The sequence below is a fragment of the Podarcis vaucheri genome (genome assembly GCF_965113315.1).
Source record: "Podarcis vaucheri genome assembly, chromosome: 14".
Classification (NCBI taxonomy): Eukaryota; Metazoa; Chordata; class Lepidosauria; order Squamata; family Lacertidae; genus Podarcis; species Podarcis vaucheri.
This window is the reverse complement of record NC_138752.1, coordinates 35489997-35979237: the sequence shown is the minus strand read 5'-3', so window position 1 is coordinate 35979237 and position 489241 is coordinate 35489997. Positions and strand designations below refer to the sequence as shown.

At 44.8% G+C, this 489241-nt stretch overlaps 17 protein-coding genes across 41 annotated transcripts in view; 7 read left to right on the top strand and 10 right to left on the bottom strand.

Moving 5' to 3' along the window:
- Positions 1-31038: 31038 nt before the first annotated feature.
- SMIM22 (small integral membrane protein 22) lies at positions 31039-34925 on the top strand. Of its 2 annotated transcripts, XM_082199255.1 has the most exons (5): positions 31039-31189; positions 31324-31404; positions 33172-33348; positions 34095-34171; positions 34669-34925. In XM_082199255.1, the coding sequence occupies exons 3-5, from the start codon at positions 33213-33215 to the stop codon at positions 34714-34716; spliced, it is 261 nt and encodes an 86-aa protein (XP_082055381.1). In that variant the 5' UTR covers positions 31039-31189; positions 31324-31404; positions 33172-33212; the 3' UTR covers positions 34717-34925. The 2 variants fall into 2 exon arrangements, with proteins under 2 accessions (XP_082055381.1, XP_082055382.1); XM_082199256.1 differs by lacking the exon at positions 31324-31404 and having other exon boundaries at positions 31041-31189.
- Positions 34926-36457: 1532 nt separating this feature from the next.
- ROGDI (rogdi atypical leucine zipper) lies at positions 36458-60367 on the bottom strand. 2 transcript variants are annotated; one of them, XM_082199227.1, is made up of 11 exons: positions 60129-60346; positions 54888-54959; positions 53720-53802; positions 51393-51447; positions 43146-43226; positions 42922-43017; positions 41223-41321; positions 39434-39547; positions 38719-38768; positions 37982-38108; positions 36458-37300 (listed from the first exon to the last, which is right to left on the bottom strand). In XM_082199227.1, exons 1-11 carry the CDS (start codon positions 60171-60173, stop codon positions 37259-37261), a joined length of 864 nt encoding a protein of 287 aa, XP_082055353.1. In that variant the 5' UTR covers positions 60174-60346; the 3' UTR covers positions 36458-37258. The 2 variants fall into 2 exon arrangements, with proteins under 2 accessions (XP_082055353.1, XP_082055352.1); XM_082199226.1 differs by lacking the exon at positions 36458-37300 and having other exon boundaries at positions 37307-38108; positions 60129-60367.
- A 2770-nt stretch (positions 60368-63137) lies between these two features.
- On the bottom strand, positions 63138-107485 carry GLYR1 (glyoxylate reductase 1 homolog). Of its 13 annotated transcripts, XR_014213591.1 has the most exons (17): positions 107295-107485; positions 96522-96558; positions 94841-94920; positions 86417-86555; positions 85686-85904; positions 81443-81529; positions 77795-77851; positions 76981-77031; positions 76803-76876; positions 74623-74722; positions 73060-73170; positions 70645-70746; positions 69775-69937; positions 68414-68593; positions 67764-67888; positions 65753-66768; positions 63138-65721 (listed from the first exon to the last, which is right to left on the bottom strand). XR_014213591.1 is itself a non-coding variant. In XM_082199151.1 (16 exons), the coding sequence occupies exons 1-16, from the start codon at positions 107348-107350 to the stop codon at positions 66694-66696; spliced, it is 1656 nt and encodes a 551-aa protein (XP_082055277.1). In that variant the 5' UTR covers positions 107351-107485; the 3' UTR covers positions 63138-66693. The 13 variants fall into 13 exon arrangements, 12 of the variants coding, with proteins under 12 accessions (XP_082055277.1, XP_082055282.1, XP_082055284.1 ...); XM_082199151.1 differs by having other exon boundaries at positions 63138-66768; XM_082199156.1 differs by having other exon boundaries at positions 63138-66768; positions 70645-70743.
- A 329-nt stretch (positions 107486-107814) lies between these two features.
- Positions 107815-137335, top strand: UBN1 (ubinuclein 1). 4 transcript variants are annotated; one of them, XM_082199063.1, is made up of 18 exons: positions 107815-108080; positions 111401-112219; positions 113485-113571; positions 114418-114513; positions 115565-115699; positions 116898-117001; positions 117799-118237; positions 120230-120300; positions 121044-121173; positions 122326-122444; positions 122592-122720; positions 123486-123629; positions 125941-125991; positions 126699-126741; positions 127576-128823; positions 129504-129759; positions 130803-130892; positions 134628-137335. In XM_082199063.1, exons 2-18 carry the CDS (start codon positions 111971-111973, stop codon positions 134678-134680), a joined length of 3444 nt encoding a protein of 1147 aa, XP_082055189.1. In that variant the 5' UTR covers positions 107815-108080; positions 111401-111970; the 3' UTR covers positions 134681-137335. The 4 variants fall into 4 exon arrangements, with proteins under 4 accessions (XP_082055189.1, XP_082055192.1, XP_082055190.1 ...); XM_082199064.1 differs by lacking the exon at positions 107815-108080 and adding an exon at positions 108219-108488; XM_082199065.1 differs by lacking the exon at positions 107815-108080 and adding an exon at positions 109896-110000.
- A 1088-nt stretch (positions 137336-138423) lies between these two features.
- Positions 138424-188260, bottom strand: PPL (periplakin). 2 transcript variants are annotated; one of them, XM_082199034.1, is made up of 22 exons: positions 187928-188260; positions 164577-164676; positions 162437-162591; positions 161272-161392; positions 158490-158615; positions 157329-157370; positions 156300-156461; positions 154871-154978; positions 154626-154721; positions 151326-151448; positions 151023-151169; positions 150113-150264; positions 149666-149763; positions 148744-148901; positions 147661-147839; positions 146939-147077; positions 145732-145925; positions 144880-145030; positions 144260-144343; positions 143984-144100; positions 143048-143140; positions 138424-142426 (listed from the first exon to the last, which is right to left on the bottom strand). In XM_082199034.1, exons 1-22 carry the CDS (start codon positions 187987-187989, stop codon positions 139763-139765), a joined length of 5271 nt encoding a protein of 1756 aa, XP_082055160.1. In that variant the 5' UTR covers positions 187990-188260; the 3' UTR covers positions 138424-139762. The 2 variants fall into 2 exon arrangements, with proteins under 2 accessions (XP_082055160.1, XP_082055161.1); XM_082199035.1 differs by having other exon boundaries at positions 138424-142423.
- A 25596-nt stretch (positions 188261-213856) lies between these two features.
- Positions 213857-274463, top strand: LOC309518710 (syntaxin-binding protein 4-like). 2 transcript variants are annotated; one of them, XM_082199087.1, is made up of 22 exons: positions 213857-214318; positions 237255-237328; positions 247569-247664; positions 248140-248209; positions 248387-248461; positions 254745-254830; positions 255620-255746; positions 257245-257386; positions 258068-258174; positions 258670-258823; positions 260536-260608; positions 262368-262465; positions 262707-262803; positions 264171-264298; positions 264767-264859; positions 265160-265225; positions 266715-266903; positions 267184-267300; positions 267781-267830; positions 268274-268413; positions 270999-271056; positions 274346-274463. In XM_082199087.1, the coding sequence occupies exons 1-22, from the start codon at positions 214254-214256 to the stop codon at positions 274452-274454; spliced, it is 2214 nt and encodes a 737-aa protein (XP_082055213.1). In that variant the 5' UTR covers positions 213857-214253; the 3' UTR covers positions 274455-274463. The 2 variants fall into 2 exon arrangements, with proteins under 2 accessions (XP_082055213.1, XP_082055214.1); XM_082199088.1 differs by lacking the exon at positions 213857-214318 and adding an exon at positions 236438-236552.
- Positions 274464-279274: 4811 nt separating this feature from the next.
- SEC14L5 (SEC14 like lipid binding 5) lies at positions 279275-319480 on the top strand. 2 transcript variants are annotated; one of them, XM_082199089.1, is made up of 17 exons: positions 279275-279468; positions 289168-289302; positions 290309-290384; positions 302182-302331; positions 302428-302559; positions 305884-306012; positions 306827-307043; positions 308094-308206; positions 309127-309316; positions 309799-309887; positions 310385-310455; positions 311102-311273; positions 312329-312463; positions 314112-314249; positions 314871-315116; positions 317251-317429; positions 318030-319480. In XM_082199089.1, the coding sequence occupies exons 3-17, from the start codon at positions 290322-290324 to the stop codon at positions 318133-318135; spliced, it is 2130 nt and encodes a 709-aa protein (XP_082055215.1). In that variant the 5' UTR covers positions 279275-279468; positions 289168-289302; positions 290309-290321; the 3' UTR covers positions 318136-319480. The 2 variants fall into 2 exon arrangements, with proteins under 2 accessions (XP_082055215.1, XP_082055216.1); XM_082199090.1 differs by lacking the exon at positions 289168-289302.
- An 8460-nt stretch (positions 319481-327940) lies between these two features.
- Positions 327941-337523, bottom strand: LOC309518755 (adenine nucleotide translocase lysine N-methyltransferase-like). Of its 3 annotated transcripts, XM_082199241.1 has the most exons (7): positions 337453-337523; positions 336389-336706; positions 336006-336160; positions 334288-334392; positions 333185-333325; positions 331481-331531; positions 327941-329043 (listed from the first exon to the last, which is right to left on the bottom strand). In XM_082199241.1, exons 3-7 carry the CDS (start codon positions 336156-336158, stop codon positions 328810-328812), a joined length of 684 nt encoding a protein of 227 aa, XP_082055367.1. In that variant the 5' UTR covers positions 336159-336160; positions 336389-336706; positions 337453-337523; the 3' UTR covers positions 327941-328809. The 3 variants fall into 3 exon arrangements, with proteins under 3 accessions (XP_082055367.1, XP_082055369.1, XP_082055368.1); XM_082199243.1 differs by lacking the exon at positions 333185-333325; XM_082199242.1 differs by lacking the exon at positions 337453-337523 and having other exon boundaries at positions 336389-337428.
- A 94-nt stretch (positions 337524-337617) lies between these two features.
- On the top strand, positions 337618-382504 carry WDR90 (WD repeat domain 90). The gene is made up of 43 exons (XM_082199033.1): positions 337618-337718; positions 339022-339113; positions 339908-340084; positions 340972-341110; positions 341681-341851; positions 342604-342727; positions 344188-344255; positions 344921-345030; positions 345211-345441; positions 346519-346581; positions 348433-348501; positions 348617-348727; positions 350612-350757; positions 352211-352268; positions 353435-353553; positions 353973-354134; positions 354616-354746; positions 355645-355761; positions 356707-356942; positions 358529-358668; positions 359610-359740; positions 360586-360716; positions 361587-361748; positions 363431-363559; positions 365005-365138; positions 365260-365297; positions 366455-366586; positions 367647-367829; positions 368104-368204; positions 368552-368654; positions 369335-369456; positions 369851-370010; positions 370586-370776; positions 371727-371895; positions 372487-372598; positions 373963-374134; positions 374488-374610; positions 374788-374968; positions 375640-375770; positions 376786-376929; positions 377434-377553; positions 379003-379087; positions 380522-382504. The coding sequence occupies exons 1-43, from the start codon at positions 337619-337621 to the stop codon at positions 380707-380709; spliced, it is 5706 nt and encodes a 1901-aa protein (XP_082055159.1). The 5' UTR covers position 337618; the 3' UTR covers positions 380710-382504.
- A 146-nt stretch (positions 382505-382650) lies between these two features.
- NAGPA (N-acetylglucosamine-1-phosphodiester alpha-N-acetylglucosaminidase) lies at positions 382651-397590 on the bottom strand. Its single transcript, XM_082199101.1, has 11 exons — positions 397423-397590; positions 395024-395509; positions 394216-394355; positions 393179-393287; positions 391504-391632; positions 391014-391222; positions 389768-389815; positions 387828-387956; positions 386946-387077; positions 385392-385443; positions 382651-384577 (listed from the first exon to the last, which is right to left on the bottom strand). Exons 1-11 carry the CDS (start codon positions 397545-397547, stop codon positions 384358-384360), a joined length of 1779 nt encoding a protein of 592 aa, XP_082055227.1. The 5' UTR covers positions 397548-397590; the 3' UTR covers positions 382651-384357.
- A 3160-nt stretch (positions 397591-400750) lies between these two features.
- Positions 400751-407513, bottom strand: LOC309519222 (olfactory receptor 5V1-like; the record flags this gene model as incomplete). Its single annotated transcript, XM_082199994.1, has 4 exons — positions 407326-407513; positions 405685-405809; positions 405327-405411; positions 400751-401688 (listed from the first exon to the last, which is right to left on the bottom strand). The coding sequence occupies exons 2-4, from the start codon at positions 405730-405732 to the stop codon at positions 400751-400753; spliced, it is 1071 nt and encodes a 356-aa protein (XP_082056120.1). The 5' UTR covers positions 405733-405809; positions 407326-407513.
- Positions 407514-410235: 2722 nt separating this feature from the next.
- Positions 410236-420872, bottom strand: LOC309518742 (UPF0764 protein C16orf89 homolog). The gene is made up of 8 exons (XM_082199211.1): positions 418557-420872; positions 417072-417221; positions 415877-416024; positions 415173-415287; positions 413514-413649; positions 411989-412093; positions 411192-411266; positions 410236-410613 (listed from the first exon to the last, which is right to left on the bottom strand). Exons 1-8 carry the CDS (start codon positions 418726-418728, stop codon positions 410543-410545), a joined length of 972 nt encoding a protein of 323 aa, XP_082055337.1. The 5' UTR covers positions 418729-420872; the 3' UTR covers positions 410236-410542.
- Positions 420873-423202: 2330 nt separating this feature from the next.
- On the top strand, positions 423203-435924 carry ALG1 (ALG1 chitobiosyldiphosphodolichol beta-mannosyltransferase). Its single transcript, XM_082199183.1, has 13 exons — positions 423203-423418; positions 424115-424192; positions 424434-424537; positions 425311-425459; positions 426912-427001; positions 427846-427962; positions 428947-429071; positions 431125-431163; positions 432176-432235; positions 432778-432888; positions 433791-433905; positions 434802-434877; positions 435656-435924. Exons 1-13 carry the CDS (start codon positions 423211-423213, stop codon positions 435785-435787), a joined length of 1404 nt encoding a protein of 467 aa, XP_082055309.1. The 5' UTR covers positions 423203-423210; the 3' UTR covers positions 435788-435924.
- Positions 435925-436108: 184 nt separating this feature from the next.
- On the bottom strand, positions 436109-437840 carry LOC309518743 (olfactory receptor 10A7-like). The gene has a single exon (XM_082199212.1). It carries the CDS (start codon positions 437047-437049, stop codon positions 436117-436119), a length of 933 nt encoding a protein of 310 aa, XP_082055338.1. The 5' UTR covers positions 437050-437840; the 3' UTR covers positions 436109-436116.
- Positions 437841-450617: 12777 nt separating this feature from the next.
- On the top strand, positions 450618-451647 carry LOC309518649 (olfactory receptor 13C2-like). Its single transcript, XM_082198978.1, has one exon. The coding sequence runs from the start codon at positions 450690-450692 to the stop codon at positions 451623-451625; it is 936 nt and encodes a 311-aa protein (XP_082055104.1). The 5' UTR covers positions 450618-450689; the 3' UTR covers positions 451626-451647.
- A 923-nt stretch (positions 451648-452570) lies between these two features.
- EEF2KMT (eukaryotic elongation factor 2 lysine methyltransferase) lies at positions 452571-463466 on the bottom strand. 2 transcript variants are annotated; one of them, XM_082199426.1, is made up of 8 exons: positions 463078-463464; positions 459056-459118; positions 458042-458122; positions 457374-457475; positions 456387-456520; positions 454737-455047; positions 453459-453608; positions 452571-453230 (listed from the first exon to the last, which is right to left on the bottom strand). In XM_082199426.1, exons 1-8 carry the CDS (start codon positions 463204-463206, stop codon positions 453130-453132), a joined length of 1071 nt encoding a protein of 356 aa, XP_082055552.1. In that variant the 5' UTR covers positions 463207-463464; the 3' UTR covers positions 452571-453129. The 2 variants fall into 2 exon arrangements, with proteins under 2 accessions (XP_082055552.1, XP_082055553.1); XM_082199427.1 differs by lacking the exon at positions 458042-458122 and having other exon boundaries at positions 463078-463466.
- An 845-nt stretch (positions 463467-464311) lies between these two features.
- The window catches only part of LOC309518874 (ectonucleotide pyrophosphatase/phosphodiesterase family member 7-like), a 62371-nt gene continuing 37441 nt past the window's right edge, over positions 464312-489241 (bottom strand). The window contains exons 3-7 of one of the 2 annotated variants that reach the window (XM_082199425.1): positions 488002-488185; positions 482955-483100; positions 474586-475212; positions 469506-469837; positions 464312-465341 (exon numbers count right to left, since the gene is read on the bottom strand). In XM_082199425.1, the coding sequence (XP_082055551.1) occupies positions 465281-465341; positions 469506-469837; positions 474586-475212; positions 482955-483100; positions 488002-488095 (1260 nt within the window). In that variant the 5' untranslated portion in view covers positions 488096-488185 and the 3' untranslated portion in view covers positions 464312-465280. Of the gene's footprint in view, positions 465342-469505; positions 469838-474585; positions 475213-482954; positions 483101-488001; positions 488265-489241 lie in introns of those variants that run through there. The other variant, XM_082199424.1, reaches the window with a different exon arrangement.

Sequence of the window (489241 nt, the reverse complement as noted above, 5' to 3'; positions counted from 1 at the left end):
AATCACAGCCTTGTGACAGTGCAAAATCTCTTTCCTTCACATCTTAATATCACAGGGCATAGCAAAGAGTGGTGTAATTACCAGTAACGCTCGCTTATAATTTCTGGGAGCCTAGAGCAGACCAGGTCATTCCCCCTCCCCCCCCTGATTAGCTAGCATCACGGCTTTTTAATGTGACTTGGCTCCTACTCCTGGCTGATAGTCTATAGCGCACCGCTTGGCTTCATATAAATCAAAAACACAGAGAGTGGGTGGGGGAGAAGCTTGTTATTCAGCACGACTGAAGGGTGCGTGCCACAAGTTATGCAGAACACACTACAGTTTCACTTGAGTACAACCAATTTGCCTCAATACACCCAGTGAGTCACAACGGGCAGAAATGCCGGGCGCTCAGTCCATCCTTGATAGGAGCCTTCGTCAAGCTCAACTTCAGCTGGAAGGAACGAGGGAGACACAGCACAATCGAAATCTGCCTCTGTGCTTAAGGATTAAAGGGTGTCTTATCATTTCAATGGTTGGCTGGAAGCCAGGAAGGCACCCTATGGATGAATCCTACTCCAGAAGATAAACAGCAGCAACACAGAAAGAGGAACTACGTTCAGAAAACTGCTTCATAAATCACTATGGAAATCTAGCTTTACTGAGAGGGGTGGGGAACAAATTCAATTCGGCTTGCACTCAAAGGTGAACCAACCTAATTTGCACTTTCTGAAACAAGACGCAAACCGAAACAACAGCTGTCCTTCAAGATTTGGCTGTCCCAAATTTGGCAATGCATTTCTCTAGCCAATGCGTATACAAATGCATGTACAAGAGTGAAGCGTGCACAGAAATGGATGTATTGGTGAAAATAACATACCGTATTTTTCGCTCTATAAGACGCACCAGACGACAAGACGCACCTAGTTTTTGAAGGAGGAAAACAAGAAAAAAAATATTCTGAATCTCAGAAACCAGAACAGCAAGAGGGATCATTGTGCAGTGAAAGCAGTGATCCCTCTTGCTGTTCTGGCTTCTGGGATAGCTGCGCAGCCTGCATTCGCTCCATAAGAAGCAAACACATTTCCCCTTACTTTTTGGAAGGGAAAAAGTGAGTCTTATAGAGCAAAAAATACGGTACATAAACCACCTCAGATTAGGGGAAATTTGTGTATTAGGAGAAATTCGAACTAAACTGCTGATGGCCTTTTCATGAGGACTTTTTTTTTAAAAAAAGCAATAATTCATGTTAGGCAGGTTCGTCTTTAAAAGTGAACAGGATTAATTTTTTCCTCCAAACCTAGTTTGTATTTAAGAATGTAAGAAGGGCCTACTCACATCCGACTCAAGGTTCGCCTGGTCCAGCATCCTTTTCTCACAGTGGCCAACCAGATGCCTCTGGAAAGCCTGCGGTTGTGACCTGAGCACAACTCCACACTCCCCTCCTGCTGTTTCCAGCAATGGGGCATTCAGAGACCTCCTGCCTCCAACAGTGGTGGTAGAACGCAGCCTTATTCTCTGTGACTCTATCTACTTCTTGTGTGAGCAAATGCCATAGTTTAACTATGCACTGTGTGAAAAGGGACTGTCTTTTGCCTGCCTCGGATATTCCAACATTCAGCTTCATCCCCAAGTTCTAGGGTAGGGGTCTGCAACCCGCGGCTCCGGAGCCGCATGTGGCTCTTTTACACCTTTGCCGCGTCTCCAGGGCGGATACTAGCGAGGGGAGGAGGCGCATTGTGCGCCCCGACACCCCCACTGTGGCGGGCGCTGTACTGGCTGTGACGTCGCATGGGGGCAGTGAGTGCGTTAGTCACACACTGGCCCGACGTCACCTTCCCGCCCGCTGTCAGATCGGACATTAGGGTAAGAAACAATATATGCAGTGTTATATTTGTTCTAAATGTCGCAATGGTTTTGCGGCTCCCAGGTTTTTTTTCTTTGGAAACGTGTCCAAGTGGCTCTTTTTGTCTTAAAGGTTGCAGACCCCTGTTCTAGGGGTTTAAAGGGAGAAAAGTTTCTTTCTCCATACACCACTATCATGCCTCCCTCCCTTCCCCTTGTTTCTAAACTAAAATGCCCCAACTGCTGCAACTTTTCCTCATATAGGTCTTGTTGCAGAACTGATGAAGAATATAAACAATATTAAAATAGAAAAGTATAAAGAATTAAGTAGATTTTTTAAAATTAAAATGGTATAGAACTCCGGCACAAATGGCGTATATAGGGAAAGGGTTTAGTCCCAAATGCTGGCATTGTGGTCAGGAAAAAGGACTATATTCACACATGTGGTGGGAATGTAATTTGGTTAAGGAATATTGGCAAAAGATTATAAAGGTAATTTCTGGATTATTTCAAATAAACATAGAAGTTAATAGGGATTTGTTATTTTCGGGAATACTTGGAAATAACGAAGTAAAAAGTAATAAGCAAGAGTTGTACAAGATTATGATTTTAGCTGGAATGGCAGTTATTGCTTTGGGATGGAAAGAAAAGGCCAAATGGAATATGGAAAAATGGAATGATTATGTTTTTGAATACGTACAATCAGAAATATTCGCACAGATAGTGGCAGAGGATAGATGGGAAAATAAATGCCAAAGAATCACAAATAAATGGGCATTTTACAGGAACTAGATAGAAAGAGGGGAAGCCAACCCTAACATACAAGCTCGAATGAACAGACTGTGTACACGGATAAAGATATGAAGAAGGAAGGCCTGACTCGGGGGGAGGGCTGGAGTGGGGAGGTAGGGTGAAGAAAAAAAGAAATATATATATAGGTCTTGTTGCATGACCTTGGTCATTTTGGTTGCACTTTTCTGAACCTTTTCTAGTTCTAGAGGTGGCTCTGCTAAGTTGAGGTGGGCCCTTCTGGGGTCTCATTGTCACTCACACACACACACACACCTCTCCCAAAATGTCACCTACGCCAGTCATGAGCCTGTTTCCTTATCAAGTTTGCAGCCTCAGCGAGAGCAGCCTCATGCAAACAGCCTCACCAACTTCATCCTGAAATTTTAATTAACTGCTAGACCATAATCAAATTACAATGCAGCTTGTCAGCTTGGCTAATTCAAAGCCATTTGTGGGGAAGCTAATCTATTTAATTGGTAACAAAAAAGACGTTTTTCATGGCCAACAGCCATAGACCATGGGGTGACTAAACATCTTTTGGCCTGAGGGCAATAGTGCCCCATTACAGCCCTTTTGGGGGCCACATCCCAGCCTGTGTCCAAAAAAAGACTGACAATGAGCATGGACACCACACACTTCATCAGCTGTTGTTTTTGCTGCTTTCCACCCTCCCTGTCCCAATGGTCACCAGTCACCACTGGGTAGGTGCATTGATCTGCACCCCCTTGACTTCCATCCTTATTGCGGTGCTGGGCAGAGAGGGACCACTCTTCCCAGCTCAGTGCTGCAACAGGGAAGAAAACCTCTCTGCTCAGCCCAGCACTGTGAAGCCTTGACTTGGGGAGTGGGAAATTAAAATGGCCAGGGGAGGCAGGACATAGCCCCTGCCACAGTCTGCCAGTGGGGCAATGGGGGCAGTCGTGTACCCCGACCCCGACAACAATGCACCTAGAAGGATGATATGTTGTGAGGGTGCAGTACTGAGAAGTACTGTGGGGGAGGAAATGGTCCATTATCAGACAAGAAGCACCATGACTGCATATCCTACTTGCACACACCGCAATGGAGCCTGGAATGTGGCCGGGCCTGGTTTCTCCCTGAAATTAGCAATGCTCTGAATTGGGAATCCATTTCTTAGGGTAGAAATGAACCCAGAGGAAGATTGTGGGCTTGGAGAGCTTTTCGTTCTGTTTTTTGCTCTGCCCTTCAGATGCAAAACCTGGCAGCTTGCAGTCGTCAAATCCTTGCCAAGCTCTCCGGTCTCGTGGGTGTCGCTAAAAGGGTTTTTTGCGATGTCCTCCATTGCAAGTACCCTTCCCTCCTCATCTCTGCCTGCTCCTAATTAATGGTACTCGAACGTCTTGTGTTCATCATTCGAAGGTCAGTCGTTGCTGGCACCGAAGACGGCTGCTCGTTATTGTCCCTTTTATTTCTTAACAACCTCCCAACATTGATTAAATCTGGTGCTAAAGTTGCCCAACATCTCCTTCCGTGGCCTCACATTCTCTTAAATGAGCTGGCTTTGCGAATGAAAGTTCAGCTTCCTCAAGTCCCTGCTGCTTACAGAGGGCTCTTCCAGAGGTGTTTGGTTCAGCTGGCACTCTGCATATGCCCTAGAACTATGTGGCTTCTTTAGCTTCACTCTGCAGGGTGACTGCACAATGGATATTCAGTCTTTGCCAGCAGAAGAGGGGAAGCAACCCTTGGCACAGACTGCCTGCCCTCATTAGAAAGGGATTGCTAGTCCTTACGAGACCGAGAGGTGCAGGAGCTTTAAATATGGGCTAATTCCTAAATATGTGCTTGATCATTTGCCATCTCCTAACACAGCACATGCCTCTATTCAGTCATTAATTAGCTCTGACGAGGCGGAAATTTCCTTCTGGGCAGCACTACAACCACACTGGTAACCTCAGCAACGGTCATTTTTAACATTGTAAATCCATAATGTAGTAGAAATAGCCAAAGTGTTAGCGCAGTTCAGGCCTGTCATAAAATATACAGTGGTACCTTGGTTCTCCAGTGCCTTGGTTCTCAAACGCCTTGGTTCCCAAACTCTGAAAACCTGGAAGTAAGTGTTTCTAGTTTTCAAATGTTTTTCGGAAGCTGAATGTCCGATGCGGCTGTCAGGTATTGTTTCCAGGATGCCTGCACCAATCAGAAGCCGCACCTTGGTTTTCGAACATTTCGGAAGTCAAATGGACTTCCAGAGTGGATTAGGTGGATTAACCAAGGTGCCACTGTATTTGGCGCTTTTGGTTTTGCTATTTATTTTGCGTTTTTGAGGCTTTTTCGGTTAATTTGTTTTTGTGACTGTGTGGAACCCAGTTCAGCTGATTGATTGATTGTGTGACTGCAGAAATGGATAAAAGTCCCCCCTCCAAACAATGACTATCATCAGAGCAAGTAAGAAAAAGTAATAATTTTAATTTTCATAAACTACAACACTGTTTTATTTATTTTATAGTACAGTACATTGATCATTGCTTTCATTTTATGGATCAATGTTCTCATTAGAGAGTAAAATTCATGTTAAATTGCTGTTTTAGGGGTTGTTTTTAAAAGTCTGGAATGGATTAATTCGTTTTGCATTCATTTCTATGGGAAACTGCACCTTGGTTTTGGAACGCTTTGGTTTTGGAACGGACTTCCGGAACAGATTAAGTTTGAGAACCAAGGTGCCACTGTACAGTGGTACCTCGCAAGATGAATGCCTCGCAAGACAAAAAAACTTGCTAGACGAAAGGGTTTTTGGTTTTTTGAGTTGCTTCGCAAGACGATTTTCCCTATGGGCTTGCTTCGCAAGACGGAAATGTCTTGCAAGTTTGTTTCCTTTTTCTTAACACCGTTAATACAGTTGCGACTTGACTTCGAGGAGCAACTCATAGAACGCGGAGTGGTAGCCTTTTTTGAGGTTTTTAAAGACTTTGGTGATTTTTGAAGCTTTTCCAAAACTTTCCCGACACCATGCTTTGCAAGACGAAAAAAAACACAAGATGACAAAACTCGCGGAACGAATTAATTTTGTCTTGCGAGGCACCACTGTAGTTCATTTAAGCCGGTAATGTAGCATCTGACACACTTTTTTGATGGCAGATTTGCATGTGAATCAGGACTGTCGTATGATTCAGCCTCCTGCATTTTTCATTACAAGCCTTTGTAAAATCAAGCGTGACCCTTATCTTTTGTGATCCCAAACATTATCAGTGTGGGGTGTATAATGCCGTATCATCCACAGATGTTTATTTGCCTCAGCCACTAGCCTCTGTAATTTGAATATAAACTACAGAAATGTATCAACAACTAAGGAGGTAAAATTAACAAACTAAATTACCACACGGCAGCCATTGCAAGGCAGATAGAATTACCAAACTTAGTTGGAATTTTTAAATTACGCAAATTAAAATGTGCAGCCCATTTTAGCTGCTCTTATTTTAATGGTGGCTGCGAAGAATTTTACATTTTTGTCTTGATCTGTAAGGAGAAAAGTCACACAATTTCCTGCCCTTCCTCACAAGGTGAGCCTGTCTCTATCATCACTTGCTTTCAAAGGAATTTGAAAACATTCCAGTCCTCCCAGGCATGTTTGGTGACTGAAAAATGCTGTTCCTGGCAACCCTGAGATCGTTGGATGAAGGAGTGTTTGTAACTTTTGGAATGCTTTTCACCGTAAATGATTTTAGAATGTTTTAACTGTTTTGGAAAGTTTTTGCTTTCTTTCTTTGTCTTTGAATTGTATAGCTGTTTGCCATCCTGGTCTCCTTGGGGAGGAAGGGTGGGGTATAAATTCAATTAATCAGCAACAGCTGGCTGAAACACCCTGGATGAAACAGTAAATAACTCTTTATGTGAATCTCTGTACAGTCGTACCTTGGTTTTCGAACAGTTTAGTTCTCGGACATCTTAGCTCTCGGACGCCACAAATCCGGAAGTGAGCGTTTGTGAGTTTGTGAACTATTTTTGGAAGCCAAACGTCCAACACGGCTTCCGCAGCTTCCGATTGGCTGCAGGAGCTTCCTGCAACCAATCAGAAGCTACACTTTGTTTTTTGAATGTTTTGGAAGTCGAACGGACTTCCAGAATGGATTCCATTCAACTTCCAAGGTACGACTCTACAAAGAACAAAAGAACAGTACGTGAACCACGTTTTCAGCACTGCCATCTCCACATGGAAGAATCTAATATTGTACTGGGATTCTCTTATTGCAACCCTCAAGTGCTGATGAAGGAAGCACATCCTGGATATCTCCTTTGCCCTCTGACAGTAGCCTTGTCCGGGCATCCCAGATCACCTTGGTCTTTGGCCATTTCAAAATTGCTGCTATTCTGCAAGTGGGATTCAATTCCATACCACAGCAAATTCAGGTTGCACAGTTAATAATTGACTGGGTGGTATTGCATAACGACAACAATAACTATTATTGTTATTTGTTAAATTTGTATGCCACCCTACCTCCGAAGATCTCGGGGCAGTTCACAGCATAAAAATAGAAGATAAAAACACAAAACACATAATGAAATCAAGAATGAAAATAATACAAAGCAATAACACCCCCTTTCCCTCTCTCCCTCCCACAAACGCATTTAAAAGAATATAGGATGTTAATCAGCCAAAGGCTTAGTTGAAGAGGAACATTTTCGCCTGGCACCTAAAGGTGTATAATGAAGGTACCAAGTGAGCCTCCTTGGGGAGAGCATTCCACAAATGGGGGGCCACTGCAGAGAAGGCCCATTTTCATGTTGCCAGACCTCTTGTGGATGAGGCACATGAAGAAGGGCCTCAGATGATGTTCGAAGGGTCCAGGTAGGTTGATATGGGGAAGAGATGGTCCTTGAGGTATCACAGTCCTGAACTATTTAAGGCACTTTGAATTGGGACCAGAAACTTAACTGGCAGCCAGTGCAACTGGACCAGTGTCAGTGTAATAAGCTCAAATCATCTTGCCTGGTGAGCATCATAGCTGCTGAATTCTGCACCAGCTTCCCCCAAAGGTCAAACCTGCCTCCCCAAAAAGTTGGACCTTTTGCAGTAAGGAAAGTGATAGGAAAATCCACTGGTAAGTGTGGGATAATGGCTGCTTTGATGCCGTTGCCGAACCTTCCTGCAAACAAATCAGGATGAATCCTCATAAAACAGCACCCACAGTTCATCGCTATGGCCATTTTGCTAATGGATATCCATTTCCCCCATGCGAATTGTGGTTCCATCTAGCCACATTATATCAGTTTGCTTCCAATTATGCTAATAATGTGCATCTCTCCTCACAGCAGTCTGTATGAAAGCACAAAAGTAATTAATTTGAAATTGAAGGGGAAAATAAACAATATGCAGAAAGTTCAGTCACTCTCTCGAGAGTCTGATGTTTTCTAAATTCAAACGTACAAGAACTGAGAAGATGGGAAGAGTTTCAAGAGTCCCACAGGCGAGGTTTGGCACCCTTGAGACTCTAGGCAAAAGTTGAAATGCCCCTACTGGCAGTTCATTGAAGAAACTTCATTGGTGCATGCTGACTCAATGCTTATTTAGATCCTTGGGGAGAGGATTATGCACTTAGGGCCAAGGGTAGGTATATATCTTCCATTACTCTTTGAAAGCATCCTCTATTTGAAGGACAGTCTGGTTCAAGTTTGGGTGAAAGTTATCTCTCTCCACTATGGGAGAGAGAGGGCCCAATTCGAAGTGCTGGTTTTGATCTTCTCCTGAGCTGTGGCCAGCAGGTACCTTGAAAAACACACCTCCTTTTCTTTGGCTCAAACCATCTTGCCCATTTCCCCCATTCCCAGCAGCAGGGCCGGCACCAGCACCTGAAATGCCAGAGTCCTAGTACCCTTTGCTTGCCTTGGGCCCTTCCTTTTAACAAAAAAAAAATCCTGGTTTAGCGGCTCTGAGCAGTGCTGGGTCTAGCCACCATTTCAATTTCTCACAGTTTCCCAGAACAACACTACATTGAGGTCGGCGTGGATATTCTTGGGGTGAAGGAGGACGCTAAGGGTGGAAGTTTTCTCTCTCTTAATCCTTCCCACACACTAACGAAAAAGTGAGCATGTTGAGGTTCTGAGGTAAAAGAATGCAAATCAAAGGCTCTGGCAACGCCTGTGAAAACAGTAATCACCCAGCATATCTTGTCTTGAGAGGCAGTCAAGTGTGTCTGACATATCTTCCCACTTCTCCTCAGGGGACTTCATTAGCATTTTCTGAAGGTTTATCATGCCGATCGTTCGGAAACCACTGACAGCTCCCTGGTTTATGTTGCTCTGGGAAAGGGGGGGCGAAGCTCTGTGGGAAAGGATTTGTGGGGGTGTCATCCCCACCTTGGGGATGGGAGTTTCCAAATGTGGAGAGTGGCCTTGGGTTCCCCCCTTTAAATCCTAACTGCCCTCAAGACAGCTGTCTGAGAGAAGAACGGGAGGCGAGGAGGAGCTGTTCAGGGAAAGGGAAAGGCAAAGGACGGGATGGTTAAGTCCAATCAAAGGTGACTATGAAGTTGCGGTGCTCATCTCATTTTCAGGCCAAGGGAGCCGGCGTTTGTCCACAGACAGCTTTCTGGGTCATCTGGCCAGCAGGACTAAACCGCTTCTGGGGCAATGGGACACCGTGATGGAAACCAGAACGCATGGAAACCGCCATTTACCTTCCCACCGCAACGGTACCTATTTATCTGCTTGCACTGGTATGCTTTCAAACTGCTAGGTTGGCAGGAGCAGGGACCGAGCAATGGGAGCTCACCCCGTCACTGGATTCGAACTGCCAATCTTCTGATCAGCAAGCCCAAGAGGCTCTGGTTTTAGACCACAGTGCCACCCGCATCCCTAAGCAAACTATAAGGACAATGCAGCCAGAACCGCCATGGACATTGGCTGCAACTTGAAGCGAATGCACTAGGAAGGAGGCAAGGGCGTGTTGGAGGGGTACAGAGCGTTGGTCCTCTGAGGTTCTCTGCAAGGGAGGGGAGCCTGGAAGGGGGGGGTCATCCTATGCAACAGATTGGCAGTAATTTACTCAGGACTGCTGTAAAAGGTGCCTATTTCACACATGCTTAGGCTTTAATAGTCACTGACTGTAATGCTTGCCTCTCACTGCTATCCAACTCCTTCCTACCTTGCCATGTCCTCCTTTAATATACTAAGAGTTCACTTTGAAGAGTCAAGAAAAGCCCAAGCGGTGACGACCGCTGTTCATTTTTAAAAGGCCAACGAAGACTCTTTGTTTTCTTGCCAGAGACATAACACAACTACCCCTCGGGGGGGGGGCGACCCAATAGTATCTGAGCACACCTGGATTTCCCCCTCCTCGCAAGCAAATAAGCACTCAACTGTTATACATAACTGAAATGTCTTTCGATAACCTGCCCTGCAGCTAGCCATTTGATGCATTTAAATTGACAAATTATCATCCTTGCAGACAATGTTTGGTCTCCTATTGACTGGACTGGATGAATTTGTTTCTTGCATATTGCTTGAGCGGCAGAGATGGCACTTCATAAATTCAGGGTGGCTGGGTGGGGGGCAGAGCCGAGGGGTGCCATAGCTCATCTAAATTCAAACTGTGTTACTCTAATTTATTCCTCCATTATTGGCCATTGTGAAAATATTAGGTTGCTTCCACAGCTAAAGCCCTTCTGAGGCATTGTTTTCCAGCAAGTGTCTGGAAGTGGGATTCAAAGGGAGATTGAGTGGTTGTTCAAGACTGGCTAATTCCAGGTTGGAGGGGGCCTTCGGACAATGTGTGCTCTGGCAGGCCCCCTCACCCATTTGAATATGAATTCTCTTCTGATTGACTTTGCTGCTAAGCCTTATTGAATTATAAGCATAGGGTAATTATTATGCTGTGTTTATTTCAGCTGCAAATTTCATAAAGGTCGCCATAGTTGTGACGTAGGTATGCCTGTTCAGAACCAGAGTACAATGCTGCAATTAATCTGAGCTTAGAAACTAGAGGCAAAATTTCATTAGAGACTTCTATCAAATTATAGCGCAGGGCAGGTAATCTTATACCACCATGATATATATAGAATAATCATAGCTGTCAACTTACAGATTTGAAAATAAGGGACCAGCAGCCTCGAAAATAAGGGGTCAGCAGCCAAAATAAGGGATTTTCCGGGCACAGGTATGTTCAACTTCTGAGCCCCTCTGAGCCAAAGGCAGAAAGCCCAGCCAGCAGCCAAATGAAGCCTCATCAATAAGGGACAGCAGCGGGACATGGCGCTGGGATAAGGGACTGTCCCGCCAAATAAGGGACACTTGACAGCTATGAGAATAATCGAATTAGAATTGTAGTGTTGGAATTTAAAAAATAGCATAACAACCCTCTTGACCTTCTGTCCCATATGGGGATTGAACATGCAACCTTGTCTTTTATCAGCACCACACTGTTTCGCCTGCTTGGTTTCATTTCTGTTATGAAGCTCTTACAAAGACCTGCGAGGGGGCCAACAAGCTGTTAGATTTGCTTTGATTTTACAACTATCCATCAAGAGGATGTCCATTTGTCTCCACTGCAGACATGCTTAGGAGGACACTTCATAGCTTTGTCAAAGATGATAAAATCGTATTATCAGCGGGGGAAGGGGGGGAATTGGAGGGCAAAAACAATAAGCTTCACCACTTCCGAGAATACAAGCTGTAAAATTAATAAGGGAACCAGTCTGCTAGAGGTTATATAACTTTGTGGAGCCCTTTCAATAGTAGGTAATGATGATGGATCTCCATAATTTCAAATAGTTTGGCTTAAGTCAAGGATTGGGACCTGTGGCTGTGCGGATGTGGCTGGACTCTAGCTTCCTTCTTTCCCGACCATCCCTAGCTTTGCTTATTGGGGCTGAAGAGCGTAGGGGGTCCTGCAACATCTAGAAGAGCACAGTTAGGGATGAGGAACAAATCCGATTCTGTTCACAGTGAAAAGGGCATTTTGCAATTTCCGAAACAAGAAGCAAACCAAAACATAACCATCTCTTGAAATTCACACTTCTCCCAATTTTGCAGTGCAGTTCTCCAGGCAAGCAATGTGTACAAAAATGAATATGCTTGGGCAAAGTGTGCATTGAACATGCATACGTTAGTGAAAATAATGCATGCAATAATGCAGGTCATTAGAATAAGCTGCTATGCACACAAAAAAGCATATTATGCAATGCTGCATACGAAAAATAAAATTCACACTAAAGTGGTGATGAATTTTCTTGAGGACTTTTGGGGGAGGGGGGGTTGAATTGAAAATCAATGTAGAAATGTAGAGAGCTGAAGATTGAGAAATGGAAAGAAACCCCAGTTGACAGATTTGCCCATCCCTAGCCAGGAAAGAGTTCCACAGCATTAAATACAGGTACTGAATGCACGACTCCTGGTTGACCATGAGCAGTGAATTCCCTCAAAGACTTTGGTGACTGGAAGGGATATGAGGACTTAGGTGGTCCTTAAGGTATCCTGGACCCAAGTTGTCAAGGGCATTGCAAATTAATTTAAGCACCTTGGCCTGTAGCGTATGGGCAGCCAGGGAAAGATTTGAAGCACTGGACCTGTGTGTTGGTGGTACTCTGTCCCCACCAACAGTTGAGCTGCAACCTCCAAGGATTGTGCTGGTGGCTTCCTTCTCACGCCAAGAAGCAATGTGGTGGAGATTCTGGACATACATGTCAGCTGTCTCAGAGGATAGCAGGAGAAAGGGGAAATGTCAAGGTGCCATACGAGGGCGGCCACACAATCAAAGGCAAGGTTTCAAATGTCATTGCGCTTGACCTTTCACGGCCACCAGCAATTCCTGTCTCTGCAGCTTTGATGCAGCCCATGAAAGTGGTTCTGCTCACAGACAGAACAGCCTTTTACAGAGCAGAAGTGGAAGCGCTGCAGATCTTCAAGACCTGAACACCAAATGGTGGCATCTAGCTCTGCAAGCCATTCCCAAAGGAGGTGTCGTGAGTGGTGGATTTGGGTTTGAACACCCACAAACTTCCTTGTCTGCAGGGAGGTCAAAGAATTCTGATGGCATCTGGAGCAGAAATGGCCATGTTTGCTGATTTGTCCTACATCTGGAACAGAAATCCATCCAATTTCCAATCTTAGTTTAGTTCTCCACATTTCCATTTATGAGTGCTTTTGAAAATTCATCAGCATTTCATTATGGATGTCTCCCAAGAAATGCATTTTTTGCATGCAAGTTTGCCTAAGATATACATTTTTGCAAAGCAATCTTCCCTGATATAATGCATTTTTGTATGCTGTTTTCATGACATTTATGCACTCTTTATCCTAGTACAGTGGTACCTCGGGTTACATATGCTTCAGGTTACATACGCTTCAGGTTACAGACTCTGCTAACCCAGAAATTTTACCTTGTGTTAAGAACTTTGCTTCAGGATGAGAACAGAAATTGTGCTCTGGCTAAAGTGGTGCTTCAGGTTAAGAACAGTTTCAGGTTAAGAACAGACTTCCAGAACGAATTAAATACTTAACCTGAGGTACCACTGTATTTGCATTTTTAGGCACACTACCTAGCTAGAGAACGGCACTGCAAAATTCAGAGATGCATGCATTTCAAAATATAGACTATGCTTTGGTTCACGCATTGTTTTGCAAAGTGCAAATGTGATTTGAATTCTCCTCCATCTCCAGTAGCTAGTAGCCAGCAGCCTTCAGCAGTCATCGGTGCTCTTTTAAGCAAGGGCCTCTTCAGCCACCAGTGGTCACTTGAGAAACCTATTTAGCTTCCAGCTTTACAAGTAAGTAGGGAAAAGGTTGTCTCCTTGCTTGACTGCTTTAATAAAAAAGCACATTAGCAGATGAGAATTGCCCTCATATGAACTCAGAGAATTCTAGCAATCACTAGTTGGTGGTGACCATTGGGTCTGGTAGGGCAGAAGGTAGGGAGAGGAACAGTAGGTGGCGCCATAGCAGGTAGAGCCACTCCTGATTAGTAAGAAGTAAGAAGGTAGGCCAGTGGGAGCAGACTCAAGTGCACAGCCCCATTCATCCTAATAGACCAGCTGCCAATGGGGGAAATAGCACCAAGCACTTAGACACTGTCCTTTGTTTTCCTATTGTGGGCCAAGTTCTATTTGATTCCATGTTCTCTCAAGCGAACATTTTCAATAGACGTCGTTGTTCCCAGCAGAATGTTGGTGCCGGTAGCGATTGGCCACAAATCTGGATAAAAAGGAAAGAAGATAGATTGATGCTGCTTTTATCGACTCCTGCACAGAATGGTGCACCTCATATTTATTTTATGGCAGGCTGCGCTCACAGCATCTTGGCCCAGGGAGGCGGAGGGACAGAGAGGGGGACCCTGAATACAATTACCTTAGAGGATGCATTTGGAGCGCTGGTTGCCTTTTAAATCACTGTGTACCCAACCAGATAGATCTTTCCTAGAGCTCATTGTGCTCTTCCTGGATCCCAGACATGGGCCATTCTCTTGGGAGACGGTGCGTCCTCTAGCTCTTTTTCAAGAGTTCATAAATAAAACTTCTATGAGTCTGCAGTCACTGAGAAGTTTCTCTCATTCACTTTCTCCTTGCAGCCTTGTTTATTAGTTCTTGTCTTGCACTTTTATGAGCTTTGCAGGAATGAATTCCCAACATTGTACCGGTGTAGATTTAAAGGCAGTTTAACTGATGGATGCCTTGTTAAGGACCATGGACATACTGTGACCATGGACTACCAATGTGTTCGATTCCTCTGCTCTGGTGAATGCTTAACGCAGCCATCAGGCAGCACCTCCTCCCGCTCTTCCTTGCAGGGATCCTATGAGTTCTTCTTAATTTCTCAATGAGAAGCACCATAGCAAAAATTGATTTGATGTGTGTGTGTTTCAACAATTCTCCATCAAGTTATAAGAAAAGAAACTGCATCCAAAAACTTCTCAAAGGGTGGGCATATTGTCCAAATTCATGGCCTAGATTGCATGACCAGGCAGCAACAGCCCCAGCCCCCAGGGGTCATAAGGAATAAAGACTCTGACAACGTTCTATGGAATTAAAATTAAGCCACAACTTTATTAAACATCTGAATGTAGGAAGACCTTAGCTTAGGCCTTGGGTGTTTATCTCTCCCAGCCCCCCAGCTGAGGGGAACTGGGGCTCTTCAGGGTAAATGGGATATCGGGGTGCTCTGCGAGAAGTAAGTGTAGCAGGCAGCCCAGCCCATATCCCTGCATGCAGGGTAGTTCACTGATGACCTTTCAGTGTATGGCCAGTGACACCTATATATATAACCCCTTTAAGAAGGGGACCCTGGAATCGCTGTCGCAGGGGGTGAGTCACCACTTCACGCCCCCCCCCCATAGGGAAGAAAAGACTAAAGGATTCCACCCAAGGCCATAACAGCCAAAGTTGTGATGAATTGCTACGGGGAAGACAAAACCTGCCAATGCAGGAAAATTTCTTCCCAGTCCTTCAACATCAACCAGTCAAAGACCGTAGCAGCGCCCGCTAAACAGGAAGAAAAAGTCAACCTGCAAACAAGAAACATTAAACAAAGGGAGGGTAGGGAGAGTGAATCTCCAGAGCCGACTGTCAGCTCCACCCCCTATTTATAAATGGGGCTGGCCCCACCTCCCAGCAAGAAACTTGATTACTGAGGCTGGGTGTGAACCTCCAAAAATTAACACTGAGAGCCCCTGTTTACCAGTAAGCTCCCTGGGCACTGTAGCACCACGCGCGATCCCGCAAAGGGCACCCACAATGTAAAGTGTAAGTGCTCATTGCTGAAGGAGTAGCTACTGTTCACATAAGGGGTAACCAACCTTTTGTGGGTCTGCGGAAACACAATTCAGAGTGTGACACATGCACGGGGGGGCAGCATTCATGAGTGATGTCACGCAGTGGGAGGAGGCCCAATGGGGCCTGTCATGGTGGCAGAATATTGAGGAGGCCCAGCCCCCTCCTTGAAATTCTTTTGAGGGGTTTGCCCCCTGCTCCCCCAGATGGCACCCCTACAGAGTGACATCGACACACACACATCCTCTGGCTGCCTCTGACTCCCAGATCACCCCCCCCCCAAAGACAGAAAGATACAAACTGTGCATGCAGGCCCACTTTGCTTTTCTGTGGGGTCTGCGTAAAAGTAGGATCCAGGAGAATTAAAGCAAATCCTCTTGGATGTACAAGAATTATCACAGAGTGCTAACCAGTGCTCACCCTCAAATTAACTTTTGTTTACTTATTTATTATGTTGATATCCCACATGAGAGCCAGTGTGGTGTAGTGGTTAAGAGCGGTAGACTCGTAATCTGGTGAACCGGGTTTGCGTCTCCGCTCCTCCACATGCAGCTGCTGGGTGACCTTGGGCTAGTCACACTTCTCTGAAGTCTCTCAGCCCCACTCACCTCACAGAGTGTTTGTTGTGGGGGAGGAAGGGAAAGGAGAATGTTAGCCTCTTTGAGACTCCTTTGGGTAGTGATAAAGCAGGATATCAAATCCACACTCCTCCTCCTCCTCCTCCCCACTTTATCCTCACAACACCCCTGTGAGGTATGTTGAGAGACGGTGACTGGCCCAAGGTTGCCCAGTGGGCTTCATAGCTGAGTGGCCCCTGGAACCTCAGGCTCCCAGCTCTTAGTTCAACACTCTAACCACTACAGGACACTGCCGGCTCCTGCGCTCTTTCCCTTTTTAGGGCTCTTTACCAATCAGAGGGTGCCTTCAAATAGAGGACTGCCATCTGTAAAGGAGGCTGCATGGGCTCCTTACCAGAAAACGGGAAGGTCACATACAGTTCAGAGTGGTCCGATCATCGGCCTTCAAGACCTGTTGTGCACCAATCTTGAAGAAGCCATAGACGCAAAGGTCAATGACTCATGCTGTCATTTGTGCCACCCCCACCTCAAACGCTGGGTCTCACGAACTGCAGACTTGTGGCAGACAAGGAGATTCAAAAGGAATTGCTATGGCATGCCCATTGTGATCCATGCCTGCTGGCTGGGTCTGAGCCACCTTTTAAATTTAGGAACATAGAATCGTAGAATTGTAGAGTTGGAAGAGACTCTGAGGATCATCTGGTCCAACCTCCTGCAGTGCAGAAGTCTGAACTAAAGCATCCATGACAGAAGACCATCCAACCTCTGATTAAAAACCTCCAAGGAAGGAGGTTCCTGGGAGCAGGGGTCTCTCCCAGATGTACCTGGAGATGCTGTGAGGGGCTGAACCTAGGGCCTTCTATATGCCGAGCATATGCCTGAACACTGCATTGAAGGACTAGACAATATCCAAGTTGCCTAATCCTTTGAAAGAGGATTAGACAACTCCATGGAGGACAAGGCTATCATTAGCTGCCATCTATGATCACTATGTTCTACCTCCATCGTTGGAGGCAGTATGCTAGGAATCGGTTGCTGGGACTCACCAGAGCGGAGAGTGCTGGTGAACTGAGGTCCTGCTGGTGGACTTCTTGCAGGCATCTGGTTCGCCAGATGTGAGAACAGGATGCTGGACTAGACGGGCCACTGACCCAATCCAGCAGACTCTCTGTGCTGGGCCCAGGGGTAACCCGAGAACCGCGGTCCAGATCTGGTCCAGAATCTGTAAGTTCCACTAGGAGTCAGTCCAACAGGGTCAAGGCGGGACACGAGGCAGGAAACCAGGCAAGGACAGGTACAGGATCTGGCATAAAGCAATGTTGCTCCCGCAACCTGGGGCGGGGTCTGACAGCCTTTTATCTTTGTTGGGGTAACGGCCGGTCCTGATCCCCCGGTGACTCACCTCCCTGTTTTGCCTGAAGGTGAGCACTCCTCCTGCAAGTACTCCTTCTCTCAGACCTTTGTCTCTGCAACTTGGGAGATGTCGGTGGGTTACTAGACCCAGGGGCCGCCTCAGCCTCCCCTGACCAAATTGGTAGTGGAGCAGCTGTAAGTGATGGCCCAGCTGAAGGCAACGAGGTAATCACTGCATCTGGAGCCAGGGCAGGCTCAAGCCCCTGACTCGGCCCAGCTGGTGTTTGTTGCAGGGGAACCTGTGCAGACTGGGACTCTTCAGGATCAGGCCCCAGACTTGGTTCAGATGATGCTTGAGGCAAAGGATCCAGTGCAGGCTGAGACTCCCCTGGGCCCGAGCCCAAGTCCCAGGCCATCATACTCGTCCTATATTCTTACGTCATAGGGCAACTGGATAGCTCAGTCAGTAGAACATGAGACTCTTAATCTCAGGCTTATGGGTTCAAGCCCCACATTACGCAAACAGATTGCAGGGGGTTGGACTAGATGACTCTTGTGGTCCCTTCCAACTCTACAATTCTATGATTCTGCCTTCTACAGAGTCAGATTAACTGTGCACCTAGCTCAGTATACATTGTCAGTGGTTTTCCAGGAACTATCCTCAGCCCTAGCTGGACATACAGGGGATTGAACCTGGGACTTTCTGCATGCAAAACTGATGCTCTACTACTGCTCTACAGCCGTTCCTGACTCCTCTCACCTACACCAGAGAAGCAGCTGGGAAAGGATGTTCCCTGTAAGACAGAAGACTCCACTTTTGATGAAGAAATCATGATTTCATGACAATTGCTTTGTCTTGGAGAAGGAAGGAAGGAAGGAAGGAAGGAAGGAAGGAAGGAAGGAAGGAAGGGGGCAGGGAGAGAGAGAGAAAGCCTCCATTACATGCAAAGTATTTTGTGGCAGGAGGATCATCTAAAACTTTCAGATGTTTATAGCACTAAATGGAGATGAAAACCTTGTCAGAAGATTATCTGTAATTTCTCATCAGGCTATTGAAGAAAGACAACAGGGCAGCATTATAGAGCCCAGACAAAATGTGACTGCAGCAACAGTTCACCTAATTATAGCCACCGAGGAGCTCAATAAGGAAAAGAGCTTTTTCTCTTTGACCTTTCTGATCACCAGGGCTTTACATAAAAGAGTGCATTAGCTTCTGTCTTTGTGAACAGCAGGAGCCAATCTCATGTTGACTTTAGCGGTGAAGCACAACACATCTGTACAGCTTATGAAACAACTTCAGTGAAGCTTAGGCAGGAATGGACAAATCTCACGTTTTGCTTCCTCTCAGTTCCCCATTTTTCCAATCTTAATTTCAGGTCTCCACATTTTCGGATTATTAAAAAGTCCTTGTGAAAATTCACCAGCATTTTAGTGTGCATTTTTGCTAATATATTATTATTATTACCATTATTCATTTCATTTCTACACCAGGGTCAACCACAGAATGCACAACTGTACGCAATTTTGCCAATTTTTGCAAAGCAATTTCTCCCCCAATATAATGCATTTTCTATGTTGTGTTCACTGGTATATGCATTTATACACACACTTGACTCCAGCATGTACATTTTTGTGCGTACTATTTAGCTGGAGAACTGCATTACAAAATTCAGAGCATGAGAATTTTGAAGGAGAGTTATGTTTTGGCTCCCATTGTTGTGGCACCAGAACCAATGACAGGCATAGCCAACTCTTTCTGGGGTTGTTGTTCTCCTCCGCCACCTCCTCTTCCCTGCTGGGTTCTGTAATGGCAACACTGAGACTAAGGAGGAGGCTGAAGCTGACAGGCGGTGCTGCCACCTTCTGGGCTGGAGGTAAATAAGAAGGGGTGGTGGTGGCTGAGGGCAGAATGAGGTTGGTGGGCAATTCATCATTCACTGTAATGGACCTGAAATCCAAAGTTTTGAAGGAATGGGTTTCCCAAACCCAAAACTGACTGTACAGCCATTTTAAAACTGCACCAAAATCCCCATTTCTCCTTAGCTAAAATGCATAAACTTTAGCCGTTGAGCAAATGCAAAACAAGAACACAGCTCTCTCCCTTATCAGTTTGACGGCAAGACTGGCCTTGACTTTACCAGTAGAACAGATACAGACATATCTTATGTTCTGACCACAAATGACGGGGAGACCCAAGTCTGGGACTAACGCCAGAGCATGTTCTTGGAAGTAGTGACCTTTTGCTCCAAGATAGGAGTAGGAACAGGAATATCCTTTTATGGTCAGAAGTGCAGGAAGGAAATCCCTTTTATGGTTGAGAGTACCAGAGCAGGAACATATGTGATGTCAACCTGCATACATAGGCTGACGTGGTTGGAAGGAGGGAGAGGGTGCCTGGAGGATATAAATACTGCATGAAACTTGTCATTTCTTTGGACTTGCTGTGGACTAATCACGCAAGTGCCTTCTGCTATCCGGAGAGCAGAATAAACTCTTTCTTTGAACCAACTTGGTGTCATTTTGACTTCCTTCCTCCTGTCCCGGAGCAACGCAGACCCAATCAGTGAACTCCAATAAGGCTACAGTTTTTTTTCTTTTTCATTTTTTTAAAATTAGGGAAATGTTAAATGCATATTTTTCAAGGGTTGTGTGCAGATTTTTGCATTAGTAGAACTTTTATAAGTCACTTGTATTAAGATGAATAAGGTTTGAAAATTGGATTGTTAAGACTATAAGGCTTTATGGACGTGCATGAATATGTCAATACAATGAAACCAAGAGGGGGAGTGGAGGGAAGTCAATTGAGTTAAGGTTTACAATTTGAATTTCTATATTTGGCTTGTTTTGCTTTGTTATTGTACTATTATTGTTTTGGTTTTTGGTTTTTTTGTCATTTTTGGAAAATGTATAAATTGTTATCAAATAATAATAATAATTGTAATAATAATCGTAATAATAATAATAATAATAATAATAATAATAATAATATCACATCCAAAGTAGTGTAAACATCTAACCTGTAAAAAAAGGACACATCTGAACCCACAAATTCATTTGAAGGTTCACATTCCAAGCCACGTGGATTCCTGTCTCTTTCTCCAGTTTCTGGCAGGCCCCCAGGGGGAGGCTTTGGCAGGCAGTTCCTTCGCCCTCTCACCCTGGCCAAGGAAGTGCCACACTTCAGGGAAGCTTGCTGTTGACTTTTGCAATTAGGTGGAAAGCGAATGGGCAGGAGCTGGTTGGAGGCGGCTGGCTCATTAGAAAGGGCTTTGCTTCCCCCACCTATCCTGCATTACAGCAGCACTAATGAGCCCCTCCACTTTCCCCATTCCGCTGAGCTATGACACCCACACTATTTTCACATGGCATCATTTGTGGAATTGGAGCTGCACCAAGCCCAAATGTTTCTCCAATTCGGCAGCATCCAAGGACCTTGCAGATACCAGCCCCCAAACATTTTATTGGTGCTGTCTCTGGGCTTGTTAATATATTCATTTCTTTATTTCCCCCCTGAAAAATAACAATTCAGTATTTATTAAATTTCTATCTCCCTCCCTCTCCCAGGAGCTCAGTTCTTTCTTTCTCTTTCTTTCTTTCTTTCTCTTAATAATTACATTTCTATCTCAAACCAATGCAATACTTTTTTTTTGCATTCAGAACATTGGGAAACACTTGAAAACAGTCACATATTATCACCACTAATAATTTCAGGGTTGACAGGCTCTTTTAGTCTTCAAATGGCTGGATGAACAGGGATGTTTTAAAATTCCTCCTGAATGTTTCCCTCACAACAGCCCAGTAGGTTCGGCAAAGAGATTGTGGCTAGCTCAAAGGCACCCAGTGGGCTTTGTGGCTCCAAGTCTGTTTTTTAAATGTCTGCGTTGAGACTGGTAGGACTGGTCTGGGAGGCCAACAATAGGTGGCGCCAGACCCAGCGGTAGGCTGAGCCAACTCATTCTAGTTTTGTCCCTATCCTCCTCCTTCCTCCTGAATTCTATAAGAACAACACCGAGACTAAGGATGAGGATGAAGCAGTGCCACCCCCCCCCCGGGCACACTGCAAGCAAAATGGCAGGCAGGTGGGAGGCTGATCTGGGGCAGAGTGCGGTTGGTCAGGCAGTGCCCCATTCATCACAATCAGACAAGCTTCTACCACTTAAGAGTTTTGTATCTTTGAAACTGGGCTTGGACCAGTTTCCTCTGTAAAGTAGGAGACACAGCCACCTTTCATGAGAATAAATACTTAAACTACACTCCCTCTTTGGTTATTTAACTTAAACAGTGGTACCTCGGGTTAAGTACTTAATTCGTTCCGGTGGTCCGTTCTTAATCTGAGGTACCACTTTAGCTAATGGGGCCTTCCCCCGCCGCCAGAGCACAATTTCTGTTCACATCCTGAAGCAAAGTTCTTAACCTGAGGTACTATTTCTGGGTTAGTGGAGTCTGTAACCTGAAGCATCTGTAACCTGAAGTGTATGTAACCCGAGGTACCACTGTAATGCAAGAGACAGGGTCCTGAAGAACAATACTAGTCACTCCTGTGTAGCGAGTGACTGTGTAGCAGTTTCCCCTGGCAAATAGGGGCATTGGCGCATGGTGTGGAGAGAGGGGTGTGGCCTGGAGAGAGAGGGCATGGCTTATAGGGTGGAGGTGTTGCTTAGCAACCCGGCAGAATGGCATGATCTTCCTGAGGTAGCATGCACTTTGATTGACTGTGTAATTCCTAGGGAGTTTTTCCTCTCCCTAAAGTTTAGTTGTTATGTAACAAGGCTGGAATTAAGAAAGACAAAACCTCTCTGCTCTTTTGTCCTCAAATTATACAGTTTTTGTTCGGTTTGCACAGTTAAGTGTTATCAGGATTTCTTTTCTCTCTGGACTCCGTCAGTGTTATTTAAGTGACTTTGCTAATTCATGGCAGCTGTAACTCCCATGTTGGGCTGCTGCTTTGGCAAAGTGCGCTGTGATCTGGCTGCAACATTCCTCATCACAATCACTTCACAGAAGGTCTCTGAAGCTCTTCCAAGCGCCTTGCCAACATCTGGAGCGCTAATCGGGTCGTGTGTTCCTTCCTGCAGTGCTGAGTTCCATAACGCCTTGACCTCCAGTTGCCTGACTGCATTTGCTGTCACTGTTGTGGTTTTCTGGTGCATCACCTTGAGGTGTTGTGCTCTTTAATGAGCGTTTTTACCAAGCTGGGCCCAAACTGGGGGTTTGTTTGGCAGCACTCTCCAGATACAGCTACTGAGGAGATTCGGAACTGTGCTGCTGACCAGCACTAGGTTAGGAAGCCCACAGAGGTCACTTCTTGAAGAGTTTTGAAAATCAGCATTATAGGTCACCAAAGAAGCAAAGTGCATTGAGAGTCAGGGGAGAGTCTTGTCCCCAAAAAGAAAATAATGGTATATTGCACATAAATGCTCTGACTGTAAACCTGTTTTTCCTTAAATAATTCCTGCTTATTTTGATGGGGTTAACTTTCAAGGAAGCTTGCTTACATGGAATCAGATGATTGGTCCATCTAGCTCAGTATTGTCCCCACAGACTGGCTGTGGCTCTCTAGGATTCTGGGCAAGAGATTTTCCAAGCCCTACCTGGAAATGCAAGGAATTAAACCCAGAACCTGCTCTACTACTGAGCTATATAAGAAAATGCTTTATATGCATACTGTATAACCGACCTGTTTTAAGCAGGCCATCTCAGATTTATAGAAGCTTCTGATCCTAGTTCCAGATGTCCCATTTTGGCTCCTGTGCTCTGGCCGTGCCAGAGTGTGGGAGCAAAAGACAGATCCATTCTTCTTCCTCCTTCTAGAAGCAGCACCGGCTAGATTACCACATTACTGCCTGCACGGACTGGCAGCAGCTCTCCAGGGTCTCTCTCATCCCCAACTGGCAATGCCAGGGCTTGAACCTGGCACCTCCTGCGTGCAAGGCAGACATTCTACGACTGAACCACAGTCCTCCTGATTCGGCATGTCAAAATTGCCTTCTTTTCAAGTAGTCCCAGCTGTCCAGCAAGGGGGAAGGCAAGCGGTACCTGAGTGTGAGCTACTTGTTTGAAGCGGGGAGTGTTTACCACCCTCAGTCTCTCCCCTCTGGCGTCACCTATGACCCTAATACTTGAGCGTAATTGCTCTGCCCAGGGATACGTGTCTGTAACTTGCACCAGAGGGGGAACATGGTGTTCTTTCAACATGATTGGCACCGGAGGCCAGAGAGGGAAAGCAACAAGGTACTGGTGAGAGAATTTGCCCGCCGCCCTGAAGACACGCTTTCCATATTGAATGTCCTGCGAGGCTTTTGGAAGCTCTCTTCCAGAGTCTTCAGATCTCGACCTGCCTCAAAGGGCAGAGCAAAAGGGCCCCTGACCCTGACCCTGCTGCTCTTGATACGGCTGAGAGCAAACTGGCTGAGAGCAATTCAGAAGTATTTATTTTTATCCTTGATGCTCTCTTAGTGATGCTTGCCTGGAGCTTCTCAAGGATTGGAAAAAGAGCTCTCTTGAGCAGCTGGGACCCCAAAAGTGTCCGAAATATACTTAGAGTTGAGTGTGGATTTCATGCTCTTTATTCAGCTCATAGTGGCGAGGAGGAATCAAGTTCCCCCAGAATGTCTGCCTTATATACATTATTTACACAATGGGCCCCACGTGATTGGTTAATTTCGGGATTCACCTGTATGCCAATCACGTTTCGGATTCACTTCCACCTGGAGCTGGATTGGGTGGCTCCTGTGGACCAATCAGACTGCTGCATTCTGAATCCTATTGTTCTAGAACCAATCAGACTGCTGTATTCTGAATCCTATTGTTCTAGGACCAATCAGACTGCTGCATTCTGGATCCTATTGTTCTAGGACCAATCAGACGGCTGCATTCTGGATCCTATTCAACTCAGTACATAACAGTGTCCCTGCCCCACCAATTGCTTGAGGAGTGAGAGGCTGGCCTCTGCCTGTTTCTGCATGCTAGGTTTCGGCTCCACCTTCACTAAACATTTAAAACAGCACCACACCGCTTTAAACAGGCATGGCTTCCCTGTAACGAATCCTGGGAAACTTAGTTTGTTAAGGGCACTGAGAGTTGTCAGAGACCCTGCTTCCCCTCACAGAGCTATGCTTCTCTGGGAAGAAGAGGGGTCAGTTGTTAAACCGCTCAACTGATGGGTCATAGGAGCCTGCCTTCCTCAAGTGGTGGGCTTCTGTTCAATAGAAACTGCTTCTCGCTCCCGGAGCTGCTCTTTGGCGCTGTCCTACAAGGCTTCAACACAGGAGGGGGAAAGGAGCCCTGTAGGGAGGCTTGAAACAGGAACAGACTTTGGTCTTTCAAAATGCAGCAGCGCCCTGTGCGACGCCAAAATTCGGCACTCCTCACCTCTTGCCTTCCGTTTTTCTCAATTCACTATGCCATAGTTGTGACGCCCTGCGGTGCCCCCTCGGCTTGGCATCCAGTGCGGCAGAACTAGTAGCGCTGCTCTAAATCCACCTCTGCTTGCAAAGCCCTTTGCAGCCCTCCCTGTGTTCTCCTTTGCACCTCCAACAGGGTTGTGGGTTCGAGCGCCATGTTGGGCAAATGATACCTGCATTTCAGGGGGTTGGCCTAGATGACCCTTGTGGTCCCTCACAACTCTACGATTGTAAGATTCTGTGAAAGGAGAAATGCATGGGAGCCCTTTCCGATGCTCCTCCTTTCAACCTCAGATGTTGGGGATTTGGTTTGCATGCAAGAGTACTCTATATATGAAGGGGTGGCTGAATGATCTTAGTCTCTGTGTGCACTGGGGATTAAGAATGATGGAGAATTGTGTCCAAGGAAATGATGGTTGCTGAAACATAAGTCGTTTAAATGGTGAACGCTGAGTGCATGTCTGAACTCCTGAACTCAGAATTAAAGTATATTTGTAAGATCTATCTGCAAGTACATACAATATATAATGAGTATATATAATATTCATAAATATGAAGGCGAAAGTGAGTAAAGAGAGCATGAAAATGTTGGAGAGAAAGAAAATGTACCTCAAGTTACCTGTGTGGGCTCTGATATTTAGGTGTGTGGGTTCACTTTCTGTTGTAAATGAGTGAAAAAAATATCTAAAATAGGAAACAGTAGAATCTAGACAGCCAGGACTCAATTATACAGCTGCAAACAAAGCGTTTGCAATGTGTTGTAACATGCAATATATAAATGTGACACTAGATGGTGAGAGTGAGCTACGCAAAATTCAATGTGTTTTTCAAAACCTTTTTTTAAAAAAAGCATTTTCACAGCGTTGTTGTTTTTTTTGTATGTGTGTAGATTCCACACTAGCCTTGTGTTAAAATATTTTGAAAAGAGCAGAAGGCAAGGTGGATGTAGGAAATAGGGTAAAGGGACTTTTGGCCTGATCTGTGATGGACATCCAGTTCCCCACACTAAAACTCTAAAACATGTCTCTTTCAGCAAGCCTGGGCTCACCTCTGCCTAAACCACACCATCACATTTGAACCATGTAGCCTTCATGCCTATTGAGCAAGCAATGCAAACCTGTCACCTTTTGAGGTGTCCATCAATCTCCCTAACCATCATTTCAATCACCGCCAGTCCTTGTAAATAAATGCAGCCTCCTCTGTGCCCTGCCAAGATCCATCAGTGCAAAGTGTTCCACGGAGAAGCGCTGAATTAGAAATATCATCCTTCCATCACCTGGCACTAACAATAGAGGCAAGAAGGTACTGTATATAAAGTTCCTGTTCCCCGCTTTCCGAAAAGTAAATGTACTTAATTTGCTAGCAAGATGCAGCCTTGGTGAAAGCCTTTGGATGTGAGCTGTGCAGAGTGACTTTTAAAAAAGCAAAACCCTGGAAACAAAGCAATTTTCTGAATTTCAGCCAAAGAGAAATGGCATTGTGTTTCCTTCCCACGTGGTGCAGCAGTACAACTGAGGAATGCTTGGATGGCTTTAAAAGCAGATGAGATTCATGGAAGATACGGCTATTACTGCCCTCTCCCCCGGTGTTGTCCTTTAGCAAGTGAGTGGGGCTCAGCTCATAGGGGAGAAGGCATGTCTCCCTTGCTCTCAGTTGCCTGTGCAGCAACTTCCCCTGAGGACATCTGAAATAAGGGCTTCCTTTCCAGCCCTACCTGGAGATGCCCGTGACTGAACCCGGGACATGGAAAGCAGATGTTCTGTTACTGAGCTACGGCCCTTCCTGGAAGCTGCCTTTGACCAAGCCGGAACATCGGTCAATCTAGCTCAGCATTTCACACTGTTGCTGGAGAACACCGTGGGGTTGGAGGAGTGCTCTTGTATTCAGATTTCTGCTTCCGGGTTTCCCCACAGGAATCTGGTTGGCCACTGTGAGAACAGGATCCTGGACTGCATGGGCCATTGGCCTGATCCAGCCGGGCTCATCTTAGGTTCTTATTGCTTGCACTGGCTGGCAGCAGTGCCACGGGGGGCCTTTCCCAGCCCTACTTGTAGATGCTGGGGACTGAAGCTGAGACCAGGTGCTGTACCACTGTAATACATCCTCACCCTTTCCCCTGTCTCCAGGCTCATATCACTTGTGCCCTCTTTAAGCTGTGTGAAATGGGAGAGGAGGAGTTCTCAACATGGAATGAAACAGCTCTCTCCAGTTCCTGCTCTCACACCCAGGATGCTTTTTGTTATGTACTGAAGTTCTCACCCTGAGCCAGCAGGGGGATACTGTAGATAGTTTTCACTCAGGACCACATATGCAAATAAGGGGTTGAAAGTGACGTTCAGTGATTGGATAGTTATAGTTCCAGAAAATTGTTACAGTTACGTTGTACTGGAGCTCTATATAAGCAGGCTGGCTGAACCCTTCAGTTTAGTTCTGTTCTGGCCTGTGAATAAACAAGGGCTGTTTGAAGAATCGCTGTGTCGTCTGATATGTTCACCCACAACTTAACACTTTCCTCGCTTCTCTCCATCAACTGGGACCAGCCAGGTGTGAAAAAGTAGACACTGAGAAGCCCGCAAGCGGCCTGTCACATTGCCTTGTCTGCTGTCGCATCCAATAAGCCCAGAACTGGTGATTGTGTGCTATGTCCAAAACAGTTGTTTACAATAGGTTTTCTTGCTCTATAAACACCAGGCAAAAAAAATCCTCTCAATATTTTAAAAAAGCTTCCTACTCCATCTAAAACAAGGTCTCCACATCATACCAAGTCAAGCTCAAAGTGTATTAGTATATAAAGCCCTTAACAGCTTGGGACCAGTAACCTGTGAGATTGCTTTAGCCTGTATGCGTCCACTTGACGGCTTCAGTCTGCAGAAAACTAGCGCTGTTACAAGTGCCGAACAATACTTGTTCCATGTTTGTATGAAATTGATATTTTAGTGTGGCAGCTGTCACACTTTGACTCTCTTTGCCTATTGACATCAGGCAGAGGCCTTCTCTGTAGTCTTTTTATCACCTGCTTAAAACATTTTTGTTAGGCAAGCGTATCCAGTCATGTAGAATGTGGACATGTGCTTTAATCTGGTTTTTAACTTAGAGTTGATTTTAATTACTTTTTGAACATTTTAAATGGTTGTTTTTAACTTTTTAAAAACTGGTGATTTCATTGTTTTATTATTTTGTAAACCACATTGAGGTGTGTGGGTTTTTGTTTTTTTACACCAGGATTCTGCACTAGCCCCAGACCTGTTCACTGTCTCTGCTGCTGCACAGCGTTCTGAACAGGTGTGGCCAAGTCCCCTCCAGCCCACCTTAGGCTAGCTTTCCACTTCTCACACTGAGATGTACCTTTCCTCAACTGCCCAGCATTTATTTCTGTGTTAAGATGGAAGCTCATCCCTTTGGGGACAGGAGAACATCTCTCCAAAAAATAAGGATGTGCAAGATCGAAACACCGTGGCTTGAATCTCCACATATATATAATTTTACACCTTCTGATGGAAAGAAAACAACATGGAGCATATCAGCTGAAGAGTTAGAAATGATTGTTAAGAGGAGGAAAAGGAAAATATTTCATAGCTATCTGTGCAAACTCAACACCTCTGTAACACCTGCCAAGACCAGAGAGGGTTTGTATAGGTTGTTAATACGTGTATAGCACTGCTGACATGAATGAACTAAGGTCTCAAAGTCCTAAAGGGAAAAGAAAGAATTCTGACCAACATGGAGTAAGGGCAGAAAGAGGCAAATGCTTTTTCTCTTTCTCATTATATAATACTGTCAGAACTGCCCTAGGTCCCAGCTCACAAAGGACCAACGCCACTTCGTTGTTATATACAAAAGTCTTTATTGAAGTTCAGTTTGTCTTTCACATCAGTAGCGTGCAGCTCTACGTCTGAAACTCTAGACCGCTCCACCTCTTCCTTTGCTCTTTCCTCCGCTGGGTCCGCCTGTCAGCTGGGGTTTCTCCCTTCCTAGACTCTTCTGACGCTGGATCCCCTGAGTCTTCCCCCTGCCTCCGGCGGGCTTTAGGACCTGGTTCCCGATCCGGGCTTTCTGCTTTCCCGCGCGCCTGTACATTTGAACTTGGCGCGCGCGCCCAGCCGGTAACCTTCCTTCTGACCGTTTCACTGTTCCTGTCACTGCTTCCCCCTTCGGGGGGGGGGGGCTAGCTGGACCTGACACCTGGGCCTCTTCCCCCCCACTCTGCTCTGGTGGGGAAGCTGGTCCTGATCTCCAGCTGCTGCTTTGGGAGTCCCCGCTGGCCCCCTGTTTCTGGTGTGTCCCCCCTGGGACCCCCCTCGCCCTGACCATCGGCACCTCCTTCTGGGAATCTTCTGATTCTCTGGAGAAGCTCATGGAATCTCTCGGGTCACTGTCATACTCCCCTATGCTGCCCTCAGATCCCTCCCCTTCGCTCTCCATCTCCTCTCTCCCCTGTGCCTCTGTCCCTGAGCCCCTGACAAATACCATTTTTACTTCACGTTTTTCTGGCTCTGGTTTTAGTTAAGCCCCATCTGCATCATGCAAAGAATCTTGGGGACTGCGGTTTCTTAATGATGCTGAGAGTTGTTGGAAGGCCCCTATTCCTCTCACAGAACTACAATTCCCAGAGATCCTTGGGAGGAGGGATTGACTGTTAAACCACTGTGTGAATTATAGCTCTGTGAGGGTAACAGAGGGGTCTCCTAAAAACTAGCAGCATCCTGAACAAGCCACAGTTCACAAGATTATCAGTGGGATGCAATGACTTTTTAAAAGGTATATAATGCTGCTGGTAAATGATATATAATGAAATGAAAATGATGTCTAAAATAACGTTTGTAAAAAAAAAACACCCCAGAAGCCTTTCTTCTGAGAATTATAGGGATAGAACTGCCTAAATTGTATAGAAATTTATTCATGTACGCGACTACAGCGGCAATAATGTTACTTGTCCAAAAATAGAAAGGAGAAGAAGTCCCAGGAAACGAAGAATGGATACAAAAACTTATGGAATATGCAGAAATGGTGAGACTTACCAAAAGAATAATAAATCAAGATAACAAACTTTTTATAAAAGAATGGAAATTTACAGATAAATTGTAAACAGATAAAAACACTGGCAGGATTATTTTAACAATCTGCAGCTATATAAAAGTATATTTATAAAGATAAATAAATAAGTTAAGTTAATTTGGATATGCAGAAGATATTAAAAATAAATTTAAGGAAGTGCAGAAAGAGGGGGAAGGAAGTTAAGTTCTAAAATGCCAGAATGAATGTAAAATCAGTGAAATGTATATATATGAAAAGTATAAATAATTTTTAAAAATAATAATAATGCAGCATTAAATGTATAGTGCAGATGAGGACTAACTCATACTCAGAGTAGATCCACTGAAATTAATCAGCACATGTTTTGTTTTAGGCCCTATCCATGCTATACATTTAAAACAATATCCTATTTTAAATAGGCATGGCTTCCCCCAAATGCCCCTTGGAACTGTAATTTGTTCAGGGTCCTGAGAGTTGTTAGGAGACCCCAATTCCCCACAGGGCTACAGCTCTCAGAGTTCCCAGGGAAGACGAGGAATTGGCTTTTAAACCACTCAGGTTGTCAATGTTTGGGCGGCATCCTGAAGTAGGCTATTGCCTGCAAGGTAAATAAAACAACTTCGCCATCTGCTGGACACTCAGGAATTGCATGCATGCATTTTTATCTCCAGAAAACCAGAAAAGTTTTCTTCTTCCTCATTCATAAGAACGTAAGAAGAGCCTGCTAGTCCAGCAGCCTATTCTCACAGTAGGCAACCAGATGCCTGTGAGAAAACTGCAAGCAGGATTCGAATACAAGATCACTCTCCTCTCCTGTGGTCTTCAGAAACTGGTATTCAGAAGCATTACTGCATCTGAACCATGGAGGCAGACAGTAGTCATCATGGCTTGTAGCCACTGTCGCCACAGGGCTCTTGAGAATATCAGTCAGTGTTTGAAATTTGCACTTCTCCAGAATTTGCAATGCAATTCCCCAACCATGCAACATCTGCAAAAGATGCATATATTAGGGCAAAGTGTGAAAAAACTCATGTATTTAGTGAAAGTAAGAAATACATTATACGATTGGAAATTTTGCTCTGTAAAAATGTGCAGATTAGGCAAGACTGTGTGCAAAAAATATGAATATGAAAAGAAATTCACAATAAAATACTGATGAATTTTCATCTGGACTTTTTTTAAAAAAGCAAACTGATGTGGAAATGTGGAGAATTGAACCTAAGTTTGGAAAAGTTGAAAAACAGAGAGAAACCGGTACTGGCCTATGTGAATTATGTTGGTTTGCCTTTAAATGCAAACTGATTCTAATTTCTCCTTCATCCCCTACCTAGGCTAGGAGAAGAAGATGTGTTTGCTATTTGTTTGAGCTCAGGTGGCTGCAGTTTAACTACCGGACTGGGCACTTGCTGAAACAGGAACCAGGAAGTGAAAGTGGGTGGCACACCTACTGAAAACCAGGGAACAGCAAAACCTCACGAAGGAATACCTGCAGGTAACAATATATAGTTTTGTCACTTGCCATTTAAGCAGTTGATTTTCTAGGTTTCGTGTTGGTCACTTTGAGGAAGCCACTTCCTAATTTTGTTTTACTTCTCTAAGCCAAGTTAATCTCCTTCCTCTCCTCAGTTTTGTGGGTGGTTCTTGAGACCTGGCAGATCTTAGGAAGGAAAGTAGAACAAGGAAGCATCTGAGAGGGCTGAACAGAAGGTAAGGGGCACAACACTGTGCCAGGTGCCAGAGGCTTGGTGATCTGGAGTTGCTTATTTTTTGCTGCACCCTGAAAACTGCAAAAATGAGTGTATGAGAACCATTCTTTTGGCCTGACTGGCAAACCAGCAATTGGCCAGGTAACCAGTATTGGAGTCTGAAATGCTAGCACAATCCAGGCAGGGGCAGCTCCAGGTTTGAGAAATGGGATGTGGGTGGCGCTGTGGTCTAAACCACTGAGCCTCTTGGGCTTGCTGATCGGAAGGTCGGTGGTTCGAATCCCCGCAACAGGGTGAGCTCCCATTGCTGTGTCCCAGCTCCTGCCAACCTAGCAGTTTGAAAGCACGCCAGTGCAAGTAGATAAATAGGTACAGCTGTGGCAGGAAGGTAAACGACGTTTCCATGCGCTCTGGTTTCCGTCACGGTGTCCCGTTGCTCCAAAAGCAGTTTAGTCATGCTGGTCACATGACCCAGAAAGCTGTCTGTGGACAAACACTGGCTCCCTTGTCCTGAAAGCGAGATGAGTGCTACCCCTCCCCCATAGTCACCTTTGACTGGACTTAACCATCCAGGGGTCCTTTACCTTTACCTTACCAGGTTTGAGTGCAAAGTATCCTCCAGTTGGACTCCTCCTGTGTCTGTGGAGCTGATGGGAGATGCTGTTCAAAATATCTGGAGGGCAGCAGTTTAGGGAAGGCTTCTCTCTCCCTCTCCCTCTCCCTCTCCCTCTCCCTCTCCCTCTCCCTCTCCCTCTCCTCCTTGTTCTGATTTATATACCACTTGATTATTTAAAAAAAGTGGGGTGTGAGACAAACAAGTAAAAAAGGGAATGTGGTGATACAGAATTTGAATATGTTGAAGCATTTCACACGTCAGCCTTTTCTCATTTTTATTTTTTGTGGGATAAGGGAAGTTCATGGGGGATTTTTTTTTTTTGAGTGGGAGGGGTCCTAAATTGTCATCATTTAGGAGCAAGTCCTTCTGTGGGTTGGCCACGGACCTGTGGAATGCTTAAAGGAGGCTTTAAAATATATATTTTTTTCATTGCAAAACAAACTGAACAATTTTTTCAGTTTCGCTTACCCTTTTGGATCATGCCAAATTTTGCAAGGGGAAATGTGTCTAAAATGCCTGTTTTGGTGGTAATTCATGCAATTAGAATGTGAGGTTTTGTGCATTTTTCATTTTAAAAAGAGGAAATGGGACAGAGTGGACTAAAGACTATAAACACATTCGAAACTGACACGGGTTGGGAATAATCCATCCCAAGTGCAAAAAGGACACAGGGTTCCAATATGTTAGACTGCTAGAAACATAGGAAGCTGACTGATACTGAATTTGACCATTGGTCCATCTATCTCAGTATTGCTTGCACTGGCTGGCAGCAGCTCTCTAGGCTTTCAGGCAGAGGACATTTCCAGTGAAATGTTGAGATGCTGGGGACTGAACTTGGGTTGTTCTGTATGCAAATTGCAAAGCATGTGCTCTACCACCTTTCCCCTAAAGTAAGTTTCCAGACCTCATTATACTGGTTAAGGTGCCATTTGAAATAGAAGCGTAGGAAGTTACTGTGTCAGACCATAGGTCCATCTAGCTTAGCATTGTGGACACTGACTGGCAGTTGATCTCCAGGGTTTCTGGCAGGGAGTTTCTCCAAGCCCCACCAGGAGATGCTAGGATTGAACCTGGGACCTGTCTGCATGTAAAAACGGACGCTGTACCACTGAGCTACATGCCTTCCCTTGTCTTCTTTTTCTCTATCTGCAGATAAAACGGAACATCAGAAAGGAGGCTACAGACGACCAAGAATGGCTCCCTCAGGGAAAGATTTTGGCCAGGAGCTAAGTGATCAGATCCACGATGTACTGACCCGACTGGAAAGCAAGCAGATGTTCCAGACTGCCTGGGACATTGCGGCATTTGTCATTTTCTTTTCTTTCATTGGTAAGTTGGAGGGTGTGGCAGGGAAATGAGAAAAAAAACGGTTGCCTTTCACAGCTGATATTGTTTTTTCTCTAGACCCCGAGCCATGTCCCTTGACGATTTGGGTGGATCACGATGGCTCAAGCTGCTTTGGTTGTTGATGCAGAAAATCCGATGGCCCCATCCCATAGTGGTGCAAAAAATATAGATTATATATTGGAAGAAACTGAATTTTAAATAACAAAAGCAGCCTTGCTGAAGCTAAGCAGGTCAGGGTTTAAGCAGTGCCTGGAGCTGGGAGCCTACTCAATGTCTCTTTAAGCTCCATGAAAGGTGGGATATACATTACTAAAGTTGCCTCCGCTGAACCATTTAACAGTACCGTAAAATGTGTGTCCTAGGACTGGCTACAGCTCTTCTTTGTGGGCTGGCCCCCCTTTTCTAGACAAGGAACTCAGAAACTGATGCATCCAAGCTTTTCTATCACCTTTACTGAGACAGACCAGCTCCCTTTTGACTCTTCCTCAAATTATCTAGTGGCAGCCGTTCTATCAGGCTGCTCTCATCTCAGTTGGTCATTATAACTTTTAAGAACTGGTGCCCGAGCTTTTCCCCTCGCTCCTCCCCTCTTTTTCCTCAAGTGCCATGTATTTTAGATTGCGAGCCAGACAACGGGGGCAGATGATCTTTGTGAGCTACACCAGCAGCCTATTTTGGCTGAAGAGCATGGAAGAAAACGCTTTTAAACAATTCTTTCTGTCTTCCAGGTGTGGTTCTCTTCATGGCCCTCATTGTTCTTATCCGCTGCTTTTGCTGTTGCTGTGATTGCGATTCATATGAGAAGGTGAATGTTTTCTGGTATTATATGCCCACATCTAGAGCAGGGATCCTCAATTTTGGGGGGGGGGACCTGGGAGCACATTTGGAAATCTAATTAATTATCATGGACACCACAATAAACCAATTTCAAAGAGGAAACCCTGGTGATGCTCATAACTCCCCCCCCCCAAAAAAAAACCCCTACACCCCTTGAAACAAATGAAGAGGTGAAAGAGGCAATATTTCCCCAAAAAAACAGGTATCTCCCCCCCAAACTCATTTTTTTTAAAAAATCTCGTTTTTAAAAAATGAGCAGGGGAGCATATGAGGTCATCATGATCTTGGGATGTGAGAAAAGGGTAATACGGCATTAACAGATCCCTTGGGCTAGAAGCAGATCCGGGCTCAAATACACAGCACAGCACTGTAGGCTGCATTCGCACAAACAGGGGCAATGTGCATTCCACACCCTTGCCATGGTTTACTGCTTGAGATTCTAAAACCTTGCTTTCCTGTACACAGGTCCCCAGAAAAAAGGCTGGCATTGTTAACCCGGGCATGGAGCTGTAGTTTTGCCATGACTGATCACCTAAGCAACCAGGAAAAGGACCAAATGTTTGTGCTTTTACTGGATTTTCTCATCTGCACGGAATTAACTGTAAACTGGACCTTACCTGGGCAGGCATGTATCATTAGGGAGGCACTGAAGGCCAGATGCACCAATTGTGACAATATTTAGCCCACATCTGATTGCATATTAAACTGAATAGTCAAACCCATTCCCTACGGTTCGGTATCTTCTGCTTTTTGATCACTGGAGAGAAGATCACAAGGCAGCAAACTCCTGTCCCAGTTGGTTTTTTAAGCCATCTAGTTTGTGTTTCATTAAAGGAGGGGCAGATCAAGATCGGCTACTTGGGGTTTCTGGCTGACTCACATAAAGCCATAGTAGAAAAGGGATAACTCTCAACAACCCTCACAGGGAATGGGTCAATGCTCTTTTCTTGTGTAGATCAAGATGCTGCATACTAATGGCAGATCTGCTGTTTCCTCTCCACCCCCTGCCCCCCCCCCCTTATACTATTTCTCACCCACGAATACTTTGGCCAACTGAGAAACCTACACTTCATGTGTCTAGAGAAATGTGCTCTAGTCCACAAAAGATTACACCACAATTACATCAGTTAGCTGTCAACGCGCTGTGATGAAATTTCCTTATTTTGCTGTAAAATGGAGCCTGAATCAGTGTGAAGTCTTTATCCTCCTGGTTTCTTACAGTCAACTGCTAATTGCAGTAATAAAGTCACATGGCTATGATGGGGCAAGCAGCAAGAGAAGCGTTACTGTTCAAGGTTCAGTAGGTTCCAAGGAATGTGCTTTTTGGATGTTGCGGTGAACACATGAATGCCTCCTAATTAGTGTAGTATAGAAGTTGCATTCTGGGTCATCTTGATTTTGAACTGGGCTCTGTAGAGACTTGCCCTACAAACCATCAGCAGAGGGAGCCCCCTCGATTATTTCACTGTCCTGAGAGATTTCAGGGCAGCCCTTAAGCAAGGGTGGTCCAATGTGTAGCCAAAAGGCTGCATGCAGCCCTCGTTGCCTTTTTGGGTGGTCCTCAACAATATTTGAGCCCCCCCAAAAAAACCCTGCCTTCCCAAAGCAGGGTAAGGGAAGCACAGGGCTTTGTGAAGGAGATGTGGGGGCTCTGGCAGTATGCTAGAGTCCTCCTTTCCAAAGCTTAGTTACTGCTTTCCCAGACACAATGACTCTAGGACTCTTGCCAGAGCCTTGTGTCTCCTTCCCAAAGCCCAGCACCTCACTTAGCCAGCTCTGGGAAGGCAGAGCGAGGGTGGTGTGTGTGTGTGTGTGTTCAACTTTTGCCCTTGCTTCCCTCTTCCCCATGTAATGAGGCAGAGTGCAGCCCATGGGTTCTGTGTCAAAGTACTCTTGCAGCCCACTTGGGCCACCCTGCCCTAAGCCATGTCATTCCCCGCTACAAAAGTGCAACTGACAACTTCATTGTATAGTTTTTGTCATATGCTGAAGATACACCTCTTTGCCCCGGCCTTTGAGATTTTTAGGATCCTTGCTATTCATCTGATTGAAATATTAAAATTAGTTTAAAACAATTAGCATTCTACATGGTTGAAACCTGTTCTGGTGAAGGGCTGTTAAACAATTAATAATTAACAACAGGCAGAGTCGAGGCATCCTGTATCAACTTAATACATTTTGACTAACTCCAACTAACTACACATCATTGGGGTCTCCTTCGAAACATAGGTTTGCAACTTCAGCCACACAGCACAACGGTCAGGGATTTTTATTTAACGACAACAGCAGACCAGTTCAAGGAATGATTCATTCAAGTTTAGCAGCAACCGACCACTCTGCCACCAAGACAAACATGTATGTTTTGCATTGCTTAGTGGTAGACGGGCATAGCGATGGCTCAATGGAAGACATGATGGAGGTGGTGCCTCTGGCTATCCACCAAAAGAACATTGTTCCCGACGCCGCTGGGGTTAAATTGTTGAGATGAATCTTCCACATTGGCGCAAGAGATTTGGTGGTGGTGATGGAAGGGACAGCAAACCAAAAATATGATGAGGAAGGAATGGCTCTTTGTGGCCCACCACACACACCAAATTGGTCCCTCTTGTCATCCCTCCGTAACAGTCCAGCCCTGGCTTCATTTTCCCTGTTCACAATCACACCTTTTCCTCTAATGAAGGGAAAAGGGGAGCCTGTGGCCCTCCAAGTCTTGCTAGACTTCAGCTCCCACCAGTCCCAGCTAGCATGGCCAGTGGATCAGGGACAATGGGAGTTGCAGTCCTGTGACATTTGGAGAGCCCATTCCCTGCACTAGAGGGTTGGGATTTGACTAGTGTTCACCAGCTTGGAAAGGAATAGGTGTACTTCTAAAGTGCTAATAAATAATGATATTCAACACATGAGGATGCCAACACTGGGCATGGTGCCTACCCAGCTGCCACCATGAACAGTGGGATCCAGTAAATCTTCACACATACACAGCTTATACAATGATTTCCTCCCAGGAAGAGAGAGAGTGGCTGAAATTGCAAATGGACCACTATTTGAGGCAGGATCAGTAGAGCTTGTAGTTCCAGTAGCCAGAAAACACAGAGATCTGGAAAATAAGAGGGGGAGAGGTTGTCAGAAGCCGCATCATGCTCATGCTCAAGACATCTGTTTGGCAACCCCCAACCTAAGGTTTCCCACCCCTGCTGTAAAAAGCTAATTGGTGTGGAATCCAAGAATGAGCAGGGAATGGGGATCCTTAATTCAAATCTCACTTTTATCACAAACTTAGTGGTTGTCTAAGCCTCCACATCCCATCCTCACAAATCTGAAATATGGGGATAATATCAACCTACCTTGACAGGGCTGTTGGTTCATTTTTCCATTGCATTTTACTTGAAATAGGCTTAGCTGTAGCAGTCTAAATGCTCTAAATGTGCTATATTATTGCTAAGGGTTACTATCTATACATCAGCAGGACATATGCTTTTAAGTTTCACACAATCCAATGCTATTTGCCTTGCCCCCAGTGTGTCTCCTTATTCCACATCAGATACAGAACTAACACTTCACTAAGTATACCAGAAGTAGTCAACGTGGTGCCCTCCACATGCCCACTCAGCCCCAGCTATCATAATTAACGGCCAGGGCTGATGGCAGTCCAGCAGCTTCTGTAGGGCATCACACTGGCTGCCACCGCAAAATACTTTCAACATCCAGCAGCCTCCCCTGGACCCCAAAAGCAAGGAATGCCCTTTGCCAACCACGTCATCTCTTTCCACCACCCGACCTTGTCCTTCAGCTGCTGGCACAGCTGCAGGGAGACCGTGAAAAAAACGAGGGCGTCATTCAGCCAGGGCACGACACACTCCACTTTGTGGACATGGTTCACTTCATATCTTTGGTTGTTGAACTCACTGCAGAGAGAGAGAGAGAGAGAGAGAGAATGAGAGAGAAAGAGAGAGATAGGCTGGGGCCAGGGAGGTTACACAGACAAGATTCCACCCTGTTCCCTCAGGCCTTCTTCACCATAAAGGTAAAGGTACCCCTGCCCGTACGGGCCAGACGTGTCCAACTCTAGGGTTGTGCGCCCATCTCACTTAAGAGGCTGGGGGCCAGCGCTGTCCAGAGACACTTCCGGGTCACGTGGCCAGCGTGACGAAGCTGCTCTGGTGAGCCGGCACCAGCGCAGCACACGGAAACGCCGTTTACCTTCCCGCTAGAAAGCGGTACCTATTTATCTACTTGCACTTTAGGGGTGCTTTCAAACTGCTAGGTGGGCAGGAGCTGGGACCGCAGACGGGAGCTCACCCCGCCACGGGGATTCGAACCGCCGACCATGCGATCGGCAAGCCCTAGGCGCTGAGGGTTTACCCACAGCGCCACCCGCGTCTTCACCATAGTGTGATGGTATTTATTCATTTATTTTATTAAATGTGTATACCACCCTATACCTGCAGGTCTCAACATAAAATCACAATATAAAATCACAAAATACACAACTAAAACAAAAACAACCCAACTTACAACATGGCCCCTGGGTTGTGTAGTATGGACCCTCCAGCCGGTCTGAAATTCTGGGGGAGGAAATAAAAAATTACCACCAAGCTTTCTTTATTATAGAGGCGATGTGAATAGTGTACTTACAATCTCAATATTTTTTCTGCTTCCTTAGAATCTGTTGTCATTTCCTGACTCTTAAATTAGAGAGATATGGTGTAACTAAGTTCTACCCAAGAGTAGATCCACTGAAAGTAATGGGCATGACTAATTCAGGTCCATTCATTTCAACAGCTCTACTCTGAGTAGAACTTGCTCAGATACAACCCACAAACATTTACCCAGCTAGTCACAGCTTGTGCAATAGTCTTTCACAACACCCCCTTGAAGAAGTGATAGTAAATACAAAGGAGAAAGATGTTAAGCAGCTGCTTCTGGGCCTCATCTACAGTTTTACCAAAACTATCACCAGTGAAGATCCACCAACACATTTAAAATCAAGGCCCTTGGTCAGACCTACAAATGGCTTATGACCCTCAGCTGTATTAACCATAATATTTTGCCTTTGTTAAGATTTGGAACCGATGCTCTAACGCTGACCTTCTCTCCAAGTGGTAAGGGATGTCTCCTGTGTAGGATTACAGTAGAGTAGACCCCTGCCCTGGGAGCGAGCTGGGAGTTACGGTCTATTTATTTATATTTTAGGAGATTTATAAACAGCCCTTCAGCATTTTCCCGGTACCTTTGTAGAACTGGGTTGCAGAGCATGCAGCTGATAGACAGTCAAGCAGAGCTTATTCAGGTTGATGTAGAAATTGACGAGGATGTCTGGAGGCAGAGCAGGAGTGAACATTTTCTGCCGGGAAAGCAAAACCAGTGTATCATTAAGGTGCTTCATTTCTTGCCCATTGAAAATACCAGGTTTTAATACATGCAGGACTGTGAACAAGTATCCCTCGAGGACAGTAGTCTTCATTTTTTTCCTGACCTTTAAATCAAACATGCATTTGGGGACCCATTCCTTGACTTTTTACGATGTATTTCTATGGTGGTGGCGCAGCTGTTATGATCCACCTTAGATCAGATCGTGATTTGTTTGTGGGTTCCAGCTCACCAATTAAGACCAATGCTAGGACAAAGATTCTCAGAGTGTAAAGCAGGTCTCCCTAGAGGGGTCTGAAGTACTGAAGTACTTCTCTGTCAGGAGAAGAAAACATTCCCCTTTAGGCCCTGTCACTCAATCACAGGGTTAGGAGAGAAACAGAACACCCAGCAGCAGAGCATATACCCGTGCTGCCCAGGGTGGGCACGCTCCCAAGGGGGGCGGGGCACAGAGGGTGCCCTCCCAGGCACAGGATAGCCGCTCGGGTGCACGGAGCAGCATGCGCGCCTTGCAGCCAGGGACAGAGCAAACTGCCAACAGCGGACATTCAGCGTGCCACCCACCCACGACTCCCAAACCTCCCCCAGCTGTCAAAATGAAGGGGGAGGGAATGCTGCCGGCAACACGGCACACCTCCCCCCCTTTACCCGACGGCTCGGGGTAGGCACCAAATGTCACCCCCCTCAGCGAAGACACCCAGGGTGTTCCGCCCCCACCGCACCCCCTTTCCTCCACCCCTGGGAAGACCAACCCACCGTTTTACAACCGTTGCATCACTGCTGCAGAGATAGTGATGGATCTTTTTTCTATTCTGAAAGTCCCAGTCTCTCAACTGGGCAAATTCAAATTGGCAGACTGGGCCAAGCCCATTGGCCCATCTGCATCAACATCTTTGGTGTCAACACTGACAGGCTGGCACTCCCTGACCTAAAGATTTCAGGAGTTAAACAAAGAGCAATGCATCAGGGGCCACCTGTTAATATTAATGAGAGGCAGAGACATCCAGTTAACCAAAACTGCTGCACTCACAAGGGCAAAGAGTCCCTCTGCTCCTATTTGTAACAATTCTTTTCTGATCACCTGCAGTCACAGGAAACCTTGTGAGCAAAACTTGCCTGCTGCAGCATGCCAGAAGCCCCCGTCTAGCAGCAGCCTCCAGCTCCTTGGGGGGTGGGAAAGCTCAGAAGGGCCCACTGCAACCTGTCTCCCCCATTGCCAACGCTGAACCATTTACCACATCCTGTAAAGTATTACTGGGGAATGGATTTGGTTTCCCTGAGCTTGCATGTTGCAAGTAACATTCTAGTCCTCATGGATGTGCAATTAAAAAAAAAAAAACGTCCAGGAAATACATTCTCAAAGCTCAGGAGACAAAGGCAACTTTGTAGGTAGGACTTTCAGAGTTTAGAAGGATGGAAGCCAAGGTGGGAGGATGGCTACTACTACTACTACTTCTTGACTTTTGTAGCCTTGCTGTTGCCAATAACTTAAAACCTAAGCCATTCACACAGTACAGCAGGTTTAATGCAAGTATACACAAAGCTGGACTTTTCTTAGAGCACAACTAAGATTACTCTTAACAGAGATTTGAGTGGGCTGGAGCAGGTGTGTGCTTATCTCTTCCTGAGAGACTGACAAAGGCAGTTACCGTAACACCACTAGAGGCGATTTCTGGCAGAGTCAAAGTAGCTGGAGTGGTGAGCCGATTGCGAGCTCTTGTCAACTGCAGCATCACTGCATCCATCAACTGGTGTGGAGAGAGGAGGAGGAAGGCAGAGAGAAAAACCCACAATTTTATTTAGAGATGTGGCTGAAAAGTCTTACTCATATGGCTTTCAGTGTATCAAGAACCAAGTGTAACCCTGGCCTCTCAGGTACCCTGGAGCTTTCTTCATATGCACAAATCATAACTGATGCATAGGGTCAATCAGAAACATTTCGTTTGAGTGTTAGCAAGAAACTGCCCCCAAAACTGCCTTCCTGGATTAGGTCAAAGGTCCCTCTAATGTCCCTGACACCAACTGCCCCATGAGCAGGACCCCAGGAGAAGGTGGGAAGGAGGCAAAGACCACACCAAGGCCTGCTCTAGCTGGACTATCACCCTTCTTTCCCCTGATGATTCTACCACCAATTGCCCTGTGGGAAGGATCCTGATGACTTTATGTGTGGATATCGTTCACTGAGGTTTTGGAAAATGTGGGCTTCTAAACAGCCTTAGAATAATTTGCATTCTGAAATGTGGGATTGAAAAATGGTATCAATAAATAAATTAAAGTCCAGTATTCTATTAACAGCTATGGACAGCCAGGATTCTTATAAGCCAGATATCCTACCTCTAAGCATGGAGGCTCTATTTCCAATCTAATCTATCTAAGTCATGGAATCATAGAATCATAGAATCATAGAGTTGGAATAGACCACAAGGGCCATCGAGTCCAACCCCCTGCCAAGCAGGAAACACCATCAGAGCACTCCTGACATATGGTTGTCAAGCCTCTGCTTAAAGACTTCCAAAGAAGGAGACTCCACCACACTCCTTGGCAGCAAATTCCACTGTCGAACAGCTCTTACTGTCAGGAAGTTCTTCCTAATGTTTAGGTGGAATCTTCTTTCTTGTAGTTTGGATCCATTGCTCCGTGTCCGCTTCTCTGGAGCAGCAGAAAACAACCTTTCTCCCTCCTCTATGTGACATCCTTTTATATATTTGAACATGGCTATCATATCACCCCTTAACCTCCTCTTCTCCAGGCTAAACATGCCCAGCTCCCTTAGCCGTTCCTCATAAGGCATCGTTTCCAGGCCTTTGACCATTTTGGTTGCCCTCCTCTGGACAATGGTCATCGTTACACCTTCTATATTAATTTCCCATTACACACATCTGAAATCTCTTGTGACCTACGTGGAAAAGAAGAACAGCCCTTCTGTGTAAGGGTAAGTTATGCCTCTGAATACTGGATGGCTGTTGCCTTCACGCCCTGCTTGTGGGCATCTCTGAGTCATTTAATTGGAGACGAGATGGGCATTTGGCCTGATCCAGCAGGGCCTTTTAAAGTTCTGCTGGTTGCATACTAAGCCAGAGCAGTGGTGCCGTCCAGCCCAGTGCTGTCTGTTCTGGGAGCAGCTGTCCAAAGTCCCAGGTAGATTTCCTTCCCTGTTCTAAGACCATTTGCCCTTTAACAAGAGATGCAAAGGACAGAATCTGGGACCAGACAAATGCTAAACCTGTGTCCTGTCAGGGCCATCAAGCCACAGCTCTGTCCCACAATTGTTCCAGTTGCAGGTGAAGTGTTTGCTCATCTGGAAAAGTGACTGTTCCCAAGGAGAACGGAAGCAAGCACAATTCTCACCTTGAGGACCTCACATCCTGTCTTGAACTGGTAATTGGCACCTCTGTTGGTAAGCAGGTAGATCGCTTGGTTGACATGATTCCTTGCATCCTGGATCTGAAAAAAAGCACAAAGGGCAGCCCATCAGCATGCTGGGCCAAAGCAGGCAAAAAGGGTTTTGAACTTAGAAGCATACAAAATCTGCACAAATAAGATGCAAGAAGATGGGTTTGCAGTCATCATACCTGCTGGAGTTTCCATTGTTTATCATCCCGGAATGCAAAGTGTAGGAGTTGGTTATTCCTGGGCATTTTTAAGTTAATATCCTAGAAACAGAGAGGGGTGATGAAGGGTGCATACACACAGCATACATTCATAGCAGTTCCCTGCTAATGAAAGTCTAGCAGAGACTACTCTGACCCTCCCACCCTATTTCTGATCATTGAGGTCAGGATGCTGAGTCCTGGAAGTATCAGGTGCTACATTTGTATAGGAGGAACAACAAGCTGGAGAAAGCACCTTTTCTGAGAGGCAAAAAAGATTATTCTGTTTGATGCCTATGTGGTATTAGGGTTTAGGATGGACAATCAGATAGCCCATTAATGGCCATTTTCAGCCCCACACTGAATGCATCTGCTAACCAGTAGTTGGTTAACTAGCTTGGGAAAGTCAACAGTGGCTGTCATTACATCAGGTTGCAGAGCAAGGAAGAAGGGTTGTTTTGTTACCTCTAATGAGGAACCTGCTGCATAAACTGTCACCTAGTGGCAGCTGTTCCATCAGGCCACCTGAATTGTTTCTATTCCAGCTAGCCCTTTGGAAGAATTGTAACTGTAAGAGCTGGGGATTGAGCTTCCTTTTCCCCTCCCTGTTCTGTTCCTCTTGTGTGTCATGTCTTTTATTGATCTTTCTATGCTGCTCAAGGCCTTTTTGGCCAAAGAGAGGGGTCAAATTATTTGAATTACTTTTTTTTTTTTTTTAAACATTTTTATTGGTTTTACAAGAGTTTTTATGACAAACAAACATAAAAAAGAAACAGACAAACAAACAAATATAATTTCAAAATGTCCTTTCATAAACTTCTTTCCTCGGACTTCCCCATACCTCCCCTTTCTGCATCCTCATGTTCAAGATTTATAGCAACTTATAAATATTTTCTCCAATCCTAATTCATCATAGTCCTTTCTTAATCTAATCTTATATTACTGCAACCCTTTCTCTCTGTGAAATCTCGACATTCTAAACTTCATCAAGTTTATAATAGTTCTTAAGATAAATCTTAAATTTCTTCCAGTCTTCTTCCGCAGTCTCCTTTCCCTGGTCACGAATTCTGCTTGTCATTTCCGCCAGTGTCATATAGTCAATCACTTTCATCTGCCATTCTTCCAAGGTGGGTAGTTCTTGTGTCTTCCAATACTTTGCGATCAGTATTCTTGCTGCTGTTGTTGCATACATAAAAAAAGTTCTATCCTTTTTTGGCACCAATTGGCCGACAATGCCCAAGAGAAAGGCCTCTGGTTTCTTAAGGAAGGTATATTTAAATACCTTTTTCATTTCATTATATATCATCTCCCAGAAAGCCTTAATCTTCGGGCATGTCCACCAAAGATGGTAAAAAGTACCTTCAGTTTCCTTACATTTCCAACATTTGTTATCAGGCAAATGGTAAATTTTTGCTAGCTTGACTGGGGTCATGTACCACCTATAAACCATTTTCATCACATTTTCCTTTAAGGCACTACATGCCGTAAATTTAATACCGGTGTTCCACAACCCTTCCCAGTCAGCAGCCATAATATTATGACCAATGTCCTGTGCCCACTTAATCATAACTGATTTAACTGTTTCATCCTGTGTATTCCATTTCAACAGCAAGTTATACATTCTTGACAGATTCTTAATATTGGGTTCTAACAATTCTGTCTCAAGTTTTGATTTTTCCACCTGGAAGCCAATTTTCCTGTCCTGTTTGAAAACCTCCATTATTTGACAATAGTGGAGCCAATCTTGTACCTTGGGTTTTAATTTTTCATGACTCTTTAATTTCAATTTCTCTCCATCCTGTTCTAAGATCTCACAATACTTTGGCCATCCGACCTCCATATTAACTCTCTTGTGGGCCTTAGCTTCTAAGGGTGACAACCATCTAGGGGTTTTGTTTTCCAACAGATCTTTATATCTCATCCAAACGTTGAACAAAGCTTTCCTTACAATATGATTTTTAAAGGCACTGTGCACTTTGATTTTGTCATACCATAGATAAGCATGCCAGCCAAATGCGTTATTGAAACCTTCTAAGTCCAAGATATCTGTATTCTCGAGGAGCATCCACTCTTTCAGCCAGCAGAATGCTGCTGCTTCATAATACAATTTTAAGTCCGGCAGGGCAAATCCCCCTCTTTCTTTTGCATCTGTTAAGATTTTATATTTTATTCTGGGCTTTTTGCCCTGCCAGACAAATTTCGCAATGTCTTTCTGCCACCTCTTGAAACAGTCCATCTTGTCAATAATCTGCAAAGTTTGAAATAAAAATAGCATCCTAGGCAATACATTCATCTTAATCACTGCAATTCGGCCTAACATTGACAATCTCAAATTTGACCATATTTCTAGATCTTTTTTAATTTCTGACCAACATTTTTCATAATTATCCTTATACAGGTTCAGGTTTTTAGATGTTAAATTAACCCCTAGATATTTCACCTTCTTAACCACCGTCAGACCTGTCTCCTCTTGAAACTTGTTCTTTTCCATATCTGTTAGATTTTTCCCTAAGACTTTAGTTTTTTGTTTATTCAATTTAAATCCAGCTACCTGTCCAAATTGTTGGATTATTTCCAACACTCTTTTTGTACTAGTGTTTGGCTCCTGCAAAGTCAAAACAAGGTCATCTGCAAACGCTCTTAACTTATAGTGTTTAGTTCCGACCTTTACACCTTTAACCTGCTGGTCATTTCTAATCATATTCAGCAACACCTCCAGGACCGAAATAAAAAGCAGTGGGGAAATTGGGCACCCCTGTCGTGTTCCTTTTTCTATCTTAAGTTCCTCAGTTATTATATTATTTACAATCAACTTAGCTTTTTGTTCGGAATATATTGCACCCATACCATTCTCAAATCCTTGTCCTACCCCCATCCCATGAAGATTCTTTTTCATAAAACTCCACGAAATATTGTCAAAGGCTTTCTCCGCATCCACAAATATCAAAACTGCTTTAGTATTTATATTCACCTCTAACTTTTCCAAAATATCTATTATATTCCTAACATTGTCTGAGAGGTGTCTTTTTGGGAGAAAGCCTGCTTGGTCTCTGTGAATCTTCTCCATCAATACTCTTTTAAATCTTTTTGCTAAAATGTCTGCAAATATTTTGTAATCCACATTCAATAACGAAATTGGGCGGTAGTTCTTCAGTTGAGTCTTTTCAGTCTCTGTCTTTGGTATGAGTGAAATATATGCTTCTTTCCACGATTCGGGTGCCTTTTTTCCCTCTAAGATCTCGTTACAAACTTCCTTTAACGGTTGTATCAGCCATTCCTTTAAAGATTTGTAGTATCTGGAAGTCAGTCCGTCTGGCCCTGGAGATTTGCCCAATTGCATGTCCTGAATGGCACCCTCTATCTCTTGTTCTGTTATTCTCTGGTTTAAATCCACCTTGCTATGATGAGGGATCTTTTGTAATCCATATTTATTAAGGAATTTATCTATGTCTTCTTCATTTTGTAATCCTTGGGAATAAAGTTTTTTAAAATAACTCAAAAAAACAATTTCTTATCTCGTTGGGTTTAGATATATTTTTTCCATCCATTTCTAGACTTGTGACTGTGTTTAATTTCTGTCTTTTCTTAAGTTGCCATGCCAGAAGTTTACCACATTTGTCTGCCGACTCAAATGTCTTTTGTTTCATTTGCTTTATTTTCCATTCAATCTCTTGGTTCATCAATTCCATATATTGTGTTTGATACAACTTGATCTCCCTCAAAATCTCCTGGGACTTTGGTTTTGATCTTATTTTTTTCTCTCCTTCTTTTATCTTTTCCAAATTTTTTTCCTTTTTCTCATTCTGTTTTCTCTTCTTTATTGAATTTTGTTGAATCAGAAATCCTCGCATCACCGCTTTACTTGCGTCCCAGATCACTCTTTTTTCCACATCGCCCTTTAGATTAATTTCAAAATAGTCCTTTAAAGTTTTTTGGGCCTTCATGTGGATTTCTCTATCTCGAAATAGGGTGTCATTCATTCTCCATCTAAACTGACCAGTTGTTGTAAATTTCATTTCCATCTTCACGGCGTTATGGTCGGAACAGGTTTTTGGGCAGATTTCTACCTTCTTAATCTTCGGAGCCATTCCACTAGTAACCCATATTTGGTCGATTCTGGTCCAGGTCATCTTTGCATGGGAGAAAAAGGTTCCCTCTCTTTCAAGAGGGTTCCTTGTTCTCCAAATGTCTATTAAGTCCATATTTTCAGTCATTTCAAAGAAAGTCTTCGGGAGTCTCCCTTCTTTAGTAAGTGTCAGTCTTTGTGTCTTGTCCATGTTTGTAGAAACTACACCATTCATATCTCCCATGATTATCATATTGTATTCCAAATAGTCCGTCAAAGTTTCATGGAGTTTTTTGAAGAATTCTGCTTTACCTTCATTTGGTGCATAGATCCCAATTATCAAAAATTTTTCTCCTTGTACCTGGATCTCCACCGCTAAATATCTTCCTTGTTCATCTTTGAACATCATTTTTGGAGCCCATTTCTCTTTTACATAAATCACAACTCCTCTTTTTTTCACTTTGTCCGATGAAATGAACTCTTGTCCCAATTTTTTATTCATAAGCAGTCTTCTATGTGCTCTAGTTATATGAGTTTCCTGTAAGCAAATCAAGTCCAGTTGTTCTCTGTACAAAATATGAAATACTTGACGTCTCTTCAAAGGACTGTTCATCCCATTACAATTCCAACTAAGGAATTGCAGGGCCATCTTGTTATTTATCTGGTATTCCTCCAACAGCTCCCAATTGTTGTTCCTCCTCTGTTGGTGGTGGAAGATTCTGTCCAAACGAAAGGTTCAGGATGTCTATTACACTCTTTTGCTCAGCAATTGGGTCTACAGTTCCTTTCTGTAAATCTTCTTGATTTCTTTGCAGGAACCTGTCTTTGTCCTGTATCGTCTTTATTTTCACCTTCTTCCCCCTATAGTCAAAAGACAGTCCCTGTGGAAATTCCCACCTGAAGAGAATGGTGTTCTTCTTCAACAGGTAAACCAAATCCTTATAAGAAGCTCTCAAATCCAAAATATGTTTAGGAATGTCTTTAAAGATCTGTATCGGTGAGTTCCCAATTTGTAAGGCCTTTTCAAAGTGCAGTCTTAGAATTTTGTCTCTTTCCTCCTTCGATCTCAAGGTAATCAGACAGTCTCTCGGCACCTTTCTGTTCTGTCTTCTGCCCAGTCTAAATGCTGTTGTGATTTTAAATTCGTCTTCCTTTAGATCTTCCCAAGAATCAGCAAACTCTTTCGTTAAAAAGTCCGTAAGATTGTCTCCTTCGTCCTCTGGAATTGATCGTAGTTTCAAGTTCCTTTCTTTTCTTTGTAGTTCCCACAATGCCAGAGTTGCGTCATGGTCATAGACCCTCCTGGCAATCGGTTCTAATTTTTCCTGGGTCTCTCCAGCAATAGTTCTAGCTTCCTCCGCAATTTGACGTGTGGCAGAATTTTCTTGCGTGAGCCTGTTTATAGATTCTGTATTCAGGTCAAGTCTTGTTGTTAAATCTGTCAATTTCTGTGAGTTCTCTGTCAGTTTCTTGGTATTTTCTGCCGTCTGCTTTGTTAGATTCTCCAGAGACTGGTTTATCTTAAAAAGAGCTTGCGACACTGCATCCATGGAGACTGCTGTACCTTTTTCTTGTCCTGTTGTCACTGTAGAGGTTATGCCTGAGATCGAGCCTCTTTTCTTGTGTTGCTGTAGCTGTTGTTGATATTGCCTTGTCTTGGCTCTCGTGCTTATCTCGTCGGCTGGGCCACTCATATCCCAAGGTCGTTTCCCACGAGAGCCTTCTCCTAAAGGAAAATTCCACTGTCCCAAAGCGTAGCAACTTTTAATTTACCCTCTAGAGGGAGCAAATCAGAATGTCCACACACAAAGGCAAAGAGTATTTAAAAGGCAAATTTATCGGGAGGCTTCTATATATATATTGCGACACTTTCCCAATAGATAGAGTCCCAGCCTTCCCTGATATATTGTGTCCACAGAGTCCCAAAACTTTGTAACAAATAGGCAATAAGACTTCCACTTTGTTACTTTCACAGGAATCTAAAGTCAGTTCAGTGTTCCTTTGTTTTAATAGCAGTTTGTGCCAGGTTGAAGGCTGCAGAAAGTTCCCTTTCCTTTAAGTTGGTCATGCAGCTTATAAATTCACTTATTCCTCCCCTCTGCCCTGCAAGCTGGAGGGGATAATCAAAGTCCAAATGTCGGATTCAAGCAGTTAAAAATAATATCCCATATGGATGCAGCTCGGTAACTTTCGTTGCTTTAATTGTCATGCAGTCGGGGGAAGGCAGACTTCCTTAATTTTCACCTTTCCCGTTTTCAGCCTAATTTCAAGTAATTTTGACACGAATAGAGGTTCAATCTTACTCACGGGTCTTTTCTGTCCAGATTATTCAGGAAGGGAATCGGCGCTCTCCACTAATGGCGACGCGGCTTCACCCTGCGGGCTGGGTTGCGATTCTCAGCACCGCGCTCCCCGTTGTCGTTCCGGAGCCTTTAAAAAGGCTCTTTCTGCGGTAAAGGGGGGCGCTTCGGGTGCCCACCGAATCTCCTTGTTCACAGGCTCCGTTCCTGTGATTTTAGGGGTCCCCCGCTTGCCGTAGCGGGTCAGACCCGAACTCGCAGAGCCGTCCTCTCTCCGGAGCTCGGAGAGGGAGCAGCCATTAGCGCTGGCGCCGAACCGGAAGTCCCAAATTATTTGAATTACTTGATGCCAAGTAAATCACCAGCTCTGTGCAATACCTGGCTCACCTTAACCACTGCAGCAAAAACAAGCAAAATCCTCAAATAATCAGTGACCCAGGAAATTGGCTTTCAAGGGGCCTCAGTAACATACTGAAAGGCTGTGCCTGGTTGAACAGTTAACAAACAACAGGGAGTAGAGAAAGATGCAACCCCCTTCTGGGTCAATCACTGAGAAGCCACAGTTTAGCAGGTAAGGAACTTGAGAAGCTGCAAGCTCTCAAATAAAAATACAATTTCAGGAATTACTGAAGTGGCGCCTCCAGGTGCACCTGTGTTTGCAGGGGCTTTGCCTGGCCTCAACAGGGCTCCCTCCCTACAGTTAAGCTTCAAAGCAGCACTCTGTTGTAGCCGGTGGAACAGGTTGCAATATGTGCTTGATTGTGGTGGTGTGTGTATGTGTGGCGCCCGCAACAGTTTCTCCAGTTTGCAAATGTGCTCCAAAAGGTTGGTGAGCAGTGTTTCCCAAGCTTGGGTCTCCAGCTGTTTTTGGACTACAACTCCCATCCTCAGCTAGCAGGACCAGTGGCCAGGGATGATGGGAATTGTAGTCCCAAAACAGCTGGAGACCCAAGAATGAGAAACACTGATTTGGAGCATGCAGTAGTCCTACAGTTCATGGGGGACACACACACACACACAAAGTCAAATTCCTCTCTTGGATTTATTGTTACCAGCCCCTTTGGGATTAGAGGCCATGTTTATCTGCAATGCAGCAATAGTGAAGTGAGGCTGAAAGAAGTTTGCTTAACCATCTGGGGAATCTACAACCAGGCCTCAATAACAATCCTAAGAGATCTGCATGGTATGTTGCCTGGCACTGATGGTGTGTTGGCTGCACTGCTGACATGGAAACCAAAAGCAGCAGGTAACCGTTGTGCATGAGCAGCCTGAGCAGCAATACCAGGGCAGGGGTTTCATGGTCCCTGCGGCCTTTGAAAGACAATTCAGCAAAGTAAATGGCAAAGGCTCATGTGAGCAAGTGATACCAGTCACTTGGTTATTTATCTGATTATGGCAGAGGTGCATCTGTGCCATACAGTCACAGCATTCTTACACCACTTCAAACAGTTGCAGCTTCCCCCAAATAATTATGGGAGTTGTAGTTTGTTAAGGGCACTGAGAGCTGTTAGGAGACGCCACTATCCCCTTCTTAAGAGCTACAATTTCCAGAGTGGTTTAACAAACAACCTCTCTATTCAGGGTACTGTAGCTCTGGGAGGGGACTAGGAGTATTCTAACGAATCTCAGCACCCTTAACAAACTACAGTTCCCAGGATTTTCGAGGAGAAGCCACAACTGTTTAAACTGCTGTAATAGTACTTAAATGCATAGTGGCCCAAGTGAAAAATAAGCTGGAATTCCCCCAAGAGGAGATCTGCTGACATGCCAAGAGTGTTGGAAGGAGATGAGGTTTTCCTGCCTGGCACTATCAGGGAGGTACCCATTCCCTACCACGTGAAACTTGCATGAGCAAATACTCACAGCCTGGCACAAGGCATCTCCCTGAAGTGTCAGGACTCCCTTCACCTGGTCGGTGCTGAAATAAAAGGCAGTGTTGTTAACATGGATAATAAAATGCATCTAATTCTCACGGGTGTTTGGGGATGTATATACGCAAGCAAACACAAATGGTTCAAAGAGCAGGCCAGTGCTGTTCAGGGATTATATATTTACAGTTCTAACTTCCTCAGCGGAACCATCAGGAATAGACAGCATAAAGAAAGACTTGTGCTATTTCCTGGTTTTCTCTCAGTTGCCGACATACTGCAAACAGCCTCCTTGTATAATTGGGGAAAGTATGATTGAGCAAAACAAACTCTGTTTGTTATTTAGACATGATCATCTTTGTTTCTGCAACAGGAATGTGACCATAAAATTGGGATTGGTTAAGGATCTGATGACAGGATGCACACTGCTCTCAATAAAGTACCATGTATGGTGGGTCCTCTGTAGCAGTGCATCATCTTCAAATGGAAGCTGGGAAAAGGATTGGATGGATTGGATGAATTTGGTGGAGGAAGGGGTTCAGCTCCCTACCCCAAAAAAGAGGAGATTCATTGTTTATTAGGATGGGTAGGCAATAAACTTTTACAATGTAATGGCAGGGAAATGTCTCTGTTCTATTTTTAAAAACTTTTATCATGCCAACATACCAAACAGTGGTAGAGACACAGATAACAGACCAGCTCTGCTTTGGCTTAACCCCAATTGACCTGGATGCAGCATCGTTCTGGGGCATTTTGAGGGATGGAAAATATGGCAGCCACCAATAGTGATAACCATGTTTCCTTCCTCTAAAGTGTCCTAAAATGACACTGCATTCAAGTCATTCTGCAGCTACAAAAAAGATGTTCAGGCTGCTGAGAGCAGAACTGTTCTGTTACATGCAGCAGTGCTAACAAAAAAATGGTTAAAGAAGCTGCCCATCCACCCTCACATTGCTTAAGTAAGAGGCCTCCATGATGGCAGCAAATTTTTACTATGTATTACCCCTCACAATCAGAGAAATGGCCAGTTTGCGGTCTTGCGAAATCTGGGAGGGGAGCATTTTGGCACAGTCCTACCTCAAAACTCAATGCTGTTATATCCATAGGCAGAGAAAGAGCAGACAATAGCTAGAGGAAATGGGAGTTCTCTTCATCCCACCCCCTCCCAGCCCGTTTTTGAACATGTGCCTTAGCAGTGGGTTCAGAAGTGTCCATCCACTCACTTGGACATTCAACCCTTTATGGAAACAAGTCTGAAGACCAGAGCCAGGGAAGGGACACACATCTTTCTGACTGCTTTGCACCTTTCTAGTGGTCTCCTTTGAAGAATTTAAAACACATCTTCTCCTATACAGCCCTGGGGCTTTAAAAAACAAACAAAGCAAAAAACTGCCTTTGTTACTTATACGTCTTAAGGTGTTGCAATTCAGAATGAGTTTACAATCTAAATAGAGTGGGGAAAATGACCAAAAGCAGGAGGGACAGACAGATGGATCAGTAATGAAGGCAAGCACTGCAATATGAAATTAAAGTTTGGCTACCATTGGGAATGAGGACGAAGGGAGTTAATAAACCTAAGGGTAAGCAGAAAAAGTGATTTTAAATCAGGTGTTCAGAGGGAGACTTGACCCAGCATACACAAGAGGAGGGGTATCTCGGGCCAGGATACAGGATGCAGCTCTCCATGCCCCTCTGTCTAGCACTCTTGGGATTCTCCCCAGGCCACACCCCTCATTGTTCTGTACTCTCCTTGAGGGATTTTGTTTGGCCGGAATGTGATAATGACTCTTGCTTGCCTGGGTGGAGAGATGTGTATATGGAAACTTCTGCATGGCTAGAATCTAGCCTACTGTACTGTACAAATCTGTGGCTCCACCTACTTTTGCATCTGGCACCGCCCACCATGGTCACAGGGCCCTTGGACTGAAAAAGGTTCTAAGCTCCTAACATACACACTCAGAGAATACATTCCACACAAGGGGAGAAGGCAGCAAAGGAGAATGGATGGAGCTATTGAAGGGCAAGGATGAGAGGGATCATATCAGCTCCAACGTATGCTTCTAATTTAAACTTAATTACACTGACAGAAGCTGAATAGTTTTCTAATCTTGACTCACAGAGGCTTCCTGAGATGTTGCCTGAGAAACAACTTTTGTCTGAGCAGCATGGTGTGGTGGGAAGTGGCGATGTAAGCTCCCAGGCTTGGCTTCCCCCACACTGGCTGGCCTTAGCCAAGTCCACTTTGCTTCCCCTCCCCTCGATAGCTGCTACAAGGAGACAACAGTTGCAAATCATGTTGCCCATGAAGATCTCCATACGTACTTTGAACTACCCAGAATAAAGTTCTCCTGCTTGATGGGTCCCTCTGAACCGCTCACAGGCAAAGTAAAGCGATGTGAAGCCTCCTGAGCAAGAAAGAAGCAGAGAAGAATGAGTGCCGCAGACACCAGCTGCCTCCCAAAGTTTCTTCTTCTTCTTCTTCTTTTTCTTCTTGGGTTAGAAACTCAGAAAACTGGCAAGACCACTCTGCTTCACACAAACATAAAAACCAATGGTATAACCTACCTCCTGCCTCCACACTTCTCTATTGTTTTTTAATACTTTGAACAGTTGCACCAGAGTTTCCTGTTTCTGGGAAATTTATTTCATCTCATGAACTTTAAGTACTTCACGGCTATCTATCTACACACACACACTTCTTGGCTCAGTTAAAAAACCCCACGAGTAATCTTCATTCATCCACCTGAACAGACACAGCATAGCCGCCAAAAGTGGAAGTCTTTCAATCTCTCTCTGAAGTTGTAATTCTGATATCTGGACTGGGGGTGGGGTGAGAAGAGGACAAATCTGCAGTACATAATTTGGGTCCTTTTTTCATTTCTGCTACAAAGCTGGCATGGCATTTGGTTCTTTGCTGGTGAAATTAGTGCATGGCCATACTTGTGTACAGTGGTACCTCGGGTTAAGAACTTAATTCGTTCTGGAGGTCCGTTCTTAACCTGAAACTGTTCTTAACCTGAGGTACCAATTTAGATAATGGGGCCTCCCACTGCTGCTGCTGCGCCGCCGCCGTGCGATTTCTGTTCCCATCCTGAAGCAAAGTTCTTAACCCGAGGTACTATTTCTGGGTTAGCGGAGTCTGTAACCTGAAGCGTCTGTAACCCGAGGTACCACTGTATTCTGGTATCATCATAAGTAGACACCAGCATTTGGCAACCTAGTACCCTCCAAATGTTTTGGACTACAACTCCCATCAGGTTCAGCCAGCACAATGCTGGCTGCGGCAGACAGGAGTTGTGCTCCAAAGCTTATGGAGAGCACTAATTTTTGCCAAAGCCTAATATACCCGAAGCAAACAAAACCCAGAACCCATAGCAAGTTTGAAATTGTTTTGTAGTGGAACAAGAGGCCTGAGTGGTTGCTAGTATGCCCAGAAACTGCTTCAGACAAAGAAACACAGTTGGAAGAAATATCATTTTTTGGTAAATACCTTCAGAATATCTTGCAGCTGCCGTAGGACAGCATGAACCTCCTCTCGTAAAAGCCACTTGAACTCCTCTTCCTGCAGGGAAAGAAAATACATATTAAAACCCCCTGCATTAATACTCCACATTTCTATAATATGATTCACTGAGAACTTCTGAAAGATATTTAGCACTCCAGTGCTACTCTCCTCTTTGTTCCTCTACTCATAAAATCATAGACTTGTAGAGTTGGAAGGGACCTTAGGAATCATCTAGTCCAACCCCTGCAATGCAGGAATATGCAGTTATCGCACAGACGGATCAAACCTGCAACTTTGGCGTTATCTGCACCACCCTCTAACCAACTGAGCTATCCACTCACATCATCACACATAAATGAGTAAGTTCTGCTGAAACTATCCAAAGACATTTAGAATGCTTGTGATCATGCACTTTAAAAACTGAAGATCTTACCCAGGCAGCAAGCTATGCAAGTTAACCAGAACATTTTTATTTAACATTCTTGCAAGTTTCACATGATTTTATTTTGCCTAGAAACTACAGGGTTTTCATTCATATTCAAATCAACACAGAAGTAAAGAGTACACAGGCAATGGCAAAATTGCTTCCTCCTCTCCATTTCCCAAGCACAGAGGGGGATTTCACAAGCTCTTATTGAGTCAGCAAGGCATGGGGTGTTTCCTTAGTTTAGATGGATCAGGTTCTGCTCTGAGAGGGCAGTGCCTCTGCTGTCCTGCTCTCTCTGCTGAGAAAAAGCCACTCTTTGTTAGCCCTACTCAAATTAGAACTGATGGAAAAGACTAAAACATGTCCATTAATCTCAATGGCTCTACCCTTTTTGTTGTTGTTGTTTTTACAGTTTGGTGACCAAAGTGCCACAATTCATAGCTTAGATTTTCTACTGCACAAATTGGGCCATACCGATAGAAATATTTGGAAATCCAACATTTACTTAAATCAGTGGTGTCCAAACTTTTTTCAGAGGGCCAAATTTGATGAAGTGAAGGGCTGTGAGGGCCGACCAAAGGGCTAACCGAAGTTGTTAACCTTTTTTTAGGATTGAAGTTGTTGAGCTTTTTTAAGGATTGAAGCTGTTGAGGGTTTTTTAGAATTTTACCCCAGGATATAAACTGCCACAGGGGCCGGATTAAAGCGAGTGGCGGGCCGCATTAGGCCCCCCAAAACAGACTTTGGACATGCGTGATCTAAATAAATCACCCCTGAGCCTTATAGTTGCAGAGAGATGTACATATGGAGCTTCCAGCAAGGCTCAACTTTGAACTGGGCATGCCTCCTAGTCCCTTCCCCATGACTCAAGGTCTTACCACCACTCCTCAATTTATTGACCTGGTTCCGACTCTGACAAAATAAACTGTGGAAACCTCCCCCTCCCCCAACATCTTTCCCTATCATGCAATGACATCTCAATGTCTGTTCCCAAATAATCCTGGAAAGGTTTGGTTCAAAGAGGAAACCAACTATTCACAACACTGACAACAATCCACTTGTTTACACAGGAGTGAATCCAAAAGCACCACATGGCTTCAGATAAACAGAAGCATTGCTGGATCCAGAAGGGGCGGTGGAGCCAGAGTAAAACTATATCCCTAAGGGCACCTTGAACATTCTTCTCCAGCTGTTATGAACACAAACGAATTCTTTCAGAGTCTCTTGAACCTTGACAGCACCTACACAGCTTTAATAATTAACTTGCATCTATTTCTAAGAGGCTGTCTTCATTTACTTTTAAGGAGAAAGGCACAGGGTAGGAGCCAAATCTTACCTCCCACCACCCAACCATGTTCTTTGGGGAACCTCTTAGGTCCAAACTCTTAGGTTACTCTTCATTTACGCATTTCTACTTGAATACAGATGTCTCCAGATCTTCTGCATTTAACAGCTGATCAGCACCATTGTGTGAAACCCCTAAAAGTGCCCATCTGATACTGAGTTTGCTACGAGTACATTTCCCATGCTGGGCAGGCACACAGGTTACTTGATGTAGAGTTCCCCACCCGTACAGCAGTCTGTCATGTTGTACAGGTTAAAACTGTACTTCCAAGTGTGGAAGTGCACCATGAATCACTCCCACTGGGTAGGGTGAATCTGTTTAGGATCAAGGAGTTCACAAATAAACAAAAAATGCTGCATGTAAACTGAATAACCCTTTGCCAGTAAGACAACTTACTCCAGGATGAAGCATTCCTTATGGTGTTGGACACATTGTGTTATTCAAATGAACACAGTGATATGAACTGAGAACATGCAGCATAGAACTGTTGCTTGAACGAATGTTTAAACAATGCCCCAAGCAATCTGATTAAGGGCCAGAATAGCCTTACTGGCATCAGCAACACATGGGACCTAAACAAATAAATAAATGCTTTGTTTCAGGTCTCAAGTGATAAATGCTGCCAGATTAGATTTATGTATATTTAAGACTCTGGAGAAACTTATAAAGCAGGGATGGGGAACACCAGGCCTGTGGGGCCAATCTTTATTTGGCCCTCAGGAGGCCTTCCACCCCACATGCTCCTTGAGTGCTTTTGCCTAACTGAAATGTGTCCCTAAACTGTGATAACGCTTCTTTGCTTGCCTGGATGAAGGGTGGAGGTGTGTGTGTGGAAAAGTTTGCATGGTGGAATGCAAGGTATGGCACAAAGGCATGATTCACACTTTCAAGGCCCACTTTTGCATCTAGCCCTATCCGCTGGAAAGGAATGCAACCCTCAGACTGAAAAAGGTTCCCTACTCCTGCAGTAAAGTCTTCTATTGATGATAAAGCAAAAGTAAGTATTCTGGCACCTTAATAGATTAACAAATTACTATGGAATAGACTCTAGGCCTGTACAGTTGAAATCAACAATACTGTTGGTGGATCCTAGCATATAGAACCATATGTGCTAAGTTTTCAAGTACTTTAGCCAACCGGCGCAGACATGTGTTTGGTGTCGAAAAAGCGACAGCAATGGTAACTAATGCAGCAGATGAAAACACTGAAGAGTTTGCAGATTCCTGAGAAACCTGAGGCATGTCTCCGACCCTCACAGCTCCAGTTAGGATCAAATCTATCAATCTTAATTTTCATCCGAAACTGCAAAGCAACACACTGGCTATTCAGTGATACTCCACCCCAACAATATACCTTCTTTTACAATAATATCCAAATAGCAAAGTGACAGACCTTGCTTCTAATTCAGACCTTTCAGCAACAGCTGTGAATGGCATTTAAGAATTCATGAAGGGAATGCAGAAAACCACTGCACCATCCATGTGCCTTACAGAACCAACCAATGATGTTTCATTGTGCTAGAACTGAACTGTCAACAATCTGTGGATGCAGGCTTAAAGTGCAGAACTATGAACACAAACAGAGATTGACAAAATTAGGGAGGGCCATTCCACCAACTCTCCTGGTCAATTCTTGTTAAGTAGATTCTCCACATCCAGAGGCAGTACATCTTTGGACACAATTACAGGAGATCCCAATCATCATGAAACCTTGCTTCTAGGCAGTGGCCTCTGGCTGGCAGTGATGGGAGAGAAAATGCTGGACAAAAGGGGTTATTTGCTCAATTCAATAAGGAGATGTTGATGTTATTGCTACTTGCTTGGGGAATGCAAGGCAGAGTCTGGGCATATACATGCAGCAGAAGGAAGTGGTAAAGAATCCACAGATGGCAGGATGGACTGTACCTTTTTGGACTGTATGTGTACAGGGAGTCGTTTTATTTAATGATCCCATTTCTTTAAAAAATCATTGTAACTAGAACACTAGCACAGCAAGGATCAGGCTGGGCAAGAAGACTTGGCTCTGATGAAGAAGCATTTTAAGACATCAAAGAAGCTTTCAAAAAAGCAAAGACTTCCACATCTTGCAGTGTAAAATGCTACAGTCATACTATCACCAACTCAAAGGATAAGAGCATCTCTGCTGGTTTGGACAGAAGTCCACCTAGTCTAGCATCATTTCCAACAGCAGAGGCTTGACAACCATATGTCAGGAGTGCTCTGATGGTGTTTCCTGCTTGGCAGGGGGTTGGACTCAGATGGCCCTTGTGGTCTCTTCCAACTCTATGATTCTATGATTCTATGAACATGTGTCAAACAGAGGTCTCTTGCAGCCCTTCCTGGATAGATTAGGAATCTAAATTGGGACCTTTTGCATGCAAAGCATATGCTGTGCTACTGAGCTACAACCCCTCCCTGCTCCATGCTTTTGCTCTGCCTAACCTACTTCAGAAGTCCAAAGAAGCCTGTGGCACACTAAAGCCTAAAAAATCATTATGACATCAGCTTGTGTGGACTACAGTCCACCCCTCCTGTGTAACAGGCACACTTGCACACACACACACACACACACACACACACACACACAATGTTTGGAGGAATCAGAGGGCAAGAAAATGTGGAAAAGGCAAGTGCTAGAGACTCAACATCCTCTGGAAATCACAACCTCACAAGTATGCTGTAAGATAAAGTGGGGTCCCTTGCGGGAAGGAACCTTGCCCACCACCCTGAACTCCTTGAAGGAATGGTTAAGCGGGGTGCAAATCTTATCTAACATGAGTGGTTTTCAAATCGTGTCCTGGAGTTCCTTGGAAGTATATCGGGTGATTCTATTCCTCAAAGAGGAGCTCAGCAACAGTGAACAGATTGCCCCTGAAGACAGAATACATCAATTCACAAACTCTTGGGCTGGACTCCTTTAAATGCAGTTTAAATGTGCAGCTGAAACTCTCAGCCCAGTTTTTTCCGGCAATTCATAGAAAGCAGGGGAAAGAACATCAACAGAGCCTGGCTGCTGGATCAGGCCAATGGCCCATCTGGTCCACCATCCTGCTACCCCAGTGACCAACCAGATGCATCTATAGGGAAGCCCACAAGGAGGACCTGAGTGACAGCACTCTCTCTGTGCTGGCAACATATTTCAGGATGGTGATGATGACGACGATGATAAATATCATTATGAAATAAGGTAATTATAATTTCAGGGGAGGAGGCGGCGCCAGCTCTGCGATGCTGTGGAGTGACGTCACGCACCGCCGATGCCGGCGCGGGTGACGTCACACACGGCCCCGCTCCACACCGAAGGGGTTGAGCCGAACAGAGCCGCTGTCGGTCCCTCAGGGCTGAACAGAGGCGCCTCGGCTTCTCTCGGCCAAGTGGGAAGGAGACGCCGCCGCCTCCGAACCCAGCAGCAGCCGCAACAGCAACGCGGCCGGCCGCCCCAGCCGCTCTCTCACCAGTACAGCCCTCTCGGCCGCGCTCGCCAGCGCCGCCATCCTCATAGCCGCGCCGCCTCTCGTCCGCCGTTCGCCAGACCCAGATCGATAACCGCCTCACGGAGATGCTCCGCGGACCCGACCGCTTGACTTGAGGCGATGCGTGAAGCGCGGGCTCTTCCCTCCCCTTCGCTCCTTATTGGGCAGGAGCTTCAAGAGAAGGCGTTCTTATTGGCCAGTTCTGAAAGGCCTTGCCTAGACGCCTCCGCGAGGCTCCGCCCACTCCTCGGCTTTTAAATAACCCTAGAGATGGGAGGAGTTTAGAACCACTTCCGGTCTGAAAGATTTTTCTCTCTCGGTGCCTTTATATTTATCAACGCCAAATTGGTTTTACCATAGAGGTTGGTGCCAAGGGCTAGAGCGGCATCAACTTGCTTTTTTTTTTTGAGTGTGCATATATCTATTTATTAATTGCATATTTTAGACACAAGTGGGCATACCCTGGTGTAGAATGCGGCGCAAACTCTTACCGCAGCATACACGCACTCCTCCTTAGACTACCTCTTACAGTTCATGCTTTCTCCTTTTTACCCGAGAATCATATTACATAAAACTGCTTTCCTATGTACATCCCCGGTGACAACTCTGACCTGCAATTTGCATTCCTTCCGAGTAATACCCCTTCCCACCCTCTCACGATATATAAGGGTCTGGTGACTTCTGTTTCAGTGTATCTGAAGAAGTGTGCATGCACACGAAAGCTCACACCAATGAAACTTAGTTGGTCTCTAAGGTGCTACTGGAAGGATTTTTTTTTTTTTTTTGTTTCGACTGGGGTCCTTCAGTTTTCACCGGAATTTCAGGGTGATAGTGGTATAAAGACTATATAGTGTGTTTTATCTCTACGTTTTAAAAACTGAAGCCTAGCAACCTGGAAGTCAGGCGACACATGTATTTCTGCTTTCCTACCTTTTCCAGCTTCTGAGGGTTGTGGCGTCATAGAGCCTAGTGACGTAATAAAGCAGGCTAGTCCGCCCAAGCGTTTTTTGGGGGCGTAGAAGGAGCATTGTGAAAACAACCAAGGGCAGATAATGTGAAATCCACCAATTTTAATGTATATACTATATTAAACTGTATCTAAGGGATATAAAGATAAGAGTACTGTACAATTCTCTTTTGTTTCCAAAGTGGAGAGTTATGTGCTGGTCAAAACGACATTACTGTACTCACAACCAAGGAGACAGAAAAAACCCTGATGACTGAGCATGCTCAGTAGCCATGGAGTAGTAATTGACTGTGCTCGAAAACAGCCACAGAAAGGGGAGGGGCATGGAATGGAAAATCCTGAAAAAGACATAGCTGGATAGAACTCGAGCAGGCACATTCCATCCTGCAACACACCAAATATAATTCAGATTAATATTGTAAACTAGCACTTCTTTGATTGGCATTATGTTCCCAGTGAAATGTTACCATAAATTCTTCAGCTTAAGCTTTCCTTCTGTTTATATCCCACCTTTCTTTCCCAAGGTTGGGAGATAGTGACTGGCCCAATGTCACCCAAATTAGTTTTATGGTTGAGAAGGTACCTGCATCAAAGCTCTCCATATAACCACAACAGCAAGCAACTTTCATTCCCAATGCTATTTGAAATAGAAAGCTATGTTTACTGACATGATTTATCATACTGTGAAGTTATTTTTCTATAGTGTATAGCAGAAATTCGCTTCCAAAGACTTCCCCTCTGAAGCAGTTTAGTTTTTCAGGGAAATGGATACTCTCATTCTTGTAGTATTAAACAAGTTGATGTTTAATACTAAAGATAAACAAGTTGTATGCCTAAACAGAACCCCCATATTTAAATATTTACACAAAACAAAACTTTGTGCTAAAGCTGGCCTCTTCCAGTTCAAAACATATCCAACCTGTTTGGGTAGCAATGTCTTAAAGGAGGGAAACAGGAAATTCTTGCTTCCTACTTTGCTGCAGCACACAAAAATCATTGTGTAGCCAAACAGACATATGCATTAACAATCCCAAAAGCCAAAGGTAGGCAATTCTTCTCATTAGGATCAACTAGCCAAGTCATTTTATTATGGTCAATAACCAGTATTAAGACAAAGATACCAATTACAAAATTATAAAACTCCAGACAAAATAAGATGTAAAATCACATATAAACAAGCAGTTCTAGGTGGTCGTTTATATCAGAAAGGAATCCTTCTGATCTAGGGATATCCATCGTAGAACCCACTAAAACACCAGAATTTCATGTCCTCCTGAACTCTTTTGGCTTAAGAACCCCCCAAGGTAGAAAGCAGCCTGCAGCTAGAAACAGAAGGGGAAGGGCCATAGCTCAGAGTATAGTATCAACTTTGCATGCAGCAGGTCTCAGGTTCAATCTCCAGGTAGGGCTGGGAGGGAATCTCATTTGAAACGCCAGAGAGCCACCACTAGTCAGTGCAGACAGTATTGTGGCAAGATGCTCTGGTGATCTCACTCCATATAAGGCAGCTTCCTTTGAAAAAGAGCACCTGCCGTGTCTAGAGCAAAGCTGTTGTCTGTCACTCTTGAATGACACTGCTAGATTGCTCTTTTAAGTCCTTCAAGCCTAGTTCTGTATACTCTGACTGGCAGAGGCTCTCCAGAGTGTCTCTCCCCAGCACTACCTGGAGATTTCAGGGATTGAACCTGGGACTTTCGGCATGCAAAGCAGATACTCTTAACATTATTCAGAAAACACAGCAGTTCTAGAGCTGACAGAGGAAAAAAAGAGTAGGAAAATGGAAACAACTTTAACTGGGTTGTCTTGCAACAGACAGGAAGAAAAACTGCCTGTCATTATGGGATCTGAGTGTATAAAAGTGTGATGTGTATCTTCAGTTTTAATACAGGAAAAACATAACATTGTGCTCTATGAATCAAAAGTAAGGGGAATGTTAGGCTTAACATATTTCTTTTGATTTAATGGCTGGTGAAGGAGAGAAAAGAGAATATTGGTGGGGAGAGGTTAGAAACAGACAAGTAACATTGTGTTACCAAGAAAGGTTTTATTTCTTTTTGCCAGTAGCTTTGTTAATTGCACAAGAAAAAAAAATCATTTCTTCTGTTTTTGCCATTTAATCATCACCACACATCCTATTCTGAATGACAAACGTTAATTAAAAACAAGGCAAAAAATTAAAAAAAAATTCACAACCTTAATTAACTATAGATCGGTCATTGAAGGAGAGGGAATTAAAAGAAATCTGCTTTTTCTTACAAGCTTTCCACAAGTGTCACATTTTTTTTCTCTTTAAAAAGGAAGGATCCAAAATAAAAAGCAATTGCTAAAACAGAAATCCCCATTAAAAAGTAACTTTACAGTATTGTCAACAATATTAAGACAACAATGACCAAGCCAGTTCAATCACACAGTCTTGTAATCCAAGCTTCCCCTCCTGCAACATCAACAGCTGGAATCTGAAGGGACCCACAAAAAAAGGATTTTGGAGAAATTGGCTCCTGAAGGTGAGAAACTGAATAGAATGTATAGCGAGTCTTGCGGCCCCTTAAAAAAACCACCACAAATATATTGTGGCATAAAACCTGTGGGCCATAGCACACTTCTGACCCATGAAAGTTTATGCCACAATAAAAGCTTTAAGGCACCACAACTCGCTCCCATTTTGCTGCAAGAAATGAAGGCGGCTATTCTTCTGAAGTGGCATTTGAGACTGCAGAGTGCTCGGCCCACCCTTGGCTTCTATCTGAGAGTGTTCTCGGCTGTTCTTGGTTTATCAGTAACTGTAGAGTCCTGCAGGAAGAACCACACCCGCTAGCAGATCTTTATTCTCCTTGCCAAAGAAGCCACAAGATAGGCCTTCAATACAAGGGGTTACAGTTCTCTGTTACTCCTACACCCAGCCTAGTTTGGATTTTTCGCTCCAAGGCAAAATAAAGTGTACTGAAGTCTGCTGTTTCTGTTTACACCTTTTAAAGTTTTCTGAAGACAGCCTTTATCACAAGATTAAGATATCCCCCACACACACCCTGGACCTCTTTGGGATAGTATCTTAAGATCCTTGCAACTACTTCTATCATTTATAAATCACGCCATGTGAAGACTGCAAAGTATGTCCTCCAAAATTAAACTGCTCTTTCTGCAAGATCCTAAGCTGTCTGAGCAGGATCCAACAGGGAATCCATAAACTCACAACTGTTGTGTGCTCATTTCCACCGCTCATCAAGATAAAATTTCAGCACAGGGCACAGTAGCAGTCTCTGATGGCTATCTATGGCCAGAGATCACACAAGCAGGAATGGAAGACCCTAGGGAGAGAAGGCTTCCTCAACCTGGTACTCTCCAGAAGATTTTGACTAATTCCCATCATGATGGCTGGAGCTGATGGGAGCTGTAGTGCAAAACACCAGGAAGGCATCAGTTTGAGGAAGGCTGCACCAGAGGAACACTTAACTGGTTCTGTTTCCTTTCCCAGGCCGACTGCTAAAATACCACAGAAGTAACAAGCAACTAGAGGAGTGTGGCTTTCATTTTTGTACTGGATCTACAAACATGAAGGTCCTGATCAAGGTAACGTCCTGGTCCATGTGGTATATTCACTACAAAATGTAAGTACGGATTACTGTGCAGACTGGGTCTGTGCATATTAGGGCTCTACAGCTGCAGGACACCCATGGAAAATGTGAAATCTGATGTGTGAACAGCAAGGGGTGTCCATCCTGCTGCTTTCCAAGTGTGAACACGGGATTCTCTTCCAAGACTAACACTGAGTTGATGTACTTAAGACATGGGGGCATTTTCTCTGCTATTTGTACGGCACCCACTTTGTATATCCTTGTATTCCATTTTGAAAGTTCAGGAGCTGCCAGAGAGAACTAAGGACTGTTCATTTGACACCAGCCATTTTTCACATGGAAGCATGTGGTCAAGTTCTGTTGGGCTCAAAAGCTCACCCTCCCTCAACGGCAGCTCTGGTTGATTCAAATAGATTTATTTGAATTCTCTGGGACCCTACTTGACTTCCAGTGAGACCCAGCATGGTAAATGGCCTCAACAACTGGAGCCATTTCCCACTTCCCTTTACTAGGTTATTTCCAAAGCATGGGTACTTGGCCAATCTGCTGGAGCACTCACAACTTCACCAACAGATGACAGCATATCAATTCAAAGTTTGTTGTCACTGCCATTCATGAAAGCAGAGTTTATTAGGCTGTATTAAAGTTCTTGCCAACAAATAGGCATATTTCCTCCACTTTTACAGAAAGGGAAACATGGAAGTCAAGATTCTGCGTTTAGATTTTGGGTCTTCCTGAAGCCACTTTCTCTTACCTTGCCCTATGGCTCTCTGGCAATATGAGAAGAATCCTAATAATCTTTGCCAACACTAACAGCCACAGAAGATCGGGTGCGTGCACACTGTGCATGCTCTCAGGACATAAAACCAAAGGAAGACCCCAAAGTTTCTACTTTCGCTCTTTAAAACACATCCCAGTTCATTTTCTGAATTATAAAAAGCAATAGGGTTTTACAGCAATATTCAAGACTGGATTAACCTTTTGGGAACTGGAGTCTTTTAAAAATCAACAATGGGGAATCTGTGCCCTCCAGATGCTGGGGGACAAAAATCCCTTTGTTCCAAGACTGCCTTGGATTTGGAGTTCAACAATGCTTGGAAAGCCAAAGGCTGTTCTAAATGCATTTGGCATATCCAAGTGCCACAGGCATATGCTAGATCCTGTGTACATTAAAAACTAAGCTGTCTGAATGGGAAGGGCCATGGATGGAGCCTGTTTTGGTTCTCGTAACTAATTCCACTGAGATACTGAGGTGGGGAATATCCGAAACTACAATGCTAATTTTAGCCCTGTCGCCTTCTTGATTGTGACTGCTTTCCTCCTAGGAAAAAAAAGAGGAGCCAGGTTCTCAGGGTCTAGACCAGGTGTGGGAAATCTCTGGCCCTCCAGATGTTGCTGAACGACAACTCCCATCACGACTGGGCCACTGATCTTGCTTGTGGAAGCTGTAGTGCATCAGCATCTAGAGGGCCTGAGATTGAGCCACCCAGGTTTCACAGGCAGGTGAGACAGCCTTCTTTCAATTGTCCCTAGTGCATAAGAGAGGACAATGAACACATTACCCACAGCAAATAAGTGAAACAGCAGTTAAAAACAAACAAACAACCTCTTGAGGACACTGGTACAAAAGTGAACACCAGAAGAAGCCAAGCAGCAGACTTCCTGGCAAGAGTCACCTCAGGGTTTGAGATGACCTGCAGCCAATTCCATTCTGTGACTCCGAGAATGTGGTATAATTTGTTGTCAAGAAGGCAATGATCCAAGCCCTTTCCCTCCTACTCTTGCTGCTGCTGGCACAGGAAGGCTTGCTGTAGAATCTGCCCTTGTGGCAGATCCCAGGAGAGTTTTTGTATTTTAAAAAAGGAAAAACAATTGAGGAGAGGTGGGGGGAAGAAAAAGAGAGAGAGAGACAGAGAGACAGAGATGGACTGGTCCAGAGTTAAAACCCAGTATTCATCATCATCATCATCATAATTAATAATCATGGTATTAACAAGAATGGGGTAGCCTAGTGGATATAGGCCCTGTACACAGCAGACATGTCATTGTCAGATTGGTCCAATGCTTTTGCTCGTTTGTAGACCTGAAGAAAGAGAAAGGCAATAAGAGAGCAGTCCTTTCAGAAAGCAAGTATTCTCACAATACTATTGGTTTCCCACTAGAATACAGAACTGCCTCAGCAATATCTATAAACACTTCCCTTCAAGGAATGCTATGTGAGGTGGGGAATTGGGGTCACAGCCAGCACCTATGTGTAGCTCACTATGAGGAAAAGCCTGCTGGTCATAATTAGCCCCAACAAAGCTTCCCCCCACAGGAAAGACGATACTGTGTCATGTAAAATAGCCAAAATATTCCATTAAAATATAAACTTTCAACAGCCATAAGCAGTATTAAATCACCAAACTCTAAACCAGGATGGGCAACCTGTGGCCTTCCAGATGTTGTTAGACTTCAGGCCTGCCAAGCATGGCCAGGGATGATGGGAGTTGAACAACAAATGTTCTACAGGTTTAATTTTAACCATGAGAAGCCAAGGCAAACAAAAATGTTTTACAATGCTTTGAAAAAATGGCTGAACCCCAGAGGACTTGGCAAATCAAGGGAAGAGTGTCATAATCAAGGGGCACCATCAAGATCACCTCCGTATAAGTGCCTGCTGGCTTTTAAAAAAAGGTGTGTGTATGGAATTATCAAGAAGATCAGGGTTTAAGAAGTCTGCTTGACATGGCAAGTGTGCAGATGTGAAGGCCCATTAAAAATAGGTGGGAAAAATGGTCGTTTCCCATCCACCTCTTTTCCCCAGCCATCACTTATAAGTGTGATGCATCCCTCTGGCAAGGATGGTGGGTGGTCCAGCCTATTTCCAAATTTTGAAGCTAAGGAGGGTGGGAGTCCTTTGCCAGTGAGCCATACCTCCAAAGTTGGAAGACTGGGGGCTGCGTGGCCAAGGCACCCAAAGAGGCTTGACCATGCAGGGCCAAAGTGGCAACTCCCCTGACCTTTACAAAAGGGGTATCAGGAGCTCTCCTAAAGATGGAACTGGAGAAAGAGAGGAGGCCTGGGCAGCACACATACCTCATTGGCTGCAGCTGCCATGGGAGTTGGGTGGTTAACAGAATCGCCTAGTGCAATGGCTAATCTGAGATCCTTCTGGATGTATTTCAGGTAGAAATCTGGTTTAAAATTTCCTTGCAGGATGTCTGGAAAAAAGAAAAGAAACAAAACCCCAGGTACATTTCACATTCCACTTTCCCAGCTGCTGACTTGCTTTGTCTCTTCCCTTGCAGATTTCACTAGTGCCAGAATCAAACTGATCCTGCTTAAAGACGTCAAGTAGAGTGAGATTGCTACTCTAAAAGTGACCTTCAAGGCAGATATCTTTCCTAACCCTCCTTTTGGTGACAAAACCTAGGATACTGCTAAACTGTGACCCTCCCCCAAACATGGACTTCCTGTATCACCCCATATTTTTAAAAGCCTGGCTGTGAAGACAGATGAAGTAGCAACAAGCATGCAATGTTCAGTAGATAAAATCTTTGGCTTGGATGTGGGAGTGTGAATTTGCAGCAAATCCATCCTACACTACACTAATGGAACAGTGAATCCAGAAGCAATGCTTATCTCCTCTCCCCCACTCTTTGAACCCCACTATGCAAGTGTTTGGTGACACTTAAAAAGAGATACTAGCTTTCTGGTTAAGAAGGAAAGATGGGAGAGAACTTTACTTTGGCACTTCTGGTCCAAGAAGATGCTGGCGAGCTGTCCCTGGTTGAGGATATCCAGAAGAGTCTGCTGCGACTGACCAGTCACTTGAGCCAGAGTTAGTCCTTCTGCTATTGTGGCCATGAAGCTTCCTTGGACCATATTCACAATGAGCATCATCTTGGCAGCGTTGCCCACTTCCCCTGTGAGAGAGGCACACACTGTTGGACAGCTCTATATAAGGAAAAAAACAAGAACCTGCACCAAGCCCACTGACATCTAAGCCGTTCTGAAAGACACCCAGTGAAAGCAACTATATCTTCTGTTTGGGGTGGGCGGGCTGAATCCCTAATATGAATGCGTGCATGACAGCAACCTGGAAGCGGCCAGAAAAGGGGGCATAACAGGGGTGGGAGCATAGTGGGCTTATGTGTGCGCCGCAGTTGTGCACATGACTCCTTACACCAGTGTTTCCCAAACGTTTTTGGGCAACGGCACACCTGTTTACCGGAAAAAAATCTCGCGGCACACCACCATTAAAGCCCCGCGCCGTGGCGTCAGCGCGCAGCGTCACGCCGGGAGGGACGCACAAAAGTGAACGTTTTTTCCCTTCCTCTTGCCGGGGTGGGAGGAGGCAGCAGAGCGAGGGACTGAGGGACGGCGGCAGCTGAGGCGGTGGCGGCTGTTGTGGTGGTGGCGGCGATAGCGGGCGGAGGAGGAGCCGTCGCCGGGAGTTGCTGCTGCTGCTGTTGCTGCTGCTGCCCGGACATGCCGGCCTCCTCCTCCTCCACTGTCTCGCGCTCCTCCCTTTTGCGCGCGCTGCCCCACCGCTCGGCACCACCACCGCGGAACCGCCCCCAGCTCGACGCGGATCCTCGCCGCCGCCGCCTCTCGCCGCCCGACTCGCCCGCCTCCCTCCCACGGCACACCAGCCGGTGTCTCACGGCACACTAGTGTGCCGCGGAACACCGGTTGGGAAACACTGCCTTACACAACCCTTCTGCAAATCAGGGGTTGCCTGTATCACTGCTTCAGAGAGACTCTGGATTCCAAAACAATTTTTTGACCACACAGTTTTATGTTCTCTTGCCTAAACTTGCTGAGGGGAGACTCACCTTCCTATTCCACCTCTCAGAATGGAGATACTGATAGCAAGGGTGGGCAACATGGTGCCCTACAGATCAACTCCTGATTACTGGCCATCAGCTGGCCTGGAGCTGCTGGGAATTTTAGTTGAACAACAGTGTGGAGGACCACAGATTGCCCATCCTTACTATACAAATCGAGGCACCCTAAAGCCAACTTAATTCAGTGGGCTTAAACTCTATTCTGCCTATGATCAGCCTACTATGATTCTCTTCAGCTCTGGGATGGAAGGTATTACCTAGAAAAAAAGAGGTTTTCCCCATTGCTTGGAAACAACTACTGCAGTCTTCATATAAGCCCCTGTCACCGGCAGCTAATATCACCAGCATGCCATCGTTAGAGAGTTGCTGGTTCCCTGAAACTGGTGCCTCCAGGAAGCGACCACCCCTGGATACGATCACCTGGAAGAAATGAGAAGACATGTCCCAATTACATACACATGGGGCACACACATACTGCACCAACCAAGAGGTCAAAGAGGAAAGCTACACCCTGAAAACCATCAGGAATTACAGGAAACCCCAAACACCTATTAATGACAGGAGCACCCATGAACTCCCTCTAGCTATTGGGATAATCTGCTGTGGTGACACTGAAGTTGAAAACACCACATATATTGGCTAATGTTGAGTATGTCAGCAAGAGACTATTGACAGCGCAGCTACTTTTGAGGGAACTGAAAGGTCACATCAATTTAGGGGCAGCCAACTTGGTGCCGTCCAGTTGTTCGTGGACTCCAACAGTATCTGGAGGGCACCACACTGGCTACCATTTCTTTAGATCGAAGAAAAAGTTCAGAGATCCTAAGGACAGTAGGCATGTGCATGTGTGTGCAAAAGGGCATACAGTTTGCAAGAAGGAAATGGAGACATGGAACTTTAGAGAACGTGGTACAGGGAGATGAGGCAGACTTTCACAAATCATTTGAATCAAAAATCCGAATCTCTGGTTACAGGTCTCAATTTTTAGTAAGCTTGCAAATTGCCTGGCTCTTTTAAGGCAGAATTTGCATGTAGCAGAAAAAGAGTGAATGAACACCATCCTGAAGGAGAGCTAACCCTATTACATGATTTAAAATAACACCAGGCACTCAGTTTGCAATGCTTACCTGAGCCAGTTCTGTAACAGTGTCTGCATCCACGGTGGACATGTCCACGTAGCACTTTCCTGGACGTATACCCTGGAGCACTCCACTAGGACCAAGCACCAGCTGTGGGAATAGAAGAGCGCCAGAGCAATAGGGTGTCTGCAAAGGAAATCCACCTGTGCCAATGCTAAAGGGCCTCCTGCTAACAATCTCTGCACAAGGGCTTGCTGAAAGTGCCTACATGACTTGAGTGGCCTCAACATTATTTACCTTGTAGGATGCTGCTGCTCACTTTAGACAGAGGATAGTTTTAAGGAAGCTCTAACAAAGGATCAGGAAGATGATGGCATTACTGCCTTAGGCTACATTTTCTCTCTATCTTGGATAAGGGATGTCTGGTTGAAGCTCCATTAGGATGTGTTACTATCTGCAGTTCCAGGCAGAGGGGAGGAACTGGACCACACAGAAATAAGACTAGTTTCTCACAGCCGAGCATGCGCACAAATCTGCAGTGCTATACTGTAGCACCTGCATAAAACAGAAACTCAAAAGGAATCCAAAATTCATGCAGCCCAACTTCTTACTCAAGGATGAAACCTCCCATTCTATTAACTTCACAGCCTTGCAGTTACATATATATAAAACAGCAAGGGTAAGACTTGGTTTATTGTGTTGACATTGTAGGGCTCTGGATGGGTGCTGGTTATGACAGCAGGCCATTTTAAATGATATAGGGAGGGAAAATCCTTTTTAAAAAAGGTAGCAGATGAAGAGTTGCCTAACTCCTGGGCTAGATGGACTTGGTCTGACCTGGCACAATGGTAGCTTCTTAGGTCCTATTAGGAGGAGCAGATCATACATTTTGTGTTACTCTGCTTCATATACACTCAGCCACACAATTATTTTTGTGTATTTTACTTGTATTGTGCATTGGTTGAGTTGTATGGATAACATGAGCTTAGGTAGGACCCTGGAGCAAAATCACTTAATAAATAGAAAAATATACTTAACTGTGCCAGGGGATTCTCTGCTGCTTTTCTGAGATTTTGCTAAGCACAGATAACAGTTTTTCAAGCCTACTCTTACAGCCACATAAGAGCTACAAAACTTGCAGCACAAGCATTTATTCCACCCTCTATTAGTAGCCTCAGGTTTTAGGATTGTGCTACTGGGAAAGCACACACCAATTAAACTCCATATGACCTCAGCCTTTGAGACCGAGGTTCAAGCTCCACCTCTTGGTGGTCTCATCCAAGTCACTCTCAGCCTCTGTTCCTCAGCTGTAAAATGGGAACAATAGCAACCTCTCACAGGGTTGGCTACAGTTATGGAAAAGTCACAATAAAGTTATCTAAAACATTTTAAACTGTGAAGTGATACAATTTGCTTCTGTGGCTGACTGTGGTTGTCCTATCCCACAGCGCGCACAGTCCTTTATTTGTTTTATATATTGCCTTTAGACTACAGCCTTCAAACAGGATCATGAAAATTATAAACATACACTACATCAGCAACCACACAAAATGAAGAAAACAAAAAGCAAAAGTAACCAGCTCTGCCCAAATCTACTGTGAACTATTCCAGTCATTTGACAGCAAAGCTTTTAGAAGAAGATTAAGCATTTGGGCAGAAAATGTCAACACACAGCTGAAAAGACAGGCTGACCTTGTTCTAAATACTAGAGCCATGTTTTGATACTCTGATCAGTTTCCACCTATGATTTAAAACTGCGAGGCACACCTCACTCTTAATTCTCACAATTTCTGTTCCTAGAACAGCAGCCAGGCTTCCTCCTTGAAACTACCACTACCTCCTATTTCCCCCTTCCCAGTAAAGGCAAGACAACAGTGATGCTTCTGGGCTTTTCCTGCATCCTTCAGCAATTGCATAAGGGAATCCTAGCACACACTTATTCCAACTGAATATTCTGATACTATTCAAATATTCAAATTCTAGCATGTCCACACACACACACACACACACATATATATATATATATATATATATATATATATATATATATGTGTGTGTGTGTGTGTGTTAAGTAAACAGTGAGGAGGGTTAATCAATGTTGCACGGGCCCTCACTGCTATAAGGAGAACAGAATGGAGGATGCCTCCAGTTTACTAATTTTTTCAAGGCACACTTCAGCCTCTCTTGCAGTACACTAGCATGCCCTGATGCACAGTTTGGGAATTACTGTACCAGACAAACTTTTGGGCATCCATTATAGGAAGCTTACAATGAGGAATATGATTTCTGCACTTTCTTGGCTTACAATTAAAGAGCTGCAGAGATTCATGTCTAGAATCAGTGGAGGGATTAATTCATCAGGACTCAGTATATTTTGGAAGAGTTTTTGGTCATGGAAAGTCAGCGCTGTGTACAGCACTGAGAGAAAGGTGAGAGCGTGCAAGAAAAAGAGATAATCCTTACATCCTTGGCTGCCTTTGGATCAGATACGCAGGCGAAAGTGATGTCACAGGTGGAGACCACTTCAGCGGGGGTTCTTCCCAACCTTGCCCCCTCCTGGATGAACAAATCACACTGCAAAAGTCACAGACCCAAATGTAAGAAATGGAAACCACTGAATAATAAAGGTCAAAGCTGGCTTCGCTCTACCAGGGACCCTGATGTGCCCATGGTGAACTGAAGAGGATTGCATTCTGGACCACATTCACATGAACAAAATGAAACAGGGCTAGGCTATTTAGAAGAACCTTGTTTTCTGGGGTGTGGAGATCACGTTCAGTGATGTCAGGTTCTCTTCTCTGCTTTCTAGAGTGGTTAGCTATTCCCTTACTTTAGGCAGTGCATTTCAAGGAGTACTCCAAAGACCCCAGGAGTTCCATAGCAACTTATCAGGCCCTCAGCTCAAGAGGCCAATGATAGCAGGCTACCTTCTAACAGCCAAACAGGTAGCAACAGCTAGAGCCCAGTTCCAAAACACAGCCCATGTGGGCTGGTGGGGAATAGAAAACCTCACCTGTCCTGAATGACAGAAGACAACCTGCTACTTTCTACTGGTGGCAGTAGGTGGGGATGGGTCCTGGCACTAGCTTTCATCATCTCTGTGTGGGCACTGAACATTTGGGCCATTCCCCTGCTGTCACAGGCTGCTAGATGGTAGCTCTGAAACCAAGTCTCTTGATTGCTTTCACCCCAGAATAAGGGGGGGGGGGGACCATTGTGTGTTTGATCACTGCTTTTAAGAATTAGACATGCACACTATCTTTCACTCCATTGTGCTCAAGCAATCTATAGACTAGCCATTCCAGCTGGCTGTAGCAGAGGGGCTTCAGGGTCCACTCCATTGACTCTGCTGAGACAGGCTGCCACTGGCCTCCTCTCATTCAAATCTTCCCATTCAAAAGCTATTTATGTGTTCACTACGAACTGATGCCTGAGTCGGCTTCTCTTCCCTCTTGTGTTGTATCTGTTAGGTTGCAAGCCTGAAGGGACTGGCTTGTATGCTACTGATCTCATATACAAGCTATTCCAGGAGCCTTTTCGGCTGAAGGGCAGGGTAAACCAATGCTTCAAATAAATAAATCCATCTCCAAAAACTTGATACAAGAATGATGTGGGCACAGCTGTTCCAGAGATCAGAAGGCAGAGCTTCTGCTACTAGCCACAAAAATAGCACAAAATGAGAGGAAAGAACATGAAGCAGAGGGAAGGAAAATGTTACCATGGCTACTACGTTCTGGTGTGATAATTTAAGCTGACTTTGTCACAGCAGTGGTGGAGCTCAGAAATGCATGTCTCAGACGTGACTGACAGAAAGGCATACTTTTTGTCTAAATGGCTTCTCCTCATTACTATACTTCCAAGCTCAGTGAAACCCCACTGTTCATATTTGGGAGGATGGCTTAAGGTCAGCCAAGCTGAAAGTTGCCAAAGCTTCATATTGAAGTTTCTCTGCAGATGCATAAGCTTAGACTAGGTGACTAAGATCATGTATGATATCGCCTCATACTTCCCAAAGAATGAACTCACCTTTTCAGCAGTCCGGTTCCAGACCGTGACAGTGTGACCCATTTTTAGTAAGTTGGACACGATGCCACTCCCCATCAGGCCAAGGCCAAGGAACCCTATCCTGGGAAGGAGAGAAGGAAGTTTGTAGCGTTGGAAATTTGCATAAGGGCTTAATGTGAGGTTGGAGATCTAGAAGCAGAGGCTCTTCGAGGCCTTGTGGGGTTCAAGCTTCATGGAAACAGACATACAGAGGCAGGCAGCAAAGTGCGTAATTCATAGTAACAGAGGATTTATTGAGTGAGCACCAATGTTCTCAGGAGCAGGAACACCAAAAGGATCACATTTATATCCCTAGCAAAAAGCCAATGGCTGACAGACATCAAAAATCTGCTCTATACAGCATGCCTAAACAAGCAGTCCAGACTTAAAGAGACATTACTTTCTGCTCAGGCAGATAAGAGAACCTCATCCTAGGAGGACCAAGAACTGGGTGCACAAAGTCATACTCATTGATAGCACAAAACGGACTAGGACGGTGCAGTGAAAAATGTCTTGGGTCTGCGTGTGCAAGGTCTAAATTTGAGTACAGTTCAGCAATGACTGGGCAACTCCCTCTCTTAGCAAGTTTGCCTCAGAAGGCTCAACACAGCATTTGGTATCCTGGTGACAACTCACAGATCAAAAGTCACTTATGTTTTTGTAAATCTTTCTGCCATGCCACTTAAATAGGATTAAGTGCTTGTTTAAGCTACAGTTCACATGTTAGCAGTCACTCTGGTTTCATGCTTAGGAAAAGCCACTGCTAACATGCAACATTCCTTATCCAAATTAGTAAGGAGGGGAGGGGGGTATTGGAAGAATTTTGGTTGAGAGGGCCCTGCATGCACTTTAAGTAAACTATAAAGATGCAGTGGCAAGAACAAGGGATACCAGAATGGAACAAAGACAAATTACCCTTGGAAACTTACAAAGAGTACAAGTGACTGCTTCCCTCCTCAATTAACAAAGGCGTTTCAAAACTGATCTTAATAAAGCTAACACATTTTAGCTTCCTGTATGTCTGCTGTTCAGTTCACAGCTGGCAGCACTTGCAATGCTTAACTAAACCACCATGAGATACTTGCGGCAAGCCACTGCTAAGACATTTTCACACTAACAGAGCCCAACCCAGAGGGACGCATTGTCTGCTTCCGAATTGCTAAGGGGAAAGGGTTTACCTGAATACTTTCATTGTTATATATTAAGTTTCCCTTCAGCAAGCCTGAAAAACGGACATTCCGAGACAGCTCCAGCGACAAACAGGCCACAGCCTGTTCTGCATCGGAGCAGGAGGGAAATTGCTTCCGAGAGCGAGGCAGGAAGTGCAACCGTAGCTCCTGTCACTCTAGAAAGGAGAGGGGGGGGGGAGCACAGGAAGTGCCAGAGGACACAAGTGTCACAGTGCTGTTCTTGGAAGGTACAATGCTTCCGCCTCTACCCATGTGTCTGGTGGTTTGGGGTTGGTGGTTAAACAGATTAGGCCACCTGACATGCCTTGCAGGACAATGCTTTCACCCACATATAGACTAGGCAACTCCCAGCACATTCATGCAACGACCCTAGAGTTGTGATAAAAGCAACTTTCATTTTTCAAAATGCATTCATCGGACCAGCAGGCAGGCTCATTACGATATCCAGGAAGTCTTGGTAATTTTATTTATCATAGTTTGATCATGCTCTTCTTCAAGAAACTCATTGCTTTTGACTTTCGTGCATCTCTTGGAGCCTTTTTTTTATCCTGGAAGGCCTTTGCAGCTATTTAAATTTCTAATGTTTAGACTAGCCAGTTACTTTAGTGATTCTCTGAATTGTTTTTAATGGTGTTTAATGTTTTGTTGTACATCACCCTTATATTTTATAATATGGCGATACAGATTAAAAACACAAACTCACTCAGCCATTCCTCTTTTAACAAGCCTTCTAAAATCTTTATCCCAACTAGTATCTGCTTTGAATCTGAATTAGTTTTCCATATGTGATCTTATTTTCAACTGCTGTAACACATATAACTATGGTTTTTAAAAATGTTTTATATATGCAATTGTTATAACTGTTTACATATATGTATCATATGTGTTATATTGCAAATTGCTCCTTAAGCCAACAGGCAGACACGGCAGCCTTCAGAATCAGAGGGAAATGAAAGAAAAGGAGGTTCTTACTTCTTGTCTGTGGGAGTGATGCTGCCATTGATAGCCGTGCTGTCGGCTGCCTGGATTGACGTGGACCCTGTTTCCTAAGGGGTAGAAAAAACACAGCCATAAAAGATAATTTTACTTTACAGAAACAGGCAGTCTCAAAACTTTAATGCAGGCAAGTAAAAAAGGAAGTCTGCTATACCTCTTCACACACCTTCAGCTTCTTTGTGATGGCTTGGTAGCAAACAGCCGGCTGCATAGAGAGGAAAAGGAAAATAACAAATTTTGGGGAAAACTCTTTTGCTGTCTTGCAGGGCAAGTAGGCCTATATACTCAGCATGAATAGACAATTAATTATGATCAAGCCAGAGACACCCCACCCTACTTTCTGTATGAGAAAGAGAGTTCTTATGCTCAACACCTTCCCTCCAGGGCAATCCCAGATAACACTGTGAACTCATAGGTGAAGAACCAAGCTTAGAGAGATCTGGCAAAAAAAAAAATCCCAAGTAAATAATTATTGCAGGAGAACAGCTGCAGGTCAGTGGGTAGAGCACTTGCTTTGCATACAGAAGGACCCAGTTTCAATCACCAGCATTGGAGAGCAGCTGCCAGTCAGTGGAGAGTCTAGGCTTAGGGTGATACTGAGCTAGATGGATCAATGATCTGGCTCAGTATAAGGCAACATCCTATTTCCTACTCCCCAACCATGCTCCCTTAGGATGGAGGAATCTTTATGAAATGCATGTGGGGTGAAATAAATGACTGTTATCTCCCTATAGCTGCCTTATGCGCAACTTCTGGTGACCTGCTCCAGGAACTTTTAAAATCATACCTGTCCCATATGTACAAGTGAAAAACTGCTGTTCCTCAAGGAAATCTGAGGATGTCACAGCTCAGCTTTAAAGGCATTTTCACATATGAATGCCAAAGCAAAACTAATGAAACCTGGCACAGAGACTTCAACTCCTGAAGTGCAACAAGCAATGAACTCATCAGCCAAACCTATTGCTCACCTTCTCTGTCTGGCTAAGCAGGAAGTGATGGAAATGAGGGTCGCCATCTTTCACAGGCTGCAATTGCAAAGAGGCAAACTTAGAAACCAAGGCAACCAAACTTCAAGTCTGAAAAGCCTCCACACACATTTTAATGGGTCGTCACTTTCTCAATTCTGAGGAGACTCCTTGATGTCTGCCACAGACTAGCAAGAGTCTTGTTTTTATCTCTGTACCTAATACAGGATGTGTGTCAAGAAGTTATCATTATGCTCGGTAATAGAGGTGGGAATTAAGAGAGTCCAGGAGAGGCAGGCTGGGGAGTTCAGCTCAGAAAGAACTGGCAGAAGGAAAGTAATTTCCAGGACATAATACACACAATAGCCTCTTCAGTGAAAGCCACCCATGGCAACATTATGGGAGGCTGCTTGAAAATGACTCCTTGGGATATATTTAAGCTTGTGATATATCCCATAAAAGCACTTTCCTTTTAAAAACAGGACTCATCTGAATGTATTGGTTTCTAAGTTGCAATCCTAAGCACACTATTAAGCAGCAAGCAATTTACTTTTGAGTAAACATGCTTAAAATTCTGCTACAGGTCTGTGCTCTCAAATCTTTTTTTTTTTTTTAATAAGTCACTTAGGAAGCCTTTTTTTTTTTGTCTGAAGAGCGGTTTATTACTCCTTTAAATAAATCAGTTAAGTACTACCCATTCTAAGAGCATGTTCATGTTAGATGGAAATCATCAATTTAAGTGACATGTTTCTGATAAATATTAAACGGTGAGGGACACAGTTTGCCAATTCAAAAAACCAAACCTAAGGTGATATCTCAGAAACTACTTTGACTACTTTTTTTTATCTTTTTTTATCTTTTTATCTTTTATCTTCTGCCTCTTGGCACCAGCCACTATCAACTCTTCAACTAATAATTGGTGTTGACTGGTTATTCTAATCATCCTTACCCCTCCTTATATTGTCTACCAATGGTCACACAACAAAGAAAAAGACAAGATTCAATTGGTATTGCATTAACAGTGTAATAGGTTTTGATGTTCATCATCACTGCCTCTTTCCATATGAACCAGCCCAGATACAGAGATCATCCTCTGAGGCCCTTCTTTGTGTGCTTCCTCCACGAAAGGACCAGAGGGTGGAAACACAAAAAATGGGCCTTTCCTGTGGTGGCTCCCATTTTTTGGAATGCCTTCATTACCTATCTGCAGACGCCAGGCAAAAATGTTTTTCTATAACCACGTCTTTGGCTGCTTAACATTCTATGGCTGTTTAAATGTGTTTGCAGGCGGGAGATTACTGGTTTGTTTTTGTTTTATTATATATTTTGGGTTCACATTTTGTGTTTTTATGTTGTGAACCACCCTGTGATCTTCGGATGAAGGCCGGTATACAAATCTTACTAATAATAAATAAACAAGCAAACAAATAATTGTGATAAATATACAAAATTTGGTTTGGAAGGAAATTTGTATTTAAAAACCCTGCAAGCCAAATGCAAAGATGTATTTAATTTTTTGTGTAGTTTGGCCCTCAGAACTGAGCAATGAAGGGTAGGAGGGGAGGGGAAATTGCAGGGAGAATCATGTGACAAGACTTCTATCAGCCAACAATTCCATGAGTTCTATCCCCTCTCTGCTATTGGACCTAGTACAGGAGTAGCCCATGTGGTGCCCGCCCCTCAAGGCATTGCTAGACTATAACACCCTTCATCCCTCACCAGTGGTTATGCTGGCTGGGGCTGATGGGAGTTCAGCAACAGTGGAGGGCACCACATTGACTAACCCTGCCCTACCAACTTTGCCAACTGCTGCATTCTTTATAGGAAGTCCTGCTGCCTCCTCACTGCTGCCAGAGGGCTGTAAAGTGGTAGCCCTGGAGCCCCAGACAATCACCTGTGCTGCTAAGCTTCTACCCTTACCTCCTAGCTTATGAGTATTGCATTTCAAAGATCAAAGAGGCAACAATGAACATACTGAGCTATGCAAAAAGCAAATTCTGAACATGATGTGTGTTTGCCTTTGGATTCTTTCCTCCTTTCTTTCTAGAACAGACCTGCATGACTTCTGTGTTGCAGGGATTTTGCCTGGTAGTGTGTTCTTTACTATAACTACATAACATTGGAGTCTAAGGGGTGGGAGAGAATAGGAAATTTGAAGTTGAGCATGCTAGTGTTTCTGGCAAGGAGAAGAGTGGTATCTTGCTCTGCATTGCTTCACTTTGTGGGTCTCAACCCCATTTCCCAAGTTATTTTCTCTAGCCCCCAAAATGATGAAAGAAAGGAGCATTTCTGTTCATGTTCACAAGTTATATTTTTGCATTTGAGCCACTATGTTCATAACGTAACAGCTTTTTTATATATTTCCAAAGTCAGTTTCTCAGAACACTTTACAAGTAAACAGGGAATAAGCCTTACTGAAATAGATGGGCCTTACTTTTGAGTAAACATATATAAGAACATGCTTATAGCTTGCTTCTCAGGCCTGGCATGCCTAGTGCAATAGTAATCAGAGACCTTTAAATACTAGTAAATGCACTGTTCATGGTATGTGATTTAAACCATTTTAAAGAGCTGCCCTAAGAAATGACTTATATAAAAATATATTTATTATTTATATAAATTTAATTTTAAAATGTTTTAAGAAGCTAGGGCATAGCTATTAGACTAATTAAATTAGGCTATTAGATGAAGACTACTACTGTCATCTTAAGACTGAAAGACTGCAGAATGGGTTTTGCCAGGAATGAGGAATGGCCAGATCCCAAGCTCCTCACACACACACACACAACCCGACCATTTTGATAGGTAAACAGGGCTACACAACTGTCAATCACCTGGCATCACCATGGCACCAGGTGACCCAACTTAAAGCACCAATGCATGGAAAAGTAACGCCTCTTCTACAGTGGGCTGGTTTGTATGCAACCGTAAACTATGGTTTGGTACTATGTACAAGTGCTGGAATGAGCAAGAGCAAATCATCTTCTCCCATGCAACCAGAAGGCCTTCTATAGATTTGAAATCTAACTTGTCATCACAATATAACTGAGGTTTAAAACAAGCTTTGATTAAATTGAGCAAGCCAGCTTCATAATCCATGGTTAGTAGTTGGTTTGCTCAGAAGCTGACCAAAACATCTTTAAACCACAACGCCTGGTTTGCACATAATAAGCCAGGTTTCAATGGAAGCAAATCTAAACACTGCAGAAATCCTTCTCTTGGCTGATGGTGAGTCCAAGGCTTTATTCAGGTTTGTTTCAGTTCATGCTAAACCATGGTTTAGTGTTATGTTAGAACGAGCCTAGTGGCTCCTCCTCTTGTTTCCCTTCGCCCATATGAAACAGACAGTAACCAGGGCAATGCAGAGATGGGTACAGGAATAGGGACAGTAAGAGAGAGGAGATGAAGTAATACAAGAGGTGAGTATTTGAAACTGGAAAATGGGCATGATGCAAGTCATGCACAGAGAGGACTGGAAATGGAAGAGCAAGGGCGGGTCTCTTGCACAAAATATGGGGAACCAAGCCTTCCATTAAGAAACTCTGATGTATGCAAAGTAGAGGATTATTGTGCTCCACCCCACTGTGCTTCGTACAACAGCAGAAATGCTAGAATTTTTTCCACTGAGGAAAAGACAAAGAATTAAATCACCTCGCTTACACTCGGTGGCCATTTAAAGCCAGCCATGGTGCCAGTCATCATTCTCTTCACTGTGCTCGATTCAGGGATTGTCAGATCCTGTGAAGCAAGGAGGAGATTGAATAAGAACAAAGTTTACGGACAGAATCCCAAAACTCTGTGCGCAGGATATTTGAATAGCAGCTAAATGAATATGTAACAAATATAATGAAGCATATTTTCCTCTTCCACATCCCCCAATCACTCTTTGGAAAATGTTGCTCTTACAAAGGAATATAACTTCCAAAATCAAGTAGTGGAACATGCTTGCAAAATGGCATATGAAAAACTCTCAGTGGAAGAAAGGGGTTTGCACTAGGAGCAAATGGCTGGGCTGGTTAGGAGAGTGTCATCTCTCATGTGCAAAAAAGGAAAGGAATGAATGGTGAGGAAGGGTCCATCTGTATTCTATACACAGAGGACAGAGAAGTGTTGACTACAATAAAAAATGTTCTCTTTCCCAAGGTCTGAGCTTATAGTATTTGGTGAAAGTTGGGCAAGTAATAATTTATTGGGGCCAGCTTTTAATGGGTAGTGTTAAATGAGACCAGAGATAATTTGAATTCTGGTAACGTACAGTATTTTTAAAAAATGGGTTAATTTATTGATTTGATTTAATTTCTGTTATATCTAGGAACTTGGGGTGGGTGGCATGGACAATAAATCCAATAAAAGCAAATTAACCAAAATAAGCAAGGACTTTTAGCAGCTTCAAGGTGACTCAAAGCAATCAAGCAATAATCCATGCAGCAAGATCCTATTGTAAACTTGGAAGCAAGTCCCCACCCCACCCCCAGGTTCACTAAGACTTACACCCTATTAGGTGTGCTTAACATCATGAACGTAACATAATCAATGCACATGACAATGATTCAATACATGCTATCCAGTAAATTTCACAAGCCAGAATGACATTTATTTCCAAGAAGGACTCCCTCATCTTATTTTATTTCCCTCTGCCATTATTGTCATGGAGAGATGTACTGAGAACACAGTGCATCTCAGCTTGCTCTTCTACCATTATTAACCTCTTGTTATATATATAAAAACATCAATTTGCATCCCTTTCCTTGACTCAAACAGAACCCACCCTTCACCTCTAACCTAGTTTCTTCTTAACAGTTCCCAATTTCTGGAATGAAGAATTGTGCCAAAAGCACATTACACTCTAACCTATATCTACTGCTGAGGGAGAAGGAAAGCGATGAACAAAAGACAAAATCTTTACTGGTTTTGGAATCTTGGCCAATTTTCACTGCATGTCTTCTAAGCACCACCACTTTTTGCTTTCTATTTTAATAAATGATCTGGCTAAGATGTTTAGGTTTTTCAGCGGACCAAAACATTATGATTCATATTATCAACCTTGGCTATTCCAAGCCACGATTCTTTTTATATGGTAGTTCTTACAACTCTACCATCAATCTTCAGCTGGGCCAAGTCCACACATTGGCAACCCTTATTAAGTATTAAATCCCTTTGGTGTAAGAGTTTCAAGAGTAACAAAATAGCCACCCAGTCACATAATAGGCTCCTTATCTTTTGCCAAACAAATGCTGCATTTTGATAGTTACAATCCTATACATAGTTACCTAAAATGAAGTGAACTTGATGGAAATTACTTTTGAGCGAAAATGTGTAGAGCTGATGGTAAAGACGCCCTTGCTTGTCTTCTCAAGCCTGTGCCATCTGGTTCTATTGGTTCTGCAGTAAATTCCTTCAGTTTGTGTGTATATAAGTATTTTGTATATTACATATACGTGGGGGGCTGGACTGTAGAGGCTGATTTGGCTAGGGCGGTGGAGAGATTGCCCTGAATGATAGCAGAACCTTCCCATTCCTTCCAAACCTATGATCAGGAACAATCATTTTCATCTCCTACCCCTGGAATCACCATGAATTTGCGTACCGTGTAAAATGCATGTATATGGTACTGGATCTCTTGAATATAAACAAAGAGCGAACAAGAGTCATCCAGTACTGCTCTGCAACCTCTAAACATTGTGTGTGGATGTGATGTGATGACTGGTGTCACAGAATTGTAGAGTTGGAAGGGACCCTAAGGGCCATCTAGTTCAACCACCTGCACTGTAGGAAGTTTCTCCCCAGTGTAGGGGTTGAAGCCACAACCCTGAGATTAAGAGTCATACGTTCTACCCACTGAGCTATCACCTTGAAAGACATCTGCAGGGGTTGAAAGGTGGGTATAAATTATTTTACAACAATCACCTGAAGGTGTAGAGTTGCCATAGCCTCATCATAATCTAGGAAGCATTTTATAGCATCACCGTCTTTGGAATCTGGTGACAACAATAACTCTACTATCCTCCTACATTAAACCTCCCATCTCCACCACATTTTAAGTAAAAGGCTAAACCAACCAACCAACCAACCAACCAGTGTCCATTTAGTGCGCAGATTAATAGACTTCTCAGTGAGATGTTTTCTAGCCATCTTCTACAGCAGCTTGCAATCCCTTTTGATTTTAGGCAGAGTGAGATTCCACAACAGTAACAAACCAGGACCATTTCAGTTGCCAAGAGGACTTGGACTGTCACAGCCAGTGCTATCTATACAAAGCCTGGTCCAACAGCCATTCTTAAAAAAGCAGGGCTCTCCTCCACTGGAACGGGGCTCCCACACTCTTTTGATGATTATATTTTGAAAAATTACTGAATATTCTTCAATGGGCAAGAGAGTATGCAGCAGTGGTCGCTGAATGAGCAGTGTCATCAAGAAGTCTGTTGCTTTCAGTAGCCTCTTTTCTTTCCAAACTTCTTGATGATGCTGCTCCATCAGCCAGAAAATCCATCCATAACTGCCAACATTTCTGCAATCAACCATGTAAAAAGGGACACCCCCCTCACCTGGTATTCAGCCAGTGACTTAGTATGCTTCTGAAATTAAAAGGGCTAAATTTACTACAGTCATACCTCAGGTTGCGAATGCTGTGGGTTGCGCGTTTTCGAGTTACGGACGTGCCAAACTTGGAAGTACCGCAACGGTTACTTCCGGATTTCGGTGCTCGCGCACGCGCAGAAACACCAAAACCGCACTTTGTGCATACGCAGAAGCGCCGAATCGCGTCATGCGCATGTGCAGAGGCGGTGCTGTGGGTTGCAAATGTGCCTCCCACACAGATCACGTTCGCAACTCGAGATTCCACTGTACTGATACACTCTCCAAAAGAACAAGTTAGCAAATATGCACACCCTCAAGCCAACTGTTTTGGAAATGTATAACCTAAAATAAAATCTCAGGGAAAATCCTACTTGCAAGCAGCTTCATCACATCTAAACGCAGGGATCTGGTCAGTCACCAATAAAGTATCAATAATGGTTTTCCCAGACTGCAGGAATCTAAACCTCAAACTAGTAAAGATGAGAGTCACAACTGTGACCTAATAAAAGATGGCAGCGAGAAAGAGGGAAGCACTTTGTACCATTCAACTGAAAATGAGTGGAATGCAATTCTAGTAAATCTTAGCTGATTAGTAATCCTGTCTTATGCTTCTTAGTGGCATTCAGATTCAGCCTCGTGGAGCATTAGCATTATAGTAATCCATTCAACTGGTAAGAATTGAAGTAGGTAACATCAACCGCCAGGAGATTCCAACTTTCTTGAATAGATAGAGGTGGCCACGTTCCGCTAGTGAACATCTGTCAAGTGTCCAAGGATGGGACAGACCACAACGGGGGGTGAGCAATCAAAGGCTGGCAAAGAATTAGGAATGCATAGAAACGGACGTCTTCTGACTACGTAATCCACTTCTAGAAGCTTTCTTCGTGCTCATCTATCAAGGCAACTGGCCCTTTTCCAGCCTGACCGCACCGGAGAAAGGATGAGATGGAAAGGGCTGTCATCTGACCAAACGCACAAATGAGATGGAGATGTTAACATATACCACTATTGACGGTGAAATTGTGCTCCGTTTCCTTGGTTAGCGTGCAACAAGATGGAAAAATGGTGTTATCTCGTTGGATTTCCCAGAGAGAGGAGCCACTCCATGAAACTTCTAAAGCTGAGCACTTTGGAAGAGCCAACTAATATAAATGATTATGGCTGAGGAACAAAGGAATTGCCTGGTGGACCCTTGAACAGTTAACACATGCAACTTTTCAAATGGCCACAACAATGAAGTCATCTGGTTGGCTGTTAAGGTTACATTCCATCTGGACAAGCTCACAGAGCATGGGAGGAGATGCAAAACACAAACCTTCTCATCTTTAGGGGGGCGCCCTCGCTTCCGGGGGCTTTGCTCATACGTTCTCTTCAGAGGGGATTTTGAGCCTCGCTCTGAAGAAATGGAAGACACCCTCTTCTTCGGCTTCCCTTCAGACAAATTGGCTTTGTGTTTCTCTTCTCCCACTGACTGCTTGCCCCTCTCTTCACTCGAATTCCGCCGATTCTTCTCTTCGGTGGAGTTATGAGAAGCCTGAGAGATTACAGAACAGAGAGGATGAGGAAAAGAAGGGGCACAAGCTGGCATGGATTTTGTTGTCCCCAAACTCACAAAATCCAAACATGAGTTTTGCCAGATATCCGAAGAATGCCAAGGACCCTGAACTCAGGGTTTTAGCAGGTTCAAGCTACTATTTAGAACAGACAAGGAGAGGCAAAGCACAGCTTTGTGTTCTAGGCAGACACCTACTTTATGAGGAAAAAAAAGTTCTAACTCCAGAGTGCATAGCAAACACATTCCAACGCTGTAAGGAGATCCAGCCGATCCTTTTGCCACTGTTCACTTTAAGGATGTCAGAGAGGGGACAGAATTGTGAAACTTAACTGCTTTACAACTTTAAATGTGATCCTAATCACTGTTCCATAGTATAATTCTTGAGACATAGTCTGTCACACCTACCTGGCAATGAAGTAAAAATGGAAGCATTTCATTCATTATTCCAGGGAACAGTGTCAGGAGGCAAAACTAAATGAAAGGACACTCACCTGGTCCTTGCCTTTGCCTTTTTTGAGGAATTCTTCCACAGCATCCACAGCTTGCTGGAACCTCTTGCCTTTGTTAATTTTGATCATTTCCTCTTTGTGGGCATGATAAGGCTTCAGCTGCTCCACTTTAATCCAAGCACTAATAAAAGAGAAATGAAAATGGTATTTTCCAGTCATATCGCTCCCAGAGGTAATTGGCAGCCCTTCCAAGCAAGATGTGTGGACAAAACCTGAATACTTTGTCCCGCCACCCCCACCGTATTCCAAGAGCCTTCCTTGGAACATATGTACTTTCACAAGTGGCATACTACCTAGCGCCAAAGGCAAATCCTCTTCTTAGCTAACTTTATACTACTTCAGTTATCTGTAAGCGTTCCCTCCCATACCTCCTCAATTAGAGGTGAACCCAAGGTGCTGAAAAAGCAGTTTACTTGTTAACAAACCACATCTCAAACATGTTTGTGCCTGATGTTTTTCAAGCAGAAGTTCTTCCTCAGATGCCACTGCTGGTTTTCAATGTGAGAGTGTCTTCTGTGTTCAAGGAAATCACTAGTGAAATCAGAAGTCACTTCTGACTAAGAGCTATTTTGCGTATAATGAATTGGATAAATTAAGCTATTAAGGTTTTGCTTTGGTTTTCTTGATTCAATCTGGTGATACCCCTCACACTGCCAGACTTTCAACTCCCAAACAACTGAGCGTGATGGTGGTTTTTTTTGGTTTTTGTTCTTCAGTTTGTCGTCCAACTAGGATACCTGTGCAAAACACTGATTCCTTAGCAGCACCTAGCTGAATTAGGAAAAACACCTGTCTTTAACTGAACTCAACTATTACAGAATGAAGGGGAACTTATTCACCTCTTCTGTTTTCTTTTATATGCATTTCCATAGCAATTCTGATATTTCAAGTCCTAGACTTTGTTCCTAATGACATGTTTTAAATGAAACTTCTCCTTCTCAGTAGGTATGTTGCTATATGTAATCTATTAACTTTACAACTTCTGTCACAGAAACAAAGAACCAGAATCCATGCATATCATTTTATAAGATAAATCAATATTCTATCTACAGAATTCCAGTGGAGTTGCAAAAACCATTGTTTAAAGGAGTTGTTGCCTCAATAAAATGCTTAAACACCAACTCAAGAAAATCACATTCCACCTGACTTTTAAGCACCACACCAAGGAATAGTATGCAGTTTTAGTAGACAAAACAACGTGGGAAGAAATTTTTCCATTAGAAAAAGGGTATCCAAAAGCAATAGTAGAGTAATTTGTTTATTAGAACCAAAAGTCTAAGTAAAAAAAGGGTTTTTTAAATTATTATTTATGAAGTTTATTAGTCATTTTTTTGCCACAGCAACTCAAAGCGAGTTAGAATATTTTAAGCAAAAAACCAAACACATAGATACATTAAAACCAGCATTGGAAAATAACCATCTACATTAAAACATCTCACCAACACAAAAAGGCCACTGATAGTTAAAATCCAAATGATTAAAAAGGTATGTTTTTGCATAGCACTTAAGGATATGCAACAATGGTGCCAGGCAAACCTGCCCTGAGCAAGCATTCCACTAACAGGGAGCTAGACCAATGAAAAGACCCTTTCTCATGTTGCCATCTTCCACAACGCCTGTGGAGGGGCCCAAAAAGAAGGGCCTCAGATGCTGATTGCAGGGTTTGGGTCAGTTCGGGGGGGGGGGCACCTAAGACTTTATAGGTCAAAACCAGCACTTTGAATTGCGCCTGGAAACTAACTCATAATCAGCGCTGTCAGGCCAGAATTGTTGTTATATGCTCAGCCTTTCTTGCCCCGGTGAGCAACCTGTGCAATCTGTCCCTCATTCAATCTTCAACTACTATCACAAACAGGGCTCTCCATTATGCCAAGTAACTATTACATCTGTCTTCCTCACAATCTATACTCACCCAGTCTGATAAAAGTTATGAATTCAAAAAAGCTTTAATTCACTTCTTCTATGACTTGAATTGGTCCTAGCAGAATTATGCTACTATTGATTTCAGTCTTTAGTGTTTTAAAGCAGTTTATCCTGACTTAACATATCCACACACACAAATATTTAAGCTTGCAGACAAAACATATTAGTAATATACAGTGCAATGCTAGCCAGACCTACTCAGAAATAAGTCCTAATGAATTAAATTGAGCTTATTTCTAGGTAAGCAGTTAGGCACAAAGCAGCCTTAGGAGGCTGGGCACTGAGAATGTGTACGGATTAACTCCTTTCCTTGTTTTGGCATCACAGTTGTGCTCTTTTGTTCCAAAATTGGGGAAGATATTATGAACTAGGCCATGTATATGACCATTCTGGCACTATTCCTTCTACAAACAGCAGCCATAAGTCACCAGAATGAGAGCTTTTGCCTTTTATTTTTATTTTAAAACCAAAAATGCCCATTCACTTATTAAAGTTGGTTATACAGTGGTACCTCGCAAGACGAACGCCTCGCAAGACGGAAAACCCGCTAGACGAAAGGGTTTTCCGTTTTGGAGGCGCTTCGCAAGACGAATTTCCCTATGGGCTTGCTTCGCAAGACGACAGCCCATAGGGAAATATCCGGGACAGCGGGGACGCGCAGCGCGTCTTCCCCACTGTCCTCGGACCTCCTCCGAAGCCAGGCAGCGGGGCGGGAACACCTGCCCCCGCCGCCCGGCTTCGGAACGCTGCTCCGAAGCCGGGCGGCGGGGCGGGAACACCTTCTGAAGGCGGGCGGGGGGGCGAAAGTCTTTGTCCCCCCTGCCTGCCTTCCCAGGGGCTTTTAAATCGCCCCGGACAGCGGAGAAGTCCTCTGCTGTCCCGGGGCGATTTTAAAATGCCGCCCGCCAGCATTTTAAGATCGCCCGGACAGCGGAGAAGTCCTCCGCTGTCCCGGGGTTTTTTAAAATGCTGGGGGTGGGAAGAAAAGCCCTTGTCCCCCCCCCCAGCCTTCAGAAGAGGTCTGAAGGCGGTTTCCCTAGGAACGCATTAATTGATTTTCAATGCATTCCTATGGGAAACCGTGCATCGCAAGACGAAAAAACCGCAAGACAAAGAGACTTGCGGAACGAATTAATTTCGTCTTGTGAGGCACCACTGTACTCATGTTCAGCGTTGGGTATTCCCAGTGCTTACACCATGAGCTTATGCCAGGAAGCAGCCTGGGAGCGTGGGGCAGCGCCGCGCCACCTGCCCGCTGCTCCCAGGCCCCCTAAGGAAGTGGGAGGGGGGAGAGACTGCCAGCAAAGTGGTGCAGCTCCCACCCACTCCAGGAAGCAGCCCGGGAGCGCAGGGCAGTGGTGTGAAGCCCACCTACTCACCGTTCCCAAGCCTCCCCTGGCACCGGCTTGGGGAGGCAGTGCCAGGAGGCGGGCAGCACCCGCAAATATGCCTTGAATTTTAAAGGGCCGGCTTATTTGCGGATGCATCTTATATTCAGGCCAATACGGTAATTAAAATTAAAATTATGTGATGAGGTAACTAGGGCTTGGCGATGTTAGGTTTTCAACATTGCAGCGTATCACTACAGTTTGACGATATACTACAATGATGAAAAAAGCTGCATTGGCCCCAGCCAGTGAGATGCTGGGTAAAACTGCCACAGTTCTCTTTGTGAGAGCTGAAGCGCTTTCACCCCAGCGCCTTGCAGGCTGTGGCCAATGCAGCTGGCCCCAGTCTGCTGCTCAGCCAGAGGGAAAGGCTCCTGCCCTCAGCTGAGGCCCCTTGGCCAGGCTCCACTGGGGGCAGCAAAGCTCCTGCCCCCAGAAGAGCCAGCCCCGAGTCCCCTGCTGCTGGTGCTGGAGCAGCAAGGACCTTGGGGCTCCCTGGCCAAGTTCCCTCTGCCTTTGCTGGCGTGGGGGGAGGGTGAGCTACCTTGCCCGCTTGACCCCCACTTCCCGAAGACAGACAAAGTGACAGAAGCCAAGTGCATGGAACCTGTCAGGCTTCGTGCGTTTGAATGCCGTCGCCAGTGCCGGTGTGCTATCTCTTTCCTCCAGTGATGGTTCATTCACCCCAGGAGGAATGACACAGCCCACCCTCCCGAGTGAAGCCACCCTATCCATGCCTTGCAAAGAGGGGCTGCTGGAGAGCGCTGGGCCCGCCAACAGCAACTAAGAGACTCTACACTGCCTTCCACCGGGTTGGGCAGGCTTCAAGGAGTGTGGTGGAGTCTCCTTCTTTGGAGGTCTTTAAGCAGAGGCTTGACAACCATATGTCAGGAGTGCTCTGATGGTGTTTCCTGCTTGGCAGGGGGTTGGACTCGATGGCCCTTGTGGTCTCTTCCAACTCTATGATTCTATTCTATTCTATCTCTCTGGGAGGAAAGGCGCAACACACCTTCCCAGAAAAGGCAACCAGGCGAGGCTCTCAGTTGGGAAGAGCAGGCTTTGCACTCCCCAGCTGAGCAGCCCTGATCCCGCTTTTACTGGTGTGCAAGCAGGGTTGGGGCTCTCTCAGCTGGCAAGGGGGGAGTACTTTAATGGAGCCCCCATCTTGCCGCTGCTTTGTGTGAGCCGGTGGCTCCATAAAACTGGTTGGCTGAGGCGAGGGCAGCAGCTCGTTCCCCAGCCAAACAGTTTAAAGAAGCAGAGGAAGGAACATGCTGTATCAGCACCTCACTGATTCAGCTTGATTCTCCCTCTGCCGGGGCAGAGTGCTATATGGCTGGTGAAATTGCTGTCGCTTGAGTCCCTCTGCTGCCAGCTCCCAGTTAGCTTGTTTCTCCCTCAGCGCGCTGGGGGCAGTGGGATTCAAGAGTGGTGACATTTTCATCAGTGATAAGACCACTGTGTGAAACTGTCATTGCAGTCTGCCCCCACGTACTGGTCCTGGGCAATATATTGCCCAGGCCTAGAGGTAACTCAAGTGTGCATCAAGGAAAGCTGTATGACTAGCACCTGTCTGCTTATTCTGAAAAAGGGAACTATGGGGAAGAATACGAAGGCAAGCATAGCACTAAAGCCCTATATCTAACTCTGAATGTCTTATTCAGCAAACCCTCAAAGAGTTAAGATTTCTCAAGATTCACAGACACATACGTCCAAGAATATTTCTACTAGAAACTTGCCTTTAAAAATAAATAAAAATAAACAAATAGTTGAATTGTGAGGCAACAGTTTCTAATCAAATTGCACACATAAACAGAGTTTCAGCAGCAATATATGAATTTACCTCCCTCACCCTGACATCGTATATGACATCACATTCAGGGCAGGAGGCTGTGGCTTGGCTAAAATGGTCTCTCAAGCCAAAAGGAGAGGCTTCGTGGACATAACTGGGCCCACAAGCCAGAGCTACTACTTGGTGAAAAAGAATGTTTCAGTTAAATATTTATGCATTAATAAACAATTAAAAAAGCTCAACTGTGACTATTCAGTTTCTTCCCAGAAGCCTACAATCAACTGTTTTAGGGAGATATACACTATAAAAACATGAATACTTCCTGTTTCTGGCAGGAGAGGGAGGTTGTTTCAACCAAATACAGCACAAAAAAGTCACTTGGGAAGTCTTCCATTGTGAAGCCTTGTGAAATGCACATAGCACACACAGGCATACCAGCACAATATGCCAGAAACTCTCCTAGATGCACAAATTTTCTGCATCTGGCAAGACCTACAGTTTTAAGTCATATTCCCAAATGGCTCTATAATATGATGCTCCTAATCATAGAGCTGGTGTGGCGTAGTAACTAAGAGGCTAAACTACGTCAGGGTGACCCTGGTTCAAACTTTACCTCTACCATGAATTCAGCCTAACGATCTCAGTCTCCCCCCACTATTCGCACTTTGGGGATAATACTGATCTACCTTACAGGGTGTCTGTTAAAGACCACAATAAGATAACGCATGTAAAGTACTTTGAGTGGTGAAAAATATCATATAGTTTTTGTTTAGGGAAGTTTTTAATGTCTGATGTTTTATCGTGTTTTTAATATTCTGTTGGGAGCCACCCAGAGTGGCTGGGGAGGCCTGGCCACATGGGCAGGGTATAATTAACAATTTATTATTATTATTATGAGTTGTTATTGTTGCAAATATTATACAAATGGGCTGTAAATTAGTTTGTCAGAAGGTACATTGGGTTTTTTCCTTGACTACTTCAGGTTTATGTTGTTTTTCCTCAAAAGTATGGGTGGAGAGCACTTGCCTGAATGCTGCTTCATTACTGGAGGTACTGCTTTGTTTCCATTACAGAAACTGGAGGAGATAACCAGGATTAACAGAGCATTATCACACTTTGTCAGATGGAAACTAAATTCCCACTTAAAAGTGAATGACTGTGACTCAAAGGCTCACCCGAGGATTAGACACAGGTCACAAAGGGCCACTGAATGATTTTTTTTATTTTATAGAAATAGAAATTCTTATTTTTTATTTAATAATTTTATATACTGCCCTTCAGCCAAAGATGACAGGACAGTTTAAAGTTTAAATGTACTTTGCATCAACTCTCCTGTTTCTATAGACGCAGTAAGGGCTAGAAACTTACTTTGCTTGCCTCAGGAAACTATTTTTTTGCAATACAATCTTCTATGCCCCCCTCAAATTGCAGCACACAGAGCCCTGCTTATATCTTGCCTTTCCCTTATACATAAGATGTAGTCCGTACTTGAATGAAATATCCACTGCTCAGCAGACAGAAATCATTCAACAGGACATGATTAAGACATTCCTCAGGCCTTGCTCTTTAGCCAACCTCCTTCACCAAATTATGTTATAAACTACATGCCATACTGCTATTTGGTTTGGTCTACATGCCATACTGCTATTTAGTTTGGTTTGGTACATCAACGTTTTCATTTTCAATCTGTTCATTAATCTATGCTGGAACTAAACAGCATTCCAGACCATTTCACCCACTTTTCAAGTGCAAATAAAAGCATACTGCAGTTTCTCCCTTCTTTTTTGTTCCCATCTCATGATGTTGTATTACTTCCTACCTGCTCTTCACTATAAGCTCCCATAGCAGGTTACAACAATATAAAAATGTAAGGTTAAAACCAGTTTAAAGAATTTACAAAAAAATGGAACTACCTAAGGGTGAGGAATAGCAACAGCCTTGAAGCACTGACAGGTATGCCCAAATTATTAGAGGACATATACCTGGCTAGAAAATAAGCACTCTCTCGTGTGGCACTGTCAGTCCAAATATTTAAGCTTCAGAAAAAACAAGTATAAAGGAGGAGTTTATGCTGTTGTCTAAAGTATAATGTGTTGATTGCTGACACAATGGTCCAGTTTTTAAATGAAATTATCATATGTGGGTGCTTACAGCATCAGTTCATTGGTCCATATATCTCAGTAAAAATACTTTGTATAAGTGCAACCTGCAACAAAATGTAGCAACACGGAGTACTTTTTGTTCACTCCCCATTACACTTCTCCTTCCACATGGTTATCAGGTTTTTATTTTTCCTCCTTCAACATTTTGTATCACTGAAGTCTTACGGGGATGTTTGGGGATTTCCCAAACCTCTTTGTTGTTGTTTTCCACTGAAGATTACTGAGCACCCGCAAACCTCTATTGTATCTTGAATCTGCTAATACCTCTCTCTTGTACGTGGTTGATGCAGTTTGGGCTCCAGCTCCTCAAGCACGGGAAGACTTGAAGCAGAAACAGAGGGATGGATGATTATGATACAATATAGAAGCTTCTCCTGGGGTTGTTCACGCAGTTCCCAATGGGCTGTGCAGACCAAACTGTTTGCAAAATCCACCATGAAGCAAATGCCTGACCCCTTCCCTTGGTTCTCTGTACATGCAACAGAGATCCCTCTTTACTTCCTACTCCACATGTTTATGGAACCCAGAAGTCTGAATTTTGCAAATGAAGAAGACGGTCAAAAATGCCTGCCTTTGATGGGGGCCGGGAGAGAATGAACTAGATTGCTTTTCAGTTTTTTTACACCAACCAGTTTCTTCCTATTTCACTGGACATCACTGATATCAACTGCAACAATATTCAATATGTAAGTCTGACTTTCAAATTAACAAACCATACAAACCATACATTAAACCTGCAGCCCCCCAGGTATTACTTGACTAGAATGCCCATCATCCCTGACCACTGGCCATTATAGCTGGGCTGATGGGAGCTGAAGTCCAACATCTGGAGGGCCACAGGTTCCCCAGCCTTGATATAAATCTCAATGCCAACTACATGCTGTCAAATTCTTCCTAATGCAGGGAATGTGGATGTGTGTTAGACTGTCTAAAAAAAGCTATGGACATTTCCGATGCCTAGGTAAGCTGGTACATCGGCTTCTTCAGCCTTGACCAGCACATAGGCTCTAGAGGTTTCTGTTGCTAGCTGATAAATTAAGACTAATTTTACTGGTCATGAAATTGCACTGTGCCAGCTTTTCTACAAAGGCTCTAAAGTTTAAAAATAGATCCCCCTGGCAGAAAAGAAGTGGGTACATACTGATCTTCAGTCCCAAAAAACTTCACAAAGAAGCACTTCTTCCCACGAGGCTTCTTCAGGTCCTTAGGCGGGTTAACAATCTGAGAGAGAAACACAGGAAGCCACAATTAGAGGTAATAAAAACGGAACTTTTCAAACATTCTCCACACACACAACCCGCTCCAAAATCTTTGCATGTATTGGTAAAGACTTGTGAAACAAGATTATTGGGGGGGGGGGGGATACCTTGTAACTAAAGGTATATTCACGCCAGAAAAAGAAGGCCCATATTCCTGAGTGCAGTGCTACTCTTAAAACTTTGGGCTAAGCTTATTACAAAAATGCAAGTAACATGTTTTTACAGGTATATGTAAAAATATCTCATTCTGAGATTTTTCTGGAAATCAATTATGTCAAACTACTTGTGTAACACGTTTTAGGACTCTGGGTCACTAGGATGTACCCTAACAACTTGCACCACTCATGTCAATCAACGAGCAAATGAGGCTATCTGTGTATTATGCTGTTCACAGCATGATGCCTCGCAATCACGCCAGTTATGTTGATATAGACTAAGTTTAGATGGTAATTCTGCAACAGGCTTTGCATAGTTAAGTACACCATACACAACACAGCATCAGGACAGACTGTAATTATCCCTAGAGTAACAAACTGATTGCAAGGTAAATGCTACAAAAGCATCAGCTTTTCAGGAGATAAATCCAGACATTTGTCACACTCGTCAATCATTTATCCGAGTGAATGGAAGCAATCAAACACTGTACTAATCGGTGATGTATCAAATAATGAAATAAAGTAATTGCAGTAACTGTGCCTTTGATTCTAGCACACAGATACTGAACTGATATTGAAACGCCCACACTGAGCTCCTCCTACTAAAATTTTGCTAAGATGTTCCATTCTTTTATACACAGCAGAACTGTGAGAGGCCAGAGAATGAAAAACAGGCTGACAGCATTTCTGTAAGAGAATCGAACCCAAGCAATGAATTATGGTACATGAGCATGCTTTTCCTGCAGATCTAGAGTAACAGCACAAGAGAACAAGACTGAGTAGCTTTGAAGGTACGAATGACATGGGCACACCATGCCACTGAGGCAACTCCTTTTCACCGGCCCGGCTGAACCAATTAATCTCTACAGGGCCCCCAAGAGCCTGCCCCCAGCAACTGCAGGCCAGGCCAACTATGTGCGATTCCACCAGCATGGCATCTCTTAGCATAACATCATGGAACTTCTGGTGGATATTTAGGCCTAAATCTGGAGCTTTTGCAAAACAAAAATACATTTACAAATAAATCTTTAGCCTTCAAAATTTTCCTTGGGCTATTATTCATTGTCATTTGGGTGAAAGTCCCACTGAACACAAATGGAACTTATTTCATTCATAAGATCTGATTGCACATTTTATTTGAGGGTGGTGTCAGGGCATATTTATGAAGAAAGGGAAAGCACTTTTTCAGAAAGACAGAAAAAGGGTTAAGTAGCTACATCCAGGGTACAATTGATTTCAAAACCCACCTAAACTGGTCTACATTCACTTTGGTTTATGTAACATGCTGTGGGTCAATTGAAATATTGCAGGAAATGTAGATCTACACATTGAATTTGACATTAATAAAAATATGTTACTCCAATAAAGAGAACACCAAAAAGTAAGTGAAGTGCACTCTAGAACTCACCTTTCCTGGCCAAGGAGGATATCGGCCCAGCTTCCCCCTATAGGAAAACCAGAAGTCAGCCAATGGTTATGAAAAACAGCAACAACTCTTCAACATTCTTCACCTACACAGTACTACTAGAAAAGAAAACTGAGAGCAATTTAGGGGGGGAATTATGAATCCAGGGCAATATTCTTCCATGGATGCTAAAGAATGTCCCCTTCCCTGGAACTGAGGCAAAATCTCGCTAGTATCTTCTTTTGTGCATGTTCCCAAACATAGCAAGTTGACTTACAAACATATCCAGACACATTTGCTGGACTGCCTGCAAAATCAGTCTTTTTTTAATCATCAAATTTCCCAGCTTCTTCACCTGAAGGGAATTCTTTTTTGCCACAGGCATTCAGGTCAATGGCTATTTACAATCCTTGTGACAAGCCTCCCAAGGGCAGATGTCAGTAGGACAAATAAAGCAACCAGAAACATGCTTGGTTTTCCTAAATTTCAACTACCCCCTTTTCATTTATCCTGCATAAATTGTCTGCATGCATGCTTAGCTTGCAATGAGTACAGATTGCCTCAGGACCACACCAGGTTGAACCTCATAATTGTATTATCCATCGAATCCCAGATAAAAGCCAGCAATTCCTTAAATGCACCACTTTTCAAATTAAAATAGTATCTCTTGGGTCCCACAATATCTGAAGAGCCCAGATCCAAGGTCTGTTCACATCTGACTGTTTCCTCACAAAGAGACCTGCCATACATGGAATACCATTGACACCTATCTACATGATTATATATGAAAACTGAGCTCCCTGGAACACATGGTCTCATCTAGACACGTATTCATGACAAAAGACAGGCATGTGAGTTTCAACTTTACAGCTTATAAATTCTCCACACACACCATGTTGTACTCCTTAGAGATACAGGTGTTCATGTTATGCCCCATCAATATTCTTTCATCACTAAAACCATTAAATCACTTCCCCACAGAAAATGGAGGGAAACAGATTACATATGCTCACAGTATCACTAGACCCTTAGCTTAGGTAGGGTGAATGGTTTTATACATCTTCCATTGTCACAGAACAGAAATGGTTTAAAGTAAAGGTTCTACAAACAATAAAATATGAGCTAACATATAAGAAGCCAATGTTGTGCCTTCTGGATGTTATTGGACAATGGACGCTAATTCCCAACATTTCTGATCTTTGGCTGTGGTGGTTGGGGCTGATGGAATTGGGAGTTCAATGACATCTTAAGTGCAACACACTGGTGACTCCTGCCTGGAGGTCAACTGGGAAAAGTACTTAGAAAACAGGCTTTTAAAGGGTAGCGTTCAACTAAATTTTACTCAGAGTAGACTCACTGAAACTAATAGGCCCAACTTAATGACATTAATTAATTTAAAAGGATCTACTCTGACTAAAACTTTGTTGACTACAACCCCAAACCTCTGCATTTTATTTCAGGCAATACAGTGGTACCTCAGGTTACAGACACTTCAGGTTACAGACTACGCTAACCCCAAAATAGTACCTCGGGTTAAGCACTTTGCTTCAGAATGAGAACAGAAATCGCGCAGCAGTGGGAGGCCCCATTAGCTAAAGTGGTGCTTCAGGTTAAGAACAGTTTCAGGTTAAGAATGGACCTCCAGAATGAATTAAGTTCTTAACCCGAGGTACCACTGTATACCTGTCTGATTCCCCACCCTACCCCCCTTGGGGGAAAAGGTTATCTGCAACATTTCCTGACTTTTTTTACTAGGACACATTTAAGAGAATAGCCCTAAAATTCTAAGTTTGTTTCAGGCTGGTCAAAGAATGTGCATTTTCATTAGCTTCATGTATTGATATTCTCTTTAATGCTGCTAAATATGGAAACCTAATATTTTCTCATGAAAGAATGTGCTGCAGTCACATTTAAGTAACTTATTCTGAATTGTTCATGCAACTACTTTACATGGTAGGGAAATGGAGTGCACACAGCAGTAAGGTACCTCAAATGCTGGAACTTGTCAGAAATAAAGGGGCACAGGATATGTTTTGCCCTAGCTATTATATGCCAAATAGTTCACTGTCTGATTGTTATACCATTTCTAATAATAGTCCAAGTGGAAAAAATGTTGGTGTATAATGTACAGTTGATTGAAAGACCAAGTCTCAGAGGTCCAGGTGCTATGTTTTTACTTGAGTACAATCTGAAAAACAGGTTATACACACTTTACAATGTCTATTCAGCTTCTTTTCCACGGTGCTTCCACAAATCATGTTAATATCTTGTGGATTTTTAGTGGTTCCAAACCTTCTAGGGCCCAAATTGGGCAAAGAATATGAAGGGTTTTGCCTCAAACTCTTACACAAACCAAATTTTGGGAAGAATTTTTAACCCAAGGAATGGAGGGTTGTCTAGAAAAATAATAAAGCAGAGATTAAGTAATCCCCTGAGGTAACCACAAAACACTGCAATAATGGTCCTTATTTTGTAGTCTACTAGATAATATACATAAATGCTGTTTCCAATAAATGTTATTCACAATATTGAGGCTATTCCTTATATTTATGTTGCCTTTCTTTGCTGTCTACAAAATCCATGTAAAACAACTTATCATAAAGCTGGTTTTAAATTCATATAGCTTAACACACAAGATGCATAGTCCTTGACTTACGGCCTGTTTATCTCAGTTTAGATTAAACCAGCACAGGCAAGCCATACTGCTAAGCTCAATCAAAATAGTCTGTTTCCATGACTCCACAGGCTTGTTTACAAAAAAAGAAAGAAAAAGCAATAGTGTAACTTGGGCTTAGACTGCAAGAGATAATAGACTGCACAGATCATTATATGCTAAAAGATATAGGCTTGGGACTAGAATGTGCCTTGTGTTTGCAGAAGAGGATGAGTGCCTATGGAGGCTCCCCCCAAAGGGGGGGGAGCAGAAATATATTAGCTGATTCCTCTCCTCCCCCTCCTGCAGTTCCTCTGATACAGTTGCCAACGTTCCTTTTGGAGCAGCTTTTCAGGGGACCCAGGGTAGGGAAGAAGTAAATGGCAGAAATCGCTTTCCTCCCTCCCTTCCTACAGCAGGAGCATCCAGTGTCTTGACTTGACTCACAGGAACTCTGGATCCTGTCCATACTGTAAAAAAACAACAACTAAATAATAAAATAAATAATTTAGGTTTCTTACAATATGAAACACCTGGGGATCCACTGCCAACCCAAAGCTTAAGCTCTCTCTCACACAATCATATTTCTAAGCTACAGTTTGCAGAGCTTTGGTGACAGTTTGCACACTTGGCCATCATAAGACAAGTTACAAACACCATGGTAGGTCAAGGTGGAAACAGCTAGTCCACATAGGAGAAAGACTAATAGGCATGGTTGGGTGGGGGGAAAGGATTTCCAGTAATTAGGTGGCAGAATCAAATTAAGCAGCAAGTCCTAAAGAATGGAGAAATGCCGTAATTCTTAGCCTAGACCAGTGTTTCTCAAACTTGGGTCTTAACTGTTGTTGGGACTTGAAGTCTCATCATCCCTGACCACTAGTCCTGCCAGCTAGGGAGTTGTAGTCCAACAACAGCTGGCAACCCAAGTTTGAGAAACACTGGCCTAGATGATCAGGCCCCTCATATTTCTCAAATTCTACCAGCAGTTATTGGTCAAGCTGTGCACTTTAAGGCTGCTTGGAACCTGAAGTTAACAACTGAGATAGGCTAAATGCACTGTATTAGACAAACATCATACTTTATTACTATTTGAGAAGCAGTGATGCGGGTTTTCCAGATAATTTTTAGTTAGAAAAATATTGATGCTTTAAACAGAGCATAATTTGATTTTGAATATTTGACTTCAACTAAATATAAACACACTTGCAGCCCCAAGTTTATATGGATTTTAGGTTTGGCCTTGATTTTAACTGCACAGCCAATCTGATGAATTCATGCTTGGTTTGTGTTTGTATTTTACCTATTTACAAAACAAAATGTACTCTCTTCCTTTTTCTAACATCACATGAAAAGCATTTAATTACAACTTTGAAACTGTCATGCAGAAAACAGTTTGTCTAATGTTACACTGGCATGAACTAATGAATTTTACAAAGCAATGAATTTTTAGAAATGAAAATATTTCAGCCCTACATCACTGATGAGAAGTGAAACTGACACAGATACTTACACCTCTTAGACAATTCAATATTATACAATATGTAGATGGAAGCCTTGTAATCAAAATCTTGCTATGGTTTCATTCATTATTAAAAACTGGTCCAACCCTGAGGACACCCATGAATACATGATTAAATAGGTAACAATAAAACATGCAACAAAATAGCCAACTGGCAGTCAGCAACATTCTAGCTTAATTAAAATTAAAAAAAACTCAAGGAAAAAGGCAGATTCGGGGTTAGATATGAAAGGTGTATACAGTGGTACCTCAGGTTACATGCGCTTCAGGTTACACACTCTAACCCAGAAATAGTGCTTCAGGTTAAGAACTTTGCTTCAGGATAAGAACAGAAATCAGGCTCCGGTGGCGCGGCAGCAGGCCCCATTAGCTAAAGTGGTGCTTTAGGTTAAGAACAGTTTCAGGTTAAGAACGGACCTCCAGAACAAATTAAGTACTTAACCTGAGGTACCAGTGTATAGGTGTATAAAAATATGGAGTCATCTGTTACTTGCAGATGACCAATGACCTTTTTTTCCATGACACCCAACAAAAAAAGCAGCTCTGGAGTGAAAATGTGTCAGTTTCTCACTGCTTTTCAGTACCTTCAAACTGTAATACAAAGAGTTCTGATGTTTCCAAGTGTATGAAAACACCAACCCAAACTGAGCAGCTGGTCCCTTCCCTCAAATCCTCTGTATAAGTGCTGGGAGATTTGAGGGAAGGGCAGGTTTGTATTTCCTGCTTGGCACAAAACAAGCCCCCCTGCCACTATAATGCAGGGGAAGAGGACTAAGGGATTACTTTCCCTTTTATACAAAACTTATTGAGAAGCAATTTTGCCCCAACAAAATATAAAAAGCTGGTGGGAATTAAATTGGGATATAAACATTGAAGAAGATAAATAGAATTTTTTTTTATGGACCAAAGCACCATATAAATATGTCAGCAAATCCTAGGGAATATTCACTAAAAACTGCATGGGTGTTATTTAACACTGAGGTGCCTATCTTATACACAGCCCAATAGCTCTCTGTTCTGTTGCAGAGGATGCCAAATTATAGGTACATACCAACATATGTGGTGGGAATGTCTACAAAAAGTAGAATTTTGGAAGAAAGTTTTAAAAAGGTTATCTCAGATTACAGCTCAGATAATTCCAGTAACACCAGCATTAGCCTTACTTAATTTATATATTCCAGATATGGACAAATTAGGAAGGAATTAATAACACATTTATTAACAGAAACTAGAACGGTAATGGGGACGCGGGTGGCGCTGTGGGCTAAAGCCTCAGCGCCTAGGGCTTGCCGATCAAAAGGTCGGCGGTTCGAATCCCCGCGGCGGGGTGCGCTCCCGCTGCTCGGTCCCAGCGCCTGCCAACCTAGCAGTTCGAAAGCACCCCCGGGGGCAAGTAGATAAATAGGTACCGCTTACCAGCGGGAAGGTAAACGGCGTTCCGTGTGCGGCTCTGGCTCGCCAGAGCAGCGTTGTCACGCTGGCCACGTGACCCGGAAGTGTCTCCGGACAGCGCTGGCCCCCGGCCAATAAATGTGAGATGGGCGCACAAACCCCAGAGTCTGTCAAGACTGGCCGTTTGGGCAGGGGTACCTTTACCTTTACCTTTAGAACGGTAATAGCCAGAACTTGGAAAACCTTGAATTTAATGAATATTGATCACTGGTATAGTATAGTCTGGGAAACAATGGAAAAGTTGTTGCAAAAATTGAAGGTGGCAAGGGGACAGAGAAACAAGAATTTTTACAAGGTATGGTGTGATTTTATTAAACATACAGTGGTACCTCGGGTTACATACGTTTCAGGTTACAGACTCTGCTAACCCAGAAATAGTACCTCAGATTAAGAACTTTGCTTCAGGATGAGAACAGAAATTGTGCTCCGACAGTGCGAGGCCCCATCAGCTAAAGTGGTGCTTCAGGTTAAGAACGGACCTCCGGAACGAATTAAGTACTTAACCCGAGGTAAAGGTAAAGGGACCCCTGACCATTAGGTCCAGTCGTGGCCGACTCTGGGGTTGCGGCGCTCATCTCGCTTTATTGGCCAAGGGAGCAGGCGTACAGCTTCCAGGTCATGTGGCCAGCATGATTAAGCCACTTCTGGCAAACCAGAGCAGCGCACGGAAACGCCGTTTACCTTCCTGCTGGAGCGATACATATTGATCTACTTGCACTTTGACATGCTTTTGAATTGCTAGGTTGGCAGGAGCAGGGATCGAGCAACGGGAGCTCACCCCGTCGTGGGGATTCGAACCGCCAACCTTCTGATCAGCAAGTCCTAGGCTCTGTGGTTTAACCCACAGTGCCACCCGCGTCCCTTTAACCCGAGGTACCACTGTAGAAATAAAATAACACATACATTGAAATTTGGCATAGATAAGAAGGCACAATTCATTAGCTTTCCCATATTACTCTGTGTTCTCTAAGCTGATTTATTGAAGAATTCATTTTACTGGTTTATTAAAATCACCCGATTATTATGTATGGTAAAATAATGTTTAGTATTTTACTTCCCTAATGATCCATTTTTTGTTAGTCACGTCATGTTTTATTATTTATGTGTGTACAAAAAAATGCAGAGATATCATGTGCTGAGATTTGAGTTTGTGGGTGTGCTTCAATTAGATTCACAGTCGCCAACAGCAATCTGGCAAGTGAATTTGTGGAACCCTGACTTCATGCCATTGAAAATTCATCTTCTCCTGCTAGTGTAGGTAGAAGAAGTTATATCAGAAAGCACAAAGGGAAATGAAAGCAATTACCTTTCTCCTGGTGTGGAAGACAGACCACAAATACCCCTTTCCCTTAAGACAGGCTTTTCCAATATGTTGACCTCCAGAAGCTGTTGGAGGGCTATCATCTCTATCATCTGGCTATCATTTCTGCCGATGCTTACTTCACTGATACTTCTAACACCACTCCTTTTACTGGCTTTGCTGTCCATAAACCAAGAGTGGAGGAACAGTGTGGCCCTCTAGGGGTTACTTGACTACAACTTCCATAATCTATGGCTACCAGCCATGCTGGCTCATAGGAGTTAGAGAAGAACAAAGTTGTTCTACAAAGTGAGCACTACACTTTGTAGATCCAAAAGTTCAAGCAAGCACCAGTTTTTGAAAGTTTGTCATGGGTCACATGTAGGGAACATACCTTTTCCCCTACTTTAGTGATATTAACAGCCATTACACAAGTCCCCATGTTAATCTTGGACCTATTTACAGGGCTAGGAAACAACATTCCTGCCAAAGCAATTAAGGAAGGGCCAAAAGCTGCCGTACTAGATACAAACCTGGATGCAAAAGACCAAGAAACAACACTGGCATATAGAACAAGCAACAACCAAGTTGATCGTTGTTGTTGTTATTATTATGAGATTAAGTTAGGCTGGTATTCACTCACTCACTCACTCACTCACTCTGCTGCCATCCCTCTTTATAGCACATCTCTCAATATTTGGTGATCATCTAACATACTATATTAGCACATGACTAAATAATCATCAAAGTCTATCCACAAAGCTAAATGCGAATTCCAACCTGAACTCAAATTTAACGACTTCACAAGTTGAGTACAACTTCCAACACAGACTGGAAATGCATCATCTGAATAAATCACATTCTAGCTACTCTGTTATCAAGTCTAATGAGAAATCTGAGATGGTTATTGCCAGGATTGTATAATTACTTTTCTTTGGTATATAAATTAATACAAACTTGCAAGTTGAGTATATAGCTATTTGTTTCAAAGTTAAATCAAATCTGTTTAAAACCACCATTTAGAAGAATTAACAGAAACACTAAATGAAAAAATGCTTAATAGAAGCCATTATTAGATTAAAAAAAAATAGGAATATGATTTCTTCGCATGGCAGAGGTATCTGCCAATAAGCCACACTTATATGTAAAGATGAATAAATGCCAGTTTTTCCAGATTATCAATAGCTGCTCCAAAAATTTTGCCATTCACCATGTTCTCTTGGGAGCAAAATCTGTGTACTGTAGTTCTAGTGGTATATGACCCATCTTGAAGACACAAAAATAAATTGCTCAGTGGCTCTTGAAATAAGTCATATTGCTCAGACACCACTGCTCAATGAAGACAGGGCTTTAACTACCAGAAGCAGACTCACTACTTGCTTGGCATTCAATGGCCTTGAGCTACTACCCTGGAAAAAACCCAGGCTTCACAGGCCCAGATAAAAATTTCATAGAATTACGTCTTGCTTCCAGTTCTGTATTTGTGCACCAACTCCAGCACAGTCACATATAATTACTGGCTCCTTCTCTTACAAAAGGTGGCCATTACACCGGCAATTCCAGATGATTACCCCATTTGGTACCTCAACCCTAACACAACCAAGCAATGACACCAACCCTGCATTTAAGCACCAGCCTAGAAACCATAAAGGGACTAATGCATAAAACTGAGTACATAAAATTCTATGCTAGTGAATGAATGGGCTGGCAGAGAATCAGATGAGGAAAGTGCCTACCTCCAGCACAGAAACACAACAGTTTGCTGCAAGAGTGCGACCCTCCATCTCTTTTTCGCCAATCCCCAGAAGGCTAGCAAACATTTTTGCAGCCTAACAATGTTATTTCCAGAGTATCCTCACTGCATTATGTGGGATTTTCAACAATCACTTTGTGCTTGTTAATTAAGAACATAATTTGAAGTTCTGGTTTTTGTAAAAAATATTTTTGGGCATATAATGAAGAGACAGTCAAGATGTATCAAATAATTTTATGGAACAGCTCCCTTGTGGCTCTTAGTGCATAATATGATTGTGGGAAGTCACAAAGGAGCAGGGAGAAAAGGGTTTGTATTACTCATTGAACAAATTCCAATGTAGCTCAACTTACTTGCCCACTTCTAAACTATGCGTTAACAAAAGCCATATATTCTGTTGTTATAACATTCTAGAAAGGATCCAAATTTAGAAAGCATTTTTTGCAGAGTAACTACTACACTTCATTATAATTTAAACCTGGTTAGCTGTTGTACTGGGGGCAGGTTCCTCGGTTTTTCAAGTAACTCAATTGGACTAACTAGTCTAAAAAAGGAAAGTATCCTTTTGGTAGAGAAGCCATTACACTTTTCATGCTTCCCATTCGTAAAGTGGCTCCGTTGGTGATCTATCCCACAAGACGAAATGAGAATAAAAATGAGAACAAAAGCTTCTGAGGACACTACCCAGTGCACACTTACGTGGAAGTATGCTCCCCTAAACTTAGTGGAACTTACTTCAGAGTAAATATCAATAGGATTACAATATAAAACCTGAGTTTAAATCCCAGCTCAGCTATGGACTAACTCGGTGGCTTTGGCCAAGTCACTACCTCTCCACTTCAGATCCTGCAAAGAAGAACAGCAGCAACCTGAATCACAGGGTTGCTGTAAAAGTAAAATAAAACAGTAAGACAGTTGTACATTAAGCGTGTTATTTAAAATAACTATCATTATCCATAACTTTGTGTGTGACAACTCTGCTTTAAGTACTCATTGCAATTTACAATGATTTCAAGAAGTCAGATTTCAACAGTAAACAATAGCTTCCAGAACAACTCTCACTGAATTTAGTCGGTCCAATTAAAAGGATCACTCATTGAGCCACCTAGAGCTCCATTTATTTAGCAGTAACCTTGATTTGAATTTTCAAAGTACTTTTAATTAATTCATTATCGTACAATTCTAATTACAATCTTTGCTCCATTCCGGAATATGTCAGTGCCATTTTCTCCACGATGCTGTCTAAAAACTAAAACTAAAGGAAAAAAGTAACTTGCTTAAGGCTTCAATAAGTTTGATCCTAAGACTTCCTGGCTCACACTGAGAGCTGGCAGGAATTTATCCTTGGCTCCATTTCTATTACCAAAAGACCAACCCAATTTATACGGAATATCCCTTCCTCACAAGTTTGCCAGCTTACTGATAATATTAGCACGCACTCCCCCCCTCTCCACAACCAAGTTTGCCTCTTTACCTCAGTTTCTTCCAGTACTAGAAATGCAAAAAACCAGAGGAGGCCCAAGCCTCTTAACTATTGAAGTTGCGTGTTTAGGAAACTGTAGTGGCCCCCAATATGGCTACATTTAATGGAAGCCATGGGGTGGTGTTTCAGATTTAACTCCTCCCCATCTCCCGACCACCCGGATAATGTTACTCGTTTTCTCCGCTCACACCACAGCTTACCTTTCTCTGTCTCTTAAAAGTGAACTCCTCTCACGCGCAACATGCCCCAGGCCGCGCCGCCCTTCGAGTCGAGTCGCCCGCCGCCACCTCCAGCAGCCTCCCTACGACTTCCTCCACCCCTTTAAAGGTGGCAAATTTCCCCTCCAGGAAGGTGGTCGGGAGGCAAGTCTAGCCCCACATCCCGCCCCAAGTCCTCGCGGGGCTGACTTGCCCGCGCCTCCTCCCACAAGGCGAGTCCGTGTTTGTGCCTGAAGAAGGGGGGGCTGTCTCTCCCTCGCAAGGCTCTGCCCACAAACGGCGGCGATGGCCGCCTGCGGGCTTACGAGGCCCAGGCCAGAAGATTCAGCTTTTCCCGTTTCACCCCTTTCTAGAGGGGAGGCGCCCCCCAACCGCCCCAGTGCCACCCCGCAACTCACCACACCAGGTCTCCGAGCCGCAGGTTCACAGGAACAGCCGCCGCAGCCGCAGCCATTTTCCTGACCCGGCCGGCACCGTCGCTGTTGCTGCTGCTGCCGCCGCTACCACCTCCTCCTCCTCTACAGCCGACGCCGCCACACCCCTCCTCAGACTCCCCCTCCTTCCGCCCCTCAGCAGCCAGAATTGGCAGCGACGATGATCCCTGCTGCTATTCCTCTTCCTTCTCTCTCTCGCTCTCTCTCTCCCCCCTCCCACTCTGCCGCAGAGCCTACCGGGACACTGGCTGGCGCGCGCGCAGCACGCACTCCGTCGCCGCCCCCTCCCTCCTTTCCTCAACAGCAGCAGCAATACAAAGACCGACAGGAGGGGAAGAGGAGAGATGGATGGAAAGCGATGCCCTGTAAGATCAGCGCGCTCTCTGATAGGCCGGCCCTTTGCATGTGATGCGGGAGAGCTCCGCGCGTGACCTCTCCCTCGCCCCCTCTTCTCCTGCTCTGCTTGTCAAAAAGCGAAGAGCGCGAGCGCGTTCCGTTGGGGTCACGTGACGCGGGCCTCGGGGGTTTCCCTCCAACCCTGGCTTGTTGTTTTTCGTTCTCTCCGCCCTCTCCCCTTGCACGTGACTTGAGAGCGAGGAATTGGATCCGGCGGCGGCGGCAGTTGCAGCAGCGGCGGCGCTTGCGAGAAGGGTTAGCTGCTGAGGCCGCGGCAACGGTTTGAGGTAGCCGGAGGGAAGGCGGAGAGGTGCCGCGAGGCGAGCTTGGAGTCGAAGAAATGGAGGCGCGCCGGTAAGCGTTGCTTTCGGGTAGAGGGCGGAAGAAGGGACAAACCTCCCCAGGCGCTCCAAAGCGCCTCCCTCGTTACCAGGGGCAACGGGGCCTTCCTTTCGCCACCTCGCCGGCTGGGAATAACCGACACCTTTTCTTTGAACCCCCCGCCCCTCCCCGCCCGATTAACCCGGACTTGGAGATGAGCTTCGGCCTTCTCCTCTCTTTCCCCCTAATACATAATGCAGGGGAAATGTGCGCGTGGGTGGGCAGCGCTTGCAGAGTGTTGGAAATTGCCATTTGTGCTTCTGCATTTATTTTGGGTGCATGGATCGGTGCGGGGGAGGGGAGTTGGATACCGCGAAGCCTGAACGAGGAGGAGGGGGAATCTTTTCATAGCCTCTTGCACGCCACACCGGAAAACCCTTAGTGAGTTACATCAGTAGCTACTACCTGGGATGTCTGTAAACAAAACCTCCCATGTGCTGTAGCAGTCTACGTCAGCGCTAGATGCTATGGGTAAATAAAGGTGCAGGCGTGGGGGGGGGGAGGACCATAGTTCTGCTTTTGTGGGCTTCCTGGAGAAGCTTTCTTGACTGCTTTTGGAAATTGGGAGCGTTGGATCAGACCAGCAGTGGAGGGAACTTGTACGCCTCCAGATGTTCTTGGGCTCTGCACTCCCATCACCCCTCAGGATTATTGGCCATGTTGCTGTGGCTGGTGGGAGTTGGGCCTCAGATTTTCCCACTTTGGGGGTTAAGTAGCTATGTCAAGATAGATCTTGTACCCTTGCTGGTGTCTTTTGGACAACAGCACAATGGGGCTTCCCTATATTGAGACAGTGTACCTCTGAATACTAGGGGCAAGTCCAGAGGAAACAGCCAGGCATCTATCTGACCCATCAGTGTGTGAGAGAGAATGTTGAAGCAGGTGGACTTTGTTCAGATCCTGCAAGGCAATTAACCTATTTCTGTGTTTCAAATACTTTGCACTTGCATTAATTACATTTCCTTAGTGTCCAGAACATGCCACACATGTTATTTCAATCATCCTTTTAGTCATAAAACATGAGCTAGTGGTTTTATCTCTGCATTCCAAATTATGAGGTGGTTGTGGTGAGGTTTGAAGGGTGGCTTGTTCAAAGGCCACCTTCTAACTTTATATGATTTAAACTTTGGACTTCCCAGCTTTGCTAAGCAGCACATCATGCCAACTTTTCTACCTTATTTTTGAGCTTAGCTTTCCTACAGTGAACCTCACTTAGATAAAGGAGGCGGGTGGGGAGTGACTAAATGCCAGAAAACAATAAAGAAAAATTGGCCTGTTGTTGCCATGGGGACCAGAAGCATGCATTCCATTAACACTCTGGAAACTGAAATAAGTTCTATAAATAAAGGAATGCTATATGTGAATGCCTGGGCTACTTGGATTTCGCAGGCCTAATCCTGTTATTGTGCCATTGCACTGACAGGAAAGTGGATTGGTTTTGTTCTGACACTCAACCTGCTGTCAAGACAGAGCAGAACAGAGTGTAGTTGTTAGCATCCATCTGTCTTGAGAGACAAGGGAATGTGTCTCCAGGGGTGAAGCCAAACCACTGGAGAGTCACAGCACTTGCTGTGGCTGCAGAGACTTGTAACTCGTAGCTGTTGCCTCCTGCATTGTTTTTGCTGCGTTAGCAGCACTGAAGTAATCTCTCCGGGGTGCCAACCTGGGCAGTGTGTATGGAGGTTTTGGGTTACCCAGACAACAAGAACCCACTCTTGGCTTTGCTGATGTGGTCCAAAGGGAAACATAGCAATACATTTGGCATCAGCTTGAGCTGCAGGAGTTGCTGGAAAGAGGCATACAAGACAACTGTCTTAGGGACTCCACTCCGGATTTGTGTAGGGTTTATTCCTTAGCCTTTTCTTCTCCCAAGGATTTCCCACAAGGCAGCGGGTACAGATTTTTCCTTGGGGTTTACTCACAAAGCAACGGGTGGGGGAGTCATTTGAAAAAGAGAGTTTTGTAGCAGGTGCCCCCAAGGACATGACTCACACAAATGTATTCTCCAAAGCATGTTGTTTGTGTGCATCTCACTTTCTGTGTCATGGGGAAACAAAGTACTATGTTACTGCTGTACATTGAACAGTCAGTCGTTCAGCAGCAACATCTCCAGTTGTAGATATTTTATTTGGGAACAGTTCCTCATCCAAGCTGCCGCAATTGGCTTTTTCTCTCATCACTATTTAGAGGACTTTCTGTCTGTCAGTTTTCACTCTAGAGAGTGGATCATCTAATACAGGGGTGTCAAACTCAAATTTATCAGGGGCCGCATCAGCAGTTTGGTCACCCTCAAAGGGCCGGTTGTATCTGTAGGACTTTACATGAATGCATGTAAAGTGGAGGTTTCCTGTGTAGAACGGCCGGCACTGCTAGAGGGCAGACGTTCTCTGGCTTTTAGGCTGCCGCGCATGTGCTGAAGAGGCGGCTTTCTTGTTTCAAAAAAAAAAAAAGCGAGAATAAAAGGTGAAAGCTGGCGGCCGGCGGTGGCTACACGGGCCACATGACGAGGTCTGGCGGGCCGGATTCGGCCCGCGGGCCTTGTGTTTGACACCCGTGATCTAATACTTTGTGTAATAATTTTGTTGATTATCTTCTATTGGCATGAAGCATTTGCATCCACAATCTGTCAGAGCCCAAACCATGTCTATTGGTTACTGCCAATCCTAAAAAAGTAAGAATTGCTTTGTTGGCTTAAGAACAAATGTTTATGCTTAGCACTCTGTTCCCAAATGTGCCCCGATGAGTGCTCAGAGAGGGTGTAATAGTGACTAAGCTTTTATTGGTTGGTCTCTGCCAACTGGTAAGGACAAGCATGCTTTTTCTGAACCTGGAGCTTCCATTTCTGCCTGTTATGGCTAATATTTTTGGGTATGCATGTTCTCTATGAATTTAATGCTTTTCTGAAATCATTTGTTTAGTAGCAATTACTACATTTCATGGCATCCAACTGTGTAATTGAGTATTGTGTGGAAAAATTATTTGCTTGGACGTTCAGAGATCTCATCCAGTTACAGCAGGAGTGGGGAACATTTGGACCTCCAGATGTTGCTGAACTACAGCTCCTATCAGCCCTGGCCATTGGCCATACATGCTAGGGCTGATGGCACTTGTAGTTCAGCAGCATCTGGAGGGCTAGAGTATCCCTACCTGAGTTACAGGGTACAGTCGTTATTCAGTACAGCACCAGACCTGCCAGACAGGCCTCATTTGAAACATAGTCCATGGAGGAACAGAAATTGTGTGTTCACCTGTTCTGTTTTTTGTGGCTGGAACTTTCTGATTTTGTCTTTTAGGTAGAAATATGAAGATACGTCTTTGGAAAGAAGTTTCAGAGTACTATCTACATGCCACGGATCTGGATTCGTTTGGGTCTGAATGCTAGCAGATCGGCATTTGTATTCAGCAGAAGGCCGGAGCATATGTGTTCAGTGTTTTTTGCATTATGTCAGTTCCCAGTGTGGGAAATTCTCTGATGTGGAGTAACACAGCCCAGACTGACCTTTCCGGCCAATGTCACAATGAAACTGATTCCATAAAAGTTGCTCTGTTCAGAAAGTTCTTTCTTTCTTTCCTTCATGTTTGGCTTGAAGCAGAGTTGTGCTGCATAAACTTCAAGGGCCACATGCTAACCTGCAGTGGTGTGGCTATGGGATGGTGATTCTTCTCCTCTTATGAAAGCAGAGATTGTTGTGTTGTTTTTCTTAAAACGCAGGAATCTAGGAAATCTATTAATTTCTGCATTTGGCATCCATCTGTGTGTGCGTGTTTTCTAGTGGTGATGCCCTCATGTATATACTAGTCAAGACTTTGGCCTAGACTGTTGGGAACCATGCCATGATAGCAACTACAACGTATGTCTAGCCATGACGGAACCCCACAGGGTCCAGCTCACCTCTCTGTCTGGTCCACTGAGCACCACTTTACTGAAAAAGCCTCGCCGGGAGGACATCACAGGAACAGAGCACCCTCCGGAATCTGAACCTGCGGCTGCAGCAGTTCGCATTGCCCTCACCCTTTTTGAGCCAGATCACAAGCGCTGTCCCGAGTTCTTTTATCCAGAGCTGCTGAAGAATACACGAGGGAAAGGGAAAAGCAGTTCCACAGGAGAAAAAGTATGTGGACATCTTATTGTTTCTGTTGCACATTCTTTAGTTGTGCATTTCAAAAACCCCACAACAAAGCTTTGAGATCTCTTAAGGATGGTGGACACCTGGCTTGACAGCAGTACATGTAAAAAAGATCTAGGGGTCTTAGTAGACCTCAAGTCTTAACATGGGTAAAGAGTGATGCAGCAGCAAAAAAAATTAATACAGTTCTAGGGTGCATCAACAGAAGTATAGTGTCCAGATGAAGGGAAGTAATAGTGCCACTGTATTCTGCCTTGATCAGACCCCACCTGGAGGACTGTGCCCATCCATCCACCATTTTATTTGCATTCCAAATTTCCATAGCCATAACCATGCTCAAGGTGGCTTACAACATGGGGGGGGGATCAAAATTGCAAATGTAACAAAACTAGGTATGAAGAAGCAAACCGTCAAAAAGTACACAACCAAACTGAACAATTTCCACATAAATCATAAAATCTAAAAGAAAGATTAATATCAATAATGGCAACCCTCCTCCACTACAAACAATACCCCAGCCCAGTTCTGAGCACCACAGTTTAAGAAATATATTTACAAGCTGGAATGTGCATGGAGGAGGGCAACCAAGGTGATCAGGGGTCTGGAAACAAAGCCTTCTGAGGAACAGTTGAGGGAGTTAGGTATGTTTAGCCTGGAGAAGAGAAGACTGAGGGGTTATGGCGACCATTTTCAAATGTCCTTCCTTGGAGGTTTTTTAAACAGGTTTGATGGGCATATCTTACTGGGAAGATATCAGAAAACCTAAAAGATATAGATGAAATTAATTATTAAGCAAATCAAATAATCAAATGAGATGGGAATATAATCAAATAAGATGGGAAGGAGAGCTGATGCTAATATTTGATCTGGGACTAAAACTTGAATCTCTATGGTCTTCACATATGTTCTTGCTGCTAAACAACACTGAAAAGTTGGTTTACAATGATTACTTTTAGGGCACATACTTGACAAATTTCTTTCCCGTGTGGCTGCTGGTTGTTTTTACTTTTTATTTTTAGTCTTTTAGACTGGAAGCCCAAGGGCAAGCTCTCCTGGTTTTGTCAATGCGATCTCCTACAAGCATGAACCAAGTCCCCACCTTTCCAACACACCGTGTCTACAAGCATGAATCTCCACCAAATATTCCAGACTCTCTCTTGGCCCTTCAGATAAAAGAGGCATCTCTGTGAAACAGTGTGACAACTGACTCAATTCTGATGTTGTTCACCTCCCTTTTTGCTTCCCTACAGAAAAAAGACCTTGCCGATCCCTTCAATGATGAGGAAAAGGAGAGGCATAAAGCAGAGGTGCTTGCCAGGAAGCTTGAAGAGAAATATGTACGTTTCTTCATTGTGGCCATGTACCAGAATAAAGTCTTGGTTTTTGCTTTCTTCATAGAAATGTTGTCTTTAACACCAGGGTGATTCTTGTGTTTATATTCATGTTAGGAGTGTGTATACAACTAAGAACTGCTATGGTAATTACTATGGGCTGGTGCCTGATAAAGTGATGTGTGCAGCACCAGTATTCAGGGAATATGAATATTTACATCTCTCTCTTCCTTCAAAAAGCTCATGGCTGTGTGCATGGTTCTCCCCTATCCATTTTATCTTCACAACAATCCTACTGGGTAGGCTGAGATAAGGGATAATGACTAGTCGAAAGTTACCTAGCGATCTTTAGGCTAGTTTGTTTGGGCTGTGGGATATGGGAATTCAGGTCCAGGCTTCCACATCTGCCCCTGCCACCAGCAGGAGGTTCTGCAGGTGACAGATTTAAGCAATGGAAGTGTATTTGATCCATTGGACCAAAGAGCTTCTATGAATGGTTGCAATTGGGGGGACGGACCAATGGCTAAAATGTTTCTATTTGGAATAAAGTTAAATTGATATTTTAATCTACTCCTTGACAATACCTGATGGATGCTTATTTTTATATGTTTTATTACAAATATTGTGTACGTGTGTTTTAAATTCTATTTTTCCTCTCTGATTATTTGTATGGGGTTATTGGGTTGTTATTGTTATTATTTTGATTATGTAGTTTGTGTTTTTATGTTGTGATTTTATCCTGTGAACCGTCCTGAGACCTGTCGGTATAGGGTAGTGTATAAATTTAATTAATAATAATAGCTTGCCTTCTTTGGGGCCATTATGGGTAACCATCAGCCTTTCTTGTTTCAGGGTGGAAAGAAGCGCAGGAAAGATCGTGTCCAGGACCTGATAGATATGGGATATGGATACGACGAATCCGATTCTTTCATTGATAATTCTGAAGCAGTGAGTAGCAGTGGAGGGCTCTGGTTCCCAACAATAAAGCAGGTGATGAAGCTGTCTGCCCTAGCAGCAGTGGGTGCTCCAGGTAGGGTGAACATCCAGGCCACATCTGCACAGAGACCTGGTTTGGAGGCTGTGTTTCCGGGTTCCAGAGCTATGTTGTTTTTCCTGCCTGCAGGTAGGGCTGGTAGTGTCCTCTTGTCTGACAGTAAGAGCTGTTTGACAGTGGAACGGTCTTCCTGGAATGGGGGTGTGGACTCTCCTTCCTTGGAGGTTTTTAAGCAGCCATCTGTCAGGGTTGCCTTAGCTGAGATTCCTGCATTGCAGGGGGTTGAACTAGATGACCTTTGGGGTACCTTCCAACCGATTCTGTGAAAGCCTGGAGAAGCGCTACCAGTCAGTGTAGATGATACTGACCTCGATGGGCCAGTGAAATGACTTGGTGTAAGGCAGCATCTTACCTTCCTTTGATTTCTGGGTCATCTTCAGATTCATTCTCCTGCATGTGCCATTTACTCTGTAGACTCTTTGGGTCTTAAATATTGCAATTGCTGGGGAAAAATTATTTAAAAATTCACATTATTAAACAGCTGCCATTTGGAACCCCTCCCCAACCTACTGCAAATTGCCCAATGATCGGTAGATATTCCTGCCCCTGCTCTAGAGGACCCTAGGACCTGGGTGCATGCTTAGAGCTTTCCCCCCTTTCTTTTCTTCCTAGAAGACTGGATTTTAGCATTCATAGCCTGAAGGGAGGGGGAGGGTTTGGGAGTGGGAGCTGTTGCACCCAAAACAAAACATGGAAAATCGGGGCACAAAGCTAGGCATTATAGTTAGGGCAGTTAATAAAGATGAGGGAAGAGAAGTAAAGCTGTTGCCAAAATGTATTTCTGTACAAAATGATGCAGCTGTAAGAATCTGGTGTTTTTGCATGTCCAAAGTGACTTCAAGGCCAATTCACTGGAAAAGTGAGCATGGTTTCATTGGGGTTCTTTCACACGTACACCCATCGGTTCTACAAGAATGCTGACTGATCTCTCCTCTTTGCCCCCAGTACGATGAGCTCGTTCCAGCATCTCTAACAACCAAGTATGGAGGCTTTTACATCAACTCTGGAACTCTACAGTTCCGGCAGGCTTCGGAGTCGGAGGATGACTTTATCAAAGAGAAAAAGAAGAAATCACCTAAGGTCTGGGAATAAGATGCTCTGGGTGCTTTCTTTTTTAAATAGAGCCTTCAATAAAGTGTGGTTTTGTTGGCTTACAAAATGTGACTGCAGACGAAGGGGTCAGTGGGTGGATATAATATTTTGTTACCTGAAAGAAGCTCAAAGGCTGAAATTATGCGTGGACTTACTTACCCCAAGCAAAGCAGAAAATATAAAAATAGTTGTTCAGCATAGAGGACATAAAGACCTTCAGTGCACTCTTGACAAATCAAGAAGTAGATGGTTTATAATTTACCCTGCTTGCAGTTCATATTGTAAGCAACACAGAGTGATCCCTTTAATGGAAGGTTATAGTGACTGAGGTCACCTCATAGCTAGTAGGCTTTCCCTCCCTTTAAAAAGAAATGAAAGTGCTATACCTGTGGTTTATAGTTCATGGGTAGGAGGAAATCAATGGACTTACATTAGTCACGTCCATTAATTTGTTCAGAGTGTTTCTCCGGGTCCCATCTGCAATGTACATTTAAAGCAATTTACCACTTTAAATAGTCATAGCTTCCCCCAAAGTATCATGGGAATTGTTGTTTGTTAAGGGTGCTGAGAGAGCTACAGTTCCCAGAGTGGTTTAACAATCAATCCCTCTTTTCAGAGAACTTCAGGAATTAAAGCTCTGGAATGGGAATAGTGTTCTCCAAATCGCTTTCATCACCCTTAACAGTTCATAGGATGTCTTGTGAGAAGCCATGGCTGTTTAAAGTCGTAGTGCTTTAAATGTATAGTGCAGATGGGGCCCTTAGTTGGATCCAACTCACTAATTTCATTCTGTGGGTGACTTCATTGAATCTGGTAGCTGAAAGGGATGAGGAATCTTCTCTTGGTCTTTGCATGACTCCAAGCTGTTGTTCTAGTATTGGGGCTGCCTGAGAAAGTGTTTTGCAGCCCTCTTTGGGCTTGGAGACGATCCTTAACAACCTTATATCTTCTTTGCCCTTAGAGATGCTTCATCTTTTCCTTTTACCATAATGGAGAGTTAATCACTTGTTAGCAAGCGTGTTCATGAATGACTACATGCCTGAGCAGCACCTTTCTCTCTTTCCATAAAGGTGCTGCTCAGGCATGTAAATCCATCCATGAACACTCTTGCTAACAAGTGATTAAATCACTTAGTGTCTTCTTAGGTGCTACGTAATGACAATTGTTAAAATTATTTAATTCCCAGAAACGAAAATTAAAAGAAGGAGGTGAGAAGATAAAGAAAAAGAAGAAAGATGATTCTTATGAGAAAGAAAAGAAATCTAAAAAATCTAAGTTTCCCAAAACTGGGTAAGTCAGCTATTTGTATCAAAGTGCTTTTTTTAATAGACGGGTATCATCTTTCTCCTAGATGGAACTTCTTTTGTGGATTTTAAAAAGGAAACGCTAGAAAAACAATTCTAAGCCTTGGAGTGTGATATCTAAATTAGGCTCAAATCCCTCTTTTTGCCACCAGTTTTCCAGATTTGTGTTAATCAAATCTCTGTCATAAACAAACCAGGAAGGTTGTGAGGGTGAGCAAGATAAGGATTATGAATTATTTTGCATGATGCAGAAATAAATGCTATAGATAATTTTAAAAATGAGTTGGCAAGAATTTATTTTGATACAGAGCTTGTTCAGATGACCCAGCAGCGAAAAGGAGTCAAGTGACTGGTCATAATTTCCTTTGTGATAGAGCAGTAAAATGAATAATGATTCTAGAATAAATGACTCTTAAGTTACTGACTTCCACAAATACGTGTACATTCACGCAAGTAACTTTATTTCACCTGTCCTCTAAAATAGCACAATAAAATCTTCCTCTTGCCAATTTGCAGTTAGGACAGAATGTGTCACCTTATATAAGCTGCACTGCCTCAAGCATTGCTGAAGGTTGGAGAGTTTATATGATTTACTCACAGGCTGAAAGTCTCTGTGCATTTCCCTGCAAGTTCCATGGAACATAGTGTGGCATCCGAAATAACACGTTTAGGATTCTACTATAACAATCAAATTAAAGTTCAGTGCTAGGGCACTGTTAGGTTGTCGGTGCTCAACTGGCTGGACACCTTACTTCCCTCATATGTACCATGTTTCCTTTATAGTTTCACAGCCCTGAATGCAAGCAAGGAAAAGAAGAAGAAGAAATACTCTGGAGCCCCAAGTTACAAGGAAATGCTGAAGAAGTTTCAAAAGGAAAAGGAAGCTCAGAAGAAGCGGGACGACGAGCCAAAGCTTATTGTCCCTTCTCTGGCTGAAACTCCAACACCGCGGGAAGTGGAAAGCCTGCCCGATCCGCTCCTCTCTTTCTTTGGCCACAGCAGTGACAATGAGCTCCTTCAAGCTGCCTCAGCCATGGACTCCTTGACAGATCTTGATCTAGAACAGCTGTTCAATGAATCTCCAGAAGAAAGCCCTTTCCATGACATGGAAGATGGGAGTGACCCTCTTGGGATGGGTCTAGAGCAGGACATCAAGCAGCCCCTCTCCCTCCCTGAAGGACTTCCAGGATCACTGGAGAAGCGCATTGAGGAACTGACACAGGTAACAGCAGATCATACCAGATGTGGCAATTGATGTCTCTTACAGGATAGACAATACAGTGGTGCCTCACAAGACGAAAATAGTCCGTTCCTCGAGTCTCTTCGTCTAGTGGTTTTTTCGCCTTGCGAAGCAGCCCTATTAGCGGATTAGCGCTATTAGCGGTTTAGTGGATTAGCGGCTATTAAAGGCTTAGCGGCTTAGCGGCTAAAAGGCTATTAGCGGCTTAGAAAAAGGGGGGGAAGTGGAAAAAAATCGGAACACTTGCAAGACGTTTTCGTCTTGCGAAGCAAGCCCATAGGGAAATTCGTCTTGCAAAGCAGCTCAAAAACGGAAAACTCTTTCGTCTAGCGGGTTTTCCGTCTTGCGAGGCATTCATCTTGCGGGGCACCACTGTAGGTACAGTTCTTCAGGCTAGGAAGCAGCCTCAGGCAGAGTCAAGAACGCTGGTCCATCTAGCCCAGTCTTGTCTTCACTTCCCGGCCGTGGCTTTGCAGAGTTTTAGGCAGGGGTTTTTCTTTCTTTTACTTGGGGGTGCCAGGGATGGAAACTGACCTTTTGCATGCAAAGTGTGTGATCTCCCCTATGGTTGCTGCTTGCTTCCATGTTTTGAAGAGGTTCTTTATGGAAAGTCAGTTTGAAATATGGTGCACACAGGACAGCAGTCGAGGACAGAAGGCCGTCAGATTCTTGCTGTGGTCTGATGTGAGGTGGCATTATTCAGAGACGTTGGGTTGTTAATGAGTGGCAACAGCCAAGCTGGCAGTCCTAGAGCCCAACTGAGCTAGGTGCTTAGGCAGTTGTGAGGTGTGTGTTCACATAGTGCCATTCTGAGTTACTTATTGCATAGGTTTGTGGAGTAAGTGGTTGTACTGCTACACCTGTGGACTCTGGAGTACAGTTTGAGGTTTAGGTGGAGAGAATCTTTGTATTATAGTTTCAATCTATAGCAGAGCTACCTCTGTTCTAGATTAACTATGCATGCCTGAAAAGGTTAATGCACCTGATTCCAGTAATGAGATATGGAATGATTTCCATAACTTTTTTTTCCTTAGAAAAAATCATTAAAATGCGTATTTTTATATTTGCATTAAAAATACCTTAAGACCCAACTGTACCCAAAAACATAATAATGAATGCATACATTGCCAATCTAATTGTGCAGTTTCAAAGTTATAATTAACTTTTTTCATATTGACTAAGAAGCATATAGCAAAAAAATTCTCTCTCATGCACGTACCCATTATATTGATTTGTGACTGGGAGTTGTTTGGGATGTGCATAAAATTAGAACCAAACGTATGTATATTCCAAGCAATTTAGCACATGGGAAAATTTTCTAGAAATATTGCATCCTTTCACATTTTTCCTCCAAGAATGCAAAGGGCTTTTTGAGAAAAGGCACTTTTTGAAATTATATTCCTCGTTGAACCACAACCTGTTGCCTGAAAGGATGTTTGAGTCTGGAGTATCACATTACAATAAAATCTAGATAATCAATTAAATGCAGATGTTAAAACACAAATGGCAAAAAGGCAACCCAAGCAGAAAGATTCCATGCTGCTTCTGAAGATGTCCAGACTTTGGGGGACCTTCCAGAGCAGATTGGGGCTCAGGGGGTAGAGGTTAGAAGAAGGAGAAGCTCCATTGCATTTGCTGGCATGATGTTGAATCTCTCCCTCGGATTTTGGCCGTTTTGTGGAAATGAATCTTGGCTTCCAGAACTGCAGGGGGGAAGTTCCAATGGAGGAATCAATTCTGACTCATTTCAATGTTAATATCGCTGCAGCTTTCTACAGCTTTGGGCATTAACCTAGTTAGGAGGAATGGAAGCACCTTTCCTATGAGGAAATGCTATGGGGCTTTGACTTCTGTAGAATATACTGACTTCTCCTCCCCCTTTCCCCCCTTCCCCTTACACCCCCCCCCCAGTTGGCCCTTTCCCTGCATCTCTGGTTATTAACTATTCTGTGTTGGTCTTTTTGTGAACTCCAGGCTGCCAGGGTGGCTGAAGGAGAAGGCAAACACAAGTTCTTCAACCAAGAAATGAATAGCATATTGTTGGAGTAAGTCACTTTCCCAAATGTACCATCCGAACCCTGTGAGGTCAGAGAATGAAAGTGAGAGAATGGTGTTTGCATAAGGCAGATGTAGGCAGAAGGTACTAGTAGTTCTCTGGGTGATTTCCAGTAGATTAGGAAGGGTTACTGTCTTCCAGCCATCAGCAATAGCAGCAACAATATGACTTCTTTGCTGCTGAAATCTGGCTGCCGAAATGAAAAACCCTTGGGGCATAACCAGGAATGGTCATGGCAAGGGCCAGAGGGGTTTTGCCTCATCTAGGGCACATCCAATGGGGACCAGTTTGTGCCAATTCAAGGTGCTGGGTCTTAAGCTTCCAAAGCTCTGCTTGACCTTAAATACTTGAGAGAACTATATCTACCATAGGTTTTGTTCCACATGTTCAGTCCTAATAGTGCAAGAGACTACTATATAAAAATGAATGGCAACAGCCAAGGAAATCTGCCCATAGTCCATGGAAACTCTTGTTCAGATTAGCTTTTGACTTCTACATAATACGTCCTTTAGACTTTGCCATTACTGTTTGCCACTGATTTCCCCCGCTTGTTGTTATTGTTTCATTTATTTTAAACCTTTAACTTTCTTTATTTAGATTTTAAATTGAAGCCTTTTAAAAGGGCCTTTGCAGTATTTTACTTTACCATGTTTTGCTTGGGCTCCCTTACTCTGCTGTCAAAGGGAGGCATTTGGATCAGAGCTAAATAGTTTTGCCTTTTTCTGCTCTCAGTATAGAGCTGCAAACTCGGGAGTTGAACAGCCAGATCCGCTCAGGGGTGTATGCTCACCTGGCCTCCTTCCTGCCTTGCAACAAAGACACCCTGCTCAAACGTGCCCGCCGGCTTTACGCCTATGAACAGGTGAGTGGTCACGTAAATGCAGTGCTACTAGTCAGTGTAAGGTACCGGTAATTCCCTCCTGAGGCCCACATGCCAGTGGCGGATGGGTTCAGAGGCAAAAGTGGGTGGACCAATAAATGTTTTAACTTTGTACACTAAGGCAGTTTTGTCTCACACATCAGTTGTCAACCCAAACAAGCAAGAAGCATAATCAGAGTTCAAGGACATCCCCATCAGGTGAAAACAAGGAGGGTGTGTGGCCCAGGGAGAGTCCCCTGGTGTAAGTGATAGTGGTGTCAACCATAGAAAGAAATGTCCCATGTCATAAACTGGATTTGTGAACATCTCTTTTTGGGCTCAGTGGCTGCTCATGGAGAAGGGAATGTGTGTTTCTGAATTTCAATGCTATCGCCATTTCTAATAAGGGATGAAAGGTTCCCACATGAGGGCTGGCCTAGATTTTCCTTTCTTTAACCTTGCAAAAAACAAATTCTTGGTGATGAAAAGGGAATTTTATTTATTAAAAGCTTTTTTATACCCCTTTTTCAAATAGCCCAAAGTACCGGTAATTCCTAACACATGAAAGAATAGAGCCATACAAAACACGCTATAAATTTCGCAAAATCAAAGAGCTACAGGTTAAAACAGGAGATGACCCAGGCCAGCCAAATGCCCATCAGCAGAGAAGGGTCTTGGCACTCCACTGGAAATGTGATGAGGTAGCTTTCCAATCTTCTTTAGAACGTAGGTTCTATAATTTTGAAGCCATGTCTGAAAATATTTGACTCCTAGCTCTTGCTGTCTGAACAAGCTCTAAATATTATTATTATTCATTTCATTTCTATACCGCTTTATATTTTTAAGGAAAAAAATCTCCAAGCGGTTTACATTAAAATGTCAAATAAAAGAATCCAGAAGAAAACAGTATAGAAGAAAGTCAAATATAAAGTATAACATTCAAAGCAACATAATTAACAAGAAGTTAAATATGAAAGTTGGATGGTAAGCAAACTACATCTGAAGTCTAGACCTCGTTTAGTGACTAGGCTTAAATGAGTAAGTAAGGGGTGTGCAAAAGGAGTGCTTTCCTCTCACAAGCAATCTCACTGCCTGTATGGGCACAACTTAGCATGAATCCTGGGTCAGAGTCCTTAACTTTTTGTTTTTCTTCAGGGAGGGCGGATGAAGGACCCTCTTCAAAAACTCAAGGAAGCTATTGGCAGGGCAATGCCAGAGCAGATGGCCAAATACCAGGAAGAGTGCCAAGCACACACCCAGGCCAAGTTTGCGAAGTGCGTTTTCAACTTGTTTTTGGTTTTTGTCTCTGCATTCCACTCTGTATACACCCAAAGCTTATACTAGTGGGGAGGGGGAATATTTTAGAAGTGGATCCAATTACCATTCTGCATTTCAATGTCCCTCTTCTCTTCTCCTTTCAGGATGTTAGAAGAGGAAAAGGACAAGGACCAGAGAGAACGGGTTTGTTCAGATGACGAGGAAGATGATGATAAAGGAGGAAAGCGGATCATGGGACCTCGGAAGAAGTTTCAGTGGATTGATGAAATCAGGTTGGCAAAGTCAGAGGGGACAAGACTGGGTTTTACAACCTTGTTCCCTGGCTTCAGGGAAAATACACCTGTATCTGCTTTTCTGGGCATTACAGCTTTATTTGTTGCCGAGTTGCTTCAAATGCAGTTTTCACCCGGGTCTTGGTGTGTTTTGAATTTAAGACCTAGGGTGGGGTGTCTGGTATGAAGATGTAACCTGGCTTCAGCATTTTGGCCTTGGCGTTCATCTTGAATTTGAAGCCCAAGATTGCTGCTAGATTTAGGAAAGATCTGTTGTCTGGTTCATAGTGGTACAGTGGTGCCTCGCATGACGAAAAGAATCTGTTCTGTGATTCTCTTCGTCTAGCGGTTTTTTTGTCTTGCGAAGCAAGCCCATTGACGGATTAGCGGATTAGCGCTATTAGTGGCTTTTAGCGGCTTATCGGTTTATTGGATCAGCTGATAAGCGGCTTAGCGGCTTAGAAAAAGGGGGGAGGGAGGGGGAAAACCTGCAGGAACTCGCAAGACATTTTCGTCTTGCGAAGCAAGCCCATAGGAGATTCGTTTTGCGAAGCACCTCCAAAACGGAAAACTCTTTCGTCTAGCGAGTTTTCCGTCTTGCGAGGCATTCGTCTTGCGGGGCACCACTGTATATACATTATTGTCCAAATACAAGGGCTGAACTTATTAAGGCTGTGTTTAAAATAACCTTCCCAAACTGAAGAGGTTGGGGGACAGGGGGCAAACAGTATGGTCTGGGTAACCTAGTTAAGCTTCCTCCTCTAGGGATTTGCTCTGTCAGGCGGTGAAAATCAAGCTGGACGGATATGACCGTGAAAAGAACAAGGCTCAGTCAATGGAGGATTATGTGAAGACTTTCCTGGATGCAGAAATCAAGCCACTTTGGCCAAAGGGCTGGATGCAGTCCAGGTGAGAGGGAACAAGGCTGACTATAATCACTATGTGCTATAATTTAGACATAGCAGAGGCATCCCCAACATCCGAAAGGTACTCTAGGCCCCATCTCTGACCCTATTGGCAATGCTGGCTCTGTCCCACAACATCCTGAGGGACACAGGTTCCTCAGCCCTGCTTTCAATGTAGAGAGGGCAAGCCCACAATAATGGTCACTTTGAATGTCAGGAAATGGCAGTTCAGCCATTTTATTGATACCTATAGTTAGGGCTGTGCAATAAATTTCCATACCCTTGAATACCGGTATTGAAATAGCGTTGTGATAAGTGTTTCAACAAGGCAATATACCTGTGAAAAAAGGTTGAAACTTGTCAGCTTTGGAGGAGGTAGCCTACCCGAACAGATACTTTACAGATACTTTGCAGGTTTTGTTTGCTCTCTCCCTCTTCCCTCCCATAAGCCTTCACACAAACTAGGAAACTCTTTCAGCTTCACTGGTATGTTTCTTGCTACTTTCATCAGTGAGAAGGTAGTCACATCTCTCCTTGCTTTGTTGTCCCTCCCCTCTGAGAAATAAAGATAGAAGCCCTTAGCTGCAGCCAGTTTAAATCCCTAGCAAGCAAACAAACCAACTCTTTCAGCAGAACTTCCTGCTCTCAAAACTCTGAGCTCAGCTATTTATGCAGAGCCAGCTAACAATCCAGGAGCAATTCCCCTGGCTAGGCTATCAAAGATCCAGGGGAAAAGTAAACATGGAATGTAAACAAAGAACTGGAAAGCACTTCTTCCTTTCTTCCCTCCCACCCACCCACCCACCCTCACTGGTGGATAAAAGGGGAAGAAGTGTGTTTATTTCCCGCCTAAATAGCTTTCCTCCACATTAAAAAGGGTTTGTTTATTTATTTAAATGAGACTAAGTCTTCACTTGCTTGCTTGCTTGCCCTCCCTCCCTCCCTCCCTTTGATACAAAGGGAGAGATTGATGGGATGAGGGCTTTTGCGGGGGGGGGGGGAGGCTTCTCTTGTCGGGGAAATGGAGAGGAGAAGATGTAACTGGTTGCCTTCTGCTGAAATGGGAGGTTGGCTATTGTGTGAGAATGGTGCGGAGGGTGTTTGTCGGTAAGCAGTGCAAACAAATGTGTGTCTACTCACAAGCAAGCCCTACTAAATTCAATGGGGCTTACTCCCAGGAAAGTAATAGTAGTAATAATAATAATAATTTGTTATTTATAATATTATTATTTATACCCCACCCATCTGGCTGGGCTTTCCCAGCCACTCTGGGCGGCTTCCCAAAAAATATTAAAATACTGTAATACATCAAACATTAAAAGCTTCCCTAAACAGGGCTGCCTTCAGATGTCTTCTGAAAGTCTAAAAGTAGAAGTTTAGCTGAACTCATTGGGGCTTATGCATGCATAGATTCCGCTTAGACCTCTGAGTGGGGAAGCAGATGCAACTTTACTAGTAAATCACTTGAACTATTTTTAGTTTAGTTGAAAATATAGTATATGGAAGTCATTTTTAATAAATGTACTACTTCCTTACATTGTAAAGCCCTCAGCCGCCATGGGGAGGCGCAGCAAGGCCCCCCACCACTGTGGGGAGGTACGGCAAAGCTCTCTGCCGTCCCAGGGAAGTGCAGCACACCATCCTCTGTGATGGGGCCCTCCACCGCTGTGAGGACTCCTGGTCAGGCCCTCTGCCTGCAAATAGGTGTAGTGAGGACCTCCATCGTGGGGATTCCCAGTGAAGCCCTTGTCTTCCGTGGGGAGGTACAGCGGGGCCCTTCTCCCCCGCAGGGCAGCCCTCAGCTGCCATGGGTATATATCATAATATATTGAGATATGATTTCTATTTGGTGATCTATTGTGATATTGAAAATCAGATATCACCCAGCCCTACCTGTAGTGTGAGTGTCAGTGGCATGACTGCGAGTAGAGTAGTGGGCCAGGCAGCTGCATAGGATGAAAGGAGACCTGCAAAAGAGGTTGCTCCAGATGTTTAACAGTCTAAAGGCGTCTTCAGAAGGACAATATGCAGCATTGCAGCATGTTTACTGATGGCTCACTTGCTGCTCAAGTTGGTCATCGTCATCTTTGATTTACATACATGGTTTCTAACCCACAGCAAGAGCTGTCTGCATGTTTTTGTGTAACTTTTCTTTGCAACAGTGGGGTCTAGAAAATTCCTTTTAAAAACAGAAAGATTCTGTTCTCGGGATTCTGCTAGAGGCACTAGGATCTTAAGCTTGAAAGGCTCATTTCTGCTGCTTGGAGATCTGATTCCCAACAGGTCTGGCTCAGCTTCCTCTCTCCTTTTTTCAGGACCCTCTTTAAAGAAAGCAGGCGAGTGCATGGTCACCTTACATCAATTCCGTGAGTATCTGTCTGTGCTTGCAGTACAGGAAATCTGTCCTGTGCTCGTGCTGTTTAGTCCTTGGTCACGTTTTGTCACTCAGATGGCAACTGTGCACGTGGATATCCTCCAGCATGGAGAAACATGAACTTCTGCAGGGCCTTCTGCCTTATTGCATGTTTTTTATTTGTGGATCAGACATGAGAAATGGCGAAATAGCACTGCCATCACATCTTCGGTGGAATAGCAATGCTGGCAAAATCAGATAAAGTTTGAAGGAACAAACTGGGATCAGTATGTGCTATACTGTACAGCAGCAGGCATCCTTGGTGAATGTACATGTGAAGCTGCCTTGTGCGGAGTCAGGTCACTGACCCACATGGCCTAGTACTGTTTGCTCTGACTGGCAGCAGCTTTCCCACTGATTCCCTGCCCCCCGCCCCAGCTATGTGAGATGCCAGCAACTTAAAGGTGAGACCTGGCACATACCAACCAGGTCCTCTGCCACAGAACCACAGCTCATCTTTATATGTGTCTGCACCCCAAACACACACAACACTCCCCAAGGTTGTTCACCATTTGAGCATATGTCTCAGTTGTAACTGGCCCCCATGGATTGTCGTAGGCACTAGAAGGCTTAAGGTTCTCTAGCTGGCCTCCCCGGCAGCTTACATCATGCTGACTAGGAAGTAAGATAATCTCTTCTCTTACTTGTGTTTCCCTACAGAACAAAGAAGAAAGTCATGGCGCCTCCAAAGGTGAAAGGAAAGGTGAGCAGTTATACCTGGGCTCCTATTAGCACTCATCCCTGATTGCGTCTTCTTGGGACATATGAGAATATGGGGAAGATACAGTTGCTTCTTGTGTACATTGAAACGGCTCTCCAGGACCCACTCCTATGATTTGTGCCCTGAGTTTACATGGTGCTTTTCTAGATTTGATTGTCAAAGCAATATAAGGCCAGCTAGTTCCCTGCGATGATGGCCTTGGAGATGAACATTAGACTTTTAAATGTGTGTTTGACAGGGGTAGGGGCAGACATCTAAGAAAAGTGAGGCCAAGGTCCAAGTGAACAAGATGAGTGTAAGCCAATGTAGTTAAAGGATGCTTAGGTACTGGCTTTGAGGGATTTGAGCCAAAAACTTCATGGAAAAGAGGTGTAGCAAATTGGTATCCTTTCTGGATTACTTGCCTTCAAGTAGGCTTTGTCCTGATAGAAGAACTGAAGTGGTCTCTACAGCATTCAGCACTACAGCTGCAGGAAGTATCATGTTCTAGGAAAATGCATGTCTAGCTGCATCCAAAGGTCTCTCCAGATGTTCATATTCCTGCATTGCTTTTAATTTTGCTGTTGAAATTGCACAACTCCGGAATGTATGGTATAAAGAACTCTGCCGCTTTTAACATAAAAGCAACCCCATTTTAATCTTCTCTTCCTGGTAGCAATTGTGCCTTTGCACAGCATGTACACAGCTCCTGTAATCCATTTTATCTAGAGCCTTTGGGCAAGTGATACTCCTTCAATTTAAAATGACTAAGAAAAAAATAGCTGGGCAAATAGCATTAAGTCTACAACCTGTCTAATCTCCCTTTCGGTCTTCCAGGAGTCGTCCTGTAAGCCAGATAAGAAGTCGCCCCTTCCTGTGCCCTTGATCCACTCAAGCAGCGGAGTTACGCTTTCTCCAGAGTCGCAGGGAGTTGCAGTTGGCCTCAGCCCTCAGACCAGGGAACTCTTGGCCATGAGTTCAACCCCAGCTCCCAGCAGCACAGCTGCTCCTCCCACTTTCAGCATGGACGACTCTCTGGATGAGGACTTGATCCACAATGCTGCCTCGTCTTTGGAAGCTGTCTCCAAGGAACTGGCTGTTCTTAACAGCCGGACGGGGGGAAGCCCTGACTTCACCCTCCCCGCCACCCCAAAGGTGCCTTTGGAGAAACCCCCCATTCAGACCACATTGGAAGAGAAGAGGAACTTCTCCAAGCCAAGCCCCTCACCTGCCCCATCTCCAGCCGGCAGCTCTCTGCAGTCACCGCTCAACTTTCTGGCCGAACAGGCCTTGGCACTGGGCCAGTCTCCTCCAGACAAAAAGACAGAGAACTCCAGCTACAGAGAACTCTCCTGCCAGGCTCCCCCTGCCAAGATTCCGGATGCCCACCAGTCTAAGCCGAAGCATCACAGCCTGCCACGCACCGTTCATGGGCCCCAGACCTCAACCCCAGTCCAAACGCCCCAGGTGAAGGTGTTCTCCCTGGGCTCCCAGCAGCAGAAAAACTTTTCCGCATCCCCTCCCTTTGTCAAGCTGCAAGGTCCCAAGATCATCTCCCCTTTGCCCCAGCGGCCTCCTCTCCATCAGCAGGTCAAGACCCCCACCAAATCACCCGGTTTCCATTCTTCCTCCTCCTCCTCCTCCTCCTCTTCGACCATCTCCCCAGGGTCTGGCAGCACCCACAAGACCCCCAATTCCTCTTCTCTGACTCTGAGCTACACAGGGAAGCACCCCAGCACCCCTGGCTCCTTGGGACAGTCGTTTAAGTCGCCTTTTGTGGCCTTGTCACGTCACATGGCAGCTTCTTCCAGCAGCTCCACGTCCAGCATATCCACAAACCAAATCTCCTCCTCCTCCTCCACCACGGGGAACCTGCTCCCAGGTCCTTCTCCTGGGCAGGCTCCCAGTCGCTTGTCGCCAAGTTCCATGGTGAAGAAGGCCCTGGTCTCCCAGAAGCTGACCTTGGTTGCTCCACCGGGGGGTCCGAATGTCAGTTCAAGCGGAGGGACTCAAGGAGTGGCCAAGTTGCTGACCTCTTCTTTGAAGCCCGCTGTAGTTAGCACTGCAACCTCAACGCCTGTGCCGGTAAGTGGTCCCTCCCAGAGGCCTGATGTCAGCTGTTCCTTTTTCTTTTGCCCTGTGAACTTCCCTGTCTACCTTGATTTGGCTGCTGCTGCTGCTGCTACTCTTTAACTCACTGTTACCAACTCATGCCAGTGAGAGCCAGTGTGGTGCACTGGCACAATGTGGTGCAACCTGGGAGTTAAGGATTCAAATCCCCACTTGGCTACCAAGATCACTGGGTGACTTTGGGCCAGTTGCTTACCTCTCAGCCTGACCTACCTCATTGGTTGGTGGCTAGGATAAAAAAAAGGCAGAAGAATCATGTGTGCTGTCTTCAGCTCCTTAGAAGGAAAGGTGAGATGTAAATAGAGCCAATAAATAAATAAAATGTCCTCTTTCATTCAGGAGACGTGTTGCAAGGCTGTCCACCCCCTCAAAATCTGGAAAGTGATTGCTAGAGCTGTGTGCCTGGCACACTTCTGAGGGACCTGCACCAGGTGGCATTGGGTGGGAGAAAACAGCTTCTCTTAGCTATTGGCAGTAATTTCTGGAGGCAAGGGAACTTTCTTTCCTGGAAAGGTTGAAACCCATCAATTGAATTCTGAGGTTGTGCACAAGCCTCTGTGTCACATGCTTCCATGACTGATGATTGTGGACCATTTCTCTGTTCTTCTGATGGTTGCTTTCTCTCTCCTTCCCAGAAAGGAGCCAGCGGAGCTGTCCTACTTACCAGTTCATCTTCCTTGAACGTCCTGTCTCCCGCTTACAAGCCCGGCAACCCGAAGCTGCCAGCACCAGCCCTGAGTTCCACCCCGCTAGGAATTATCTCACCAATCCATTCCTTCCCTCTTCATGTGATTTCCTTCAGCTCTGAATCGTCCCCCAAGTCAGGGGTGTCGAAGGACGCCATTGTCACAGGACCGGCCCCGGGGACTTTCCATCATGGCCTTGGCCACAGTAAGTGTTTGCGAGGGAAATAGGGGTCCACACTCCAGGGAAACAGCCATTGTGAGCCCTGGGGGGCTTAATTTGGCCCTCAGGCCAGAGTTTCCACACCCATGCGTTTAATGGTCTGGGCCTACCAGGGTATGGGAAGGCCCACTTGCTTCCACGTGAAGCTGCCTGATCCTTGAGATCTTCCTCAATGGCTCAGGTCAGGGTGCCTCTTAGGATGGGGTAGCCTACCAGGAAGAGGTAGCCTTTCCTTTGGTGGTGGAACTGCCTCCTGTTCCTCATCGGCTATTGCCTGTGCCTGCATTTAGGTGTCAGGTAAAACAGCCTTGTCTGTTCAGTCACTCAGTAACTTTGAAGGTACTGCATCAACATAATCTGCTGTTTTTTTTATTTGCTAGATGTCTATGCCTTTGTTGTATTATAGTGCAGTTTTGGAGCTTGTGTTGTGAGCCGACTTGGAAGCTACAGTTGTGCTGTGGGGTGTAAATAATTTTAAAGAAAGATGGGAAATGGGAAAGCAGCAGGAATGGCTTGCCCTGGGCAACAGTAGAGGTCCGACTGCCCCTGTGACCTATTCCACGATGGCTTGGTATGTGTGAATGGAGCCCTTGCCGTCACAAATCTATATTTTATATCCCTCACATTGTCCTGGATCAGTTGCTTTTCAGCAGAGTCAGTTCATGCATTGGGCTGCCAGTAATGCACAGGGATTATAACCCACTCTTGGTTTGCAGGGGCTCCGCTGAACGTCAAGCTCCACAACCAGCACTGGTTGGACAAGCCAGGCTTCTTTCCTCTTTTCCCCAACAAGTCTCAGCTTGAACTGAATTGTGCTTTGTAGCCCATCAGTTGAACTAGTTCCACTTGATTGTTGGCTGCAGATGTTGGGGAGGGAGGGGCCGCTCTTCTTCATTAGAATCCACCAGCAGACATCTTCTTCTCTGCTTGTTTCTGTCTTCAACATACATTTGTTTCTCCTTTATTCCATCCTCCTCCTCCTTTCTCTCTCCTTTCTTTCTCTTTCTCTCCTCTTCCCCATTTTCTAGGTCTTTTGGCTGGCTTGCCCTCCAGCCTGCGCCAGGCAGCGCCCCTCCCACTCTCAGTGCTGCCTGCCCATTTAGCACACAGCCTGCCAGGTAACTCCTCTGCTGCTGCTGCTGCTGCTGCTGCTGTTGTTTGTCTTCTGCACTCGTGACTCACCCCGCAGGTGCCCTCCTGCTTTGCAGCAAGAGAGCCGCCACCCTTGCCATTGACTCCAGGTTCACAACTCACGTGGTTTAGGAAACCTCTGTAAAGCCCAGGATGCTCTAATGCCATCCAGTTCTTTTATTTTGTAAGGAACAGATTTTATTCCAGTTTCAAACAATGTTATTTCAGGAGAAAGATACGAAAATATCAATTTCTTTTATTGAAGCTGTGCTGGAACACAGGAAGCTTAAATAACCCTTCCCCTTAAATATTAGGAAGCTGTCTTAAACAGAATCAGATCACTGGTCTGTCTAGCTCAGTATTGTCTGCACCGACCGGCCATGGCTCTCCCAGGTTTCAGGCAGGGTTCTCCCCCCACCCCTGCCTGAAGATGCCAGGATTGAACCCGAGGTCTTCTGCCTGCAAGGTAGATGCTCTGCCACCAAACTACGTACAGCTGCTTTCTCAGAAAAGCCCCAGGTTACAATTTTACTCCCCCCCCCAGGCCTTTCTTTCTGTGAAACACACATGTGGATTAACTGTTGCCCACATGGCACAAATGCAGGGCTGGGCTGGCTTTTAACATGGGTGGCTACAAGATATTTTCAGTGGCCCATGGAGAACCTGCAATATTTGACACTTTTCAAGGTGGGGGGCTTAGTTTCTGCAGGTCTTGCAATCTTGCCTCAATGAGAGTTTTAAATGTTTTTCAAAGGATTTCCTTTAAGCGTTCCTCAAATATCCACCTGGTTTTTGAGCTGCAAACGTCTGTGCTCACTGGGCTTCTTGAGCCCTCGTCAATCTTCATGTCTTTATTTCCGGTAACACTGACACTCTAACTGCCCAAGGGGAGCTGGTCTTGACTGATCAGTCCCAAGAGGTGTTGAAAGCCTTGCAGCATTAAGTGGGACGAAGCATCACAGCTGCACTTTAACCCAGCGGTAAATTGAGTGGTGAGCACTAAATGAGCTAGCGGGGAGCAGAAACAGAGAGGGAAGAAAGAGAGGGAGTTCTTCATGACGGGGAAAGGGAGTAATTAATGTGGAGGTCAATAAAGTAACTTAGGGAGTGGGAGCATAAATTGCTTCATTTGGGAATGATTTCTAAGGAAATGAATGGAGAGGAAGCAAGAAGGTTGGTGTAGGAAGTTCTTCAAGTAGGCTTTAATGTTTTTATTTGGAAGACAAGGAATTACATTTGTGGGTAGGGAGAGGAAGAAGGAAGCATTAATTCCAGTAAAAATAGTTCCTTACATGCTGGTTGTGGCCCCCACCTTACGTATCACTGATATATTTCTTTTCTTTTTTTAAAGAAAGAAAAAGAAATAAGGTTTCTATTTTTCTGCCATGCCCATTTTGGCATGTATGCCTTGGTGGATTGGCTGTGGCTCAGTGCAGCCCTCTGCTCGGAAAAGGTTCAGCAACCTGTTTTCTAAAGCCTTGAAACAAGACATGGATGTTCCTGGCTTGCACTAGGTGTTCAGAGGAACTATATGGCAGTTGGCAGCCTCTTGTTAAACTTTCAACATAGAAGTCACTTGGGGATGTGTTTTTTTCCCATTTAGGAGGTCGTTTCTGTAGGTTGCCCAATCTCTCTGAAAGTGCAGAACATGGTGCCATGGCAACTTGGTTGCTTCCCCTGCCCCCCTCCCTGCTAATTAATTTATTGCTTGTTTTTATTGCAAAGTTGTTGCTAATAACTTGTGGTGGTGATGCTGCTGCTGCTGCTACTTCTGTTTGTTGCAGGGGGGGGTTGTGCTGCTGTGTTGTGTATTTTAAATTGTGATGTTTTAATTCCTTTGGATCTTGTGGAGAACATAGGAAGCTGCCTTCGTTCAGTCAGACCATTGGTCTACACTGGCGGGCAGAGGCTCTTCAAAGTTTCAGGAGAGGTTGAAATAAAAAAATTCCTTCCAGTAGCACCTTAAAGACCAACTAAGTTAGTTCTTGGTATGAGCTTTCGTGTGCATGCACACTTCTTCAGATACACTGTGTATCTGAAGAAGTGTGCATGCACACGAAAGCTCATACCAAGAACTAACTTAGTTGGTCTTTAAGGTGCTACTGGAAGGAATTTTTTTATTTTGACTATGGCAGGCCAACACGGCTACCTATCTGTATCAGGAGAGGTTGGTGATTGAGGCTGGAACTTTCTGGATGCAAAGCAGATGTCGTGCTAATGAGCTCCAACCCTTCATTCACTGCCTTGGGTATCTAACATACTCAGAGTGTAAAAATAGCATTTACATTGCTTAGGAACACTTCACTGCACAGTAACAATACTTCAGATAACAGCACAGAGTGCAGTTATTATTAGCTTTTCTTCAAAAGCTCAAAACACTCGGGGTGGCTGAATTTCAGCGAATCCTTAGCCAGGCCTTCAGGAACTTCCTCAAGTAGCGGGGTTGCTACTTTGTTGTTTTTAACTCGGAGTAAAAATATTCCTCTCTTGGGAGACCCACATTCAGGAACCCTTTCCCAAAGGAAATCCACCTCATTGCTTTCCAGTGGCCAGGGGAATAGCACGTATTGGTGCAGGAGTTTTTGAGGTCTCCTGGATGCGATTGGATGGGTAGATAGCTGAAGCTTTGTAAGCTGACCTTGATGAAGCATGCTTTGGAATATGTTCCAGAGCCGGGGTAGGGGAACTGTGGCCCCCTAGATGTTCCAGGACCCTAACTCCCACCATCCCTGACTATGAGCCTTGCTGGCTGGGGTTGATGGAAATTTGAGTCCAGCAACCTCCATTCCTCCTCTAGAGGATGGGTTTTGCTGTCTTGCTTGAGGTCTACAGGCTGAACTTTGCAAGTGTGCATCACACAGAGTGCTGTGCCAAATAGCAACCTGCAAAGGAGCTGCCACAGGGAGAACTCTCTCTTTTTGCCTCCGCTGCTGTGCTTTTGTCTTAGTCTACACCTGTAGTGCAACATGGTCATAGAATGGACTGTTAGTGCTTGGCACATTTAAATTTTATTTTTTTACAGCATTTATTGAAGAGGGGTTGTAGCCTCCCTGTTGTGTGAAAGGGTTTGCTTTTACTTAGCACAGTATGCCATCCCTTCACCTGTATAAGGAGCACAGTGCATTGTACCATCCTGGAACTCTACAGATTTTGTCACCACATTTTGCTGCATGTTTAAGACAAATCACCCATAACTCATCAGTACTTGATTACACCAGTGATGCACTATTGTGAACCAGGCTTACTCACCAACCATACGTGATATCAAGAAGAGTCTTGGGTGTGTTTTTACCTGCCCACAAGACCCAGGATGAGAGAGAACTTAGCTAGGGGAACCTAAACCTTTGTTGTGCACATTCATTAGAGCATGGGAACATGGGTACCATGTTTTCCTTCTTCCCTACTATCCGTCTTCCTCTTCTTTGGTCCCTGCCAAATGCTTGAGAAAGCCTTACTGTCCCATGATGCAGTACAAAGGACAGCAAGGCCCAAGCTGTAATCATTTGAGGATCCAATTCTGTTTACGGAACTTCAGTTTTTCAGTCACAGGTTTTTTTCAGACTGCAGTGATCATCCCTTCCTGTCTGTCAATGTCTCTATTAATTAAACTCTTTAGTAGCTTATGGCTAGTAACACTTGCTAATCGTTTGGTAAACTAAATGTTTGGAGCTTCCACTGCTGGGGCGGGGACAGTAATAGTTCTTCTTTTGCATCTCTTTCAGATACAGCTCAGCTGCATGGTAAAGGGTCCAATGTACAGCCACGGAAATTGTGACAGTTCGAAAGTTGAGGACATGACAAGCCCTGATAGGGACTTGCAGAATGAAGCCACGGACGCAAGGTGCCCTTTCTCCCCACCCCCCGTTCCTTTTTGAATGGAGTTGATCTGGAGGTTCCTTCTCTGTTTGGACCAGTCCCTTTCCACAGGGATCTGTGCCTCGCACTAAGAAAGGAAGCACTTAACTGGTGCCATTCTGGCAGCTGCCCTGGCTTCACATACTTCAGGCACCAGAGTGGGAGGGAGAGATGCAGGCAGGGCTCTAGAAGCTGAGCACGACAACCCAAGCCCTTCTTGTCACATACCTCTGAATCCAGTTTCTCACTCCTTGATTTTCCAGTGGACTATGTGAAGGTGCTTGGACATACCTGCTTTGGGTTTACTTGGCTGGCTTAAGCTAATCAAAGAGTGATAGTCACAAGTGGTTCCTCCCCCCCCCCTTTTTGGTACCTGTAATAAAGCTATGCTGACGTCAGCCAAGAAGATCCACCTTCCTCTGTGGCATCTTTTGTAAAGTCAATCAGCTCATTGGTCTTCTCAGAAGAACAGAGACTTGTGAGGCCTTGAGATGCATTCATGAACACTAGCATTCTGATCTTTTTGTGTTGCTTCTCTGCCTTTTATTTTCTGGTATGGTCAATCCTGCCCTTTTCCCTGCCCTGTCATTACCACTGAATGCATAGGATTGGACAAGTCCCCTTTCTTTCCCAGCATGTCATTGTGTATAGCAAAGCTGTAATTCCAGTGCCTTTTATGGTGGAGCAAGAGTGCAAAACATTTCAAGCTCTTTTTGTGTGGGCTCTCTCTTTTGTTGTTGTTTTTCCCCCCTCAAAAATTCTTAGCTGTATTTAAGACGTGTTGGGCTTTATTTGATAAGAGCTTTCTTTTCTGGAGTTATACACTACTTTCTGGACTGGACCTTGTGGAGTTGCCTAGTGCCAAGCAGAGTACAAAATAGATATTGATCACTAGGTGTGGAGTATGTGGACCTGAGTTTCCCCAAAAGCAGGGATGGGGAACCTGTGGTCTACCTGAAGATGATGGACTGCAAACCCCATTGTTCATGACCGTTGGCTATCCTGGTTGGGGATGGTGGGAGTGAGAGGGCCACAGATACTCCATCCCTGCCCTAAAGCTGTTTCCCCGGACTCAGATTTCAGCAGGTGTTCTGTAAGCAAGGTGAGATCTAGAGCTCTACTTTTGCTCTACTGGAGGATAGAGTTCTGCATACCGGTGCACAGAGACATGGGTGTGTGAAGCTGGCCCTCTGTAGGACTACTGGGTTGCGGACCATTATCTATTTGGAGATGCTGTGCTAGCACCAGCATGATAATGGAACCATTGTATTCTGGTGACAGGGCAGTTCCCTCTGAGAACCTTTCCTGTGCAATCACTGGAAATTGGGCTTGACCCTCTTCATTTAAGAGCTTGCTCAGGCTTTTCTAAGAAGCTTGGTGGCTAAGCTCTTATGTGGAGGTCTGGGGAGTAGTGTAGGCTCATCAGGGCCAGCGCCAACCCAACCAGGGCTCTTTGCTGGAAAGTGAAAGTGGTTGTGCATCAGAGCTGTCATAAATACCTTGCTTTGAGGAGGTGACTGACAGCTCAGTTGGTCAGTGGGTAATTTGTGTAAGAGAACCAGGAAGGGGTGGGGGCTGAAGGACTAACTAAACCTTCCCCCTCTTCACTTGACCTTTTTGTCCCAGCATGCTGCTTGCCCTGGGGAAAAAAGAAGTTATGAGAAACATTGCCACAAAGAGGGGCACATATGGCAATCCCTGTGAAAAGAGGCTTGCTGGAGCAAGCGACCTCTTCTGTTCCTGGAAGGCCATAGACCAGGTTGGGGCCAGTGGCTGTCAAACAAAAACTGTTCATAATAAACCACATGGCTCCTCAAGGTACTCCCTTCCCTTCAGAGCCCTACATTGGATGGTTCTTCCTTGGTATCAGAAAGCTCTTGATCCTCTAAGTGGTGTGAGCCCCATTGTTTTAAAAAAAGAGAAAGAAAATAAATCACAATGAGTTCTGCTTGGATTATGACCAAATTTGGAGCCAACGTCATTCCTTCAACATGCCTGTTTTGAAGTCCAAGTAAATATGGACATAAACCCTAATTAATTTGTACATCTCCCCAACAAAATGAATTGGATAATGTCAAGCTTATTTATGAAAATATATCCATTATTTCCATGAGAAAATAAGAATAATAAAAACTCTAGGTTGTAGTAACAGAGCCAAAGACCAAATGTTAAGGTTGCCAGTTTTGAAGCACAGACATTTGTAATAGATGGGCGTGTTTTTTGTTTTTGCTTTTTCTGGTCAGGCCTCAATCCTGCTGGGTGCTAATTACCTCTTGTGAGAACTGTTTTATCATTTCGACAGGATTGAGGCCTTCTTGAGCTACTTGCAATTCACCTCTTGTTGCTCTCCCTTGAAAGCTTCTGTTGTCAAAAGCTACCTGTGCATTTGCAGTGGCTGGAGCAGAAACTTCTTGTTTTAGAAAGAAATCTCATGAAGCCTCTTGCCTCAGGGAAATGTTATTTCTTCCCCCTCCTCCTTCCCCGCCTTTTCTTTTGCATTGAACAGTGAGAGAACTTAATCAAACAGAGCCATGGCAGGGCAGGGTCTATCAGCGTTTGGTTGGGACAAGAACAAGAGCACTGGGGTCTCTCTCTCTCTCTCTCTCTCTCTCTCTGCCTTGGCTTTGACCCTTTTGGGAGATTTTTGTTTATGGTGGGCATGTGCACCACCAGATGGCACTTAAAAACTTAGAAAAGCAGCGTCTTTGAGTGTGGGAAGAGCTGCAATTTATTTTTGTGTGTGTTGTGGGTGGGTGGGGGCAGGGGCCTTTCTAGGTAATGAGGAAGATGGAGGAGACGTTTAAAATGGCTAATCTTGTATACAGCAGCTGAATAAAATTGTTTTCCAGTTTCCAAATTGCTGTTTTCGTTCTCTTTATTTTCAAAGAAGGGGCAAAGAGGTGACCATAACTCAGTGGCAGAGCAGCCACTTTGCCTGCAGAAAGTCTGTGGGTCCATTCTTGGCATCTCCAAGCAGGGTGGGGAAAAGACTCTTGTCTGGAACCCTGAAAATCTGCTGCTAGTAAGTACCAATAATCCTGAGACAGATAGGTCCAGTAGTCTGTCTCAGCATAAGACAGCTTCTCATGTTCCCATACCTGAGACTCTGCCAGTTAGAGTAGATGAGCAAATAGTTTGACCTGTTATAAGGCTGTTTCCTTTGAGCTATGTTGGGAATGCAGCATGGCTGTTTTGTTTTTTAAGCTTTCTGGAGGCTTAAGAAAATTCTGTCTCCCATCCCCAAACCATACTGCCAGCCATCTTGGTATTTATGTGTGGGGCTGCTTGTTTTGAATTATTTTAAATTCTGCAGCCTGTGTGCATTGTGCACAATTTATTTTGTTTCTGTTGTCTGGTAGAGGGACTGTGAGCTAGTCAGGCCCTTGGATCCTGGCAGTTCTACTGAGCCTGGAGATTGCACTAGGCCCATGACCTCAGAAGAAACTAGCAGGTGAGATGACAGTCTCCATCCTTTTTCTGCACCTGCTTGGATTTGTGAAACACAGCCTGTCTATACAAACTGTGAAAATGCCAACGTTCTCCACTTTATATGTCCTTTTACAAACAGTGGTGTACATACCAGATGCAGTGAGACGCCCTGCATATCGTATCTTTTATGTGAACAAATGAAATGGCAAATATTAAATGGGAGGAAATCATCAGTTTAGATTGCTGCAGAGTATTTTTTCATTTATTTGGGTGCATAAATAAAATTTCCCATTCCCTTCTACAATGCATACTTTGAGAATTCATACAGTCAAATAACAACTAAGCAAACACCAGCACAAATATCATAAGTACCCACTGTTCCATTCTAACAGTGACAATGGAATGAGAGGCACTTTTGGGGATTGTTAACTGCAGCATCCTCTATTTAACCTCCTTTCCTTTTTAAGGACTGGAGCTTCCCTACACAAGTATGACCCGAAAGATAAGCAGGTCGCTCTAAACATACACACACATATCGTTTACTGTCTCAGTTACACAATGATACTCACTATCTTAGACTACGTACTAGAGTCTGACAGTTTATTATGTAGAAAGGAGTTGCACTGTGCCTAAGTGTCATCTTATGCTGAAGTTTCTACAAATGTATTCAATGATCACAGCATAGCATTGAACAGCGTCTGCCTTTAGACTGATATTCTTCGCAGTAGCTGGTTACTGGGTCTCCACTGGTGAGTTTATTCTTCCTTTGGCTTTATTAGTATTGTCTTTAAATAACATCCAGGAGTAAAAACCAATTCCTGTGGTAACAATATATGCATATAGTACTTTAGAGTGCTCAGAGTTTCACATACACTCAGCTGTCCTTACAACAGCCCTGTAAGATAATGCTAGTGTTTCTCCACACATTGCAGAGATGAGGGTTAGTCAATGTGATGCCTTCCTGAAGTTGTTGAACTACAGCTCCCATTGTTGCTGGCCACTGGCCATGCTGGCGGGGAGTTGAGAGTTCAACAACATCTGAAGTGCACTAGATTTGCTACTCCTAGGTGAAGGGGCTTAGGGGGGAAATGGCTTACCAAATGAGTTCAAGATTAAGTTGAGATTCAGATGAGATTTCACAAGTGTTCAGCTATCACTCTTAACTACTTCACTAAGGGAATGTGTTGGTAGAGACCACATGAGCTTGGAAAGCCAAGCTGGAGAGCTCTCATTCAAAAATAGCACTGGGTAATCATTTGATTTCTACCCACTCCCTGCCACCCCAGTGCACAGAGGGGTTTGCCACTGACTGGCGGGGTCAAAAGTAACATGCAGCTTTGGCAAATTGGAGTATTGGCCTGGGGTGGCAAGTCATAAATATTTTTGATAAAAGCAAGTAAGTGCAGCTTAAAAGCACCCTAACGTTGGAGAACAGGCACTAGGTTTGGGGAATATACACCTATTGGAAGCAACAGGTAGTAGAAGTCCAAGTTTGTAACATTCGGTACAGCTCTAGACCAGCTGCTTAAGAATAGTTCTTTTTTTAAAAAAAGCAACATCTCTCTTGAAGCAGCTATTTCTGTCCAGACACCAAGACAGCCAGCTCCTGGATGGACAACTCCTTGTTGAGGTAACTGTCGTACTGAGCCATGGTTAACCTTCCGCTCTTCAAGGCATCTTCAATTGAGAACTTCTTCCCTGACTTCCTGTCAAGGATTACTGAAGATTCGCCACTTGGCCCTTTCATTGTGATCTCTTCCCAGTCGCATTCTTGGCTCTTCAGTTTGACGTACAAGCTCCACTCAATAAGCCCGAACCTGTGGGCTTCTTCTGGTGACATCTCTTTCCCAGTGTCTGGATCAATGACCACAATGGAACGTCTCAAGTGATTTTCTCTCTGCTCCCTCTTGATAGCTACTGTCTGAAGACGGTTTTGAAGCTGTTCAATCTCGTTGTCTTTGTCTTGAGATAACCTCTTCAGATCATCCAGCTCTCTCTCCAAAGCCTGGAACCGGGAGTCTAGGTTCACACCGCTGTCCACCTGTGACATGTTTCTTAAATCCCGGGTTTCTGTTACTGTGAGTTCAATCTCCGATTGCAACCTCCGCATCTCCAACAGAAGGTTTTGCTTTTCCAGATGCAGCTTGTGGTTTTCCTCCCTCAAAAAGTCCAGCTCCTTGGAAGATTTGGAGTTGTTGAATTCCACTTCTGACAACTTGGCCTCTAGCCTGTTGATGTCCGTGTCTAGTTCCATCTTCCGCCGGCTTTCCTCCTCCAGGTTGTTCTTCAGCTTCTGAATCTCGTATTCAGTGTCTCCTTTCTCCACTTGGATGCTCTCAGAGAAGACTACTTTCTCCTTGACTTCCATCTTTTCCAGTGCCTGCAGTTTCTTCTGCAGGGCTTCCAACTCGGCCTGCAGGACTTGCCTCCTATGTTTTTCTTCCTCCAGCTCCAGCTTAAGCAGAGCATGCTCTTTCTCCTGCTGCGGATCTTGTTGGAGGATCACCTTCTGTTTCACGGTTACTCTCTCTGTTGTCTCCTTCACCTGCTCCTCCAGCTCGCTCAGCCTGATCTTCAGCCTCTGCACCTCCAGCTCTGCCTCCCGCCGTGCCTGCCTCTCTTTCTCCAGCTCATCCAGCTGGCGCTCCAGCTCCGACCTCCTCCGCTGCAGCTTGCGCATTTCGTTTCGGAGTGAGTCAATCTGCTGCAGCTCATTCTCTATGCTCTGTGAGAAGGAGCTGACCTCTGCTTTCAAAGCAGGGTCCTGCTCTAGTTTTACCACTTCCTGCTGCACCACCTTCTCCCTCACCTGAGAGAGCTCCTCCTCCTTCTGTCTGATCTTCTCATCCTGCAACTTCCTCTCCCTTTCCAGGTCCAGGTGCTTCTTCTGCTCTTCAGCCAGCTGAGCTCTCAGGGACTCCACTTCTTCTCTCGTTTGGGGGTCTTCCCGGTACTGCAGCACCTCCTGCACCACTTCCTTTGTCTGGACTTGAGGCTTGGCATCTTTCAGGGTCTGAATTTCTTGCTTCAGCTGATAGATCTCAAGATCCGCCCTCTCAATTGCTCTGGTCCGGTCCACAATCTCGTCCCTGAGAGACTGAAGCTCCATCTCAGTCTCTGGGTCAGCCTTGTATTTTATAACCTCCTTGATAACCTCTTGCACTTCCACCAGGGGCCCTCTTTTCTTCAGGGCAGCCAGTTCATTCTGGCAAGTTTTCAGCTGCTCTTCCCCACCCCGGCATCTCCTTTCCTGCTCCACCAGTTCTAGGCGAAGGTTAGCCACTTCGCTTTCAGCCTTGGGGTCTGGACGGACAATCTCCCGGACTTTCTCCTGGACAATCACTTTGGCATTCTCCTCTTCCAGAGCCTGGATTTGCCTGAGTAGCTCTGCTTTCTCCCTCTCATTGGAGCGGCCTTTGGCCTTCTCGTCTTCATACTGCCGTCGCAGCTCGCTCACTTCCCTTTCTGTTGCTAGGTCCTTCTCCACTTTCAGCACCTCCTTGACAGTGATCTTGCCCTCGGCCATTGCCCGCTCTTTCTCCAGCCGCTTCAGTTTGTCTTGCAAGAAGCGAAGCTCTTCCTCTTGCTGCTTCCGCAGTGTACTCTCCCTGTGTTTGTTCTCCTGCAGCTGCTGATACTCTGTCTCCAGCTGGGGGTCGTTCTGCAGCTTCACTACTTCTTTTTCCATCACTTTCTCCTGCTCCTTGTTCTTCTCATTGGAAAGAGCATCCACCTGGTGGCGCAGGAGAGCCATCTCATTCTGACGGTTCCCTTCCTGCCTCTTGAGATCCTCCAGCTCTTCTTTCAACTTCAGGATTTCCTCTGCCTGTGCCTTATCCGGCTCAATACGGAGGACTTCCTTGACCACATACTCCTGCCCACCTTCCCTCCTCTCATGCTCCAGGGTTCGCAGCTTGAGTTTCAGGACCTCCAGTTCGTCGTGCAAGTTTTGGTTCTTGCGTTGTTCTTCTGCCAGGTTCTGCTGCATCTTGTGAAAACTCTCATCGAGTGCTGGGTCAGGCACTTTCTTCAACACTTCCTTCTTGACCACGGTCTCCTGTGGCTTCTGGTTCTGCAGGAGGAGGATGTTTTCCTGGATGACCTTGATCTCTGCCTCCAGCTGCTGTCGGCGCTGGCTCTCATCGTCCAGCTCCTTCCTTAACTTCCAGACTTCCTCAAGCGGCCTCTCAAACGTGTTGGTCTGAGCAGACTCCTGCATCACCTGGACCTCTGGCTGCTGCCCAAAAAGAAAAAAATGATGAGTTGCTATAGCTGGAGCATCATTTGTCATTCCCTCCACCCTCTAATCAAAGACAAATGTTGCCAGATAGAAACTCTTTTCAAAGCTGCTAGCATCCTATGCATGTTACTTCTGAGTCTGGCTGTCTTTGAAGGAGCTGCTTCCCAAGTACAGGGCTGGGGAACCTCTAGCCCTTGAGATGTTGCTGGAGTCCCAACTCCCACCCTCCCATGCCATATTAGCTGGGGCTGATGGGTACGGAGAGCCAGTCTTAAGCTACAATCGTAATTAGAAATCCCACTATATTCAGTAAGTGTGTGTAGGAATGCAGCCTTAGTCTGCCACCCCCTCTTTTTCAAAAGCCTCGCTGGCATGTTCTGTTAAGTGATGATGGAACCCTTCCCTGCCATCTGCACGGGCATATTCTCATTAAAAATTGGCATGCAGAGTTGGGATGTTTTCTCACAAAACAGCTCTGTAACTTGCAGCCAGCTAGGATTCTCTGCCTGTATTAAGTCTGCACCCCAGCCTATGTGCATCTTCTTCCTCTTTCCAGAGTTCTGCCTATGTAGCTAGAACAGTGAGAAGCAAATTAAAGCCTAAGCTTCTCACACTCACTTGTCTCAAGAGATTCTGGGCAAACTCCAGGTTCTGCAGCCTCTGCTTATTGACAGCATTCACCTCTGTGAACTTTGCAGCCAGGAGAGCTTCCTAAGAATGGAAAGAAGAAATGAGGTTAACAAAAGGTATTAAGAACATAAGAAGAGCCATGCTGAATCAGGCCAATGGGCCATCTACTCTTATATTCCTGTTCTTAGAATAGCTAAACCAGATGCCTATGGGAAGCCCATAAGCAGGACCTGAGCTCTGCAGGAACCAATTTTCAGGCTAGATAAAAGAAGCTGACAACCTCCTTCCATGCTTCTGGGGAGTTGGCAACTGTGGTCATTGATGGGGTTTTGGACAAGGGAGGAAGCATTCAGAGGGGTATTTCTGCAGTCAAGCAAGTTTTGGTTGATGCACCGCCCAACAAGGCCTCTGGGCACCCAGGAGAGATCAGTGTCTTCCACCCAGTGCCTCTCAGCCTTGATCATTCCCCATCAAATGTCTGAGATGGAGGCCTAGTCATACAGTGGAGTCAGGACACCCTTCCTTTGTCGGAAGCGACACTGGTTGTGGTTTGGCAGAGCTGAGGCAAGAACGCAAACTGTTGAGACAAATCCAAGAATGGACCCAAGATGGTGTCAAGCCACAGAGCCAACTGCTGTTTCCTTCAGGGTGAATATAGAACGTACATAAATCTTCCTTGTACGGAGCCACAGGTACATCTTGCGAAGTATTGCCTACGCTGACTCACAGTGGCGCCCCAGGGTTTCAGGCAGGGTTCTCTCCTAGCCCTATCTGGCAATATCAGGGATTGAACCTGGGGGCTTCTGCATGCAAAGCAGACACTTGGCCACTGAGCTATGGACCTTCAACATGAAAAATATTGAAATACTGCCTAGAGGAGCCACTTAGACCGTGGCAGAGGGCTTGTCAAATACCAGCAAGTACCTCTTCTTTCACTTTAGCGGCTGGAGACTGGATTCTAGGTCTCTTACTCATGAAGCCATTGCGACCATTTTCCAGGTCAAGGATGGATCTCAGCTTCTCTGCTTCAAGTTCGTAGTCCTGCAGAGGGGAGGGTGATGAAAATCTACTTACAGAGAACCAGTCACAGTTCCATAGTACATCTCCTCTGAGATGGGGTTGTTTTCTTTCTGTAAGCAACCCTTTTAGCCACACAGGTGGCTGCTTCTCTGAGCCACACCCATGTCCCACCATCCTCACCTTCACTGCTTGCTGATACTGTTGAGCCTCGGCGGAAACTTTCTGAACATCTTGCTCTTTGCTGGCAATTTCCCCCAGCAGGGCCTGCAGAAACAGATCAAGTAGAAAACGTGAAACAGCAAGAAGCCAATGAATATACCATCTTTTAGATCAGGATAGCTAATGTGGTCCTACTAGATGTTTCTGGGTTACATCTCCCATTATCTCTGGTCTCATCAGGTCTTCCCAGAGCAGTCGGGTTGCCATAAGGCAGATGGGCCGCTGGGCAGCAAGTTTGGGGGTGGGCAGAAGAAGACAACACAGATGAGAGTCTCCACAAGTTTAATTGAGGCTGTTAAACTCTGTGTAAACCCTGATTACCCGTGCAGCTGCAAGCGGCAGGGTGTGGGAAGGAGATGATGCAGACCATGTTCTCTACCTGCATCATTTAAAACCCTAATTAAACATTAGGGCTGTGCAAGACCTCTGATTTCATTTGGGGTCCAGTCCAGATCAGAGCCAGATTAGGATCACAGTCCTACTGCATAATCAGCTTATCACAGGGTGCAGGGGAATCGGACAAGAAAGCTGGATGAACTCTGAAGCTCCTTCCAACTCTTACGATACTGTTCTATGATTACCTGTTGGTTCTTCAGCTTGGTTTCCACTTGAGTGACATTGTCGGTTTCTTGAGGCTCATAGTTGGGCACATTACAAAGGAACTGGTTCAGGTTGTTGTAGCCACTGCGATAGTTGGAGTAGGACAATTTTGCTTTCTGCAACATCTGAGATCTGTGAAGGGAAGCAGAACAATACTTGCTTGGGATGGACATTAGCAGAAATGTCACAGTGCCGTTAACTGTAACACCCTCCTAGTAGACCAATGGTTCCCAATTGGTGGTCTGTGGATCACAGAGGGTCCACAGTATATACACCAGTCAACTGTCCAGGACATTGCATGGGGGGTGTATGCGCTCGTGTGAGACTGTGGCAACCAAAAACACACAGGTCATGTGACTTGTGCAGGACTGCGGCCTGGAAGACATGCATCCCAGTTTTGCACAGGAACATGTTGAAGGGTTCACATAACAAAAACTACCAGAGAGATATAGCAACATTTTCAAAAGTAGTCAGTGTCTTGGCTTTTGAAAAACGGGGGGTCTGCAGTACTTAGCTAATTGGGAACCACTGCCCTAGTCTAAACTAGACTAAATATATGACGAATTTGGATGAACTCTCCCGTTTTATAGCAAAAAAGTCTACATTTATCTGCTTCCTTTAATGCAGCTCTCAGTTGCAGCTCCCATTTGTATGTATTAACCACCATCCGTTTTGAGAGCCTCCAGGGATGGGGAGTACGCAAACAGCTAAAACATCCTCTGCAAGATAACCTGGTGACACAGGATTGGGGAAAGAGGGGTTTGGACATTCCTTCTCCTGCTTCTATTGCCAGGGCTTCATTCACCCCCTCTTTCTTCCGCTCACAGCCTGACCTGTGATCTATTTGCTTGTTGAGGTTGCCGAACCGCTGGTTGAGCTTATGGAGTTCAGCTTCCTGGCGCTCGATGTCCGGACAGTGCTCTTGGAACTGGCTGGCCAGGGCATTGGAGCACTTCTTGGCTTTCTGAAGATCCTGCTCTGCCACGCTCAGCAAAGGCTGGTGGGCCTGCAATTCAGAACCCAGTGCCTGGAAAAAAGTTGGGGGAGGGGAGGGGAATGGATAATCAAGTATTTTAAATGATGTTAACATTTTTACCCTACCTTTCTAGGACAGCCTCACAAAGATTTAAATCTGTCACAGTACAAATGAAAACACAAGCCTCAACAATAAAACAAAAGACAAAAAGCAAGAAAGCAGCATCATACAAATTTGCCAGGAGCCAGCAAATGACATGATGTCATCCCAAGTTCTATGTAAAAAACACCCACCAGGTTTAAAGCAGGGTGGGGTCTTAGGAGCCCATTTAAAAGCAGGCAAAGAGGTTTTAATTGTATGGATTTTATGTCCTGTCTTTGAGGGGACAGGACTAAGTAACCCTGGCAGCAGCCATATTTTCCCTATTTAAGTCCCCTTTGGAGTGATGGAATTTCATCAAGCCCTGTTGGGGTTTGGGGGTGGGCTCTCTCTATGTTTACTTGAAGGTACAGGATAGCAAGGAATCCCATGGGCTAGCCACTCAGCCTGTGTGTGGCTGGATAGTGCTATTTTAGAGTGTTTAAAGCAAATGTGTGGCACCTATAGCCCTCCAGATGTTGCTGAACTACAATTCCCATCATCCCTCACTATTGGTCTAGCTTGCTGTAGTTCAACAACATCTGGAGGGCCGTAAGTCCCCCAGCCCTAGTTTAAAGAAAAAAAGAAAGGGGAACAGAGGCAGTGTGCAACCCTGCAGGTCCTACTTTTGACTGTGTTTTAAACCCGCTGGATTGTGGATTCTGAAGCGAACCAGTGATCCAGTTCAGGTCATGATTCCACCCAGATTGGATCAGGTGAATCCACTTTGGAATCTGAGCCAGGTGGATTCCTCCTCCATCTCTTATCACAGCTGAAGCAGACCCCCTCTCCCTTGTCCCTTCAGCCAGAGATGGGACAATAGGATGACCTCAGAAACTGTACTGACTGGTGATTGTCCAGATACATTTGGGCCGTTTAGCAGCACTGCTGTTATTTTGAAAGCCCCACTGAAAGCGAGGACTCACCAGCAGCTCTTCTCTCTTGCGCTCCAGGGCACCTGTGTCCTCTGGAATAGTGTCCTCAATGGCCAACTTGTTCTCGTAGCCAGAAATCAGGTCCCTCCCTTGCTGCAGACTCTTCTCAAGGCGATTGGCAACATCCACTCTGTACAAGACAGACAAAAGCAGCTCTTCAAATAAACACAGCTTTACAGACATGGATACCCCTTCAGGCAGAAGAAGCAGACGGGGTTCTGTGCACATGGATGGATGCTATGATTTCGCAGGAGCACAGAATATATGCAGTGTGTGGTATTAGGCAAAGGAGTCGGCGTCTGGAAAACCTCGTCTTTTGTCTAGTGTTCATGGTTGCAATGCATTGTAAGCTATTTCGGATATTCCCTCAGCAGCCAGAGAGATGGCTGAAAAAGATTTTTAATGGGTTGGGTGGGCTCCTTCCAGGCCCTGAATACTGGCCGTCCCCCATGACCAGCAAAGCCAGAATAAATTATGCAAAATAAGAAATATGCTAATTTCCTGTTCATGATTTATACAGGTTGCACGCAGAGCAGGTGTTCTACTACTGAGCTGCAGCTCATCCTCCAAAAGCAGGTGCACCATATGGAGGTGCTTACCAAGAGTTCAAACAGGTGAGCCAAGCTACCAAAAGGACACAAAGATCAAGAGCAGGTGGTGAAATTTCATGTTCCCTTTCCAAAGCGACTCAGAGAAGCTGTACAGACACCTACTTCTCCTGAGCGGCGCCAAGCAGCTGGATGACATGGTTGTATTTGTTGTTTGTCTCTTCTGCCTTGTTCTTTAGCAGGGAGGCACTTCCTGTGTCTGGCACGGACTCTATGAAGGTTTCACACTCCTGGATCCTGCGTGCTTTCTCAGGTTCAATACGCCGGACCTCATTGGTGATGTTCTGCAAAGGGGAGAGAGGTGGGCAGCAGATGAGAAGCAAGCATGGCACTGCCCCTCTGCTGTCTGTGCCGGGAACAGCTGAGTTCTTGAGCCAGAATCCTCCTGGGCTGCAAAGTAGGGGGAGATGGGTCCATAACTCTGGACACAACTCATAGCATCCTGCCCGGCTCATTATTAGGGATGGGAGGAACTCAGTTTGAGCACTCAATTTCTCTCTTTTTAAATCTTAAATACAGTTCCCCACATTTTGGCAGTAATTTGAGATTAAAAAAGAAATTCTCATGAAAACTCTTCAGCATTTTGGTGCAGTGGTGAGGATTTCCTACAAGATCTTTCACAAGCCAAAGGCCAAGCAGCCCTTTCCCAACAGCCTTTGATCCTTTCTTCCACTAGCCTGCTTTCAGCCATGTATGGTTGAAATTGTGCAAGTCAGATGCATGTAAGATGCAGGTTCACTGTTTTCTCCACCTGTGGGTTTCATCACTATTGAGAATAAAGATTTTATAAAGTCTTAGATCCAGCATCCTGTTCCCACTGTGAACAACCAGCTGTCCTTGGGAAGCCAACAAGCAGGACCTGGGTTCAATAGCACCCTCCCCCCTTGCGATTCACTGGTATTCATAGTCATCCGCCCTCCAACAGTGGAAGGAGAACATAGCTTTGTCTTCCCCCATAAATTTGTCTAACCCTCTTTAAAAGCTGCCCATGTTAGTGGCAATCACTACATCTTGTGGGAATGAAGGCTGCACCTCTTCCTCCCATGCCACGTTCCTATCTTAAGGGCAGGTTTCTATATGCATTCAACAATTATATCCCCCTTACCTGTGATTTACAATGGCATGAACAACCAATTGCCATTCCATCAACTCACTGCAGAATAGCATTGGGGGAGAGAGAGACTTTACCTTAAGATCCTTGGATCGCTCCGCGCTGTCCTGCACTGCCCGGCTTTGCTCTAGCGGCGGCCGCAGGTTTGCAGTGATGGCTTTCTCTTGCTTATCCAGCTCACTGTTCACTTTCTCCAGCCCCGCCAGCAGCTGTCGCCCCTGGACTGATGCTGCATCTGAGGCGAAAAACAACAACAACAACAGCAGGTGGAGCAGAAGGTTTTATGTTTGGATCCCTGGTCAGCAAGTACATTTGCTGGGAGAAGTGGAGAAATAGTGGCTAAGGCCCTTAGACTATCCCAACAAGGGGCATTCTCACAAACTGTGCTGCTAAGGAGGCTAATATTGTGATGTCACTTTTCTAACATATTTCAAAGCGGCACGGTACAATCCCATCTTACCCACATTTAACTTGTGCGATTTCAGCCTCATGTGGCTGAATGCCAGCTGGTTGAAATTGTGCCAATTAAAGGCACACAATGTGCACTTTTAAACTCTCCGCCTTGCTTATTGGGCAAGGCCTGCTCACCAAGCCAGCTACGGAAAAGTAAGGGTGCTCACGTGGGGGTGGTTTGAGCATAAGTGCTTTTGTGTATACGCAGAACCCTTGGAACTGAACCCCTGCATAAGATGCAGTCATATTGAATTCACATTTCCCCCGAATCACACCAAAATGTATCTTCTGCATGGAAAGCACAGATTCTGCTACTGAACTATGACCCTCCACACAACCATATTAATAAAGAGATCTCTGCACATACATTTGCATAATATACAGTAAATAGATCACAGAATTCTAATTCAGGTTTCCAGAATTGCAGCATTTTTTGGTGCATAGCTGCTGAATTTGAACTCATTCACTGCTTGTGATGAACTAATGGCCCTTTTATTTTAAATGTGGAACTCAAGCATTCCCCCAGGCATGGTGTGGGACACCTACCTCCAATGCTGTCTGCCTTCAGCCCATCATATCGCTGCTGCAGAAGGCCCTTGGTGCCAGCTATCTTCTGTTTCACGCTCTGATACTGACCGGTGATGCTGTGGGACAAGAAGAGATTGAGCCAGTTGCGCAAATAGTGGGGAATGTGAAGCACTTTCATGCTTAAAATGAATGTGGAAATAGACAAAAGGAAGGCCTCTGTCTGAACCATCAAAGGACTGCTTGGCACTGGCATTGTTACTGCTACTATTAATACAATTTATGACAATTAAAAACATAAAGCATGGCATAAAACATGGAGGAAAGAGAGAATGCATTACAACAAAAACCCAGCAATAAGCTGCAAAACAAACAGAAGCAAAACAGACCAACGATAGACAGCAACTCCATCCTAATCTGTCAAATGGCTGGTTCGTGTCAACACAATCTGGATCAGGGAGCACTTACTTGTCAGCGTGAGCCAGCGATTCAGGATCTGTCGGGGGGATCATGAAGCAGACGCCAGGGGCGCTGATTGCATTTCCTGCGCTGTCGGTAACTTCCCAGATGTCACCACTGTTCTTGTGCAGGGTGTATCTGGCTCCACGAGAGATCTGGCACTGGGGTAGAAAGAGTTCAGGATAAGCACTCGTATCATTTCTCCCACCCCCCAGTAGTCCCAAGAGCGCATGCTTTGCCCTGGTACCACTGGTTAAAAGGGGGTCTTTTAGCCAGTGGCTGGAAAGACCTTTCCCTGAGACCAGACAAACACTGACAGTCAGAAGAAACAAAGCTTGGCTCTACAGATGAAAGGGCTGGTTCAAAGGTTGGGAACCTTCAGCCTATAGACCAAATATAGCCCACCAGACCTCCTAATTTGGCCAGGTCCACCTGCTCCACACCTGACTTATAACTTCAGGTAGATGTTGATGTGGCTTCAAATAAACAACCAGGAACTTAAAGTGAGCTTCTGGCTGTTCCTTTGCTGGAGCAAGGATCGTTTCCCCCATGAATGACAGTGGGAAGGAAAGTCCACTTAACTCCAATAGTATTGAACAATTTCCATTGAAAATGCTGCTAAAATGGAGCTCCGCCTCCCCCCCTTGTTTTAGCAGCAGTCTCAATACCATACTGGAAGATTTTCTCCAATAGACACACATTTTTGGTTAGAGAACTGCATTGCAAAATTCAGAGAAGTATGAATTTCAAAGGATACTGACATTTCAGTTGGGTAATTGTTTCAGAAAATGCAAGCCAGGTATGGTCTCATTCAAATGTGTACCCAAGTATATCCCCTACCCTACCTGAATTTACCAGGCAGATCTTTTGCCCGTTGCGCCATCCTGTGATGAGCAGAAGGGGCAACATGGCTTCTTACCCGCTCACTTTCATAGTCACAAAGCGCTTCCACTGGGATGGGCTTAAGCGGGGTCTCCCGGCGGAACTTCAGAGGGAGCACCTGCTGGCTGCGCTTCTGCAGGGACTTCACCACATCATCATACTTGTCCAAGGCCTTCTCCTGGTCCTGGTGAAGACAAGGCAAAATCCTGATGCACCAGGGAAGAGACGATCAAGGCAGACAATGGGATATGGATAAAGCTGTGCTGGCCAAAAGCAGAGGGGCAGGGCCATAGCTCAGTGTGACGTGCAGCTGCAGTCAACTCTCACACTCAATACTTGCCTCCAGCTCCCTCAGCAAAGATTCAATCTGGTATCGATCCTTGAAATCCGGGCTGTATTTCTGGTCCAGGTCTGTGTCCACTTTCCTGAGAAGGTCCTGGGCATCCTTAGCATCTTTTTGGAACTGTTTGGGGTGGGAAGCAACTCAAAAAAGTCAAGGGATCCTCTTTGAGACAGAAAAACAATGTACTGCACCCTCACAACATGACTGTCACAAAGGGGTGTGGACACTTTCCCCTCCCCCTCTCCCTGCAAGGCAATAATTCACTTGTTGGTAGAGTGGAGGAGAAGGAGGAGAAGCTACAGTCCCTGGCATGGGGGGTTCTAGAGAAATGAAATACTATTCTCTCTTCCACATCAGGGATGGGAGCCTGTGGTCCTCCAGATATTGCTGGATTACACCTCATGTCTTCCCTGACCATCCGCCATGTTAGCTGGGGCTTATGGGAGTTGGTTCCAGCCCTATCTTAAACAAAATAGATTCAGGGATGACTGAATCTATCAATTTTGGTCCTCTATCTCTTTTTTCCAACCTTAAATTTAGTTCTCTGGATTTCTGCAGCTATTTGTGATTTTTTTAAAACAACAACAACGTGAGCATTTTAGTGTGAATTTTTCCTAATCAACACATTTCCGTATACAATTTTGACAAATGTACATATTTTTGCAAGGCAATTTCTCCAATATAATGCATTTTTGCTTTTGTTCTTTCTCTAACAGGTGCAGTTTTAAGCACACTTTTCTGTAATCTATGCATTTTTGAACACACTGGTTGGTAGGAACCACACTGCAAAATTCAGAGAACTGCGACATTGAAGGAAATCCAGTTTGTGTATTCAGGAACTGTGAATTAAAATGCAAACCTAAATTTTCCCCCATCCCTTCTTCTGCCACCCTTCCCCACCCTCCCCATATTCATTTTATGAAGGGTTATGTTTCAATTGTTTATGATTGTCTGATGTTTATTTTGTGATTGGAAACTGCCCTGGGATCTGAATGTATATGTTGAATGTCAGCCTACAAACAACAAATAAAATGAGTTTGGGACAGGGAGGTTCAGGCTGGATTAGCAATGGCATCACCACTGTTTGTGCTTTGTTTCTTTTAGGGTTTGGGGATTTATGTATTTTAAAAAAACAGGAAGTGGGTGACAACCTGCAAAAGAGGACAAGCTTTTCTCCCACCTCTGTGAAAAGCACCAATCTATCCCAGTGTATCCCAATCACCCCTTCAGTGTAACTATTAAAGAGACTGTTGTCCCTTTCATCTGGTCACATAGGAACATAAGAGAAAGGAAGCTGTCTTGTACAACATCGAACCTTTGTCCATCTAGCTCAGTATTGTCTACATTGACCTGTCCAGGATTTCGGGCAGCGTTCTATCCCAGCCCTACCTGCAGAAGGTGCTCTGCCACTATGCTATAGTGCTCTGCCACTATGCTATAGTCTTTCGCACCCTAAAGACAAAAGCGGGAGCCTGCATAGGAGTGTTTTAAAGGACCCCCCCCCCACAGTTGTGTGTGGGCCTCTTGCCTAAAATTCAAGTAGTCAAAAACTACTACTCCTACTACAGTCAACCAGAGAAAAATGAAGGGCAGCAAAATATTACCTGCTAACTAGGGAAATCTCCAAGCAAAGAGACAAGCCTGCTTTTGCCCCGAGGACAATCGGAGCACAGAATCTGGGAGCCTCTGCCTTTCTGAGCCACCTGCAGAAGGCAGATGCCTGCTTGATCAGTAACACCTGACAGCAAAGAAGTTCAGGAAAGAGTGACGAAGGGGGGTAAAACAGGTCGGGCAAGATTGTTTTCTCACTAGCTCCTTCGGCTGTTTCCCATACAAGCAAGCATTGCAGCACACAACGTGGGTACCTCCTTGCTTAACACGAAGCTGTGCTAGACAAACTGTCTGGCAGGACAGCTTGCTATTTGATTATCAGGAAAGCCACCTCCCTGCTGTCCTCCCCTGCAAATGACAACATCTGACTCACTTGCTCAGAACAAATCCCTGGGCTCAGAAGTGTGTGCCCTTTGCACCAGGCCCTGGGTGGTGGATCTCAGGGTTTGTGGGGTGGGGAAAACAAAGCATATCCTTCAAGGCTGAAATCTTCCCACAGCTGCTCTATGGGACAACCAGGCCTCTGGGCCTCCAACACTGCCACTAATTGTTCCATTTACAGCCACCTATCTCATCGCTCCCTTAGTGCTGCCATGCTGGTGGAAGCAGAGACACAATGGAGCATGTTTGGGGAAATCTCAAGGATTGTAGAAATACCCCCCCCTTAAAAAAACCTTAAATAAGGGTTGCAAGAAGTTTTGTGAGGAGTATTAATAGAAATATTGTAAAAATGGACAAGGGGGAGGATGGTCTGTTAAGAGATGCAAAGGCAATATAAAGTTAAGAAATGCATAAGAAGTGGTTAAAACGGTGGATCATCAGAGGTGCTGAGGGAAGTCTAAAAAGATTGTATAAGTGATAAGTTTTGTGGTACATTTTATAATTTATATGTTAAAATTAATAAAAAATATTATAAAAAAAACTTAAGTAAGGTGGGGGAAATCCCTCCCTCCTCTAAAAACACCCCCCCCCAAAAAAAAAAAAACACCCGAGGACTGAGCATGCCCAGTGATCACCAGGGGTCATGGAATGTTGAATATCAGCTGGAAAAGAAAAACAGAAAACTGAGCAAGGGGACAGTTCACAGAAGTGTCGCCCAACCTTTTTGGAGCAGCAGTGGTCACATCTAGAAATATGAGCAAATTTCAGGAGACTACCACAATCAGCCTTCTCCCCCCCCCCATTGGAGGTTTTTTCCTTCCTGATCTAAATCATTTAAGTCAACCACACTCAAGCCAGCCACTGCCAAAAGGTAAAATAAAAGACAACTGGGCCCCTCAAAATGAAGTCTTCACAGGTACCAGGTAAAGCACAAGGGGGCACAAAAGTAGGGATACTAGGGATTCTCTTTGGAGTAGATCCACTGTGTTGGATTCAATGCAAGTTCCACTCCGCAATCCCACTGAAATTAATAGGCATGACTGACTCAGGTCCTTCCATGGGTCTACTCCAAGTAAGACTTAGCTGAGTATAGCCCACTGAAATTAATGGACCTAAATTAGTCTTAGATTCTAGCAAGTCTTCTCTGAGTATGACCAACTCCAATTGGGGTTTACAGTATCCTGAAGGAAGTTGGTTGGTTGGTTGGTTGAGATCCTGAATGGGAGCCATCTTGCTAGAGGGCAAAGATGCACTGCTGCATTTTCTGACAGTCCCTCCTTCTAAGTGTCCCCAATGGAAAGGTACCTGGTGATAGTCCTCCATGAACTTGAGGTGACTCTCCTCACAGATAAGCAAGTTGAGGTACTCCTTCCAGTCAGCGTGGACTGCCTCGATGTGAGCCTGCAAGCAAGAGGATAGCGGGTAATGCTTAGTAGGTCACAGAAGGGCGGTGGCGGGGAGACATCTCTCAGGGACCAAGAGAGACTCTGATAGGGGACCAGCTGGGGGTGGAGAAAGGATCTCATGCGCATGACAGCAGCCAAACTCACCTCAATGGGGATCTTCCCAGGGTGACTTTGGGCCAGTAGCTTATTGCCGTCCTCGTGCAGCTTGTTGATCGCTCCCTCTTTTTCTTCCAAATTCCGGTTGATGAAATTCTAAAGGGAGAAGGAAGGAAGCAGAGACGTTACCATCTTATGTCTCGGCGGTCCACAACCCAGTCGGGCAGAGTGGTCTAGGGGGATCCAGCACCCATTACTATTTCCGCAGCAGGGCCCCTGTCTCTACCATGCTTAGAGGCACTCAGTCAGCATGAAAGGGGAGCTTTTTAGCCTCTATATGCTCCCAACACTAAGCATTGAGGAACACTGAAAACACAAGGGGCTTCAGTTTCAACTAAGTTCTCTTCTGTACAATGGAACTTCAAGGAAAAGACGGATATTGGAGCAGTCCAAAGCATTTCCCCATGTACAGGCACAGGAAATTATTAGATTCAGGTGAAAGGCAACACATGGAGATCTGCATTGATGGTTGCAGTGCATCCTTGGTTATTATTATTGCGTAGTCTTTGAAGGTTGTGGCTGTGACTATCATGAAGAGACTGACACTTCTGAATTTCCTTCTAACACTATTGCTGTGACTCTCAGCAGGTCAAGGAAACATTGGTTTCAACCCCATTCCACACAGGGCCTTTAGTTGGATCGAGGTCGTTGGAGTTTACAAAGCTTCTCTCCACAGGTTACCTCTTCTGTCTCCTTGCCAGGTTTATTTTCCTTAATTGAATTTATAAATAAATATGGGTGAGAGCCGGTGTTCATCGTATTGAGAGGAGACCCATTCAAATTTATGGATCTGCTCTGAGGACGACTTAGTTGGCTGTCACCCAATGTAAGTAACACTTAAAAGAGTTTTGTATCTAACAGTCATACCCAGAGTAGACCCACTGAAGGAAGTGGGTCTAGTCTGAAAATCAGGTAGTTGGATACAAACCAGAGTAGCAAAGGCAGGTCCCAATCCTGAGCAGTTTACAGTCTAAAATTATGCAATACAATTAGCCACAACAATATCACCACCAACACCATTTATCTAACACCTGTGTACACACTACCTTTAAAGCATATGTGAAACGCATTCTTTCCCAAAGGATTCTGAGCACTGAGTTTACCCTTCACATATTTACAATTCTCAGCAACCCTTAACAAACTAGGGGGCCCAGACTTTTGTGAGGGGGAAAATGGGCTTTGGATGTGCTTTTAAAGTATAGTGTGTACAAAGGGTTTGTGATGTCTTAAGATGTACAGATCAGATTAGTTCATACTGGAATTCACGATGATTACCACCTCCTTTAATATATTTCTGCCCTTCAGCTTTGATTCAGGCTGAATAATTCAGATCCAAATGCCAGAATGCGTTTTCCACACAGATCTCAAAGTCAAACTGCCTCCTGAGGGGGGGATAAGCTCTGGGGAGAAAATGTACCTCATACTGGCGCCGGCGGCTTGGGTAGTCGAGGTTACGGTCGCTCCAGTCAAACTGCATCCTGTCTTTGGCCTGCTGATCTAGCCAGTAGAGCTTGTTGGTGCAGCGCTGCATGTAATCCTGGAGCGAGTTCAAATCCTGCTGCCTCTGTTGGGATCCTGACTGCAAGCAGAGAGGGAGTTTTGTTAACCATCAAGGCTTGGAGATTGGGAATCACAGAAAGCAAGTTGAGAGAGGGCTAAGTCTACTGTGAAATACATAACTTGTGCACTCCTGTCTCCTGGTGTCAAGATTCTAGACCACATTGAGTTGGGAATGGGAGGGGCAGGGAAGGAATAGCAGTGAAAGTATCTTGTGCACTTTGCCAAGCTCTGATCAAAGTAAGGAACAACAGAGAGCACTCCCAGGATATGACTCAAAGGGCCCTTAAATGCTTATTGACGCTGATCAAGGCTTCATGTGCTGAGATACGGTTTAGGGGGGTGTTGTTGGACGGGTTGTTATTGATATTATTTTGTGCATCTTTAATTTTATATCTTATGATTTGTGTGGACATTTTCAATTTGGTTGCATACTTTTCGATGTTTTATTGTTTATGAGTACTTTTGTTATGTTTATAATTATGTAATTTTTTTCATGTTGTAAGTCGCCTTGAGTACGTTTTGAGCTATGGAAAGGTGGCACGTATGCAGGAATCCTCCTCAGAGCTGTCTTAATTCAGATGGGGCATAGCATGCCAACCAAGGTCTCAGCCACACCATACATGTAACACACACGTAAATCATATGGCTTCCTCCAAAGAGTCCTGGGAACTGTAGTTCACAGCCCTCACAGAGCTACAGTTCCCAGCACTCTTAACAAACCAAAGTTCTCATGACTCTCTGAGGGAAGCTGTGTACATTAAATATGCTCTGTATATGGTATGAACAGGACCCAAGAGTCTCCTCACATCACCTCTGACCCGCTTGGATGTACCAAAGTTAGTCCCTGATCTTTCGAGAACGGAAAATAAAAAGAACAAGGTCTTACCAGCAGTTTCTGATATTTCACCTGGAGCCCACTCATATATTCCTGGAAACAAACAAAGAGAAGATGAACAAAAGATAGGACAAGGCCCCCAACAGAGGGTGTTACCACACTTCCCAAAGCAAACACACTTGCTACCTGCATGCAGCTTTTAATCAAATGACCAATCGATAACTGGGAAAGAGGCGATTTGCATCCCCCAAGAGGGTACTGGGTTCTGTCTAATTCCTTTCTTTTTCTTTTTGCTCTTCTTGCCAAAATCAGTGAGTCTTTGGGAAGGGCAGGGGGGGAAATGATGGAGGGGAGCAGATTAAGCCTTTGTGCTGGGGGTTAGCTACCCTGATTTGTGTATTAGATCTTTCCTCCAGTGATCCTATACCAAGGAAATCCTCTTCTCTCTCGTCTGGTTCTCTAACCACTACAACACATGGTCTTGCTGTGTTTGCTGTGGGAGACAGTTATAACACACGGCAAAAGTGTTTTGTTGAGTATTTATTTATTGGATTTGTATCCACCCTTCCTCCCGAAAGATCCCAGAGCAGCCAGCACATAAGCTTTATCTTAAGCATTCTAAAATAGTTAGAACATTATAAAAATAGATTAAGTAAACAGTAAATACAAATGTTTTTAAATACCTCCTGAAAATTAATAATAGTGAGACAGACACATCTCACTAGGGAAGGCATTCCACAAATGGGGAACCACCACTGGAAAGGCCCAACCGGGCAGCCCCTCATGGTGGCAGCCCCAACAAATAACCTCTCTCATTCAAATAGTAAAGCTTACAGAGTCTCTCATTTAAAGACTATGTAGGCTGTGGAGGAGAAAGGAGAGGAGGTAGAGTTAGGTAGGACAAAGTAACATCTGCAACACTTACTCAAACCCGCTACTCAAGGTGGTGTTGGCCCTTGAACTGTGTTTGAATCACTTTTTGAGAGATCCCTGAAGCTCCTGAACCTTTAGCTGGGGTACATCAGGCAGAAATCCAACAGGTTCAGCTTTCCTCATCATCGGAGCCCCTGTGACGGGGAAAAGCTACACCAGTTGGATTTCTCCTGTCACTGGTACAAGGCACAGGAACTGTGGAAAACCAATTCTATCCCTTCCCCTCCTCCTCCCCACCTGCCGAAGAACTGCAAAGCAGGCATTAGAAGCACATGATACCTTGTCACCTTCCTTGCTGATGTGCGGTCCTATAGCCATCACTTCATTATGGAAGATGTTGTGCTCCTCCACCTGACCGTTGACTGATGGCAAGTCAGTGCCGAAGCCCTTGCTGTTCAATATTTCCTAGTGGTAAAAGAAAAGGGGGAGGTTCCAGTCTTTCCTCCAAACTCCTGGCAAACAAAGCAGGCCAAGAACATAGCAGCACAGGAGGCTGCCTTATACAGAGTCAACCCATCAGCCTGTTTAGCTTACTATTGTCCACAGCCAATGTTCTTCAGCCTTGGACTCCCTAGATGTTGTTGCACTACACCTTCCATCATCTCTGACCATTGGCTAAGCTGGCTGGGGCTGATGGAAGTTGTAGTCCAACAATGCCTGGGAACCGAAGGCTGAAGACTCATCTACACCAGCATGCTGCAGACAGTTCTGTGCCAAAAATTCCTCCTGCATTTTGTAAAATATTCCTCATCAGAAATTGCACTTGGAAATTATCAAAGAGGACAGGGAAATCCTTATGGGTGGGATGTAGGGATTTTGTGGCATTTGCCTTATTTTTGAGATGGCAGGTGGATGCTGTTGAGAGTCCTTTCTGTTGTTCTACAAGCCATGTCTCTAGCAGTCTGCATTCTGCAGCCTTCCTGGGTGCCCACATTTCAATAAAGGTCATTTAATTAAACGATGTTCAATTAAAGGGAAGACAGGTAACTCTTCCCATAGGTTGTTTTTTCTTATTCTTCTTTTTCAAAACAGCAAGCACGGGCAGCCAGAGAGTTTGAAGTGCACTAGAGAAATGTTTATAGGGAAGGAAACAGAGACACCACCCTTGGCTACCTTGCAAATGAAAAGGCAAGAGTCTTGGGAACGAGGCAACAAATCACCAACCCCTTTTGGCGGGGCCAAAAATGTCTGTGAAACCAGAGGACAGATTTCAATGCAGCGCTACCTTCAGATATCCCAGTGATGGCTGGGGCTGATGGGAGCTGCCGTACAAAACATCTGGAGGGCACCAGCTTGGGGACAACTGGTCTACCCTGATTTGGCATGCACTGCAAAATTCAGCGAAGTGCAACTTCCAAAAAATGGCTGCATTTTAGCTTGCATCTTGTTTTGGAAAGAAGGTTCACCTTTTAATGCAAACTGAACTGAATGTGTCTCCCATCCCTAGATGCAAATATCTAGATTGCTGTCGCTGCTGTCTTTCCCTTCCTCCAAAACAAAACTGCCCTGTTTTAAGCCCACTTGTTGCAATTTTGCACAGGATGGCGCTGAGCCAAGATGCAGAAGGCTTCCTCCTGTGATGCTGGATAGCCGTGCCCTGCCCCTGGCAGAGGGAGGGAAGCTCCCGCCAGGCAGCCCAGAGACAGAACTGCAAAGCTAGCAGAACCTGGGCTGCTGCACAAAGCCTCTCATTAAGCCAAAAGCTAGGGGGCATCTCCAGCCAGCAGCCAGGGAGGATTTGGGGGGGATTTGCAACTGGAAGCTGACAAAGCAACTGGAAGAGGAGCAAAAATCAACAGCGGGGAAGAGATCTGGCAGCCTAAAGCTTTTATCTCTCTACCCCATTTTGTGAGCTGATTAACAGTGCCCAGGCACCTGACGAGTGGGGCAGGGGTAGGACTTTCATTCAAGACAACGGACACTGTGTGAGCTTTTCAGTACATTCACGGCTGGACTAGGGGTTGATGGAGACAGGTCCATCCAGATGAATGGGGGGCTGCCCCACCAACCTCAGTCTGCCCTCAGCCAGCCCCCACCTGTTTACCTACCTCCTTAATTACCAGTCCATGTGACAACATATCCTCCTCCTTAGTTTTAGTGTTAACCCTTGCAGAACTCAGCAGGGAGGAGGATGGGGCATTTGCTCTGTCTGTCATTGGCTCTAGCTCCGCCTGTTATTTCTTCTGGCTCCACCTACTCTTGGGCCACCTGCCAGCCCACAGGTGGAAGGTACCATTTCTGAATGCCCACCCCATACAAATAAGGGAGCTTCATCCCAGTGATGGAAGTACTGTAGCTATTTTTAACTTTAATATATGGAATTGTTTTAAATTGGTTTATATATACAGAGCTGTTCTTAATAGGGGTTTCCCCCCACTTTTATTGTTATCTGATTGTAACTGTTTTATTTGTTTTATAATTGCGTATTTTACTGTTGTAGCCCATTCTGGGACATTGTGGTTGAGATAGGAAATCTAAATAATACATAAGGAAACTAGGCAAAGCTTATAGTTCATGGATTAAGTTAATGTGAACTTTTTAAAATGTGCAATTAGCAGTTAAAGGGAAGTCTGAGACGTATTGGGGTTGCAGAGGGTGGGGAGGGAGAAAATGGAAGGTCTGCAAACAACTGGGGTGAGGGGGTGGTCTTTTGGAAGGTATGCTGGAGGATGAGCTAAATTCTCCCTCTCCCCACCACTGGTCCAAAATGCTGCTCTGGCTTCAACTTACACCCCCCCCCAACTTACCTACCAAAACAAACAAATATCCCCCATGCAAGTTACCTGGATTCAGGCAATTAACGTCATGTTTAGTTAAGGCCCAGAATGCATTTAAAAAGGCTCTTTGGCAAACAGAAATCTAGCACAACAGGGAGAAAAGTTCAAGCCCAGCACTCTCTCTCTCTACTGCACTACATTTCTAGTTCCAGGCAGATGTGCAGGAGAACTCCATTTAGTGCTGTGCTGGATGCCCCCAAAGCCCATATTTTGGAAGAAATGGCTCCAGTCTAAAGAAAAAAGAGATCAGATGTTCACTAACTGGATGCAAAGCACCTACTCACCTGCTTCTCTTCAATCACCGTGGTCCAGTTGACTTGAGGTTCAATTTCCTGTGGGGTGAAGTTGTAGATCTGATCATGTTTCACACGCAAGTTGCCCACTCTCTCCTTTAGTTGCCGGATGCTGAAGGAAGGAGAGAGAATACAAGCAATTACTGGTTTCTCTGAACAACGTATAGATGAATGATTCCCCCTCCCCTAACTGCAATACTACTTTCCTCAAAGTGAAACATTTTGGACCCCCTCCCCCAAAAAACCCCACCTACCCCACATTGCAGACAGGGTAAGATATGCAAAAATGTCATATCAATTAATTCTGTTTTCCAAGTGTGGAATTTAAGGATCTACACTAATTACTCAGTAACACACACTCTCAGCCTAACCTAACCTGAACCTGACTTTTAAAATATATATATATATCAAAATATATTTTTTAATGTGCATTTTGAGAGAAAATTTGTATAGAAATGCATTTTTGGGGGTGGGGAGAATGTGCTTTAAATCAAAATATGTATTTTGGCACTCAAACCTGGACTTATGGTTGAGGGCCTGCTAAAGTGGCATCGACTGATAACAGACAGATTTGCTCACCCCTAGATGAAAGTTTCAAATCAAGCACCATCCCATATTGCAGTGGGGGGGGGGAGGACCTCTGGCCCATGGGCCTAATTGAGTACATTAGGCCTCTAAATGTGGCCTGCAAGGCCATTGGGGCAAACTAAACCCACCTGTCTGTCAACTGATGTCATATGATGTTAGGTGTGGAGATCTGTTATCTCCAACCTAAGTGTTAGCTAAACTTATATTTCATCTTAGTGCTGTGGTGCTTAGTGTTGTGGTGCTCTTTACAAGGCGGCAGGCAGTAGCTTATCTCTGATCTGAGCACTGTAGGAGTACAACTTTACTATCAAGCTAAGCCTCTGCTGCTGCCTTTTGCAGTCATAGAGCAGGCAGAAGCTTACTTCTGATCTTAGCACTGTAGTCCCACCATGATAAGAACAGAGATAAGCCTCTGCCTGCTCCCTTGGCTTGAACTTTTTATTACCTGCCAGTGGGTGGCCCCACCCATTTGTCAAAATAGCGCACAAAAGCAGGGCCCAACTCTGGATCTAGCACTCTGCCCAGATCCGCTTCCCCACCCCTGCCCTACTGGCTTCCCCAGACTCACTCTTCTGTGATCATATCCCCCTGTGGGTGTTTCATGTGGCGAGCGATGGCAGCATCCCCATCCAGGACATAGAGGAGCTTATCGGATTCTATTAGCTTATCTGCCGTGAGGTCTTGGTACTCAGCAGGTTGGCCGGCCTTAAGCTTGTGCAGGTCCTGAGAGAGCGTTTGGAAAGGAAGAGCAGGCTTATATAACCAGCAGAATCAACATAGCGCAAAAAGAAGTATCTCGGGTCCTCTTCCTAATCCCCCAAACCTACAGGGAAGAAGAACTGATCCAGGGATCACTCTAAACAGATCCACCCCACTTCTGTTCTTCACTCACAGCTTTGAGCTGGTTTTCATTGTTAAATAGAAGCAGAATCAATAGAGCTGTGAGGTTAGAACATTGAGAGAATGGGACTCCGAATGAAACAGTAGAGTTGGCACCTCCTTCCTTCTAGGTACAGAGGCTGACCAGACTTGGCCATTGAATCTTTCTTCAAGAGTGATGACAGGCAGGACCTGAACCAATGGCTTCAAGTCACAAGAAAGTAAATTCCCACGAAGCATCAGGAAGAACTTTCTGGCGGTAAGCGCTGTTCAACAGCGGAAGGGACTCGCTTGGAAGGTGGTGGACTCTTTTTCTTTGCAGGTTTTGAAGCAGAGGTTGGATGGCCATCTTTTGGGGTGCTTTAGTTGAGATTCCTACATTGCAGAGGGTTGGACTAGATGGCCCTTGGGGTCCCTTCTAACTCTACAATTCTATGACAGCATCCTTCACCATACATCAGGCCAGGAGACTACTATAGCAGAGCTCCGGCAGAGGGGAATGGTTAGGGACTCAAAAGGAGGAGCCGGGTGAGGTGGGGAGCTGCCACCACACAACACAGATCAGCCGCCAGAGGCTGCTGGCTCACTCTGCCCAATGGCTGGTGCCCATTGGGACTGGTAGGATGGAAAGCAGGAAGCCCAAATAGTCTGTGGAGCCAGAGCCAATGGCAGGCAGAGCTAGCTCATTCTAGTTTTGTCCCCCAACCTCTTCCTCCCTGCTTAGTTCTACAAGGGAACACTGAGACTGAAGAGGAGGAGGGAGCTGATAGCCAATGCCAAGTCCCAATTCCAAATTGTTTGGAAGTAAGAAGGCAGGCATATGGGGCTGGCTGAAGGCAGACAAAGGTCGATGGGGCAGCGCTAAGGGACAAATGCCTCCACTGCCTAATGGTAGGTCAAGCCCTGCAAAACAATAACTGTTGCTAGGTTAGGAAGTAGGAACTAAGCCTATTTTACAATCTGAATTGTATAATTTGAGATGGACCTATGTCACCTTAGGCTGCATTTACATTTAAACTGGTCTGAATTGATGTTTCACCCAAAAGGAAGCCTAGAAAACGTAGTTTTGTACAGGTTTTGAGAACGCTGTGTTAGAGAATTCCCAGTATCCTTAACAAACTACAGATTCTCTGGAGGACACCATTTGTTTAAAGGCAAAGGTAAAGCTAAAGGGACCCCTGACCATTAGGTCCAGTCGTGGCTGACTCTGGGGTTGCAGCGCTCATCTCGCTTTATTGGCCAAGGGAGCCGGCGTACAGCTTCCGGGTCATGTGGCCAGCATGACTAAGCCGCTTCTGGCAAACGAGAGCAGCGCACGGGAACGCCGTTTACCTTCCCACCGGAGTGGTACCTATTTATCTACTTGCACTTTGACATACTTTCGAACTGCTAGGTTGGCAGAACCATTTGCTTTAGATGTGTTTTAAATATATGGTGTGGATGTCACATTATTCGGTTCCCTCAAATGTTCAGAAGCCACATTTTGTTTAATGTTACTTTTTTTCAACCTCTGGTTCTGTGTTTTATACTGATCTTATTTTATTGCTAGTTTTTAATTGTATTTTTATCTAAGTTTTTTTTTGTTTTTGATTCATAGAATCATAAGAGTTGGAAGGGATCCTGGGGGTCATCTAGTACAGGAATTTCAACACACGGCCCCATCCTATTTGAAACCACACCAGACCCTGCTTAGCTTTGCAAATGTACTAACAATTTTATTGCTGCACCATTATTGATATGATTCATTTCTATGTAAAAACCATGTTGAGGTTATTTTTTTAAAGAAATGAAAAGTGGTATATAAGAATGCGGAAATAAAATAAACTCACATTTTGCATCTTAGAGTCTGCTTCCACAATGTTCTTTTCCACCTGGTCAGCATTTTTCTGCAACTTCTCAATCAGCTCAGACAACTCCTTGCTGGATATGCTGCGAAGAGAGAAAGAGATTTCAAGAAGGATGAAAAAAGCAGATCACAACCAGCCAGGAGCTCACTCAGGGATATAAGATACAAGGAGCAAGAGTTTCCCTGTGCATATGCAAAGTGCTTTTAATTCACCACCAAGTAACTGCAGCCAGTTGGCCACAATTTTTGGAATAAGAGGAGGAGGGGATTCCAGGAAGCACTCAGCCCCTAACACCTTACAAAATAAACACTACAAAAACAGCAGTTGACTACCCTAGTCAGTAAAATCAAAAGAACAGTAGATTACTTCAGTGTAGTGTTTGAAGGATTTTTTTCTGGTGAAGATAAATGTTTATAAAGTACTTTCCTTTCATGGCAAGTCTAATTTTTAATTTGCAAAATGCTTTCACAACCTTTATATTCACCCAAATGAGCACCCTGTGAGGTTGGTTGCAGATAGCACCATTTTAATGCTGGGGGGGGGGGGGAATCAAGGCTAGTAGATAGTGACTTGCCCAAAGCTAAAGATCAAAGCCAATTTCTTTTTACTGGTCCTGCTTCTGTGCTTTTAAACAGCAACTAGACAGGCATAAATTGTGTGAAACTTATCCCTAGTAGGGAATTAAGAAGTGGGTAAAGTTTAATTCATCCATGACATGCTGCTGTAGGAGCCACAGGAGCTGCCCATGAACAAAAGTTGGCAACTGGCCATTGATGAGTCTTTGGACAAGAGAGGAAGCATTCAGCAATTCAGAAGGGTGTCTGCAGTCTAGCAGGTTGTGGTTGATGCTCCACCCATGATGGCCTCTGGGCACCCAGGAGAGATTAGTGTCTTCTACCCAATGCTACTCAGCCTTGGTCATTCCCCATCAAGTTTCCTACATTGAAGCCTAGTCATGCAATCTTTGCTTGAGGGCAGTGGAGTTGGAACATCCTTTTTCTGGAAGTGACACTGGCTCCGGTTTGGAAGAGTTGGGGCAAAATAGCAAACTGTTGAGGCAAATCCAAGATGGTGTCAAGCCACAAAGCCAACTGCTGTTGCCTTCAGGAAGCAGCCTTTATAGGGGTGCCAACTAGAATAAAATATTTGGGTGCATGCACACCATTTGAATGGCAATGCCCATCAACTTTGGAGAGGACCTGAACCATTCAAATATTTCATTGGGGGACGAAGGGACCTCGGCCTCTAGGAGTTGGTTCCTATGGAGTTATACCACTGGCCCATCTAGCTCTGTACTGCCTAAACTGACTGCCAGAGGCTCTCACAGGCTATATACGTCCTAATTTATGAGTGTACGCCTCCTTCCGGCAACTCCTGCTGCCAAGCTGGGGCCAAATGTATTGCTCTCTATTTTCCTTTGGACCACATCAGCAAGGCTGAGAGGAGGGTCTTGTTATATGGGCAGTGCAGGATTTCCATACACACTGCCCAGGCTTGAGCTTCAGAGAGGTCACTTTGGTGCTGCAAACACAGCAAAAGCAACATGGGAGGCAGCAGTTACGAGTTACAAGTCTCTGCAGCCACAGCAGGCGCTGTGATTCTCCAGCGGTTTATCATTATTTATTATTGTTAATTCTTTTTTATTGTGATGATTATACGTAGAGCTGATTTGGCCAAACTTCAGGCTTGCAGAAACTACCTTTTTGGTTTTTTTTACTGGAACCTTGAAGTCCATCAAGTAGAGGAAAGCTCAAAACAGTGGTTCGTGTGAAGGCGGAACCAGGTCCAAAATGGGGCAGAGCCAATGACCTTTTGAACCCCATGAACCATACTCTGAGATGGTCAATAAATCAGCATGGGAGTTACTACAGATCAGAGATCCTAACAGGGTTAGACAGAGGCTAAGCCTGCCTGCTGTCCTATCATCTATAATTTGCCTCCTTCAGGAAGCAGAAGCTCTCCCCTCTCTCAGTTGTCTCAGATTTCAGTCCATTGAGACTTCCCCCATAGAACTCACTGGGATTCTTCTGAAAACTAAGTCACCCTTGTTTGCAAAGTACAGTGGTACCTCGGGTTAAGTACTTAATTCGTTCCGGAGGTCTGCGCTTAACCTGAAACTGTTCTTAACCTGAAGCACCACTTTAGCTAATGGGGCCTCCTGCTCCTGCCGTGCCGCCAGAGCATGATTTCTGTTCTTATCCTGAAGCAAAGTTCTTAACCTGAAGCACTATTTCTGGGTTAGCGGAGTCTGTAACCTGAAGCATATGTAACCTGAAGCGTATGTAACCCGAGGTACCACGGTACTATTTCTTATAGTTCTGAAACTTGAGGCGCATTCCTACCCAGCCACCCCCAAATCCAAATTAGAAGCAGTCTCCCTGCTTATACTGCAAAGGGTTAAAATATGCAAAAGCAGGAATAGCCCTCTGCATGACTCCCTGATAAGAGCATACAGGGACATAACAGGCAACTACCTCTGCAGACGGTGAATGAGTGATTTGGACTCATGGAAATCTTTGGTTGTTTCATTTATTTCTCATAACATAATAGCTGTTCCCTCGTGGCAGATAGTTTGGGAATGACTGTGCTGGAGTGATGAAAGCCTGGCACTTGACAGAACCTTTTGGTGTCGCCTCCCTCCTGCTTATACAGTACTGTTCCTACTAAGCAATTGCCTCTTGACTTGCCAAACTTGTTCTCTCTCCTAGCCAAGCATCCTCTCGGACGGAGGGTGACTCACGGCTCCTCTGACTGACAGTTTTGGACAGGAAACGAGACAGCAGCACAGCGTCCGGACAGGAACAACCAGAGATCCTGAACAAGGGGCAAGGTCTAATGAGAGGCTTGTGCACTGGAAGAACTATGCCAGCAGCATTCCTAGGCTTGTGAAAACTGAAGCAGACAACCACAACCAACCAACCAACCAACCAACCAACCAACCCCCCCCCCCTTTTCCTAAATGATGCCTTAAGAAACAGAATGCAGCTTTGGTTGCAAATGATAGGAATGGGTAAATTGGTCAATTCCGATTTCTCTCATTTTCTCCCAACCTTCTTCCGTTCAGTTCCCCATGTTTCCACTACAGTTTGCAAAATTAGAGTGAAAAAGACCCCACGAAAATTGTCCTCTAATTGTCAAGGTATGGTCAAAATCAGCACCACCACCATTTCCCAAATATTCTCCCCCTGTGAAAGTGGGGACCGGGGGGTGGCTGTTTTGGTCTCCCCACCTCCCTGTCTGAGGGCCCTCCCCCCTGCCACCTGATTCTGCATGGATGGTGATGTTTCAGATATACAGTCGTATCTTGGACCCCAAACATATTGGCTCCCGAACAAATCGTCTCCCGAATGAACAAAACCTGGAAGTGAATGTTCCGGTTTTCAAATGCTTTTCGGAAGCTGAACATTTGGCATGGCTTCTGCGGCTGCAGAACACTCCTGCAGCCAATCGGAAGTTGCGCCTTGGTTTTCGAATGGTTCCGGGAGTCAAACGGACTCCCAGAACACATTCTGTTTGAGAACCAAGGTACGACTGTATAAGGTTTTGCACTCAAAAGATGGGTTTGCTATAAGTAATTGGCTACTGCAGAAAAATATGTGCTAGGACCAACTGATCTTGCGCTCACAACAGAGCCATCACAACCATCACTTGTGGTGAAACGCATGAGCTGACCTAAGAACTGTAAAGATCCCAGTTCAGTTTTCACCTTGGCCACAAACTCACAAGGTAGCTCTAAGCAAGCCATTGTCTCTCAGACCCACATCTGAGAAATGTGGCTAATAATAAAGTCATCAAGATTATGAATGTTTGAATTGCTTTGAAACCCACCCACCCCCAATATATAGACAGATAGGATAAGGGCCTTTCCAGATTAGTTTGTTTGGCAATTTTTATTTTGTTTTTGCAGGTGTATTCTGCAATATGTTATTGATGCAATAATAGTGCATTAGCAGTGAATTTATTCTGAACCGTCCATTCATCATTCTGTTTGATTCGTTGTTCTGTGATGCTTCTCCAGCATTACTGGAAGGAAACACTTGCACTATAGTGCAAGAAAATAAACAAGAACATTTTCAGTGCAAGAAGCTACAGGATTTCAACAGGGAGTTACTGGGACAGGCACTGACTGAAAACAAAGAGTATGACTGCCCTAAAACTTTTGCAGGGGTAAACAGTATTTGAAAGCAGGAGCACAAATAACTACCCCAATAGCATCATGAGTGCAAATCATTGTGAATACATGGTAAAAAGGACTTCTAGAGGTGCCCTGAGTATTATCATTAGCATCAGAAACTCCTCCAGTACAATAAGGTGCAACAGACTCAGGAAAAATACTCCTACATTGGGTCACAAGAAGTCAATTCACACAAACTTGCAAGTGGGGGCAAATGCACTTTTTCTGGTTGGTTTTGGCCTATCGCAGGCTTCACACTCATTCCGGTTGTATTAAACTTCAAGCTTGGTGTCTGTCACTGTAGCTCTGCTTGATCAACAAAGGCATGCCATTCCTGCCAGGCTTCATATACTAGCAGCAAATGAACAGTATTGTGGAAGGGACAATAACCATTCAGTTTGCCTTTCAGACCCTGCCAGGCAGGCAAAATGATACCACTGGACTCTGGTCAGCAGAAGGCTGGAGAAACAAAACCCTCCCTAGCAGCTCCGCTGAGAAGCTGCACGTGCCAAACTGATTTACACAAGTGGGACTTGCAGCTAAATGTTGCAGTGTGACATGCTCCTGTCCAGGGCTCCAGCCAGCCATGGATGTTTTTTCAGAGTACTCCATTCCATTCCCCCTCCGGTTTCCCATCACATCCCCATCCATCGCACCAAAGCAAGTTTGGCACCAATTCTCTCATGTGATTTATTCCATGCATGAATGCTGATGTGCTGTGGAAAAAAGGTGCCTTAAAATCAACTCTGCACCACAACCAATGTAGCTTTTATTTTATTTTTATTCTTACATTTGCTAGGGAGATACTTTTTTCTTTCCCTTTTTAAGCTGGCATGCTCTTTCTGTTTCTCTCAGAGAGTTTCTCATTTTTCCAATCTTAAATTCAGTTCTCTACATTTCTGTAGCAATTTGCAAAAAACAAATGTATGATTCTATGAATTCTATGCATTCAAGGGAACATTTATCCTAATAAAAACATTTTTGCAAGCAGTTTTCCCCAATATAATGCATTTTTCCATGTTCCTTTCATGAATGCAAACACTTTTATGGACATTCCTCCCTAATACATGCATTTTGGATACGTTCTTGCTTGGAGGACTGCATTACAAAATTCAGAGGTGAATGAATTTCAAAATAGCACTGTGTTTTGCATTATGGTTCAAGAAGTGCAAATTAGTTAGTTTCTAATTTAAATGGAAGCAAAGCTGAATTTCCACCATTACCACACCATATTCTGCAAGAACTCTGGAGATTGCAGTTTTTGTTGCGGGTGTGAGAGCCTTAGACTCTTCACATAATTATTGTTCCTGCAATTACTTGGCTATGATGAAAGTTAAACCGGTTTGATAATAGTAGTTCAGAGTTGCAGTGGGGAAACACCCAGGACCTCATCTACTATGGAATGAGATTTTAGATGTGAAATATGAGGGGTTTTTAAAAAAATAAAAAATAAAAATCTTACCCTGTTGCAAATAGGACATTATTGTTCCTGGTTATTCTTATTTCCTGAACCTAACTTGTTATCACACCCATTAAAAATATGCAGCCAGTATTACTGGAATGGTCTTCAAAACAGAGATCTGCATTCATGCTAATAACCAGAAAATGACTAAAGGTAAAGGTAAAGGTACCCTTGCCCGTACGGGCCAGTCTTGACAGACTCTAGGGTTGTGCGCTCATCTCACTCTAGAGGCCGGGAGCCAGCGCTGTTTGCAGACACTTCCGGGTCACGTGGCCTGCGTGACAAGCTGCATCTGGTGAGCCAGCGCAGCACACGGAACGCCGTTTACTTTCCCGCTAAAAAGCGGTACCTATTTATCTACTTGCACTTAGGGGTGCTTTCGAACTGCTAGGTGGGCAGGAGCTGGGACCAAACGACGGGAGCTCACCCCGCCGTGGGGATTCGAACCGCCGACCATACAATCGGCAAGTCCTAGGCACTGAGGCTTTTACCCACAGCGCCACCCACGTCCCAGCCTAGAAAATGACTACCACAATCTTATTGTTCACCCCAGTTCTAAACTCATTTACTTGACATTTAAGCCTATGGTATTACAGTGGTGCCTCGCAAGACAAAATTAATCCGTTCCGCGAGTCTCTTCGTCTTGCGGTTTTTTCGTCTTGCGAAGCACGGCTATTAACGGCTTAGCGGCTATTAACGGCTTAGCGGCTTTAAGAAAAAGGAAACAAACTCGCAAGAACTCGCAAGACGTTTCGTCTTGCGAAGCAAGCCCATAGGGAAATTCGTCTTGCGGAACGACTCAAAAAACAGAAAACTCTTTCGTCTTGCGCGTTTTTCGTCTTGCGAGGCATTTGTCTTGCGAGGCACCAATGTAGTCGATTTTATTTCTAAGGATCTTGAAGACCTCTCCTACATTTGGAGGCTTTTAATTAAGGGGGGAAAGTGAGTAAGAGGAGACATGATAGAGGTGTATTGTGTGGAAGATCCAGGATAAAATGAAGTAATCCACACAGCATATTGTTAAATCAGATTTAGTGATAGCCACCCCCTTGGATATCCCAATGACCGTGTTCTTCTTCCACTGTTGCAGGCAGTATGCCTCTGAATTACCAGTTGCTGAGAATCTCAAATAGGGACTGTGCTCTTCTGATCGAATCCTGCTCACGGACTTCCCATAGGGACGCCTGCTTGGCCACTGTGAGAACAAAACGCTAGACTAGATGAGCCTTTGGCAGGGCTTTCCTTCAGTGACTTCAGGGTTTCAACACAAGTTGGCAAAGACTACAGAGGAAGCTTTATCAACCTGCCTAAGGAGTCAGGGGAGTGCCTGATTTCAAGACTGCTATAAAAATACAATAAAGGAACTTGGTGGGTCTGTGGTTGCAGGAGCAGGGACCAGGTGTAAAACTCCTAAGACAGTCATCCTCAGATTCAGAGCTGCTGCTCAGTTCAAACATTATGCCAAACATTGGTTAAGGAAGATTGAACTAAGAAACTATGGCCCTCAATACTGGAAAACCATAACTGGAAACTATGATTTCAAGAGGGTGGGAAGGTGAAGGACTCCAGCTCTCATCATACCCAACCAGCATGGGATGCTGGGAGTTGTAATCTAGCAACATTAGGGAGGAGGTACAGGTTCCTCATCCCTGCTGGAGTGAAAGGTGACCAACTGTTATGGCTGGATCTCGGGGAAATCCATTGCAGGACTAGACTAGGAGGACCTTTGGTCTGATCCAGCAGGGTTTTGCATTCCCTATGATCAGCACATGAGGCCTTATTAGAGGGGGCTCCCAGATTGGCTGCCCTGATCTGTGACAGGGCCTTTTCAGCGGTGGTTCCCTGGTTGAGGAACACCCTCCTTAGTGCGGTGTGCCTGTCTCTACCTTTATTAACTTTCAAGAGGAATTTGAAAACATTCCAGTTGACCCGGGCATTTGGTGGCTGAAGAATACTGTTCCTGGCAACCTCAAGATCACTGGATGGAAGTGTGTTTTTAATTGCAATTGCTTTTAGTAAAGGTAAAGGGACCCCTGACCATTAGGTCCAGTTGTGCCCAACTCTGGGGTTGCGGCGCTCATCTCGCTTTATTGGCCAAGAGAGCCGGCGTACAGCTTCCAGGTCATGTGGCCAGCATGACTAAGCCGCTTCTGGCAAACCAGAGCAGTGCACGGAAACGCCGTTTACCTTCCTGTTGGAGCGGTGCCTATTTATCTACTTGCACTTTGACGTGCTTTCGAACTGCTAGGTTGGCAGGAGCTGGGACCCCGCAACGGGAGCTCACCCCATCACGGGGATTCGAACCGCCGACCTTCTGATTGGCAAGTCCTAGGCTCTGTGGTTTAACCCACAGCACCACCCGCATCCCGCAATTGCTTTTAGAATGTTTTTAACTGTAAAACAGTCCTAGTCTGGCACTATAACCACTACACTGTCTTGAGCTTTTGGGAGGAAAGGCAGGATATATATGTAAAGGGTGAGCACTCTCTCTCTCTCTCTCTCTCTCTCTCTCTCTCTCTCTCCACCTGGTCAGAGGCACTGGTGAATGCAAGCCCACATTAAACTCTGAGTAAAGACATCGACATGAACTACTAATGGAAGGCAGATGTAGTGTGGAGCCATTCAAGAGAACAGATGGTACTAGTATCCATTTGGCTGAGATTGGTTTTCTTTTTCACTAAACACTGCGGCTTAGCCATTCTTGGAGGGGGTCAAAGGACCTGTTTATTTACTGGAAGGACACCCTGGGCCTCCCTCTGTTGTGCCAGGGCATGGGTGGAGCAGTAGGAGGTTCTTTTGCCAAAGAATCCTGGAGGCTCTTCAAGACAAATTACTCACCCTTCTGCACTAGAAACTGCTTACCATCACTATTATTATTACAGTGGTACCTCGGGTTATAGACACTTCAGGTTACAGACGCTTCAGGTTACAGACTCCGCTAACCCAGAAACAGTACCTCGGGTTAAGAACTTTGCTTCAGGATGAGAACAGAAATCACACCGCGGCAGCAGCGGGAGGCCCCATTAGCTAAAGTGGTACCTCAGGTTAAGAACAGCTTCATGTTAAGAACGGACCTCCAGAACGAATTAAGTTCTTAACCTGAGGTACCACTGTATTCATTATTTATTGAATTTTTATACCACCCTATACCCGGAGGTCTCATGTACAAGCACTTTGCAAAAGACTTTGCTATCTTTGCTCTTTTGTTTTGTGTATACCACACTGAAGTTTAGTGAAGATTTGACAACCCTAAAAAGTATCTGTTTTACAAACATGGAAGATTAAGGCTGTGGGTTAGCGACTCTAGCAAGATATGCATATATGAAAAAAAATGAGAGCATGTGATGTTAAAAGCACACATTCTCATTGCAGTAGACACCCCCTTTTTCTTTAATTGGTGCCATATATATATATGCTCTCTTTTATTGCACCCTTAAAAACTGTGACTTCAGGACCACATGGGTTTTCCCTCCTCACAATTGCTGCCACTTGTTGCACGTAAACAGACTATTTGCATTTCCCACCATGGCTGGCCAGGTTCCCCTCAGGTGCACCCAGGGGCAGGCAAATCTGTCAATGTTGGTTTCTCTCTGTTTTTTGTTCTTCCAGTCTTGAGCTCGGTTCAGATGAATTTTCATGGGGAATTTAAAAAAATGCAAACATGCTGAACTTAAGATTGGAAAAACAAGAAAATGAGAGAAACCCCAAATGACAGATTTGCTCAATTATACTTGCACAACTCTATGGACAATTTCATCTGCAGTCCTCAGTTGACACAAAGTAGTGTAGCTGAACAAAAGAAACTGTTGGACAATTTCCGCCCATTGTGGATTTCACTCATCAAGAAAGCTCCGGAGAATCCCTTCACTTGTTTGCTCTGTGTGAGATCTTGGCCTTCTGAACTTAGCATGACCATATACCATATTTTTTGCTCTATAAGACTCACTTTTTCTCTCCTAAAAAGTAAGGGGAAATGTGTGTGCGTCTTATGGAGTGAATGCAGGCTGCGCAGCTATCCCAGAAGCCAGAACAGCAAGAGGGATCGCTGCTTTCATTGCGCAGCGATCCCTCTTGCTGTTCTGGCTTCTGGGATTCAGAATATATTTTTTTCTTGTTTTCCTCCTCCAAAAACTAGGTGCGTCTTATGGTCTGGTGCGTCTTATAGAGCGAAAAATACAGGTATCTTCTCCCACTCCCTCCTCTCTCTCTCTCTCTCTCTCTCTCTCTCTCTCTCTCTCTCTCTCACACACACACACACACACACACACAATGTGCAGAACAATGAATGAAATTCAGGGGAAACCCCACTTATGTGGGGTTTCTGTTCCCGGTTGCTGTACTGGAACCCACCCCACCCCATTCTGCCCCTGCCCCACCCCCTTTTGGTGCCGAAAACATTGTGCACATCAGAGGGAGTGTGCATGCTGATCATGCGCAGGTGGGGAGATGCCTGTACAATAGCATTGATCACACTTCCATTCTATTTTCAAGCTTCATAGCCAAGAATTTTTGTCTTATTCTGTTCACACCAGTTTGCCTGCAATCTTGTGTGAGTAAGCCCCACTGAATTCAGTGGGGCTTACTTCTGACCCCAAGCAGACACACATAGGATTTGCAATGTCAATCAACCTACCTAGTCCAGGTAGATAAGCATTCACAAAGACTGTCTGGTTAATAATTGACTGCTTCCCGATATCTCCATCCCATTTAAGAACAAAAATATGACAACGGAAAGGCTTTGTGGGGAAAAGCCCAGCTTATCAGCATCTTCAGATGTCAGCGAGCACATGTCAAGATTAGCTCCAAAGAAACAGGAGAAAATGGATTTCCCATTGAGTGCTTGAGTCACTAACAGGGAACAGCTGTAGAGACAGTTCCCAGAATTTTCTACCGTGAAAGTTTTAAAGAAACCCCCATTTCAGTACTGCACCTCTTGGTGACAGCCTGCCTGCTCCTTGATGAAAGAAGAAAGTGGGTGAGAAAAATGCAAAAGTCCTTGCAGGTATGTCTTAGCACCTAGGATCAGGTAGGAATGGCATCAGAAGAACAAAGTGGAATTGAGGGGGTGTCAACTCAAGGCACATTCCAAACATAGCAAACCTTCAGGCTGCAGGCATTTGCCTGCCAAAACACACACACGCAACCAAAACAGGAAACCTGAACACCTGAACATCAAATTGCAAGTGCTAAGCAAAAGGATTCTTAGCAACTGGGAAGCCAAAAGCAAACCAGCTTCTGTTTCTCTCCGTTCCTCGTTTTTCCAATATTAAGTTCAGTTCTCCCCATTTCCACACTGGCGCAGACTGCTTGAACTTGTCTGAACAAGGCATAAGCTTACTACAGGTGGTCTGGGTAGGAGGATGTGTGGAACCCAGAGAGAGTTTGCCAACCCTGGTTCCCCCGCCCTAGTCCTTTCCCTTCAGGGCCAGATCAACAGATGGGTCCCTTTTCTCTGATCTCATTCTTCACCTCCATGCCTCACCCACACAGAGAAACAGATATATTGAGGCAGAAAATCCCAACTGGCCCCACAGTTCTCAGTTAGGACCTTTAAAGGTCTAAACGGCCTTGGTCCTGTATACCTGAAGGAGCGTCTCCACCCCCATCGTTCAGCCCGGACACTGAGATCCAGCACCAAGGGCCTTCTGGCGGTTCCCTCACTGCGAGACGTGAGGTTACAGGGAACCAGACAGAGGGCCTTCTCGGTAGTGGCGCCCGCCCTGTGGAACGCCCTCCCTTCTGATGTGAAGGAAATAAGCATGTATCTTATCTTTAAAAGACATCTGAAGGCTGTATTGCTGTATTGTTTTTAACACTTGATTGGGAGCCGCCCAGAGTGGCTGAGGAAACTCAGCCAGATGGGTGGGGTATAAATAATTTTATATTTATATTATTTATATTTATTTATATTTATCTGCATTGATATTTCACGCTGCTCATAGTTAATCTATGGGACTCACTTCCACAAGAGGCAGTGATGGGCACTAACTTGGATGGCTTTAAAAGAGAAGTGGACAAGTTCATGGAGGAGAGGGCTATCAGTGGCTACTAGTCATGATGATCACACAACCAGGTTAAAAAGCAGAAATACTTCTGAATACCAGTTGCTGGAAACCACAGGAGAGGAGAGGGCTTTTGTGCTCAAATCCTGCTTGCGGGTTTCGCAAAGGAATCTGGCTGGCCCCTGTGAGAACAGTGGACCAGATGAGCCATTGGCCTGATCCAGCAGGCTCTTCTTATGTTCTTTGAGTCTACTCTTCACCATGCAGTCCCAGGATGGGTTACATCCAGCTGGGGATGTCAGAGAATTCCGACAAAAATGGAAAAGGAAGCAGAAATGGCTATGTTTCTTTTGTTCACTGTGGTCAGGAACAGAAACTAGTCAAGCGAAAGCAATTGGTATCTGTTCACATTGTATTTGCTTGTTTAAGTCTGCAAATGACAAGTAATTAATGACTTTTTTTTTTACATTGGTTTGACATTTCCATTACGTTGAAAGAATGTAAGTTACGTAACTTACATTAAATAGCAGGCAGTGAGACAAATAACATACTATTTGGCAGAAACCGAAGTGCAGCAGAACAGAACCAGCACTGATTCTGCTGAGAACTAGTCAGAATGGCAATTGCTGCCTTCTCACATGCCTACATCTAGCTCAGTACAAGTAGTTTAACTCATTATATGCATTACTAGAACTTACATTAATCTGAACCAACAATAGCCCCTCTGCAAGGGGAAGGTATTCTGAAATACCGTATTTTTCGCCCTATAGGACGCACTTTTTCCCCTCCAAAAATGAAGGGGAAATGTGGGTGCGTCCTATGGGGCGAATGCAGGCTTTCACTGAAGTCGGTGCGCACCAACCCCTCTCGCTCTCCAGGCTTCAGGAGAACCCCAGCACCAGCCCCACAAGGTCGGGGGACAGAGGGAGGCGGAACACCGCCATCCCGCTGTCTCCCGAAGTGGTTTGGAGGCTGACGGCGGGGAGAAGAGCGCTTCTCCCCGCTGCCTGCCCCACCACTCCGGGGACAGCAGGGAGACGCAGCGCGCCTCCAGGCTGTCCCCGGACCTGATCTCAAGGCGGGCGGTGGGGAGAAGAGCGCTTCTCCCCGCTGCCTGCCCCACAAGCTCCAGGGACAGCTGGGAGATGCAGCGCATCTCCCCGTTGTCCCCGGACCTGATCTGAAGGTGGGAGACGGGGAGAAGAGCGCTTCTCCCCGCTGCCTGCCCCACAAGCGCCTGGGGGGGGGAAATAATTTTTTTTCTTTATTTCCCCCCCAAAAAAACTTGATGCGTCCTATGGGCTGGTGCGTCCTATGGGGCAAAAAATATGGTAATAACTTGTTCACCCCACACTTTTCAGTGCATTTCCCCTTCACATTCCTAACTGTAGGAAGCCTTTATTTTTTAAGTGGGTTTGCTGTTCTAGGACAACAGAATGTTTTAACCTACTGTAATTATACAAACCTAAAGTTATGGGAGATGCTTGAATTTCTTCATGCAAAATAATGTAAGTCTGGAGGCCCCTTGAATTTGTTGCCTTCTCTTCCTTTCAATGCTTTTCTGAGAGAGGGGATGCAGAGGCAGGGTCTTGGCCTGTACACCTTTAAGATCAGACACTGATCCCCAGCTACAGGTGTTCAGTTCTCCCAAGACTTCCACTGAAATTCCTTCCTGTCATCACCACCAACCACATCACCATCATGCTTGTTTTGAATTTGTCACTCAAAACTGCAGTGGGAATAACAACTCACATTTCACCTGTGCACTGAGTATTAATTACTAGGGTTGTTTTCAAAGCACTAAATGAACTGATGAACATTTCACCCTCTACCTCGAGCAAGGAAATACAATCAAGAGTCAATCAAGAGAGTCAGTGTGGGGCAAGGTGTCAGAGTGCTGCACTGAGACCTGGGAGACTGAAGTTCAAATCCCCACCTGGCCATGAAGGTCACTGCCTCTCAGCCTGGTCTACCTTACAAAGGCTGTTGTAAGGGATTAAATGAGGTGGAGGGAGAATCATGTACACCACCTTAAGCTCTGTGGAGGAAAGGAGGGATACAAATGCAATAAATAAATAACAAACAATAAGGTTGGCTGTTCCACAAAGCCATGTGAACAGGACTCTGTGGCCAACAGGGAATTTGTGCGATCAGCTAAATAGCCACTTTCATTCTACAGCATAATTTTCTCTAGAAGCTGAGTCTTCATTAAAAGAAATGAAGCGTCTTGCCTCTTGTGGTTGAGAAGATCATCTTCAAGGTGACCAAATCTCAGAAAGGAGAAGCTAGGGTAACAGATTTACTGTGGTTTGTGCCACGAGAAATTTGTCAGTGACACGAGATTCATTGAGTATGTTACATAAGCAGAGAAGCCAATATCTACCATAATCAGCCGAAAGGTTTGGAATAATTTTTAAGCTGCATTTGAGGAGCTTAAAGCAACATTATAACCTACCTCACAAAGCTCTTGTGAGGATGGAGGAGAGAAAGTGATTTGCTCAAGGCTGGCCAGTGAGCCATGCAGCTAAGCAGAAATATGAACTTGGGTTTCTTTGCCACATCCAAGGCCTGGATGCCACCACAACAGCTGGAAGCAACTGAGCACTGCTGTCATTAACTCTCTGAAGCCTAAATATGACACGTGAGCCCTCTAAACAAAATTTCCCATGCCTTCTTATAGGTCAGTGTTGGGTTTCCCAGATGTTGTTGGACTTCTATTCCCACCATCCCTGCTCATTGGCTAAGCTGGCTGGGGATGATGGGAGTTGTAGTCCAACAATATATGGGGGAACAAGATCAAAGATCAATGTCATAGGAGAAACATGCATAGTACACATCCACCTTTGAGTAAATCCTACACAAATCGGGAGTGGAGCCCCTAAGACGGTTGGGTGGTGACTTAGATTTCTCCTTCTAGCAACTCCTGTAGCCAAGCTGGTGCCAAATAGATTGCTCTGCTTTCCTTTGGACCACATCAGTGAGGCGAAGAAGGGGGTCTTGTTGTCTGGGCAGCTGAGGCCCTCCATACACTAGGGCTGGGCGATATACCAACAAAGCCTCACAGGCTGCCGCTGCTTCTGCCACCCCCCGGCCACTGCCACGAGGAGGCTTCACAGGCTGCTGATTATTGTGTCCCTGCTGCCACGCTGCCGCTGCTTCTGCCCCCTCCTCCCCCCCTTGTTGATTCTGCCACCACCAGGCTGCTGACAATCCCAGATTATTTGCACTCACTCTGACTCATCACCGTACTTTGGATTGTCCTGAATACCACCATTTGGTAGCCAAGCCCAAAACCAAAAGTCTCATTTGAATGCATTTGGGCTTCCTGCTGCTGAAAGTGACCATGAAGTGATTGATAATATCATCATTTATCAGTTTTAGACCCTTAGGTAGTAGCAGTTGCCAGGACATTGTCTTGTTCGCCTCTGCGTAGTTTGTTCATTATTTCAGGTATCGTGATATATCGATATATTTGCAATGTTTAGCTGCTGATATATCGCAATATCGAAAACTAGTTATCGCCCAGCCCTACACACTGCCCAGGTTTGCACCCCAAGGAGGTCACTTTGCTGCTGCTAACGCAGCAGTTTGACTTCACCTCCAGAGGCACACTCCATTGACACTTGAGACAGATGGATGCCAACATCGACAACTAGTCAAATTGAACCTTACTGGAGACCCTAAAAAGAGCCTTCCTGCCTTCTCTCCACTATTTCCTAGAAACAGCAACATAGGAAGCTGCTGTATACTAAGTCACACCATCGGTCCATCTAACACACCAGGATCTCAGGCAGGATCTCTCCTGGAGATGTCAGGGTTTGAACCTAGGACCTTCTTCTTTCAAAGCAGATGTTCTACCACTGACTTACAACCCTTGCTTTATGACTACAGACATTTCTAAGCCCTTACTGGCTCAAAGCAGAGCCCTCTGATTGGCTGAAGGGCTGTGTATAAAATGTCCTACTGCTTTAGGTCTGGCACATTTCTGTGGACTTGCTACTGGCAAAGACCCAGAATTATGTCCTTCCGCCAAGGCAAGAAATGGATGCCTCACCGGTCTCCATGACCTTGCCTAGCTGCCAGTCAGTGCCCTTGCTCAGTTGCTAGTCTGGCCTACACCCTTGTGAGTTATCAAAAACTGGTTGGTTTTCCGATAGCAGCATGCGTGCTTATTGTTTAAGTTGGGAGCAAAGAAGAGGGCAATAGCAAGAGGTATTGGTACTTCACAGTATGGCCCCATGTGTCCTTTGAAGCAGGTGTGGGGAACCTCAGGCCCGATGGGGCTGATTGTGCCCCCCCCGACCTCTCTGTCTGGCCCTTGGAACTCTTCCCAATCCACACCCTCTCTCTCAAGCCACACATTCTCACCAGTCCTGCTTCTCAAGCACATTTCCTGGGGTGAATGTGTCCTTGAACTGCGATAACACCTCTTGCTTGCCTGGATAGAGGATGAAGAGCTGTGTCCTGTATATATGTGTTTGTCTAGAAACCTCTGACTTTGACTGCCTGAAATGTAGCCTCCTCTACAGGGGTAAACATCACATCTCACTGCTCTGCCCACTTTTGGCCTTTGGCCACACCTATAGTCCAAACGGGACTCCACACAATCCTGAAGGCCAACTGCTTTCCTCCCTTTGCATCATGCACTTATGATTTAGCTCTTTGAAGCTTTGAAGCTCTGGTTTTTATTCTGCTCTTCAGCCGAAAGTAGCTCCCAGGGCAGCTTGCAGAGATCAATATGAAGATGCCTCCGGCCCTCAGGCTTACAAAAGGGATACAAAAGGGAAAGGGACTGGGGAGGGAGGAGGAATAAAGCAAACACCTGAGACTGGTTCTTAGTTACAAAGGACGGACGGGAATTTAAAGCTGTGCAAGGGGAAGGATGACCCCATAGTGACTCTCAGCAGTGCTGGTGGAGTGACTGCTTCCCTTCTCTGTTTCTACTGCAGACTGATGGAATGGCTGCTGCCAGGTGACAGATGAGGAAAGGAAGAGCCGATGGAGCTGGCCTTTCTGGAAAGCTGAATATAGTCTCCTATTGGGTTGAGTGGGGTAGCATTGCCAGTGACCATTCCTAGGGGCTCAAGTGTCATGCTAAGCCAGTAGAGCCCACAATGCCAAAAGCAGTGTGGACATTTTCAACCCACTGGAGCAGTCAGTCCTGGGAGAAGCTGCCATTAATGGAGGCATGGTGCGTAGATCATTTTCTCAGTGTTTCATGCCCCAAAGCTCAACCGCCAGTGACAGTCCAGGAATTCAGAGCCTGGCATGCTGCTCAACAGTCCTGGGCAGGTTTCCCTTCATTTTTTCTCTATGAGAAGCCACGGTTGAAATAATCGACTCTCCTTGCATTCAGAAATACAGTGTGTTTAGCCCAATTAAATTATAGCTTTCTTTGCAGTGCGATTATTTGCAACCTACGTTTGGAAAAAAATATAGGGTGTGTTAAAATGAGCTTCCTGTCAGCAAAACCCTTATCAGGGACACAGGAGCTGGATAAACAATGGGCAATTACTCCCCCAAATATCCTTCAGCTGAAATCTTTCAGCAACTTAAAAAATGCAAGCTGCCAGAGGCAAAAACAGCAACTGCCTACCTACCAGCATTTCTGTGATGGGGCTATGCAAGGGCTCTTCTGGCATCGCTGCATCACATGCCATGGCTAAGAAGGAAAGCAATCCCTGATGTCTGAAGTCAGCAAGTGATGGGAAAGACTTCTGCTGCAGATGTTGGACAGCAACAGTTTGTTGGAACAGTACATTTTGTCTTGCTTTTCTTTCCAACGCAGAATGTAAGGGTCCTGGGCAATAATAACCAAGCAATAATAACCAGATCTAGACCACTTCTTTTTAGCAAAGTGGTTGTCTTGTGTGCCTTCTGATCATTCCCTTGGTCTAGATGGGCCAATGGTCTGATCTGGTATAAGCAGCTTATGATATGGGTAGGGACTGGTAGGGGCATAAGAAGTGCCCTGCTGGATCAGGTCAAGGCCCATCTAGTCCAGCATCCAGTTCTCTCAGCGGCCTATGAGATGCCTTTGGGAAACCGAAAAGCAGGACTTAAGCACAACAGCACTCTCCCTACCTGTGACCTCCAGCAACCAGTATTGAGAGGCATACAGACTCAGAGAGGAAGCAGAACATAGTCATTGCAACTTGAAGTCACTTGAAGTCAATGCAACTGCCAAATTCTCTTTTAAAACCATAGTTTAACTCTATGATGCTTTGAAGAAGTATGTTCTTGCAGGTTTCCAGTGGTCAATTTGAAAGGTGGCCCTGCCCCATCCTGGCATGTAGCCTCCAGAAGTTTGCCCTGAGGGAATGCAGCCTTCAGGCTAAAAAAAAGGATTCCGCACCCCTGGGCTAAGACAAGCAGGTTGTTTTAGCTTCAGATCTTCACCTGTCCAATGGGAATGGAAATAACAACAACAAAACAGAACAACAGCAATGCAATAATGATTCCACTGAGTTCAGGGTGCCTGGACATATTGGTTAGATTTTATTTACTACTGCAACAACCCTGTGAGGTAGACTGAGAAATAATGCCTGGCCTATGCTCTCCCAGTGAGCCCTTCTGCCAAGTGGAGATTTTTAATTCTGCTCTCGCTGGCCAAAATGTTAAATGTTCTCTGACCACTGCATCACAGCCGTTGGACAGTGAAGACATTTTAAAGGGCAGTGGGGCCCAGTTTGAAAACCTCCTTGTAGCACTGAAACTAAATACACATTCTTTCTCCAAGATAACCTCAAAAAACAAGCAAACACGGTGATGCTGATTTTGTCATTTTGCAAGAGAAGCTGGCTATGGACATGATCTTGCAAAGTTGTTTTACAAAAAAAGACAGCTTGATGAATTGTGCACATCATGCCACCATGATGGGTTCCCCCATCCCACAAAAAAACAAGACACTTGTTTGTGTCCAATCACAGAGTAGTATTTGCTGCATAGCAAATGTAAAACGCATTGGCAATTGCCATTACATCTCTCAAAGTGCCGCTGCACCCTCTCAGTAGCACCTCCAATACATAGCTTTGTAGATTATCCACCATGCTAAGCACTTCACAGAATGACACTCCAGCTCAGTTTAGACCCCACTTTTATTTATCTGGGAGTTTCACCACCTTGCTCCCAGCAATTCAGAGCAGCTGCCACATTGCGTGATGGGATGCCCCCCTGCATCGATTGTCGCTTTCAGATTCTTAGCAAGATCATCCAGTCCCTAGATCTAATTTGTAAATGCTGATTGCATGGCGGAACTTGGATCTGTTCCAGTTTCCCCTTCTTGCTACAATGAGTCATTGAGCAAAATGAATGGCAATTTGCCTGTCTCTGCTCGGAGTTTTGAGTATCTTTTCCATCCCCAGCAGTATTTTGGATGGGCAATGCTGTGCTCCTTTCCAATTCTGACATATTTATGCATGCAAAAACAGTGGAGCAAATCCTTCATGGACTGGATAACAATAGAGTTTTCCTTTAAAAAATATTGTGCTTTTAACAGTAGCCAAAAACAGAGGTAAAGGTGTTTCGGAAAAACTATACCAATTATATTTCTGAGTGTCTGGCTGGTACAAACTGCACAGGAGAAGGGTCAGAAAAAAGCTGGCAAAATTCAGCCTTTGGTAAGGCCTCCCCCCAATATTAAATGTTTTCTAAATATTAATTAGCTAATTAGTTCAATGTATTTATATCCTGCATGCAGGCAACGTTTTACCTAATCGTTCACTAAGAAGTAACACATTTCAGTAAGTTTAAATATGTTGGGCTATCTGTATTTATGTTCTGGCAGTTCTACAATAATTCCCCCTCTCCACAAAATCACTGGCTATAGGCCAGGGATGGGCAAATCTGTCAATTTCAGTTTCTTATTTTCTCACTCTTCAGTTCTTCACACTTTGACAACCATTTGCGATTTAAAAAAACACAACAACCCTCAAGGAGGTTTGTCACCATTTAAGTGTCAATTTCTCCTAATATGCAGTTTTATATGCAATTTTGCATAATTTTTGCAAAGCAGCCTTCTCTAATAGAATGCATTTCTGCTCATACATGCATCTTTATGCAGTTTACTCTGGTATAAGGACACATTACTTGGAGAACTGCACTGCAAAATCCAGAGATTTGCAGATTTTGGGAAATGTAAATTAGTTAGCTTCACCTTTATTTGCAAACTGATTTCCCCCCCTTCATACCTCTCCCCTGCCCAAATGCCCTCTGCACACCCCTTTCTTTTAAGCTTATCTCAGCTGTGTGTGTGTGTGTGTGTGTGTGTGTGTGTGTGTGTGTGTTTCTCAACATTTAAAACAGCTACCCACATAGCCACCCTACAGCAGGGCTTGACATGGTTTGGAGATTGAGGAAAGTCACTCCAATGACCCACCCTGGTTAAATCTCCTCCAGATTGTTCAGGGTTTGGTTGGTTGGTTTTTGAAATGGTGTGACTGGCACAATTAACGAAAGAGAACAAATAGCAAACAAAGCACATCAGAAAGGATCATAACTCCAAGTCGCCACCCTCCTTCTGACAGCTTCTCCAAAACAAGCCCTCCGGAACAAGAACGCAACGCCCACACAAAATATGCATCGTGCCTCATCATAACAGGATTCCCCAGACGACATTTGTTGGGGGTGGGAGAGAGAGATCCTTGAAGTTCCAAGAAATGTCACAAGCTCGTGTCCAAAGTTTAATACAAAAAGTTTCCACATGGCTGTTTCAAGGAATGAGGCCAAACGGACTTGCAGCTTCTCTAGGGGCTTGTTAGGACCAGGGAAGAACACTTCCCCCCCCTGCTTATATGGAAATTTGAAACTTGCCTCCAGAGTGGAAGATTAGAAAGGAGGGTTGTGTAAACAGGGCTGAAGTGCTAAGTTGTTGGGCCTCCGCTTTGCAGGGAAGTTTTTACCCACTGACCTGAAACACATTTCCCCACAATCACAGACTGGGGAAGGGAGAATGGTAACAAACATGGTTGGTTTGCACATTGTGTCTGATTAGGGGCTGCTGCTGCAAGCTATGCAAGTCATGGTAGAAAGCTTCACCTGATGGATTTCTGCCTGCTACTTGGCAGCTAATTTTGCACATCGGTCCTAATTGGCCAGACTGATCTATCTGGAAGAAGAGCTGGGTAGAAATAAAATTATAACGGTGGCTTCGTAGTGTTTAGGAAAGGCATTTTGTACATGCTCAGAGGCATACCCTATCACTACTTCTAGTGGCATCTCAAGACCAGGGAGGCTGTGCTCAATGGCAGAGCAGATGCTTTATATGCAGAAGAAGTTCCCTGGTTAATTCCTTGGTATTTCCAGCGAAAAGGTTCAGGTAGTTGATGACAGGGAAGACCTATGCTTGTGTGATTAGAAGTCAATCTATATATATTGTATAAGGCAGCTTTATATGTCCACGTTGAGCCCTAATTCTACTGCACTATACAGAGACCCTCATAAAGCACAAGGAAGCACTTTCGCAATCCCTCCTTTGGAAATCTGTTTACAAACCTCCCCAGCATGAAAACTGGTTTTGAATTGCTGTGTTTTATGCACATTTCAGCTTTTTCCTGGGATCTCTCCTGCTGTGATTTTATTCCACTGTGAATCAGATTTTGTAAAATGCCCAAAGTGCTGAGTTGGATGGGCTGTGTGCAAATGTAATAAACAGAATAAAATACTCAATGCAATAAATATAGAGAAACATTGCCAGAGTTACGGTGGTCATGTACATAAGATATTGGGGCTCCTGCACCTTAAATTAAAACATATATATATGTGCATGAGGCTTTATGACGCTACAGAGAAGCAACAGAGGACTGGGGGAGAATGGAGGCAGGGATAGAGTATGCAGTTATTTCAGTTGCAAGCCAATCTCAATAAGATCTTCTATAAAGCTATTAAAGATGCAAGAGCACCTGTCTGTTTTTCACCTGGGCTATCCCAATCAGAGTTGGCAATACTGGGCTTGATTTTGTGGTCATTTCCCTCCCTTGATATATAAAATGGTTTGCCCTGATGCAAGGCAGCTTCGTATGTTCTATTCCTGCTTATTAAATCAATGCAAGTTGCTGCTGTTTTAATTAGGACACATCGGAACATGTTATTTGGCTCTGGAAAAGTAACACATCAGGTGCATGCCAGCATAAGATGAGAAGAGGAGCAGAGGGAGGAGAAAACAAGAAAGGGTGATGAAGCCGCACCCTGAGAGATTAAGTTCAGGAATGTGGCAACAATCTCAAACAAACTATTCCAAAGAGGAAAATTAAAGCTGCAGCCTGTGTGTGCATATTTCCCTGCATGGTAAACCCCATTGCAACCAGTGGGATTGACTCCTGGGTAAATGGACACAGGATCGGGCTGCTCAAACTGTGTATCTTGTTTCGGTATGAGAAATAATGTGTGAGAAAGTACTATTGAGGATACACAGAGTACCTGTCACACGCACGTTAGTAACCATAACTCTTCATATTTAGGAGTAGAATGTCAAGAAGTTGGCTCAGCTGGTTGGAGTAGGGTGCTGATAACACCAAGGTTGCAGGTTCAGTTCCCATAAGGGACAGCTATATATTCCTGCATTGAAGGGGGGTTGGACTGGATGGTTCTCAGGGTCCCTTCCAACTCAAGTTTCTGGACCTTTCTTTCACTTGCCCTCTTCAACAACCACCAAACACACCGAAATTAACCTGGAAAAGCTTTCTCTGTCATCTGATCTCTGTGCCAGGTAAAGGCAGCTTTCCAAATATCTGCCTTTTCAAGCTGCTGCTGCCGCAAGACACAGGAACACAGACAGCAAACAAAACAAAACAAAAGCAAACCTGCTTTCAGTACAAGGGCTCAGTGACACGAGTAATACAACACAGAAATGCTATAGAACATGTGCAAAGTCCCTGCTGCACACCACTCGTTAACATAGCTGTCAACGTTTTCCCTTTTTTAAGGAAAATTCCCTTATTCCAAATAGGATTCCTCGCAAGAAAAGGGAAAAGTTGACAGCTATGCTCGTTAATCCACCTACCCAGGTACCGGATTTGGGGTGGTGGTAGTGAAGGTAAACTGGGCACAGGGTGCATCTTAGTGGCAGGCTGGATTCTGCACATGTTTCATTTTAAAACAGAAATGAAGTGGATATATGCCAAGAAAGCTGTTAGCAAAATGATGCTCCTGTCACACTGGATCACAGTATAGAGGTATGTACTGTAGAAAGTCCAGATAGGAACATAGGAATCTGCCTTATACTTAATCAGACCACTGGTCCATCTATAGCTCAATATTCTCTACACTGACCACCAGCAGCAGCTCTGCAGAATTTCTGTTGGGGAGCCTTTCCAAGCCCTTTCTGGAGACCTTCAACATGCAAAGCAGATGCTGTACCACTAAGATATGGCCCTTCTGTCTCTCCTCTTGGTCCATCAAGCTCAATATTGTCTACACTTCCTGGAAGTGGCTCTCCAAGTTTTCAGGCAGCGAGACTTTCCCAGCCCTACCTGGAGATGCCAGGAATTGAACCTGGGACATTCTGAATGCAAAGCAGATTCTTTGCCACTGAGCTACATACAGCCCTGGAGAATCTAGGCGACAGCTCCAGGGCTGCCCTGGAGATCTGAAACTGTACAGGCACGGCTCACACCTGCTTGTTCCTCCCCACAAACTGCCTCGTCAGGAGCAGGATCCGTATGTCAAACGACATGTGTAAACAGAGTGCAACGCTCACCTTTTCTTCTGCACTGTCGGGCTGTACTTCCCTTTGTTTCTCTTCTTGAACAGGGAGTGCATAATGTTAACCCCAGGGTTCAGCAAGTGCCGACGGAATCTCGTTCCAGTGGAAGTCCAAAGAAAATAAAATTAAAACGAACGAACCGGCAAGGCTCTGTCACACAGCTCTTGTTGTTCCCCCTGGTGAAAGGCTGCTGGTGTCTGTTTTTGATGCTAGATCCTGCAGTTTTAAGAAAAGTTGCTGAACGGAGAGAGGGAGAGAGAAAGAGCAACTCTGCGGCTACCTCAAGTCCTGCTTCTCTGGCACTTCTGCCAAAGGAACTGCAACTCTCCCAGGCCAAGCGAACTGGGAGTTACCTCCTCCCCCTGGAGGTGGTGCTTACCTACCACACACATGTCATGGGCCCAGGCGGAGCCAGTCTAGGCCATTATTTCCTCGTCAGCCTCTGCTGGGAGCAGTTGTTGCTATGACTGCCTATGACTAGCACATCTTTCTGTCACTGGCAGTGTACGAGGGTTGCAAGATACTTCCCATTCAGCCCTTTCTCCTTTGACTTTAACAGCAGCTCAGCAGGTATAAGTTCACCAGGTGAAGCTTTTTCACCTAACAGGAAAATAAGCGGCTGGGGGAAAACCTCACCAGTTAAATTCATGCACCCAAGGCTGCTGTTAAAGGCCGAGGATCAGGAGGAGAGGGGAGTAGTGTTTTGTTTTGTTTTTATGGCTGGCGATGTTGAAACTGCCTTAAGGACAGTTTGATCAGTAGGCATTAGCTGGTGATAATGTTTAGTTCCTTCATGCCTTGAAAAGCTTCTCCTGTTGATTTCAGTGAATCAAATGGCCTTTCAGGCCACAAAGAGCAGATCAGGCTGGTTCCCCCCCCCCCCCAATCAGATGGCAGCCCTATCTGTATCATGGAGGGAATTCCAGCAACTGTAGCTCTTCTAAGTTTTGCATGACAAGCTTCACTGGCAAACATTCCCTGGCTAGGCAACTGTAAAAGATAAAGGAGCCATATCTGCTTTTGAATCTACAGTGGTGCCTCGTAAGACAAAATTAATTCGTTCCGCGAATTTTTTCATCTAGCGAATTTTTCGTCTGGCAAAGCACGGTTTCCCATAGGAATGCATTGAAAATCAATTAATGCGTTCCTATGGCCAAAAAAAGTCCAAAAAAGGCCAAATTTGGTACAACAAGAGTTTATTAAGTGCTCTTTAAAGTCACACATACTGTAAAGAGCATTTCAAAATTCAAACCCAGAATTTTTTTAAAAAAACAGCAGAGTGGCCCAATGGTCACAGAAAATCATAAAAATGCAGAAACACACACACACAAGCTTCCAGATTCTTGCAAACCCCTTCCCAACACCAAGTCCTTGAATTCCAAACACCCCAACCCAAAATCCAACCCCCCCCAAAAAAGTTTTAAAAGCTTAACTTACCAAATGGCTGCAAAAGAAGTTTTGGAAAAGCTTCAAAAATACCAAAGTCTTTAAAAACCTCAAAAAAGGCTACTATGTACACTGCGTTCTATGAGTTGCTCCTCGAAGTCAAGTTGCAACTGTATTAACGGTGTTAAGAAAAAGGAAACAAACTTGCAAGATGTTTTCGTCTTGCGAAGCAAGCCCATAGGGAAATTCGTCTTGCGAAGCAGCTCAAAAACGGAAAACCCTTTCGTCTAGCGAGTTTTCCGTCTTGCGAGGCATTCATCTTGCGGGGCACCACTGTAGTTACTTTAGATTGGGCTTAATTTTAGCCCCAGAGCTCCCCCCCCTTTTTATGCCTGTACTCAGCCATGCATTAAATGGATGCCTCTTATCACATTAATCTGAGTTGGCAAAATACCCTACCATTCTGTCAAGTGTAGAGTACAAGGCATTACTTGATTTTATCTTCACAACAGCCCTGTTAGGTTGGCTGGGTCGAGAGGTAGCGGCTTGCCCAAGCCCATCCAGTGAGATCTGCGGCTGAGCTGGGAACTTTGTCCCAGTCCAAGCTCAAAACTCAAGCCACTGCACACAAGAGCAACTAGAGTGCCTCTGGCCACATGCAGAGCACACATTTCTCCCCATTTAGTAAAGATAGCCATATGTGGACGTGAGAAGGAATAAGGGTGGCCAGGTGATCAGTGAAGGCAGGCTGTAGTATCAGCACCTCACAATTTGGGCTTTGCCTGGGGCAGGCTGGAATGCCCGTGAAGGCTGGGCCAAGCGATGGGAACAGCCCTTGTTTTTGAGAGCCTTTTCCTGTCCCTGTAGAGGTTAATCCAGCCCTTTCCTGTTGGGGTGGATACAGAAGTACACAGGTTGCACCAGACCTCAGGAGGAAGTTACAGGAGAAGGCCCATTTGGTTGCTAGGCAACATCCCTGTTAGGCCTAGGTAGTATTTCTGCTCCCTCTCTCTACTCATCAGTGACAGGGCAGGTGTGACTTTGAAAGCATACCTTTGAATAAACTGGTTTGGTGAGCATGTTCTTTCTCATCAAGGCGTAACTCCAACCTCGATAGAGCAATAATTAACAGCCCACCCACCACCTCATCTTTGGTCTTGTCACTTATGAAGAAGGGATATGACCAACGTTCCCCAGTTTGGGACCTCAAGGATCAGAGGCCTCGGCTGTCTGAGGTCACACCATGTAAATGTAGCCGAGGAGGAAAAAACCCACTTCCAAACCCTTGATTCTGAGCCTGTCCGGGTCCAAATACCTCCTTTTAAAAGGGCACCTGCTGTTCAGGAAACAAATATTTGATTGACTCATTGCATTTATTTACTGCCTTTCCTCCCAGGAACTCAAAGCAGAATGCATAGTTCTCTTCCCCACCCTCACTTTTTCCTCATAACAACCCTGTGAGGTGGGTTAGGCAGAGAGAGAGTGAGGAAAGCCCTTAACATCCAGAAAGGTACATGGCTGGGCGAGGATTTGAACCTGAGTCTTCCAGCTTCTAGGGCAGACCCACACTATACCTTTGAAGCAATCCAAGGCACATTTAAAGTACATTACATCCCCCAGAAAATTCTGGGAACTGTTGATTGTGAATGTTACTGTGAATTGTCGATCTCTGAGAAAGAAACTACAATGTTCATGCTTCCTGGGGGGGGGGGGAACTATGTGCTTTAAATGTGTGTTGAATGTACTTTATGGTGTGGATCTTTATGGTGTGGCCCCCTAGTCTGACACTCTAACCACTACACCAACTTGCCTAAAGAGGATTCCAGCCATGCCATATGCTCCAACTGTCCCTGTTAACCACAAACACTCTCTGTTTTCTGGCTCCTGTCCATCATGGTAAAATACTGTCCACATTTTGTCTCTGTTTTTTGTCTTGGAGATAGACATGTCTACAAATGTGTTAATGTGCACTTACATCCCTTGCAGCAGCAGTGGTGAAACTTGTAGGGTCTACTTTGTTTTGTATTAGAAAGTGAGATCCACCAGCTAGAGCTTGGTGCAAAAGTTATAAAGCACTGGGGGGGAAATCTGAGTCCAAGAAATGATTGTTACGAGTACCAGAACTGAACAAGAGCTCACAATCTTGCCACACAAAAATCCACACCTGGTTGCCGATTCCCCACCCACCCCAGCTGCAAGCTGTCTCCTTTTCAGCAGTATAATTTTTGGTGTGGGTGATTTTGTGGTTACCGCTTCGAAACAATTAGGATACAGAAATCCTTGCTAATAAAATAACCAAAGACCCACCGGTAGATCCAGCTTCTGCCTATCACTGCTTTAAAGTTCTCTACCTAAGCAATACACAGACTTAGTAAAGGTAAAGGGACCTCTGACCATTAGGTCCAGTCGCGGCCGACTCTGGGGTTGCGGCGCTCATCTCGCTTTATTGGCCGAGGGAGCCAGCGTTTGTCCGCAGACAGCTTCCGGGTCATGTGGCCAGCATGACTAAGTGAACCAGAGCAGCACATGGAAACACCGTTTACTTTCCCGCCGGAGCGGTACCTATTTATCTACTTGCATTTTGACGTGCTTTCAAACTGCTAGGTTGGCAGAAGCAGGGACCGAGCAACGGGAGCTCACCCCGTCGCGGGGATTTGAACCGCTGACCTTCTGATCGGCAAGTCCTAGGCTCTGTGGTTTAACCCAGTACAAAGACTTACACATTGTCAAAAAAATAAACTGTGCATGGGCTACTTCAAGCCCTCTGCTCTCCCATCATAGGATTTGTTATCTTTAAACATGGCTTAGACCAGACAGCTTTTCAAACAGAGGATATCTTCAAACAGATGACTGTCTTCTGATATCTGTTCAAATTGTTCTCTTTAAAGCATTGATGTAGCGGTTCAGGGTTGCAGAGGGTCAACAACTCATTACAGTTTCTGCAATGGGGTCCATGTTTCCAGTGCCTCAGAGATGCCCACTTGGCTTGAAGGGAGAGCTTTTTAGGCACTGAGAAGTCTCCTCACCCTTTGTGCTTTAGCCTATCAGAGTGAAAGGAGGTGAGTCAACCACTGAGAATTGGCTTCAGTTTCAGGAGAAGGTTGTTCAGTTTCATGATAATAGTGAGCAAATTCTGTTATATGCAATGGAACTTCAATGGAAACAAAACTAACGTCACTCCAGAAGAAGATACTGGAGAACGCCAATTGGATATTGGAGAATTTGCTCGTGTATGTGCACTGTAAACAGTAGATGTAGCTGAAGGGCAACATGGAAATCTGCATCGATCATTGCAATGCCTCTGTAATTATAATTATTGTATAATTATAAGATTACTGTATAATCCTAGAAGGTTGTATAATTTTATAAAGGGGTGTGGCTATAAGGAGCCATGGCTATGACTATCATGAAGGAACTCTGTACTTCTGAATTGGCCACTACACGAGTGCTTTAAAATAGAACACATAACCACCTTGCCCAAGTCCCTCAAAAATAAATATCTGAAGGACAACCAGATATGGCAGCATTGGAGATCTATGACTGGCTCTCCTGGTGGCATTTTTGAAAAAAATAATTAGGAGTTCCAATGCTGAACCTCAGCACAGAACTGCTACCCTCCAAGTGAGCTAATAGTACCCTGAAGAGGGCTACATAGATCAGGAAAACAGGGGAGCAGGAAAGTAGCCTCACCGTTGTTCTTCAAAATTAAGCAAAATGGAGATCACTTGCATGGTGTGAAGGAAGTGGGCAGGGAGGGTCTTCCTCTCTCATCATACTAGAACTCAGGAACATTCCATGAAATGGAATGTAGGAAGATTCAAGATAGACAAAAGAAGTTAAACTATGGAATTTGCTCCCACAAGACCTATTGATGGCTAGTGATAGCCACCAACTTAGATAGCTTTGAAAGAGGACCAGGGCTGTGCACATATTACAAAATGCAGCTAGGTTCTTCTATTTCTCAATTCAGACTGAAGGTGGTTTGGCAGGGGTGCATCAAAACCCGGTATTACATAAGAAACAAGAGGATAGATAAAGGATGGATATGGACTATGGCTAATGCCATGTGCACACCACTTCCCAAACCAGTGTTGGGAGCGCAATGGATGCAGAGGAAAAAGAAGCATGTACACGGTCTTAGACAAATTCATGAAGGGTAAGTCTGTAATGTCTGCACCTGTACCCACCCTAAGATTTCTCTATCTGCTCACCTGGATATCATTCATCATCACCATTTTAGACCCTCAACTTAGTCTTACAGAGGACCCCCGTTAAGCAGCCATAGGTATTACTTCCATTGTGAAGTACCCATTCAATATTTCTCTTCTCCCCATTATAATTCCATTCGCTAACTCCCAGCATTCTGCTTCTAAATCCCAGCATTTGGGATCTTATAGTTTAGTGAAAGGGCAAGTAGGAGGATAGAAGTTTTAAAAAATTGTGAGTTGCATGGAGAAAGTGCAAAGTTTTCCTTTCCCTCTCACACAAGACTGGAAATTACGGACATCCATCAAGGGTAAATGTTGGAAATTTCAGGACAGATAAAGTACTTCTTCGTGCAGTGCACAGATAAACTATGGAACTCACTCCCACAGGAGGAAACATGCCTCTGAATACCAGTTGCTAGGAATCACAAGTGTGTAGAGCACTGTTGCACTGAGGTCTCATCTAGCTGGCTTCTTTGAGGCCAGGATGTTGGACTAGATAGGCCTCTGGCCTGATCTAGCAAGGCTATTCTTGTGTTCTCTTGAGGTTGATGGAGTATGAATGCCCTGCCAAAGGATATAATGTTGAGAAAACCTACAGCCACCTCTCTCTTTTTAAAATATTCGTGCCCAGGCTCAGTCTGTTGATTTTAACTTCTCTCTGGAGCTTTTAGGAGAGACCTGTGAATTCTCCCCGGCTTGTGTTGAGTGCTGGCTGCTGATCCTGCACTCTAATTATGTCATCTTGTTTATCGCTCCTATCAATTCATCATTTTAAAAACCACCTTGGCCCAACGCCCGAAGCTGGTCTTTCATCCAGCTCTGTGCTGAAATTCAGTGTGCAATTTCACGACAACAGGGTTAATCAAAATAAGAGCTGATGTGCAAATATGCTCCTTCCCAGCCACTCCGCTCCTATTTATATTTTAAAGAAAGGGCCTGTACCACGGCTGCCCTTCCATGCATCCTGCTATTTATGTGCATTTGCGATAATGAATATAGTCAACAAACAATACAGTGGTACCTCTGGTTAAGTACTTAATTCATTCCAGAGGTCCGTTCTTAACCTGAAACTGTTCTTGACCTGAAGCACCACTTTAGTTAATGGGGCCTCCTGCTGCTGCCGTGCCGTCGGAGCCCGATTTCTGTTTTTATCCTGAAGCAAAGTTCTTAACCTGAAGCACTATTTCTGGGTTAGCGGAGTGTGTAACCTGAAGCGTATGTAACCTGAAGCATATGTAACCCGAAGTACCACTGTAGTTCCCAGCATTATTTGGGAGAGGTTGTGAGTGTTTGAAGCATCACACAGTGCTTCCATGTGACCAATGGCGATATTTTATAATGAAAATACAGGATACATATACATTTTGGATAATGTCATGTGATTTTTAAAAAGGCAGCATGGGAAATTCAGTGTGTGCTTAGTAACTGGGAAGGTGAATACGGTCTAGGACTCCATAGTTGTCAGGGAGTCTTGTTTGAAGCCAACAATGGCATCAGTTCTAGAGTGTGTGGGGAGACACACACACAAACAAAAGGCCTGTGGGGTTGGGAAGAAGGGGAGGAGATGGGAACAAGATGGAACAAGCCTCAACAGAATTCTAACAAAGCAGGAAGGCAGTAGGCAGTGCCAAGATTTCCAAGGCCCGCCAGTTAATCTTCCGAGTTGTCCTGACTTGCCAGATTTCACACCTGCATTTCACTACACTGATTTTTCGGTCATGCTCAGAGATCCAGTAAATAATGAAAGTGGCTTATTCTCATTTGCAATCTTGGTGCATCAAGCCCCATTCTGTCTTCTCCTGAGTACAGATGGAGGGAGAAATTCAATTCAGTTCGCGTTTAAAGGCGAATCTATCAAATCCACACTTTTTGAAGCGATATGACAAGTGAAACCCAGCCACCCTCTGAAATTGGCAAGTATACGAATTTTGCGCTGTAGTTCTCCAAACAAACAGCTATTTGCAAAAATTGCATATATTAGGAGGACAGTGTGCATAAATATACAAAAAATGCATTGTATTAGGAGAAGCTGCATGCAGAAATGTTTACATTAGTTAAATGCACACAGAAATTTGTTTATTAAGAGAAAGTCATGTTAAAATGCTGGTGAATTTTCAGAAGGATTCAGAATGAAATGGGAACTGCTGCAGAAATGGGGAGAACTGAATTTAAGATTGAAAAAAATAGAAACTGAAAGAAAACAACATTGAAAACTCATTATATTAGGAGAATTTTCTTGCCAAAAAAAATGTGTGCATTGGAGTTTTGTTTTTTGTTTTTACAATTAAGCAGTGTCTAAGTCTTGCCAAACAAACAAATAAATAAATAAATATTTGGAAAGCATTTGTTGTGGTTACATTAAAAACAAAACCCAACACCCCCCCACCCTCTTGATGTGTTCAGTGGCTTTTCCAAACCTGACTAGTAAGTTGGTGGCTTAACAACATAAAAGCCTTTACTGGCTGGACCAGTGTGAAGTTGGCAGCCATGCTGACAGTCTCCTCCTGTGGCATCTCTGTGAGCAGATTCTTTGCAGGTGACTCCAGGAGTGCGGCACTTGTTGATCTAAAAGTGGTTTTCTACCATAACTTGTGGGAGCTGCAGGAGGCTGGGAGGGGCCAGGCAGAGAGAAAGCATCTTATGCAATTAATTTTCTTGGCACCCTCTGCCTCTCTCTCTCTCTCTCTCTCTCTCTCTCTCTCTCTCTCTCTCTCTCTTTTGAAATGCATCTCACACCCTTCTCCTGCCCAGCCCTGAATTCTGTTCTCTCTACTATCTGTAAATATTGTCTGAAATAGCTGCTTCCCAGGAGGGGAGGGGAGGTGGGGGTGGGGAGAAAGAGGCTTTTTGTGTTGAAAGTGTTCTCAAGAGAGGCACTGGTCTGAGAGGCTGTGTCTTTGTTGGCTGGGGGCATAGCTCAGTGGTAGAGCACCTGCTTTGCATGCAGAAGGTCCCAGGTTCAAGCCCTGCAGGTAGGGGCTTTAGGAGCTACCACTAGGTAGCGTAGACCAGTGTTTCCCAACCGGTGTTCCGCGGCACACTAGTGTGCCGTGGAACGTTGCCTTGTGTTCCATGGGAGGGAGGCGGGCGAGTCGGGCGGCGAGAGGCGGGGCAGCGGCGGCGAGCACACGCGGGGCGGCGAGCGAGCTCCCTCCCACATCCCATCGCCGCTCGCTACTGGGCCTGCGCATGCGCGAAGTTTTCGCGCATAGCCACTTCCGGGCCTGCCCCAGGAGGTGGGGTTGCGGGCATCACGCCCTTCCCCACGTGAGCGGGGGCTGGTCTCAGCCCCCGCGAGAGCAGGGGAATCCCATCCGGCCACGCCTCCTGGCCAGCCAATCGGCTGGCTGGAGGGGGCGTGGCTTGCCCTATTTAGGGCCGGAGCGGAGGGGGCTCGCCCTCTCTTCTCCGGCTAGCCCCATCGCCGCTCGCTACATCCCATCGCCGCTCGCTACTGGGCCTGCGCATGCGCGAAGTTTGCAGTCCTTGCAGTCCTCGGTAACCACAGCTTGCAGTCCTCGGTAACCACAGCGACCCGAGGGAGGGGAGGGAACAGGGAAGTCGAGGGTGGCGGCGAGCCGCGATGACGTCAGTGGGCCGCGCCGCCTCGCCCTGGCACGGTGTGAGAGCCCCGGCTAGTGGCGCGAGCTTCGGAATAAGTGGGATCCGCGTGCGCGAGACCGAGATCGTGGGTAAGGAGCTCAGCCCTGGGCAGGAGGAAGCGGGGCCGCGCATGCGGGCCACATCCCCACAGAGAGCGAGGCTCCCCCGGCCCACCACTCCGGGCAGGTCCACTCGCATGAGGGGGCGGCGATGGCGATGGCCGGCAGCTTGCCTGCAATGCCATCCCTCGAGCAGGCGAGGAGCCCGGAGGCTACCAGATGCGAGTCCTCTTTCCCACCCTGCTCGGGAGTCCAGAGCACTTGGTCGCATTCAGGATCTAGAGTGGGGAAGCGGGGCTTGTGTCTGGGCTGGACACATTGGGCTGCCTGTGCCGCTCGACCTGCGGGGAGAAATCAGGGTGGGAGTCACGACCGTGAGGCAGGGCTGCCAAGTGTGGCAGAAGAGGACACGGCCGTCGCACCTGTCCTTAGGTAGGAGCTTCTTCCGTGTCGACCTGCTGCCCTAAAGTCTTGGCTTTTTTCTTGGCTTTTTGGCGGTTGGCACAGAAGGAAGGCAAGGGGGAGGGGGAAAAATTGAAACTTACACTTTCGTGCGTCCCTCCCAGCGTGACGCTGCGCGATGACGTCACGGGGCTGTAATGGTGGTGTGCCTCGAGATTTTTTTCATGAAACAAGTGTGCCTTTGCCCAAAAAAGGTTGGGAAACACTGGCGTAGACAATATTGAGCTATATGGACCAATAGTCTGACTCAGTATAAGGCAGCTTGCTATGTTGCACTGCATTATGGCTTTGTAGTCTTTAATGCTTCCTGGTCCAGGAAAATGGGAAGGCACACCACTTGGTGGGCAGCAGCAACGCCTATGCAGCTTCCTATGATCTTAGGTTCCCTTCTCCTTTGCACCTACTCAATAGCAGCTTCTGCTTGCCACTGCTTCCCCTGAAGCACATGGATAATGCCCTCTGGCAAAAGCAGAGCTGCAGATCCGCTCTACCCACCACCGCCTGGCTGTACATTCAAACTGTAAACCCAGAAACATGACATGGTTTGCTCATACATAGCATCGTCTCTCTCTCTCTCTCTCTCTCTCTCTCTCTCTCTCTCTCTCTCTCTCTCCCCCTCCCTCCCTCCCTCCCTCCCTCCTCCACCCCTTTTCTCAGGCCTCTCCCTCTCTGCTCTAATCTTGAGAGGTGAACGGAAAATTCTTTCAATGCATTGACATTTGCAGCCAAAAAGAATTCAGGCCTCTCCAAAGACTGGCTTCACCAACCGGGTGCTGCCCAGATGTTTTGCATTACAGCTCGCAGCCTGCATGACCAGACCCAGAGCACCTTAGCTTCAGCAAGGTGGTAGCCTTGCTTATGTTCAGACCATGGAATGATTTCATAGACTTTTAGGACTGTAATATGAGCCCGCTGGATCAGGCCAGTAGCCCATCTAGTCCAGCATCCTCTTCTCACAGTGATTGACTAGATACCCCAATGGGAAGCCTAAAATCTGGACATGAGCACAACAGTATTCCATCCACCTGCAATTCCCAAAAAACTGATATAATTTGTGGACTAGAGTCTGATTCAAAAAATGGACAATGTATCTATCTTAGACAAACAAACGTATATCTGGACACGGAAGGAAAATTTATTAGACAGAAATCTTCATATAAAGATTTTAAAACTTGCTCATTATTATTATTACCCACCCTTCACCAAAAGGTCCCGGGGCACATTACAGCAATATAAAAAGATATATGTTGATTGTTCTGTTCATTGTAGTTTAATGCCTATTATTGCTTTGTTATTTCAAATTGTTGAAAGCCTCCCTGAGTGGTATATAGGCAGATGAAAGGGTGGTATAAAATATTTTGTATGTAAATCAAAGAAATAAAATGTTAATAAGTGAAGCCATTTAGCCATGAAGTGCATCTGTGAAAATTCAGTTAAAGCAGGGGTAGGATACCCTGTTTTGCATGGGGGCAGGGGTGCTAACTTGAATAAAATATGGGTGGGGGCTAGGTAAATCCTCCCTTGTATAATCAATCACTTGACGTGGCACCCATTCACCATTTGAATAGCAATGCCCATCAACTTTTTTTTTGGGGGGGTGGATTTGGCCTTCTCAAAAAAAATATTGCGGTGGGGGGGTTGAAGGGACCTCAGCCCCCAGGAGCTGGCTGCATGCATGAGAGCCACATTCCATTCTCAGCAACCTTCTGGGGCTCACATGCCAGTGATAGTGGTGGGAGAGCAAAAGTGCGTAGGGCAAATAATATACATGCCACCTTTGCACAGTAGGCTAGTAGGATCTGATTTCTTTCCGCAGGGCCTGTAAGCCAGAGTTGTTTCACCTGACCTTTGGCTTGGAATCAACTTGATCCCCTCCCCCTCTTTCCTTTTCCTTCTGTGATGGAACCCCTATTTGGGGACTTCCCTGGCTTTTTCTGGCCCACGTAGGACCAGTCTGGATAGTTGGTGAAGATTTGACGTTTTCATCCCCTAAAAGTTTTTGATTTGAGTTTCTACTGAAATGAGGCTGCATTTTAATGTTGTACTTAATCTTGTTTTTAAGTTGCATTTTAATCCATTGTTTTTACCTGGTGTTAGCCGCCCTGAGCCCGGTCTTGCCTGGGGAGGGTAGGGTATAAATAAAATTTATTGTTGTTGTTGTTTGTTTATTTCTGCACATGGTCATGCGCATCTCTTTACCCCCAATCCAATGAAACAAGAGTCATGAGCCAAGGACACATTTCAGCCAGGTCAGAAAATTCAAGCCGGTGCAAAGGAGGCTCGGTTGGGATGTAGCTGGGAAGTTTTGAAGCCAGAGGACCAGACAGAGAGGATGAGAGGGCTGCATCCAGTCCCCAGGCCAGAGAATCCCCACCCCTGAATTAAAGCTGAACTGTTTGCTCAAATCAGCACAAAGACCATTCACAATTCTAGTAATCAGTGATAAAACACAATTATCCTAACTTTGCTATGTTAATTGTCACCTCTAGTGTTTTATGTTGTTCTTCTTTTTCTATGCATGCAAGAAAACTAGTCCAAATTTAAATGACGGGTGTATTTCATGCTCCCTGGAATGCTTAAAAGACACAAACATGTCAAGCTTCCACATCCCAGTGTGGGAGGTCTGTTCTAAGACTCTTGTCACCCAGCAGCCTTCCACATCCCTCTGGGCTATTTGGATCCATGAATTGACGCGGATCTTCTCAAGCATCAAACGGCTTGCGTATAGCCCTGGAGGCAATATTACACAGCCTCCCTCTCCTCCCTCTCTCGAACAACTAGACACCCAGGGACTGCACTGTAGGGTTATGGCAAGGAGAGAGAGCAAAGCGGATGTAATTAAAGAAAATCAAACACCCTCCAATTTTGGTGTCCCAGCAATAAGTGGCAGCAATTACACTAATCAAGTCCTTTAGGTTCATGGGATGCTCGAAGGGAAGGATCGTGTTGCCTTGAAAATAGGGTGGCCAACTGATGGGGGTGGGAATCAGGCTGGCTCACTCCTGTGCAGTTTTAATCTGCAGTTTTATCTGCAGAGATTGACAAGTGGAGCTTTCAGGCAGGGAGATGGATGCGATCGCCTGCTAACATCTGCAGGTGAAGCTGCTGCTAAAGGTGGAGGAGCACGGGCTAGTAAAACTGTTGGCAACCCCACTCAGATATAAAAGTCATAGATTGCTTTTATTGAACTGGCTCCCAAGTAAGTATTATTTCCTACCTCTGGCTCTCTATCCTCCAGCTCTACCACCCTCAGCCACCCAAGTCCCCTAGTCCCTTAAAGGGCTCCATCCTCTGTTAGTCTGTATGCCTGGAATGTCCTTCCAGAATGCCCACATGATGGGGCCACCTCTCTTTCTTCTTTCAGAACTCCCCCTCCCAAAGCTCAAAATACACCTTGCCTTACGGAGGTTCTAGTCTTCATTGCCAGCAGAGCGAAAGACTACACTTGCCCACATTTATCCCTGGTTTATCCCAGCTTATCCCTATTGGAAGTACAACACCAGGGATCATTCCGCTACTAACCAATGTGTTAACTCTGTTTACAGTTAGCCAACCAAGAAGTGGTTCCCAACAGCCAGCCACATTGGCCCCACTGAGGTAATTCAAGTTCTGAGTGGCTGGTTAGTTCTGAGTGAGTTTTCCTCTGTATCTCTTCCTGCTATGGACTAGCCCTGAACCTTGTAAGAAAGACAACTCCTCTCTGTATATTTCTCCTCTTATTATGTGCTGTTTTTGCTCAGCTCACCTAGTAAAGTATTGCCAGTTTCTTTTCTCTCAGGACTCCCTCAGCATGATTTAAGTGCCTCTGCCAACACTTCCTTCCTTCTCTTTGTTGTTTCCCTTGCTATGGAAATGTAGGGTCATCAGGGCAGAGACCTGTCCTGTTTTGTTTCAGTGTAAGTGACTTTATAAAGTACGCCAAAGGTGATATGTTAAAGAAGTTCGTGATAAATGACACAAATATCCTGAGGATCATGGCCCCCTCTGAGCAACTATGACATCAGCTGGGGTGTGAAATTTGGAGAAGTCCTCCTCAGCTGCAAACTGCCTGCTGTGAGAGGAGCCAGAAACAGGCTCTTTGCCAACATCACTGCGGAGATGGGCACATCACTGGATGAGCTGGAATTAGTTCGTATGTCACTTGGATATGCAGTTTGCAGGAGGGCAAACCCCTTGCATTTTTCAAGGAACGTTTGTGAGCAAGACTTGTGCACTTATCCCAGGTGTAAGGACATTTTTCAACTCAAGAGCCGCATTCCCTTCGGAGCAACCTTCCAGGGGCCACGTGCCAGGGATGGGCCGGGCCAGAGAGGAAAGTGGGTGGAGGAATAAATGCAGATGTTCCCTTTGTACCACTGGCTGCCACCAGACTGCCGCCAGAAGACATGCGTTCATGGAAAACATGGTACCAGTGCGCCTGGCCTCTTGACATCACAGGTGAACAGGCATCGCTTGTCACGCAACGTAAGCCCTGACGTGCGACAGGAAGCCATAAATAAGCCGTGTGTCACTTACAGGTATTTTCTCCCAACGAGTCAAACTGCTATATATCAGCTGGCTGTTGACAATTTGGGTGTTTCCCCCCTACTTCTTAATACCTTTCCGCCTACATGGAGGAGCCTGCTGAACAACTTGCCCTGTCCTGGGATCTAATTGAATGGTTGCCACCAGGAGAAGGAGGAGGGCCGGCACTTAACATATCACCAAAAAAGGGAACCAAAGGAGATGGGTATTTGCATCACATTTGCATATGCCAACTTACGTGTCCTGAATCTGCATGTTTAGGGTTGTTGCCGGTGCTAGTTCTAACCAGAGTAAACCTACTGAAGTTAAAGGGCAAGACTTACTTTGACACATTAATTTCGATGAGTCTACTCTGAGCAGGACTTAGAGAGAACCCTGAGTGTCAAAAGAGGAGGGCCTCCACCCAAACTTTCTAGCAGACAAGAGCGCTGTGCTTTATCAGACACATATTCAGCTGCTTCTGCATTCCCCCAGCTTTGCCAACTGGATCGCTGCCCATCCCATTGCTGTTAAAGAAACAACTAGCAATGAGTAGGGGGAAATTGTTCATTTGCAGGATGACCCTTTGTTAGGTTAGCACCTTATTAATCCAATGCTGAGCTTCTTGCCAAAATAGAAACCTCCTCGGCGGTCAAAAGTACAAGAGGAATCTGTCCTGCCCCGCCAAGCCCTGCCCCCCCCAACCCCACTTTTGGTTAGCCCAGGGTGTTCCTTCTTCACGTGACACACAGGTATGCGTGGCATTCTCATTTCACCCATCCCTCAAGAGGGGTGTGAATCACCTTTCTGGCACTTGGGCTATGTGGGCAGAACTGGTGCCTCATTGTCCAAAGCAGAAGAAATTTAAAGACCTGGTGCAACGCTCTGATTTTAAATGCCTGCACAAATGGGCTGCTGAGACTCCGGCACATGTTGGCTCCTCTTCTCGTCTTTGTTTGCTTGTTTCATTTTTGTCCCCACCCTTTATTGAAGGAACTCCCACAGGCAGACTGGATGGGCCTTTGGCCTAATCCGGCAGCCAGGCTCATGCATACTCTCCAATGAAAATAGGGATGTCCTATTCAATTATTATTATTATTATTATTTATTAACTTCTAGCTTGCCATCTGACTGGGTTGCTCCAGTCACTCTGGGTGGCTTCCAACATATATAAAAACATAATAGAACATTAAACATTAAAAAATGTCCCTATGCAAGGCTGCCTTCAGATGTCTTCTAAAGGCTGAATAGTTACTCATCTCCTTGGTTCAGGGGGCACATAACTCCCTACCTTCCAACATTTCTCCTTAGGGATATCCTAAGGAAAAGTGTGGCATTCCAGGATAAGATCAGAAATTAGGACGGATTCTATAAATCTGGGACTGTCCCTAGAAAATAGGGGCACTTGGAGGGTCTGCTTATGGTTCCTTCCAATGCCACAGTTCTATGATTCTATGCATTGTTCATCCCCAGAGAGACCTGGAACAGAGCTGGCTCTGCCATTAGGCAGACTGAGGCAGCTGCCTCAGGCAGCAGAAGCCCCTAAGGCAGCACAGAAGCAGCGCCAGTGTTAGCGCCAATTTTGACTGAAATCGCATCCAAAATTGCATGAGATCTTGCAAGAGCGTGCAAGATCTCATGCACTATTGGCAAGAGCTACTCAAATCAGGGGCGACCTTGCCCAAAATTGGGAATGATGGCAGCACTGCTTTTCCACCAGCAGCTGAGGAGGTGGGTGGAGAAGCAGCAGTAATGGTGGCAGCAATGGAAGCAGCAGAGCAGGACAAGATGGCACTTCCCATTGTGCCTCTAGCAGCATAATACAATATGTTGCCCCTAGCCTGGAGGTCTGCATTTGGCCTCTGGACATGAGGCTTCTCTCCCCCTGCTCTAACCACTTCCCCACAGTGGGACTGAGCTTTAGACTGATCCTTTCTCCATTGGCATTGCTATGCTATAGGAGAGGGAGTTGCCACTGTCTTTCCCTGGGCTTCTGGTCGGTGTACAGGTGCAAGCCCTCCTGACAGGGCAGGTCTGTGGGCCTGCCGTTTCTGTGTTCGCACACCTGAAACCACCACAGAGCACAGGTTCCCTTTGTGCGTTGACTTTCCCAGCCTTCACTCTTGGCAGAGCCTCTCCCTTGATGAACCAGCTCTGGGGTTTCAGGAACAGGTTGGGCCTGCCCTGCCAAGTTGCCTTCACCCCTCCCTCATTCCATCTCTAAAGAAAGTAGAGGGTTACACCCTCCCGTGTGTTGCATCTCTCTCTCTCTCTCTCTCTCTCTCTCTCTCTCTCTCTGTCAATGGATTGGAATCTGCAGCCCATCCCTGAGAGCAGAGCTTGAATCTGTGGGTGACAGCATCAGGCCCCAAGGAGTCTCTTGAAGCCCCCCCCCCTCTTGAAGCCTGTAGAGGCAGCACCCACCTCTGCTGCCCTGTCAGATGCATTCAGATGTCCTGGTTATGAAGAAAGAAGACTCATGAAGCTGAGTGCTCCTTCCAAATGCCCTTCCGAGTATGGTGGATCAGGCCCAGGAGCAGGGAACTTCAGGTCAGGAGGTCAGCTCTGGCTCTCTAAGCCTCTCCTCGGCCCACACCCTTCCCTGGTCTTAATTCACACCCGCCTTGAGAGCTTTTGTCTGGCTGGAATGTGTCCTCTGCCTGGATGGAGGATGGAGGATGGAGAGGTGGGTTGGGAGATCCCTCTGACTTTTCCCTGGCTAGAATGTAGCCTGCTGCACCTACGTAAGGTCTCGTGTCTGCACTATGCATTTAACACAGTGTCACACCCCTTAAACCAGGGGTCCTCAGACTTTTTCAGCAGGGGGCCGGTCCACTGTCCCTCAGACCTTGTGGGGGGGGCCGCACTATATTTTTTTGGGGGGAAATGAACGAGGGATGCTGAGCGACACGTGAAAGGGCTCGGAAGAGGGGTACTTTAAATGGCAGCTGCTCGAGAGGGGTGCTCAGCCAATTGCGGCTCCTGTGTCTTGTGAGCAGCAGCGGCTGGCAGCGGCAGAGGGACAATGAGAGGCATGCGAAAGGGCTCCGGAGAGGGGCTGGCACCAACAAAGCCCAGCCCCTTCCTCCTCTAGGCTGGGTGGGGATAAACCAGGAGGGGGGGAGGTGCCGCCGCCACTGTGTGAGGGAGCAGGAGGGAGAGGGAAAGAACGTGCGCACTGGTGATCCACACACTGGCAATCCACGCAGCGATTCCTGGAACATCCGTGGGCCGGATTTAGAAAGCAATTGGGCATGATCTGGCCCACGGGCCTGAGTTTGCCAACCCATGCTTTAAACAGTTATGGCTCCCACCCTAAAGAATCATGGGAACTGCAGTTTGTTACAGAGCTGCAATTCCCATCATGGTTGAACCATCAATCCCTCTTCCCAGGGATCTCTGGGAAGTATAGCTCAGAGATTAACAGGTGTTGCCTTCGGCCAGCAATGGAGAGCTTGTGATATACTCACTGTTAGCTCTGTGAGGGACATAATAACAGCTCTCAGCTCCCTTGGGAAACCACAGTTCCCAGGCATTTTGAGGCCCCTGGATTGTTGCTCATGAGGGAATGGCTCGCCATACCTGATCTGGCCTAGAATGCTATGTGTGGGTCTCTGATTGATGAATTGCTACTGGTTTGAATGAACGATTTCTTCTGCAAAGAGGTGTGCTTGGCTGTGACCTGGAGATGGGATCTTTCCCTGAATGGGATCTTTCCCTGTGGGTGAGATGGGATCTTTCCCTGTGGGTGAGGGGGCTTGAAGTTTCCCATCCACAGACTGAAACAGACAGAGCAGACCCCAGGGAACAGGAAAGGAATGTAAGCCAAAACACCGCTATCCTTTGACATCCAGCAACCCTATCAGAAAACAGAGTGAAAAGGTGCAAAAGGCAACAGATACTTGAGTCATATCACTTCCTGGAAACCACAGGAGTGGGGAGTGTTCCTGTGCTCAGATCCTGCTGGCCATTTTCCCACAAGCACCTAGTTGGCCACTGTGAGAACAGGACGCTGGAGTAGATGGGCCATTGGCCTGATCCAGCAGGCGCTTCTTATGTTTATAGTGGAAAAGACAGCGTGCTCACCCATTGGCATTGCGGCTTGCTTTTGATATATCTTATTTTTATTGCATCACATTCTCTTTGCCTCTCAATATTTGCCTATCAAATATCAAATGTTATCACAGCTAGAAACTGCCTTGACACTATGAGGTCTGACAAGGAATGTGCATTTTTGTAATAATAATAATAATAATAATAATAATAATAATAATAATGAAAAGTAAATATAGCCCCTTCAACCCTGCTTAGGGCTGGCCCAAAGTGCCCTTGAATTTTATTTGTATTTTAATGTAGCATCACTTTTGGAGTGTTGTGGGTACAGTGGTACCTCGGGTTACAGACACTTAAGGTTACAGACTCCGCTAACCCAGAAATAGTACCTCAGGTTAAGAAATTTGCTTCAGGATGAGAACAGAAATCAAGCAGCGGCGACAGTGGGAGGCCCCATTAGCTAAAGTGGTACCTCAGGTTAAGAACAGTTTCAGGTTAAGAACAGACCTCCAGAACGAATTAAGTTCTTAACCCGAGGTAGGTAAAGTAAAGGTAAAGGGGTAAAGGGACCCCTGAGCATTAGATCCAGTTGTGACCGACTCTGGGGTTGCGGCGCTCATCTCGCTTTATTGGCTGAGAGAGCCGGCGTACAGCTTACCACTGAAATTAAAATGGCAGCTAGATTCAGCCAAGCAGTGTTGATTACAACAATGGCTGCCTAACAGAAACCTACAGGGCCTCCCTGACGATGGAGGGGACCTTCCAGGGTTCACTTTGGACATAAGAAGAGCCTGCTAAATCAGTTCTGTTCTCACACCGGCCACCAGATGTTTGCAGGAAACCTTCAAGCAGGCCCTGGGCACGAGAGCACTGCCCCACCCTCCGTGGTTTATAGCAACTGGTATTCAGAAGCACTATTGCCTCCAGAAATGAAGGCAGAGCATAGCCATAGTGGCTAGCAGCCACTGACAGCCTTCTCCTCCATGAATTTGTCCAATCTTCTTTTAAAGCCTTCCAAGTTGGTGGCTCTCACTGCCTCCTGCTGGGGCGAATTCCATAGTTTAGCTATGTTCTGCATGGGCGTCTCTCAAACCTGCAGCTTCCCCTGCCCATCCGTCTTGGGGTTTGCCTTTCCTTTCTTTTTACGGGACCAAATGCCCACTTCACCTTCTCACCTGTGGATTTGCTTGCCTTACACTACTGTATTTCTCAAATGAAATGCTTGGCTGAGAAACAACAAAGGCTAAAGGAGGCGAGCCTTTTGCTGTGACAGGAGCTGCTGCAACGCCCAATATCTCAGCAGATTTGTTGGGGGAGGGCCGGCTGAGCTCCTCGAACCCAGAGTCACCTGGGGGCCGGGCTGGATCCCGAACAGTTTCGACAAAGCCTCCCCCAATTTCTGAGCCTCTCCTCCGCTGAAGGTGGAGCCGGTTTTTGCCAATCGCCTCCTTGTGTGCCTACTCGCCCCGTGGCTCTCTTGCAAACAGGAGAAGGAATTGGTTTTGCAAAGAAAATAAATAACACTTGTGGCATTGTACTTGTGACACCAGTGGCCCATCCCTGAGAGGAACTATATTAGGAATAGCTGGGCCCCAAGAATGGACAGAGAAGAGCACAGGGATGTTTAAAAATAGAGTGGGTTGGGCTCCCCAAGTTGTCTGGCAAGGGGGTGAGGCTGCCTCAGCTTTGATTGCTATACCGGGGCTGATCGCCTTTGTGAGGTTTTCAACATGACAGAGATCAGAGAGCGCCCCCTGGAGGCAGTATGTTTGCATGCATCAACAAATCTCCAGGAAAGCACGTTCCAAGTGAGGGAAAGGTTATAACCACAGATGTGAGGAAGGAGTGTAACTCAGTGGCAGAGCACTGGTTTTGCATGCAGAAACTCCCAGCATCTCCAGGTAGGGCTGGGAGAGATCCATGGCCTGAAACCCTGGAGAGCTTCTGCCAGTCCGTGTAGACAATACTGAGCTAGATGGACCAATGATCTGATTGATTAAAAGGCAGTTTTGTATGTTTCCCCACAACGGAGAACCTGGGCCCTAAGCGTTGAGCAAGTATGATAGATTCTCTGATCGCCGTACATGGTCCATGTTGCCAAGCCATGCTAAGCTGATGTGCTCTATGTTGCCCACAAGAGGGAGCCCCTGGGCTACATTCAGTTGGTGTCTAGGGGCTTTTAAATGAAGGTGGCCTTGCCAGCTAAGTAGGACTCAGATGTTCAGTTTGGTTGGAGTGCTGCTGCTGCTGTCATGAGTGAGACGTTGGGTTTTCAGTTTTGGGTGAAAAGAGCACGCTAAAATGCTGGTGATTTGTGTGTGTGTGTTTTTTAAAGAGCATATTGTTGCACAAATGTGAAGAACTGAATTGAAGACTGGAAAAATGAGAAGATGAAAGAAAATGATATTGACAGATTTGTCTGTCCCCAATCTTGGCTTAACCAGCTGAGAACTCAACAAACATTTTGCCCAAGCACACATTACCTTTGCTGCAAACTACCATTGTTCCCTATTTTGTCCACAGAGCCTAGGGCTTGCCAATCAGAAGGTCGGTGGTTTGAATCCCTGTGACGGGGTGAGCTCCCGTTGCTCGGTCCCTGCTCCTGCCAACCTAGCAGTTCGAAAGCACGTCAAAGTGCAAGTAGATAAATAGGTACCGCTCCAGCAGGAAGGTAAACGGCGTTTCCGTGCGCTGCTCTGGTTCACCAGAAGTGGCTTAGTCATGCTGGCCATATGACCCGGAAGCTGTACGCCGGCTCCCTCAGCCAATAAAGTGAGATGAGAGCCACAACCCCAGAGTCGGCAACGACTGGACCTAATGGTCAGGGATCCCTTTACCTTTACAGTCAGACTATGGTTTAAGATCCTGGCTTGCTCTGAGCTTGGTAACCTGGAACATAAAGTGGCATGTGCTGATTTTACAAATGAGGGAGTGAGGTGGACAGTCCTCTTGATGCTAATAATAACAATAGCAATTACTACTACTACTACTACTATTTGTTATTATATTTGCATGCCTCTGCCTGCCACTCCATGCCTCGGTGATGCCACAGGACTCGTGATGTGGGGAGAGTGTTGTTACGTTCAAGTCCTGTTGGCAGACTTCCCATTGGGGCATCTGGGTGGTCACTGTGAGAAGAGGATAATAGACTAGAGGGACTGATCTAGCAGAACCCTTTTTAGGTTCCTAGACTCTTATGCTGAAGGTGAATGCAGAAGATAATGTACACGTCATCTCCCTAACCAAGTCTAATATAGGAAGCCGTATTATGCCAAGTCAGACCCTTGGCTCATTCTGCTTAGCGTTATCAACAGCATTATCAACCAGTACGTTTCAGAGCACAATTCAAAGTGTTGGTGCTGACCTTTAAAGCCCTAAACGGCCTTGGTCCTGTATACCTGATGGTGCGTCACCACCCCCATTGTTCAGCCCGGACACTGAGATCCAGTTTTGGCAGTTCCCTCACTGTGAGAAGTGAGGTTACAGGGAACCAAGCAGAGGGCCTTCTCGGTAGTGGCACCTGTCCTGTGGAACGCCCTCCCACCAGATGTCAAGGCAATAAGCAACTATCCTACTTTTAAAAGACATCTAATGCTGTATTGTGTTTTTAATATTCGATTGGGAGCCGCCCAGAGTAGCTGGGGAAACCCAGCCAGATGGGCGGAGTATAAATAATAAATTATAATTATTACTTACTGGCAGCTCTTCTGCAGGATTTCAGAGAGGGCATTCCCAGCCCTACCTGGAGATGTGAAGGATTGAACCTGGGGCCTTCTGCATGCAAAGCAGATGCTCCAGCCCTGAGCCCTTCCCCTACACAGATCTCTCCTTGGTTCACTGAGCAGGTAAAGTGGAATGGGGAACCTTTTCCAGCTGGAGGGCCGCATTCCATTCTGGGCAGTCTTTGGGGGGGCCACGTGAGAAGAAAAAGTGAGTGGAGCAACAAATGTGAATTTTACTTCAGGCCACTTTCTACACACGCTGGCACACCCCTCTCCCTCCTCCATCCAGGCAAGCAAGAGGCATCTTCAGGGTTCAAGGACACATTCCAGCTGTCAGGATTGAGCCAGCAGTATATCATACCGTTCAAATTGCAGGTAACTCCCTATTAGCAAGAACACAATCTGCACTGACTTAGTGTCAGGCCTCATGAGTACAGCAGGGCATTCCCAGTAGGTCTTGCCCCATGGGTCAGTTGCTGAGATTGCAAGTCCCCACCTTCCCACAAGTCCACTCCTCTCCAGGGCTTTTTCCAAGCAATCTGAGACTGGCTCCCTGCATGGATCCATCTTCTCCTATGCTCTTTTCATGCCTCTTCTTGTTCTGGGAGACAGGGAGGAAGAGGGGAGCTTGTCGCTTGCAGGAGGGGGAGACACCCATGACTCTTCACCGGCCTGACTCGTGTCTGCCACTTGGCCTATTTCCTTCCATTCTCCTGCTTCAGCTTCTGCCTCTGGTTTTGCACTTCTCTCTGCTACAGACTCTCCCAGATCGCTAAGTCCTATCACCACTTCAGCTTCTGACACCTCCTCTTCTCAGCCTTCTCCCTCTGACCACTCACTGTTGTCCGACCACCAGTCCCCAGGCTCTGAGCCTCCTTCCCTTTGGGGGTTCCCCAGCTGGTTCCTCGCACCATTCCTCTGCGTCCAAGCAGTCCATGAAACCAGCCAACCAGGAATGCTCAAGTCAGGTGAGGGGTGCGGCCTGGAGGGTATGTGTGGTCTAAGGAGGGGTGAATCCCAAGGGAGTGTGGCATTCAGCGCCCAAGCCTGGAATTCCCCACCCACGGTGTAAAGGGGGCCGCTCGCCTGTAACACAGTCCTCAGTGGGCTCAGCACTGTTTAATCACAGCAGTGCCTATTAAGAGGCCTGGAGCTTCAGCGTGGCTTTGTGCCACTAATGCCTTTGCTTGCCATCGACTCCATCAGGAGCCCCTTGCCAAGGTGTGACACATCTCCACCAGCGATTAACCTCTTAGCTTCACTAACACCCGTGATCCAATAGACCTATGCACCCTGGCAGGTGCCTTGGTTCTTCACAGCTCCATGCCCACCCACCTGCAGCTTCTGCTCATCTCTCTAACTATGGCAGGGGAAAGTTCTTGCCAAATCTGAAAGCTCTTTCGTTGTGGTGGATCTCAGCTGGCATTTGCACAAAGGAAGACATTTGAAAGAAGACGCATACCGAAGGATGGACCAATCTTGTCAGTTTCAATGCTCTCTCTGTTCCTCTTCCTTCCAGTCTTCTGTACATCTTCTCCCCATCCGTTGCTGATTTTTATACATTTCCTTTTTTTAAAAAAAACAAAAAAACACCACTGCTATAGTCTCAGGCTTGCAGGAGGTGGCAGCCTTAGGCGTGCGCAAACACCCCTTATGTTTGGCATTCTGTGTCCTTTGCTGTATGCTACACAATACTAGGGATCATGATTCAAAAAGTGCCTTCAGCTAAAGACAGTCAGAAGGTCATATTCTTCTCCAGTTTGCAGTAATAAGCTGTAGGGTCACCAACCATTTTCTCCAAGATAAAGTCCTATGCCTTTTATAATTGTTTTACAAGCAGAAATTCAGTAGGTAAAGTCCCCCCAGCATATACCTCTAGGGGAATGCTTCATGGGTTGAATTATTGAATCACTCTGTGCAGACTTAGGTCTTAAAATACGGAGGTCTAAGCATGCAGCCAACATTTTTCCCGATCGCTCACTAAGAAGTAACACAATTCAGTAAGTTTAAACATATTGGGCTACCTCATCTCCTCATTTTTGGAAAGCAATTTCCCCTGATATATTTTGCACACTATGTTCACAAACATCTGGGTTCTTATGCACACTTCCCCTGATAAAGACATTTTTAATTAGTTGATTGCAAAAACGTGCACATTTGGCAATATACCATACAAAAATATGTATGTTAGCAGGAAGGTTCCCTAAAATGTAGACAAATTTTCATGAGGACCTTTTTTTTTGGAAATAAACATTCCATGCTGATGTGGAAATGTATTGAACTGAACCATAGACTATGAAAAATGAGAACCTGGGAGAAACTGAGGCAGATACACCACCTTTCATAGGACAGTCATCTTGGCCTGTTGCTTGTCTGTGTGATTCTATTAATCATTCTATGAACTATCCCTTTCTGAGGCATCATAGTTCAGATGATATGGAAGCTCTGCTATTTGTGGCTTTGCTAACTCGTATCCCTCAAAGCAAATACAGAAAATGTGATGAGCAGGCATGCAATCCTAAGCGCCCAGGGAGTAAGGATGGGCAAATATATCCGTTTCCAATCCTTTCCCCCATCTTAAGTTCAGATCTCAACCTTTCCACATCAGTCTGTGATTTTTTTAAAAAATAAAAAATAGAAGGCCTCATGGAAATTTGTCAGCATTTTCTTGAATTTATCCTAATATGCACCTTTAGTTTATACATGGTTTTACATGATTTTTGCAAAACAACTTTCCCTAATAGGATGCACTTCTGTCCATCATTTTTGCAGTGTTTTTACGCACAGCTTAGTATATGCATTTTTGCACACGTTGCCTGGCTGGAGGGCTGCTCTGCAAAATTCTGAGAAGTGCAAATTTTGAAGGATGCCTGTGTTTTGCTTCATGTAGTGTTTCGGAAAGTGTGAATTAGGTTTGCCTTTAAACATGAACTGAATTGAATTCCCCCCGCATCCCTGACAGGAAGCTCTGATGGACCGCAGTGCTGTACTGCCAGGCCACTACATGCCTGAGAGCATGTCTGTTTGCAGCTCTTCCCACATGGCAAATACTGTTGGAACGCAAATATGTATCCGTTGCAAACATGATTGCCGTGGAAAGTGTGAAGGCAGCTCTCTAATCTATCTCTGGGCAGCCTTTGAGGGGGAGGGCTTGAGCTATCCATTAATCTGTTTTCCTTAGCTGTTGAAATTGGATTTTTAAAGTTTCCAAGAGGGACATTTCTATTCTCTTTAATCTCTTCTCTCCCAGCCTGAATTTTGTTGTTGGGGACAGAGCGGGTCAGCAAATTTATGCATGTGTATATACTGAGATTTTTAAAATAAATAAATTAACAACACATGTGATCTAAAAGAGTTTTCTATATTTTAAACATCCTAGAACAAACCTCTCTCTCTCTCTGCCTCTCTTTTTTCTTTTAGCTGGCTGGCGGGATATTTGGACTGTTTACATACTAAATGAAACCATAAAATCTTCTTTTCCTTGATCTGCTCTTGGGCAAAGGGTATTTTATCAACTGAGTGGGAGGGAAGGGCTGCCGACTTGATTGGCAGCACCTGTAAGTTTGAAACGTGGGGAGCAATGAAAAGGCTCCGTGCCAATCTGCTGTTTATTGCGTCCCCAGTGTGATTCCCAAGGATACCTTGCGGAGGGCTCCTGGTGCGCCTTGCTTGTCTCCCCAACGCATGAAACAGACTCATGACCCACTAACAGCAGCATCCACGATGCTCCTGAGAGCTTTCTGTCATGCAGGAGCGAAAAGGAGACACGGGAGGGGGGTCCCTCTGATCCTAGCTGTCCCTTCCGGGAGGTTTTTACAGCCACCCTCTTGTTGTTATGTCTGGAGCCAGAGCTAAAACCTTTGGAAGCCCTTGGGAATGATTCTGCCCTTGACGGACCTGCCACTTAGGATTAACAAAGAGTCACAACATCTGTTCCTCGCACGCTGTGCCCGAAAGGCTGCCAGAATGAAATGCTCAGGCCAAGACCGTGGCGCCAGCCCACCTTTGTTAGCCGACGCAGGAGGGAGTTGAGGGCATTGCCCTTTTGCAAATTATTCCTCAAATCAATTCGCACTGAGAGCCAAGAGGCCTCCAACTCTGGGGAGCCCGTCGCATGTCGCATTTTTTCCTTGGAATTAGAGTCATCGGATCCCACCCCTCAAACGCTCCCGTGATTCTGTAGGTGTTTGGATTGTCGGGGAAAGCGCTTGCCGTCGGGTCGCTGACATATGGCTTTGCAACTGAGCGACCAGATTTGTTGCACGGTCTTATTCCATCGCTGGGGACAATAGGAGGGAGCCAGTTATTCCGGGGCCACGAGAGAATGTCCTATCTTAAGCCGACTGGCAGGGAACTTGAACGCTTTGACGGACTCTCTCTGATTTATTGGTAAGAGGGGCTGCTTGTAGTCTGGGGAGTGGGGAGAAGGCTTAAGTGTCTTCCTGCACAACTGGTTGTCTTTTGCACATCAGTGGAGACGTTTCGGGATTTTTAGGAAGCATGAACAGAACGCTGCCAAGGCAGGGTGGGGGTGTGTGTTTTTGTGTGGTGTTGTGTACTTTGGAATGTTCGCCCAAGAGATTCGTGAGGCCGGACCAAGCTGCAGATCAGAATGTCTTTTCATAAAGCTTCTTAAAACATTGTAAGGAGAGTAAATGCCAAGATGCTGGTACACAGCCAAAAGACTGAATCAGAGGATATCCTGTTTTGGAAAAGGCGAGGATGTTCCTGGGCAGGTTTCCTTGGCATAAATACTTGCAGGGAGATATAGTGAAGTTCCAAGCCTGTTAATGGACAAATTGGGAACCAGCTATCCTTTGAAAGACACTCTTCTGCGAATTTTGCGGTGTAATTCTCCAGCTTAAAAATGGGCACAAACATGCATGCACTGGGGGGGGGGGGTTATTTATAAAAATGCTCATATTAGTAAAAAATGACCCAGATTAAAACCATTATATCATGGGGAAATTATTGCGAAAATTTGTGTAGGAAGCAATGTTGCATGTAATAAGTGTGTAGTTTAGAAGAAGCATTTACCGTAAATGCTGACAAATTAAATGCTGATGCAGAAATATGGTGAACAAGACTAGGGAAATGAGAAGTAGGGGGAGAAACAATTTTCACCCATCTTTACCTCTTCCAGTGTTGCATTGGTACCTTAGTCAACAGATCCTTACACCATTCAAAGTGTGTGGCACGTGATGGGCTTGCACAAGAATTCTGTGCACACGATGGCCCCAGATAGGACTTCTGGTGGGTTGCCAGGTGGGGGAGAAGCAGCATAGGGAACTCAGTACATTTAAAGGGGTGCCTGGGTGACCAAAACAACAACAAAAAGCTTGAGGAGCATTCCTCTCTAGGGACTCGCATCTAAAGATCTGTGGGAGAACTCAGTAATGTCTGGATTACAGTGCAGACATCTATTTTAGATTGAACATTGGTTTGGGACAATGTTTTGAACCTTGTTGGTATTGCTAGGGAGACAAAATCCTTAAGTTCCCCTTGGCAATGCAGTTGTGGTACTGGCAGCCTACAGGTCAAGCCTAAATCTGAATGGAGCGTGTCCACCACCCACAGGCCAACATCTTTAGGCAAGGCGTGACTGTGTACCTATAGCACAGGCACCTAACTTGTATCCTTCCATGCATATGTATCTGTGTGTATCCTCTTTTGTGCACACAGAGTTTCAGCAAGCGAGCCACATGTGGGAGGGGGAAACGTTTTGTGCACACAATGGCCCCAGTTTGCATTCATGATTTTTTTTCCCTGGGGGGGGGGTCTCCTCTGTTATATTGCAAGATACTTTTGTCAGAGAAGGAAAGTCCTGATGTACGCACATAACCCGCTTTTGCATGTAGACATGACTGAAGGCTATCCTGGCTGACGGCTATTTTGTCTGTAGATTTGGGTATGTCCCTGGATGGATCGGGTCTGCTTGGGAATATTATTCATGCCTACCTGAATGCCTTTCAGTGATGTGCATGCAGTTGTAAAAACCCTGGGTCAGTCTACTAGACGTGTTCGGTATGTGTGCCTTGAGTCTGTGTTTGCATAGATGCATATGCCGTGGTTTGTGCAAGCTGAATGGAGAATGTGCACAAACACTGGCCATTGTACAAGTTACTGCAAATATATTGAACTGTACACAAACATGTAATATTAACACGGGATATTTTGCAGTCTCCAAGTGTAACTGGAGACTCTGCAGAAACAGACGCCAGTCAGGTAGTATGGACATCACTAGGTCCCAATGTACATAGTCTGAGCCTGACCAATAACTATTAATGGATTTTGTCTAAAGCAAGGGTGAAGAACTTAAGGTTTGGGATCCAAATGTCACCCCCTAGACCTCTTGATCTGGCCCTCAAGACTCTCCCTGGGGCACACCCCCTCCCAGACCCCATACACCTCTGAAGGCAACCTCCCTCATTAGTCCTCCCCACTCTTTGATCGGCGTGCATGAATGGAGACATGTGTGGCATGTTAAACCCTGCACCCCTCCTCCATGTGTTAAGATATTTGCCTAGTACACCTGGTAGAGACTGATATGCATAGGGTTGCCATACGTCTGGAATTTCCTGGACATAGCCTGAATATGGCAGTCAGAAGCAGTGTCTGGGAGGGAAATCCAAACATATGGCAACCCATGTCGAAAGTCTAGATTTTGCTGAATTTCCTTTAGCTCAAAAACTTCTCTCTTTTTTTTGAGATTTTGCAAAAGCAGTTTTGTGTCTGGGTTTTCACCTTTTGTAATATGGCACCCCTAGATATGCAGGTACAATGGATTCTGTTTGCACAGTGTGGAAGGAGAAGGTTGGTGGTAGCCAACTGTAGTAGGTTGTAAAAGAGAGCTGCTGTGCTGTAGTGGTTAGAGCAGGGGTCAGCAAACATTTTCAGCAGGGGCCAGTCCACTGTCCCTCAGACCTTGTGGGGGGCCGGACTATATTTTTTTGGGGGGGATGAATGAATTCCTATGCCCACAAATAACCCAGAGATGCATTTTAAATAAAAGCACACATTCTACTCATTTATAAACATGCTGATTCCCTGACCGTTCGCAGGCCAGATTTAGAAGGCGATTGGGCTGGATCTGGCCCCTGGGCCTTAGTTTGCTTACCCAAGGGTTAGAGTGTTGGACTGGGACCTGGGACACCAGGGTTCAAATCTGCCCTCAGCCATGAAGTTCATTAGGTGACCTCAGGCCAGTCACTGTCTTTCAGCTTAGCCTACTTCACAGGGTTGTCATGAGGATAAAAAGGGGGACATGGACTGATGAGCCAGTATGGTGAGCAGCAGGCTGTGAAAAGATCCAGTAGCAAAGGAATGACACCAGCCTACAGCAGAAATGGGAGGGAAACATCCAAAAGTATGGTTACCAGGTGTCCCTGTTTCCCGGGGACAGTCCCCGAATTTACAAATATGTCCCCGGACAAAATCCGTCCCCGGAATGTCCCTGGATTTCATTTAATGTCCCCGGGTTTATATTTTAAGTGTTGTAGATTTATTGGTAGGGAATGAATGTTGTGTGATTGGTTCAAAGGCACAAGACACATCATATGGGGACTTCCAGTGAGGCAAAATGGCGGGTGCCAGGGCAGCGAGCTCCTGAAGCCAGCCAGAGCCAACTGCACTACCAGGCTGGCTCTGGGCTGCTGAGACTGCCACTGCTGAGGGGGAACTGGGGATGACCCAACTGGGGGAACCGCTGACCCTCCCCATGACCCAAATCAAGCCGGGTGCGAGAGCACCAGGCCATCTTGCTGACTGCCCAGTGGAGCTCCAGGGCCAGTAAAAACCCCAGAGCCGACTCAGAGAAGGAGGAAAGGAGAAGGAGAAGGAGGAAAGAAGGAGGAGAAGGAAGAGAGAGAAAGAGAAAGGAGAAAAAAGAGGGGAGCCCCAACCTTGCCTCTCTGCTCTGTCCACTGCTGCTGAGGAAGAGAGGTAGGAGAGCACCAGGAGGCAAGGACATGTGGCCGAGCCCAGGCCTGACCCGAGCCTTCTCCATAGCAGATAGCACTCCAAGAAATCAGCCAAGAGAAAAGCTGCACAACAGAGGAGACCCAGAAGAGAAGATATTACTTCTTAATTTTTTTTTAAAAAATGGTTTTTTAAAAATAACTTTTTTCTTTTATTTTTATTTTTAAAGTGTCCCCGGATTCTTTGGGGGGGGGGGAAATCTGGTAGCCTTAGCCAAAAGCGCTGCAAAAGAATGTTATCTGGTGCATTTGAAACTTGCTGTTCTTTTCAATGGTATTATGTTTTTGCAGGAAAGGGATTCTTTTTACCTTTTGATTAGACCAGGGGTGGGGAGCCTCAGGCCTGGGAGCCAAGAGCAGCCCTCCAAGCCTCTCTATCTAGCCTTCAAAACTCTCCTTACACCACAGCCTTCCCAACCACACCCCTTCTCCCCAAGCCACGCCTCTCAAAAATCCTGGTTTAAGCACCCACTTGAGTGTTTTTGCCTGGATGGACTGTGCCCTTGAACTCTGATAATGCCTCTTGATTGTCTGGATGGAGGACAGAGAGACTGCACTTGTTTGGTGTAGCTCAGCTGTTGTGTACACATGTACACCCATTGAACATTGCATGTGAATAACTGTATGAGTGTACAGCTCAGCTATCTGTGTCCATAGGTACAAAAATTGTACACTTGTTGAACGCAATGTGCGAATGCCCCATGAGAATAACAATACAAGTGTACAGCTCAACTTTTAGTGTATATAGACACACCGATTGTACACTCATTGAATGTAACACGTGAACACCGCTAGAATGTGCACAGGCTCAATGCATTGGATGGGCAGCAGGTTCACAGCCGCTGTCCCCAATCTCATCTCCCTTGCTTTGAGTGACTCTAGAATGCACAGGGCCTTTAGCTTGTCTGTGTACAGGCACTGCACCCAAACTTAATTTGGTACCCTGCAAAATGCAATAACCCCAACTGCCGCTGTAGAGTCGCATTATGTGCTGGAACTACAAGTGAGATCACCAGATGCAATATCTGTTCTCGCTCTGAGCAATGAGCCCACACAGTCTAAATATGTGGAAATAGTTCCTGCCTCCTTAACTTCCTCTCTGTCCCAGCTCAGAAATTTGTATCAAAAGGAATATATTATTATACTATCTGATGACTGGGAAGGAGGACTCTACCAAACAGTCTGTTTATTGAGTGTCCATCCTCATTTGTTTGCACAAGATTGCATGGTGGTCACACAAAGTTGCTGTCCATTGGGTGCTTGTTGCGATTGGTTCGTGTGGAGGTTATTAGTGAGCTGCTCAGCATCGACATTATCCCACCCTTTTCCAGGGCATTTGCCCATCGCTATCCTTAAGGCAAAAAAAACCTTGAATTTTGCACAGTCTAAATATGCTGGTATAAAACGGAATCATACCTGGAAAAGTCAGGAGGCAGCTGGAGTCTGAGTTTGGGCAGAGAACGACCAATGGGTCTGAAGTGCCTTTTTAAAGGTACATTACTAGCCAGTTATGCTATGCCAACCACATCGTTGGTTAGGGAAATTACAACTATAATGGGGCCAGAAGAGTAGAAAGTAGCTACTAGTAGCATGGTAGGGTACTGATGCTTGCCTGAGCCTCCTATCCCTGGGATCTCTGCAGCTTATCAGGAGAGAGATTGGGAGGGATGGCACAGCAGCAAGACACCAGCAGAGCCAATATAGTGCTCCCACCAGGGTGTCTACACCATACTGAACTCACTAACACCTTGACCCTCTTCTGCCCAGTTAGCTGCTGTGATATTGCTGATGGGAGTTCAGGTAAGTACCCCCTGCCCAACTGACTACCATATTTTTTGCTCCATAAGACACACTTTTCCCCTCTTAAAATCCATGGGGAAATGTCTGTGTGTCTTATGGAGCGAATGTGTGGTCCCTGGGGCGGGGCGGGGGGGGACCCGGGCTTCCCTCACCAGCCCTGACCTGCTGTTTGGGTTGAGCAGCTCTGGGGTAGCCCGCGAAGCCTCCGCAGGGCAGCGGGGAGCTTCATCCCGCTGCCCTGGGGAGGCTTCACGCGGCTATCCCTGGCTTTTGTGGGAGGTGGGGGAAGGGACAGAGTGAGGCTCTCTCACTTCCCCCACCTCCTGCAAAAGCCCCCAAGAGCCGCATTTTTTTTTCTTGAATTCCCCCCCCCCCAAAAAAAAGTAGGTGCGCCTTATGGTCAGGTGTGCATATGGTACTTTGGGTAGCTGCTAGAGATGCTTCTGAAAAGGGAGAGCTTTCCTTAGAGTTGGTCTCTTAGGCTGCAAAGGTGGGGATGTGCTATCTTCACACTCACAGGGGTGGGGCAGGAGAAATGCAGATGACTTTCACAGTCAAAAGATCATTGCACAGTTGAAGATCTTTCCCCCTCTTAAGCTCCTCCTTAGTCGCTTGCCTGAAACAATTTTTGCCACAATTTTCCAGTTACAGCTGCATTCCTCCTGTATTTCAGATGACCTGCAGACAGGGAACATACTTTGGGGGGAGAAGTTGGCTTCGGATTGTGTTGCAATGCAGACCTGTTTAATTCGCAATCCATGAATCTATTTGTGAACTGAAGCACATCTATCCTTTGAAGTTCGCCCTTCTCTAAATTTTGCAGTGAAATTCTCTGATCCCCAAATTCTTATATTAGGGGAAAGTGTGTACAAGAATGCATGTATTGGTGAACATAACAGGCAAAAAAATGCATCTTCTTGCACAAAAATGCATACAAAACTGTGAATATTAGGAGAAAATCAGATTAAAATGTTGGTGGACTTTAAAATATATATATATATATTATAAAAATGAGAAACTAAGAGAAACAAACTGACAGATTCTTGGAAAATGAGAAAGCGAAGTAGGCAGATTCTTAGAAAATGAGAAACCAACATTGACTGGTTCCTCCATCCCTATTAGAGACAGTAGCATAGTCACCAGCTTCTTCTTTTTAAACTTCCTCTCCATCTTTCCTTTTAAACAGTTTAGGCTGCCACTTTCCCAGGGCATCATTGACCTGTTCTGAAAAATGTGTGTATTATTTACTAACTCCTTGAAGGAGAAAAACAATCTGCTGGTAAACAGCTTCCTTCAGCTGCTCCTCCAGCTGCTGCCCTGTGGGTGCAGCAGTGGCTGTTAATGGTGCTGGTGGCAACCAGCAGTGGTGGCTGCCACAGTCGGCAATGGGGGCAGCTGGCCATGGCAATACTAGCAGCCGCCATGGCCTGCCGCCTGAGGCAACTACCCATCCATGCATCATGAACAAACCAACCCTGCCAGATGCATTGTGGGACAGATGCCACAGGTACTGGCCCCAGCCTTGGCTGATTCCATATTTCCCTGGTCCCTGTTGTGGACCCCTACCTGCCCTACTGGACCTCCAGGCCCCTTAGGCACAGTGTGTGGGGCAGATGCCCCACTGTCTCAACTACTTCCTCCATCACCATGGCCACCACCTTTCCCTTTCTCTTCTAACCTCTTCCAGCTGGTGCAGAGTGCCCGAATCACTGCTGCTGGCACAAGGAGCATCAGGGAAAGGGCTGCAAATCAGCAGCAGCACACCTGCTTTGCCTGCAGAAGGTCCCTGGTTCAATCCCTGGTACTTCCAGGTACAGCTCTGAAACCCTGGAGAGTCACTGTGTAGACAATACAGGACTAGATGAACCAGTGGTCTGACTCAGTATAAGCCTCTTCTAGGAGAAGAGCTGCAGCTCAGCGTTAGTGCATCTGCCTTGCATGCAGAAGGCACCGGGTTCAATCCCCAGCATCCCCAGCTAGGGCTGGGAGGGTTACCTGCCAGAAATCCTGGAGAGCCCCTGCCTGATGGCACTGAACTAAATGCGCCAATGGTCTGACTTGGTGTAAGGTAGCTTGGTATGTTGCACTTCGTCATGGCTTTGTGGTCTTTAAGGCCTTCTGGCAAGGAGAAGGTACACACTTGCACTGCATTGAGACTATGTAGTCTTTAATGCCACTAGGCATCAGCATTGGCTGGTTCTGGGAGGTGCTGGGAAGGAGATCTTAGCAGACTTAGCAGCTTGCCTGCTTCTGGGGAGGAAAGCAGGGGGCAGCCACGGTTGACAGTGAGCCTTCTGTCAGAGTGTGGACCCCAGCAGATGCCAGGCCCATTCCAACCCTGGCCAGAGAAAGAGAATAAGAAATGGCAGCCCTCCCGGCAGAGGCTGCTCTGTTTGTTCTCCAATATGGGGATGATTAGTTCTGGTGACGCATCAGCGGCAAGTTGCCCGCCCTGAGCAAAAGCCGGAGCTCTATGGCCAGAGCGGCCCCCTGCGTGTGAAAAGGGCCAGCTGTGCGGCCTGATGTTCAGCTGTCCTTACACTTTTATTAGGATTTTGTCCAGCAAGCCAGCTTTGGAGGGCAGCAAACAGATGGCCAGGGAGATAATGTGTCCCCATCACTTTGATAAATATGGCCCAACTCAGTGACTGATTAAAAGATTAATTTGTTAGAGAGTTTGGGGATGTGAGGGGGAGGAGGAGAAGGAGATGGAGAAACAGAAGGAGAAGGAGAAGGAGAAAGAGAAGAAGGAAAAAGATCTTGGCCTAGTACTTTTCCAGCCTCCACATGTGGCAGAATTTGATACGGAAAGGTAGGAGATAACGCCCCATTATGCTCTCTCTCTCTCCCCCCAGAAGGGAGCGTGCCTAGCCAAAGTCTCCTGCTGCTCCTCCTCCTCCTCCTCCTCATTTCAAATAAACAAGGAAATTCAAGGATGCAATATGATGCCATTATATATGGTGCATTTTTACAATAGGGCAAAAAATGTTGTACGGATGAACATTATCATGGATTCCGATGATGATGATGATGTAAATGCATGGGATTGCAGCCAATGTTAATTTTACTCGGAGTAGGTTCATTGAAATGAATGAACGTGACTTAGGTCTATTAATCTCAATGGGGTTTTTTGTGTAGCAAACAGGGATGGGGGAGAAATTCGGCCCAGTTCACATTTAAAGGCCAATCTACGCAATTCTTGCCTTTTGAAACTATAAGTGAACTGAAACATGGCCATCTTGCAAAAATTCTCATTTTTCTGAATTTTGCAACGCAGTTTTCCAGCCAAGTTGTGCACCTTCACTAGGGTATTAGAATCTAAAAGAATATAAAAATGCATTATATTAGGGGAAATTGCTTTGCAAAAAAAATGTGTACATTAGGAAAAACTGCATACAAAGATGAGTAGATAAATTCGCAGTAAATGCAAATAAATTTCCTGAGGGGACACACACACACACACACACACACACAGCCAACTGAAAAATGAGAAACAAAGATACACCAAAATTGACATATTCACCCATCCCTAATAGCAAGTGACTAAACCACTCTATTGTTGTTGTGGTGGTGGTGGTGGTGATGTTATGACTTCCTTAATCTTAGTTGCACAAGGAGTACTTTTCTTACTCTGTGGTGAGAAAGAAATACACTCTGTACATGCTCAGCATCTTCTGCTCCTATCACATCACTTCTCATTTCCTGCAAGGGCTCTGAAAACAAGGTCCAGGGTCTTAAAAGGTAAAGGGACCCCTGACCATTAGGTCCAGTTGCAGATGACTCTGGGGTTGCGGCACTCTTCTCGCTTTATTGGCTGAGGGAGCCAGCGTTTGTCTGTAGACAGCTTCTGGGTCATGTGCTTTCAAACTGCTAGGTTGGCAGGAGCAGGGACCAAGTAATGGGAGCTCACCCCGTCTCAGGGATTCGAACCGCCAACCTTCTGATCGGCAAGCCCTAGGCTCTGTGGTTTAACCCACAGCACCACCAGTGTCCAGGGTCTTAGGCCTAGTTAAAATTAAGCCCTGTTTAAAATGGATCTAAAATGGACAGCAAGTAAGACTGAAGCGTGCCAGGAACGAAAGCCATTCTCACAGAAAAGTTTTTTTCCCCATTCTCATATGGGAATTTCACTTTGCACATGTTTATAGATACCTTTGTCTTGTTTATTATGTCAGATGTTCCTAATTGAGCCGAGGGGGCATGATTATTCCATGTCTTCTAATGCTAACATTTGGAGAGGGGCGGAATGAAGGTGCACTTCTTTAAGCCAAGTCTGTGCTAAAGTGGCTGGTTTTTCTGCCTTGTCCTTTCGGAAAGACAAATATATCATATGCTCCAACATTCCAGGACATTTTAGCGATTTTCGACTGCCATATTCCGACTATGTCCAGGAAATTCAGCACGTATGGCAACCCATTTATTTATTTATTTATTTATTTATTTATTTACCGTATTTTTTCACCCTATAGGATGCACTTTTCCCCTCCAAAAATGAAGGGGAAATGTGTGTGCATCCTATGGGGCAAATGCAGGCTTTCGCTGAAGGCTGGAGAGTGAGAGGGGTCTGTGCGCACCGACCCCTCTCGCTCTCCAGGCTTCAGGAAGCTCTGTGCAACCCTTGGGAGACCAGCGCGACTTCACGCCGGGCTCCCAAGAGCTGCCTGCATTCCGAAGCCTGGGGCACGCTGAAGAGCGCGCCCGGGCTTCATGCAGCTCTCCGCAAGCCTGGGGAGACTGGCGCGGCTCCCTAGGCTTGCGGATAGCAGGCTGTTCTGGGGGGTGGGGGTGGGGGAAGCTCGGGCTTCCCCCGCGCCAGCCCCGTGCCTGGGGGGAAATAATTTTTTTCCTTTATTCCCCCCCCCCAAAAAAACTAGGTGCGTCCTATGGGGCGGTGCGCCCTATGGGGCGAAAAATACGGTATTTCCCGCCCATCTGACTGGGTTGCCACAGCCACTCTAGGCGGCTTCCAACATATAAAAATAAAAATAAAACTTGAAACATTAAAAAAACTTATTTGCTTTCGTAGATTTTCACGGGTACAGGAATGCAGGTTTTGGTGTCTTCGGGTGTCTTCCCGTGTAAGAGTCGGGGTGTCTGGGCGACGTTTCGACGAGGTCTCACTCGTCATCTTCAGGCTGGTGCTTTCGGCTTCTTGTTACTGGAACAGAGCAGAATCTGGTGTTTGAGTTCCTATAAATACTGTTGAGGGGTGTGGTGTATAGCCTCCAACGTTCTGGGCAGAGAGGAAGTTCCTAGATTAGTGTGCCTTTTCTTCTTTTGTTCCTTAATTACTTGAGGGATATCTTGAGTGATTTCATGAGTGATATTCTGAATATCACTGGGTGGGTCATTAAGTGTAGATTAGTTGCTAAAGCTTTCGTGTCTTGACCTCTTGAGCTTGTGAAGAGTTTTTCTGAGAAGATGGCTGTGCTGCATTTAGTTGTGCTCTGGCTTGGCTTCGTGTATAGGGGCGAGCTGTGATTTTGTGCCTTGTGCCAGCCAGATCTGTGTAGGGATTGCAGGGGGGTGCAGCATCCGGAGGTGCCACTATAGTTTGGCTACTGGATGGAGTCTGTAATATGTCTGTGGAGAGGGTCTGGGTTTGGGTCTGCAATCCCTACACAGATCTGGCTGGCACAAGGCACAAAATCACAGCTCGCCCCTATACACGAAGCCAAGCCAGAGCACAACTAAATGCAGCACAGCCATCTTCTCAGAAAAACTCTTCACAAGCTCAAGAGGTCAAGACACGAAAGCTTTAGCAACTAATCTACACTTAATGACCCACCCAGTGATATTCAGAATATCACTCATGAAATCACTCAAGATATCCCTCAAGTAATTAAGGAACAAAAGAAGAAAAGGCACACTAATCTAGGAACTTCCTCTCTGCCCAGAACGTTGGAGGCTATACACCACACCCCTCAACAGTATTTATAGGAACTCAAACACCAGATTCTGCTCTGTTCCAGTAACAAGAAGCCGAAAGCACCAGCCTGAAGATGACGAGTGAGACCTCGTCGAAACGTCGCCCAGACACCCCGACTCTTACACGGGAAGACACCCGAAGACACCAAAACCTGCATTAAAAAAACTTCCCTATACAAAGCTACCCTCCAGGTGTCTTCTAAAGGCTGTATAATTGCTTATCTCCTTGGTTCAGGGGCCGCATAACTCCATGCCCTTCGATGAAATTAGTGACATCCTACCATACCTGCCAACATTTCTCCAATGAAAATAGGGACGTCCTAAGGAAAAGAGGGACATTCTAGGATCAAATCAGAAACCAGGACAGCTTCTCTAAATCTGGAACTGTCCCTGGAGAATAGGGACACTTGGAGGGGCAGATGTATCTCTCTCCCTTTGCATTACCAGCGAATCTGCAGTTGAACTACCTCAAATTTGGGGGAGAAGGGACAGCTAAGAACACAGTCAGTGAATTAGTCATTTTTCAAATGTATTTCTTATTGTTACTTATTAAAAATATAAACAGGCTGCTACTCACTCAGGTTCAATGGTGTGTTTTTAGGAAATGTAGCGTAACAGTGAAATCTTCATATTTTTGTTCATATCAGGGAGAAATTGCATGGAAACCTATTCTTTCTTTTTAAGAGTGTGTTAAAACTGTCCATTTTTATTTTTGACCCCTGATCCAAAACATGCTTCCACTCCCAATATGGATCACAGGGCCGTGTGCCAATTTTCTTCTGAAAATAACCTCTTCTGACAGCTATTTCCCCCCGAAGGTGATGCCTGTTGCAAGCTGAATCTTCAGAAGCAAATAGTGAGGGGTGGACATGATCTTGTGTGGGAGGGGAAATGTGGGGCTTTAACCCAGATTAAATTACTCTCCATGCTACCCAAGTGCTAGCCTTGGTGATGCTGCCATTCTGTTTAAAAATTCTGTTTGTCAAAATTGATGGGTTCAAAAGTGATCAGATGTCTACTGGGTCTGGCGCTTTCTCTAGCAAACGATATTCTTGTAATTCAAATCAAGATCAATTAGGAGTCGATTTGTGCACAAATGCATTGAGCATGGCTAACTCAAGGGCTGACTTCCTCTCTTTTTCCCAAGTGACTGGTTTGGTGTCACCAAGTAGGAATTCCCCTGTGCTCAGTGGGTTGCCTCAAACTCAGAGCAGACCACTGGAATTAACAGGCCTGTTGTTGTTGTTTAGTTGTTTAGTCGTTTAGTCGTGTCCGACTCTTCATGACCCCATGGACCAGAGCACACCAGGCACTCCTGTCTTCCACTGCCTCCCGCAGTTTGGTCAAACTCATGCTGGTAGCTTCGAGAACACTGTCCAACCACCTCGTCCTCTGTCCTGATCCTCCTTCTCCTTGTGCCCTCCATCTTTCCCAACATCAAGGTCTTTTCCAGGGAGTCTTCTCTTCTCATGAGGTGGCCAAAATATTGTCAATGCCTCTACTTTCAGCAGGACTAGCAATGAATACATGGGGCATATATTGAGCCCATGATAGTCTCCTAAGGCCACCATTCCCAAAGAAACGCTTTCTAGGGAATAAATCCCATGAAAACAGAGGGATTTAATTCCAATCACACACACATGCCCTTCCTCCCAGGGCTATCTGCTCAAATACAGCGGCAACACGTAACTAATGAATGTAATAAATGTAATATGATTGGTAGCAAAATGTCATCAAACATTAACAATTTCCAAATAATATATACGTCAGTCTATAACCAAAGAGTAGTCAACGTAATGAGTTACTGGCGATGAAGACCACGATGTAGGCAGGATACCTTTCAATGTCCAAGAAGTATTGTAGTGGGTGCTCCAACGTAACGAATTCAATAGCAATCAGCAAACAAGCAGAACAGTATAACTGGATTGGATCAACTGTTTCGAAGATGAATCTTCGTCAGCAAGTAATTCCATACAGTTTATAAGTTCTTAAGGTAAAGGTAAAGGGACCCCTGACCATTAGGTCCAGTCATGGCCGACTCTGGGGTTGCGGCGCTCATCTCGCTTTATTGGCTAAGGGAGCCGGCGTACAGCTTCCGGGTCATGTTGCCAGCATGACTAAGCCACTTCTGGTGAACCAGAGCAGCGCACAGAAACGCCATTTACCTTCTCGCCGGAGCGGTACCTATTTATCTACTTGCACTTTGACGTGCATTCGAACTGCTAGGTTGGCAGGAGCAGGGACTGAGCAACGGGAGCTCACCTTGTCATGAGGATTCGAACTGCTGACCTTCTGATTGGCAGGTCCTAGGCTCTGTGGTTTAACCCACAGCGCCACCCGCGTCCACAAACCAAACATTGGTTTTATCAGCATCAGTTAGCTACACTGATTAATGAGCTCTGATCCACAAGTATTATATTTACCTGCATGGCTATTCTAAAAAATTACTTGCTGACAAAGATTCATCTTTGAAACAGTTGATCCAGCTGTATTTGAGCAGATATCTCTGTATTGCAACACAGGGGTTTGTTTTTCCTCCTCCCAGGGTGGCAAACGACAAAATCACAAAACAATGGATGCATTAAAAACTTTTTTTTAAGCTACCTAAACTAAAGAACCCATGGATGGGAGGAGGGAGGTCTGAGATTCGGAAGAACCCGGTGTAATTTTTATTATTTGTGATTATGGGTGTGAACGAATTTGTAAAATCAAATAAAAATATTTTAATGTTTTTTTTAAAAAACCATTTAGAGACATTAAACATGTAGAAACATCAAAGCTCAGGTATATGTCCTCATAGCTAATAATTTCAAGGTTGCCAAGAACAGTAGCTTTCATCTATGAAAGACCTGGCTGAAAATGAATGTTCACCAGAGAGGTGCTCCACAAATGTGGAAGCAATACCAAGAAGGCCCTGCCATCGGGTCAGTATCGACTGAGAGCCAGTGTGGTGTAGTGGTTAAGAGCGGTAGACTAGTAATCTGGTGAACTGGGTTCGTGTCTCCGCTCCTCCACATGCAGCTGTTGGATGGCCTTGGGCTAGTCAAACTTCTTTGAAGTCTCTCAGCCCCACTCACCTCACAGAGTGTTTGTTTTGGGGGAGAAAGGGAAAGGAGAATGTTAGCCGCTTTGAGACTCCTTAGGGTAGTGATAAAATCGGATATCAAATCCAAACTCCTCCTCTTCTTCTTCTTCCTCCTCTTCTTCTTCAGCAACAGCAGGGCTGGGTGCTCTCCTATGTAAAGAACACCCAGTATTTAGAAAACGAGCACTGCAGGGAGTGAAATAGGGCTGGAACCTTTCTACCTGATGTGGCCAGTGTTGTTGTTGTTTAAACTTTGCAGGGAGGTTGTTTATCCAAGGGGGCACTTTCAAAAATGACACCCCTCCATTTGCAGCTTCACGTGGGTGCTGTCCACCCCACCCCCCACATCAGGATGCAACCATCTCGTTCTGCCGCAGCAGACCAAGCCAGACCACAAGTTAGGCATAGAGGGCTTTGAAGTGGTAAAGGTAAAGGTACCCCTGCCCGAGCGGGCCAGTCTTGACAGACTCTGGGGTTTGTGCGCCCATCTCACATCTATAGGCTGGGGGCCAGCGCTGTCCGGAGACACTTCCGGGTCACGTGGCCAGCGCAGCACACGGAACGCCGTTTACCTTCCCGCTGGTAAGCGGTACCTATTTATCTACTTGCACCCGGGGGTGCTTTCGAACTGCTAGGCGCACCCCGCCGCGGGGATTCGAACCACCGACCTTTCGATCGGCAAGCCCTAGGCGCTGAGGCTTTTACCCACAGCGCCACCCGCGTCCCTTTGAAGTGGTACATAGATGTAATCAGTCATGCCTTCCACCCCCACCCAAAAAAGGAATGCCTGGTGTATCTTTTTCGCCTCAGAGTTTCCATGAAATCAGCTTTTCAAAATTGTCACAAAACGGCACGGCTCAGTCTGCCAGTTTCTAGTGGGATGAGGATAAAGCAAATGAGATTTTAAGCGCCTGTCAAAATTGGAAGCTCCTCTCTCAGGAGGAAGGGAGGGAGGGAGTTTGCAAGAGCTGCTGGTGGGGAAGCACTGGGCATGGCTGAGATTGCTTCTTGACGCAGTCCAGCTCCACAGCCAAGCAAACACAGGGCCCTGCGGACTGGGATTTTATTTTATTTTTTATCCCCATGCCAAGGGCACAAATATGCTTGCAGAAGACATAAATGGGATCAAGTTCGCCATGACCACATTCCAAGGGTGCTTCCCCCCTGGAAGGTTTGGCTGGTGCCTTCATTACACACCTTTAGGAGCCACACAAAAATGTTCCTCTTCTTCGGCTGATTGACATTTGATGACCTTTTAAATGTGTTGCGGGAGGAGGGATTATTGGTTTGTTCTTATTTTTATTATATATTCTGTGGTCTTTATGTTGTAATTTTCATGTTGCAAACTACCCTGAGATCTACAGGTATAGGGTGGTACAGTGGTACCTCGGGTTACATACGCTTCAGGTTACAGACGCTTCAGGTTACAGACTCCGCTAACCCAGAAATAGTACCTCGGGTTAAGAACTTTGCTTTAGGATGGGAACAGAAATCGTGCTCTGGTGGTGCGATGGCAGCAGGAGGCCCCATTAGCTAAAGTGGTGCTTCAGGTTAAGAACAGTTTCAGGTTAAGAACGGACCTCCGGAATGAATTAAGTACTTAACCTGAGGTACCACTGTATACAAATTTCAACAACAACAACTTCCATTACCTTATGTCGTAATATCCAGTGGTGATTTTTCCATTCCTTTGTTGAAGCAGTGACATTTATTATTATTATTATTAAACAAAAAAACAATAATTTAATTTCTCTACTGCTTACCACACAGGGTAAACCAGTTTAGGGAGCAGTGGGCAGGCGAGCTTAGGAAGTACAAAACAGGTTAGCTTAAGGAATGCAGGGCAGATGGGGAAGTACAGGGTGAGTTGCTTTAGAGAGTGCAGGGCAAGCCAACGTAGCTCAGGGTTAGTTTAGGGAGGGCAGTGTGGGCCACAGAGCACATAAAACTCCGCCCTCTAACCTCACTGCAGCTTGAGGCATATGCCTTACCCTGTATAAAGGTAGGGATGGCCCTACACACTCTTGGCAAGCTTCCCTCCACCATCCTGCAGTCCCGAGTCATGAGCCCATATGACCTTGAAGGCAAGTCCTCATTTGTCATACCCAGACACATGCAAATCCCACCCCCACCTCATTCCCCACAAGGACATCAATTTTGCAATGGCTTCTCCACTTCCTTCCCACCCACTATAGTCCTTCAGCCAGTTTCCTGAGCCCCGCACGATCTGGCGAGGTCAGCTCTGGGATAGACAGTCTAGAGACAGGCGTATCAGACCACCTGCTTCTGTTAATAAGTTTATAACCGGTAAAATCCTACAGACTGGGGAGTATGGTGGGGGGTGGGGTGGAGAGTTGTGGAGGGATTTAGAAATGTCAGAAGACGGATAATCACGTTAACCCTTAATATGTTTGGCTTACTAGTGGAGTGCAAGGAAAATGGTTTCAGCGAGGACTCCAACTCTCCCCCTCCCTTAATATTATAGAATCAGATGTGGAGTTATTATAGACTCATTCTCCTGAATGGAAAGGATTTATGAAGGGCAGGCTTGCATCATGTTCAGTGATTCAATTCTCACATAATACCAAACCATGATTTGGCACTTATGATGGTTGAGAACCCAAACCTTTGCCTGTTGAAAATACTTCAGTCCTTCTGGTGACTTTCCAGAGTCTCTTCAGGTGGGATAAAGCAATGGCTGCTCCTTTCAGAATTGTTCCCCTACTGAAAAGAAAAGAAAAAAGTCATGCAGAGCTCCTACATGAGAGCAAGTATTCATCTGTTGAGTTGGGTGTTTTTTTAAAGGAACTGTAAATAAGGGCTTTTGTCAATGTCCATCTTAAAATGTGGTGTCCATAACTGGGCATGGTACTCCAGATGCAATCTGGCTAGTGCAAAACAGAGTGGGGCTATTACAGGATGGATTTGCATTCAGTTTAGCTGGATCCCTACTCACATCTGGTGATTTGTGCTGAAGTAGATGTCAGAATGTACAGTTGGGTCCCATTTAGATACACAGTTTTACTTTAGAGCTGCTGTAACCTGTTTAACCATTCACCATATTTTGTAGAAGGGAAAAGAAATCCTCACTTTTCCAGCCTGTCCTTTTTTTGTTTTGTTTTGTTTTGTTTTCAGTGATGTCAGACAGTAAGTAAAGGTAAAGGGTAAAGGGACCCCTGGCCATTAGGTCCAGTCGTGGCCGACTCTGGGATTGCTCTGGCGAACCAGAGCAGCACATGGAAACGCTGTTTACCTTCCCACCGGAGCGGTACCTATTTATCTACTTGCACTTTGAGGTGCTTTTGAACTGTTAGGTTGGCAGGAGCAGGGACCGAACAATGGGAGCTCACCCTGTCGTGGGGATTCGAACCACCGACCTTCTGATCGGCAAGTCCTAGGCTCTGTGGTTTAACCCACAGCACCACCCATGTCCCATTGTCAGCCAGTAGTCAAATGTAATTAGCTCCACAGCACATTTTATCACACCCCATTTTCTTCAGGTTACCTGATTGTCTGGAATCACCAGTGTGACTCCTCTAGGAAGCATTACCCTAATCCACAATTGCATTCATTTGCTCCTGGTGATGTCACCACAGTCAAACCTGATTGGTTCCATGATGACATCATCAAATCCATTGAATGGTTTCTTGATGGAACCATTTTCTTTGGAACCATTTTCCTGGTTCTTTCTCTTTGTGGGTTGCCTCTGATATTGCTGAGATAAAGTTCCTACTCTGAAATTCCTGCTGTACTTTGTGAAAGATTGGAGGGCCACATTCTTAAGAGGGGTAACATTGAAGGACTTCAAAGACATTGGTGGGTGGAGGAGATGCCCTTTGACTGTATATCCAGAGGAACTGAATACAAAAAATGTGCATGATAGGGGAAAAATGCAGTAAAATTTTGATGCTTTTTTGCAATATAAAAAGAAAGAAAGAAAGAAAGAAAGAAAGAAAGAAACTGAACTTAAGAAGGGGGGAAAAATGAGACACTGATATTGACAGTTTCATCCATCTCATCCTTTGGTTGAGCCCTGCACGGGCAACTGATCTTCAGAGGGCTCAGCCTATTGCAACAGCTACTTGCTCAAGGGATTCTTTGCTCCTTTTGCCCACAAAGCTGCTTCCTGCTATCTACTGCTATCTGCACTAAGCACACCTCTGTGGTGCATGGCCTTTCTCCCCCGTTGCTATGGCTACAGCCATTTTGCATCATCCAGCTCTCTAATCACCCTATTCCAGCACATAGTGGGCCCTTGATCAGATTAGGTGGCCGACTCAGCAGAGGGGGAAACAGGATGAGATGACGTAGCTCTTTGGCAGCTGAGGATTTAACTCTCTGTGGGAGACGGAGACAGAGGAATGGCAGCAGTAGGGGGAAATGGAGGCCTTCCATGGATGGTGCCCAGAAGGTTACCTAGAAGGGAAGGATGAGGGGGGAGACAACATTTATTCAGTTTACATTTAACAGCTAGTCTGCATCATTCACATTTCCCCAGAGAGTGTGCAAACCAAAAAAAGTTATCTTTTGAAACTGGAACTTCTCTGAATTTTTCAATGCAGCCAAGTAATGTGCAGAAAAACACATTTGCATCTATTAAGTGAACATAATTTGCACAAATGCATTATGTTAGAGGAAATTGCTTTACAAAAATGTGTTGATTAGGTAAAACTGAATACAAAAAAATTGACTATTCGGATAATTTTACACTAAAATGCTGATTAATTTACATGAGGTGTCTCCCCCCCCCCCCACAAATTGATACAGAAATGTGGAGAACTGAATTCAAGACTGGGAAAGGGGTGTGTGAAACACTAAGAGAGACAGAACAGATTCCTTGATCCTACCAGAAGGGAACGTGACTTCTAAAGAGTTGTTTTCGTCAAGACTGCTGCAGCATAGGAAAGAGTTAAATTCCTGTTGTCTACCTGCTGCTTCCCTGATTATGATGATGCTATATATACAGTATAGATAGATATAGGCTTCTAAGTGGTTTATAAGATTAATTGTAAAATCTATGCATAATTAAAACACACAATAAACCATTCAATCAAAGCATTAAAACAGTCATAATTTTAAAAACACAAGAAATTATGCCAGTTTAAAAGCATAGCAGTTAAAACAGTGAAAAATAATTAGAACAATAAGACCAGAAGGTCATGTTTGGGGGAATGTTTGCCTAAAACAGGTGTGTCTCCCAGAGCCGGTGGAATGCCAATGCAGATGGGATTTCTCATATTTCAGGAGGGAGGGCATTCCACAACACTGATGACACCAGGTAAAAAGCCTGCCTCCACGTTACCACAAGCTTATAATGATCAGTCTCCCTCTCTCTGAAAAAACTACTGCACAGAAGGTGCATTGAGCACCACTTCTAGGGCTCTGAACCAGCGGCTGTTGGAGCTCATTTGCAAACAGACATTTATTTGCTATCTCACAGCTTTTGTTTTATGCAGCCAAAAGTCACTGTCTCATCCCAAATCCTCTAATGCACCAGTGACCTTGTAGACCTCAATATTCAGAATAATGATCAGAGAAAAATAAATAGGCCACCATCCTGCCCCTTATATAGCTGCATTAGGGCATGGCTCAGTTTTTTTACGTTGTCAGCAGATCCCTTGAAACGCAAGACCAAATTAGGCCCGGCTGGGAATTGTGAAAAACAAACAAATCTGAAATGCAGCCAGGAGAGGAAGTCCATTTGATAGGAGCAGCGATAGGTGGTATTTGGGGGAGGAAGGTGCGTTATGTAATCCTTTTCATGTGGGCCATTTTCCAGTCAAAATTGCCTTTCCCCTAGCCATTTTCCTATCCCAATGTGGGAAAAATGCACAGGAACAATGAGAGATTTTGATCAGAAAAACACAATGTTGATAATGGGCCACTCATCATCCACGCCACCTCTAGTTCACCCTCAGCTTAAAAAAATACTTTTTTTGTCACTTGTGGACTAGTTTCTCAGTTGGAACATTGCAGGTTTGAGCAGAGGTGACTAAACATTTCAACCTGATGCCTGCATTCACTTTTTGCCAACTCCCTGGACGCTGAATGCCAGTGGTGGTTGTGCCCAACCCACACTCTCACATGCTCACACACAGGATTCTGTTATTTACATAGCCAGATAGTCCCCCTCCCCACTTCCTGCAGATCAGCTGAGGAGGATGGATGGGGGAAATGGATTCTTGCATCTCTCTGCTCATCAAAGGGAGAGTGGTCATTTGCATCTCCATGCAAACCCTAAACTGTGGTTCATCTTAGCTATGGTTTGTTGGAAAAGCCAGCTTCCTAAACCATGGCTTGTTAAAGTGTTTTACTGACGCTCAGGTGATACAGAAAAGCACTTCCAAATCACAGCATGGCAAATGTTTGTGTAAGGCACATTGTATGGAAATGGTGGTGTTGAAGCCTAATCAGTATGCACAACAGCTGGGTTGCTTTTGAATGTTCAGTCTTGGATTACACCCACTCCATTCAATCTGTGAGACTACCTTAACAGGCATGGCTTCCTGCACAGACTCCAGAGAGCTGTGGTTTGTTAAGAGTCCTGACAGCCGTTAGGAGACTCCTAGTCCCCCTCACAGATCTACAGTTCCCAGTGTTCTCTGGGAAGAAGCAGGGTTGACTGTTAGACCACTCCTCGAATTGTAGTTCTGTGGAGGGGGGGATAGGAGTCCATACCGTCCAACCTTTGGAGACCCCCAAACCAGCATGTGTGTCTTCTGGTTATATGATGTCATTTCTAGGCAGCAACAAATCCGTCCAGAGGGTGCCCTTGTTGTGGCAGGGGACTTTAATCAGGCCTGCCTGAAGACAGTCTTTCCTTTAGGGCTCCCTCCATTTGTTTGTGTGTCTCCAAACCTTGGGTTCCACCCCTTGGTCTGCTGATACCTCCCTGCGGTGTGTGTGAATTCTGGGTAACCTTCCAGGGGCCACCTGCCAGGGGTGGGAGGGGCCAGAAATAAAAGTGGGCAGAGCAATAAATACAAATTTTACCTTTGCACAGTAGGCTAGGTACTCAACACACACACAAACAAACACACACCTCTGTCCTCCATCCAGGCGAGAGAGAAGCCTCACCAGAGTTCAAGGACAAATCCCTGCCAGGCAAAAGAATTCAGGGGTCAAAGGAAGGCAAGTGAGAATCATGGCTTAGGGAGAGGGTGTGTGGCCCAGATAGAGTTCTGGGGCCAGATAGAGATGTTTTGAGGGCCACATTTGGCTCCCAAATTTGAGGTTCCCCATAACAGTTATATAGGGCAGCAAAAGGAACGGGGTGACATTAAAGAGAAATCCGGCAACAAGTTATTACAATGAGGGGCTTTCCATGGATCTCAACATACCCCGGGCATCATCAAGGTTACCTGACTTCATCTGAGGGGCGTCCTTCCCTTGCTGCCTGTTCCAAACCAGGGCACCTGGCAAACAATAAAAACACATCAGAATAATTACTCTGCTGCTCTAATTATGCGTGAGCAACGATGATTTAAGAGCAAGGGGAGGGAACGTCCAGAGGATTTATTTCAGTCTAATTGAATTGTTTTGCCCCCTCTCTTCTGCCGAATCCCTCTGCGATAGGCCGAGGCTGCATCCGTAAAAGCCTTGCGTAAGCTTTAATCTTAAGAGAGCGATGGTTTCCCAGTGATCTGTGTTAATGTTTGGGGTGGACCTGACGTGCCATGGGGATGGTCACATGAGCCACTCCCCATCTCCGCCACTTTTTGCCGGATCTCGGCCAAAGCAGAACGCTTACGGGCCAGGCAGCGGACTGGACATCTCCGGCACGCAAGATGCCAGCCATTTCGGTCCTCTACAAGGGAGCTGTCATTATTAGCAGGTAATGGCTCAGAAACAGGGCTTGAAGGGGGGTCAGGCAGGCGCCGGCACATCATTGGGTCATGTAGAGAACTTGAGGGTCACACGTAAGAACGCAGGCTCCCTCAAAGGGCAAGGGCTGTGGCTCCATGTCTGAGCCTCTGCTTTGCATGCAGATGGTCCCAGGTTCAATCGGGCTGCCTCAGTGGGACAGATGGGAAGCAGGGCTTCCTCCATCAGCTTTGCCGAAAGCCTGGCTCCACCAGGCACTTCCTACCCCTGAACTGTGCCAGCTGGTCATTATAAGAACACATGTTTAAGAATTGGTTCTTTTTTCTCTCCTCTTCTCTCCCTGTCCTTTGCCCCTTGTGTGCTGTGGTTGGTGGGTTATTGTTGCTTTTTTAGCTTGTAGCCCTACAGGCAGAGGCTGCCTTGTTTTAATTGATTGTATATAAGCCGCTGCGGGAACTTTCCTAACTCAAGAGCAGGGTACAAATGCTCTAAATAAACACATAACGTCAAATTTATTCTCTGTCTCTAGGACTCTGTTTAGTGCTAGGGCTGATGGGAGTTGTAGTCCAAAACATTTGGGGGGCATGAGGGTAATCTAGGCTGTCCTAGAAGGACCATAGGCCTGATGCAGTATCACAGTTCTTCTCTTTAGAATCAGGGTGCCCCTGCTGTCCACAAACAGTTTCCTTTTCATCCTGGTTTCTGCTTTCAGGACACTAATGGGACCATACGGAATGGATCGGACTGTCCATTGCATTGACTTCTATGACTGCGCCAATGGGCTGGGTGAGTGTGTCTTTTTCGGGTGTCTGTAGTATTGTGGAGGGATGGGAAAAGGGGACTGAGAAGTCTGGAGCTTTGAAGGGTGCTTTCCCTGTTTTACTTTGCTTTCCAGAAGTCCCCAATGCCAAGATTCACTCTATCTGCTGCAGGCAGTCTATTGCTACTTGTCCGTCTGTGGGGAAACATTAGGGAGGCTACCTTAAATTAACATTTTGTTAAAGTCGACGCCTATGATTGTTTGACACCCTTTTTGTACAGCAGGACTGAGACAGTTCAGGCCTGGAGGCTGGATGTGGTCCTCACAACTCTGCCTTAATCACAGCCACTCCCCAAACCACACTCTGTCACTGGCCCTGCTCCCTGCCCTCTTTCAACGCATTTGGAGTGATGCCTTTTGCTTGCCTGGATGGAAGATAGAAACTTGTGGGTGTGCAGAAATCTCTGGGTTGTATGTGGCTGGCATGTAGCGTACTGAAGTTGCACTCATCACCCTGGCCACGTTTGCCTCTGGCCCTGCCCACCAGGGGCATGTGGTACCTAAGGGGATGTGACCCTTTGGCTGGAAACTGCCCCCCCATCCCTGTTAAATAGCATTGTAAAACACCAGACATCCTTGCTTGTTGCATTATGACTTTCCATTACAGCCTTTCTCAACCTGTCGGTCCCCAGATGTTGTTGAACTACAACTCCCATCACCCCTAGCTAGCAAGGCCAGAGCAGAGGGATGATGGGAGTTGTAGTCCAACAACATCTGGGGACCCACAGGTTGAGAACCGCTGATCTATGACCAGTGGCAGAAGAAGGGGGGTGCGGTGGGTGCAGGCCAGCCTGGGTGTCAACACTGAGGGGGTGACAAAAATATGAGTTTTTTGTTTATGGGCTCACAAAATTTTTTTAGTTCAGTCAAGAAATGTAATGAAACACGGCTGGTACTGGGTGCCACACCGCGGCACTTACCGCGGGGCCAGCAGCGTGCCTGAGCCACACATCTCTACTGGGAGTGACGTGGTGGCTTGCAGACTCCATGCTGAAACGGCAGCGTGGGGCTTGTGTCTGCCCACCGCCTGTCCCTCAGCCGCCCTGCAGCTGAGGGGGAGGCAGAGGAGAGGCTCCACACAGTGCACCCCACCCCCATGGCCGGCTCACCCCACCCCTGGCTGCAGGACACACATGCCACACCAGGCACCCAAGTGGCTAGCTACGCTGCTGTCCATTACCCAAACATGGTGGAGGAATTGACAGGGTTTGGGGGGGCAGACCTGTGGTGTAAACATGTATGGAGATTGGCTATATCTCAGAAAGTAACTCATAATGTAATGGGACTGCAAGGAAAGAGGTGTATGTGTATTTGGTGGCAGTTTATTTTATAAACTACTGAAAAGCATTTATGTGTTATCAGCCACATCGCTGCAAATGTGGATGTTATGACTATGCATACTTGTGAATACTTTAGTTGGAGAAGGTGATCTCACTAGGGATGGGTGTTTTCATACAATGGTTCTGAACAATGTAGGATAATTTTTTATAAAAACTACAGGGTATCATAAGGACATGAATACTTTTCCAGTCACTGGCAAGCTTGGGAGGAGGGCAGGCTTTGTTTGCACTATTGCTTATGTTTACGCCTAATTTGTCTAGCTATACATTTGTGGAAGCCAATAAAAATTACTTTAAAACGAAACATCATAGAAATTCTTCCAGAGGAAGGACCAAAACTCCATGGCAGAGCATCTACTTTACCTGCAAAAGCTCTCCGGTTCAATCCTTCGCATCTCCAGGTAGGGTCAGGAATGTTCCTTGCCTGAGACATTGGGGAGAAACTGCCAGTAGACCATACTGAGCTAGATGGACCAATGACCTGACTCAGTGTGAAGCAGCTTCCGATGTTGCACTGCATTATGGCTTTGTAGTCTTTCATGCCTTCTGGTCCAGGACAAAAGGAAGGCACACCACTTGCGGGTCAGCAGCATCTCCTGTCCTCAGCGCTGGTTCGTTCTTGGAGATGCTAGACAGGTGAAGGAGATGTCAGAAGAATCAGCATCTCCAGGTAGGGCTGGAAATGATCCCTGCCTGACACGCCTGAGAAGCACTGCCAGTCAGTTAAAACAAATACTGAACTAAATAGGACAGTGGTCTGGCTCAGTATATATTAAGACAGTTCCTTATATTTCTGTGCGCCTACTATGTTTTGAGTAGTGTCAATGATGACATGCCAAAGTCTGGAAGTAGTGCACCCTGATTACTGGGCATGGTGCTGTCATTCACACAACCACTCACTCTTGGCATGGCACTTTTAAAACACACACCGAGTTAAAAACATGGTTGCTGTGTCCACAGACTTTCTAGGATAGACCAGGATATTATATCTACTTTCTGTTGTGCAGGGTGCAGCTGGTAATCTGCAATTAACTCCCTGAACCTAAATTCCACTAGTGCCTTAGAGATCTGCACTGATCATTTAATTGGAAATTAGTTACCATAGAGAGGTGCCAGTTAAACAATGTTTTTTTCTGAAAAGCTGAGATCCAATTATCCTAACCTTCATCTTCTTAGATCTAAGCTTAACTTCATTTCACCTATAGCCAAATCCTCACCCCAGGCGAAGGAAAAGATGCTACAGAGACTGGAAAGCAAAACAAAGAGATTAAGCCAAATGTAATTAAATATAGTTGTCTTAGTCACAGATCTGGGTTGCTGTTCCAGAGTGCAAGAGGACAATTCTAGTGCATGAAATAAACAGGCCAAAATATTGTGTTGTGTGTGTGTGTTGCAATTGCATGCAAGCAATGGAGGTAAATGGCAAAACCTGGAATTGAGCGCAGCATTTTGGAAATCTCAGTTCTATTTTTATTTTTTAAGTTTCTAGTCTTTATAAGTGTGCAAGCAACATCTGCTGAAATATTAAGTGGGAAGGGATAGGTGACTAAGGACCACTTGGTACACTATGATAGTTGTGGAAAATGCCAGGGTTGCACTAGCCTAGTCCTATAGAAAATATGCACCTTGCAAGCATCATGCACTTCTCACAGCTGTGTGTTTCCATCTTTAAAATACAGGTGTGCGCACACATCTGGGAACTCCACCAGGCTTGCCCCAATATATAAAAAGAAGGTGGTATCCCACAAACTCATTCCATCCGTGCAAGGATTTATGCTTGCACCATGGAACTTCCCCTCCTCCTCCTTCCCCACTGAGTCCCCTAAATCTGTTCTGGGAATTCCCCAACCCTCCAGAGCAGACCAGGGAAGAGGATGGGAGAAGTTCCATTGTACAAGGGTAAAGCATTGTGCTGGCATAATGTGCACTGCCTTGGATACAACCCTGACTGTTGTTGCTCTATACCCATTGGTTTGCAAACGTCATTCAGGTGCTCTGCAGGCACTCCGCTCACCTCCCAGCAGTTCAGTATGCTGCTGCCATTGTAGTGGCTGGGCTGCAGTGTGCACAAGACAGGTGCCCCCCTGGGGAATGCTGCTTCTGCCACCGGTAGCCAAATATGTAGCCAGCCTGAGTTTCCCACTGTCCTCACCAACGCATCATCTGGAGAGGCAAACCTCAAAAAGGTTGGTAGTGAGCGGAGCTGTTAATGTCAAGCTCTCCCTTCGTGGGAAACCTCCTTGCTTTCCTGGCCTGAAATCACTGAAGTCTCCCCTTTCCCCACAGCTGGGAGAGTGCCCAGTTTAGAAGAGGAGAAGGTGGAGTTGCCATCACAGGCTTTTCCCATGCAGTGGTGAGGCCAAGCAGCTCATAGGCCAGCTGCTGCTGCTGCTGCAATGCCTTGAAGGGCAAGGGACATGGCTTGTACCCTCCTGGGCTACATTGCTATGGTGATCTCCCAGCAGATGACCAGGATGGAAGAGGAGTACCAGCAGCATCCTGGCAAATTGCAGGATGCGGGTGAGGAGCTGCAGTAGGATGTAGACCAGCTTGCCCTGCCACAGTTGCTCAGTTGGGTGGAAGATGCTGGGTGTGGCCAGCCAGCCAGGGAAGGAGAGCAGGAGGAACCAGCATTCCAGCTGCCCTTCACTAAGTCCCATCAAATGGCTCTGGCTCCTCACCCTCTTCATATACTCACTTTGGGATCCTTGAGGATATCCCACAGGCTTCCTTCCTCTCCTGTGAAAATGGGTGTTTGTGCAGAACAGAGGGGAAGGATGCATGGATATGGGAGCAAAGGTGAAAACGGGCGTGGAGCTTCAGAACGGAAGGGAGAAGTGGCTCCAGAAAGTGAAACTTAGTGCTTACATTGGGTGGGAGGGGGGAGTTCTGGGGCACTGATTCCTAAAGTGGGGTGTGCCCCCCACTGTGGGGGCACTGGAATTACCTAGGGGGGCATTAAGAGGCAACCAGGTAGCAAGAGGCACTGGAAGTGTAAATGACTAACCAACTTTGAGCAGCTGGCATCACTGAATCAAGTGCATCAATTTGGTTGACTTAATTAGATTAGATAGTTTTAATTGGAATTTGAATAAATGTGCAATTGATTGGGTTTTTTTTGCATTATTATTATTATTTCTTAATGGGTTGTGCAAACTGCTATTCTGAGTAATATTTTTCTAAGGAACCAAGGGGGAAGTGGTCGAAGAAAGTTTGGGAGCCACCACTCTAGGGGGTGAATATGGGGAAAATAGCAGGGATGCGGGTTGCGCTGTGGGTTAAACCACAGAGCTTAGGACTTGCCGATCAGTAGGTTGGCGGTTCGAATCCCCGGGACGGGGTGAGCTCCCGTTGCTCTGTCCCAGCTCCTGCCAACCTAGCAGTTCGAAAGCACGTCCAAGTGCAAGTAGATAAATAGGTACCGCTCCGGCGGGAAGGTAAATGGCGTTTCCGTGCACTGCTCTGGTTCGCCAGAAGCAGCTTAGTCATGCTGGCCACATGACCGGGAAGCTGTACGCCGGCTCCCTCAGCCAATAAAGTGAGATGAGCGCTGCAACCCCAGAGTCGGCCACGACTGGACCTAATGGTCAGGGGTCCCTTTACCTTTAGCAGGGTGTTGGCAAGTGGGGTGAGCAAGGGCTCTGTTGTGTGTGTTTGTGTTCCCATCATTTCAGTTCAAAATTGGGCTATTGCAGAGTAAAGGAAGATAGCAGACAAAGCAGACCCTTCCATAATGTGTAAATGCGAAGGGTTGTAGTTCAGTGGTATATCATCTGATTTGCGTTCCCCAGTTCAATCCACAACAACTCCAGGTTGGACCAGGAGAGAGCCATACCTGAAATTCGGGAGAGCAGCTGCCAGTCAGCATAGGAGGGTCTTGTTGGTTCACCCTGTGGGAACGCCCTCCCGTCAGATATCAAACAGATAAATAACTATATGACTTTACAAAGACATCTGAAGGCAGCTCTGTACAGGGAAGCTTTTAATGGCTGATATTTTATTGTGTTTTTAATATTTTGTTGGGAGCCACCCAGAGGGGCTGGGGCAGCCCAGTCAGATGGGTAGCATATAAATAATAAAATTGTTATTGTTATTGGGCATGACCAAGCTAGATGAACAGGAGTCTTGACTCCAAGTGAGTTCTTTCCTAGGTGGCTCACCCTGAAACTTTCTGTACCCCAACAAGAGCAATTCAGTAAGCATGTTCCTATATTTATTAGGCGTGATCAGATCAGTTGCTTTGATCTTGGCTTCGCAGAATACCTCCAAGCAAAGCATGTTTGTCAATGGGGTTGATTCCTTGGTTCAGTTGCCTCTCGTGCTGTGTGTGTTGTGTGTGGTTGCAATAGACAGATGCTCAGTGTCTGTGGGCTTCCTCCCGTCTGTTAACACATCTATTTGTGTCTTGGATTGAGAGCAAGGAAGTCTGATCTCGCTGGCTCTCACTGACTGGCTGATTTGTTAATTAAAACCAGCATTCATAATCCCACAGCCTTCAGCCCAGGCTCCAAGAAATTAGAATTTAATGAGCCTTTGATAAATTGCATTTTTGCCCTTTTCCTGCCAGGCATTTCTGTGTCAAATCTCATGTTTTTAGTTTATCCATTCACCAACAGAGATCTTAGGGCAGCTTACACATCCAAACAATCAGAACCACAAATTCCACATTAAATAGTAAAATATAAAACAAATTTTTTAAAAAAACCCAGTAGAGAGTTCATTTCATTGAAACAGTCCAATTGCTTAAAAAAAATCACCAGAAATTCTAAATGACCAAAAGCCAAGTTGTGTCAGTTGTACCCAAAGGCTAAGGATGTACCATATGCTTAAAGCATATTTTTATTGCTGCAGGGGGGGGGATGTGCTTGTTACCCAGAGTGATTCAACAATCAATCCCTCTTCAGAAGGAACTCTGGGAATTGTAGTTCTGTGAGGAGAAGAGGGGTCTGCTAACAGTTCTCAGTATCCTTAACACAGTTCCCATAATACTTTGAGGGAAGCCATGGCTGTTTAAAGTGGGATCGTGGTGCTTTAAATGTATGGTATGAATGAGGTCTCAGCTTCTCATTTTTCTCATCTTATGTTCTGTTCTCCACATTTCCACATCAGTTTGTGAATCTTTTTTTAAAAATTCCTCATCAAAATTCAACATTTCAGTGTAAATTTCTCCTAATACACATTGTGGTATGCAATTTTGCCTAATATACTGCATTTGTGCAAAGAAGCTTTCTCTGATATACTGCATTTCTGCATGTTATTTTCATGACTATGTGCATTTTTATGTACACACGCATTTTGGTATGCAGTATTTGAGCACAGTTGTGCTGCAAAATTTAGAGAAATTTGAATTTGAAAAGATGCACATTGTTTTTGAAAGTTTTGAAAGCCATTTTAAAATGTGAACCAAACCAAATTTCTCCTCCATCCGTAATTCCAGTCATGACAGAGGATTCTGGGTATGGATTTTGGGTTTGGGTTATGATGAGGCAAGCAAAGTTCTATCTCCCAGTAGCACCCTGGAGAGCTCCACATGGAGCTGAGACTGGAAATTTCACATGCATGTTTCATCCCGATTTTATGCGTGATTCTGAACTAGAGTTCTGTTTCGGATTTAGCACCAGCCCTTATATATTACCGCCAGAGGGCACTGTGGGTGTGCAACAACAGACACTTGAGAAATTATTTGCGGGAAGGGACCCTCTTCCTATTATTTGTGCTCAATCAGTCGCCCTTGGCTACGTGTGTGTATAAGGATGAGATGTGACTATCTGTCATGCATTCTAATAGGATTGCATGAGAAAGAGGTGAGAGCCAGCCAAGAAAACTGAAACTGGAAGAATTTGCCTTACTCTTACATTATGCATGAATTTACATTTTTCAAAATCCTATTTGGCTCTGGGTTTCCTGAACTTTTGTGAGCTGGGGACATATTTGGAACTGTGCTGTAGGCCCCACAATATACCCATTTCACAGAAGGAACAATGGCAATGCTGAGAATGCCTTTCCCTTAAACAAACACACAAAAACACCTACACATACCCCAAAACCAATAAAATGCAGGCTAAAGCAGAAACAGGCAACTCTTCCCAAGCAACCCCCTAAAACAAAAACAAAAAACACACCTCAGTTGTTGTTGTTGTTTTTAACTAAAAATTGGGAGGGGCAGGAAGCCTTAAAGGGCACCAAGGAAGATGCCTGCCCACTTACCATGTTGGAGACCCCATATCTAATTGGGTTCTAACACGGGTACAATTAATCTGAATTCAAGTGACTGATGCATTACTGAGCCCCTTGAGGAAGGATATTTAATATTGGGTGAACATGCGCAAAGATTAAGAAATACTGAAGCTCTCTATTGACAGATATTAAAAGAGTTAATGGGCATGACTTACCCAAAGTCCATGAGGACACGAGAAGAGCCTGCTGAATCAGGCCAGTGTCCCATTCCTGCTTGCTCTTTCATTGCATCTATATCACATTCTTTTCTCTCAGGAACTCAAAGTGGCCTATAAGGCTCTCCCCCCACCCCACCCGTCGCCGCCCATTTCATCCCCACAACAATCCTGTAAGGTTGGCTTCGTGGATGAGTGGGGGATTTCAATGCTCATCTCCTATATCCTAACCACTCTAACCATTACAGAACACTACCTCTTGCTACTTGTTCTTGGTTTGCATCCAGTGTAGTCCAACTCAGGGTAAACCACGGAAATCAATGGACATGACTAGCTTACACCTATTCATTTAAATGAGACTACTCTGAGTGAAATTTAGATGGCTGCAGCCCCCTGCTTTTATAAAGCTATTTTACCATTTTTATTATGCTATTTGATACTGTTTTGTGTTATTTTTATATACCGTGGAGGGATAAAAACCATTTATATGGTTTAGCTTTTAAATAAATAAACAGCAATCAAAACTGACCTATTTTCCTTCCTCTCCCTCCCCAATGAACTTTTCACCCCAGCTGTTTTTGGCTTGGAATCCTCCTCAGCAGTGCACTAGAAATACAGCGTACAGGAATTCTGTGTCATTTTAATGTCAGGGATGTTGTGGCACTAGGCATTCTGGGCAGGTATCCAGCACATGCCCCAAGCAAGGCATAAGAGACAGAAGACTTTGAGCAAAGCGAGGACATGTAAAAGGGTACAGTTTGATTTGCAGAACTGTGTCTGCCTTGAAATCTTCCTATCCCTTGGGCTTGAAGCAGTGTGCATGCACACAAGAGCTTATACCCAGAACATACTTAGTTGGTCTCTAAGGTGCTACTGGACATTTTTATTACTTTATTCCGGTTCATTAGGATTAGGAAGACTACAATCCTATACACAGTTTTCTGGGAGTATCAGTTGTGTTACTTCCAACCCAATAGGTTCATCTTGCAAAACACATTGTTCTATAACGAAGCTTCCCTGATGAAGGAGTTCCATATCCTCAAGGCCACTACTGAGGTTGCTCACTTCACTCTCGTTCTCTATACCTCGAGTGGAATATATGTATTTCAGTGGTAAGGACTGATATATAAGGACCTAAGAAGAAGAAGCTGGATTAGGCCAGTGCCCCCTCAGGTCCAGCATCCTGTTCCCAGTGGTGTAGCGTGGGTTGTCAGCACCCGGGGCAAGGCAAGTAATTTGCGCCCCCTAACCCTAACCCCCAGATGTTGCGCCCGGTGTGGCCAGCCCCCCTGCACCCCCCACGCTACGCCACTGCCTGTTCTGACAGGACCTGAGCACAACAGTCATTCTTACCACTTGCAACTCCAGGCATATGAAATTCAGAAGCATTACTGCATCTAACAGTGGAGGAAGAACATCATCATGATAGCTAGTATCCATTGTCATAGCCTTACCCTCCAAGAGTATTTGTATTTGTCTCATCCCCTTTAAAGCCATCCATGTCAGTGACCCTTGCTCCTTCTGGGGGGAAAGAGCTCCATTGTCCAGCTGTGCTCTGTGTGAAGAAGTCCTCCCTTCCCCCACCCCCTGTCCTGAATCTCCCATCATTCAGTTTTTGTTTTTTAAAAAAATATTTTTATTGATCAATTTTCACATAACAAATTATCAAACCATATAATCACATGCATTATTTTTCCCTCCCCCCTCCACCCACCAAGGACTTTCCTCAGCTCCTCTCCCTGATTTCTCTTCGCATATTTTCTCTGCATATTATAAAATTGTTATCAACCATTAAATTTATTCAAAACCTGCCAAGGAGTCCAGTTCATTTTGTTGCCTTTTTAAATAGTTTGTAAAAAGTTCCCATTCCTCCTTGAAGTCGCAGTTGTCCTTGTCTCGCAATTTGTAAGTCAATTTGGCCAGTTCTGCTTAGTTCATCAATTTCTCTTGCTACTGTTCTTTTGTCGGGGTTTCCTCATTCTTCCATCCTTGTGCTATCAAGACTCTTGCCGCTGTTGTAGCATACATGAATAAATTATTTGTTTTCCTTGGCAGGTCTTGTCCTACAATCCCTAACAAAAATGCTTCTGGTTGGTTCTTTTTACAAATGTCATTTTAAACATTTTTTTCAATTCATTGTATATCATTTCCAAAAAAAAAATTAACGTTCAGCTTAATTGGATGCCTCTGAATTCTAATATTATCTATCCACTTTCTACCTGAAGTCCTTGAGAGCTGCTGCCAGTCAGTGTTGACAATACTGAGGTAGATGGTCCAGTAGCCCAACTTGGTATGAGGCAACTTTCTTTGTTGACATATCAATGTTTCGTTAGCCCTTCCAGGCCCCTCACCAGGCCAACAATTCCCAGCATTCCCATGGCTTTTAAACTAGTGTGCAGGGTGGGTGTGCCTTCAGAGGATGGGGTCACAGTTGCTTCTTAGTAAGGAAATGTTATGTTATATTTTCCTGATAGGCATTAAAGTGATTGGAGGCATTAAAGAATTTACTGGAGAGGAATATGGGGTTTACGTTAAGAGAATCCTACCAGGAGGTGTTGCTCATGCTGATGGTAAGTGCCATCTATTGCTTCTGTTTCTGACCTAAAGGCCTTGTGATGCTGACCCTGTGAAGAGATTCCCATTTGTTGAAAACATTGGTAACATTAAGATAAATTCAACAGTGTAAATAAGTTTTGATGGATGTAACCATGGAATGCTGAATGGTTTAGTTTATGTAAAACATGTTATGCAAAATGAACCGCGGAAAGAGAAGAAGGGGTGTAAATTGATATTTTAAGGTTATTTAAATGAATACTCTAAATTGCAAAACAGAAAAGTTAATAAATGAGAGAGAGGGAGAGATTCCCATCTGACAGAGAGCCACTGCCAGTCAGTGCAGACAGTATGGAGCTAGATGGACCAAATGATCCAGCTCAGGATAAGGCAGCTGCTGGTGTTCCTATTGTCCCCCCATGCAATTATGGATAGGGAGTATGTTCTTTTTCCATATGTGTGACACTTCTCTTGCCTGTTTGCTTGATTTAGGCCGCCTGCAACCAGGGGACCAGATCTTAGAAGTTAACGGAGACAGTTTGCTTGGCGTTACAAGCGAAAGGTATAGCATTCTGGATGAGGGCTCTGAATTTGTTTCAGGATGCTGGACTTGATGGGCCTCTGGCCTGATCCACCAGGCTCTTCTTATGTTCTTAACATCTGGAGACCCAAGTCTGAAGATGCTCTTGGTGAGCGCCAGTCACCTGCCGCATATCACTCTCTTTCCTCTTCCTTGCAGAGCGGTGGATATCCTCAGGACGGCTTCTGCCACCAGCCACATGCGCCTTCTTATTGCCCGAGATGATGATGCCCGGTAAGGACTGACTTTTTCTCACACCTGGGGCAGGTAGAAATGCATGATGAACAGCAGAGACAGACTAGAGCAGGCAGGTCCAACAGGTAGATTGTGACCTACCGGTAGATCACTGGGCGTTTGTGGTAGATCACTGGCTCCCCGCAAATAAGCTAAACAAGCTTGGCTCCCCTGAAAAAAGCTCAACCATTTTGCACTGCACCCCCCACAAAAAAATGTGGCTTTCCCCCTCCCTAAAAACAACTCAACAACTTTCCTCAACAACTTTGACCTGAACCCCCCAAAAGGGGGTAGATCACTGCCAGTCTTTAACTCCGTGAGTAGATCGCAGTCTCTTGGGAGTTGGCCACCCCTGGACTAGAGCATGGGTAGGCAAACTGAGGCCTGGGGGCCAGATCCAGCCCAATCACATTTTAAATCCAGCCCGCAGACGGTCTGGGAATCAGTGTGTTTCTACATGAGTAGAATGTGTCCTTTTATTTAAAATGCATCTCTGGGTTATTTGTGGGGCATAGGATACACAGTCATACCTCAGGTTACAGACGCTTCAGGTTGTGCGTTTTTGGGTTGCGCACCGCGCTGAATCCAGAAGCACTGGAACGGGTTACTTCCGGGTTTCAGCGCTTGTGCATGTGCAGAAACACTATATCGCATGCGCATAAGTGCCAAATCACAACCTATGCGTGTGCAGACATGGCGCTGCGGGTTGCGAATGCTGCGGGTTGCAAACGTGCCCGAGCGTCCACTGTATATAATCTGGCCCCCCACAAGGTCGGAGGGACAGTGGATTGGCCCCCTGCTGAAAATGTTTGCTTACCCCTGGACTAGAGTCTGGTGATGCAGTTCCTCTGAAACTCCACCAGAGTGCTGGAGCCTCTCGCTGATGGACTACAGAGTCAGCTAGCCACAGAAGGGGGAGAAACAGCACTTTGGGTGAGGGGAGAATAAAAGGAGCAGTTTCTAGGTGGGAGAGAGTTAGACAGGGCTGGATTTAAAATGAGAGATAGGGTTTGATTTTGAGAAGGGGCAATGGTTCAGGTTAAGAGATAGGGTTTGATTGGAGTTGGGAGTTTGGAGTGAGATGAGGAAAACTGATTCTGAGTGACGTTAAACATACACACTGAGGAGACTATCCATAGCGAGACGACAGAGCCTCGCAGCTTGGATAGGGTGACCAGGTCAAGGGTCTGGGAAAGGTATACAGATAGGAGTGTCCTGCGAAGGCTGAGTTTGAGCCAGGAGAGGTAGATCTTGTGGGAATTCAAGCTACCTGGGTCTCTGTATAGGCAGGAGGGGAGAGTTCTTCCAGGTACTGAAGACTGCCAACCCAGTAACAAGGGGTGAGGTGATCCCTTGGGTCTGTTATACCATTTAGAAGACCTCAGGTGTGGGATTGTTAAAAGAGTGGGTGCCTGAGTTGAAGTGCCCCTCACTCATGAACCAAAATATTAAGCTGTGAAGGAAACTGTAGGGTGTTGAAAGTATTTAACTGTAATATTTAAGTGACAGAAACTGAGTTGAACATTTTACCATCTATTCTAGAAACCTGAACGTCTACCACCTGAAGTGTAACAACTGGTTTTTAGTAACTGGAGTTTAAGAAGAGCTGTGCCTATAGTGTTGTGTTTAAGCCTGAGGCGTCTTAGAGTTAGTTAAAGTAAACAAGTTAACTTCTACCTGAAAGAACGCAGTTCCTGACCCACTTTGTTTCATAAATCTCTTTTGTTTAATTAAACTTTCCTTGTTTGTTCAATCAACTCCTGCCTGAGACTCGCACAAGTCCCCCCACTAGATAATCTGTGGTATATGGTAGAAATCTGTATAACTGGTGTATCGTGAGATGGGCGCAGTATATTTAATTGAGATGGGCGCAGATCCGCTGCATTATTAATGGATGGTATTAAGTGGTGGGTCCACTACAGAATGCTAGTGCAATTATGTGTATATTTACTCTGAAGTAAGCCTATTCGTGGGGCTTACTCCCATGTAAGGGTGCTCTGGATTCCAGCTTCACTGTGCAGGGTTGGCATTTTGCTGCCAGGACAAAGGACAATGTTCCTCCTCCACACATTCCATATATAGAAGCCAACTGGGCTGGCATTGACTCTTCCTTCAAAACTGGCAATGGACTATCATCCTCTACTGCACCTGAGGCAATGCTGGCTGGTGCCCATTGGGACTGGGATGGTGGAAGGCAAGGAACCCAACAGTAAGTGGAGCCAGAGTCAATGACAGGCAGAGCTAATTTCCTCCCACCTCCTGCTTCCTCATCTCTTCTGCTGAGTTCCACACTGATGTTAGCAGAAAGAAGGCAGTGCCACCTCATGGACAGGTTGCAATAAGAAGGCAGGCAGATGGGGGCTGGCTAAGGTTGGCAGGGCAGTGTTCCAATTGCCTGAATGGATCAACCTTCACTGACCTGAGGGTAGCAGGCTAGCTGAGTGCAGGGCAGGCCATATTATTGTGCCCTGCCCAGCATATTCCACCTGAGGCAGCTACCACACTCTGCCTAATGGTGAAGCCAGGCTTATAAAGTTTGTGCATTTCAGCTCAGAGTTTACTGCTTTTACATAAGCAGACCCTCCAAGTGTCCCTCTTCTTCCAGGGACAGTCCCAGATTTACAGAAGCTGTCCCGGTTTCTGATTTGATCCTGGAATGTCCTGTTTTTCCTTAGGACGTCCCTATTTTCATCTGAGAAATGTTGGAGGGCATGGAGTTATCTGACCCCCAAGCCATCTGAAGGCAGCCTTGTATAGGGAAAGTTTTTCTTTTTTTTAAGGAGCGTCTCCACCCCCATCGTTCTGCCCGGACACTGAGGTCCAGTGCCAAGGGCCTTCTGGCGGTTCCCTCACTGCGAGAAGCCAAGTTACAGGGAACCAGGCAGAGGGCCTTCTCAGTTGTGGCACCCACCCTGTGGAACGCCCTCCCACCAGACGTCAAAGAGAAAAACATCTACCAGACTTTTAGAAGCCCTGTTTAGGGGAGCTTTTAATGTTTAATAGGTTGTTGTATTTTAATATTCTGTTGGAAGCCGCCCAGAGTGGCTGGGGAAACCCAGCCAGATGGGCAGGGTATAAATAATAAATTATTATTATTATTATTATTATTATTATTATTATTATTATTATTATTATGTTTTTATATATGTTGGAAGCTGCCCAGAGTGGCTGGGGCAACCCAGTCAGATGGGTGTGGTATAAATTGTAAAATTATTATTATGGAATAATATGCCCCTATTTTCACTGGAGAAATGTTAGAGGGCTTGTAAATGTTCTCAGAGGAGGAGCTGGCTCTCATCTTATCTATTGGCTGTACAGGACCTCCCCCAATCATGGCATATAGAGAGCCTCCTACTTCAGAAGCGGTGTCCCCCTGAATTGGGGACCCTGCCTGAGGATAAATAAGAGGAGAAGGCTCTTACCTTGTCAGCTTCTGAGAGGCACTTGGCTGCTGTAAGGAAACAGGATGGTCTTCTAGATAGACTCAGGGCGATTTACATATACGATAATTAAAAGTTAAAAACAGCAAATATATTTAAAACCCAAGCAAATGGACACTTGTGGTAAAGACCCATTTATCCAGCTGGGAAAGCCAGTCGAAGCAAAAATGTCTTCAGCGGTTTCTAGAGAGTGCAGATCATGGGCTCCTGTCATACGTCAACATGAAGGGTATTCCACGGAACAGGGGCAGCCCCACTGAAAGCCCCACTCTAAGTTACTGTGTGAGGGGCTTCTGAGATCTTTGGAACTTTCAGGAGAAACTCTCTTGCAGACCACAGCAGTCCACTGGGTGTATAAGGGATAAGGTGGTCTCTCAAATGACCTGGTCCTGAACTGTCTTCCTCTTCTTCTTTGGCAGTCACTTGTAACCAAGTAAGATTGTCTTCCATAAACACAGTTTTAACATAAAAAAATTCCTTCCAGTAGCACCTTAAAGACCAACTAAGTTATTTAAGGTGCTACTGGAAGGAATTTTTTTATTTTGACTATGGCAGACCAACACGGCTATCTATCTGTAAACAGTTTTAACAGTGAGTGTGGAGGCCAATTCTGAATCCACACAGCCTTCCACAGTGGGGACATAGGTTTCTGGGCGGGAGTTGATCATGGTAAGGGTTTGCCAAGTGTGCCTTCCTCTTAGCACGTTTCTCCCTTTCGTCCTGGTTTCAAGCATCTTCAAAGCCCATGACCCCTTTGGTAATGGCTGTTCTTCAATTGGAGCACTCACAGGCCAGTGTTTTCCAGTTGTCGGTGTTTATGCTACATTTTTTTAGATTTGCCTTGAGAGAGCCTTTAAACCTCTTTTGTTGACCACCAGCATTATACTTTCCATTTTTAAGTTTGGAATAGAGTAGTTGTTTTGGAAGACAATAACTGTATACTAGCTAACACATAATACCCTGCAGTCTTCCTATCTTGGATTTTATTTCAAAGCAGTTGGCCTTGGAGGGCATGTGCCATTTGAGATTAGATTTCCCTACCCAAACAATCCTTTCATTAATAATGGAGATTCCTGTCTTCATCACTAGCAAGATCCTGGGAAGGAGAATCGAGACCACAGTGTGTGTATTATCTAAGCCTTTATGGGGCAGAATAAATTGGCAAAAGAGAGTGGTCCTCCTTTCCACCAACTGGGAAACAGCTGGCCAAGTGACCTGGATGGATCTGATTGGCTGTTGATTATTATTAATTGTTTGCTTGCTTTTTATGAAGCATCTCAAACCAATATGGCACAATGGTTTGAGCATTTTAGCAGTCTCCTTTTCTTCAGAATCTCATTTTCGGATTGAAGGGGACTCCGAAAGCCCATTCAGTCTAACTCCCAAACTCATTACAGCAGGCTTGTGAGTCCTCTGATGAAATCTTCTGTACTCTTGCGATAACTGAGATTTCCTTGTTCCACTCTGCCCAGTCGTATCTTAAACTGCAGCATATGTCTGCTAATATAAAGAGGCTTTCCTGCTCCTCAATGGCTAGGAAATTAAATCATATACAACATATTGAGCCCAAGGAAAGGTGGTCAAACTTTGAACAACATTTACAGCCATCCTTTGCTATCAGTTATGCACTAAATCTGCAAAAGATCATCCAGAGGGTGAGATGGCCTGTAAGCTTTTGGGAGGGGCAAAGATTTGTAGAGATTTCACTTACATAATCATCTCACAAAATGTTTAATACACCAATACATATCTCCAAGATTAAGAAGAAGGGGAGAGGAAGCGAGAGCGAGAGGGTGGTTTTATGCCAGCCTTTTTAGCATTATTATTTTATTTTATTTATCCCTTATTATCTTTCAGCCATGCTCTTGAGCTTGAAGGAGTAATCATCCTTGTCTCCACCTTAGGGTCAGAGGTGCGTTTCTGACTCAGATCACGTGAGGTGCCCAGATTGCCCCCTCCCTGTCCCACCCGCTCTGTTCTTTTGAGGTCAGCTGTTTGAGCATCAATGAATGACTCAGCCTGTCAGCGGTCAGCCTGGCCAATATTTGCCCAGCCCTTACATCCTATAGGTCTCCACGGCATGATCAAACATCCATATTATAAATGTGATTTCTCATTGCATAAAGACTTATTTGTCCCTGGTCTTGATAGTGTTTAGGGATGGGGAAGAAATCTGATTCAGGTCACATTTTTGAAGGTTGAACCAACTTAATTTCCACTTTCCTAAACAATGCACAAAACAAAAAAGAGCTTTTTGTTGAAATCCATGCTGCTCTGAATTTGGCATCACAGTTTTGCCGTCGAGTAATGTATAGGTAAATGCATATACCAGGGTAGAGTGCCCCCCACCCGCCATCCGAAACCTGGCAAATGCAAACCTTTCTGAAAATAACAGAAAAATACGTTGAGTTGGCAGAAGCTTGCTTTGCAAAAATGTGTGCGTGTGGCAAACTTGTAGAGGAAAATGTGCATAGTACAATCAATTTGCACTGAAATGAGAATTAATTTCATGACACGAGGACTTAAAATTAAATAAATTTGCAAACTGATGTGGAAATGTGGAGAACTGAATTTAGGGTGCAAAATACTGAAGTTATTAATTTAACATTATTGCCTTTACAATATGTCTGCCAGATATAATATTCTATGTGGTGAAGGGGGGGTTGGGGGGGAAGTGCCACAGAAAACCAAACTTTAGAAAGAAAGAATAATTATGAAAAGTTCACCTTTGTTTCAGATAGATGTAGTTTTGAAACATCATGACAATCCATGTGTGATACACACTCACACACTATACTTGGGGGTAGACAGTTGTACTAATTAGCATTCTTTTTGTTGTCCAGGAGAGAATTTGCAGAACTGCTGGAAAAATTCGGATCTCATAGCAACACAGGTTCGGCACGCAGCTCACCAGTTCTCCATGGTGGGGGTCAGTATTTATTATCTTGAGTGAACTGAACTAGCAGTGGAACTAGGAAAAAAAGAGGACAAAAAACCAAAACAGTACATACTTAGGGATGTAAGATATTGTCATTTTCCTTTCCGCCCTCCCTTAGTCATTGTTTCTCTTCCACTGCAGGTCAGCTTCTGCCTGAAACTATTTTAACCATCTCACTAACCACTATGAGCTCAGAACCTCTACAAGTTCTGACTGTGTCTGAATTGCTGCTGGACTGAGCGGTAATCCCCCCCCTTTCAAATGAAGTTTTATTAAATACCAATAAAAATAATTTTTAAAAAATGAAGTTTTATTAAATTTTGCACACTGTCCAACTTATCACAGCCCTTGTTGCTGCAGTCAAATGGCTCAACAGCTCTTTATGCTTCAAGCAATTCAGACACAGAGTCAGAAATTGTAGAGGCAACAGCTTAGGAGCTGGCTCAAACTCAGGGCTCTAAAATGATGGCTGGAGATCAGGAGACAGCAGCACCTGGGGCTGTCAGACAGAAGCATCCAGGAGGAACTCCTGGACCACCAGAGCCTATAGGGCTAGAGTCCCCACCCTCATGGGCACCCGAGGAACCAGATGCCTCCCACTGCATGCCACTGCTCCCGTGGTGCAGGGAGCACACTTGGAGGGAGGCTGTGGGATGGGGGAGGAAGCAGGAGTGCCCAGCGTCAGGCCCTTCCTCCATTCTCAGTATGACTTGAAGCTTGCTGATGTCCAGGGAAGTCTCTCATTCACCTCCAAACAGTGTCCTTGGCTTTGTTCTTCAGGCAGGTATTTGGAGAGTACGTCCTCGGGGTCTTCATCTCGTTCCCAGAGCCCTTTGTTGCTGAGCCCGGCAAATTCCCACGGACCACTGATTGGGAATGCAGGACACTCGCCACACCCACCTTCGCAGTACGTACTTCATTGCTCTCGAGAGGTGTCAATGGTTGGTTGCAATCCCGTTGGATCACCTGTATGTGCTTGTGTGCCCCATCACGTGTGGAGCATCCTAGAGGATGAGAGTGCGCATGCACACACACCCTCCTTGTGCAAGCTGTGCAGCCGTTTGTGTGGCAGACGCACCTAACGTAAGAATGGATGTGCCACATTCATTCAGGAGAATAACCAGCATGTTAGGAGAAAGGACTTTCACCTCACCTTTTCCCTGAGGGGTTAACTTTCCACATGCACAGAGTTCTGTCTTTGTTTCACATTGCAGAGCTTTGAAACACATTGACTTGCTCTGCAGTGTGGCAAGGCAAAGCCTAGCCAAGGTATAAGACCAGGTGAAGTTCTGGCAGGAGACAAGGCAAGGTGGGATGAAGTTTCAGCAGAACACAAGCTGGATACCGGGGGGGAGCAGGGTTCAGGCTGGATACCCAGCTCAGGTAGTGCTCTGGGGAACACAGAGCTCTGAAGTTCCTCCAGTAAGGAACCAGCTGCAAGTGAGCCTTATTATAGGAGGAGCACTAGAAGTGGTCTCGTTGTTGGTGCCACACACCCATTTCCAGTAATCTCCTACTGTGATGGAGTGGGTGAGCCTCAGGTCTTCCCGGGTCTTCTACAGTCCTCCAAGTCGGACAATGGCAGTGTCACCTTCTTGGGCCAAGAATGGGCACTGACCCTGCAGGTTCATCTGATAGCTGTGCTTCTAGGGTAGCCCCACGCTGCCTTCCCCCTTCAGGTTCACAGTCCTCACCTCTATTTGTCTCCTGGTCCCTGACAATTGTACTCTTTCCACTAGCCACCTTAAATGGAAAACAGTCCAGGAAAGGCTATCTTGCCTCTTATTTTCCTGAAGTTTGGATGGGCCTATTATAGAGCGATAGCGAGGGTAGTTTGAGACAGGGATATGTGGAAGATCCTACCTTGTGGACAAAGCAGAGATTATCTTTGATGGAGATTTTGGGTTCTTTCTGCACCATGAGACTATGAGATTCCAAAGGCCATTAGGTCAATTTGCAGACTGAATGTGATTTGCCTCCTGCTGATGGCTATGATGGCTAGCCATAGAACCTCCAAGTTCAATGGTAGTCTACTGCTGAATACCAGATGCTGTGGATAAACACTGTGGATGGGCTATTGCCATCATATTCTGCTTGTGTGCCTCTAAGAGGTATAAATTGGAAGGGTAATAGCAACATGACAGAACATCAGTTTTGCTTGTAGAAGGACCTGGGTTCCATGGCGTCTCCATGTGGGGTTGGGCAATATAATGTCTGAGACCTGGGAGAGCCACTGTCAGTCAGTGTAGACACTACTGAGCTTAGATGGACCGGTGGTATGACTCTTTGTAAGGCCTCTCCCTATGTTTCTCATGGCTGGTTGCTGTTGGATACAAATTCCTTGCCTGATTCAGCTGGGTTCTTCTTAACATCTTCCACTAACCTGCTACCCTCTTCCCTTGCAGTTGCGCCATCGAATCTGGGATCCAGAGCATCTCTATAGCAAAATCCTCTGGGCTGGGTGTGACCATCGGAGGAGGGGCCAACCGGCCGGATGGACCCATGGTTTACATTCAAGAGGTGCAACCAGAAGGCGACTGTTACAGGGTGAGCCAAACATTTGAACAGCCTAGGCTGGCACTCTCCATCGAGCCCTTGGGACTCTTCTGAGTCCACAGCCCCTCAGCAAGGAGTGTGTGTGTGTGTGTGTGTGTGTGTGTGTAGAAACTAGCCAACCACACAAAGGATAACTCACATCCATTGCTCCACCCACTTTTTCCTCTGACCCCACTCACCACTGAGTGAGTATTAAGCAGATTGAATAGCAATAACTAATTACTATCCTCAGGGACTGGATCAAGTACCCTCCCAGAAGATAGTTCTGGTCCCTCACCAGTTTTGGGGATGGTGGGAAAAGACACAATGCACAGAGCAGTTTCAACCTCTTCACCCTGGTAGAGATACAAATCTCCACCTCCCAGATCATCAGATTGATCATGTGATGAGTGAAGTAGGCAACAATAGCCTCTCTCCTCAGCTGAGCCATCTCTACATGTGTGTTATGTGTGTGCTGCATGTGCAAATGTGTGGATCGGTGTGGCCACATCCACCACCACCATGCAGCCACCAGATAGTTGGTCAAGGGTGAGTGTGACCCTCAGGCCAATAAAGGTTAACTACTCCTAGCAGAGGACAACTGAGGAAATAATGTGGTCCTGATTCACCTCACTCCTCCATGTTCCATGAAGCTTGATCTCACAGAGATATCCTTCTCTGGCGTTCTTACAGGATGGCCGTCTCCGGGTAGGCGACCAGCTCATCGCTGTCAATAAAGACTCTCTGGTGGGGGCCACATATGAAGAGGCCAAAAGGATTCTTGCAAAAACAAAATTCAGGTAAAGGAGACTTTCTGAAAGCCCTTTGGATGCTAATGATGTGGTGTTGGAAGAACTGCAGTGGGCCATCTTGAACAGAATTGAGATAGCCAAAGCTGCCTTAATTCCCACTTCCAGATCAAAATGTCAATCTCAGTACCCCTTTTAAAAAGTGCACTGCATTTAAAAATGTGTCTACAATGAGGTTGGCTCCAGGCAACTGAAGCATGTTCCCCTTGCAAGCTTATGCTCATTTTTGACAATATTCCAAGGAACAGAAATTCCACAGCCCTTCAGGCTGCAATGTCCACACACATGTTCACAAAGCCACATGGGGCAGCACCATAGGGAAGAGGAGTTTTTGATTTTTTTTGTCTATGTTTGGCTACAACTGGCCACCATTTTGAATCAAGATGGCAGACGGAACCTTTCAAAACTGTACTGATATTTTGGCACCTCAGAATTCCCGGGTATGAGGCTGTTTAGTTCTAAACTGGTTTCTCATTTGATTTTAAGACATGAGGGAAACACTGAAGTGGCCTTTATTTCCGGAAGAGGACGGTTCCATCCCGGACTCTCAGCTCACAACAGCACCCATTCCTTGCCGACGAAAGCTGTGGGGAACGGCCTGGGCACTTGCAGGTTGAAAGTCCACGTGAGGTCCCCTGAGGTAAGGTGGCGAGACTCAATGAACTCACGAAGATCTCACCCAAATGTTCTCCATTTCCAACAGGATTTGATCTTGGCCATAATCCTCATGGATTAGTTGTTTGGGGAAAGAGGTGGCATATAGCAGCTTGGGTCCACCTGCCCTCTCCTTGTTCAGGGTGAGGGTGCTGTCTAGAGCTTTCCATATGATGTCTCTTCTATTTAAAAATAGCCAGCTTGTTGTTTTTGCAGTGGGATCTTTCTGAGCTGCCTGGAGCACACTCCTGTTGACAGAATGGTCCAAGACAGGGCAGGGAATTTCTGGTAGTATTGCTAGCAAGCTTTCCTCTTCCCACCCCCGCCCCTTGGATAGCAGGGATTTTACTATGAAAAGCACCAAGTCTACACCACAAAATATTCCCTCCATCCCCATAAATTTAGGAACTGTGATTCCAAGTGAGGAAAAGAGAAGAGTTTTGAAACAAAATTCTCCAATAGTCCTTTGAGGCTGCAGTTCCCAGGATGCTATGGACAAATGTTATGACAAACTGGTCTGTGGTTGTAGTCGGAAGTGGCTCACCAGGTGAAGCAGAGCTGTTTTGCTGGCTCTCTGGAAAGTGGGCTGCTGTTGCTTACCAGGAAGAGCAAGGAAGTGGCAAAGGTGACATGGTACCAGCACAGTGATGCAGCCAATCCAGTGCTCCTACCTGTGAGCTTGCAGCATGTGACCTCACCCCTCCTCCGCCTTTCTCCTAGTAAGCAGCAGTGATACCCCTGATGGCATGCTATCATAGCCCCACCTCATCTGGTGAGCCACTTCTAGTGCCATGTATTCAGGGTCCACATCCAAAGTCAACATGACTTTTTCTTCTGCTTGCCCTTATGATCACAAACACATTTGCTCTTCTGCTTGTTTCTCTTAGGTCATTCCACTAAAATATTGCAAGAGCAAACACTCACATGATGTTTGAGAGTGGCAAAGGCTGCTTGAAAGATCCTTCTCTGCTCTGCAAACAGACTCAACTTGTTTTTAGTCTTTTAGCAAGCTCTGGTGTGTGTGTGTGGGGAAATACCCCACATCTTCAGTGTGGTTTACCATTGCGACAGTGCCTATTGGCTAATGTCCATGCCATCACCAATACACTTCCTTCCTTCCCAACCCACAGCACACATTTGGTGAGGGGAAAGAGATATATTATGCAAGCAAACTTGGACAGCCCACCTGAAGAATGACAGGGTGGGCAAAACCTTAGGCCCAAACCTTGGTCAGTGGGCACATTTGCAGACTGAAGGTACTGTTGTGGGCACCATTCAGAGAGAGAATGCTTCTTTCCGCTAGCATTTCAGGGGGGTCAGGTGGCTCTGTGTACCTCAGGGTGTGTACTTTTGTGCTCTTGGGCACTGTGTTTGCCATCTCCACTGTAGGTAGATTCACTTGCCTGTTCAGTTTGCTGGACTGTATAGAATGTATCCAACTCAGAGTTGAGCCAGGGAAATTAAAGAATCTGTTAGTCGTGTTCAGTAATTTTAATGAATCTACTCTGAGTAGGACTAGCATTGAATACAACCCTGTTTCCACACCAACACTTGTGAAGCTGAAGACCCTTTGTGGCTGCTCAAATGGCTTCACTTTATTGTGGCTCCAAGGGAAACTTTTGTGTCTCTTTTTTGCCTTTCAGGCTCTCAGCTTTTTCCCAGTCCAACATGTCTTCTGTTGCATTTCTTCTTTTCCAGAGCAGACACGACAGTCCCTTCCCTGTGCCTTCTCCATCTCCAGACATCTGTCCGCCTGAGCTCACCGTTTCCGGTAGGGGGACTTCCTCAATGGCATGTTCCACCGGTGGAATAAATCAGCCCATCACTCCTTCCAGTGTGCTAAAATAATCCACTGAAGTCCTTCCTGGACTGTACCAACGCAGATCTCAGGGGGACAGGCTACACATTGTAGATTGTTTTCCTGTACTGTTCTTATCTACACATGGAAATCTAGCTTGTAAGGAGAAGACTAGGCAACAGGCCAAACTAGATGTGATCAGGGAAACAAAGAATTTCTTTCTAAGTTGCTGGTGGATTTTCAGGAGGACTTGTTTATTTTTTTAAAAAAATGGCAAACTGCTGTGAAAATGTGGAGAACTGAAGTTTGGGGGTGGGGGACCGAGAAACTAAGATAAACTAAACTTGACTGATATGTCCATCCCTACCTCCTGAAGGTGGCCCTTCCCAGGTTCCATCTGAATAGTGTTAAGTGGCTGGATCTGGCTGCCCATTTTGTTTCCCAACCTGACCCTTTCTTCACGTGAGCGCAGTCCACAACAGAGAAAGGCACCGCTGGTTCATAGAAAGGTTGAGTTATATTGGTTCAGTTATATTCGGAGTGATCTCTGCCACAGTCAGGGCAGGACTCCACCTCGATCTAGCCACAGACAGAAGGGGGCTATCAGAGAGAGAGAGAGAGAGAGAGAGAGAGAGAGAGAGGAGATGGGTGCCGGCTGGCCTTTAGGTGCACCTGGGAAATCTGTGTTCTGATCTAATGAGCAAAACCCCCGGTTAATCCCGATTAGCAAGGAGGCAGAGGGGGAGTTGCTCTGTCCTTGAACCCGCCTGGGCTGAATGGTGGGTGACAAATCCTGCAAACCCTGTCAGTTCCCTCAGGCCACATACAAAGCCCTTCTGTGCTTGGCAGGGACTGGCGGAGCTCAGGATTTAGCTGGATTATGCTTGTGAGGGTGGCTCCTATACCGCTTCTTCCAACCTTCCTGTGAAACACCCTCCTCCTCACCTGAGAGGTGCAGCGGGGTGACCATCAGGAGCAGCCTTCAGGGTGACCTTCCACCAGGCAGCTCTCCACAATGGGAGACAATCAGCCACACACAACTGCCCAACAGCAGGGCCAGCTGGTGTTCGTAGCCCGCTGGCAGGGCCGATTGCTCTGCTTAACCTCTAGATTGTAAGCAGAAACTCTTCCGTTAACTTTGTAGTGCTGTCGGGTTTAGGTTTGACTTGGAGTGCAAAGAAGAACTGCAGTAACAATACAACCATTACCAATGCCACTTCCATCCCAGCCCATTTCTTCCTGGATCCTGTCCTTCACCCTTCTCTCAGTGTGGTGTGGTGTAGTGTAGCATGGCGTGGCGTGGCGTGGCATGGTGTAGTGGTTAAGAGCAGTGGACTCATAATCTGGTGAACCAGGTTCGCTTCCCCGCTCCTCCACCTGCAGCTGCTGGGTGACCTTGGGCTAGTCACACTTCTTTGAAGTCTCTCAGCCCCACTCACCTCACCGAGTGTTTGTTGTGGGGGAGGAAGGGAAAGGAGATTGTTAGCCGCTTTGAGACTCCTTAGGGTAGTGATAAAGTGGGATATCACATCCAAACTCTTCTTCTTCTTTGCCTGCCTCCCCGCTCCCCCCACATGTGAAAGCAAGTGAGGCTTTAATTATGCCCCACAGGAATTGGTGGGGGGGCAGGGAGAGAAAGCAGAGTGCAGTCTTTTATTTTTTAGCACCCAATGCAAGGAGCAGGCATCCTTGCGTTGCTAGTGTAGATGAACGGTGACTTCTTGTCTTACAGCTCCTGTTTCCTCTTCAAACCAGCGAGCGGCTCCAGCCACCAAGCCAAAAGTGGCCCTGGATCCTCACATTCGCCTCAAGGACGGCAAACTGGAACTGGTGAGTCTGACAAGAAAGTCCCACTCAAAACAGAGGCCACATTCATACGACACCCTATGACGCCGCTTTGGACCGTCAAGGCTCCCCCATCAAATTACGGGAGCTGTGGTTTGCTAAGGGTGCTGGCTGTTCTTAGGGGATCCCCTCCCAGAGCTACAGTTCCCAGAGTTGTTTAATAATCAATCCCTCTCCCCATGGAATTCTGCATTGCAAAATTCGCTGCTTCTTTCCCCGAAATCAGATGCTGCAATATTTAAGTCTCGATGTGAATGAGGAGAAGAAGAGACAGTTGCGGCAAAGTTTGACAACTGACTCTCAGGGGACAGTAGCCTATGGAGGTGAGTTTCAGCAGCATGAACTTGATACAGCATTTATTTTATTTTTCTTCCACTCCCATGAAGAAATTGGGGGGTGGATACTGAAAGCACCTAGATGGAATTAGCTGGAGCAGTAGAAAGCATTGCTGGCCCAAACTGTAGCCAGAAAAAGTAGGCAAGGGAAATACTATCTGAGAAAAGCTTTGCTCAGCAGCTAGCGAAAAGTAGAGAGGTGCTGCCCTCTGTAGTTCAGTTTTGTAAATGGCTCTTTCCAGGTTCATGCAATTCTGGAAGTTTCCCTCGTTAATATAGCACCTCCTGGATCAGGGAGTCACTCCCTCCCCCAAGGAAACACATTATTAAAAAAGGACAAAATCGTAGCAGGGGGCATGTATGGCTTAAAACCACTATTTCTGGTGATTATAAAATCTCAACAATTTTGGGGCTTCCTAAAAAAAGCTCAATAACTTTGTGGGTGTAAGGAATTTTACTTTTTGAAATATGGCAACCCTGATTGAGTGGGCATGCTCAGCCAGCGAGGAAAGCCTGGGAAGCCCTGAGGGAACTCCCCTGTAGGGCAAGTGGGAAGAGCGAATGAGTGGGCAGGCAGGTGGCCCAGGCAGGCCTTTCTGCACTCCCGCGGTTGTCATTGCAGCCACTGGCAGGGGGAAGAGGAATGAAAGGGGGGAAAGTCACCAAACCAACACCGTCCAACAAAACAAGGTGATGGTGTATGAGATGTGAGTGAGCATGTGCAATAACCAGGATCTGAGACTGAAATATACTTGGAGTCGAGTGTGAATTTCATGCTCTTTATTCAGCTCATAGTAGCAAAGAATGAAACTTTTCCCCAAAACATCTAGCTATATATACATTATTTACACAATGGGCCCCGCGTGATTGGCTAATTCCGGGCTCCTCCTGTAGGCCAATCAGGTTGCGGATTCACCTCCTCCAGAAGCCTGATTGGCTGCTCCTGCAGGCCAATCAGGTCGCTGATTCACTTCCACCTGCAGCTGGATTGGGTGGCTCCTGCAGACCAATCAGACTGCTGCATTCTGGATCCTATTGTTGTAGGATTCAGCTCCTGTCCCATGGTTTGGAGACATGGCTCCTATGGTTTGGGACATTGCTCCACCCTCAGATGCCACTGTTTGGGACAGCCTCAGGGAAGGTGATGAAGGAAAGGAACTGGCAGCTCCTGGTTGGCCTGTATGCCTGCTACAGAACTCATCCCTTAGAGTCTAAACTGCAGCTTTTGAAAACCATGGTTTAGATTTGTTTCTGAAATAACCTACTGTGGGTACCAGAGTTACTGCTGCACCAAGGGATCTCATCGGTCTCTCGCCGCTGTGCACATCTTCTAACCCTTTCCTTTTCCATTGCAGACTTCCTCCAAGCCCTGAGGGATCTGCTGCCAGAGGAGCTTGAGGAGGCCGGCCTCAATTCCAACTCAGTGCTCTTTACTCAGCATGAAGTGGCCACCCTACTGGACACGTCAGCTTTCCATTCTCTGGTCAGCCTTGGGCTAGTTCAAAGTTTCTTCTTCCTTTGCTCCCAGCTGGGGAACTGTGCCCATCTTCTGAAGTGTGTGTGTGTGCTTACTTAATGATAGCCAGTAGTGCAGTGGCAAATTAAGACATGCATAGTCCTTTCGTCATAGTCCACACCCCCTCATAGCCATACACCCTTCGAACATTATACGATAACCTTATAATTATGCAGTAATAATAATTGGGGATGCATTGCAATGATCGGCGCAAACAAAAATTTTATGGCACAAGTTTACGCAAACCACAGTCCACTTCATCGGTTGCATGAAGTGTTATTCCGAGTTACATGATTATGTACACGATTTGGGGGATGAGATCAGAAGGAAATGAAACACCCATAATGAATGTGTTAGTCTTTAAGGTGCCACAAGACTCTTTGCGACTTTCATTGCAACAAGACTAACACAGCTGCTGGAAATCTTTACTTACAGACTTTCGACTCCGTCAGTTGCAATGAGAGTGAAGAGTTGGAGCAGCTACAGCTGGAAATGACAGACCTGCGGCAAGAAGTCCGGAGGTTAAAGGTGAGAGGCTCACCCAGGTGGGTTTGATTCCAAGCATGTTGATGCCATGCTCACAAATGCTGAAAGACGCCACAAGCTGCCATATACTAAGAAAGGCCGTCTAACTCAGTATTGTCTGGCAGTTTCATACGGGGGACTATTCTTATTCTTTCCTGGAAATGCAGTTGAACCTGAGGATTTCTGCATGCATTTTTTAAGTGGATGGTGAAGTTGCAGATCTGTCCAGGGCAGTGTTTTTCTTTGTGGTTGGACAGTATTGGCTGGCTGGGTGAGTTTGTGACATTGCGATTTGTCTCCTAGTCTCTCCTGAAGGAGGTAGAAAGCAACAAGAAGTCCATGGAAGATGAGCTTCAGAGACTGAACCAGGTCAGTGAAAAGCTGGGTGATTGATTACACTCTTGATTTTTTCATTGGCATTTTTTGTGCAGGTAATTTACAAGAATGCAGGAAGCTGCCTTATACTGAATCAGACCATGGGTCCTACTATCTCATTATTGTCTGCATTGACTGGCAGCGACCCTCTTGGGTACGAAACTGGGAACTTTCCCAGCTGTTGCTGGAGATGGATGCTATACTACTTAGCTGTGGTCCTTCTTCAGATGAGTAGAATTACAGTCACAGGTCACAATGCAGAAATCAAGATGAAAGATGCATCTAAAACAATACAGTGGTACCTCGGGTTAAGTACTTAATTCATTCCAGAGGTCCGTTCTGAACCTGAAACTGTTCTTAACCTGAAGCTCCACTTTAGCAAATGGGGCCTCCTGCTGCCGCCACGCCGTCGGAGCCTGATTTCTGTTCTTATCCTGAAGCAAAGTTCTTAACCTGAAGCATTATTTCTGGGTTAGCGGAGTGTGTAACCTGAAGCGTATGTAACCTAAAGCGTATGTAACCCAAGGTACCACTGTAACTTCAAAATACTTTATTAATTCTTCTTTAGCATATATGAAAAGCAGATCAGTTGTTTCTGCACAGATTTATAAGTACAATGTGACAAATAATGATGTAGCAATTACGTATTGCTACTCGCCACCCTAGTGGTGAGAGATTCCTGGAATTCCAGGGCTTACTCAGGGTTTGGTTTCCTGGAATGAGGGACAGCAGAGACTGTGGTGTCCTTAGGCTATATGGCTTTACTTACACATATATACAACCTGAGCATAAGATTTGGGGGAGGGGGTGCTCATAGCATTAACACCTGAACAGATCTTGCTTCTCCATTAGTCAAAGTATATCTTTGTGTCCAGCTTCCAACCTGCTTTTTGCACAGCTCTCTCTCTCACACACACTGTGTATTGTTCTTCTAGGTAGCAGCTAGGTGAGTGCAGTGGAGAAAAGGCCTATGCATTAGCCTGGAGTGAACAATCTCTTAGATGTAGCTCTTGCAACTTAGCTAATCTTTTTGGGATGCTGATGAGGACACTTAAGTGGCCCGCTAAGGTCATTGTCTTACAAAGAAACTTGTCTGACTAGTATTCCTAATAGAATCCTACCTTGAGATTCAAACTCTGGCTAGGTATGGGACCCCAAGAATTGGAAGGGAATTAGGGCATCATTCAGATTGATAGCCCCCCTCCCCACCCGACAAAAGAATAATTCTGCCACATTGACAATGTCTGTTTTCCCTTGTCTCTTTTTATACCAGTTTTGTAAAACTTGAAATTTAGGCTTTGTGGGATTCTTAAAATTTATTCAGAAGTCCTAGGTTGTAGCTTACTTAGTTTGGGTATAAATCTGGCCCTCGTGATGCGGAGTTTTATTGATGGACATGTAAAGGATATGGTTTCAGGAAAAGGGAAGGGACTTATTGTTGCACTTTGGGAGTAACATCCCGCTTCTGTTCCCCCATTCCCAGAAGGCACTGGGCTTCCTCTCAGAGAACCGAACCCTGCATAACAAGCTGCAGGTAGCAGAGGTGTCCCAGCGGCAAGCCCACAGCGCGGAGCAAGATTATGAAGAAGTGATCCATTTGCTGGAGGCTGAGATCACAGAGCTGAAGACTCAGCTGCTGGGGAAGAAGACGAAACAGGTTTCGGAAGCAGAGGTCAGTCTGCAGTGAGAGGAGGTAATAGAAAATGTAATTTTCTGGAGTGTGGGGGCAGATGGAGTTGGTCAAGTGAGCCTATATGGGGCAAGACAATCTTGGCAGTCATGACGTTCTTACTGGGAAAGATGAGGAGAGGGATGGCAGCCCATCCTGCTGGCTGTCAAGTGAAGTCCTTGCCTCAACTCCCATGCTTTCTCCCATGGGAAAGCCTATTTTCCCAAGACAGCTCCTTCTGTCCCAATCCTTCTAACCTCTTCTGCTTCTCTCTCCAAAACAGAGTGATGTCCTAGAGCTGAAAAGGCGCTTGTCCCTGGTTGACGGGCAGTTGAGAAAGTCTGAGGTCACGCGGAAACGCCTGGAGATCCACAATAGGAAGCTGCTCTTATTTGTGCAGGTGATGTGGCAGTGCCGCCCACTCTCGGCCAACCCACCCCCTAAACAGTGCCCCAGCAGCCTCGGCTTTTGTAGCTGGAGTCAGTCAGGGCCCTGCCCTCTCAGGCCAAGTGGGAAATGCCTACAAGGCAGGAAGCAGGTCTTCCAGGATTGACCGCAAAATGGTCTCTGGCCCCTTCAGCAGCCTCAGCTTTCATAGCTGGAGCTTTCCTGGTACTGACATCAAGCTGACTGGTCAGTAGTTGCCTGGGTCTTCTCCCCCCACCCTTTTTGAAGATGGGGACAACATTAAATGGCTTTGACTGACTTGTATAGATTGTTTATTTTGCTGTGGATTGACTACTTGGGATCAGAAGTCAGGGCACTGACTTGACAATGAGCTCAGCAAAATAAATAAAAAACTGCACCGTGATTGGTGTGAGATTTGTTCCTGTAATTCTGAAAGCCATTCCCCCCCCACTCCATTTCTATTTTCACACAGAATGCCCATAAGCTTCTGAGCACATCTAGCACATTACCGGAGGAGAAGAGGTAAGAATGGCGTGTGGGAATTGTTCTTCCTCAGTTGCTTGTGTCAGGTGTCTTTGAATTGTGAGCATGCCTCCTGTTTGCCTGGATGGAGGGGTAGGGATGTTTGTGCATGCATAAAAACCTCTGGCTTTTGTGTGACTGGGATGTAGCTGACTGTACAAAGCTAAGAATCACATTCATTGATCTGGCCACTTTTTGTGCTTCTTCTGCCCACCACCAACATGTGCCCCCCCATGAAGTTGCCCACAAGGGCATGCAGCCCTTGGACTGCAAAAGGCCCTCCCACCCCCCTTAGTGTGGTGGCCTGCTTAAGGCAACCTAGTGAGTTTGTGTCTCAGATGAGAGTGGAACCAGGTCAGGGTGGTGGTGGCACTTCCCTTGCTTGTTTAGCATGTCCATCTTTTTTTAAAAAAGGAAAACAAGATCTTTTTTTCTCTTGTAAGAGCTGACAGTCAAGCAGATGAGGATAAAACAGGAAGAACAACAGAAGCTCCTCTTCCACCTCCAGATCTTGCAGGCTTGTTGATAGCAGAGGCAAAAGAACTCTTGGAGCCCATCTCATCATCTAATGCCACAAAGGAAGGTGAGTTCCTTGCAGCTTGGAGCTGGTTTATCTCATTGACGAAGAATTGGTACTGACTGCCAACATGCTGCTGGCACTGGTGGCCCATTGGAACTGGTACTGCAGAAGCTAAGAGCCAATGGCACGTGCAGCCGACTAACTCCAGGTTGCTCCACATCCTCCTCGGTCCTGAGTTCTACAAGACACCAGCCTATAAACCGGTAGTAAGTGAGAATGGGGGTAGGTGAGGGTTGGCTGAGGGCAAATGGAGGCTGGTGGAGTAGTGTCATCTTAGCCCTGATGGACCAGTCTCCATTGGCTACTGGGTCAAATTTAAGGTGTTCCTGCCTGTTCTCTGAGATATTCCAGAGTAGCATTGCAAACTGTCCCATATAACATCAATTTGGCAGGTGCAATGAAAGCAGCCCTGTTATTGTGGAATTTGGTGGCTTTGTACATTAAGCAGGTGTCCTCTGGGTTTGGGTTCAGGCACTAGCTTAAAGCATTTTATTTACACAAACGTAGCCTGCCATGTGACCCAGTTTTTGGTTCTGTCAATCTTTTACTTTTTATGTTTTTAACCTTTGATTTTATGAACCCTGCTTTGGTTAGATCATTTCTTTGATATGGTGGCATAGAAATTTATGTATAAATTTAGAAGTCTCTCCCTAGAGCAGGGGTGGGGAATCCCAGGCATGGGTGTCAAATATGACTCTCTGAGCCTCTCTATATGGCCCTCAGAACTGCTTCCTACACCCAATGTTTTTGCGTGGCTGGTGCTGTGTTCCTTGAACTCTGATCATGCCTCCTGCTTCTCTGGATGGAGAACAGAGAAACTTGTCTACTCTAAAAGGGTAAAATTTACATTTGTTGCTCCACCCACTTTTGCCTCTGGCCCACCCAGCACTGGCATATGTCACCCCACCAGAAACTTTTCCAGAAGGGAATGTGGCCCATGGACTGAAAAAGGTTGCCCATACAAACCCAAGAGGGGAAGCAGCTGAGATGCTTGATGCATGGGCAGCCCATGTAATAGACATGGGGCTGTTAAACATGAGACACAAATCTCTATAGGCAATTTTGCACAGGGGTCTTTTCCAAGATCACTTCCAGGCAACTTGTTTATTAACCATTCATCATAATTATTTTTTGAGGAGGGAGGTTTCAATGACATCAGCTGTTTATTGAACATTCATTCTTAATTGTTTGGGGGGAGGTTATATGATGTTGCCTCCACCAATTGTTCTCTCACACTTTTCTAATGCATTTCCCATACCTTATGAATAAGGGGTGGGGGGGATTTAGAGGGAAGGAAGAGGGTTTGTTGTAAAAGAATGCCAAACCAATTTGAATTGCACAACTTGAATTTGCTAGTATGTGATTGAATCACCCACTGGAAACTAGTAACAGTCTGGAAGCATCCCAAGATTAAGTTGTAGCTGATTAAGACCAGAAGATCCCTCCCAGCCTTTAATCAAGGGTGCCCTGTCCAAGGTGCTGAAGCTATACTCATAGCCGCTGAAAGCCCTGCCCTTTCACCAGTTGCTGCATACGTCTTTTGAAGTGGTTCTCCATACCTAGGACTTGAAAGCTGCTTTAGAGAAAAAGAAGGAACCAAACCAAGTTGTATAAAACTTCACAGCACATGTTATGCCCTGTTCTACAAAAGACGAATCATACGAATTGACTCAATTTGTAGGCAATGCACTCAAAAGTCCACTTTTAGAAAACTTAGTTACATCACTGGGGTTCATGTATTTGGGGTGAGTTGAGATTTAATTGATAAGACAATGAATTTGAGGGCTTAATGCTGTTCTGAAAGTATTCAGCTTCCTACTCAAAAGTCAGCCTCCCTTTGAACCCTCTTTGTGGAAGTTCCTTCCCTGTAATGCAGTTCAATGCCACTTGGGGGAGTGTTTGTGTATGAACACTGAAGTCACACTGGAATATGTGTTTGCACGGTTCTTTCCTTCAGTTAAAATCCTCCCACTCAGCTGACACAGGATAAGAAAGTAGCTGCTCCGTTGCTCCATGTGTATACACACACACACACAGAGAGAGAGAGAGAGAGAGGGGAAGCCTGCGTCTCAGATGTATGAGTGTTGATGGCTTTAGCTAGTGGTGCAGCAAAGGTACTCTACACATGCTCAGGGGCATCCATTCTTTGTTGCCACACATATTCCAGGAGTCAGCTCAGGTACTGAGCCCTAGTTCTACCTAAGGTTTGAGAATAGGTGGTTACAGAACAATACTCACACACCTGCTTCATGGACATGAACACAACAGTACAGTGGAACATATATTCCCAGCTTTGACACCCTGGTGGAGCTTGAGAATGGGCTTAGAGCCAAGTGGGAGAGTGGGCCAGTGGGTTGGTAAGAGAGTGGGGTTGAGTTCTTCTGTGGCTTATATTAAAATCTGAGCAGGAGAAGAACTTTGGGGGTGTGGCTATGTGTGCACCATGTTGCTGGTCACCTGACTAGATCCTAATTTATGATGTTCAGCTGTTGATTTAAGAACTGATAACATTTAATACCACATTAGACCTGTTGTATATTGATGTGACTGTGCTTTCTGAACTTTTACTCTTTCACTTGGGTTGTCAGCTTTTCTGTATGACTGGGATGACTGTACAGCTGGTGACAGCACCCCTGACTACAAAGAGTGAGTATCTTGGTGCCTTTTCTTCAACAGGAAGCTTGTGAGCCATCTCTAGTTTATGCAGCTTCTTTAAATCACCTATCAGAGTCTCTGCCTCTCTTATTCTCCTGTCTCTCCAAAGCATATGTATCTGTTGCATGAATGGTGTCATAAAGAAATATAGCAGCCAGGACTGACTTCTGAAATTTCACCAGGAACTCTAAAGCCAGATGGACTAGAAACTTACTCCCCCTTCCCCATTTTAAATCCTGTGCTTGCATAGTCTAGTTATGGAAATGAAGAAGAAATACTACCATTTGCATTGGACAATCTGTGTATATGGAATTTTACAGCATAATACTTACAAATTTTGCTGTTCATTTATAACTGTTTTCTGCTGTTGAAGGTCTGCTGTTTAGCTGGATTTGTTGATGGTCTTTGTAATTGTATTATTGAAATGTGTTCTTTTTGGTTTCTATGCTATGCCTTCGGCTTAGTGGCTCCTTTGTAGTGAGTGACTAATGCCCAAATAAAATAAAATAAAATAAAATAATAAATAAATAAATAAATAAAGTAAGTAAGTAATGGTGAGAGGGCAGAAAGGGAAGAGAGGCAAAGGTAACATGAAGTAAATGTGAGCTCAATGCAGTTACATATATTTAGATTCTTGCCATTGGAAATGAAGACCAGGGATTGGGTAATGGCATAACAAACCTGAGATTTCAAAGCACCAGGTAATGATCCTACAACCAATGGTGCTACATGGCAAGATTTCAGGCAGATGATGGGGGTCCCACTCAGCAGAATGACCAGAGAGGCTCCCAAATGCAACAATGCCAGCTCACCACATTTTGAAGTAAGTATTGCTACCAAGAGACAACATAGCAATCTGCCTTGTGCTGAGACAGAACATTGGTCCATCGATCTCAGTTACCCCTATTCTTACTGGCAGCAGCTCTCTAGGGTTTCAGATAGGAATCTGTCCCAGCCCTTTCTGCCAGAAATTGAACCCAGGACCTTCCACATGCAAAGCAGGTGCTCTATCGCCCAGCTAAACACCATCCCCTAATCTTAGTTCTAAGATGAAAGTCTGTTTCCCCATCCTGCACCCCCTGCCAGTTATCTGAATTATTAAAGGCTCTTCAAAAATGTAGTTGAAAATGCATCCAGTTTATTAAAGATCAAACAGTCCTCTTCTTCTCATATCCGGATGATCTGCCAGACCACCCACAGCTTCCTAAAACAGCACACCCATGTCATTTGTTCTGTCCCCTGAGACTTAGATCAGCTGCTTGCAGTTTGGACCTCTGAGATGTTTGTTGATATGAACAAAAATTTGATGTGTGGGTATGTGTCACAGACTATTAAAAACTGTGCACACTTCCAGATCCATGTTTGGAGTGGGGACTTGGCCAAATGCCCTATGCAGACTCTCCTATTCTTCCCAGGCCCCATTGACATACTTGCCCAGAGCGCAGAAGGACAGACAAGTGGAAGACCCTGCTCCATCTTCCCTCATGCTTGCCACTGCTTGCTCTTTTGCAGATGGGAGGAGATTAGGAAGTGTCAGCAAGGAGGAGGGCTAGGAACATAGGCAGCTGCCTTACACTAGGTCAGATGGTCAGGGCCAATAATGCTTCTGAATGCCAGTTGGTGGAAGCCACAGGAGAGGAGAGTGCTCTTGTATTTGGGTCCTGCTTGAGGTTTCCTACTGTGTAAACAAGATGCTGGACTATTGAATCACTTTGACTTCAACGAGTTGAGTGTGTTTTGCACAGACACAAATGCATATCTTCAACCACAAGAGCTGCCACAAATTAAAGCCCAATGGTTGCCATTAATCTGATTTGAATTAATTTTATAATGAAATGATTTTGGAATGTTGTATCATTTTACTGTTGTTAGCTGCTCTGAGCCCGGCTTCGACTGGGGAGGGTGGGATATAAATAAAAAATTATTATTATTATTATTATTATTATTATTATTATTGGTGGGCCTCTGGCCTGATCTAGCAGGACTCTTCTTATGTTCTTATGTTTATTGGTCCATGTAGCTCAGTATTGCCTACACTGACTGGCAGGGATTTCTCCAAACTCTACTTGGAGATGCCAGGGATTGAACCTGGAATCTTCTGTATGCAAAGCAGGTGATCTACCACTCATCTATAGCCCTTTCCCATAATAATAATAATAATAATAATAATAATAATAATAATAATAATAATTTATTATTTATACCCCACCCATTTGGCTGAGTTTCCCCAGCCACTCTGGGCGGCAACCAATCAAGTGTTAAAAACAATACAGCATTAAATATTTAAAACTTCCCTAAACAGGGCTGCCTTCGGATGTCTCTTAAAGATAAAATAGCTGCTTATTTCCTTCACATCTGAAGGGAGGGCGTTCCACAGGGCGGGCGCTGCTACTGAGAAGGCCCTCTGTCAGGTTCCCCTGTAACCTCACTTCTCGCAATGAGGGAACTGCCAGAAGGCCCTCGACGCTGGACCTCAGTGGGTGAACGATGGGGGTGGATATGCTCCTTCAGGTATACAGGACCAAGGCCATTTAGGGCTTTAAAGGTCAACGCCAACACTTTGAATTGTGCTCTGATACATTGGATGGGGACTGGAAAGCTGTGGGCCTTGGCAGGTGCCTGTCCTAGTATGATCTGATTTCAGGATGCAAGGCAGGAGTTGCTGCACCATAGATAGTTGCAAGTAAGCAACTTCCTCCAACAAAGGTTGAGAGGAGAAAAACCTCTCGCTACCTGGTTTCTTCCCTGAGTGACTGGATGTGCCCAGATCACCTTTTCTTGCTGGGTTCCTACATGAGGTTCAGTGCATTGGGAAATCCTCCTGCCCCAAAATCCCGTGTTAATTAGTTGGTGAAGCTGACATAAACTGTTCCTAGATCACTTGTGGTATGATTTGGTGTGCATGCTTTAAGATCTAATGTTCTCAATCTGTTTTACACTGTTTTGAATTCTTTTAAATAATTTTTATTGACTTGATTAATATTATTGTGCTTTTAATTATGTCATTGCCTTTGAGACTATAAAGTGGGGTGTGAAGTCCCCATAACTAAATAAATGAAACAAATAGTGCATCTGTAGAATCAGCAAAGATGCACGGAGGGTAAACATCTCAACATCTCTTCCCATGAGGCCCATTCTCACATCAGGACTTCCTGGCTGTAATCTTAGAAGCTGAGCCAGGATCCCTTCCCACTTCCTTTGTTCTTCCCTTGTGTTCTTTCCACTTCCATCTCCTGCCCCCAAACCCTGCCCCGGAGTGACGCCTGTTTTACTTTTCCAGCCATCTCCACCAGAAGACAACGTGGCCTCCTCCTCCTCCGAGTGAAAGCACCAATGGCGATCCACAGCCTCCAAGCACCTCCAAGGGTCCCTCTGACAAGCCTGCATAAGTCTCCAGCCTCGATCTGCTCCTTCTATTCCTCATTTTGTATATTCTGAGCCTGGACACTGCTTGGGAGGCAGAAAAGGAGCAGCGTGCAGCTGATGAGAAGAACCCCACGAATGTTTCTCTTCTTAAAACGACCGACTCTCCTAACCCAAACGTCCAAGGCTTTAAGTAACAATTCAGTCCTCTTGGTGGCTACCTCTGGATTGTTGCACATGAGGCTATTCCCCCTGGATTTGAAGCTTCAGAACAAGAAAGAATACCTGGGGGAAAGTGTTGCCATCGGATGTCTGAATTTCCCAGGCAGAGGGCTGAAGAACCAGTAGCCTATAGCAATAAGAGCAGCAGCCTGCTGCTGAGGGGCTACCCAGAGGCCGTTTGCATTTCTTATGAAAAACTAAAGTACATTTTTCAGGCTATAGGGTGTTGTAGTCATTTGTATTAGGTCTGCATAGCTGTCTTTGGATGAATCTCTTGTCGATTGTAAAGACGTATCTGAACGGTGTCCCTTGATTAAGGAGAAGACAACCAGATGGTTGTATGGTAGATGTCCCTGAAAGAAGATGTACAAAATACTGAAAGCAACACGGAGCATCAGATACTGTATTAAGACCGAGGAAGACTTCCCAGCTGGCCCATCTCAACGGCAATTCATTGTAAAAAGAATAAAAATTGCAGGGGCAGGCTTGGGAGAGGTGGGGAGAGATAAAAAATTAGGCAGTGGTTTTTATGTGATTAGCAAATAATATGGTAGAGCTATAATGTGAGAACACAGTTTTGGCAAATAAAATGACGATACAGCTTTTGAGATTGCTGAATTTGCAAATGGGTGTGCTGTTAGTTGGCTGAGAGTCTCAAGAAAAATGCAAGAAAGCCTGGGGCAGGATTTTCAAATGGCCTAGTTTGTAAGACCTTGATATTATATTTGTATTTTAATAGCTTATTTGTAAGATTCCTTCCCAACCCTTCACCACACAATCCCTGAGCAGCTTACAACATTACAGTATATAGTTAGAGAAACAGATAAACTCATTGCAATTTTTTTAAAATGTGTGAAAAAATCAAAATGAAACAGAATAGGATGAATTTAGCAAAAGGTGTGGGTCCCGTTTCTTAAATATAAGTGGTTGTGAATATTCAAAATTGCAGACTTCAAGCTCTTTTTTTTTTAATGATATTTATTAAAATTTCAGAAACAAAAAATTACATAGTTAAAAATAAAAAAGACAAGGGAAAATATAGAAAAAAACATACAAAATACAAAATAAAGAAAAAAAGTTAGAAAAAACACTTAAAAACAGATTAATCCTTCCGTATCTTACATATCATTTCCTTGCTTCCCTGACCTCCTCTCACCTCCCTTTTTTGTATTCCAGTTCAGTTGGTTAATTCAGCAATTCCTTTCCCTCTTTGTTTTTATCTTAGTCCTTTAACTTAATATTTTATAGCTTTAGATTGTCACCTATTAACCGGCCATTTTTTCATACACCTTTATGACATTGCTGCTAGAACCACTTAATTTCATTCTAACATCATTCTAACATTCATTAATTTTACAATATTTCTGTAAATAGTCTTTAAATTTCTTCCGATCTTCTTCCACTGACTCTTCTCCCTGATCTCGGATTCTGCCAGTCATTTCCGCCAGTTCCATATAGTCCATCACCTTCATCTGCCATTCTTCCAGGGTAGGTAGATCTTGTGTCTTCCAATACTTTGCAATGAGAATTCTTGCTGCTGTTGTGGCATACATAAAGAAAATTCTATCCTTCTTTGGCACCAATTGGCCGACAATGCCCAGGAGAAAGGATTCTGGTTTCTTCAGGAAGGTATATTTAAATACCTTTTTCATTTCATTATAGATCATCTCCCAGAAAGCCTTAATCCTTGGGCACGTCCACCAAAGGTGAAAGAATGTACCTTCAGTTTCTTTGCATTTCCAACATTTATTATCAGGCAAATGATAATTTTTTGCAAGCTTGACTGGGGTCATGTACCACCTGTATATCATTTTCATAATATTCTCTCTTAAGGCATCGCATGCCATAAAATTCATACCTGTGGTCCATAACTGTTCCCAGTCAGCCATCATTATGTTATGTCCAACATCTTGTGCCCATTTAATCATAGCAGATTTCACCGTTTCATCCTGTGTATTCCATTTCAACAGCAAGTTATACATCTTTGACAAAATCTTAGTTTTGGGTTCTAACAGTTCTGTTTTTAATTTTGATTTTTCCACCTGGAAGCCAATTTTCTTGTCCAAATTGTATGCCTCCATTATCTGATAATAATGAAGCCAGTCTCGCACTTTGTTTTTTAATTTCTCAAAACTCTGCAATTTCAGTCTATCTCCTTCTTGTTCCAAAATTTCCCAATATTTCAGCCATTTGACCTCCATATTGAGCTTTTTCTGAGCCTTCGCTTCCATCGGTGACAGCCACCTTGGAGTTTTGTTTTCCAATAGGTCCTTGCAGACTTCAAACTCTGGTGGTTTCTGCATTTGAATATATCAAATCTTTTCTGGTGTACCTTTGCCACTAAAACATACGCCAACAGTTTTCGGCTCGATCAATGGGGGTGCAATGCTGTTTCATGTGTCCCTAGGCCACACAGCCTCTTGAGCCACACTCCCCATCAGCCCTCCTTCATATCCTCCTCCCTTTGGGTGCTCTTTCTCTTTCCTGAGGGAGGAGCATTCACTGATCTAAGCCCCCGTATCACATCTGCAAACATAAGACCAACCTGTTGAGTCAGGTCAATGACTCATCTAGTCCAGCATCCTGTTATCACAGTGGCTGACTAGACACCTGTGGGAAGCCTGCAAGCTTGACATACATTCAAGGGCAATCTGCCCACCTGTGATTCCCAGTGACTGGTATTCAGAGGCATGATTCCTCTCACAGTGGAGGTAGAACTAGACTGGGATTAAGGTTGTATATATAAAAGAGTCTCAATTACCTGTAGTGTTTACACACCAGCTTGTCCTTCTCCTTCCTAGGCTGGAGACAGTCAACAGTATTTAAGAAGGACAGAAGCATAATTTTCCATTGTGTACACACTCATTTCATTTGTTCCATTGTTGCCCCTTGCAGAAGAAGTTCTGCAGGGTTTGTCTGTTTTTAACCGGGGTTTCAAAAACCTGCAACATTTATTTGCAGACAAACAATAATGAGACAAAAGAAATACAGTTGTATACAATGAGAAGCCGTGCATTCAATTGAACTTCCTTCCCAGTACATAAAAACAAGTATTGTGGCACATGAATGGCCTGGTTCACACACAATGCCAAACCATGGTTTATTAAACTGCAGGTGAGTTATTTCGTCTTTGTTTTTGAAAGCCACCATCATTTGTTTCATCATCCAAACCTTACCCCACAGGGGAATTGTGTTTTGTTTATAGCCAACAAACCACTATCTGAAATCATGGTTTGCTGTTGGTTTACAAACCATAGCTTTTTATTTATTTCTTGGCATTATGTGTGAACCCAATCCCCTAACCATGGTTCGTTTGGCCACCGTACCCCAGATGCTCACCAACTACAAAAGCATGAGTTAAGAACTGCTTGAAAGTAGAAGAAAAGCCATAGTTTGTCTGTGGGTCCACTTGAGGTTAGTGTTGCGGATGAACCAGGCCAAAGACTGACACATTTATTACAGCATAAGCTTTGGTGGAAATGGACTGTAGCCCATGAAAACCTATGTCATAATATACTTATTTTTAATGTGCCACAAGATATGCTGTTCTTAAGGAGTTGTCTTTGTTGCAACAAAGCTTTACATGGCTACCCCTCTGGAAATTCCTAAACAGTATGGTTCACATTTTCAGAAAGGACATCTTCCGAGAAGCAGGAATGCAGATGATTGTCCAGAAAACCACCATCCCACAGCAACTGATAGCTTTTTCATAATTCAGCAAAGACGTTTAAACACCAGCTCTAGGATTTCAGACAGGAAGTCTCTCTTAACCCTTACTGTAGATGTGTAGAACTGAACCCAGGGTCTTCAGCCTGAAAAAAGGAGTTGCTTTACTAGATAGCCAGCTGGGTGTGGTGGTTTGGGTGTCGGAGGAGGACCTGACAGACCTGGGTTCAAATCCCCACTTGGCCATGAACCTCACTGGGTGATGTTGAGCCGATCGCACCCTTTCAGCCTCACCTACCACACAGTATTGGTATGGGGATTAAATGTGCATAGAAGCCTTTGGACCCACAATAAAATATTTGAGGGGGTTACCCCCCCCCCAAGTTCATAGACACTGCCATTCAAATGTTGTGCGTGTGCCGTTTCGTGTAATCGATTGTGTGGGGCATGACTCACCTGCCTCCCCGCCCCCACCTCCTTTTATATTTTATTCAAGTTGGCATATGAGCCATGTATGCCCACGTTGAGGTTCTTGGGAGAAAAATCTGGGTCACAAACGCAATAAAATAAATAAGTACATCCTACTACTGAGCTGTGCCCCTTCCCAAGCAAGCTCGCTCTGGATTGCGAACCTTCCGATCGTTATATTCATTCCTTATCACACGCAGCGCTACGGCTGCTCGATCTAATTCTAACCTACCACCTTCCCCTGGACAGAGAAGGGGCGTGCTTTCTCGGAAGATTGGCAGCCGGTGGGCGGAGTCCGCCAAGCCGCCTTCGCTGCTTGTTCTTCTCCTCTCGTAGGTGGGCGTGGCCCGGCCGCGCGCAGTGGGCGTGGCGCTTAGCCGCGGCGGCGAAGGGGAGTCAGTTGTTCAAGAAATCGCAGGGGCGCGGGAGCCCGCAGCGCGTGCGAGCTTGGCGGGCTCTTGATTGGCTGAGGCGCGCCGGCCGGCCTTTTCGCCGCCTTACCCCCTCCCCCCCCGATCCTCTCCCCGCTTTTCCTTCATTTGAGGGGAACCGTCGCGCTGAGGTAAACTGCACCTTCCCACCCTTCTGGTCAGGACCAGGAGGATGGCGGCGGCGCCGGCAGAAGCGCTGGGTCTGGGTCTGCTTGCGGGCTTTTCTTTCGGCTTCTCCTTGGTGTGAATGATGGTGAGTATCCTCTGAGAGGGGGGTGGGAACCGGGAGGCCGGATATCTTTCCTTTTCCTCCCATGGCTCTGGTTGAGGGTGCTGCTACCCCCCTTTTTTAAAAAACAACCAAGCCTTGTGTGCTGCCGACCCCTCCCATTTTGACAGGCCTAGGATGCTCCCCACCACCACCTTGACAAGCTGAGGGCGCTGCCCCCCCCATTTTGACTTGGCCACCTCTCCCCCCCCCCTTAGCGACACCTTCTTCCCCCTCGCTTTTAGGGCGGAAGAGGAGGGTTTAAATAGTCGAAATATGCAAGAAATAATCCCGAATAGAAATACAATTCCAACTACAGAAGATGGGCATTTTCTCTTATCTCAACTCACCCCCCATTATCCCTTCACCCCAGCCACCAATGGGGCTCAATACATTTTGTCTGCATACAATGAGAGCACTTTTAAAGGCCGTTTTTACACACACACACACACACACACACACACAGTGACAAGAGCTATAGTTTGCTGGGAATTGTAGCTCTGTAATGGGGTAAACCCCCCCCCCGGATTCCTTAGAAGCAGGGGTGTGTGTATGCAACCTCAGAAGGCTTCAGAAGGAAGAACCATTGGGAGCTTCACTCCACCTTAGCAGTTTCTAGGTTGTAAAACTGCAGGTTGCCCCTGTAGCAAATCTTCTATGAGGCTACTAATAAATGCAATAAATAATCTCCTCCCTTTCCCCATCACAGAAACATAGGAAAGTGCAGTGCTTTTTTTCTAAAAAAAAATGTTTAGGGGTACTCTCATTTTGACCCAAGAAAATCACCATTTTATAGTTCAAATTGGGAAAAATAAATACAGTAAATGGACAAATGGACAAAGGTTCACAAAATGTTTAGAGGTATGTGTACCCCTGCGTACTCCCAGAAAAAAGCACTGGGAAGGTGCCTTATACTCTGTTAGACCATTGGGCCAAGTAGCTCAAGTACTATCTACAGTGACTGGCAGCAGTTCTCTGGGGATTTCAGGCAGGGGACATTCCTAGCTCTACCTACAGATACTAGCTGTTGAACCAGGGGCTTTCTGCATGCAAAGCAATTGCTTTGCCACTCAGCTATGGGTGCCCCTGATGAACACAGGAATCCACCTGATATTGACTCAGACTCATTGGTCCATCTAGCTCTATATTGTCTACATGGACTGGCAGCAGCTCCCCAAGGTTTCAGGCAGGGCTTTCTTCCAGCCATTCCTGGAGATGTTGGGGATTGAACCCCAGGATCTTCTGCATGCAAAGAAGGTGTTCTGCTACTCAGCTGCAATAAGCCCTTCCCCATCTCCCTATGAAAAGAGGTTTTGTGTGTGTTTTGAAGCACCATTCAAAGCTGGCCACCTGTCAGATTCTTAGTGGAACAAGGAATTTGACAGTTGGCTGGCTTTGAATGATGCCTCTTGCACAAATACATGTGCTCTCACCCACCCACAAACCGTCACTCTTCTCTTTCTACTTATCCTATGCGATGGGTCTCAGTGGTAGCGCGCCTGCTTTGCCTGTAGAAGGTTCCAGGTTGAATCCCCAGCAGCTCCAGTTAAATTGTTCAGTGGCAGTTTTGTGGTAATGTTATTAATATTATTAATAGTTAAAAGAATTTGACAGGTGGCCGGTTTAGAATGGTGTGTTTGTGTCTCTCTCTCACACACACACAGGCTCTTCTCAGGGCTAAAAATACTTGTCAATAGCTTGGTGCCCCTAACAATAGCAAATAATCAAGCCTCATCCTTGATGCTGCTCCTTGCAGTACGCACTAAATATATGTTATATAGGCAATTTCTGTTCAATCTCAGTTCTTTCTCGGGGGGGGGGGGGAGGTATGCAGTGTATATTATTTTCTGCTTGGTAACTACTGAGTTCCTTGAACTTTAGGAACACCAAATGGAGTTGGAAAGAGCTTCCAGACTTGATACTGTCAAGTTTGAACTCTTGCATCTCTTTTTATAGAAATTAAGCACTTAGCCCTTCTTCCTCTTAATACATGGTCTTCCCAAGCAACCTAACTTCACAGGGTTGCTAGAAAGATGAACTGAACATTTAATAAACACACTTTGAATCCCTAGGTTCCCTTCTCAGTCCCCCTAATTCTTAAACTGGTTGTCTCTTAGCGATGCAGAGTAAAACTATTCTAATAAATAAACATATCCCAAGATTCAGGTATAAAATTGGAAGTTGTTGATTAGAAAGAAACTTAAAACATTCTTGTTCTTTCTAGTATATATAGTATACTGGTTCAGGACAGTTAGTTTTGTTGATAGTGAAGCTTTCTGGATTTGATCAAAGGTCCATCTTGTCCTCCATTCTGTTTCCAACAGTGATCACTTGGAAAGTTCTAGAAAGCTTTCAGAGCACAATGGCGGTGGCAAAAATCTACACTGTTGGGAGCATGCACAACTGTTTCATGAAGCATGTCTAAGAGTCTAGTATGGTTATGAAGTTTTGCTCAATAGTCAAATGCACACTTAGTCCTTATGCTATCTGTTTATTACATAATGAGGGCATGTATGGGATGTTGGGAAGGGGCAGCACCTCTGGTGGGGCACAAGTTGTGCTCCTACTGGAGTAGTTTGTCCACCTTTGAGCCCTACCCTGCAACAGCAGCCATATCTTGGGAATAGCTTCAACTGACCATCTATACCAGGTGAGGGTAGCTGATGGGTCTCAACCCCTTGGTGAGTTAGGGAGTTCTGCATGCGAAAACTGGCTCTGGCAGATTGAGCGGATGAGGCTAATTGTGGGTCCAACAATCAAGAAGACAGTTTCTGCACATGCTGTAGAGGGAAATGAGGAGCAGATGGGGCTTGTCAACCTGGTTAGCCCATCTAGGAGAACCTGCACTGCCTTGTGGGATATATTTGGGACAAGAAAAGGCAAAGGGGTAAACCATACACAAATCTGGGGTTGAGTCCCTAGGGTGGTTGGGTGATACCTTGTACATCTCCTTCTGGCAACTCCTGCAGCCAAGCTGGTGCCAAATGTGCTGCTCTATTTACATTTTGACCACATCATCAAGGCTGAGTGTGGGGTCCTATTGTTTGGGCAGCTCAAGACCTCCATACACACTGCCCAAGCTTGCACTCCAGGGAGGTCATTTCAATGCTGCTAACACAGCGATTTGACTCCTACCACCACCTGGAGGTGCACTCTATTGTCTCTCGAGACAGACGCCAACAATATAATAGGGACATACATTAATGAGCATTTTACTAGATACAGAAGAGATTCATCATTTTATACACAATGCTGTTGAATTTACAGGTACTTAAGCCAAAGTAGTGCAACCTTTTGTTTGTATGATAGTTTGCTTTAACAGCTTTTTCCTGTTAACTGGCATAACATTTTTTAAGGTGCAGCAGCTTGCAGCTCCACCTCTAATCTTAGGTATACTTATAATAACTGTTTGAATAAAAACAATATGAAAGGCACTATTTTGAATACTAAAAATATATGTAAGCCTTGCTATGTATTTGAGTTAGCAAATAAAGTTTAAGCTTAATGAGCAAGTATTACATACGTATATACATCCATTTTCATTTCTTCCAGATCATATATATTTTTCTGTGTAACACAGAAAGCTCCAAAAAATAGTTCTTTGAATTATAAATGTGCATATACATATGATGGATTCTTTTATGTACCACATCACTGTTGACTGTGCTTATTTAATCAGAATTGTTATCTCTCTGCGGTAGGCTGCTGATGCCTAACTGAAAAGCAGACTCAACACTCTCATTCACATGTACCTCTTCCATTGTTGTATGTGTTGTAGTGACAGTAATTTCTTAAAATCTGTGCCTTGTTCAAACACTGCTCCTCAAGTACAGCCTAAATCAGGGGTCAGCAGACTTTTTCAGCAGAGGGCCGGTCCACTGTCCCTCAGACCTTGTGGGGGACCGGACTATATTTTTTTAAATAAAAAATGAACGAATTCCTATACCCCACAAATAACCCAGAGTTGCATTTTAAATAAAAGCACATATTCTTCTCATGTAAAAACACCAGGCAGGCCCCACAAATAACCCAGAGATGCATTTTAAATAAAATGACACATTCTACTCATGTAAAAACACGCTGATTCCAGGACCGTCCTCATGCCGAATTGAGAAGACGATTGGGCTGGATCTGGTCCCTGGGCCTACCCATGGCCTAAATCAACATATGAAGCTGCTTTATACCAAGTCACTCCATTGGTCCATCTAGCTTTATATTGCATTCAGTGTCTGCCAACAGCTTTCTAGAGTATCCAACAGAGGTTTGCCCCCACCATGTACTGCTGAGACTACAGAAGCTGCCATACAGTCATAGCCAGTTGTGTAATTTACTTCTTCTTCCTGAATCAGTAGGATATTTTACAGGATAAGTTAAACCTGGAAAGTACATTGAGTTTGTTTTTGACATTATTGCTACGTACCAAGGGAAAAATTACTGTGCAGTTAAATGATGGGTCTGGCATATCAGGTTAAAGATACAGCTAATCCAGGTTAAGGATTCAGCTCTCAAACTTGCTTGCTTTAAATAGCTGCTGCTGCTGCTACAGAGTAAACATACACACTGAAGCAGTCTTCCCATCGAGAACATTAACTCTTCTCTTTCAAGGAAGACAAACCTTTATACTGGAGTAGAAAACCATTTTTCTATTGGGGGAATATTGCTCCACAGAATGATGTCAACTGGGGGCCCTATTGTCAGCTATTGGCTGTCCATCCATGTTTTCAAAGGCATTCCTCCTTGGGCAGGAGGCTGCCCAGTATTGGACAGCCTCCTGCCTTAGTAGAGCTTTGAAAGTGGATTGGGCTGGCTGACAACAGTGTGACCTGGGTATCCAGTGAGCTAGATGAAATTAAGCAACTGGGTTGTAGGGTTTCCACCCCTACATTATGCAGCATACAGAGAGATAATTTAGAATAGCTTTGCTGCTGCTGCTGCTGCTGGTGGTGGTGGTGATAACAACAGTAATACATTAATTTAGGGAGACCCCTACTGCATTTGCCTTATGACTATCTATCTCCGCTTGCTGCTGTTGCAACTCACTTTCTGTCTTTAGGTTTCCAGGCTTGTCTCCTCAGGTCAGTAGGTAGAGAGAGAGTCTGCTTACTGGCCTGAGAAGAGAGGTAGTTGCTATAGCATTGCACTATGGGAGTGCAGTGAAGCAATAAGTTAGCTATTCTTGTGGGTTCCTGCCTGTTGTCTTGGCTTGCCAAAAGGAGCTGTGATAGGCTGGATCACCCCTAGCCTGGGTGTGCTCTGTCTTTGCTATCTGGGAGAGGGGTAGAAAGGAGATGAAGCATATTTCTGTGTCATTTTGGAAGTGGGGCTCTGGTTGGTATTCTGGATGTAATATATGTTTGCTTCAGGCAGCACAGCTGGTACTCCAGATTAGTTGACCTATTTCTTCATATCATACATTTGATTTTATTTCATCTAGCCTTTAAGGGATGTCTGAGGAACCTGGGACCTGGGTGCCTCCCTGCCTGGCCCTTGGAACTTTGCCTAGACCAAGCCCCCATTCTAGGCCACACCCCTTCTGCCCAGGACACAGCTCCCACTGACCCTGCTCAATGTCCTCTGACTGTGTTTCCCTGGCTCTAAAGTGTTCTGAAACTGTAATTATGTATTTTGCTTGCTTGGATGGGGAACAAAAATATATATGTGTGTTGGAGTGTGCATAGAAAACCCAGAGTTTGTGGTGGTTGAAATATACCCTTTTGTACAAGGTTAGAGTCCCATCCATTGCTCTGCCCACTTTTGCTTCTGGTCCTGCCCACCACTGGCATGTGGCCTGGAAAGCTGCCCTTGAGGGAATGCGACCCTCCATCTGAAAAAGGTACGCATGACTCTGCTGGTGCTGTTTTCTAGTCATAGGACTTCAGTAATTAATGAGAAAATTGATGATAAAACATAAACTTTTTTCAAACATAACAACTGGATTAGTTCAGAAGTGGATACATAGTTCTGCTGTCTTGGCTGCATTGATTAAGAACTCCTGCTGGGTAGGATCAGTGTCATTTGTGTTGAGTAGGCTCAACAACTTTCATGCTGATATAAATGCCAAGGCCTTGTTTCCATGTGAGCTCCCAGTGGTGAGGCCAAATGGGTATATTCAGTAGTGGGATTTCCACTTGCTGCTGCCATGTAGGCAAGACTTCTCAAATAATAATAAAAAGCTTATATAACTATAGGGGCTAGGACTTGAAAAAAGGAGAGTGTGGGTGGGAAAGAATTGCTGTGCTTTTAGATGTGTAAAGTTGGGAGAAGACTTAGTCATGAGCCTTAGGGAAGCAGAACTGGAAGTAAAACTTTAAAGATGGTGACAAGTGACTGACAATCTTAAGTGACTTCTTGTCACAAAGTAAATGGCTTATGTGGCAATTACCTGTTCCTCCTTTTTAGTGTCCTTAGGTCACCAACCAATCTCTAGGTATTTTTAAAAGCAATCTTTAATGTTTCTGCCTTGTAGACTCAAAATCACAGGGTAACATAATGCCTCTTGTGTATTCAGACATAATTGGTAAGCACAGTCTCTTTTGAACAAGGCTCCAATAGGGAGTTACATACATTCTACTTTGAGGGAATACTTTGAGGGAATACAGAGGATTCTGGGAGTTTGCTGTCAAGCCATGTGAATTATGTCACTTCAGAATCAAGTGGGGGCTCATAAGATTGAATGCTTCTTCAGGCAAAAAAAACAACAACACCCCATTCTCTGCATATAGGAAGCTAGCATCTTAGGGAGAATGCTTGGTTAGAACCCTTCTCCCAGTCCCTACCACCTAGCTTTAGTGTGCAGGCATTTTTATGAGTAGGAGTACTCTGTAATGGTGAGCCTTCAATCTGCAGTGTGGAATATATATCACAGCTGCAGCTATACTTTCTTATCTGCAGTTTCTGTGAACTGTAGTTTTCATAGCATGGCCTAGGCCCTAGAATCTACCTGCACATTGCATGGGAAGATTGGCAGTAAGCAGGGAAGTGCTTCTCAGTGACAAGCCCCTCCTCAGCTTACGGGGAACCCCATAATTGGAAAATGGTCAATTTAAAGTCTGATGCAACTGACTGAGAAGATGGCAGGCCAGTAGTTCCATGTCTACTTAAGGAAAAGATGATGACATAGCTGTAAAGTTAAACTTAAGAAGGATGGGCATTTTTGTTCCTTATTATTGTATTATTAGTTTTTCATTAAATTAATAAAAATATCTTCTCACACAGACTTCCACACATACAGTTGTTCAAGGAATTGCTTTTCCAATACAGCCCTGTTAGCTAAGGGCTGCAAACTCAATTTGCTGTTTTAAGAAGCACATTAGAGACACAAGACACAGATGGTGATGCAGAGTCTCTGGATTTTTGGATGGGTACTTAAACTTTTAGGGGTTTGGACACATGAAATATGCTTTTGTCTATGAAAGGTTCTTGCCTTTGGAAGGCTATTCCACAGAAATCAGTTTGAGGCCTAATCACCATCTGTGGTTAAGCCATTTATATGAAGGGGTTCTCTTCTTCTGTTGTGATTTGAACCAAACCATTGTAAAACTTCTTGCAACATATTGCAAGGGACTGTGAGATTCTGGGTAGGAAACTGAAAGAACCTGGAGCACAGGTGGTCATTTTATCACTCCTTCCTATTGAAAGTCATGGTCCAGGAAAAGAAGAAGATACTAGAAGTAAACAACTGGCTGTGCAGATAATGTCATTGGAAACAGAGGTTGGATAGCCATTTTACAGATTATTTAGTAGCAATTTTTGCATTTTGCATTTTGCATTGTAAGTGAGTGCCCGGTGCTGCCCATATTTTGTAGAAACCAGAAAAAAATGTGATATTTAAATGGATAGTGTAGTTTGAGACTTTGAACCACTAACACCAAAAATCAGGTGATTCAAAATGGCACCATGCATTCAAACCATGATGAAGAGTTTCACCATCAGCTCTGGAGACTTCATGCTGCATTTGGCAACAATATCTTGAGCGACAGCTGAACCTAAGCCAAAAAAATGGGCAAAGTACGGTAATTTCAGTCATGTTTCGGTCTACCATATTGATGCCCAAAATGATGCCCAGCATCCAAACCTTGATGAAGACTGCTGCCCCCAGCTTGTGAACCCTTGTACTAAGTTGGGCAACAATATTTCATGAGGTGGCCAATTTTTTTTCAAACCATGGGCAAAGCCATGCCAAAGTCACCTTTTGGTCCACCAGCTTGATTGAAAATGACATCCAAACATCAACATAGACCCCCACCTGTGGATCCCTCATGCCAAGTTTGGCAATGATATCTCAAGGTGTGACTGAGCCTATGTCAAAAAAACAGGCAATGTATTGTCAAACTGACATTTGGTGCCCAGTGTCCAAACAGCAATGATGTTTTCTGCCCCTCTTTGGAACCTCTCATGCTGAGTTTGGTAATGGTATCTTGAGAGGTGGCCAAACATATGCCAAAAAATAGGTCATGCCGAAGTCATGCTTCAGTTCACTATATTGATTCAAAAAGGTGACAATCATCAAGACAGTGATGAACACCTACCCCCCTTTGGAAATTCTTAGGCTGAGTTTGGGAATGGTATCTTAAGAAGCGTCCAGATGTATAGAGAGCAAACAAATGGACATGTAAACAGCCAAATGATGTTCCAAAATATATAGCAGATTTTAATTCTAAAAAAATTCATGTGCCTTGAATCTTGTAGTCCTCATTAGCAGATGGCATCAGTAGTTCCTGGCTTTTGAAGCTCTTTGTTACAGAGGTAGTTAGGGGTGCTGGGGGAACAATAACATAAAAAGCCATCTCTTTTGTTCTTGTTGTTGCCTGACCAGGTCTGCAGTTGCCACAGGGAAATAGGATCCCCTTCCCTAGAACAGTGTTACCAAGCACAAGGCCTGAGTAATACATTTCATTCTTATCCAATGAAGGCAGGAACCTCTTCTTACCTGGGCAGATGGTAAATTGGGGGTTTTGTCCCTAGAAAACTGAAGGGAAATATGATCATGCTGTTGTGAACAAAAACAAGGGGATAATTTACTCAGCAAGCTTGCCTCCATTGGTAGGTACTGTATGTGTGTATGAGAGAGAGAGAGAGAGAGAGAGAGAGAGAGAGAAAGGAAAGCAAGGAATCTGTGATAATCTGCATGGTATAATGCAAGCAAAATATTAAAAGATTAGAGTAGTTATCTTATGAAATACACTTGTATGAATTTACTTGTTGCATTATCCCAAAGTGCAGTAAAGTGCAAATGCTGGCTTATGCCTATACTTTCCCATCATTTTACTGCTTGATAGCCCAGGGCAGGTCAAGGCTTCCTTAGAATGCTGAACCTCCTGCAGAATGTAACATGAATTTCTTAGATGGTAGGTTAGCAAGTGCAAGGCAGACTACAGTTAAATTTATTTTGCAGATAATATTCCTTCACTTTGTTAGCACCTACTCATATGTCCCCTGTACACTCCAAGTACTGGACTTACATCCTTACCCTTGACCGAAGAACGGTACACTCCTTCTATCTGGGATGGTCGTCCTCTTCCACCGAGCGTGCAGCTTCGGGAGGGACGCACATGGAGCGGTGAGGGAGGTACCCTGCACTTTTTGTAGCTTGGGTGTCTGTTATATGATATCAGCAAAGCTTTCTGCAGCTTGACTGTCCTGTTAGCGCTCACCAACACTGGCTTTATGTGCTCTGTCTTTTAGATATTCCAATCGGTGTAGTACCAGTGATAACTCTTATCCAGGACTTCACAATTCGCAGATGGTTGCTTAGTGGACTTGAAGTGTTGAGACCTTCTGAAAATTAATGGACTGATTAAAGCAATTTGCAAACTCCAGGTATCGTTAAGGCCATGAATGGCCATGTTCTCTTTTTCTCTCCTTTATCAGAGAACTTAATTGTACAAGTAGTTCTTAAGAACATTAAATGGCTTTTAGATGGAGAGCTTCCTGAAGGTAGAGAACCTATGTGTTTTTAACTCTTTCATTTCCCACAGTTGACTCAAGCTCTCTTTGATTAGCTCTTTGTTCCCAGTGTTGATTTCACTGCTTGTATGGTGGCTTGCCTTTTCAGTCCTGGAATATTTGTGAGAAAAGTTAAACCTAGAGGCCTTCTGGACTTCTAGCATTCCTGGGCATTTAGTATTAATAGTGGAGGCAGCATATCCTACAGTGTTTGCAGAATGGAACTCAATAAGCTTTTTGTTAGAGTGCATTCATTATTTCTCAGGGTTCTTGTAACTGGCATGCGTGTGCGGGCTAAAAGCTGTTGATGGGGGCAGATGGAGGAATTCCAGTGGTTTGGGTAACTGAACTGCAGAGATGGGTATTGTCAATCCCACAGGGCTTTTTTGTTCATTTCAAGGTAACCAGCTGGTTTTGAGTCACTTGTCAGAATGGTGTACTTTCCCCAACTGTGTATGGAACATTTTGTAAAAGTATGCTAGCTTGCATCTGGATTTTCTCCCCCCCCCCTTTCTATTAAAAATCAAATGACTTTAGCACAGCTGGGCACAAAATTGAATGTGGTTGGTTTAAACAGCCTTTAAAATCAAAAGCATTAGTCTCAGGGTGGTGATATGATGACATCAAACATAAGATAAAAGGAAAGGGTTATAATATTTGGGGACTCACATACAAACGGCTTCTTTTTCTTGGGTACCCATATTCGAAATCTGGCCCATCTTAGTTGAACCTCTGCTTCTGTTCTGTCTCCTGGCTTTGATCACCAAGGGACAAATAGCAGTTCTACTGCAGAGTCTAAAGTGCGTATGTTTAGGCTTGCTGTGTGATGTTCAGAGTAGATTTCTTTTTTAAAACAGGTTTCTGTTATCTTTCATTACAGGTGTGAAGTAAAAATGGTGCAAAAATATCAGTCTCCTGTTAGGGTCTACAAATACCCATTTGAGCTGGTCATGGCGGTAAGTGGTATTTCTCATTACTTCTCTGGTGTCTTTCATAGCTTTAGAGGCTCAAAAAAATATTCAGAAGCCTCTGATTTGTGTGGTATTCAGAGTTAGGATGTGTTGATTTGCAGCATATGAAAGGTTATATCTGTTCTTTTGGTTAAATTTTCTGTAGGATCAATCTGTAATTGGGTATCTTGTCATAAGGTACCATAATTTCACAACTTCACAAAAAATATTTCTAACTTCTTTGTCATCCAGTGCTGAATTTATTTGTAGTAATTATCAGAAAGGAATGTAAAAAATTAGATTTGGCAAGTTTAGCAGTCATAAGATTAAAAGGCAGGTACTGTTATGGATTAGTAACTGGTTAGAGAACAGGAAGCAGAGAGTAGGAATAAATGGAATGTTCTCACTATGAATATAGGTAAGAAGTGGTTCTCTCAAGGATTTGTATTGGGGCCACTTCTTTTTAACGTTTTCATTAATAATTTGGAGTTAGGAGTGAGCAGTGAGGTAGTCAAGTTTACTAATGCTGTAAACTTGTGGTAAAAGTTACAGTGTAAAAACAAAAAAGGGATTGCTAGGAGCTCCGAAATGATCTCTCCAAACTAGGTGAATGGGTAGTAAAATGGCAAATGTGGTTCAGTGCAAGGTGTAAAATGATGTACATTGGGGAAAAAATTGTAACTTCACATTTACATGAAATGGGGTGTGAACTGATGATGACTGAGCAGGAAATAATTATTGGATAATGGTGAATAGTTTGATGAAAATGTTAATCCAGTGTGTGGTAGCTGTGCAAAAGGCACATCACATTTTAGGGGCCATTAGGAAAGGGGCTGGAAATATTTTATTATTTATGGTGCAATTGCCCTTGGAATACAGTTCACAGTTCTGGTTGCTGCCCCTCAAAAGATATTGTAGAGCTGGTAAAAGTGTAAAAAGAGCAACCAAAATGATGAAGAGGCTGGAGCAACTCCCAAATGAGCAATAGTTACAGGTTACAAGTCTTAGGTTTTTTTTAAAAAAGGTGAATAAGGGCTGGGAAGGAACATAAGTGTATAACATTATATATGATGTGGAGAATATGGATAGAGGTAAGTTTTTTCTTCATAATACTAGAACCCAGGGTTAGTCAATGAAACTGAATTTTGGAATTTACAAGAACTATAAAATAAAGTACTTTTCCATACAGTGCCTTGTTAAACAATTAAATTTGTTCTGACACGATGTAGTGAGGCCCCCAACTAACAGATTTAAAAGGGGATTAGACAGATTCATGTCGCTATATATCATTATCAATCATGAGGGCTGTATTCTACCTCCCCTGTTAGAGACAATACATCTCTGGATACCAGTTGCAGGAGATTACAAATAGGAAAGTGCTATTGCTGTCATATCCTTCTTGTGAGCTGTCTATAGCCATCTTCTTGGCTACTGTGAGAACAGAATGCTGGACTAGAAGGATGTTTTTCTGATTCAACAGGACTCTTCTTATGTCTTTATGGTACAAATTGGCTTCCACCTTTTGCCTTATTTAGGGGTCCTTTGAAATCTGTGACCTTTAAGATCTTGCTGCCTCCTCCGTATCTGGTGTAGAAATACACTGTGCCAATGTTGGTGGCGATTTTGAATGCCTCTGAGAGCAGCTCTCATTTTTTAATTAAAATAACCAAGTGACTTCAGGAAACTTAGCAGTTCCTCTCCCCACTTCATTTGCACTCAGGTCTGGCATCCCTGGCCTCTCTAAATATTTGCTTTTTGAAAATCCCAGTGTATTGTGCATCTTGCTTCAGATCTTGTTGAAAAACAAAGTTGGAAGGAGAGTCTTAACAACTGTGGCTAAGTCTATTCTGCTAACGTCATCTATCTTTACCAGATCTATTTGACTCGCACCAGGGGGAAGAGACATATGTTCCTGTATCCCTTGTGAGTTATGGCTAATGGCTTTGGGCATTTAGTACTTTTGTCTACAGAATTAGTCCATTTAAAGTTCTCTGCAAGTTTCAGTTCAGAGAGAGAGCGAGGCAGGCAAGCATATGAACTATTTTCTATTAACATGTGGAGTTGTGGATGACAAAAGCAGTTGTCATTGCACTGAAAGTTTCCAAGTACATTTGGTATCTCAAGTGACAGTTCCCTGACTTCCTTCTGTAGAGTGTTTTGCAGTATTCAACACAAAGGCACTGGTAAACAGAACAAGCACCTATGTGTACTTCAGCTCCATTAGACACAGATGGTTGATGTCAGGTGGTTGTCAGTAAATTGGCTGTTAATACAGGAGGGTTGCAGCTAGACAAATCTGTTGTAAGTTTGGTAGCATATATCTTCTAAAGACCAAATATTGATGCATTTCTTTTTGTTGCATTTTTTATTTCAGAATTTTTCTCTACTTGACAAAATGTCTTAGGCAGTCTTATGTACTGTTGTAACCCCTTGGCTTTATAGAAAGTGAAACTAACACGCTAAATGAATTTTGCTCTGGTAAAAACAAAACTGAATCCTGAATGTTTTGAATCCTCAGCTATATCTTAAATCACATGTGTGTACTCAAGAGCTTCTAGAAAAACATGGTGCAGTCTGTCCACGATGCCTAGGTTGCAAAAAGATTGCTACTTACAAGAAAGTGTAACTGCCAAAATGAAATTTGATTACATTATACAGTTAAGCATAAATATGTTGCTTAAATGATTTAACTTAAGGCAACACCTAGCACTAGCTTTTGTTTTTAGTGCTAGGATTTAGCCCAGGAACATTTTTGTAATAGCAATAATGTGATTCTGAGCCTAACAATATCAAAGGGCCAATATCAAAGAGCATAAGAATATCAAAGGAACAATATCAAAGGGCTTGGCTTCTAGGCAAGTGGAGCCCTGGATCTCTATGTTGTTTTGGTTTGGAATTCACCAGTTCTTCGCCAGAATAAACAGATGGATCGTTAAAGCCTGTTCTTATGAAGAATACAATAAATGCACTTGAGGAATGTGCAGACGGGTAGACAGAAACTTTGAGTGGAGATTTTGCTTTAGGAAGTGACTGTAGAAAATGTTAACTTGTGAGGATGACTACAAAAAAGTTGGGGTGCTGCCGAAGAGCAGGATCATCTTTTGTATCTTTGGGAATATTTTGCCAAAGTGTTGGTTGATCATATTATCTCTACCTTCTGGAAGCTTTTACTTTAAACAATTTTAATGAGGTATTCCTCATTAAATAAATAAAAAAGATCCTTATAAAGAATGAACTCTTTGAGTGCTGGACCTCTGGGTTCAGTCAACACACTCTTGTAGACTGCTGTTCTGAGGTTCACCTTAGTGTTTCTGTTAGTATTAACAGTCTTCGCCGCAGTTTTCACCATCTGTGTGCCAAGTGTTGCAACTTCTCAATCTGATGATTCAAAATCTGCTAATGTGTGAAATGCATCTCTTGGAGAAAGATTTGAAGGAACAGTATGATAATCTTGTGGGTATTGTATAGATGCTTTTGCTCAGAGATGAGACGAGACTTTGATTTATAGGAAGCGTGTTTCTTTTAATGAATATTTTCCTCCAGAGGACTGGAATAGGGCATTCAGGATAGTACTGTACTTAATTGGGTTCATTATTTTAGTTGTCTTTCATTGTAAAAATGAACTCAAACGTGACTTACACATGTTAAACGAATGTAATGAAATTAAATTAAAACCAGTAGCACTACTTTATAATTAAATTATACAACCCCAAAATCAAGCAACAATATCATGTTTTTCGTTGTACTGGTACAATGTTCCATATGTGGTGGCTATGTAATAAAATCAAGCCTTTTGGGGATGATGGCTATTTAGAACTTTAAAAAATGTTAGGGGCCTCATTCACACAAAAAAAACCCAGAGGCGTTCTTACTGGGAATTATAGGACCCAATATTCCTCAGAATGTGAAAGATATCTTTCTATATGCCACCATTGTCACGAGAATTTTAATTGCGAGTAATTGGAAAAGTGACAAAACCCCTTCGAGGTCAGAATGATTACAGAAACTAGTTGACTATGCAGAGTTAGTCAAATTAACTGAAAGAATGAAGGATATGTCAAAACAAGTATTTATTGTAAAATGAGAACCTCTTAAAACATATCTTAAGAACATATCTTAAGTCTGAATTCGGTTGCTGCTTTTGAATAACCTCTGTAGTTGTACTAAGTAAGAAATAAGGATACAGGATAAATAATGTTTTATTGTAAAATGAATAGATAGATTTTTGCAAAAAGTTAGTAAACTAGAAATGAAGTATGGAGAAGACGGGAAGTCAATGTATTTTAAGAAGATTTATTGTCAATTAAACAAATTTATTCTTTTTGGTTAACGGTGTAATTTGTAACAAATGACATAAATATTTTCTTTTTATGTATCTTGTTGGTGCGTAAGCATAATAAATCATATAAAAAACAAAACAATATCATGTTTTTCAACAGTACACACTCCGTAAGTAACAGAGATGCTGTAGTCACTGCTACACTACATGTGGTTTGATAGTCTTTCTGAAGACACTGTGCTTAAAGGGGTGATATGCAGACCCACTGTGATTATTTGCAAATACTTTGTGCTTTCCATGGGGTTGAGTTTAATGAATTTACTGGATTAGTTTCCCCATACTTATCTCAACATCAGGTACTGACATTGTACTGATCCATCCTATGAGAAGTTGTCACTGTATCTAGGTCAAACATAATCTAGTTCCTTGAAACAGCCACTTCCTAAAATATAGACCCGGGAGGCCCTAATATTTTAATTTTTATTTAAAGTTTCTCAAATCAGAATCTTAACTCGGATATGCATAATGTGACAGACTTTTACTCCCTCGAGCTTTGCATTCATTAGAGGATTCTCCCTGCAGCAAAGAGTAGTTCCTTAGCGACTGAATTTCCTTTGAAGCAGTTAGGAGACTTGAGCTGATGATTTCAGAGGTTTGTGGAGAGCAGCTAAAGTGGTTTGACAGAGCTCTGTCTGTATCCGAATGTCAAAATGGCAGACTTGTCCCCAGTGGCCTACCATATCCTTGGATGGCTCTGCACATGAGATGCACCATAGGCCCTCCAGCCACATAGGAAATACATCTGCAATGGAACATGACTTTGTGTAGTTTGTGAATGTCCTGTTGCTTAGGGATGTATTTTGTAATTGTAGATTCAGACACAATATGGGGCTAGCTTACAGTATTCATTGACCCCTTCGTATGTGGCCTGGCAGCTGTACTGTCGTGGAATGTGTGCGGTGGTGTTGTGGCAGATACATAGATAGGCTATGTATCCATTTCCAGACTCTCATACATTGTGTCTGACTCATCATTGGTTTGTAACTGCTTGCCAGTTTATGATTTTTCTTACAGGACTAACTTTAAAATGCATTTCCCTGAAGAAAAAATAACTAGGAAGTAGCCATAAGACTGACCAAAAAGAAGACTAGGAAAAGTGTTTCTGAGCAAGCACTGAGGTCCAGCGCCAAGGGCCTTCTAGCAGTTCCCTCACTGTGAGAAGCGATATTACAGGGCACCAGGCAGAGGGCCTTCTCGGTAGTGGCGCCCGCCCTGTGGAATGCCCTCCCACCAGATGTCAAAGAAATAAACAACTATCTGACTTTTAGAAGACATCTGAAGGCAGCCCTGTTTAGGGAAGCTTTTAATATTTGATTAATTATTGTATTTTAATATTTTGCTGGAAGCCGCCCAGAGTGGCTGGGGAAGAAACAGAGCCAGATGGGCAGGGTATAAATGTATTATTATTATTTATTATTATTATTATTATTATTATTAACTCTTTTTTGCGTTGAACATTTGCAATTTCTCTTTTGCTACTCTGTGTGCGAAAACATATGTTTGAATTTTTACTTCTAATGTCCACGTTTCTTCTTCTTCATAGAATAGTAAGGAAAACCAGCAGCCACTCTGATCCTATCTTTACTTTAATCTGGGCTGTTAATCATTACTATTTGTTATATAGTTGAAATGAGTAAATAGACTTGGCGATAACTTTTCCACAAGTAGAATGCATAGGAAACTACTTCATCCTGCCCATAAAATAGAGATGTTGTGACAGTGCACTCTGTCACAGTGGGTATTGCGGAACAGGTGCCAGGCTTTGTCCAGTTTCTTTGCTGCTCCTCTCATTATCCTGCAGTCGGGCGGGGGGGGGGGGAGACTTCACATTTGTGATTGGCATCAGGACTGTTGATCAGACAGCTTCATTTATAGTCAGGTTGATCCTCATATACAGATATGGGAAGTTCCTACTTATGCTGAGAGCAAAATGCTGATATATGGGACTCTGGATAGGCACATGCCCATTCCATCTGCATGCCCTAGCTGGCATAATTTGCAGAACACACAATTCTTTTCTACCATCTGCTAAAATTAAAACCAAGCATTTTGTACTGACTTACGGCTATAGCTGAGGTCTGTTTGCTTAGAAACTTTTCCTTGAATAACTTGAAGGAACAGTCCCCATAGCAGCATTCCTATTGTGTAGCTCTTCCGTTGTACAGTATTCATTTGAGCATTGTGCTTCATCCTGAAATACGCATTTAGTCACAACTTTTTCCTCCTTGTTAGGCCTACAGCTAAATCTCCATGTGTTGTGATAATATGGTATTGCACAAAGCAGGTTCAGGCTAGGTCACAGCTTCAACAAGGCAGCTATAAGGAACCTGATAGCGACTATACATGTATACTTGTGTCTGTGTTGAATTTGTGTACTAACAGTGTTGCCCAGTTAAACATTTGCAGCCAGGTGTTTTATAGTGCTGAGATTCTGGGAGGAAGATGTTTTGTGTCATGGCTAGATCTGCTACATAGCGAATCAAAAAGTGCCAAGGGTCCGAAGCCCTCACCCATGCATTCCAGATACTTTACAAAAGTGCACCATTGATACAGTTGCAGCCATGACAATTTTATGCCTTTTGTCTTTGCCACCAGCTCCTATTTTGCGATTGCTTTAGCTCTTACAAACTTATCTCTAATTCTATAGAAACCATTTGTTTCAAAATCTAGGCGTTGCTTATATTTATCTGCATGTTTTAATGAGGAGTGATCTAACAGAGGCATCCACGCTGAAAGCCTAGGAGCCAAAACTGAGTTCCAATTCCACCACACCATCAATGTTACTTTTAAGAATGGCTTTCCCACCTTTTCTTGTTCTGTGAGACAACCACAGGAAGGGCAGAGCATGTACCAATAGTCTTGTGTGGGTGCTTTCTGTTTGTATCCATGAAATATCCACTTTGCCTTTAATGAGCGTGCCAATGATTTAATTTAGAAAGCTGCATAGTATTGTTCGAGATTGGGTATTCCTAGCCCTCCTTTGTTCCTGTGCCTAAAAAAATATTTATTGACTGAGTCTGGTTCTTTTTCCTAAAAACGAATAAAATAAAAGGAATAAAAGAAATTAATTTAATTTGCCATTTTTAAGCATAACAGGAGAAATGTATATTGGAAAAACCTGAAATAGGAAAGAGAATTTTCATAGAATTGGTATTTATATAGCCATGATATGACCTAGCCAGCTAAGGCTTGAATGCCTTCATTTTAACAGTTCTTTATTTACACTATTTTTGTAAGTTGGTTTGGATCACATTTTTGAAGAAAGTGACTTTATCAACAACAGCAACAACTACAACATCAACAATGTAGAACACTGAATCTTTGAAGTAGTCTCCTATTTCAGACATACAAAACTCAGTCCTTGGACCCCATGTGATTAAATAACCTAGCCATGGCCTTTTGAATAGATGCAAATCAGGTAACTATAAAACTCTGACCGAGGGCTTGGTTTTGATTACATATTCCAGTTAATGAAATTTCACTGCAGTCCCTGGCAAGTGGAAACTGTCTTGTCAATCACAGAGTGACACATACATTGCTGTTCTCAGCCAGCTGTCCTCATTGGCTGAACTTGTTCTTTTCCTTGGCTTGCCAACAAGCTTTGCCTAGTTCGTTGCCCTTGATACTGCCTCTGTGCTTTGTTCCCTCCTTGTCCTACCTGGCATGCAAAAATAGACCATGATAAGATGAAACAATAGCTTGTGTAGTAGTCCTCTGATGGTAGAATTGGTGCTTATATCCCTCCACCTGCTGCCTTCTAGATGTTTAGGATTGCAATTCCTGTTGGCCCCAGTTAGTATGGTCAAAAGGTCAGGGAAGATGGAACTTGAAGTCCAAAGCACCTGGAGGGCACCAGGTTGGGGAAGACTAGGCCTAGACACTTAAATGCTGGCTAAAAGAAAGTGGTGCATTGGCTGCAGGTTTGGAATGCTCCGGTTCAAATCCCTGCTTGGCTGCAAATTTCATTAGATGACTTTGGGCAAATGGCCACCTTTCACAGGATGGCTGTAAGGCTTAACTGCCACTCTTAAGCTCCTTGACATAGTGGCAGGATGCAAGAGCTAATAAGAAGCTAATGTCCTCCTTTGTTCATTTGTGTTTCAGTTTTTACCAAACAAAATAATTGCTTTTTTGTCATTGCAGTCACTTTTCTGATCAAAAAATACACTTCTGAATTTTTGTTAGGATCCATAGAAGTCTCACATGTAGGGCTGCTTACTTTGTGAAAATTATGCAGATGCACATTGACTCCGTTAGCCTTTACTGACATCTAAAATCAGCCAAAAGATGTTGGCTTTTTGCAGTATGGTAGCGCTGCAGAGAGCTTGCTGGGGAGATCATGCATTAAAAAGAAAGGACTCAAAAAGTACTTAAAGGTTTTAATAAGAAAAACAAAAACTCCATTTACACTAAATACATCAACAAACCAGACCCAACCACCAACCCATCCCCCAGGGTAATGGGAGAGCTAGGTGCTGCTCCTTATATACTCTACCCAAATGCTGACACGCCTTAATCAAATACAACTCAGCAGCACCTGCTATGTTTCACAGCTGTAAAGCTGGGTCTCGTTATCTTGCTCTGGCCCTTGCTCCGGCCCCTTAAAGACATACACATGGAGTGGAACAATGATGAACCTTTACATTTAAAGAAACCATTCAACAGAATACAGTTGGTTCTCTTTGCTCCGCTCCACAATTTCAGCACGACTCCAAATCTTGTTTTAAAATCACATATATTGAGAGAATTGCTGGGTTAATGTATATCTTTTTAGAATCTTTTCTAGGAATACATCTTATTTTAAAGAAAGGGTTTGCATTTATTCATAATGCCATTTCCTTCTCAAGCTCCAGCTGAAACAACTTTCCTCTATCTTTTGAAGATTTTCATCCCTAAATGTATTATTATTATTATTATTATCATCATTTCCCCTAGCAAATCCTGAGTAATAAACCTATATAGACCTTACCTACAGTATTATCCACTTATTTGATCCATGCAGGAATTTTGCACCACACAAAGTTGAGAGGTCATGGTAACTTGTGCATCATCAAATGTAATTTAATCCTTAGCAAAGTTGTCATGTTAAAGGTGAACCATGTTAAAAATAACATCAGCTGTTCACTGCTTGCCTGAGTTGTGATCACCGACTGTGCTGCAAAATATCTTGATTGTTAAATGTCTTGGATATAGAAGTCCAAAGACGTGTTCTAAAATCTAGCATAATTGAGTTTTTCAGTATAAGCCATTCCACGCTTGCCAGAGCCCCCGATTGGCCTGAAACAGACTATTGTGTATTTCTTAAAATGTTCCATTGTTCTTTGTTTTTGGGATTCTGCCCAAAATAGTAGCTCTGCATAGCATTATCTCTGGAGACCTTCACTATAGATCCTTTACTACTGTGACATATCTATTGGTCAGCTTCTGCCACATAGCAACTGATTTTCATATGAGCCAGTCTTAACAACAACTGCTCAAAAAACAATAACAGTAGTTGTGTGGTTCCCATAGTCTGTATTGATTTCCAAGAGCCAGTTGGGGGCAGGGCATCTTACATAACACAAGGGCTTTGTGTTTTAGCTAGAAAATGACGGTGATGATTTATTAAATTTGTATACCAACCTTCCTTCGTAGATCTCAGGGAAGTACACAGCATAAAAATACAAAATACATAATAATAATAAGAACAAAACGATACCCCCCAAAGGATGGGATAGGAACTTGGGGGCAACAGGGGAGTCAAACAATGGGGAATAATCCCTTGCTACTTGAATCTCAAAGTCGATCTAAAAAATGAGGAGGAAAGAAATGCATATTTTTTTTTTACTAAATACATCCTTTATATAAATAAAAAGTAATTAAACAGTCTTCAAAAGTTCTTGTTATGAGTTTGTTTTTCTGCCAGATAGAGGGGCAGATGGAGATAATGGCCCTGCCATTAAAAAGGTAAAAGGTAAAGGGACCCCTGACCATTAAGTCCAGTCGCAGACGACTCTGGGATTGCGGCGCTCATCTCGCTTTACTGGCTGAGGGTGCCGGCGTTTGTCCGCAGACAGCTTCCAGGTCATGTGGCCAGCATGACTAAGCTGCTTCTGGCAAACCAGAGCAGCGCATGGAAAGGCCATTTACCTTCCTGCCGGAGCAGTACCTATTTATCTACTTGCACTTTGATGTGCTTTCGAACTGCTAGCTTGGCAGGAGCAGGGACTGAGTGACGGGAGCTCACTCCGTCACAGGGATTCGAACCGCCGACCTTCTAATTGGCAAGCCCTAGGCTCTGTGGTTTGCAAAAGCCATCCACAAGACAAAAGACCTTATGGGAGGTTGCCAGGGCAGCATGGGTGTCATGTTACAGGAAAACAAGTTGTCCTCTTACACAGAGGTTTTTGGCAAGGTGTTCTGGAAATTAGGGAGAAATCCATGCGCACTGGCTAGGAGAGGCTGCACTGAGAAACCAGGGGCCATAACAGGCTGCTGCTTTGGACCCAAGCTTGCAGAAGCTATAAAAGGAGCAACAAAGGACACTTTTGGGGTGTAATGTTTTGCTCTCTCTCTCTCTCCATTGAAGGCTTCAGCTGTAGATATGTATGAATAAACCATATTTCTAAGACACTACAGACTTCTCTGTGCCTTGATTTTCCAATGGAAACACAACCCTGAGCGAGTGCCTGGAACCCCCTGAAATCTTAACTACTACTCAGCAGAGATTGGGCATGGCATGTAACATTATTTTATCTTTTTACTATTTTTAATAGCTATCCAGGGTTTTTCTGTCCTGACTTTTCATATTGTGTTTGGGCAGTGGGTACAGCTCAATGGTAGGTCACATCCTCTGCATTCAGAGGGTCTTGGCTTCAATCTTTGGTACCACCAGGAAAAGAAAGAAGGGCCAGGTAGCAAGTAGTGGGAAACTTCCTCTGTCTGCGGCCCTGGAGAGCTGCTGCCAGTCAAAGTAGATGAAGAATGTGGTACCTGTGGCCATTAAGATATTGTTGGACTCCAGTTTCTATCACCCCTGACCACTGGGCATGCTGAACCCTAGTGTCCCAGGTCCTAGTCTAACACCCTGTTACACCACTCTGAAGTCTAACACCCATGATATAACACTTCCACTGACCTCTACCATGGTTTCACCTCAGCCCAAATCACATCATAATCATTTTATTCAATATTATTTTAATATTTAATAATCACACACAGCTGCACAGGCATTCAGTGAGCAAAGGCACAGCAGATTCCATGTGTGTGTTACTGTTCAGGTTCACAAGCATTCATCCACCTTTTTTTAAAAAAACAACACTTTCTAACACCATCCATTTTCATTCATTACAGTGATGTGTGCTGCAGTGTCCTGTGATAAAGAACAAGAAGATTCCAAGAACAGAAGAATGGCCTTTACAGCATTAACATATTCTCTCTCTCTCTCTCTCTCTCTCTCTCTCTCTGTGTGTGTGTGTGTTTCAGGCTTATGAAAAGCGCTTCCCCACTTGCCCAGAGATCCCTGTTTTCCTGGGCAGTGAGATCCTTAGTGAATCCAAGAGTGATGATGGAGCCATCCACATAATTGAACGCAGCTGTAAATTGAATGTAGATGCACCTCGGTTACTGAAGAAGGTGAGAGCTAAGATTCCTCATAGAAATGTACTCTTAAGGCTGCCTGGGCTGTGCTCATTGTAGTCCTTACATACAAATTTTATTTCTCTTTTTCAGATTGCTGGAGTAGAGTATGTCTTTTTCATACAAAAAAACACAGTCAACTGGAAGGAGCGAACTCTTGTGATTGAAGCTCATAATGAGACTTTTGCCAACCGTGTCATTGTCCTGGAGACATGTAACTATTCAGTAAGCATTCTGTCTATCAGATTTCCCTTCTCTTCAAAGTGCATTGAGTGGGTTTGAATCTTGGTGGCTCTAGTAGTGCTTTCTGTCTTATTGTTACTAGGAATAACATTCTCAGGCTTGTACAGTAGGCTGTAACAATGCAGATTTTACTAGTTTGGATTTGCATCTCTGTATGTTTGTTTGAGGGACGCGGGTGGCACTGTGGGTAAAACCTCAGCGCCTAGGACTTGCCGATCGCATGGTCGGCGGTTCGAATCCCCGCGGCGGGGTGCGCTCCCGCCATTCGGTCCCAGCGCCTGCCAACCTAGCAGTTAGAAAGCACCCCAGGGTGCAAGTAGATAAATAGGGACCGCTTACCAGTGGGAAGATAAACGGCGTTCCGTGTGCTGTGCTGGCTCGCCAGATGCAGCTTGTCACGCTGGCCACGTGACCCAGAAGTGTCTGCGGACAGCGCTGGCTCCCGGCCTATACAGTGAGATGAGCGCACAACCCTAGAGTCTGGCAAGACTGGCCCGTGCAGGCAGGGGTACCTTTACCTTTACTTTTATGTTTGTTTGAAGGGTTGTAACCCTTATACTTATACTGGCAAAGAAGATAAGTTATCTCTGCTTGCTGCTTTTGGAGGTGTCCTAAACTGAAAAAAGGGAAAGTGCTCTGGGGATAGTAGTTGGCTGCTGAATGGTGAGGCATACATTTCAGATGGGATTGTGTTGTTATTTTTTCTTTTTTTCTTGGTTCTCTTTAGCTAAGATCCAAATATCAGTACTGTACAGATGCTGAAAAATCATCTAGTTCCAGAGCTACTGTATTTCATCATGTAATGGTTGCATTTTTGGTTACGATTTTTCCTTTCCAAAAAGGAGCTTGTGACTATTATGCGGGGAAATACGAAAGTGCAACCATTATGTGAGGGTGGAAAAGTAGGGACTACAGCAGGTGGATTCAAGGAGCTGGGCCAGCGGCACGGGAAGAGTGAGCGTGAACCAGAGACAAAGTAACTGTTGTTATGGGGAGAGAAAACAGAAAGACACTAGTGTACCTTTCTGTAAAAATGAAGCCTCCCTTGTGCGTATGTTCTCTTGTCCAGACTACTGACATGCAGTGGTGTCGCTCATTTATCAGAATCTCTATGGTGAACGAAACTGCTCTATATTTTGCATTGCAAGAGCGGAATAGCCATTCAAATTTGGACAGGAAGTTCTGGTAAGGAATGCCATGGGAACAGCAAACGAGTGGTGCCAGCAGCCAGGCCTGCCGCCTCCCGCCACGTCTCCCCTCAGTGCACATGGCCTGGCCATCCCCTACATTGGTTCCCATTGAAACAACAATAAAAAAGCAGCAGGCGGATGGGGAGAAACATTCTCTCCCACTACGCTCCCACTAGGAGCTCATGGCCGAGATGGCGAGGTACAAGGGGAGCAGGGGTGGCAGTAGCTGGAGGAGGAAATGAAGGGGCCTGAAGCCTAGTGGAGCCACATAAGTTACCCTGTGACTATTATGTGGGGAATACTCTGGGACCATTTCGGGGGTCCAGAAAAGGGGAGATGCAACTATTATGCGGTGGCGACCAGTATGCATGAAATACGGTGTTGTGTTGATAAGCAGAGGGCTACTAGGACAGTTATAAGGCTGTCTGTGTTTGTGGTTTTCACTTGAGTTGAACATACATTTGTGTTCTGCCAATGCTTAACTGACCAGCCTGACACACATGTTACCAAGCTGCAATATCTAACATTAGATTAGCAAAATGCCTGCTGTTATCTTGGTCCCAGGGATTGTAAGGTAGGGGGAGCTGAATTTGGTACAGGGCTGTTCTGGTCTATACTATCGATTGTCTTAATACTGTATAGCTGTGCACTTCAAAACTCTCATAATTAGAGCAGCAGAAACCAGAAGGAACAACTGTACCCTAAGTGAACGTACGGTAGTTCCTAGATTCCCTGCCTCATGTTCTTTCTTCCTTATGTCTCCCACTTATTTTTTTGTTAGTGATATTTGCTGCAACCCCACCACTATGTAGCCAGGTAGCTGTTATAACAATAGTGTGTCATCTGCCATGTAAGCCTATATTTGGTGCAGCAGAGGTTTATGGCTTGGTTCTACCAGTGACATTTAAGAGCAGCTTAGTCTATCTCGGAAAGCAATTAAATACCCTTTTGTGTTTGATAAACAAAAGCTCAGATTGTGTTACCTTACTTATCTGCTTTGTTGGCATGTATTCAAGACAACAGCTTCTTGAAAGCTGAGAGACTTGGAACTTCTGCTGCTTTGGGTGACCTTTTGTGACTAAAACCTACAGGTCTCTTAAATTTCAGTCTATTTCTCTACAGCTAAGAACAAATGTGTTGTGTGCAGCTGCTTAAAAATACAGTGGCACTTCTATTCTGCTGTCTCTTTGGCTTTATCTCAGGTGCTGCCTGAGGATGGAATGAGACATGAAGGAAGCAGACCTTTGTTTTCAAATATAGGTCACTACCCAAATTCTGAAAAGCTAGGCAGGTGATTTCAAGTGGGAAAATGGTGGGTGGTGTGGTGCTGAATCCTTCCAACTGTCACTTCCCCCTCCACACTATTTTTCTACTAGCTGGCATATTTCAGATCTTCAAGCTTGAAGAAAAATGGTATGAAGGAACCATCAGAAGGGTTCAGCAACCCCTCCTGCCCACAGCTTTTTACTTGGAGATTGTGTTCTCTCCCCTACTTTACAGCTGTTCAGCACATGGGTTTCCCACCATCACATCTAGTTCTTGACCTGACTTGAGTTCTGAAAGAGGGTGACTTCATGGAATATCACTATAATTTGCATACCAATTGTTGTTTCTGATGGGTGGGAGAGGGAAAGAGGAATACTTTTATGGAGCCTGAGCTTTATGAGTTCATTCTCAGCTTGGCTTTAATTCTATATTTTCCTCAGTCAATTTATTTTGCTGAGAATTTTCCACCCATTCTGACTGGGTGGATTGCCTATCTACTGCTACAGTGACTGGAACAGAAACTACAAACTCCCTGAAGTGTCAGGAAAACTTTGTGACTTGAGGCAAAGCAGTTCAAATGCCACGCTAACCCTGTTTCCAACAGGTAGGAACACTAGGCAATAGATGTCCATATAAACCAGTTTTAAAGGTGAGTCATCATTTCAGCTGCCAACTGCACACTTTATTCCTTTTTGACAATTACACCAAAAGAAATGTTCAGTCTTCTTAGAAGGAGAACAGACAAAAAGGAAGTACATTTGAGAACTGGTTTCACTGCCTTTATCATGAACAGCCTTTCTAGAGTATGCTGCACTTATTCTAACTGTGACATATCTGTGTCTGAGGTTAGGTTCACCCTGAGAATGAAGACTGGACATGCTTTGAACAATCTGCATCTCTTGACATCAAGTCATTCTTTGGCTTCGAAAACACAGTGGAGAAAATTGCAATGAAACAGTACACAGCCAACATCAAGCGGGTGAGCTGTGATTGGTTGAATAAATAGAATAAATGAATTACTTTAGACAAAACTTGCTGTAAGATACTGCCCAAGCATAACTCCAAGCACTTTATTGTCTTGACCTGCTCTGCCTGCAAGCCAGCAGAACTAGAGAATGTTGTCGGCTGGGCCATCAAAAAGAAAGCAGGTTTAAATCAGCCCACAAGTCAGGAGAGCAGATTGGATTGGACTCAAGCAGTTGGACCTTGCACAGCCCCAAGGTCACCACGTGTTTTGATAAGTTGTGGTGCCCAAATGAGACCTTACGTCCTTCCTAGGCTCTGCCTTTTCTGGGATGGATCTATCAGGTTTAAGACACTAGCTCTTTGTGTTCTCCTAAATGGGAATGCAAATATTTTTAAAAGAATTAACCATCTTTCTATTCCTGGTTTACTTTGTTTATTCCAGGGTATCCTTTCTCATATTGTAACATATTAAATATAGAGAATATGAGATAATGTTTATACATCCAAATGTGTTTGTGTGTTTGCTGTATAGATGTCTCCAAATGATAGAACACTTGGACTTGCCAGATTAATTTTGTTAAAGGGAATATAGGCAATGCTGCAAGTGTGTGGATTGTGGGTGTGTTGGCGTTGGCCTGAGAGGGTACGGCTGGGATAATGTTCACAGATAAAACTGGATTTGAACCTAGATTCACACCTAGAACTCCATCCACTAACTAGGCAAACATTGCATACATTTTCTTTTGCATGTAAATATCCTTCATTGACAAATCTGTATAGGCCATATGGACTGAGAATATAACTCTAATAAATCATTTAATTTTCAGGGCAAAGAAGTGATAGAGCATTATCTAAAGGAACTGATTTCCCAGGGGATCACTTTTATCCCCCGATGGACTCCTCCAGCAGTCAGAGGGAAAACAGCTAAGAGGCCTTCATCAGGATGTGAGTGTGGCACTGTACCAGCAGCAGCCCCCCCACACGGAAGTGACAAAGAACAGCGAGGCAGCACCTGCTCCTCTGTGGAGGCATCAACGCCCGATGGTATGTGCTTGTAAGCCAGTTAGCAGTTCCTTGCTATCTCACTAGGATGCTTTCAGCATTTTTCAGCTTGAAACCTGCCACAGCTTACCCTCCTTTCTTTTTTCATGCCTGACCAATAGTTTGCAATCCTGTCTCTAGATATCTTAATAATTAAAAAAAATCCTTCCAGTAGCACCTTAGAGACCAACTAAGTTTGTTATTGGTATGAGCTTTCGTGTGCATGCAAACTTCTTCAGGTATGCACACGAAAGCTCATACCAGTAACATACTTAGTTGGTCTCTAAGGTGCTACGGGAAGGATTTTTTAAATTTTGTTTTGACTACGGCAGACCAACACAGCTACCTACCTGTAACTAGATATCTTTATGTTCTGGATAATTTGGGAGAGCCTAATTTTGACTATGGCATTCCTGCAGTCTGGCAGCTGCTTATCCTAAGGCATTTCATCAGGTCTACTCTGGACTACTGAGTTCAGGAACAAAAACATTATATGGAGCCGATCCAGAAAATCCTTTCCCTCCTTCACTCCCTCTTGTTCCCATTTGCTCCCATCACAGCTCCAATCCCAGGATATTCTCCTCCTGTTACAGAGTCCCCTTTGCTAGTGGTTGGCTGTGCATGCCTGTTGGTGCATATCTGCCTTACTACTCCAAATGTTTCTACTTGTCTCTTGTTCCAGTACCTTGCACTATTATATCCAGAGAGTGCCCACATAGCAAAGGGTTTGTGTTTTGTCCTGCTGTAGTCCCTTTTGTGAGCACTGATGGAATATCATTTCCCCCCTTGTAAAAATAATGCCTATAGCTGCTTTGTAATAAAGGTACATGCTAAGGGGTGATATTCCACTCCAGTTCATCTAGGTATTTTGCATTTATTGTTATTTTGATTTCTTTAAAATTTTATTTTATTGCAACTATATTCCACCATTTTTTGTATAAGACAGAAGCTGTTTTGCTGTGTTGCTGTTGGAAGCAATAATAATTGGAAGAAATATGTTACTGGTCTTATTGACTTGCTTCCTTATGGGACTGTTTTCTTCCTGCTCCTCAGCTGACAAACTAGATGCTGATTACATAGAAAGGTACCTAGGACAATTGACTCCCATGCAGGAAAGCTGCCTGATCAGACTCCGTCAGTGGTTGCAAGAAACACACAAAGGCAAGGTAAGCTGTTTGTTTGGTGAAAGTAAATATTAAGCCGACTTAGCAATCAGGTGGTCTTAATTACTTTATTATAGAACTAGTATCCTTGTACCTACTGCATATTTTTATATTTAAGGGACCCTGCCTTTCCTCTATTTTACACATTGCTGAAATTGTTCAAGGTTTTTGTTTAGACCATTTCTATATCACTTAATATATATAAATATCTCTGAGCAGTGAACACTGAAAACAATGATAAATGTTACAGAAACACACAATTAAACCATTATGGGCAGACACCAAGGTTGATGGAGCCCAATCAGGCTGCCCACAGCTGTGTCTCATTCAGCTACTCTCCACACACCCAGCACCCCACTACAGCAGCTTAAGTTGGGTAAGTTTCCCCGGGGGTCTAAATTGTGGCAAATATAAAACCCCTCTACTCACAGTTCTTTCTAGGGTCTCCACACATCTCTCCTACAGCAGCTCTTTTGCAAGTTGTCCACCTGTGTTGGTGCAGCCTGATTTAAAATGCAGCAATCGCTAGACAGAACAGAAGAAACAGATAACTTGGGCCTAAACTTAGTTGTACAGTGGAACCTCGGGTTACATACCATCTTTCTTACGAACGCTTTGGGTTATGAGCTCCGCTAACCCGGAAGTAGGTGTTCTGGGTAGCGAACTTTGCTCCAGGATGCGAGCGGAAGTCACATGCCAGCGGTGCGGCGTCTCAGGTTAAGAACGGTTTTCGGTTAAGAATGGACCTCCGGAATGAATTAAGTTCATAAACGGAGGTACCACTATATTCTAGATTGTTAATGAGCATGGTAGTTTGTGTTTTCAAAATTTGACATATGAGCTGTTCTTATTCTGCAGGAATTCTGTAAAGGGTCATGCCTTTGACAATAGGATGAGCCTTGCCTTCTTCTTTTTTTGCTCAGATACCCAAAGATGAACATATCCTCCGTTTTTTGAGGGCTCGTGACTTCAACATTGACAAGGCTCGAGAGATGCTGTGCCAGTCACTGACCTGGCGCAAGCAGTACCAAGTAGACTACATCCTGCAAACATGGAGACCACCTTCTCTTCTGGAAGAATACTATACTGGTGGTTGGCATTACCATGACAAAGGTAGGAAGCTCACTTTAAGCCAGCGTACTGTGCCCTGGGGTGTACTATGTTATGTGGGTTGACTGAGGCCACGTGTCACTTAAGGACACCTCTGAGTACTTCAGTGCTTAATTTCTGAAAGTGTGCAAGGAAGAAACCAAGAAGTCTTATTGTAACACAGGAATGGTCAGATATAATCAGTAAAGTTTAGTAGAATCCATCCCCTGTTCTTCCGTGTTGCATCTCTAAACTTCTTACCTATTGCTGTTATATGTTTACCTCCCTGCGTGCATTTTCAGAGTTGATAAATTTCACATTTCACAAGTTGGCAAATGTAGCGAAGCAGCCTGAGATGTCCTCTGTGTTCCAAAAAGAAATTGGATGGGAACATACTTGGGCAATCATTCCTTTAATTTTTTAATATTCCCAGTTAAGTACAGTAGGACACAAACAGTGCAAAAACATATTCATTCAGCTGCTTTGTTTATTTTTTGTCTTTAAAGATGGAAGGCCACTTTACATACTTCGCCTTGGTCAGATGGACACCAAAGGTCTTGTGAAAGCACTGGGAGAGGAGTCACTCCTTCGTCATGTAAGGAGATGCTTCCTTTGTATTATCTATGCATGGTTTCTCTAGAAAAGCTTCAGGTTTCAGTAGGTCCAGTACTCAAGAAGGTCGTTTCTGCATGAGGGAAGTGAGGGGCAGATGGGGCTTATCAATCTGGGAACGTAGCCCAGGTTTGGAGAAGGAAAAGCCTGCTCTGTTTTCTTTTGGACCACATCAGCGGAATGCCTTGTTGTCTGGGCACTCCAGGATTTTCATACAAAGTGCCCAGGCTTGTGCCCTGGGAAGGTCCCTTTGGTTTGACATCACCCCCAGGGGCACTCCATTGTCTCTGAAGACAGAGTGATGCCAACAATACGCAATGGGGAGATTTTATCATTTATAACCTGAAATATTACAACAGGGTCTTAATTGGTCTTGCTGTGTTCTAAGTAAAATTTTGTCATAACTTCCAAGCCTAAAATTTAGAGACGGTATGAGAATGTTCCTTAGTAACTGAAGTCATTCCTTTGCTCTCCTTTCAGGTACTGTCAATTAACGAGGAAGGACAAAGGAGGTGTGAGGAAAACACCAATCTATTTGGCCGCCCAATCACGTTAGTATCCACCCAGTTATGCAATTACCCCTTTCTTCTTTTGCTTCATGTAAACCTTGGCAATAAGAGAACATTTTTTAAAAGCATGTTGATGCCTTGTCCTCAGAGCAGAATTCTTTTCACAGCTAGTGCTAGGGATGCATTTTAATCTGGAACCTGTCACTTCTATGGTGCTGTGGTCTAAGCCACTGAGCCTCTTGGGCTTGCCAATCGGAAGATTGGCAGTTCGAATCCCCGCAATGGGGTGAGCTCCCGTTGCTCTGCCCCAGCTCCTGCCAACCTAGCAGTTCAAAAGCATGCCAATGCAAGTAGATAAATAGGTACCGCTGCGGCGGGAAGGTAAACGGCATTTCTGTGCACTCTGGTTTCCGTCACGGTGTCCCATTGTGCTAGAAGTGGTTCAGTCCTGCTGGCCACATGACCCGGACAAACACTGGCTCAGCTGTCCAGGGGTCCTTTACCATGTACGGTAGCTTTTTTCACACTTTACAAATTTGTGGGAGTGCCATTTACAGATGCACTGTTCTGTGCAGCACTTGTGAAAACACCGTTAAGCCTCATACAGGAAGACTGTATTCGTTGCTTCTGGTTTTGAATGCCAAATGCGTAGCTTGAGAAACAGCTTTGTGGATTTCACCTCTTTCAGATCTTGGACCTGTCTCGTTGACCTTGAAGGGCTTAACATGCGCCACCTCTGGCGCCCTGGAGTAAAAGCGCTCCTTAGGATTATTGAAGTGGTTGAAGAAAACTACCCAGAGACCTTGGGAAGGCTTCTGATTGTGCGAGCACCCAGAGTGTTCCCTGTTCTATGGACTCTGGTGAGTGATGGTGCTGGGGAGATGCTGCCTACTCTTGGCTCTGGCCGTAATGAGAAGATATTACTAGTCTGTTGGGTCCCACCAAGGAATGAAAATGGCAAACCTATGAGTTCTGTTTTGACAGACAAGGATATGTCTTTTCTGGGTTCAGGTTCCTGTCCAGGTAGTAGCAACTTATTTAATGCAGAATTTATATTTTGGTGCCAGAATGAAGATAACTGTAAACTGTAAAACACCTTTACATTGAGAGTTACTGTATTACTGTATTACAGGTAATAATGCCATATCTTGTTTGGGATAGTCCTTGGGTTCAAAAATGCAAGGTCTGCCCTGATTAACTTTGGCCCTGTTGATTTGTTTATGTAACTTTCTAGTCTTCCTCTAAAATACCCAGTGCTTTTTTCTGGGGGTATTCAAGGGTACACAGTGCCGACATCTTTTTTTCTAGAAGTAAAGAACTGGTTAAAAATGTGGCACTTATTGTAACAACTTCATGATGAGTACCAGCACCTTTATTTCCTAGAAGAGAAACGCTGAATATACCTCCTGGTGATGCACAAAAAAAACTGCCAGCACATTTGCAAAACTAATCAGGGACCAGCATGGTTTCAAATTGGATGAGGGTCTGTGTGTTGAGATTCCTGCATTGCACCCCCAGGATCCTTTCCAACTGTACAGTTCTCTGATTCTGTGGAGCACATCTTCCTCCAGTATCTTTACTTTTCCCTTTTATTCAATTATAGGAGAAACTTTGACTGGTTACATGGTTTAACCCCAACATTAAAGCCTGCCTCTTCACTCATCTCATTTTATGGTTTCTAAGTTCAACAGAGAGTGCTTTTTTAACATCACTAGGTCTAGATATCAAGCATTTACAGAGAGTTCAAGTCCACCCTACCACAAGAAAATATTCCTCCAGTTATAGACTTGCTAAAGACCAAGAGTGACTTGTTTGGACTGGCTTGCGGTTGAGTTTTTAAAATGCTTTTTGCTGGGACTTGACCATTCTTTTTTTAATGTGCCCTGAGAAGAATAGCTTTTACATTCTATTTCAGGTGAGTCCCTTTATCAATGAGAACACTAGGCAGAAGTTCCTCATTTACAGTGGCAACAATTATCAGGGACCTGGAGGGCTTGTGGATTATCTTGACAAAGATGTGATTCCAGACTTCCTTGGAGGAGAATGTGTGGTAAGTTTGGAGAATGTGTGTACTACAAAATTCTTTGGTGAGACTTTATCTTGCTTATCTTACATTACATCCTTATAAAATGTTTAGTTCTATTAGTGTGCTGTGTGCAATTGAGATACAAGCTCCTGTTGGTGCTGAGCTCTGTATGAACATCAGGGCATAACCTTTACTCTTAGTTTTGGAGAGAAGGCTAAAGAAGCTTTAATAACTGTATACAAATATGGCATGGCAGTCTGCACTTGTGCTATTATTAATACTTGCTGTACAGTATTACTTGGGTTGTTACACAGTGCAGGAGGACAGTATGTGGGCCTTTGGATAAAGTCAAAATATTTCTGTTGGAAAGATTACTTATTTTAACAAAAATATTTTCAGTAGCCTGCAGAGACATTACTGTCTCTGTGTCCTTCGTTTGCCAAAAGATTCATTCAGTTGTCAATGTTGTAATTTGTAATCTCTATGCTGCCTCAGGGGACACCCTGTTTAGAGCAGAATTAGTGATTTATTTCTAGAATTCAAGATGCTTTGGTGATTTATTTTTTCCCCTTCAGGCTGTTGGCAAAAAGAACTGCTTGGTTTGACTTATGAATCATTTATCATAGTTCAGATAACACTTCTACTTTTTATGGCAATTGGCAAAACTATTGTAAAAATTCAGACCGGATGGTTTATCATAGTACAGATTCAACTAGAAATGAGTGAGTGACCTCTTCAACAGAAGTATTATTAAATGTTGTTGCATTGTTTTGTTAATTGCTTGGAGATTATTTATTTATTTGATTTGATTTCTTGCCCGCCTTTCTCCCTAAGGCCACAGGGCAGGTTGTAGCAATTTAAAATTCAAACTTAAAGACAATTTAAAAATATGCTATTTTTAAATGCTATACTATTTTAGGTACATATTTTTAATAAATAAGCAGAAAATTCAATGAGCAGCACATTTATTCACAGTGCATTCTAGCTCATCTAGCAGCATACAGACACACTGTACCAAATCAAAGATCCAAGCTCCCTGTTATTCTTCAGAATCTGCCTTTTTGCTCTTTAACCGTAATCCCCAAAATGAGCCTTGCAAATTAATATTTGCATACATTCATGCAAACTGCAAAACTGCATTGCCTCATTTTCTCCTATGTTCCATCTTGAAGGAGCAGCGGACAGACTGCAGTGTCTGTCTTAAATATGTAGAATATGCTTCCATGATTTTTTGCTGTCTGGCTTCTAGGCTGGACTAGGCTTCCTACTATTTACAGTAGACCCTCTTACCTTCTTAATTTGGCAAAGCCTTTTTATCAGCCAGCCTTCTACTTCATTGACAGCAAGATTGAGGACATGCGAGTCCGAATAATGGACATTCTCTAGAGTATGTATATGTATATGTGGATGAATGAGTGAGATAGAAATAATGAAAGTGCTTTCAGAATTCACCTGGTTGCTATATCTATTCTTGTTTGCATCTAGTTAAAAGGTGCTTTAGTGGGCAGGGTGAGGAATGAGATTGTTTCTGTTCTCTCACTTTACTTGCTAAATAGTAGGAAGGTGAGGCTGTGCTGTATGAAATGGCAGGGGATATTCTGTTAGTTGGCATTGTTTTAAAGTGTTGATCTGCATTTTGAAATTCACTCTCCATCTCTCCCCCATCCCACAGTGTAATGTGCCTGAAGGTGGCCTTGTTCCCAAATCACTCTATCAAACAGATGAAGAGCCTGAAATCTCTGATCATATCCGCCTCTGGACAGAAACCATCTATCACTCTGCAAATATATTCAAAGGTGCTCCTCATGAGGTAGGATGAGGAAGTTAGTCTGGTCAATAGAAGGGTTAAAAGTAATAGACCAAAAAGTATGTGTATGTGGTGAATGCTCTGTGCTCTTCTAGATTTGGCAGTTAGGTTTAGGTGGAATTTTGGAGATGCTGTAAAGGAAAGGAACATTGCCTGGGGTCTAGAAGCATTTCTTCAAATTCCTGATGTATATGCTCCAAATACCTCATTCTTCAAAGAATTAAAACTCTACTCTTCCTACTCATAGTTATTCTGAGTCTCTGTAAGAAGTGCTCAGTCTGGTATTGGTAGGAGTGCTGGTGGATGGTTGTGTCTTAAGATTTCCCTGCTTTGGCATAAGCCCTACTACCCAACTAATATACATTCTGAACTGGGGCACCCCATGTCCACAAATACAGAGCTAGTGTGTGAGGCTTGGCATCTTGTGCTTAGGTTCTGCACAGTCAGGAGAAAATTGGAATAATTTAAAAAATATATTTATTGAGTTTGCTAGTTCCTCCCAAAAAGGAGAATCATTTCTGTGTTGCTTAGAGCCAGATGTTGCTGCACTAGTTAATTGATTTTTGGGACAATGCCAGCACTGAATTGAACAGGATGGATGCTGTCGTTTGTTATCTAATCCAGATAGTTGTGGAAATCTTGGAAGGTGAATCGGTGATCACCTGGGACTTCGACATTCTGAAAGGAGATGTCGTGTTCAGCCTCTTCCATTCCAAGAGAGCACCTGAGATTTGCCGCAAGGAGCCTACAGTGCCAAATGCTTTGACTGCGGGGGATAATATACAGCTAATAGGCAAGAGCTGGGTCCTGGGGGTGGACTATAGCCGTGTGGAGTCCCAGTTGGTGTGTCGTGAAGGCGAGAGCATCCAGGTCAGTTGCGGTTCCGTGCCTAAGATCTCATGCTTAGCCTTTGTGATTTGATTGTCATAAATATTTGGGAACTTCGTTTTTCATTTTTAAAATTACATTAATGTAGGTACCCATCATTAAATATCCCCAGGGTGGCTTACAAACTCAAAACAGTTTTTGAAATAAGGCCATTTCATTGTTCTGTGAAATTCCAACATGGGTGAGGAGCTTCTTGATATCAACTGCTAATGAGCATATTTGATCCACCAACTGTCCTGTGAAAAAAGCTTCCTGTGGCACTTAGTTCTGGGATGTTACATATTTTATAATATATTAAATGTCCAGTGAAGTACCCCCTCTCACTGCATTTTATTTTTGTTGCTGCTGTTTACCTTTTATAGATGGAAAACTGAACCAGAGATAGTAGTGAATTGCCTCTAACACGTTAATGGCTGGACATGAATCCAGGCTTCTCATATTAAAACCCAGTATACTTTATCCAGTAGAATGCCCTAGTTATTACTGTTGACTAAACACAGGAGGAAAACCTATTGCATAGAATTAAGTTCTATGTCTCAGAGGAATGGGTTTCAAAATTTCTTCCTTTTAAGATCTTCCCATATCAATATCTGCCAAGGAATCCCTGCAAATCTGCAATGGAACCCTGGCATCTTGTAGGGGTTCTGGAACTTGTTTATGTCACATGCTCAATTCATGGGACGGCCCTGGTCAAGCTTCACCATTGCCCTGTATGAACTGAAGGTGCATTCCAGTACATTTGTTGTTGTTGTTTAGTCGTTTAGTCGTGTCCGACTCTTCGTGACCCCATGGACCAGAGCACGCCAGGCACTTCTGTCCTCCACTGCCTCCCGCAGTTTGATCAAACTCATGCTAGTGGCTTCAAGAACACCATCCAACCATCTCATTCTCTGTCGTCCCCTTCTCCTTGTGCCCTCCATCTTTCCCAACATCAGGGTCTTTTCCAGGGAGTCCTCTCTTCTCATGAGGTGGCCAAAGTATTGGAGCCTCAGCTTCACGATCTGTCCTTCCAGTGAGCACTCAGGGCTGATTTCCTTCAGAATGGAGAGGTTTGATCTTCTTGCAGTCCATGGGACTCTCAAGAGTCTCCTCCAGCACCATAATTCAAAAGCATCAATTCTTCGGCGATCAGCCTTCTTTATGGTCCAGCTCTCACTTCCATACATCACTACTGGGAAAACCATGGCTTTTACTATACGGACCTTTGTTGGCAAGGTGATGTCTCTGCTTTTTAAGATGTTGTCTAGGCTTGCCATCGCCTTTCTCCCAAGGAGCAGGCGTCTTTTAATTTCGTGACTGCTGTCACCATCTGCACTGATCATGGAGCCCAAGAAAGTAAAATCTCTCACTGCCTCCATTTCTTCCCCATCTATTTGCCAGGAGGTGATGGGCCCAGTGGCCATGATCTTCGTTTTTTTGATGTTGAGCTTCAGACCATATTTTGCGCTCTCCTCTTTCACCCTCATTAAAAGGTTCTTTAATTCCTCTTCACTTTCTGCCATCAAGGTTGTGTCATCTGCATATCTGAGGTTGTTGATATTTCTTCCGGCAATCTTAATTCCGGCTTGGGATTCATCCAGCCCAGCCTTTCGCATGATGAATTCTGCATATAAGTTAAATAAGCAGGGAGACAATATACAGCCTTGCCGTACTCCTTTCCCAATTTGGAACCAATCAGTTGTTCCATATCCAGTTCTAACTGTAGCTTCTTGTCCCAGGATTTCGCAGGAGACAGATGAGGTGATCAGGCACTCCCATTTCTTTCCCAATATTATTCTTTGACTGCACACTGCAGGGAAAGATTGGTATTGGCCCAGCAAGCTTCTCTACCATTACTAAGATTGTCATTGAGGAGCCCCTGATAAACTTGCAAGGAACCTCAGATTAGGTGCATTTGGATCACACTTTGCAAATCCCTGTTTCAGCTAAAAAGACCTAGTTAGTTGGAAAGTGTTAACGACTCTACCTGTTGACTTCCCCTGGCCTGCATGCATCAGTTTTACTTCAGTTTTTGGCCTTTGTTTCAAGATGCCAAGATGGCTCTGAAACAAAGCCAATCAAACATAAATCCTTTATGTTTACCTGATTGGTTTTCTCACTGTCTATCACTTTTCAGGGTTCTCATGTGACTCGTTGGCCTGGCTTTTATATCCTCCAGTGGAAAATGCATAGCCCAACTCCCTGTGCTGGGACCAGCCTCTCTCGGGTTGATGATGTCTTGGCTACACTCCAGGTCTCCAACCACAAGTGCAAGATCATGTATTACTATGAGGTGCTTGCATCCAAGGAATTCAGGTAGGGGGGATGCAGGAGGAGCCATTACATGACTTGTTATATGTGGGGATGATGGGCATCAGTCAGTGCTTGGTATGGTTCTTGAAAGCTATCAGCAGGAGTTCTAATAACTGCCTTGCTGCTTTCTTTGATCTACTTCTTTGTCCTTTACTCCAATATAATGTTTTGCTCAATTAATAAGATAATAAGCTTGCAACACACCTGTAGTTCACAAGTGCCAATAATGTGAAGGCATTCCCAAAGTTTTTAACCCTGCTTTGGTGCATCACCATGTGAACTCAGTTCTCCAGGACAACAGAGCTCTGCCATCAGTCTCTTTCCACTGTTGGTATGTGTCTTCCAGGTGATCCAGTTAAGCATATCTGGATAGCTGTAAGCATGGAAAATGGTGATGGTATTAATCTTGCTACCAGTTTCTGCTTTCGTAGGATTTATCAGGATTGCCACTTAAAATGTTTTCTTTCAAGGTGGAATTAGATTTTTGGCAGCAAATGAGAGATTACCAATCCTGTTGGGGTTTTCATGGAAGAAGTGAAGGTGAATTGGTTGTTGACCCTTCCCCAACCCACTAACTTTCATCTTTCTTTCTTTCTATTCCAGGGGGTCCATGACAAGTCTGGAATCCTGCAACAGTGGATTTTCACAGCTCAGTGGAGCAACAACATCTTCCAACCAATCGCAGAGCAGCTCTCTGATTTCTAGATAACATCATCTAGGAACTTGCTGAACACTGATCAATGAACTGCTCCGCTGAGATGCTTTCCTCAGGTCTCCTCCATAGAACGAGCCAAAGAGTCCTGTGGCGGAATGCTAGTGCCTAGGGATGGCCTTCTAGGGGAACACAAGTAACAGCAGTTTGGACACAAAGATGTTTCTAGGGAGCCGCTTGAAACCCTTGCTTTTTCGGGAATAGACTTGCAGCTTCTAAACCTTGAAGACTGATTTTCCTGGACCGTGTATTAACAAATCTGTGCATTAGACTGCATATCACTTTTGCATGAATTTTACGTGATTCCTATGGTTTAAAGGGCTCTTTCCAGTCAACTTAACTCTACGTAAATGTAGAGCTATCTGGTGTTGCCTTACCTATTAGGACCTGTAGAGCTGTCTCTTATGTGTAGCAAAAACTAGTTTAGTTTCACCGGGGCATCAGCCAGTGCCATTTGTGTTTTAACAAGATGCATAAGGTGCCTCGGTAGCAGGGATTACATGCAAACTGCTAATATGTACATAAATAGATGGGGGTGGGTGGGAGGAAACAAGGTTTCCAGGTTACTTCAAGTACGAAACATATCTGAGGTTAGATACCTAGCTTTAGCTAGCTTAACATGCTTTGGCATCCCTGAGAGACCCCAAAAATGTACATAAGTTTCTCCTGCAGTGCACAGAAACGCCTTCTTTCTTAAAGGAGTAAGCACTGATACTCCCCCCCACCCCCATTTTTTCTCAGGTCTATGAGCAATAAATGAGTAGATCTCTGCCCCATCCCTCTCTCAGGGTAGGAAGTGAATTCCATTACAAAGGGCTAAGCAAAGCAATATTTAATTTCCACAGGCACAAAACAACTCCACAGTGTTGAAGAAGCTCTTATTTTTGAAAGCAGGCACAAATTAAAGTTGGGGTGGGCACTTTAAGAGTGTGTGTGCGCGCGCGCGTGTGTGTGTGTGCATGAATATATGAAAATTCCTCTTTATTCAAACAAGATTAAGACTTAAATTAATAACTTATTTGTATCATTTTATAGGTACAATTCAAGTATGTATTATGAAATATGCCCCTCCCTTTTGGTGTGTTGATCTTTTGGGGCCAGAAGGAGGAATTCTGATCATATTCAGCTTTGTAAGGCTGTTTCACTGAAACATGGTTTCATAACTGGATATTTTTGGAGCACAGGACTGCATTATGCAGAATTACCTGCACAGGTCTCCATTTAATCTTTTGAGTTTGATAAGGTTGTGGCCTACATTGTAACTGGAAAACTGCTCTGGTAATATGGCCCTGAATAATTAAGGACCTTGATTTTGTAAAATTTATATGCCCTGGAACGATAACACCTGGGACTGCACAAACTTCACTGTGGGGTGGGCATGGTTTATTGATAATAAGATTGTTGTGAAGTTACATACAAAGGGAAGAAAAGGAGAGGTGAATGTTGAGATACTTCTGAGTATGCATGAAACACGAGTTCTCCTTGGCAAGGTTTATTTTTACTTCCTGTAATTAGGGGATAAGTAAGAAGACAAATCAGCTGAGATTCCAGCTGCCTTCGCTTGCCTGTGTGTTTGTTCAAAGGTGCACTGCAGTGCTGGGGAGAGAAAAGGGAAGCAAGCAGGACGAGTCACTACAGCAAAGTGCGTCAGTGTTGCTGTTCTCTGTGCAGAGGGACTGCAGGGAATTAGCTGCCCAAGCTTGCCTTAGAAGCCTAATTCCAAGCAATCCTTTTGAGGAAATAGCTGTAATGTGTAAGTAACACTTTCGGTTGCTTTATCGTAGTGCAAGGCTGAATGTTGCATGCAGTCTCCTGAGAGGAGGTTTAATGAAAAGCAGCTTGGGGCAGGGAACAGGTAGATAGGGGGCAATTTTGAGCTGAAAAACCAGACAGTGGAGAGGAAGAGTTACCGGTAACTGCATGCATAAACATTAGTGTTCTTCTGGTTCCTGTCATAGCCTTCTGAGGCTGCTTTTTCTTAATATTTTGGGTGTAAATATCCTTAAAGCATATTCCTTAAAGCAAATTCCAACTTTGCTGAAATAATACCCAGTCTAAGATGGTTCCAGTTCTCTTTTTAAAGGAAAATTATGGCTGCTTTCTCTCTCTTGGACTGTATTGGGAATGGCATGTCTCAAAAATGTTGCATGGGTTGTGGAGGAAGAAAGACCAGGGTACTTTAGGTTTCCCATGAAAATGAAGAGGGTCTCCAGCTCCGCTTTTAAGTATCCTTACAGTGAAGCAAGTTGTGATTTCCCTCAGCTAAGGTCTCAGCAGACTTCTTAATCTGTAGGTTACTGTCAGATTGTGCTTCATTTTAAAGACCTATTTCGTGTCATAAATGATGACGGCAGCTTTATAAATGCATATATTCTCTAAAGCTTCATTTTTGTTTTCCTTCTCAGATGTTGAGGAGTCTCGAGTCTAGACTCAGGAGGATGTTTCTCCTGCAACCTAGTAGGGTTAGGGCCTTCTTAATAAGCACCTCTGTTCTGCAAGAGTGAATCTAATATGAATGACAGGGACAGGAAGGATGGTAGAGGGCTATGCAGACATGCTGTTGATTATGAATGAAGCTTGTGTGCAGAGACTTAATAAGGAGATGAAGATTGGAGATGCCTTGTCATGACCAATATAACTGAACTGATCCTTCCCATATTGATGGGGAAAACAATTTTCTCGACCATTTGTCAGTGGAGGAAGAAGAGTCCTCTGTCCCTTTCCATTCTCCTCCAACCCAGTTTTAACTGTGACAACCTGAATTTCCTATTAATTGTCAAACAGCCTAGTTCTTGATTGAGTCAACCTCTGAAGAGGGTGACAGCTTTGGTATGTGAACCAGCCTGCTCTATCTTACTGACTTCCTATGGCAGCCAGACCTTTGCTTCTACCTATAATTTTTCCGCCTTGCCAATAGTCTTCCATCTCATTGTAGATCCCAGTACATATTGACCTGTAACAGCTGGAAAAAACAGAGGTATATATATATATGTGTTGTTTGCCCAAATGGGCCCTAGGGCATAGTTTGACACAAAGGATGTAGTAGCCTTGCAGAAGTCAGTGTCTGGATGGGAGACTGCCTGAAAACTCCATGCAAACTGCCTTGAGTTCCATCATGGAAGAAAGATGGGATATAAATGTAAGTAAAAATGTATGATCCCATGTACAATAAGTATTTTAAGACTATAACCTTTAATTATTATTAGCATGGAAAGAACATCCATTATTAGTTGTCTAAGGCACACTCCAAATTGCTGGTGCACAAGTGTGGGAAGCTTTGCCAGTCCTCATTATTCCATGTGCCCAGTCTTGTTAGTGCCTTGAGTACCACAATGGCTATGTTCTACTTCTACTGTTGCAGGTAGCATACCCCTGAATGCCAGTTGCTGGGAACCACAGGAGAGGGGAAAGTGCTGTTGTGGTCAGATCCTGCTTGCGGACTTCCAGTTAGGGCATCTGGTTGGCCACTGGGAGAACAGTATGCTGGACTAGATTTACCACTGGCCCCATCCAGCAAGTTCTTTTGTTCTTATAGTGTCTCACATTGATTATGTCTGATGGAAACTTGGGCCTAATATGGGGACTTAGAGGTTCCTTAAATGTATTTTGAAACGAGCTTGGTTCTTCTAGAGACTGTACCTGCACAATGAAAAGTTATTTTGGGCTCTCTGCCCCCCCTTACTTAAATGCTTAAATCAGTCTGAGTTGGCTAAATAATCATTCAAAGTTTCGTCAACAAGTCTTTTCTAAATTAAAAAAATTCCTTCCAGTAGCACCTTAAAGACCAACTAAGTTAGTTCTTGGTATGAGCTTTCGTGTGTATCTGAAGAAGTGTGCATGCACACGAAAGCTCATACCAAGAACTAACTTAGTTGGTCTTTAAGGTGCTACTGGAAGGAATTTTTTTAATTTTGACTATGGCAGACCAACACGGCTACCTATCTACAACAAGTCTTTTCTAATTATAGAAAGCAGGACTTGCTCTTTAGGAAGGTTGGTTTTCATTCAGCTGCTTTTTACTATAATTTAGAATCTACCCCAAGCTACTATCAGTTTATTCCCCTTATAGCAACATGAAAAAGGTGATATGTTCTTGCTGTGTTCAGTGATTCCTGCTCCCACTATAGTCAGGTGAACAGCACTTGGATCCTGGGCCAGGGTGCACTCAAGTACAATATTGCTGCTGCTATATATTTAGAATTTAATAATGTTCACAAGTGTGTTATAGAACATAGGAGGTGGGGTGCGGGGAGCAACTACACAAAAGCCACACAGGTCAGATATAGATTTCTCTAAAAAGATATCCATCCTTGACATCATCATTTTATTTGTATGCCACCTTTCCATAGTTAAAAGCTCAAGATGGCTTACAACATGACAAGATTTCCATAATTACCAACATAACAAAAGTCATAAGCAATAAATAAAACACATCAAAAAGTACACAACCAAATGGAAAACAATTTCCACATAAATCATAAAATCTAAAACTAAGAATACAGCATTAATTTCAATAACAATTTAAAATGACATAGATAAAATATAAAAGCAATTAAAAAAACAACAACAAAATGGAGCACTCTCTGCCCAGCAGCAGCAGTCCTATATGGAGCCTGTCAGGCCTCGGCCCAAGCCAGGTGGAGAGAAGCAGGGCAGGGCCCTTCAGGCTCCCAGCCGGTCAGTTCTCAAAGGAGGCTTCATTGCAGAGTATGAAATTTCTGATTCAGAACCTTATCAAGAAAGTTGAAGACCAAGAACAAAGATGCAGCCACCTCCTTTTTCTGTAGCTCTTCATTTTTGGGGGCATTCTGTTTTTCAAGTTCCTCAACTTTCTTTTTAAGTACAGTGGTACCTCTGGATGCGAATGGGATCTGTTCCGGAGCCCCGTTCACATCCTGAGCAGAACGCAACCCGCGTCTGCGGGTCACGATTCGCTGCTTTTGCGCATGTGCTTGACGTCATTTTGAGTGTCTGTGCATGTGTGTGCAGCAAAACCCAGAAGTAACGTGTTACGTTACTTCTGGGTCGCCGCGGAGCGCAACCCGAAAACACTCAACCTGAGGCAACTTTAACCCGAGGTATGATTGTACCAATATTTTTCCATGACTTGCAGCTCTCTTTTGCTTGGATATTCCTTCTTGGATTTCATCTCCTGATAATTGCTTTTTGAGTTCCTCTAATTGTGTTGTTGAGGATTTATTTTGGCTTTGTTTTGCAGCTTTAATTTGGAAATCTTGGTTTCAGGTGCTTCTTTTTCTTTCTTTAATTCTTTTGCTTTAAGGCATAACTCATTATCCTTTTCCCTGACAAGTTCTTTGAGTCCTGCTGCCAGCTGTTCATTTTGTACCAGCTTTTCTGTCAAATCGGTCACTGACATGCTTGCTGCTTGAAATGGGCCAAGAGCTCCAGATTTAGTAGCTGAAACATCACCGCTGCCCCATTTCAGCATAGTTTTAAAATAGATGAGGGAAGGAAGAGAGTCGAGCAGGGAGCGACGCACTCACAGCCCCCTCAGCGAGACCTGAACGGCAGGGGTCTAAGGGGCGCAGACCGGACCATATAGGCCATGTCACCGGCTGCTCCTCCTCCTCCTTGGCCTGCTCCAGCCGGGAGAGTCATCCTGACAGGCTGCTGGCTGGACAGGGTAGTTTTCGCCCCTGTGTGTACCGTGACACTTCCCTTGTAATAGGTATTATTTCTGCCAACTCAGAGCATGGTACTGAAGAGGTTTACCAGGTCAGTTGACTTATAAGCAGTGTGTCAGTCTGCCAGAGACTGTTTAGCTGGACTAAGCCATTGCATTTGCAAGTGATCTGAGGAAATCTCCTTGCTGGGTCTGGGTGAATTTGCCTTGCAACCATACTCTTCTGTTATTGGGATTAATAGAATGTTAAGGAGCTATTCTAACCACATGAGAGAAGCGCATTTCTGAGCTGGGGGTGGAGCTTAAGATGCTATCATGAACAGGTGTAAGAAATAACAAGATGAAAGATGAAAAAATCTTTTTTAATAATTCCAGTGGCACCTTTAAGATCAACTAAATATAAGCTTTCAAGGTATGAGCTTTCGTGTGTAATACACACTTCATCAGGTACTCTGGTGTATAGATATACACCAGAACTTATATTTAGTTGATCTTAAAGGTGCCAATGGAATTATTAAAAAATATTTTTTCATCTTTCATCTTGTTATTTATTTTGACTATGACAGATCAACACGGCTAGCCACATGAACAGGTGTGTTTGTGAACAGAAGGCAAGGTAGGATAAACCTTTAAAAAGCAGCTGTTCTTACTCTCAGTACTAGAATTTGAGTTCATCCCTCAAAGTTGATTTGTGGGAGGTTCAGGGCAGATAAGCAGAAGTACTTCTCCATACAATTAACTCATAGAATACAGTGCCATATTAATGTGCTGATGGTCACTGCTTAGATGTCTTTAAAAGGAGCTTAGATGCATTCATGGAAAGTACATCAATGACTTCAGCAGCTGTTAGTGCTATAAGAAGAAAGGTAGGTAAATTGAAATAACGATAACCTACACATTCAGAGGTGGTGTGCTATTATTGCCTTCAAAGCCTTGCAGGTCTGTGAGGTATTTGGTTGGCCACTGTAGGAAGCAGGAAGAGATGGACCTTTGGTCTGACCCAGAAGGGCTCTGATGTTTTTCTTATTAACCTTAGAACAGGGCTATGTACTTATCAAAAACCTGAACTCCGCCAGAGGAAACTTACGTTATGCATCCTGGGTAAATTTACAGAAACCTAAATTAACTTTTTTTTGCCCTTCCGTGTTGGCAAAAGGCTGGAAACTAATGGGAGGAGATATGAAAGGGGAAAAGGTATGAGGGGCTAGGGATCATAGAAAGGGATTGTGTAGAAAACCGTTTTTGACCAGAAGTTCTGATCAGATTCCCCTTCCATACCTTCCCTTTTAAAAGATGCGCTTCCTTTTTTACTATTTGCAGATATGAGGACTAGGACCTTTAGGTTTTTGTAAAATGCCAGCTAAGATTGAGACTCTAGATGCCATGGTGGGCAGCACATTCAAGTTCACATGGAACAAAGCCTTCATTTTAAGATCACCAGCTACTGTTGAATCTGGTTATTAAATGTTTGGCTTCTTCCATTGTTTTGAGGCATGAGTGTTGTACTTTGTCAAGGTAATGGGACGGAGGGAAGTGTGTTGGTATAAAAGGAGTGCTCTTGTTTCAACTTGGTTCCTTTTTGCATTTTGCAACTCAAAAGCATCAAAATGGCACAAGGATTGCATCATTTGACTCCTGATTTCCTGCAGAATTGGCAGTTTGGGTTTGTACAGGTGTGTGAGAGACTAGACCATCCTGAAGCCCTGATTAGTAGCTAGTTCTTGAGCCATTTTGAGGAAAGGATGGAGGGTCCCACCCCAGTCCCAAATGGTATTGCCAGCAAAGGAACACTTCATAGACCTCACCCCAATTCCCATGTACATATGTACCCTTTGCTTCCTCCAAGGGCCTGATGGTAACTCTTGCCGAGGGAGAGGGTTTAGTCTCTGGGCCACCAGGTGCTGATCCCTATTTTAATATGTGAAGATACTCAAGGCTCATCTGCACTTCTGCTTGTCCTATGCCTAAAAAGCACAGGTCCAAGCAGTTCCCCCCTGCTCCTTTCCCAGGGAAAACCAGCTCTTTAGTGCTAAATCGGAGCAAACATCAACCTGGAGAAAACCCAGATTGAGCGCTAAAGAGCAGTTTACCCCGGAGGAAAGTATTAGGACAAGAGGAAGTGTAGATATGCCCTCAGTACGTTGAACTGAAGTGCCATACACCTAGCTGCTGTCTTTGATGCTGTTTAACTAGAGTCCTCCTCTTTCCACTTTATAATAATAATAATAATTTATTATTTATTGTGCTAGTTATTTAAACCACTATACTGTGACCTTTTCAATGCAAAAATAATTAATATTAATAATGTAGATAGTAAACCATTTTGCACAGCCTATGGCAAAGGCTATATTAAGGGCAGTTTACAGAGATTTTGCAAATAGTACCTTATTAGATTTACAGGAGCTGCTAAAATTCCCCCTCCTGCAAAGGATGGCTATCAGTATCAACAGGGGCTGAACTGGTTCCAGTGTGATGACTAATCATTTTTTGCGGCACTTAAAAAGCCTGTGTTGCTGAAATAGACATTCTGAATGCACGGACGGCAAAGCTAATGTAGTGGTCACTGTTATTTTATAGTGAAGATTCATTCCTATCTGCGAGAAAAAAAGAGATTTTCAGATCACTGTATGCATGTTGGTGATCAGCAAATGTGATACGAAAGCTATGTTGTGGCAGTGTCTCTGTCAGAAGCTGGGTATTACTAATACATTTCTGTCCTCTGTTTTGCTGTAACTGAAAACAAGAAAAATAAAGTAAATGGAGACGAGTTGGTTTTGGCTTAAAGCGTCGGGGAAAGTGTGACATCTCCATATGCAGTTTTGTGGTCAAGAGATCAGGACTGCCTCATGGGTTTGTGCATTCACTCTTCTCTCCCTCACACACTCCTGCCCCACCCCAGTTTCAAAGTCAGGTGCAAAATAATGGGGCCAATTACCTATTTTACCCAGGAAGCCATACAGCATAAATACCAGGGACTGCCAGCCTGGCCCTGTGTGTGACAGTGTCCCACCAGTACCTCCTATGGTATCTGGAAAAGATCTTGGTAAATATTCCTGCCCTGTTCTATGTTCTTGTCTCTTTATTCTGCTCTTTTAAATGTGGCAGACCTTTTGTGTTATGCCACAAACCTGGTGCCTATGGAACTTACTGGTAGCCCCTGATACATAGAGTTATATATTGCAGTCTGAGTTACTCTACGGTAAGGATTCTAAAATGCAAGCTTAAAAGTTGCCAGTACAGCTGTGCAAAGACCGGCAACCAATTAATACACAGGTTTGTCCTGCCAATTCTACTTACTGGTGTTGAACTCTAGGGAGGGAGAAACCCTTTCCAATCTACTGGAAATAACCACCAGGAGATTCCAATCTATCTTCTGCCCGTCTGTCCTGCAGTGTTGCAGTCTGCACTGAGGTCAACACTCCTTATGGCTCTTTAACAAAGCTGAGTTCGATATTGGGGATTTGAGGCTGGTTTGTAAAATCTGTTTAAAGGTAACCATGGTTAATATTTCCCTCTGCAGATGGCATGCTAAATCATGAAAACTGAAAAGCGGGGAACGCACAAGCTTGCAGCCTGATGTTCATCTTTTAATCATGGTTCAAGAAATCAGAAAACATTACATACATCTCTCTGCACTGCACCAACAAAATAAATCTAGCATCTATTGACAGCAGCCTCAGCCTTCTAGACTGTTCCTCAGCCGTTCAGTTGGGCTTATATTTAGTTTTTAACTTTAACCCATGGACCCCCTATGCACCGACTGACCCTACAACACACAATTTGGGTCAAAGATTCATTTCTCCTAAAATACAGGTTTATGGACACCCTGACTTCTCAGCCTCCCTCCTCTTGGCAAAAACCTGGCATGACGACTTATTACAAACTTCATGGAAAAATGATTTTTAAATATGAAGACTTAACTGACACCAAATCAATAATCTTGGGGAATCTTGTACCCAAAGTACTGTAGTGTTAAATAACTCATTCCATCAGTGCAAAGACTTGTGCACCCTCGCACTCTGTGTGCTCCCTAAATCTATGATGGGTTTTCCCCCAACCTTCTGGAACAAAGTTGGGGAGGATATGAGGCACACAGGGGGAGCAGAGGAAGGATGTTCCATTGCACAGGCAGAAATTGCACTGACTGGACACGTGTAGAAACTTGGGTGGGTTCACATTTCAGTGGGAATCAGCCTAACTCATACTTCCCAGAATGATTAAGCAAACTAAAAATCAGCTTATCTTTGAAATTTGCAACGCAGTTCTCATACCAAAAGATCATGCATGTTAGAAGAAATTGTGTAAAAATATGTATATGCCAGTGAAAGTGGCATTTAAACATGCATTATATAAGCGCGAAGTTGTTTGAAAAATGGGCATATTAAAATGTGCACTGAAACTGGATGTTTACAACAAATTAAGTAAGACATCAAACATTAAAAAACCCTAACAGGGCTGTCTTCAGATGTCTTCTAAAAGTCAGATAGTTGTTTATTTCCTTGACATCTAATGGGAGGGCATTCCACAGAGCGGGCACCACTACTGAGAAGGTCATCTGCCTGGTTTTAAGGGGAACAAATTGCAAACCAATGTGCTAAACTGAACTTAAGACTGGGGAAAAAGGATAAACTGAAATAAAAAATGTGGGTAGATTCGTCCACTGGTATCTCTAAATACCCATCAGCCCCTTAAGGTGATAAAGCCATTATTTGGGTGGGGTGGGGGAGACAGAAAAAAAGAATTACTGCTAGTGTCGTGGTGTTGCATTTGGCATAAGTGTGTGGTTATTTATGGAAATTTATTTTACTGGCCCTCTCATCTGAACTGCGGGACCATGTTAACCTATCATAATCATCATCATTAAAATTTGTATACCACCCTTAATCTAAAGATCCCAGGGTGGTTCACAACAGAAAAAATATAAAACGAGAATACAAAATATATAATAAAGCAAACACAAACCAATAACTTTCCCCTCCTCCTAGTTAAGACAACTACTAGCAAAAGGAAAAGCACTGTTGTCGATTTCATGCATCCTTTCCATTTTCCCTGCACAGCTGAGTTTTGTGGAGCAGGTTTAGCCTTTGGCTGGGCATCTGCCTGCCTGCTTGCCGTACTGCCGTGATGTTATAGGCCCAGGCTGTTTCTAAGCTGTCTCCAGCAATGCTGGTAGGAGTCCAGTTGAGGAAAGGGAAGCGGGCGGCCACCACGCAGGCCCCATCGGGGAGTTCTGAAAGCAGTTTTCTCTCCAGGAGCGGGACCTGCCGAGAGAGGCCAGCTTTACAATGATGTTGGCAGCAGCAAGATTTGACAATGAATCTCAGTGGACAAAGAAAGCCTTGGGGAGGACAAAAGTGCTGCTCTATCAGCAGAAGTTGGTCTATTAGGGCAAAGTCCCACCAACCTCCATCTGCCCTCAGCCCCCATCTTCATGCCTCCTTGCTTAACTATCAGTCCAGGAATTGAACTGCCTGTCCCTTTTTTGCCCCTCAGTCTCAGGGTTGCCTTTGTAGAATGCAGCAGGGAAGAGGATGGGGACGAAACAAGAATTAGGGCAGGTCCACACCATACATTGAAGGCACATTCAATGCATATGTAAGAACAATCAACACACATCCTCCAAAGAATTCTGGGAACTAGTTTAAGGGTACTGGGAATTGCAGCTCTGTGTAGGTGAAACCATAGTTCCTAGGATTCCTTGTGGGGGGAGTCACATGCTTTAAATGTGTATTGAAAATGCTGTAAAATTATGGTGTGGATTTGCCCTGAATTGGCCCTGCCTGTCCTTAGCTCTGGCACCACTTACTGCTGGTCTTTCTGCTTTCTGCCCTACCATTTCCAAAGGGGACCAGCCACCACTGGGCTGTATAGAACTTCAGACTGAAGCATAATCATTTGTTGCATGAACTAAAAGAAAACCTACAGGAAAATTGTTCTATTTCTATGAATTTTGGCCGTAACTGCTCCTTTGATTCCCAGATTCATGTGGTGTATGCGATGAGTTTATGTGAACGTTCCTCTACCATTGCCTAACGTAGAAGATTCATCGAAGCAAGGCAGTCAGCATCTATTAGGGACATGGGAGGAGACACAGGGCCATAATGTTTTGGTTTTAATATAAAATGAGCGAATAGATCAGCCTCTTCTTGAGCTAAAACAACACCATCTGATAACTGCCTAACTGGAGCTTGAACTATCTGAGTGTTTTTACAAGGTGTCTGAAGCAAATTGATGCTGTCTCTTCCTGTGCAGCAGTGGGAACAGCGAAAAAGACCTGTTTTCAGTCTACATACCCTATGATAGTCTGCAGAGGCAGGGTTACGTATAAAACACCCCCCGACGACGCATACAGGGCCAGATGGTCCTTCAGAAAGAATTCAGTTTGGTAATTCTGGACTTAAATCAATTAAAGGAAACCCTTCAAGGTGACTCCTGGAAGCTGCAAAGAGAAGACTGGGCCAATTTCCCTCTTAACTGACCAGCATCTAGCATAAGGTGACTTGGGAATAGTGAATTTCAAACTGCAGCCTCTGCAGAAATGAAGCAACATTATTTGCTTTCGGCTGACTTTGCAGTTGGGGTGGGGGAAGCTGGCAAGCTCAGCATCTGGCTGTGGTGACTACACAGCAGCAGTGTAAATAGAGCACACAGTTGTGATGTCTCAGCAAGACTGCTGGGCGCTTCTAGGGCAATCGTCATTCTTTAGCAACGGGTGGACTCAGTTGTTGCCACCTGGTCCCACAAAAGAAAGCCAGCAGACAGTGTTAAAATGAAAGACACTGCCAAAACAACTAAATCAGTATGTGGTGAAGATTGTTAAATCCCCTTTGGCTGTCAGTACAGGAGTATGATTTTTTTTTATAAAAAAAACAAGCTCACCTTAGCAAGCAGGTGCAGAAAACTAATTCTAGTTATCCTGTTGAGTTATATAGGGACTAAGGAGGAGGAAGCTGACTCCCCAGGCTGGTTGCAAGTGAAGTAGGCAGATGCAGGCACACACAGTCTGGTAGGCTGTGCCCCTTTTGCTCAAATGGAGCGGCCTCCACTGTTAGTATAAGGTTTTCATTTCTATGTCTCGACTGATTTCTAGGACAGAGGCTGGACTGTACGAAGTAGATGGGGACAATTCCTTCTGCTGGGGAAAATGAGAGCAAGTGTTTTGCAGAAGATGTTTTCCACTTGTTGGCTGTGACAAGGAATTTATCCATCTAAAATGCTTCTATGCTGCCTTTCAGATGCAGCCCTCTCAGGGCAGCTTACAGAAGATAATTAATAAATGCAAGAAAGCAAACACCTAATTATAGAAAGGATAAACAGCAGGCGTTTATAGAAAGGATTATAGAAAGGATAAACACACTTTTTAATAGAATACAATTTGTTTTTAAACAGACCTTTACAACTTAAGAAAGATTGGGTCATATGCAGTTCTTTTGGCGAGAGTGCCAAGGATATGGGACCACAACGAATAAGGCCCTGTCTCCAGTACTCACCAGCCTAATGGATACTGAGGTGAGCCTAAGAAACAGGGTTTCAGACCGAATTTTAAGACCGGGGCAGGTTCATAAGACTGAATGCATAATACTCCTGCCAGTTAATTGAAGGCATTAGTCCATTAGATATCGTGAAGACTGGGCATTGCACTGACCATCCTTGGTTTTGCTAAGGTAATAGAGACAAGCTTATCTGAAAACTACTCACCAAGCTGGGAGCCAGGAACACAGTGACATTGTTGCAGTCAGAGAGATCTGCCTTAAAACAACAACAGCACCAGCAGCAGACAATTAGTCAAGAGAGATGGTTCAATGGTTGTTTTCTATTCTGGACTGGACTGATTTCCCACTGTGCTTTGGGAGGCAAAGCACAGTCCCATGGTCTCAGATATTGCAGCACATAGTTCAGCTATGGAACTCGCTCTCTTAAAAGAACCTGGGGCCAAACAGTGATGCTGAACCTTGGGAGATATTCTTGTAAAGAAGCTGGTAAAATGCGGTCTTGACTATGCTACCACTCAGTGGATTTGTAACTGGCTGACTGACCGAACCCAAAGGGTGCTCATCAATGGTTCCTCTTCATCCTGGAGAAGAGTGACTAGTGGGGTGCCATAGGGTTCTGTCTTGGGCCCGGTCTTATTCAACATCTTTATCAACGACTTGGATGATGGACTCAAGGGCATCCTGATCAAATATGCAGATGACACCAAACTGGGAGGGGTGGCTAACACCCCAGAGGACAGGATCACACTTCAAAATGACCTTGACAGATTAGAGAACTGGGCAAAAACAAACAAGATAAATTTTAACAGGGAGAAATGTAAAGTATTGCACTTGGGCAAAAAAAAAATGAGAGGCACAAATACAAGATGGGTGACACCTGGCTTGAGAGCAGTACATGTGAAAAGGATCTAGGAGTCTTGGTTGACCACAAACTTGACATGAGCCAACAGTGTGACGCGGCAGCTAAAAAAGCCAATGGAATTCTGGGCTGCATCAATAGGAGTATAGCATCTAGATCAAGGGAAGTAATAGTGCCACTGTATTCTGCTCTGGTCAGACCTCACCTGGAGTACTGTGTCCAGTTCTGGGCACCACAATTCAAGGACACTGACAAACTGGAACGTGTCCAGAGGAGGGCAACTAAAATGGTCAAAGGCCTGGAAACGATGCCTTATGAGGAACGGCTAAGGGAGCTGGGCATGTTTAGCCTGGAGAAGAGGAGGTTAAGGGGTGATATGATAGCCATGTTCAAATATATAAAAGGATGTCACATAGAGGAGGGAGAAAGGTTGTTTTCTGCTGCTCCAGAGAAGCGGACATGGAGCAATGGATCCAAACTACAAGAAAGAAGATTCTACCTAAACATTAGGAAGAACTTCCTGACAGTAAGAGCTGTTCGACAGTGGAATTTGCTGCCAAGGAGTGTGGTGGAGTCTCCTGCTTTGGAGGTCTTTAAGCAGAGGCTTGACAACCATATGTCAGGAGTGCTCTGATGGTGTTTCCTGCTTGGCAGGGGGTTGGACTCGATGGCCCTTCCAACTCTATGATTCTATGAGATTTGGGACAAACACAAGGAAACATTGCTTCACAACACATAGCTAAACTATATAGCAGGAGCAAACAGTGTGGGTTCGTTGGTGTTGAACTACAACTCCCATCACCAGGTGTTGTTAGACTACAACTCCCATCAACCCCGGGCTTCTGGCCATGCTGCTGGTGCTCATAGCTGCTGGGGGCCCAACAATATCTGGAAGTTGCAAAACTTAGGGGAAGCCTTGCTGCTAACGTTTGCTTCTCCTGAGCTTCAGTTAAGATGCACCTGAGATGGCTACCGCAGACAGCTCCTTCTTCCACTTTCTGTTTGCTCCTTACAGGCCTAGCTTCTTGCCTCCATGTGAGAAGAACTTACCTTCCAAAGGTCTTCTCGCTGGAAGAAAACCTTTCCATAGCACCCAGCCCTCCAGGCACGGAAGTTGGACAGTTGTAAAAGCCATGGATTGAGCTCATAGCCAACTGTCGGCCTGAAGCCTTGTTTGTAAGCCTCCAGCACCTGGAAGTGCAGCTAGAATCAGGCACATTGTCTGTTGCCTAATGCTGTGCTAGTTTCATGGCGCAGGTCACATCTGCACACATTTAAACCCTCTTTTATTGTTTTAATAGTTATGGAGAATCCTGGGAAATATAGTTTGCTGAGAACTGCAACTGCCAGGACCATATAACACCGGTCCTGAAAGACCTACAATGGCTCCCTGTACATTTCTGAGCACAATTCAAAGTGCTGGTGCTGACCTTTAAAGCCCTAAACAGCCTCCGTCCAGGATACCTGAAGGAGCGTCTCCACTCCCATCGTTCAGCCCGAACACTGAGATCCAGCACCGAGGGCGTTCTGGTGGTTACCTCACTGCAATAAATGAAGTTACAGGAAACGAGGCAGAGGGCCTTCTTGGTAGTGGCGCCTGCCCTGTGGAACGCCCTCCCATCAGATGTCAAAGAGATAAGTAACTATACAACCTTTAGAAGACATCTGAAGGCTGAAGGCAGCCCTGTATGGGGAAGCTTTTTAATGTTTTATTATGATTTATTTATTTATTATGTATATGTTGGAAGCTGCCCAGAGTGGCTGGGGCAACCCAGTCAGATGGGCAGGGTACAAATTAATAATAAGTGAAATTAGCAGAATTTAATTCCCAGGATTCTTTGGGAGAAAGCTAAGACCGTGAAAGCGGTATAAGAGTGCTTTAAATGTACGGTGCGGATTAGCCCCTGAAACAATGCACAGCCGCAAAGGGTAGGATTTCTGGTGTTAAATTTGAGGAAGCGCGTATATAGCTCAGTGTTAGAACAGAAAACATCCCTGTAATTAAACAGCTCCCACCCAATCAACAAAAGGTCATTTATTCCTCGTTTATCTCAATCACAACCGGGCAGTGAGTGTTGCAGGCAGATGCTGATCCTTGCCGTGCACCAACGGCCTTGGCAACCCCACCCTCGGGTGCATTTTGATGTGCTTACAATTCTGCCATCACCCGATCCTAAATCCACCAGCTTCCCAGAGCGCCCCTGCAGCAGCGACATCATATTCCTCACTTGCTTGACACTGGAGGGTACATATGGCACCTGGATTAAATAGGAAAGAAGCTGGTGAGTTTTGCAAAAGGCATGGATATTAGGAACATGGGAAGCTGCCTTATACCACATGAAACCACCTAGCTCAGTGACAGACCCTCCAAGTTTCCCTATTTTCCAGGGAGGTCCCTGATTTGGAGAAACCATCTCGGTTTCTGGTTTGATCCCAGAATGTCCCGCTTTTCATCAGAGAAATGTTGGAGGGTATGGTGTTCTCTGACCCCCGAGCCATCTGAAGGCAATCCTGCATAGGAAAGTTTTTTTTAATGTTTTATTATGTTTTTATATATGTTGGAAGCTGCCCAGAGTAGCTGGGACAACCCAGTCAGATGTGTGGGGTATAAATAGCAAAATTATCATTATGGAATGTGACATCCCTATTTTCATCGGAGAAATGTTGGAGGGTATGCAGTATTTCAAGCAAGGGACATTTCCACTCCTACCTGGAGATGCCAAAGGTTCAGCCTGGGACCCTGTGCAGGAAAAGCATGTGTTCTACTGCTGAGAGTTGGTCCTCCCCTAAGATGCATCATTCATTCATTGAATGAATTTGTCTGCCATCCCTTTGGTAAGGGTTACCAGGGCCAGTCTCAAAAAAAATATGTAAAAGGGGAGTTAATAAAACCACAGAACGAGATTGGGTGGGGTGCTCCTTGTAGATTAATTTATTTCTATCTAGTCCCTAGGCCATGGAGGATGATCAATACAGAGGTATCATGCACAGCCCAGCCAGCCTCAGTCTGCCCTTGGCCAGGTAAAGGTAAAGGGACCCCTGACCATTAGGTCCAGTCGTGACTGACTCTGGGGTTGCGGCGCTCATCTCACTTTACTGGCCGAGGGAGCCAGCATACAGGTCATGTGGCCAGCATAACTAAGCTGCTTCTGGCGAACCAGAGCAGCACACGGAAACGCCGTTTACCTTCCCACCGGAGCGGTACCTATTTATCTACTTGCACTTTAAAGGTAAAGGTAAAGGTACCCCTGCCCGAACGGGCCAGTCTTGACAGACTCTGGGGTTTGTGCGCCCATCTCACATCTATAGGCCGGGGGCCAGCGCTGTCCGGAGACACTTCCGGGTCACGTGGCCAGCGTGACAATCTGCATCTGGCGAGCCAGCGCAGCACACGGAACGCCGTTTACCTTCCCGCTGGTAAGCGGTCCCTATTTATCTACTTGCACCCGAGGGTGTTTTCGAACTGCTAGGTTGGCAGGCGCTGGGACCGAACAACGGGAGCGCACCCCGCCGCGGGGATTCGAACCGCCGACCTTTCGATCGGCAAGCCCTAGGCGCTGAGGCTTTAACCCACAGCGCCACCCGCGTCCCACTTGCACTTTGATGTGCTTTCAAACTGCTAGGTTGGCAGGAGCAGGGACCAAGCAACGGGAGCTCACCCCCTCACAGGAATTCAAACCGCAACCTTCGTCCCCAGCCCTTGGCCAAACCCCACCTAATTATTTCCTTTCTCACAATCATCCAGTACCCTTTGGATGTGTGCTCTGCTGCCCCCTTGTGATAAGTCACTTATTGCCCATAGCCTCCACAGCTTCTCCTGTTCCCTTTGCTCTGCTCTCTAACAATTTTAAATGGTGGTAACCCCGGATACCTGTAAATACACTTTGCGCAAGCCTAGGGCAAGAGATCCAGCCCAGGCAAAATAAAAGACCAAGCTGGTGCTTGCTGCCACCTGGAAAGGGCTCCAGGAACTCCCCTTTTTATGCAGCTCTGCTGCCAGCCTTTCTATGTTGTCATGATCCATGCCTGCAAAAACAAAGGAATGTGCAAATCAGTTCCTAGTTAAATGCTGCATCTCTGCCACTGCAGTATTGGCTGCAAAATAATAATAATAAAAAATAGGACAGATCTCTGGTCATAGGGCAGCTTGGGAAAATGGGAAAGTCAGACTTTTAAAAAGAAACAAACCATTTTTAAAAAATAGTGCAAAGAAGTGTCTCCTGTTTAATAAGGAATCTGCAACAAGAAACTTACCGAATCTTCTTCCAGTCCTTTAACATTTGCAGCCAAAATGGCCAGACTGAAATTACTTTGTAACCTTGGTGGACTTTACCCTTTGTGCAAAAACACAGTTTGTGTAGCAATCCGAACAGAGCAGAAAACACATCCCTTATTCCATGCATAACAATTCCGTTGCCTGTGAAGGAAAGAAAGGACTGCTGGTCTGTTGGAGCTGGTCTTCTTTGCATGCAGAAGGTCCTGGGTTCCATCTCTTGCATCTTCCAGTAGGGCTGAGAAAGCCCCTTCTGAAACTCTCAAGAGCAGCTATCAGCCAGTGTAGGCAGTACTGAGCTAGGTGGGAACAAACTGGTGTTAGGATAGCTTCTTATTTTCCTAAAAGACCTGTCACAAAGCCTGACCTAAAGAAAGTCATATGGATTTGACCAGTGCTTTTTTTCTTTAAAAATGTTTAGGGGTACTCTCATTTTCCTACTCATATTGAAATACTGCCCCTCAATGAGGCCAAAAATTCACAAAATCTTTAGAGGTATGCGTCCCCCTAGAAAAAAGCACTGGATTTGCCTCCCCACAGTGAGCTGATAGTTCTCATTTATGGTTTTGACATGGGTGTGTGCAGTGCTATTTTTCTAGAAAAATAGGCGCCAGTATTCACCCTGAAGTTGCTACAGTAACGAAATAAAACACCCCATTATCTAAACTATTTAAAACATTTAGTTAGGGATTGCTCTTGGTGGTTTATATTTTCATCGTAAGCAGCTTGAGTTTGATTTTAGCACCAGAAAGCGTGATATAAAGTGCCCTAAATAAACACACACACACACACACACACAGCTTTTCTCCCCAAGCGAAATCAACCCAACACAAGCGGCTACATTCTCTTTGCCATATAATTAAATTATTTTGCTCCTTTTGCCTGGAGTTGACATAACAAAGGAGTTCTACATGTTGCGTCTCCTAATGCTTTTCTGAGGGTTTTAATGCATTACGGGCAAGCGGTTTATAGATTCTTCTGCGTAAATAGAACGGATGGGAACAGGCCCACCATAGAGATACAATGGTGCAGAGAGGCCACGCACCTTATTGAGAGCGCGCGAGGTGCTTTCTTGAACGCCCAGACGGAAATCGGAAGCGAGAGCGTCGCTTATCACTCTCTCCATGAACTCTGTGATGGGGCGGCCGCTCTAGCCCTAGCGGAATAGTAGGCTTTTTCTCCATCCTCCGCAGTCCGCCCGAGGCGACTCTATGGTTTGGGAGGCTGGGCGCGCTCCTCTCGGGCAGCGGCGGGAAGGGAGAGCGGGCTTGAAGCGGAGCCGCAGAGAGAGCGGGGCAGCCATGGCCAGAGGTGCCCGCCGAGGGGATCGGGAGGGCAGGGGAGCCAGGGCGGGTATTGGGCTCTGGGGAAATGAGGGGCACTAGGACCCCTGCACGGCCAGGCGGGACTGGTTTGGAGGCTCCTCGGAGTCTGAGCATCCACGGGGCGGGAGAGGGAAGAGTCCCCCACAGCCCCACCAATTCCGAGACAAAGAAAACCCGTGGAGCTGCTGCTGTTGCTGTTTCCTGACAGGGCTCCTGCGCTTTCAAAGCAGCAGCAGCATGACAGGACAGGCAGAAATTCGCCAGGTGTAGCCTTTTCGCTCCTCTCTGTGATGAGGGGAGACGCATCTCCTCGCCTGTAGGCAGATTTCTGCCTGTAGGCAGCCGTGACTGGACGCACTTCTTATGTTTTTAGTCCTTATGAGATGATTTTGGCTTTCTGGAGGACTAGATGAGTTGCTGTGTGTGTGTGTGTGTGTTTTGGATTTATATCCTGTCTTTCCTCAGGAGGAGCCCAGGGTAGATATATATACAGTATATATATGAAATAGCCTGTGCTTTGGATCTTTTTTGAGATACATTATTTTTGAGATACATTATTGTTTTTCCTAGTTGGGTTGAGCTCCTGTACATTTAACAGTGCCTGACAGGCACTGCTAACTATTCTTCATTCATACCTGGGGGGAAAACTCTTCTATTTCTGTCTACCATGCAGCTCAATGCACAGGAACATTGCTAGGAAAAATAGTTTGCATCTATGATTGTTATAGGCATTTTGCAGCTACATGACAGGTAGAAATTCAACAAGTGAAGTTTTTTTGTATGAAGGGGGGTCTTCACCTGTTAGATATCTGTCTGATATGTAGTAGTTAAATGCTCAGTAGGACTTACAGTGCCTTAACATAAAAAGTAAAATACAATCTGGGAAAACAGAATATACTAAAAGTGTTAACCCCAAATATCACATAGAACAAAACAAGAATCAACCCCCACCCCCTTACTAAAAGTAGGGTCATTATTTAGGCATTGGACCTTCTCACATATACTTTGGCTAAGTTTTTATTTCTTTTTCTTCATTTTTTGATGTTGGAAAGTAAGATAGCATTTCTACTGATTATCTTTAACAGTGGGAAAATTGAGAGAATGAGATCATTTTAGCAAAAATGCAACCCCCCCCCCACTGGGACTCATAGCTGTCCTTCTGTTTAGGAGGCTAATTCTAATTTTAGAAGATAGCATAGGAACAATCCTGCTTTGTGTAAAGAGAGAGAAGTAATTTCAATAGCAGGAATCACATTGTTTGTGGGTTAACTGATCTGTTTTCTCTACAGTGTGGCAGCATCCCTATCTAAACATCTTCAAGCACTTTAAAGTTGAGGAATGGAAAAGGTCCACGAAGGAGGGCGATGTGACAACCTTTATGGTAGTGTCAGAAGTTCCTGATCCTTTCTTGGGTAGTTAAACGTAGCCTTGGTATTAACACTCAGCTGGTCGCCTGTGGTGAGTGGAAATAGCCTGCAGACGACCAAGTGTGGCACTGCCACCACTGCTGCATGTGAGCTCTCCCTTCCATGAATAGGGGGGAGATGGAAAGAGCGACAAATTTATCCTGCCTTTCCCTAATGGAACTCAAAAGTAGCATGCATAAGGGCACCTTTGCCTCCAGATATCTGGACAACAAAGTAGTAGTCCAAAACCCCTGTAATCATAGAATCATTGAATTGTAGAGTTGGAAGGGACCCCAAAGGTAATCTAGTCCAACTCCCTGCTGTGCAGGAATCCTGCCCACAGCCATCCCTGCGTGGGTTTGAAACACCAACCTTCCGGTCAACAGCTAGGCGCACTGACCCACTACACCAGGTTGAAGAAGGCTGGGCCAGCCACAGACCTGTTTGCCTTTAGGAAGGTTTCTGCATCATATGCCTTCCCACCAAAGCCATGTACATTTTCATATGTGTCAGGACTTCCATCTGCTGGAGGTCTCAAACCTGGAGCTTTCTGGGAATTGAACTGGATCCTTGTTCCCCTCCACTTGGGGATCACATCAGGGAGAGTGAAATGGAACACTAAGTCCTTTGCTGATATTTCCTTAATGCTGTGTTAATTGCCATTATGCTACATACATCCTTGGTTTCCTCCAGCCTTGTACTCCAGCTTCTGTGTGACTTGATTTCTTTTACCTGAGCTGTTCCATCTATTTTATCCTCCTGTGTCCAGGACAAGACTCTGAAAGGGACGGTGTATCGCATCAGTGGTGCTGTGCCTGCTAGTAACTACCTCCAGCTCCCCAAGACCAGTACACAGTCATTGGGTCTCACCGGTCGCTACCTCTACATCCTCTTCAAGCCGGCACCAACCAAATATTTCGTAGTGCACTTGGACGTTGCCACAGAGGTGGGTGAGAGTTTCTCTCCTATTTATTAATGACCAGTTGTGTAATGAAATGAGCAAGAGGGCAATGTTAGGTGGTCTGAGGAAATGCAGATCTCTTACAGTACCTTTTGTGGTACCATCGAGTGGGCCTATCCTCTTTGGAGGCCTTGATCCATTCACCTTTGCAGACTTGGCTTTGTGAGCATTGTAGCTTTCACTTTTATGAAATGCAAAGTTCTAGTCCTTACGCTTGCCGAAGATAGGCCTGAAGTAATCTCAGAGGGCCTCTGGAATAAGATTACTGTGGGACACGAATGGAGAGTCATTGCCCGGCAGAGCTTCCCCACTTCCTGGCTCACTTATAGAGCAGTTGCTGTGCATACAGAAAAGTTCGAGTGAAACCCTTCACACTGCTAGTTTAATCTTAACTTTTTTTTTTACTCCACTCTTCAGCCAAAAAGCCTCCCAGAGCAGTTTACATATAATCCGGGGTAATAAAAGACCTTCCTCACCAACAGACAGTCGGAAAGGCATAACAAAAAAAGAAAAAGGAAATGAGGCGGGAAGGTGGGGGAGCCATAAAAACTCAGACACTAGTTCTTAATGTTGGATTGTTGTTGTTGCTATAATACTAAGCTGGAATGAACACAGTTCAGAGAAAGTGGAGCCAACCAGTTGGGAGTTAGAACACCTTGCTGATCATCCAGAGATCACTCAGTAGATCCTGAACTAACCTTCTGCCCATCACTGGTCCACACAGGTCACAGTATGTAGCTTTGCTTAAAATGTAGGTTTTCTTTCATCAGCCATGGTTATTGATATTTATTGTTTCTTAAGAACTGGGTGTTTGCTGCCTTCCTATTGAAATAGCCAACCCATGTGAATAGTCTGCATTTCTTTATTTCCAGGACAGCCAGGTGGTCCGCATTTCCTTTTCCAATCTCTTTAAGGAGTTCAAGTCAACTGCCACATGGCTGCAGTTCCCGTTTATTTGTGGGGCAGCCAGAGGGTCAGTCTATGAAAGCACATCCAAGGCTTCCAAGCAAGGTAAAACACAAAGAAGACCAACCAAATTGCTGTTTGCTCAGCAAGCTTAGGTAGCTCTGAATACCTTCTGATTTGGTCCTCAGGATGCTGGTGGCTGAAATTAAAAGTTCCTTGAGAATCTAGGTTTTTGGTTAGACTCTGAATTGATCTGGTAGGGAGAATAGAACGTGGTTATGGATGAAGAAGCAAAGCTTTGCCACCCCCAAAATAATACTGCTTTGGGCGTCTATATAATAGCACCTTTGACTGTTCCCAGCGCTTTCTATATATCATCACAGCAATCCTTCTAAGGGTCCTTTAAAGTAGACCATGATGATTATGCTTATACCTTATATGGGAAGCAGGCACTGAAAGATTATTGGGTCCCCAGGAAGTTTGGGACCTAGGAGAGATTTGAACTGGGTACTTACCTGGATCCCAGCTCACAATCATAGCCACTTCCTCACAAAGCATTTGAAAATTAGAAGTGGGCTAATGCGTGAAGCCCATTCTGCCTGTAAGGTTTGAGATTTAGTGTGTTGAATGTCTATATAAATCCAGGTGTTTCCTTGGTGTGTTTCTGACTTTTAGACCTGGTGGGCCTGGCTCCCAGCAGTGTGCGGTGGACCTGCCTGATTCTCGACCTCCGCTACATCCTCTTTCTGTACTTGAACAGAAGCTATAGCCATCTCAAGAGTGTCAAGCTCTGCTCCAACCTGCTGGTGAAAAACCTGTTCACTAGTGACTTGCTCTTTGATCCAGGTGAGAATTAAAAGGAACTTGCGTAAAGGATCACTGACTTAATAGTTGCATGAATAGTTGCTAAGATCTCATGGTTAAAGTCGTTTTATATCTAGGGCATTTATTTAGTTAGATCATTTATATGCCACTTTACTTTGTGTGTGTGTGGGGGGAATACACAGCTCACAACATTTCTTCAAACATCACAAACATAGTGTAACAATATATCAAAAAAAGAACATCAAGAAAGAAAATCAAATGGAAAAACAAAAAAATCCACATTTCAAGCAGTCTCATTAACAGCAAAATGGAACAGCCTTTTCAACATCAGAAAATCAAAGATCATTATGTAACTGGGCACAAGTTTGTCCCCCTCGTATTCACCCCAAAATCCAAAATGAAGAATTACCACCTACAGCTATAGACCAGTGAGGATGGAGCATCCTCAGTGGGTATGGAATACTAACTGAAATGTGGAAGAAAATTGAGAAAGCAGGGAATGCAGTCCAGTTGCTTGGAACCCTGAACACTCCAGATTGCAACATGTTCATGCCGAGCCCCACTTGTTAATTGGAAGTCATGAATTCCAGCTGTTGAGACTTATAGCACAAACAGACCCCAGTCTGCCAATCAGTCATAGGATACTCACTAGTTTGCATACCATAGGATTGGGCTGGTGTAATACTGTTCTCTAGAGGGCGATACTGGAGTTCTGCAAGCTGTTTTTCTAACAAATGATGCTTCTGCCTCCTTCATCCTTTCTGTGCTTTTAGGTGTGACCTCCTCTGAGGCTCATCAGTCCAAATTAGCAACGCAGGGCATCTCCCCCATGCCACGAGAAATGACATTTCCTGTGCCGAAAGGTGAAAATTGGCATGACCTCTACGATTATGTTAGGTACGGTTTGCTGAATTGTATTTCTGTGGTTCTTCGTGGGATGCCAGCTTTCTTCCGTTGCTTCTCTTTGTAACTGGCATACCTCTCCTTTAGAGGTTAAAGAAATGGTGTGTGTGCATGTGTGTGTTGTGAGTGAGCAGTTCTATAGTTCATGTATGCTTCTGACTATTGTGTTTCCATAACTTGCTAAGATTTGGCATATTTTATCAATTTATAAGAATTCTTCCTTCCCTTCACCACAAGGTCCCAGGGTAGGTTACAACAACATAATAAACAGTTATAAAAACCAAACAGCCAACAATTTTAGAGAGTAAAACTGCTCCAACCAGAAGAGAACAGTATGAGTTCAGCAAACGAGGTGAGACCCTGCAAAACAAAATATTTTTAACTCTTAAAGACCAGTGTAAAGAGGTGTGTCTTCATATGGTAAAAGCTGTACAGTGAAGATGTTAGATGCACCTCTGTTGTTCTCGATCTATATCTCACCTTTCCTCTAAGGATCCAGTTACAGGTAGGTAGCCGTGTTGGTCTGCCATAGTCAAAATAAAAAAATTCCTTCCAGTAGCACCTTAAAGACCAACTAAGTTAGTTCTTGGTATGAGCTTTCGTGTGCATGCACACTTCTTCAGATACTGAAGAATCTGAAGTATCTGAAGTATCTGAAGAAGTGTGCATGCACACGAAAGCTCATACCAAGAACTAACTTAGTTGGTCTTTAAGGTGCTACTGGAAGGAATTTTTTTATCTTTCCTCTAAGGAGTTCAAGGTGGTGCATGTGGTTCTCTGCTCCCCATTTTATCCTCACAACAGCCCTGTGAGGTAGGTTAGGTTGAGGGAAGGAGAGTAACTGGCCAGCGGTTGCACAGTGAGATGCATGAGCTTGGATTTGAACCCTGGTCTCCCAACTCCACTGCACTAGAATACTCAAACATTAGCCAACTCCAAGGAGATTTCAACTGAACCAAATAAGCTTTTTACCATCCCTGCTCTCGAGAAGCTTCTGGAGTCTGGCACATAGCTCAGTAGGAAGAGAGGTGCCCCTGCAGAACTTAGTGTTGGCAGTGATACTGCACTGGGCAAGATCCCGATAAACACCTCTGTGGTGCTGGGACCAAGGAACATCATTGGGCTGTATTCCTGTTACTGCAGTTGGGGTTTTGAAGTAGATATTTTCCGCATATCTGTGTAAATACAGAAAGCTCCCCGAAGAAAGCCGTTTGGCTGCTAACCATTCATTAAGAGTATCTTGATATGTGGTCATTCTCTTTGGTTTGTCCACATTGTTTACTGCAACATGCAGAATTTGCTGCATCTGGCCACATTCCAGTGGTCATAGTCAGTGTAACTGTGTTTTTTGTCTGGTAGTCCAGCATCCTCCTTTGAGCCAGTGAAACAAAACCATTTCTTCCTTACATTCCACACTTTTTACCAGTCACCATTTCTCTGATCTTCTTGCTCAGGTTTCCTTCTGATGGGTCCAAGATGCCATTTGACTCTATTCAAAAAGGCACTTTGAATCCTGCTGCAGGTAGGCAAAAAAGAAAAAAAAGGGAGGCTATAGGGGAATGGAAGCTCTTCATCCCAGGACAAAATTCATCCAACACAGACCATCTTATGCCAGATGAGAGTGGATGTGAGCAAAACATCTACTACAGGAGTAGTCAATTCTTAACTCCCATCAACTCCAGCAAGCATGGACAGTGGTCAGGAATGATGGGAGTTGTAGTACAGCAACATCTGGAGAGAACCACATTGGCTAACCCTGTACTAAAAGATGCTACTAGCCATGATCACTATGTTCTACCCTCCACTGTTGGAGGCAGCGTACCAGCTTCTGGGAATCCTAAGTTGGGGAGAACATTGTTGCATTCAGGCCTGCTTCCAGAAGTTGTCTGCTTTCCCTTCCTGAATTCAATAAGAAATAAGTTAGCAATAGAATACAGTCCTTTTAGCATCAATGTGTGGCTTGTTCTGGTCCTGGAATCGATTCCCATTTCAGACAATTTCCCCTAGAGGTCTTCAAGAACCTGATGGTGCAATCTTTTACATATCTATTCTGACGCAAGTCCCAGGTGAGGTTGTGTAGCCTAGATATGATTATCTGACAGCACAAGCCCATTGAATGCAGTGCGACTTATTTCTGAGCAAACCTGCAGTGAATTGTTGTCACATGTCTTCTGCTTGTCCTTTCAGTTGCTCGTGTAGAAGACAATCCAGTTGGCCAGCTTCCAAAGGAAGTATTTCTAAGCAAGCCTGTTCAGGACAGAGTGTCTCTCATTCAACAAATTACCAGTCCGAAGCGAGTGAGTATGCCTTGATAGCTATTTCTCTTGCTCAGAGCCATGTATATTTTGGAATTGGATTGCATCTGCCTTTCCAGGAAGCAGTGCTCTATAGCAGTTGCATCTGGCAAAGGGTCTTGATTTAGAAATTGGAGATTTGTGACTGTGATCCTTGCTTTTCAACGCTTATCATTTTCTCAGACTCCTCGCCGGTCTCCCTTCCTTACAAAGAGCATCCCCAAGATTCACCGGGCAACCTCTGCCCCTCTACAGACAGTAGACGCTGTGGACCAGACCTGCTGGAGGGAAGAACCACAGGCCAGAGGGGATTCCTCTCTCCCAGCACATTCAGAGGGCGATGGCAGCATTCATGTTTATGCCCACAAAAATGGGGATGTTACTGTTCATGCTGTCAGTGTTGATTCTGATGAGGTAAGCGTGCACCATAGCCATGACTGTCGAGTGCACATTCTAGAATAATAAATCCATAGCTTGTCTTCACCTTTGATTGGAAAAGATGGTCAGATGAGGAAGGCTTATCTGCTAGTCCTCAAGAAAGAGACAGCAAAAGAGCCACCATTGCTGCTTCCCAGAGAACCTCTTACCTGTTAAGGGGAAGATATATAATACCCTTCCTTCCAAAGGACTCCAGGGCAGCAAGATGACTCTTATCTCTGTAAGGAGAAGTGTTCAATGGCTACTTCCTCTTGCTTGATTGTGAGAGTATTACCGTATTTTTCGCTGCATAAGATGCACTTTTCCCCTCTTAAAATCTAAGGAGAAATGTCTGTGCATCTTATGGAGCAAATGCGTGGTCCCTGGGGCTGGGGGACGGGACCCGGGCTTCCCCCGCCAGCCCCGACAAGCTCTGGGAACAGCGGGAAGGCTGTGGGCAGCCTTCCCGCTGCTCCCCGACCTGCTCTTTGGGGCTGTCGGTGGGGGAAAGCCAGGCTTCCCCTGCCAGCCCCACAAGCTCCTGAGCGGCTCTGGGGTAGCCCGTGAAGCCTCCGCAGAGCAGCGGGGAGCCTTCATCCTGCTGCCCTGGGGAGGCTTCGTGCAGCTATCCCTGGCTTTTGTGGGAGGTGGGGGAAGGGACAGAGCGAGGCTCTCTCACTGCCCCCACCTCGCGCAAAAGCCCCCAAGAGCCGCATTATTTTTTTCTTGAATCCCCCCCCCCAAAAAAAAATAGGTGCACCTTATGGTCAGGTGTGCCTTATGGAGTAAAAAATACGGTATGTGCAGTGAAACTGTATGTTATGGAGAGCCATCTGCGATATAGCCACTAGACTGAACTTTACCTTTATAAGGTTGCACAAAGAGTGCATAACACTCTATGACATGGGTGGGATACCCACCGCCCTCCAGAGGTTGGACTACAGCCCCCTTCATCCTGACCACTGGTCATGCTGGCCAGTCCAACTACATCTGGTGGGCTAATAAATAACAACACACCCCTAAATGGTTCTTGGCTCCCATGCCAACATTTTAATTTATTTTGTCTCTTTCCAGGATGTGTGTGCACAAGCGATGGGACCAAAGGTGATCTCCACCAAGGACTCAGTTCGTTGCATGGTGAGAGATCCTGCCTTTTAGTGCTATTTAAAGTGCCACTCTTTAACTTCCCATCTCCCCTTGCTACCTGGAAGAGATGCCTTGATTTCACAGACATAGCTACATCAGGCCTCTTCAGTCACTGATAGCTGCAGACGGTCAGTATTTTGCAGGAGAGTTTCAGGCACAAACTGAAACTCTAGATTTGCATATTTATAGTGGATTAAATCACTCTTCTTACCCTGGTGCAGAGGTTTTCAAACTTTTTGAGTCCATTGTTTTCTTAACCAGCTAAATCCATTCTTTCTGCGGCAACCCTGTGGGGCTCAAGAGTCCAGTTATGTCACCCCTTGCCTGCAGAGCTGACAGCTTCTCACACTTTTTCAGACACCCTCCCTTGTGGAGTGTTCCCTCAGCCTCCTCTCCCCTCTCCTTGGGAGTCGTCCAGGCAGCTGCTGCTGCTGCTGTCCCTGGTCTCTGGTGAGCTTCCTCCCCACTAAAGAGAGGTGCCTCCCAGAGGCACCATTCACCTGCGGAACATATAGCCAGGGCTGTTGCAAAAAAAAAAACAGTTGTGCAAGCCTTTGGGAAGCAGAGATGTGAGAAGGCATCAAAGGATGGGAAGAAAACAGGGACAGAGACCAGTGTTGCCCACAGCACCCCTGACCATCATTCAAGTCACCCCAGGGTGCCACAGCACACTGGTTGAAAACCACTGCCCTGGTGTAACAGATCCACTCTAAAAAGGAACAAGACTACTAGTGGTTTGAAAAGCAGTGAGGAAATGAATTGAAAAGTTTGATATGAACAATCAAACTTTGATATGATTAACGGTATGATTAACGGTTTGATATGATTAACGGTAAGATGTGCAAATACCCTGTAAACAAATCAGGATAAATGCTCATTGTCATGTAACACACACCCCGCTTAAACAAATCATGGCGTAAGGCTCAATAAAGACTGGCCATGGCGTTACCGCTTCAAAAGCTTTTTGTGCAAGCAAATCAGGATCAATTCTGAATCCACAGGTTGGCTGGAGAAGCTGTGGATCTCTTGAGTCTTGGCCTCTTTCCTATGATCATTGCTGCCCACATCAGTCCCTGCGCTAGCAGTGGCTGCCAACCCTCCAATTCTGGCCACAAGCCATATGTGCATGGAGCAGCTACTGGAAACAGGGAGCTGCCTTATCCCAAGTCAGACCATTGGTCCATCTGTATGAGCATTATCTACACTGACTGGCAGCAGCTTGCCAGGCCTTTCGGCCAGCAATCTTAAGAACGTAAGAAGAGCTTGCTGGATCAGGCCAGTGCCCCATCTAGTCCAACATCCTGTTCTCACAGGGGCTAACCAGAGCACTCTGCCCACCGGCAGTTCCCAGCACCTGATATTCAGAGGCATAATGCCTTTGACCTTGGAGGTAGAACATAGCCATTATGGATGGTCGCCATGGATAGCCTTGTCCTCCATGAATTTGTCCATTCCGCTTTCTAAAGCCATCCAAGCTGGTGGCCATCACTGCTTCCTGCAGGAGTGAGTTCCATAGTTTAACTATGCACTGTGTGAGGTCGCCATTTATTTTATCTGTCCTTAATCTTCCAACAAGACCTTTCCCTACCCCGGGATTGAATCTGGGACCTTTGCTTGAAAAGCAAGCGCTTTGCCACAGAACAACAGTCCTTATGTCAAGGAGAGGCCTCTCCCATCCCATAATTTGGTTGGGTAACACGCCCTTACAGGAAACTTCTACACATGTCAAGATTCCTTTCCTGAATGGAAAAGGTGGAGACTCACTTCAGTGTATTATTATACATAGTCCTGGCCTTAGCAGAGTATCTTAAATCTGATGATGGGTTGATTTTTCTCCTCCAGAAGCTCTTGCCAGATCCAATCCTGAAGCTGAAGAGGGTTATTGGGTTTGGAGGCTTCAGTACCAAATGGGTCAGTATGCTTGAATTTATTCATCATGCGTATTTGGCACTTAATGCTTCAAGCAAGAAGTGTAGTCCGTTCCCTGCAGAAGTCTCTCATTTGACCTTTTGTCTTTGTCACCCAGGCTCTGTGGGCTGCAAATGGATCTGTGGTGGTCTACCCCTGCCATGCTCTGATTATAGCAATTGCATTAGACACTGGCAAACAGCGGTTCTTTGCTGGGCACACTGATAAGGTAACATTTGTTTCTTTTGTCTTGTTTTTCCACATGTCAATAAAAATACAGGAGAGACTTAAAAATACACCAGTCCGTCTCAACCTGGGGATCTTTAGATGTTATGTACTGCAACTCTGCTCAGCCCCAGCAAGTATTGCCAGTGGCCAGGAATGGGCACCAGGTTGCAGAAGCCTGGTATGCACCAGGAGCCTTCATAACGTCAGATGAATGCATTCTGAGATTTGGGTAGAATTAGAAGCAGTATTTCGGTATCTCATAAACTTCACCCAGCTGTTGTGAAAGCGGGGTTGTGGAACCTGTGGTCATCCAGATTGAGGTACAACTCCCAGCAGCCCTGACCATTGGCTCTGCTGGCTAGGGCTGATGGGAGTCAGCATCCAGCAACATCTGGAGAGCCACAGGTTACCCACAGGTTAAAGAATTTCATATCTACAGCCTGACTTCCTGCTTTAATTCGCGAAAGTTAATTTTTTTGATTTTGATCATTGTGCGCATGCAGTTTTTGCAGCTGTTAATAAACAGCAAGGGGCAGGCATTCTTTTGCTGTGTTATTTGTCCAATATCCTTGTACACCTTGTACACTTCTGCATATTGCTTCCAAAATGCCTTTGTCATTGTTGCTGCATTGGTGCATGTCTCTCTGTGTGTATTGTGTGAAATCTACAGGTATAATACTATGAATATACTAATAGTAATAAACTATTGTTTATGAAGATGCACTCATTAATAAACTGTAGTTTGTTAAGCCAAGGATGACCATTGGGTTCAGCGCAAGGTTCTGGGCAAGTCAGAATGGGCAACAGGCATAACTGAGGCTAGAAGGGGATAGTGGCAGCACTTAAGGGGCATTCAGACCCATAGGACCAAATGCCCCCATTCAATTTTATAGCCCCTAAAAACAGGCGTTAACTCTGGGCAAAAGGGTCATATCTATTTTTTACTAAAAAGAGGATATCAATTAGCTTGATGATGAGAGTAGTGACTAATTAATGAATGAGTTGCTTCTTGCAAACAAGAAGTCTTGAAGTAAAACATAGTGAACCAGTTTAAAATATGACACGTTGAAAATGTTTCATGTACAATAAACAAATTATAAAAGGAAAAGCATCCATCCTCCATGCAACTGCAATACCACTACAAACACGCTAGCACACGCACAAAACCATGACCCCCAAAAGCACCTTGTCCCTTGAAGCCTTGGAGAATTTGAACATGTTTGCCTGCTGTCGAAAACATGCCATTGTTGGCACCGGGTGATGTTCCCTGGGGAGAGAGCCCTGAGAGACTAAGCTGGGGACCAGAAAGTCTGCATTTGAAATCTTGCCTTTGTACCGATAGCTCAGCTGGTAGATCACGAGACCCCTTAATCTTAGGGTTGTGGGTTCAAGCCCCACCTTGGGTGAAAGATTCCTACTTTGCAGGGGGTTGGACTAGATGACCCTTGTGGCCCCTTCTAACTGCAATTCTATGATTCTATCATGGGCATTAGGCAAGCCATATTCATCCTTAGCACCACCACTAACTATCACCATCTGCAACGTGGGGAATAATAATTCCAGCCTACCTTACAGGGCTCTTGTAAGTGAAGGTGAAGCTCTTCCAGTTCTATGTGAATGCTAAGTAGCAGGTGGTGGTTGAGGCTACAGCAGCAACAGCCATTCTCTGGAGACCTTCATGCTTCTGTTACCAGTTTAATAAAACCCCCATAATAAGGATTTGATTACCTTTCAGCTCTTTGATCAGCTCCTTGGTGTAGTTTGAAAGAGGAGCAGCAACAGGCAGTTCCTTCCTATGTAAAAGGCACATAATTCTCCTGAAAGGAATCCAATTCTGCTTAATGCCACAGGGTACCTTTTCCCACAATGTCTCAATTTTCTGCAGGTGGCGGCATTGGCGTTCAACGGCAACAGCACTTTGCTGGCCTCTGCACAGATAGGGCAACTGAGCGTGATACGTCTTTGGGATTTTCCATCGGGGAGGTGCCTCTGCATGTTTAAAACGGGGATGCAATCAATCTCTTGCCTCAGGTAAGTGCAGGAGGGAGCAGGGTAGGCTGGGGCACAAGGAGGCATCCAAGGAGTGTGGCAATCACATAGGGTCCCCGGACGTTTCATCGTCTATTGATCCCTGTGCCACTACTTTATTTCTCACTGCCACCACCCAGGCCCTACCTGGTACAATACTGAGTCCAGTCAGGGTTAAATTGGAACATAAACTTCTGTTTATTTATTGCAGTTTAACAGGTGTGTGGTTTCATAAACGGTATCGGTCTATTACAATCATGGGGTGCCTATCCAGACCTATAACTTCCGCTACCTGCTCTTACTCATTAAACCACCTCTCAGATATTTACTTGTCTTCCTAGTCCCTAACTATTCCTGACTCAACTTATTTTGCTACACTAACTCAACCTCCCCACAGACTCTATCCCAATTCACTCCCACTCCAACCAACCACCCAACTCCCAACGAACTCCCCTTTCGCCCCTCCCAGAGCTGGTTTTATAGTCCCTCTGACTCCACCCCCCTGGGTTCTGATTGGGTAACTTGTTTAACTATTTCACCTCCAGCACTCTCATATGTTAACTTTACAAGGAGGATCTGGAACTCTTGACTCCCAAAGGCTTTAATTTTAAGATTAGTATGGTACGTAAGGCAAGTTACAGGTTGCAAGAACCAGCGGTTACATGGGAGGTCAAAGGCATGGTTGGGCACGCTCTAAAATATTGAACCGACAAGTGACAAGCCCCTTGCACCTTCCATTTGAGGGACAGGAGGGCACAACATTTAGCAAGCCAAGCAGCCAGAGCCCTGAGGCTAGGCAGGCAAAAGGGCACTCCTTCTGTAGTGGGTTGGCTAGGTGAGGTTTGTGCACACTGGCATCTCCATGCCCTAGTTGCCAGCTTGGCATCAAATGTATTCCCAGCTGTTTCCTGGGAAGGCACTGGAGACATCTCAGCTGGTAAAGCTGAGGAGTGTGTGTCTGGAACAAAGATAACAGAAGGCACCTCTGAGAGTTTTCCTGAGCCTCCTTTGGAGGGCAGATCTCAACAGATGTCTCTTGGTCAAAATCTGCTATGCCCACCCTGCCAAGGGTCTAGATCTAACTCCCCAAACTCCTTCTTAAGGTCTCTCTCTCTCTCTCTCTCTCTCACACACACACACACACACACCCTGTCCATGACACCTTCACAGGACTCATGGCAGCAAGGTAGAAAATGAAAGACTGCCAGTTTTGATGCTGTCAAAACTGGGGTTTTAGTGAACAGCGGAATCTGGCTTATAGTAAGTACTCAGGCTGCTTCTCCACTTATGCTAGTGCTGTCCACTCTGATGGGCATAAGGTTGCCAAGGAGTTCAGGCAAAGGTTTTCCACAACACTTGCTATTACCTGATGCCTTTAACTGGAGATTGAACCTGAGATTTTCCGTGTGCAAAACTGTTCTCTGCTGCTGAGCTCTGGCCCCTCATTCTTTTGCAGCTTCTCCTACAGTGGGGGTATCCTGTGTGGCACTGGGAAGGACCGACATGGGAAAACAGTGAGTGAATCAGCATTTCTTTCTTTGCAGTGGGTGTGGTGTGGTCTGTGCTGTCTAACATTCTCGAGTGAGCTCTGTCACAGTTTGTGGCAAGAAGGGGGTGCAAGGTTTTCCAGATCAGTTATTCACCTGGTTGTTAATGTACTGAGATCCAAATGAAACTTTACTAGAGCTGCTATTGCTCTTTTTTAAAAAAAAATCTCGGTACCTTAGAAGAGTGCTGCATTGATTATATGACAAGGAAGTGCTGCTTTGGTGTGAGTTGCAGGTGGATGTCAGGCTGAGTTGCACTCTGGATTCTGTCACGGTGTTCCATTGCACCAGAATCAGTTTAGTCCTGCTGACCACATGACCTGGAAAGCTGTCTGTGGACAAATGCCAGCTCCCTCGGCCTGAAGTGAGATGAACGCCGCAACCCCATAGTCGCCTTTGGCTGGACTTAACCGTCCAGGGGTCCTTTACCTTACCTTTACCTTTATACTACTGATACGTGCCCCTTCTGCAAGGGCTATGTCTTTGACCTGTTTTCTGAGATTGTTGCTGGAGTTGTGTTCAGGCTCAAGCCACAGGCCTTCCAAGAGTGTGGCTAGTGGTCTGCTCCTTGAGCTGCTGTGTTTTTAATGCCACTGAATGTCTAATAATAATAATAATAGTAATAATAATAATAATAATAATAATAATAATAATAATAATAATAATAATACATTTTTATTTATATTTATACCCCACCTTCCCAACCAATAACACCAATAAAATTACAATAAAACATAATTGGGGGGGGGGAGACAAACAAAACCAAAAAAAACAAAAACCAGTTTATTTAAAATATGGGTTGAAATACAATTTAAAATGCAGCCTCATTTCGATAGTAGCCCATAAATCAAAACCATAAGGGGAGGGAAACATAAGGGTCAGACTGAGACCGAACCAAAGGCCAGGTGGAACAGCTCTGTCTTGCAGGTCCTGCGGAAAGATGTCAAGACCTTAGTTTAACGCTTGCTGGAGAATTGCCTTTGGGGTCTGTACAGAAGCTCTTGGCAATGTGTTTGTTTGGTTTGTGCTGACTTTGACTATGTCCACATGGTGAGCTTTTAGGGATGAGGAGGGATATGAGCCTGGCTCTCCTGTGTCCCACCCATCTGCCTCTCTCTCTCCTCCCTTTGCAGATGGTGGTGGTGTGGAATACTGTTCAGGTGAACCATGGGGGAGAGGTGGTGATGCTTGCCAAAGCGCACACAGATGTGGACATCCAGGCCTTAAAGATTGCCTTTTTTGATGACACCAGGTAAAGAGTGGAGCTTGTTGTTGCCGTTTTATTGCATCCTGTGTATCCTGCCCTTCCTCCCAAAGATAAGCTGCGTCCCTTCCTCTGCCATTCGTCATTCTGGATTCCGTCCTTCTGGCATCCATAACCAAAAATATTGGGATTTCAGCTCCGGTCCTCCGAGCTGATAAGGCTCTATCACCCTCTTTGGGTGGAGCTTATTGTTGCCGTTTTATTGCATGTGTATCCTGCCCTTCCTCCCAAATGAGCCCAGGGCAGCAAAGCAGAGGCTGAAAAAGGAAAAGCAGCATCACGCAGGAGGAAAGAAAGAGGCACCCCTTTGCTTGTGGGAACCTCAACTGTGCCAATGCACGATGCAAGACTTGTACCTTAAAAACAAGTCCTGTCTAGTTTCATACTCCCAGCATTTCTCATAACAGAATGGTGTCATGTGGCCGGGACAACGTGAGGCTGTGGCGGGTCCGGAGTGGAGTGCTGCGCTCCTGCCCGGTAAATTTGGGCGAGTACCGTTCCATGGAGTTCACGGACTTGGACTTTGAAGCAGGCCATTCCACCCAGCGAGAGCCACAAGACCGGACACTGTAAGAAGCTGCTCTACTTTATTGCTCCTTGGTGAATGCTTTTGAAAAAAGCGGATAACTGCAAGACAGGCTTCTGGGTTTCTATACTGTTTTCCATACCTGGTAACAAGATCATACCTTCATGCTTCCAGGACCCTCAGCTAATTAGAGTTGGGCAAGTCAGGGATGATCTCGTTCCCTAGAGCCCTGGGTAGATCCACTTCTTCCCACCAACAAAGCCTATTAATAGTTCAAATCAAGCATTCCAGAAAACATAGACTAAGCTACATGACGTCTCTCTCAGAAATACAGTATATGTGAAATAAGCAGGCGCTCCCTTAACTCTCTTCCGGTTTAATTAAATTGCCAGCCGTAGATTTAATCAGCTACAACTTTTGTTGCTTGACCTACTGATTTAAAGCTGGCACCCCTAAAAGTCTTATAATTGCTTTTGGTCCTAGAATGATGTTGCTGCTGAGTGACCTTGCTGCTTTCCTCTCAGGTTCGTTTGCAGCCGGAGTGGACACGTTTTGGAAATCAACTATAAGAATGTCGCTGTCAGAAATGCCCGGCGCCTCTTGCCATCGGAAGGGCAGCACTCTCATCAGCGGGAGAAGCAAACTTTTAACTCAGGTGGGCTGCATAGGATTCTCTGTGTGGTGTAGTGGTTAAGAGCGGTAGTCTCGTAATCTTGTGAACCGGGTTCGCGTCTCCGCTCCTCCACATGCAGCTGCTGGGTGACCTTGGGCCAGTCACACTTCTCTGAAGTCTCTCAGCCCCACTCACCCCACAGAGTGTTTGTTGTGGGGGAGGAAGGGAAAGGAGAATGTTAGCCACTTTGAGACTCCTTAGGGTAGTGATAAAGCGGGATATCAAATCCAAATCCAAACTCTCTGTAGCTGCCTACAGAACTTTCCTCTTGGGAACTTGCCAAACTGGCCTTTCCCTGGTCCCCTCCAGATGTTTTGGAATAAAACTCCCATCAGTCCCAGTCAGCTTGGCCAAATGGTCAAGGATGATGGGATTTGTAGTCCAAAACATCTGGAGGGGTCCAGGTTAGAAAATACAAGCCTGGAGACAATCCGTTTGTAACACAGGTATTGGGCAGGAGCGAGCAGTCTTCTTTCAAGGAATAATTTCTGTTTCGGTGTTGCTTAATTTTCCTAGCACTCAAATGGCAACATGTTGGTGGCAGAAATCAGCTTGGCTCTGATGCCTTTAAGAGTGTCGTGGTGGGATATGGCTCTGACCCATGCAATATTCTCCTGCCCAGCTCTATAGAAATGAATGGCTGATGGAGGGATAGATATCATTAGGTTCCTCTACACAAGCTACTACTTCTGGCTAGCTGTGGAAGGTTGCACTAAAGGCTTCTAGCACGGAAAGGATTTCAGAATTATCCCACAATGCCTGACATGGATATCTGGGCCAGCTCCAAATCTTCTTGCTCAGATTACAACTGACTATACAGTGTGGGGCCTTCACTGCCAGCTCTTGTGCTTCAGAGTGTACTGGATCTTTGTTCTTTCAGGTCCTGGGATAGCACTGAACAGCATATGTCTCTCATCAACTTTCTGTGCCACAGCCTCTGAAGATGGCTACCTGCGCCTGTGGCCACTGGACTTCTCTGAAGTCTTCTTGGAGGCAGGTGCGTAGAGCTTCGGGATCGTGCTGTCAATATCTGCATAGGTGTATAACTGAGACATCTAAAGACGAGATCTATGTAGTAAACTAAGGGTCAACATCCTCAGGCCCACGTGGTCCTCTCAGCCTCTCCCATTGGGCCCCAGGAGCTCTTCCCAAGCCACACCCCTCATTGGCCAATCCTTGCAGCCTCTTTGAGTTTTTGCCTGGCTGGAATATGTCCTAGAATTCTGATGTTGCCTGTTGCTAGCCTGGATGGAGGAGATAGCAGAACACATGCAGAAACTGCCTTACTGTGCAGAGGTAAAATTCACATCCATTGTTCTGTCCTCTTTTGTCTCTGGCCCTGCCCACCAGTGATATGTAGCCTCTGGGAGGTTGTCCAGAACGAAATGTGGCCCTTGGACTGATAAATGGTCCCCTGTTTTAGAAAACAGAGCTCTGTGGCAATTCCACCACCAATCCCTGTGACATGTTCACCCTGCAGGCATGGCTCCAGTAACCTATTCACCCTGGACATCTTTCATTGTCTCGTTAACAGGCTACATGTAAATTTAGAAAAACTGTGTAAGATCCGTGCCCATTTGCTTCCCTAATCATATGAAGAGTTCTCATGGCCTACCTAGAAGCCTGTTTAGTCCAACATCCTGTTTTCCACAGTGGCCAACCAGATGGCCTCTGGGTAGCCCGCAAGCAGGATGGTCCATAGCCATCTCCTGCTATTGTTTCATAGCTACAGGTATTTAGAGGCATGCTGCCTCTGAGCTTCCAGGTATTGTTGTTGTTGTTGTTGTTTTAAAAAACGCATTCTGCCAAACCTGTGGCTGGTGTCGCTTTGGTTTCACAAGCATAAACACTCTTGCCTGAAAGTGAGAAATAAGTTTTTGCATAAATGAGTCGCAAGCATGTCACCTGCAGACTCTTCATTGGGCGGCTTGTCTTCCTGCAGAGCATCACAGCCCGGTGAGTTCGGTCCGCATCAGCCCAGATAACCTGAAGGTTCTGTGCACAACTGCCTCTGGGAATGTGGGTTGCCTGGACATCCAGTCTAAGGACTATTGCACCGTTATGCGCTCCCATCTGGATTCTGTTTTGGCATTCTCTGTGGAGAGATCCCAGAAGCAGCTGGTGACTGTCTCTCAGGATAACACCATTCGCGTCTGGAACCTTGAGTCTATGCAGCAGGTAATGTCAAGAATGCCTTTTTCATAAAGTCTACCAGGGACTCAGAGGATCATATCGAACGTTAATTCTATTTGGAGTCAGCTTGTTGAAATCAATGGACGTGACTATCTTAGGTCTAGTTGATAGCACTAATGTCAGTCCTCCCCCCACCATAGTTCAGTCCTTCCTTAATAGCTGATACTTCTATTGGATTGGATTGGTGAGTTACCGTATTTTTCGCTCCATTGGATGCACCGGACCATAGGACGCACCGGACCATAGGAGGGGGAGAACAGGGAAATTTTTTTTTCTTGTTCTCCCCCTCTAAAACAAGGTGCGTTCACCAGAGCTTGTGGGGCTGGCGGTGGGGGGAAGCGCTGCTTTCCCCCACCTCCAGCCTCAAAGATCCCTGAAGCCTTTGGAGCGCAGCACCCCACTGCCCTGCAGAGGTTTGGGCGCAGCCGTCCCCAAGCTAGAGCAGCGAGACGGAGCCCTCCGTCTCACTGTTCTGGCTTGGGAACAGCCTTGCTAGCTTCTGCAGGACAGCAAGGTGAAGGCACCTCGCTGCCCTGGAGAGGTTTGCGCGCAGCCGTCCCCAAGCTAGAGCAGCGAGATGGAGCCCTCCGTCTCACTGTTCTGGCTTGGGAACAGCCTTGCTAGCTTCTGCAGGACAGCGAGGTGAAGGCACCCTGCTGCCCTGGAGAGGTTTGCGCGCAGCCGTCCCCAAGCTAGAGCAGCGAGAGGGAGCGCTCCGCAGTGCTCCGTCTTCCTGTTCTGGCTTTGGGCTTAGCGGCGCAGCCTGCATTCGCTCTATAGGACGCACACACATTTCCCCTTAATTTTTGGAGGGGAAAATGTGCGTCCTATAGAACGAAAAATACGGTATCTCCCGTTGGTTGTTTCGTTGGGTTCAGGCCTATCTGCTCGTGTGACATTGAGCTGAGATTTGAGGTTAAGGCAACATCTGATCTATAAATGTAAGGCACTGTGATATCGCATTATTATTATTATTATTGATATCCTGGCTTTCCCCCTGATAGGACTCAAGGCTACTTACAACTAAAATTTAAACAGCTAAAAAAATGCTCATTAAAAAAACAATGAACCATTAGTAGAATTCAAATATATACAGATAGAAGATCACATACAAATCCTTACAATAAAAACAGCACAGCAACGGCTCCTTCCTAAAAATAGTAAAATAAAAATAGTAAATTCCCAGAAGCCTATTGAAACAAGAAAGTATTACAGTCATGGCTTCACTCAAAGAATCCTGGGAGCTGTAGTTTTGTTAAGGCTCCTCTGAGTTCTTAGGAGACCCCTATTCCCATCACAGAGCTACAGCTCTCAGGTTTCCCTGGGTAGACGGATTGGTTAATATACCACTCTGGGTATTGTGGCTCTGTGAGGAGAGTAGGGGGTCTCCTAACAACTCTCAACACCCTTTGCAAACTACACTTCCCAGGATTCTTTAGGGGAAGCCGTGGCTGTTTAAAGTGGTATCATAGTGCTTTAAATGTGTAGTGAGAATGAGGCCTAAGACTTTGGCAGCTTGTTATTGCCAGCCCGTCTTGTGTCTGATCAGCATGATCCTCTGCCCCCTATAGCTCTATGAATTCACTGCCTCTGACGAAACACCGTGTGCCGTCTCTTTCCACCCCTCGCAATTTATCTTTGCTTGCGGTTTTGATACTGGTGTCGTGAGGACCATCAGTCTGGCTGCCTCAAAACTCCTTGAGGAACACAAGTATGTTTTCAATATATACTTTCAAAGTTGCATCCTGACCGTTCTTCCATGTGTCAATCCAAAATGATGAAAGTTGAGGGCAGTGGGTTGCATCTACTCAAAGAAGAGCCGTTGAAATTAACAAACCTGTTACTAATCTCCATTCATTTCAGTGGGTTTACTCTGAGTAGCATTGGATACAACTCCGTTGGATGTTCTTTCAAGAGGAACAGAAATGTGGGAGCTCAACATTATCTTGTGTAGATATTAGCTTCTTGCAGACTTTGGAGTTCTCTGTTCCAGTTCTGATGTTGTGAGAAGCTGGAAAAGAGGCTAAAAGTGCAGGGTGGGGGTGAGGTCTAGGAGAGCAGGCAGGCTTCTTGTTGACATGGACCTGGTTCTGACCAGTGAAATGGTAAAAGCTCTGTATGGGCTGTACCACTTAGAGTGTAGGGGGGAGAAATCAAATGGTGGGACACACCTCCATTATAAAAAATATATATTCCTCCATATAGAAAACCTGCCTGTTGGAGAGAAGGCTAGGCTGGAATCCTTCTTGTTTTCTATACAAAAGGTTTTGGTTTTTAATGGAGGAACATTCTGTAAGAAGAGTCCTTCTGGATCAGACAAATGGTTTATTAAGTCCAGCACTGTTTTCTCACAATGGCCAACTAAATGCCTACAGTTCAACAGTGTTCTCCCTACTTGAGATTCCAAGCAAATGGCATACTGCTGCTATCAATGCAGGTAGAACCTAGCCACTGTGGCTAATAGCGACTGATAGTCTTGCCCTCCATATGTTTCTTTAACTCCATCATGTGAGCTCATTGCTGCCATCTGAAGTGTTATGGCCCTGACATGTGTGCCGCCTCATTAAGGATCAATGTATGAACTAGTTTGATTGCCATCTTAATTTTCGGTTCCCCGTTCTGCTTTCTTTCATTCTTTTTGGTACTTTGCAGGCAGCACCGTGGGTCAATCACAGGCCTGACCTTCTCCCCAGACGGCAATTTCATGTACAGTTCCTGCAGCCATGGGACCCTGGCTCTTTATAACTCTGCCATCCAGAAAAGCCACGTTATCAGAGTACTAGGTAAGGTTTTTGTTTGTTTGTTAATATATTTACTTAGAGCATTTGTACTCTGCCCTTCAGCTTCAGTAGGTCCCAGAGCAGCTTGTATACCATCAATTAAAACAGGACAGTTCCTGTCTGCACTCTTTCAACATGGCACAAAAGAAAAAGGGAATAGGGAGGGAAGAGGAAGCAAGCAAACTCAGGCAACAATTCTTAAATAGTTGTTCTTAAGACCAATTAATTGTACTAGTGCCCATTAAAGCACCCTGCTCTTTGCTTCCTTTCTCTTGCATTCCTGTCCCCACAACGGCTATTAACTAAGTGGTGCTCCACCACCAGCAAGAGCCTTTGCTTGCGTTTCTTTTGCCAAAGTTCATTTTCCATTTTTATTTCCTCATTTGGGAAAGGCTTCCATGAAAAGGGCTGCCCCCCCCCCCACTTTTGGGTCTGGTTCTGCCACCACTGGTGTGCTGCTGCCAACAAATTACCCCCAAGGGAATGTGGCCATTGACAGGAAAGGGGATCTTCAGTCTGGCCCTCATGGTTTGTGAAGTCGTGCTGCATTATGATTTTGGTGTGACTTGATGGTTCTTTCCTTCTGCTTTCTTGGTATGGTGGTTAGAGTGCTCAACTAGGACCCAAGAGACCAGGGTTCAAATACCCTCCCTGCCATGAGTCACTGGGTAACTTTGGGCCCATCACTGAGTCCCACCCTAACAGGGTTGTTATGGGAATAAAATGAAGGCGGGGTGTGTGAAGCCTTGCACGCCACCTTGAGCTCCTTGCATGGAAAGGTGGGGTAGAAATACACTGATTTAATAAAACAAATAACCTCTCATACTAAATATCTACCTTTTATTCAGCAAATGTCACCTCACAAGATGCTGACCTCGGTCCTGATGCTCTCTCTGTCAGCGGCGATGGACATCTCTTGGCCTTTGTGGGACCTTCCAAATACATCGTGACTCTCATGGATGCTTATTCCTTAGACGAGGTAACTTGACACCTTCCAACCACTCGCTGTTCCTCAGGAAAGAAGCTTCCAGAAACATGTAACCCTCACAGTTACAGAGTGGGAAAGTTGGCAGGGTTTTTTGTCTAAACCCAGGGAGCACCTGAAATGCTGGCCTATTCTCAGTCAGGGTGGCCCTTAGCTACATCTGCTGGGCTGCAGTAATAGCAGGGTAATATGCACATCCCCTTCAGTTTGTTTTATAAACGTGGGGGCTATTCCTGTCCACCGTTGTCACTACATAGTGCTGCCGTTCTCTCCTGACAAACATTTGTTTGATCCTGATTGGCCAGGATCCCTTCTTGCACAGGTGGATTTAGGACAGCGTGACTGGTTTCCCCGTACAGGTCGAAGGGGTCAAGGGAGCACCTTCCCATCTCTTTCCCAAAGCCTAGAAAGCACTTGCTTCAGGAAGGAGGTGTAATGGCTATGACAGGGTCCTAGAGTCCTCCTTCATCGTTTTCAAAGCTTGGTTAGTGCTTGCCCAGCTTTGGGAAGGAGACAGGAAGGCTCTAAGACCCTGCCAGAGAGCTCTCGCACCTTCTTTCCAAAAGCCCAGCACCCTGCTTAACTTGACTTTGGTAAAGTGACATGAGGGTTGTATTACTAAGGTTGGCCCCTGCTCCTTTATTGATAAATAGTGCATCTCATGCCTTATGATGTTGTACAGTCCACTTCACTTAATTGTGCTGTATGTATAGACCAGGCCTGAGTGTTCTCTTTATAAATATTCCTCGTCTTCTGTTTTGGTGCAGAAACATTTGCTTCAAGAAATGGGACATCATCATCATCATTATTATTATTATTATTATTATTATTATTATTATTATTATTATTTGTTCTGCCTGGCAGCTGCTGAGAGTAGATATGAGCATTTTGGATTTGGACAGCACTGTTCTGGACATGGCTGAGAGACTCTGCTTTGCCCCTTTCCCTCTGGACCACCTGTGGGTGGCAACATGCTCGCAAAAGGTTCTGGTGATTGATGCCAAGTCTGGACGCTTGATCAGAGTGGTAAGCGACTCCTGTGGTCACTTCTTTGTGTTCTGAGGTTGGGCTCACACACAGTTTTCAGGGTGTTTCTTCCTTGTGCATTTGCCTCTGCAGTGAAAATCCGAGGGATTGTGTCATTCTGAAATTACTAAATTATTGCCAGATGCCAATTTATTTGTATCTCTTGAAGTTTCTCAGTTGATCAAGCTAGTGCTCCCTATTCCCTTAGTTTATTATGGAGACATTCTTTATTCAAAGAAACAAAAGATACTCTCCTGGCTGACATTTCTAAGGAGCTGGTACCCGAAAATGAAACATGCTGTAGACATAGTGATGGCAAAGAAATGAGCAAAGGCCACTCAGCTTAATCATCCTGATCAGACACCACTCCTCTGAAGAAGAGGGAAATGAATCTCTGTCCTCGTTTGGTTCCCAGCAGCTTAATGTAGCCCAGAAATAGGCCCCGTGCTCAGTGGGCAGCTGAGCAATCAAAACCAGCTCCAGAGCAGGACTCTTCTTCTCAGATCTTGAGAAATGGAATGAGGCCACATAAATCATGATTCCAATACCGGACTCTTTAATGATGCTGATTTCGTACCATTCCTCTTCAATGTAATCTTATCCTTGGGTCTCCAACTAGTCTCAAAGGATCTGTCTACTGCAGCCTCTTGAAAGACCCTCCGTGTTTCATGAACCAAAATCTTCTCAGTGCGCAGTTCCTTTCCCTTTTATCTTTCAAAGTCAGAATGCGCTAGACATAGCCAAATAATCTAATGGCTTTGCACAAAGATTTTATTCTTTTGATCAGCAAGCCATAGTAAAGGTAAAGGGACCCCTGGCCATTAGGTCCAGTCGCGGACGACTCTGGGGTTGCGGCGCTCATCTCGCTTCACTGGCTGAGGGAGCCGGCGTACAGCTTCCGGGTCATGTGGCCAGCATGACTAAGCTGCTTCTGGCAAACTAGAGCAGCACACGGAAACGCTGTTTACCTTCCCGCCGGAGTGGTACCTATTTATCTACTTGCACTTTGACATGCTTTTGAACTGCTAGGTTGGCAGGAGCAGGGACCGAGCAACAGGAGCTCACCCCGTCACGGGGATTCGAACAGCCGACCTTCTGATTGGCAAGTCTTAGGCTCTGTGGTTTAACCCACAGCGCCACCCGTGTTAGCCACCCGCGTCCCTTAGTCGCAGCAGTGGATGCCTTTGTAGCAGCCCTCCTGAGTGGGTCTGTCATCCTGACTGATAGAGATGCGCTTCTCAAAGATGTGTCAGAGCACTGCTCAGACTTTGACCTAAAACCTACTCAGGAGCCTGCAGTCACTCTTCCTTAGGGCAGCCTTCTCTGCTAGGTTTGGTTGGATGGCTTGGTAGAGCAACCACATAATGGCTCAGTCCAAAAACACACACACAAGATTTCTGAAATGGTAGCGTCCATTGCCAATGCTACCCGGGACCCCACCCAGTTTTCCATGGGGACCGTAATAGTGGGGGCAGTAGCTAGGAGATTAAAGCATTGATATGTTGACACTAGATATGGTTCTCTTTTAAACAAATCTCTTCGCGGGGTTGATAACTCCGCTTATTTGATTACTTCCTATTTCTTTAACAAACATTCTTTTCTTTGTGTCTGTTCTCAGTGTATTTGTCTTTTTGGTGGAAACAGACGGGTTCAATATTGGGGGTGGTTTGTCTTGATTGCAGGTCCCACAAGTGCACAAGCAGTCTTGTTCTTCGTTGGCCTTCAGCTCCGATGCCCGGTTTCTTTTGACAGCTGGCGATAGAGTCCTCAAGGTGTGGGATTATGGCATGAGATTTGATGTCAACTCTCAGGTACTATACTCAACAACGGGGCAGTCTTTTCCCCTTCAGTTGTCAGTGTTCAGGGTAGATTGTACAGTGAACAGCATAGTAAAGCATTCAAGTGATGAAATGGAGTCAGAACAGGGCCACAGAGAAACAAACGGGGGAGAACCATCATTGTGCTTGGGGGAATATCTTTCGGCGAACAACTACAACACCCAAGAGGTGCGAAACTCCCTGAAACTGATTAAGGAGAGGTGAAAATGTGTAGCAGACATTGGGTGTTGAACCTCACTTGGAAAAGGAAAAAAGGGGAAATTGTGAGGAGAGAATAGAATGGTTGACTGGAATCCTGAAGCAAGGATATAAGAATATATTGCAATGGTCAATTGTTGAGAAAACCCCCCACTTCATTCTGCATGTTATGTTTCTGAATACAGTGGATACATTGATTACTGAATAAGAAATTAATCTGAGGGAATAAATTAAGATAGGATGACTTTCTCTAGAGATGATTTGGGGAGTAAATTAGTGGGGGAAACTGGAGGGGAGTTGAATTGATTTGGAGCAGACTGATGAAAAACGTAGTATAAATCAGTTGAAAAGGAAGTGATTTGGAATGATCTGAGATGGGGTGCAAATTTATAATTAAAAAACATACCAGGTGTGATTTGGATAGAAAAATTAGTTGGCTTAGAATCATAGAATCATAGAATCATAGAGTTGGAAGAGACCACAAGGGCCATCGAGTCCAACCCCCTGCCAAGCAGGAAACACCATCAGAGCACTCCTGACATATGGTTGTCAAGCCTCTGCTTAAAGACCTCCAAAGAAGGAGACTCCACCACACTCCTTGGCAGCAAATTCCACTGTCGAACAGCTCTTACTGTCAGGAAGTTCTTCCTAATGTTTAGGTGGAATCTTCTTTCTTGTAGTTTGAATTGCTTGTAGGCTTGTCTTCTGTGATGATTAAAATTTGCATCTATATTTTTAGTGGCTTGCAGTGCCGTTGCTCTGTAGCACAGTCACATGCATGTTTACTTAGGAGTAAGTCCCACTATGTTCAGTGCGACATATTACCTATTGTGCATGCTTAGGATTTGAGCCCTCAGCATATAAGTTCTCATTTATTCATTTCACTTATTGTTTGGAAATAATTACATCTAATCAAGATTGCTAACAACAACAAAAGGATAGAGCTGCCAGAAATATATGCACTAATATATTTACTGAAGCTGCCATTGTAAACACCCCTGAAAATGAAATATTGAAATCCTAAGTAACCCAGAGGAGTTTCATGTTTGACTGGAGATTTCAACTCTGCTCTCCCCTGATCCTAGTCCAACACTCTAACCACTAGTCTGCATGGTATAACTATAATAATTTGGATCCCCCTGTCTTTACATGCTCTGCAATGCAGTTCCAAGAGGCTGTGGCTGACAAAGGACAATCTGCTTTTGCTTTTCTTTCTCCAGGTGTTTATTGGCCATTCTGAGCCAATACAGCAGGTGAGGTTCACCCCTGACCAAAGGCAAGTCATCAGTGTTGGAGATGCCATCTTCCTCTGGGATTTCCTAGGTGTGTTTGCAGAGGAGTCCTTCAAGGATGAGTAAGAGCCCAATGTTTCCTCACTAAAGCAATTGTCTTTGGAAATATGATAGGTGCCTGCATATTTACATCTGCATTTTCATTTCCCCGTCTTTTAAACTCTGGACTTGTTACCATTCCAGAATCGATTCCTCCGAGTCCTCAGATTCTAACAGAGTTGGTAAGTCTGCATTTGTTGCTGAGTTATGCTACTTGCAAAATCCCACAGCTGTCTTACAATGAAATAGCTATCATTACTTCGCTGGGTGATTGAGCGAGTGGTTGCTGAACAACTCCAGGCATGCCTGGAAGAAGCGGACCATTTGGATCCCTTCCAGACCGGGATTTAAGGCCTCATCATGGGACTGAAACTGCCTTGGTTGCACTGGTCGATGATCTCCAGCAGGCTAGGAACAAAGGTGAGAGCTGTTTCCTAGTTCTGCTGGATCTCTCAGCGGCTTTTGATACCATCGACCATAACATCCTTCTGGACCGTCTAGAGGGGCTGGGAGCTGGGGGCACTGTTATACAGTGGCTCTGTTCCTTCTTTGTGGGCCGCGTCCAGAAAGTGGTGGGGGGGGGATGAGTGTTCAGACCCCTAGGCCCTCATTTGTGGGGTGCCTCAGGGTTCTGTCCTCTCCCCCATGCTTTTCAACATCTACATGCAGCCGCTGGGAGAGATCATCAGGGGTTTGGATTGGGTGTTCATCAGTATAGTAGTCTCTAAAGAGCTCTGCCATTGCATCTATTACTGTCTGTGTATGTCTTTGACACAGATTTGTAGACAGACATTTTCCTGGTTGTCTTTGGCAAGTAGAGAGATTTTCCAGGTGAGCAGAGCATAGAGGGATGGTTAAGGCTATTTCCTTTTATGGACCAAATGGCTGATATATGGGGCAGAGGGACCAGTAAAAATTGTTCGGGCTAATAACTATGACCTTTAAAATTCAGGAAGTTTCCTGCTTTGACGGGGGGGGGGTTAAAAAATTAAAAATTGGGACATAACCATTTTCAGATTAACCCTAACAGACATTAGAGCTGCTGACAACTACAACCATCAAAAGAGGTGACAAAGGTGTTACTTCTGTTCATTATATTTGTATCTTATCCTTTCTCCGGTCAGTTCAAGGTTTTGTCTTCCCCCACTCCTTTATATCCTCTCAGCCCTGGGAGTTAGGCTAGGCTGACAAGAGAATGACTGGTCCAAGGTCACGCAGTAAACTTCATGACTGTGGAATGTTTTACCTGCATCTCCCTGGTGCCAGTTGAGCACTTTAACCATTAAACCACCCTGCCTCTCATTCTCTCCCCCCCCCCCTTTCTGTTCTTTATCCACAGAAGCCAATCTGGAAAGGTCACATGATTTGACGCCCGGGGCTAATGATATCCCCCGCCAGGTGGTTCCTCGGCCTACCATTGTGTCCCCACCTTGTCTGGAGCTCAGCTCCATCCATCCACTGGGGCATTGCGGTGAGCAGAGAGCACTTCAAATGAAGCAAATCTTTGTCAGCCCCTTAAAATCCTTCAGGCGCCCTGAACCCCATCCCCATTGTTGTCTGTCACTTGCTATTTTCATTCCCTTCCATGCTTAATCAAAGTGGGTTGTATCCAGGTAACTTTTACTATTACAGTGGTACCTCGGGTTACATATGCTTCAGGTTCCATATGCTTCAGGTTACAGACTCCGCTAACCCAGAAATAGTACCTCAGGTTAAGAACTTTGCTTCAGGATGAGAACAGAAATTTTGCTCCTGTGGCGCGGCGGCAGCAGGAGGCCCCATTAACTAAAGTGGTGCTTCAGGTTAAGAACAGTTTCAGGTTAAGAACGGACCTCCAGAATGAATTAAGTACTTAACCTGAGGTACCACTGTATTAATAAATCAAAGTTAGTAATGTCATTAATTTCAAGTAGCCTACTCCGAGTAGACCTAGGTGAACATTCCATTTGTTTGGGGTAAGGATTTTCAATTGCATCCCATAAAACAAACACTGAAAAGTTATCCAAATACAGGACGCTGCCTTATGCTGAGTCAGACCATCTAGTTCAGTATTGTAGGCACTGACTGACAGCGATTCTCCAGGGTTTCTGGGCGGGGGGCATCGCCAGCCCTACCTGGAGCTGCTGGGAACTGAACCTACGACCTTCTGGGTTCAAAGCAGATTCTTGACCACTGAGATATGACCCTCCCCCTTACCGCTTGCTGTGAACAGCACTCTAACCAAACTGGATGAAAAAACATCAATCTACTTCCTTCTCTGTTCAGGCAGAAGGCTGGAAGTAGCCATTGCTTTCTGGCACTTTCATCCTTAGCACACTTGGTGTAAGTTAAAATTCATGGGACCTGCCCTGCAGAACTGGCCTGGTCTCTGTTCCAGGCATGGTTCTCAGGGGGCTTTGTATTTTGGAGTACCTAAATGAAAGAACTGAAGCTAAAGTGTTTCAGTTCCATTGCTATACTCCAGAAGCTGATGTACAACAAGGGGCTGTTGCTCTTCTTTCAGTCACTCTCCCCTGTTTCCTCTCTTTCAGATACTTCTGAATCTGAAGAAGAGAAGGAAGCATATCAGAAAGGCAGCCACAGAGAGGCTGTTAATGAGGATAAAGTCCGGTTAGTTCTTGCGTTGAAGGGCACTGTTCCTAGTGAAGACTCTCTGGCTGTGAAACCTGAAGTCATTCAGCCTTGTCCAAGACCCTATAGCCATGCAGGGAATGGTAAGTCAACATGTACAGGGGCTTTGCAAATTTTTCTTCTTCTTAAGATAGCAGATCCTTGCTTTTTATCCATATGTATGTTACTACATCCAGTTTGATTGTATGCTTCATCCGTTTCCCAAGTTTGCAAAGTATTGAAACCAATTTTCACAGCTCGCAAATAATAATTTATTGGGGAACATGCTAAAATTCTATATAACAGTGGCTCTTAAATAATGCTGTCATAAACTCTGTGCTAAATGATACTTTCCAATCGCTCTCTCTTGCGTGCTAGAAAGCAGAAAGGAAAGCAAAGGATCCAAACCGCAAAACAACACCTGCCCAGACTGTTACAGGCACTTTACCCCTCGTTTCAAAACATCGGCACCCCAGAAGGTAAGAAATGGCCTGTTGTAAACATAAAAATCTTGTTGAATCATACCAAAAGCCTATCTAGGGTCAGCATCCTGTTCTCACAGTGGTCAGCAATATGCCCATGGGAAGTCTACAAGCAAGACCCCAGTTCAACAGGATTCCCCCCATTTGAAAATCCCAGCAGATGGTGTTCAGAGCGATACTAGTCTGGTCTCAAGACTTGATGAAATGGCTTCTGAGCAAAATAAGAGTCTCAGTGCTTCTGAGAGCCCCTTTTGCACATGGTCAAGTTTTCTCTAGGCAGTGTGAGAGACATGTCTGGAATCTCTTCTCAAGTTATGCTGAAGCTGTGCGTCTTTGTCTTCTAGGTATTCTCCTCTGCTCTAACTAGTAACGAGGGCCTGAAACTAAAAGCAGTCATTGGCTACAATGGGAATGGCCGGGGAAATATGGTCTGGAATCCAGATACAGGTATAGTCTGCTTTTGCGAATTGAGATTCCAAAATCTGTAAATCTTCTGTACCCAAACCTTCAGCTGGACGACCAAACCAGCTGGCATCTTTGTCAGAAATGCATTTTAAGAAAATCAGTTCTATTGAAATGATGTAGTATGTTCAGGGCTGGAATGCAAAACATCTGAAATCAGTTGGTCTTAGAGTCTAGTTGCTCATCCCATCAGCCATGCTCTGTTGTGAAAGCTGTCTCTTGACATCCCAGGAGAGAGGAAGAGGTTTGCCCTTGTTGATAGAGAAGGAGAGGTCTCTCAGCAGCAGGCGTCTTCCTTCTTTTACCTCCCTTGGCTTATCTCCTCTAGCTCAGTTGGTAGAGCACGAGACTCTTAATCTCAGGGTCGTGGGCCTGAGCCCCATGTTGGGCAAAAGATTCCTGCATCGCAGGAGTTTAGACTAGACATCCCTCGTGGTCCCTTCCAACTCTATAATTCTATTACTCTCTGGAAGCATGGGAGACGCAATAATTGGCTGATGAGATACTGGAAGGTAAAAGCCTGCTCAGAGGGTGCTTGCTTTTTCACATGGTGGATCCAGGCAGGCTTCTACTTCCAACTTGACTGCATTTGGTGGTTTGTGGCTTTGCCCATCCTTTGCATGCAGAATTCCAAGCACTGAATGCAATCTCTTCTCTCTCCTTAGGTTTCTTCGCCTACAGCTGTGGCTGTCTGCTCATTGTCGAAGACCTGCACTCTGGATTCCAGAAGCATTGGCTTGGTCACCCTGAAGAGATTTCAACATTAGCTGTTAGCCACGATGCTCAGGTACAAACATTCCTGTTTCCATTAAGAACATCTGGGTAGCCTGGCTAGCACAAGCCACCTGCTTTCCTTCTAATGCAGTGGGTACTTCTGGCGACAGGCACAGCGCTTCTGAACAGCCAGTGGGCAATGAATGCTGTGCTCCCTTTTCTCCTCACTGACGGGAGGAGGAAGAATGTGCTTGCCAAGCATTTCGCTGAGCCTTAGGCTGTGTTTAGCTTTTGGTCTGCCGTTTGGGTATTTGTTCATGCCCCTGACACAAAGCAGGCTGCCACTTTGCTCTGCTGCTGCTTTAGTGATTTGTATTGTTGGCTGCCCAGATTGCACTCTAGGTCAGTAGAAGGGCAGGATAAGAAAAGTGCTAACTAATAAAACGAACGAACGAATATCCCCGCAGGCCCTTGCTTCTGCCTCTGGTCAGGGTCGTGGAGAGTCTCGCTGCCAAATTCGCATCTGGAATGTCCAGGATGGATCCTGCCAAAAGGTTCTGTTCCATCATGAGACCCAAGTCCAAGCCATGGCGTACTCTCGGGATGACTGCCTCCTTGCTACTCTAGGTGGGCATAAGCAGAGAAGAGCACACAGGGCATTGGGAGAGCTTTTCATGTTGAAAGACCTGGAATTTTTCTCCCAGAGAAAAAGGAAAATCTCCTACATGAGACTGAAATAAAATTGGCCCGTTAATCATGTTTATAAAAATACTGGATTTGCACACTGCAGATGACTTAATCTGCACCAAGCTGCTGCCACAATTACTGCGGCACCTTAAAGAAAGGCCAGAAATGGAAAGGGGCCACAGCACAGCTGCATGCAGAAGGTCCCAGGTTCCTTGCCTTGCATGCAGAAGGTCCCAGGTTCAATCCTTGGACTCTCCAGGTATAGAATTGTAGGTTTAGAAGGGATCCCAAGGGGCATCTAGTCCAACTCTGGAACCCAGGAATCACAACTAAACATTCCCTGAGCTGCTTGACAGTGGAATGGGCTACCTTGGAAGTAGGTGGACACACCTTCATTGGAGTTTTTTTAAAGTGAGGCTGGAATGGTTTGAACAGCATCTTGGCTTTTATTGTTCAGGGGTTTGTTCATTTTGATGTGTTTTTGCACACTGAAATGCGTACTCTATGGTTCCCAGGGGACTACATTGACAGAGTCATTGCCTTATGGAACGTCCACACTTACGAGCTGATGTCATCCACTCGCGTCTCGGAGCCAGTCCACGAAATCGCTTTTAGTCCGCTTTCTGCGGGACACCTTGCCTGCGTGGGGAAGGGAGTGGTGACCTTCTGGCTAATGGAGCAACAGGGAGCTGACATTAGCCTCAAGGTACTTCACCAGCGTCACACTCTGGTGTTTCACAGCAGGGGTGGGTGTCAGGGACTGGGCAGAGGAGGAATGGTGGAGACTGGTCCCCCCCCCCATCCTGACCCTTCCAGGGAGGAGGAAGAGGAAGACAGTATAGATTTACAACAGGAGTTTGAGGGAGGTCGCAGCTCAGAGGCAGATGAGGGGAGAAGTTGGGAAATCCTGGGAGAACCAGAGCAAAACCTGGCTGACACGTTGCCATTAGAAAGCATTCCAGACCCTCCATCTCCCAGAACCCGGCAAGCCTTAAAAGTAGGAGAGCAAAGAGCTCAAGGAGGATGACAAATGAGGAAGTGGGAGAGATGGGGGGGGTGGAGATTCACTCAGTACAGCACCATTATCCAAGAGGCTTTGTTCTATAGCCTCTCTCTGTAAAGATTGAAATAAAAAAGAGCTGGAATAAACTTTTCCTTGTCTTTATACTTTCCTGGGCAACCAGCTGGGAACCGCTGACAGCATCCTGACAGTGGGGCACCTCAGGCAAGGACACCAAATGTGGCCTTCCTAATCTGGCCCTCAGGACTCTCCCTTGACCACACAAACCCTCCAAAGCCCACATCCTTCACTGACTGGAATGTGTCCTTGAACTTTGATAATGCCTCTTGCTTACCTAGATGGAGGATAGAAAGGGTGTGTGTGTGTGAATGAATGTGTGCAGGAAGTAGTCTACTGCAAGGTTTGGGATAGCTGCTCCACCCACTTTTGCCTCAGGCCCTTCATGACATGTGGTCCCCAGATGTTTACCCACAAGAGAATCTGGCCCTTGGGCAGCAACAGGTGCCCTACCCATGTTTTTGAGACCCAGAAAAGGAGTAGAGTCAAAAGGTTAGGAGTTCAGCCTCAAGGCTGACAGTGGGGGACATAAACAGCTCCAAAGGCACCAGCTGACACTACTTTTCTTCTGACTTCAGGTTCACAGAGTCCCTGTCCCTGATGCAATTGGTCCAGTGGAGCTGACCTCATTGTGCTACAGTGCCGGCTGCCTTCTGTACACTGGGACCAGCACGGGACAGATCTGTGCGTGGGACATGCAGACGAATCGTTGTTTCATGACATGGGAAGCTGTTGAGGGGGAGATTGGTGAGTCTTTGGGCAGCTGTCTTCACACAACCAAGCTTTCAGGGGAAGCAGGGGAGGGGCATGGCTCATTGGCAGAGCATCTTCTTCTTCGCATGCAGGTCTCGGGTCAATCCCTGGCATCTTCAGACAGCTGGGAATGTGTCCTATCTGAAACCCTGGCCATCAGTGTGGACTGTACTAAGCTACTTGGAGAAATGTTCTGGCTTTTTCTTAGCACCTTGGTCCAGCCCAGTTTTAATTCTCAGATGCTAGAATTGATTGTGGCTGGATTTAAGACTTTTTTATGTTGTCTGTGTCATTTTTTCCATAAAGCACCCCTTAACCCTCACTGCTGTAGCTCCCGCAGCCGCCCTGGCAAGCTGCTGCTGATTTTTCAAAGTTGTTTGTGTCATTGGCTGTGGGAGCTGCAGTAGCGAAGGCTGGAAGAAAAGAGTCCTGTGGTTTGTACCCTCAATGCTCCACTTTGGAAAGTCAAAGATCTTTGGAAGGGATGTCTCTATGGCGCTGACATCACCAGAGAGCTCTGCAGCTGTTCAACATTCAAAGGCGGAAACCCAGCCATTAACCAGAATAAACGCTTGACTTGTCTAGGGGTTCTGCAGTGTCACAGAGACAGGCTAGTCAGCGGCAGCAACACCAAAAGAATTCAGCTGTGGTCAGTGGCAGCGGTTCAGGAGCTGAGAGTAAAAGGTTCCAGTGCCAGGTAATGCATCATCTGACTCAGGTTTGCTTAGCCCTAGAGAGAGGTGATAATTCAGATGTCCACTTAGGAAGCCTGTACTAGGTGGGTGGGTGGAATCATAGAATCATAGAATCATAGAGTTGGAAGAGACCACAAGGGCCATCGAGTCCAACCCCCTGCCAAGCAGGAAACACCATCAGAGCACTCCTGACATATGGTTGTCAAGCCTCTGCTTAAAGACCTCCAAAGAAGGAGACTCCACCACACTCCTTGGCAGCAAATTCCACTGTCGAACAGCTCTTACTGTCAGGAAGTTCTTCCTAATGTTTAGGTGGAATCTTCTTTCTTGTAGTTTGAATCCATTGCTCCGTGTCCGCTTCTCCGGAGCAGCAGAAAACAACCTTTCTCCCTCCTCTATGTGACATCCTTATATATATTTGAACATGGCTATCATGTTCAAAACAGTCATCCATATTTTAAAAATCAGTTCCATGATCACAGGCAGGTGGGGAGCCTTTCGGCCTCGAGGTGCTGCTGAACTACAACTCCCATCATCCTTGTCCACTGACCATGGTTGTTGGAGCTAATGGGGTTTTTTAGTTCATCAGAATCTGGAGAGCCAACAGTTCCCAGATTACAGGCCAGCATCAAGAAAAGATAAGCTTGATTAATGAGCCATTTTTTTGATTTTGGAGAGCGGCAGCTCCTTTATATTTTTACCAGCAAGTGCTTTCACACTTTTTCTAGGCAGTTATCTTTGACAAGCTCTTTAAAGAAGAATATTTTGTGTTTGAAATGACTTTTCCCAAGGCAAAAGAAACTTTTTTGCTTAACTGAGGTGGCTTAATGAGTCTTTCCAGATTTGTGTGCAAATGAATATTAGGGATCATGTTAATAATTTGCATGACAAAGTTCTAGTGGACAGTCATGTTGTGTGGAATGAAGAGCTGAATACAGACGGCTCTTACATGGGCCTCATTGTAAACAGAGCATCTAGGGTTGCCTCGCCTAACCTGGTGCCCTCCAAATGCTCTGGACTGCAGTTCCCATAAGCCCCAGCCCCTCTTTCTGGCCCTTGGAACACTCCGCCACTGTCTTTTTACCCAGAGGGTTTGTACCTGCCTGGAATGCGTCCTGAAATCTGAGAATGCCTCTTCCTTGTATGGATGGGAGAACACAGAGGAGAGTTGGAGTGTGTGTAGTAACTAGCCTGCTGTACAAGGGTAAAATTCACATCATGCCTCTGGCTTTGCCTACCACTGGCTTGTGGCCCTTGGGAGGATGCCTAGAAGGGAATGTGGCCCTCAGACTGAAGAAGGCTCCCCACCCCTTCTCTGAAGCCCAGGTAGAGTGTGATCTATTGTTCTGCTTTTCCCTCCCTGTAGATCTAGCTCAGTCCTTTTGGAACAGGAAATGACCCTGGATGGAACCATTGTAAGTGCCGCCTTCGACGACTGTATGGATATGGGCATTGTTGGCACGACGGCAGGGACGTTGTGGTATGTCAGCTGGGCAGACAACACCAGTATCCGGCTGATTAGTGGGCACAAGAACCAGGTAAGAGGTTTTGTAAGCAGTTCCTTGATGGTAAAGAGACTACTCTTCTTGGAAGTTTATCAAAGCTTCGTAATCTGGTGAACCGGGTTCGCGTCTCCGCTCCTCCACATGCAGCTGGGTGACCTTGGGCCAGTCGCACTTCTCTGAAGTCTCTCAGCCCCACTCACCTGACAGAGGGTTTGTTGTGGGGGAGAAAGGGAAAGGAGAATGTTAGCTGCTTTGAGACTCCCTTCAGGCAGTGATAAAGCAGGATATCAAATCCAAACTCTTCTTCTTCTCTTCTTCTTCTTCTTCTTCTTCTTCTTCTTCTTCTTCTTCTTCTTCTTCTTCTATCCTCTCTGTTGCCACTGCAGGTTAGCGAGGTGGCCTTCAGCCCTGGAGAGTCTCACTGTGCTACCTGTGGGGAGGATGGCAGCGTGAGAGTTTGGTCCCTTGCCAGCCTGGAGCTGGTGGTGCAGTTTCAAGTGCTCAATCAGGTAACTGCTGAGATGAAATGCAGTCTCTCAACACCCAGTTACTCTTTCCCTAGAATTCACTAGAGATGAGTGACTCTTTTGATGGCATAACCTCTTAGCCCAGAAGTTTCATATTTGTGGTGTTGTGCCTGAAAGAACCAATGGGTATTCCCAATATGTTCCTTACTCCCCCTCTAGAGTTCCCTCTGCCTGGCGTGGAGCCCAGTGGCCACCACTGTCAGTGGGGAAGAAAGCCAGCATATTGTGGCAGGGTACAGCGACGGCACCATCCGGGTGTTCAGCGTTTCCCGGACAGAGATGGAACTCAAGATGCACCCCCACCCGGTGGCTGTAACCGCACTTGGATACTCCGCAGATGGTAGGACCTTGTTAGATGCCAACATCAAATCTTGCCCCAAAAAGCACTGCATTATTATCAATTTGCAATGGGGTGGAAGGTTCACAGGCTTTGAAGGACTTGCTCACAAATTTATTGACAGCTTCACACATTATAGTTAAGCAGTGGAAGGGGCAAGCAGAATATAAAATGGAAGAATGGTATAAAGAGGTGTGGGTTATAGCTATTGATAAATTTACATGTGTCATTAAGGTAAGATGGAGAATATGCAGGAGAAATGATTTTGAGGTAATATGGAGAGTGTTTGTAGAATATGTACTGTTAAAATGGAATGGCGTTCAACCATTGCAAGAGGTGCTGAAATTTTGGGAGGTTGGATAGTTACAAAGGAATGGTATCAGTGGTGGGGTGCACATTTTTATTCTTATTTATTTATGATTATTACTTTGTCAAAATAATAATAAGCACTGCTCAGGTGCCACTAAAAATTAATAATAACAATCAGCAGCTCATTTAACATACGTAAGCTTTTAAGTAAACACACAGTGGGTGAATTCAAGTATCCATTAAGCAGCTCCCTTCTGAGGGCTCCTAGGGTTGGAGGGTGGGGCAAGGCAGATGAAATCATCCAACCCCTGATGGCAACCCCAGAATCTCTTTCCCCTCTTCTTTGTGCTCCGTTCACTCTCTAGGGGAAATCATCTTGTCTGGAGGCAAGGATGGGATGATGGCTGTCAGTAGTCCACGCACAGGGATGACCATTCGTGTCCTGACTGACCACCGATCATCACCTATCAATGTTATCCACTGCACAAGAAAGCAGGTGAGACGGAAATCTGTATGACGTCCGAACAACCTTTCCTCACTGGCGGATCAATGGATGTTCAGCACTTGATTTTTAATTGAATCTGTGCTGTAAGCCACTTTGACCCAGTTTGCACATAACACAAAGCCAAACCACGACTTAGCGTGAATGAGCAAATGTGTGGTTTCACTGAACAAAGGTTCCAGGCGCTGCACTCCTTTCTCCGTCCTGCTGTTGCCGCCATGGTTTGTCTTCCCATTACATCCAGACTCGGGCTGTTGGTTTGTCTTACTCCAGGCCAGGCAATAATTCAACCACTAAGACTCATGTGTAAGACTCAACAATTCAGTTCAAATCGGGGGGGGGGGGGGTTGCAGTATGAAATGTAAAAACATTTGATGACAAATTCCTAAACCAGTTGGCACAGCACAGCAGGCTAGCAAAGAGGTATTTATTCAGCTGTCACTGAACAATAAACAGTGACCGTGCTGTCAGAAGGGAGAGCATTCCATAAACAGGGTGCCACTGCTGAGAAGATCCTACTGTGCATCACTGTGCAGTTTACTACATCCAGCAACAAGGCAACAAAAGGGCCTCCCTTGCAGCTCTTGAATCATGGGCCAGTTGGTATCAGGAAAGACATTCCTTCCAAGTATTTGTTCTCCAAGTAATTTAGGCCTTTATGCTTATGATTTGGAAAACCTTCAGTAGAGAAAGGCAGTTTAAAAATAGAGTATACCATTTTAACCAATCTCTTACTATTTTCTAATTGTATTATTTCATGTGTAACCAGTTCTGTGCCCCTAATGATTTTTCTTGTTCCCTACTTACGTTTATTGCACATTATGTATTCAGCAGCAGTAGGGTGGCTAGTCCTCAAGACACAAACACACTCTGGATTTATACTGAGCCCTTGTTACTCCCTTTTTTTACATATCCGTACAATGGTATGTCATCATGCCCTGCACCACCAGTTTCAGAGGACAGGTGTGTAAAACAAGAGCTGTTGTCATTCTGGTATCCTGTCCTCTAGCACATAGAACTTGGCGTTGAAGGTGATGATCTCTGGTTGGCTGCAAGTGACGACCGACGTGTCAGTGTCTGGGTCTCTGACTGGATGAAGGACAAATGTGAGCTCATTGACTGGCTAAGCTTCCCAGCTCCTACAGGTCCCGAGGTGAGGATATCTTGCTGTAGCCTCCAGTCCTCTGCTGAGCAATAAGCTTTTCAGCATGTGGTGTGTTTTGTAGTGTTGCTTGTTAAAATTTCCTGAGGCTGGAAAATTTTACAAGGGAGAAGCAAGAGCAGATTGAGTGCCTTCTTGGCATTTGCCAAATGAATATATAGGACGAGGCTAGCTGTGTAGCTCAGGAGATCTACAAAACCGTGGTCACAAAGAATCTGTAGAATTCTGGCTTTAAATAAAGGACTAGTTTCTATTTCCTCATTTTTTTGTCGAAAAGAGCTATTCAAATGGCAGTCTTAGTTTGCACTAAATGCTTAGAAGGGTTTCTGGATGCAGCTTCCAGATTTCAAAGAGGGGAAAGTTCTCCACTCCACACCCCAGAAGAAATAATTGTTCAGATTCCATTAACTTTGTGCTAGCCCTGAACTGGAGGTTGGTTAGCTCCAAATGATGCACACCTGCCTTGTCACTCATGCTTTTGCCTTTCCCCTCCAGGTACCCAACCCTCTGCCTCCCAGCCTAGCAGCATTTTGCCCTTGGGACAGGAGCATGATTGCTTATACAGGCTTTGGATTGCAGAAGGAGATCCTCTTCTACAGCCTGCAACAGAAACAGGTGCCTCATATCTTGGCTTGTCTGAGATCTTGTGTGTTCTACCAGCAGGACTGCTAGAGTTGCATCTGACCAATGAGCCTAATGTTATTGGCTCAGCCGTGGACTTGGTGGTGGGTCACCTTCTGCTGGCATGCTTCCCTTAATCTTTGTTATGGGTCTATTTTAGCTCTGTTAGCTGTTCCACTAGACAAGCAGAAACCTGACATCATATGAGAGTTGTTGCTCAGTGTTAGAGCATCTGTTTTGCATGCAGAGGATTCCAGATTCAGTCCCCAGCATCTCCAGGTAGGGCTGAGAGAGAACCTCAGTCTGAGATCCTGGAGAGCTGCTGCCAGTCAGTGTAGACAGTGCTGAGCTAGAAAGACCAGCAAACAACAAAAAGTAGTTTAATATGTTCCTGGGCTATACAGTTTCAGGCTGTGGCAGCAGGGGATGTTTGTTATATATGCAAAACTCACATACACAAGAAATTTCTGGCTATTTGCCTGAGTCTCTAGGTGTTTGTGGTTTGGTGAATATAGGAAGCTGCCGTATACTGAGTCAGATGATTGATCCATTACTGTCTACACTGACTGGCAGTGACTTTCCAAGGTTTCAAGCATGAGTCTTTCCCAGAGATACCAAGGATTGAATTCCAAACCTTCCACGTGTAAAACAGATGATCTGCCACTGAGCCATGACCCTTCTCCTTTGTGGGAGAAGCATGGAGACTTGTAGCCCCCTGCCTTTAGTCTCAAAAATGCCACATGCCCTAGCACCAGAAATGTTACAGGGAGCTTCTCCTTGTTCTGTTTAGCTCATAGAGTTTGACTGAAAAGCAAAGCAGCACCAAGCAAGTCGAGATGTAGCAGGTCACTGCAGTTCAACAGATTTGGACGCTGTATAACTTCCAGCCTCTCCCCCCACCCCCAGACTTGAGCAGGATTGCATGCCCCAACTGCAGCTGAAATGGAGAGGGACAGAGAAACCCATGGATTGCTCCATTTTCTCAATAGACCACTCAACTTATATTTGGGGGGTTGACTCTCTCCCCACCCTTTTTCCTTCCTTTTGCATTTTCTCAAATGCCTAAGATTTTCCTGCAGAAGTGATGGCTGCTTCCGTTTTGCAGAGTCAAATTGCCCAGCCTAATGGGTTCCACCCTTTGTGCCCTCTGCAAGATGCTGCAATTGTTAGTTGGACATTCTTGCACATTAATCCGATTGCATCTTAGAGCAGATTGCAACATTTATTGCAAGCCCACACATACAGAGGGTGCATTCCTTTGATCATTTGGACATTTTTCTGTTCAAAAATGCCTGCAAGGAGAAGTTTCTCCTCCTGTGCCTTCCTGGTGTGTATTGGAATGAAAAATAAGCAGCCTTTTCCACACTGCAAAAATAACACTTCCTCTTCATTTTGCAATAGATTCTAACACCTTGGGACTTTTTTCCTCTCGCTTGTGTGCAGGTCATAGAGAAGATTTCCTTGCCGTACTTTGCCACGTCGCTAAGCTTGTCTCCTGCTGCCTGTATTATAGCCGTTGGCTTCAGTGGTGGGTATTCAGAAGACCCCAATGGGCAGGTGGGGGTAGTGTCCAAAGACCCCTCGGAAGGCAGTTCTGTATATGGAAAGAGCCAAGTAACCTTGCATAGGAACATAGGAGACAGCCTCACATGGAGTCAGGTCATTTGTCCATCTTGCTCAGTATTATTACACTTACTGGCAGCAGCTCTTCAGCATTTCAGATAGAGGTTTTCCCCCTGCCCTACCTGGAGAAGCTGCCAGGGACTGAGCCTGGGACCTCTATATGCTCTACTTAAATATCTATGGCACTTCAGGCTGCCTCAGAAGGTGATGGGGCTCTCCTGTGATGAAAGTAGTTAAGTTGAAGCTGGGCTGGATGGCTGTCAAGGGTGGTGTAGTTGCCGCCTGCATTGGAAATACAGCACTGAACATAGGAGGCTTCCTTATGCTGAGTCAGACCGTTGGTTCATCTAGCTCAGTATTGTCTACACTGACTGGTAGCAGCACTCTTAAGTTTTCAGACTGGGAGTTTCCCCCTGTCCTACCTAGAGATACCTGGGACTTCCTGCATGCAAGGGAGATGCTCTAGCACGGAGCATTCCCCTTTTGTGTTTCCAGAAGTGTTATCACCTATCAGACAGGTGGGGCACTTGTGAGAACGTAAGAAGAGTCCTGCTGGATCAGGCCAATGACCCATCTAGTCCTGCATCCTGTTCTCACAGGAGCCTGCCAGGTGCCCATGGGCAGTCCACAAACAGGACCTGAGTGTAGCAGCACTCTCCCCACTTATGAGTCCTGGGTACTCAGAGTGGAGGTAGAACATGGTCATCATGGCTGGTAGCCACTGATAGCCTTACACTCCATGAATTTGTCTAATCCGTTTTTAAAGCCATCCAGTTGTGCATAGGGATGGACTTGCAGGAGACTTCATTGGTGCTGAGTGTTATTCTCATGCTTTTGAGCATACGTTCGTAGTCGCTAAGCCTAGAAACTTGAGATCATTCTCACCGTCAGGGAGCAGAAAGTAGGGCAGTCGACTTTGCCTAAAAGCCCACAGGGAGCCCACCGAGAAGGTCCAAGGAAGCTAACAAAACTTTCCAACTTGGGCACTGCATTGCCTTTGCTTTTTTACTTTTAAAACCAGTTCTGTTATTGCCCTCAGGTGACAAAGCAATGACCAATTTCATATGGCTGGTAAAAAAACCTTCAGAGCAATGTAGCCTCGCTTGCATGAGTCATCTGGTCAGAAGATTCCTGGGTGCTCTTTATTAATGTCTCTGCCCCCCCCCCCAGGGCAGGGCACCCTGATGATTTATTGTCTGGGGAACTCGAAAATCAACCCTGGCTGAGATTCTTGGGCAGATGATTTTTATACATGTACACATCCTTCAAATGCAGAATAGCACTGTCCTTGATTTATAAAAGGATGTTTTTTTAGTCTGTGGTTTTGTCTGCCCTACAGAGCGCATGTTGAGGCTGATCGAGCACCCAAAGAAGGCTGAGAGAGACTACCTGGGCCACGATGATGCTGTGTGCCTCTGCCGGTTTACCCCGTCTGGGAAACGCCTCTTCACAGCTTCCTATAATGAGATCCTGGTGTGGGAGGTCCACAGTAGAGGAATACAAAAAGCAGTTTCCATCACCAGTTGAGTCGGATGCAAACATGGTTGCTACCTCAGGGTTGCCCTGAAAACTCCCCATCCCGATGCTGTGCATCAGCTCCAGCCTCCTGTTTCTGAGTTCAGCAATCGAAAATGCCCAGGAGCTGCACAGCTGTCCCCATTGGACCATTTCTATTGGACCCAGGCAGGACCATTCCATGATCTCCATTTGACATTCCAGGAAGTGAAAATGGTCAGTGGCAATTAGCCAGAACCTGCAGGGATTGGGAGCCAAAACGCCAACACCACCCACCTCTTCCACATGTGCTTCTCCTCCATTTAGGCACACAAGCCCCTTACTTGTCAATCACCCCCCACTTCTTCATATTGGGATGGAGGAAAGGAAGGAGTCCTCCTTTCCTACATTTTCCTACGTTCTGGCTGTCTTATCTCCTTTTTCACCATGGTAGGACAGCTAGCTTGATCAGAGTTCCTGAAATTTGGGGCAGGCAAGCTGTAGGTTGATGCCTGGATTTTATGGGGGGTGTCTGTTGCCCTCTTTCCTGTTGGATGCAGTGGGCATCAATGCAGGGATCTGATAACAGCCACTTCTCAAGCAAGCAGGGCATATCCTCATTCACATTTTCTGAATGGGAAGGTTCTAGGACTGGGTGGCCTAAGCTGCTCAGGATCAGACTCCAACACACCAGCATTTTCACACTTTCTTGATCCCCTTGAGGTTGAAGGATGGGCAGTGGTCATTCAGAAATAGCCCAGCCCCTCATGAAGATACTCTTCCAGAATGTCACTTTTGAAATGCTGACGAAGAGATGATCTCGTTCTATTTTTTTACTATATATTAGTTGAGCTCATTATACCCAACTATAACTTGTTATGTATTACAGTACCATTGCGTCCTGCACAGGGGTAAAGGTACGGGGCTGGCGCATATACGCAAAAACACATATACTCAAACCACTCCCCCACAAGAACTTCCCAGAACCCAGTAAGCAAGTATGAGAGCTTAAAAGCTCTTTCTGGGCCAGGAAAACCTTATGCAAAAGGAGCTTTTAAGCTCTCCCTTCATGGGTGCAAGCAATTTGATTTCAACTGGCTGGTTTTCAACTGCGTAAGGTTCAAATCACGCAAGTTAAATGTGTATAAAATGCAATTTTGCTGTACATATGGATTAGGATGAGTTTCTTGATTCTTAGCATTAAGAATGTGTACACATTGAGCATTACTCCCTCTCCCCCCAAAAAGAGAGACCGAAATGGGTTCATTATTCCTCGCTCATCTGTCCCAATACTAAAATTTGATTTTATGGTTCTCTTTACTTAGTTTTCTGTTGACTGTATGAGAACCAGAAGGGATTACACACACACACTCCAGCAGTTTGCTGTATTCTCTCAGCAAATACAGTGGCAAAACATATAAAATCACACACAAAAATCAGCCATGACCATGATAAGGATAAACACTGAGTGTAAACTTTGTGAGCACAAATTTGCCTTTTTCAGAAAGATATTTTTAAGGAGTATTATCAGGGATGTTCTAGAGTGGTTTTTTTAATTCAGATTTTGCAAATGTTTGTGTTTTTTTAGAATCCACAGATGATTGGGCAATAGTTTGCTTCTGAGGTGCAAAGCTGATAGAAATGGAATTGCTCATAAACCAGGCAGTGAAACAATTAATGTTTCCACTACTGTATCTCAAATGTGGCCTTAACACATAACTACATTGCTAGAGTTTTTGTTTGTAATTTATAGTAAGATGGAAGTTTTTAGTAAAATGTGTTTTTTAATTTTTGATCTAAAATAAAGTAGTATTTTTGTGCATTTGAACCTTTGTAGAGTTCCAATTTTGTATGTAGGCTTTAAGGTATCTGGGGACCATGTAAAAATGGATGAGACTCTTGACACTATGCATCTGGAAACAATGCCAAGTCTTGGCACCCTCTTTCAGGTAGTCAAAGGACAACATTCATAACTCAAGAGGAAAAAATGTCACTTTATTGTGTAAAAAGTATATAGTCCTGATTGTATAAAAAGTATATCCCTGCACCAAACATGGATGGTTGCTGCAATTGTTCTTCAACTTTTGAAGCTAACAAAACACACAATTTAAAATATGGCACAACATTTCACATGGGCTGCCAAAGACCCCTGGCATTATGAAGGAAGAGGCAAAGTGCAACAGAAAGAAAAAGTGGTTTGTGTATTCAGGCCGAGACAGGCTTAATTTCTGCTTTAAAATAAATTATCGGAAGGCAACCCCACCCGCAGCTACATCTTACAAAATATATTACTAAAAAACTTGTCATAAGATCGTACGCTATAGGCCTAACTTAGGCCATCATACTTAAGGCGTTAAGAGTCAAGCACTCTGATAACCAGAGTTGGAAGTAAAATTCCTCACAGTGAAGCCCTTTTCATTATCAATTCTTTTAGCACTTTCTCAACATGTGATGCTGAACCAGGCTCTGGTACGTCTCCCCCCAGCATGGCACAGACTGGAGCAATACAAGAACAAGTAATGAGCGCTGTGAACCAGCACACTGCTCATTTGCATCAAGCCAGTTAATTTGTAACTAGGGTTTAACATTATTTTTGAAGCAGCCCATTAGTCTTCCCAGCGAAAGCTGCAACCACCACTTACAAGAAATTAGTAAGGATGTACCCAGAATCTTCTCCTGCCCCTTGACACCCCTGGATCCGGCCCAAGCCTGGATCCCAAACCAATTGGGAGTGGGGCAGAGGCATACAGGCTTGGGCCGGATCTGGGCTGTCAAGGGGGCATGGGAAAGAGAGGAAGGCAGCAGCCTCTGCAAAACAGCACAGGGCTGTTTGCAAGAAGGCTTTTAAACAGCCCCACTCTGCACTTTGGCTATATCCACCTGTTATCAGCAAGGAAAAACTGGTAGTTATACATGAGCCATTTTGGCTCATGACACATCGCAGGTGGGGAACCTCCAGCCCTTTTGCTGCTGTTGGGCTACATCTTGCCTCATCTGTGACCATCAGCCATGATGGCTGACAGTGATGGAAGTTGGAGTCCATACTGTAATGTGGTGGTAGTTTTTATGCACAGGGGATTCTATTTGGAGTCCTTTACTGGAGCAGCAGAGAGGTCAAGGCCAGCCCCAGCAACTTCTAGATTTCTTTCCCCAACCTAAAACATCTGGAAGGGCAGTGGCTCATTTTGGAAAGGATGGGTCCGAGGTGGAGAACCTCAGGCCTGGAAGCCAAATCTATCCCTCTCTTATCTGTCCCTCAGGACCCTCCTCACAGTGCAACCCCCTCCCAAAGCCCCACACTTCCCCAGATGTTTCTTTTGCCAGCTGAAATGTGTCCTTTAACTCTGATACTCCCTCTTGCTTAGCGCGATGGAGGATACAGAGGTGTGTTTGTGGAAACGAGCCTACAGTACACAAAAAGGTAAAACTTGGGTTAACTGCTCTGCCCTCTTTCGCCTTAGGCCCTGTTCACTGCTGGGGGTTTCCAGATGGGAATATGGGGCCTTGGACTGGGAAAAGGTCCGTTGCCCCTAGGCGAGGCCAATGAGAGGAGCAGTAGTCAAGTTCTACGTGGAAGTCACTAGTTCCTTCTGGAAGGTTCCGCTACAGTGTATCATCACACAAGAGTGATGGATGGGGCCTCCTGCTGGTTCTCACATCAAAGGATCACAGGCGTCTGTGTTAGGTCTCTGTGTCTTCTGTGTAGTCTTCATTCTCTCCTCCTGCAAGTGGAAAACTGCTTGATTTCCCTAATAGTTCATAGTGGGAACTGTTGGGACGCCTGGAGAGGTAATTGTTATAGTTCTGCCGGCCTGTGGAGCTGCTGTAGCAAAAGTGCTTTATGTTGAAACCGGTGCTAACCAGAAGCAGCACAGATAAGACTCCTATAAACCATTCCTTACTGTAAAAACAAAAACAAAATAAAAATACTATTAATAATGTTAACCGATGAAAATAATAATCAGCATGTTTACAGTGCCTTAACACACCAGCTTGCGAACTGACAATAGAAGTCAAGAGATTCCCATTTCTTATATTCACTTTGATAAAATAGACTTGTCCCAGCAGACGAGGCTAGAACTAATAGCCTTCGGCTGCAGGAGGAGAGACTGCGCTTGAACATTAGAAGCAGCTTCCTGATGACAAGGCCAGATGGACGATGGGACCGATTCCCTAGAGAGGTGGTGAGCATCTCCCATGATGCAGATTCTTCAAAGTGGAGGTGCACACTGCATAGTTAAAACTATGGAATTTGCTCCCAGGGGAGGCAACGATGGCCAACAACTTGGATAGCTTTCAAAGAGAATTGGACAAATTCATGGAGGAAAAGGCTAACAAAGGCTACCAGCTGCCAAAGCTATGCTCCACCTCCAGAGTAATGTTTCTGAATACCACTTTCTGGGATTTGCAGGTGCAGAGTGCTCAGCTCCTGCTTGCAGCTTTCCTGTAGGCATCAGGCTGGCGACCATGAGACCAGGGTTGCTGGTTTAGATGGGCCACTGGCCTGATCCAGCAGACCCCTTCTTGTGTCCTGATAAGGATGGACAGCTGTCTATTGGGGGTGATCTATACTGCCTGCACTGGGCAAGGGGCTGGACTACGCAGAGGTGGAGGGGGCCTTGTAGACTAAGACTCTGCGACTAGCTCTATTACAGGAAGCTAGAATATATTACAACATACAACCACACTACAAAAACACAAAGCACACAACTTACATTGTAAACCAAAGGAGCACACCTTTCTCATCGGCCTTCAGCAAGCACTGCCCTGTGAGAGAGAGGGAGAGAGAGAGGCATTTAGATGCTTAATTGCCAAGCACAAGGGACAAGGCAAATCTCCAATGCAGCAAATAGACTGGAATGGATCCCTGAAGGCTTAATTGTCGCGTCAGATCAAGAGCCTAGATTTCTCTTGCTGTCCTGAAAGGGATGGGCAGGACAGTTTGTTCAAGACAAACGCAGATGACAACTGTGTAAGGGGGTGGGGTGGCGACAAAAAAGAGACGACGCCCCTAGTGCCCTAACTTGTTTCAAGGAATTCCTTCTCAAAGAATCCATACATTCCATCAGACTCGATCCATTTGTAATCTGCTCAACTTCAGCAAGCATTCAAAGATCAAGACATAGTAACTTTGGTTCCAATGCAACTGGAGCTTAAGCACCCTTGAAATTGATGAGATTTCCAATAGGACTCAAGCAGGTCTTAACTTCACCTGGCTCAAAGCCTCAGTTTACAGTGTTTACACTCCTTGGGAAAGAGGCACCCCTGAAACGCACCAGGAATAAAGTCCACTTCCCACCCCACTTTTCTATACAGTGCCATCGTCCCATTTCCCCTTTCTTACAGCTTTTTGATCCGTCGTCTTCCCTTGTACGTTGCACCACTAGAAAGCTACCCCAAAATCCACAGGTACTCTGGAATGTAGACCAAGAAGAGGGTAGCTGGGATATATGAAGCCATCAAATCTCTTGGGCCTATTCAACATGGTACCGCTATTCTGACTGGCAGCAGCCCTCCGGGGTGTGAGGGAGAGAAAGAGCTGTCCCAGGTATAACACCACAGGGAAGAACCACATGGCTGAGGCAGAGCAACAGCCTCGCATGCAAAAGCTTCCAGGTTCAATCTCCAGGTAGGGCTAAGACAGGCAAAGGCAACCTCGGACCTCCAGATGTTTTGGGACTACAACTCCCATGATCCCTAGCTAACAGGACCAGTGGTCAGGGATGATGGGAATTGTAGTCTCAAAACATCTGGAGGGCCAAGGTTGCCTATGCCTGGGCTAAGATGTAGGAAAAGCACTGAGGCCTAATTTGATCAATAGAATACCTGGCCTCTAATGAGCAGGGCTTTTATGCTGTACTTTAGAATTGGCCCCTTTCTTCAGGTTGTCTGTTTAGAAAAGGCTACCTGTCACTTGCCTCAATATGTTTTGTTTCTCTCAGTCAGCATGTTACACTTTTCTACTATTAAAGGTTTGCTTCATATATATGTATGAGTGAGGAGATATTTCCCTGGCAGGAGGGCTGATTTTTAGTCAGCCCCCTCCACAACATGAGAGAGATCCCTGCCCAAAGCCCTGGAGAGCAGCTGGCAGTCAGGGAAGACAATACTGAGATTGGTGGGCCAATGAGCCAGAGTCAAAATAAGGCCTCTTCCTATCTTTCCAGGACCCTTTTAAACAGGAAGCAAAAAGGCCAAGGGCCAAACCTTCCGAAAGAAAAGCTCAGGCTGTGTCTCCTCCTGAGTCACGAGGCCCCTGACCCACTTACTTCTGTCTACGTCGTCAGGCAGGGGGCATTCAGCAGAAACGTTGCAACTGCCCGTCTTCCGATCACAAGGATGCTGGTTTGGGCAGGGACAGGCATCCTGGCAGTTTGGCCCGTACCGTCCGCTGGGGCAGGCTGAGAAAACAATCACAGGGAAGACAAGTTGGGGTTACACAACAGCAAGCAGGCCAGGGTAACACATGGCAGAATGAGGCCTGGCTCTCTGTCTTACAGCAGGGTTTTCAGGCACGGATGAGCAGCCAAGGCTTACAAAGCCCTTCTGCCTTTGCCCAGAACAAGCTGTTCTTACAGAGGCTAACCAGATACCTGTGGGGAAACCAGAAAGCAGGACATGTGTGCAAGAGCACTCTCTTCTCCTGTGGTTTCTGGCACCTGGTATTCAGAAGCATGAATACCCCGACTGTGGAAGCAGAACCGAGCCATTGTGGCTAATAACCATGAATTTGTCCAATCCATTCATGTTGGTGGTCATCACTGCCTCCTGTGGTGGTGAGTTCCACAGTCTAACTGTGCACTGTGTGTAGAATCTGTGATGCAAACAAAGAAGATGTGGAAAGGTTGGACATTCTTCATCCACTAGCTGGCCCCACTTAGCCTCTCCTGTCAGCTAACTCACCCATTTCTTCACTGTCTTTTTCTTCGCCCATTTACACACTGTCTTCTGGCTGTCCAATTTATTTGGAGCCCAAAGCATGCCTCCCCACAGCACGTTAAGGAATTATAAAGGCTGGGAGGGGAGCAGTGACAGACACAAGTACCAGGTGCAGACAGTGCTATTTTAACCAGCAAGCTTTAACTCGGCAAGAAGGGAGTAGAGCAAATACGTTATCACCACAGCCAAGTTAAAATAAACAAATCTCTCACCTTCTTCGCAATGCGTGCCTTGGTAGCCAGCTGAGCAATTGCAAGTTCCGTGGACAGGGTCACAGGCACCACCATTGAGGCAGAGGCACTTCTGAAGGCAGCCATCACCATAGGAACCAGGAGCACAGGCTATGGCAGAAGAGACAGAAGGAGGGAGGAGACCACATGCAAAACACCATCAGGACTTTGGGTGGCGAGGAATATATATTTACTGTTTATTTGCTTCGCAAAAATTATATACAGCGCTTCATCCTACAAAAAGAAAACAACCTGAAATCCTTTACAAAAAAGAATAAAGCAATAAAATTACCAGTTAAAAACCAATTAAAAACCTTCAGAAATAAGCTAAAAGCCTAATGAATACACATGCCAGCATTCCACAGGTGTGGGTAGGCTTGTCTAAACAAAAATGTCTTTAGTAGGCGCCAGAAAGGTGCCTTCGCTGTAAGTACTCTGCCTGATGTCAATAGTGCGAGCCAAAGCGAAGGTTCTGCCGTGCTAAAACACTGATTTCTTACAAATGCTGTACAAATACTATGTGGCACTTTTAACAGGGCCAGTTCAGAGCAGTCAAGTGGGCTTATATAGGGCAAAGCAGTCTCGCAGGTAAACTGCTCCCAAGCTGTTAAGCGCTTTATATACTAACAGTAAGAAACTAATTGAACTTGGCCTGGTAGGAAGCCAGTGCAGATCTTTGAGCAGAGGTGCTATATGCTGGTGGGGTGTCAGTCCCAGGGGCAGCTGTGCAGCAGCATTCTCTGCATTGCCTGCAGCTTCCAGGTCAAGAGCAAGAGAAGCCCCAATATAACTGAATTATACCCAAGCAGACTATTTGTTCAATTGGCTCAGTACTGTCTGCACTGATTGGCGGCAGCTTCCATGCTTTCAGAATGGCCGACTTGCCCAGCCTTCCCCACAGACGCCAGGATTTTTTATTTATAGATGTATTTATATACCAACAATTGATACAATGCAAGGATTGAACCTGGGACCCTTCTGCATTCCAAGCACATGTTCTACCAGTGAGCACATGTTCTACCCCTCCCTTGTAAAGCAGGGATAGCCAACGTGGCAGCCTCCAAATGTTGCTAGACTACAGCTCCCATCATGCCTTGCCACAAGCCGCACTTGCTGGGGCTGATGGGATCTGGAGTCCAGCAACAAGAACAGCCAGAGAACACCTGCTGGCTTTCCCTGCTATGAAGGGTCACACACACAGTTATTCCAACCTTGCATTTAAGCACTAGCCTGGTGACACAGATGGTAAGGACCTTGCATGGACACGAGTAAGCTGGATAAGGGGGCAGCTGTGGATCTCTCCATCCCCTACATCTGTCCCAGGACAGAAAATGCAGCCCATGTTGTTTCTGCAGTTTGCATAAGCTCGTCCTTCTTTTGGAATAAATCACAATAATAATATAAAAAACTCAGCATTGGGTGGCCACAATGCAGGCCACCAAAAGTGCCTCCCCCCCCCCCAATACATGTAGCAATGTCAAAACAGAAAAGTCAATCACAATGTAAGTTGCCCTGGAAATATATATTTACCGTAGTTAATTTCTATCCTGACCAAAGAATGCTTGGAGCAAGGAACACAAAGTAAAGCAATAAAAGAAGAACAAGGCAATAAAATCAATAAAACTGGAGAAAAACAGCTACTGCCAGTTCAATCAACTGCAGCGTATTTTCAAGGACTGTAACAATTCAGCTTATTATTTGGCCAAAGGGTGAAAAGTTTGTTTTGTTTTGTTTGAGTTTATACTCTGCCCCACGATGGCTGGGGCCGATGGAACTTGCGGTCCAAGACCACTGGAGGGCATTAGGTTGGCAAACGCTGCCCTAACTTTTGCAATTGGTTTCCCAAGTTACAAACTGATGCAATAAATAAATATTCACACAACTCTACAAAGGAAGGATTGTTAGGGAGGAAATCCAGCTACCTTCACTGCAGTTGGGGCTCTTCCAGCCAGCATCACAAAGACATCCCTCTGCAATAAAGGGGGAAAGAAGAGATGGATGTGATTTTGGAGCAGTGAGTTCATGGGCACAGAGAGGTAAGTTGTGGCACAACCGGGAATAGAGTCACCAGTGCCGGCAAAGGAGGGAATTCAGGACAGAACGTGGGATTTTCAGATAAGACACAGCCAAGGGGAAACGGAGGACATTTGGGGAATATTGTTATTAAGTTAGTCACCTTATTTTTCAGTGACAACTCAAAGCAACTGAAAATATTTGAAGAAAGTAACAAACACGTAAATACATTAAAACAGCATTAACAAGTCTAAAAGACAGTTCTATTTAAAAACAAGCAGACTAAACCAACACAAAAAGGAAACAGAGAGTTAAAAGCCAAAGGCCAGTTTAGGGGGCGATGGGGAGCCTGGGGAGCAAACACAGCTCTGTCCTCCAAGATTCAGGAGGAGTAGGTGGGAAACTGCCACCACTGCTCCTATGCTGGATACCAAGAAGTTGCCTCACTCTGCCCAATGGTAGAGCCAGCATCCTAACAAATCAGAACAGGTTAGTCCGAGGCTGCCTTTAACCAAAAGAAAAAGAGGAGTAAAAAAACATCCCCTGCTATATATCCAAGGGTTTTTAAAAACCCCAATTTGCTCAGAAGCAGTCTCAGCAGGAGTCCCACTTGTTAATAGCAATGTGCTTTCTAGAACCCCAATTCTATAGGCAGCCTCTAAATCAAGGGTGCTGTAGGGACGTGGGTGGAGCTGTGGGTTAAACCACAGAGCCTAGGACTTGCCGATCAGAAGGTCAGCGGTTCGAATCCCCACGATGGGGTGAGCTCCGGTTGCTCGGTCCCTGCTCCTGCCAATCAAGCAGTTCGAAAGCATGTCAAAGTGCAAGTAGAACAATAGGTACCGCTCCAGCGGGAAGGTAAACGGCGTTTCCGTGCGCTGCTCCGGTTTGCCAGAAGCAGCTTAGTCATGCTGGCCACATGACCCGGAAGCTGTACGCCGGCTCCTTCGGCCAATAAAGCGAGATGAGCGCCACAACCCCAGAGTCGGCCACAACTGGACCTAATGGTCAGGGGTCTCTTTACCTTTACCTTTACTTGCTACTAGTGATGTGCTTCTGAGAGCCCCATCTCTATAGGCAGCCCTGACTTGGAGGCCGGGCACCTATTCTACCTGACCCACATGCTCACACCTCTCCCAGCCTACGTGGCCTTGCCTTCTGTACAGATTCCATGCAGGGTGCAGTTGGAAGGGCCGCAGTCCAAGACATCGCATGCTGGTCCTCTCCAGAGAGTTCCATCACACTGACATTCCCCAAGGATGCAGTGCCCATGCCCACTGCAGTCCGGAGGCTGGCAGGCAGGTTCGTGGACACACAGGATAGTCGAAACCTGCCGAGGGCAGCGCCACATGGGGTAAGGTTCGCTGGGGAGAAAGAAATACTGATTGCACCAAAAGAAAAACAACAGCAGCCAAGCCAAGCCCTAGTACACATCCTGGCCCTTCTTTAAAGCTGGGAGAAACAGCGAGGTTTCTCAGCTGTAGTAATTTCATTTGACACTGATGCAGACCCACAGAAAACTGTCTCACCCCCCAAACATAGCCTGGCCACTTCAGGACCAGAAGTGTGACAGCAGGGGGCTCTTTCTGCGTTGTCCACGAGTACAGGGTCGAGCTCCCCTTTAGCAAACAGTGACAGCACCTACCAGTGATCTGAAGGGTAACTAGCAAGCGTTCCATTCAAGACCAGGGTTGCAGACCCTCCGCCGTCCAAGTTGATGGCATTGACGACGCCTTGCTGCTTCAGGAAATCAGCCATATCCCAAAGGCTGAGGCTGTGCAAACAATTAAGGGGATAGCTGTGAGAAGATGCCTTGCATAGGCGGAAGAAGAGTAAGGGCTGGCCCTATCCTTAGGCAGAGGAAGGAGGCAAATGCTGGAGAGCAGGGAGCGGAAGTTAAGTGTTAGGGCTGGATGAGCCATGTGGCATGCTCTGTTCCCGGCCACGCTAGCCTGTGGTCCTTGTGTGTAGTGGAATGTTCTGGCACATTAACAGTGTCAATGCAAGATTAAACTGTTTGTATGCTAGGCTTCTGTACAAGACTTCACCATCTGCCTCAGGCAGTGAGAAGTCTTAGGGCAGCCCTGAAAAGAGAACCAGCGATTACTGTAGCACAGACAAGATAACAGCTTGAGGGTTGGGTTGGTGGGGACGACCATATATTTTCATGTGAGAGAGAATTCACATACCACAGTAACCAACCTTCCAAACCTGGCTCTGCTTTCTTTAAGATGAGGGTCAATTCAGGTCATTAAAAAAAGAAGGCTCTTTCATATAGGCCTGGTTAACTAAACCATGGTTTAATTTAATCATCTGAACCTGCCCCAGTGCCTTAGCCTGTAAGCCATGATTTACTGCACTTAACATAAACTAAGGTTTGCAAACCAACCTCTTAGCGTTATGGGCAAACCGGGATACATTACAGAATAATACTTGTCTGGTGCTAGGCAGGCCTGGTTCGTACATGACACTAAGTCCTCCAGGATTGTTTAAGCCTTAGGTTATTGTATTTTAGTGTTTTGTTGGAAGCCGCCCAGAGTGGCTGGGGAAACCCAGCCAGATGGGCAGGGTATAAATAAATTATTATTATTATTATTATTATTATTATTATTATTATTATTATTATTATTAGTTTGCTAAACAAACCAGAACCAAGTGTCCCTACACCATGGTTTATTGAACCACGGCTTAGTGTTATGCCCAAATCTCATCACTCTTTGTTGAGTCATAGGATGGAAATTCCTCAGACACCTACATGTTAAATGCTAGCACCTACAGTTGGATTCCTTATTTAACTTTTCTCCTGAATTGTTAAGTAAAGGTAAAGGTACCCCTGCCCGTGCGGGCCAGTCTTGCCAGACTCTAGGGTTGTGCGCTCATCTCACTCTATAGGCTGGGAGCCAGCGCTGTCTGCAGACACTTCCGGGTCACGTGGCCAGCGTGACAAGCTGCATCTGGCGAGCCAGCGCAGCACACGGAACGCCGTTTATCTTCCCGCTGGTAAGCGGTCCCTATTTATCTACTTGCACCTGGGGGTGCTTTCGAACTGCTAGGTTGGCAGGCGCTGGGACCGAACGACGGGAGCGCACCCCGCCGCGGGGATTCGAACTGCCAACCATGCGATCGGCAAGTCCTAGGCGCTGAGGTTTTACCCACAGCGCCACCCGCGTCCCTATCCTGAATTGTTACTTAAATAAAAAAAGCAAAACTGACCCACAACACATCTAGGAGATAAAGAGGCCCTCCAAGGAGAGCTCAATCTGAGGCATGGATCACCTACCCCACTAGGAGGAATGACTTCAAAAACTAATCAGACTTACCCCCTTGTATGTGTCTGCCCATCAAAGTGCGCCAACACCAGCTGTCCTTGCCTGTCATGCCCCACGGCTGTCCTCGCAGACACAGTATTGATGAACTTGTCAAACGTACCTACCACAAAGGGGTGGGGAGAAAGAGAGACAGAGTACAAATAGCTGAGAAACATAATCACTCTGCTACAAGGATGTTTTTTTTTAAAAAAAACAAATCACAGGGCAAAACCTCTCCTTGCAGCAGAATGGTGTAAGCATGTTTTGTTTTCTTAAATACTGTCTGCTTTAAGCTGGGTACCATCACAGCTCTGGTCTTTTGTTTTGCCATATATAAACATATGTATTTAATTTTCATGAGCATACAGACAAGAAACATAAATGTAATGAATCATTTGAAGAGAGAATACAAGAATTCAGTTTCACTGAAGCGTGGGCATGGTGATTATAATGAAAGAACATTAAAAAAACCAGATATCTGGTTCTGGGAAGGAAATAAAAATTAATACGATTAGCTGCAGTCCATTAACCACAAGTCACTGGTGTGTTTGAGGAGCTGCAAAATGGTTTTCTTTGTTGCATACAAATTCAATTAAACAGCACCACAAATCACCACTTGTCTTTTTGATTACCTTTTCCTAATGCTTACATCTTATATCTTAATTTTTCCATTAGGGCCGTGGACAGCCTTGGCCTTGAGCCTGCTGAGCCTGGGGTGGTCTAGAGCTTGCTAGGTCATGCCAGGACCTTCATGGAACATGTTCTTCCCCTGCCCAAGCCTTACTCACCAGAGGAACCAAGTGAATCCCATAGCTCTTCACCCACCCAACAGCACAGAAAGCATGGGGGGGGGCACAGAAAGGCAGTGGACTGAAGGAAAAGATGCAAGACACATCAGTTCCTCTCCAGTCTTGGGTGGCTACCAAGCCTTGTGGGTGCTTCCCATTATGAACAGATCAATACACGCCCCCTGTTATCGCTCCTCCTCCCCTTCTGACCATCCAGTGCATCAGGCAGACAAAAGGAACAGGCCCCCTCCCCACATTTACCTGTTTCCTGCGTCTCGTCACATTCCACCGCCCGACTCTGATTCACATAGACCTCCCCATCTCGCAAGAGCCAACCCACCCCACTCACAAGCTGCACAAAGGGATTGTCTTTAGCCAACACGTCCTCCTCAGAGAGGTAGCTGGAAAAGACAACAGAGGAGCCATGTTATAAGGAGGGAGCGGCATTTGAAAATATTTAAAGGACACTTCCTCTCTGAGAATTGTAGCTCTGTGATGGGAATAGGGATCTGCTTTCAGCATCTTTCACAAACCACACTTCCCAGGATCTTCTGGCAAAAGCCTTGACTGTGGTACAATACTGCTTTAATGGCCAGTGGATCAGGCTATCTCAGGAGGTGGTAGAGCTCTCCTATGAGGCAGAAGCTGAATGGCTCTCCATCAGGGATGCTGCAGTACACTCTGCACTGCAAACCCAGCCCTGAAGAGTGGGTTGAGCTAAGTGTGATCACCAATGTCCCTTCCAAGTTCACAGTTTACCATGATCTGAGGGATAGCTCAGGTGGAAGAGCATGAGACTTGTAATCTCAGGGTTGTGGGTTGAGACCCACACTGGGTGAAAGTTTCCTGCATTGCAGGGGGTTGAACTGCATGACCCTCGTAGTCCCTTCCAAACTCCAAGTCTGTGATCATGGTATCTCCCCTGCTTTCTAGGATTTCAGAAATCGTAGAAAGTCACTGCCAGTCAGTGTTGACCATGCTAAGCCAGATGGCCCAATGGCCTGACAGGTACTATGTGATTTCCAGCTCCCAACACCTGGTTTAAAAGGAAGAGTTGCTGATTCCTTACCCAAAGACTAGAGTGCCATCCTTCCGGATGCCAAAATGAGCATTCTGAATCCCTCCGGAGGACTGGATGAGATGCCCATCGCTCACAACATTCCCAAGGCACTCTCCGGTTTTTGTGTTGAAATACCCTCCGTTCTGGGCCACAAGGCACTTGCCATGCCTGGCAGTCTCTTCCACTGTTGCTCGGCTGCGTTTACGGCAGCCCCCTGGCCCACCAGGCTCCAGCACAGAGAACGTCCTCAGGGGGTCCCTCACTGTAGTGAGATGGCCATAGACATGTCGACTATTCTGACCCTTTGGAGGGATGTCAGAGATGAAGATGCTTGTGACGGTCAGTGGAAAGACAGTGCTGTTATTGCTAAGCCAGGATTCATGTGTTGTGTTGCCGTGTCGGAGAGCTTGACAGTCCCGAACGTACCGATGGTGATGCCGCGGACCGTGTCGAGGTGGAAGATATGGTGGTAATAGGTCATCGTTCAATGAATTCCTGAAATTTTGCAAGTTTCCAATGTGAATCATACAGGTTCAGACTCACTAGCTTGCCCTGTCAAATTGTTTGCACCACCTTGCTTCCTTACAACATATGTTGGATACAAGGTTGACCCCAAAATGTTATTTGGAGCAAATTTCTAATAAATCTGCACAAAGCTGGGCCAAGAAATGCAAAACCCATATAATTAAATATGGACTGATAGCTGGTGTCCTCAGTGTTACTACCCCTTTAGCTGAAAAGCATTGAATTACAAATAAAGTTGCAGAGTGGGACCTCCTGCTAGCTAGATATCACCTCCAAACTGTGCAAGCCTCATAATGTTATTATTCTGTGAAATCTTAAATTCTAGATTACTTTTTTGAATTATCATAGGATGCACTGAGGAAGGCATTTAGAACTTGGAGTATATTTGGGTGGAAGAAATGCCATCTGTTATAAGACTGGTATCCATTAGGAAACACCACCTCTCCACCTGCATGGAGTGAATATCTTTCTGAGACAACACCTCTATTTCACCACAAGCAGCTCTAATGAGCCATTAAAAGCCGTTCCATTAATGCTCAGGTAATAAACACATTAAGGGACGCGGTTGGCGCTGTGGGTTAAACCACAGAGCCTAGGACTTGCTGATCAGAAAGTTGGCGGTTCGAATCCCCGCGACGGGGTGAGCTCCCGTTGCTTGGTCCCTGCTCCTGCCAATCTAGCAGTTCGAAAGCACATTAAAGTGCAAGTAGATAAATAGATACCGCTCCAGCGGGAAGGTAAACGGCATTTCCCTGTGCTGCTCTGGTTCGCCGGAAGCGGCTTGGTCATGCTGGCCACATGACCCGGAAGCTGTACGCCAGCTCTCTCGGCGAGTAAAGCGAGATGAGCGCTGCAACCCCAGAGTCGGTCACGAGTGGACCTAATGGTCAGGGGTCCCTTTACCTTTAATAAACACACTAAGTTTGCTCTTTTCCCATGCCTGTCATTTTACATCGAGCTAAATAGGCCAGGGGAGGGGCTGACCAAAGAAGAAACTCTGACTCAAGGGACTGCAAACAACTGCCACTAAGCAGGTCAGAAATCAAAAGGGTGGCAGGCAAGATCAGGCTTGTGCTTGGATGAGGAAGCACACTTTGAGGGCTGAACATCTGTAAGTAGGCAGTTCTGCGCTAAACTAGATCCTAAGGAAACCCACATTGTGTAAGAAGATGGAGGAACACTCAGTGGATTTAAGAAAACTACTGCCCCCACTCACGTGTCTTTTAATGCAGCCTGAGAGCCAGAAATTAAGGTGCCCAGAGTTTTCTCCACCACTGGAAAAACTTCACTCAATCTCTGTGTTAAAGCAACTGGAACAGAGGAAATGAAAAGCAACCGTCCTAGTAGGTCTCACTCCCCCATTTCTGCCTGACAAAACTACCACCAAGTTCTAGAACAGAACTAATTTAGTTACAAAGAAGAATGTTTGAGAAAACTGGAGAGCTTCCTGCACACAGCCGCCAGATCCACAAATGTGATAAGATGGGGAAGTACTGATGTGGCAGGATAAGACGAATGAAAGCATTTTGTTAAGGCTCTCCCAAATTAAAAAAGTTCTCTGCAAGGACTTGTATGCGTATGCATATAGAATCTCTACCCTGAAACAAACAAACAAAAAAGCACTCGGGGAATACGGTGCTATTCCAAAATCCTCTCCTTGTTCTACTACCTTGCAAGCAGTGTTACTTGTTCAACGGGACATCAGCCCGGGTATTATCAGTTTGATCTCCTCGGCCCTCGTATCACCTGAGTTTCCTTCACGTACAAGCACAGCTAAAGATTAGCTAAATGCGGCGGGGGGGGGGGAGAGCCGGAAACTCTCGCCCCCGCGCCCACAGGATGCTTAGAGGTGGAAAGGCTTCTCCTCTGGTTTGAGCACTTACCAAGCTACGGCGTGACCCTGAACTCCCAGAAGGCAGCGGAGCAGCACCATAGAAAAAACGACCAAAGCAGTCGGTCGCTGCCCCTCGCCTACTCTATACACTAGGCGCTCTATGGAGGCCGCCATATTGAGCCTGCTGCACGGTCACACGACAAGCCATCACATGAAACTATTTCAAAAGCTGCAAAGCCAGGAGCGGAAAAAGGAAGCGTGGTTTCACTGCTCCTTCTGGTGGCCAACTAGCGGAATCACAGGATTTGCTCGCCTGAGATTAGGAGGAGCAAGTGTCTTCTTGTTTTCGTTGTTGTTGTTTATTGTTGTGTCCTTAAGGCGGCCACTTATGCTGGAACAGGATTTGTATTTGCATAAAATTTGCATGTGCTAATTTGATGCAAATACTATGCTAATTTGATGCAAATTTAGAAATAACTACTGTAATTTAAACAGACATACCAAATCTCATCGTGATGGGAAAGACTGACCCCGGGGGACCAGTGTGCCTTCTCTGTCTAGGTCAGGGGTCTGCAACCTTTAAGACAAAAAGAGCCACTTGGACCTGTTTCCGAAGGAAAAAAACCTGGGAGCCGCAAAACCACTGCGACATTTAAAACAAATATAACACTGCATATATTGTTTCTTACCTTAATGTCCGATCTGACAGCGGGCAGGAAGGTGACGTCGGGACGGTGCGTGACTAATGCACGCACCGCCCCCATACGACGTCACAGCCAGTACAGCGCCCGCCACAGTGGGGAGTGTCGGGGCGCACAATGCGCCTCCTCCCCTCGCTAGTATCCGCCCCGGAGCCGCGGCAAAGGTGTAAAAGAGCCACATGCGGCTCCAGAGCCGCGGGTTGCAGACCCCTGGTCTAGGTGCTATCTCGTGGTGGGCAACTGCAACCCCCCTCCCTTTTATGACTTTAACTTATCTTTTAAGTGGGTGTTGGACCTGACCGCCTTTCAGACAGGAGAGCTGTCCTCTAACAGCACTTCAAACTGAGGGCCATCTTCTGTAAACTAAGACACACTGTCACCCACCTTACAGTATAAAATTTGACACCAGGCAAACCGCAAGGGAAGGGGAAGGTGCTGGGTTGAGGAGGGAAGGAATATTTATTTATTAATACATTTATATCCCACTTTTTCTCCAAGGAACTCAGTGATTTGAACCCTGCTCTCCCAGCAACTAGTTCAGCACTCTAACCACTACACCACATTTTGATTATCCCAGCTACATGGTGCTTAGGGTTCGGTGCAGGCTCCATTGCAATAGTGCAGCTAAGGCAGCAATCCTGACTAAGGTCACATCCACATCAGACACATCTTCCCCTAAAGACTTGGGAACTGTAGTTTACCCTTCACAAAGCTACACTTCCCGGAACCTTTAACAAACTACATTTCTTAGGATTCTTTGGGATTGATTGCTAAAAAGCGGGTTTTTGCATGGGAAGTTCCAGACCCAAAAAGACGATGCTCTGACACGGAGCTTTAAAGGATGGACCGTGTATGGAAAGGTAAGTGTGGATAAGCTGCTAGTTTCACTAAATTCAGTAGAGCTATACTCCCAGGTAAGTGGGGCTAGGATTGCACCCTTAGGCCATCGTGTCATTTCCACTCTACCTTATTCCAGTCCTCTAATGGTATTTCGTTGGGATAGACGAGCAGTTTCCATCTGCTGCTTTGCACAGGTTGCTTCTCTGTATGATGATTTTGCATTTGACCCTGGGACTTGCTTACCTACTAGTTTCCTCAGCTGTGTTTACATGAAGCAGGTGGGGATATGAATCTGTGAGCAAGGGACAGCACATCACAAATCACTGGCCTAGCTCCTTTGTCTGCCCATTGAACCCACCCAACCACACCCAGCACCTGTTGCCTGAGGACAACACCCCACTGTCTAATGTTAGGGTGGGCCCTGAAATCTGTCAGCACCCCCACTAGCAGAGCAAAGGTGGAAAAAGTGGATAGAGAGTCCCCCCCTTTAATTGTCATAACACTAGAAACTGGGGCCATCCAATGAAGCTGAATGTTGGAAGATTGTCAGGATAGACAAAATGCTTCTTCATGCAGTGCATAGTTAAGGCACCAAGCAAAAAGTTTGCTCTATAACCAGACCTTTGGCCTTCAACTATTTGTGGCCTTTTAGAAATGAGTGGGATGTTTTAAATGCACCCCCCTCCAACCACCCTTGATTTTAATATATCTATGTGGGTTTCTTGGTTTGTTGGCTGTAAGTCACTTTGAGGAGCCTTGGGCAAGATAAAGCAATGAACAAATTTAATTAATAATAATAATAATAATAATAATTAAACTGTGGACTCGCTCCCACAGGAGGCAGTGATGGTGAGCAACTTGGATGACATTAAAAGAGGATTGGACAAATTCATGGAGGACAAGACTATCAATGAGCATTAGCCAATATGGCTATGCTCTGCCTCCTAGTCAGAAGAAATAGACCCAGTTGCTGGAAACCACAGGAGGGGAGAGTGTTGTTGTGCTCCTACCCCACTTGTGGGCTTCCTGTGGGTATCCGGTTGGCCACTGTGTGTACAGGATGCTGGACTAGATCTAGCACTCTCATCTTATGTTCTTAAGTCAGTGCACCTAAGAGGGTTATAGACAAACTGGGACCACCACATCACTAAATCAATCTCTTGGATTAGCTAGGGTTTTGTTTTGTTTTGTTTTCTGAATGGGGTGGAAATTTGCTTTATAAATGGACATCCTCAATTTAATGAATGAGAGCTTGGTTCAGGAAGAATTTGAAGCGGGGCATATCAACAACCGCTGCCACCAACTGTCCTATCCAGTGTAGAGTTCTTCTTGCTCAAAGTGGATTTTTCAGGACACTTTGGCTTAAGTGATCGGCGGGGGGCACCGCTTGTCATTATGATAGCGAGCAGAACATGGTGCTCAAAGTGGGAGGGAAGAAATTTAAAGTGTTCTTAAAAAAAAACCTACTCTTAACAGCACAAGCATACATGTTTACTCAGAAATAAATCCCTCCAAGTTCAATGAGACTTATTCTCAGTGTACAGGACTGCAATCGTAGTTACTTATTTGTCTTTTAAAGTGTCCTGCTATATCCACAATAATATTAGCTAAATGGGGAAGTATCTTCTCACAGGAAACCCCAGTGTTTCTACATGTGTTATTGATTCTAGGTAGGCCTCATGGTTGGAAGGAGAAAAGCCAAGGGAGCAGGGGCTCATCCAGAGAGACACCAGGCAGCTTCCTCTGAGGATGGGTCTTTCCACTTTCTGAATCAGGAACCTCAGGAACCTATGAAAATAGTAGATCTAGTAAGCCTGGTATCTGCCTACCTTTGATTTAGAAGACGTTCCACTTTGTGCTTGCCAGTCTTTTCACTGCCAGCTTCACTTCCTGGTTCCGTAGGCTGTATATAATGGGGTTTAGCATTGGGGTTACGATGCAATACAGGGCTGAGACCAGTGTGTCCACATCTAAGGAATAGCCTGCGCTGGGCCGGTTGTAATTAAAGAGAGCAGTCCCAAAGAACATAATGACCACTGCAAGATGAGACGTGCATGTAGAGAAAGCCTTCCTCCTCCCCTCTGTGGAATGGATCTGGAGGATGGCTAAAGCGATGAAGATGTAGGAGATGATGATGAAGAAGCAAGGGCTAACCCCAATGAACATGCTGGCTGTGTGGAGCACAATATTATTCAGGGCTGTGTCCGTGCAGGACAACTCCAAAAGCGGGGGGACGTCACACATAAAATGGCGGATCTCCCTCGGCCCACAGAATGACAGGGTGGATGTCAAGAGAGTGTGTACAAGGGAGTTCAGGAAGCCCCCTGTCCACGACCCAGCCACCATTTGAAAGCAGACTTTCCTATTCATGATGACCGTGTACAGCAGCGGGTGACAAATGGCTACATATCGGTCATAAGCCATGGCCGCTAGGAGGATGCACTCTGACCCAACACAAGAAATGAGGGAGAAGATTTGGACCATGCATCCAGCGTAGGAGATGGTCTTGGACTCTCGGAGGAAGTTTGCCAGCATTTGGGGGACAGTGGCGGTCATGTAGCAAAGATCAATGAAGGACAGGTGGCCGAGGAGGAAGTACATGGGTGTGTGGAGACGGCTGTTGGCCATGACAACCAGAATGATGAGGAGATTCCCCGTCAAGGTCACCGTGTAAACGATGGAGAAGGCCAAGAAGAAAAATATTTGCAATTCGGGATGGTTTGAGAATCCCAGGAGGACGAAGTCATGGATGGAGGTTTGGTTTCGGAGGTTTCCTACACATTGGGAAGAAGAAAGAGTATGAATGAAGCTTTGGAAGTCATGTAATGTGGTAATGGTCACTAACCTAAGCCTTATTTAGGTGTTCTCATCCCCATAAGTTAAAATCTTGAGGGGGGGCAGAAATGGGGGTGAGCATTATAACTCTGTGCACACACGGCCCCTCCTGAAGTCCTTTTTATTTTGCTTGCAATTATTTGTGCTCATGATGCTGTCAGGACTATTATACAAGATCCCACGTTCAATGTTGTTTGAGCCTACAAAAGTTTTGGGGCGGACATGCTCTTTTGTTTTCAGTTTGTGCCTGTTCTGCAACTTCCTGCCGAAGTCCTGTAACTCTTTATACCGCAAACATTCTGGCTTATTTTTGTTCGGCTTTTGGCGTACTGTAGTGCAAGGGAGCCCCTCTGGGCAGTAATAATGCAGTAATATTGGGAAGCATCACAAAACAACGAAGAAAATGGAATGATGTGTGGACAGTCCAGTATAAATCCATGCACAATGATTACATTAAGGGAATTTGAGTTCATTTGAGGCTTTGGTTAGATCCAGAATGTGCAGAATGTCCATTGTCATTTGCATACATGCTTGACTTTCAGTTTTCTCTCCTTCCTTTGAAGTCTCTTTCGGAGACTGATATTGGAGGTGTATTGGATAATGTGCAGTGGGAAAAGCTATGGCTTACTATTCCCACATTTAGATCCGTTTCCAAAAACTTCAATGGAAACCCCTGAAAAATAATCCATCAGTTGTTCTTGACTCCAGTCTGCCTGGCACATATGTTGGATAATTTATGCCCCCCTGTATGACCCCCCCCATGCATGCCAATATTATCATCACCCTCCAAGATATGAAGAAAGAATTACTTCATTTTTACCTGTTCATTATATATTTTTCACAAAAGTTATTTAAAAAAAGCAACACTTATTAACAGAGTAAAAAGAGCAACGTGTGTGGAAGGGCAGTAGTTTTGAAGAAATCCAGCAAAAAAAGACTTACAGAAACAGACTTCTATTTAGCCTTCTGTGGTCACAACACACATTCCAGTAAACTATGAAATCCATCCATTTATCTGCAACGTTCATCTGTTCATTGCTTCTGGTAGGTCATTTGTCTCCTTTTCATGAACCATGTATATATGATATGCAATGAGAAGTTGTATGGGGACATAAGCAAATAAAAAGTTTTCTTGGGAAATGGCGCAAACCTGATTTTCTGGTTTTTCAGATCACAGGCAGGCTGAACTAGTAAGAGCTACTCAGCAGTCAACTTTTGTTAACACCACCAACTTTATCTAGGGAAATTCTAGAAAGCATTGTGGGAAAGGAGGAAAAGAATGAAGATTGAGGATTTCTAATAGCAGAATGCTCAGGTTTAAATACTTCTAAGCCATTGTTGCTCTTATGCTATATAAAATTTATTTAGGATATTTATACACCATTTAATTATTCACATTTCTAAGCAGTGGACTTCAAGAAAACGAGACAAGAAAACAATGAAAATTTATCATAAAACCCTAATGATACCTTAAAATGCCGTATGGAGCAAGAAAGTGGGCTGGGGGTTCATCAGAAAAGATTGCAAAGCAGCTTGCAAGGGAAACAGAACAACAAAATTAAGTGATAGAATCTATAAAGCAATAACTGCATTGAAATCCATAAAACAGGGTTCCACTCCCTCCATGCCACATGGATGATACACACATTCACACACCAAACAAACTACACCTACATTTACACACACAAACACACCGCCCCTCACTCTCAACAATTCCTGGTCCCAACAGCCCCCTAGACACAGATTCACAAGGAGCATAAGAAATGGTGGCAGCCTAAGACCAGGAGACTAAAGACCAAATCTAACTTGCAAATCTCTCTCTCTCTCTCTCTCTCTCTCTCTCTCTCTCTGTCTGTCTTGAGGATGCCTACCCCGCCTTTCAGTTGAAATGAGCTCAAGGTGGCTTATGGAAAGTATGTGGCAAAAAGGACAGAGGCATACAAGTAAAAATCTATCAACCGAAAATCTAGCAATGTTACTTCAACGGTTCTGGATCCACATGAAGAATGTTGAGGAAAGAGCTGCAGCAAATGGAACCCTTCATTTTAGATGCCGTTTCTGCCTTCAGTAGGTCTCTGAGCGGTGTTTTGCTGATTCGTGATGTCATGCATTTAAGGGCTCTCCCACATTTTTAAGGGCTCTCCCACATTTCCACTTGTCTCGTGCCTAGAAAGCATGAGTCCAAGTTGTTGACCCGTGCTTTCTTGACATGGCTCTGAGCAGTTTTGCCCTTGCCCTGCTGTTTTCCCACTGAAAACCAACTCTTTAGCACTACAGTGGTACCTCGGGTTACAGACGCTTCAGGTTACAGACTCTGCTAATCACAGAGTAGTGTGGGCCAGAACATGGAAAGAATATACAGTGGTACCTCGGGTTACATACGCTTCAGGTTACATACGCTTCTGGTTACAGACTCCGCTAACACAGAAATAGTACCCCGGATTAAGAACTTTGCTTCAGGATGAGAACAGAGATCGCATGCCGGTGGCGCGGTGGCAGTGGGAGGCCCCATTAGCTAAAGTGGTGCTTCAGGTTAAGAACAGTTTCAGGTTAAGAATGGACCTCCGGAACGAATTAAGTACTTAACCCGAGGTACCACTGTAAATCAGAACAAACAGCAATTGGGGAAACTGGGGGAATGTGGTGGAGCAAGGGGAGGTTTGGATGAGCCCTAAATCAGAACCTTTTGCCTACCAGGGGCTGCTGGACTACAACTCCCCTCATCCCTGACGACTGACCATGCTGTCTGGGGTGATGGGAGTTGGAGTCCAGCCACAGCAGGAAGGCCACAAGTCCCCTTCCTTTTCTTCCCCATCCTCCTCCTTCTCCTTCTTCTCTACGGGAGCTATTAAGGACATGTCCTGCAGCCTCTTTTATACTGAGACATTGTTCCTGGTGCAGATGGGCAAATCTGTCAATTTCAGTTTCACCAGTTTCTAATTTCTAATTTCCCCACTCTTAAGACCTGCTCTCCACATTTCAACAGTGCAGAACTGGCCCAGGTGCATTTGTAAGATGTCAATCTTTTGGTGTGGCAGCACTCATACTTTGGAACTTTGTTGACATCCGGCAGGTGCCTTCACTGTACTCTTTTCAGCACCTGCTATAAACATTTTTCTTTAGGCCAGCCTATTCATTCATGTAGAATGTTGACATGGGCTCATGGGCTTTAGCTTATCATTGATTTTAACTTTTTTAAATGTTTTAAACAGCTGTTTTTTCTGTTCTCTCTCTCTCTCTTTATTGATGATTTCCTTGTTTTATTCTTTTCATAAACTGCTTTAAGTTTTTTTAAAACTAAGCTGTATATAAATTTCTTTTCCTTTCCAATAAATGTCTTTTCTTTTCCAATATTCACATTTTCGTGTGAAATTTTGCCTCATATGTAGACATCTCTGCAAAGCAAATTTTCCCCAAATGCATTTGGGTGTTTTATTTTTACTAATGCATGCATTTTAATGCACATTTTAGCCTAGTCTATGCATTTTTGTACATATTACGAACTACATGCAAACTGAACCTAATTTCTCCCTTTGTTCCTCATTACAGCTTCCACTTATACCATCTAAACACCTACCATTGAAGCCAGGAGCCATGATGGCTGCTGCAGAAGGCTGCCTCACTGGAACGGAATTGTGAAGCAAAGGGATTCCCTCAAAGACCTGTGGGCAGGAAAGAAGAAAATAGAGGTGCTGCAGACCATTTGAGAATCTGTTGCATGTATCTGTTGAAAAAAATCAGTGTATTTATAATGCGGCACAGCTAATCGGTGATGATGTTCCCTCACTATTGAGGACCAGCCCTTGTCTTTTCCTCCAGAATCTTTCCACATTTGTTTTAATGCCGAATCTTCCTTTCCGAACCATCAGAGCTGGGTTAGCTAGAAAAACATCTACCCTGATTTTAACAAAGGGTGGGGAAGAAGAGGTGCTTACCTTGCTGGGAGCCAAGGTCTGCAGAAATGTGCTTACTTGGGTTGGCATTTTAAAATGCTTCTGTGCCTCTGAGGATATGTATTCACCGAAGGCTCTCAGATCCAGCAATCCACACCGTGGGGGTTCTGTTGTCACGGATAATGAAAAGGGAATAATTAACATAAGAAAATACGAAGAGCCTGCTGGATCAGGACAGTGGCCCATCTAGGACAGCATCCTGTCCTCACAGTGGCCAACCAGGTGAGATAAATCTAGCTTAATATCGTCTACATCAGGGGTTGTCAACCTGGTCCATTCCACCCACTAGTGGGTGTTTCAGGATTCTAGGTGGGTGGTAGGGGGTTCTACGGCACAAACTGAAACCTCCTTACATCGAACACTGGTGGGCAGTGAGGAAATCTTACCATCAAGAAAGATGCATTAGTGGGCGGTAGGTATAAAAAGGTTGACTACCCCTGGTCTGGGACGCAGGTGGCGCTGTGGGTTAAACCACAGAGCCTAGGACTTGCCAATCAGAAGGTCAGTGGTTCGAATCCCCGTGACGGGGTGAGCTCCCATTGCTCAGTCCCTGCTCCTGCCAACCTAGCAATTTGAAAGCACCCCAGCGCAAGTAGATAAATAGGTACCGCTCCAGCGGGGAGGTAAACAGCGTTTCCGTGAGCTGCTCTGGTTCGCCAGAAGCGGCTTAGTCATGCTGGCCACATGACCCGGAAGCTGTATGCCGGCTCCCTTGGCCAGTAAAGCGAGATGAGCGCCACAACCCCAGAGTCGGTCACAACTGGACCTAATGGTCAGGGGTCCCTTTACCTTTACCTTACCCCTGGTCTACATTGACAATGGCTGTCCAAGCTTTAAGGCAAGGGCCTCTCCAAGCTGCATTTGGAGATGCTGAGACTTGATCTCAGGACCTTCTGCATGCAGAGACATGCTCTGCCACCGAGCCAGGCTCCTTCCTCAAGCATTTCTAGGGGTCTACCCTAAACAACCCTGTTTGTGATGTACCCTCCAACATTTATCTGATGAAACGGGGATATCCTAAGGAAAAGCAGGACATTCTGGGATCAAATCAGAAACCGGGACGGCTTCTGCAAATCCTGGACTGTCCCTGGAAAATTGGATAGTCTGTGACTGACGCTAGGGTGGTCACAGAAGTGTCACTAGGGAACCAAACAGTGCATATTTTCACAATCTAAACGGAGACACAATGCATCTCACCCTAGTGGGGAAGATGGTGAGCAGGTGACTTGTGTTGTTGGGGTCCGCTAATCGGGCCCAAGCTGTCACTGAAAAGCCAATAAGTGCTATAGACAGAGGAGATTCCCATAATCACTCGTTTATTCAGCTGAGTAAAACAGAGCAGGCGAGCCACACTCACCAGTGTGATGGTGAAGCCTCTCCAAATAGCCTTTGTTCATACTTTTTATAGGCACCCCCTTCCCTCCCCCCCCTATCAAAGTTCCTTGCGCTGATCAAAACACCCTGCCCTCAAGGTCTTGAAGGGGAGAGTTGCCTGGCAGAGGGAGGTTTTCCTGAAAATCGCCTAGCAACGTTATCTGGTCTTCACATATTTGTGGCTCACCCTCCTAAATTCTAAAGCAGGCAGTTTTTTTACAGAAGCAAAATGGCGTCGGTTAGGCTAACCAAAAAAACAGGACAAGGCCTCTGTGGCTTTTCCTGAGACCCCACAGTGTTCCTCCTCACTCTGCTCTGCTGGTCCTCACTGGGTGTGGGCAACTTTGAGGCCCCTTTTTCCTCTCCTTCCTTGGGATTATTTGTCTTTAAACTGCTCTTGGGCCAGGCAGCCCTTCAAAGAGAGAACCCATCAGATGGAGAGAGTTGTCCTCTGTAAGACACACTGCCACACTGCCAGGTTCATGTGGACGTAGGCCAGGGCTGGCCCACCCATGAGGCGAGGTGAAGCTGTGGGGACCAGTTGGGAGAGGTGTTCTGTGCTGCTCAGTTTGTATATATGCCTGAATAAAACTGCATATCCTAAAGACACCGCTGTCTCCACTGAGCCTCATTCCAAGGGAACCGAACCCTAGGCAAGTGTTGGTATCCAGTGAATACAATTGGCACTGTTGCTTTCAGTCCACAGAAAATATATTCTTGATTATGTTGTCCCCTATTTGCAGTGTGTTTCCTCTGCATGGAAATGAATGGGGTGAAATAACATAACGATGATGCCATTTGTGGAATTATGTACCGTATTTTTTGCACCATAACACTCACTTTTTTCCTCCTAGAAAGTAAGGGGAAATGTCTGTGCGTGTTATGGAGGAAATGCCTACGGGTGGCATGCCTACGGATTTTCCTCCTCTAAAAACTACGTGCGTGTTATGGTCGGGTGCGTGTTATAGAGCGAAAAATACGGTAAATTACATTAAGTGTGTGATTTTGCCACAGTGGACAGTGATTGTGGGGGGTTTTTTTGGAAGATAATCTGCAGCAGAATGGAAACAGTGCTCGCTTTCAAATCTCCACTCAGCCATTAAACTCACTGGGTGATATTGGGGTCAGTCGCTCGCTCTCAGCCTAACCTACCTCACAGGTTCGGGTAGGTAGCCGTATTGGTCTGACGCAGTCAAAATAAATAATAAATAATAAAAAATTGTCCAGCTTATATCCAGAACAAACTTAGTTGGTCTCTAAGGTGCTACTGGACAATTTAATATTTTTAAAAAAATTTATTTCTACCTCACAGGGTTGATGTTAGGATAAAATGGGGGGTGGGAGAAGGACTATGTACGCCACCTTGAGCTCCTTGGTGGGATATACCAATGTTATAAATAAATGCATGTGAAATATTGGGTGGAGCGGAAAACAATGGCTTCTTACATCCCTAGCAGCAGCCATTGTATTAAGAAATACCTTGACTAAAATTTGGATAATGGACAGATGTAAATGCCTCAGGGGTCAGATCCAGCTGCTGGGCCTCTGTCCAGATAATGCACACTAGGAGAACAGCAGGCTCATAAGAGATGCAAACGACTTAACTTCCTACAGTGTTTATTTTTTAACCTGTTCCCGGAGGAACTGTCCCTCAGCTACTGCTATGTAAAGCATAATGTGGGGTATCATTAAAAGTTAGCTGTAGTTTTTTTTCTAGTAAAGGACCTGTTAAACTTTCAGATGTGGTGCCTGGGGCCTTATTATTGTCTCCCAGCTTTCTTTAAAATGCTTCAGGGGGGAATTCCTTATTAAGATACATTTGAGACTGATTTTCTAGTCTCCGGTGCATTCCAAACTCAAAACCATCCCTCTGGCTTTTGGTTAGCTCAAAACCAAAATAACTATATACATGGGAGACTTTGCTTTGTTTTTGTTTTAGTGTCAAGAAAAGCAACATTATGTCTTCTAAACATACATTTTCCCTCTGTGTTCTGAATAGCTGGCAGGGGGGGGGAATCACACATGCACACTTGAGCGGGGCTTGTTTCATATTGTCACAAAGGTTGCACCACCCCTAACATCTACTGAGTGGTAGCAAGATTCCAGGGGGTTCTTCATGCTTCCATTAGGAATCAAAGCACAGCAGAGACTGTCGTGTCTTTAAGAAATATGGTTTATTAACACACTTTTACAACTTGAGTGTAGATGCAATGCAGACTTAAACAATGCCTGTTGGGGTCTTGAACCAAAAATCGTAATCAACCATGGCAGAAACCTGAGCATCCAGGTGGAGAGACGACAAGTCAGATCTTAGGGTACTTGAAAATGCAGTTTATTGCAAAAATAGATAGAGTAAGTACATGGGTGGCACATTCAGATGGAAATGGCAATTATTTGGTTAAAACCATAGAGAAGGCAGAAGATATGGAAGACTGGGAGAAGCAGGATAGCACATGGTGCCGAAGAAGGGAACAATGCAAATGGAGCCAGACAGACAAGTGAGGAGCCTAATTAGATTGGATAAAAGAGATTAAAAGGTAAGTGATGCCTAGGCTAGGTGTGGATGAAGCTGTCCATCTGAGGCCACATCTGCACCAGACATTTAGAACACAAACCTCTGTGCAGAAGCTGGAAGCATGTGGCTAGAATGCAGCCTACTGTACAAAAGTTAAGAGTCACATCTGTTGTGGAACTCACTTTTTGCCTCTGGCCCCACCCACACTACTGGTATGTGGTCCTTGGGTTGAAGAAATTGACTTAAGTTGTGCACAACAGAACCTGTACACCACTCATTCCCTTAAAACTGCAGCAGCTTGTGTTTTCAGTGTCCCTAAATGCTTAGCTTTGGAGCATGCCGTGGCTAAACAGCTCCCCTTTCGTGCTCATTGGGCGATTTCTAGGACAATGGAGACAGAGACCCTGCTGCAGAAATTGTCTTTGGCGATCACTCATACCGGAGTAAGATTATCTTCCATAAACACGGTTTTAACAATGAGTCTGTATGTGACTGTGGAGGCCAATTCTGGATCCACACATCCTTCCACAGTGGGGACATTGGTTTCCGGGCGGGAGTTGATCACGGTGTGGATTTGCCAAGCGTGCCTTCCTCTTAGCACGTTTCTCCCTTGCTTCCTGAGTTTGAGTGTTCTTACAAAAGTGTAAGAGGTCTTCAACCCCAAAGATCCTGGGCCAGCACATCACTGCCCCTGCCCCATGCTAGGGAGACAGTTCAAGAAGACAGTGAGTCTCCTCCCCGTCCTAACGAGGTACCAGTACAGCACCCCACAATATGAATATGATTTTTCCAGTGCTCTAGTTGACCGGGATGTTGAGAGCACAGTCATGTTGACTAGCACCTAAAATGTACCTAGAGAGAAGAGCAATTGGTTTTTGAACAGGTCCTGCATTGCATAATAAAGCCAGAAAGTTAAGCTCAGTTGCATAAGAAGAAAGAAGGACGAAAGCATCAGAACCCGTAGTGGAGAAATCCTCCAATTGCTCCTACAGCCACGGCGGTATTGTGAGAAGCGCATTCACCTGCAAGGAAATGAGACTTTTGGTTATCAATGGGAAGAGAGGGTCGTAATTTAAACTGGGGGTGAGGAATTTTTGGCCCTCCTGTTGTTGCTTAACTACAGCTCCCATCAGCACCGGGAAGCATGGCCAATGGACAAAGGATGCTTGGAGTTCTAGTTTAGCAAATTCTGGGAAGGTTCCCACAAACTATATAGTCTCAACAATGGGCTCTGTGCTTTATAGGTTTCTTACAAACATGGAACGAGTGTTATGTGGCACTTGTAATGGTGCTAGTTTTGCAGCTCAAAGCTGTCAAACGGGCGCATACAGGGTAAGGCAATCTCACAGATAAACTGTTCCAAAGTTATTAAGGTCTTCATATACTAATCATAACAGCTTGAACTTTGCCTGGTAGCAAATTGGTAACCAATGCAGGTCTCTGAACAAAGTATTAGACGTACTAAGAGTAGCATATCCATTGAAATCAATGGATCCGATGGGTCTACTCATGGGTGACTTGGCACATTATTTTTAAAATGTGTGATAGGTTGGGAAACAATTTTTATCTATGCACCCACACCAGTTGCCATTATCTTTACCTTCAAGAATCTTCTCCGTTCTCTTAACTCTTCGTGCTTCCTTATGATGGTCTTCAGAAACTGGGCTGGAGGAGTCTAACAGGTCACCGAGAAAGAAAGAGTCATTTGCTTGAAGGCAGAGGATGTTCTTTAGAATGTGGGTCCTCATTCAGTCACAAACTTACAAGGAAAACTGTGCATGTTACTCAGTGGGATTTCCCACTGAGATTGATGGAACTTACAGAGTAATCATAGACACATCTACTCCGAAGTAAGTCTCGTTCTCTTCCATAGGGTTTACTCCAAGGTAAGAGGGTATAGGATTGTAGCCTTGTTCTTTACCAACAGTGCAATCCAAGCCCAAGATCTGCCAAGATGAGAGTTTGGATCTGGCAGTTCTTGGACTTTCCCAGCTTGGGTACCTTACGCCGGTTGAGCCAGAGATACACCAGGGTAAGTCCCTCAGCCAGTGCGACTTAAACCAGAGTAAGTTAAAAAATGGGAGGTTTTCAGAGGGCGTGAACAAAGCTAGACTCACCCAGTGGCAGAGCTGCATGCTCCGGGAGCGGAGAGCAGGCGGGGGCGTGGCTCACCATCCACAGGGGTGTGGCGCCTGGTTCGGTTGGAGGGTGCATGGTGAGCAGGCGGGGGAGCGGCCACGATGGTACCCCCTTCCCCGAAATTTGCCTAATCCTATTGAATTTGTAGCAACTCTACTCAAGTTGCAGCATTCATTTTCTCCATAGATTTTTTAAAAAACACAAATTATGTAATTTGTACTCTAGCACTGGATGAATCAAACAGCAGTGCTCACTCACCGAACATCCAGAAACATCCTCTTTCCTTTTTTTGCCAGTTGAGAATGATGTCCAGCCACCGTGGTTTATAGAAATCAGAGAATCCAGCCAGGCCACAAAACAAAACTGAGAGACAGAATGCAAACATGTTAAATGGCAACTATTGTCTTCCATCCATCCTTCCTTCTTTCCATCCATCATAGAACCCAGCAGTCAGTCTCTCACCCAAACACCAAGCAGACTTGGACCAGCTTAACTTCAGCAAAGATGGTAGCCTCACATGTCTTCATGGGGCCCTGCCCTTCTTATTGTGCATTTGTGATGCTTTGTGCTCATGGTGCTATTTGGATGGCCCAACACAATCCTGCCTCCAACCTTATTCATGCCCGCAAAAGTTTTGGGGTGGACATACTGCTTCATTTCCGTTCAGTGCTTATCCTGCATTTTTGTTGTTGAAATCCTTTAACTTGTCATACCACAAATGTTCTGAGGGTTTTTTGGTCCCATTTTTATGCAGTGGTACCTGTTAGGATTGTCCTACTTTCGTGTAGGATCCCGGCAGAGACACATGCCCGACTGGCATGTCCTCTCCCTCCTGGTCAATCGTTCACAAGCTTCAAAAGCTTTCTTCAGCCTGAACATCACAGCGACTGATGCCAAAAGGCATTAGCATGCTTAGAGATCCTGCAGAGTATTGCAGTTCACGTAACAGAACTCAGTAGCACAGCATTTTGGCTAATCTACTTTATTTACATATAATACACTTGGAGCATTCTGACTTAGCTCCTTCCTCTTTCCCATCAGACAAGAAAGAAAGAAAGAAAGAAAGAAAGGACAAAGGACAATAGTCCTACATTCTGGAACACAGTGGTACAAAACATCCTGTCTCCGTCACTTCCCACACTGTGGAATGAAAACATATACCGTCATGTGACAGACAACAATCTCATGACTGCAAACATGGAGCAAGCATCCTAACAGTACCTTGGTTCTCAAACGCCTTGGTGCTCAAAGAACTTAGAACCCAAACACTGCAAACCTGGAAGTAATTGTTACAGGTTGCGAACTTTTTTCGGAAGCCGAATGTGCTCCGTTTTGAGTGTTATGCTTCCGTTTTGAGAGCTATACTTCAGTTTTGAGTGTTACGCTGAAGTCTGTCTGTTTTTTGCTATTTATTTTGCGTTTTTGCAGCTCTTTTTGTTTTGTTTTTGTGACTGTGTGGAACCCAGTTCAGCTACTGATTGATTGTGTGACTGCAGTACATTGTTTAGTGCTTTCATTTTGTGGATCAGTGATCTCATTAGATAGTAAAATTCATGTTAAATTGTTTTTTTTAGGGGTTGTTTTTAAAAGTTTGGAACGGGTTAATCCATTTTGCACTACTTTGTATGGGGAAGCATGCCTTGGTTTTGGAATGCTTTGGTTTTGGAACGGACTTCCAGAACAGATTAAGTTTGAGAACCAAGGTTCCACTGTAAAGTGGTTCCCTGAGTGAAGAACCCTGCCTTGAACAGTGACACTACAACATAGCAGTAAGGCCACTTACTGTTTTCCGTAAAAAGGTCTCCCACGGTCCCTAGGAGTGCTTGCTTTTCAGCTTCGACATTGATTTGCATCATTAAGTGACAGAACACACTCTTGTAATATTGCGCATTGTGGAAGAGGGGATCCGAGCATCCTTTCTAGATGTAAACAAGAATCAGGGGAAGAAATACTGTTTTTCATATACCATCTTGTAGCACAGTTTTGCTTGTCGAGAAAGGGATGGTGAAGAATGAAAATATTCAGCTAATCAGAGAAAATGGCAGTGCTCTCCCTCCCAAATCACCATTAAATTACCTAGAGAGAACCAGTGTGAATATTCACAAATATTCAAAACTCTGAAGATTTCCAGTTTCGCCAGAACACATTTGAGTGGGAAAATCTAGAATGAGACTTTTGAAACTTAAAATATTCAAAATGAGTGTGCTTTCAACCCAATGGCATTTTGTGATTGTTTTTGTAGGCAAAAAAACCCTATTCCCCTCACAGAGCTACAATACCCAGAATGGTTTAACAATCAGTCATTTCCCCTAGCAATTCCCAGGGAATTGTTACTCTGGAACGGGAATAGGGGGGTCTCTTAAGAAGTCTCAGGACCTGGAACAAAGTATGGTTCCCAGGATTCCTTGTGGGAAGCCATGACTCTTTAAAGTGGTATAATACTTCTTTAGATTTTCTATTGATAACTGAAGCACTGGAAGGGCAATTTTCACCAAGATAGTGGCTGCATTGAGGTCCTGCAAGAAACCACCCCCACTCCTAGCAAGGATTCTTTTTTTAAAAAAACAAAACAAAACCCTAAAACCCAATACCCAATACCCCATAACCCAACTGCAATTTACACAATTATGTAACGTGCAGTTAGCTCTAAATATAAGTGCTTTCCACCTAACAGCTGCTCTCAAGTACTAATACCATTACATGTCAACCATTAAATACTACCCAGTACTAAACCAATGCATGTCAACTATCAAATGCTGTCAAGTATTAACACTGAATGTTAAAACCACATCAAATACAGACAGTACAACTTATTCTATGAATATTTGACTAATCTGTTCATGCACACACATTTACCGTATTCTTCGCTCTATAAGACGCACCAGACCACAAGTTTTTGGAGGAGGAAAACAAGAAAAAAAATTCTGAATCTCAGAAGCCAGAATAGCAAGAGGGATCGCTGCACAGTGAAAGCAGCAATCCCTCTTGCTGTTCTGGCTTCTGGGATAGCTGCGTAGCCTGCATTCGCTCCATAAGACGCACACACATTTCCCCTTACTTTTTAGGAGGGAAAAAGTGAGTCTTATAGAGCAAAAAATACGGTATGTACAATGTGCCTTAGAAGTCATTTGCAAACATTAACCTGTTTTAACTGTTTTTAATTCTGAATTAAATTGTCACCGGTCCTGGGTCCTGCAAGTGAAAGGTAGGTAATAACTTACTCTACCACCACCACGACTAGAGTGGTACTAAGCTAGTAGTAGTAGTAGTAGTAGTAGTAGTAGTAGTAGTAGTATTCATGGTACTTTTCATCCAAGGTTCTTGATTCTGGATGAAAGGTGATATTCTGAACATAATGCTAGGCTCATTCCTATTCCCTACCCCTGCCCGCCCCCCATTAATGTTTCTGCCCTATTAGCAAAGCACATGGCCAACTCCTTACCATCTCTGCAAACAGGAAGTAGAAAAGCTGATGGGACAGACCGTATCCCGAGCAGTGTGTTTTTATCATGATGCTTCTGCAGTTATCTGGAACAAGGCAAGGTGTGCCACCAGCCCTTTTGTAGAAAAGCATGGCATTAGGTAATTTCAAGAGCCAGACAGGTGAGAGATTTGTGTAACAGGCAACCCATGCTTCGGGGGTACCTGGACTGCACGAAACACACCAGTATTGTGGCGTTAAACCAAGATACTGTTGCATGCACCCCAGTCTCTAGGTGGCGAGAGACTCCTCTACTCTCCAGCCATTACCTAGCATTTGGTTTTCTTAAAATGAATGTCAACAGACACAGTGGCGTCTTTAGGATTTATGGTTTCGTTTACATATATAAATCTAGAGCAGGGTTCAGCAACCTGCGGCCCATGACCCACAAGTGGCCTACAGGGGGTCATTTAAACAGCCCACGGGCCATCCCCGAACCAAGCCGACCACTTGGCAAGTCCCCCCATGCTGTGCTAAACCAGCGCAGTGCGGAGCGGGGACTCACTTCTGCGGCGCCGGAAATCACATTTGCACAGACACGATTTGGCCCATGGAATGATCTCCATGGGAGTGAACCGGCCCAGGTGAGGTAAACCTTGCTGACCCCTGATCTAGAGTCACAATATTAACACTAGGTATGACAGAGAGGTAAGCAAAATTCCTACCCTGATCCTAGCAGGATGGATATGCAGGAATCGCTTGTATCCAAGTCCAGACATGAGCCGTTGGTTGGGGAGAAAGAAACAGGAGGGTCATTCTGAGCCCACTGATGGGGAATCTTCCAAAACCCTGGGCTTAAAGCTTGATGAAATGCTGCAAAGGGGGAGTGGGTGGCAAGGGGCAGAGATAATAGTTTGTTATTATTTTGCAATGACTTAGTTTGTAGGTAATAATACTGAGCTAGAGAGACCATTGTTATGACTTGGAATAGGGGAGCTTCCTATGTCCCAATAGGACAGGGGTAGGAATGGATGACAACAGTGAATCTGTGAACCCTTACATGGCTAAGAGGCAGGTACATCCTGGAGGGCCTCATTGCCCTGACTACATTCAAACATATTTCATACACATGTCAGTTTTGTGTGGATACCTATTTGAACTTAGGGAGGGCTGGCATTATATGTTTCATTTAAGATTCATACACTGACGATCACTGTAACTGCAATGTGAACTGATGGTAGCCTATTGTTTTATCATATTTTATTTTCTCTCTTTTTCTTCTTCTTTTTTCTCTTTTCCTCTTATTTAATTTGCAAATAAAAACCAATCATAATAATAAGACAGGGGAATCGTTTTCTGCCCACGGGCCACATTCCCTTTTTGGCAACCTCCTGGGGGCCATATGCCAGCGATGGGTGGGACCAGAAGTGAAAGTGGGTGGAGCAATGCCATTGTTTTTTACTGTTTTACCATTTTTTACCATTGTTCAGTAGGCTAATTTCTGCACACACTTGCACACCCCTTTCTGTATTCCACAGGGGTGGCCCAACCCCTTTTGCCGCCTGAGGTCTACCTCACGGGCAGACTGGCCCTGATACTCCAACCAGTCCAACGTGAGGGATGATCAGAGTTCAGGGACACATTCCAGCCAGGCAGAAACATTTCGGGGTGGGTGGAGCAGGGCCATTGAGGGTTGTGGCCTGGGGAGAGTTCCAGGGGCCAGAAAGAGAGGCCTGGAGGGCGACATTTTCCCCCTGGGGTTGAGCCTTGCCACCCCTGTGATAAGTCACCTTGAAACATGGGGATAGCAGATATTTGGGGAACGTCTTTGCCCTAAAGACAGATTCCTGCCTGCCTACTGTCCTCTCTAGCTGCAGCCCATCCCCACCCTCATTCCACTTTGGTGAGGTTTGATGCTACCTCTGTAAGAATCCGGCTCGTTCTTCTCTAGAGCACGCTTTGCTTTTTCGATCAAAGCTGACACCTTCGCATCCAAGCGTCGCACTCGCACTTGCTCCGACTCTAATCCAGACACCGAGGCCCATTTCTCCAATGTTCCATTCAGATACGCTGGATATTTAGAGAAGGGAAAGAATATTTTTGAATCCTGCCTCTAAAGGATGGAGAGTTGGGGTGGGTCAATCCACACCCCCCCCCCGTTATATCCAGCTAAGTTCTATTCAGCGTAGACCTATTGACATTGGTGAACCTAAGTGAGTCATGCCTGTTAACTTCAATGGGTCTACTCTGGGTAGGACTAGCATTGGACACAGCCCACAGTTCAGTTCTTCACATTTCTGCACTAGTGTTCTCTCTCTCTCCCTCCCCACCACCCTAAATAAATTTACACTTATTTCTTTACTTTCTGGCCCCTCCATTCAGTGTTAGAACAAAGACAAATTTGCCTTTGTCTAGAAGAACCTGAAGGAAAAGCTGCTTGGTTTTTAATGCTCAGTGGGATGGGAAGGACTCCTCACCCAAGGAAGACGTTTGGAAAATGACTGTACGAAATAAAGTCACACCCAGACTTGACGAGTGAAGCTGGCAATTTTTAAGGTGAGAGAAAAGAAAGAAAGGAAGGAAGGTGGCGTAACAGGAAGAATTAGTCTAAAACACACTTAGCTAGGGAGGGAGCCCCATTGAACATAATGGGACTTAGGGCTCAGCCACACTTACCTTTTGCCTTACTCTTCGCAGACAAAGGCCCACATTTTGTAGGCCCCAGGGACGCGGACTTATAAAAAATATTGGGGGGGCCCGGGAAAGCTCGTGAAATGTAAATAAGCTCATGAATATGCAAATAAGCTCATGAATATGCAAATAAGCTCATGAATATGCAAATAAAGTGGCGCCGCCCCCTCGTGAGCGAATAGGGGAGAGCATGCTGCTGCCTATTTATCAGCTCCGGAACAGCTGATATGCGGGAAACCTGGGGCTAGAGGCAGGAGCCCCCGCCCCCGGGGATTCCCTAATCTCGCGGGGGACGGCCGGGGCTCTCCGGCTAGGGCGCGCGGCTGGCTGGCTGGCGAGGGAGCAGGTGGGGAGGAGGCGGGGGACGGCGGCGGCGCCCGAGATTATTGGGGGGGCTGAGCCCCCCCAAAATTTTTTTTGAGGGGGCTCAAGCCCCCTCAAGCCCCATGGAGTCGGCGCCTATGGTAGGCCCTGAGCTTTCCCTACAAAAACCTGCTCGGTCAGAGCAAATGTCATTTTAGGTTTTCTAGGGATTGCTTCAGTTCAGCTTCAAAGAGAGAGTTTTCATGGGGAAAGCTCCGGAGCTAAAAAACCAAAAGCACATGGACCATGCCTCGAAAGAGGGGAGGAAAGGTGAGTGTGGATAAGCCATTATTCCTGAGTAAACATGCCTAAGGGTTGTGCTATATGTCTCCAAAGTAGCTGGAACTGTACCTTGCAACAGACGATATCCAAACACTCCATCTATGTTGAGTTCATTATATTGCTCTTCCAGGAACAAAGTTGCTTTCTCCAGTGCGGAGATGATCGAATTCCTCTTGTCCTCACATCTGGATAAATTCAGGTTAAGGAGGAAAATCAACAGCTGGAAACGGAGGAACAGCATGCTTTAGTAGAAGGCTCTGCCACTGAGGAGTGCCAGTTGCTTCTGAGCTGTGCCTGAGAAGTGTCCTGCTCCACTCTTTCAAAGCAAAATATTATCTTTGCAAATACTTGTCAAAGGGAGGGACAAAGCACCACACTATGACTCCGTGGACACCTTTGGGAAACATTTGCATGGTATGTGAATGCCCAGGTGCTGTTCTTCTGATGAATCATTTGCACACATCCTTTCTCCTGGATGTGCAGGGTAGCTCAGGTGGTACAGCATGAGAATCTCAGGTTTGTGGGTTCAAGCCCCACGTTGGGCAAAAAAATCCTGTATTTCAGGGAGTTGGGCTAGATGACCCTCATTGTTCCCTCCAACTCTATGATGCTATGAATTTCATCTTCCTCTTGATCCTTTAGTTAGTCCATGTATTCTGGTTCTTCTCAGTGGCTGTTTCTTCTAGAATTTCAGCATGAGAGATACCTGAATCCAATCCTCTTCAGGGGACAAATCAAATCTACTCCAATCCCCCTGAGTTAACCATTCTGAGCTTTCAGCTTGAACAACTTCAGTTGACAAGTTTACCTCCTCTTCTTTAAGAACTTCTCTTTTTAAATTAGTGTTTCAGGCTTCTTCCATAAATGTTGCACGGTTCAGTCTAAGGTGTTTGTGTATAGAGTGGATGTTTTTATTGCTCTCCTTCTCTTTTATTTTTTTTAAATTATATTTTTATTAAAGTTTTCTTGGTTTACAAAGGTATGCGCAATGTCTCTTTTTTTCAAGTTACATTTTCCATAGGTCAGTTTCATTTGTTGAGACATTAGGGTTACATTAGGAAGAAAAGGGGGGAAGAGGTGGAGGGGGAAAGGCGAGTGGGGGTGGGGTCAGGAGGCGATGTTTCTATTTTGCTTATTGTATGTGTGGGGTTTTGTGTTAGCATCGTTTGTGCAGATTCTCTTTGCTATTTGCTTGTGTTGCTTGTGATTGGCTGTGGTGAACTTTGTTTTCGTGTGTGAGTGGGGTGGGTGTGTTTTTGAATCAGGTTAGCCATATTGATTCGTATACTGTTGGTGGATTCTTGTCGTTGTCTTTTTGGGCTGTGTATGTGATAAAGGGGATCCTTTTCTAACAGATAAATGGGTGAACGTCTTGTCTGCCTATTCCTTTGTGGTGATTCATGCTGTGTGAGATGGGAGATCCCCAGGGACTTAAAGCTCCAGGTCCCAGTTTTACAATTTAATGAGCAGAGTTGAATCTTGGCATTACTCCTTTGGTTGTTTTCTCTCTGTCTAGTTTTCCTGCAGAGTTTAAAGACTTATCCACATTAACCTTCCCTCTGCTCTTTCCAGACACAGTCCATACTTTAAACCTCTGAGTGCCCTTTTTTCTTCTTTTGCCCTGGATCTTTCCCCACAAAAACTCACTCTTTAAAGCTGATTCGGAGGAAATGGCAATCTGCAGAAAACCCGAATCAATGTTTGCTCTGATTGATTGTTAAAAGAGCACCTTTTCATGGGGAAAGATCTGGGGGGGAAAGAAAAAGAAAAGGAAGAAAGAAAAGCACTTGGACATGGAGCTTTAAAGTGTGGAGATGTGCCTGGAAAGAGTGGATCAAAATATAAGTGTGGATAAGCCCTAACTGGAAACACATGCTGCAAACCAGAAATTTGTATACGATCTTGGATACCTGTAGATCTCAGGGCAGTTCACAACGTAAAATCACAATGTAAAAAACACAAAACACGTAATAAAAATATGAACCAAAACAAACACACATTTAAAAGGGTATTGGATATCAATCAGCCAAAGACCAAGGGAAGGTGTTCTAAAAACACTCTATGGCATGGTTGTAAACTTTTACAAAGTTGTAAGTCTTATCCTGTTGCCTTGTAGAAGTCATGCCAAAAAAACCCCTCTCCCCTCTGCCAACTTCCTCCCTAAAGAATCAAGCAATTCTTTAAAAAGATTTTCTGTAAGTACAATGAAGAGCTTGTCTCCCAACTATCTCTGTTGCCATCTCGATCATTGGCAATTTGAGTGTTTTCAGAAGGTGTGATTTCCCCTGCCATCACCATGCTCTGCTAGTTCTTGGCATAAAATTAAAGGGGATATGCCCTTTAAATGTTGTATTAACATTTCGAGGTTAAATTGGTGCATTGTTGTCGTCCCCTCCTTATTCAGGGCAGTTCACAACGTAAAATCACAATGTAAAAAACACAAAACACGTAATAAAAATATGAACCAAAACAAACACACATTTAAAAGGGTATTGGATATCAATCAGCCAAAGACCAAGGGAAGGTGTTCTAAAAACACTCTATGGCATGGTTGTAAACTTTTACAAAGTTGTAAGTCCTATCCTGTTGCCTTGTAGAAGTCATGCCAAAAAAACCCCTCTCCCCTCTGCCAACTTCCTCCCTAAAGAATCAAGCAATTCTTTAAAAAGATTTTCTGTAAGTACAATGAAGAGCTTGTCTCCCAACTATCTCTGTTGCCATCTCGATCATTGGCAATTTGAGTGTTTTCAGCAGGTGTGATTTCCCCTGCCATCACCATGCTCTGCTAGTTCTTGGCATAAAATTAAAGGGGATATGCCCTTTAAATGTTGTATTAACATTTCGAGGTTAAATTGGTGCATTGTTGTCGTCCCCTCCTTATTCATGCCTTGACAAAACACCCTTTTGCAAGCAATTGTGACTGTGCAAGCATTTATCCAGCTGAGCTGGGAATAGAACCATCAGGTGGCAAAGCCCTGGATGAGTCCGGCTGGTGACCCTTGATTCCAATTCCAACTTTGGCGGGGTGATTGTTTTTATTTTCATTTTATAATACACAAAAAGCAATAACAACAAAGCAAGTGAGTTAAAGAAAAGAAAGCAAGGCAGTGAGGAGGAGAGAGTGCTAGTATTCAAAAAAAAGCATTATAATTCCTAACAATTGTCCTTTACAAATACATTACTATTCAATAATGTTTGTGCACAGCAGCCCATGAGAGGTGGGTGGTTGCGAGTCATGCTCCTTTTATCTTAATGTATTCAGTAAATGGATGCAAAACATTTGAAAAGTTGTTGTTCCTTTTCGGATAGTGTAGGATTTGGGCATCTTTTGTTAACTTTTCCATTAGAGCAATGGTCCACCAGCTCTGGAGGTAAAATCAGCATCCTTGTGTGCAGCCTGTAGGGCTTGGGAATGCTATCTGCAGCATCCTTGGGTAGGCCAGCTTCTGGACCATCCACCTGTCTCCAGCCTTCTCTCCTGTGCCCTCTAGGAAGAAGGGGAGATCATTGTGGAGAGCTTGCTGAACATCTCCTGGGGGCTGCTTAGGTCCATCTGCTTGCTAGTGCATCTGCCCACTGCCTTCCTCCTCCTTCTCCTGGCATTCCAGCTGCAACCTGGGAACACACTCAGAGTATAACCTACCTCGCAGGGTTGTTGTGAGCATTGCTTTTTTCTGGGGGGGGGGGGAGACCGGACGCAGGGATATGCATACCCCTAAATATTATGTTAATCTAAGTTTGGCCTCATTGAGGAACAGTATTTCATATGGGTAGGAAAATGAGAGTAAAAAGGTAAAGGTAAAGGACCCCTGACAGTTAAGTCCAGTCGCGAACTACTCTGTGGTTGCGGCGCTCATCTCACTTTACTGGCCGAGGGAGCCGGCGTTTGTCCGCAGTTTTTCCGGGTCATGTGGCCTGCATGACTAAGCCGCTTCTGGAGAACCAGAGCAGTGCACGGAAACGCCGTTTACCTTCCCGTCGGAGTGGTATCTATTTATATACTTGCACTTGCTGTGCTTTCGAATTGCTAGGTTGGCAGGAGCAGGGACCGAGCAACGGGAGCTCACCCCATCACGGGGATTCGGACCGCTGACCTTCCGATCGGCAAGCCCAAGATGCTCAGTGGTTTAGACCACAGCGCCACCTGTGTCCCTAAACATGAGAGTACGTACCCCTAAACATTTTTTTTAAAGGAAAAAAAGCACTGGTTATGAGGATAAAAATGGGGAGAAGCTACCTTGCGCTCCTTGTAGGAAAGGTTAGAAGTCTAATAAGTTCGTAAGCAATTATTGGTAGCAGCGGGCTTCCGTGGTGGTTTGGGGCAAGGACTAGCTCACTGGGCTCCACCACTCGCATCACCCACACTTTCCGTGAGAGAGGGTCAACCGAGTCGCAAGCTGCAAATAGACTGAACTTTGTGCTTCCTTTGTCATAACCTGCATGCATTACATATTACGTAGTTCCCTTGGCATATTTTAATTTCCTTGCATGGGTTGGCTAAATGACCCATGCGATCCCTTCGAATTCTACAATGCTATGATTCATCCGCACAGGGAAGCAGAGAAGAATCCCGCCCGTCCAGCCTCGATTTGGATCCAAGATGGCTACCGTTCTGAAAGCGGCCTATCTCGGCAATGATCCCCCACCTACATAATACAGGCACTACTTCCTTGGTCAGACTCAGCGGAAGGCGCTCTAGCCCTCCCACTCGATCTCCCACAAGATGGCGGCCCTCCTTTGGCTGACGCTTTGCGGCTCGGCGACGTTAACGCTGCTTCTGCTTCTCCTGTTACTACGGCAACGGCCTGCTGGTTCCGAGGACCGCGTGGCGGTGGTGGTGCTGGGCGACCTGGGCCGCAGCCCCCGCATGCAGTATCACGCCCTGTCGCTGGCCCGCCGCGGCCGCCGCGTCGACTTTATCGGGTACCCGGGTGAGTCCGAGGTGCTGGGGCTTTTTCCAGCCTGGAAGCCACGCCTCCTACTGCCTTGCTGCAACCCCTCGTTCCAAAAGATGTCCGAGGGCTTTTGCGCTTTCCTTTGGTTCGATGAAATGCACTCCACATATGCTCAGAGGCACTCTTGCACTACATTGTTATTTTTAACAGAATACCGCTAAGGTATGCAGCCGGGGATCTTGCTTCCTTGCAAACCCTCATTGCAGAGATGTGAGGGAGTTTGAGCGTTGTGAAAGGTACTCTGCATATGCTCAGATGCACTCTTGCACAGCAGTGTTGTTGTTGTTATTAACAGAATGCTATTAATGTAGCTAGCCATGCATATTATTATTATTATTATTATTATGCTAACCCATGTTCCAGGTATGTGAGAGAGTTTAAGTGCTTGGGGAAGAAGGGGCACTCTTCATATGCTCAGATGCAACCATTTAGAGCTGGTCATCTGAAGGCCTACAGGTTCCCCAATCCTTCAGCAGTGGGTGTCCTTTTAAACTGCCATAGGTATACACTGAGTTACCCTAATATGTGTATTGGTTTTTGCCCCAAGAACACCCACATTGCTGGCTTATATACTGAATTCATATTTGCTGTTCCCACTTAATTTGCTTTCACATTCTGTTCTGTTTATGTATGTGCTGGATGGATTTTCTTAATTGTTTACTTTTCTCTCAGGCACAAAGCCACATAGCGAGATTATACGTAATGGAAACATACAGATTGTTCATATCTCTGAGCTCAAAATTTGGCAAGGTATGGTGAACATTGCAGTATTTGGAGGGGTTTTTTGTTTTTTTTTAAAGGATGCACCAGTTTTTAAATCAAGGCTCCTTTGACAGAAAAAAACTGCTTTTTTTGCTATTTTATATTTTAAACATATTGTGTAACGTGTTTAATGTTTGTTATTGGTATTTATAATGAACTTACTGTAAACAGCTTTATGTGTTTTATTATGTGTGTTGCAACTCTGATGACTGTTTATTTCCTCTTGTAGTTGGGCCAAAGATGTTCCAGTATATCGCAAAAGTCATTTTACAGAGCATCCAACTATTGTATACAATGCTGAGGATAGCTAAACCAAACTATGTACTTCTCCAGGTACATATGCGCCATGAGAACTATATACAGTATTTGTGTCTCCTAGGTCTGTTTAAAACATACCACTTTTAAAGCAGTGGCAGTTGGGAAATGTTTTATTTAAAGTGTGTTTTATTTGAATGCTATATTTGGAATATCGATACACGTATGCTTTGTCTGCAGTAGTCCAAGGTTTGTTTTTAGAGCAGATTCTTATGTTTTTGCCTTAACTTTTTAATTTGGGTAGCTGCCTGTTATTATATAATCACAAGCAAACATCATTAGGTAATGGTGAATACTGTAAGAACAGGTTGCTGGACTAGATGGGTCTTTTGGTCTTAGCCTGCCAGCAGAAGGATAACAGTGAAGCAGCCAGCCTAACCTTTCTTGGGAGGGAATTCCACAATATGCTTTTGATGTTTATGGGACTGAGAGAAGATGCTCACCTGAGACTCTTAGCAACCATCCTAAAGAATCTTGGGAACTGTAATTTGTTAAAGGGGCTGGTAATTCAATCTCTGTGGGTGTTAAACTACAGTTCTCAAGATTCTTAGGGGGAAGCCATGTGCTTAAAATGTGTGGTGTTGATATGACCTATGGCACTGAGATAAAGGCTTTGGGGAGAATGAGACTTAATGAGGAAATATTTAAAGGGTAGGGGAAGAGAGATGTGGCATGCTGGCTATGAGTTAAAGGCCCAGTCAGAAGAAGAAAGCAAGAGCTCTTATTCTCTGGTATTGCACTGTCTCTTGCTCTCTGAAACAGGCTCTCTTTCTCTTCATTTTTATGGCCAGAATCCTCCAGGTCTGCCCAGCATAGCTGTTACCTGGGTGGCTTGTCTTCTAAGAAGCAGTAAGCTCATCATCGATTGGCACAACTACGGTTATACCATAATGAGCCTCACACATGGAACAAGGCACCCTATTGTCCAGATTGCTAAGTGGTTTGTACAACAGCTGTTTATAGTTTATTAGACACCATTGGCCAAGTCATCAGTGAACCATGGGGATTATTCATTTTTTTATATGTGTGCGTGCGTGTGCACACGCGCGTGTATTTATGTAGGTTTATCTGTATAACCACCCTGGGAGGCAGTTTAGGCTGAGATTTGGTGATTGGCACAAGGTGACTTCATGACAGTGGGCATTTGAACCATGGCAGAGTGAGATCTTCCTCGTCCGATAGTAGCCACTGCACCACACTCCCTCGTAATGCTCCTTTGTGAGTATTTCAGAAGCGCTAGAAACTTGATGAAATATTTGTACAACCATTAGCAACTGGCCTCATACAGTGCATTGCTGAATGTGACTACAGTACGATCACATCTTACATGCGGTTAACTGGCAGCCATATACGTGGTTGAAGGCAGACTGGTTGAAAATGCACGAGTTAAATCCAAGCAAGGCAGAGAGCTTAAAAGCTCTTTTTGTGCCAGATCCACTTGGGTTACCTGGCATGAAAAGAGCTTTGTAAGCTCTCCACCTTGCTTGCTGGGCAAGGCTAGCTCAGCATGCGAACTCTGGGAGTATTGGAGATTCGCTCTCTCCCATGCTAGCCACAGGGGTGGCTCCAAGAGTTTGGATATACACTGTTTTTGTGTATACGTAGAACCCTTTGAACCAAACCCCTGCTTAAGATGCAGTTGTCCTGTACTGTATTTAGGTAAACTTCTGAAAGGTTTGCTATATTTGAACATGTTATCATATTGATTTTGATTTTATTAGTCACATACTAGAATAGTCGCTGGCTTACATAGCATGTAGATAAAATTGTTGGTGTGTATCTCTTGTGATAACAAATGTGGGCCACGCTCCAGGTAAAGCTTGTCAAGCCTATGGCTGCCATCTTATATGCAGTGGGCTGCATCTGGACTAAGTTAATTGAACATGGGTTCCATTGAAATCAATGTGAAAACTTCAGGCCACAGCAAGACTTAAATCTCAATTATTTCAGTGGGAATTTCATGCAGTTAATATAGTCTGGATCCAGCTCTCTCAGTGGAGTTTACTTCTGAGTAGTTAGTTATGCATAGGGTAATGGCATAAAAGTTGCTGAAAATGGTTATCCCTGTTTTGAGATGTAGTTGGGCCATGACGTTATGTGTTGGACAACTTTTTAGGTTTGAAGTTATTCTCAGGATTTATTTTTTTAGTGTGTGAGACCACTGAATTCCCAGGTTATGAGGAATTGTGTATAGGAAATATATGAACATATATTGCATTTTTGTGGTTTAAATGGATTTGAGAAATGAAGGAAAGCATATGATTTTGCTTTATTTTTTATTTTTTAAAAAAGGCATTGCAACCGGGGAAGAAACTTATATTCCCATGAAAGCATCTGAGATGGGTTAGTGGAACCAGTATTTAGTAACTGATGGACATTCAATTTATTTCAGGTATGAAGAATTCTTTGGGCGTCTGTCTGACTATAACATTTGTGTGACTAACTCAATGAAAGAGGATCTTCTGGTGAACTGTAACATCAGGTAAATGAGTGGCTCACAATCGGCTCTACCAAATGAGTTGTGTGTGTTGCAAGGACCTTTACTAGACCATATAGAAATATCCAGCAGAGCCAGTGGAATATTAACAATTTTGTTAATATTAACAATTAACTAAAACGTAACTTATATATAATATTGTTAATATATTATTAATATTGGTATTTTTTGTCTTTGCAAATTGCTTTGAACCTTATTGTTTTGGAAAACAGCATATGAAAGTATGCATATCATAAGAACAAATGGGAGAGCAGGGTCACTTCCTCCAGCACTTGGAATGATAGGTTTACTGAGGGGCCTACAGAGGTTTAGCCCAAAGTGCTTCGCCTCAACCCCTGGGATCTTGCACCACAAAATCACAGTGTGCAGATTGGTCCTAGCTGCATTAGCCTACTCAGATGTGATGCCCACTGTGTGAATATCAAGCATGGATGAAACCTCAAGTGCTCTCACCACATGTACCCTTTCTCTTCTCTAACATAACATCTGCCCATAGTTTTCCTGCCTTAATTTTGTGTAAAAATATTTCCAGGGCACTTCTATAGTACCTTTTTACATTCACTGATTTTATATATATATATATATTAATATTTTATTAAGATAATTTCAGTTGGAAGAAATAAAGTGAAGAGAAAAACAAAGAAAGAAAGCAAAACATAAAGAATACAATAAGAAAAAAAGATAAAATATGATAAATATAGCATAGTTACATTTCCATACATTATTATATAGATATATAAGTAATATTATTGTCATTTTGGCTAAGATCAAGTATAGTATCTGATTTTTATCTTTATTGTTTTGACTCCTGGGCCCCTTTGCGTTGCAGAGCGACAACCCTCTATGACAAGCCAGCTTCTTTCTTCAAGGAAACGCCATTGATCGATCAGCATAAGTTGTTCATGAAACTAGCCAAGGAATATGCTCTGTTTAAAGGCCAACTTGTGTAAGTTAAAATGTGCTGTCGTATACACTCCTACCTAGTTTGGAACTGGCGTGCTTAAGAACACAGGAGGAGCCTTCTGGATCAGGCCAGTGGCTCAACTAGTCCTGTTCTCAGAGTGGCCAACTAGATGCTTGTGGGCAAACCTCAAACAGAACCTGAGCACAAGATCCCACTGCCTTCCTGTGGTTTCCAGCAACTGGCATACAAAAGCATTACTGCCACCAAACTATAGAGGCAGAGCATAGCCATTGTGGCTGGTAGCCATGGATGGCCTTTTCCTCCATCAATATGCCAAACTCCTCTTTTAAAGCCTTCTAAGTTGGCCATCAATGGGACGTGGGTGGCGCTGTGGTCTAAACCACAGAGCCTAGGGCTGGCTGAAATCCCTGCGACTGGGTGAGCTCCCGTTGTTCAATCCCAGCTCCTGCCCACCTATCAGTTTGAAAGCATTTCAAAGTGCAAGTAGATAAATAGGTACCGCTCTGGCGGGAAGGTAAATGGCATTTCCGTGCACTGCTCTTGCTCACCAGAAGCGGCTTAGTCATGCTGGCCACATGACCCGGAAGCTGTCTGTGGACAAAAGCCAGCTCCCTCGGCCTATAGAGCGAGATGAGTGCTGCAACCCCAGAGTCGTCCGCGACTGGACCTAACGGTCAGGGGTACCTTTACCTTTACATTAGCCATCACTGCCTGCCGTGGGAATGAGTTCCATAATTTAACTATGCTCTGCATGAGTTAGTAACAATGCTTTGTGTTCATTTGGTACCAAGGCAGCTTGGTTAAATACTAATGGGTTGAGGAGCTTAGTAGGGAACTTTGAGAAGGGATAAATATTGACAACATCTCCTGCCTAAATATGGAGCTGACCTTTATGGCTTCCATTAATCTGATTTTGGGAGCTATAATGTTTGGTTTGGCACGTGTGCTTTTGCTGATCACACATGCTCTTTGAAGGTTAGTCTTCAGAATCCTGTTTCTCCTCAGAGCAGAGTCCAGCCTCCCAGGTGATGTTGAGAAAACTGCCTTTACACAACTAGACACCAGGAGCGGAAACGTGATGCACTGCATGGGCCGGCCAGCTCTCCTCATCAGCAGCACCAGCTGGACAGGTCTTGGCTCTATACCATTGTCTGTGTATCTTTCCATACAGTATGCTTGAGATGCTTGTACACGAAGCTGTAAAATGGGGATGCAGAACCTCAGGTCCAGGGCCAAATGCAACCCTCCAGGTCTCTTTGCCTGGCCCTTGGGACTCTCCATAGGCCACACCGCCTCCTAAGCCACACCTCTCACCAGCCCTACTACATATGCTTTGGTGTTTTGGCCTGGCTGAAATGTGCCCTTGAACCTCTGATAATGCTTCTTGCTTGTCTGGATGGAGAGGGGTTTGTGAGTAGAAACTAGCCTATCGTAGAAAGTTAAAATTCACATTTGCAGCTCCTATCACTTTTGCCTCTAGCCCTGCCTACAACTGCAGTGTTTCCTCTAGAAGGGAATGCTGCCTTTGGGCTGGAAAGGTACCCCACTCCCGCTGTAAGACTTTGCACTAACTGTATACCAAGAGAAGTGGCAAGTACTTGAGCAGAGAATACTTCAAGATTGCTTGGAATTCTTTTTTAAAAAATTAGTGGAAGTACAGGTGACCAATTAACAAATTGGCAACATAATCATGGTTGCTAACAGTTACAGATAGGTAGCCGTGTTGGTCTGCCATAGTCAAAATAAAAAAATTCCTTCCTGTAGCACCTTAAAGACCAACTAAGTTGGTTCTTGGTATAAGCTTTCATGTGCATGCACACTTCTTCAGATACACAGAAGTGTATCTGAAGAAGTGTGCATGCACACGAAAGCTTATACCAAGAACTAACTTAGTTGGTCTTTAAGGTGCTACAGGAAGGAATTTTTTTATTATGGTTGCTAACAGTAGCTGATTGCCTCCCAATTCCAAGGAGAGGATAATTTTCATGTCCCTCTTTCCTTGGATTTCTGATCATGTATGGCTGTGTTGAAAAATATAATCTCATCATGTGGGCAAGAACTGTGAACATAAATCTCCACATGAAGAGTGTAACATAAACATTGTCTTGATTTGTACTAGAATTTCTCCAAAAACTGTCAGGCCACTAACCTTTCAACAGCCTTTCTCTTTCCCTTCATCCCCCAATCGATGATGTTGCTTGGTTTTCACAGTCTACTTGCAAATGTTTGGAAAACATTTGTTTCATTAGCAATTATTAATTGAGTTTTAATTAATGTTTGAAGGTTATGAAGTGTTTTGAAATTGACAGGATGAAATAAGTGACCTGGAGCACTTGGCAGCCTAATATAAACTGGGTTTATTTTTTTTATTTATATCAGAGCTCCATTCTTTTCCCTAGTAAAAGTAACAGAGCTGACCCTAGGTCTAGGCAGGGTAAGATGGAATATTTTGTGGGAGTACAATTTATTTAGGATTACAGTATATAGTTGGGAGACTCTTTGAATCTTCTCCCTTAGGCACCAAAATATATTGGGATCATCTGTGTGTAGAAAGTTTGTAGACAGTCATTTTATGTATTTAAAGCATTTTTACTCTCAGTCAAAATGGCTCCCAGAGCTGCTTATAGATCAACAAAAAGCAAATGAATCCCTGCCCTCAGGTTTCCACTCAAGAAGACAAGACACAAAAGCTAAAAGGGATGGGAGGGAAGATGAAAATGAGCAACCTCAGGCAGCGGTTTCTTAAAGGTTACAAAGTTCTTCTAATGGCAAAACAGTTCAGTTAGCTTCTATTGGGAGACAGTTGTGGAAGAGCCAAGGTTCTCAGCAGAGCCAGTGGAATAGTCAAAATGCCTTAAGGAATCCAGCAAATGCACAAGGCATTCGGAGTTAATTTCAGAGTTGATCTCAGTGGGCTTAAGCATGTCTAATGCCAACACAGAATACATTGCTATTTGAATGAATGTGACAAATACGGAAGAGATTACTTTAGCTGCATGTCTTCTAGCTGCTGTAAGCCCCTTTGGCTGTACAAGAGAGAAGCACCGTGTTGATTGCCTCATTTGCTCTACGTTATACAGTTGCTACAGAGACAGCACTCAAAAGCCGAATTGCTTTAGGTGAAACCAGAGTTATTACTGTGATTCTTGTATATTAACTGCAAACTTTTTCTCCCTTTTCTAGAAGATGAAGATTTTTCCATCCTATTAAGAGCTTTAGAAGGTGGGTTATTAAGGGAGCATTCTGTCTTTCTTAACAAGCAAACCTAGATCCACTGCTGTCACTGGAGGCACAGGCGGCCTCAGCAGTCTGGACTGCCCATAATTTGATTTGTTCTGGCCCTCCTGCCGAAAGTGATTCCCCATCCCTGCATTAGCGGAATTGGCAACTGGACCAGAGAGCAGGAACTGTGGTCTATCCTCTTCTTTTCTTCACTTGCTGGGAACAGTGTACTATTAGGTGGCTAAGACTGAGAAGGGTATTTTGAGCAGTGGGGGAGAGACATTTGCATAGGCGAACACACCTCCTTGAATGCTAATAAGCAGAACTCAACTGTGGTTACCCCCTACTGCAACCAAAGCTATTGTTGCCTAAGTCCTGTGAACCTCAATCTTCCACTTCTCCTGCCCACAGCTGCAAAAAGAAAAGGAGGGCTGGAGAGAAAAGCAGTGGCAGCTACAGGCTCTTCTACCCCTGGCAGAGCATCTTTCTCAGCAAAGAACTGGGACCAGCAGTTCCAACATGTCTATCAGAAAAAGCAAGAGTTGTGAGAGCACCAAGGAAAAGGCCCCCATCAGAGAACAGGCTTGTTCTCTGATGGGGAACAGTTCTGTTTGCATTGCCACATGTGTTCTGTGCATATCGGGGATTCAGGTGTTGGCTACAAAGTCTCCTTTTGCGTCATTCTTGACTTAAAACACTCTTTTATCAAGGCATGCTGAAAACTTGGTTATAGGGTGGCATCTAGATGCTTAAACTAAAAAATAGGTAGCAACTACAAGGGTGCTCACTCCCCCCCCAAAAAAATTTCTCCTATTGGTGCAGATTCACTTTGGGATCTGTCTACAAACAATCTTGGCTGTAAGACTGTAGCTCTTCCCACCTCAGTCTTCCTGCTTGCTGTAGAAATCCCAAATTTATTAAAAATAAAAAAGTTACCTTTTGTAGCCTGTCACTTTCCCCCAATGATGGTTTTGGGAAAGTCACAACTCTTACTGTTTGTTTTGTCTCACAGAATATGAACGCTATCTCAGCGATGGAGCAAAGCTTCCTCCTCTTGTATGTGTGATAACAGGTAGCAGCTTTTAAATCATTTGTCTTCTTTTCATCTTATGTATTCATACTGGGAAACCCATTTTCCCCACCACCACTGAAGAAGCAAGGAAGCTTCTGTTTGCTCCAGAGCTCTCTGTGTGTTGAGTGCATTAGTGAGGACCCTGCTTTCATTTTTGTATTTGGTTTGCGCCTTAAGCTGCTTGCCCCAAGTTGGCATGGTGTCAGCCCCCCCCCCCCCGGGAGAACTATATAATTGTTACATTTACATCCTACCTTTCCTCCAAGGAACTCCAGGTGGCATGTTTCTCCTCCCTCTGTGCTTTATCTTGGCTACAGTCCTGTGCTAGACTGAGAGACTGTGACTGGCTCAAAGTCACCCAGTGTGCTCCAAGGCAGAGCAGTGATTTTGACTCTGTTCTCCCAGCTCATAGCCTGACATTCTATAACCATGGCACCACGCTGGTTCTGGGCATTCAAATGAAATATTTCCCAGAGGATGATAACTCTCACCCTTTTGGATCAACAGCAAACCGTTTTGTTCATTCTCTTTCATTTAAAAAGGCAAAGGGCCTCTGAAGGAGTATTACAACAAGCTGATTGCAGAGCTGCATTTCAAGCATATCCAGATCTGTACTCCGTGGCTGGAAGCAGAGGATTATCCCCTTCTGCTCGGTAAGGAAGATCTTCGAATTTACCAGTGTGCTTCAATGTGTCATTTTGAAAATTTACAGGAGCAGACTCATGAGATCTTTGGGGTATAGGATAGTGGTCCATTGCAGGACTGTGATAGCAGAACGTTCTATTGAATAATAGAATTCTCGAATTGGAAGGGACCTTGGGGTCATCTAGTCCAACCCCTTGCACTGCAGGAATCCTGCCCACAGCCATCCCTGGGTGGGCTTGAACCACCAACCTTCTGGTTAACAGCCAGATGCCCCGACCCACTTGAAATGGGTCCTTTGAAGCAGGAGAGGAACTTGCACCCTTTCCTCCCTTTTCTTCTCCACAAGGGTGCTGACTGGCAGGGCAGAGGGAAAACAAGATGGCGGTGATATATACAAATTGACTAAGGTAACGAACTGTCTCTTCAGCATACAATGGAAGCTACATAATGGAAGGCACCAGAATCACCTCTGCAGTGGGGGGAAGTATCTCACAGCACGGAGGCTGCCAGTGAGAATGGCTTCCCCCAGGCCACCACTCCTAGAAGCTCCAAGGGTAGTGTAACTACAAAGAAGGCCCCTCTCTGCTGATCTTGGCACCTGAGATGATCTGGGGGGAAGAAGAGGTCAGTAGAGAGGGTCTTGTATTCTGGCTCAGGTTCCTAAGTGGCCTGGGCTTGGGAATGTTTGAGCGACAGTGAAACAGTTTCAAGTGAGTACTATTCAAGAGCTGGTGCATGCCTCATTTTAACTGCCCCACAAACTCCTCCTTGGCAGGCCTCATTACCACCTGATTTGTATACCTCATTTTTTTTTCAGTGGCAACAAGCCATCCATTACTTGAGCAGCTACAAAAAACAAACAAACTCATTTGCAGAATGTACTCAATGGGGGGGTTGGTTTCTCTTACAGGCTCAGCTGACTTGGGCGTCTGTCTCCATATGTCCTCTAGTGGCTTGGACCTACCTATGAAGGTCGTGGACATGTTTGGCTGCTGCTTGCCTGTGTGTGCAGTGCACTTCCAGTGGTAAGAGCACGCCTGTGTGTTTCAGCATCTCAAAAGAACCTGGCGTTAGACCATTGGTCCATCTAGTGCAGTACAGTCATACCTTGGGTTGAATACGCTTCTAGTTGAGCACGTTCAAGTTGTGTTCCACGGCAACCCGGAAGTAACGGAGCGCGTTACTTCCGGGTTTCGCCACATGCGCATGCACAGACGCTCAAAATGACGCCACGCGCATAAGTGGCGAAAAGCGACGTGCGTGTGCGCAGACGTGCCGTCGCTAGTTACATTTGCTTCTAGATGCGAACGGGGCTCCGGAACAGATCACGTTCGTATTTAGAGGTACCACTGTAATGTTTACACTGGCAGGCAGCACCTCTCAGGGGTTTCAGGCAGGGAGTCTTTCCCACCCCTGCCTGGGGGTAATGGGATTTGAAGCTGAGACCTTCTGCATGCAAAGCAGATGCTCTACCGATGAGTTACAGCTCTTCCCCCATCTTGTGTATCCCCTGTTGGTTAACCCATCTCTCTATTCTTTGAGATCTCCATTTGTTTATTATTATTGGTGGTGGTTGTCACTACAAATGGGCCCTGCAACAAAAAGTTGTAGAATGCTCTTGTTCAGGCTGCAGCCAGTCTGGAGCTCCCTGCAGATTCCTCTGGTTTTTTTATACTCCCTAGCAGCTCCCAGGTCCTTGTCAGCTCCTTTTAGTTAGAAATAATTGGGAAACTATTGTTTTTATTTTAATTTGGAAATCTTGCTGTGCTTTTCTGTGCTGTGTTTGGGGCTGACATGGTCCAAAATACCTGGAAGGTACCAGGCTGGTGCATTAATGTGGTATGTTAACTGTTAACCCGCCCCCACACTGAGGAAAACAACTTTGAGATTCTTTCTAGTGCTGTTTTGCTTATTTTTGCAGTATACATGAACTTGTGAAGCATGAAGTAAATGGTTTGGTGTTCCGGGACTCAAGCGAACTCGCAGAGCAACTGAAGGTAACTTAGAAAAAGAGAATTTTGACTTGCTGATGGGGCTCATTGAGCATTCATTGCTCTGGAAACATCAAGGAAGCTGGATGTTTTGGTGGCAGGAGGGAAGTTTCATCTTTGAATGCTGCTCCATAGTTTAAAAACAAAAACTTCCTGAACATAGAAAATTAGGAGAAATATATAAGCTAACATTCTCCCTGAAGCACTAGCTTTCTATGTGCAGGGAGTTGCTTTTAAATAAGTGGAAAGGAACATTCATTCTCTCTCTCTCTCTCTCTCTCTCTCGTGCATATGTTGTCCTTTTAACAATATATAGCTTTATTTTTTTATTAAGGATTTTCCAGTATATGGAATGCTAAACATATAATCAATTTTCTTAAAGGAAAAAAAATCAAGCACAACCAATTTAGTTAGGATGCATAGAGTATAGAATTGCAACCCCCCAAGCCCTTCATTATTTTCTCAGTAGGTCAGCAAGATTTCATAATGATCTGGCATGGGCTAGGTTATTGAATCTTGGAATACATAGTTCTGACTATAATTTACATGCGTAAACAGTTCTTTGATAATCCCAGGGACTTGTCACATTATTACTGTTCATGTGCCAATTTTGAAGATGGTACTTTTCTAGTGAGACATCAGTTTGTTTGTTGAGGAAGCAATTGATTCAATGTAGTTTTATCTGGGAAAAATACCTGCATCTTTCCATAATTGAAGGTATAGAAAGTAGAATATTTTTCCATTTTCCTGTATACTGCATTAATCACTCTTTCTAACCTTGCAGATGCTTTTCTTGGATTATTCTTCTGTAGAAGGCAAGCTCAATTTATTCCGAAGGAATCTTTGCACAACCAAGCAGCTGCGGTGGGATGAAAGTTGGGAGCAGACAGTGCTTCCTCTTTTTAGCAGCAGTTAAGCTGATACGACTTCAAAGTTAATTTATAACTTGCATATTCTCAAAAACTGGAACACCACAAGCGTGTTTGTATATCAAAAATTCTTTTTACGAAAGAAAAAGTCATTTTATATGGTGAATAAAAAGTTTTATCTGGAGCTTCGTTATAGGCTTATGCAATTTCCCCACCTTTTTTCTCTTAATTTCTATGCTGTGGACAGAGCCAATGTTGTTTTGTATCTACTTACTGCTTCACTGTTGTTTTTTTAAATGCAGTTACGAAGTAGGTTGTGGTGCCTTCGGTTATTGTTGCCTAAGTTGGCTCAAGGTGGAAAGAAGCTTTGCCTCGTTTAAACCTTGGCCATTTTGCTTCGTCCTAAGACTCTCATCAAGGCTTCTTTGACATCTTTATTGCGCAGGCTGTATATGATCGGGTTTATCATGGGGTTGATGATAGTATAGAAGACCGAGATGGCCTTGTCCTCTTCTGGCGTGCGCTGCCCCTTCGACCTCATATACATGAGCATGGCAGTCGTGTAGAAGATAGTCACCACTGTCAGGTGCGCTGAGCAGGTGGAGAAAGCTTTCTGCCTGCTGTCGGCAGAGGCGAGTCGCAGTATGGCAATAATGATGCGTACGTAAGAGAGTACGATCAAGAGAAAGGGGATGATCTCCGTCGCTATGCCCCCCATGTACATTGCACTCTCGCTCACAGAGGTGTCAGCGCACACCAGCTGAAGCATGGCTGGGACTTCGCAGAAATAGTGGTCAATGACATTGGAGCCGCAGAGAGGGAGCTTGAGGACGAAGAGTGGAACCACTGACCCCAGGAAGGTGCTGAGCCAAGACCCAGCAGCCATGCCAATACAAACCGATTTGTTCATTAGAACAGAGTAGCGCAACGGGTGGCAGATGGCGACGTACCGGTCGATCGCCATCACGGCAAGGAAGATGCATTCTGCTGCCCCTAGGAACAGCGTGATATACATCTGAGCCTCACACAACTCGGCTGAGATGGACTTCCTTGTCACCAAGAAGTTCATGAGCATTTTGGGGACAACGGCCGAAGTGCAAATGATATTCAAGACTGCCAGGTTGCAGAGGAAGAAGTACATGGGCATTTGAAGGTGGGGATCCAGGCTGGTCAAAGTGATTACAGCAATATTTCCAATCAGAGTTACGGTGTAGATCACAAGGAATATAATGAAGAGGAAGACTTGGGCCAGTGGGGAGAAAGGGAACCCCAAGAGAACAAATTCTGTGATGACGGTTATGTTTTTCATTTCTATACTTTTCTGTAGGAAGAACAATAGTGGTTTAGTGGTCAAAAGTGCAAGAACTCATCTTGACAGCCCCTATAAGCTATGCCCATGAAGAGAGTTTACACACACTTGCATCCCATAGCAGCAATACATAGCATAATACCCAGTTGATTAGGATTGGCACATCTGCAGTCCAATGCAAAGATACCTAGTAGTCATTTCCGTCAATCTCATTTCTGACTTCTCAAAACGCATTGCGATCTTAACCCTGCTGAAATGCCATCTTCAGCTTTCAATTAGAAATGGAAACTATTGTTGCAACTAAGTGCCTGCATTTAAACTGCTGTCAATGGGAAAAAGACATAGAGAACCATACCACTTTATTTTCCTCATTCTCTGACTACCTCTCTGAGTTAAATCTGTTGCCCTTCAGATGTTGCTGAATTACTGTTTCCATCATCCCTGACCACTGGCCAGGCTGGCTGGGACTGATGGGAGTCGGAGTCCAACAACACCTAGGGGGCCACAAGTTGCCACAACCTGCCCTACATGCTGTGACAGACCAGCCAACCCATTTCTGTTTCTTTCAACTGGGTTTGCTCCCCCTGCTGTTTGAGATCCCTTTTAACAGGAGATGGTTGAGACTGTACCTGTGACCTTCTGTCTCAGAGCTCTGTAGCTCCCTGTTATGCCAAGATGGGATGCATCATTTAACTTCCACCGACAATAGATTACACTACAGAACTGTTTTGTCCCCCAATCGCTCACCTTTTTAATTTGTTTTAAAATAAATGTGTTTCTTATATTTTTTAAAAAAACCTCTTGTCTCTGTGCTGCTTTGGGAAGCTGAAGTCGGTGTAAGGTAGCTGATTGGGATGTGGGGACCACCACATGCACAAATCTAACTAGAGGAGCCTTGGAGGCTTTTCAACACAAGTAAATGCCTTATGGCAAGCATGAGCCTTGGCCCACTGATGTGTAGCACCTCTCCATAATTTCACACTGGGCTATTCCTCAGCCCTTTTTGGAAGCACTAGAGATTGAATTTTCATGCAGAACATGTTCTCTACCACAGAGTTGCAGCCCTCTTGAGTGCTGCTTCCACCACCGTTACTAATATATCCTGCTTAATGCCAAAATAGGATTTTAAGTGGTTCATGAAGTAGAAAAACCAAGTTACACAATTAAAATGTACAATAAGACAGCACATATCAGTTAACAACAAGGCACTCGGTTTGAGAAATAAACATAATGCCTGTGTAAACAGGCAAGTTGTCAAAAGCCAGTGGAATGCCAGTAGAGATGGGGGTCTTTTGTATTGATAGCAGGGAGTGCTTTTCCTAACACTGGAGATATTAGTGAAAAAAAGCCTGCTTCTATGTTGCCACAGGCCAATAAATGTCAAGCTATGGCAATGGTACCAGCTGAAGACCTCTTTCATTTGCCTCAGTCTGTCATGATATTTAGACTTATTAGATCCAAGGATGCAAGTTTTCTAGAAAATTTTAAATTAGAACACTTTCCCCCAAAAATTATTTCGCATAGGGTAATTTGCACTGAAAAATCTTCCACCTGCATCAGAAAATGTTCTTTTTTAAAAAAATAATCAATTTTATTAAAGGTTTTCAACCTAATATACCATAAATTTCCAACTAAACTAAAAAGAATAATAACAAATATATCAAACAGAAATAAAGGGGGGGGAATTAAAGTACATTAATAAATCTCACATGATCCTCATAAGACACCCTGCCTCTCATACAGGCCCCTTACTTTTCTCTCAGCTCCCTGCATAAGAAAATGTTCTGCCAACCTTGCCTACAAGTGTATTTGCAATTGGCATCTATTCAGTGCTACTAATGAACTTACAAAACACATAATTTTTAAAAGGAAGGGGGAAAAGCATTGGGGGTTTTCTTGCTGCATTTCACTGCTTTGATCAGGGCTAATTAACTCCTAACAGCCCCAATGGGGTAAAGAATGATGGGAGCTGTAGTCCAATAACACGTGCAGGGCACTATGTTGACTACCCCTGGCTTAAATAGTAGCCTTTTGTCTTTATGCTGAGTGGAGTATTGTGTTTTAATTTGCCTGATTTTTATTTAAATATTGCTGTTATGGGCAGCTAACATGCAGTTCTCCAGATGTCTTCCACCTTCAGCCTTTTAACAGGATCCACTGGAAAGAAACAACCAAAGAAAGGTGGTTCTAGGTGGAAAAACATGATTAGCTCTTTCCTCCTATCCACTACTTCAGATCCAATCCTTGCTTTATAGGGAATGGACACACGCTCCCATGTTTGGTCCTGCCAGTGTTTTAGCTTGTTGCATCTGAGGAAGCTACTTTATACCTAGTTGGATCATTGGTCTATTTGGCTCAGGATTGTCTGCCCTGAATGGCAGCAGTTCTCCTGCTTTTGAGATGGAGGCTTTCCCAGCTCTACCTTATTAGTAGCTGCACGTATGACTATTGCCACTTTTTGGAAGGATCTTAAAGAAGCTAATTTAACAGCATGGTATAAAAGGGTTTAGCAGATGGCCGTAGCAGAGAAACTAGCATGTAAGCTAAGAATAGCTAGAGGAAATAAATGCAGCTACATGCTTGGGAGAGTCAGCGGAGGCTTGATTGCTTATGCAAAAAATTCCAACAATAGAAGGAAAGTCTAGAGTTTCATAGAGTTGGAAGAGACTCTGAGGTTCATCTAGTCCAACCTCTGGAATGCAGGAATCTCAACTAGATCATCCATGTCTACCACCTCTTATGGGAGATTTCCACGATCAAACAGCTCTCACTGTCAGAAAGTTCTTTCTGATGTTTAGTTGGAACCTCCTTTCTTGGAACTTGAATTCATTGGTTCGAGTCCTACCCTCCAGAGCAAGTAAAAACAAGCTTGCCCCGTCCTCCATGTGACAGCCCTTGAGATATTTGAAGACGGCTATCATATTTCATCTCAACCTCGTCTTTTCCAGGCTGAACATACCCAACTCCCTCAATCGTTCATCATAAGACTTGGTTTCAATACCCTTGATCATCTTGGTTGTCCTCTGCACACGTTCCAGCTTGTCAGCATCCCTCTTAAATTGTGGCACCCAGACCTGGACACAGTACTTCAGGTGTAATTTGACCAAGGCAGAATAGAGTGGCACTATTACCTCCCTTGATCTGGACACTACCTCTGTTGATGCAGCCTAGAATAGCATTAGCTTTTTCTGCTGCTGCTGCATCACACAGTTGACTCATGTTAAGTTTGTGGTCTACTAAGACCCCTAGATCCTTTTCACATGTACTACTTACTAGCAACCCAGGTGCCCCTCATCTTATATATGTGCAACTGGTGCAGAACATTACATTTGTCCCTTTTGAAATTCATTATGTTAGCTTGCGCCCAGTTCTCCAATCTGTTAAAGTCATTTTGAATCCTGATTCTGTCTTCAGTGGCATTGGCGACCCTCCCAGTTTCGTATCACCAGCAAATCTGATGAGCATCTCCTCAACACCTTCATCTAAGTCACTGATAAAGATGTTGAACAACAATGGGCCCAGGACAGAATCCTGCGGCAGAATCTTACTTTGTCACTTTTTTCCAGGATGATGAGGAACCATTAATAAGCACTTTGTGGGTTTGGTCAGCCAGCCAGCTACAAATTCATCTAACAGTTACCTCACCCAAACCACATTTTACCAGTTTCTCTGCAAGAATATCATGGGGGACTTTGTCAAAAACCATACTGAAATCAATATATACTATGTCAAAAGACTGGCCGATATATAAATTTGTTAAACGTTTTCTCTTTTTATTACTTTAAATCCTGCATCTATGCATTATTTACTTGAAAACTTTCTGTGGGGTCTGCACCTAGAAGCCTCTTGGTTTTGTTGTTTCTTGTTTTTGTACAGTTGGTCATGGTTTAGATTTTGTAATGTAGTTTTTCTCTTTTGTAAAATCTTTGATCGGTTATGCTTGTTAAGCAACTTTGTAAAAAAGGAACTGAGAGTGAAAAGGCAAATAGCCTATGGCAATCAGTATCCTCAAGCTATTTCCCACCACAGGCCTGACCCTTTTTAGCTACTGAGATTACGGTAGTTAACATGGGGCATCTTCAGGGTAGCATAGCTGTAGGTCATTCTACCGAATGGATAACCCTGGGTTCTAGTATTTTGAAAGAGAGAGAGAGAAATGACTTGTTACCTGCTTTCTCCACAACCATGCATTATTTTATACACCTTGATCATACCCCTCCCTTAACTCAACGTTTTCCAAAGTGGAACATTGTATTGTAGAATAATTTATTGTAGAATAATTCTTCTAGTCCCCTGATAATTTTGCTTGCCCCTTTCAGCACCTTTTGAGCCTTTCTCTTCTTTTCTTTTCTCTTTTCTTTTCTTTTGCTGCAGTGACTACAACCGTGCACACAATTCCAGCTGAGATCTTGTGGTATTCATATAGACATTATTGCAATGTTGCAATAATGGAAATGGACTTTACACTGGCAATCACAGTCAACATAATTGAATAGGAATCAGGTTTTAATTTTTTTTGGTCTCCCCTTCTGCCCCCCCCCCATTTACCTGAAGGGATGGCTTTTTATGTCATCATCACATTCTCAGTACGGAGTCTGTATGCAGAAGCGGTTTCTCTTTTTCCTCTTGTAGACCTCCCTAATTCTGAACTTCAGAATCACAGGGAAGTGTCAGCCATATAAGACTGATGAAGCAAAACTTCCTTCTTGCTTAAGATGCTGTTGGACTCTCATGGTGTTCTGAAAGAAACAGTGGATTCAAACCATTTCCTCTCCCCAAATCTAATACCAATCATGGGGGAGAACTTCTTGGTGTTTTTCACCAAGAGAGAGGGAGAGAGAGAAACTCTGGAGGAAACAAATTTTCTAAAGGACCTTTGAAATAGGCTAACTCTTTTGGGGATACAGGGCTCGCAAACTCAACTGTGCAATTAAACTAGATTAGCACATAGTTAGATACGCAGGTATTTTGCATGCCCATCCAGATGCATCTATCACAGTTAAGTAGAAAACTCAATGTTGTATCTAATTGCATAGAATAATAGAATTGTGTTGGAAGGGATCCTGAGGATCACCTAGTTCAACCCCCTGGAATGCAGGACTTTGCAGTTCTCCCATACGGGGATCAAACCTGCCACCTTGGCATTATCAGCACTGTGCTCTAACCAACTGAGCTATCCAGGCTGTCCATATCGAACTGTAGTGCTCATCCACCCAGTTCTTTAACATGGATAGTAAGTTTCCTGCACCTCCATTAATTCTCTGTTGCCCATGTGATGTTCTCCACCAAATGTGAGAATCATAGATCTTCCCACTCTCTCCCTTCCCACAGTCTTGATTTTCTCATACCAAGGATAGTCCAAAAAGAAGAGGGGATGAGAAAATATGGGTTAAGGGAGGGAAAAGTATGGGGAGGTGGTGATTTGACCATCATAGGGACTATGGGGAACTAGTGGAGGTACAGAAAGCTTTCTATCAACATGAAACAACAGGATGGACGAGAGCCCTTCATTTAAGCACTTCTGGTGGTGTGGAGTTGCTTTGCTGTGGGCTTCAGCTGTGTCAACAGGGTTTAGTGTTTCAGTGTGAATCCACACTACACATTCAAAGCATATGGTTTCCCCAAAAGGATCTTGAGAGCTGTAGTTTGCCCCTCACAGAGTTGCATTTCCCAGCACCCTTAAGTTCCCATTCCCAAGATTCTTTGGGGGAAGCTGTGTGCTTTAAATGTGTTGCCTTGATGTGCCTGTGGGGTTCACTAGGCTCAGGGAAGGGTCAGGGGCTCAGTAGTCCAGCGTAGGCTGCAAGAGGCAGAGGTTCAATTCCCAGCATGTCCAGGTGAAGTTGTGGGGCTGTGGTGGTGGAATCTGCCTGTCATTCTGGAGAGACGCTACCAGTCAGTGTGTGCGTGTTTATGTTTATGTATTTAAAGCATTACATTGCAGGGGGTTGGACTGGATGACCCAACTCTGATTCTATGACCTATGAAACCATGGAATTCATGCTCACAGGAGGCAGTGATGGCTACTAACTTAGATGGCTTTAAAAGAAGATTTCAGACAAATTCATGGAGGGAAGGGTTATTGGTGGCTACTAGCTGTGATGCCTATCTCCACTGTTGGAAGTGTTGTGCCTATGAATTCCAGTTGCTAGGAATTGCTAGCAGGCTTCCCACAAGCATCTGGTTCTGCCTGGACACTGAGGTCCAGCTGCAAGGGCCTTCTGGCAGTTCCCTCAGTGTGAGAAATGAAGCTACAGGGAACCAGGCAGAGGGCCTTATTGGTAGTGGCACCCGCCCTGTGGAACGCCCTCCCACCAGATGTCAAAGAAATAAACAACTATCTGACTTTTAGAAGACACCTGAAGGCAACCCTGTTTAGGGAAGTTTTTAATGTTTGATCTTTTATCGTGTTTTTAATATTCTGTTGGGAGCCACCCAGAGTGGCTGGAGAAACACAGCCAGATAGGTGGGGTATAAATAATAAGTGATGATGATGATTACCCCATCCTTCCTCCCCAAAAAGCCCAGGGTGGCAAACAGATGCACAACTTTAAAAAAACCCTATCTCTAGATTAAAATATTCCAAAAGCAATTACAATTACAAAGGTTCTTCCCTCCAACGATCTTGAGGTTTCCAGAAACAGTATTCTTCATCCACCAAAAGCCAGTGTCAACAGGAATGCTTAGATTCCTCCTGTTAATAGTGGTTAAGGCAGGCACACCTCACTGGTGAGGGCATTCCACAACCAGGGAGCTACCACTGAAAAGGCCATGTCAAGTTGTAGGGCCCAAGGTAGTTGGTATTAGAGAAGGCATTCTTTTAGGTACTTTTCATACAATTCTCATCACCACAAGAAGCAGTGATGGGCACCGACTTGGTTGATTTTAAAAGAGGGTTAGAAAAGTTTGTGGAACATAAGGCTGTTAATGACTACAACCAGGATTAGGTGTGCGATATAAAAATAATCTTCTTATCCCTAGCTGTTGACCATACTGGCTGGGGGCTCATGGGATTTGGAGTCCACCAAATTGGCAAGCCCTTTTGAAGGACAATCCTGTACTTTTAGATCTTGCATTGAACTGAAAGTTAAAGAAGAAGACCCCCAGGTTCCCTCCTCTCCCCACCTAAATTATATGATTCCCCAGGCACTAGTCAAACACATACTGAAAAGTTTATTGTCTGAGTGGGATTTTGGCTTGGTGAGCCAAACAGGGAGAATTTCCATAAATGAACTTTGCTGCAATTTCTCCTGGGGCAGCCTCTCTCCTTAAGGAGAATGTGTCACCCCATAAAGCTGATTAGTCCCTTAGCACCCATTACCCCTCTTCTTAAGGTACCACATTGGGTTCTGGATGAAGCTGGCTCACGTTTTTCTCTTTGCAGATTTTTGGCAACTCATGTATTCAGCTCAGTTCAAATCAAATAAGTTCTCACTCATTTCTAGTGTTTGTACATCAAAAGTGCAGATATTTACACAGGCACACAGGCTAAAGTGGGAGAGGTATTACCTTAAAAATGCCTTAACTGAAGCAGTGCGGATGTTCCTGCTCAGGGGTTATAGACAGCCATACCCTCCTCTGCCTATTCCATTCCATTTCCCATCTCTTTGATTTTCTGGTTTTCCCCTTTCAATTTTCTATACTCACTGAGCATACTCAATCCTTATTGGCCTGCAAATACTTATGCAAATCTTAGCTCCATTCCCCCTTAGGCTGCTGCTATCTCCCTTGTGTGCATGTAGGGGGTTATTTTGGCTACATAGTACAGTTGCTCAGAAAACAGAGGGCAGATCCATACCATACATTTAAAACACGTGACTCCCCCATGAGAGTCCTGGGAACTGTAGTTTCCCCCTCACTGAGCTGCCATTCACAGCACCCCAAAACTACAATTCCCAGAATTCTTTGGTGGAAACCATAGGCTATAATTGAGCATCAAATGTGCTTTAAACCCATGGTGTGGATCTGCCTTGAGTTTGCTGTTAGGAGGTACAAACAGGATATGCAACGAAATGTTGTTGTGTGGAGTGTTCCTGTTCAGCATTCTAGACATTGCATTCCATACCATCCTCCCCAGGTTTCTGTACCCCACCCCCCATTCTGTACCCCCAACCTTAGTATATAGGGCAACCTGCTGTAGGGTTTCCCAGTAAAATCTACTTCTAGCCATTGTCTGCAGTCTGTGTCAACCCTAGCAAAGTATTGCCAAACTTTTTAATAGGGCCCATTTGGACTTATTACCATTCTTGTTGCAAACTTTAGAGTGATTGCTGCATTTGAAAACATTCAGTTTTAATTGCACCCAATGCTACCGGATTGTCCATTGCTAATGAGCTCAGCGTCTCTGTGCATCTCACTGCATTCCTAGAAGATGCTGGATCTTGTGGGACAATGAGTCTAGGGGCTGAGCCATGCACTGCCGCAGGGAGTGGGCAGCCCAAGGCCTTCCAGATATCATTTGGCTACACTTTCCATCGTAACCTGGCCATTGGCCATGCCATACCCTTCAACATTTCTCCAAATAAAATAATGATTTTTATTTATATATACCCCACCCATCTGACTGGGTTGCCCCAAGCACTCTGGGTGGCTATATAAAAACATAAGGAAACATTAAACATTAAAAAAACTTTCCTATACAGGGCTGCCTTCAGATGTCTTCCAAAGGTTGAATAGTTACTTATCTCCTTGTCTTGGGGGTTGCATAACTCCATACCCTCCAACATTTTTCCGATGGAAATAGGGATGTCCTAAGGAAAAGTGAGGCATTCCAGAATCAAGTCTGCCATCTGGCTAAAGCTGATTCGAGTCCAATGACATGGAGGGCCAGAGACAGGCAATGCTTTCCCAGAGTCTTGGACTTGAAAAGGGAGCATTAATAGCTTGGGATGTCCGGCTGATGTGCCTTCTCTCATTGGACGCTAATGGTTAGATCAGGAGTAAAACAAGATGCCTTTCATATATTCTGAACTACATATGGTGCAGTTTTTTAGCGTGTCGGACTTGAACCTGGGAGACCAGGGTTCAAATCCCCATTTGGCCATGACCCCACTCCACCCATGAAGCTCACTGGGTGGCCATGAGCCAGTCACTCACTCTCAGCCTAACCTACCTCTCAGGGTTTTTATGAGGATAAAATAGGGAGAGCAATGTACATCAACTTGAGCTCTCTAGAGGAAAGGTAGGGTATAAATCAATCAATCAATCAATCAATCAATCAATCAGTTTGTGAGCCAAACTTTAGAGTAACCTTATTCCAGGCAGGTTTATATAGGCAAAGATGGTTGTTCAAGTAACTTGGCCCCAAACTTTAAAGAATGACACCAACACTTTAAGTCCATATCATGGGGTGTGGGGTGGAGGTGTAAGAGATAAAAGAGGACGCAGAGCAGTTTTCAATGGAGGCAGAGACAGCTGAATTTGAGGACTCTGAAAGCTCAGGGGAAAAACTTACTTGGAGATCTGTCCCACCCTCTTTAGAATTCTCTGAAAGTGCAGTTTGTTTATTTACTGATCTCTTTAAAGCACCTATACCCTACTTTTTAGCCCAGAAACAGCCAATGTGGTTCCCTCCAGTTGTTGCTGGAACCTAACTCTCATCAGCCCCTGACAGCATAACGATTGGGCTTGATTTGAAATGTAGTCCAGTGAAATCTGGAGGGAACCACATTGGCCATCCCTGCTTTAGGTAAAAGATCTGCAACTTCCAAGAACTGGCACCGAGCTTGCTTTTTTTTACTCCTCTCTCCCCATCCCCTTTTCATGGTGTGTCTTTTATTATTATTCTTATTCTTTGCCTCAGGCATTTTAAACCTTTCTGCTTTTTTCCTGTAAGCCACTCTGAGAGTCTTTTTAGCTAAAGAGCAGGGTAACAGGAAGTACGTAGCAAGGCTTGCAGTGCCCCAGGCTTACCGTCTGAAAGACACAAGTTAAAAAGGAGCCAGTTCTTAAAGTTACAATTCCTATAATGATCAGTGGCTGCTGACAGTGACAGTTGGGGGAGAGCCCAAAGCAGCTTTTCTCTCCACAGAGGTGATGTCCCAATAATGAGAGGTCTGGGTGCCAGGGAGTGAAGTTACAGCATGAGGTATTGAGTCACAGAGTTGGAAAGGACGACAAGGAGTATGGTTGATATATGGCCTCCAAGGCCCTTTGAGTTCAAATACTCCAGGGGTAAAAGGCTTCCCTGGAAGACCAGAACCAGATCAGTTCCCTTCACCATAGCCTAACCCTCTGGGGGGTAAGTAACAAAAAGGCACTGATGAAAGAAGTACCAGTAATTCTAGAGATGAGAAGGCACTCTCCCTACATTGCCAGGATTGCTAGTTGGTTAGAAAAACTCAAGTAACAAAAATTACTTGGAACTCTCTCCTCATTCTAGGAACAATATCTTCTTGCCATTTTTTTTTTAAGCCTTAATGACAGTGAGCCCAAACTAAACCCTACTTAAATGGCCTCAGATGCTGAAGGAAGTCAGTGATGCAATGTTGAGGGGTTTTGGATTTCTATAGTTCCCTTCCATGAGATGTACCTTTAACTCCCCCACCCCAAATCCGAAAATATACCAAATTGTCATGCAGAGGTAAACGAGGCTTCCATGAAAAGCATTCTGCATAAGGAAGGCACTGCTGAATATTTGGAACGGACATCTTGAGTTCAGTCACCTTGTTCTGTTACCAAGAGATGATGGAGAAGGAAACACAAAGAGAATTAAAGGCATCAAACATGTATGTAAGTGTTGTTTATCATTGTTGGTTGGCCAGAATGTATTCCTACCTCAAAGTTTTATTTGTGAAATAATGATTGTTTGGGTGTATTTATCTGGGAGCAATGGTTTAAGAAAAATGTCTTCCTTCAAGGAGCCTTTTGTCCTGTTGATGTTGCCAATGAACCCCCAGAATCCTGCTAAGGAACCTCTGCACAATTCAGAGGACCCTGGAGAATATGTTTAAGGGCTGGAGAGGGCAAATATTGTGCTTGTAGGAGCTTCCTATTTTTCCCCTTTTAGCTAGAAATTCACCAACTGGACCCAGGTTCAAAAGACATACACTTAGAATGAAATTTTGAGCACAGGGATTTGTTTGGGACATCAGAACAAGATTGAGCTCACAGCCCTTCCACACAGAAATCCACTCCTGATTATATTTTATACATTTGAGCGGTATGATTTGGAGGGAGCGAGGAGTTGCTACGTTACTGCCATTAAACAACTGAGATCCGGAAATCCTTGTTGAACTGCTTGAAGTCATGATAAGAAAATTGGGATCAAAAATTGTTACACACTAACATAAATACAGATGGTATACAGGTATAATATTTTTTGTGTGGAATTTAATAACAATTTGAAGCAAGCAACAAACACATTTTTATCTAAACCAAAATAATACAAACATAGTGTTTGCTGACCCAACAGCAGCAATCTGAGCAGATCTAACTCACAAAATATCACAAACCTGTTTTGACCTATATGTAGATACATACTTTTTTTGGTTTTTTAATTTTTGTTTTTTTAATATACTGTATGCATTTATGTTAGTATGAAACAAAATTTTGATCTCAATTTCTTTTTCATCGTATCTTCAGTTTGTGGGGACTTGTTTCCTTTTTTGTACCTCGATCTGCTTCAAGTCACTCAGAAATAAATACCTGCCTGGGAATCTACAGTGCATCTACATGGGAAGAGCCGTAGCTCAGAGATAAGAGCATCTGCCTTGCATGCAAAAGTCTCAAGTTCAACCCCCAGCATCTCCAGGTAGAGCTTGGAATGTTTCCAGCATGAAATTCTGGACAGACATTGCCAGTCAGTGTGGACAGTACAGACCTGATGGACCAGTAATTATAAGGCAGCATCCCATGTACCTTCTCTCTGTGCAGCTGTTTTAGGGCATACGCTCATCTGACCTGGGGTACCACTGATGCTGTTCTTCACATGAACTGGGAAGGCATTCCTTCACAGATGTGGTTTTGGAAGAGGGTTGGTTGTGGATTTGCAAATGTGGATTAGAAACTAAGACAGCTAGCTGTGAGCAAGCCATCTTCAGGGGTGCTATTTCACCACTACTAATCTTCAGATTGTGAAGAACCACCAATTAGCTTCCAGTGTACCTCAATATTTGCTGTTTGAAAACCACTGCCTTTAAGAAAATGTGTTTCAGGAGGGAATTACAGATGCTCTATAACACTACCGTTCCATTGTCTAAGTAGATGGATGATCAGGAAACAAGAGAAGACAGTTTAATTTTGTTCTCAATATGCCAGATATCACATTATGTACCAACAATTTACAACTGATCCCACCTTGCCGGGAGCCCACCTATTCCCAATACTAGAGATGCAGAGACCAAGTAAATATACTTGGGGACCAAGTAAATATATTTATTCCTGCCTGCAAATCTTTCCAATGATGGTATTCTTTCATCCCTGAACCCAACAAATGTGTGCCGATGTCATCGTTACAACATCTGAAAATTTTCATGCCCAAAGGGTTTATATCTCAGTTCAGGGGTACTGCGTGCTGTGAACCAAATAACTTACAATCAAATGAAATGTTATCTTAGCTGCATATAGCGCTCTCTCTCCCTCTCTCTCTCTCTCTCTCTCTCTCTCTCTGTGTGTGTGTGTGTGTGTGTTTGCTGGCAAAAATGCCAGCAAAAAGATGGGTGATCCAGATCTGTGGAATTGTGGCTGTTTCACAATTTCCATTTGCTGGAAAAAACAACAACACACCAGCGCTTAGCTCCTATCTGAGTGTATCTTTTCTTTTGTTTACGGTGGCAAAATATCTTTGCCATTTTCTTCAGCCACTGACTTTGTTTTTATCTCCCTGGCTTAGGGTGTTGTTTGGGTTGCAGCCTTAACTGATCATTTCACACCCATCAGCACCATTACGAGATTCCTTTAGCGTACACCCTGAGTACAGATGCACACTCACTTCTGCTCTCAAAGGTCAAGCTAAAAAATATTATTTGTTTAGAGCATTTGTATCCCGTTCCCCAGCCAAAAAGGCTCCCAGACTGGCTTACAGACAGTCAATTCAGACAAGACAGTCTGTGCTTGCAGGCTTACTACAGTCACACAAGGGAAAAGGACCGGGAGGGACGAGCAGGTGGGGAAATCAAACTCAACACTAATTCTTAAAACAGTCGCCCTTGTAATGACCAGCTGGCACACTTCAGGCATAGGAAGTGTCTGATGTGTGAATGTTACAGAAAAGCGTGCACAATTTTTAAATAAATTAATAAAAAGCACCTCCAAGAGGCTGCTAGTTTGACTGGAGTGGTAATGATGAAGAAGTATGGGGTCTTCAAGAATTTTTCCAGGTAGTGGACTGAGTAAAACATTGAACATAGGAAGCTGTTTTATACTGAGTCAGGCTATTGGTCCACCTAGTATTGTCTTCCCTGACTGGCAGCATTTCTTCGGGGTTTCAGGCAGGGGGATCTCTCCCAGACTTACTTGGAGGTGCCAAGGATTGAACCGGGGTGTCAGCTGCCAGTCAGTGTAGACGATGCTGAGCTAGATGGAGCAATGATAGGTCCAATGAAGCAGCTTCTTATGTTCTTCTGGAATATCTAAGCTTGGTCCTATGGGAAATGTGACTTCTCCCTTCTTGCTTTTTAAGGTAGGTACTTGTGACCAGAATGGAAACTAGGAACCTCACTATTTTCACCGAGTTCATCCTCGTCAGATTTCTGGGCCACCCCCAACTGGAGCTCTTCCTTTTTGTGCTTGTGTCCGTGATGTACACGGTGACCCTCTTTGGAAACATCTCCATATTGACTCTGACTTGTTTGGATTCTCGCCTCCACACTCCAATGTACTTCTTCCTCAGCAACCTGGCCTTCTTGAACATCTGCTACACATCTGCAGTGGTCCCCAAGATGCTGGCCAACTTCTTAGTGGCCAGGAAGACCATCTCGTACCAGCTGTGTGCTGCGCAAGTGTACATCACTCTCTTCTTGGGGGCGGCTGAGTGCCTCCTCCTCCTGGTGATGGCATTTGACCGGTATGTTGCCATCTGCAACCCTCTGCATTACACGATGGCAATGAATAAGGGTGCCTGCCTTGCTCTGGCCATTGGGGCCTGGCTTGGCAGCTTCCTCATGTCCGTGGTCCCTTCCTTGACCATGAAGCAGTCTCTGTGCAATTCCGTCATTGACCACCTGTTCTGTGAAGTTCCTGTCCTCCTCCAGCTGGCTTGTCCCAGCGACGACACATCCCTCAATGAGACCATGATGGTGGCAGGGAGCACGTTCACCTTGCTCATGCCGTTTGTCTTAATCCTGCTGTCCTATGTCCGCATCATCTTTGCCATCCTCCAAATCTCCTCCACGGATGGGAAGCGGAAGGCCTTCTCCACATGCTCGGCTCACATCACCGTGGTGACCATCTACTACGGGAGTGGGATGTTCATGTACATGAGGCCCAAGGCCAGCTACTCAGCTGAGAAGGACAAGCTGATCTCTCTCTTCTACTCGGTAATCAACCCCATGCTGAATCCCATCATCTACAGTCTGAGGAACAATGACGTCAAGGAGGCCCTCCTGAAACTGCTGAGGAGAACCAAAGCACCTTGAGCAAGAAGATAGGGGTGGAGCATCTCAGAACCCAGGGGCCAAATGTGGCCCTCCAGCTCTATCTCTCCCTGTCCCCAGATCATACCCCTACTTCACACCCTCCTTGAGTATTTTAGCCTGGCTGGAACGCATCCTTGAATTCTGATGGTGCCTCTTGCTTGCCTGGATGGAGGATAGAGAGAGGCATGTGTGTAGAAACTAGGCTGCTCCAGAGGCTAGAATTCAAACCAATGGCTTCAAGTTACAAGAAAGGAGAATCTGACTAAACATCAGGAAGAACTTTCTGACAGTAAGAGCTGTTCAACAGTGGAGTGGACTCCCTCAAGAGGTGGTGGACTCTCCTTCCTTGGAGGTTTTTAAGCAGAGGTTGGATGGCCATCTGTCTAGGATGCTTTAGTTGAGATTCCTGCATTGCAGGGGGTTGGACTAGATGACCCCCAGGATCCCTTCCAATTCTATGATTCTATGATGCGGTGCAAAACAGCTTCCCGTGTTCCTTTGGAGGATATGGAACTCTTGCGTGAAGCCTATTTTGTCATGCTGTTTTATTGTCTTAATTATTTTACTAATTAGCTAGCATCCCTGAAACATAACTTTAATAAGTAGCTACAGTAATTGGTAGCATGATTTTGGCCTTCCTTCCTTTCAGGCACTTTTACAACTTCTACTTGGCTTTCTTTTCTCATTGAGGAAGAGTGGTGGTCAATGTGACAGGACACAAAGGCTGCAATAATATCAGACACTCAACTGCTGGGAGTAACTCCTCTGGGTGATCTGGATGCTGAGGGTAAGGTGGTAGCAACTTGGGAGAAGGCCTACATTAGGAGAAAGGAACCTTTATTCAGGTGAGGGCCACATTGCCTTCTGGGGAACCTTCTGGGGGTGCATGGTGGTGGGCAGAGCAATAAATTTAACTTTGACCTTTGCACGAAAACAGTTGTTGGATTTTTTTAAAAAATCATTTTTATTAATTTTCCAAATTATTACAAATCAAACCAAATTAATCTAATACAATTTCTCAAAATCAGGTTTCCCGCTCCTGTTTCAAACATATGATCATTATCATCATTTCCTTCCATTGAGGCATCATTTCTTATTTAGAGTCCAGTTGACATCCTTCACTTGCTGTTAAACAATTATTCCAGCAGGCTGCTTTTTTCCACCTTACAAACAGCACCTCCATTATGTACAGTCACAGTTGCTGGATTTTTCACTCTGTTGCAAAGCTTAGTAAACCACTTTGTGAGTTCAAAAGTGTTTGACTTCTTCTCCTCTTTTTCATTTTTTATAAAATGCACCATATTTTTTTGACTCATATTCTGGTAGAATTTGCTTTTTCCTTCCCCAACAGATTTTATTAAAGTTTGAAAGAAAATACAAAAGTTAGTATGAGATATCAAACAGTTCTGGTAGAAACTGTATGCAGATATTTAACAGGTCTGTGATGGCATAATAAAATTTGATGGATTAACGATAAAATGAGTGTTTTAGAGAAAACAGAAATTTAAACATGCAATCTTAGAATTGTTATATTAGCATGTTGGTCATAAGAGAAAAGATTCTTCTGAGGGCTGGGGACAACTTGCCATCTGATCCCAACTTTACCTGGAATGAGAGACAGGAAGAAAAGGGGTTACACTCAGCGAGGCTGCCAAAATGTTCCCCATCCCAATTTAGCTGCAGAACTTAGAGATTCAGATTACTTGGACCACATGCGCTCCATACATTTAAAGTACTACAATGCCAACTTAAACAATCACGGCTCCGCCCCCACCCAAAAATATATTCTGGGAGCTATAGCTGGTTCAAGATTCTGAGAGTAAGGACACCTACCAAGCTCAGTTTGGAACCGGCAGTAAGTATCTGGGTTTCGAATTGTGCAGGCGATGTAGACTTCTGGGGCCTCCCCATTAGCGTTGCAGCTGGAAAGCTTTTGCAGAATGCCAATAAGGGACTGTGTCAGCTCCGGATCATATACCACATCTGCTTGGAAAGGGTGCATTCAAAAAACAGACACACAAAGAAAATGAAGAAAGCAGGAAGTACATGGGGGAAATCTGGGAGAAAGCTATTGGATAGAGTCTTTACTGGCTGGCAGGCTAAATTTTTATCTCCTCCACCCCTGGACCCCCCAACTTTGAGAGGTGGGCAGGGTTATGCACCTGTAAGTCTCCTCGTGTCATAGTGACATCAGAGGATTCTGCTGTCTGAAACCCCAAATGGTCAGACCCTGGAGTCCAGTTCTGGGCACCACCGTTTTTAAGAAATATATTGACAATGTGTGTGGAGGAGGGCAACTGAGATGATTTAAGTGTTTGGAAACTAAGCCCTATGAGGAACAGATGAGGTTGCTGAGTATGTTTAGCCGGGAGAAGAGAACACTGAGAAGGGATACAAGAGCCATGTTCAAATATCTAAAGGCTTGCTGCATGAATGATGGAGCAAGATTATTTTCTGTTGCTCCAGAGTGTAGGATCTGAACGTATATAAAGTAGAAGACAGGAGACCCAAAGTTGGAAAAGGCTGATCTGGAGTGGAATGCTGTTGATTATATAAAAAGTATGGAGATAAAAAAATGAACTGCCTGGTCTTGCTGGAGGCACCACACTGGGGCCACTCGTAAAAAAGTCCACCTCTGCTTTACTGCAAGGTGATAACCATTAAGCTGTGGCAAAAACAGCAGAGTTCCACATATAATGCCCTTAATGGATAGTGAATACAGTCTTTCAGGTAATATGCTCAGAGATCTTCAGGACTCTCAATATAAAAAACAGGATCCAGAGGTTAATGGGCAGCCAATGCAGATCCCTGAGGACTGGCAAGATTTGCACCTGATAAGGAGAACCAGTCACCACTGGGCAGTGGCATTTTGCACCAGCTACAGCCTCCAGACTAGTCATAAGGGAAGCCCCACCCACAGCACATTACGGTAGTCTAAACCAGGCATAGGCAAACTCGGCCCTCAAGAAGTTTTGGGACTACAACTCCCATCATCCCTAGCTAACAGGACCAGTGGTCAGGGATGGTGGGAGTTGTAGTCCCAAAACATCTGGAGGGCCAAGTTTGCCTATGCCTGGTCTAAACATAACATTTGCATTCAGCGCACTGTACCTGCAGCAATGACGACGTCAGGGTTCTGAAGTTCTGCCAGCCGTTCTTTTGTAACTAGGTTCCAGTCAAGCTCTGCTACGGTTATTTCAGGGTCCTGGGATCCAGGAAGCTCAGCCTCACAGATCTCTTGTTTTGCCACGCCATGACCGCGAGTTTCAGATGGCAGAAATAGGCCGTTCAAGCGGATATTCTTTGACAACTGTTGAAGAACACACTCGTGGTGATCACTGAACGTGTATGTCCTGGGACGGCAAGCTTTGGAAATTGCAATGCCTGTCAGTCCGGTCCCACTTCCTAGTTCCAAAACACTCCTAAGAAAAGAGAACAGCAGCAAATCATGTTAAAGAAGATGAGGATATGAGCAAAAAATGTAGGAAGCTAAAGGTTTCAGGGAGGTAGCTAAGCTGAAAGCAGGTTTTCCATATATTCAGATCCCACATTTTCAAATTATTTTTGGGTTTCAAGCATCTTTGGATCAAAATATACAACATACACACACACACATATACAATTTTCTTATACAGTGGTACCTCAGGTTAAGTACTTAATTCGTTTCGGAGGTCCATACTTAACCTGAAACTGTTCTTAACCTGAAGCACCACTTTAGCTAATGGGGCCTCCTGCTGCTGCTGCGCTGCCGGAGCACGATTTCTGTTCTCATCCTGAAGCAAAGTTCTTAACCTGAAGCACTATTTTTGGGTTAGCAGAGTCTGTAACCTGAAGTGTATGTAACCTGAAGTGTATGTAACCTGAGGTACCACTGTATATATAAACCTTGGGACGTATCCAATGCACTTATGCAAGGACTTTTGTGTGCACAACAGAACTCCACTCTTTTTCACTCCCTGTTTTCCTCTTCACCCTCCCCGAATTTGCTTTGGGGGGTTAGGGGACTTGGGAAGCAGGTGACGAGGGAGGGAGAGGAAGCCCTGTGGCACAGCTGAAAGTCCTTGCACTGAAAGAACAAATGCACTGAATATTACACCTTTTTGAGTTGACCACGCCTATCCAGACATGTACATTTTTACGTGTATTTAAAATGTAATTTTATCTAATAACATACATTTTTAAAAATGCCTTGATTTTGAAAAAAAAGTTAGGCTAGTTTGTTTTTAAAGACCAATTTCATCAGCCATTTTAATGGATATTTTATATTTTAGGTATTTATTACATTTATATCCCACCTTTCCTCTAAGAAGCTCAAGGTGGTTCTCTTTCTCCCGATTTTATCCTCACAGCAACCCTGTGAGGTAGGTTAGGCTGAGAAAATGGCTGGCCTAAGAAAATTCCTTAAAGGCTTTGACATTTTAATTGGCATATAAATCCTGTTAAATAAAAACAAATAAATATACCACCCAATACTATTCATTTAAGTCTAATCATAAATCTATTGATTTATCAATCTATCTAGACATGCACACACCACCTTTCCTTATCAGTTCCAAGGTGGTTGACAAGATATAGTAAAACAGCATTAGAAACAACAATGACTCAGAATGTCAATACCACCATGGAAAAAAATACGCAAAACTAAACTGCTGTCTGGTTTGCCTTCCAATAGCTCCTCACAAACCTCTGCAGGGATCCCAAGGCTAAGCCCTGACCAGCACTGGGGTCTGCCTATGACTGAGCACAACAAGAAATAGCTACCTGTTGCAAAAAACTGCAGAATTCTCCAGCGCCCATTCAGCCAGGTAAAGTCCGGCATCCCACGTGACAAGGCCTGTGGTTCCCCGTGAAATAATTGCGACGCTCTCACAAAGTGTAATGGCATCTCCAGAGGGCTACCAAAAAAGAAAAGAGAGCAATATACCATAATATTTTAAGAAAACACTTAAATACCTGAGCATTCCAAATCATTTCCCCATGTATAATGCATAGAAAACAGTAGATCTAGCAGAAAGGTAACACATATAGAGTTCTGCCCTGATGGTTGCGATTCATCCCCAATTATTCTTATTGTATAATTATGCAACAGTCTTATAAGGTTGCATAATTTTAGAAGGGGGGGGGTGACTGTTACTATCATGAAGGAACCCTGCACCTCTGACATTGCCACTACTCCAGTCCTGGTTTCAAATGCCCACTTAAGATGCTGAGCAAGGATAAATGATAGAGGGTAAGGGCTCGCTGAATTCAATATCTGAACTGGAATACAAAAAGGGAGGTGTGAGGAGGTCAGGAAACGAGTAAATGAAGTATAAGATATGAAAATATTGATTTTTTTGTTCTTTTTTTCTTTTTCCTAACTGCTTTCTATTTTGCATTTTTCATGTGTTTGGTTTTTGTATCTTTGTAGTTCTTTTTTCTTCTATTAGGGTTATTTTTTGTTCTTATTTTTTATGTTTAAACTTTGAAACTTTTTTATTGTTTGTAAAATTTCAATAAATAAATATTACTTTAAAAAAAAGAAAAAACAAAAAACAAATGCCGACTTAGTCACGCAGCTCACGGGTTGATCTTGGGCCAATTGCTGTCTCTGACCCTAACCAACCTTGCAGGGTTGTTGTGAGGACCAAAAGGGGGAGGAACCACATATTTCACCCAGAGCACTTTGGAGGAAAAGAGGGATATCAATGCAAATCAATAAAGAAAAGTCACCCACAGTACACACAGAATAAAGACGTTCATATTTACCAATAAATAGCTTTTATAACACTGTGTGGTTTCTTCAGTGTTTAAGACGTCCCCAATCGCTTCGTATAGCTGTTCCAGAGGTTCGGCACCCATGGACTCATGCTGCATGAAAAAAAGAAAGAACCAGAAGTCCAATGATCTTTGAATATCTCACAGGCAGCAAACACAGTCGTGGGTTCATGTTGCAATTGCAGAGTGCAGCCGTTCTGGTTTCCAGCTGTTCTGTTCCATCCTCCCTCCCACATCTGGGCACCAGCATTCCATGCATACTGAGCATGCTCAGTCCTCGTTGAGCTGTTTTGGGGAGGTTCCAAGCCTCCTACCCCCAGAGTGAGGGTTCTTTCCTACAAGTCACATAACCCATCTAGTCCAGCATCTTGCCATCACACCGGCCAACCAGGTGCCTATGGGAAACTGACAGGCAGGAAGCATTTTGGGCTGAAGAGTGCGTACAAAATTCTGCAAACAAAATAAAAAATATAGGATCAACTAGTTCCAATCAGTAGTCCGGCAGCTGAATTAAAACCAGCTGAGGTTTCTGTACTGTCTTCAAGGTGCAGTCCCACGAAGAGTGCCTTAGAGTGGTCTAATCTCCAGGTGATGACACCATGAAGGACTGAACTATCACAACTTCAGTGGTATAAGCCACATTACTATCATATTTTTACCTTCTTAATAAGCTCTGATAAGAAGCATCTTCTATACTTCACTGAGAGAGGGTACTTCAAGCACAGCGGGTGAAAAACAGTCTGAAACAAATAAACGCAACAGCCGATAAATGCAACACACTGAAATAACTGTGTGCGTCAGCTAGAAAACTCCCAGGCCAAAGTAGGAGTAGCCAACCCGCTGCCTCTCCTGATGTTGTTGGCTCCAACTCCTATCAGCCGCAGATAGCTAATGGTCAGGGGTGATGGGAGTTGCAGTCATAGAGGAGTTGGCTACCCTCGGGCCAAAGTAACACGTACAACTATATGTTACAAAACATGTTGGAAAAGTGATGATGTAATCATTGTAATTTAAAGCAACAGGGAAACCTCTTTGGACATATAATTGGCAGGATTTAGCTGGCCAGCTAATGCTATTATGCTATCCAACCAGTGCTATCCAACCAGTTCAGCTTCTTCTTCTATTAGAGCCTAAACCTCATAGATGCAGGATAACAGGCCTGGAACAGACCCATGGATATAATCCAGGCAGCCCCCCTCCCCCGCCAACCTACACTATTATAATAGGTGGGAGTTTGGGTGACTGACTGCTGCCTCACAGCATGGATTCACTGCCCACTGAAAGCAAGCGTTTCAGAAAAATGATAATTTTGGACCCCCTTTTCCACCCAACATGCTTATTTCCCATGTTGTTTTACAGAGAAAAACCTCAAACGTTAAATTCCCCACCTGTTTTCTGGTGGCACAGTCTTTGAAAGGCTCTGCCGCATGCCTTTTTCTGAAGATGTAGATCAGTGTGAAGATGCACTGTTGCTTGCAATATGAAACTTGGTCACCCCTCCTCCCAAAGCCCCCGAAACAAAACCCAAAGAGAAAAACTCATCACTAGAAAAAGCGGTAGAGTGTCTGTGAGGGGCCAGATTCCCCCGCAGCTGCCCCCCCCACCTCAGTTTCTTCACAGTATCTAATTGCATATGGAGCATGAAGTATATGCAGTTATCCACAGATGTTTACCTTCTGTAAAATAGTCAGCAGTGGTGAGGAGTCTTCTGAATTCTTTAGTATCTGTTCAAGATCCTAGATCACAAGAAACATAAATGATCAGGTAAGGTGTGTGAGGAGGGAGCAGCAAAAAGGTATTGTGGCAACCCAACCACGAATTTTATTATGGCATAAGCTTTTGCAGACTAGAAAGTGGGTTAAGACTTTGTATAAGTTATGGACACAGTTGGACAACTTTTGAGAACTGTCCCTCTGCAAATGTGTGTGTGTGTGTGTGTGTGTGTGTGAGAGAGAGAGAGAGACCCCCTCAAAAACACCTCTGGGCTAATGCTGGCTTTTGCATACGGTGAATCTAGCCACTAGAATCTGCTCCACTTCCATCTGCAAAGCCCCAATCTTTCATTTGCATAGCTCTGCCTTAGATACCACTTCTTGGTCACACTGCTTGGAATGTTTGGAAGTTGCTTCATGGAACATAGGACATTGCCTTATAATGAGTCAGATCATTGGTCCATCTTACACTGACTGGCCTTCTAGGGTTTCAGGCAGGGAATCGTTCTCAGCCCTACCTGGGATTGAACCTGGGACCTTCCGCATGCAAAGCAGAGGCTCTGCCACCGAGCTATGGCCTCTTGGTACCCAAAGCAGCTAGGAAATAATGGAACGCAACAGAAAAGGCAAATGTAGCAATTAGCAGAGTGATATTTAATTCTATTTATTGTGTGCATTTGTAACAGCAGTTGCTGCAATGCTGCTTTTCTGATCTACGCTGGAAATATTCTCTAGTGGTTTCAGTTGCTGAAATTAAACTCTTTTGTTGTTGCTGCTGCTTTAAATTACCAAATGCTGTTAACAGATGAATGAAAGCATCAGGCAAATAACTTTCTGGGAAAGAAGAAATCGCCCCTATTTAATTTTACTTTGAGGGGAGAAACAACTTTATTAAAAAACTAAATTAAAGCAACACTCTCTGCTACTAGCATACTGCACAAGAAATCCAGAGCTCCGTGCAGGCATAAGGGGCTCCGTGCAGGCATAAGGGGAATTTCTCAGCCGATGCAACACTGCATTTTGTTGGTTAAGGTGTTTTTTTTTTAAAGAGTGAGATTGCAGGTTCAATCTGCAGCATCTCCAGGTTTGGCTGGTAGAGACTCCTTGCCTGAACTCCTGGAGAGCCTCTGCCAGTCAGTGCAGACAATATTGAGCTAGATGGACCAATGGAAACTACCTCAGTTCCTAGGATGCAAATCTGTGTCACGGGCCTGTGGCTCAAGTCTTTTTAAGTACCAAGTAATAGACCCAAAAGGGACACAGGTGGCGCTGTGGGTTAAACTACAGAGCCTAGGACTTGCTGATTAGAAGGTAGGCAGTTCGAATCCCTGCAACGGGGTGAGCTCCTGTTGCTTGGTCCCTGCTCCTGCCAACCTAGCAGTTCCAAAGCACGTCAAAGTGCAAGTAGATAAATAGGTACTGCTCCGGCGGGAAGGGAAACGGTGTTTCCGTGCGCTGCTCTGGTTCGCCAGAAGCGGCTTAGTCATGCTGGCCACATGACCCGGAAGCTGTACGCCGGCTCCCTTGGCCAATAAAGCGAGATGAGCGCCGCAACCCCAGAGTCGGACACGACTGGACCTAATGGTCAGGGGTCCCTTTAATGGCCCTGAACAGCACAATCTCATGCATTTTTACTTAGAAGGAAGGCCCACCGTGTTCAATGGGACTTATCCTTAGAGATGGTAGGTCCTCCCTAACTGGAAGTCTTCAAGGAGTGTCAATCTGCTAACTATTGGGGATGTGCCAGCTGTACGTTTCCAGCATGGAGCAAGTGGGTGGATTGCATTCAATACCCCCTCCAACACCAGGCTTCTCAGTGCAGGGACCCCTGGAGCGTTTTAAAGAAGTAGCGGTTGTGTTCAAGGTGGTCAGGAGCTACTTTTGGCAGCTATTTTCATATCCGCTTATTTAGTGATAAAATAATACAGTGGTAAGCTGTCACATTCAATATTGCTGAGATGAGCTTGTTGCAAATCATATGAACGCTTGAACAAAGAAAGAATTTTTAGACCCGATCATTGATCAAAAGCGACAAGGATGCTTACAGAACATTCATCAGCCTTAAATACAAGTCTTTTTTGTTTGTTGCCTGGTTATCCTAAAGAGGTGGGAGAAACCAGCAGTCCTCTCCCACACGGGTCAAACGCAGGAGCAGCTCTAGCACCCTCTGCCTCCCACTTCTGAGGTTCTTATGTTTAGGATTCCAGCCTAAAGGAAGGTCTGAGAGTATCACGTACTGCTTCACAGAGAATGAGTTGAGCAAGCTATAAGTGGCTGAGCACCTGCTTTTCATGCAGAAGATCCCGGGTCCAAGCCACAGCATCTCTAGTTAGGGTTGGGAAAGGTTCCTGGTCTGAAGAATCATAGAATTGTAAAGTTGGAAGGGACCACGAGGGTCATCTAGCCCAACTCCCTGCAATGCAAGAATCTTTTGCCCAACACAGAGCTCAAACCCACAACCCCGAGATTAAGAGTCTCATGCTCTACTGACTGAGCTACTCTCACCCCGGAGTCCCCAGAGAGCCACTGACACACAGGGTAGGCAAATACTGAGCTTGATGGACTAATGGTCTTAACTGCCTTATACATTAGTCCATCAAACTCAGTGCTGTCTACCCTGACTGGCAGTGGCTCTCCAGGAACTGTTCAGATCAGGAATCTTTCACACCACTAACTGGCGATGCTGGAGTTTGACCTGAGATTTTTCTAGCCCTTCCCTTGGAAGTTCAAAAGTTTTTGCATTGGATTTGGCTGCAATTCAACCACCGTTGAGTTCATGTCCAGGTTAATTAAACCCCTGGGTAGGCGGTCCAATTATGGATTAAGAATAGCTTTTCCATTTTAAGCCTTTCTTCCAGGAGCGGATTAGGTAGTGTATCTCACAAAATGGGAGAGACGCCAAGGCAGGTCACGCTCAGGTTAACCTAGGATCGAACGGGCACATTATCTATTTGTCAAAAAATTTCCTGCCTGACCTTCAACTAAAGTTCCAGGTGGAGGGTAGACAATTTATAATAAAGTGCAAAATGAAACTATCTGCAAAGAAGGTGTAAAGCTACAGCTATGCAAAGGTCACCACCACCACCACCAGTAGCCACATAGCAGTACGGAGAGTCTTGTTGACAACTGCAGGTGGGGAGAGATCTGCTTGCAGGCGTCCCAACCAGGGGATCTGTTCGGCCACTGTAAGAATAGAATGCTGGACCAGGTAGGCCACAGAAGTACAGTGGTACCTCGGGTTAAGAACTTAATTCGCTCTGGAGGTCCATTTTTAACCTGAAGCTGTTCTTAACCTGAGGTACCACTTTAGCTAATGGGGTCTCCTGCTGCCACTGCACGATTTCTGTTCTCATCCTGAAGCAAAGTTCTTAACACGAGGTACTATTTCTGGGTTAGCGGAGTCTGTAACCTGAAGTGTCTGTAACGTGAAGCGTCTGTAACCCGAGGTAACACTGTATCTACTCTCTGATGCATTTAAATTCGGTGGCTACTAGCCATGATGGCTGCAACTTCCCGTATCAGGGGCAGTATGTATCTGAATAGCAGTTGCTGGAGAGTGTGCTCTTGTATACAGGAATTCTGGGATTCTGATTGGCCATTGTGAGAAAAGGATGCTGGACTAAAGAGGCCTTTGGCTTGATTCAGCAGTCAGGCTCTTAGCAGCAGATGCTGGCTGGGATTAAACTGTGGCCGGGGAAAACTACTCTGTGCATGCTCTCAGCCGTTGCTCTTTTTCTTTTTAAAAAGACCACTTCTGCCCACGCGGCCAGTAGCAGACCAAAGGCTCCGTCTGAGGCTTTTCTCCTAATGCAAAGGACTGCTCCTCTGCCCCCCAACAAAGCCCCTCTGGCGCCCCCCGAACAGAACCAGACTCCCCCGGTCCCATCCTTAGCCGGTGGGGCTAGCTCGCCCAGTCCCCTGCTTCCGCGCAAGGCACGCCCAGGCCAGTCCCCGGCAGCGCGTCCTTCGCTCCGCCTCCTCACCTCCCAGGGCAAATCGCGCAGCCGCTTCCCGGCGAGGAAGCCGCGCTGGAAGCGGAGCGCCACGCTCTCTTCGGGGGCTTCTCTCGGCTCGCACGCGGCGCGTTCCTGCCGGGGCTGTTGCTCCTCCATCGGCGGCGGCCGCTCCTCCTCCCGCTCCTCCTCCGTGCGCGCCGGCGGGCGGGCTTCGTAGCCGCGCCTCCTGGGCTCCGGAGCCCGGCCTTCCGGAACAGAGGGAGGATCGCCGGGCAACCCCGGTTTGTGGGCTGGCTGGGTGTCTAAAGCGGCGTGTAAAACTCCCCAGGTTTTTGTTTTAGTTCCAGGTTTTTTTCCCCCTTTTGCGAGCGGCTAGTAAATAGGGAAGAGAGTGCTTCGGGGCATGCGCAGAGTGGCATTTCGTGAATAATAATAATAATAGTTATACTTGCGCGGTGCAGACTACCCATCTCCAAAGTGCCAAATGTTTATGCACGTGTAGTCTCGGGTTTATGCACGTGTAGTCTCGGGTGTCAGACCTCTACCCCAAAAGGTGTGCCCTAGCCCTTCTATTGGGTAACCCTGGGGGCGGGAGACACGGGCCCTCTGTACATTATTTTGACAGGTATGTGAATTTTATGCACACCCACCCACCCAATATGCGCATATGGTTCGTTGGACAACTGCATTGCAAAAATCAAAGAAGTGAGAGTTCCATAGGCTTGCCATGTTCTGGTTCGCTTATTGCATTGGGTAGTGCAGATTAGGCAGGTTTGATGTGAAATGTGAACTAATGAGAAATTCTCTCCCGTTGCTGGCTTGATGCAAATATTTGCTTTCACCGCTGCTGTCAAAGGGAGCAACCAGTTGATAGCGCTCAATTGGTGTGTTGAAACAACAGACGGTTTATGAGTTTGCTTTCTTCTTCTTCGCTTCCTGTCCCGTTTCCCCTTGTGTGTTGTGTGTTTTAGATTGTAAGCCTGCAAGCAGGGACTACTTTGTTTTAATGGGTTGTATGTAAGCCACTCTGGGGGCCTTTTTTGCTGAAGTGCAGGGCGCAAATGCACTAAATGCAATGCATACATACATACACACTGACAGTACTTTTCTTCTGGGGGGACGCAGGGGTACGCATACCCCTAAACATTTTGTGAATCTAAGTTTGGCCTCATTGAGGGGCAGTATTTCAATAGGAGTAGGAAAATGAGAGTGCCCCTAAACATTTTTTTAAAGAAAAAAAGCACTGCGTACTGACTTTCAAATCTCTTTTATTCCAAGAGGCAGCAAGACATCCCTTATTGTGCGGTGCACTTAAATGTTAATATAACAATGTGGGTGCAGATGACACCTCCCTATGTTCCCTTGTTAAATCAGCCCTTTATATAGAAACACAAATTTTGGTCTTGGATTGAACCAAGGCAAAGCAGGTGCTCTCCCACTGAGCCAAAGCCCTTCCCCAGTGGCTGAGATCTCACTTCACCCAGCTGCTCAGTAAGCAAAAAATGTATGGCTACCAAAAAAGGGGGGGGGAGGGGAGGCAAGAGGTTCCAGGGGCCAGTGCCAAAGATTTCTGGACCAGCCCCTAACGGCACCCCTGGAGCTTGTGTAGATAACTTTGGGGGTGTTTGTAAGTGCACCCCTACTTTTTCAGCAGCAAAATGTTGGTGGGTGTGAGGTCAAGTCTGTAGCAAAAGAATATCACTTTGGAGCATTGAATCACTGAGATGGTGCTCCTGTTTTTGGTCAAGCATGTGGAACCAGGGTGCTTCTCTGGGAAAATTGATGTTGCAATTCCCCCCGAAAGCCAAATGCGTGTTTCCTGCCACCCTGTCCACCTTGCCAGATCACCTGGTGTCAAAGCCAATGATAGGCAGAGTCAACTAGTGCTTGTTTTGTGCCCATCCTCCCCACCCCCAACTAAGTCTACAAGGGCACCACTGAGGCTAAGGACGATGGAGATGACAGCCAGGGCCACAGCCCCCCATGAACTGGCTGTAAGTAAGAAGGCAGGGCGGGTGGGGACTGATGGAAAGGGAGGGTGGGGCAGTGCCCCATTCTCCCTAATGGACCAGCCTCTGTTGCCCTGCTGTGGTTTGACATGATACAGTCCATCCAACCTCTCAGAGGACTCCTTTAACACCTCATGAGCATCTCATTCTGCAGGGTGTGCAACCTAAGCCTTGGACAACGTCATTCCAAGAGTGCCTTCTTTGAACATGAAAGTGAGTCATCATAAGCCAGTTGACGGCGGCACTGTCTTTTTCATTTCTTCAGGATGCTCATCTTTCTTTCTGTAATGGATGGGAGCATTTGGAGAGAGAGAAAGAGAAAATCAGATATGATTTGGAGAGCGTTTTTGGTATTCAAATAGAATTTAAAATTAACTTGCCTTTGGAGGGGAGTGTTTCATTGCACACAGCAGGGTTTCTAAATTTGAGAAGTGTCATTTTAAGGTGACGCAGAACCTCTTAACAGCTCAGAGCAGGTACGATTCCTCTAGGGGCACAGCAAAGACAGAACTGCGAGTGGGACCTGAAACTTTTACTTCTTGCTGCAAGTTGGCAGACCCATCCAGACATCTCTTTTTATTGTGCATTCATGATTATTTGTGCTCATGGTATCGGGGTAGTTATATGCACCCTGCTTTTAATACTATTTCACCTGCAAAAGTTTTGGGGCAGACATACTGCTTGGTTTCCAATCAATGCCCCTTACCTTCCTGCTGAAATCCCACAGCCTTTTATACATCAAATGTTCTGGTTGTTGTTTTTTTGTCCAGCCTTTGTCGGACAATGATGATAATGAGGTGACATTGCGGAAGTAGCACAGAGCAACTAATAAAGCAGAATGAAGTATGGATGGTGTTGTATCAATTCATGTGCTATTATGGCATCAGTGGCATGCTGCAGAGCACACTTTCTCTGGAAACCTCATGGGGAAGCAAGATGTTGCAGTGTTAATGCTGTGAAGCCTCTCCATCCTATGTTCAGGTTGTTTATAGGTGTACATAAAGGCATATATCCCAAAGACATTGCAGTCTCTATTCTCCACCATCCTAAGGAAATCGAACCCTGGGTATGTGCTGGGACCCCCAGAATCTCTCACTGCTTGGATATTGGGGTAATGAGCAACAGTACTAGGTAATAGATTTTTATACCTGAGCTAGAAGCATAACAATTGACAAAATTGGTTTTTTGTTTTTTTAAAAAAGAGACTTTATATTCCTCTGCTCTGGCAAAGCTGTTCACCAAAAGCTGATTGCTTTCCCATTTCACAGCCCACAAAACCAGCAAAAAAACATATGTGCAATCTTTGAAAATGCGTTTTGAATGGACGCGTTTTGCCCCTGTTTACGTAGAGCGTTCTGGCTTCTAACAGATTGCCGGAGTCGTTTCTAGATGCTTTTTATCCAGAGATAGATGATATGCTTAATAAAACATCTGCTATGCTATTGTTAATTAGGGATTGGAAATGGTGTCTATGCAAAGGGAGAGAAAGAGAAAGAAAAAGAAAAGAACCCACAACTGGAGATATATTTCAAGTTAGGGAGTAGTGGAATATCATTATTTAATGAGATGGCAACTAGCTGTAGTCTTGGTCGGATCCTGGCACACTCAGGAAGGCAGGAAGTATTCCAGCTAAAAGCACATGCCTATTAATGTGGACTTGTTCAGGGCTGACCACAAGCATTTCTTTCTCAAGATCCAAAGGCTGTTCCTATGTTTCTTGTTGAACCATGACCTGGGAGACTTGGGTTCAAATCCCTACACAGCTATGAAGCTTACTGGGTGATCTCGGGCCAGTCACTGTCTCTCTGCCTGGCTTACCTCACAGGGTTGTTGTGAGGATAAAAGGAGGAGGGCAGAACCATGTACACCACCTTGAACTCCTTGCCACTGGGGAGGAGAAGGTGGTGTATAATTGATAATAAATTCCTGGGCGGCAAAGAGGCAGGGGTGCCAACTTGAATAAAAAATTAGGGATGCCCAGGTAAGCCCTGCCCCCCATAATCGATCACATGACACGGTGCATGCATACCATTTGAATGGCAATGGCCATCAACTTTTGGGGGCCCCAGTCCCCCTCAAATATTTTATTGAGGGGCCCAAAAACCCCTTAAGGGACACAGGTGGTGGTGTGGGTTAAATCACTGAGCCTAGAGCTTGCCGATCAGAAGGTCTGCGGTTCGAATCCCTGCGGCGGGGTGAGCTCCTGTTATTGAGTCCCTGCTTCTGCCAACCTAGCAGTTTGAAAGCACGTCCAAGTGCAAGTAGATAAATAGGTACTGCTCCGACGGGAACGTAAACGGTGTTTCTGTGCGCTGCTCTGGTTACCAGAAGTGGCTTAGTTATGCTGGCCACATGACACGGAAGCTGTACGCCGGATCCCTCGGTTAATAAAGCAAGATGAGCGCTGCAACCCCAGAGTTGTCCGCGACTGGACCTAATGGTCAGGGGTCCCTTTACCTTTACTAAAGACCTTTTGGCCCCTAGTAGTTGGCTCCTATGCAAGGAGGTATGGGCCGCATGGAGGCACTAAGGGTGCCAATCTGATGGTGCATCCATAGAATCCTGACTCCGCTGCCACCTTATTGCATCCAAATAAGGTCCGGTGATGCCAGAGCTGGCAGGGTGGCTCTGTTGTGCCACACTGACTCCCACTCACCTGCACATCTCAAGACGAATGTATGGACTGGGACGTAGCTATCCAGCAGGCAAAGCTCTCAGTATGGTCTGAAGGCACACAAGGCTACCCCCTTGCTAAAGCCCAGTGGGTCCTGGTTTGATTGGTGCCTGGAACAGGGAGCTGCCTTACTCTGAATCAGACCACTGGTCTATCAATGTTTGTCGCAGTGCTTTGCTGGATGGATGTGTGTAGAAAATAGCCTAGGAACATAAGAAGAGCCTTTGGATCAGACCAGTAGCCCATCTAGTCCAGCATCCTGTTCTTACAGTGGCCAGGCAGATACTGGTGGGAAATCTTGAAGCAGGATCAAAGCACAAGAGCCGGTTTTCAGCAAGTGGTACTTAGACGTGTTGGCCCTGATCATGGAGACAGAGTATAGCCATCCTTGCTAGTAGCCATGAATAGTCTTATCCTCTAAGAACCTTATCCTTGGCACTACTTCTGCACAAAGGCAAAATTAGCCTTTGTTGTTCCACTCACTTTTGCCCCTGGCCCTTCCCATCACTGGTGTCTGGCCCCCAGAAGGTTGCCTAAAAGGTAATGTGGCCCCCCTCAGCCTGAAGAAGGATCCCTAGCCCTGCAGTTAGGCCCCTCTGTTCTTTTGTATTGTGTTTCTGTGCTGCATCTGTGCAAGCGGGGGGTGGGGGGGTAGGGTAACAAAGCAGGCAAATTGCTGTATTTTCTACTGCATTCTCTATGAATGCGGGTTGCATTTTGCGATGTGACAATTGAGGACCCAAATTTTACTGAGCCGTAGTTTGCAGTGCAGATGTCTCTTTACGGGCCCGGCAATTTAGAAGGCAAAATGAACATTGCATGAGAGATGTTTTATAGTGTCGCAAGCAAAAATAAATAAATAAATGAAATAAATGGCCCTCATAATTGCCGGCTGATTGAATCCACGTGAAAGTTTTATACAGATACATGTTGTTTACTAGGATGTTTTCATAGGGTGTAATAAGGCTTGCATTGATATTTCATTGCAGAATAATCAATGTGTGAGTGAAACATGACAAAATTATGACCTGGGAAAGAGCATGCTGGTGTTTTATTGTGGTTTCAAAGTGCGGATGTGATTTGTGAAGATGCAGATTTTTATATTTATTTCTTACAGGAGTGAATAAAACAGGATTTGCAGTGAACGGCTTGCTAGCTGGCATTTGCTGATCTGCCTCTCAGGAATAAGAACACTCCTGTCCTTTGCCTTATGTAGTACATTATGAGTGGAAAGACCCTTTTTCGGCCTGAGGGACACATTGCCTCAGTGGTGGGTGGGGCCAGAGCCAAAAGTGGGCAGGGCAATTTATGTGATTCTTGCCTTTGCACCTTTGACTGACAGAGGTTCTCCTGGATTTCAAGTAGGGGAATCTTTGTCACCCCAACTGGGAGATGCTGGGGACTTTCTTCATTTAAAGCACTGCTATACCACTGAACTACGGCCCTTCCCCAAAGGGCGGATGGCCATAGCTCAGTGGTAGATTGTCTGTTTTGTCTGCAGAAAGTCCTAGGTTCAATCCCTGGCATCTCCAGACAGAGCTGAGAATGTCCCTTGCCTGAACTCCCAAAGAGTTGCTGTCAGTCATTGTGGCCAATAGTGGACCCCATGGTCTGACGCCAAATAATTTATTTTCCTGTGTTCCTATGTAGCAATGGATCCTGTCAACTGCCTGAGGGTGCCGGGTGCCAACACTGGCCTTCTTTACCCCTGCTTCCTCCTTCCACAACATGCCATTCCAGAACTAGAGAACAAAGAAGGAAACACGGCTTACCCCTTCTGACGTTGACTAGCCCTGTAGGACACTATGGAGATGGGTATCAGAAGAAGCAGGACTCCCAGGATGCCTCCTACAAGGGTGGGAATAAGGATGTTCCTGGATGGTGCTGAATGGAGCATGTTGCGAGTGAATGCCAAAGAGCCATTGTTGGGTTCGGGATGGACTCCCAGGAGCTCACACATCAACGGGTAAATGTGGATGGTGTCAAAGGGTTCTGCCAAATAGCCCTTCTTGAAATCTGGACCAAAAGCTCTGAAGATGGTCTTCATATCCATGTCTTTGTTGTCAAATCCATGGTCGCCTTTGTTGACGTAGAGGATGAACCTCTGAAAAGAGAATGTAAGCACATTTCCAATGGTTTGTGCACTTATATTTATTGCGTGCCTGAAGTGCTCTTAGGTTTCTGGAGGAAAGTGCTTCCTTAACGATTCCATCTGGGTGCATAGCTAAGCAACACAAAATTAAATTATGGAATTTGTAACTGCAAGCTGTAGCGATGGGTAGCAGCATAGATGTGGGTTTTTTTTTTGGGGGGGGGGGAATGCTACACAGCAATCATAAAGTGGGTGTGGGAAGTGGAGGGAGAAATGAAGGTGGACAATCCGCCTTTTCCTATGCCCTGCTGTGTTTGCGCAGAAGCTATTGGTGGTGGAGGAGACATTTTTCTTTCAGTTCTCCCAGACCCTTTCTCCAATTTTGTTGTGGGGGGGGGAAGACTTTTTTCTTCCCATTGATTTCAAAGGGAGAGAAATAAACTAGATCAGCTCCAGGACTAGTATATCCCCCCCCCCCCCGTTCTCATTAACAGAACCAAAGAATCATAGAGTTGGAAGGGATCATGAGGATCAATCTAGCCGAACCCCGTGCAGTGCAGGAATCTTATGCCCAACGTGGGGCTTGAACCCACAACCCTAAGATTAAGAGCCTCATGCTCTGCTGACTAGATGAACAGTTTGTGGGGGATTACACAGTTTTTTTTTTTTTTAAGCACAGCACTATCCAAGGTAGCTGCCAAAAGGAAGGTTACCCTTTGGATGGATTCTTTGGGGATCTGCAAAACAGCCCCAGAAACTGTACAATAGCAATAGCAGCAGCAGCAGCAGCAGCAGCAGCAGCAGCAGCAGCAGCAGCAGCAGCGGCCTATGATTGTAATACAGTATTGAAAATATGCACTTTGAGTGTTTTATACTGTATTTTTATTGGTTTTCATAGTAAGCCCTTTGAATATTTTAACAGGAAAAATGTATTATTAAATCTAGATCTAAAAATGTGCCATGAGCATGCCATGTGTAACCCTCTGCAAACATGTCACTCAAGAGGAAATGTTTTGTGCAAGGAATAGATAGATAGATAGATAGATAGATAGATAGATAGACAGACAGACGGAAAATAGAGAGACAGACAGACAGACAGACAGACAGGTAAATAGCTGTGCAATGTCAAAATGATTCATACAAAGCATGACCTCTCATAACCTCTCAGTCCTCATCACTGCCTGCCAAATGTTGGAAGCCTTAGGACTTGGTGCATCAGCCACTACATGTCACTATTGCTCCACTGGAAACTGGGCACCAAGATCACATCCATAGTTTACAGTTCTAGCTTTATGCTTTGAAAACTTCAGACGTACACCTAAAGAAAAAAGTATGATGTGTGAAGAGGTCTTTCATGCTTCAGGATGCATGAAATGTTTTAACTTGGTCTGAAGATCAGTCTACATGTTTAGAAATAGCTTGTGGAACTGCAGATTGCACTGCTTGAGAACGCAGGCGGGCAACTGTATGACTGAAAACTAGCTTGTTTGGGGAAATGGCTCTTTATTGATACTATTTTCACTGTGCTCTTCAGCTGGAAAAAAAAAAGGCCTGCAGAGCACAATTACAGCTTGTTGGATCAGGCCAATGATCCGTCTAGCCCAGAATCTTGTTCTCGCAGTGACCACCCAGATGCCCCATTGAGGGCAAGCAGGACCAGAGCTCAAGAGCAGTCTCTCCTCTTATGGATTCCAGCAACTGGAATTCAGAAGCATTTCTGCCTCCAAGCAGCTTACAAATATAAATAATGACTTGCACTCTGAAAGGTACAACATAAATGGCAAAGGGATGGAGAGAGAGGAGGAAAAAAGCAACCTCAGGCACTAATTCTTAGTTACAGAGTTCTTGTAAGGACTAACCAGAATGTGGGTGGATTGGGGCATGCAAGGGGAGGAGAAAGCAAACATTGATGAGCTCTCTGCTGAGTGGGGAATGGACCTGCTTCCTTTCCCTTCCTCAGTCTGCTGCAGGCTCATGCAGGGTCTCCTGCCAGGTGACAGCTGAGGGAGGAGAGACCCTGGAGTCCCATCTCCTCCTCGGCTATAGGCTGGTCACTTCCTTGACATGCTAGCGGGGAGTTTTTAAAACAGAGGTGCATCCATTCCCCCTTCTCACCCCTTCCATACAAGGAGGGCCATACTATGTACCGTGTTTTTCACTCTATAAGACGCACCAGACCATAAGACGCACCTAGTTTTGGGAAGAGGAAAACAAGAAAAAGAATATATTCTGAATCCCAGAAGCCAGGACAGCAAGAGGGATCGCTGCTCAGCGATCCCGCTTGTTGTCCTGCTTATGGGATAGCTGCACGCAGCCTCTCCCGGGCAAGGGGATGAAGGCTCCCCTTGCCCGGAAGAGGCTGCGCCAGAAGCCAGAAGCCAGGACAGCCAGCAGGATCACAGCACAGCGATCCCGCTGACTGTCCTGGCTTATGGGGCACAGCCTCTCCCGGGCAAGGGGCTCCCCTCCCCTTCATCCCCTGCCCAGGACAGGCTGCGTGCGACTAAGGCTCCCCCAAGAGCCACGCTCCCTTTAAATAGTGTGTGTGCGGCTCTTGGGGGCTTTTCCCTGAGGAGGGAGAAGGGCAGCCCTTCTCCCTCCTCGGGGAAAAGCCCTGAAGAGCTGCACACATGTTCCACGCGGCTCTTTAAAGGAGTGCTGAGCAGAGCCTCCCGCCTGCATTCGCTCCATAAGACGCACACACATTTCCCCTTAATTTTTAGGAGGGGGAAAGTGTGTCTTATAGAGCGAAAAATATGGTACTTTTTCTGAATATGTTTTTAGGTTCTATGCACATTTTCATTTTGGATACAACAAGCTCAGTGGAGCACACTATTTTGCAATGGAAACATTTCCATAGGATGCACGCCCAGGTGGTGAGCTTTGCCATGTATTCCACTTTGCAGATCTTTGGAATTTCTTGTCTCTCCAGGTTGCAGCATGCCTGAGAGTTTGCCACATGGGGGCGCAATCAGAAGGAAAAGATCCCAAGGCGAAAGTGAGAGTAAAAAGCCATGCTGTGCACTTACTGTCATTTCCCCACAAAAGTTGTACTAGTCTTTACTATGTTTTGAATTTTAACCACTATTCTGAATAACAAACATTTAAGATCACAGCCAGTGGAGTGTGTATTTTGCATAGGGAGAATTCCATCAGAAATTGAAATTGGAGCATAAATTGGCTACGATTTGCATATTCAGGAATGGAAATCACAGAGTCAAATATGAGCAGTGTTCAGTATTGTTTTTTTCTGTTAGTCCATAGTCTTTATGTTAAATAATATATTATTTCTTTACGTTGCATCTGATGTTTCCCTTCCACTGAAATTGAAATAGTTTCGGCCACAGTGAATAGTGGGATGTAGGTTTTAGTGGAAGCCAAAGTGCTGCAGAAGGTTAAAAGTGCTGAGTGCAATGAACACAAGACGAGACGGAAATCTCTGCCTCCTGACATGTCTAACAGTGCACCTCAACATGTAAAGCTTCTGTCCAGGATTACTTTGGGCTGCCTGCATGGGCCAGGTATGGTGGGTGCTGCCGTTTATTTCCTCATTCCCTTTCATTTATGAATCATTTCCTATGAAACATCTTAGAGGGATAGAACAATAAAACATCGGGAACAAAAACATACAACAAACCAAGTTCATATATAAAAACAATTAGTTCCACAACACTTGGAGGACCACAGGTTCCCTTCCCCTGAATTATGGCGATTGCAGGATGGATGGTGGCTAACAGATTGAGGTTGAATCCTGACAAGACAAAAGTACTCTTTTTGGGGGACGGGGTGGGCAGGTGTGAGGGATTCCCTGGTCCTGAATGGGGCAACTGTGCCCCTGAAGGAGTAGGTGCGCAGCCTGGGAGTCATTTTGGACTCACAGCTGTCCATGGAGGCGCAGGTCAATTCTGTGTCCAGGGCAGCTGTCTACCAGCTCCATCTGGTACGCAGGCTGAGACCCTACCTACCCACAGACTGTCTCACTAGAGTGGTGCATGGTCTAGTTATCTCCCTCTTGGACTACTGCAATGCACTCTATGTGGGGCTACCTTTGAAGGTGACCCGGAAACTACAACTAATCCAGAATGCGGCAGCTAGACTGGTGACTGGGAGTGGCCGCTGAGACCATATAACACTGTTCCTGAAAGACCTACATTGGCTCCCAATACGTTTCCGAGTACAATTCAAAGTGTTGGTGTTGACCTTTAAAGCCCTAAATGGCCTCAGCCTAGTATACCTGAAGGAGCATCTCCACCCCCATTGTTCAGCCTGGACACTGAGGTCCAGTGCTGAGAGCCTTCTGGTGGTTCCCTCACTGTGAGATGTGAGGTTACAGGGAACCAGACAGAGGGCCTTGGTAGTGGCGCCCACCCTGTGGAATGCCCTGTCATCAGATGCCAAGGAAATACACAACTATCTGATTTTGAGAAGACATCTGAAGGCAGCCCTGAAGGCAGTTTTTAATGTTTGATGTTTTATTGTATTTTTAATATTCTGTTGTGAGCTGCCCAGCATGTGCATGTGTTAATATGGCATTTTACCTTGAAAAGATCCAAGTATTATTGCATGGTGTGGAAACCACATAAGGATACTCCAGTTGGATCAGACCAGGGGTCTATCTAGTTCAGCATCCTGTTCTCAGAGTGGACATCTGGATGCCCCAGTGGGAAGGCATAGCCAGGACCTGAGTGCAATAGCACCTCTCCTCTGTTAGGACCCCCAGCAACTGGTATGCAGAAGCCATGATTTCATAATGAACTTACCCCATTGACACTGTAACCTGAATCTCCATAAACCAGGATTGGCAAAACCCGTTCATGTTGAGCGTAATGGAAATGCTCAGGAAACTCTCCCTTTTTATACACTTTGAGATGAGGGTGGGCATTTTTCAATGCCTGATAGATTTCCTCTTCTTTACCCGGTTTTGGGAGGATCATGCCAAAGCCACCATAGTCTACAATGTCAAATTTCACCAGGTCGCTGAATTTAATGTAGTTGCTCAGCATGATCTCAGTAACTTCCGGTTTCTTTTTGACCGTGGTCATTCCATGATCAGACGTGATGATGACATTGAGGGTCTCCTTCAAGCTGTGTTTTTCAATCGCTTCAAGGAGGTAACCGATGGTCCGGTCAATTTGTCGGATGATCGTTTTCCTGTCTTCAGTCTCTGGGCCAACCATGTGCCCCACCTTGTCAGGTTCCCCATAATAAAGTGTGACAAAATCAAAATCTTCCTCGGTGAACCATTTCATGACGATATCAATGTTTTCCCTCCACTCTGTCTCGTTGCTGTCGGGGTGAGTAAAGGACTCAACCAAACTCCTTTGGACTCCCTGGCCACTGTAATTGGCACCTCCACCGGGATAGTGAAATGAAGCTGTTTTTTTTCCCTAGTGGAGAAAAAATGAGGGGTTTTTAAAATTAAAAAACGGGGAGTTCAGGGAATATTCTTAACTGTGTGAAGGACAAGAAAAATGAAGCCAAAGCATCTCTCTTCGTTGTTGCAACCTGAATGCAAACATACTTCAACACACTCTGAAGCTGCTTCCAGACACTCTGTTTATTGAACATTTTCCCCGGTTTGTTAGTGCAAATGCCACCTCCTTACTATCAGTGTTTTGTGGAAGGGATTCAGCTGCAATAATGTAAATTTAGAGTTACACAATTGTAGTGAATTAAAGTGCTCTGGTGTAACAATTCCACTTTTTGTTTTTTTAAATTGGACTCTTGCAGTTAGGACAGTGATAGACATTTGCATAGGCCTCATTGAGCTCAATGGGACTTCTGCTTAAACACGAATAGGATTTAAAGGAACAAGACAGGGATGTCCGTTGTCACCACTATTATTCATTACTGTCTTGGAGGTCTTGACAAAAAACCTGCGGGAATCTACAACCTTGAAAGGTATAAGAATCAGTGTAAAAAAGTATAAGCTAAAAGCCTTTGCAGATGATTTGGTCCTAACATTAGAAGAGCCACAAACCAGTGTAAGGGAAGCACTGGGAAAAAATGAAGAATTTGGGCAGTTGGCAGGTTTTAAGTTGAATAGTTGGCAGGTTTTAAGTTGAAAAGTTGAATAAAGGAAAGATAAAAATGTTGATGAAAAATATGAATAAAGGAAAATTAGAAGAGATGCAACAGGAATTTGGAATTACGGCGGTCAAAAAAGCTAAATATTTAGGAATTTGGCTAATGCCCCAGAATATTAATTTGTTTAATGACAATTATGTTTCAACATGGAGAGAAATTAAAAGTGATTTAGAAATATGGAAAAGATTAAATATGTCATTGTGGGGCAGAATATCCGCTATAAAGATGAATGTTCTACCCAAGATGTTATTTCTTTTTCAAATGATTCCGATAATTAAAGGAACAGGGCAATTTAAGGATTGGCAAAAGATTCTATCAAGATTCATCTGGCAAGGGAAAAAAACAAGGATAAAGTTTAAATTATTAATAGACAAAAAAGAAACTCCTTGCCAGATTTGAAGCTCTACTATGAGGTGTCCTGCTTGTGTTGGTTGAAAGAGTGGATAACATTGGAGAATACAGATTTGTTGGATTTAAAAGGTTATGATAACAGATTTGGGTGGCATTTGTATTTGTGGTACGATAAAGTAAAAGTGCATAAAGGATTTCTAAACCACGTGATAAGAAAATCAATTTATGAAGTATGGGATAGATATAAAAATCTGTTAGAATGGAAAACACCTTAGTGGCTATCTCCAGTAGAAGCACTATTGGTGCACTATTTAAAAAATTAAATATGGAAGAGAAATGGGCCACTTATGGTGAAATGTTGATAGAAACAGAGAAAGGATGGAATCTCAAACCATATGAACAGATAGGAGAAATGTTTACTGGTTGGCTGCAATGTTACCAAGTAAATGATATATTTAGTGCTGACAAAAGGAATTGCGGATTTGAAAGTAAGAAATCTAAATTTCAAACCGAACTGCTGGAGGGTAAAGTTAAACTGTTGTCAAAGATGTACAACTTTTTGTTAGAATGGCGTACTAAAGATGAAGAGGTGAAAGAAGTAATGATGAAATGGTCTATAGACACTGGGCATAATACAGTATCCAGTATGAATCTTGGTCAAAATAATGGAATCAGAATTTAAAATTTACAGCATGTATGGTACACTGAAAGAAAATGTAATGAAAATGATGTATTGGTGGTATTTGACCCCAGTAAAACTGGCCAAAATGTATAGGATGAAAAAAAAAATTATGTTGGAAATGCAATGAAAAGGGTGGAGACTTTTACCATATGTGGTGGACTTGTTATAAGGTGAAAACTTTTTGGGAAATGGTCTATAATGAACTAAAAAAGATGTTAAAATATACCTTCCCCCAAAAACCGGAAGCGTTTTTGCTTGGGTTGATGGGAGAAGAGATTGCAAAAGTAGACCAAAGACTGTTTATGTATGCCACCACTGCAGCAAGAATTTTGTTAGCCTAAAGGTGGAAATCACAAGAATTACCAACGATTGAGGAGTGGCAGATGAAGATGATGGACTATGCAGAGCTAGCCAAACTGACTGTGAGGATCCGGAACCAAGGTGACGAGAAATTCCAGAGAGATTGGAGTAAATTTATTAAGTACTTGAGAGACCATTGCAAAAATGAGAAGACACTAGCAGGATTGACATAAATCCTGCTACACAATATAAAAATAGTATCTGAACATGGATAATAGAAGGATTTGATATGTATTGAAGGACAGAAACTGACAGCAGAAATGTGTATACAATTTTTTAGGAAATTGGAAACCAGTTGAAGGGAGGGAGGGAAGTCACGAGCTCGGCAGAGCAAATGCTTTTGAATGGTTATCATAATGTCATATTTTATCTTTCTGTTTTATTACTGAAAATAATAAAAATTATATTTAAAAAAATAAACACGTATAGGATTACGCCATAAGGTAGAAATTTCCTCCACATATGAAATGCCTGTCAAATCAGAGGTAACCTCTGCCATAAATTTTACAGAGTAATTTGATTAATTCAATTAATTTCAGAGTAGCACCAGCCAGATTATTATTATTATCATTATTATGCTTATCATAATGTTCTTACTGACATTTAATATGCCATTTTGGGGCTGAGAAAAGGTCAAAGCTGATTTAAAACCCAACTTCACAAAAACAGGCAAATCCTGCCAAGGAATGAAAAGATCAATCTGAGTTCATAATACTGTCCAGGTACAGTGGACGCTTGGGTCGCGAACGTGATCCATGTGGGAGGCACGTTCGCAACCTACAGCATTCACAACCCACAGTGCCGCATCTGTGCATGTGCGGGTCATGATTCTGCGCATGACGTGATTTAGTGTGCGCATGCGCGAGCGCCGAAACCCAGAAGTAACCCGTTCCAGTACTTCCGGGTTCAGTGTGGTGCACATCCTAAAAACGCGCAACCTGAAGCGTCTGTAACCTGAGGTATGATTGTGCTAAGGACCGAGTCCAGCTTGTAACATCAGAATCTCCATTGTGATATTTGGCACACTTTGGGATACCAGTTCCATATTTTTGTAGTTTCACAGTGCAATCCTGAGTATGTTTACTCAGAAGTACAGTGCTACCTTGGGTTACATATGCTTCAGGTTACATACGCTTCAGGTTACAGACTCTGCTAACCCAGAAATAGTGCTTCAGGTTAAGAACTTTGCTTCAGGATGAGAACAGAAATTGTGCTCCCGCGGTGCGGCAGCAGCAGGAGGCCCAATTAGCTAAAGTGGTGCTTCAGGTTAAGAACAGTTTCAGGTTAAGTACGGACCTCTGGAACGAATTAAGTACTTAACCCGAGGTACCACTGTAAGTCCCACTGTTCCAATGAAGGCTAATGCCAGCTGAATGCAAACAGGATTGTCATCTCAAAATGCAACCCTATACATTTCTACTCAGAAGTAAGTGCCATAGCATTCAAGGTTGTCCCTCTGGGTTGTGGGATTACATTGAACATTACAGAGTTACAGGACCGGGGTGGGGGTGGGGTGGGAATAGACAGATCCCCATCCCCAAAGAGCTTACAATCTATACTTTCCCTGTATAAATTAAAACATGGCAAAGTGAAGGCTCGGCTGATGTGCTAAATTTCCATGCACAAGGAGTTTTATCTGCAAACTTGCTACCCATGCACTACCAGAACTGGCGGAGTCCTGAGAAAAGTTTACCCCTTGATCCCAACTATCACTGCATAAAATGGCTTATGGGTTTCAGGCACTGGGGTGTACATACATTTATATTAGCATGGGGCACCCTTTTCTGTTAGAGGGCCACATTCCCATCTAGGGAAGCTTCTGGGGGCCACATGCAAAAGTGGGTGGAGCAACAAATGTTAATTTACTCATATATCTCTGTCCTCCATGCAGACAAGCCAGAAGCATCACCAGAGTTCAATGATGTTTTCCAGCCTGCCAAAAACTATCAAGAGGGTGCGAACCAGGGTTGGTGGGGGGTTTGACATGGGGAAATGGGTGTGGCTGGTGAGGGACCATCTCCTAGGGAGAGTTCTGCGTGTGAACTAGAGAAACCTGGAGTCTGAGGCTCATCTCGCTCCAACCTATATGCATAAACAGGCCCGATGGAGGGCAGTGACTATTCTGTCTTCCTCCCCCTCTTTATCCCCAGAATTGTACCTTGGAGAGCTTTGACGTCTGGCTCCAGATCTTTTTAACCCAAGTAGCTGAATTCACATTGACTCAAAACCTGGCAGGGGAATTCCTCCTGTTCTTATTTCCAACAAAACAATTTAATAAAGCTCAATAAAAATATAATTATGTAGAAACAAGAGGGTATTTACTGTTCTTGCCTCCCCATTTTATTAACATAATCAACTTTACTAGCAGCTATAAAATTTGCGATTATTACCAGTTTTACTGGGAATGTTATTTTCTGTTAATATTGCTGCTTTCTTTTATTGCAGAGCGTCACAGACATTCTTATTATTCCTCAAAGTTGTGAATTGAGGCAGCTGGCAGGTTTGCGGGGCTGTTTCCACCCTCCCCCTTTCCTGATCGTACCCTTTGCTTAAACTAAAGTGCTTTGTAATTTTGGTTTCTCCTGCTTTTCACTTTGAAGGCTGCTTTCAATTTGACATAAGCTAGATTTAACCTTTAGCTGCACAAGCTCTTTAAAATTCCTGTTCCATGTGTCATTCGAATTAGCATCACTCTTCCCCCCCCCCATGCGAGGGCAAAGAAACTGTAGCTACATTTTCCTTCACTAAGAGAAAGAGTGGAAGTAGTGGAAATACAGAAAAAGAAAAGAAAGGGAGTTATATTGTTTGGCTGGAGATTTACAAGGTCACTGTTTCTCTTGACATTCTATTTAGTCTTCTGCTAAACAGCGTAACATATCTTTAGAGAAACACTTCAAGGCTCTCATATATCAATGCATTTTCAAAAAAGAAGAAGAAAGAAATTAGATGTATTATGTTTAATCTCTGAGTTACTAGAGTGACGTTTGCTGAGACCAAATTCCTTTGCCTTGAATTCAAGACACATTTTGTCTTTTCCAAAGCAATCAGTACATGGGCTTTCAACGGACTAAGGGATGTTCAGCCATTTCATTGTCTCCCTCTGAACTTATCAACCAACCAACCAGTCGATCAAGAGGTAAATAGTATGTGGTCAGGAAATTCTGGCAACCAAACCTGGGCTCTTGACTCTCTGTGTAGGTTTAGGAACAAAAGAACTACGTGCCTGGATCAGGCCATCTAGTTCTGCATCTTGTTCTCAGAGTGAGGAATCAGATCTCCACAGTGATCAGGGCCCAGTACATTTTGGCACCTGAGGCAAACCGCAAAATAGCATCCTAATGGCAAGTGCTATTTGACAGTGGAAGGGGCTGCCTCTGGTGTGACGATCATGAAGGAACCGTGCACTTCTGATTTGGCCACTACATGGCTAGTTGTAAGTTAAGAAAGAAGGTAGGAAGGAAGGTGAGGACTGGCTGAGGCACATTTACCCTAATGGACCACCATCTTTGGGTTAACTTAGCCCTTCATTACATGAGTCTACACCAGCCTTTTTCTTTTCCAGTGTTTCCCATGGAATCCTCGCAACATGGATTCTGTTAAAGAAAAACCGTTAGACTTGGCCAGAGGTTAACACATTTATCTCCACAGAAACACGCCCAAATTGGAGCAGAGTGGGAGGGACTGGTATCTTGATGATTAATAAACCCAGTTTTGTCCAAATCGCATGCGGAGTCAACATTTCTCTGAAAATGATGTAGGTGATGCCACATAAGGTGAATCGCTTTGCTGATCTTCAGCTATCAGCAGGCTGTAACCTCTTGGGATTCCTAAAATGGGCATTGCCTACTCATTGTTAATGTGATTAAGAAGTACAGTGGTACCTCGGGTTACATATGCTTCAGGTTACATACGCTTCAGGTTACAGACTCCGCTAACCCAGAAATAGTGCTACAGGTTAAGAACTTTGCTTCAGGATGAGAACAGAAATCGGGCTCCGGCGGCACGGCAGCAGCAGGAGGCCCCATTAGCTAAAGTGGTGCTTCAGGTTAAGAACAGTTTCAGGTTAAGAACAGACCTCCAGAACGAATTAAGTTCTTAACCCGAGGTACCACTGTAATGACAATCTTTTGGACTACTGAATGATGAGAGATGGTTCCGGAAAGCTGGATTTGCCCAGAATTAAGTGTGCTTTCTGTACAAGTGTTGACAAGCTCAGCAGTGAAGAACAGGAGGGATTCAGGTGGTAAGCAATAAAGGAAATATGAAGCTCAGCTGTGTCAGAGGCAAGGAATTGGCCAGAAACCTGAGAGTAGAGATGGGAGAGATATTCAGTTCACAAGAACATAACATGCTAGATCTGGCCAGTGGCCTGCCTAGCCTAACTGTTCTCACAGTTGCCACCCTAATGCCTGAGCACACGATCACTCTCCTCTCCTGTGATTTCCAGCAACTGGTATTCAGAAGTGTTACTGCATCTGACCATACATCCACATAAAGATTCTTTCAGGCCAACTGTATGTACAGGTTCTTCTTATAGGATAAGGAACACAAGAGTTTTTCATTAAAAAACAAAGACACGCCACAATGATGCTGATTCAGTCGTGCTGTTTGCAGATCCCTGGGTTTCTCTGTATAGAAAGGTGTGAACACCATCCACAGTGGTGGAGGAAGGGAGGCGGTCTGCCCCATGTGCCATCTCTGAGGGGGTGACAAGAAGGCACCCAGCGGGAGACTCGCCCTGCTGCCCTGGGAGCGCCGGTGCGAGCTGCCGCCACCGCACCACCACAGCCATGTGCAGAGGATCCCTTCGCCACCGCTGCAGCCGCAAGCGGAGAACCCCTCCACCGCCACCGCGAGCAGAGGATCCCACCGCAGCGCTGTCGGCAAACCACCTGGCAGCGCATGCGCAGTGCTGCTATGTACGGCGCATGCACATGCACTGTATGTAGTGCAGCCGCACATGCGCTGTATGGCGCATGCGCATGAGCTGCCGGGCGGTTTGCCCCGCCCCCAACACCCTGCCCCGGGTGCTGGTTATCCTTTGATCGCCCCTGACCATCCATCAGAGTAAACGGCTTTGCTGATTTAACCTTGATCATCCTTCAGTCTGCATCCACTTGTTCATCACGTGAACTTATGACGATCCTGCTGGATCAGGTCAAAAGCCTATCTGGTCCAAATTCTTGTTCAAACAGTCAGATGCCTGTTGAGATACCCTCAAAAAGGAGCCCTCTCCCCACCAGCAGCTCATATTTAGAAGCATTAGAAGAGAAGAAGAGTTTGGATTTGATATCCCGCCTTTCACTCCCCTTCAGGAGTCTCAAAGCGGCTAACAATCTCCTTTCCCTTCCTCCCCCACAACAAACACTCTGTGAGGTGAGTGGGGCTGAGAGACTTCAAGAAGTGTGACTGGCCCAAGGTCACCCAGCAGCTGCAGGTGGAGGAGCGGAGACGCGAACCCGGTTACCCAGATTACGTGACTACCGCTCTTAACCACTACACCACACTGGCTCTGCTGGTGGAGGCAGAGCATAGCTAGTTGCTACTAATCACCTTCCCCCTGAAAATGCAACCCTTGATCCAGAGAAACTCGAGGATGCCCTCGGACAATTCATTATAGCAATATAATCCTTGCTCTGGATCCAGTACCTGGTTTTGAGCTGTGATCCACAGTGGCAGAACTCCATTGTCCCACCATTCGGTCTTGTTCTGTGTTTCTTTGTGGCCATACTTTCTCAGAGTCTCCGTGTTGAACATCATATTATGGATGACACCATGGTCTTCGATCCAGCGGCCTAGGTTTGGAAAAGAAAAAGGATGAAACGTGGCAAGAAAGGTGGGTGTTCTCTTGTGACTGTGGACTCACTGCCCCATAGGTGACTGGGGCTCCTGATAGTATCTCCCCCGCTTCTGCAGTAGTATGACACTTGACTCACTTACTTGAGTGTTCTAGACCTATCTGTTCTGCTGCCATCTTGAATACAGAACAATTTTTGATGCTGAGCCAGTGAGAGAGACTTCAGGCTCTGAACATTTCACCACTTCTGCACTTTATTAGTGCACACTATATAGCATCCTAGAATGAATTTCTGGCAAAGATAATCTTTTTTAACCAATCACATTCAGATACTAATTAAATCATTATCTGAGTAATGTATTTACTTTACGGGAAGTTCTTTTTAATGAGGAATATTAATTAAAACCTGTTGGATGGCTGGTAAGCATATAAGCATATCTGCCTGTCTGTTTTAATTAATTCCCAGTAAATAATGAGACCATATAAACATGTAATTGCATTACAGATTTTTAGAGCTGTGTTGAACATAGCAATATATATATATATATATATGAGAGAAACCTTTCTGTTTCTGAGTTTTAAACCTCAAGGGTGGAACATCTGCCTTGCAGGCAGAAAGTCCCAGGTTTAGTTTCCAGCATCTTCAGATATGACAAGGGAAGACTCCTGCCTGAAACTCTGGAGAGAGCTGCTGCCAGTCAGTGTAGACAATATTGAGCCAGAGGGACCAATGACCTGACTTGGTATAAGGCAGCTTCCTGTGCTCTTCTGTTATCCCTGTGTAATCACTCTTCCATATCATAATCCTGGATGTTTCCTGGAAATATCAACATACATGTATAAGGCAGGTTGGCCATCACTTGGTCACACCGGACTTCTTTTATGACCATAGGATGGGTGCTTTCAGCCATGACTTCCTGGAGAAAGGCAACTTCCAAAGATACTCTCCCTGGAACCACAGCTGCCTGCCTGCCTTGAGTTCAGACCTGGGTGGTCGTGCGATCTACTTTATAGACGGTAGTCCTCTATTGGAAGGTACCTCAGAGGACAAGTCCCCCTGCTGGTAGGACTTTCAGGACCATGCCTTGTTTAATAATAAAGAACTATAAGGATAGAGACCGGAGAGCTAGCTCTCTCTCTCTCTCTCTCTCTCTCTCTCTCTCTCTCTCTCTCTGTAATTTCTGTGTCATGGTGGCCACCAATTTGGATGGCTTTAAAAGAGAATCAGACAAATTCATGGAGGAAAAGCTATCAGTGGCTACCAGCCACTAAGGCTATGTTCTGCTTCCATGGTTGGAAGCAGCAATGCTTCTGAAGACCAGTTGCTGGAAGCCACAGGAGGGGAGAGTTGCTCTTGAGCTTGGGTCCTGCTTCTGGGTTTCTCACAGGGACATCTGGGTGGCCACTGTGAGAACAGGATGGTGGCCTTGATAGGCCATTTGCCAGATCTAGTAGGACTCTTATTGTGTTCTTACAAGTAGCAGCAAGGGGAGGGCTATTGCCTGTGGTCTTCCTGGAGGAATCTGATTGGCCACTGTGAGAAGAGGATGCTGGACTAGGTGGGCCTTTGGTCTGATCCAGCGGGGCTCCTCTTCTCTCACAGATTAGCATGCTCAACTCTATATGCCACTCTCTATCCCTAGCGATGGACTCTATTTTGGGAGATGAATAAGTGGGCACCCTCAATTTGGGCTTTGAACAGGGTGAGAGAAGCTCTGTCTGAAATAACAGAAAAGGCTAAAAACAGAGAGAGAGAGAGAGGAGCACGAAGAAAGTGGTGGTGGCCTGGGACCAGCCTTGGCAGAAATCAGCAGAGGGAAGTGAGAGTTCAGATTCATTGTGGGCACAGGGCACTGCCTCTGCTAAATTAACTGCTGAGCGATAGACTTCTTAGCAAAAGGCCAAAGCTTATAGTATTCAGCTGCACTATAAATAATGATCTACCCAGAGAATGAGTCACAGGATCTGGCAGGGAAGAGAGAAAACAACAGCTTTGGTCTTGGAGAATAAAGTTCTAAGCAACAAATATTGAAGCTGGAAATAGACATCCCATGATATTGGGCCGTTGGCCAGCCAAACGGCACAGGCAATAGAGGCGAATGTTTGCCAGGTTTGAATCGAGAGCCAGAACAGTGGCAGTGTAGTGTAGTGGTTAGGGTGCTGTACAAGGTCCCAGGAGACCAGGGTTAAAATCCACACACAGTCATGCGTCTGGGCAGGGTTCTGAGCTTTGTAGGCACAGAGGAAATGCCTCATGGGCTCCATTGACTGCTCCCCACACATAAAGTTTTTAGCCTTGAATGCTTTCATTTAATTAGGATTGACATCCAGCATATCTGTTTGCAATAAAAATTATCAATTTTCCTCAGCTTTCAAAGCTATTTGTTGGCAATGATTGATTAATTAATTAATCAAAGCACCCACCTTCCCGTCCTGGAAATGGACCTTATAAGGTGGCTGACTACTGTGATGGAACATCTAACAATAACGTAATATAAACACTAATTAAACAAGGTGACAACTTAAACTTCTTTCAGAAAGACTATACAATTTCCCCATTGATAATTCTGTAAGATGTTCGACTGCAGCAAGGTCAGTCAAAGCTGATGCCAAAACAAAGTTGAATTGGGGGCCTCTGCAACGACTGCACCATCCCCCTTTGTAAGAGATGCCCCTTTTCTTAACATTTTTTTTTCCTTTTTGCAAAGAGCAGAAGAATCATTACAAGGTAGTTGCTTAATTGGTCCCTGAACTTGAAGATAAGATTTTATCTTGAGTTATGTAAGGTTTATCTCTTGGTATCTGATAAGGGCTTTGATTAACATGCACACACACACACACACACACACACACACAGACAGACACACCCTTTACAGATTATTCTTTCCTGGGAGGCAGTCACAGGAGTCATATACCAGAAACATTATTCCCCCTCCCCCACTCTTGTTTTATTGGTGAAATCAGTTCATTATTGGTTCATTGGAATGGTGAAGCTATGTGAACAGATCTACTAGTAAATAAAAAATTGTCCAGTAGCACCTTAGAGACCAACTAAGTTTGTTCTGGGTATAAGCTTTTGTGTGCATGCACACTTCTTCAGAAAACATGCAAGCTTTTGTGTGCATGCACATAAAAGCTTATACTCAGAACAAACTTAGTTGGTCTCTAAGGTGCTACTGGACAATTTTTTATTTATTTCGACTGCGTCAGACCAACATGGCTACCTACCTGAATCTAGATCTACTAGTAGAAGAAGCAGTGTTTTGTCTACCTGCACCAAACCCCTGCTTCTATTACCTGTTCTGTTCACATAGCTTTACTCTAACAATGACTTCTCCCTGTTAGATCAGTTACGCTGGAGAACGGACAGCAGGATTGTGATCCTGTTAGCTCTTCTAGACCCCTTGGTTGTTTTTGATGCCATGTCATTGATTCTGGTATCCTTTTGGACCACTTGTCTAGCATTGATTATATGATGGGTCAGTTCTTCCTGGACGAGCATTTCCAGAAGATGGAGCTCTTCCTGAACCCCATAGCAATTGCCTATGTGGCACCACAGCAGTTGATATAAATCTCTGATACCTGTATGCTGTAGTGCCTAGGGTGTCAGACTAGGACCTGGGAGACCAGGGTTCAAATCCCCAGTCAGCCATGAGCTCACTGAATGACCTTGAGCCAGTCACTGCCTCTCAGCCTCACAGGGTTGTTGTGAGGATGAAATGAATGTGGGAGGGAACAATTTACACCACCTTGAGCTCCTTTGAGGAAAGGTGAACTATAAATGCAAGAACAATGCTATTTTAGCATCTATGTCAGGGTTGGGGAACTCAAGCTGTTTTTGCCTGGCTGGAATGTGCCCTTGAACTCTGATAATGTCTCTCGCTTGCCTGGTTCCAGCAAATGGAATTCCTCAACTTGCAATTCCCAGCAATTGGCATTCAGAGGCATACTGCCAGGCGGCGGAGGAAACAACCCCCGCAGCAGGTTGCCAGGAACGGACGAGACAAGGAAAAGTCTGCTTTTATTCAATATTCACAGAGAGAGGCTTGGGAATGCAGCCTCTCAGAATGGCATTGTCCTGAGTGACTCTCCACCCCCCTTTCCTCCCAATTCCTCATTCACCATCTCTTCTAGGGGTGGCATTAAGGACTGTTTGCTTCTGAGCCCTTTGCTCTACTACTTTCAAGGCTTGCCAGTTTCTAGGAGGGGGTGTCTGCAGTGGCGTAGCATGGGGGTGCAGGGGGGGCTGGCTGCCCCAGGCGCAACACCTGGGGGTTAGGGTTAGGGGGCGCAAATCCACGGGTTAGAGGGTGCAAATTACTTGCCTTGCCCCGGGTGCTGACAACCCATGCTACGCCACTGGGTGTCTGGAATGCTTTCTGAGGACACTGTGTCTGTCAGCTGTTGCCCTCCTGGTGGTTCCTTTTCCTCTCCCATTATTTCCCAGGTTTCCCCCTCATCTGCCTCTGAGCTGTGACCTCTCTCAAACCCCTGTTGTAATTCTGAACTGTCTTCTTCTTCTCTGGAAGGGTCAGGCTGGGGAGGCGGTCTCCACCATTTCTCCTCTGCCCAGTCTCTGACACATAGTTAAAAACACAAGAAGAGCCTAATGGCTCTTCTATTCCAGCATCCTGTTCTCACAGTGGTCACCCAGATGTGAAGCACCCAGATGTGAAGCTATGGGAAGCAGACAAGCAAGATATGAGTGCAACAGCTTTCGACAGCCGAGAAAGAACATAGCCATTGTGGTTAGTAGCAACTGATAGCCTTTTGTCAGACCCTCTATGAAAGCCACCCAAGTTGGTTGCCATCACTACATAAATAAAACAATACATAAATAGAATAGACCTTTTACTAAGGATGAATGCCAGATAGCTGGGGAATATGGGATGGACTTACCTGAGATGGTTGTGAAATGGGATGGTGAAGTCATGGTCACAAAGGGAGGAGTTACATATTCCGCTTTCACCCCTTCTTTGACCAAGTGGTCCATGTTTGGAGTGTCGACATCCTGGTCATAATTCCACCGGAATCCATCGAAGGAGATCAAGAGGAGTTTATGGGTATTTGCTTTCACCTTGCTCTGTGTAACAGGGTAACAAGCAGTGGCTGTCAAGAGGGCAAACACCAGAGCAAGGAAGTTTGTGATCTTCATCTTGAGATGTCCAGCAGTCAAAAGAAAGTTCTCTATCTTACTGTCTGCTTTTCTAGCATGGTTGAAAAACACATACCTATTTACATATATCTAGAGCTGATCAGAGTAAAGTTCAGCACAGATAAGACTATTCATAGCTGCATGCTCATCTTCTTACTATCACCAGTTTTTATGAAATGAAAACCACGCCGCCAAATACAAATGAGATAAAAAAGTATCTTTTGAAATCTGAAAAGATACTAGCAAGCTGCTAGTAAGGATGGATTCTTGACCATTGGCCATGCAGGGTGTGGCTGATAGTGAGGGCCACCAGCTTGGATGGCTTTAGAAGAGGATTGGGCAAATTAATGGAGGAGAAGGCTATATTGATACCTGCCATGATTTGCCTGCATAGTCAGAGGCAGTAATCCTTCTGAATACCAGTTGCTAGAAATCACAGTGGGGGAGAGTACTTTTGTACCCGGGTCCTGCTCGCCAGTGTCCCACAGGCATCTGGGGGTGGAGCATTGTTGTACAAGATGAGTCACTGGTCTGATCCAGCAGGCTCTTCTGATGTTCTTAAGTGTTGCCCAACAGCTTCTGGAGGCCACCATGTTGGTGAAGGCTGGGTGACCTGATTAATTGGGCAGCATTTTTAAAAAGCTTTATTTCGTGCAATGCTCTCCCCAGGGAAGCTCGCCCTTCAGTGTATCTGAAGAAGTGTGCATGCACACGAAAGCTTATACCCAGAACAAACTTAGTTGGTCTCTAAGGTGCTACTGGACAATTTTTTTACTTTTTTAATTTATTTCGACTGCGTCAGACCAACACGGCTACCTACATGTATATTAAGTGCATTTAAAGCCCATGCCTTCCTCCAAAGAATCCCGGGGAGTATAGTTTAGTAGCTTATACAGACTGAAGCTTCCAGGATTTTTAGGGGAACCCATTGGCTTCAAATGTATGGTGTGCACAGTATCTAGAAGGCAGCAGGTTATTGAAGAT

Bases quoted from the DNA above. Each gene is read 5' to 3' on its own strand.
- EEF2KMT (XM_082199426.1), bottom strand. From the start codon at position 463,206: ATGGAGGAGCAACAGCCCCGGCAGGAACGCGCCGCGTGCGAGCCGAGA. The intron at 459,119-463,077 runs GTGAGGAGGCGG...CTTGTGATCTAG, and splicing joins TGCGCGATTTGCCCTGGGAG to GATCTTGAACAGATACTAAA. The intron at 456,521-457,373 runs GTAAATATGAAC...CTTTTTTGGTAG, and splicing joins GTTATAAAAGCTATTTATTG to CCCTCTGGAGATGCCATTAC.
- GLYR1 (XM_082199151.1), bottom strand. From the start codon at position 107,350: ATGGCTGCGGCTGCGGCGGCTGTTCCTGTGAACCTGCGGCTCGGAGAC. The intron at 96,559-107,294 runs GTGAGTTGCGGG...GTTTTCCTATAG, and splicing joins CGGCTCGGAGACCTGGTGTG to GGGGAAGCTGGGCCGATATC. The intron at 77,032-77,794 runs GTGAGCAATAGG...CTCTCTATGCAG, and splicing joins TGCTTAGCCAGACAGAGAAG to CCGGCTGTTTGCTACCAAGC.
- LOC309518755 (XM_082199241.1), bottom strand. From the start codon at position 336,158: ATGGATCATGACAACATAGAAAGGCTGGCAGCAGAGCTGCATAAAAAG. The intron at 331,532-333,184 runs GTAAGTTCTTCT...TGTTGTTTTAAG, and splicing joins AGCGAGAAGACCTTTGGAAG to GCAGATCTCTCTGACTGCAA. The intron at 329,044-331,480 runs GTGAGTAGTTTT...CTCTCTCGGCAG, and splicing joins TGTTCCTGGCTCCCAGCTTG to GTCCCGCTCCTGGAGAGAAA.
- ROGDI (XM_082199226.1), bottom strand. From the start codon at position 60,173: ATGAGGATGGCGGCGCTGGCGAGCGCGGCCGAGAGGGCTGTACTG. The intron at 43,227-51,392 runs GTGAGTATTTGC...CTCTGTTTCTAG, and splicing joins GAGATGCCTTGTGCCAGGCT to GATATTAACTTAAAAATGCC. The intron at 39,548-41,222 runs GTAACTGCCTTT...CTTTCCCGGCAG, and splicing joins TCGCCTCTAGTGGTGTTACG to AAAATGTTCACTCCTGCTCT.
- LOC309518743 (XM_082199212.1), bottom strand. From the start codon at position 437,049: ATGAAAAACATAACCGTCATCACAGAATTTGTTCTCTTGGGGTTCCCT.
- WDR90 (XM_082199033.1), top strand. From the start codon at position 337,619: ATGGTTTGGGAGGCTGGGCGCGCTCCTCTCGGGCAGCGGCGGGAAGGG. The intron at 342,728-344,187 runs GTACGGTTTGCT...CTTCTTGCTCAG, and splicing joins GACCTCTACGATTATGTTAG to GTTTCCTTCTGATGGGTCCA. The intron at 348,502-348,616 runs GTCAGTATGCTT...TTTGTCACCCAG, and splicing joins GAGGCTTCAGTACCAAATGG to GCTCTGTGGGCTGCAAATGG.
- LOC309518710 (XM_082199087.1), top strand. From the start codon at position 214,254: ATGTCCTATCTTAAGCCGACTGGCAGGGAACTTGAACGCTTTGACGGA. The intron at 258,824-260,535 runs GTAAGGTGGCGA...CTTCTTTTCCAG, and splicing joins TCCACGTGAGGTCCCCTGAG to AGCAGACACGACAGTCCCTT. The intron at 264,860-265,159 runs GTGAGAGGCTCA...TTTGTCTCCTAG, and splicing joins AAGAAGTCCGGAGGTTAAAG to TCTCTCCTGAAGGAGGTAGA.
- LOC309518742 (XM_082199211.1), bottom strand. From the start codon at position 418,728: ATGCTGTTCCTCCGTTTCCAGCTGTTGATTTTCCTCCTTAACCTGAAT. The intron at 417,222-418,556 runs GTACAGTTCCAG...CTAAATATCCAG, and splicing joins TGGATATCGTCTGTTGCAAG to CGTATCTGAATGGAACATTG. The intron at 415,288-415,876 runs GTAGGAATTTTG...TTTCTACAAAAG, and splicing joins TCCATCCTGCTAGGATCAGG to GGCTGGTGGCACACCTTGCC.
- LOC309518649 (XM_082198978.1), top strand. From the start codon at position 450,690: ATGGAAACTAGGAACCTCACTATTTTCACCGAGTTCATCCTCGTCAGA.
- ALG1 (XM_082199183.1), top strand. From the start codon at position 423,211: ATGGCGGCCCTCCTTTGGCTGACGCTTTGCGGCTCGGCGACGTTAACG. The intron at 427,963-428,946 runs GTAAGTTAAAAT...GTTTCTCCTCAG, and splicing joins CTGTTTAAAGGCCAACTTGT to AGCAGAGTCCAGCCTCCCAG. The intron at 432,889-433,790 runs GTAAGGAAGATC...TTTCTCTTACAG, and splicing joins GGATTATCCCCTTCTGCTCG to GCTCAGCTGACTTGGGCGTC.
- PPL (XM_082199034.1), bottom strand. From the start codon at position 187,989: ATGCACTCCCTGTTCAAGAAGAGAAACAAAGGGAAGTACAGCCCGACA. The intron at 154,722-154,870 runs GTGAGTTTGGCT...TCTTGCTTGCAG, and splicing joins CTGGGAAGATCCCCATTGAG to GCTCACATCGAGGCAGTCCA. The intron at 143,141-143,983 runs GTACTTGCTGGT...TTCCATTCTTAG, and splicing joins CCGCTAAAGTGAAAGAAGAG to GAAGCTCTCCTGGCTGCAAA.
- SEC14L5 (XM_082199090.1), top strand. From the start codon at position 290,322: ATGGTGCAAAAATATCAGTCTCCTGTTAGGGTCTACAAATACCCATTT. The intron at 311,274-312,328 runs GTGAGTGATGGT...ATTCTATTTCAG, and splicing joins TCCCTGTTCTATGGACTCTG to GTGAGTCCCTTTATCAATGA. The intron at 312,464-314,111 runs GTAAGTTTGGAG...CCCATCCCACAG, and splicing joins TCCTTGGAGGAGAATGTGTG to TGTAATGTGCCTGAAGGTGG.
- SMIM22 (XM_082199255.1), top strand. From the start codon at position 33,213: ATGGCTCCCTCAGGGAAAGATTTTGGCCAGGAGCTAAGTGATCAGATC. The intron at 33,349-34,094 runs GTAAGTTGGAGG...TCTGTCTTCCAG, and splicing joins CATTTTCTTTTCTTTCATTG to GTGTGGTTCTCTTCATGGCC. The intron at 34,172-34,668 runs GTGAATGTTTTC...TCCTGTACACAG, and splicing joins ATTGCGATTCATATGAGAAG to GTCCCCAGAAAAAAGGCTGG.
- UBN1 (XM_082199063.1), top strand. From the start codon at position 111,971: ATGACGGAACCCCACAGGGTCCAGCTCACCTCTCTGTCTGGTCCACTG. The intron at 113,572-114,417 runs GTACGTTTCTTC...TTCTTGTTTCAG, and splicing joins GGAAGCTTGAAGAGAAATAT to GGTGGAAAGAAGCGCAGGAA. The intron at 126,742-127,575 runs GTGAGCAGTTAT...TCGGTCTTCCAG, and splicing joins CTCCAAAGGTGAAAGGAAAG to GAGTCGTCCTGTAAGCCAGA.
- NAGPA (XM_082199101.1), bottom strand. From the start codon at position 397,547: ATGGCGGCCTCCATAGAGCGCCTAGTGTATAGAGTAGGCGAGGGGCAG. The intron at 394,356-395,023 runs GTAAGGAATCAG...TGTCTTTTCCAG, and splicing joins GATGGCACTCTAGTCTTTGG to CTACCTCTCTGAGGAGGACG. The intron at 387,078-387,827 runs GTGAGAGATTTG...TTGTTTTCTCAG, and splicing joins AGGCACGCATTGCGAAGAAG to CCTGCCCCAGCGGACGGTAC.